The sequence below is a fragment of the Solanum lycopersicum genome, chromosome 2 (genome assembly GCF_036512215.1).
Source record: "Solanum lycopersicum chromosome 2, SLM_r2.1".
In the NCBI taxonomy this organism is placed as follows: Eukaryota; Viridiplantae; Streptophyta; class Magnoliopsida; order Solanales; family Solanaceae; genus Solanum; species Solanum lycopersicum.
In genome coordinates this window covers 66,075,042-66,607,305 of record NC_090801.1, presented here as the reverse complement: position 1 = coordinate 66,607,305, position 532,264 = coordinate 66,075,042, and the positions used below count along the sequence as shown (strand labels likewise).

Here is a 532,264-nt window from a genome sequence, read left to right as displayed (position 1 = left end):
TAAGTGCTGGTAACACTTTTTTTTTAATCAAAATGTCTGAAATATACCCTTAAAAGTTGTTAACATGATAAAAAATGATTAATTTAATAATAATAATAATAAATAATATATAATAATAATAAAGAATAATAATAATAATAAAAAAATAAAAAAATATTAATAATGATATATAATAATAATAATATATAATAATAATAATAAATAAAATAAATAATAATAATAATAATAAATAATTAAATATAAATAATAATAATAATATAACAATATGAAAATAATAATAATAATAATTATTATTATTATATGATATATATATAATAATAATAATAGTAATAATAATAATAATAAATAATAATAATAATATATAAAGTATTATTATTAATAATAAATAATAATATATAATAATCATAGATAATAATAATAAAATAATATGGAAATAATATAATAACAATATAATAATAATATATAATAATAATAATAATAAAGAATAATAAAATAAATAATAATAATAATAACAATAATAATAATATATAATAATAATAATAAAGAATAATAAAATAAATAATAATAATAATAATAAGATAAAATAATAATTGAAAAAAATTAAAAATAAATAAACCATAAAAATAAAAATAAAAGAATTAAGGGTAAAAAGGTAATATATACGGTCAAGTTAAAATAAGTAATTTTTGACTTAAAATAAGTTATTTTTTTTTATATTTGTCAAACATTTTAATAAATCAAAAACTGACTTTTTAAAGTTAGTTTGACCAACTTTTAAGTTCATCCAAACAGGCTTTTAATCAAGTGTATTGAAAATTGAACTCTACCGAAAATCTTTTTAGAGCATTTTTGGCACTGCTGTTGGATGCCAAAAGTGCTTCTTTTTTTTCTCGATAAAAGCTTTTTTTATTTAAAAAAAAATAATGTTTGGTAAATTCTCAAAACTGCTTTTAAATGAAAGTATAAGCAATTTTCTGTTGTCGGGAAGAAACTAGAAATTTCTGCTTAGAAAATTATTTTTTTGAAAACTATAATATCCCTCTCAAATATAGATATATTTACGAATATGTCTCTTACTAATTAACATATATCATAAATCTGGTTAAGTTTCATACAAGAAATTTATTTTTATTTTTATTTTTTATATAATAATTTCTTATTTTATGTTTATATACTATTCTTAATTTTCGTTTTATATATTATTAAACGTCTTATTTTAAGTAAATGTAACAACAACATTTTTGTTGGATTAAAAATATGAAAGTTTTTATTTATTTTTGTGGTGAACTTTTTGTAAGTAGTGGTTTCATTTGTGGAATAGTTTTAAGTTTATTTTTCTTGATATTCTGAATTATACTTGAGTCATCTTGTCAATATTATATTAATATTTAATTAATTTATTTCCATGTGTAATATCAATTGAAAATTTTGAATATGCATATACTTCGTTAAAAAGGTTAAATCAATATATAAAATAGTTTCTACCTATAAAATAATTTTAGTATTAAAAGTACATTGATATTTATCTTTTTTCGTAATTTGACTTTCAAAAGCATTTATTAAAAAAAAATAGTCAAACAAAATTTATTTATTAAAAACACTTTTCAGACGAATTAGCTAAACAGAAATTATTATTTTTTCAAAAATATTTTTTTAATTAAAAATACTTCTAAAAAAATAAGCATTTTTAATAGGAATGCTCAAAAGGCTCTTAGTAACACAACAACCAACAAAGGTAACTAACCTGTATAGGATTTCATACATTTCACGCTTTTAAATTGTAAATTAAATAATTCATTTTAATATAAATATTTATTTATGTAATATTTAATATGCTTATATAACAATCTAATATATATAAACAAAACATTTCGCATGATGAATTTAGTGGTGGCATAACAAAGTATATCACCCCTTAAAAAAAAGGTTATATAGAGTTCTCACTTTTGGCCGGCCTACTATCTTCAACATTTTTTCAATTATTTTGTGATAAAAATTTTAATAAATTTTTCATTTTTTATATTAAAAAAACAACGTATTAGTATCATTGATGTTATTGTGCATCTTTTTCATAAAATATGATAACAAAATACAATTAAAATGAAGTTTTTTGAAATAAAATTAAAGTAGTTAATATGTACAAATCACATGAAAAATTAGATCAATATTAACTACTTATCTATTTTTCTCTTAATTTAGATTTATTATTAACCTTTACTATTTACATGAAAAATAACTTTGTCATTCTAATGTACAAAATTAAGTAATTTCTCCAATTAAATCATTGTTGAATGGTATTGAAATTAAGACATTGATTCATTAAACTAAAAATAGTAATTCATTCTCCATTCAATAATATTTATTCATTAAATTAAAAATAGTTATTTTATAATATTTGTTTGGTTTAAAAAATCAAGAAATAATTTACTGTTGTTATTAAATTATTTATTATCTAACACATTTCTCAAAGTATTAAATTTAATAAAGTCAATAGATAAAATAGTAATATTATCTTTTTGTTGTAAAGAAAGCTCAGAATATAAGAAGAAAAAGACAAGAAGTATAAGATAGAGGAGATAATTTTCTTATTCAAGTATGTATTACAAAAGGTGAATGATATCTCTATTTATAGAGTTGAGATATCACCCCAAAAGCCCCCATGATAAATGTCCAATTAGTAGGTACATAGTTATCCAAATGATTCTTATCACCTTGGGAACATGTATACATGAATACAATTAAGTCTTGAGTAAATCTAAAGGACAATCCACACAATTCAATGGATTTATAACACTCCCCCTTGGATGTCCATAGATTATGTGCCTCGTTAAAACCTTACTAGGAAAAATCCAGTGGGAAAAAGCCTAGTGAAGGAAAAAGAGTACACATATCTCATAATACGCTTTGAATGTTGCCTCATTAAAAACCTTACCAGGAAAACCCAACTTGGGACAAAACCATAGTTAAGGAAAAGAGTACAACGCGTATTTCGCTCCCCCTGATGAAAACTTTACTTGATATCTCGGAGACGGCGCATTCCAATCTTGTATCTCAACTTCTCAAATGTTGATGTTGGCAATGCCTTAGTGAATAAATCAGCAAGATTATCACTTGAACGAATTTGTTGAACTTCTATCTCACCATTTTGTTGAAGATCATGCGTGAAAAAGAACTTTGGTGAGATATGCTTTGTCCGGTCTCCTTTGATGTATCCTCCTTTCAATTGAGCTATACATGCAGCATTATCTTCGTACATTGTGGTTGGTATATTCTTTTTCAAAGAAAAACCACACATTTTCTGAATATGATGGGTCATTGATCTCAACCAGACACACTCTCGACTTGCTTCATGGATGGCTATTATTTCTGCATGATTTGAAGAAGTGGCTACCAATGTTTGCTTCATTGATCGCCAAGATATTGCCGTGTCTCCACATGTAAACAAATAGCCTGTTTGTGATCGAGCTTTATGTGGATCTGATAAATACCCTGCATCTGCGTAACCAATCAGTTCTGATTTGGATTCATTGGAATAGAATAAACCCATGTCCATGGTCCCTCGAACATATCTAAGTATGTGTTTAACACCATTCCAATGTCTTTTTGTTGGGGAGGAACTGAATCTTGCCAGTAGACTTACTGCAAAACAGATATCTGGTCAAGTATTGTTAGCAAGGTACATTAGTGCCCCGATCGCACTAAGATAAGGAGTTTCATCACCAAGAAGCTCTTCATCATTCTCTTGAGGTCGAAATGGATCTGTATTGATGCCAAGCGATCTTACCACCATTGGAGTACTCAATGGATGTGAGTTATCCATGTAAAAACGCTTTAGTATCTTTTCTGTGTACGTTGATTGATGAACAAGTATTCCATTTGACAAATTCTCAATCTGTAGACCAAGACAAAATTTTGTCTTGCCGAGATATTTCATTTCAAATTCTTTTTGCAGACACTCAACAGCTTCTAAAAGCTCTTTACGAGTGCCAATGATGTTCAAATCATCAACATACACAACTATTATTACAAATTCAGACCCCGACCGTTTAATGAAAATACAGGGACAAATCGGGTCATTTTTGTACCCTTTCTTTAACAAATATTCACTTAGACGATTGTACCACATCCTTCCTGATTGTTTCAATCCATACAGAGACTTCAAAAGCTTTATTGAACAAGTTTCTCTTGAATCTTTGTATGCTTCAGGCACTTTGAATGCTTCAGGAATTTTCATGAAAATATTATGGTCCAATGAGCCATATAGATAGGCCGTGACAACGTCCATTAGACGCATTTCAAGTTTTTCATGAACTGCCAGATTTATGAGATATCTAAAGGTGATTGCATCTACCACTGGAGAATATGTCTTCATATAATCAATGCCAGGTCTTTGAGAAAAACCTTGAGCAACGAGTCGGGCCTTATATCTCATGACTTCACCTTTCTCATTTCTTTTTCGTACAAAAATCCATTTGTACCCCACTGGCTTGATACCTTCAGGTGTTCGGATTATTGGTCCAAAAACTTCACGTTTTTCTAGTGAAGCCAATTCAGCTTGAATTGCATCCTTCCATTTTGGCCAATTATTTCTCTGTTTACATTCGCGAACAGATTTTGGCTCAAAATCTTCATCTTGTTGCATTACTTCAATAGCAAAATTATAGGCAAATATGTTGTCAATCACAACATTATTTCGGTTCCACAACTTTCTCGTCGAGACATAATTCATTGAAATTTCATTATTTTCAGAAGTTCGAACCTCCTCATCATCATGTGTTATGACTTGGGTCTCATCTTGAGAAATTTCTTTCAACCCATGATCATCTTGATCATTTATTCCTTTTCTCTTTCGAGGATTTTTATCCTTGGAACCAATTGGTCTACCACGCTTCAAATGTGGTCTAGACTCATTTGCCTTAACAATTTGTCCCGTCGGGATATCAACTCGAACTGGAGCATTAACAGCTGGAATATGCGATTTAGTAATCCTTGGAAGATTCGTAAATGCATCTGGTAGCTGATTTGCAATGTTCTGCAAATAAATTATTCTTTGAACTTCTTGCTCACATTGGTTTGTTCGAGGATCCAGATGAGATAGAGATGATGAATTCCAATCTATCTCTTTTCCCAATGACTTATGTTCTCCCCCTAATGTTGGGTATACTGATTCATCAAAATGACAATCAGCAAATCTTGCCTTAAATAAATCTCCAGTCATAGGCTCCAAATATTTTATGATTGAAGGAGATTCATACCCAACATATATTCCCAACCTTCTTTGCGGCCCCATCTTTGTGCGTTGTGGTGGAGCAATTGGGACATACACCGCACATCCAAAAACTCTAAGATGGGAAATGTTTGGCTCTTGACCAAAAGTCAATTGTAATGGGGAGAATTCATGATAATTGGTTGGCCTTATGCGCACAAGTGTTGCTGCATGCAAAATAGCATGCCCCCACATAGACACAGATAACTTTGTTCTCATTAGTAATGGTCTAGCTATCAATTGCAGACGTTTAATCAATGATTCTGCTAGACCGTTTTGAGTGTGAACATGCGCAACTGGATGTTCAACAATTATACCAGTAGACATACAATAATCATTAAATGCCTGAGATGTAAACTCACCAGCATTATCTAGACGGATTGTCTTTATTGTATAGTCTGGAAATTGTGCTTTCAATCTTATTATTTGAGCCAGCAATCTCGCAAAAGCCATGTTGCGAGTTGATAATAAACACACATGTGACCATCTTGTAGAAGCATCTATCAAGACCATATAATATTTAAAGGGTCCACATGCAGGTTGAATTGATTCACGTATATCACCCTGTATACGTTCCAGAAACGCAGGGGATTCAATTCCAACCTTAACTGTTGATGGTTTAATGATCAACTTTCCTTGAGAACAAGCAGCACAAGAGAATTCCTTTGATTGAAGGATATTTGGGCTCTTTAAGGTGTGTCCATGTGAATTCTCAATGATTTTGCGCATCATATTAAATCCAGGATGGCCCAACCGGTCATGCCAAATGATAAAATCATTAAAATTAGTAAACCTTTTGTTTATTACGGCATGTGATTCAACTGTACTTATACTTGTATAGTACAACCCAGAAGAAAATGCAGGTAATTTTTCATGCACAATTTTCTTCTAAACATTAATTGTAGTAATGTAAAGGTATTCAACCTTTCCTTCATTAGCCGTCTCAACATGATAGCCATTTTGGCGAATAACTTTGAAACTTAATAAGTTTCTTTGAGACTTACTACAATATAATGCATTATCAATGCTTAATATTGTCCCTCCAGGTAGTAATAAGGTCGCTCTTCCAGAGCCCTCAATTAATTTTGTACTACCTGATATTGTGTTGACATATGTCATTTTCATAACCAAATTAGAAAAGCATTTCTTTTCTTTTAATATTGTATGTGTTGTAGCACTATCAAGAAGACATACATTTCCATTACTCATCTTGAATCCAACTGTCAACTGGGGATTTCTATTAATTTTCATTAAAATAAAATACATCAAAAGAAGGACGAAACAAAACTAACAACGGAAATATAAATACTTCAACATGAATAACATAATAATTAAAAATACATAAGTAATATATTAACAGACTTCATTCCCCAGCTAAAAGATCAAACATCAGTTTCGATCTCCAAAGAAGTCATCAACTTCCATATGAGTAATGTCATCAAGGCCATCAAAAACATCATCCTTTAAAGCCAAATTTGCTTCAATATCCTTATCATATTTTTGAGATGTTCCCGGCTTATCATCATCTTTAAGAGTCATATGTGACTCAGCTCGAGCATTGGAAGAGGAAGCACCACTTTTATTTCCTTTCTTTTTAAAGAAATTTTGATAGAGCCTTACAAAATGTTCATGTGTGCGACATTCATTCTTCCAATGACCTTTCATGCCACAACGACGACAATTCCTTTTTGAGGGGTTATTTTGAGAACTCATGTTGTTCTCCCTTTTATTATGACCACCACCTTGACGATTAGTGTATCGTCTTTTATCTTTGCCACGTCCCCGTGCATTATTATAGCCCCGATGATCATCTCTTTTTACTTCAGATTGATCACGTGCTTCCACCACATTTGCCTCCGGTAATGGAGCAGCTCCAGTGGGACGAGCTTCATGATTTTTCATTAAAAGAGCATTATGTTGCTCAACCACCAAAAGACATGAAATTAGTTCAGAATATTTCTGAAAACCCTTTTCACGATATTGTTGCTGCAATATCATATTTGAGGCATGGAAAGTAGTAAGTGTCTTTTCCAACATGTCCTCATCTTTTATAGTCTCCCCACATAATTTTAACTGGGAGGTTATCCTGAATACAGCAGAGTTGTATTCAATTACGGTCTTAAAATCTTGAAACCGTAAATGCATCCACTCATAACGGGCTCTTGGCAACACTGTTGCCTTTAGGTGGTCATATCTCCCCTTTAAGTCAGTCCACAATTCAAGTGGATCTTTCACCGTCAGATATTCAATCTTCAGGCCCTCATCAAGATGATGACGAAGGAAAATCATAGTTTTTGCCTTATCTTGACTCGATGCTTCATTTCCCTGAGTAATAGCGGCATCAAGACCTTTAGCAGCCAAGTGAATCTCAGCATCGAGTACCCATGAAAGATAATTCTTTCCAGAAATATCTAATGCCACAAACTCAAGTTTGGATAAATTCGACATAATGAAATTATGAAAGAATATGTGAATCAAATAAAAATATTTATATAATACCTTTGCAAGTAGCAACTTCGTGCTGATAACGTGTTGTAAAGAAAGCTCAGAATATAAGAAGAAAAAGACAAGAAGTATAAGATAGAGGAGATAATTTTCTTATTCAAGTATGTATTACAAAAGATGAATGATATCTCTATTTATAGAGTTGAGATATCACCCCAAAAGCCCTCATGATAAATGTCCAATTAGTAGGTACATAGTTATCCAAATGATTCTTATCACCTTGGGAACATGTATACATGAATACAATTAAGTCTTGAGTAAATCTAAAGGACAATCCACACAATTCAATGGATTTATAACACTTTTTATTTATTATTTCTTAAATAGTGTCAAATTAATAGTGGACAATTATGATTTGACAATGTTAATATATCTTAGGAATTTTTTTAATTTATTTTTTACTTCAAAGATGTAATATATTAGAAAATAAATGGGTTTAATTATATTTTTAATTTTAAGATAAATCATTTTTTTTTATCATTGCACCATTAATAATTATATTTAATTTTTAATAGCTATTTAAACTCTGTTAATCCTCAATATTTTCCTAAGCATATTTTCCCTACAACTAATTTAATTGCTTCTATTTATTGATGCTTTCAGAGACGTGAGGTTATTCCTTAAGAATTAAAAAGTACATAATTATTCTTTATACCATTAATAACTTTGTAACTCCTCAATGTTTTATATATATTATCTTTATCATCCAAAAAAATCTTTCCTATTCTCTGTGATTTTTTTTTTTTTTTTGAGATTACCTCTAAGTATCTAACTGTATATAGATGTTAAAATTGTGGAGTAATATTTGGCGAAAAGTATATATTTATATGGCAGAATAATTTGTGAGGCCCTTGTACTTGGTTTTATTTGTTATGTGAACTTTTCTACTTACGATTTTATCAATTAAACCCTCGAACTCACTGAAACAAAATATTATTTACTTGTACTTCAAATATTTCTTTACTCTTACCAAATTCAACTATCTAAGTTATTTCTCAAGAAAATAACAAAAAATATGATATAATTAATGACATTAAAATATCCAAAATAATAATAATATAATAAAAAAATCGCATAAAACAAATATTGCAAATTAATAAGTCATAACTAAATTGATCATAATTTAAAGTACCGAATCATGCTAAAATAAGTTTAGTAAGTATTAGTTACATGACTAAATATTAAAAGAAAATGAAATTAGATCATGTATTTTAATTGTATAAATCAACATAAAACTAAAAAACAAATGTTCGATATTATTGTTGAATTGATATTCCTTTTGCATCAACATTTGTAGACTATAATTTTATTAGATCATAAGAATTCTAATTTTCAAACATGAAATAATTATATTAAAAGATAAAAATTATAAATAAGTATAAAAGATATTTAAAAATTAGAGTAAATGGAACAAATTAAAGAATGTTACAAAATGTTTGTGTTGATTGTTGTTACAACATTTTGACAAATTCCTGGAAATCGATTCTTCCATCTCCATTTTCATCAAAGGCCATGATCATCTTCTTGCAATTATCCAATTCTGCAACACCCTTTAATCCCAGAGCACACAGAACTCTCTGCAAATCCCTTTCATCAATAAATCCATCTTTGTTCTCGTCAAACACATCAAAAGCTTCTCTTACTTCTTGCTCTTTAGCTTCTAATTCCTCTCCGAAAAGTTCAAAAATGTCCAACCTCTCCTGAATCTTCACACCTTCAGGATTGGCAAAAATACCTAAATTAGCCATAACCATTTCCACCTCTTCCCTGTTTAAGCTTCCATCAACTAATTTCTCGCTCAGTTTTTTGGGAGTGTCGTGTTTTTCACACACTTGGGTTTCAGCAAAGGACAAAAAGGTAAAAAGTCTTCGTGCACAATCAAAGATTATATACAGAAAGAAGAATCCCACCGCCCCATGAATTAGCAAGGGAACTGGAATAGTAGTTACAGGGAATTTCTTGAATGGAAATCGATTCAAATAATTAGAAGCTGCCATATTAAAATTAAAGTTCTTGATTGAGATGGAGAAGAAGAGAAATATCTCTTTGTTGTTGTAAAAGGCGGGTGATACTGTTGCATGCAGAAAAAAACAGAGTTAAAGTATTTGTTTTGGTTTTGATGAAGAATCATGAAAGATTAAGGGAAATATATATAAACTTGAAAGTTGCTTAGTAGGTGCACGCAATTGAGGAGTTCGTGACCAAATTCATTGAAAATTTTTGGTCTTTGCACTCAATGGAAGTGTCACAGAAGTTTCTTCAATTCCTAATTTTTTGGGACCTCTTGTTGGAAATATGGTGGGGCAGGCTGGCCTGTTCTAGTTTTTGTTTATTTGTTTTGCTGGCAGTTTCTGATTGCTTCTGCCCCAAATATAGCCACCCAAAAAATTAAAAAGACCTTGACCGTTACAAGAAGGAAGTTTCCTTATACATTTTTATATTCCTCGTGTAAATTTGTTAGGAAAATTACACTAGTCATTCACTCTAATCGTTTACCACTTATTTGCTACAAGATCCAAAGTGGAAAGTAAAGTAAAAGTTAATGTTTTTTCGTAAATAAAAGTGAGTAAAACTTAATTGTTTTTATACAAGAGAGGAAAAATCATGTTTATTCTACTATTTTTCTTTTGGTAAAAGATTGACCGAAAGTTCTTAGCAGCCAGCATTAAGCACTAATGGGAACTCATTGCATTTTCAAAGCTTTCGCTTTCTTAATATACACTTCAAAGTGGAAACAATTCAATCTAACTTATACATGAAGTACTTCCAAACTTAGACCAATTGGTTTTAATTGTGAAATGCACGAAAATAAATATATTGTAAAAGTCATATATTACTTTCCAAAAACAAGAATTAAGATTAATAGTACCCTTCAAAATTTTCCTTATATTCTTTTTATGAACCTTTTGTCTTTATTAAATCTTTTCTTATGAGAGAATAGCCAAATTTGCCGCCATAAACTAAACACCATGACATTGAAATCCATGACTTCTCATATTATAATATTATCCTAAACAAGTCAAAAATGGAGTACTAATACCTGCCAAACAGTAAATCTATCATTTAACCTTTTATTAATAAATCAATCTCACTTAGTTTTCCTAAAAAATATTTTTCAACAAGATATTTTTTATTAAAATTTTCCTTTCATATCGAATCCATCTTAACAAGATGAAATTTGATATTAACTCTTTATATGTGATTTTTTTTTTCTTATAACAGTATGCACTAGTTACACACTCCGGCTTTGTAATTATACAATATCCCCAAATTTCATATGTAAACTACTTCATGATATGGGTTTTTTTAATTATAGTTTGCGAAGTTTTCCGTTTTACCTAGACATTCAGATTCGAAATTGTAGAGAAAGTTAGAAGAAGTCTATAAATCCCTATTGTATACTTTTATGACACCCATTAAAGTATCAAACTCTATACATACAATATTAGAGTTCATATTTGTATTGAAGACTGGAACAGCATAACATAGAACAAACTTGAATTGTTTGGTGGTTCAACTACTATGTTGAAAATTTTCAACATTAAATTTAAAATCTATTTTACCGTGTTGACATATTCATTGTATAATGTTCTGTTTTTCCATTGGCTCATTCAATTTCTGCAGTGTAAATTCTCTTAGGCGGCAAAAGATGTTGTTTTAATACAAAATTCCATCTTCCAAATTGAATTAAAATAAAGATAATACTTCATTCATTCACTTTTACTTGTCACGTTTGAACTTTGACACACACATTAAAAAAACAGTAAGTGATATAATTAATTATCACACAACCCTATTAATTGATGTTTATATGCCCAAAGTGGAACCTCCCTTTGTGAATTCAAATTAGTCAAATCCAAAACGGATAACGAAATACCATACGAAAGTTTTTACTATATTGCTTTTGCCATCAAACATAAGTTAGGACCTACTATACGAAGTATTCACTTTTAAGAGACTATTCACAAATCTTTTCATGGGAGAAATAATCCAAATAGCCAGTCACCCAAATTGTTTAAACTAAAAATAGACAGCAAAGGTATAATATATAATTAATATATTTGTGTAAGTTTGACTGTCTTGAGTACTCATAATTGGACTTGAAAATGGTTGGGCCGAGTGTATTGGAACTTGTCATTTGTGGATTTAGGTTGCCCAAGCCCAAGTAAATTATCCTTCACTAAATAAAGGAAAATGTTTTTGAATAGAGATATTTAACAATTGATAATTCTTAAGAGTTGCATTATGGTATTCTATTAGTTTGGAACCAATTATTTATTTATTTTTGTGTACAAAGCTGAAAATGAAGCATATTAAAAACAAAGGCCTATAACATATTTAAAGCCCAATTAGACAAAAAAAAAAACAGATTTTTAGAGTTAGGAAAATAAAAGGAAGAATGAGTTCAATGTTGAGGGGGTGTTTCTGGTGTGGGAAAATTAGGAACAAGAACACCACCATGAGAATTGAAGTTTGGCCCAGCATCGATATAGTCCAGCTCATAAGTTTCTCTTGCCTTTTCCTGTTATGTCAAAAGCCCAAAAAAAAATACAATGCTACTCTTTTAGAGGCCCAAACAATGAACAGAAACAAAAATATAAGCTCAACATATTTGGTTTCCCTAACATAATAATGTTAAAAAAATATTATTGTAACCATGTAAATTGCTATTTCTTTCTTCATTGATGCACATTTTTATTTCTTAGGATTAATATAGTAGTAGCTATTTATACTTTTTAGAAGGCAACAATATATTCTACTTAAAAACAAAAATCATTATTATTTCTTAGAAAAGCAACACCAAAAACAATTGGATACCCATGATCTAGTGATTTCTCATGGAAGCAGTTTTGGTTCAAGGTCAAAAACTCAACAAATCAGCCTTGAAATGTGGCTATCAAATATCAGGAATATGAATTCTAAACAATGTATGTTATATTTTACAAGTCACATAGGTTTAATAATATCGTTGCTATTAACCGGGTTCTGTTAGGAACTTTAGCAAAGTTAAAAGGATTAAAAATGCTCACTCATATGGGTTATATTTGAAGGATCAAAATGAACAGAATCTCATACATAAGTTATAATTTTAGCCAAAAAAAAAAAGGGAGAAAATTTATGTCCAAATTCAACATTAACTTCACCTCCAAATAGGCCTTGCAATGCAAAATTTATGAGTTTCGGAGACGCACTAAAAAAACCCCATAAAAACATATCTCTTTACCTAAATAATACATATCTAGATTGTTACTAGAAATATAACTTTATAAATTTAACATAATAAATGATTAATTAATTAGATACATAATACTAATTCACCAAATTAATAAAATTTCAGGAGCAAAGTGCAGATTTGAGTTGCTTAAACGTGAAGCATGAGTATTACAAAGATGAAAAATAAAAATAGTCAATTTTTTGAGGGACTAAAGATGCAAGTTTAAATTAGAAGAAAAAGAAACCGACCTGGTGTAAAACTCCACGGGTGTCTCCATGTGAAAAAGAACCCATCATTTTTCTGCCGGTTCCTACACCTAAACATACACAATTCATAAATCAATACAATTCATGAGTAATTAAAATGAAAAGAGTCCAATAATAAAGAAGAAAAAAAGCACTACAGTTACCATGAGAAACAGAGAAGAAAAGCATGACAAAAACAGCAACGATGAAGATGGAACGCCCCATTGATAGATAGAGTAAATAGATAAAATTTCTAATTTAGCTTGAAAATATGTTTCTAAAACTTTTGGGGTATTTAAAAGAGGGAAGAAGGGTTTTTTTAAAAAAAAAAATTGGTGGGCAGCTGGAGTAAATTAGAGAACCTAGAAAACTACGAAATCACTATATATTCACTTTGGAGACGTTCTCAGATCCGATATTGACGTGTATAAATCATAATTAATATTTTAGTACTACATTTTGTAAAAAGATATGGTATTTTTGATAATTATGTTTATGTTTTAATATAAATAAAAATTAAAGTAAGTGGAGTATAATTTGGCGATATTTATGTGGCAGAAATAAATAGAAATATTTTCATTGAATGAGCAACAGAAAAAGAAATTAATTATCAATTCATTTAATAGGAATTTGTGCAAAAACTTCAATTATTGGTTATTCAAGGGGTAATTACATTAAGCAAATATATACATATCATGTATAATTTATTTTACTTCATTAAATCACGTAATAATATATTTTACATTGATTTAATATAAACATTAAACTTTTTCCTTACTTAATTATCAATCACATTTTTTTTTAGCGATGAAGATTGAAGGGGGATTATTTCTTTCGGAATCACGTTTATTACTCCATTTACAAAGCCTTTAATTTCTAGATTTTGATAAGTGGATTTTACTAAATTTTATTTTTATTATATGGTGTGACATTAATTGACTTTAACTTATTTTAAGGGGTCACTATTAATAGCATATTTGTATTTTTGATGCATGCATATTAAAATAGTACTATGTTCCTTGAACATGCAACATAAAGTTTATGAGATATTGTATCTATTCGATCAAGATTGTCCAAATTTATTTTTATTTTTAAAAAGTCAACACTTCAAAAAGTCATCACAGATTTTGGTGGATCAAAACAAAAAAATATATAAAACGATGGGGCACAATATTGACTTGTCTAAGAATATATATATATATATATATAAGATTGTTTAATGTGATTAAATTTTTTAATTGCAAAGTCTAAACTCATGAAGACCCTAGTAATTGATTATCACATGCAATGAAACATTAAAAATCTTTAATTGTATTATAGAGGCCAGAGGGTGAAGAGGAGCTATTGTCAGATCACTTGTGTACGTGCACATGAATGTTCATATATCGCAGTGAGGCTGGCCGACGTTAACTACTTCCGTCGAATAATATTCCCTCTCTTTTAAAAAGGATGTCTTAGTTTGACTTGAAACGAAATTTAATAAAGAAAAAAGATTTTTTAGTCTTATAGTTTTAAATTAAAGTTAATCAATGTAACGAAATATTTTTTAATCTTGTGGTTTTAAACATGTCATGTGAAAAATTATAGTTAAAATATTGACAAAAAAAAAATGGGTCATTCTATTTTAAACAAACTAAAAAGAAACTAGGAACATTCTTTTTAAAACGAAGATAATACTTATTTAATTTAGAAAATCAAGAAATAATTTTTTTTATATATATTTATTTTATTTTTGCTATTAAATATACGTATCATCTAAGCAAGGGCGGACCGACACTATATGAAGGGGATACACGTGCACTCGCTAACTTTCAAAAAAAATCATATATATGTATATTTAATTTGAAAAATTGGTAGAAACACTACAACAAAAACAACTTTTGGCGGCATTAAATATTGACTTTAATAAAAAGCGCTAAAGTCTTTACCGACAGTAGTTAAGTGCCATTAGAACCAATGTCGCTAAAGGCTTTGAGGACATATACAAAGTGACAATTGTCGCTAAAAATACATATTTAGCGACAATTAAAAATTAAATGCCGCTAATGATCATTTTTGTTGCAATAAAATTAGGATAAAACTAACGGCGCACTCATAAAAAACATACAAAGTTCTCTTGTGCAATTGGTTGAAGCAAGATATTTCACTATCTAGATCAAGGTTTGAATTCTACTAAAGCTTGTTTTTATTTACTAGTTTCTGGGTATGCGCCATGCGCGTGTGGCCATATTAATAAAATTATTTTTGTGAATATTGTATATTAACAATATTTTTAAATTATATTATGTGTGATAAAATAGAAAATACAAATTACATGTTTTTAAAATTGATAAGTATCATATATGGTGTTTTTGTTTCTAAGATCCAAAATCCAAAAAACTATACAACTACAGTATTTAAATGAATAAGTGAAATGTTATGTGCTACGTTAATGAAATATATGTAAAATCAGTAACATATAGAAGTTTTTACCAAAATTAATGTTGTGCGTTGCACATGTTAAGCCCTAGCAAGAAAATTAAATAATAAGTATTATAAGTGTATTCTTCACTAAGAAATTTCTTTGACGAATGCAGCAATATCCATAGCTGAAATTCTTGGACAAATCCAACGACGTTCATAGCGTATTTTAATAGCCTTTAACTTTGACATTGATTGAGAAAAACTGCTCAGAAATGATACACTCTTCTTTACAGCCCATAAAACGGAGAGGGGACTTGAGGAAAATGAAAACTATTCTTGGCTTTATATAATACTTTCACTTTAAATGATTAATTAGACTCTTTAGCTTCTTTTCACGTATTTATCATTGAAAATAACATATATTAATATATTAACTATGAGATTCATTGTATTGAAATCTACAATTTTTAGAATTAAAGGTAACTGCTTTTATATTTTAGTTAATGTGCAACTTAAATCTCTGCCTATTTGCTCTCATTAACTAACATTTGTCTCTTCATTTTCTTTAATGTTTACATTATTTAATTTTCATAACTTTTCAAATATTCTCAATTCATTAATAGTAAAAAAAAGTTTACTGCTTAATATTTTTCAAAAATAAAAAAATCAAATATGAATATAACATTTTTATTTAATATAAGGATAAAATGATAATTCAATTTTTCACTTTGGAGCTTTCCACTTGTAATAATATATGATATTTGAGCTATGTTTATATTGGTGCACTTAATGTTTAAATTCTGAGTTCGCATCTGCATCTAAGACAGTTTTTAAAGCATTAAATTTAATAAAATCAAAAAAATAATATAAAAATATTATCCTTTTATTTATTGATATTTCTTAAAATGTGTGTTAAATGAATAATAAACTACTCAAATTAGAGATTTAGAAAATAATTTCTCCAATTCAAATGGATTATCTTGGTACAAAAAAGAAAATAGTATCACTCAAAGTAAACATGGCTTGAATATCGAAAGTTGGGAAGTAGTTCCCACATCACGTGTCACCATTTAGTGTTTCCTGCTAGTGGCTACTTAATTAAAAGCTTTTGCTTTTGAATTTTTATCTTTTGTTGTCTTGGATGGGGACATCTCCATGCTTTAACTTTACCTTCAACAAACAAATGCACTTTAACTAGGCTGTAAGGCAGCAACATGAGTAGCTTCTTCTTTTTATTTATTTACACCTCTAATTAAACTCTTCCTCTGGCTAGTATAGTTCAAGAATCACTTGGAAAGTAGTGCAAGCATTGAACTATTTTTAATGAAAGTTGACTTTTCATTTTCAATCCCAATAACTTTGCCATACTCCATCACCTTTCATAAACTTTAATGAAGCATATAACTTGCAACTATAGACAACTTGAACTTTCCAGGCAAACTCAGTCGGCTGAACAAAACAGAAACACTATAGTTTCGACTATACACCAAAACTAAATTTTTAGACTGATAACAAAATTAGTTGATTATGAGATTCTCTTAAATCAAACAAGATCCCATTTAATTTCTGTGAATGGTATTATAGTCAAGGAAAGTATAACTAGTCATAGACACTGCATTGTGCACTTCAAACAGCTCAATACAACAACATAGAGTGTATGCCAACCTTACTGCTATTTTGGAAGGTTGAGAGATTTTAGATATATCCTCAGCTCGAGGAAAAGCAGATTGCAAAAGAAATAACTGATAAAAACATTCAATCAGTGTCTGTCTTGATGTAATTTTGTTTGTTTTGTGCATACAGTAAATGAAATTGATCCAACTAATCCAATATTTCATTTTGTGTAAGGCTCACAAAAAGGGCACTCTCTATTAGGAGCTTTCCATTCCCAGGGCTCGATTCAAACCCTCCACGCTCTGACTAAGGTTGGAGGGACAGTACTGCACCTGTATGAGCAAATAATCTCTCAGTCACCATTGTAAAAGTAAGTAAAAATACTTGAGCAATGAGCATTAGGTTGGAAGAATTTATGCAATAAAACATTTCTAACCCTCCAGAAGAAATCTATTTTTTTTTATGACAAGCGCTACCATTTGAATGTACAAAGGGTAAAACCCCTGCTTTTATGCAATAGCTCGCAAACAACATAGGAGACGTAACCTCCGGAAGAAATCTTAATGACAAGGAAATTGACACTTGACTGGTTTACACAGTTCATCAATGTGTTAACCACCTTCAAGGAATCAAATAGCTGCGAAGATCAAGTGGTATGGAAAGGGAAATCATCCGGCAGCTTCATTGTAATTATGAATTAGCCTGATATTGGTCCCTGCAGGAAGCTGATATGGAATCCCAAAGCAACTGTTAAAGTAATGTCAAAAGTGCTTTGAATAGTTTGTTATCAAGGAAGCTTGTATAACTCAAGAGAATCTACAAACGATAGCTTTTCAACTAGTCAACAAATTATTTTTGTGCATAAAACAATAGTAATCTATTGCAGAAGCCACATGATAAGTTCCACACTAAACCACTCCATTCCCTGAAAATGAATGTTGTCAAGTTCTTCACAAAATACTAGAATATCTCAAACTTTGACCATTACTTTTCCCCTCTCAATGCAGTTCCATTTATAGTTGCATATACAACTACTAGGAGTTGGACAATAGCCTCCTTCAGTTTCTGGAAAGGAACAAGATAAGCATTTAAACTGAAAATAATTTTAAGTTCTCCAAAAAAGAGAGAAGAAAAGAAGGCCAACAGGAAGAAAGGGAAGTTTAGTTATGCATGGTGAAGCTCCATTCATAGTGGTGCATTATAATAGAACTTGAAGCAGACAAAAAGCTAAATAAGGAACTCATTCATTTCACCTCCAACTTATTTTACCACGCGATTTTCACACTGACTCTAGTATGTGTCTCGCTTTCTCAAATACAAATATACACATCAACGAAGAAACTTAATACCCAGAAAAATCACTAGAAAACAGAACTCACTAAACTCACTCACACAAAAAGGAGGGAACTAACAGCAAGATTGATCTATTCTAATTCTGTAAAAAACTTAACATTGAGTCTACATCTAGACTTTCTCTGGACTACACTATGAATAACTGGTCTAACGGAAATGCCAGTGGCAGACAATTGTGAAGCATATTCAGCTGAATAACTCCTGTCTTGCCACCACCATTTTGTAACATTTACAAAGCTTATCAACACACCTGCTTATGAGCTCTCATTGAAATTTAACGACCTGGACATTGCTGCTGGATTTACTTGTAATAAGGTAGAGTTTTCTGAAACACAACTCCTCTCATCATTCTTCGGCAGAAAGTCACTGAGAAGACCTCCACCAACTGAATTAACAACCTCATGTTTAATTCCTAATGTTGCCCAGATAGGACTCTTTGCAGCTTCTCCTGGATCATCAATTCGCAATGTTTTAGGAAACCATAGACGCTTCCCAGGATCACTTTCTTTTCGTTGCTCTTCCTCAGTGCCTGTCGATTTCAGCACATTCTCATCCCTTGAATGTTTCCTCGAAGTTGGAGAATTAGGATCAGGAGTTAGAGGCATTTGGTTGTGGGAAGCAGTGGGTGGGGACATCCAAGGGACATTCCAAGAGCCTGGTATTGTACAACCCCAATAAGTGGTTGCAGGGATGAAAGACATAGGAATGCCGGGAAGGGAGTAACCAGGTGGAGGTACTGCATTTCTACAGTGCACAGAACTCCATATGTATGGCCAAGGAGCTCCAGTAAAGCAAGGTAAATGAGTTGGAAAGCTGTTGTAGTTCTTCCTTGGAGTGTTAGGTAATCCATTATCACTATCCTTTGAACTTATAGCAGTAACCGAAGATCCATCGGAATGATCATCTCCATTATCTCCAGCTTGAATTCGAAGCTCTTTATATTTTTGAAACCCATTCCCAGAACAATTTTGCATACCTTTATCAGCAACGTTCAAAACTGAAACCATCGACTCAGATACGGGTTTGTCAGTATCAAATGACAGAATTGTTCCATTGAGCGTGAGGGGAGGATGCTGGGTTTCAGTAGGAAAATTTGTTCTTACATTTGATAGTGCTTCAGAGACGGATACGTGACTATAATGCAAAACCGAGTTCTTGTGTTTCCGACGACCAGCACCTACAGGCACATTCCTCATAGTCCCACCAGCAGTCCAATATCTCTGACAATTCTTGCAGAAGTGTCTAGGCTGGCTGGCGTTGTAATTGTTGAAGTAACAGAATTTTGTTTCCATGCTATTACAGCGAGGGCATGGAAGTGTCTTCTCTGGTTTTTTCAGGTTTCTCTCGTGTGAGTTGCTTGTTTCACCGTGTTCCTCTTTACTTTTTGACGTTTTGGCTGTAGAAGATTCATAATAATTTATAATATCACATCTCTGCTGAATTGGATTCTGATCCTGTGAATCCTCAGTAGTCAAATGTTCATTGTCATCAATACAATCATCATATAGACCCTGTATGTAGAGAGAAAAATCAAGTTAGATTCTTAAATTTATTCAAGTAACAGATAACATATGGGAGTTGCAGAGTCAAGCAGTGTTTAACAAGATTTCACTAGATCCTGATATCTACACTGACTGCTGAGCTTCCCTGTCACTGAAGCATGTGCCAAGTTCATAGACAGAATGTTGAGGTCAAAGATAAGAAGGAATACATAAAAGTCCTATACACCCTCCGATACAATTTGTTTGATTGGTTTTGACTTGACATGAAATTCAAGAAAGTAAAAACGACTTTAAATTTTGTGCTCTGAAGCTAAAGATATGTAGAATGTACCAAAATGTAATTTAATCTTATGGTCTTAAAATGAGTAAAGTTAGAATTAATGAGTTACCAACCAGAGCAAGAGACATTGTTCTTTAAACGGACTATAACGGGAAATTAGTACAAACAAATTGAACAAGGGAGCATCATTTAGAAGTTACTGAAGGAAGACAGAGGATTTGAATACCTGACAACTTAAGTATCTTTTGGAGTATACATCATATCATAGCGAGAACGCTGAATTGAGTAGTTAAGAAAGATTTGAACATTCATCTTACATAAAAAGCAATATCTTTTACATAAGATCATATTTTATATGAATTACAGAGATTAACAAAACACATCAATAGTTTGTACCCTTTAATTCTTTCACGTCTCACAATAATTGACAAGTTCAAAAGTAGATAAATTTGATGTATAAAATCTCAAGTAAGCGATAAACAAAGCAAAGCTGTTGCTTGAGCTATACAGCCATCGCTTGTCACATACAGGCTAAAGAAAACTAGTTAAAGCATAAGGAAAACTCTTCTTAAGTGCAAAGCATAATTTATCCCAAGCTGAAAAGAGGAGGAGAACTGTGGTAAGCCAATGTTCGTGTAGAAATAGTCAAGATATAATATAGAAAGAACCCCCTTGATACACAGGATTCATACTGCCAATCCTAGCTAGATTGAGATTGAGCCATAATTTGATGGAAGCACAAGTAATTACAACTCTATTAATTTCAAGAAACGGTAACTTCAGTAATTTACACTGACAAGGGAACCACAGCCGCTACTCTTTTTGATTGTGCACAGGATAAGCCTGTTGTTCAACTAGAGGAGTCCTGTGCAATGAGCTCGACCAATAAGGCGGTAAATTCAGTATATAGTTTTTTCACTACAAAATAGCTAACAATCTTAAGAGAATTGAACAACAAAAGAAAAACTTAAGTGTTCAGACAAAGAAAGGAACACCAATATAGAAAATTTCAGTAAGCATAACCTAATAGCCAAAAGAGGTAAAAAATTCTAACCAAAGAAGGAAAAAAAATAACCAATACGGATCTAACAAAAAAGAAGAATCCAAAACCCTAACAATATGGTCCAAAAGGAAAGTCAACAACCAGTCTCCAGATGACTTCAAAACCATAATAAAGTCATTACATACAAAGAAGAAGCATTTATTATTATCATACCTTGAGCTCTTGCTCGACTTCTCCAGCTAAGAAACTACTATCCTCCGGCGCCGGAGCCGGAAAATCGGGTAACTGAATAGTCCAACCAAAGAGCTTAATGGCAGGATCCTTTATAGCAATTGCTTCAGACATTGGCAAGTCCCAAAGATTAAAAGTATAGTATAATAGCAGAGAACAGAAAGAAAGAAAGAAAGAGGAACAGATAATATGAGATGAATTTTTGGGATTATTGACACTTTAATTCATTCAGCAGAGGCAGAGAGAAAGAGATCTGACACCCACTAACACTTTCTTTGTTATGGGTCTGGTTTTAGGCTTTGGTTGGTTTACCAAAACAGGTGTTTTATCATATTCTCCTCTAAAATATTTTTAAGATTTAAATTCAATATAAAGTATAATCCAACGAACTTTTTATAAATAAAGAGGTTATAAATTTTTTTCTCAAACGAAACGAAGTGTAATCAAAATAAAAAAGAGGTGTTATGCCAGGTGAGCAATCGTTAATTTAGAGCCATAAGTTGTATGTGGCTATAGATCTTGTCTTTCTCTTTCTTGATTCTCTAAATAAAATAATAGTAACACTTTTTAATCCGACTCAGCACGACCTTTTTCTTTTCCCTTCACAAGTAGCCGCCCACCCCTTTCAAAAAGATCCGCCTTTTCCCCTTTTTGGGACTTCTTCCGTTTCCACGTGTATTCTTTTCCATTACTCTATTCTATTCCTTCTTTTTAAGTTATTATTTATATTTTATAAAAAATAGGAACAAAAAAAATTAATCAGAATTTGTATTTAATAGAGATTTGAATTTTACCTATTAAATATATTTAAATTTGAATCATTTAAATTTACCTATTAAGTTTTTTTTTTTTTTTAGAAAATTTTTAATTGATCGGAAGATATCTGAATGAATCAAATCTACAAAAAAACTCTTAATAATATTCATACTCATTTGATAAGTTATCAAATAATAAAACATAACATATTTCATGCAATGTTAAGATTTTTATCCTTTCAATAAAAAAAATATTATTTTAAAATAAAAAAAAATTTATAAATTTCTGTCCATTTAAAATTATCATCATTGTTGAGAGAAATCAATTATCTTTTTCAAACTTTCTTCATTAATTATTTTATAATAAGGGGTACATATTTTTTTTTATCTTTAAATACTTGTTTATTTTAAATTGATACATATATTTTAAAAAATAATGATTGATACAGTGAATTGTCATTTTACTCCTATTATCATAAAATGGATAATTTAAAAACTTAAAAGAGTTTCAAGGAAGATCTTTATTTTTCAAAATTAACTAATTAAAGATATAAAAGGTAAAAAAAATTTATCCTTTCTTGATATGTGAAAATAGTCAAAGTAAAAACAAAAACTAGAATTAATAATTAGAAACTAAGAGAGTATATAATAAAGATTACAAATTAACAAGTAATATATTGGTCAAATATCCCTCATTATTGAATTTCTCTTAAAGATTATGTCAAACTATAATATGACAACTAAGAAAAAATGGATAAAGTAATTAAAATCTCACTATATTTTAACACTCTATTAATTATAATGTATTATTTCATAAGTAGTATTATGTTATTATATTATTCTAATAAATATAATATTTACTTAAATTTTATATATCGGATAGAATAAAAAATCTATTAGGTAAATGTAATTTATTTTATAGTTTTAGAAATGATTTAGTTCAAAAATATAATTTATTTCAATTTACTCATTTACGATTGTTTATAGCCATGGAGATATCATTAAATATTTGAAAATTTGTGGATGAGTATGAAAATTGATCCAAGTGGATATGATGGACGCTACAAAACGTGCTTTCACAGCCAACTTTAAATTTTTTTAAAAAACTTTAGTTCAATCATACTATCCCTTCTCCTGCGTGGGACCAAAGTCGAGAAAATCTAGAATATAAACAATAATTAATTTAATGTTGATGATAAGGTAGAGTTGACAAGGTTATTGCATTATTACATACAAACAATACCAAATTTTGTATAAAAATTCCTTAACCTCTTTTAATTATAAAAACTATTTCCAAGCTGATCTCTTTTGTAACATGAAGAATCATAATAGCACCCTTGCTTTTCCTATCCTTTTTTTTTTCGCATGATTACATCAAAATAGTATTCTATTATATACTCATAAGAAAATTAGCACACATATATAATAAAATAACGTATCTTGAGATTGTAGATCATATTGTACCTAATACTAATACATATGCAAATGTAATTCATATCAAAACATGTATATTAATCGGGATTCATTCCACGTACTTGCATTTAATCCATATATTTTATTTAATCCATATGATGTATAGATAACCCACACAATATAATGTTTCCTAATTAAATAATACTTCCTCTATTTCAAGTTAATTGAATTGTTAAGATATTTTTCATTTTTTAAATAAATTTAATTGTTCAATTTTCAAAATTATTTTTGGAATATTCTTCCAATTTTATTCTTCATTAGTTAGTATTGGAATTGGTTATTAATTAATATTAAATTATTTTAATTATAAATTTGACAATAATAAATAAAGACAAAAATAAAAAATTGTGCTAGATTTACGTTTTCATCTTCTTTTCTTAAATATTGTGAAACAACTCAGCAATTTAATTAATTTAAAATGACAGAGTATAACTAGAAGGGATGATTTGATTCTAGCAGTTGGACATACATAATCCATAATTTCTAATTAAGTGTAATTTTAACAATTACAGATTATATATAATGTGTATGTGATTCATTATTTCATAATCTTATTTATTAGATTTATTCAGAAAAAGAAGAAAAGTAAAAATAAGTTACTCTTCCGAAAGTTAGTATTCTTAAGTTATATGACCATGTGATTTTAGTGTAGAAAGTAGAAAGAGAGCATTACTCTTCCACTCTTAAGTCGTAACTACTTTGCATAACATTCGTGTACAAATCTCTTGAACCTTTTATTTTAGAGAATCCTAAAGTAGTTGTGACACTTAATTACTCTTTTTTCTATAATAATAAATAAATAATCAGAGCAGAGAAATTAGAATAGTTACACAGCTAATCCGATATTGAAGATTTTAAGAACTTGATCCAAAGTCGTTCATTTTTAGAAAATTCGCGCTGAGCCTTGTGATTGATAAGAGACATGTTTCATTAATGCCAAAGAAAATGACTCATTTAATTAAAAGTCTTACTCATGTATGTCTTGACTATGGATCGGACCAGAGAGTCTTAATGGATCTCGATGATTTGGAAAACATACCGATTGAACAAGTTTGTGAAAATTTGAGATGTAAAGAGGACGAAGGTCTTACTTATACTGATGTGGAAGAGAGGTTGTCCATTTATGGACACAACAAGCTGGAGGAGAAGACGGAGAGTAAATTCTTTAATTTTTTGAGATATTCACGTAATCCTCTCTCACGGACTATGGTAGCTGCTGCTATCATGGCAATGGCAATTGTGAGGAAGGCCTCCAGATTGGTACCTTTTTTTGGTATCCTTACATTTCCAATTGTAAATAACTTATCATACTAACTAGCGATATAGCATCTCGGGTCCAATATTTAGAAAAGTGGTGCAGAGTTCTTATACGTGGACAATGGTGTGAAGTAAACAGTTCTAACCTTGTCCCAGGGGATATGATCCGTATAAAAATGGGAGACATAGTTCCTGCAGATGTTCGTATCCTCAAGTACTGTACTACTGATGATCCAGTCGTGAAAATTGACCAGTCTGATCTGACAGGTGAATCCCTTCCTGTAACAAAATCACGTCGTGGAGATTGTGCTTACTCTGGTTCAAACTGTCAAAAAGGAGAAATTTTATCGCTACTGGAGTTCGTACCAGATATAGGAATGCGGCAGCTGCCCACCTTGTTAAAAAGTTCCAACCAAGTGCTGAGCAGGCCAACCTGGAAGTTTCGTCAGATACAGAACAATCAGTTCACTCTGTGATTGATACGTTTGCTGACAAGGTCTTGCACTCAATCACTGTAGCAATCCAGGAAGTTCCACACGGAGGAAAGGAGAAATCTGGGAGTCCATGGCAATTCATCGGTGTTCTGCCTTTTGTTGATCCGCCAAGGGAGGATTGTGCAAGCTCAATCAGGGAATTGTTGAACCACGGAGTGAACGTTAAAATGATTACAAGGGATCAACTGGTAATTGGAAAAGAAATTGGGCGTCGCGTGGGAATGGGAACAAATATGTATCCTTCATCTGCTCTGTTGGGACATAATTAGCGAATCAATTGCTGCTGATAATGATGTATCAATTGATGAAATCATAGAGAAGGCTGATGGATTTGTTAGCTGTGCCCTTTCTGAGTTAATATTCGTCATGAGGACTGGGAGTTTATTGCCTGGTTGTGATATTCTCCTATCTATTTGCGTGTTTTATCAACTTATTTCCACCATGCTTGTTGTGTTTGGAGATCAGAGCATTGGCTGGAGTTGTGTAGGAAAAATCTGGCTATACAACATAGTATTCTACGTTCCTCTTTATTGCATCAAGTTCTTCAATCAGCGCGACCAAAGGATTTTTGAAAACTACATTGTGATTGCTGGTAAATTAATTTATAGAATAAGCTGTTTTTTTTAGATTAACTTTGTTTGTTGCATTACTTTGTTTTCTGCCTGCAAGTATTTTTTTCTTTTCTTTTTGTCATAACCAGTTATAATGGTAAACATCCAAACTAGAATCTATTTTGGGATTTACATGGTTCATGTTATTGGGAAAATACCAATTATTATTTTGCAATATGTTTTTATGTTGAATTTAACTGTGTAATTTATTGCAAGGGTATTTGTTACTCATAGAAAGGAAGAACGGTCTCAATTTCTGAACTGCAGTAGGTTTCTTGTAAGATCAAATCATACTAAGAGTCTGTTTGGCTCAGCTTAAAAGCTGGTCAAACTGATTTAAAAGCTGGTTTTTGACTTATTTAACTGTTTGACAATACTTAAAATAGCTTATTTTAAGTTAAAAAAAACTTATTTTAAGCCAAAAGTTAAAAGCTGGGGTAGGGTGCCTTTTTTTTTTAGCTTATAAGCTGTTTTAAGTTGACCATATTTTTTATGTTTTTTCTCTTAATATTTTTATACAATATTCAAATTACCCATATAACCCTAACATCTCTTTCTTCTATTTTTCCCTTTTCACGTTTGGCATAACAATTTCAGCACTTTTATCCAAATGCATAACTGTTTATTTTAAAAATAAGTTTCAGCACTTTCAAAAGTACTTTTTAAAGCTGCTTTTATTAAGTCCATCCAAACAGGCCCAACGTAAGACATAAAAGTGACTACTTTATTGGGTCATTTCATAACTTTTTGCTTTCACTTCCAACATGTTGCTATTCATAAAGCGGAAAAATATCTAAGGATGGACTATTGAGCGCCACTTAAATCATTGCCAAATTTTGATGGTCTGACTTTAGTCTAATAGTCTAATACTAACTCGTACAACAACCCAATTTGCCATGGATTTTAGTTTGAAAATTTAACCTCCCATTTCGTCGTGCGTATAGACCAACTAGCCTCTAATTTCAACTTTGAATTCCTTGTTTGTCACGTCGAGACTGTGTTAGACTTTAGACAAGTAATACTCCTCTCACACGAGTCAAAGTATATGACAATGATGCCACCTCCTTGTGCTTTCACTATCAACAACATACTTTTCAATTGCTTACTATTACCCAAAATACCTTACTTTATTGTAAAGATATGCCAAACATTTTTTATTATTTTTTTACGCAGTAGCAAACTCAAAATTTTCATCTACGAAAAATATACACACTTTCAAAATTCAATATATATATATATAAAGAAAAAAAATTAAGCATGTAGAAACATATCAAGTTATGAATGTCTGGGAGTGAAATGAAAATTGTTTAAACTATAATTTTAGGAATTTTTTTATAGAAAAACAAATATTTAAAGGTATGAAAAGCTATAGCTATTTGTTTTAGAAAATTGTGATTAGCAGTCATCGTTTCCTTAGATCTTGCTATTTGTTTAATTTGTATAATTCACGTAAAATTGTGTAATTCACTTGATTGTATATATTTATCTTAGCTATTTGTATACGATTTATAAAAAGTTAACAATAAATTATCCAATTTGTATATTGGCAAGCGAAATATACAATGGGGGTTCAGAAAAATTTCTAAATATATAGATACATAATTTATATATACTTACTTATTTGTAATATTCACAAGTAAAATATACAAAAATATAAGTAAAAATATACAAATCGCACAAAATATACAAATCATGACCTCCTTAGCAGATAAAACTATAAATATAAAGCACAATTATCAAAACTATAACTATAAAACCTTATTATATCTAATCTATCATATTTGATATTTCTAAAATTTATAGTTTTAATATGAAATTACAATCTATCACCGTTTAGTTTGTAATTACTTAATTCCTTATAACATAAATCTGATACATAATATGTAGCTCGAATACATTCAAAATTAATTTGGATACATCATAAAATAAATCAAATACATATTACGTAGCTCGAATATATTAAAGAAATAATGAATTTTAGAGATTTTTAAAAATAGAATGGGATAATAGTAAAATATAAAAAATTGTGTATTTCAATAATTTTTAATGGTGGGATTGAGTCGGGTCATTTGATGAGTCATATGGCCCATGTAGGTAAGTTGTAGCCCATTAGAACCAGAAAAAGAATTCTAAAACTTAAATTTGGAGTGTATGAAGTCCACCATTTCATGTGAAAGAATTTAAATACACATCAAATCTCCTTGTCGTCTCTGCTTCCCTTTCTACACTCTTTGATGGCCGGCCTAAATTTCAATTTACACCAGATCTCCATTCTCTGCTATTAGTCTTCTTCCTTGTAGATTACTTCAATCTGATATTAATTCTTAATTGACTATCCATCAATATTCCAATCCCTTTTTCAATTTGGGAAAATTGGCCGATCTGATTTGAGTCTTTTATATTCTTAGATACAATCTTGAAATCTTTAACCCAAATGGTCTGTTTACACACCTCAATTCCTCCAATAGACCCAAAATTAGCCAGGGTGAAAACCAAGATTTCAACTGCCCACTTTTCGAAATTGAGGCAAATCAATCGGTCGGACAAGAAAAGAAACATGCCGCCAAGTGATTGTGAACAGTCTCACTCTGCTATCATTGATGTAGTGATTTTCATTGCCGTGGTTGGTGCTTCTGGGGTTTTGTTGTATCCTTACATAAATCTTGTGGTGCATATACTGATTGAATTTTTCGAAGAAGTTTCTGATGTGGTGAAAGAGGAATTTTTGCGCGCTCCGATGGTGTTTATCTGTCTAGGGCTTAGCATTTTTTTTGCTGTGATTGCTCTTTTGGCAGTGACTATTTGTACAACAGGGAGAGGATGTGGGAGACCAGGTTGTCGTCGGCTTAAGAAAGCTGCTGAATTTGATATACAGCTAGAGACAGAAGACAGTCTTAAGAAGTCAAATTTGACTCCTCCTAAAATTGGAGGAGTTAAAAAGGGGATATTCAAGTTACCTAGAGATTACCATCAAGAATTGGAAGGTGAGCTTAAGAGAATGGCTCCGCCTAATGGTAGAGCCATTCTTGTGTATCGAGGCAGATGTGGTTGCTCTATAGGTACAATGGAAATTCCTGGACCAAGGAAGACTGGAAAGTTTAAGAAATAATTATAGGAAGCATATTTTGGATGCTGTAATAATCAGATGATGCCTTTGGCTGGTAATCTTCTCTGAAAAGTACTAGACCCTTTTATAAGCTTTTATATATATATATATATATATATATATATATATATATTACAAAGAACAGGAACCCTTATTATAATGTAGCAGGGGAATCTGCCATTTTGGCTACCATAATAGTGTACCCCGTTCCTAAAAATTATTCAAGTACTATTTCGGCCACACAAGATGTCTTTTTTGCAATTTGATCTTGTTGATATTAATGTTTTACTGTTATGTGTGTTCTCCATGGTTAATTCTCGTTGACCACGTCTTATAGGATCAGTTTAGGCTTTAGTGTTCTCTTTCTGGAGTACTCTATATCTCTTCTTGCGAACATTTGTTAGTTGTTATTTTCTTTAGTTTTATGACTGCATTGTGCAAATTAGGTTCAAAGGAATAGTCACATGTTCAGCAATCAGACTTCACTGTGTAGTACTTTCTCGAGCTGTATAAAGAATTTTCATATTAGAGGATCATGTATTGAAGTTGCTTGAATTCCCTAGGTCCTTCCACTGCTACAGTTAGGAATGAAAACATTTTCCATGTTCATAATTGATGTTCTGAGCCAATGGACAATTGGAAACAGCCTCTCTGCTCCATAAAGATAGGGTTTGCGTATATCCTACCCTTCCCATACCCCATTTGTGGGATTGCACCGGGTATGTAGTTGCTATTGATGTTCTCGTAATGGGAAGTTTTGCTCAATTGTTTAGTCTTTTTTTCAGTTTTTTGTGTAACTGATGTCACGACCGGAATCTAGACCCCAGACGAGACCGGCGTCGTTGACCTCTCAGAGGTCGCAGACAAGCCTGCTTACGTCATTCTTACTTTACATAGATTAATTTTAGCGGAAAATTTGAAATTTTTGATTCTTTAATCATACTTGCTGAACATTCTTAACATTTCGTAATCGTTCATCATCAACCATCTAACATTTAAGAGATAAGCAACTGAAAGAAATAATTCATTAAGTATTAATTGTATATCGGCCAAAATAGCACCAATACAAAGTTTGAACCAAAACAGGAAAGAAACGCTAGTGGAACATGTTCCGCTAGCTCAACTCTAAAACTACGCTAGAATGTAAAACAGTAGCATCCTCGAAAGCATGAGGACCTACCAAACTCCGGATGAATACTGATGTCCGGATAGCTGCAACAACGAACCTGTAGCTCTAGCGTCCACCTGTGCCTGCACCTAAAAATAGATGTTCGTATGGAATTAGTACACACTTGTACTAAGTATGAGTATATGCAAGTACACACCAGGGACATGCATGAGGAAGAATAGCTCTTTCCTAACAACATGATTTTTGGAAGTCAAGTCAGTGGACTTGCCAAATTGAGATTGGGAAAGTTATGCCATGAGAGTGACATGCATCATTATAATTATCGTATAGCACACAAAACATAACATATTCATATAACACATAACATATAACACATACTTTCTTTCATATTATTCATTCGTATACCATGAGACCTTATTATCATAGACTTAACTTTAAGACTTTCCAAAATGAGGGCTCAACATATGGGACCTCAACTAGGGAGCCTTCTTTAGCAAACACAGAGTCTGCTTCACTCATTCATTCGTATTTCATTTCAATTCATTCATAGGCCAGTGCGAACACCAGCTATACCTAGGATGTAGTTTAAGACTTTCATCGGGTTTGCTGTGCAATGATCAGGAATGACCTAATGTCATTACCTGAATCTAGCTCACCTCTTGATTATCCTATCCTAACACCTTCGGTATCATTCATTTCTTTATATGATTCATTTGAGGCTGGCCTCATTCATTCATTGGGAACTTTAACTTTAACCGACATAGATCATGTGAGCATCATGAAATCCAGTGTCTTCCCCACACCGAAAAGAGGTGGAATCATCGGCCAAAGCGATTCAAATAACATGCTAGCGTATATGGGAATTTAACCCCGCCAGATCCCTATAGTGGCAATATAGGTTCAAAGACTAGGAGATGTGTGGAGACCCATACCCGGCAAGCCGGACAGTCTCATCTCATGAGAATTACGTGAACCTCCGCCCTTCCCGAAAGAAGGCATCACCACTCATAGCTAGCCTATCGGTGCTCGGTATAAAGTTCCATTACATGCAACTCATACATCATAGAAGTTTGCTTCTAGTATGAAGACATCATAGCTCAATAGATGATTTCTCATCTCATCATTAGTATTAAGTGTTTTAAACTCAATATTTTTATTAGAGTATTCATAGAGACTGGTCTCTTCATTATCTTACACTCTCATTGGTGAGTATGTATCGGTAACATTTACTTAAGCTCATTTAAGATTGCTCTCATCATACGCATTAACCTCACATCATGATTGTCACCACATTCTTCATTTCATTACGTATATCTTAGGTTCACTTATTCTTGAACGTATGTTAAACTTATATATCTATACATACAAGCCATGAGGCTTCATTTATAGTTCGTTAAGTGAATTCTTGTTTTTCTAAGATTATGTATTACAAGACTTATGTATCTTGTATATATGCCAAGATCTTTGATTTTTGATCTACGTAGATGACATTATTCTTGAATATTTCACTCACGTATGACTTATGTATCAATACGGAGGTTTGGACACGAGAACCCAAATTTTGAATTATTTGGATATCATTTATATTTTTCATTGATTTTTGTTCTAATATTCATAAATTTAGAACTCTAAGTTAAGTCTCAACATTTTCGTGAAATAATAAATTTTCTATTTTAATTAGAATTCTAAATTAAATTTCAATCATTTACATGAAAGAATAATTTTCTAATTTAATTAGAATTCCAATTTAAATCTCAATATTTACATAAAAGAATTAATATTCTATTTTTAATTAAAATTCTAAATTAAATCTCAATGTTTACATAAGAGAATTAATTTTCCAACTTTAATTAGAATTTTAATTTACTATTATTATTATTTTTAATTAAATTCGCTTGAATAGGGAGGTTGTGGGTTCGAACCCCCACAGCCCCCTTATTTTTCCTCTCATTTTCGCTGAAGAGGAGGCTGTGAGGTGGTGGGTTCGAACCCCCACAGCCCCTCTATTTTTTTTTTTAATTCTTTGACATCCAAAAATTTCCAGATTCTTTTTAAACCTATTTCTATGTTTTTGGAAATTTATTCCACTATTTTTTCTGCACTTTTTCATCAAGTTTCACATTAGTTCTTAGGGAGATTTCATGGTTCATTCACTTCACTATGCTTCATCAAAATGAACATCACATTGCACACCCATTTCACACATAAAATACATGATAAATAAACAACTTATATACCCAAAACAATGCCTAAAACACTGCCCTATACACACCCATACATCAACTTTTTCCGGTCATATTCTGATGATCATTATCGCGATTTCCCGCACATAAACACACTCATATTTAATTTAAACACATCATTCATGCAAAAATCTAGCAGCACAACATACCCATCCTACAAATTCATTAGGGAGCTAAGGACAAGGACATACGAAGGGGAACAACCTTAGTTTCAAGAGTTTAAGAAACGTCCGAAAGAAAGTACTCTTGGAGAAAGAATTCCATGAGAGAAACTCATACCTTAATCGATGTTCAAACTTTAATGTTGCTGCCCGGAAAACTCCTCCAAACCACTCCCAATTCACTTCAAAGTATACCTCTCTTAGCCTTGACGTTTTGATTACTTTTTCTTTTGCTTAAAAAATTTTTTTTGTGAGTTCTTCAAGCATGAAAATTATTGATATTTTGGCAGAAATAATGTGAGGAAGATGGAGAACGTGAGAGAGGGAGTTTAGAAGCGTGAGAGAGAGAGGACTAATTGGATTAGGAGACTAATTCAAGAATTAGTCAAATAACATTAAAATAAATAAATACAAATCTGTTTTATTTATTTATTTATTTATTCATTTAAAACGTGAAAGGACAATTATGCCCTTAAATACCTATTTATTCTTATTTACATAATTCTCTTTTTTTTTTGAATCGTTACAACTGATGTCCTAAACTGCTTAGCACGTTTTTGCATTCTGTAAATTGCTTAATCCTGAAGATGATATTTTCTGCCCAACTGGGGTAGACTCTGAGTCGTTTAGCTGATTGTCAATGTGCTTTTGTGCTACTTAAAATATGTCATTGAACATACATATCCTTGAGTTATAAGGATGGGCAGCGTTTGTCCTTGTGTGCCTTATATAATTCTTCGTTGGTTATATTACTACTACTGTCATAGTGCTAGTATGTTTTTCTTCTTATGTCACTTACTCTCTTGATGTTTTTGCCTGTGGGTTAAAGTCCCCCCCAAAACAAAAAGTACCTCTGATTGAGCCTTACAGCAAGCCTCTTTAACAATTTAGATGGCTTTTGTGAAGGACCGCTTTGTTATGTGTTAAAGGCCTAAGTTTATTGATACAAAGCAAAGTTTAATAACTTGAGTGTATCTTTTGAGATATCAACTTTATTTTATTACTTGAGTTTGTTAAATATATTACGTGGGCAGGCAAGAACATTTGTATGTAGTCAGTTGATTGTCTAGTAAAAATTCCGTGTAAACTTGAAAAAGACAAGTCTATTGAGAAAAATATCTTCTATTTTTTTTTTTTGGGTAAACGAGGAAAAAATCATTAATGTATCCACTCTCGTATTAACTAGATAGCATAAACAGTGAACCAACATAAACAGAATAAAAAACACAACCTAAGATGCTCTCAGTGTATATATCTGTTTGTTCATCCGACTCATTAATACTACCACCAACACTTGTAATACTCTCTATCAGGGTATGTCTTGTTCCGGCAGCCACAGGCATCTTGTACCTGCAAACAGGACAGGAACCGTGTATCTCCAACCACCGGTTAATGCAATTCGAATGATAATGATGTTTACATGGCATCTTTTTAGCTTTCTCCTCAACTTGAAACTCCAACAAGCAAATTGCACATTCACTTTCCTCTTCTATAATTTTAACAATTGGCAGTGCTTCTATTGAAGCCTGTGCCGCTGGTGCTGAAGCCCCGGCTTCATTCTGGATGTGTGAACTCATCAGAGGGAGATACTGAAACAACCTTGGTATGGCAAATTAAAGTACTTGGTATAGGATGGATGGGTATATATAAAGGGTATATTCTCGAACCTATATACTTTTAACAACAGTACTAATTATAAACCAATATTTAGTAAGGGCGTCTAATGGAGGGGTGTATATATAGTGTATATTCTCGAACCTAGTCCTAGTTGGATTGGGAATGATATACTTTTAACAGCACTAATTATATAGACTATACTTAGCCTCGCTTCGCGCGGTCATGAAAAGGATTAAAATAAAATTACATATTATGAATAATAAGTTTAATAAAAAGACTTTGTTAATCACATAATTTTATAGAAGAGAAGCTATGAAAAATATTTAGATTAAATATGAATTTATTAAGGAATCAATATATGTGAACTTCGAAAAGTTAAATATTAAAAATAAATTTTTTAGAGAAAAAGCGAAGGTAATAAGAATTGGGTAATATTAGAACTACTTAAATGTAAACTTGAGATCATTTTTTTCTTTTTTTATTTGAGATTTTCTTAGTATAATTTATATATATTTATGTAAACTTGAAATCTAATCACTCTTTTATGCTTATTTATAATTTTTTAAATTATATTCTTAGTATGACTTTTCAACAATGTATTACTCGAATTGCTATTAATTGTTAGTATTCATGACTATATAGTTAGCCAACAATATTATAAATCATTATCCACAATTGCTATTACTTGTCCTCGTCATGACCCAATCATCACATGTTTTTATTATTTTTATTGTACAATATTAGATTAATTTAATATTTGTATTAATAACTTTTTAATAATTAAATTTTAAATAAAGAAAAGTTTAATAATCTTAATTAGTTAAATTTCATAATTATTATTACTATCATTATACTTTAGGTTTAGATATCCAATTATTTTTGGGACAACTTATATTGAGAAAAAATGTAAAACTTAAAAATAAGATAAAAGAGAATAAAAGTGAGAATTAACTACCAAAAAAAGATTTAAGAAAATAACACATACAAAATTTTGATTTCTTTTAGTTTTGTTTGGCTTAAACACAAAATGTTAAAAAATTATATTTTACATTTAATATAATAAATTTCTAAGAATAAAAAGTCAGAGTAATGAAGATGATTAATAATATGGCTTTTAACTTTTGTCATTATTACACTAATAAAAAACATAAATTATAGAAAATGAAAAAGAGAAACAAACACCAATAAATCATAATTCGCGATTGCTCATGCTGCTCCGCCAGTCGAATTGCGCCATAGCTGCCGGTGGTGGCTGCGGCTGCTCACGGAAAGATCTTCTTCTCGTATTCATAGTATATTTGATGAATCAATTCCCGGACAACAAATTTATATTATGTATATATTCTTCAAGTTGGATTTAGAATAAAATAATTCAATTACCGAAATCCTAACTCCCTAACCCAACAGGTAATAGGAGAGACCAGAGAAACACTGTGTTGTGTTGTTCGTTTAGTTTGTTAATTAGTAATCTCAATTTTTATGTTATTGGTAAAAATTGGATTCATCTAATTGGTAACGTTTAATTTCCCCTTGCCCTTATATTTCTAATTTTAAAAATTTACTCCACCTAATTTAACTTAACACAAAATTTAAGAATATAAAAAAATTGAGATAATTCTATAAAATGACAAATTAATAAATATAGTAGCTATCATTTGATTTATTTGTATTCCATAGTAAACTGTTTGTCAGTCCCTCTCTCTCTCATATTCTCGCTCGTCTCTCTCGTTTTATACAATAGAATTGTATAAATTGAGTTTCTAATTGTAAAAAGCGAGAGAAAATTATATATATACATGCAAATACATATATCTCCATTTTATACACTTATAGTTATACAATAAAGTACTTTCCTGCCCAAGTCTCTTTTGTCTTTCTCTTTTTCTCGTTTTATACAAATTCAAATTGTATATAATTTCTCTCTTTCTCGTTTTATACAATTCGATTCAATTGTATATTCCCTGCCCAAGTCTCTTTTGTCTTTCTCCATTTCTCGTTTTATACAAATTCAAATTGTATATAATCATTCTATACACTTAGGGGTCGTTTGGTAGAGGGTATTAGGAAAATTAATACATGCATTAGGTGTGTGTATTAGTAATACATTGTTTGTTACATTTTTTTTGGTCATGTATAACTAATACAAGCATTAGTTATACACAATATTATGTATTAAGTTGTGTATTACTAATACCAAGAAATTTTAGGTATTAGTAATACATAGCATTTTTACACTTGCATTAGATTATGCAATTACAAAAATACCCTCAAAGCCCTTTAAAAAAACATTTTCCATAGTACTTGTTTCATCTTCTCTTTTATCTTCTCTGTACATTGTCAATGAAAATTCAAGAGTAATTTTTCTTCCTTTTGCTCAATCAAACATTGTTTGCTCATCTTCATAAGGTTAGTACTCTTATCTTTCATTAAAATCTGTATTTTTCAACATCTCTTTCTTCATTTTTATTTTCTCTCTCTTTGCTCATAGTTTTGAGCTTTAGTAGGGGCAATCCAAGCTTTAACATTCCAGAATAATCTGAATTATCATTTTTTTTTAATCTATATCAAATTTTTTTTATTGATTTTATCATTTTTGTTGTTGGATTTTGATTAATTTAATTTAATTTTTGTTGATAAAGGTCAGCTGATGTTGGTGAATTTGTGCTGTTTTTCTGCGATCTCGATTGGTGAAGTTGAGAAAATTTGGAACATTGGTGAATGGGTGGGGAATTTGTGTGAAGTTTTGTAGAGGTTTTTGGGTGTGTGAAAAATGAAAAATCTTTGAATTTTTAGTTTTTTTTTTTGTTGGATTGGAGTATTAATTTGAATGATTTCTGGTTGGAGTAGAGATGGAAGGAAGGGGATAGGTTTAGGGTTTGATGGTGGAGTAGAAATGATGGAGGAAACTGAGCTTGAAAAAGAAGAAGAATAGGAAGAAATAATGTTTTAGCAAAGAATTTTTTTTTTTTGATGTTTTAGCAAAGAACCTTGTTGGAAAGAAAGTATATAAAGAAATAAAGTGTAAAGGGTATTTTTGTAAACATACACTTTTTAAATATAAGTTATGCAAGATTTGTTTTTTCTAATACATCAAACCAAACAGTATATAAGAAATAATGCAGACATAATTAATGCAAGTATTACTAATGCAAGCACTAGTAATGCAAGTATTACTAATACACCCTATTTTGCATTATTCTTATACACTCTATCAAATGATCCCTTATAATTATATAATTCGTTTTATATACTTCGTTTTATACACTTTGTTTTATATAATTCTCTGCCAAAGTCTATTTCTTTTTCTCGTTTTATACACTTTGTTTTAAATTCTCTGCCTAACTCTCTTTCTTTTTCTCGTTTTATACACTTCATTTTATACAATTTGCTTCAATTGTATATATATGGCGAATTATACATATATACACGTTTGCTATGAAGTGCAATTATACAAACTTTCTTATAACAAATAAATATGAATTTTATGTTTGCTACATATGAAAGTTACTCAAAAAAATCCAATATATCATATGGTCATCAAATAAAGTTAGTTAAATATATCAAAATGTATAACATTGACACGTGAAAAAATTGAAATTAAATTGTTACAATAAAAAAGGACTTAAATATTTTGAAATTAGATTCTCTTAAATTCTGCAGTGACGGTGAGAATACAAAGGGAAATTTTTCAAAATGTCAATATTTTAGCATTTAAGAAGACTCATTAGCAACAACTTCAATATTTAGTAAAAATGTCATTTTAGTTTGTTATGTATGTTTTTATTATTTATTTTTTATTTAAAGAATATAATTATTTAATAACAAAAAGGAGAAAATTAAGGGGGGAATATTTCAAAAAAAGGCAAGCATCCTTAATTTTCTAATCAGTTATATTTTCAAATAAAATTTAAATTTTTTTTTCTCCAGAATTTTTACCTTTTTAAAATTATATTCATTCCAGAATATATTCTTATATTTATTATAGTTTTTTATTAGTTTGTATTCATTCCAATAGGTATGCCGAATTTATCTATATAGTCATTTAAGAAATATATTTGTATTTTTATATATTTTTTTTCCCTATATAGTTATTTTTTTCTTCAAAAATCTTATATGTATTCATTTCAATATGTATTTTATTTGTATTTCTATTTATTCTAGTTTTTATTTAGAATTTTGTATAATAATATATAAAATACAAAAAATTAGTATGATGAAAAAGTGAATGAAATATAAAATTGAAAAGAAATAATTGAATATTTGGTGTACTCATTCTTAAATAAAATACATAACTAGTTGAAATTCATTTAGAATAAATACAAATTAGAAAAAAATATCAAATTCAGTTGACATACCTTTATTAGTTTGTATTCATTCTAATATGTATGTCAAATAAAATGTAGCTATTTAAGAAATACATTTGTATTCGTATATATTTTTCACTGTGTATTTATTTTTCTTTTCAAAATCTTGTTTCCTTTTCTAAGTCGTATTCATTCCAATATGTCTATTATTTGTATTTGTATTCGAATACAAATAAACTAATAGAAAGTTGTTCTTCTTATAAATAAAATACATAACTAGTTGACATACATTTGGATGAATACAAATTAGGGACAAATACAAAATTCATAAACCATACAAAATGAAATTTTTAATAAATACAAATATTGATAGTATACATAAGTGATTTGAATACAAATTAAGAAAGCATACCAAATTCTAAAAAAGAACTATAAATACAAAACAAACTAATAGAAAATTGTTCGCGATCTTCGTCGTCTTTTTCAAGATCCTCACGAGCAGACAAAGATTTTACATTTGCGTTCTGAATTTGAGGAAGATTTTGCACACCAATGAGTCTTGTAAATGTTCTTACCCTCTTTCTTCCCTCATTTTAGCAGCGGATCATACATTATACACTATTTGTTAAGTAATAAATAAATTAAAGGATGAAAAATCACCAGAAATTGGTTGATTAAGATGAATACCTCTAGTAAGCCTCTTGGATTCAGTCATTAGAGATTAAATCATAACGGAAATTGAAAAATACAAACAACATTTTTTTAAGATTTAAACAAAAATAAAATTAGAAAAGAAATATGAAAATAGGATAAAGATTAGAGATACCTTAATCAAAGGGATTCTTGTTGATTCAATTTTGGATTAAAAAAACAACCAAAATATATGACAAAAAAATATTTGCAACTTGAATGTTGGAGGAAAATCAGAAAAGATAACCATAAGAGAGAAAAAAAATGAAATGGGAGAGAGAATTAACAATTTGAAAATATAAATATGAGAGAGAATAATTTTTTTTTTAAAAAAGGATAATAGAATTAATTGAAAAAGAGAGATAAAATAGGAAGGAAATTGGGACACATAAATTTTTAAAAATAATGACATTTTTGACATTATTTCTAATATTTATAAAGTATGGATATTTTTACTAAATATGTTATTTATTTTGACTAGTTTACTAATTTTTCCAAAAAAAATTTAAATTTTATTTGAAAATGTAACTGATGAGAAAATTAAGGATGCTTGCCTTTTTTTTGAAATATTCCCTCCTTGATTTTCTCCTTTTTGTTATTAAATAATTATATTCTTTAAATAAAAATAAATAATAAAAATATAAATAAGATATATAACAAACTAAAATGACATTTTTACTAAATATTGAAATTGTTGCTAATGAGTACTCTTAAATGATTAAAAAGTCCAATATGTTTTAATTTGATACCTACAAAATCAAACAAGGTGGTTGTGTCTATGACCTGTAAGTTACGACATGGTCTATAGTTGCAAATACATATGAAGAAGACATGACCCTTTATGTCTATGTATAAATAGTGTCATATAAAACCTAATTGATATTCAATAACACCGATTCTGAATTTTATAATCTTGATATCCTGATCAGCTTGCATACACCTCTTGAAATCTCATAACCTTTTTATTAGCCAACGTCCTTACTAGAAGTGTTTTAGCTCAATTGTTTCCACATTAAAACTTTCTTTTTGCAACACTAATGTTCTAAACTGCGCAGCAATTCAACTTTATACATCCAACTGCTTAATTAATCCTCTTCATTATATTCTACACTCATAGTATATATCGTGTTTTTCTTCCTATGTTGTTTTCTTATGTGGGTTTAATCTCCACTGATTTAGCCTTAAATTGAGATTTAAGGCAAAAGGAGCTATTAAACTTGGATAATAGAATTTGCAGTCAAATTTCTACAAAAACGTGACTAGGGAGTTGATTGTGTTGTGAATATTTCATGTAAACTTGAAAAAGAGAAGTCTATTTGAGAAGCAATAGTGTCAAAATTTTAAACACCAAAGATTACATGCACTAAAGCCGTAGTAAGACATTGTGTTCTTTTTAGGGAATTTTAGTATACATATGGATTTATTTTAGAAAATAAAATTTATTCTAATATAATTTTTTTTTTTATTTCTCAAATTAGGCTTCACATTGGACTAATTTTATTGGGATAATTTTATAAAATGATAAACTAGTAATATAAAATAAATATAGTAATTACCTTTTGATTTATTTGTGTTCCATAGCAAACTGTTTGTCAGTCCCTCTCTCCCTCATATTCTCGCTCGCCACTCTCCCCCTCTCTCTCTCTCGCTTATTCATGTCGCTCGCCTCTCTCGCTTTATACAATAGAATTGTATAAATTGTGTTTCTAATTGTATAAAGTGAAAGAAAATTGTATAAACGCATGCAAATGCATATATCTTCGTCCTATACACTTATAATTATACAAATACAAATATTTTCCTGTCCAAGTCTCTTTTGTCTTTCTCGTTTTATACAAATTCAAATTGTATATAATTTCTCTCTTTCTCATTTTATATAATTCGATTCAAGTGTATATTCCCTGCACAAGTCTCTTTTTGCCTTTCTCTCTTTCTCGTTTTATACAAATTCAAATTGTATAGAATTTCTCTCTTTCTCGTTTTATACAATTCAAATTGTATATAATTTCTCTCTTTCTCGTTTTATACAATTCGCTTCAATTGTATATGTATAGCGAATTATACATATATAAGTTTGTTATGGAGCGCAATCATGCAAATTTTGCTATAGCATATAATTTTATGTTTGGTATATGTAAAAGTTGTCCAATTTTATTTTCGTTTCTCTAAAAAGAATTTAACTCGTAATAATAAAAAAAATGAGTGATGAAGATTTCAAAAAACATGTTGAAAACCAAACTGAGGAAGAAAAATTTCTTATAAATTTGTTTTGTATTTATAGTTTTTTTTAGAATTTTGTATCATTTCTCAATTAATATTCAGATCAGTATGTATGCTATTAATATTTGTTTTTATTCAAAATCTCATATTGCATAGTATGAACCTTGTATTTTTTCCTAATAATTTAAATTGATCCCAAAGACATGTCAACTAGATATGTATTTTATTTAGGGAAAATGCACAAATACACCCTCAACTTATGCTCGAAATTACAAAGATACACTAATTTATACTAAGGTCCTATTACCCTCTAAACTTATTTCATAAGTAATTTTTTACCTCTTTTCGACCTACCTGACACTAGCTTAAAAAATGTCACGTTGCACATCTTGGACGTGCCTGAACCGCCCCTGCTGAATATAGGCAAGCTTAATCCTAGTCAAAATCCAAATAGGAATCAATCACAGGCATTTGATATCTACAAATTGGACTTGAACCATGTATCTCCAACTACTTGTTAATATAATCCAATAAACAAATTATACATTTACTTTTCTCAGAGGCGGAGCTAGATGGAGGTTTATGGGTTCAGACATATTCACTAGCTTTTTTGTAGATTCTATATTTATATTAAAAAATTAATTTTTTTAATGTATATTAACATGTGAACCCCAAAAAAACTCATTTAATTTAGAATCCCCCAAACTCCTAATCTTGGTTCCGCCTCTAACTCTCCTCTCAAAGAATTACAACAATTGGCGGTGCCTCCATTGTCTATGTTGTAGGTACAGACCTCATTTTTAACGTTTTTGAAATTTGACAATAATGAAGTTCTTATAATCATATTAATTTAATTCATTGCTCGAATTCAATACTTACTAAATTAAATAAGGTACGTAAATATGGTGATAAGCGATGACATGATTTATCGTTACAAATACTTGTGAAAAAAGACACGCCATTTATGTGTGTGTATATATATATATATTGTAATGAAGAACCTAATTTTGGTTGGATTTGAAATAAATATACATTATTAAAGTCATGCACACAAATGAGCAAAGGGGTAAGTAATCATTTGTGAAAGTTAGTTTTATGCTATCTTGTGTAATTTTTATACCATATGGTTAAATTTATAGATGAAAGATTGATGTATCATCTTTCTAGCTAAAGAACTTTGAGTTGATTTAGCTAAGAAATTAAAGAATTTTGAGAATTTATACGGTAAATTAATTAATTAGTAAGAAATTACAAAAGAAATTTTACTATTTAGTTGATAATTTGTATCATTTATACACAGAGCTTTTAAAGATTTTGTATTTGTCCTTCCCTGACATTTCACATATTATTTCAATTCGTGTTAATCATAATATTATATAATCACATGCAGTTTTAACTTTATGTTTTCATATGCTATTTTAACACTCTTTTCTTATTTTCTTGTCGCTATCTTTTGCAAAACATACCATATGAGAATATAAAATATTGAATCTATCTAGTTATTATTAATAGAGAAAAGATTGATGTACCATCTTTCTAGATAAAGAAGTTTGAGTCGATTTAGATAAGAAGGTAAAGAAATTTTGAGAATCTATAAGGTAAATTAATTAGTTAGCATGAAAGTACAAAAGAAATTTTACTACATAGTTGATAATTTATACCATTTTGAAAGTACAAAAGAAATTTTACTACATAATTGATAATTTATACCATTTATACACATAGTTTCTAAAGATTTGCATTTGTCCTTCCCAGTCATTTCACATGTAATTTCTATTCGTGATAATCATGAGATCATATAATCACATGCAGTTTTATCTTTGTGTTTTCATATGCTATTTTATCACTCTTTAAACAATCACCACATGAGAATATAAAATATTGGATCGATCTAGTTATTATTATTAGAAGAAAGATCGAGTACCATCTAGATAAAGAAAGTTTGAGTCGATTTAGCTAAAGCTGAAGAAATTTTGAGAATCTATACGGTAAATTAATTAATTAGCAAGAAAGCGCAAAAGAAATTCTACTATTTAATTGATAATTTGTACCATTTATACACAGAGTTTTAAAGATTTATATTTGTAATCTTGACATATGATATTTTATTTCTACTCGTGTTAATCATTATATAATCACTTGCAATTTTAAATTTATGTTTTCATATGCTGTTTTATCACTCCTTTTCTATTTTCTTGTCGCTATCCTTGACAAAACATTCACCATATGAGAATATAAAATATTGAATCTATCTAGTTATTATTATTAGAAGAAAGATTGTTGTACCATCTTTCTAGATAAAGAAGTTTGAGTTGATTTAGCTAAGAAGCTAATGAAATTTGAGAATCCATACGATAAATTAATTAATTAGTAGGAAAGCACAAAAAAATTCTACTACTTAGTTGATGATTTGTACCATTTATACACAAAATTTTTGAAAATTTGTATTTGTTCTTCTATGATATTTCACATATTATTTTTATTCGTATCAATCATGATATTATATAATCACATGTAATTTTAACTTTATATTTTCGTATGCTATTTTATCCCTCCTTTTTTATTTTCTAGTTGCTGTCCTTGGCAAAATATTCACTATATGAGAATAAAAATATTGAATCTATCTGATTATTATTATTATTTATTATTATTAACGATACCAGAGCAATTAATGGACAAACAAGGATATTTGATGTGTTAGAAATACTTTTATGGGGGGGGGGGGTTAAAAGGAGTATCGAATTATTAAAATAAACTTCAATTGAAAAATACTTTCAAAATAATTTAAATTTAAATTTATTATTTTCTATTAATAAGCTAATGAATTTATATTTATTATTTTACTATTAATAACATAATTTCATTATTAGTATTATGTATCTAGTTATATCTTTTCCCCAAGAGCCACAATAGTTCGGTTAAATTGAATGAATATTTTGTTGGTTTAAATATATAAATATAAATAATAAACCCAATGAAGCGAAGGATGACGGTGTCACTTGGGACAAAAAATATTACTAGTATCAGAATATTCCGGTAACGTTGCAGATAAATTGTGCCCCAATTCAAAAGAAGCAAAATCAATCGATAACTGGAAAGAAAGCTCTGTGTTGCTATCTTTGAATTAGGGTTCTATATTACGAACCCTAAAATTCCAGTTCGTTCCTAATTCTTGTAGCCATGGACTCTCCCGCTGCAAATCACTTGGATATATTCGATATCTACGGCCGATACTGTGGTATTTTAATCCAGATTCCATTCCTTGTAGTTTTAATTTCGTAATTTTTGTTTCTCCTTATGGATTATCATTAATTTAATACTACTAAATTCCAAACTAGTTGATTTGTCTATATGAATTGAACCGATTCATTCAAGAAATTATGCAAGGCTTCATACTTTTGTTTTTGATCTGGAAGTTACGGTTGTCCCTAGGTCTCCGTGTTTTTATGTGAAGGCGTTGATGTTCTTGTTTTGCATTGATTTAACTTTTTGTAATTTGTTTGAATTTTTTCATTATACATGAACAAGTCAGGTTTATGTAATTAATTGGTGTTTTTTCACTTATGTTGATCTGCTTAGTGATGTATTTGCTTTGCAGATATCATGTCAGGGGCATATGCTACCAGGAACCTAGTAGATGAATTGCAGAAAGCCAGATTTACAAGAGAGGCATTGAACCAGCTTATGAAATTAGTGGATTCAAGTTTGCATATAAGGCATGTATTTGGTAGGACATGGAACTAGCAGCATTTTTGATCTTTTATGTATGTCTGGATTCTAAGAGTCCAAAACTATATCTACAAGAGTTCAAGTTTCCTCTTTCCCCTTGAAACACCAACATGGAACACTTGCAAATGCTTGATCCATATCAAAGAAAAGTTGGGACTTCTGTATGCATAATACCTTTTTAAAATAAAAAATACTTACAGCTATTGCTCTTTCTGTCTTGCAAAGACAAAGGTCTAACGGTTGAACCGTTGAGAGAATAACAGCAACTCAAATTGATTTTCTTGGACGGTTTCTAACAGATTTGTGATTGATTTGAATGTCACTTCTGCTTTGGGTAGGAATATGTGTTGTTTATTACATTGGGAAGCCTGATACATTTGCCAGATGTACTACGTGATTCTCAAGACCAATGCTGAAATCCTTGTTCTGCCGTTACATTTTTATCGGTGCTTTCTGTCTAAATTCTTTTGTGATCGTGTGGCTTACTTGTGTTAGTCTTAGATCACCTTTCGTTACGTTGGGGGGCGGGGGGGGGGGGGGGGGAAGGAATAGATAGAGGTTGCCAATATTGACAAATTTGTTTTCAACCATGGCAGGGCGACTATCTTTGAAGAAGTGTACAAGCTTAAGTTGCGGTTGAATTTGGAGGTTTGTTGATTGGATGATGTTATGATGGCTGGATTTTATTTAGTGTGAAACTATCCACATCCATCTCTCTTAGAGTTGGCCTTTTAATACAATACAAAGTATTTCAATCATCAAAAAAGGAACTTACATTGTATTTCCTTTTGTAGGCAGACTTCTCTGAGTTCTCGCGTTTCTATGATTTTGTCTTCTTCGTTTTCAGAGAAAATGGACAAAAGAACATCAGTAAGTTGATTACCTTGTAGATGATTTTGCAGCAGTGTGCTCATTCTTTGTAAAGCATTCATAGTGCAGTTAGTTTGTTTTTTTTAACTTATGTTGAGTTTAAAATATTTCAGCTATAAGTAAAGCTGTTACTGGTTGGAAAATAGTTTTAGCTGGAAGGTTTCGGCTACTTGATCACTGGTGCGACTTTGTTGAGGTAAGTGTCAGTGACTCTTATTGATTGATTTGTTGTCATGTGTTCAAACTTCAAATTGCATTTTTCATCTGTTTGTATGTGTTAAGAATTATCGAATTTTAAGACTGAATAAATTCATCAATTACAGAGGATCCATGTGCTTGTAACTTTGCTTCGTTAAGGTTATTTGAGTAGACAATTAAGTCTACTTTATTAAGTTTGTCTTAAGGGTCAATAGAATACAAACAATAAGGTTTTGTCAGCTGATGAATAGACGTCGAATATCGTGGGATGTCATGTCATTAGCACCTATGTTAGTTATAGGCTTATGTAAGGAAGAAACAGGAGAAGACATGGCTGTTTATTGAGGAACGTCCTCGCACTTGTAGTTTCTTCTTTGACCCATGAAATTCTTGTTTGTGTAACACTTTAGGAGTTATTAGTACAGAATCCTATTTTTTTTCTTGTACTGCTTGTATGCATGAGATTTTCATAGCAGCAACGCAATAATTAAGCTTTAGTTCCAAACATGTGAGGTGCATCATGAAATTGACTAGTTTTTGGTTGGCTGGTTGCCTGCTGCAACTCCCCTCCATTTATCCAACTTTAGAACCGGCAATGTGAGCAATCTTTACCAGCTGGAGTTATACATGCGATTTTCCCATTATTAAAAAAATTTTGCAAAAGAAAAAAAAGTTTTTCCATCTGGTAGATTTTCTTCTTTTTGTTCTTTCTGATTGTGGTTGTTTTAGCTGTCTTGTGTTTTTGGTTTGGGCATTGAGACTTTCAGTTGTAGCTGGATTGTGGCAGCCAATGCATTATTTAGGCTTATATTTGTCAACTTAAATCCATGGTGGTACCTTACTTTACAAAGACTGATATTCTACTTTATGGTTGGGTGACTGCTGAATGTTGGTAACTTGCAATTTTCCTATAGTGATTATTGTTTACTGAAATCTCCAGAAAAAACAGCGATATAATATATCTGAGGATACTTGGCAGCAAGTTTTGGCCTTCAGTCGTGCTGTGCATGAAAATCTTGAAGGATATGATCGGGAAGGTATTAAATTTACGCTATTTAGCTTTCAATCATCACCATCCAGGACATGTCAATGTCACCCTAAAATCATACTTAATAGAGACGTATTGTAGTTTGGTTCCTGAATTTGGTATTTTATATTTCTTCTATTTAAGAAGTATCCTTTTTTTTCAATTCCAGCTAGTTGGTATCATCAATGCATCCTTTGCTTCTGTGATGTTCTATTTATGCTATTATCAGAGATTTTAACGAAAGTTATTTGCAAGACAATAGCTGCAAAATGTGGGTTCTTAGTTTGAAAGAAAGGTAGTTAAAAGTTACTCAATCTTGTGGTAATCTGATCATCAAAGTTTAATTTGAAAGTTTGATTTGTGTATTGAATTGGTAAGATCATGCAAAGCATAGTTAGTGATGCAAAAACATCACTTCATTGTTTAACTGAGTCTGAATTTTGTATGAAGAGTCTTATAGAATTTTATTATTTGATTGAAATGTGTCAAACTTTTTGAGAAGTCCTAAGATTGAAAGACTATCATATAAAAATACTGTAGGAAGGAGAAACATTTTTCAGGTCCCAGAAGTAGAAGGTTAATTTTGTTTTCCGCTGCCACAATTATTTTCTGTTTTGCCTTGTCGTTCTTTTATCTTGAGTAATTAGTCCTTTACGATATATAATATTGGAATGAATTTGCACTTCTTTGGTATTGTGGAAAGATGATTATGTTTAGAATAGCTGCTTCCATTTTTCATATTTTGTGTTTCGATCTTACTAATCCCACCGGCCCACTCCTTTAATCATTATGTTTTTTTGTGGTGATGTTCTCTGCAGGAGCTTGGCCTGTTTTGATTGATGATTTTGTTGAGCACATGTACAGGTGGCTACTAACCAATTTTTCTCGTGGAAATTAATTCCAATGTGTTTCTGCTTCTTTCATCTAGATTATATTGGTCATGTTAAGAAATATTTACTTGGAACGGTAATGGGTTTTCTTCCCTTTTCTCCACTTTTGCGGCACAAAGAGGTTAGAGACCATGTCTGGCATGTGTATCTTAGAGATGTAATTACCCTCTATTGCTTATGCTTAGAGAAGATAAGCTTGGTATGATATGATTCAGGAGATTGATCCTCATCATTCACTTGTATCATTTAAGATATTCATCTTATTGGATGAAATAAGTTCCGGGGACTAACTCGGGTGATTGATGTATAGAACTTTGTGGACTTGGTGTCTGTCTTGGACGGTCATGGTTGTGTAGTTCATGGCCTACACAATTTGTGGTTGGTTCCTTCCATGGAATTTTATTACATGGTCTATTTTTCTCTTACATGAAGGATGTGTCTAAATTTAGATTCCGATTCAGACTGCAGCATAAACTAAAAGGGAAATCTTGGCCTTGCTTTAGCTAGCATTCCGTAACGGTCTATGCACTTTTGAATGCCAAGCAATTTGCACTGCATTTTTTAAGACTAGATTTGACGAGGCAGATTTGTTATGCAGGGTTGGAGGAGTTGATACTATTTCTAACTCATTTTGTTGTAGCTGTGGTAATTCGGGAGCCCAGCCATTTGAGGATTCTTACCCTGGTAATTGCGGCTAAAGATACTGTCTTGGTTCACACTGAATTATCTATACTATTATTACTTATCTGTGTTCTTGGTGCAGGATTGATAAATTTTCCTGGTATGAAGAGGAAATCTTGTGGCAATTTACAAAGAGTAGAAGAATCATCTCATGGAGATCCAGGCATGGATGTGATTGTCAATTCGAAGAGGAGGCACGTTAATTTTGGCAACCAAAATGTTGACTGGACAGAAAACCAGTCACATGGTTACTCGGAAATGGTTAAAGCAAATAGCCCATTAAATCATTCTGCATCTCCCTGCGCTGTTGAAGGTTGTTTGTCCAAGGGTTTTGCGGGACTGTTGTCAGGCCCTTCATGTTTGCAGTTTGATAAAGAAAGGAGAACTTCCTATACATAAGAAGGTTTTTGATCTTGTTCATTACTGCAATATATCAGAAAGTGGCATTTTTTATTTCCTGAAGTAGAACTGGGGATATGTAGGTTTGACATGAGGAAGTATTTTTTATTTTTGAAAAAAATTAAATTCGAACTGTAATCTTTCTGATGCTTCTTTAAATCCTCTGACGTGTCCAGACGCATGACATTTGTGGAGCAAATCGAGAGGTAATAAAAAGAGTTGTATGATCTAGGAAATTAGTTTGATATATAAGTTATGTTATAGGACCTATCCCTTAACTGTTGCTTTCATGATGATTACTGCTAAATTTTCTTAAATTTGCAAGTGGAACAGTAAATTTATTAGTTGATAAAATATTCAATTACAAGGGAATTCGAATTGTTTCGGATGCTCATTAGCTGAGCCAAAGGCGCAAGTGAAAATCATGGATATGTACTAAATTATTACTATTAGGGTATTTAGGAATGATCATTGTGTAGGAAACCAAAATTAGCTAGGATTTGATACTCCTTTCGTCCTTATTTAGTTGTCGATTTTAGAAATGACGCACATATTAAGATAGCAATAATTAGCATAGTGAAGTTACAATTTTATCCTTGTTTTCAAAAGGAAAAAGGGTCAAAACTACCCTCAAAATATTTGAAATAGAGCACATATACCCTTCGTTTCATTTTTGGCTCAAAAATACCCTTATCATTAACATTGTCATTCACATAAGAGACCACAAATACCCTCCAACTTAACAGCCCCCGTTAACCTCATGACATGGCATCTAATGTCGAAAAAATAAGTCACCTGGCTCAACACGTAAGTGTCCTGCGTGGAATAAGGATCCACACGACTGTCGCCTAAGCTATACATGCCAATTAACCCTTTACCCAACCCACTAACTAGACCGACTCGTCGGAGAAAATTCACTTCATCGGCCGGAATTTCTATCGTCAGCGACACTAAAAGCTGCCGGAAGAAAAAAAATGCCTATTCTACCCTTGCACTCTCTCATTTTCAACGTTAAAACCACTGTTAAATCCTATTGTTTCATTTCTTTCTTCTTCTTCTTCAATCTCAACCTCTAGATTTAGAAAGCTTTCACAATTTTCAATTCGTTCATCATTCAATGATACTCCGGATTTTTTTTGTACCAAAACTCAAGCAAAACGAAGATGATTCTGATGATAAAACATTCTCATTTGTTTATGAATGGGGCGAGAGGTCGAAACCAGAGCTCCGACCCATGACGTAGTTATCGGAAGCCGGACCCTCCTATTGACTAGATGAATGGGGTAGAGCTGAGCTAGGGATCAACAACTCTTCAGGGATTGAAGATGAGTGGGGTGAGAAGTCGTTTCCGGAGCTTCGACCCGCGAAAATGACATCGGCTTCGGATCCTCCTATCGACGAAGACGAATGGATCGGAGCTAAGCTAACAAGCACCTAAGCTACCCATGCCCATTAACCCTTTACCCATATCAGCAGATTCCCGTGACTATGAATGTGAATGGGTCGGTCCATTTAGTAGTTGGGTAAGGGGTTAATGGGCATGGGTAACTTAGGTGGCAGTCATGTGGATCTTTATTCCACGCTTACGTGTTGAATCATGTGGCTTATTTTTTCCACATCAGATGCCACGACATGAGGTTAACGGAGCTGTTAAGTTGGAGGGTATTTGTGGTTTCTCTTATGTTAACAACAAGAATATTTTTGAGCCAAAAATAAAATGGAGGATATATTTGCTCTATTTCAAATAATTTGAGGATAATTTTGACTCTTTTCCGTTTTTAAAAAGAATGGATTAAAACTTAAAAAAATTTCAAGAAAATTAAATAAGGGTGGAATAGAAATTTTCTTTTTGTCCTTTTTTGATTTGTCTAAATAGACAAGTAAATAAGGACAATTAAAAAAAATGTTGAACAAGTAAATAGGGACGGCTGAAGTTGTTTATTCATGTCTAAATAGGATTTTTATAATAAGAAATTATATATAAATAGGTTTTCCTGTTTGATGTAAAGTATGTAGTATTATAGTAAGGGAAAAACGTTTGATATAATTTTCAAACTTTTTACTTCTATTTTTTTAAAAAAGAAAAAATCATGTAGTGATGTATAAGATCCTTCTCATACATAATTTTTTTTACTTCTTTGATTATCATAATTAAAGTTGTTTATTTATATTTTATTTTTTTCTTTCATTCGTGAAGAAATTTTTAAAACTGTTTTTCTGTGGCTAATTATAATTTAAAACTATTTTTTCGGCTTACTCTAGTTTATTTTTTTGTATTTGAAAAAAAACATCTATGATAAATTTTACAAGAAAATTAATGAAACATAAATAAATTTAACTAGCAAAATAATAAAATTTAAATTTGTCATAGAGATTAAAAAAAAGTCAAAAAATGTGCGAAAATGATTAAATGTACTCATATGAATTATATTTATTTTTTAAAAATAAATCACTTCCATTAGAAAAAAAATAAAATATTATGAGTCATTTAAGATAACACTAATATATATGAATCACAATGGCATTATCAGACTTTTTCCTTCTTATAAATACGGATACTGCTAGTGGATCTCATGAGAACTGTCAATATGAAACAATTGTCCGCTAAAAGCTTTACTTGAAGGAAAGCATCAGAAGTGATTGATTGTGGTTTAGATGAGTCGGTCAATTTTATTATTGAGAGAGAATACATCTAAACAAAAATTGAGGTGGCTGATTATTTGACAACTAAAACTTCCAAAAAATATAGAGTAGAAATTGCAACATGTAACTACATTTTGCTAACAAAATAGAGTATATACATGATTATATGATCAAGCGCGGCAATCATTCCTGACGTGGTAGTAGTATGATAGTTAACCAACTTGTTGCATCCTCTCGTGGCGATACCAGTAACATGTCTCTGAAATGCCATCATTGGAACTTGATAAAACCCCCAAATATCTACAAGTAATGAACCTCACCACTGATACTTAGCAGCAATGAGAACTTCTTCATAGTTCTGAGCAGCATTATCCCAACTTAAGTCTTGTGTCATACAACGCGTCTGAATCCCCTCCCAACTCTTTTTGTACTCACGATAAGTCAGCAAGCAATTTCCTAATGCGTGGATCAGCTGGTTAGCTTCAGCCCTACTGAAGGTCCACCCCAGTCCTGACTCATTAAAAGGATCAAAGGGCTGCACAGTATCTCTGAGTCCTCCTACTGCATGAACAACAGGAATAGTCCCATATGTCATTGCATAAAGCTGGTTCAGTCCACAAGGCTCAAATCTAGAAGGCATGAGCAGAATGTCTGCACCAGCAGTTATACGATGAGAAGTCTTCACAGAGAAACCAACCCATCCTCTAATTTTATCATTGTGTTGACACTCAAATTGCCTTAGCATCTGTTCAAGGTCAGGCCTCCCCGTACCCAACATGACCAGTTGTACATCCTGACCCATCATCCAAGGCACTGCCTCAGCAATCAGATCAACACCCTTTTGTGGGTCAAGCCTCCCAATGAAACCAATCAGTGGGACATCATCACGAACTGGTAAACCAAGTTCCTTCTGCAATGCAGCTTTACATTGAGGCTTGCCAGTCTGCAGTGTGTCCAAGGAGTAGTTCACGTAACCATCTGACTGTAAGTGAACGTCCAACTCAGGGTTCCACTCTTTTGTATCAATCCCATTCACAATACCCCGTAATTTCCAATCGTTCTCATTAATTATCTGATGCAATCCCCAACCACCTTCGGAAGTCTTGAGTTCCCATGAATATCCATGACTAACTGTAACTACACGATCTGCTGTCTTTAGACCAGCCGCAAAAATGTTGAAATGCTCACCTCCTACTGGGTCATACAATTTGAAAGGGTCCATATAGTGTGGTGGAAGATCTACATATGAAAAATCCTCCAAAGGACCACGACCCTGCATGAGATGGAACAAATTATAGAGCTGAAAATGATAGAAAGCTGGCTAAGATTGCTATAACCCTTATTCACGTTACAAAAAGATAAAATAAATGACAAAAATCAGAAAATACTAACAAAATACAGAACTTGGATAGAGATAACTCCAATTACTCTACTGTTTTATATTCCAAATTATTATTTTACACTCTTCACATTATACTTAAAAGTTATAATCTACCAGATATTTGAAAACAATTGCACAGGTCAAAGTAGGTCATGTTTAATTGGACGAACATAGTATTTCTAGTTCTCTGCTGCTTACATTACATGCATAAAATCTTGGCTCACTCCACAGCGCTCTTTGTAACTTTCATGAAGAAAATTCATTATAAAAAGAAAGTTGTATTCAGATACATATCAAATGAGGCAAGAAAAAATTTAATAAAAAGATGATAACTAGTAGTAGAAGCAAAATGCATCAGTGTGCTTAACCTTAGCACATGAGGAAAAGGTAGAGTTGTACATTGCTAATATAAGACTTCATGTACGACATATCTTTGGTAACTTCTTCGAGATTTTCTTTTGTTTTTTGTGGGGTTGATCTCATATTGTGGTAGATCATTACAAATCAAAGCATAATCCAGTATGAAGCTTAAAAAGCATATTCTTCAACCGGCTCACGCACAGAGATGAGAAAACAACTTTTCAAAGAATTTCACTTATCAGGCAATACTCCTAAACAAGTCTGAGTATGGTCTGTGCATGATAAAAAATGCTTTACCTGTAACTAGATTTATTGATAGCCTGATATGGTACTCTCAGTGGGTACCTAAGCTATTGAACTTAGTGACGCGGAAGTAATAATTATCCCACGAACACCTAGTAGATATATAATATCAAACTAGTCATCGTTATTAAATTATTTTGATAACCGAGAAATTTTCGAGGCCTCCACAGTTCAAAACTCAGTGGATGATGGGCCCCACCCATCGGTTTACCTATCAAGGTAATCATTTATTTTAAATCTTATGCTTAGAAGTCATAGAAATCATGATATACGACCAACCTTTGGAACTTAAAAAATGGCTATACTGCTAAATTATTGGAAATAAAAATGCACAGGTGGATTAGAAAACTGCTTTAGTTGCTGATGAAACTGACCTGATGAGCGATGTTATGAATCACCAGGACAGATCTTGTATAGTTCATAATTCCATTGTCACGATAATAAGCTTTCAGATATACTGGCAATAAAGCAGTATGCCAATCATTAGCAATGAACACTAAGTTTCCATCTCCATAGCAGACCCCACCACATGGAACATGCCAAGGAACCTGAAATTGTGAATCAGTAAAATGTATTTTGAAATCAATGCAATAGTAGTGGGCAAAATGTTACAACAGGGTGTGCAGGTATGAAGTAAACATGGATAATCATGCCCAAATAGAATGGCTAGGTTTATTTTACAGTGTTGGTTACAAAGATTGATTTAAGGTTTGCAGAGTCTTTTTTCTGGCCACTGTGGCGTATCGTAGACAGATAGTGTAGGGAGCAATTGGTCAATAATTAGTGCAAGGTTCCTGAAACATCAGAAATCATACCTCAATCGCTGCTTTGCAAAATAAAACCATGCGCTTTAAAATATCCTGCAACAGGAAGAGAAAAAAAGAAGTTAAAAACAGCCAGATAGGTACCGCCAAAACTATTTATGAGAAGGGGATAAACAATTCAAATAAAGCTTCAAGACTGATACATCAATGAATGATGTACAATGCAAAGAAGGTAGCTCAAAGTCAATACCAGAGCTCACCAAAGGGATCGTTATCACAGTCTTCTTGTTTGTACAGAAAATCATTTTAAACCTCTCTCTCTTAAACTCCCCACCCAGAAAGAGAAAGGAAAAGTGAAGACAAAATCATCTAAGACATCCCAATCCCATAAGGCCCAGATTTTGTGACAAGGGAAAACATTATGTCAGGCAATTATACAGAGGACTCATTAATAGATTTCAATGTAAATCAAGGAGTTTGAAATTCCAGGATCAAAATGAAACTAAAAATTCAGAAGAAAAGTGAGCGCCGGGATTTACCACACGGTTCCCTCCGTAAATGTTGTTCCCAATGTGTCTAAACATATGGCTGTCAATGAAAACAAAATCCACACCATCAATAAAAGCTTGGAAGTAAGTCACTTCTACATCCTGCACAGTTCAAAACTTAAATGCTTAGATATGGATAGTCTTGTGGCCATGAAATCACAAGCATAAGTTAAAAGCTGCATCTAATTGATGCAGTTAACCATACCTGACCATGAACTTTATAAATTTTTCTTACACCAGAATCTTGAGGTTCAGGATAGTTGTCATAACGAGGTGCCACAACCTAAGTTTCAGGGAAATGGGGGGAGAAAAGGAAACTTCAGCGTCAGATAACTTACATCCCATGTGTTTGGAATGAGAAGGCAAAATTCTTAAATACTAAGCAATGTATAAAGTTGTCTGTTTGATGTGTCAAAAAGAAATAAATATTGTCACAAAAAAATTATTATATGATATGATTTAGCAAGAGGTTCATATGGTGTCGATAATCTGGTTAGACAGCATATCTTTTGGAAAGCTTGTGAATCTATAAATAGTCCAGTGGTTAAAAAGACGACGGGTAGAGAATATAACACCTCGCGCAGAACAGACTTCATAGACAATTTCTCTCTGAGTTACATTCTACTTGATACATCATTTCTTATGAATCCAGAAATTCACAAGGTGAAGGATTAAACTACTTACCATAACTCTGTGGCCACGTCGAGCCAAAGCTTTCGGTAATGCTCCAGCAACATCTCCAAGCCCACCTAAAAAACTCTTCACAAGTAAAAGATATGCTTGCACTAATATGAAACGAGAGACATAAACACACTAAAATTCATGCAACATCGAAGTACGAAAAATGTGTACGAGTCATGATTATATATACGTGCACAGAGCTCAGTAGTTTTTAAATGAAGATAACAGAAAAGTCAACAGACAAAATCAAAGTTTGAGAAACCAACAAATCCACCACCCATCCTCAACCATTCAGAAGGCAACAATACTACATTAGTGAAGAAAGGCAGGATAAAATATAGATCTTTTTTCTTTTGACATTCACCTATTCGTTTCACTTTGGACGATTAGTGATGGTTTTTCATTTTTCTTAAATGCCTTTTATCACATTATTAAGAAAATGTCACATAATACTTTTGATAGGTATGATAATAATAGATCCTTTTTCTTTTGATGTTCACCCTTTCATTTCAATTGGACGATCAGTGATATTTTTTCATTTTTCTTAAATGCCTTTTATCACATTACTAAGGAAATGTCATATAATACTTTTGATAGGTATGATAATATGTTAATCCTTCTACTAATTAATTATCTTGTTTATCTAGAGACGAAGGAGTACTGAATGCTGGTCCTACTCTTTTGCAGTTCCTACGCATTTGTCCCTGGACAGAAGATACATATCCAGTGTAAAATATACCTGTTTTAGACCATGGAGCGCATTCTGAAGCCACCAAAATAATGTTCATAACATTTGTTCCGGCCAATGGAGGAGGTTTCTCATCTATATTCACAAGATCTTCAGTCTCTTCGTTTGCCTCAGCACTTGATCCTTCAAGATTTTCATTCCTCTTTTCCACAAGGGATTGTGCTGAGGATTCTTTACATAATGAAGGCATATAAGACTGGATCTTCTTTCCAGGAACATCGACTAAACTTTTACGCGAATTCACATTCAAAAGTGTCTCTTGACTGAACTTCGGAGTTTCTGGAGGGACATTCAATATTCTTTTGGAACTTACAGTAGAGGAAGTCTGGCTACTGGCTGTGATGGATGATCTTGAAAGTGGGGGTGCCCTTTCATCGGCCAGGTCCCTTTTGACTTCTCTTTTACTTTCAACAAAATCTTGGCTTATAGCAGGCGGTGTATTTTTATCGACATCAGTAATTGGAGTAGCAGCAGTACTAGGTACAGTAACATTATAATCTTTATCCACGTCAGGGATATCAACATCTGATAAGCTACCACTCCCACCATCATAAGTACCAGTAGCATCGGCAAGACTGCTTTTTATTGAAGAGACTACTTTTCTTCTTTCTGCAATCTAATATGCAAAGAATTCAAGGATGAAGACAATGTAAATAGTGTTTCTAAACCCACTATGATAAATTGCAAACTGAAACATATGCAATGCTCAGGAAGACAATTAAACCAACAAAAAAACATATGAACTACAGCAACAAATCATCCTACAGGCGAACTTCTCCTCTTCTAAATCAGAACATGGTTACAATCTTTATCCACAACATACTGAAACAAATTCTCAGAAAACAGTCCTATCATACTGATTTCTAAGTTATTTAAACATAGATTCATTTTCAAATTTGACATTCTTGAAAAAATCGATTGTTTCGTTTACAGAAATTAGAACATGTCTAATATCTTAAATCAGGATTTCTATTCATTATTAGCATATATAATGATAATTATATCCCTTGTATCCGCATTTAAGGAAAAACAGTCAAAAGGCCCTAAAACAAGTACATCTTTTACTTCTTTATCTTTCTGACCTGGAAAAAGAAATCTTTCTTTTCACTTTATGATTGAGTACCAAAAGGGTTACCTGTTGAAGTAGGTCCTGTTGCATGGCTAAAACCTTTTTGCTCTTTTCAATTGTAACCTGTAAGGCATCATCCGATTCATCAGCACTTGCAGCTTCCCCAGAATTTTCACCTGTTGCTTTAACGCGCTTGATCCTCCACATTTGCTCTCTACTGGAGCCATGAATTCGAGATAACTTTTTGGGCCTAAATGAGAAAAAGGGTAAGCTGGGGTGGAATTGATTTCCAGTATGAAGAACAATGGAATTTTCCATTACAGAAAGATGAAGTTCACAGGGATAACAGGAACCCAAGATTTCAAGAACCAGAGTGACCTAGTGGAAATAGAAGACGACCCAGTTGACAAGTATAGAAAACCCAATTGAATAGAGACTAGTACAGAGAATTAGGGGTATTCGATTGTGAAAAGAAAAACCAACAAGTAACGACAATGGAGGTCAATGTTGAAATCGTTTGATGCAAAATGGGTCCCCGAAGAAGGGATCCCTGTGAGGATTAGATTCACCGAGAATGGAAAGCTCAGCGTCTGAGTAGAAACCAGAAAGTTTAAGAGTTTTTGGACGATGGGATTTAAGCTAGGGCCCTCTTATTTATGGTATTGGGAATATCACGTGTAAATTATGGCTTTCTCACTTAACCTACCCACTCTCTATCTTAGGAATTCAAATTCATATTCTATTCGAAATTTAGTTTATCGCTATATAAAAAATGATATATTTTGTGTTATTTTAGATATTCAATCTCTTTCTCAATAATTAAATAATTTAAAGAAAAAAAAATTTAATGACTCTTAGATCATAGAAACTAATAAGAAAAAATAACTAAGAAGGACAAAACTTATATTAGTTTATTAATAAAATTATATTTTTTATTTATAATTACAATTTATGTGTAATGTCAAGAAGCAATTCTCGCTAACATATTGAATACAATTTATGTATTCAACTATGTAATCTACTAGTTAAAGTTATAATTTTATCAATTTTGTCATTTTGGAATTCTATTTATATACACAACTATTGTTCATTATACATTATTAGTATATATATTTGGTAATATTTGTGGTTTATTATTTATTACAAGTTGTTTTATTGGTGGTATTTATCCTGTTACTTTATTGTCATAATTTTCTTCTTTTTAACCTATTTCGGTGAAGTGGTGTTGTTTGGAAGGTTCATCAAGTTTTCCTTTATTCTATTGATGATTTAACTAATTTTTCTTTAAGTAATTGTGACAATCTAAAATAATAATTTTTCTATCGCATAAAAATAAAAGTAAGTTTTACCTTAGGATTTTAATTTTTGGTACTTATTATTATGAATAATTATGTAAAACGTATATAACAACCATTTTGGTTAAATTAATACTAACAAATTTTTTACATTGTCAGCAGAATTAAAATCTTATGTCTTTTTTTTTTTTAAAAAAAAGATGAGTAACTATTGAAAAAGAAAAAGGACTCCAAAAACATTCTACCTTACAATGAAAGTTGTTTTTGTAGTACGAGGACAAGTAGATAACATAAAAGTAGGCCTTTATATGGAGACTAAAGAAAAGATAACAAGCTTAAGCTAGTGTGGATGATAAAAAGAAGATCAAAAGAGAAAAGTTAAAAGGTACTCTACTACTATATACTCTAACATTTCAAAAAGAATATTCTAGTTTGATTTGGAACGAAATTTAAGAAAAGAAAATATATTTTTAATTTTGTGATTCTAAATTAAAGTTATATCACATATATCAAAATATTCATTAATTTTGTGATCTTAAATATGTTATGTGAAAAATTAAATTTAAAATATTATAAAACAGAAAAAAAATAAAAAAAAAATAGGGACATTCTTTTTAAACGGATAGAGTATTATTTTTATTAATTGTGAGGACAAATAAAATTTTGAGTATGATTCTTCTTTGCATTTACTATCCAATGATTATGCTCTACTACTGTTTTGTTTTGTTACTCCTTTTTCATCACTTTTTACTTTATCAATTTTTTAGTTGCCGGATAATGATTGGTATGGTATTAAGTTTATCATTTTATTTTTATTAATATTAAAATTTCAAACATTTTTACTTGCTTTATTTTTTAAAAATTATTAATTTAAAGTTATTTGTTAAAAAATAATAATTAAGAAAGAATTAAATTAAAAAATATTTGACAAGTATAGGGAGAGAAAAAATATGTTTTAATTTATATTTTTACACGTGTCCTCTAAAATTAATAACTATGATTTTGGGGTATTATTATTGGCATAAAAAAGTTGATATATGCCCCAAAGATATATATTACTAAGCTAAAACAATATCCAGCAATAATTAGTTAACGTAAATAGTTAAAATGCCATTAAAGTATATAAAGTTTGTTTATACATATATAATTTTTTTATATTCAAATAGTTATATATATAAATAAGTAGTAATTTAAAAAATTTGGTATAATTATATAAAATTACTTGAGGAATTCGTATATATACAAGTACTGTATTTTATATTTTAATTGTATATGTATATACAATTACTTTACAATTTGGTGCAAATTGAACAATTTGTATTTAATTTATTTACAATCGTATATAAACTTTATATACATTAAAAAGTTAAGTTTCTCATAAACAAGTTTGTATGAATTTTCAGTTGTAATAGTGTCGCGCCCCATTTTCGCAGAAAACGGGTTTTGTGCACGACCTAACAACTCTTTTGGGATTTTTGAGTTTGGAATCGCCACCTAACGAATTAAGGCGCGTTAGGGCACCTATCTAACCTAACTAAGTCTAACTAAGGTCAACGAGCCAAAGAATTAGGGTAAGGGTTCAAATTACCTCGAGGGGAAGGTGTTAGGCATCCCTCGAGGTCCACAAGTGTGGGTCCCGGCCGTATCTCATGCAATCTATGTGGGGGTTACAAGTAGCAATCAAGGTCACTTCATTATTATTCATTAATATGCTTGCTAAGTGATAACAAGTATAAAACAATTAAGGCTATTTTATTAATTTAAATATGCGAGGCTAGAAGACAGCAATAATAAACAACCAAGTTTATTATTTTTTATTTATTTATTTAACATACAAAATTGGCAAATATTAAGCAATTAATATGTGCAAAAATAAAGTTTGAAAATTGATAAGCTTTGAGTAGGAATTTTTATTTAAAAATGTTTGTTTCTTTGTAGGGATGATGCCACGATATTGTTGATCGCGCTCCTCCACCATAGAAACAATTTTGATTTGAGGTCGGTCTAAAAATAGTTTATGTTTTTGAAAAATGATTTAAAAGATTTAGTTCACACATAGGCACGTAAACATTTACACATAAATGCACATAATTCTTTTTGAAATTCATGGGTAGGTGGTACTTCCGAGGATGCGTCAGGTTTAAAAAATTGGAACTAGACCTCATAGTTCCTTTGACTTTCCCACTAACGATAGGTTAGGAGATAGTACTTATAATTTACTTTCAAAATAAACAATGTCAAAATCAATCCAAAGTTTAAATAATGACTTTTCAAGAAAATTATGTTACAAGGTTTTGATATGAAATATTTTTAAAGCCAAGTTAAATGCATGAAATGATTCTAAATTAGTATTATTAAAAAAAAACATATTGCATCATGAATGAGGAAGACAAATAAAATTAATATTGACCATTTTATGGGGAAGGACACAAATATGCACAAATAAATTTTATTTTTACGGATATGTTAAAAGTTATTTCAAGCCTATAGACATGAATTTCTAGGTGTTTAAAAGAAGGAGTAACACATATATGCATGATTTTGTAAATGATATGAACAATTTAATACTTAGGCATAGTTTCTACGTGATAAGACAAATGAGAATTTATAATATATTTTTAACATCTAACAACCTACTAGATTTATTAGGATTTGATTTTAACATTTAAAAAATTAATGGACTCTAGTTCTTATTTTTTAAGACTTGTTAACAAAAACGTCAAGCAAATTGAAAATTGATTAGATTATAACACCTACAAATATCAAATCTAGGTGGTTAAAGACAAACCTAGGCATGATTTCTAAAAAATTTATAATGAACAAGTAAGCATATAAATCCCCCTCCCCTAGACGATCCCCCAAATAATTATATATATATATGATCTTTTAGAATTACAATTGTTACAACATTCGAATAAATAAAATAGGCAAAAAATAAAAAAAAATATATATATATATATATATATATATACACACACACATTCAAATAAACAAATAAATCTTTCTTCAATTAATCTTCAACTTGAACTTCAAGTTTGAAACCTGTCAAAGTAATCAAATAACGGTTAAGCAAAACAAATTAATTCACCTTTTACTCGAAAGTAGCAAAATAGCGAAGAACACTTGAATATTTATCGGAATATTAATGTGTTGTTAAAGTAGCAAGAGAGCAGTGAGAGAAGAGAGAGTGATGAGAGAATTTTTTTTTGATTGAGAGTGAATGAGTGTCTCTGAGTTGATGAAGGGAGGGGTCTTATTTATATAGCAAAGAGGAGGAAACAAATAAGGAAGAAAGATATTTAAAGGAGTTAATTAAATATATCATTTTCCTTATTAAAAAGGAGATTCAAATCAGCCAAAATAAAAATATATCACTTCCAAATATAAGCAAGAATAAATTAGGAAGAGAAATATTATTATTATTTATCTTAAATAAGGAGAGACAAATCAGATTTTTTTAATTTAATATTTCATTACTAAAAAAATAAATGAGTAAGAGTAAAGTAAGGAAGACAATATTCTTTTACTTTAATAAATAAGAGCCAAAACATTTTAATTTTAAAACATTTGAAATTCATTAATAATTTTAAAATATTATAATATTTACGATAATTTTATAAAATAAAACATACTAAAATATATAATTTTCAAGCAAAGTCGACTAAAAATTCTAAAATTTAAAATACGTATTTAATCGAATAGGATTTCTAATAAAGTTGAAAGGTCGGTCAAAATTGGATGTCAACAAATAGAATTCTATTTTTAGAAAATATTTGATTTTGAATGTTTAGCTTAAATTATGGGAATTATGTAAATGTTTGTTACCATATTTAGGGCTATTATTACTATTAAATAAAAAAGTAAAATATAGTACAAATTTTTAAAAAACGTTTTATACAAAATAAAAAACTACATAACGAATTAAACACCATAAAATGTAATTATATAAACAATACCCATAATGTTATTTCATAAATTCAGTTTGTCATATATGAAATTTTTCCTTTTTTTAATAACAATTAGCTCTTTTATGTAAATATTTGTAAAGCCTATAACAATAATAAAAAGTCTATTTACTAATTTCAATAGCAGTTTTTTATTTAAGGTGCACATTAATTATTACTAAAATTTATTTTTGTCATTGATATGGCTATCCCAAAAGAAGAAGCTAATTGTAATAGATTTACATGACATGCGTGCACTCTTTGTAGAAGAAGAACAAGTATGCTTAACTATATACAATCTAATTTTCTAAATAAAAAGAAAATTTGATGTGATCTAATCAAGATGGAAACAGCGGTAGGATAGTTGGGCTCCTTAAAATGTGACCATTTTTGAACTCTATATTATCTAGCTTTTGTTGGCACCATTTGAAATGAGATGTAGAAATAATGGACATATGGAGAATCCTTGATACCAGCTTCATCTCTATCAATGTCAACACTAACTCTATTTTGTTCAACTCTTCTTGTTCACCCTTTTTTGCTCTTCTAAGCCAACATTTTCTCTTACCTTTCACATCCTTCATCCATAACTCTTTCTTCACCGTAACCAACAACAACAACAAAAAATCATCTTCAGTTACAAAATGTTTAAAAACCAATTACATCAGAAAATGACTTATGTTATTAAAAATATTATAGAAAGAGAGAGGCGTACCATTTGAAGTTTCCTAGTCAAGTCAGGCAGGAACAGTATGTCTCTGGGGTCTTCAACACGAGATTGACTCCACAAAAAATTCTTCTTTTTCTTGCAATCTCTTCTTACATAAAACCAAAAAGCATATATGCATTTCTCAATGGCCTTTAGCACTTCTATTGGCTTCATTATTTCTCCATCCACTCTTTCATTTGATTCTACGTATCCTACAAAATTTTAAATTTATGAATTCTGAATTTCAAAATCGACATATAACTTGTTCAGTTTTGAATAAAATGTATATATTACGTAAAAATATTATTGCATATGGTCTTAAATATCCTTAAAAGAATTCTTTTCTTTTATCTTTTTTCTAACACTAATAATATTTTTCATTAGTAACGTGTAGGACTAGTAATCTTAAGATGTTAGAATAAGAGAGCTCTTATAAAATACTTGACGATAATTAAGTAGTAATTTCTTGGGTATATAGGAAGGCAACGTACGAAATAAACAATTTAGGTAGTATTAGGTGGGGGAGTGTGATTAGTTTTAATTTCTCCCCTTTTAGCAGCAGAATAAACCAATGGCGACTGAGATCTTCTTAATACTAATTTTTGTAATTACCGAAATTGCATGTCCCCAAAATAAAATACTATTTAATTCGTATAAGCTCAAATTGTTTTTACATATAAGTAGTAATTATTTTTGTTAATGAAAGAAGTTCTTTATCAATGTGTTAATTAATACTCCTACAAGAAATGGAGATCTAGTCGTTACACGTAAGAACTAGATAAGCGACGTACTAATGAATATCAACTTGCCATGCAAGTCAAAATTAGAGGGTCTATATTAAATTTAAGAATAGCGACATCAAGAATTAGTAACTAGATTTTGGATTTAGTTACTTATATATACATCTAGTTGATTATTAAATACAAACTGAAAGGTTGGATCTTTCAGCTCAACCCCTAATTTATAAATATTGAAAGTATACAACAACACTTAATATATTTAGCAGGTAATTTATCATTTTTAAAGTTACTAATTTTTTTTACTTATGAATGAGAGCTTGAAATTGATATTTAGTTTAGGTGACTTGAAAATGTAACAATTATGTGTTACGTCATGAGCCGGGGGTTTAGAGAAACAATCTTTTTCAGACAATAGCAATTTTACTATATATGTTGTTGGAAATGTAACAATTCTTTTACGCGGTTAATCTATAGAAGTTGAACTTTTCAAAAAAAATGTTTAAGAGACAAAAGATTACCAGAAATCTCTGGAACTTGGAGGAGATTCTTTTGGGAAAATCTTGTATGAACATAATTCAAATGCCTTTTGCCTCCACAGCTATCATCTTCCACAAATCTTTCTAGCAATACTTGGAATTTCTGAAATCTTGCTGCTACATTACCATAAAAGACCCCATTTTTTGAAGTTGAACCACAAAGAGCCTTTACTTTTTTATACTGATGATGAAGTGCTTCCCATGATAAACATGATTGTGCCACATAAACCAACTCCAAATCACTCTCTAAGTTCCTCACAAGTCTTTTTCTATCCATTTTGTTCAATGAACTATATTGGACAGGCAAACCAACTGTAGGCTCCATTTCATACTCAAATGAATTTGGACTTGACAAGTGCTTCCTCAATACTGCATCTAATTAATATATAACCAACAATTAATAAAATTGTGAAGGATTACTTAAGCATACTATAATATCAAGAAAACTCATATTTATATGAAAAAAAAATTTGTATCTAGTCCCCAGATGTGGCCTACTGGTCTATAATTAACTCTGAAAAAGTCATGCATATGACAGACCAGGATTCAGTATCCCATAGCGGAAAAAAAAAGGCTAGGTCATTTCCTTCCAACTTCCCAATATATAGTGTTAATCTATATCTGTCAAATAGTCGAGTTGTGCAAAAGTTAGCCAAAACAACAGGTTATAGCATAAGAAAAAGTACTTGGGCAAAAGGAGAAACTCACTTAAGGCACATAGCCTTTCATGATTGAGAACATCAAACCAGCTCATTCTTTCAGCATACTTCTTGTATAACAAATCTACTTCTTCCTCTGCACAATTTGTATACTCATGAACCAGCTGTTGATCCATTTCCATATCATTTGTATAGCTATCAAGTGACGGAAAATTTTGGTTCATCGTGCCATAATCCAAAGGGGACGACAAATTAGAACTATTAGGAGATGGAAAATATTCGTCAAACCCGCGACCATCAATACCTGGTGAAAAACCGGAAACAGAACTCGATAGGGAAAACTCAAGTTCCATCTCTGTTTCAGATAAAACTGAACCAGGAGATAAAGGGACAGTATTATAGTTATCAAATAAATTCGTCTTATCATCGACAGAAGAAATGACTGAACAACAGTCGGTTACTACTTCACTAGGATATTCTTTTTCATGTTCTTCATCAAGTTCCATAAACTCACCTTGATTAGGTTCAACAAACGAACTAATCTTGTGATTATTATCGAACATTTGAGAGACTCTAGTTTGAAAATCATATACGTAGATTATGTCATCATACGATTTATTTTTCATGTTAAAATGATGGATGGTTTCGTATGATTCACTCGAACTTCGTCTCATGTTCAAGCTCGTATAAAGGATGATTTCATTTTGGTTTTCAGTATTTGGTATGGCATCATAGTACTCATAAGCTTCTTCAATAGGGTTATGATGATTTTTTCTATTTCGTAAGATGAAGGTACACTTCTTGAAGAGGAGAAGGCAGAATTTGCACAATTTTGTAAGATATGAAATTAAGAAACAAGAGGACTTATAAACAAAAAGGATGAAGGTTAATAGAAATTTTTGTAACACTTTGATCCAACGATAAAGTTGGCAGAGAGGAAGAAGAAAAGGGTGGATATAGAAACTCAAAAAATACCACTTCAAATATCCATGTGGGATCACGTATAGTTCAATCAAAAGCCAACAGGTAGATAACGGTGTCATTTCAGGGATCCAAAGACAAGCAGAAACTTTGAAGTTTTTTGTTAACGAAGGAGCAAGATTGGTTTGAGAGTACTGCCTCTGTGCTAATTTATATTACCCAGCTTCCTTTTTAGTCCGTCTAAAAAAAAATACCGTAACATTTTTTTATATTTAATAATAATTATCTATGACTTGTTTTAGATTATGGGTTTCAAAAGTTTAATTTTTCTTTTACTAAACTTTTTCTCAAATCACATAAATTGGGACGGATATATGATTTTCTACTTAATTATTTTCTTAATTTGGGGCTGGAAATGGGTGCAGGGAAGTTATCCAATTGAAGGAGCTTGCTTCCGTTGACTAGATATACGTACAATAGTTGTTAGTTGGTCATTATATTGATAGTTTTTAGTTGAGGGGTTTTCAACTTTCTCAGCAGGAGGACAAAACGTGGCTCATAACGCAGTTGGTGAGCATACTTAAACTGTGCATTATTACAAACCATAAGTTTATAGTATTTACAAATTAAGAAATTTTACTTGGTCAATATTATAATACAACCATGAGTCATGACGCTACTGTTTGAATCATGTCACGCCGAGAAGCAAATGCACATCTGAGATTTCCAAATCTTAGCCTGAATAATCTCTGTCTTATTGAAATTAAGGATTCATTGAACTTTTGCGATTGTTTTTGTTGAAATCATAAAAAAAGGCTGCATGCAGCATGTCCCTCCACTAAGAAGTGACTCGTTGATCTTATTAAGAAGCTCCACATACGAAAGGTGTTATTAATTGAATTATAAATCCTTTTGCTAGAATCTTGGTTATTGACAGGAAGGTTGAAAGAATCATAATGAAAACTGCTAGGAAAGTTCTCTATGATAAGATTAGGTACACTGAAAACTTTAATAAATGTCAACATAATAAGATAGAAATGAGAATTGACTTTTGAAGAGGCAATCAGTTAAGGTTGGGGCCGTTTCCGTCAGGCGCAAGGCGATTTACACGAGTCCGCTCCATTTTTTTTTATGGAGGTAAATCTAAGCATACGTCCCACTAGGCACTAACTTATATGAGAAAACATGTGGAGCCTAGACATGGAGGTTTGTCTGCTCTTACCTCAAAACTGAATAAGAAAGTTACAAGTCACATATATAATATCTTTTTCGACAAATATTCTAAAATAATTATTACTGTTCTGACTGTTGTTACCATGGCAGCGACATCAACTGAAAATTAATTGATATGAAGTGTGTTGGAACACGCAAACCACTGTCCATAGTCTTCAACAACAGTTATTACTATATTGTAGAACTTAAATTATTTAAATACGTTTACAAATACCGTTCTAATCCTGTCAGTTGTATCTGAACCAGTTACTAAGAGTGGGATCACCGGAACTACAGTAAAGCGTACTCTCACAACCACCAACTCAAATCCAAGTTTCGTATAAGTGCCTATAATCTTCAAGTAAAATTGAAATCGTGACACTCAGAAATACTCCCATTAGTGTTGTGCAACATCAAAATTTTGACTGTCCCCAATGTGTTTAAAAATATATTCTAATAGAAAGTAGCCATTAACTACAAACACAAACTTTCATTTATCATATCTGTAAGTATTCCGTAACTCATTAGATGAACTATACATATTACAATGACTTCCAACAAAATACAGAACTCACCATGTTAGCTTAAGGTGTTAATCAACCAGATTCTTGTCAGCACAGGGAAGATAAAAGAAAGTGATCAGAAATTCTGGAACAGCCTCAAGCAGCTTTTTGAGAAACTACAAAGCTTCCAGGATTGATAGTAATGCTCTTGGTGCAGTTATCTGTTTTGTAGATACCAACTAGCCGATCTGCTAGCTCAAACATATTGTTTCTAAGGCTGCATATCATTAAAACAAAAATTAGATAACTATAGCTTCTTAGTGCTTGTTTCTTTGAATCGGACATACGCCAATGCAGTACCTTATGATTATGAACTGTGCATCTTTAGTTCTGTCCTTCACATAATGCCCAACGATCGAGACATTCTTAAAATCTGTGACATACAAGGAAACCACAAAGAAAGCATGAAATATTGGGAGCTTGATCTTTGTTAGCCAAATGTAATAAGCAGAAAAAGAACATACCTAAAGCAGCATCAATCTCATCCATCACATAAAGTGGAGTGGGTTTATAGTGGTGGAGTGCAAAAACAAGAGCCAATGAGCTGAGGGTCTGAAATTAACATTGCTATTAGAGACCGGATTGCTTTGATATAATGTTTTCAGTAACATACAAACATATAGCCACTCTTGACACTCACCTTTTCACCACCTGATAAGTTAGCAATATTCTTCCAGCTCTTCTTTGGAGGTCTAACACTGAAAACAACACCTTCAGAAAACGGATCAAGAGAATCCACCAATTCCAGTTCTGCGTCGCCTCCAAGGGTGATCATCTGGGAGATTACCAAAAGAAGTAATACACTATTAATAAAGGGGTATATTTCATGCAGGTAATAACTTTACAATTTGCTTTTTTATTTTTTTAATAACAATTTGCTATTTTATTTAAAACGTTCTTTTACTTATAAATGGTTAACCGGTTGTATATCATGAACTAAAAGAGTCCCCAAAACCCAGAAGGATAACCATCAACATATTTGCTTTTTCATAACATGGAAAGAAATTTGAAGTGAAAATATCTTTTTTGGCACACAACATAATCCCAATTTTTAAACAAAGCAGTCCATGCACCAGAAATATGAGCAAAAAACCAAATCAGACATGACAAGAAATAAGAAGAAGATGCCCGACTACAGGATTAATAAAAGGAAAACAATCAGGATGATGTACAATATAAAGTGACATAATCACTTACCCAGAAGAAATTAAACTCGAGTACTAGATGGGAAAAACTTTAATATAAGAAAACAAGTCAAAAAGGAGCTGAATACCTGATACATGCAACTACAGGATTAAGAACAGGAAACAATCACACCCAAGGGTGTGGCCTAGTGGTCCATAAAGTGGTTGAGCCCTAAGATCTCAAGTTCAGAACTCAGTGGGAGACAAAAAAAAGAAAACAAAATATATACCCTACTATCTTTGCTAAAGCACACTTCACTCCTCTACACCTAAAATTATAAATGGCATAATCACTGATCCAGATGAAATTCAACTCTAGTATTATATGGGGAAAGCTTTCATATAAAAAACAAGTCAAAAAATGAGCTGAATACCTGATACATTTCTTTAAGTTTCAAAGATATGGTATTAAAGCCCTCCATGAACTCATCCAACCTACAGAGATGTTGTGAGCTGGCATATGGAAGAGAGAAATCTAGGTTGTAGGATGGACGAAACTTACCTTCTCTTTCTCCACTCATCATATTGTTTTTTAATATCATCACGCTCTAAAGTAACAGAATTAAGCTCTTGAACTCTTTCATTGTACACAGATACTTTTTTCCGATACCTAGTGACAGTAGAGACTATTAGCAATTAATATCAAGAAACATAGTCATGCTACAAGCTTCTCTATAAATGAGTACAAGAGCTTACTCAGAAATCGAGTCAAGATTTGGGTTCATCTCTTTGAGTTGAGACTCTAGAAGTGAAACTGTCTCAAGAGCTGTCTTAAGATCACAAGTTTGACCAAGAGTAACATCACTTAGAGTTGCCTGAAGCTTTTCCGGGTCCACCAAGTCTTTTTGAATTCTATACACAGATAAAGAAATGCAAGACAATTATTACAAACAAAAAGAAAGATAACAGATGAGGGGGTCTGTGTGTATCAGAAAGAGATTGGAAGCTGACAATGTGATGATGTGTTTTGCCTCAGAAAGAAATCTCCAGGACTTACTGCTCAATATGCTTCGACAAAGCAGTATGCAAATCATCGAGTTTTTTCTTGTATCCTTTCCCTTTGAGTTCCAAATCTTTATAAACCTTCTTCATATCTTGTAACTTGTATTCAGCATCTACCTGCAGCTCCACTTGCATTAGATTACATATATAAATGGAAGGAAGAAAAAATGTCAAATGAGTGCCATAGAACCTCTGATGACCGCATCTCATCCATAGTCTTCTTCAAATTTTCATATTCATTTTTAGCATCAATCAGAATACCTTTGTGCTGATCAATGAGCTAAAAAATCATTAACACAAAAACATTAGAAAAAAAAAAAGAAATTTGCCGAAACAATTGAAGCAACTTGCACAATCATATGATGCACATCTTAACATGAAATAATGGTACAAACCTCCTGTATCTTTTTATAGTCCTCTTGAACAGTAAAAGCTTTCTGTTCGACCTCTTTGAAGATGGAAAGTAACTTCTCCTTCTCAGCAAGAAGATTTTCCTTCTCTTTGTTTGATTCCTCAATCCCCTTTGTCAGTTTTTTAATCATTTTCTGTCCTGTTTCAATCTGAACCTTACGACGGTTGATCTCTGTGCTCTTTTTATCAATATCCTACGGTGGAGCAAAAAAAGTGTGTTAACAGTAAAGCACATAAACTTAGCATGCACAAGCGTCAGTTTTCCACTTACAGATTGTATTTTAGTAACCTTTGCCTTCTGATTTTTCAATTGCTCGCCACCTGCATTCTCTATTTTATTTTGAAGTTCTGAAGCCTGAAGACATAAAACACTGGATTTTGAAACAGCCTTTGGAGCTAGCTTCTCTTGAACTTAATAATAAAATGGTCTTAAGAAAAGGATAAACTGCTAGACATGTGATCACCTTCTCTTTCAGCTGTTTTGAACCCTGTGTAAGCCTGTCCATTTCTTTTTCTTCAGCCGAAATGATTTTCTTGAGTTCCTTCAATCTATTAACTTCATCCTTACTGGGTTCTGATGCACTTCTCAAGGAATCCAGTTGCTTTTTTAGATCATCGCATTGGGACTTCAGGCTATCAATCTGTACAGAAACCAAAAAAGCATTTAGCTCTCATGGTGCAAGACAAGCGTTAAAAGAGATTAAAAATAGTCATAGAAAAGAATTGCAAATAACATCAATAAAACATGAATGTCAGACCTCTTTTTTGCATTTGGCTAATTCCATCTCGCCAAGAGAAAGAGCCTTCTCTGAGGCCTGGTAACACTTCACAGCATCAGTAATTCTTTGGCGTACATTATCCAAGTTTCCGGCGATCTGTGAAAGTTCATTTTCAGCAGCAGATATAGCCTCTGGTGAAACGCTAGCAGCACGGATAGATGTGCCCATTTTACCACCACGAGGTTTACCCCCTCCACCACTCATTGTTCCAGATTTTTCAAAAAGAGCACCTTCAAGTGTTACAACACGGCGAAACTCTCTGTCCCCACCGTAGGCAATACGTGATGCCTGCATAATTAACAGTATCGCAAATTATTGATCTAGCAATTCTGCCTAATAATGAAAATACATATAATGCATGTTGTCTGAGTCTTGACGTACAATTATGGCGATCAGCAAACCTTACAAAAATAGTATTTGAAATCTCCATGTTATTGTATGTCCTAAAATAGATAACTGGAGAGCCCTAGCTAAAATCACATTTCAAGAGGTCCAAGTGTTAAATTTCTCAATCTTTTATTTGGGCGACAGAAAATAATCACTGCATTTGCTAATCAGTCAAAATGTTGACTAGAGATAATTTTACCAAGCAAGTCAAAAAATGGTATGACAAGCCAAATAGTCAAAACAGTTGTATTTCATCAGGGAAGAATTAAAAGAATTATGTAAACATCACCTGATCAATATCTTCTGCAACAACTGTATTTCCTAATGCAGCAAAAAATGCTAGTTTCATCCTCTCATCTCGAACTTTCACCAAATCAAAAAGGCGTGGGACTCCTTCTGGCGTTCTGACTTTCTCTCTGATTTTAGGCAAATAATGAGCTTGTTTTTCCTGCGAAAAATATGTATAAATCAAATATACATTTGAAATAACACCAATGATTTTACTTTTCAGGGACTCCTTACCAATGAGTATTTTGGAAGTGTAATTTTTAATGGTAATTACACATTTTCTAGTTCAAACCAAATACATTTGACCTCCAAAATCAATGTGAGATTTATCTACTATTTGAATGCAATACTTTATTGCACTTGCTTAATTTCATCTTTTTTGTAGCCAACTAGCATTGGGAAAATACTACCAACTACCAAGGTACTGTGATCCTCACAGAAGGTCTTTATGATCCAGCTTCTTATTTAACTTTCACTGCAGCAATCATGTTCTTTTTTCTTTTTTTCTTTTTTTCTTTAGATAAACTGCAGCAATGTTCTTTCACATGTCCAACAGAGAGTGAGATTCCAATCCAATTATAGACCACTTGGTTAGCTTCTCCAAAGGGCACGGTGTATAGTTTAAGAAACTACAAAAATTAAAGAAGACATACCAAAATCATGAAAGTTGCTACGCCGAGGGTTTTGCTTCGAAGAAGCTCCACGCATGCTTGTGCTGCTGCTGTAGTTTCTACAACAATATAATCAAGCCCAGAACATGCGGTTGATATGGCAACATCATACTTTGCTGTGGGAAAATAAAATATTCAGTAATTTATGCTCAAATTATGTGAGCTATAGTTCAGCTCTTAATTTCACTACCTCTGCCAACAAATGAAACAAAAATAAAGCAAAGGACGTGAACTAGTTTTAAATGTGACATAAATATTCTCACCATCAATCGCACCCAAGTCACCCATTCGACCATATATGCCATCTATCACATTTGCCTCCTTAGCATGCATTATTGCTTTTAGGACAGATCCCTGGCTCTTTTCAGATTCCATAACAGATGAAAGCTCAGTAAGCTTTTGTCTGGCCGCTTGTTCAAGAGGTATCAATCTTTCTTGTTCTTGAAGGCATTCCTACAACCAGTCAAGTACATCACAAGCCCAGAACAAATTCAACAGCTGGTTAAAATGACAAATGGTAGAGATACTCAAAACACATACCTTTTCAACAGCTCGAGCCTCAAGTGCTTTAACCTTGTTCTTCTCAAGCTCATTGGCGATGTTTTTTGAGCTTGCCGATTTTATCTCTACTCGTTTCTGTATTTCCACAATCTGCTCTTGTGCTTCAATATAGGCAGCACGACCAGCCTCATGCTGAAAGCATTAATGACTAAACCCATGAGTGAAATATTAAATAGCTAGCTTACGGACCAACTAAGCAATTTAAAAATGTGTATTATTCTGAAAAACTGCTAGTACAACTTCACATGAGGTAATGCGCTTGGCATTTTAAGCTTCCATGTTGGAATAAGACAAGTCATGACTAAAATGCTTCATGCAGCTTCAGTTAAAAAGTGCAGATCTCATAGGGTAAGTGAATCATATTATAAGGAAAAGAGCTGTCGGAGTAAGAGTAGAGAGGAGATCTCAAATGTTATAATCAGCAAATACCTTTTCACTCAAAAGTTTACTTTCAGTTGATGCCACTTCAAGCTTTCCCTTGTGCTCAATTAAGTGCTTTTCCCAAGGCTCTAATTCAGACCGAACAGCAGAAAGCTCACTGCGGAAAGCCTCGGTTTCAACTATTTGGAAACAATTGTACAAGAGTGAGAGAAATATATTTGATATGTTAGAGCTAGACCAATAAATAAGGCTGCTATGAGCAATAAACATCAATGGTTAGATGCAAAAGTGAACTTATGTAATAACTTAAATTGTTAGTCATCTAACTCTTACCCAAAAGCACCAATAAGAACAGCCATTAATTATCAAACCAATGGAATATTATCTAAAGAAGTTAATAGAAAAGAGACCTTTAAAATGAGAAACAAGCCTGGAGCTTAAAGTCAGAAAGGCTTCTGAGTGTGATGCCACTTCATATGTACTGATCGAGAGTTATGAGAAAATATCTTTATAACCGATACAGCAATATCAATTATTTTGAAAAAGGAATAGTAATTGATGTTGCTGATATACTTACTTCTGATCGTAAGTTCATAAAAAGTATTTATTCTGGTCAGTGCGTATGGCCTTATGCAGAGATAAGTGTGAGATCTAGAGATCCCTAACTGGACAGAATAATGTAGAAACAAGCATAAAAATATAGCCGACCCCAACTAATTGGAATTGAGGTGTAATTGAAAGAAACTAATTGTAATAATTGCATAATGGCAATAGGACAAATTCAGAGTATTTGACATGCAAACCACCAAACAAGCACTTAATTCAAGTACTTTACCTTTAGAATTCTCCTTTATTTCATCTAAAATTTTCTCCTCATCCACCAAAAGTTGTTGCAAGCCTGGAATATCTTTCTCCAATTTTGGAATAAGATTTGCAGACTCCTCACACTCATTAGTTGTGTCAGAAATTTTACGAGAATCCTATCAAAATGAAACAAAAACAGTAAGATTATGAGTTACTAAGATTCTCTTCTTGACAAATATGTATTTATTTGTAATCTAAGGTACAACTTTCAACATATCATACCTTATCAATTTTATCAGTCAGTTTCTTTATCTTCTGCTTCAAGTGATTCAAATCTTCTCGATACTTTACATCTTGCCTCTCAAATTCCTTGAACTCATCCTTGCAGCGCCTCAGATCGTTATCAAGCTCCTACAAGTTTTGAGCAAAACAAATCTGAATTATTTGACCATTGTAATAGTCAGATTTAAAACCATAATATCGTAATGCTTACGTCCTCCCAAGGAAACCACCTCTTTCTTAATAACAGGATAAATATGCAATGGTATACACACTTTGTACTCCATACCTCTTGTCTTTTCAGAAACTTCGAATGTTTTGACTCAAGGTCCTTCAATGACTTGCTATTTTCCTTAATTTTCTCCCTGAAAAGTTTTTTAAAAAATTCATTGAGTGTTGAATGAAAGCACTACTGTAACGAAGGGGGATTGTATTGAAATGAAGAAACGTAACTACAGGCACTGATAGAGGAGTTCATCTCTTTTCTTGCAACAAAACTAAGGGAAAACAAAGAAGGGAGGGAGGTTCCAGATTTATCCCAAGTAAACAAAAAAGAAAAAAAGCACTATGTTCTTGCATAGCCCTCAGAAAATATAGTAAGCCACCTTTCACTTTTAAGAATCTCTTCTTGTCTAGAAATGTTCGCCTGCATCTCTGTAAATCGAGTTGAATTATCTTCAAAAGCCAATTTTGTTGCTTTCTCTTGCCATTTGAGAAGTGATAATTCTTTAAGCATGTAGGCTTCTGCGTCATTCTTCACTCCCTATTATTGAAGGAATGGACAACATAAACACATTTCTAAGAGCACAACAAATCATAAATTATGTAATGGTCTAATCTTACCTCCAAGTTATCTCTTTCTTTCTCAGCTAACTTAACCATTTGAACAACACCAGACCTTCTTTCATTGAGGACTTCTAGCCTATGATAGCATCAAAAAATAGTGAATGCAGATTCTAGAGGTATCAAGTGCATCTTTTTAGGCACACAATCTTCTTACTGAGTACACATAACACACTCATGAGTAAATTAACATACAAAGCTATAAAAATAAGGATGCAAACCATACACAAGGGAGAAAGGAAAGAACATACTGGTAAGGAAAAGAGCAGCATAACTATTATGGTATCACAAGATTTAGTTTGAAACTAAAAACGTTTTTTCTGCCAAAAAGAAAATCATTTCACAGTGAGAACTAACTGCTTGAATGATTCATCAATCTTCTCAACATATTTGTCGGTTCCGATAATATCCTCTAAATACTCAAGAAAGCCTTCATCATGTGGTCCTTGTCCTCTAGGCTTCATCAGTGATATTTGTTCAACCTCACCCTGCAAAAAAACCACCTATTTAGTGTGGTTCGTTCAAGAAACTTCTACATCTCTATGAGAAGTTTGGATTTTTGAAAATTCCATGGACATCTCCACATGAATAGAATCCAAAATTTGCGAAATTAACAAAGATCACATGACAAAAACAATATAGACCTGAAGAATCAGAAATCGGTTGTTATCTAGATCAATCCCTTTCCCTTTCAACATCTTAGTGACCTCTGTAAAGTTACTTGTCCGGTCATTGATATAGTACTTAGAGGAATTATCTCGAAATGCCACACGTGTGATTACAAAATCACTTCCACGAACAGCCTCATATGTCTCATCATCCTATTTAAACAATAGAAACACTAAGAATATAACACAGATTCTAAATAGTTATCTCAGAAAGAGGAAAATCCACAATTACCAAATCTATAATTTCCTGAAAATGAACAGACACGCCAGCACTTTCCAAATTCTGATGGTTACTTGAATTGTGGATGAGCTCTGACACTTTGTTTAGACGCATCTGCAGAGTTAATCATTCAAGCTCAAATTTCAATAAGCATGCAGATGGAATGGTCCATTTTAAAAGGCTAGTTTTCCCCGAGCTCCAACTTAGCAGAGCTAACAGCAGTTTCCAGTCATACAGGTTAGTAAGTTTTACATCAAACGAAACTAAGCTAGTGATCAACTAATTTTGTAGCATAGTCAACTTTTACTTTATTCATCAAGAGAATAATATTTTAGAAGTTATGACAATGAATTATCCAATTTTATCATAATCAAGGTGCCAAAAAACATGAAATAAAAAAAAAACACATAGTCTTACCTGTTTGGCCCGCTTTCCGAAGACGAAGAGCATTGCGTCGATGACATTACTCTTTCCACTACCATTAGGACCAACAACTGCAGAAAAACTCTGTACAGTAGAGAATTTTATTACATAGAAGGAATTAACTTAATTTCTAAAATATTCAATTACCACCTAATTCCTGAAATATTCAATTACTGAAAAATGTGTAAAAGCAAACCCTAACCTTGTGGAATGGGCCAACGCGCTGTTCGCCGGCATAAGATTTGAAGTTTCTCATCACCATCTCTTTAATGAATAGCCTCGGAGGTCTAGATCCAGGATGAGATGACTCATTATTGGATTCGTGGGAGTTCGAGAATTCCTTATCTACGGCCATTTTTACTCCCGGAGAATAGCTTTAGGCTGTACTGAAAAGAAGAACCGAAAGACTTGCTACTGAAGGTCAACTCCAGCGAAGTGCTGGAGTAGAAAAGGAGTCCGGCGAAGTGCTGGGGTAGAAGAGGAGCGTGAGAGAAGATTTGAACTACTACTACTATTTTTTAAAATTAAAAAAAAGTGGTAGCGCGTAAGAATTTAAATTTTTAGCCAGAACAACTAGTAATAGATGGGCGGGAAACTCCGGTAAGATTTAGGCTCTCATAATGGGCTCTTCTAAGCCGAAGCCCAGACCAGTAAATTGAACCGTTGAACGTCGTAGACGGCCTTATGAGTATCGCGTCGGCCTAATTTCCTGAAGCCCAAATAATCCTTTCCTAGCCTAAATCTTTCTAGGAAAAATTATATATAATAGCAAACTAATAACCTAAAATAAATGAAATAGCTAGGTTTTGATTTAATTGTGCTCCATAGCAAACATTAGCTAAAATTTGTCAGCGTCTCTCTCCCAGAAATCTCGCTCGCCACTCTCCATTCTCGCTCGCCTCTCTTGCTTTATACACATAAGTGTATAATTATGTTTCTGTTTTGTATAAAGCGAGAGAAAATCGTATATACACATGCAAAAATATATAACTTCAAGTTATACACTTAATTATGCAATTTACATACATTTTAGTTTAAATATTGCAGAGAAAAAGACCAACGAATTATACAATTGCAGTGAAATACAATTTTCTCTAGTTTTATATAACAGAAGTGTATAAATTGTGTTTCTGTTTTTGTATAAAGGGAGAGAAAAATATATATCTTCTTGCTATATACTTATAATTATGCAATATACATACATTTTAATTTAATTCAACTGTATGCAAAGCAAATTTTATAAAAATATTGCAGCGAAATAGGCAGCGAATTATACAATCGCAGCGAAATAGGATAGCGAATTATACAATTTAGGCCAGCGAATTATACAATTTTGGCCAGCGAATTATACAATTGTATATGTATAGCGAATTGTACAATTTTATGTTTGCTATAGAACGCAATTATGCAAACTTTGTTATAACATACAAATATAAATTTTTTTGCTATATATGAAAATTATCATCTTTGTATGCATACTAGGGCTATAAGGTTTGAATCTCAATTTCATTTGAAATCAGTGTATGCTTACGAGATTAGCTTAAAATTATAATTTCAAAATCACCAGAAATCAAATTGTAATTTCAAAATTTATGAACTCTTAAACGTGACTGTTTAGTTTAAAGTTTGTATCATATGAAAATGATTATTTTGAAGACTAGCTAATTAGCAATATTATTGATTAGTGGGTCTTTGAATAATTCTGAGTATTTGAAATTTTGTAATAGCATGTAGTTGCAGACATCCATTTGTAAAGTGAAAACCAAGACGTCATTTATTAATGTGATGCCTTAAAATATTTTTATGCCTTGTTAATGAAGTATGATTTAGGTTTTGTTTGAATTTGCTTAAAAAAATAGTTTTTAAATTAAAAATAAAAAGTCAAATTGAAATAACTTTTAAGTCAAAAAAAAAAAGTATGGAGAGACTTAGGGTCCGTTCCGATGGACTTAATAAAAGCAGCTTTAAAAAAGTACTTTTGAAAGTGTTGAAACTTATTTTTAAAATAAGCAGTTATGCGTTTGGATAAAAGTGCTGAAGTTGCTATGTCAAACGTGAAAATGGAAAAATGGAAGAAAGAGATGTTAGGGTTATGTTGGTAATTTGGAGATTGTAAAAAATATTAAGGGCAAAAAGATAAAAATGTGGTCAACTTAAAACAGCTTATAAGCTAAAAAAAAACACCTTTACCCCAGCTTTTAACTTTTAGCTTAAAATAAGTTTTTTTTAACTTAAAATAAGTTATTTTGAGTATTGTCAAACAGCTAAATAAGTCAAAAATCAGCTTTTAAGTCAGTTTGACCAGCTTTTAAGCTGAGCCAAACAAGCTCTTACTTTTGATTTTGACTTATTTTAAGTTATTTTTACCTTGTCAAACACAACTTATTTTAAATTATTTTTTATATTATCCAAACACTTTCAAAAATAAAAAGATGATTTAAAAGTGTGTATATATATATATATATGACAAGTTAGAGTTTACATGTTCGTAAACGATTTTTGTAGTGTAACAGTATATAAGGCTATGTATAATTTAGATAATGTTATTTAAACTTTGCATTTATGACTACTTGAGTCATTGAAATGTTCTTTTTGTGAAAATATTTAACAAAAGTAATAGTTGGTATAATATGATTGAGACTCATGCTTTCGAATTTCTCGTATTCATGTGATCATTGTATTGATCTTGCAAGAATACTGGCTAAAGGACAAAGAGAACAGTTGTAACTTAATTGCTAAAAATGAATTGTATGAAGAGTTATAAATATATGTATGTCGAAGTGAAGCAAATTATGATTATCAAATATCATATTGTAAAATATTGAGGATTAAAATTTAATATACCGAACCATACCGAGCTAGTCTAGTGTATGATATAGCACTTTAGATATCGAATATCGAAGTTATGATATCAAAATATTTAAGTATCGTACCGTACGATATAATATCTCGAATCAATTAGATGCATAAAAATACAAAGAATAGGATACGTACACTATGTTTAGCTCATTGTTACCCATTGTATTGTATTGTATCGTTCTATACCTACAATGTTTGTTTTGATTGTTATTTAAATGTATTGTATTATATTATTAAATTTGGTTGTTACATAACAAAGAAAAACCCTATTTTTGTTACCCATTGTATTGTATTGTATCGTTTTATACCTACAATGTTTGTTTTGATTGTTATTTAAAATGTATTGTATTGTATTGTTAAATTTGATTGTTACATAACAATGCAAAAATTCTATTTTATGGAATAACCGATTTGGTGTGTTCCCATTGTTACTTAATTTATTTTTAAATTATATCTTTACATAATATTTCAAAATACTATTTTACGCTTTACCTTAATTATTTAAATTTAGTAAAACCTCCTACCCTATAATAAAATGTTATTAAATAACAACAAACAATACAGTCTAACCAAACATTATATCTACCATATAATACAATATAATACAACACAATAAAATATAACGACAATACATTAAAAAACAATGGATAACAATTGATCCAAACAAAGTGGTAGTGTTTTATTTATCAAGCACACCATTTGCTAATTGAGAGGTATTAAAGGTATCATTTTCATCCCTCAAATGTGGAGGCCATGAAAATCCACAACCATACAAAAATCAAATCATGCAGTGATGCAGAATGGTTTAAAATTGCATTATTTGCGGAATGGGACTAATTATCAAAAATACCTGAAGTTCTCACATATATGCCTGAAAGTTCAAACTTTAAAGACGCTTTTGTTAGCTTGATATTGTTTCGATTTTCCAATAAGTAAATAAACTTGACAAAAATTTACAAATATAGAGTATAATTTGAATAGTGACCTCAAAATTATATCTGTTTGCATTACCCCAATTAATTATACGGCTCCATGAACAAGCCTAGAATAATGTGTTCGAATTATTTTCAGGCCAATGTAAAATCATATTTGACCCACTGATCGAGAAAAAAAATTGCAACTCTAAAAATTTAGATAGATTTCACCACTGAAAAATATGAAATGATATTGTACATTTTTCCTTATTTCTTTCGTTTTGAATATGATTGATGAGTTAAATAACTTTTTCCTTATTTCTACTTGTTGCACATTTTTGTTAGTTTCATTCAAATGGACAGTCCTTGAATTTTGGCCTTTAGATTTATGATTTTTGTTAGTTTCATTCAAATGGACAGTCCTTGAATTCCAATGCGTTTAATTATACATATTGCACAGTAACTTTTATGGGGAAAATTTGGTACATAATTAAAGTATTTCACATTCACATAAGATTTTTTGGAAAAGAGTTGAGTCACACTCACTCCAAAGGCGGTGTTATGTAGGTAGAACAGACTAACAGACTATTATAAGTCATAATGATTGATTGTACTGCTCGAATTTATAGCTTATTAATTAATATGGAAAAAATAACTTTACATCGATTTTAAATTAAACTGCAAGCTGAATTAAAGAAAGTAGTGAAATTCAAAAGAAAAAAAAAAGCATGCGGCTGTGAGGCTTCACTAAATTCAAAGATTTGACACATACCTGATTAAAAATTAACACTTACCTAAAGCTTTGTTCCCTTCCATAATACCTAACTCTATCTAAGATATATATATCATACAATTGTGCTGGTCTTATCCAGCCACATGCAATATTAAGAACACGACATACTATATTGTTGTGCTCGTTTTAATAAGAGCACCAAACGTGAGGCTTTTTGCAATTATCTCCCCATTCTGTTAATTTTCCCAAGAACTTACATTTATCAGCCACATATAATTTGGGATATATGGAGAATGATGTTGAGAAATTTGTTGCCATGTTCTTCTTTAAATTAAAAGAACTTTTGCAGAAGAATCATTTGGGTTATACGACAATAACATATACACAAGGGATGCAGAAGACTAGTAAGCAATCGAACATAACATAACTTACAAGGATAAATTCCAAGACAAGATCAAATTTATGTAGAGACTTAAGCAAAATTTGATACTTATAGTGCCATTTGCTCTATCCATTGGCTGATTAAAAAATAGCTCAAACACATGACACGATACCATCATGGAAAATTCTACATAGTCAGTTAGGGGAATTCTTATCATCATATATTTACAAGAAAAACATTCGGATTCAATCAATGGTTGAGACAGAACTTTCACCATCGGCGTGCTCCCCTCCCAATCAGAGCTTCTTCAAACAAAATCATAAATCTTTAACTGATATCCACAAGTTTGGAATTACTTTAATTTTGTTTGGCACAAACAGATTTTTTGATAACACAAAATGCTTATGTCATACTTCACAAAAAATTTGAGAAACAGACCATCAAGTCTAATCAAAATAGAAACACATCTTTTCTCCCCTAAATTCATTACTAATTTTATTACATATAAATAAAAGGTTCATTATATTCTTGACCATCAACATGCAAATCATTACAAACGATTTCACACCTTATTCACACACACACAAATAGGGAAATTATAGAACACAAGCTTCCAAATAGGGAAATTAGAAATCCCTTCCCATAAAATTTCACACACACATAAAAATTAAACTTACTTCTTCATTTAGTAGTAGAAGAAGCGGAAGTACATTCAGAAGCAACATCAGTTTCCACTTCCCTTCTGTGGAAATTGCGGTGGCAGCCACAGGCTGCACAATTTAGGGTGCCGGAAGTAGTGCCCTCGGGCATGTACTCCCGGCACCCATCGATAACGTATCCACCGACACTAGCAGCATGATTTCTCTGGCACTCAACATATCTCACTCTCCTCATGGTAAAGGATGAATTTGTAGAATTTCTTGAGTAATCATTTCTCCTCAAAACTTTTTTCATCTCTTCTAATGATTCAGATAAATGAGAAAATTGAATATGGCATATGTGTTACTGGAAGCTAGAGAATAATAATAATAATAATAATAATAATACACCCTTTTGCTTATCTGGAAAACCCTAACCCTAGAAGGCATATTTATACAGCCTAATAAAACCTTTTTTCTTTGTATCTAAAAAGTTACTAATATGATACCAATATATTAGTAGCTAAGACTTTCCTTTTAAATCTTAATTACAGTGTTTTTACCGTTACCTTCTTTTATTAATGTCATAGTAATCTTTGTAATGAATAATTGATTGCGCCAACTTCTAATCAAACTAGCTAGCTTACTTTAAAAGGATTTGCCGTCACTAGTTTTTTTGGAAAAATATTAATAATTCATTACATTATAATTACCTATTGGTTAATGGTGATGGATTTTTATGGAACGGCAGCTATATATTTTTGCTACTATTTAAGACTAATTAAAGTTGTGTGGCCCTCACTGATGATAATTAAAGTTATAATCTATTTCTAATTATCCAAGACTACCAAGAGAGTTCTAGAGTCTATTAATCAAAATACGCAATTTGATTATTTTGTACTATAACGTACCAAAATTAAGTAGACAAACCTTTTGTCCTCCCCTCGAGTTTATTTACATGCAGATGTAAGAAGAAAGAAAAAATGTTTAGCGTAGTAATTACACAAATTAATATCATGGTCAATTGATATTCAATTTAAGTAACTTCTTTTTTTTTTTTTTTGGTTCATACCATTTAACTATTAGATATTCCAATTACTACGTATGCATATATTAAAAATGAACGAGTTCAATATTCTTCATTTGGTTATTTGGAATAAACTCTCTTTTTCAGCAACTTTTTCCAGTGTATAAATCATCACCATATTTATTACTATTCAAACCAGATGGCATATATCAAATTGTATGATTAGTTATTTAGACGCATTTATGATGAATAAACAAGACTACTGTACTGGCTCTATTCTCGTATGAAACAACGATAGAATTATTAAAAATACTATTGAACTTGACGCAAATTATTAGTTTCATTTCTAAATAATCCGTTTATACTTGACTAACTTAATTACACCTCTAATTTGCTACATGACATATAAGTGGTCTCAAATTAGGAGCTTAGAACGGATTATAATACATAAAAAGTCAAAAGACGTGTTGAAAACACTCATGTACTTGATAAATGATTATAATTTTTGTTCCGAACTATTGGCACTAGATTTTGAACAACCAGAAAATTAGGCCTCACGTGTAATAACATTTGATTCATCGAGACAATGTGTTTGGCAATGTTAGATAACGACCTCAACGAGCCTTAAAAGTTTTTCACCCTTTTATGTTTCACTTATAGGTCGGTTATAAATGGTCGTGCTTCCAAAGTTCCAATTTATAAAGGCCGGCCACAAATGTGTTATACGGCAGTAGTTTATTTAAGTGTTTTTCATTCATGGAATTCCATGCTTACGGTAAAGGACGATAAGAGTTAAATTCACCTGAATCGACATTATATATATTTTCACGAATTTTGGTCATGCACGTTTCGAACTTTACGCACTTGCATGTATATATTACCCATTAAGGTATCCTTCTACCCAACCCTTTTAATTTTATTCATTATATATATTATTTTTAATACCAAAAGTTTAGCAAAGAAAAATATAATACGTAAAATGTTTGCATGGGCACATTAATGCATTTTTATATATACATATAAGATATACAAATATGGAAGGTGCTCGAGTGAGTGTTTATGTCGATACAAAAAAATAGAAGGGGTGAGTGAAGGAAGGTAGTTAAATGTGATTATGATATGCATTAGAATAAAGTAATTGAAATAAAGTTAAAAAAGAAGGTAGTTAGTAAATGTTAAATGTTAATGGGATTTTGAGGTTGATAGGTCCTTAATTAAAGAGAAACATGATTGTACTTTAGTGAAGGTTAAATTGAATGATGACTCATAAGGCAGAATTTGTTTCTCACCTACCCGACCCATCTCCACACCAAAAATAAAATAAAAAGACTTGTGAATTTCATTAGCTTTTGGGACCAGTAAACAAAGAATCTTAGGCACCTAAATTTAGCTTTTCCTCTATTGACGTAACTAATTATCAAATCAATAAGACAACTAAGCACGGGTTTAATTATTGACACTGATAATGAAATTGTTTGCTTAAATTAGGAAATTTGGCGTTGATTGATGCAACTTGACACTAGTTAGATGCCGTCTCATACTTTTGTAATTGCAAAATATATCATATATATATATATATAACAATATTTATTTGCTTCAACTAACGGGAAGATCTACTTCATTTTTCCTTTCTTTATATAATTAATTTGTTGTTCTTCACACGATAAGTGTACCTTAGAAGTTTTTTAAGCATTATACTATAGTACTAGTAACAAAATAAATTCAATATACATGACTTAGTTTGATTTAAATTTTAAGAAACAAAGACTATAGTATTATTATCATTTTACAATTTTTAATATAAAGAGATAATAATGGATTCATGGAAAAAATTTATCATTATCTCTATGATTCACTTATTTTATTGATATGAATTATGATTAGGAGGACTTTTAATCTATAGACTTTAATATTTGAATTATGTCATGAAAGAATAATTAAAAGGCAAGGTCAACGCATCCAAACGCAAAGGTCAACTTCTTGAGTATTCTTTTGTATCTAATTATTTAATTTACGACATGGCTAGTTTTCTGTTTCTTTGTTTAATTTTACGTTAGTGAAAAAATATAGGGAGTATCATACAAGCAACTTGTTGGACAAATAAGATTTCATCTGGCCCCATAGTTGTAAGACTTGTAGTAGTGCTTCTTCTGTTTCTTTTTGAGTCAAATCAATTTATATATATTACTGTCATCACATAGTGAAAGTAGTCAAAGTTGATAAAATAGGAACCGACCAAATTAAAGTTTAACAAGTTCAATATAGATCATCAACATAAGTTATGATGATATAGTTACGATTAGAGTTGTTAATATGGGCTAGCCCATTTCATCCAGGCTAGCTCATACAGACTTTGATATTTTATAGGTCAGGTCGGGCTAGTCTATTTTAAGTGTGCGCCAGAAAACGGTCGATTCAATCCAAAAGTATGTGGGCTATAGGCTTGTTGGACCAGTCCACTTTTTTTAGAATTATATTATTTTTAGAATTATTAAATTAATTATAAATTACAATTTAAGAATATTATCACAGACAAAACAATATTACATGATGTTAAATGTTACTATTTTTTAATCAAATCTACAAATAAAATTATCTTTATAATATGCATTAAGTATATTTTCAAGTAAAAGTATAAATATCTAAACAAAAATACTAACCTAATTGTTTTGAGTCTGGACTCTCTTTAATTTTAAATTTTTATTATTACATTATATTTTTTAATTAATTTTTATTGATCCACGAGCTGGTCCTATCGATATTTATCAAGCCCCACAAATCAGCAGACTTATTCAGGTCGGGTTAAAATACCCTTTTTCTCAAATGGGCTTCTAAAATCATAGCCCAGACCTATTAAATTCTGGGCTAGGCTAGGCCGGTCCAACAGACCTAACCCATATTGACGGCTCTAGTTACGATCCTTCTAATTTAAAACTCTCACTAATTTGAACATCCAAAAAAAATCATTAAAAGTGTCACTTCTCAAAAATTAGCCCTGCAACTCATGATTTGAACTTATTAAGTATCAATATGGGTACCAAATATCAAGTATTGGGAATATGAAAATGTATTTAAAACTACGGAGAATGTCTTTGCAAACAAAATTTTAGGGCTTGAAGCCCATTCCTTTTGAGCTAACAATAGAAGAGTTGCAGAGCCCAAATTTTCAGTCTGCAAATATAACATGGGCTGAATAACCATCTGCAGTACTATTGGGCGTTCTTTTTATCAAGTGGACTAATTAATAGGTCCAGTGCGTTAATAGCCACTTGGAGCATCACTGTTTAAAAAATAATTATAAATCATAAAGTATTTGATATTTAGCCATCTCAGAGTATCAACTTTAAATTTACAGGACTGAATTGAAAATTCTTGTTCTAAAATTCGAAACTTCAAACATATCTGAAATTTGGAACTATCAAACCTAACTTCATATCCGAATATCTGAAGTAGCCACCAATTTAATACTCATAGAAAAAGACAAATTTATACTCCAAATATGAGAACTTGACTAACTACTAATTAGAAAAAGATTACTTCAAATAGAAGCATAATAGAGGCGTAGTTTTTTTCATAATCCATAGAGGAATGTCTAAAATCTTCCAAATAAGAATTAGAAACAATTGAGTACACATTTCACATTTAAGCAATGTTCATGAATAAAAGCAACTTGTGAATCAAACAAGTATAGGGACAATTTTGCACATTCCGCAAACAACAAGGGTAAGTTTAAATATTTTTTATTTACTTTGTTAGCAATACTAGCAAATGTGTGTCAATGCTAAACATAAAGCAAAAACAAAACCAACGTCTCAAATTGCAAAACCAATTTTGAGTCTTTTCCGTGAAATCTTTATATTGATTATTTAGTCGATTTGATTTTGATTTTTCAATTAAATATCCCTTCCTGCTTTAATGGTAAAGCCTACAAATTGAGTTGCTGGTCATGTTCAATTGCAATTAAATAAAACCACATGGAAGAGTTAAATGAGCTATAGGACTATCAAAAATGTCTTTGTCCAATGTAGCACATGACTGTGTTTCCTATTATATGATCTGTTATTGACTCTTGTCCATTTCTTGGCTGAGTAAGTGTATGGTCCTACCCCATGTGACTACGTAATCCTAAATTATCTAAATAATTTATTATCTGGACTCTCTTCATTTAGAAAAACAGAAAAGCAACAAACTATCGAGACATAGACTCCATATTTAGCAGGGGCCATACATGACATAACAGAGTTAAACCGATCATTTTGTTTATCAGTATATATGACTTTGATGCTCTTACGAAGCTATATATATTTGAGTGATTCGTCTCATTTTATGTGACTGTATTTGATGATTGAAGAAGTAATAAATAATATGCATAAATCTAGTTATCTATAAATTACCTTTATATAAATGACGGCAATAATCATAATTACGTACAAAGTTGACTTGGGCATGGCATTTCCACCAAATCAAATCCTACTTGTTGAAAATTGGAGAGGCACTTTGCATGTGAGCATTTAAGGCAAAAGAGATGCAAATTTCCAAAGCAAATTCTACCCACATACATAATACATTGCTAAAGTCTGATAGCAACGCCTGAGTGTATCATGTGAAATTAGTAAGCAAATTGAAACTTTTCTACAATTGTGAATAATATGTGCGGCTCCAGCATGTCACAGGGTGTATATCAAATCGGACTCTCATAATTCTCCCTTATAATAATATATATACTACCTTCATATTTTTAAATAGTACCCATAAATATCCTCCCTTAAAAATTGATACATTTTAGCTTTAGAGTCTGTTTGGCTCAGCTTAAAAGCTGGTCAAACTGACTTAAAAGCTGGTTTTTGACTTATTTAATTGTTTGACAATACTCAAAATAGCTTATTTTAAGTTAAAAAAACTTATTTTAAGCCAAAAGTTAAAAGCTGGGGTAGGGTGTTTTTTTTTTTTTTAGCTTATAAGCTGTTTTAAGTTGACCATATTTTTATGTTTTTTCCCTTAATATTTTTATACAATCTCCAAATTACCCATATAACCCTAACATCTCTTTCTTCTAGTTTTTCCTTTTCACGTTTGGCATAACAACTTCAGCACTTTTATCCAAACGCATAACTGCTTATTTTAAAAATAAGTTTCAGCACTTTCAAAAGTAATTTTTTAAAGTTGCTTTTATTAAGCCCATCCAAACGGGCCCTTAGCCTATAGAATGGAGTACTACTTTATCCATTCACTTTAACCGTCGACGGATCAGAATATATTTTATGTATCTTATATTAATTAATTTTAAGAATAAAAATGCTAAAGTGAATTTATTTTTGTATAGTATAGCAGACAAGATAGTGAGTGTATTGTATGTAGAAGATATGGTTGACTTTGATATTTTCTAGATATGCTCGTTGACTTTGATTTAGGTCAAAGAGACTGTTGTAGCCTTTGTATTGTAGGAAACATCTAATTCGTCCAAGCTACGTGCATCCTCCATTTCATGCAGATTATAATCGCATAGACAAAATCGAGATGAATTTAAATTTTGTCCATTACTATTTATTATCTCTCCATTTACACCATTGGAAAATTTTGCTATGTTATTTTATTTTTTAGAATATTATTATTTTAATTTTAATACCTTTTAACTAAAAATTAAAAAATAATTCAATTTATTTTAAAATAAAAAAGATATTTTGGTTAAATTTTCTGACCATTTAGCACTATTCTTTTGGAATTCTACATTTGATTATTAATATTTTATCTTGTTATTTAATATTAAAAATAATATGATGAAAAATTAATAAAATTTCCTTAATTTGCTAAAATATATCTTTTTTTTTATAAAGAAAATAAGATGTTTTATGACATAACTCCTTATATAAGTCAGATATACCTGCTTAAAATAGACAGTAACTTTGATATAATTAAATAAATTGCATTAATAATATAAAAATTCTCTGTAAGACTTAATTCCAGTACACGTCAGAGAATAAATAACTTTTATAATCAAGCAAAGCACAAAAATTCTTCTAGCTTAATTGAGTAATCAATTAAAGATTTTTTTTGCTTTGCTTAATTATGAAAGTTAAAATATACACTAATGTTAAAAAGCATTGTGTACTAGACAAAAAATAAGAATGAGGATGTCACATCCATCCCTAGCTAAAATGCTACTACTAGTAAACTAATTGGGAATTTGGGAGTAAGAAAAACAAAAAATAATGCAACAAAAGTAGAAAAGCAAAAAAATGAAATTCCTTCTAAATTAATAAATCGTCATTTTCATCAAACAGCCAACTCTCCAGCATTACTGACAACTGAATTTCATCATCCATTTCTCTTTTGCTTTCACCATGAAATTTACCAGCAGCTTCAGGTGTCGTGGCTTGTGAAAATTGATCTGAATTCGACGGTTCAAATGAAGATGAATATTCAGTCATGGCATTATTGTTAGTAGTATTACAAGAAAATTGAGTACTTGACGAAGCCTTTGATTGCTCTGAATTATTTGTGGATTCGCTTCTGGTCCATTGTTTGAGTAATTTGGCTATGTTTTCAGCACTTGATGCATAAGTAGTAGTAGACATTTTCGCTTCTTGTTTTATGAATGGGTAACATCCAATATCAGGAATTGGGCTTGATTCATCGAGTGACAGAGCATTTTGTAAAGCTTGTTTGGCTGTGTTAATATCAGCTTGAAGTGTCCTTTCCCATTGCCCTCTGGAGGTTGAATTAAATTTTGATAAACAATGTCCATCATTTGAGTATAAATCACTTGTTTCAAGCTTCCTCAGCTTCTTTTTTAAATGAGTATTCCAGTAATTTTTAATGTCGTTATCGGTTCTCTCAGGGAGATATGAAGCTATGGCAGCCCATCTGTTACAAAGAAGCAGAAAATCAGTAACAAGGGACTTGCTGTACTGTAAACAGTTACTCTTTAAAGAATTTCATAATGAAGAATAAATACATCAAAGTGACTATCCAGATCCATGTAATAGTAATTCAATCTCCCTAATGTCATGACATGTTTAAGATCGATCATAATAGAATAAAGGTACTTTAGTATAATGCCAAAAATTGGTATATCTATTTTAAAAATAAATTCTTTTTTTTTTTGTCAAATACAGTCATATGAAATGAAACGAAAAGGATCAAGATAGGTAATGAAGGGAATTAATGAGAAAATACATACTTGTTGCCTAAGAGAGCCTGAAGCTGGATAATCATCTTCTCCTCTTGATCACTGAAGCTACCCCTCTTGATTCCTGGTCTGAGGTAGTTAGTCCACCTTAGTCTGCAGCTTTTGCTACATCTCCGTAGCCCTGCACATTAAAACAAACACATTACACTTTGAAGTATATGACATAATAACTATTAATTGAGTGACTATACGATAAATCAAGAAGGAAAAGAAATGAACCTGTATGAGTGGGAACAGTCCTCCAATTCCCTGGACCATGTTCTTGAACAAAAGAGACTAGCATAATATCTTCTTCAGGAGTCCATGGTCCTTTCTTCACCCCCGTTTTATCACAACAAGGTGGTCTACCCATCTCTGTTTCTTGGTGCAACTCTCTTTGTAGTTATATTTTTGTATTGTGTTTTTTCTCTTCTTGGAAAAAGCAGAGACAAAGGTCTAAGGGGCTAAGGTAGTTTGATCTGGGATATATAGAAACAATTGAAGAATACGCTGACCCCTAAATTTAATACTCTCTCCGCCTTTCGAGAGTCAAACATCATTATTTTATTTTAAAATTATTATACATCACAAAAATAAATAATTAAAAAGACATAGTAAAAAGAAAATTTTGAAATTCAAAACATATTACATAAATTAGAATAGTGGATCTAGTGAAAGAGTCAAAAGGTGACAGCAAGAGCATTTACTCCTGCCATGGGAGCCTCAGCCTAAAGTCAGCTGCCCTGTTTCTCTCTCTGCCTCGTCGAAACCGCGTGGGCATTCAATGTTCACCCTATCATTATTTCTAGCCATTAACAATCCTAATTAAGGCTCTCTGTATACTTTTTACTGCTTCATCAAATAAAGCAAACTGCAGTAACACATATCAAAAGTTTCGATTCATTGTAGTTTGAATAAGTCTAACCTACTCTGTACCAAGATATATAGTTGTTTCCCAATTTTCTTCACTGTGTTCTTCTGTGCCACGAACATGGAAATAATAAACTTCCAGTGTCGATAGAGTGATGAAATGAGATTATGTATTATTATGTGTTTAGGTGACGCCAACATCCTCCTTATAGCGAGGTCCATTGGAATTGGGATGTTCACAACTGAGGTCATTGGTAAACAGTAAAAAAAATAGATCACATTTCGAGCTACAAATCCAGTCACTAATGTTTATAGTACGATAAACTGTCTATATCATACTACTTTCCACTACCCCAACTAACTCGGATGCTAATACCCTCTCACATCTATTTTTTTTATGACTGGGTAATGTTAAACTTGGTTAATTTTTTTTACTTTTTAGAATAAATTTTATAAAGTAGAATGTACTTACTGGTATAAGTATAGTACTAATACTTTAAAGGTAGTATTTAAATGAATCACGAATAGTGCTACAGAGAAAAGAGTGTACAACGGCACATGCATGTAATTAGTCACTTCATATCTAATGCATGAAAATAACATAATAGAGGAAAAAGGGACAATGACATTCATATGCGTATTAATCAGCCGGACGGGCCTGAATCGACGATCAAAGCAGACGGTGAGTGCCTTTTTAAATTTATTAATGGAAGGCTACCCACTATTAATAATACTAGCATTCATTCACAAGCAACTTTTTAAACCCAAAAAATATCAACCGGGTCTGGGCCGGGAGTCATTAAATTTGGGCTTGTGATTTGTGAATGAGGACCTTTCATTACCGTATAAGCCCGATTGGATGTCTTTCGAAACACTTTCTATTTCAAAATGAGTTGAGTTGTAGGTGTTGAAGAATAATTAAACCATTTCTTTTGTATTTATTTAATGAAAATTTTTAATCATAAAAATATAAGGGATAATTTTTTTTACGTTTGTTATGTTTATGAATAAAATGGGAAACTAAAGAACATACTGACCATCTTATAATCTCTAATTATATACGTTCGTTGTCAGTAGTTGTCTGTGTGCATATTTTGTAAACTAGATATTTGCCTAAAAAACTCCTAAAATATTTTCTTTGGGTAGGTGTTGGAGATAGTCCTTGTCATGGATTTAGAAACATAGCATGGTCAGGGTTATTGAGCTAAAATCTACATCGGATATACAAAATTTCTTATAGTGACAGCCGGAGCCGATAGGTCATCCATTACGTCAAACCACTGCCAACTTATTTGCATTAAATATGTTATGAAAAGAAATAGAGGTATGTCTTAAATGCTTGTTTAGTCATCTGACAAACATGCAACCTGCACTGTTTGCGATCTTCCAGCGGAATTTTAACTTAAAAAAATACTAAGTCTAAGGGCTGAGAGAGACCCGATTACTCCCTCCGTCCAATACTGTTTGTCATGTTACGCTTTTAAAAGTTAATTAGATCACATTAATTTAATATTCTAAACAAAAATATTAGATATTCTGAAAAGTACTATAAATTACAACTTTTTGCATATTAATATGATGAAAAAATATATCTTAAAATGTTAGTCAAAATTTTTATAGTTTGACTCTAAAAATAGAAACCATGACAAACAAAATCGAACGAAGGGAATACAAATTTTAAAATTATGGTTTCATAATAGTATAATACTATGTATGTTATTTAAAATTAATATATGCGTCTGTCAAATATTGAGGAAATCCAATTAAAGTAACTTTTGAATTTTTCTTTTAATACTTGAATGACATATTATTGGGAATTAACTCCTGCTTATTAATCCTTATTATTTTTCACGGAGATTTATTTGAGGGCTTTTTCTTTCTTCCACTTGGGCTGAATTCTTAGACCTTAATGGAACATTCTCAATTGGCCCCTTTACTGTCCCCAAAAGCATTGGTTCTACACTTCTATTTCATCTCAACGAGCCCTATTATATTTGGCCCAATGCAAAAATATCACATTTTGGAGTTGCTATTTTAATTGTACTCGAAGGTGAAACTTTTTTTATTTTTTTGATAATATATATATAAATATATGCTTTGGAACCACTTCGAGCTTGAAGTTTGGAAATTCACATATGAAGATTGGTAAATTTCAAATGTTATTGTTTGAAGTGTATATCTTGTTAAAGATGGACATCAAATATTTTTACCCAAGTTTGAAATGATTTCCCCAAATTAAAGTCAACTTCAAATAACTGTAAATGAAGTTATTAAATTGGTAAGGTTAAACTTGAGAGATTTTTTAATTGAAGTTGTGGCTTTAATAAGGCCTACTTAAGACATTCTTTTATTAAAGTTATGAACTTGGTCTAATTTCAAACATTTTGGCATGGAGTTTAGGTGAATTTTTTTTGCTTGCGGAGCTAAAATTAACTGACAATAAAATTAATATAGTCGATGAAATTTTACGAGTGAGATATTAAAAAATGATGTATGCTTATTTTTTTTTTTATCATAAAGAGACTCTTTAAAAAATCAAAACTTAATTAACCATATATATATATATTAAAATAGTATATATACCTACCATGGGATGGAATGAATATTTTGTTTTTTTATAGATTTTTCACACTAAACAAGATAAGACTACAAAGTGTTTTCAACAACGCGGCCACAAGAAAAGTTGGTGGTGTTAGTACTATGTATCATGTTGATATAGCATAGCACCTTCAATTTGAACCACACTTAGAGCATCATATATAGCCTTATCTTCTCATCTCTACATATGCAATCACGTCATAAATTAATATTTTGATTCGAACTTGTAGATATATGCTATATTGAGCAGTGATCTTTCGAAAATATTAATAGAATATAATTATATTAAATTTATTTCGTTGCAACAAATTAACCACAAGTAAAATATAAAGAAATAAAAATATTTCATCGATGTGTACATAATTATGTTCTCCCTTCATTCTTTCCTCATACAATTTATTTGTGATTCAAATACTGTTAGTGACATATTTCTTCAATTAGAATAATTTGAATTTGATCTTTAAAAATATTTTATGATTTACGGGATTTTTACGGTTCGAAATATCTTATTAAAGGAACATAATAACCTTTAGGCATAATTAGTTAGAGTTTAGAATTAAAGTGATCTCACAAAATTCAATGTCTATAATATTGTTATTGTTATAACTTGTACGTATACTTTGATACTCATTATGTAATATATAAATTTCGAAGTTACTAAGTATATATCGAATAAAGCTACTTGACGATTTTTTTCTATAATAGAGAAGTTCTCTGTCTTTGCCTAATTATCACAAGAAGTCAATAAGCAACTTTTATGATAAAAAGATTCATTCAACTTCTCTTTTGTTTCATTTTAGTGACTTTCTTGATACTTGGCCAAATTTGAATTTTTTTCTCTATTACCAACAATTAGTCCAGCGAGTTTCTTGATACTCATGGCGAGGGAAATTATAAGAGTACCCAAAAGAAATAATATATGCAAAAGTGAATAACTAAAATAATAATTATATAGAAGAAATTTAATAAATTAGAAGAAGAAGTAGAAAACTTTATTCTATAACTAAAAAACACTAAAAGAGGACATATATTATAAGTAAGCTGATGAAATTTAGAACAGAGTTCAAATTAAAGTTCATCATTTCTTCTTGCCAAATATGCTAAACTTCGGCTCCATTCCTTTTGGATTACATGAAAGTATTTATTCTTCAAGTATACATTGATGTAAAAGGTTTCGATACAAGTAACAACAGTGAGATTTAAAATTTTAACAGTCATAAAATAATGTTCGTATCCCCTGTTATAACATTCGCTTTCTCGATCTTTAAAACTTTATACTTTGAAAATATTGTGCTCTTTCTCATTGTATTCTTGAATGGCACGGTTGGTCAATTTCATCAATATTCCAACTTAGTATTACTAAAACTATGAAATATTATTCCAACATAAAAAATTATATGTTTTTTTGTTTTAAAAAATAATTTAATATTCATTAATGTAACTAAATAATAATTGGGTGATCTCATTTATGCTTCAAACGAATATTTTCATCTCTTTATTCTTTTCTAGATCACAAGTTAAAATTTTGTTAGATGGAAGGTTTTGCCTTTAAAGTTGAATAAGAAAGTACTCCCTCCGTTTCACTGATCTGACACGGAGTTTAAGAGTATAAATTTTTTTTTTGTATCTTATGGTTCTAAATTAAAATTAGATTAAATATACAAAATTATCCTTTTGATTTTGTGGGCTTAAACATATCACGTGGAAAGTTAAAAGTAAAATATTAAAAAAAAAAAAAAGAAAGAGATTACTTCTTTTTAAATAGATTAAAAAGGAAAGGATTTTGAAATGGAATGAATACTTATTAGAGATATGTGGTAGCGCAGACAAATTACACAAAAAGCTTTCAAGTAACTACTTATTATAATTCTACTATTAACTTGAGTAAAATCAAAATAAATCTCAGTATGAAAAAAAGCAAGTGAAAACATAATTGGTGGCCCCTGTTATATAGCAAAAGCCATGAATTTCGGCACAAAAGCAAACAAATTAGCGTGTGAAATTATTTACTTCTTGAATATATTATACAAGAGATTATTTACCTTATTTATAGGCAAAAAGTGCTGAAAAGAAATTAAAAAGGGCATGACCCTTCTAATTTTCCATTTTCTACCTAAGGGAAGAGACAAAACATATAAACACATTTAAGTTATCAAAGCTTTTGGTAAACACTCAAAATACACAAGTCGATATCAGCTAAAAATCATTTTTTACAGGTACTTTGTCAAAACAAGACCCTTAACTTCCTCTTTATTCCATATTAGTCCTTCTTCATTTTATTTACGATAAAAAATAATTAAATTTATTATTTATTTAAAAAAAAAGGTTAAGGAATTTTTTATTAACAATGATGTCATTACTTTTTTACTAATTACATCAACAATTTAGTATCAATTTTAACACTTGTATTCAAACACGTAATCGTCTATTTATAATATTAGTTTGGGCACTTACAAAAATATTTTTTCTATTTGTGAAAATCTTCCTAACCTCTTCATTGTCACAGTCTGAAGTGATGTGTTCATTCATAATTAGGTTGTGTGTATCCACTTATACATATCTAAGAATTAACGTTTTCATAAATATTTGAGGTTTAGTAACTAATCACGTGACCATAATTAATTAATAAGAAAAAGTTCAGCCTAGCTAGATCAGTGTCTAAGATTGAGATCTTGAAAAGGAAAGACATATCAAGTGGAAATCTCTTACATAATCATAATACTCATCTTAAGCCAAATGAATATGATGAGCCATATCAGATCTAATACTCTTAGTGATGTTAATCATTTTTCTCATGTGATAGACAAAATGTAGAATTATAAAAGATATAGAAAAGTAGTTATCTATCACACTCAAATCACTAGTAGCATAAATGTAAAAATAATTGTAATTAAGCTAAAAAGGGCTCTCATAAAGGCATCAAAAAGTTCTGAATGAATTGAAACTGATAATTGAAAATGAGAAAAGTAATCGAGATGTAAGTGGTCGCTAAGCAAAAACTAATAATAATGGAGATGTATAAACTGTGATGATTTGTTAATCCCGTTAGTCTGTTTTTACTTGTTTAGTTTAGATATTACATGATTAAAATGATAAATAAAATAATAAATTTGTTATTGCATATGGATTTGAACACAATAAATTTAATAATGTGGAAAATCTATTAGAAAAATATTTTATTTATTCCATATTAGTCGAATTTTACGAGGTAATGTACGCTTATTCAAAAAAACACTCAAAAACATAATTCAATTTATACTTTCAACTATTGTCTTATATGTGAAATAAAAAATATAACCTCCTAGAAAATATTAAACTTTATTAAAAAAAGGATAAATACGATTAAAACATTTGAGAATAATATTTATCTTGAACTTTAAACTATTCAATTATTTTAACCAATAAAAAAAATATCAAAATATTTAATTAATATAAAGTAGCGAAAATATGTTTTAATTTTTCAAACTTGAAAAATACTCGGTCGTCTCCATTTTATATGGTCAAAGTTGACTTGACATAATAACTATCTATTTAAATTATTAAGAAAGCAACCTCAATCCGGGCTTTCAAAAGGATATTGAAGGGCTTACCCATTTTCCTACCATTAGCCATTAAAAACACTTTTATTAGAGACATTTACTAAATAATCTTATTAATAATGGTTGGGACTCTAAATTTGACATGGTTACTCTATTTAGTTATTTACTCTAATTACTTGTTCACTTGAATTGAAATATTTATTAAAAAAATAATTATGTATATAATTAATTTATCAGTTTATTCCTATTAATTATAAAGTAGATGAAAAAATTTGATATTTTCAAAAACTTCTATTTTTTCAAAGTAATTAATTGAGGATAAATAACAAGATTTTTTTGACTTACCTTGATTTGTAAAAGTGGACAAGTAATTAGGGACCACAATTATAAAAGAAAATATTGAGTAATTAGGAACAGAGAAGTATTAAACGTAGCATGAGAAAAAATAATTAAAACTCTCTTAATTTTCTCTAATAGACAAATAAAAATAAAAATTATTTACGACAAATAAAATAAAATGAAGGTAGTTAAAATAAATACATATTTCTAATATAATGAAGAGAAAAAAAAATTGATCTCTAACATGCATATTTATTATTGTCATGCCCGCGTTGTAGCGATTTGTATCACTTATATATATATGTTGATAATTTCCACATATTTTGTTCCATAAGAATGTGGTTCCCAAGCACTTTGTTTTCTTGTCAAACTTATAGTCAAAAGCATCATAAAATTAAGCCGACATGCAGTTAATATGTCACATTTTATAAACTCACAAATAAGTTCAAAGAAATTTTCCAAAAAATAAAGTCATTAAAGAACTATAACTACAAAGATTTGGGGTGTGTTTGGTACGGAGGAAAATGTTTTCTTAAAAAATGTTTTCTCGGAAAGCAAGTAGATTTTGAACTTATTTTCTCACGTTTGATTGGTGAGTAGAAAATATTTTTTGGAAATGATTTTTAGTGTTTGATTTATGAATGAAAAATATTTTTGAGGAATATTTTTTATTTTTACTAGAATACAAAATAACTCATGAAATTGAAAATATTTTTTAAAAATATTTTTTTTTGGTGGTGATAAGGGGTGGGGGTGGGGGGCGAAGAGGGAGGAGGTAGGAATGAAAAAATAAAAATTTGAAGTTGATTGTATTTTTAAAAAATAAAATTAATTTTTTGGGGTTGGTAGGGATGGGTAGGGGGCTGACCGGGAGGGGGGGGGGGTAGGAGCTTAAAAATAAAAATTTGGAGTTGAAAATATTTTTAAAAAGTAAAATTAATTTTTTGGGGAGGGGGTGGTGTAGGGGGCGGGGGGTAGAGGGGGAGGGTGGTCAGAGATCGGTGAAAAAATAAAATTTTGAAATTGAAAATATTTTTTTAAAAAATTTATGTTTTTCCAAAAAAAAAATGTAATTTAAAATTGGAGGAGAGCTTTGGAAAATGTTTTCCTTAATTTTGGAACAAAAGTCATTTTCCTTAATTTTGAGGAAAATGAGTTGATTTGGAAAGCATTTTCCAAAACTTTTGTCTCAACCAAACATGGAAAAATTGAAAAATATTTTCCAGAAAATGTTTTCCTTCGTACCAAACACACTCTTATAGCTTTTCGCATTTCTTTCTTATGCTAAAATGTTAAATTTAACTAGTATTTCAAATTATTATTGTTTCTCCATTTGTATTAGAATTTGCAATTTATAGGTTATTTATATTCAATTTAATTTATAAAATTTATCGATTCAATTAAATTAAATTAAGAAATATGTAATATTTCACAGAATTTGAAATCATAAAAGCAATCTTTTTTTTACAAGGATATTATATCTAGTTTGAAAATATAAATGCACAAACAATAAATCAAAAGGGATTTAAAATAGAGATATATAGACAGAGTAGCAATTTAATTTATGAGCTTGGTCAATTTAGCTATGATGCATTGATAGATTGGTAAGTAGCTAAGTAGGTAACAAAATTTATTGGTATGGGATTTTATTTGTATTTATTTTGGTTATTACTTCTTAGTAAGGGATTGATTATTCATTTATTGGTAGGGGATAGATAACTCATTTATTTTGTGTAATTATTATTAAATTACGCGGATGCCAAAGCCACCTAAGAAAATTAAATTTCATCCGTAATTTAGTTTTCTATCGTTTTTCTTTTGAGGCCATGTAATTATGAATAGTACCGTTAGTTTTATCATTATAATCAACCGCGTAAGTAAAAGTAGAGAAATTTCCTTTATAGCACAATTACCCCAGCATACACGCTTATTGCTCAATTCCAAAATATGTCCATTCAATTTATTTTTGAATAATGCTTAATGGTCCAAAATTTTGATAAGAAATTTAAAAAATTTATAACAAATTGATTTTTTTAATTAAAAAATAAAATAATATAATGTGAATATGTTATTTTATCATTCTCACTAATTTTTTTTTTATTTCAAACTTTCAAATGAGACATTACAAAAATAATTTGACAAAGTCCGTTTAATGCACATACCTATTGCACGTGCAAAGACACTACGTACTTAGGAGGATGATCCTAAAATGGCTGAATTTTACACTATTTATTTAATGAAATAGTATGAGAATTGAACTTAAATAGAATAGTTTGAATTCTTTTGGCCAGAATTTGATCTTAGGTCCAAATACATATTCACACTATAACTAATTTTTTTAATAATTATATATATATATATATATCTTTTAAAGTTTATATTTTTTTTTAAATCTTGAAAATGATTCCAATGCATATATCACATTTTTTAAAATTTCAATACCTGGAAAATTAACTAATTTTCATATTTCTCTAACTTTCATACTTGTGTGGCTTTTAATTTCTTTTAGAAATGTTTGTAAAATGACCAAAGACCAATAATATGAAGAATTAAAAATCTATAAAGAATATAAAATTTAAAGGAAAAGGTAGTGCCGACTGCAACTTGGTAAAATAAATTTCCTTTTTAACCCAATTTACCCCTTATAGATATATGTATTTGTTTATTTACCCCCAAACCCCACGCCCACTCTCCAACATTTTCGTCTGCAAAGAATAAGCAGGAAGAAGAGGACTTGTCCAACTGATAAATTCCGATTCTGTCGACGATTTTTTTATATAACAAACTCAATTCTTCTCTCCACTTTTTTTTTTTTTTTTTGTAATTAAGAAACCAGAATTAGGCCAAGATGGTGACTGGTAGCTCTCATAAATCTGTGAAATTCTCCAGTTAGGTCACGTTTCAATTTCTCGACCCACACTAAAAAAATTCAACTTTTTTTTTCTTTTGTATTTGTTTACAGGTGCTCTGTCGATTTCTTGCTCTGCAAAATTCAAAATTGCTATGAGTTTTCCTTCAGATTTCCTCTCTTCGTTTCCTTCAAACTGAATTTTTCACCACTGGGTGTTAAAATCCATGGCAGATTCTTTCTCCCAACCCTCCTGGTTTCTTTGAAAATGGATTTCTATTATCGCTTATTCTTTCAGAATTTGTTCTTGTTACTCGCTATCCTATTCATCTCTGTTTATTTCTTTTTGGTTCCTCTGTTCAGTTTCATCCCTACATTGTTAGTCAGGTATCAAATTTCATTCTTTTCAGTAATTCTTATGTTGTTTGTGATTATACCATCCCTAATTTTTGTCTAATTTTCACTTTGTAGATTAAGAAGGGGTCACGCTACTTTAAACGACAGTTCGGAATTTTTTGAAGTTCTGCCTGAAGAAAATAACCAGAAACGATCCGACAATGTGAAGGTTGAGCAAGAATTAGAACCAAAGTTTGAAGATTTTGAGAAAGTGGATTGGGACAAGAATGCCGATAAGGAGAAAACTGAGTTTTGTTTCAAGTTCAAATTCCCAACCTATGAGGAATTGAGTAAAGACAAGACAGAAACGGGTGAAGTTATCGCGTCTGATTTTGTACAAGAAAAGAGTTTTAGCAGTTTAATTCAAGAACCTGAGATTGTGAACCTGAATGCTGAAGAGATTGGTTGTGATACGAAAGATGTGTTTGATTTGGACGAAGAAGACAGAAAAGAAGTACCACAGCATAAAACAGAAGGCATTCAGGAGGAAGAGGAGCATACCAGCGTGCCTGAACACCACGGTCATCGAAAGGAAATTGAAGGAATGGAATTCTTCAAGGGAGAATCAGATACTGTGTGCAAACAATTTTTGGCTGATTCAGATTTTCCTGATGAATTTTTGTTTCAATCAGAGAAAGATTCTTCGAGTACGGATTCGGACACTGTTTCAGTTGGTTTTGAGCATATGCGTTCGCTTATGAGCAGGTTAGTAAATTCCTACAGTGATGGCTTCTTGTCAGATGAAGATTTTGGTGGTGAATTTGAGCTTGATCCTTTACATGATATTGATTCAGACTTAAAAAATCTTGAACTGTCTGAAGAAAATCATGAATCTGAGGATTTTGAGGACAGTGATAGTGATATAATGGAGGAGTTGAGGGAATTCGAACAAGAAGACCAGAAAAATGACTCAGAATTTTTATCCCAGAATGATATTCATGAAGATTTGGGCATGGTTGAATTTGTTACAGAAGATGACAAGTTACTAAATGGTCCACAAGAGTCTGAAAATCCCAAGTCAATAAACACAGCTATTGTTGACACTTCTGGGGATGCAAACAAATTAGAGTCCCTGTGGGAACATCAAGAATTGATCGAACAATTAAAAATGGAAATCCGGAAAGTCAGAGCCACGGGTCTGCCTACTATTTTGGAAGAGTCCGAGTCTCCAACAATGGACGAATTACAACCGTGGAAGATTGATGAAATGGTTCATCGTGAAGATTCTATGAGCGAACTTCACAAATTCTATAAGAGTTACAGAGAGAAAATGCGAAAATTCGACATCTTGACGTATCAGAAGATGTATGCAATAGGTCAGTTGACAACTCTAAACTACGCAATTTCTTTTCAATAAACTGTCAATGTATAAAAGTTGAAGTCTTTTTCAATAGTAGGCGCTCCAAGATTAGTGTCCATGGTTATCATCATAATTAGAAATTAAGTTAAAAGAGAATAAAGTGGCTAACCTTTAATTATTCAGGACCCACAAGATCTTGTTAGCTTGGGCTCCTGAAACTCATAATAACATGAAATTCAATGCATTGGATCCATAATGTAAGTAACAGAATAGGCCCCAGTGAAAAGGTTAACAACCTTTTCTCTTATTTTATGTTGTCGTCCATATGAAAAAAAGAAAAGGTTAGATAATGATAACACTCATGCACATTTCACATTTGTTTCCATTTGAATAAGTCAAAATGTTGTTTTTTATGTTTATTCATATGAACAAGAGGAAGATTACACAACAAGATGTCCTTATTATATAGTACTACTGTACTTTGCTAGAAGTATGTTCTTGTTTCTTTCTTATGTAGCTATCTAAACAGAACACACATGACACAAGTAAAAGATTATAATAATGTGCATAAGATCATATCCGGAAAGTTGGAACTTTTTATACTTTCATAATGCATACCTAAAAGTTTATTGGCCAACAACAGACAATTTGCTTAAGATAATCTTGTAGGATTGACTGATTACGTAGCAGATCATAGTTCTCTTCCCAAAATGATCCACCTAGTTGTCTCGCAAAATACTTTCTAAATATTAGATGTTTTTTAATACTCAGCTGCTCTAATCTAAAATGTTTTATAGGTTACCTGCAGAAAGATCCGCTAAAAGATCCACTGCAATTATTGTTCAACCAGAAATCTTCAGGTCCAACACTAAAATCCCTTCTCTCACAAAATATTAGGCTATTCAAACATAAAAGTCATGATATTGACCCAATGGTAAGGTTTATCAAAGAAATGCAGAGTGATCTGGAAGTGGTATACGTAGGCCAGATGTGCCTTTCTTGGGAATTTTTGCACTGGCAATATATGAAGGCTTTAAATTTGTGGGATTCTGATCCACGTGGGATCCGTAGATATAATGAAGTTGCTGGAGAGTTTCAACAGTTTCAAGTGCTCATGCAAAGATTTATTGAAAATGAACCTTTTCAAGGACCAAGAGTTCAATATTTTATCAAGAGTCGATATGATCTTCGTAATCTTCTTCAAGTTCCTGTTATTAGAGGTTAGTACATTTTTTACTTTTGTTGCTGATTTTTGTTAGAGGTGAAATCTAGTGTATTTGAACTCAAAAGTGACGTACAGATGACAGAATGAAGGACAGAAACAAGGCAAGAACAAAAGAGAAAGCTGTTTTTTCAATTACAAGTGACATGCTAGTGGAGATACTGGAAGAATCTATACGAATATTTTGGCGCTTTGTCAAAGCTGATAAAGATTGTTATAGTGTGATGTCGAAAGGTCAAAAAGGGATTCATCCAGAGGTACAAGAACAGGAGGACGTGGAGCTTTTACTGGAGATCAAAAAAAATCTTGAAAAGGTTAGTTTCTTTTTGTAGCAGTTATATCTATTGAACTTAGTAACTATATTATCTAAAGTTCAAGTTGTTGGACAAACTCGCCTGCCTACGATTGATTGAGACTAATACAGTAGGAAACACATTTTTATTTACTCAATTATGTTATGCCTTAACATATCTGTTTTCGATATCTAGAATCTACAATGACATCATTGCCTGAATGTTTTTTACGAATGCAGAAGGAGAAGAAGCTGCAGGAAGTATTGAGAAGTGGAAATTGCATATTGAGGAAGTTCAGGAAGCACAGAGAAGAGGATTCAGATCATGTACTCTATTTTTTCTCTCAAGTAGATGTGAAATTAGTGGCTAGGGTCCTCAACATGCCAAGGCTAACCAAAGATCAACTAGTGTGGTGTCACAATAAATTAAGCAGGATTAGTTTTGTACATAGGAAAATACATGTAGAGCCCTCTTTTTTGCTCTTCCCTTGTTAATACTAGTCATTATTTTAGTATCAAATTAAGCCAACAAATTTCTGCTCATATTCTTGAAATTTTATATACTAGATTTTTTTCAATCTTCTACTAGTGGAAGCATAAAGATAGGTACCATAGATCTTTTGGCCTTGAAAGGAGGTAGCTTGTCTATTTATCTTTTCATTGTAGGAAGCTTCCCCAACTCCAAGGATTATCTTAAGGTAACTTCTGATGAACATGAAGTGACATGTTGGGAAAGTCTGTTTCTTGCACGAAGGAACGTGGATTGGACTAGCTGTATCATTTTCTGTAATTTAAAGGTGAAAAAAGAGAACTCTGAAAATTTCTTCTATGAAGGACTGAACTTGATTTCAGACAGTAAATCAACCAATTCGTAGAAAGAATTTCGTGGATTGTCAGTATGGAATCTTTACAATTTAAAAAATGGAATGGACGTTCTGTCAACTTGCTTGAGTATGCTGCTTAGATGATATCTCAAAATGAAATCATTGAACATTCTGTCACCAATAAAAGTCTTCCTATATATCACTGTTTAACATAATACGTAAGACTATTGGAACCCACACCACCCAAAAAGACTAGCTCATAAGTTTTGAGTTAGTAGCACAAATTAAATACCTTCCCTGTGAAATAAACATATGACATGTGCAAGAACTTACACCGGAGAATCTTACAATTAAGCACAAATACAAAAGATAGATCAGTTCAAATAAAGTAATCATCTCTCTGTTAGTCTGTTATACCAATGCCATCATCCCCGAGACCTTCGAATCTGTTCTCTTCTTTTCTTTTCGTTTATCCTTTTTGTTTTCCTGGCATGGCTGTATTTGCATTTATTTGATTTATTCCCAAATTCGCCCTTGGGGAAGGAAGGGTCAGAAGGAGGTGAGATCTCCACACACAGGGCTTGGATTCTGGTAAAGGCACACAAAAGAACATGTTATGCAGAACCTTCAAGGAAAAAAATATTACTTGAAGTTCATTAACATGCTACTTGAGCCTAACATTTACTCGTTACACATAATTTTTCTGAACCCTAACGAAAAAGAAACAAACACCCGTGGATAAAGGAGCCAGAGAAAGCAACAGAAGTCTAACCTTTCGTCAGTTGGTCGCACTCTCCATCTTTTCTTGCACTTGCTCATAAGCATTAAGCAGGTCTGCCCGTTTATTTGCTACTTCTACTAGAGTTTCAAGAGCTGCAAAATATAAAGCCACTAATTCCATCATATGAGGCACAGAAGATTGTAAAAATAGATACATAAAATCGATGCCCACTCGTCGTACTACGGCATAATTTTGGCATTTTTAGTCCTCAAAAGTTCAATTTCACCAGGGATCTTTTGTTACTTAAAGCCACTTTTATCTCCAGTATACCAATGTGAAAAAATATTTCTGATGGTTGCTGGAGGGATGAAAGTAATTTACCTGTCTCAAATGACGATTGGGCAGCTCGAAGCTTTGGACAGACCAGCACTCCAAACATGGATAATGACTTGAGTCGCTCTTTTCGAGCCTAGAAAACAAAATACAGTACCACTAAATTTAATGTACACAATATTTCTCAATTTAAATATAGTAAGATATAGTAAGAGGTAGTCAAGAAAAGATTATAGTAAGATAGGTGTTAATTAAAAAAAGAAAACAGTGAGATTGATATGAGTCCTGAACATTAAAGATTATGTAATTGTTAGATATTAAAGGTATTACCAAAGAATAATGAAATTATATATCCAAGGTGAACTCTGAAAATTCAAACTTTTGCAGATTTATTAACACTTCCTATTAGCCAAAAGGCTGAGAAAGGTAAATTTCAAATATTGCAGATCTGCACTCCACCTATCCTATTTTCGGCAAGTAGCTCGGAGATAAAAAAAATTAAGGGGGGGGGGGGGGAATTTGATGGACTTTTTCATTAAGGTTGGTGAAGGATGCTTTGAAACGATGATAGATAACATGCCATGTAGAAGAGAAATAGTCTGTTGAGACAATGTCAATTAAAGGTGTAAAGGAAGAAGAAGCCAAGACAGATTATTTCTCGCTTCAGTTTATCAATTCACGGAAAAAAATTGCCAGGAAAACGTGGATGAAGAGCAGGGATCGTATAATTGAGGAGATAAATCAGCTGAAAACAAGATTAAAGTTGTAAACCTTTTGGTTAACCTTGACCTATGTTCACTTCTAAATCACATCATAAATAAAAATTTGGTAGCAAAGCTAAAGTATAAGGGTGATTCAATGATTCTTAATGGAATAATCAAATGATAAATGAATTTACTGTGCATGAAGCATTTATATATGTTGTCACTGCCGCATAATCTATGTACTCAAAGGTTGTTTCGTAACTCTTCATGCATTCTCTCTCTCTCTCTCTGTAAGGGGAAGTACTGCATGGCTGGGGAGATAAATTGAATAATGCATGTACAGGTGCCAGAGGCGAGCATCGCTTTACAAGATCATACCACCTGGAAAACACTACTTAATAGGAAGTTGTTGTGAGAATATAAATTGGTGAGTCACTTACTTGATCCTCCACCGTGCGTGGTGATTCGATAGCTTCCGGTGCTTCTGACGCTTCTTCCTGAACTTCTTTGCAAGTAATAGAAAAAAAATTATTTATCAAAGAAGCTCAATTCAGATAAAGGATTTTATGATGCATCCTTTATTTACTTATTTGAATATATATCTTATACTATTTTTTGCTTTAAGTGTAGAAGAAGCATTCCTTAAGCTGGACTTACATGGAACTAACTAACATCAAGTGCTGAAGGAAAAAGGTTAGAGATGTTGTCATGCAGTAGCTGAAAATTCAGTCTATTATCATGTTTGAAGCAAGTAGGTGTTTTACTTTATATTAGCAGCCTAGTATCTTATTCTTCATAAAACTGCTTTTTAAGAAACAGCATAAATGTTAAAAGAGCCAGGAGCATGCATCTGTACCAGAATTTGACGAACCATCCTGATTCAGAACTTTTGGGCTATTGGATTTCTTCTGTAATAGCGTATCCTCCTCAGAACAGCTCTTTGGACTCTCAGATGATGCCCACTTACACAAGCTGAAATGCGATTCCTCCGATTTAGGCCCAGCTGCATAACAAAATCAGTATACATCACAGCCAGTGTTATAAAGAAAATCTAGGATAAAAAATATAATTAAATACAGGTCCATGAGCCCATTATATTCATATAATCAATTACATGGAGAACGGAAGAAACGCTGATTCGTACACATGTAAATGAGGAAAAAGATAAATCAGGCATGGTCTTATAAATGATCCCCTAGATAGAAAACTCCATCATTACAATTTGGGTAATGGAAAGCTACATAACCGCATTAGAACTCCCACGAGTTCTACAGATTAAGCATTTTCTAACAAGAAAAAGGAAATCCATGAATCATACGCAATATTGTGTGTCGTCAAACAAAAGGCACACTACCCTCCCCAAACCCACCGTAGGATTACACTGGGTATGTTGATGTAATCAACCGAAAGGCTGAAATGCTGTAAAGAGTATGTATGCATTTACCATCCTGATGGTTTAATTGCAATGTAGTGGCAGCAGAATGAGATTTGAGATCAAACAATGCACTACTGATACGTGAAGCGCCCATGGAATGCCTAGCACTCGCCAGCTCCAGCCATCCCTGCCATGTAAGCCAAATTCAAAGTCAATACTAAAATAACTTCTTGGATCGATAGACGTTAGTTGCACGAATTATAATGTCATCCACTCGCAATCAAACTCAAATTTTCATCCACTTAAATAAGCATTATATGTACATATGAATCATTACAAATCTGTTAAACTAAATTCTGGATCCACCTAAGGAGGAGATACAACTCAAAGTTTAAATCAAGGATAGTGAGGAATACAGCGGAATCAGTACCCATCTAATGTACTAATTAGATGTTTTTTATTGAAGAAAAAAAGAAGAGGGATAAAGAAAGAAGTTGAAACCTCGCGAAGTGATGATGACAGAGAATTCATAAGATGTAGATAGCTGTCCGTCGAATCCATCAATTCCAAAACAATCTTATCTTTTACGTTGTAGGAACTCTGCATTTCTCCATTCACCATGTTGAATCACAATTGCGTATTATTCTGGAAGAAGCAGAGAAATCCTTAATTTGCTCAAGATTTCTAATAGCATGCCCTGACCCGATCCTATTAAAAAACAACCCGTCATTTCTATATTAAATTGACCAACTTACCCTCTTTGACAGCGAAACGGCAAGCCAATTTTGATATTCGATAGCTCAAACTTAAAAGGGAAATAGTCTAATTACTTTTCATAATTATAGTTTGATAGCTATTTTTGTATAAGGAGGAGAGAAACAAGCTAGATTGGGCAGAGAGGCGAGAGAGGATAAAACGTGAGAGAAAAATGAATTGTATATGTATATCGGTTAGATTATATTATACATATATATTTGTATATATGACAAGTGAGATTGAGAGAGAGGAGCGAGATTAGGAGTGAGGCAAGTGAGAGGGGGCAGAGAGTGGGAAAGAGGTGAATTGTATATGTATATTGGAAGATAATAGTATATTATATATTATACAATTGTATATATGGCAAGCGAGAATGGGAAAGAGAGGAGAGAGGTGAGCGTGAGAGGGCATAGAGTGGGAGAAAGGTGAATTGTATATGTATATCGATTAGATAATTGTATATTATACATATGTATTTGCATATTATAGTGAATTATACATATACAAAATGTGGTTAATTATACAAAGTCGAAGTCAATCCACGTAATTAATGTATGATGTTAGTCGTGAGTGATAATTATAACAAATTATAGCTATTATGAGTAATTAAATAATATAAATTTGCTTAAACGCGTATTTTTCCAAACTTAAATTTATTAGAAAAATAATTCAGTCAACAAACGTGAATGATATGATCATGATGAAAAAAAATCATACTCCATTTGTCCCTAGTTATTTGTCCAATTTTTCTTTTTAAAATTATTCCTAATTATTTCTCCAAATTGACAAATTGAGAAAAAAAGACATTTTTGTCTAATATATTATACCCTCAACGAATTATTTTAAAAAATATTATTGAAAAACTTAAGTTTTTAATTCATCTATTGTATAATTAATAGGGTAAAATGATAAATCAAGTACGTCAATCCTTTTTTTCTTAATTGATGTGCCAATTTAAAAATTAACAAATAATATAATCATAAACATGCGTAATTCTATCTAACAAAAATCGTTCAATCAATTTCATCCGCTTGAAATTAGTGTAAACGTAGATAATTCAACCTGCAATAACATTAGGGTAATGTTGAAAGTTTACACATGTACGAAAAAATTACTTTCAGAAATTTCAACTTAAACTTTAGCGACGTTTGGGATATTATTTCTTTTGCGTGTTAATTTTCTATATTCAATTATATGATATTTTTATTTTAAAAAAATGGAAACTTAATCCGAAAATTTGGATAATGTTAAATAAATAATTGATTTTTAGTTAATCTGTAATTATACGTAAATGAAACTAATATTTTAGTCTTCTACTTAGGATCGCTTCATCTCCATTTTTTCCTAAGTTCCTATTTGGATAAGTGGCACATGGAGTTCCTATTTGGATAAGTGATACATGGCATATATTAAAATAAATAATTAAAATTTAATTTTTCAAAGTAAATTTTTAACCATAATTTAATTAATAAATATCTTATATATTAAGTATTAAAAATTATTATAATCCAACTTTAAAGTAAAATCACTTAAGCATAGAGTATCAAAGGAAGTCTAAGTACATGGTGAAAATTAACAATATAAATATCATACAAGTTCGAAAAGAGATAAACAAATATCTATATTCCTAACAAACAAGGGTCACATAAATAAAATAATATTTTTATATAATAAGATATAATCATTTATTATTTATTTTTATTGTTGCTCCTAGCCTCCTAATACATTTATGCATAAATATAAATAACTTGTGAAAATATTTAACTTTTCTAAGTATTTAGTAAAGTAAGTAAGGAGTAGTATTTTTTCAAGTTTAAAAAGAAAAATGAATCAAGTTGATCAATCTCATTTACCCAAACGAGAGGTGCTTTCGTAATATTCTCAAAATCGGATGGACACTTTTGGAATAAAGAGCGAGGCATCCTAAATTAGGGTTTGCAACAGTACATACCCCACTATATATATGCATCTCCTTGCCAAGGCTTTACTCTTTTCGTCCATTCTTGTCTCCACTACAGAGAAACGGCGAAACTTATCGTAGAAGATGGTTCAGAGACTTACATATCGAAAGCGGCACAGTTATGCCACCAAATCCAATCAACACAGGATTGTCAAAACTCCGGGTAAATTGCTCCATACTGTAACCTAATTACCCCCCTCTTTTCATTGATTTGGATTTGTCTCAACATTGTTCTTATTGTTTGTACTAAGACAGATCCTGAATTTAACTTAGTGTGCATAATGATCCTAATCATATAGAAGTACCTTGTAAAAGTGTTACGCCTATTACGTAGTTCGAGCTGAAGTTAATTTTGATGAGTACTGTATATGTACATCCGCCGCTGAAATTTCTTTGTTATAACTTTGTTATGTGATTACTGATGTACCGTTATGTTCATCTTTTGTTAATTAGGTGGAAAGCTAATTTACCAGACCACCAAGAAGAGAGCCAGCGGCCCTAAATGTCCAGTTACTGGAAAGAGAATCCAAGGGGTACTTTTCTTTTTTAATTTATTGTTTAATCTTTCTATGATTTAGTTCTTTTCCGTATGCGATCCCTGGCTTATGTGTTAGTCCTCTTTTATTTGTGACTCGATTTTAAAATGAAGGATTCCGACTTGAAAGATTATTATTCCCGTGTATTGTGATACTAAAACAAGTAAATTTACTTTTGTTTTAACTGGAATTGTTCTGAAGTAATTGAGTGGGCTGGCTAACAATCCTAAAGACTGTGCTATTAATTGTTTTCTCTTTCCCCTTTCAAACTTGGCTAACCGGTAGAGTGAAGCTGGACTAAAGTAAGTAGCACTTTATAGTTGTTTGAAGGTATTTATCCAGAACAAGCTAAGAATCAAACCTTGGTTCTGCTAAAGGGACATAGTGACCAATTACTGAGAATGCAAGAGCCTTATTTAGTGTATGTAGAGACAAACATTTCTTACCCCAGCCTCTTCACACCTTCAAGCCCGTCTTTAAAATAGAAGCAACAACTGGTACCAAAGAGAAGCGGCCATAAGGTAGAGAGTCATGACCTCGCATTCCGCAAACAAAAGGAATGGAGCTAATGGTTTACAGAAGTGGTCATCGTTTCATTTTCCAGATTAATAGTGAATGTGCTATTGCTGGCCTATGTACCTTTAATTCCAGTTTTAGTGTATGGATATAAATTATTTTTGATCCTAGCCTCTCTGTATCAGATTGTAATTTTAAAATCTTTTAAGTGTATTATTTACATATACAAGAAAAAATAGTATGAAGCCTCCTCGAGTATGTTAAATTTGAATTCTCATGTACTATGCTAGACAAAAATGTCTCAATATTTAAGCATGAAAATCTAGACATGGGGAAGTTATGGTTGATGGAGTCTGGACGTTTGGTGAGGGAAGTGAGGAAATTAGCAAGGGGGTCAAAAATACCCATTAGATATCTGTATCCATCCATGATTAGGTGAACTCATGTTTGTCGGCTTATAACAGTCCTATTTTTACTACAGTCGGAATTTTTTGAGATCACCAAACATTGACTTATTTTATTCCCTATTCTCTTTCTGTCCTAGAGTCCAAAAAGGACTCCAAGCAACAATCATACATTGATGTGTTTCTCTATCTTGTTTAGATTCCACATTTGAGACCTGCTGAATATAAGAGATCCAGATTGCCAAGAAACCGCAGGACTGTGAACCGTGCTTATGGAGGTGTGCTATCTGGAAGTGCTGTAAGGGAGAGGTATGTTTTTTTTGTCAGCAATATTGCATATTTGCTTTTGGTATATATAACTCAGAGTTTCTCGATGCAAGTATATTAATCTATCCATGATTTACCTATGTAGAATCATCCGGGCTTTCTTAGTTGAAGAACAAAAAATTGTGAAAAAAGTGTTGAAGATTCAGAAGGCAAAGGAAAAATTAGCTTCAAAGAGCTGAATGTAGAGACCCTGGAGTCCGTCACTTCTATTATGTTTTAAGATAACTTAGCTTTGATGACGATGAATATGTGTGAAAGAACTTGATGAAATGCAAGTACTAGATTTCATTCAGAATTTAAGCTCTAGTATGGTTTTGCAAACTCCTTTTTGGAACTAGTGCCAACTGACTGGATGAGGTTGTTTCCTCTTTCCGGTAAAATGATACTTTAATGCATGATTACTCCAGTTCACTTTACTGTTGTGATTAATACTCAAGCCAGAATATTATCTTTTTCGGATGACATACAAAGGAGTGGTATAGTCACTAAAATATTATTATTACCTTGAAATGCGAAGGATCTGACGATGCGGAAGATTTAATTTAGAAATGATTTTATGTTTCCCTTGAATCAGTTAGTTAAATTACAAAAGGTAAAACATAGGGTATCAAAAGAGAAATTAGTAAAATTTGAAGCTAACACAAAGAGCCATACATGCATAAAACCAATACCGCAGAGCCGCTGAAATTATGACTTTTGATGAGTTATATATTCTCAAGGAGCCTGTCCAGATTGATTCATTCAAAACTAATGCCATAGGACGTTCAATTAGCTGGTTCGAGTTATGTTTCTGGAGATGATACAACAGTAAGTTTTCCTTTTCTTTTTTTTCTACTATTAAAACGTTAAAAGGCTTTAACAATTACATTGTCATGTAACCAGACCCTTGCCAAATCAAGGAGAGAAATCTCGTAATGAAGAACAGTGTGACAAGTAGGCTATAACCTAAATCTAAAAATATACATGGGTTGATTGTCAAATGGTAAAGGATCATAAAACAAAACAAAATGCAATTTCATGTGAGTTAAAATGGAAAAATCGTTATTTTGAGTATATATAATGTGCTAGCTTATTTTTGAGCAAGTCAGGATGGCCGAGTGGTCTAAGGCGCCAGACTCAAGTTCTGGTCCTCGTGAGAGGGCGTGGGTTCAAATCCCACTTCTGACATTTTTTTTATTTGTTATTCTTTTCCCATTTTTTTATTCTAGTTTGAAGTTGATCTAACTTGCTTTTTTTATTCTAGTTTGAAGTTGATCTAACTTGCTATTCATCCAATTTCAGTTTCTATCATTTTAGGGTTACATAAGGGTCAAGTTTGCAGGTTTTAGAGAGTACACAAACAGTCATTATCTCAACTAGTTTTAGCCTGTTAGCCTTTAAACAGCATATAATCTGATACTAAAAGGTTTTGGGGAAAAAGAACGAGAAAAGTCCAACATCAGAAAGGGTAAACATGCAATAAAACATGGAGTACTTAATAAATACTAAGAAAAGAACATGAAAATTTCATCCAAACAAATAACGTTTAAATTCGAGCAAGCTAATAAAAAATAAAACTGTACAATAACTTCCAACAGAATATGGCTATTTTTTTAGTGCTATGGCTGGACTCTTTTTTTTTTTTGATTTTTTTTTTTGTTCATTGGCATCCGGTATCTGAAGTTGATTGAGTCGACTACTTCAGATACTGGATGCCTAAAAGGAAAAAAAAAACTAGCTGTACACAGAGCCAGGAGTTCTCTTTTTGGATGTAAAACTAGTTGTAGCATTTGTTTGTTGAGAAACTGGTGGATATCTCACTAGGACAGGGAGGAGAATCCCATGATAAGCTAGGTTTCCATTCCTCAGCCAAACTAAAAGGAAATCCAACTGATCTCATGTTTTCCCATTCAGTGTTGTCATTTATTGAAGTTCGATTACTCTTCAATCCCGCTTCGTCGTTTTCCATACTTATACTTGTTTGCATCTTCAATTGTTGATTTGAACCGTCAAAGTCTATGGACTCGGAGGTCTTGCTGATATCAGTGATTAAGGCAGGGGATGTGTTGAAAAACATTGAATTTGCGTCTAGTAAACACCTGTTGTTTTGTCCTGAGACCTCAGGAGACGAAAACATGAAGTTATAGGAAATGTCTGTGCTAGGACTTGAAAGATAAGATGGTCTTGAAGCCATAGCATTGAGGGACTTATATGAAGGAACATTTGAGGCTCCTTGTAGTAAGTCATTGTTATTGGATAGGTGGAGAGCTGTGCCTGTTTCAGTTATAGAAGAAACATTCTCCGAGACGAAATGAGCATTAGCACTTTGATTGAACAACTCTGGAGATGCTACTTCAGATAACGGATTTCCCCATGCGTAAGATAGAGCTCTATTTGCCATTGAGTTGGTTTTCTTGAATATTCTGCAGATGGCCCATGAATCCTGCAAGGACCAAAGAGAATATATCCATTTAAACTAAGATAATACAAAGTCTTCAATGGATAATAAGGGGGTTCATTATTCTACATAGTGAACCTACATTTGGTGGAAAATTCTTTTCCAAGAATTTCTTAGGTGGTCCTGATTCGTTGTTAGTCGTAGGAAGACGAAACTCGTGCATCATCCAATCCGTTTTTATGCCTCTGGCAGCCCTGCCTCTATAGAAGACGAGGGACTTCTTAAGACCAATGCATTTGGTGCTATCAGATGAATAAATTGGCCTGTCAGTTCCAGTGGCCTTCCAAAAACCAGCTCCTGTTACACGATTGGGACGGGCGCTATTCCTGTATTTACGGTCCCTTGGACAGTAAAAGTACCACTCTTTTTCCCCTGTAGATGCTAGCTCTGGACAAAAATTGGTATCATAAGGAAATATTAGACTATAGTTGAACCTCATCAAATTTCATGGCCAACGAAGAAACAATTTACTAGCTATATACTAAGAAACTAGAAATAAAAAATGAACCTAAAGAGTATAGACATGAGATGCGGGAGGAACTTTATATGTTTCTTACTTGGAAGGTCCCATGGATCATATTTATATATATCAACTTGCTTGATGAGCTCAATAGGAAGAGATCTCTGCTGAATCTTTCTCTTTAGGTAGAATCCAACCAGCTCTTCATCAGTCGGATGAAAACGAAAACCAGGCAGCATCACTTCATCAAGCTTTTCCACATCACTTTTGTCATCCATAATTTCACTAGGCAAAGTTTAGATTGTGATTGTAGTTTTAGAGCAAATGGACAGGCAATATTGTCCCTTAAAAATGATAGCAATAGACCAAATTTATGATCTCGAAAAGACTACAAAAGTTATTGTGTATGGAGATATGTTTTCACACCTCCCAATCCCATGATGTGCTCATTGTTGGCTATCCTTTATATTCTTCTGAGTTCTAAACAAAATGACAAGTCAATCTTCTAATGAAATTAGTGCATGCTAACATATAATATATAGGGAGTTTGAATAGTTTTTTGTTTAAGATGCATTGCCAATGTTTTGTGTACATCTTCTGATTAAAATATGACTTTTTAAGTCATTGGATCTAAAAATGGCAGTTTCTATTCTCTGATATAAAAAAGCTTCTATTCTGTCACCTAAGATCACGTGACCTTCCCCATTTAAATCTTCGATAGATAGCCATTCATTAAACAAAAATCTGAATATACTATTACTCGATCCGTTCATTTTTACTTGTTGTATATATATTTATTAGTTAATCATGGTTACGTTCTATTTTTATTAGTTATCGTATTTAAAATTGGAACCGATAAAAGTCTAAAAGTTGGATAAGGCAGTACTCGTCATGAAATGTTTATCTTTAGTGTTTGTCTTGTAACCTTTGTCTTTTCAATAAACCCATTTGGGAAAAAGGGTCTAATATACCCCTTAACTTTGTCATTTGTAGCTGATATACCCCTCGTTATAAAAGTGACTCATATATGCCCTTACCGTTATACAAACGGCTCACATATACCCCTGCCATTACAAAATGGCTCACATATACCCTTCATTTAACGGAAGTTAAAAAATTAGTTTTAAATTTATATTTATTACTTCTAATTTTAATAAAAAAATTATTTAGGGGTATATATGATTCTTCTGTCAAAGTTCAAGGTATATTTTAATTTTTTCATACATAAATTATTTTCTGACTTCTTTTATTATAATTATTTGAATTTCTTATTCTTATTTTGTTTTTTCTTTCATTCCTTAGTTTAAATAATAAAAATTTAAACTATTTTTTTTTTTGTGTATTGTAATTTCATTTCGTATTCGAAGAAAAAATTTTGTCATCTACAATAAGTTTTACAAGAATATTAGTGAAACATAAATAAATTTGATTATTAAAATAATAATTATAAATTAGTCGTTGAAACAAAAAAAAAGTCAAAAAAAATGTTTAACGAGGATTAAATTTACTCATCTGGGATTATATTTGTTAGAAAAAAATAATAAAAATTTAGATTAAAATTATTATATTTTTCATTTTCGTTAGAGGAAAAGGGTATATGTGAGCCATTTTTTTACAAGTAGGGCTATATATGAGCCACTTTCATAACAAGGGGTATATCAGCTCTAAATGACAAAGTTGAGGAGTATATTAGACACTTTTACCAACCCATTTATACTGTCGAATTCTAATTATTACAACTTGGTTACTAAACCATGTATAGAATTCCTCTGCAATGTGAGATAATGTTACAGAGGATTAAAATTTTGATTCTCCAATAGTCGGTTTTGCCATAAAGTATCGTAATTACTTTGAAGCTCTATAAAAGAGGTTAAAGATGATAAAAATATATTTCGTCTATTTTTACTTGTTCAAGTTTAACTTGGCGTATCTCGTAAAAAATAATTAATAATGAAATGATAAGTTTAATTTACTATATCATTCTTTAATTTGAATAAAATGACCGTTTCCCCCTCTCTATTCATTTTTACTTATCTGATATAAAAATTAACATATAATAATTTATCACATAGTTCCTAATTTATCCTTATTATTAATTGTAATAAGTAAAAAGGTTCTGAGGGAGAACTTAATAAAAAGGATAAAGTAGGTATAATATGAGATATTATGTCTTAAATTTTTTAATTGAACTAGTAAAAATGAAGGAAGAAAATATTATTTAAAAAAACGTAAAATTAATTTAAACGAGAAGACTGATGAATCTGGATATTTACGTCATAAGTGCGTTGATTTAGGTTGGAATTTGTTCAAGGGTTGAGTATATTTGAAGACTAGCTAGGTTAACCACATATGAATTTAATTACCAGTGTCTAATTAAGTGGTGCGCATGTGCAAACTATATACCAACGAGCAGCTCACCTACTATATAGTAATATCGTTGACTGCTTCTCTAATCTTTTCATCATTATTTCTATTATTGGAAAAAAAACATACATATACTAGCTTAGCTAGGAGTCATCCAACTACAAAAGAATTTCATAACTCAAAATTAAATTGAAAAATTGAATTACATCATATCGATCTTCATTACAAAAAAAATAAAAAATTATAGTTAGTATTGAAAATAAATTGAAGCTTTCCCATAGTTGCAATCATTTATCGATATGCATAAGCCTTATATAGACAATGTTTAGTGGAAACCTTGCATAAGATTGCTAATCCCATGTCTGCTGGCTGAAGAGCATATAATATAATTAAGATATAACCAATTCACATACTATAATAATTAATGGGGGAATCGAAGTTCTTCAATACCAACTCTTTTAACGTTTCTGGTTTTCGTTTAGTTAATTTCAATTTCCAATTTAAGGAGCAAGTCAAAGTTCATCTTGTAACATGAGCTAACCACACTTTTTTTCTGTGCCAATTATTATACACCATGTGTTAGAGGATTGAGTGGTAGTATAGTTGTAATTATTGCCCAGGAACGTAGGGGTACTGTTTTACTTTGTAACTAAACCAAAAGGTATATGGCCTTGCGAGTCCATTAATATTATATTTATCCGAAAAAATTCTATTTTTAAGATAGAGATAAAATCTGTATACACTTAATTACTTTGAGATACTAAAAGAGATTATACTGATGATGATCATGTATAAGTTAAGTAGGATGAGAAAAAGCATTACTTTTAACACCGAATATAATTTTAGAAAGTGATAATGTTGTTTGATTAAAAGATTTTATACATTACTCTAGATTGAGATGGCCCACAAAGACTAGTTGATTGGTTTTGTTATTATACATCGTTGGCAAATCAATTAACATCACCAGAAGTTAAAAAAATATATGGCAGGCATAAATATATTGATGGAATATTGGGGGGGGGAGAAATTATTTTATGCTTCTAAAGTTAGAGACAGTTTTCACGAATAAACTAATGCTCTCGTTGTGAGACATTACTTAAATATATATAGTAAGGTTAAGATTTAATTAGGGATATTTGGTTTAATATATTTTTTTAGATAGAATAATTTTACTTAATTTAGAAGTTTCATATTATAGATCAATCCTACTCTGCCAGCACTAACAGGATCATTTTTGTTGGAGAAAAATAGAACCAATATATGTGATTTTGACACCATGTGCTGAATCTTTAGAGCAAACAGATCGAATTTTTAATGGATTTAAAATAAAACTCTACCTCTAATTAAGGTCCTTAGGGTTACTTAGAGGCTAGCTAACGCCGGTAAAAAGAAAACATATTTTCTCGAAAACAAATTTCGAATATCATAAATTGGATGTTCATGACCCAAAAAAAAAAAATCAAAACATCAAATAATTAATTGTTCTCAAATCTGAAGTAATCAAAAGGGAATCTTTCTCAAGATTAACCCGACGTTCGTAGCGATCAAATTTTCAAAAATACGTTACTAACAAGTAATAACCCTCAAAGGTAAATTAAAAGAGAAAATTCTCAGAGATAGACTCAAAAAAAGAAAAGAATTATTATACTCACAAATATTTATGAATAAAATATATATTTTTCATTTTTATTTGTGATTGTAATTAAAATTCATTGCAAAACAGTATCATTCTATTCCTTGTGTAATATTCGTTGTCTTATGGTTACAATATGATCGAACATCAATCTTCAAGTAATTAACAAGACATTTTACTTAATTATATCAAATTTTGGTTTGGTTAATGACTGCTCTTTTGTTACATAATAGTATAAAATTACAGTTACTAGAGGACCCCATCCATTGTTTATTAAGTTTATGGTTTCATCCGTGAAAATAACAGGATATAACACACCAAATAATTGTAGAAAAAAAAACATACGTTGATGTTAACGTGAACAGCATCACCAAGATTATAACCTCTATTCACATTCATCCATCCAAAAGTTAGCCGCAACATTATCATGAGGCGCCACACAGATTATTTAACTTCCTTTTTGGCGTTTGCATGAAAATTCTTTGTATATAAATATTTCGTAAGTAATCTGATTGTATACAATCCAAGTTCATTAGCACTTAATAGATGAGTTTGTCCAATTTGAGCGGATTAAAATAGCTTGAGTTATTAAATGCGTGAATGACGGAGTAATTGGACAGATCATATTCTATGAATTAATAGGAAAGAGATAAGAAAAGAGGTAGGTAGACATATTTACTTTTATAATATTGTTAAATAGCAGTACATACATACACACAATTCATAGGAGTACCATATTTTGCACTCGTTAGGTTAATATTGCATTTGCAAAATCTTCTTTCCATGATTTCAAGGAACGCTGCGCGCAATAAGAAAAGAGAGCATATATAGTCAGAGACGAATCTATGATTTGTGTGGGTAATGGCTAATAGTGGTAGTAGTGTGAATGTAAATACCTTTTGCAGTTAATAGTAGGAGAGATTGGGATAGGAGTAGTAAGACCACAGCGTGAAGGGAGATTAGATGCAGCATCTGGTTTAACATTAGGATAACGAGCAGCAGCAGATTTCATACATTCACAAGCAACTTGCCTATCTTGTTGTGTTGGAGTTGTTTCTACCACTTTTTTCACACCATCACAACATGAAACTGATGGATCTCCACCTTGTGTCAAATAAGGCACACAAGGGGCTAGTGCTCCACCAACTTCACCACAATTAATCGATTCTCCTAGTTGCACTACCACAACTAGCAACATAAACAAACTCACTAAAATTCCTTTCATCTTTTTCTTCAAATTGTCTCTAGGTTGAGGAGATGGAATAGAGTATTTATACTAATTGCGGGGACGGAAGGTGTTTGATGCAAAATATAAATTTATACGTAAAAATTGCAATTAATAATAGATTTAAATTTTAGATCCGCATTTGTTGATTATAGATGGAACATGAATAGCGTGTTGGAGATATAGTAACGCTTGCGGAAATTGGGTCTTTTAATTCCTCTTTAGGGTGTCGTTTTGTTACTAAATTTAGCAAATTGGACTCAACTTTTTATTTCCTTCCCCATTTTGAAACTTTGGAGGAAGGATTTCAGGGAAAGAACCGAGCTCTTCGTGAAGAATTATTCACGTGAAGTCTACTACTTTGTTATTTAACATTATCAATAGGTGCTATTAATTAAATACATGAAACTTAATAGGCACCAGTCATGTTTCTTTTGAATATGATATTTACTTCAGCAAACAATTACACAGGTTCCACCTTATATATAAGTTAAATTAATTACCTGAACATTTAATCAAACACAAAAAGGAAACCCACCTCGAAAATAAATTTTTCAAACAACTAACATTATGCGTTATCCCAAATACACCAAATCATTTTTTTTTTCTAAACAGTAGTTCTATCACACGTATAGTTCTTTTCTCACGTCGTATTAAATTTATCAACCACATCTTTCATATAATTGTTCTCAAAAATTCATCTGCTGCACATGATTATTACAAAAATTGCTGCATAATATTTAACATGGCATCTACTATTAATATTAAACCCATTCCAGTTCAAGTTACCCAGTGTTCTCTCTGAGACTTGTAAGCTTATCTAGTTCAGATGTCGATAATTGCAAACAAGTAGAACGGAAAAAGTAAAATAAAATGGATGTGTTGTACCAACAAACAACTGTCATTAAAGCCCGCCTGGGCACCAAGTGACTTGATAAACATTCAAACTTACATTGTGACAAGTTAAGGCCCAACAAATCCCCAAAAAATCACAGGTTCAGTGCCTGTGGCATCTTCAAGCCAAATAACGATACAACTTCCTATCTGTTTTATCCCTCTCCAAGAATTCACGCTCAATCAAAGACTCAATTCGTTTCTTTATGACAACTGGGTTTGGCAGGAATCGAGACTGTAGCTGCTTTGTTACTTCAGCAACTATATTGTTGTGATCTAGCACCCTCCGAGATTTCATGATTCTGACAATTGCTGCCTCTATCTGTGGCTTTCGGTCCTCCTCCACTCTCTGCCTAGTCTCCTGTTTCTCAGGTTCTGACTCCTTTTGTGCAACAACAGTACCTATCTTCACCTTGTAGAACTTGCTCGAGAATTTATCGTTGAAGTAAAAGGCATCATCTTCAGCAATATCCTTGCTCATTGGTTCCTTCCTCAAAACATTCTTCCCCTTGACACAAGCGAGAGATTGTAAGCACCTCTTTAAGTCTGAAGCTGGTATTTCTGTAGCCTGTTCAATTTCTTTGTAACTCATTCGATCCGATTTGTTGAACAACATAAGGATGCACATCTGATAAGTGGAAACATTAAGCTCGTGCTTTTGTCCCTTCCCAAATGTAGCTTTCAGATCAGCAGTCCCCATATTTGTCTGCCATGACAACCTCCTACCCGTATGGGTCCCCAGATAGTATGTCTTGAACCTATCACAGACCCCTAAGATTTCCGAAGGAAGATTGCAAGTATTAACAGATTGTGTTGGCCAGGACCCAGTAGTAAGAACCTGGACAGTAAGTGAAGGACCCTCTGCAAGATCAGCACCCACAGCAGCATGAAAACCCTGCATTGTATCCTGTGAGGTCTTCATATCAGTAAACATGCCTTCCAGTTTTGAGGTGAACTGGTACCCGCATTCTGTTTTAAGCTTAACTATCAAACTTCTTTCTGCGTCATCAGATACCGTCTTCCCTGAGAGTAGCCTCTTTGCCAAGTGCTGCTTGTAGTACTTCTCAAACACATCTTTCTCCTGAAGGTAGCGGAAGAGCATCATCACTTTGTCTAATATGATCTCTACATCCTCCTCAGTAACCCCTTTCAGCCCTTTCCGAAGTTTGTCATCCACAAACAAAGAGATGAACTCTGGTGATCGTGGATTCAGATTAATGAAGAACTCAAATGAGGAATTGAGAGCATTCTGGAATGTTTTGTCATTGTTAAATGCTAAACTAATGATCTTATCATGCTTATCCTTCTCATCCAAAAGCCTCTGCACAAAGTCTACAGGATCCTTCAACTTTTCTGGATCAGTGACAAGCTGCTTCCCAATTTCTCTAATATGAGAAGTCATGACATCTCTAATCAGTGCAAGCCCAGTTGACACTCTTCGCAACAAGTTGTACATCCTTCCTAAATCTTCGTACTTGTCATTTACGATCATATTCACTAAGCCCGAGTTCTCCATATGAACCAGCCTGTGCATATGGCTTTCAATCATCTGTTTCTCCACGACATTAGTAAGTTTGGGTTCACTTTTTGTATCTAAATAGTGGGACACTCTTTCAATCTCTTCCATGAGACGTTTCTCAGCTTTCTTCAGATAATCCCCACAATCACAGCACTCAATGTATTGCTGAGACTCAAGTCGATAGAAATCAGCCGAGACATCAAGAAACGGTTTTTCAAAGTCTTCTTGGTATACTGAAGACCCTAAATCCATTAGCATTTGTATTACGTTCCTCATCAAACCCCTGTTTATCACTTCACCAGTCCTCTCACGCTGAACTAGTTCAAGAAGTGTGTCCTGAAGCCTTTTGTGTATTTTGCTAGAGTGGATGATGTTGTCTCTCCATAAATTCAAACCAAGCTCATGAACAGGTGTTTTGTGAGTACTAGGAATGAAAGTTCTATCCATATACATCAATATATCTCGAATCATTTGCAGTGCCTTGTTATGCTCTGCCCATATCCGATTCAGTTCTTCAAGAAACAACCCTCCCTGTGTAGATTCAATATGTTTTGCAATTTCCTTCAAATGTGCTGTCATAGTTGAGACAAGTCCTGAATAGAGCTTCTCCCCAAATTTGTGTAGTACCATGTTATATGCATTTCTGCTCATATTTCAGATAATAAGAACATCAAAGTAATAAGACGGATATTCAAGAAGAAAAAACTATCAAAATAAAGGTGGTAGATTGCCTCCTTAAAATACAAGAAATAGAACTTGTCACTAAGCTCAATTACAGAAGAAAAAGATTAAAGCAAGTAATTGTATAAACATCTAAACTCCCATTCCCCAATAAATGGTATGTGAAGTGATATATTGAAACTATCTGTTCATGTCAACTGGGAAGTTGTGTGGTTTATGCACGAAAACATTTGGCAAAAAAGCTAACAAGTCTTTTGACGACAAGTGCTATACCACCTATAATATACCTTAACCGAATAAACAGGAACAGTTTGGACTTAAAAGGGCAAGGAATAACTTAATACTTGCACGTAAATGACATAGACACAGATAGCAGTGTGTACTTAAAAGAGGAGCATACTTCCATATAAATTATCACGTTGCTATTCAGAAGTCTAATACGAAGAGAAAGACCTTTTACAAAGTTATCTAGTCCACTTATTAAAAGAAAAACCTCTAAAGCTCAATCTTCAACAATAAACGTCCTGTGCGGTATTTTTTGTGTGAATCTACAAGGACTGCATATGTATCCCCCTAACCGACATAATAGTATCTCTATATCATACTGCATTTCCTTCCCCTCAAATGAAAATATTCTCGCAAAATTAACTACAACGATTAAACTTACTTAGGTGGAATGAGGTAACTTTTTTCCTCCTGATAAAATAAGAACATCTACATTTGCCAAACCAGCCTGAGGTATCAGCTTTTTATGTTGCATCAATGTCAACCTAACCGTGACTCACATTTTAATAAATTATGGTCAAAATTGTAACCACAAATCCTCCTCTTGCAACCGTCAGCATGGAAAGGAGCCTGATCGGGTGGAACAAAGAGGTATTAAATAAAAAAGCACATCCAAAATAACAATTATTTAGGGTTCTCTAATATACCAACCTACAAATAGACTAAATGGACTACTACCAATTAACTTGTTATAATCCATATTCTAGTATTTATCCTAATAGTTCCAAGTCTCTAATACAGTCATCAGACCAAAATTAACCTCGCCCAGTAACAGGTACCAAGTTACTATGTCCCCGAAACTAAGACAGATGAAAATATATCTACTAGTGTTTTCACTTCTGCTGGGTTTCGGAACCTGAGAACTCATGATTCTCGACTTACTACATTGACCACTATACCGCATCCTTGGGTGCCTATGTGTTGAGTAATTTAACAGCTATTAATTCTCCCTCAAACATCAGAATACAAACAATTACTTCTGCGCTAATAAAACAAATTATAACAAGTAGCAACATCACCAAAGGAAAATCTTAAACAAAAAAAAACAAAGAAAGGAAGAAGCAAACCTGTAGAGCTCTTCAAAACTTAAACCACTAGCGTTATGATTGTAAATCTCATGAATCGCATGTTCAAGGATCTTCCAAGTTTTTTCAGCATACTTCGGATCCACAACAACCCGATGCTTAAATGCCTCTATCTGGAAATTTTTTTTCTTCGGTGCACTCATTTTTCTGAATTTCCGAAGTCACACGCTGCCTGAATATTCCAACTTCCACAATCTAAACTTACTAAACCCGTCAATAACCCGAAATCGACCGATCAGGTTTTTAATCACCGATCTAATAATTAGGGATTTAGGGTTTCTCTGCAAATGAAAAAAAAAATCAAAAAATTAGGGAAAGATACTTTAGCGATTAAGAAATTAGAAATGGAATTGAACTTTGAAATTATCAGAAGAAGAAGATTGATGAATTAACAAGAAGATGGCTAACCGGAGAGCCATTTTTGGTCGGTTGAAACTTTGAGCGTTTTCTTCTATGTTACACTGCTTTCTTCCTATCTGTCATTGTTATTTATATTTCAATCATTTCTTATTTCTATGTTGTTCATTTACCCCTCAGAGTCTCGTTTTTCCTGTTTTGGGTTTTTCAGTCTATATTTGGGACTTCAAAGCCCGGCAAAATGGCCCACCAAATTCCAAGTGCAAAAGCATCATCAAATTGAGAATTTCAAATTTTGTAGTCTAATTGGAGTTTTTTTTTTTACAGAAGTGTACTATAATTGGTGCATATTTATCATTGATAGTGATATAATTGCGCGGTTTTACTCAAACATGAAGATACGAAATCTGTTATTTTTACATAAATTAAAATCGTTCATTAAATATTGTCGAAAAGATTACACAGAGTGATATGTTATATGATTTCTTTCTTCTGTGTGAAATTTTCATACAAGAAATCAGACGCGATAAGTTTGTTTTCAATTCAGAGGAGTTATAGTTCATCTGAAATATTTTGCGCTAACGGGAGTGTCAATTGCAATGAAAAAGGCGATGAAGTTGATAAAAATACCCGGAAAAAATACAGAGGGTTAAAAATACCTGAGATATTTATACAGGGAATCAAGCGCAACAAATTTATTTCCTCTTTCAAAGGAGCTACAGTTTATTCGAAACAAATGGCGCTGACAGGAAAATATCGATAAAGAAGTTCAAGGAAGAACCTAGGTTGCAATGGAAGAAGCAATGAAGTGAACGAAAGTTGCCTGAAAGAATATAGAGAGTGATACGATATACAATTTTCTTATCATATATGAGATATATGCAGGGAATCAAACACAACGAAGAAGTTGTTTGAAAAAATATAAATGATGATACGATATACAATTTAATTCTCATATGTTAGATAAATAGGGAATTGAAACAAAAAATCAAGAGAGAATCTAGATTCCAATTGGAGAGTCTTTTAAGTGCATGAAAGTTGATCAATATATTACCTAGGGTGATTATAGTATACCTTTTCTTTCTCATATATGAGATATTGATACAAGAAATTAAATAGAATAAATTTATTTTTAATCTCGAAAAATTACAATTAATTTGAAATATTTGGTGTTAATAAGGAAATAATGACACAAAAAGTCAAGGAGGAACTTAAACTGCAACGAGAAAGACTATGAAGTGAATGAAAATTGATCAAAAGATTACAGAAGGTGATTATGATATACAAATTTCTTTTTCATATATGAGATATTGATATAGGGAACCAAACGCAATAATATTGTTTCTATTTCAAATGATGTAAACTTTATTTGAGATATTTGGAGTTAGTAGAAAAATATTGACACAAAATTTTAAGGAAGAACCTAAATTATAACGAGAGAGGCTATGAAGTGAATGAATGACGATCAAAAGATTACACATGGTAATTACATTATACAATTTCTTCATCATATATGAGATATCAATAACAAAGAATCAAATGTAATAAATTTATTTTAATCTCGAAAAATTTACGTAATATTCGTGATATTTTGGGCTAGTAGAGGAATATGAACAAGATATTTAAGAAAGAACATAAATTGAAATGAAAGAGAGGATACGGTGAATGAAAATTGAAAATTGCCTAAAAAATTAGAAAGGGTGATACGATATACAATTTCATTCCCATATCTGAGATTTTAATTAAAATTTACTAATTATGAATATAAAATATAAGGGGAATCAAGATTTGATCAAAATAAATAGATAAGAGGAAAATCTATAGAATATGGCAAACGCCAATATACATTTGAAATAAATAGCTATAGTTTATTTTTATTATTTTATATGAATATAACTAAACAATAAATAGCAAATTTAATTATATATCAACAATCAGTTTATATATATATATATATATATATATATATATATATATATAAATTGAGAAAGTTTTTATAACACTCATAAGTAATTATGTCCTCGTTAATACTTTTCTCTTTCATCAATATCCTTAAATTTCTTTCAATTCAAGACCCTTTTGTATGATTCTAGTAACGATTTTTGTGATTTGAATTCACTTACATATTTTCTAATTGATTTTTTCCCTTAGTTTATGAAATTTTTATTTGTATTCGTCTATTTTCATCTATTTTTATAGGGTTTTGATTGATGAATTTGTTTTTCACAAAAATTATATTGCTTTTATACTTTTCTTTCCATGAAGGAATTGCATATCTTATTGCGATGAGTGTCACCTCTACTATTGGATTGTTCTCCTTGTCCCGGTGCGCCGATGAGAGATTCCCTAGTGGCTCTATGAGATGGAGCTCGGGGATACCCCAAGTTTAGTGGAGCCTCTAGGTTACTGTTGTTAGCAAAGAGTGTCGAGAGAGAATTTTATTGTTTGTCAAATTTATATACATATATAACTGTATTATAATACTCACACAAGTTGAAAAAATGATCCGTGAATACAATTATATTTGGATACATAAGTAATATATCCAATTTGAGAGGTTGATTAGCCAATACAAGTATAGTTAGATACATTAATACTATATTTTTATAAATAAGCAAATACCTACGTCAGCACCAAACCTCAAGTATTATAGGAAAAACTGACCAATAAGAGACTGATGTTTTGTTGGTTTTTTCAATTTTTTATACAGTCGAATACTTACTCACTTTGATACCTACACATTCTATTGTTTTTCTATTTTTCTTATTAACAACAATGTATTCATATGTATATTGTAGTGGTGTATTCATTTTTGGTTTAACAATAGTATATCCATGCATTTTTCAAATTGTAGTATTCATATGCTAAAATTGTACTACTTTACTTTGTTTGATGTATTAATACATTAAATTCTTATACATAGTTATATACAATTGATATATTATTACTTTAAGTTTTATAAATAGAAACACCATTGAATTCACGTGCTAATTGTACAAGTAATACATTTTCCTTATTTAGTTATTGTAATTACAATTGTATTAATGTATAAATAGAAAAATAGAAAACATATAAAAAAAACAGCGAGAAAAAAATAACTCTTTATATTAAAAATTTCATGAACACGTTTATAATTTGTATTTAGTGAATATATTATATTTATGATTTATAAATACATTCATAAATACAACTTAATTTTGAATTACGTGAATGAAATGGGATATGCATTTCGTATGATCTAGAGACGTGATAAAAGATTGACAGTTATAATAATATATCATACCTTATTTAATACATTGTAAGATTACTATATAAATAATAATAATAATAATAATAATAATAAATTAATAACATGCGGTTAAAATTTGACACAATTTTGTTATTGAACTTCAATATCCTCCTAAATGTACATTTTTATAAGTTATTCTAAATAAAAGCTATAAGTATATGGATAGCAAGGAACAATGGAAGACAGATGGGTTATTTCCCATTGAAATGTTCTGGTCTTGTGGATCATAATCCAATTTTCCTGTCGTAGGCCCACACCAATTATTGGGCTGGTAGAATATCAGGTGGATAATGGACTTTTGCTATTTCCATTTTATAAGTCGGAGAATTTTCGGAAATAGTCAATACAATAAATTTAAGGGCAATTTTCACATATAACAAATAAAAAAAATTCATATTTGTATGTTATAGCAAAGTTTGCATAATTGTGCTCTATAGGAAACATAGAAACTGTATAATTCGCTATACATATACAGTTGAAGCAACCCCAAAATTATACGGAGCCTTTCCGAATGACCTAGAATATAGTCTACCTCACTCTTTCTTGGCTAGTCTAGTAGACTCTATTCGCCCGTGGAGGTGAGTGGAGGAAGCTGTAAAGCTTCTAAGTGTATAAAACGAAGTGTATAAAACAAGAAAGAGAAATATATTTGGACAGAGAACTGTATAGAAACGAAGTGTATAAAACGAATTGTATTATTATAAGTGTATAGAACGATTATATACAATTTGAATTTGTATAAAATGAGAAATAGAGAAAGACAAAAGAGACTTGACAAGGAATATACAATTGAATCGGATTGTATAAAACAAGAAAGAGAGAAATTAGATACAATTTGAAAATTGTATAAAACGAGAAAGAGAGAAAGGCGAAAGAAACTGGGCAAGGGAGTATTTTTATTGTATAATCATAAGTGCATAGGACGAAAATATATGTATTTGCATGTGTGTATACAATTTTCTCACGATTTATACAAACAGAAACACAATTTATACATTTCGCTTTTGTTTGTATAAGTGAGAAAGGCGAGGGTGGCGAGCGAGATCTGGAAGAGGGGAGAGAGGGGAACAAAAATATATGTATTTATACAATTTTCTCTGCTTTATACAATTAGAAACAATTTTTATACACTTGTGTTTGTATAAAAAGTGAAGAAGCGAGCGAGAGATTGGAGAAGAGTGGCGAGCGAGATATTTGGGAGAGAGGCGCCTGACAATTTTTTGCAAACGTTTGCTATGAAACACAATTAAATCAAACCCTAGCGACTTCACTTATTTTAGGTTATCACATTACTATTGTATACAATCTTCCCTAAATTTAATCATGCGTTATATTATACAAAAGTTATACAAATTGCGTTATACAAATTCTGAATCATACAAACTCGAAACCCCAGTCCAAATCAGGATTGAAGACTTCGGATCCACTAAATATGATATCTAAGCTAAATTTAAAATAAAAATAATAATAATGCTCTAGCTTAATTCGGACCCTAGTTTCACAGGTGGTTCCTTTGCCTTATAGAAACAGTATAAGACATTTCTATGCTCTTCGCGGTGCACTGTTAATCATATTCAGGTTTCTTTCCGTTTCTAAATATAGAGATATAATTATATTCTAATTTCTTCCCGTTTCGAAACATCATATATATATATATATATATATATATATATGATGTTTTTCAAAGTTAACGAGTGAACGTACACAATAATTAACTAAAAACTATAATTATAATAACTAATTATCTAATATATATTTGCGTAAACTTTTAATTTTCCCTATTGTTTAAATATTTATGAAGGGAACAATTTCCAATCCTCTGTTTTTATTCCCCTCAATCCTAAAAAGAAAGAAAAAGTAATGGATTGTGCTATAATTTTATAATTTTTTAGCTTGCATTTCATAATTTATTTTTAAAGTGACTTTCATCTTATCTCAATTCTAGTCTATTTTAAGATTTACTTTAATTTGATTTATCGCTTGAATTTTTAGAGCATGATGAATATAACACGGTAACCCAACATTCAAACTTCAGTAAATCACATAAATGGATTTTCAGCCTTAATTAATTTGTGCTGGTAAAGTGCCTAATATCCCATAATTGTTGGTATATTATGTGGCAATCTCATGACCGTTTATCCATAGCTTTGCCAAATTAATTTCCTACGATACCTTGAAAGAGACATAAAAACTGCGATCCGTATATAAAATATATACAAATATTTTGGTAAATGACTTCTGTAGCTGCAACATTGGTCGACGACGTAACTTTAATTTACTATTACTAGGTACAATAAATAAATATATTCATCAAAAGATAAGACTCTTTAGATGCATTATTGAATAGTCATCAACCAATAGAATCCTAAAGTCTACTTTTAAGGTGGCTGCTGCTTGTCATTTCAATGAACATTGAGAAAGAGGATGAAGAGTACTGAACAATTTTGAGTTTGATGGAAAATCATTTTATCTATCATATTCAATATTTTTTCTGTTTCACAAGCAATAGTCTAATTTGATTTGGCACGAAGTTTACAAAAATAAAAAAAGAAATTATTTTGTGATGTTAAATTAAAGCTATGTTAAATGTATAAAATTGACATTTAATTTTGTGATCTTAAATATGTCACGTGAAAAGTTATTACCAAAAAAAGAAATAGATAATTCTTTTTGAAACAGACTAAAAAAAAAATCATTTTATGAACTCGAAATCTGAAATAAATTATATGTAAACCTTATTTCTAAATCAAAACAGTCATGAAATAGAAAGAAAAATCATCACAAATATACTTATCATTGAACAATAACTATAACAAAACGTACTATGATCAAAGTACAAAAACAACATCAACCGGTAACAAATGACTTGATTTACCAGTATTAGGTTAATACGCAATTGCCTAAGAACAGAAGTTTTTTGAACTTTCCAATAATTCCACGTGTCTGGTAATCTAAATATGTCGATATATTATAGAGAGCGATTGTCAAAATTTAAAGCCTAATTTTGAAATATCTATCATATTCTAATTTTTTTATTTCATAGCTAAAAAAGATGCCACTTGTTTTCCAATTTCCTCTCACGTATAAATCCTTGTATGAACATTGACCCACCCATAATTGCAATTACCTTGCAATTTGGACACCACTAGTAGTTGAATTATTGTAAAAATATTTGTCTTCATCAGTTTCTTGATTGTTTGGCAACTCTGTTGGGACTGTGCAGATTCGATATAGACCTCCCATCCAATATTTGTAGCCCACTTAGGCTATATTCAAGGTCCTCACATGTTATTTTATATTCAAATGTAGGGATTAACTTCATGAATAGACGTTCCATTATTAATTAAAAAAAGATTAATCTATATGTGAAATCAAGATGCTATTTGTTTAATTCAATCAATATAACCTGTCAATTTAGTCAACTATATTCAAACTACTAGTTTGAACTTTGAAATATGAATAGATTAAATAATACTTTTGTTAGTTTATAAAATGAGCTTGAAATAAATTAATTTTACAAGTAATATATATTTAAGATTATAAAATTGAATAATATTTTAATATCTTTTTAATTAAAAAATCTTTTTATCAAATCACAATTAAAATGAGACGATGAGATAGCATATATGACTTGTCAACAAATGAAGTAGATGTGTAAATTAAAAAATGGCTATACACGTGTCAACAAGATGAAAAAAGGCTTAATTTTAGCTCCACCTAAAATGCGTAACTCAACAGGTAAGTCAGCTTCCCGATGCAGCACAAATTTTATGATTATCATTTGTAATTAAGAGAGGACACATGTATAACTAGTATAAATACTCCCAATATAACCATGACAAAACAAAGCGGCATAGTTTTGTTTTCTTTACCATCACTTGCTTGCCTCAAATATTCATCTATCCTTTTTCCTCGATATAAATTTGGATCCATAATGATATATCAACACTCACAAATGGAGACTAATCAAGAAAGAGAGATTGAGTATAGCCGTGCTAGCAAAATGAATGCATATATTCATAGCCAAATTATGAGAATTAGAGCAGAGGATTCACAGCTTGGGGAAGATATAGCTAAGAAGCTTAGGGAGAGAGTTGTTGATCAGGATGTTGCTTCTGTTTTTATGTTGTCCAGGCCTATGTTGCCTGCTTCACCACTTGGTGGAAAAACGCCAATCAAGTCTGCTAACTAGGTGAGTTCGACTATCCTTTCTTGTTTATTTTCCATTGACGGATTCAAAATTTGACAATTTTTTATAAACGCGGTGAATGCACAAGTACTCACTGGTCTTTGAATTTCTAATATAGCGTCCGGCAGGGGTTTTAATGGACTTTTTTCTCTTCTATTGAAATTCAATTGAATTACCACTTGTTGATGAATGATTAGTAGTAGTATAATTTATTACTGTAGAATCTTTCATCGCTTTGTAGAATACGAAAAATCTTGTAAATTAACCGGTTAATTAATTATTACTCTGCTTGATTGGAACAGGAAGATTAAAAACTACGCTTGGGGATAGGGCCATAGCACCGCCTAGAGGAAAAAGGGATGACGTAAATAGAGATGGAGATGAAGTTACTATCTTATCACTTCCGTTATGTATATTTTGATGTACAATACGTAGGAAGAAAATAGACGGAATCTCCAACTCCACTATGTATATTAAAATATTGAAATACCAAAAACGTAGTTGATAAGCAACGTTATGAGAATAGTGTAGTGACTACTTACCCGTCAATTTACAAAAAGTTAATGAACACGTACGTTAGTATGGTGAATATATCAACATCAATGTATTTGGAAAGAATTGATGACTTCCAATAAATTAGTTGACATAATTGGATATTTGATGAGACAACAGAGAGATTAAGAAGTTGAAAATAGCAAAGTAAGTTTTCAGAAGAAAGTTAAATCAAATACATGAACCTACTGAATATGAACCACTTCTAATTTTAGGTACCAATGAGACCATTGGCTACATAATCATCCAAGCAAAATACATGGAGAAATGAACCTAATACTCTTCATTTTCATCATCTTCACCGTCACCAGACTCACATCCAACTTCCTCATAGTCCTTTTCAAGCGCAGCCAAATCTTCTCTAGCCTCAGAGAACTCTCCTTCCTCCATACCTTCACCCACATACCAGTGAACAAAAGCCCTCTTCGCGTACATCAAATCAAACTTGTGGTCAATTCTTGAGAAGACCTCAGCAACACTAGTCGAGTTTGAAATCATACAAACAGCCCTCTGCACCTTGGCTAAGTCTCCACCAGGGACAACAGTTGGTGGCTGGTAATTGATACCACATTTGAACCCAGTAGGGCACCAGTCCACAAACTGAATGGTCCTCTTAGTCTTAATTGTGGCTACCGCAGCGTTCACATCCTTGGGCACAACATCACCTCTGTACATCAAGCAGCAGGCCATGTATTTCCCATGGCGTGGGTCACACTTGACCATCATAGACGATGGCTCAAATGCAGTATTAGTAATTTCAGCAACAGAAAGTTGCTCATGGTAGGCCTTCTCAGCAGAGATCACAGGCGCATATGAGGAAAGCATGAAATGAATCCTTGGGTATGGAACCAAGTTAGTTTGGAACTCATTTACATCCACATTCAAAGCACCATCGAAACGCAGAGAAGCTGTCAGCGATGAGATAACCTACAGAATCAACCAATTTTTTAGTCCATCTCATAAATATATCAAACAAATCATTTCAAAATAGGAAAACAGTGTGATGCTACAAATAAAATACCTGAGAAATAAGCCTGTTAAGATTGGTGTAAGTAGGTCTTTCAATGTCGAGAGATTTACGGCAGATGTCATAAATGGCTTCATTATCCAAAAGGATAGCAACATCAGTGTGCTCAAGAAGCGAGTGTGTTGAGAGCACAGAGTTGTAAGGCTCAACTACAGCAGTAGAGACCTGAGGTGAAGGGTAAATGGTGAATCCAAGCTTGGATTTCTTTCCGTAGTCAACAGAAAGCCTCTCAAGAAGCAGAGAACCGAGCCCTGAACCAGTACCCCCACCAACAGCATGGAACACCAAAAATCCTTGAAGCCCAGTGCAGTTGTCAGCTAACTTCCTTATTCTATCAAGACACAGATCCACAATTTCCTTCCCAACTGTCACCAAAATTAACAAATAAACAAAAACGAAATGAACAAATATAACTCCTATATGTAAAGATGAAAAAAGTTAGGGATCGAGTCTTACTTGTATAATGTCCTCTGGCAAAGTTGTTAGCAGCATCTTCTTTGCCGCTAATGAGCTGTTCAGGGTGGAACAACTGACGGTAAGTTCCGGTCCTCACCTCATCAATAACAGTAGGTTCCAGATCTACAAAAACAGCACGAGGTACATGCTTTCCAGCACCCGTTTCACTGAAAAAGGTGTTGAAAGCATCATCTCCTCCTCCAACAGTGACGTCTCCGGGCATTTGTCCATCAGGCTAGACAAATTATCAAACACAAGCCGGTCAATACAAAAATTAACTAAAAATTTTTTTCAAATAAGACTACATCGATTGAAGTAGAGTAATAAGGGGACCAACCTTGATACCGTGTTCGAGGCAGTAGAGCTCCCAGCAGGCGTTTCCGACCTGGATTCCGGCCTGGCCAATGTGGATGGAGATGCACTCTCTCATTTTCTTAGGTAAGAAAATTGCAGAAACCGAACTCGAAAATTTATGAAAATGGATGAAATTTATGACAAGAGTAAATTGAATAAGGAGCTAGGGTTTGCAAGAAATGGGTTGTTTATATAGGAGAGGGAAAAAGGAATTATAGCCGGTGGAATTTTGAAATTTGAAATGCTTTCTTTCCAGCTGTGTTTTGTGACCGTTGCCGCTCCTTTACGTGTTTTCTGGAAAATTTGAATTTTTGGTTTCGTTGGGCCTTACGATACTGGACCGAGCTCATCAAACTATAAGAAATGGGCCCATTAGTTTTCTCTATTGGGCCAAATCTTCTGGATTTCAGCCCAAACCAATAACCTTTTTTTCTCTCTCACACACATTAGTGATTAGACAATGTATTTCTCTTTACTTATTACTGTTGGTGAGCAAAAAGTGAAGAGACATAAGATTGTGCATTTAACATGCTTAAAATTATGGTACAATTGATGTGTCATTGTCTCATCATATTTTATCATTCTTATTTGTTCAAATTTTAATTGTTTCCAACTTATTAGAGAAGCTTAATCTAAATGAATAACAAAAAAAAAATAAAAAAAATTGGAACAAAGCTATGTCGTGATAAGGTATGTCAGAAATAGTTTAATTTTCTATCCCTCAAATAGGAATAAGGGGTTTTATTCTCCAAACACTCCACCAGTGAAATTTCACTGTGTGTGATGTTGTTGTTGAGCTGATGTGAGAAGATTAATTTGTCCTAAATAAAATATTAACACAATTTCTAGTAATTTAGTGACCATTCATTAACAAATAAGGCCTAAACTATTTTGACATGATTATTCCATGTTAACTTTTGAGATGTTATTGAGGGATTTCAATATCCAGTATGCCTCATGTTCATTATATGTGAATTAGGTTGGAAAGTTTACCAGAATTAATTAAATGTATCCATATAGACCTCATTAGAACAAAAGGTAGTTGTGGTCCAACACACAAAATGAACTTAGCTTCACTGTCTATGTTTGTGGTCCAAATGTCTTTATTTCTGTCTCTAATAATCCCATTGCAAACTCATACTTTTTATATATCATTGTCCTTCATTATTACTCTCACCTTCTTATTTTCATTGCTCTTATAATCATTTATATGATTACTATCAAAGTCCCTTTTAATTTTATTTGTTGTATAGTTTTATCTATTTTCCTAGCTTAATTATTAGCCTAGATTTCAGCAGGGAGTAAAGGGAATGAATTGAATGATCAACCGAATCATTATTAATGTAATTAACCTCATCAACCAAATCACTTCATAAGATTGCATGCAAAAATTAGGAAGTGACATATAACCTGTTTGGTAAAGTTTTTTAAAAAAAAAAATTAAAAAGGATTGTTTTTAATAAAATAAAATATATTGGTTTAGCGTGTTGAGGTTTTTTGGAAGATTTTTAGGAAAAAAATAAATACTTGGAATACATATATAGTAAGAGAAGATGCTGAATAAAATCGTTTTTTCCTTGAAGATCTTTTTTGGACTTTGACAAGATACAATTTGTTGTTCTAATATTGGCAAAAACTTCTTTTTAATTTGAAACACAAAAGAGATGCTATAGCACTTTTGGTTCCTCAAATATGAATGAATCCTAATTTTGATCCTTATGATGGATGATTGAAATTTATTTAATCAAAATCTGTGTTTTTGGTCCCTTGTGTTCAATTTAGACTATTTTTTTACAAATAAATTACTATCTCCAAACATGGAGTGACAATGTAAACTTAACATACACTCAATAATTAAATGGTACAACGTACCATTAATCTCTAGGAAATTTGTGATTATTCACAAGAAAGTAAATCAAAAGTGCATATTTCAAGTAATTAAAATTTGATTGTTCTTTATCAAATATTATAAAGAACTTAAATTAGAATATATTATTTAACTACTGACGAAGTAAAAATGTTACTTATTAATATCTATGAGCTATATACTCATTATTTCTCAAAATTTTCTTTATGATTATGATGTTCAGAAAACCTTTCATATACCTTGAACTTATTTTAAGAAATACTAGTTATCTTATACCTTTCGCCAGCGACGAATATCAGGTAATTCTAGTGTTAAAAAGGAATTTTGAAGAGATGAAGGATAAGTGGAAATCTTTGCATGGAGAAAGGAGGATAATATCCACAAAAATAGCACATGGGTAGTACTCTGGTGGGCATGCTAGCTAATTAGAAGAAGCTTAAACTAGTATAAATTATTTCACCAAAACGGATCTTATGTCTCCAAAAGTGAATACAACACAACAAAAGCCACTTCATTTGATTAATAAATCCTTTTACTCAAATACAAAATGGTTTTTTGTTCCTTATAATAATATATATATATATATCTTTATTTACTATCATTCTAATCTTGACCCTAATAGTCAATAATCACATCTTTTCTTGAGCACCCAACTACATTTAGGATTATAAATTAGCATACCATTTATCTCTTGTCATCTCTTAATTAATTTCATATTGTTAAATTTTATTATTGAACAAACTTTTAATTATAAAAAATTACTTGAACAACGGACACCGTTTGTTGACGCCCGCCCTACTTTTCTTTTCACACTAGCTAATATATAGTTAAATGTTTACTATGATGAAGAACAGATCATATTTCTCATGATCTGATAGTTTAACTCAGTTTATATTATAAAAACATTATAATATATTAACCCTTTTGTACTAAATTTATTGATTTCTTTAAGAATGAGAATCAAGGCAACTAAGAATGTGACACGGTTGTCAATAATATTGTGTGAAAATTAAATCACGAGAGATCAATATTCAAATTTCAGTAAAAATAGTGAACACTAGATTATTATAAGCGAATTTAATTAACATTTAATGTTTATGAATTTCTATGTGAATTCATAGATATTTTAGTTATGATTATCTAGTAAATTTTATATGATTATCTAGTAAATTTTATAACATAAATACACGTACACCGAATAAAAACTATTGTTAGGTAAACTCAACCTATTCTCATCTTCTCGTCTTGCAAGGTAATTTATTCTCAACTGTCTAATTAAACTTTATTAGATAAAATTATTCAATGTTTATACTAGTAAAAAATAACATAGTAAAATTAATTGACTAATAGATACGCACAAACTAGCTCAGTCACCACTATTCTAAAAAAATTGACCATTCAGGACTATAGAAAGATGGAACTTTTTGATAAGTAAGATAGAAAAGCAGCAGCCAGATCTTTAAAGCCAGGATTTGTGCGTTTGAAGTTTGTAAAGGTGATACAAATGACCTTTGTAATGGTGGACACCCTCAATCCTTCTACCAATTGGGTTATGGGGTAATGTTTTTTTTTTTTTTTTAAGAAATTGTAATCATTATTCAAGAATAACAGAGCAAAAGGTCACCTCTTTTTTCTTCTTTTTTTTAGTGGCCTGGCTGAGGTTGGTTTGAGACATCAATGAACTTTTGAAACGTGTGATGGATATAAATAATATTAAGTGTGTTTTCAAGATTATCTAATCTTTAATATCTGAAAATTGAACCTTTTGGGGTTGTTCATGTGGGGAATGGAATCAAAGATTTTCTTTTGAAGATCAACAGGCTCAAAATAATTGTTATATTTTAGAATTGTGTAGATAGTAATGTTTGATTCAATTTTTTCGATCATATTTATTTGTGATCTGTTATACTACTAAAGAAAATTTTAATGAAAGGTGCATTTCTATCCCTCTGGTGGAGGCTATATTCAACTAAAAAATCTATTGATTTTCCATTCATTCCAATTGTAATCCTTCGGTCTAGTTACTTTATTTATCAAACTCGATAACTTTTAGTTAAAATATATATATATATATATATATATATATTAAGAAATACTCTAATTAAATATCTAATTATAAATCTAGCTTTTATTAAAGTAGTAACTTAAGATTATTGTAGGATTTTGCTAAAATCTTTAAAACTAAGTCCATCTGTAATCAATTTCATATTAAATTTATCTAATCTAATTCCAAAAGTTCCTCTCATAGAGTCGTTTTATGAAGGCATCACTACTATGTTTGATCGTTCATTTTCTGATTAGCCTAGCAATTCCAAAAAGCACCATCAATCTGTTGCGTGTAATTTATTCGATGCTTGTAATTTTTTATGCTTTGTTCCTTGGAGACAACACTTTTAGGGTCAATCCATCAAATTATTAATTCAATATAAGTTTTATTTTGTTGGAAAAGGGATCTATCCACATAACCAATTGGGCTATTTCATTTGGGCTGGATCTTAGCAGGCTGCTGGAGTGCTTTTTTATCTCAACAGTAGCCCAGAAAGAGACATTTCTGGCACACCAAAACAGTGCCAAAGAAAGATATAATATATGATATCCTTATTTTTTATAAAATTACACATTATATCCTTTGAATCACCCGATTTTTAACTTTTATCGTTTAAACAATTGATCATTTATTTTTGTTCTTTTTTTAATTGAACTTATACCTAAAGAAGCATAAACGCCTGAAGAAGTATAATTTCACATTCTAAACTTATATTATGTCCGAACGTAGCTCGTGAGGTATTATAAAAACTTATGCGACTGTTTGTTAAGAAGGGCAAAAAATTAAGAGAAGGAAAAATAGGGGCAAAAATGGAAACAACCCTTATATTTTCAGCTACACTTGGATGTGACAAAACTTTAGTGGAATGTCTTTGTAAGCACATGCATTTGTTAATTCGTATGATTTGAATTGAGTGAATCAGGAAATAAATAGATAACCTTTGAAGTGATTTTGACATGAGAAATTAAGATAAATATGATCCAAATTTTGGTTTCGAATCTTAATAAAGAGTTCTGTTTTTATTTCTAATAGGTATATATGTAGCACAAATTCAAATTAGTATTCTAATCAGATATGAATAGTAAAAACAATTCGTATTAATATTTAATTTTTAATGAACTCCATAAGTTTAGACATTGAAAATTAAAGAACGAGTACAAAATCATTGATGTATGTAATATTTTTTGGGAGGATATTGTAGACATATTAATAATTTAACGAAATATATAAAATTAAAGAATACTCCCATAAATAGTATCAAGTCACATGTGTAACGAAACTGGTTTGTTTGATTGAAAATGGCCCCTCACCTATTCCAAGCATGGCAAAGTTGTATCATCGATTTTGTAGCATGTCTCTCTTGACTTTATTAGCAAGTTTTTTCTTTCTTCTCCGCATCAAACACTAATCGCTCGATAGCTGATTTAAAAGTAAGTTATGCATACATTAAAAATTATATTATATGAATCATATATATAATTAATAAAGTATTACTATTTGATTTGCAATTTAAAACAACCCATGTTATGATGAATTTATATAGTATTATTCTATGCTGAATAGAAGACAAAATAATTAATACAATTCAATCCATGAGTAAAAAAAAAGTATGCAAAATAATATTTAAATTTTCTCATGATTAATTTATACATTACTAATATCTGTATAACTTTGTTCAATTATCAAATGAATCCTCATTTGAATTCCTCATATACCTTCCAAATACATACGAATTTCAAAATATATATGCTGGATTATGAGAAGACCATTGTCTTTTTTTCTCTCTCTTAGAAATAAAAAGGTAAAATCAGAAGGTTATCGTTGATTTATAAAATCTTCATATAGGATCATATGTTATTATATGGTGTACTTGTACAGTATAATTTTAGGGAAAAAAATATTACTAAACTTTTGGATAAAGAGTCTTTTAATTGAGTTATTAAAATTCCTCTAGATTAATATTTGCGTGTGAATTCCACATCACAGGTATGTAAAACAACTACGACCAGCCATCAAGTCTCATATTTACACCTTAAAATACAATATTTGAGGTTCCAACTCTATACGATACTTCTTGTGATATAATACATTTCTACCGCATATTTTAAAGGAAACCTGTATGTTCATTCACAATTCGAAAATAAATCTGTCACAATTGCTCACTATATGATGAACATTGGAGTAACTAAATTTTAGTAAAGTAAATCATGTTTACTATCTGAACCACTATAAATTGGACAAAAAATATCACAATTCACAAGATTATATGGTAATTAATAATAATAAAAAATTTTGAGTTCATAAAATGAATTTTATACCATCCAATATAAATGAGTTTGTATTTACATTAAAATATAGAATATAGAATAGTCCTCATAATTAGTCATTAGAGCAATTCTGACTTACATTATTAGAATGAAAATTCTACTATTTATTTTATTAAAGAATAAAATTGTTTGACTTTTAATTAATACAAGTCATAATCATGCTCATTTTTATGAAATTTATCCAAAGAGACGTAATACTTTTTGCAACAACTTAATACTTTTCCTCTTTATTTTATTCATAAGATATTGAAACTCGCAAGGTATTTATTTAAAATATGGAAATTAACTTGAGAAAATTAATGGCTCAGTGTCACAGATTTGCCATAAGGAAAGCACAGAAGTCGAAGCTGCAGAGCAGAGGGAAAAAGATCACTAGATTCCGTTGAACTCAGTAAAAAATATGAAACCATGTTTAAACAAACAAATAAATTTACATCTATTTTATACTTTTCTTTTTTATTTGTTATGTTTTTCGAATGTAACTAATAATATTTATAATTATTTTGATTTTAAAATAAAAAATTTAAAATTTTAAAAAATATTATAAATTATAATTCTTATATAATAAAAAAATACATTTAAAAATGTCAATCAAATTTTATATTTTTTGACTCATAAAAAGGAAATAATGATAAGTTATAAAAATATCAGTCAAATTCATTTTATTTGACTCTTAAATTTTTTTTTCTATCTAACAAATGATTATTAACTTAACATAAGAATTAAGAAGTGGACTATTTATTACTTCCATGGTCCATTTTTAATTGACATAGTTTCTATTTTTAGAGTCGAGTTATAAAAATTTTAACTATCATTTTCAAGTGTACTTTTTAATCATAATGAAATGTAAAAAATTGCAATTTATAGGATTTTTCATATAGTTTTTGAATATCTAAATTTTTTATTTAAAATATCGAACTTATGTAATTTAATTTAACTTTAAATATAATCAAACTAACTTTTGAATAACATAACATGACAAATAAAAGTGGACGGAGAGAATTAAATATTATCTTTCACTTCAAATAGTAAATGCTAGGGATAATTTTATCATACCATATTTACTAAATATAAGTGATCTAAATAATAAAAAAATTAAATAGTATTTAATATTAATAGTAATAATAAAATAAAAAGAAAGAAATAACAGAAATTTTTTTTTTTACTAAGGAGACACCCCATACCCCCAAATAAAGTATCTCTCTGAATCTCTGCTGCTATATATAAGTATAGTTTAGTGAAGTGAACGATGTCTCACTCTCACTTGCACACACTTTTACGTTTATTTTTCTCTCATTCCTTTGACTACTGGTCTTATTATTTCCCCCACCTGTCTCTCTTCTCTTTCTCCATTTTCTCTTAAGCTCAATCAACAAAGTACTCTGTTTTCTTCAAACAGATCTCTCTGACCCATCATTCAATGGTGTTTCTTTTTTCTTCCAAGAAATGAACTTTCTTGACCCCAATTAATATTCTTGAACTGGATTGTCAACAAAATTTGTCTTCTCTTTTTATTTATTGAAGTTCAATGGCGGAGACTACTGAAGGGAAATCAATGCCAGAGGCTGAGAAAAAGAAAGAACAGAGTCTTCCTTTTTATCAGCTTTTCTCTTTTGCTGATAAATATGATTATCTTCTTATGACTTGTGGAAGTATTGGAGCTATTTTACATGGCTCTTCTATGCCTGTTTTCTTTCTCCTTTTTGGTGAAATGGTAAATGGTTTTGGAAAAAATCAAATGGATTTACACAAAATGACCCATGAAGTATCAAAGGTTAATTTTCTTCTTTTGAATTTATTTATAAATTTCTTTTACACGGATCTGATTATTTTTTCTTGGTTACAAAATTTGCAGTATGCTCTGTATTTCGTGTACCTTGGGTTGATAGTTTGTGCATCATCCTATGCAGGTGAGCTCAGTGATCTACTTACTTTTCCTTTTTAAAATACTTTTATGGGTATCCTGAAACAAACTTTACCTCGAGTATATACATTTTGTTTCGATGTAAATAGTAGTTTATATATCGATATTTAAAAAATGTTTGTATTTATGCTAGTTAGCCAGTTCACATTGGATCAATAGGATCAAGATTAGGTCTCATGGTTGCACGTGGTCCGTGGACCGTCTTCCTGTCTTTTAGCTCTATTTTATACACTATACACTTATAATAATTGTCAATTTCCTCATGTATTTTTATTATGCAATATTATCCCAATCACACGTCCCTATCATGGATCTGTCATATTAAAATTTGTTTTCTATTTCTTGTTTTTACAGAGATTGGTTGTTGGATGTATACTGGAGAAAGGCAAGTGAGTGCACTAAGAAAGAAATATTTAGAGGCAGTGTTGAAACAGGACGTTGGGTTTTTTGATACAGATGCAAGAACAGGGGATATTGTTTTCAGTGTTTCAACGGATACTCTACTGGTCCAAGATGCCATAAGTGAGAAGGTCCGCCCTCTCTTCATTTATTATTTCCAATTTAATGCCAATACTGTTGTAATCCATTTAAGTGAATATTCACAAGGCCAACGGTGAAATCTAGTAGCATTCATAACGGTAAGGATAAACTAGGAAATACGTTACACTTGCTTTTTTGAATGATGATGTGTCTTCACTCTTCATTCAGAGCGGGTCCCATACAGTGGCTGAATCAAGATAATATATATAGTGTAATTTTTCGATGAAGCGTTCTGCTAGTCTAGTTAAGCCCCCCCCCCCCCCCCCCCGGTCCCAGAATGGCACATGTTAGCAAAAGATTGCTCGCTATCACACGCCATTTCTTGGATTGTTTTGTTTGGAATGCTTGTGTTGTTTTCATCTTTGTCCTTATTTTTCGGTGATAACGCCAAATTAGTTCAACTGTATCCTTCTTTTTAAAATCTACTTTAATGATGTTTACTTGCACTAATAATTGATGAAACAACTTTTTTGACGTGAAAACTATAGGTGGGCAATTTCATTCACTACCTTTCGACTTTCTTGGCGGGTTTGGTGGTTGGTTTTGTGTCAGCGTGGCGGTTAGCTCTCCTAAGTGTGGCGGTTATTCCTGGAATTGCTTTTGCTGGGGGTCTTTATGCGTATACTCTCACCGGTCTCACGTCAAAAAGCAGAGAATCCTATGCAAATGCTGGAATTATTGCTGAGCAGGTAATTTCTTTTTGGTTACTTATATGAAGTACTTTAAAACAATATGAATTAGTCCACATGAAATGATCCTTCTACATGTGCAGTTATGATAAAGTTTCACCATTCCTTTATCGGTTTTTGAGTACTTTAGCCTCTAATTATCCTTCTTTAGCATGCTGTTCCAGTTATCAAAGTTAAATCTTTATAAAGTCACTTTATGAAAGTTATATGATCTAATTATGAAAGTCATCTTTATACTTCGACTAATCAAAAGGTTTTTGTAAACTTACAAGTCTGATTTATATATTTATGGTTTTTTTTACCTGGATTTTTTGCATAAAGAAGCCAACAATTGATTTGAAATGGTTTATCAAAATCTAAAAAATGACGTAGAAGTTGTTTTAGGAATAATATACAAGATAAACTGAGTAATTGTCGGATGTTACACAAAAAAGGCAATTCCTTATCTATCTGTATCTATATCAGTATCTTGAAAGTTTTTGATGTATAAAAATTCAGAGGGGAGAGCTTCTCTGTTGGGCCTTTGCTTTGATTATTTGTTCTATGACTTGCACAAAATGTAATGGCTTTTCTCTTCGGATTTCCAGTTCTTCTGGTTTATGATGTTTACATTGTCAATGCAGGCAATTGCACAAGTCAGAACAGTTTACTCATATGTGGGCGAGACCAAAGCCCTTAATTCATATTCCGATGCAATTCAGAACACATTGAAGCTCGGATACAAGGCTGGCATGGCTAAAGGTTTGGGTTTGGGATGTACCTATGGAATAGCATGCATGTCATGGGCACTTGTATTTTGGTATGCTGGGGTTTTCATTCGGAATGGACAGAGTGATGGTGGAAAAGCATTTACTGCTATTTTCTCAGCCATTGTTGGTGGCATGTAAGACCTTGAAGTACATTGTTTACGATCCTCCCTTTATCTTGTTAAATCTCTTCATGTAACCTGTTATTGGTGTTGAAACTTTGGTTTTGCAGGAGTTTAGGTCAGTCATTTTCCAATCTCGGGGCATTCAGCAAAGGAAAAGCAGCTGGATACAAGTTAATGGAAATTATTAAGCAGAAACCGACCATTGTACAAGATACTCTAGATGGGAAATGCCTGTCTGAGGTCAGCGGGAACATTGAATTCAAAAATGTGACCTTCAGCTATCCGTCAAGACCTGATGTGATTATCTTCAGAGATTTCTGCATTTTCTTCCCTGCTGGAAAGACAGTTGCCGTAGTTGGTGGCAGTGGCTCAGGAAAAAGCACAGTCGTCTCATTGATAGAAAGATTTTATGATCCTAATGATGGTAATTAACACTTCGGCGAACTTATATTTGAGTTTTATAATGTTCGTTACCAATTATCCCATTTAAAAATATGATTGATCATGCAGGTCAAGTTTTGCTCGACAATGTGGACATAAAGACGTTACAACTTAGATGGTTGCGCGATCAGATTGGCCTTGTTAATCAAGAGCCTGCATTATTTGCTACTACCATACTCGAGAACATTCTATACGGAAAGCCTGATGCAACCATGGCTGAAGTTGAGGCGGCTACCTGCGCTTCCAATGCACATAACTTTATTACCTTGCTTCCTAACGGATACAACACCCAGGTTATAGTTTGTTTTAGCCTTATCATTCAATTTTCTAGAGCATTAAACTTGATTGGGTCGACTAAGATGATTTGCACTTCCTGAGAAGTTAATACTGATTCTATATCCAGGTGGGAGAGCGTGGTGTACAACTCTCTGGTGGACAGAAGCAGAGGATTGCAATTGCAAGAGCTATGTTAAAGAACCCAAAGATCCTCCTGCTTGACGAGGCCACCAGTGCTCTTGATGCTGGTTCCGAGAGCATTGTCCAGGAAGCTCTAGACCGTCTCATGGTTGGGCGTACTACTGTGGTTGTAGCTCACCGTCTCTCCACAATCAGAAATGTTGATTCAATTGCAGTTATACAGCAAGGGCAGGTGGTTGAGACTGGAACACATGAAGAACTGATTTCCAAAGCTGGGGCTTATGCTTCTTTAATCAGATTCCAGGAAATGGTTGGGAACAGAGACTTTTCAAATCCATCTACTCGGCGTACACGTTCCACTCGATTAAGTCATTCATTATCAACAAAGTCTCTAAGCCTTCGCTCTGGAAGTTTAAGGAATTTGAGCTATTCATACAGCACCGGTGCAGATGGGCGTATAGAAATGATTTCTAATGCTGAAACAGATAGGAAAAATCCTGCTCCACAGAATTATTTCTGCCGGCTTCTCAAACTGAATGCTCCTGAGTGGCCTTATTCAATCATGGGAGCTGTAGGGTCTGTCCTCTCCGGTTTCATTGGTCCAACTTTTGCTATTGTGATGAGCAACATGATTGAGGTATTCTACTATACAAATCCCGCAACCATGGAAAGGAAGACAAAGGAATATGTCTTCATCTACATTGGAGCCGGTCTTTATGCCGTTGTAGCATATTTAATACAGCATTACTTCTTCAGTATTATGGGAGAAAACCTCACTACCAGGGTTCGGAGGATGATGTTGGCAGGTATTTTCCCTTGCCAAATCATTTAATGTTACTAAGATCTTGTAATTAGTTCTTATGTTGAGCTAATTGTTTGTTTTAACTTGTTCAGCAATTTTAAGGAATGAAGTTGGTTGGTTCGATGAGGAGGAGAACAATTCAAGTCTACTAGCAGCTCGTTTAGCTACAGATGCTGCAGATGTTAAATCTGCTATAGCGGAGAGGATCTCCGTTATACTGCAGAATATGACATCTCTTCTCACTTCATTCATAGTTGCATTTATAGTCGAATGGCGTGTCTCACTGCTCATCCTTGCCACATTTCCGCTTCTCGTCTTGGCCAATTTCGCCCAGGTAAAAATATTTGCAGAACCCATGAATAACACTCAATTAGAAGTAGTACTCCATGTCAGGTTTCATTCTTTATTTAACATTTTAAATATAAAGAATATACGAAAAAGGAACATAAATTAATTAAACATTGAGCTGTGTGAGCTTCTGAAATTTAATTGATGATAGATTGTTTGTAACACTCAATTAATAAATTTAAAAAATTTGAAATGGTTTACTTGGAATCTGGTGCCTTGTAAAAGCATAGGACAAGAGAGTAAGTAGAAAGTGGCACCATACTGGTGCCTTGCATGTGTTTCCTCCAATTCAGCTGCTTTAGTTCTTCGATACTCACGTCTGACCAAATTTTTTTTAAAAAAAATAATTCATATTCAAACATACCTATTTTATTAGCCATGACAGTAAAAACTGTAAAGATTCTATTACTTCCCATCACCCATCAATACCAATATTATTGAGCAGCACTTTGCCTTTTTCTTTTTTATTACTCTTCTGTTTTTTTAATTCCAACTTTTCGCATGACGTTTAAGATTACTAGAATAAAATAAATTTTGGTATTTTCTACTTTATCTTTAGTTTAAGACCATTAATTTCATTTTTTTCTTGAATTCCGTGACGAGTTAAAATTAACAAACAAATTGAAACAAAAAGGAGTATTTCTTAAGGTTGTCCACTTCTCAAATTACTAATCGTCTTTTTTTTCCTTTTTAAATGGTGATGTGCGGGACTAATCCACTAGATATCTACTATCTTCCACCAATATAAGTTCCGTATAGTTTTAACCATTGTTCTTTCCTCTTTACCAATATAGGTAGGGTAATATCTATGTATATTCAACCATCTCTAGACTCCACTTGTGGAATTACACAGGACATTTATGGCGTAAGATAAAAACACATCCAAAGACAGTGAAAAGGACAAGAGGGAATGGGGTTGAATAGGAGGTGCAGAGCGTTAGATTGTTTTTTTTGACTTTGTTAGTCTCTTTTTTAGCTCCTAGATATTCATGCCAGAGTCTCAGAATTAGCAGAGATTCTTTACCCGTGATCATCTTGTGTATATGACAAACTTGACTTAATTTTTTTCTATTCAATTTTTTTTAAAAATCTTTTTGCTGTATTATTTTGAGTGAGTTATTGATGGGAGAATTGTCAGAATTGCCAGTCATGTGCCTATCGGAGTGCTTGAGTATCACAGATCTAATACAGCTCAATAACTTAAATAGTGAGCAACATTAGAAGAGAACAACAATTATTTTTGTCCTTATACATGGTGCTTATTCCTTTTCTTTTTTTTAACTATTCCCTAATTAGTGATTTACATCTGGGAGCGGAGGTAGCATATAATATGTACGTTCCACATTATGTAGTAACTTCGGTCTAAATTCTGTATTTATATCTAAAAAATCATTATATATGTATGTATATATACAAAAATGAAATTTAGAACCAAATTACTAGCACTTGAGATCGTGTCCTAAAATCTAAAACTCATTAAATTAATTTGCATGCATGATACAGCAACTCTCACTGAAAGGATTTGCCGGAGACACGGCCAAGGCGCATGCAAAGACTAGCATGATTGCTGGAGAAGGAGTAAGCAATATTAGAACCGTAGCAGCCTTCAATGCCCAAGAGAAGATTATCTCTTTGTTCTCCCAAGAGCTTAGAGTTCCACAAATGCAGAGTCTTCGACGAAGCCAAATGTCAGGTCTCTTATTTGGTATATCACAGCTTGCTCTTTATGGTTCTGAAGCTCTGATTCTTTGGTACGGTGCACACCTTGTTAACAACGGGGTCTCGACTTTCTCTAAGGTAATTAAGGTCTTTGTAGTCCTTGTGATCACGGCTAATTCAGTTGCTGAAACGGTCAGCCTAGCACCCGAGATTATTAGGGGTGGTGAAGCTGTTGGTTCTGTATTTTCCATTCTTGATCGCTCTACCAGGGTCGATCCTGATGACCCTGAAGGCGATCCAGTTGAATCAATTAGAGGGGATATTGAACTCCGTCATGTTGATTTTGCATACCCTTCACGACCGGATGTCTCTGTGTTCAAGGACCTCAATCTAAGGATTCGCGCTGGCCAAAGCCAAGCTCTTGTTGGGGCAAGTGGATCGGGAAAGAGCTCTGTTATAGCCTTAATCGAAAGGTTCTATGATCCAACGGGTGGAAAAGTTATGATTGATGGGAAAGACATAAGGAGATTAAACTTGAAGTCTCTAAGGCTTAAGATTGGTTTGGTGCAACAAGAGCCAGCTCTTTTTGCAGCTAGCATTTTTGAAAATATCGCGTATGGTAAAGAGGGTGCAACAGAAGCCGAAGTCATTGAAGCAGCTCGGGCAGCAAATGTACACACATTCGTTAGTGGTTTGCCTGAAGGTTACAAAACCCCTGTTGGTGAGAGAGGTGTTCAACTCTCAGGAGGACAAAAACAAAGGATTGCAATTGCAAGGGCCGTTCTTAAAGATCCATCGATTCTACTACTTGATGAGGCTACAAGTGCACTGGATGCTGAATCCGAATGTGTGTTACAAGAAGCACTCGAAAGGTTGATGAGAGGTCGAACCACCGTTTTGGTGGCTCACCGATTATCAACAATTCGAAATGTGGATACTATTGGTGTTGTGCAAGACGGAAGAATCGTTGAACAAGGAAGCCATTCTGAGTTAATCAGCAGGCCAGAAGGTGCATATTCTAGACTATTGCAACTACAACACCACCGCATATGATGAAAATTACAAGAATCTCTTATTCCTTTTCTTTTTTTAACTTTTCAACTTTTAATTTTTATGGAAGCAATCAACATGGCCTAGTGTTTTTGGCCTCTGGGATGGTTTGTGGGGGGAGTAACAATGTTTGGGTCCTAGTGACTGTTGCTTTCATATGCTTTATTGATTATGATGATGTGATGATGCTGATAGTTGTAGATATGGGATTGTCACGATCAAATATTATATCATTGGGAAAGTTTACAACTCTATTCCCTATGGAGAAGAAGTATATGTTAAAATATGGAGCATTCAACTTTTCTGTATATGCTTTGGATTATTTCATTATACACCTTGGTTTCCCCCTTTTTTTTTTTAATCTTCTGAAAAAAGCGATAGACACACACCTTTTCCAGCTCAACTATAATTTTATTGCTTTCCACTTTTTCTCTAGCATGTGTTTGCTCTGGTGTTATTTGCACCTTTTGTTATAATATGATCAAGAAAAGCAATTGGGGCCTTTAGATATACACTGGATAATAATAATTCACAATAAACCTTGAAGCTCAATAGTGTTAGGAACATTGTTCTTAAGCATATTTTACCCAGGGAATAGAATTAAACAACATAATTTGGTAAGTAAAACCCACACTTAGACAGGTAAATATTGAGGACAAATCTACCACATTTGCTTTTCAAGCCATTTCTAGTATGTCAACCTAACCCCTTCTCTTTACTTACCAATTGAATGGACGAATTTTATTTATTTTTTGATTTATACTTTCTCCATTTCAATTTCAATTTGTAGTTTTGATTTGACCATAATTTTAAAAAGTCAAAAGGAAACTTCCGAATGTTGTAGAAGTGTTAAACTGAAAATATGTAACACATTCTAATTATAAAAAAAAAATTAGACATGACAGACTAAAAAGAAAAAGGAGAAACATTTCAATACTATTATAGCTAACATTGTTTTTAGGATACTAATAAGTAACATTCTTTCTAGGTATGAAGTTGAGACATATTAATTTGTTGTGAATTATTGTTTAAAAAGCACGAGTACATCAAATATTAATGAAGAAGTCTGTTTTTCTCACATTGTGACCCTACCATGTTTAGATCAACAGTGTCTGCAATAAGGACTCTGCCTACAGAGTGAGTGTGTCTAAAGTTGAAAAAAAAAAAAAGATCAGTGGGATACGGTCGGCATGAAAGTGATAATTGCATAACCTTGCAAGGACAACCCATATGCGTTAACTTAAAAAGATTTTTCAATCAGTGTTATGTATCCCTTTCAATTTGTGCAAAATGTTATATACATACATACTAGATATTTCAAAAGAAGAAAGCATACGACTTATGGGGTTTTGATGGATGGCAGTAAAGGCAGTGCAGTAATAAGAGTAGAGGTTTAAATTATTTGGACCCATACATTATTAAATACATCGAGTGAAGTAATTTGCACACACTTCAGCTTCTTGGAGAAGACCAACTCCTCTTTTATAACATCATTTTCCGCATGTTTCCTAACTTAACAGTGTCTATCCACCTCCATGATTTATATAATTTTATCCATAAAATCAAACGACTAGAAACTAATTTGATACTCACACACCAAAAGCTAACTCACAGAGAGGAGGATTGATCATGCCTTATAAGAAATACATCCATCTCATTAACCACACCGATGTGGTTTGACAAACAATACCAAGTTTTACCTAGTAGTAACATTTGTAAAAATTGAGAGGTTGCTCTAAAAGAAGAGTGGTGAATTGATGGATGAAGCATAAATAATGAAGTGAGTCAGGGTTATACAGAGTGGGGTACAAATTTTGAAAGAGTGTGTACATACTATTATTATGGGTCTTGGTAGGATATGGAGATTGGAGATAAAGAGTTAAATATAGTCTGCAATATTTGACTGCTGGTCTATAAAAAAAGGTTGCATCACTTTCTTCAGAATCAGAAAAAAAAGGGCCCAAAAACCCAATGGCTTCGACGTCCGTATTCTTTTGTTCTCTTCTTCTGCTTAATAATGTTAACGCACCTACCTAACATACACACTAGACACTACTACATAGCTTCATTATTATTATAGGTAAGTGAATAAATTTTGTTAAATCAATTTTTTTTATCATACAATTAATGAAATAATTTAGTAGCCAAGCTAATGTGTCAATACAACGTCTACAAATATATCTAATGAAATGATCACTGCTCTAGGGTTTATTATAGTCATACCTTTTTTCCCAACATGGAACTAACCTTTAGTTTTCTTTGAAAAGAATTATGTATATATATAGTCTATAGCTTGAGATATGGGATGTATTTCATTAGGCATGACAAGAACATTAACACAAATTAGTTCACTAGTTTAAATTTTGAGTCCGTCTTCATTTTGAGGTGATGAGACTGGATTCAAATCCCGTTGAGTGTTTTTTTTTTTTTCATATGTGCCTCAATGCGTAAGATCGATTCACCTAACACAGAACTTCAGAAGAAAATATTTGGGCTAGACTGGGTTTTGGCCAGGAGATCATGCCTATGGATCCTTAGATTTATAGCTCAATAAGATTTAAGTTCTAATCCACTTTTTTATTGGGCCAAAGGCCCATCTTCTTTCCTTCTATACTAAAACTAAACTTTCAAAAAATTTCACTTTAATGGGCTTTATAAGTTACTTCTGCATCCGGTTAATTATAGTTGTTATTGGGCCTTACCGAGTTACTTCATGAATCGGGCTTCCAATAGTTATGTATTTCGCCTACCAATTTAAAACAATACCAATATTGAAAAACTACGTAAAATAGCAAACAACTAGCCAATATTATGTACTATAGCTATAGTTTAAAAATATATATATTTCGCAGTTACAATTTTCTTAATTATTGTTATTCATCTGATTTGTATAAATTTAAAATTTGTATAATTCAATTTATGATTGTATGAATTCGAAAGTTTTTATATGCTTGACCTAGCAATTTGTATGCGATTTATGAAAAATTCACAATAAAATATTCAGTTTGTCTATTGGCAAGCGTATATACAAAGTGAGTTCTGAAAAAAATTCTTAAATGTATAAAAAGAAATTGTATATATAACTTACCCTATTTAAATATTCGCAAGCGAAATATACGAACAAACAGAAATATAAAAACCATAATCTCCATAGCAAATACAACTATAACTATGGATCGAAACTATAACTATAAACCATCCTTATGTCTGGAAAATATAGAAAATGATTAAGGGAAAATATCTAGTTACATAGACATTTATATATCATCAATTAATTCAATCTTTGCTTTTAAATAATTGCTTATTATTCGCATCTCACTATCAATTTTTTTCCGATTGTTTTAAGAAAAAAATTCTATTTCTTTTTTAATAACTTTTTTTTCAATTTCAACTTTTCACGTAATAAATTTAAAATCTCAAAATCAAATTACATTTTAATACATTCTTCTTATCTTTATTTTCAATCCAAAAGTATTCAAAGTTTCTTTTCTACTTTTTTAATATTCTATATCTAATCGGTGATAAGACAAGGTCGAGCCAAGTCATTGATTAAAGAATTGGTTTTGTTTTCGGTGTATTTATTTTGTTTCCACAATTATTATGACTGTATACTATGTATTAATTAACGTGCATATTTGTATTTACTATTTTAGTTAGGGACTGAAAAAAAGGGGGTAAAATTCATGGAATTTGTGGAGGGGACAAAAGAAGATGCTTTTGAAGTAGAAGTAGAACCAAAATAAGTAACAAGTCATGTGGAATCTTCGAAATACCTAACAGATAAAAGCGTGTTTTATTATTTACAACAAAGTACTGTTACTTTTTTATTTTTCTAACTTATTCGGAAAATTCATTGTTAGTCGTAGTATGTTTTTATTTAACAACTAATTTTTGAGATTGTCATTTTCAATTGGCTTAATTTTTAAAAAAATATTTTTTAATAAAAAACAATTGTCATTTATATAACCGCTTTATCTCATTTTTACTTTCAACAATATTTATTTAATCTTATAAAAATATTTTTTTTACTTCTGATCAACATAAAAAATAAGCAAAAAATCTACCCAAGATGAGTTGGGGTTAGGCACTACTTGATAGGGATATGGGGATGGTGAAAGGCACGGCAAATATTGAGTGCGATTTATAAATCTTATCTTTCAAAATTTACTTAATTTCCTTATATTTTAGGTGCTTAATTATTTTTTTACAAGAAATATTTCAATCAACCAAACACATCTTTACTATATGAACTTGAGCATATTCTTTCAAAAGAGATAGAGAGGTGAGAATAACCAAACCAAAAAACTAAACGGTTTAGAACTATTTATAAGAAAAAAGGGAAGAATTTTAGAATAAGGTAAAAAATATGCATGCTAAAATGGAGAAATTTGAAATAGCTAGTTAATGGTGTGGAGTGAGAAAAAAATAAGCACATAAAAATTCAGGAGGTTCTGACTAGCGAAGCAACTTACTTTTGTCTGGATCTCCAGTATCAATCAAATACATTCACATTTTTTAAAATTTGTTCTGACTTTTCATTTGTTATAATACCTATTGAACACCTGTAAGAAGCTCTAAAAGTATATTGAAACACATTTTAGTTAAGACAAATTTAAAATGAAATTTTGATACTAAGCTCAATTGGATCCGGCTCTTCTTCATTTCTCTTCTCTTCATTTTTCTCAAGTTTCTATTTGGATTAATGACTTAAAATAAATGGTTAAGATTTAATTTTTTAAAGTTTACCTCTAATCATAATTTTAGTTAATAAATACATTATTTATCAAGTATTAAAATTATTATGATCTCACAATCTTAGCAACATATTATCTTATCCATAAATATAGGGGAAAAAAAGTTTTCTTCCTCTCTTTTTATCGTAGGATCTTTTTTTTCCCATTTATATAATATTTTTATTGTAATCTTTTGTTAAAAGCATATTGATCCGTGATTAATAAATTATCTAGCGATAATCAAACCATTTTAACAAACTAATTTCAATTTCATAATAAGATTACAAATATGGTGATATCACTACATACAGTAGTTAATTATAGTTTTTATACTTCTATTTAGTTATTGAGATAAAAAGATTATTTAAAAGAAATTTTTAAAAAAATCTTACATAGAAAAGAAATTTAGGAAGAGAATTTTTTCCCTATATTTATGGACAAGATAATATGTTGCTAAAATAGTTATATTATATTAATTTTTAATACTTAATATATAATATATTTATTAATTAAATAATGATTAGAAATTTATTTTGAAAATTAAATCTTGACCATTTATTTTAACTTATATCATGTCACTAATTCATATAAGAATCTGAGAAAAATAGAGAGAAGAGAAATGAAGAAAAGCCGAATCACGCTGAATTGAGGTGATTAAACGAAAAAAATCCAATACAATTAAGGAGACATGATGAATAGCCAATTTTTTGAAATACTACACGCGCTCACTAAGAGGGGAACATACACTCTCCAATCTCCATGTTGGTAAATTAGAATGTGCCTAATCGGTAACTCTTGGAAGTGTCAAACACTACTACAAGGGTAAATGAAAACGTCCGAAACATTTAAGGGCCACGTTTATTTTATGTTATCCTCAACCACTTTTAATTATTTTTAATATATTTTTTATTATCATATTACTATATAAAAATAATTATATAATTTTTAAATATTTAAATTTTTTTTATTTAAAACATCAAATTAATAGAATTTAATTTAATTTTAAAAATAAATTAAATTAACCTTTAAAAATTACAACGTGACAAATAAAAATAGAGAGAACGAGTATTACTCAGTTATATTGGCCTGACATATCTTTTAAGAATAATAAAAGCATATTTTTTCTAATTTAATTTTATTAATAATATTTAAGAACTCTAAGTTTGATTACTAGTAGTATTATAGGGCAAAGGTAATAACAAAAGACATGTGACATGAAATACCCCCTCTCTCGTGCTTATGTTCCTAACAAGGTGGAAAATTCATTTAATTGGAGGGTCTTCACTTACATGGCCCATTTATATACTATATTATTTTTTTAATCATACACAAATTCTAATTCTCGCAAGACAATAAGGTCATCTTTTTATTTTCGGTATTCATGTTGAAGTTTTCTAATTAAATTTAGAACAAAGTTTCATATTAGAGGATAAAATATTTATTAATAAAAGTGAGTATCATATTTGGAAAGACTCAAACCTCTAATAATGAATCAATGAATATTAATCACTATATCACAATCTTTTGTTGATGGGTCACTCTTCATTCCTAAATAATTTCGTTTGAATACATCAGCCAACCTGACTAGTTTTTTCGCAATTTCTCTTACTAGCTAATGAAATTAGCAACATCACATCATATATAATATTGATTGTCCTACAATTAGGTCTATAATATAATTATTGAGGATCTCATTATTTATGTGAGCACAATTTTAATATTTGAGAAATTAGTCACCAAAAATTTTTCTATTTTAAAAGATCTTTAGTTTCTAGTTTTTTTATTTTATAATGACAAAATAGATCAAGGAGACACTTAACCATAATTAAATCACATTTTTTTTATGTTGAAACAATAAAAAACTTCATTTAGTAACCATTGTTGTATTTCGAAATCTAAATTCTAATTATTGCATGGAAATGATTTTTACTTATTATTTTTTTGTCCGTCATCAAAACAAATAGTCATAGTTATTGGATTCTAAATTTCAAATGAAGATTTTCTTGGAATTAAGAATTTATATAATACCTATATTTCAATTATAAAAACTAAAAATTAACTATTTGTGAGTTTTACCGCTTTGCTCAGTAATGAGCCCATGAGGTCACCATCAATAGTTATATATACAGTGCTACTATTGGTACATTCTTCATACAACATATTTACCGGTTATTGACACTTATCCGCTTATTTGTGGTGATTTTTAACTTATGTCTTTTAGATATAATAAAATAAAAAGTATGGTATATAAATACATATTTTTTTATCATAATATTTTTAAATTATGCTAGCTTGACGTCTATTTCTAAAGAATACATATTGGACTAGGCCTAAGTTCAATGTTTAAAGAATATAAATTAAAATCAGACTGTTTTAAGGACAATTTGTGCAATTTCAACCATACTTACTTTTTCCACTTCAAAAAAACAGTATTTGTTTTTAATTCCCTTGAAAACCTTACTAATGTAAAAGACCTTATATTTAAAAGGTAAAAATAATGAGTTTATTTAGCAGCCATCACATTTTGAAAAGAGTTTTGACTTCTTTATATTATTAACAGGCTGAGCGAAATTAATGCCGCAAAGGTTCATTTGAATTGCTTTCGCAATAAATAAAATATATTTATAAATAAATGTTGAATCACTTTATTTTTTCAATAATTTATTTTATAATATATTAAGAAAAAAAAATCTGATTCCGCTAATGGTTATCTAGAAATGGAGATAACATACGAAAACGTGTTTAAGTATACTAATATGAGCATGTATAATAAGCAAAATAATGATAAAATCCTCTACGTGATTATGTCCCTAATAAGGAGGAAACCCGTTAGTTTTAGAGTTAATTGTTTTGTTCAATTCGGTATTGACAGTGATACCCAAATTCTTAATCATGCCTAATGTTTGGACGGCCATGGGGTCATCCTTACATCCTAATCTTCCTACTTAATCTCTTTTTGTCAGATTCTTTGTATTAATCATGTTTAGATGCTTCACATATTGACACATTACAAAAAAAATTTGGTCCTTATGTTGACATTTACTGCTTGTTTAAAATTTCTTTATTACAACAACAAAGATAAAAGGGATGCTATAAAATTTTGATGAAATTCTCAATGTTAATTTAATATTACCCTTCTTCAACAAAACCTATAATAAAATCATGAGCAGCGACATTAGTAGTACTACAACTTGTTCTCAGTGATAGAGCTAGATCTTTAAAAACGATTTGATAAAATTTAATAATTTCGGTCAAATCCAAATTTTAAATTAAACAATTCACTTATACATCCATCTATATATAATTGATTCAGAACTTAATGAGATATCAGAACCCAAATAACTCTAAATATAATTATATATCCATCAAACGTACAAATCTTGGAAGTTCGGTGAATCACATGCGAGTCACATGATCCCTTCAAAACAGTTATGAAAGGAGTGTAGGAAGGTGCGGTGTGAGTGTGAAGTAGGTCGTCCACATATATAGTATGGTGTTTCGTACTTAATTAGTACTAAAATAATAAAACACAATCTTGAGGTGTTTAATTCATCAGATATTCATGTTTATAAAACAAAGGATATTTTAGTAATATTTTAATCTTAACTTGTCATATAATATTCTTCTTTTTAATTTTTTTGTACTTATATATTTGGGAAAAAGTTTGAGAGTCCTTGGATCATTAATTGAAAAACATGCTATGTCTGTTGTAAAGAAAGAAACACAATCACAGCCATGACATTCGTAATGATGTGGCACGCATGGCCCCTTCTCAATTGCATAATATAATTTCTTTTCGCCGAGCAGATTCAGAATTCTCATTAATACATTTAGAACATAAAGAAGTAAACGCAAAAAAAAATCATATCATCAATTATATTTTTAATCTTATATATATCGTGTAATTTCAAGTCGAAGGGGTACGATCACGTGACTCAGCTCCTTCTCTTTCCCCATTCTTGGCGGGGCAAATTTTAAACATTGGGTTGCTTTGACTGAAATTAGCACCAAATATGGATCACTGTATGAATGTCACGACTTTATAATTTCCTTAGTACAACAGTAGTCACCCAATTACTGCCATGACATCCGTGAGTTTTACTTTTTGGGTAAAAACTAAAGTCATTTTTATTTATCTTTTTCTTGGTGGTTAGATATATAATATATATGTGATTGTGTGGTGACCGTTGAGCAGGTTTATATAAACAGGAAATCAATGTCTCAATGTATAGTACTTTTAGCGGTTGAAGTCGAAAGTGACTTTTAACTGTTGATGTGTCTTTCGAATTTATGACATTTAAGTAAAACTAAAGTTATTATCCATCTTTATTGGTAGTTAGATATATGTGTTGACTGTTGAGTATATTAGTTATATACAATAGGAAATTTATGTCTTAATGTACGTAACAATATTTGTACTATTAGCGGTTGAACTCAAAAAGGGACTTTTATTGTGACACAAAAATGGATGAAAGTCGTAGAAGAGCGGGTTTATGAATTTAATTATTGATGCGTTTTTTTTTTACTTTAAAAGGCTTAAAGGAGACAAATCTATGTGACTCTAAAGATTAAACCAGAGCGAACAATACATTCATTGTTGATTCAAACTTTTTTCATTATATTTGAATTGAACTATATTATATCATAAGTTTTTAGTTACTAGTGAGCAATATATACTTGAACTAAATTCGTTTTGATTATGGCAACAAAAGATAAGTAATGATTAAATAAAATGATAGTCTATAGCTTGTAAGCTAAAATCCTAGATTTTTTTTTTTTATTAATATGAAGTTTAATAAGAGAGAGTTTGGTGGAAGAGTGGAGATGTGTGGAAATGATCACATGATATTGTATATTGAGACATGCACATGAAAGGCCCACCTTGTTAGTACAATAACAAACACATTTCTTTAAGCCCACTTGAGATCAAACCCCATTTGGAAACAAACAAACACAAAAATTTTAAACTTAGTTATGGCCTCCCCACCCCCCAAACATGACTAACTAGTAGTGAGTTACCATTACCTCTTAACAAAAATTAAAAAAAAAAAAGGTTTTACTGTGTGTTTCTTCAATGCAATTGTCTTCTTCAATCCAACATCACTTTCTATGTTTTCTCTCTCTTTCTTTAGTGGTCCTTCCCCTTCTTTAAAGCTAGTTCGTTATCTCTTCTCTTCTTACTCTCTCTTTTTCTAACTACCTTACCACAACTTCCTCTCCTTACCAAGTTTCATACACAAAAAGAAAAAAAAAATCTTCTTTCTTTTTCCTTATCCACATGTGTGTAACAAATTAAATAAAAGAAAACTACGATCGATTTAGCTACAACAGAGCCATATTTATAACGAAAGAACGAAAAGAGAGACATTTTTTTTTGTTGAATTTAAGGATGTCGAGCAGAAGGTCGAGGCAATCATCAACAGGATCCTCGAGAATTTCAGATGATCAGATAATTGAACTTGTTTCAAAATTGCAACAACTTCTACCGGAGATTCGCAATCGTCGCTCTAGCAAGGTTTTTAAATTACTACTCTTTTTTTTTTTTTAATGCATGTTCATAATATACATGCAGCAGCATTTGATTTTTTATTTTTTTAGTACATTGAATTAAGTTGAAATTAATAGTGTAACAGTTACAACTTAGAAAATTAATAGTGTAACAGTATAACTAGGCAAAGTGACGTTATATGTGTGGAGCTCTACGCATCTCTTGTCTGTGTTAGTCACATTAATTATAGTATTATTCATGAAGGAACATATTTCGCCTGTTATATTCAAGCATTTATTTTATGTCTCTTTTTAGACTCTAAGGTCCATTTCACATATATCCTAATTTGTCTTCCCATAAAAAAAAAAGATATTTTTTTCTACTAAGAAGCAAGGATGTAGCAAACACTTCTTACATATAAGTAGATTTTAATTTTATGCAGTTTAAAAACATAATATGAACCATGCAAAATTAACTTGAGGATAGGAAATAAGAAATGTCTCTCTTTATTACATTTTTAAATTTTCTTGGAAAAGATAATAAGTTTAATTTGGCGTACAAAAGGAGAATATTATGATTTGAATAATTTGTTATGACCATGCCTAGGACCATGCTTTGGGGTCCCAACTCCCAAAAAATACAGAGCCAAATTGAGATTTTGTAGGTCAATGACTTGAACACAGTCAAAGATTTGCAATGCATCATTGCACAAATTAAGGCATGTCTAGTACTAGTCTAAATAAATTATCACGTAACACAACATGTTGACTCTAGAATTTAGGAGTAAAAAGTGTTGGTGCTTTAATTTAGGAGATGATTAATCAATATAAAAAGGATTGTTAATCACAAAACATCTCGTGTTAGCAATTTAGGGAAGAGTGCATCCAAATAGTGTGATGTAAACAAGTCGATCCTAATAAAAAGTGATAGTGCTTTATTTAAGAAGTTGATAAATAAAAAAGATAGTTTGGCACACAAAACATATTGTGATAATAGAGTCTGAGGATGCGATGTAGCTAGATAGTCTACTCTTATATAAGTATTTATGCTTGTTTTCATTGCTCGAACATATATCCTATAAGTCATACAAAATTAAATCAATTTTATTGTTGCTCTCGGATTCCCTTTTGAGATGATTAATTAGTACTTAATTTTTTTTCTCATATATTTTGTTCACATGAATGCAGGCATCGGCATCGAAAGTACTTCAAGAAACATGCAACTACATAAGAAATTTGAATAGACAAGTGGATGATCTTAGTGATCGACTTTCTCAGTTACTCTCAACTATTGATGCTGATAGTCCAGAAGCAGCAATCATCAGGAGTTTATTAATGTAGTAACTATATATATACTCCTATGAATTAATTAAATTAATGTATTTTCATTTCTAAATATTTCAGCTATATTTATATATAAATCTTACTACCAAGATCTTGATTTTCTGGTTGTTGTTAAGCTCTAGTAGACTCAGCTGGTCACTATAGCCAGGCCAATCATGAGTTATAATTTAATTAGAACTCAACTATATATTAGTACCAATGTGATCCTCCCCTAGCTAAGGGCACACGTACGCTTGGAATTATATTTCCCTTACTTATATATAATTATAATTAATTAATAAGATCGACTTTAGTGCTTTAAAATACCTTCTCTATTAGTACTTAGATATTGTATTTAATCCACATTGAAGCAAGAAACTAATGACATGTGAGATTAAATAAGATATTACTACCTAATAAGGACAAACTAGGAGCACTTATTAACATGGTGATTAATTTAAACGAAATATAAAGTCATATAAAATCTAATTAGCAAATTAAAAGAGGAAAAAGAATAAGGCAATGATCATTTTTGGTTGGTGAATCGAATAAGTTGAGGGTCAATGTTGGCCTGAAAGTTATCAATCACCTGAAGCACCGCTCCGATGCAAGAAAATAATGCTCTCTCAGTTTTAATTTTGATTGTTTAATTTTGACTTGATAAGTTTAAAAAAATAGTGAAGAATTTTGAAATTTTTTTTATTTTAAATTGAAGATATGTAAAATATATTAAAATTTCTTTTAAATTCGTTGTCTTAAATATTAATGTGAAAATTTAAAATTAAAGAAATATTGACAAAGACATTTTAAATTTTTTTTGATGATTTTAGCTTGTGGTGTTTCGTAATTAAGGACGAGAAAAGTTTAGGAAAAAATAGCATAAATTAAAAATAAAAGTAAGATAAATAAACTAAAACTGGTCTCAACACTCCAGATTAGCACATATAGAAATGATAAGAAAAAATGAGTTAGTTTAGTGGTCAAAGTACCTTGCATTATTATATCAGAATTTGAACAAAAACATCATTTTAAGAGATGCGACATAAATAATTTACATACTATATGATACTAATATTTATTTTCACAACTCAAATATATAACTTATAAATAACGCAACGATAGAGTTACCATTGCTTCAAAGTTCTCTTTAATATAATAAAAAATGCAGACTAACAAAGAAAGTAAACAACGGACAAGTGAATTGCAGTCTATCAGGTGGCATCACCTTTGACAATGAATAGTAAAACCTGATTAAAATATTGCTAAATCATCTGTTGGTTATCAATTTAAAAAATAAAAAAAGACTTTCAAAATTTATAATCTTAAATATATTTGTATGAATATAAGATTTTTGAGCATCCAAAAACAAAATCTTAAAGCTATGGTGGAAGTAGTCCGGGACCATTTAAATTTCTTTGAAAAACTTTATACAACCTGCTGAGGGACAAATGTTTTAATATCCTCACGTATGTACGTGTCGATCTTTTATTTTTTATCTTAGAAAACTGAGATATAAATTACCATAATATATAAGTATATATGTTCTGAATATACATTCTACTTTAACACCTTTAAATATGGATAATGTTCAAAGCAAACATATGATTGAATGGGCAGTAATTCAAAATTTCAGAAAAAAATCACAATAGTAGAACGATGCAACTAAAAAAGAAAATTAAGAACGTTCAATGCAGTAGGCCAAAACAAGGGGAAAAATTCTCAATACCAAATTACTAATGGACAAGACAAAGTTAAATTTAGCGGGTTATGATTAATTTCTTCCTTCTTTATCTTGCTCAGTTATTTATTTTATAATTTTCCTCCTTTTTCTCAAACAACCTACTTTGAACCTCGTTTATAGAGATGCTGGCTCCGCCATTAATATGAGGTCGTATGATACTTCCTCGAAGGCGAAATTGATAGTGGTGAGGGATGGATTTTTGCAGCGGTGGTATTTACATGGTGGCTAACGGCTAGGGATGACAATAGGGTGAGCTGATGCGGGACAGATGGATTTAAAGCTATGCCATTTTAAAACTAATGTGGAGACTAGCGGGCTAAAATAGAAAAAATTATTATAAAGAGGGACATAACAAATTAAAAATTTAGCAAGTTATGCTCAATCTGTATCGCTCAATTGCCATCCCTAGGTAACGGATGGAATTAATAGTGGTCGTAGTTAAAGCAATTAGTAAGAGACGATGCAATTGGTTGTCGTGGATATGTGAAATGTTATTTTGTGAATTCTTTGTATAATTTATTTTCGCAGAGGTAAGTTAGACTTTGTGTAAATTAGAAGATCAATTATTTAAGTCCATCATGCCTAAATTACATAAATTTCATAGTTTTAATATGATATTACAATCTATCTCTAATAATTTCTAATTATATTAATCCTTTAAAGATTAAAAAAATAAATATAATAATTAAAATTCGGATGCATTAAATAATGTCTTGAATACATTAATATACAGTTCGAATATATTAAAAATTAGCTCGAATACATAATATGTAGCTCAAATAAATTAAATATTGGCTCAGATATATTAAAATTAACTCAAATAATGATCTAGAAATTAATGGCACGGTGAGAGGTGACGGCGATATACATGAAAAAAGGAAAACTCCGTCAAAATTAGACTATTTTGTATAGTTCAAAAACTAATTTACCTAGCTTTATCGTTTGAGAATGATGACTCGTTTTAAAAACGTTATAGTAAAAGGATGAAAGGAAGGGTGTCATAAGATAACATCAGCATGAAACATTGTAGGAGAATCAAGTATGTATGATTGGAATAGGAATAAGAGGTGTCAATAAATGGGTAAAGCATGAAGATAGCGATAATATAATAATAATATATTGAATCGACAATTTTGCAGTTTGCGTCCTTAACGAGAAGAGAAAAAGACATTTGCTCTGTGTCTATGTCTTAATCAAATATAAAATACATAACGATGAGCCTAGCCATACTAATATATTATATTATCATTGACGATGACTCTGATATTCCTCAATATCTAATGGGCACCACACCAAATCATACTCACCTTTTTATTTTCATATTTAGTACTATTGAAAACGAATTTATGGTGCAACATCAATATACATGTCTTTTCAATCATTTTTTTTTCCCTTCACAATAATTGTATTCAATGGTCTCTACTATTTAGAAATTTATTCTATTGGATCATGCTACTTTAAAAACATTTCACGTTAATTATGTTCTAAATCTTTCCTTTTTTTCTGGAAGAATACTGTTCTAATTTTGTCTTGGTTATAATACCTTATTCTTAATGTATGCAAAGAGTGTCTATAGACGAGCTTTAATTACTAATTAAATAATTCAACAACTTAAAAATATAAGGTTTCAGAACTTACGAAATTATAATTTTCCGACTCCACTCGAGCGATCGGAGCTTATGGTGTTTTTTTTTTTTTTGGTGTGATGTTTACAATTATGATCCATCGTCATATTGACGAATAATCCCAAATTGCATCAGTACCTGAGTAATGGGCCGAAGGCAGTGTCGATTCTGTAGAAGCCCGCTATTAATATTTGGGCCTAGTTCCAATTTGTATAAAGCCCAATAAATCAATTAAATTGCGAATGGGCTTAATAGACCTAGAACCAAATAGTTTCTCACTTTCAGCCCAATCTCCTTTTCGTTTTGGTTAATTGTCAAAAAAAAAGTGTCTATTATGAGTTCGATTGAAACTAGGGTTGTGCCTTCGATTTTTTAGTTCGATTTTATAATATTCGATTTGGATTTTTGATTTTTGGTTTTGAAGAAATGTAACCAATCCAAACCAAAATAAATTTGGTTTTTTTCGATTTGGGTAATCGGTTATTTCAATATATATATATATATATATATATATATATATATATATATATATATATATATATATATATATATAAATCCATGTAAAATGTAAGATATTTAAAAGTATATCAATTATAGATGTCCATACATAAGAAAAAAAACTAAATCATAATGAAAATAACTAAAAAGTGATTAACTCCAACTTAATTCTAAACACACACATATATATATAAAAAAATCTGCTTTTTTGGCTTTTCAGTTTTCATTTTTCTTAATCCGAAACCAAATAAAAAAAAAAACAAAGTAAATTATAAATTCAAAACCAAACCAAGAATCCAAAAAAACTAATCTAAATTAAAATTTGGTTTAATTTTTTTATTTTATTCACAGTCTGATTCTAAACTCATGAATGAATCAAAGGACTTAATGGACCTAGAACCAAATAGTTTCAGCCCAAGTCTCCTTATTTTTATTTTTTTTGTTAATGGTCAAAAATTTGTACTATAATATGTCAATTTATGAGTTGGATTGAAACAGTCTTATGCTAAATATAAGATAGTCAGCTGTTAAGTATGTGTATATTATTCAGCCCAATAGTAAAGAATAAACATATTCAAGACAATTATGTAATTATCCAAATATCATTTCAGTTCATTTTATTGCATATGATCTAGGGTGTGATATAGTTTTATAAGATGAACCAAATATAAACAGTTTTAATAAGCAATTTCATTATTTACATAATTATATTTAAAATTTTATTTCGATCTGACCCACTTAATCATATAAATGATTTTTTTTATTCAAATCAATTTTTGTTTTTCACCACCCGCACTTCCACTTAAATATTTGGATACGAATGCGGCTCCTCTCATGTCTCTTCTCCCGATTTTCCCCAAGTTCTTATTATCGCAATCTTTTGTAAAGGCTTGATAAGTGATTAATTAATTAACTAGAGATGATAAAATTATTTAAACAAACTAGTTTAAAATTTCATAAAAATTAGATTATTTAAGATCGTGATAAAAAAAATTATTTAAAACAAAACTAGTAATAGATCTTACCTACAAAAATTATTTAATACTTAATATTTTTTATTATTAATAATTCATATGGTTAGAGATTTACTTTAAAAATTTAAAATCTTAACCATTTATTTTAATTTATGCCATGTGTCCTAATCCGAATAGGAACTTTGGAAAAATGGTGAGCAGTTATATCCATTCTATTTGTTTTCCTTTTTTTCTACTAAATCAGTAGTAACTCCAAAAGATTTTTCTTTTCTTTTTTAAGTATTAATTACAGATATGTTAATATTTCTTTCGTTTCAAAAAGAATAACCTCATTTGACTTTGAACGGAGTTTAAGAAAAGAAAAAAGATTTTTTAATTTTGTGGTTCTAAATGAAAGTTATATCAAATGTACAAAAATGACCTTGTGATCTTAAATATATCACGTGGAAAATTAAAGTTAAAGTGTTACAAAAAAAAAGAGGTCATTTTTTTTTAAAAATAAAAAAATAGGATCATTCTTTTTAAACTTAAAAAATAGTAATTAATTTTGAATTCATTAATGATAATTAATATGTGGCATAAAATTAGGAGCTTCATAAGAAATGAAATATTTTTTTTTTTTTTTTTACTCAAACCAGTTAAATTAAAACTCACAATACCACCCCTTATAGATATATACGTGGGGTGATTTTTCCATATCTTAATATGACAATTTACGAGTTTGATTGAAATAGTCTTGTGCTAAATATAAAATTGTCAATATATATGTGGGGTGATTTTTCCATGTCTTAATATGACAATTTACGAGTTCGATTGAAATAGTCTTGTGCTAAATATAAAATTGTCAATATTTAAGTATGTGTATATTATTCAGCCCTATATTAAAAGAGATATAGCAAATTAAGTTTGGTTCACAAAAGAATAAACAAATTCAAGACAATTATGTATTCCCCCAAATATCATTATAGTTCGCTTTATTTCATATGATCTAGGGTGTGAATATAATTTTCTAAGATAGAACCAAATATAAACAATTTTGATAAGCAATTTCATTCTTGACATAATTACATTTGAATTTATTCCATGACTGAAAAAAAAAGGAAAAGCACTTTACAATACAATTTTGATTGAAAAATAAAAATATTTTTTATTATAGTATATTTATGAAGTTTCCTATTTTAATTTGAATCAGAAGAGAAATTTCAAGAAATGACACATGTTAATTCTATCAATAACTTAATCGAATATTGGCATGTAGATTAAATTTGGACAATTAATTCTCATCTCCTACTTACACGTCAATTTCTTAAGAGTATAAGCATCAAATTAAGGCTAAATAGGTGGTAAGTAATTTCTCTACAAATAGATGTGTGATCAGGTTGCAACTGTTATATGGTGCTATTAAAATCATTAATTAAACTCCATTTGACTTAATACTCATTTTATTAATTTAATTGCTCTATATATTAGTTCCAACTTTCCTACAATCTACCTTGTGGCACTTATAATATTTATGTTAACCTTCTCTAATTATCAATCAAACTGCCGGTGGAGTAGTCCAATAAAAAAAGAAAAGGTGCAATCCTAAATATTCTGCTAATTTGTGGGAAATTAATACTGAGAATTGCCCCTTTTTTTTTGTGTGTGATTTATTATCTGAAAATAATATTAAAAATTTATCAAAAATAATTTTTCTATGTTTTGAAAACTAAGATTATGTTGTAATGTTTGAAATTGATGGAACAAAGTGAACCGACAAATTTGCAAACAAAAAAAAGTTAAAAGTATAATCAAATATATATTTACTCGAGCAGTGCAATGTCATCTGGCTATAGGAGGTTGCTTGATTTAATTTTTTACCACTACTTTTACTTATTTACTAATTGAAAAAGTACTAGTAACTAATTATTAATAGTTAAAACTCTTTTTAATCCAATACTCATTGTTGCTTTCTAAAAGGCCAAAAAGGTTCTACAAACACCTAAAACTGGTAATGAGAAATCATTATGTTTGGACAATAATACCCTTTCCTTTATGCTTTAACATTTTTCCTTTTACAATATAAATGAAGATTGAAAGTCATAATCATTCCCACTAAACCAAACAGATTAAAATACGTTAAAAAATGAATTAGTCAGTGGTCTAAATTCTAAAATCTTTGTGGTGTACCACAAACATTTTAAAATTAGACGACGAATTCCTATAAATCAAAATGGCTATATTTATTTATTTATTTTAATGTCACATTAGATACTAGCTTACAACATAAACTTATTCAACAAAAGTTGTTTTAAGTATTATTAATTGTTTACGCCTCAAAGTGTTGAAAAATTAACACAAGAAAAGGGCAGTTGCCGTCACGGAGAATGATTAAATTGAACTACTATCGACTTTTGGCACATCAAATGAAATAAATAATAAATCAAAGTTGTCAACAACCCAGATTTGATGCTTTCCAATCTGTTTTTATTTTTATTTATATATATATAAAAAAAAAAAAACGGAATGGAGACCTATGATTCTATCTGTCTACATCTTTACTTGCTACTTAAATATTTTTTCTTTTTTATGAAAGGGCAAGCCTAATGATAGGGAAAGGGGAAAGAATTAAAAAAGTAGTGAAGGCTTTTCCGAAAATTTAATGGATTGAAGTTTTATATACTTTAAAAGTTTAAGTTACATATACTAATAGTTTGAAAATTTTTATACGCCCAAAATTAAACTTGATATCAAGTTAATGAAGATTTTATCAACTTTTGTATGTCATCTAAAATGTGTTTTACTTGTAATTACTTTGTAAGTCAATTTGGATCGAGTTGATTATAATGTTCAATATCATTAATGCAAAAAGCCCAAATTCGATTTCAATACTATTTTTAAACCCAAAAAAATATTTTTAGAAAGAAAAAAAAAGAATAAAATTTTAGCGTATTGTTTCTGTCATTTATAGCATAGTGACAGAATAAGTTATCTCATATATGGAATAAGTTATTCAAAGATAATCAATTAATCTTGAGATAACTTGTTTCCAGCCAAACGATCCTAACTACTTTGATGAGTTTTCGTTGGAGGTTCAGTCAATAAGTCCAATCAGTATATTATCAAAAAAGAAATTATTTGAGTTCGGAATAAACTTTAGATTTGGCAAAAGATCGAAGTGTCTCTGGAATGAGATATCACAACTTCTTCTAAGTCCTTGGAAGATGCAAATAATGGTGGGCCAAAGAATGATCAATTGAACATGCTTTGCTAGAAATTATATTGTTCATAGTAGTTAAGGATATTGCAGTTTATATAGACATTAAAGATCGAAATAATCTAACAACCAAAATTTCTATTTTTTCCATTGGGTGAAATGAAACCGTAACCAAAACAAGTAGCCATCTATGTGGAGTGCGGACACATTAATAAAAAATGGTAATAGCAGCACTAGTATGACAACAAAATATTTCCATTGTTCAAAACGCTTTTGATCAAACATTAGACACAAATTTTTAAATGGCGCTGTTGAATTAATAAAAAACAACCAAATCCAAAGCATTTAAATTTCGTCGGCCGACGGATGCATGTTTATTAAATCAGTGGCACCACTTCCTTTCAAATCCTTTTGAATATGTAGATAATTTTCTACCTAAAGATTGTATTATATATCATGAATAAATAAATATTCGTTGTAACGGTACTTTTTTTTTTTTTTGGTATAACTTTAAATTTCAAATTCGATTGGAGTCAAACTGGATTAAAAAAAAAATACAGAAACTAAGCAATTACAACTCCAGAGTAATGTAGTACAATATCTGGTACATTATGTATATATTACTTTATAAAGGGAAAAATTCAAAATTGTATAAGCTTCTCGTTTTACCTGGAAAATGTATTACAGAAGACTTTTAACACCACAACTCCAGAGCTTGGAATATGTTTATGGTTGGTTATAACTATATTAAACTCAATCAAAACTCTTCACTGTACAACAAACATCATCCAAAAGTAATTAAAATTAATGCAAACGAAATTAGGGGAAAAAAAAAGGAAGACACAAGAAAATTTTGTGATCAACCTTAATCACAACAAATTGGACAACGAATTAGCCCATTCTCATTGCAATCTGGACATCGTTGAAAACCATATTCATCTTCTTCAAGTTCTTCTTCATCTTCGTTATCTTCTTCATAATCTGCTCCGTAATAGATTTTACAGCTTCCTGAACATGTCTCACAAGGTACAAATCTAATATCTCCACAGGCCTCACAATTACAACCTCCAATGACACCACCATCCTCAATTCTTTCACAGTTTTCTACAAATTTCTCGAGTTTTCCATCCTCGTTCATTCGACGTATTTCATCAGCTCCACCAATGTATTTTCCCCCCATAAATATCCTAGGCAATCCTCCTCCACTGTATTCATTTCCCAGTAATTCTTTCAGCTCTTCCTTGAACCCTGAATGCATCGATACATCTCTTTCGTCGATTTTGACACCTAATCCCTTCAGAATCACTCGAACATGGCCACAATCCTCATATGTTTTCCTCACACCTCTCAGGCTAGTGAAATAAACAACAAGTTTATCTTTACTTACTTTGTACTCTGTTACTTTCTTCACATCTGTTATCTCCAATGGATCTTCCTCGTCGGCCACCGGCTTCTGATTTTCAGTAATCAACGGTTTAAGGTGAAATGGGTTTGCAGGTGGGAGATCTTCTAATGCTTTTCTGAATGTAGAAATCACTTCAGAATCAAACTCGGACACGATTGATGTGTCGTTTGAACTTGAGTTCGTTTCATCTTCAGCTACCTCCTCCCACAATGGCTTTGGGGAACCTTCGATATGATCTTTAACTCTGGGCGTAGGAAGATCATACTGAGATGAAACTGGATTTGGAGAAACATGGAATGAAAAACTGCGAACATGATGAGCAGGCTTAAGAGGACTAGAATCTTCAAGACCTTCCATTAATTCCCAAGTATTGATAGTTTCTGGCTCACCAGGTGGAGTTCTAACAGGGGTTTTCGGAACCACTTTGGGGATTTTCTCATTGATCATTTCTGACCATGTTTTTGCTTCAATCAAACCCATAGCAAACTCTTCTTTACAGCTCTTCACTTCATCGAAATCACAAAGATCAAAAGAAGATGTATCTCCGTCTTTGATTGATTGACTCTGGTTCATCGGATCAAGCTTCAGAGATCCTAAAGTAGATGAAGTCAGAGCCACCCTATGGTAGCCATCGTCGTGCATTGAATAGCTCCGGCGCACCGGTGAACAGGGGGCCCTGCATTTGTGACACACCTTCGGCTTCGAAGTTGCACAACCCATTATTATAAACCAGAGCAGACGGAAGAAAACGTTATACTTTATCCCCCAAAGTGTGGTATTATTTTTTTCGTGTGTGTGTGGATAGAAGAGAGATTAGAAGAACATTCTCAGATGATTAAGGTGGGTGGTGTAATTAAATTAGGTATAGATTCCAAGATTAAGCAACCAAATCGAGGGAAAAAAAAATCAAGAGAAGAGAATCACTGGAATCGAAGAGGCAAAAATAGAGAGGAGAGAATGGAACCTTCTGTCCTCTGAGAAAAAGAGGTCAGGCTGTTTGCCATCAATGGAGAGCCACACAGATCAAATCTTTCGATATTTTTCCAACTAAAATAGAAATCTGAACCGACAAAAAAAAAATCAATGGGTTAATCCAAAACCTTCAACTTTGATAATACGTCTGAGAGCTAAAATTTCGCATTGATCAAAGAACAGTTGATGCCAAAAACTAAAAAGGGGGAAAAGGTTAGTGAAGTCAAAAGAATAAGGCGGAGAACAGAAAGACCCTTTCAGTTACCATCACATTTCTTTCTCCTTTCCCCACTACCAAATTCCCTATTTATCTGTGTCGCAATCAAAAAGGGCCAGCAAAGAAAAATAGACAAAAACTAAAAACGACCCAGTCAGTGGGTACACGAATAGTGTAGAAACAATTAACCTTTCTGTTATGGAAACGGGAAACGGATTGCGTATCAACAAGGCTGTGGCTGTTCTTGGTGCGATGATCTAAAAATGGCTGCTAGACAATCCATAGATAACTGATGAACAAGTAGAAGCCAATGGCATTTGAATTTTGAGCCGTCCAAGAAAAAAATATATAACGTAAAACTTGCACATATCCCTCTTTATATTCCTATATTCCATTAATTCAAAAATAGTCGTCCTCACATATTTCTTTATAAATAGAAGGTAATATTATTATTGTGTCATTTTTAAAATAATAAACACAGTATACGAAAATAACTATAATTACCTATAAATATAAATTAGGAACTAAATTTAAAATTATTCACTTATCTCATTAAAATAAACAATTATTTTTAAATATCCTAAAATAATATTATGAACACTATTATTGAATATAAAATTTCTATTTGAAGTTATATTTTGATCTATGAATTTTTTAGTTTTTTTGAAATTTTAGTTTCATATTGATTTTCAGATTTTTGAATGATGAATGGTTATATATTTGAAAATCCGATATTTTTTCATTGTCTATTTGCCCCTGCCCATGTTATATGTGTTTTATTACACTAATTAGTCTAATTTTATAGGTTCAATAGATTAGTGCCTTAATGCCCTATCTATAGGTTCAAAATATTATGCCCTACCTTACCTATTTTCGCCCGTACTATTTATCTCATTTTCAAAATGTTTTAGAGAAAATATCTATTAAATTTGTTTGTTGGGTGGATTGGGCGGATAATTTTTGTTTAGTAGTTTGACCTATAAAATAAAGGTTTTTCAACCTACTGATCTGTTAGTCAATCAATAATATATCGTTTAATTCATAATGGATTAATAATTGTCGAACGATTACTGGATTGTACATTGTCTAGCTATGCCTTTTCTTTTCTTACCATACTATATAAGTACGATAATTCTTAAGGGGGTAATGATTTATCCTGTAAATAAAGTTGAATAATTCACCACTATATCGATAAGTTGTATATTATAAAATTTTAATTTATTTATTAAATCTAATATAAATAAACCAATAAATCAATTTTATGTTTGATTTATTGGTAAATGTTCGATTGTGAACACCTTTAATATCCATATTCAATAATATCTGAATGATCCTATTTAATCAAACGCTTAGAATAATATCTGGATGATCCTCAATGTAAGTTATAGAAAGTTATACATTCTATGAAACAAAATACAACTTAAAAGTCTCAAAATTGAAAATTCAAAAGTATCCTAATAAACTAATCTAAAATTGAACTAAAAAATTCAATCAAATCTGAGAATTGTGATTTTTTAATTTAAAAATCAGATATTAGATTCATATTTAATCTAAACCACGAAAAGTTCCTACGGCTAACCCCTATTGGTTGCCCTATATATAACTTTTGCTCATTGATTATTTTACTCCATTTATTATAAGCCGTGTAATTACTCTTCCGATTAAATCACTTATAACAGCGTATTCTCCTAAATGGAACTTGCGACAAACCTTAGTATTGGCTGGGTCATAAGCTGAGCTAGAAAATTTAAATCAATGAATTTAAAAAGAATTCCTCCTTCTTCTTTTTTGGCTTAGACAATACTATATAAATAAATACTTTATATGTTATTAAATAATTTTCTTAATAAAATATATCAGTCAAAATTACTGATTCTGTTTGAACTTGTAGATATCAGGTGGGTCCACTCCCAGGAACCACCTTATTTCTAGTCTTTCAATAAAAATCTTAAACTCAAATTGATATTTTTGTATGTATAGAAAACTTAAAAGACGAATTTACTTGTACTTTTTTTCTATATTCGAAAAAAGTTGTTTACTTTTGGCTTAAGTCATCTGCAGCCACTCAAAGTTGTCCGCATAATTCATTTAGACATCTCAACTAATACTTGTGCCAATTGAATACTTTATTTGTTCAAAAGTCATTCCTATTAGACACAAAATGCTGACATGGCAAAAAACGTGTAATTCACTTTTTTGAGCGCGTTAATTTAATAAAAATAATATTTTTCCTTTTTTTTCTTAATTTATCCCCTAAATTAATTTTTTAAAAAATAATTAACAAAAAAGAAGAAGGATAGTTGTCTTCTTCCCTCTTTCTATCATATTATTTTTTCTCCATTTTTATCTTTTTTTTACACAACACACCACACTCCCTCCACCTCTCTTTCTTTCACCCTCATTGTTCTTTCCTGCTTTCCTCTTTTTTCTTATATCGATTTTCGTCTCAAATATCTCGAAGAAGTTTCATTTACAATGATAAAAAAAAAAATATGAATAGATTTTTTTGAGCAAAAGTCTGTTAAATTATTTTCAATTCTAATAAATAATTTATAATGTATAAAAGATGAAGACAATGAGTGAAAATTTTAATGTTACCGAAATGAAAGAGAATGCATATTTATCTTGAATAGACAACAATGGTGTGTCATTGTCGCTCCATTGAAGAGAAGAAAGAGATGGAGCGACACCAACTCCATGGAAAATCAGAAATGGGTTTCTGAAGGAGGAGGAAGAAAGTGGGGAGGGTGGAGGCTTTAATTAAAAATAATTTTTTAATTTTTTTTTTAAAATACTTTATGAATTAATTATATAGAGGTTTTAAAAAAATTAAATGTAATGCCACGTGTCATCAATTATTGGTAAAATTAATATGAATTCGCGTTTGAAATACACGCATTTTTATTTTTCAATTGATTATCAGTTTGTGTCAAATAGGTATAAATTTTTTAAGGTTTAAGTGTTCAATAGATATTTAAGTGAAATATGAGGACAACTTTAAGTGGCTACGGATGACTTAGGCCACACTCTTCGAATAGAAATAATGCACTTTAAAATGGAATGAGCTAATCCGATTAGATGCACCGAATATGTATAGTAGTTTTCTTAAAAAAAGAAAAAAGTAAGAAAATATCAGAGAAATTATTTAACCTGACCATTGTTAATATTACATAATTTAGCAATGGAGATGGTATAGTAGGTATAGAACTTTGTTATACTTGGATAATGATTAAGTGAAACAGTACTGCTAATTAATGATTATTAATTAAGTAGCGTAGCCGCTTCATTGACAATTTTCAACAATTTGACATATAAGTTCAAGCAAATCAGCTAATAATAGATTTACATGCTTTATGGTATAATCAACATAATAGGCAAGGGATAGAGTTACTTACATATATATATATATATATATATATATATATATATTTAAGAAAAACGTCATGTAGATGTGTTGCTCGAAATAGTAATAAATAAGTTTATATTACGCATGTGAAATTTCGTCAATTTATCATATATAATTGTTTCAATCAAAATCAAAGTACTTCAAATTTGAAAACTATTACTAGTATATTATTATGTCCAATACAAACAAGGGTGGCATCCAATTTACTTACTACAAATAACTTATGGTGTGTTATGAACTTTCTAGTTCCTACAACTATATCTTCGTAGTACTGATTTGTGCATTCAAATGAAACCAAAAATCTTATGAAGCCAGGAAGCCAGGGCCACCCTTGTGGTCTTGCATAGTTAAGTAGTCACATCTTTCAAAGAAATTTTTTCATAATTCAATCATATTTTTCGTTCTACGAATATATTTTTTGTTTTGTATTAAGTTCACTCATTGAAGTATAATTGTTATTTTTCTTCTTTGTATTTAATTTCTTTTTTTTAGAAAAATCAATAAATAAATTTAATTCACTTTAAATACTATTCGCATAATATAGTTAAAAGATTTGGAATCTTCAGCTAGTCCCAAGACGCATGGTGCAAGAAGCTATCCTCCCCCTTTAATTACTTATTTACTTTTTTTTATAAAAATTATTTCTAGTTACTTGTTCATTTTAACAAATAAAAAAATAATTTTTTTTATATATTATACCCTCAATTAATTATTTAAAAAAATAACTTTTTTTGAAAAGCTTAAATGTTTAATTCACCAACTTCATAATTAGAGATAAAATGATAACAATTAACTAGGTACCGAAAAAGTATTTATTATTTGCCAATACTAAATACTTTCCAAATTTCAATTTATATGACTTTTATTGATTTCTTTAAAAAAAATATTTAATAATAATATAATTTTAAAATATATATTTATTCTTAACAAATAAATTATTTAAAATCAAGAATTCTAAATTATGTAATTTTAATTTTCATAGAGTACTTAGATGGGTGAGAGAGATCGAGACCGTGGGGTTTTTTCAGTACCAAATGTGGAGACAGGCCATTGATCCGATATTGAAATGCAATCATTTATCATCACCACTCACTGCACGCGCTCTTTTATTTCCTATGTTTCACTGCATCAAAAGTTAAAATTTTAGTTATCATTAAATATACATTTCTAATAGTAATATCGTTTTTTGTATGCGTATTTAAATTTTTTAGAGAATCAATATCGTTTTTTATATTTTTTTATTAATGTAATTTATTACTGAGTATAAAGAAAATGATCAAATGACATCCTAATCTATTATCGAATTTTCAACTTTCATACTTAAACTTCACAGGGTCCTATCACACACCCCCCCCCCCCGCTCCCTGAACTGTTTAAAATCAAAATTATTGTATTCCTAAAATGTTGCATGAGTTTATGTTGATGGGTGAAACTGACACGTTTGACATGTGAAAATTTCATTAAAAAAAAGTTTTTCTTCACTTTGTTTATTAGTTTTTACTCGTTTCTTCAATTTTTTCACCATCTATCCGAACCCAATAATATTTTCACCATTTTTTCCATTACTATAAACACCAAATGTCTATCAGTCACTACAATTTTGAAAAGGAGAAGGTCGACAATAATTTTGATTCCTATTTGTTATTTCGTTTACTACTTGATTGGTATTAAGATAGTTTCTACATACGCATATGTCAAAATTCTCAAATTGAAGTTAATGAATACATAACAACTGAGGAAAGTTGAATGTGGATTTCCTCGAAAATTCAAGATTCTTTGTTGGTTTGGATTAAAATTATAAATTTGAAACTCCGAAGAATTAAAATAATAATTTACCAACCTAATTAACTTTGTGAGTCAGCCATTTACAAAGGTGGAAGCGATTTCTATGAAGAAATGAATAAGGAAAAAGATAAAGATATATATATATATATATATATATATATTCTAAAAAAAATTTAATATGTTTTTTGGGCACTCACTCTCTCATAGAGAGTGAAATACACTCACTTCGCCATATTAGCATTTAGGAAAATGATAATTTTAAATTTTAACGGTTCAAAAATAAAAAAATTCTCGTAAAATTTAAATATATAATAAAAAATCCAAAATAATAAATTGAAAGAATATTTGATCATTTTCTCTTATAGTGTATAATGTAAGTGCTAATAACTTTTCTTCAATATCATATTTTTAAAATAAAAATAATTTAACTCTTTGACTAAATGGTATAATTGTAGAATATATAAGATTCCTGCATGAATGATAAAACTATTCCTGCATGAATGATAAAACTATCTCTTTTAAAAAAGGGTAAAATAATTTCCGTTAACTTTTGTTAAATAGTGTATTTACCTTTTATTATACTACCTTAGTCTTTTTTTTATTTTTCCACTTTTTTTTTTTATAGTTGTTTCTAATTATTTATCCATTTTGTCAAATAAAGAAAAAAATAATTTTTTTAAATCCATTATATCTTTAATTAAATGACTAATTACTTTAAAAAATATAAAAAAATTTATTCACTTCATAATTAATAAGAAAAAAATGATAAACTTATTACGTTATCAATTATTTTTTTATACTACGTGAATTATTCATAATTTCTTCAATGACAAATTTGTTATTCGTACTCCTTTAACGGAAAGCTCCAATTGATACAAATTTATCCTTACCTATTTAAAATGATTCTTTAATGAAACTCAATTCACAACCTATTAAATAAAAAACAAATATATCCGATTTTGTAGTCACCATCAAAAATATACTTATAGTGCACACAATTTCTTCAAATTAAATTACTTTTGAACACTTCATATGTACATTACTGAATTTTTTTTACCCATTTTTAGATGTTGTATTCCCACTTCTCTCAAAAAATTATTATTTTAAGAAAAATATTTATTTTATTAGATTATACAATTTATTATATTTGAAACTTAAGTTTTACTTAGAAAATACAATTATCTAATGTCCAATTTATTACATTTTGAAATGATTACATAACATAAGAATAAAAATAAAAATTAAAGAGAGAGAAGTATTTTTCCCTTAATTTACTTGCGTGTGAACAGGAATAAAAGGGAAAAAACATACAATATATTTTTATTATTATAACGAAAAATCTATTTGTAATCTTAATCTATTTTGGACTATTTTTGTGATGATTTTGAACCTCAGAAGATGTGATGGACCATCTAACAATAAGTATACAGCGACTGGCGACCTTCCTATTTCTATTAGTCACTGCAGAAAAAACCAACCCATAATATCTGGTTATTACTTTCCTATCTAAATTAAATGAAAAAAATACTTGTGCATTTTGCCACTCTAGCTAACTACGAAAATATCTTATACCTTATCCTTTTGCCTCACCAATTTTATTTTTTCGTGCTTTCGTATAATTTTATAAATCAAATCATTAAATATTTCTTTAATATAAAATATCAAACACATCCAGGAAAAAAGAAAAATACCTCCATAAGAAGGATATGAACCTTGCTACTTTATTACACATGCAGTTATGCACTCTTTTAAGGTCTAACATTTTATCGGAAAGGGCCTAAATTATTCTCAAAGTATTGAAAATGATATAAAATTATCCTTCATCCACCTATTGGCTCCAAAATTGTCCTTTTATCGTTGGCTTCAAAATATCCTTGTCATCCACCTTTGGATTCAAAATTGACCATTTTTTTAATTGTTTTAAAATTAAACTCTTTAAATATTTTTTAAAATACTTGACGTTCAACTATTATTATAGTTTAATTTATTAATATAATTTATAAACCAACCCACTACCTACTATTTACTAACTAAACCTCACACAATTTCATTTATGACTTATTTTTAATAAATAATTTATAATTATATAAATATTTATATAATTTATTTTAACTCAGTAGATATCAAATCAAATAAATTATAAATTGGAACAAATAAATAAGAGTATACATAAAAGTTGGTTTTTCTTCTTCTAAAATTCATGTCCATGATTTCTCATAATCATTTAACATGATGACATACGTAAATGCAGATGCCACAAGGGGCTTCAGTGGTAAGTTGTCTCTATTTACTCCCTCTCTCTTTTTATTCGAGAAATCTTTTTAATCTAAAAATTTAATCGAATAATAAAATAATATATTTTACATTATGTTATTTTATTTTTAAATATTTTTATTTTTTTAATTTTAATATATTTTAATTAAAAAATGAAATAAAGATCAATTTATATAAAAATAGAAAAAAATCATTATAATTAAAATTTTCCATCAATTCTTTTGATCATTTAACATTACCCTTTCTCACCATTACTCATCAGAAATCTTTGGCGTAGTTCATTTAGTACAACCTTTAATATATGGTGTACTAGCAGCTACTGCATATTTATTTTCATCCCCAAAATAATTTCATGCATTTAATACTATACTCTGTAGTGAAATTTGATTTACCAAACTCATATTTTTGGTAGCTACTTTCTTTTCCCCCAAAAAGCTTCTTTGGATTCATACTCAAAAGAATTAATTAAAGTTGTAGATATGACTCACTAAGGCCTCGTTCGAACATTATTTACATTAAATAGATTGTAAGTTGAAATATTTTATGTTTTACGTATCATACTATCATTATAGACTCAAATGAATTTTGGAAAAAATTCGAAACGTAGAACGAGGTACGCAGCTGTTGGATTTTTATTTTTAGCAAAATGAGTAAACTAGGTAGCCACTAGGCAAGGTATTTCCGGTAGATTATAATTGGATACGCATTAAGAGAAGAGGCCTAAAAAGAAGAATACATTCGCACTTTTTGAGGAGAGAGTTTATTAAGGTGCTTCACCAAATATGATACTACTCTCTTAAATTACATCATAATCTTATAAAATAACCCTTTAATTTGAATATACTTTTTCGGGTTTAAAATTACTGAAATTTATTTTTTTAATTATTATCTTTAATTAATTATTTATTTTGACAAATCAAGAAATGACAAAAAAAATTTAAACATAGAACTTCTTGAAAATTTTAAATTTTAATTCATACACTTTATAATTAATTAATAAACTCAGTATGTCAATAGCTGTTTTCTTAATAGCTGCGTCAATTCAAAAGTGAACAAATAATTAGGGACAGAGAGCGTAATAAATATAATGTTTTGGAAAATGTAATACAAATATTACTATAATTAATGAAATTTCGTAATATTAACAAGTATGATTAGATATTTTAAATAATAAACGGATAACTATTATTGGACCGAATAAATATTGTATATGTTTTAATTAAGAGGGAGAGGTGTTACATTGACAATTTGGCGTAGATTATGGAAAGAATGTCCCCTCTTTTTTCTGCGTAATCCTCTATTCCTTCAACTTTACGTTCATGACCTCCACTATTCCACTAACAAATTCCTCTTTTAAATTATTATTTCTTTTATTTATGCTATTATTATTTTTATAAAAGCAAGAATAAGAAAGTATTTATTATATTACGATATGATTTTAGTTAATAATACCCATTTAGGCTGAGGTTCTACTTTTTATGATGTCTTGACCACCTCATTTTCTGAAACTAGACGCCATCTAGCTAATATTTTATATTCTTTTCGGTTCATAATAAATAATTTTTTAGACGTTTAAATTTGATGTTTCAAAAAATTAAGTGTTAATTTTTCCTCCAAGTTTAGCTTTGCCTAACAATGATCTGAGAACATTTATTAAAAATAATAATTAACCTTTCGCTACTTGTTAACTAATTTTTATTACAAGAGATAAATGGTAATTTGATTAAATAATTCTCTTAATTAAATATGATATGTGATTGTTCTAAATTAATGTATCCAAAAGGGAGTATTATTGCAAGTTTAAGTGGGATTATACTTCGCTTTTTCGATTAAAAAAGAGCTAGAGGCACATGCTCCTAAAAGATATAGAGAAAAAGAACTTAAAAAAAAACTGATGTATTGCGAATCGATGAGGAATTGAGTTTAATACCTCTTGCTTTTAAAACATATTAAATACTCTTTACTTTAATCAAGTATGAAAATATATAATAATTACATAATTAGACATTTAGTAATTTAAAAGAAAGTGCTACAAAAAGTTAGTTAGACGGTTTTATTAAAAAGTTAATTGCTTAAACAAGTTATTTTTATTTTATATATAAGTAAATCATAGTAAGATATACAGATTTAATTAACCTCTGAATATGTCGCTAATATTTGAATGAAATTTTTCCTAGCCAGCTTTGCCGTCTACTGCGTTTTTTAGAGTATAGACTATAGAGCATAGTTTGCAATTCAGAAAAATGTATAGTATTATAGATTATAGAAAAAAAAATTGGCCAGAAAATATGATTAGAATGAGATTTTATCTATATTATTTCATCTTTTTAAATTAACTAAATAAAAAAAATATTAATTTATTTGAAAATAAAAAATATATATTATAAACTGATCATTTAAATCACCCTACAGTCTATTAGACGATAGAATCCGTCCAGGCCACAAACTGACGAATCCATCCCCGCTCCATGTGGAATATTTTGTTTGGAATTCTGAGATTACGACTTTTGAGAATAATTAACGGTTTTTTTTAATGACCACTATTTATTCTTACTTCCGCCAATTCGATTATGACTTTACTGCAGGTGTTTATGTAAGAAAATATTTTACATAGGATTATAATTTTTTTTTGACTATATTATGTTTAATTTGTAAATAAAATTATTAATCCGAAAGTAGTTGTATATTATTTTGACTAATATTATCAGGGCGACGCGTGAAATGGTGGGATAGATGAAAATAAAATGCGTAGAGCGAAGACTTAAAGAGGATAAGTTAATATATTTGTCATCGTGAAACTTATTTTTCATATTTTCACATTGTATTTTATCTTATTTTTAAAAAATTTATTTTTCTACAAAAATATAATTATTAGACAAGCTGAACCTGAAAAAAAAAGAAAAAAAAAATTCTCCATTGACTACAATAGTCAATTAACCACAAATGTTTGTGTAACGATTCATTGGGTTCAAATATTTGTTGGAGTTTTAAAATCAAGAAACAAATTTATGGGGTTCAAACATTTGTAAGTTCAACTTCAAGGAATGATTCATAGTATTCAAAAGCTCGCTAGAGTTTCAAAATAATTCATGAGTTCAGACTTTTATAAAAATCTGAAAATTCAACAAGAAATAATTCAGGCAGTTTAAACCTTTATATTTATATGTTCGAATTGAGCACAAGAGCCATTTCAAACAATAAAAAGAGCTTTGTTCAGAATGATTTTTTTATCGGAAAATTTTTACATATAGTCACTTAAAAATATTAATTACTTTCTATTAGGGGTGGGCATTCGGTATTTCGGTTCGGTTTCAGTTTTTTCGATTTTTGTAAATTGTGTACCGAATGCCGAACCGAAATATTTCGGTTCGGTTCAGTTTTTATTATTTCGATTCGATTTTTATTATTTCGGTTCGGTTTTGTTATTTCAATTTTTTTAATGGGCCTGCTTAGTTGGGCTTTTAAAAAATTACAAATTTTTTTGTTTGATTTTCAACTTAATGGGCTAAAAATAATTATATCAAAAAGTCTTTTACTTTTTACTTTTTTATTTTAAATTATAATATTTATTATTTAATATTAATAATTAATATAATATAAATATATATAATAATATAATATATTTCGGTAAACCGAAATATCGAATTACACAAAATCACATACCGAAAATCGAACCAAAATACCAAAAAATACAAAAACATATACCGAATACCGAATCGAAAACCGAAAAACTGAAACCGAAATACCAAAAAAATTCGGTTCGATACGGTGTTTCGGTTTTCCGATGTTTATGCCCAGCCCTACTATCTATAGCTATAATTTAATAATTACAATTGGTAACTACATGTTATATGGAGGAGAGAGGCGAGCCAAACTGGGAGAGAGAGGGAAAAAAATGGGAGAAAGGTGAAATGTATATGTATATTGTTTAGATAATTATATATTATACATATGTTTATATGGCAAGAGGTATTGGGAGAGGGAGGAGAGAGGCGAGTGAGACTAGGAGAGGAATGAGAGAGGTGAGCGAGAGAGGGCAGAGAGTGGGAGAGGAGTGAATTGTATATGTATATAATTGTATATTATACATATACATTTGTATATAGGGCAAGCGAGTCTGAGAGAGGGAGTACAGAGGCTTGCGAGATTGGGAGAGGGAGGAGATAGGCAATCGAGAGAGCACAGAGAGTGGGAAAGAGGTGAATCGTATATGTATATAGATAAAATAATTCTATATTATACATATGTATTTGTATATTCTGATGAATTATATATAAACAAACATGACTAATTATACAAATTCGAAGTCATCCCACGTAACTAATATACAATGTTAGTCGCGAGGGATAATTATAGCAAACTGTAATTATGATGAGTAATTAAATAGTATAAATTTGCTTTGTTATGTAATTTTTCCTTTTTTTTTTTTTTGATAAACAGTGAATTGGGCCTTGGTAAAAATTGAATGGGCTTAAGCCCAAAATGCATAGCACTCGATGCACTCAATTTTTCTTAATTTTCATCCTTTATATCTAAGATTGTGAATTTATTTATGAGTAGGTTATAATCTGAAAGCCCATCAGCTTTAAGATCCAGTACAGATCAAACGATGCCCTAATCTCATAAAATCAACCCATTAACTCATTTCATTTCTTTTTCGATCCATTAAAACATAAAGGGTGTGTTTTGTACGAAGGAAAATGTTATCATACCTACCCTAAGATAAAATGTTTTCACCTTCCGGTCAAGGTATAGAACTAACTGCATAGATTAAATAGCAATTTTCTAGTGAGATTCAAAGTCCAACAATTACAAATAAAAAAAAAATAAAAAATGATAGTTTGTGCAATAAACAATCACTCTAGTAAATGAACTTAAACATTTCTTAATAAGCATAAATCTGAACAATTTCATTTGAGATAATACCACCTTCACTACTTTCCTAACACAAGTCACCTTAATTGCCCAAAACTACTAATCTCATGCTTTCCACTACTATTTCATTATATATACATTTTATTTTTAAACAGGTATCGAATAATTATAGCCACAAAATTTAAGATTGACGATAAAAAAATCAAATATCCTTTTTTTTTGGTGGAGCATTGCCTTTCTTTCAGCACTAACAATTGACAGGAAACTAAAAAAAAGTGTGTTAGAAAGTGTCACCCCAGCTTTCCCTATGACTGATTTGGTGTGAGGTAAAGCATACTCTTTTCCCCCCACAAACTAATTCACATCAAAAAAGCTTCCACTGTGCTTCTTTTTCCCACTCACAGTACAAGTACAGCAATTGTTTCCTCATTTTACTTAAATTCTGACAATCCCTTAATTAATTTTCTTTTAAAAAAATCTACTTATATATATTGAAATGAAAAGAGTACAGATTGGATGACGTTTGGATTGAATTAAAGTTAAAAATTGATCAAATCTACTTTTAAATTAGTGTGTTTAACAAATATAAAAATAGCTTAAAATAAGTAAAAAATTACTTAAAATAAATTTAAAATGTTTAACAATGTTAAAATAATTTTAAATAACTTAAAATAAGTTAAAAACTAAAAGTAGATCTCCCATACTTTCTATTTTTTTTTATATAAAAATTATTTAAATTTGAGTTTTTATTTTAAATTTAATTTTTTTTAAGTCAATCCACACGGGTTCTTAGTAAAAGGTAGCCATTTTTTTAAAAATTCTTTTTTTTAGCTAAATGGTTATTCAACTTGAATGAATTTCTTAGCTAGTGTGATGTGATTTATAAACATTTCATGGAGAAAAAGAAAAATGGAATTCTCTAGCATGATTTACTTAATTTGTAGGATTTAGCATGAGCCTAATTTGATGACTTCATACGTTATTTATACGATTTGAATACAGTTTGAGAAGTTAACTCTAAACATCCCTTCATGTATCAAAGTTCTCACTTCCTTAAAGTGAAATAGCTGAAGTGGAATTTTCGATATAACTCCATATGAATTAATCGAACTTCAATGTTACCACGTCAAATATTGATAATTCAAGTTGAGAATAATACGTAAGATTTTTTATTTTTAACACATGCATCCATAATTCGAGTTGAAATTCAAATAACTGGCCCTAGGGATGGATCTCTGGTTCTTGTTATGTAATGATGCAAGAAATGCGACCAGCTGCAAGAGTTGTTTAAACATATATTTCCAACAGTAACATGTGGCCGCCTATCATCTTATTGTTAAATTTAAATTAAATCTATTGCGAAAAAAATTATTTATCGTTTCTGTTCTTCCTTATATATAACTTATTTACGAATTTTCTATCGAACAGTGCTACAGATGTAGATGCTAAACTAGTCGCCTTTTATTAAATAGAGAAATGTTAATCTATCACCAACACAGACGACATATTACAATAATTGAGTGCAGAATGATTCCTACAAGTTAAAATAGGTGTGTCCCAAATTTGATGCTTGATTTTGACTCCACCATGTCATTTTAATTAGAACTATATGCATCCCTCTACTAATAAACCATTAGCCCTACATTGTAGAGTCATCATTTTTTATCGTTTATATATAACTGTGTGATTTTTATTGTCGTGCCTTAAACATATTAGTGGTCTAATGTTAAAGTCAAATAGAATTCTCAAATTTTATTTTTGTTTTAATGAAATTTATTATAATCAATTCATTTATTTATTTTTGAGACATAATGTTTTAGATATGATAAACTTTTTTCGAATAATTCTTTCCTCTTGAATGAAAATTTTACATTTTCTACAAATAATACTCGATAATAAATACATAAAACTATTATTGTTAAAGAAAATCGTGTCCCTCAAATTTAAAGGCCTAATATACTTGTTTTTTTTTTCTACTCCCGTAGAGCCAACCCTGGTTCTTATTTTATGAATTTAACTTTTATTCATTATAGGGCATAGTTTCTTTTAAGAACTTCAAGTTGAAATTTTGCTTCCAAATTTTTATCAATGATGTACTACAACAATATGTAACTGATTAATTGGCTTATTAAGCCTAATTTAATAGCCTCACATTTAGTAACGTAAATAACCCGTTATAATATATTGATTGATATGGTGAAAACAACTTTTACACTATGACATATTTCCTTGAAAACTACATGTTAAATTAATGGTTGATGGCTAGCTCATTCAGTGAGCTCTATCAATAGAAAAAATTTAATATATAGTAACGAAATATATATCCCCTTCTCCAATCGTTGTTGTATTATTAAAAAAAGATTGTATCTCAAATATTATAAAATTTATCGGATTATAAGAATATTAGTGTGCATAGAAGGAAGATCTGATCTATATTGACAAATGACAAGAAAAAGAGATTTAAGGCTAGGTTATAATGGATTTCATGTGATGTAAAATAGGAAAAGTTTAAGAGCATTAATACAAGAGCACATCACATTGCAGGTAAGAAGAATATTTGGAAGAGTCTAATAAAATAAATAACACGTCACGTTATATGCTCTAATTTGTTAAGTATAAACTTAGCTGGCTTCCAGTCTTGCCATCTTCCCACCCCATGTTAATGTCCCCCTCCCTTCCCCCAATTCCATGTTCCCACTTCTCTTACTTAACACCCTTTTTTTTAAAAAAAATAAAACATCGCTAAACACTTTGTCTAGTAATATAAATTCACTTTTTTTTTTATATAAAAAAATATTTTTTAACACCCTCGATCCCTCCCGCCCACCCCCCTACATAGCTGACATGCATTACATAAATACAGTAGCAAACTATAGATTTTTTTAGCTAACATGATTTCTGGTAGTAGAGGGATCATGGATTTTCTTCCTTCTACACCTGATATTTCTCTTAATTTTCAAGATAATAATCATCACCTTCCTTCCACTTCTCCTAAACTATTTCCTTCTCCTTCTATTCCTCATCAAGATCACTTCAATCACGGTAAGTTTAATAATTTCTCTCTCTTTACAAGACGTGAATTCAGGTTTTAAATTGAACTCATATCATATATATTTTTGAATTGTGATTCTTCAAGTTTCACTCAGACATAGCTCGATTAACATTATCGTCAATCAATTCTGTTCCACTTAATCCTTCTTTCATGCTCACGTATCTTTCTAGTTGAGGAATTAGCGATTTTTTTGTTCATTTATCACATGAATTGAATTTTCATTTCTTCATATCACCATTGAATATTTGTTGAAATTAGCAACGTTTCACATATAAAATTACTGGATTCAGTTAAAGTTTGTTAAATTTAGTGATATTTGACAGTCACCTATTTAATTTATATGTGCAGGTGTACCATCCATGTTAATGAGGAGATCGATGTCGTTTTCTGGTGTGGAGAGGTGCGATAATCATCAGGATTTGCGTGTGGACGATAATGAACTGTCGGATGAGGATGGATCATCGCAATTATTAGGGGAGAAGAAGAGGAGGCTCAATATGGAGCAAGTGAAAGCACTGGAGAGAAGCTTTGAAGTGGCTAATAAGCTTGAGCCTGAGAGGAAAATACAGTTGGCTAGAGCTTTGGGATTGCAACCCAGGCAAATTGCTATATGGTTCCAGAACAGAAGAGCAAGGTGGAAGACAAAGCAATTGGAAAAAGATTATGAGATGTTGAAAAGACATTTTGATTCACTTAAAACTGATAATGACGCACTCAAGGCCCAAAACAAGGAACTTCATTCCGAGGTAGTAATTAATTTCATCTAAAATTCCAAAAGTACAATAAATTGAAGTCGTTTATTCATATTAATATAATGTGGTGCAACAGCTGCAGTTATTAAGTGTGAAGAAGAGAGAATCATCAGGCGGAGGCGGAATCATGTTTAATCTGAACAAAGAAAACGAAGGATGTTGGAGTAATAACGGAAGTGACGACAACAACAATAACAACAGCATAGACGTAAATCTGGGAACAAGGACATCCTCAGGTGACAGCCCATTTTACTCCAAGAATGTTTTTCCACCCGAACCCGGCCCAGTCCCTCTGGCCCAGTTTCTTCAGACCTCATCAACACCACCTGATCATCTCACCCATTGCCACAAGAATATTGATCCAACGGTCCAAAATGAAGGCTTCTGCAACATGTTTACTCCAGTTGATGATCACACCAATTTTTGGCCATGGCCAGAGCAGCAACACTTTAATTAATTACTATAATTATTAAATTATCCTTTTCTTCTTATTCATAATACTAGTTTAAATTCTTTTGGATGTATAGCAAATCATGTAAGAATCATTACCAATCACAAATGGATCTTATTTCTTCTTTCGCGGTTATACAAGTCTCTGGTGAGTATTTCACTTTTCGTTATCATCTTAAATTTTGATTTCCTTTTTTTTTTTTGGAATTTTAATACTTCTTCTATCTTAATTTATATGATTCATGGTTCTTTATTTTATAATCACACAAACAAATGTACGCATAATTTATTTTAAATAAATAATTAAATTATATCAAATTAAATAAAAGATAGAACAATAAAATATTAATTTCAGTTAAACTCGTCTTCAAGTAGGCATAGTAGTGTTTTTTGAAAGTTGGCCAGTTGGGATATATGAGTTTAATATAATTATAATAATATGTTGTGTGGATAATAAAAGAGAGGCATGTGGCCATGCAATATTAGGAGAGCCTGTGCTGTAGGGTCTCCACCTTTGGCATTGGATCATTTACTTATAAATAACTACTAGTAATCTAATATTTTATTATGAGAAAAAAAAATGAACAAGTGTGGTGATCGTGGGGTTGGGGGGAATCTTCCGGCCACCATTACTTTTTCAATTTAAACGTTTTATATGATACTACAATATAAAGATCCTTTTTTTTAGGAGTAAAAAGCAATTTGTATATTTTGTATGAAGATGATTTTTATGAATCTTTCTCTTGATACTGATAATTCAGGATGATACAATAATTTCTTTAATTTGTTGTAAAAATAATTATATATCGCAATCACAACTCATTACAACAAAAGTTATGAAAATAATTTTTTTAAAAAAACATTTCAAAATTGCTAAACCTTTAGCAATATTAAATGTTATTATCGCTAAATAAAATATAACTACAATTATAAATAATTAATAAAAAATCATCTAATTATTGCAACAATATCTATAAATTCACCTACTCATAAAATATGACCAGTTTTTCTTTTTTGCTTTTGTAAGTTAAAACGTGCAGAGAGTATTAGGTAATATGTAGATATCTGTCCATGCAAAATTCATAACGAATTATGATGACAAGACATGTTTTGATTTTTCAGGTAAAAAAGGTTTAGAGAGTAATTATAATTTAGAGAGAATTGAATAAAGACACGAAGAAGGAGAAAGGCGCACATGCAAAGTATGTCCCATTTCCATGCTCAACATATCCGTTTTACGTAAATCGACCCCAATATGTTCTACATTTTAGCCCACAATGTGACGCCTGCTGACTGTTAGGCTCCATTCACCGTTATTGATCCGTTTATTATCTTGATCTATTTTTTATATATAAAAAAATATTATCTTGATTCATTTTTTATATATAATTTTTTTTATCTTGATTCATTTTCTCTCTCTCTATATATAAAATAAATCCATTAATGCTATTAGTTCAGAAAGAAAAAATAGTTTAAAACAAAATTTTGTTTCTATGGGTCTTACAAAATTTTAAAGGTAAGTAAAATCTATCTAAAATGTGAAATTAATTTTATTAGATTCACAATGTATTTCAACTAGATTAGTATTAGTAAAGCTTTGAAGTGCTTGAAGAAAATGATTAGTAGATACACATATCTTTAATTTATATTTCCTTCAAAATCTCATAATTTTTTAAGTTAAGTAAATCTACCTAATTTGAGAAAATTGATTTTATATAATGCACACTATTTTTCATTGGCTTATAAAATAGTTTAATCTTTAACAAAATGCCAGGTTAATACAAATGAATGAATTAAATATAAATGACTTTAATTTAATTTACCTTTATTGATTTGGGAAAATAAATCGTTTCCTCTTGAAAAACGTTACATTAAGTGTTGTAGCCCGAAAGTGAAAAAGAGGATAGTTTAGAAGGAAAATTTAATGCTCGAATATTATAATTTTGTAAAAATTTAAATTAATCTATTTAAATTATAAAAGTTTATTCTATCTGATGCAAAGTACCTTTCAATTGAATTATATAACTAAAGTTTGGTTGGAAAAAAAAAGATGAGTAGATATAAATGATTTCAATTTAATTTTCCTTCATCTGATTGAGAAAAAAAGTATCACTCTCTCATATGTGCATGAATGTTTCTTGGGAAGAAAAAAATAGTTTAAAAGGAAAATATAATTTTTATGTCTTATAAAAATTTAAAAGTGAGCTAATTTGTTTGAATTGTGAAAATTGATTTTATTTAATGCACAAAGCATTAGATGAATAGGGGAAAATGGACCAATGAAAATTTGAATTAATTATTTTTGTTTTAATGTTTAAAATTTAATTTTATTAATATGATTTCCTTTTAGAGAAAATCATCTTAGATTGAATCTTTAGTATTCCTAATTTGAACTTAGAGTTTTAACTAGTGAGATAATTTCAAAAGTTTCGAATTGATCAATATTAGTCAAACAAGTACTAATTTCTTTTATTTTATATATTTTAATTTAAATGAAAAAATAAGACATTTGAATCAATGGACTTAAATGAAAATCTCCATAATATATTACACATATTGTTGTAATCTTGTAATTGTCATCTCCATAAAATGAATATCATGAATGATAAAATTAGAATATTGAAATTAAAAATAATAATTAAATACAACAACTTTTTTTGAGAAAATAAATTACAAAATTATAAAATCATAAATTGAATCTACTGAAAGAAAATAAATAAAAAATCGAGGGGAAAAATAAAGTTTTTAATGGGGATTGAAATAAAAGATAAACAATTTTTTATTTTTTTGGAATACACTTCTCAAAAAAAGAATTAAAAAATTATTTCATTTATAGTAAGTAATCTACACATAAGAGCAGTTTAATAAGAATTAGATTTTGATAATCGAATGCAATATTTTGATTTTCTATTTATTAGTTTAAATTGGCATTTAGAAGTTCATAACATTGTCTTTCACAACAACAAACCTTAAACTTTTTGAGAGACTTCAAATCGAACAAAAAATTATATATGAAGAAATCAAGTCATTTATCGAAGGGGATTTATAAATTTCTTAATTTTTTGTGCTTTTCAACAAGTATTCGATCATCCGGTAACACTCTTAACTTTCTTTTAATCTAGTTATCGATTGTTTTATTTTATATACTAAATCCTCTTTCAAAGTTGAAAATTCCTTTCGTATGTGATTTGAAAATGATTAAAATGTATCATCAATTATCTTGCTGCATAGTTATATTATATTTAATCATATACTAATTTAATATCCAAATCTTTTTATCATGTACCATCCCATTCATTAAACACCTAAATACATAAATCTTATTAAAAATGAGGGGAAAAAAAGATATATAATCAGTAGGAAAATCTCAATAATATAACCAATTAAATGTCTGTACTTTTATTTTATTGATGAGGATTTGATTTTTTAGCTTATAAATCCCCTTTCACTGCCTCAAATTTTATAGAGAAAATGGCACAAACACTAGCATTGAGTCTTCAAATAAGGGAATACACTTTTACTAGTTAGCACCAGCTATAAAAGACACTTGTAACATTCACATTTGTATATGTGCAGTGAATTCAAGGTGTTGCTTTGAAAATAAATGATTAAGATTTTTTAATTAATTAATTAAAGATACATAGTTAAATAAATAATTCCTTAGCAATTTTGAACTTTTAGATGATTCTTGTTTTTTCTTTCTAAATTTGCGAAATTTTGATCTTAATTTTTGTATTTTTTTTCGTCAAAACAAAGTTTTTGTATTTCAAGAATATTTATTGTTGCTGTCTTTAACAATTGATAAGTCAAATCTCTTAATTAATGACCAAAGAAGTATTAACATAAGTCAATATTTTTTAATTTACAATTTAATTATTTTATATTTTACCATATCATAGTTAGATTTAATTTAACTTTTTCTGGATTTACTCCAACAAACATTAGATATTTTTTATTCTCTCACTTATTATGTTTTTCTTTTTAAAAGAAATATTCAAATCTTTTCTGATAATACCTGAAAAAAGACAAAAATAATAAAAATATTTTTGAACGAAATACTTATATTTTACTAAAATTATGGAATCTGCCAAAACAATTTATAAAGCAAACTAATTTAGTGGAGTAAATCTCAACCATTCATTTAACTAGGACATGTGTTTTCTATTTTAATATTTGTTAGGTATAAATAATTTGTATTTTGAACTGGAGTTTGAGTTGTTATTGTGAATGTTGAACAGATGAAACTAAAGAGACGAGCGGAGGCCCTTCCGCTGAAACTGCTCGAACCACTCCTGATAGAGGCATGGTACAGGAAATAGCTTCTCATCCTCGAAGGTTTTCTTTCAATGAGCTACGTTTGGCGACTAGAAACTTCAGACGTGAAGATTTTCTTGGAATGGGCGGTTTTGGTCCAGTTTATAAGGGCTGGATCAATGAGAATCCTGTAAAACCTGGCACTGGACTAGCTGTTGCTGTGAAGATTTTGAACAGATATGGTGTTCAGGGTCATAGAGAGTGGCTGGTATGCTGCTACCTGCTTTCTACTAATTATCTTCATTTGCTCTTCCAAAGTTCAATTTTACAAGTTGTCTTATATATAACAGGCTGAAGTTCACTTTCTTCAAAATCTCCACCATCAAAATTTAGTGAAGCTAGTTGGCTATTGCATGGAAGGACATCAGAGGCTAATAGTCTACGAGTTTATGGCTCGTGGGAGTCTGGAGAATCATCTCTTCAGTAAGTTATGCTTCGACTGTCACATTTATGTCACTTGTTTTTATTTTTAATTCGTATATCCTCCTTCGTTGTTGTGCAGGGTCTGTGGTTCTTCCGTGGTGCACGAGGATAAGAATAGCATTAGGGGCAGCACAAGGCCTGGCTTATCTTCATGAAGAAACTCAAAAACCAGTTATCTATCGTGATTTTAAGGCATCCAACATCTTACTAGATGCGGTAATTGTTTTCTAGATTTCTGACACTATGAATTTTTTCTCTTCCTAGTACTAATTGTTATGTTATTGTCATTCCAGGACTACAACGCGAAGCTATCAGACTTTGGACTCGCCAGAGATGGGCCAGAGGGAGATCAGACACATGTGTCAACTCGTGTGATGGGAACCTTTGGCTATGCTGCTCCAGAATATTTGATGACTGGTAAGTCATAATAATATCAGCTTTTATACTCTTGTATCAAGTTAGTGTTCTTGTGCTGTTCCAAAATATGAAAAGTTTATAGGATTGCTATCATATATCATAAGAGATATAGTCTTTGCATAGTTGTACATTATATAACCTGATAATTATATACTCTTACAGGGCATCTGACAGTGAAAAGCGATGTCTATAGCTTTGGGGTGGTATTACTTGAAATACTGAGTGGCCGAAAAGCCATGGACAAGAATCAACGGATGGGTGAGCATTACTTAGTATCATGGACACAACCTTATCTTGGAAATAAGCATCATTTTTGGCGGATTATAGATCCTCGTCTTGGTGGCAATTTCTCAAAGAAAGGAGCACTAAAGTGCACTGAGATTGCTTCTCTCTGCCTTAGAAATAATCCAAAGCTCAGACCTCAGATGAGCGAAATAGTGGAAATGCTAATGCATCTGCCTTCGACCAGTGAGTTTAGAGATGCTGATGACAACTCAAGTAGCAATAATTTGGAGGCAAAGGATAAACATGTAGCTGGGAATCTCAATTCTCCAACTGGTCCAAATGCGTCACCGGCTAGCTATACCCTTAGTAACAAGCAGAAGGGGAAACGTCCAGTTCGTTCTTAAAAGAGAAACTTCATTAATCACATTACTATTACTAGTATGCTTTTACTACCTTATCTGAAAACTTAAGACTTGTTATATTTATGAAGATTAGACTTTTGTTTTGACATGCTTTTGGTCATTTATTTTTCGAATTAGATCATTTCTATTGCCTATGATGTTGAAAACTCCATCCAAACACTTGAAACAAAAAAAAACCATAGGTGTTTTATTCGTCACAGAGATGATACAGCCTTGATAAGGATATAAACTTAAGTAGATGATACTTTGAGGGATACAAGCCAGCATTCTAGTAGTTTTTTGATGGAGAAGGTATACATCACATTGTGGACGTAGGTGTTTCCTGGAGTCACAATTGACGATGGAAAATTTGGGTGATTCACAGCATCAGGGAACCCTTGAGTCTCCTGATTTCTTATCATAAACTATTGCCACGGGGTTCATTTTTTCAGTGCTATCTAGTACATAGTTCATGTCATATCCGTTTTGGAGTTTGTTAATCCTGCTCCCCACCTTACGGGGTTTAAGGAAGTCGTAGGACGTGTTCTTGACAGGGGAAATTACGCCTGTGGGAATGTGTTTTTTATCGTTTTGGGTGATGTGTGATGCAAACATTTGGATAACCTGGGCCAAGACGTTGCCACTGTTGTGACCACCAATGTTCCAGTCAGTAAGGGTGGTGATACAGTTTATAATTGGAGTTGCCTAGTTCACTGATTTTGCCTTAAATTGAACGCTAAGTTTGTATGGATCTTTTAATGCATAGGTAACAGAGACAAGAACATCACCAGGAAATCCTACATAAGAAAAATATGGAGTTTAGTCTATATATAGTATGAGCAATTGTCTTGTGGAATACCGAAATTTACCTTCTTCGCCATCAGGACTATGGTAAGTTAGAGTTATGTAAGGACAGGGTCCGTCTTGCACGTGCTTGCTCACTTTCCAGACAACTTTACTAAATCCTTCAGAACCACCTATATTTTGAAGTTTTAGTTACACCATACAAAAAGAAAAAGGAAACTTGGGAGAAAGTGGAAGAAAAAGCAAAGGAAATGTAATGCGAGTACCATGAATGGTGTTATTGCCTTCATTAGGGACAAGCTTGTAAACAGTTCCATCCAAAGTAAACTGAGCACCTCCAATCCGGTTTGCAACCCTTCCAAGTAGAGCTCCAAAATATTCCTTATCATTCTGCACTAAATTATGTTCATAAGTGAACACACGGAGTTGAATTTCCTTCATATGTACTTCACATCAATCCAATTGATAGGAGATTTAGTTGAGATGTTATAGGCCAGGAGCGGTGTTTGTTTGGAAAGAACTACTATTAGACAGCATCAAATGACGGTATTTGACATGTCACAGCACACATGGAACTGGTGCTATTGATTTATGAGACTCGGAACCAGAGTAACGTAATAAAATAAAAGGCAATCAAAGAAAGTTACGTTAAGAAAGGGCAAATTGGAGTAGGACACATTCAAATACAATGGACAAACTGAAGTGCACTAACCAGGTAATTATTCTCAATAGTGTCATCACCAAGAACAACATCACCTATGTTTCCTGGAAAGGATCAAGACAAGATGAGACCGATTTCTTCAAGGAGCAGCACAAAAACATATTTAAAATAGGAACATTTGGTTAATAATTTTGTATATGGTACCTTATTGGCCTGACTAATTCAGATTCACGACCCATTAAAGGGGTAAACACTCCCGAGTTTTATTTTCCATTTCTAGGGTTTGAACCTGAGAGTTCTAGTTAGGAGTGAGACATGTCAACCATTCCACCATGGCACACTCCCTCGTGGTAAAAGAAACGAGACTAGTTAAGGTAATTAACATACATACATGCTTATCAGGAAGAAGAACGGAGATGACCTTAACAGAGAAATCTCCTTTCTCGATCTCATAGATACCAATCTTGCTCCCTGTAACACTACCGGCAGCCAACAGATGAAAAATGAACAAACAGATCAATACATTATTTTTTGAAGACATAGTTAACTGTACTGATTTTGAGACTTTAAGAGTGTCTTAGTAACAAACTTCTTCAGTCTTGAATTATACACTCCTCTATTCCATCTGTCATCATTGTGGGATTAGATTATAATCTGAACAATAACAATAGATGAATGACAGCCCTTGAAATTGACATTAAAGTTAGCGGTCCCAAATTTATGAATACTTAAATGCTGAAGTAGTTAATTGTGTTGAAGTGCAAATACAAAAATGGCAACAACGCCGGCTTGATTGTTATTCTGGAAAATATTAATAACAACTTGGCGCATTATTTTACATAAAAGATATTTTGAACTAAATCACACGTAAATTACCAAAACCTTAGTGTAAAGTGTTCCTTTAGTAGAAAGTTTAGAAGCTCTGTACATTAGTTGGAGCTTTCTAAGAAGACCATTCGCGTTTCTCCGAAGGGAATGTCAGGTGTTTTATTTGTCACAGAGAACAAAATATATCCTTGATACACTTTTATCAATTTAAATAGAGGATACAAATTAAGAGGAATACAAAAAAGCACAAGTCGTCCTGCAAAGAAATAACTATAGGCATTCTAGTATTTCTTGATGGAGAACGTATACAACACGGAGTGGACATAGGACTTTCCAGGAGTAACAATTGTTGATGGGAAATTTGGGTGATTCACGGCATCCGGGAACCCTTGAGTCTCTAAACACAAGGCTGAATGAGGTTGATACACATATCCACCTTTGCCTTTCGTATTAATGACAAAGTTTGCAGTGTAGAATTGCACACCAGGTGCAGTTGCTTTTATATCCATCACTCGCCCTGATTTCTTATCATAAACTATTGCCACATGCTTCATTTTTTCAGTGCTGTCAAGTGCATAGTTGATATCATATCCATTTTGTATTTTGTCGATCCTGCTACCCACCTTACGGGGTTTCAGGAAGTCGTAGGGTGTGTTCTTGACAGGAGAAATGATGCCTGTGGGAATATGCTGTGTATTTAACGGTGTGATGTGTGATGCAAAGATTTGAACAACCTGGGACAAGACGTCACCACTGTTGTGACCACCAATGTTCCAGTAAGGGTGGTGAGACAGGTTAATTGGAGTAGCCTTGTTTAAAGCTTTTGCCTTAAATACCACACTTAGTTTGTAATGATCTTTCAATGCATAGGTAACAGAGACAACAACATCACCAGGAAAACCTACATAAGAAAACAATTAAGTTTATTCAATTGATCATATGTCCTTCAAAAATAAATTAATTATCTTTTTGTAAAATATGTCACATATATCGAGATTCACCTTCTTCCCCATCCGCACTGTGGTAGGTTAGAGTTATGTAAGGACTGGGACCATCTTGCACATACTTGCTTACTTTCCAGACAACCTTGCTAAATCCTTTAAGACCACCTATATTTTTGAAGTTTCAATAACATCAGAGAACAGACGAAAGAAATTTGGTTAATAAGTGGAAGAGAAAACAAAGGAAAAAGGAAATGTAGTGAGAGTACCATGTAGCATGTTTACGCCTTCATTGGCAACAAGCTTATAATGGGTTCCATTCAAAGTAAATTGAGCACCACCAATGCGGTTAGCAAACCTTCCTAGGGCGGCTCCAAAATAACTCGTATCATTCTGCAACAAATTACTTTCATAAGTGACTACAAATCGCTAAATTCTGCTATGTACTTCCACATTAATGCAAAAGATGGAGATATATCTGAGATATTATAGGCTAAGGACACGGTCTTTATTAGGAAAGAACTAAAATTAGACAGTGTTAAATGACTTCGGATTTTAACATGTCACAATTCAAGGCAGTGGTGATAAAAGGATTTGGTAACCTAAAACTAATTAAATCTCCATAAGAGGCTTTAAACTTGTTTAATAAGATTTAGACATCAATGAGACAATGGATTTACTTTATAAGATGCATATTACTCAACTGGGACAAAGAAAAATAGCTAATGTAGCAAAACCAAGAAGAAATGGAGAAGGGTAGAAGTCCGATTCTGGAAAGCTTAAACAGAATATGAAGTAGAGAACTTTTAGGAAAGAACAGATTGCAAATAGACGCATTCAATAACAATGAACAAATTAAAGTGAACTAACCTTGTATTCCTTGATGGTATCATATCCAAGAACAACATCACCTATTTTTCCTGAAAGAATCAAGACAAGATAAAATTGATTACTACAATGAGTATCAGAAAACAGAAATATGTTTTACAAAAGATGGAATTTTGGTGTTAACCATCCAGTATCCCATTAAAGAGGACAACGCTCCCTACCAAAAGTTTCCCTATTCCTATAGGGCTCAAACCCCAGACCTTTAATTAGGGATGGATGGATCAAATAGACTTACCATTCTTATCAGGAAGAAGAACGGAGATGATTGTGGCACCATAATTAGTGACCTTAACAGAGAAATCTCCTTTTTTGATCTCATAAATTCCTATCTAATGGCCTGTTACACTATCGGCAGCCAACAGGTGAAGAATGAAGAACAAACAGAAGAACAAACTAATCTTTGAAAACATAGTCAACTCCTGTATCTTAATGACAGCTTCTTCAGCCTTGAATATATATACTTCCCCAATTCATCTGGCATTATTATATATGGTATTAGATTATTACCTGCATGTGAACAAAAGAAAACTTGTCTGCCAAATTGATCTGCCTGGAAATCAGAAAGCTCCGTAGAAGATGGACAATAACTATCAAGTTAGCCGTCTCACATTAGTTTTAAGTATAGTTAATTGCACAAGTAGCTATTTGTGTTGACTTGGGAATACAAAATTGGCACCCATGTTGGCGTGTCCTTTTCTGGTAATAATCAAAACTTGTCCCGTTGTTTGGCAAAAAAGATATATTAAACTTGATGACTTGATCCGTCAACGTCTTGACTTCTTTTTAGTCACTGCCAAGCCGAATCAGGTTCTGCAAATAAATTTTGACTCTGTCCTGTATAAACTCGAAAATTAGTCAGTTATGCTTGTACCTTTATCAACCTAATTCAGTTTGAAAAGTAAGTAATAGCTTTGTGATTGCCCTATTTCATTTTTCATTGATATGGTTTCGATAGATTTATTAATTTAACTGTTAAATAATTATTAAAGAGTAGATTAGAAATTTCATAAACTTGATACAGAGTATCTTGAAAAACAAATACAAAACAAAACTATCTTTTATTGAGTCAAATGCCGGGTGTTTAATTACTCATAAAGAACATTACAACCTTGACAGAAATGTCAATTTATCAAAAGACACAATCGATGATGACACAAATAAAAATGAAAGCATTCTCATTATTTTTTGATGGAGAATGTATACAACACTGAATGGACGTATCTCTCTCCCGGATTCACAATTGAGGATGGAAAATTAGGGTGATTCACAGCGTCTGGAAATACTAGAGTTTCCAAAGCCAATGCTGCATGAGGCGGATACATAAATCCACCTTTCCCTTTTTTACTTTTATCCCAATTGGAAGTGTAGAATTGAACACCAGGTGCAGATGCTTTTACACTCATCACTCTTCCGGACTTCTTATCATAAACTCTCCCCACGGGTTTCATTTTTGCACTGCTGTCGAGTGCATAGTTGATGTCATATCCATTTTGGAGTTTTTTGATCCTGCTTCCTACTGTATGGGGTTTCAGGAAATCATAGGGTGTGTTCTTGACGGGGGCAATTTCCCCTGTCGGAATGAGTTCTTTATCAACTAGTGTGATGTGTGATCCAAAGATTTGAATAACATTGGACAAGATATTGCCACTGGTGTGTCCACCAATGTTCCAGTAAGGGTGGTGAGACAGGTTAATTGGAGTGGCCTTGTTCAGAGCTTTCGCCTTAAATACAACACTAAGTTTGTAAGGATCTTTCAATGCAAAGGTAACAGAGGCAAGAACAGCACCAGGAAATCCTACATAAAGCAATGGAGTTAAGTTATTCAAATATAAATTACTCCCTGCTATATTTTAAGTGATGCTACTTCCTCACTAGTTTGTCCAATAAAATGACACATTTCTATTTTTGGAGATAATTTTACTCCAAATTTCCTATTTTTTGCTTTAACGGCATGGTATTATAGCCATGATAGTCTCGACATGTTTAAATCCCATAAGTTCAAAATGCTTTTCTTTCTGGAATTGTGTTTAATCAAACTACGACAAGTAATCGAATCTAAGGAGTAATGTCTGATATGGAATACCAAGACTTACCTTCTTCGCCATCAGCACTAAAGTAGGTTAGAGTTATGTAAGGACTTGGACCATATCGCACGTACTTGCTCACCTTCCAGACAACTTTGCTAAACCCTTTTGTGCCACCTATATTATCGAAATTTTAATTACATCAGGAACAAAAAATCTTTTTGGGTAATGGAGATAAAAGTGGAAGAAAAAGCAAAGGTAAAAGGAAATGTAGTGAGAGTACCATGTAACATGTTTTTGCCTTCATTAGGAACAAGCTTATAATGGGTTCCATTCAAAGTAAATTGAGCACCACCAATCCGGTTAGCTACTCGTCCAACGGTGGCTCCAAAATAACTTGTATCATTCTGCACCAAGTTACTTTCATAGGTGAAAACAAACGGGGCTAAATCAATCCAAAAGATGGGAGTTCTTTTTAGCTGATATTATAGACTAGGGACGCGGTGTTTGTCGGGAAAGAACTACAATTAGCAGTGTCAAATGACTCTGGATTTTTACATAGCACAATTCAAGCAGGGACGGCTAAAGGACTTGGTGACTTGAAACTAAATCCCTGTTCAGATATCTATTGAGACAAAGTATCTACTTACCAAACTACATATCACTCAAATGAGACAAAGAGAAAGCTGATATATTGGACAAATTGCAGGAGAAGAAATGAATGTACGCAAAACAAAACATGTAATCCCACAATTTAGCCGCCCATCTGAATAACCTCTACTAAATCCCAAAAGTTAAAAAAAGGTTTCTATATATATAGCCTATTAATCTCCAGTGCCTGAAGTGAAAAGGGGAATCTTCGTAACTCTAACCGAATTTTCACCTAGTGTATGGGTCGATTCTCCGCATTGTAATCTCCCTCTACTATTGAAGGGGGAAATAGGAAAACACACATTCAAATACAACAAACAAAATAAAGTGAACTAACCAGATATTCATCGATGGTGTCATATCCAAGAACAACATCATCTATTTTTCCTGAAAGGAATCAAAGACAAGATAAAACTAATTTCTTCAAGGAATAGCAGAAAGCAGTACAAATATACACATTAAAACAGAGAGTACATACCATTCTTATCAGGAAGAAGAACAGAGATGATTCTGGCACCATAATCAGTGATCTTAACTGCGAAATCTCCTTTCTTTAACTCATATATTCCTATCTTAACACTAGCAGCAAACAATAGATGAAAAATGAACAAACAGATGAACAAATTAATCTTTGAAGACATACTCATCTTTGGATCTCTGTTTTTCTAGAGCGGCCAACTCTTCAACTTATGTACTTCGTCCATTCATTTGGCATTAATGTAAATGTAGGATTAGAATATTAGCAGCATGTGAACAAAGAGCCTCTTCCGTAGAAAATTCCACAATAATGAGCGTTAAGTACTGAAATTGATTGAGTTATTTTAGACAAATTATTCGTCCCCTTCCAAAATATTACTCCCTCAGTTCATAATTGATTATTAGGATAACTCATTCATCTTTTTAAGGAAAATTTAATATTAACTAATCAAAATAGAGTAATCATTAAGCGTAGAATTGAAAAAAATAACTAATTATTTTTTTAATTGTTTAAATCGACAATTCATTTTGAACATCTATTTTTAATATACCCGCCAAATAATTGTGGACGGATAATTCTATTTCCTTTTTTTATGGTGAATTTAAATAATTAATTTTCAATATTATGTTATATTAGATTAATTTAATATTTTATAATTATAAATTTTGAATATTAAGAAATTATATCAAAATATTATAAATTGTTTTTTTTATATCCATTAGATGAAAAAACATAACTTCAAAAGTTAGTCTAAATTGATATTTTGATTCCAAAAAAAGAAAATTATGACAATTATTTTAGAAGGAAGGAAATATTACTTTTTGTCCACTTTATATTTTAAAAAGTGTAAATTTAAGAAAACAATTAGTACATGATAATTTGCCCAAACTGACTCTTAATTTTAAGAAATAAAAATGTGGACCAACATTTCCCGTAGGAGGGGGAAACGTATATATCATACTGGTCATTTGTTCACAATTTATCAAAATAATAATACTTACATTGGGAATCCTACAATTATTTACATTTTATTCCAATCTAGTAAAAATAGAACAATTTTTGTAAAGATCGTATACATACTATTAAACATTTAATATCATTAGTGGGTGAAATTTGAAATCGTTGTTGTCAAAATGTGTCAAGTGACTTTTCTATCTGGTATACCAGATAGATTTCTCTTATAATAAAATACTATAGATATAGATAATTAATCACAGAAAGTAGTTGTTTGCGTGACTCTTAATACAAAAAATTGGTACCCACGTTGGCGTAATTATAAAACATTTTGCTTATTATTTAATTTTAAATTTTGGCACTTGAACCGCATTAGCAAACATCATGTGTATTTCATAATGTAGTCCTTTGATTGCGTTCAGTATTTTCCGGGTTGTATGATTGTCCAGGGTCAATTACTACGCGTCACTTTCATATATAGTATAATATCTATTAAATCATAAAAAGTCATATTTATGAAAATATATCCACACTGATAACTGAAAAGATAAACGTGATACTGATAAATACATTTGTTGGCGTCATCATATAAATTTAGCCCAAAGTGGATAATATCATTATTTAATTACCAATTTGCCCTTAGAAATCGAACTTATGTCTCCTTACTAATGTAGGAGTTTTAACCTTGATACAAAAATCAATTGAAGTAGACAATGTTATTAAGAGGATACGTGCCAAATCTATTTTTTGATGGAGAAAGTATACAACAGAGTGAGCATAAGTTTTTCCGGGATTCACAATTGTGGAAGGGAAATTTGGATGATTTACAGCGTCAGGGTACCCTTGAGTCTCCAAAGACAATGCTGAACGAGGCTGATACACAAATCCACCTTTCCCTTTTACATTGATGATCCAATTTGCAGTGTAGAAATGCACACAAGGCGCAGTCGCTTGGATATTCATTACTCGTCCTGATTTCTTGTCATAAACTATTGCCACTGGTTTCATTTTCTTATTGCTGTCGAGTACATAGTTTCTATCATATCCAATTTGGACTTCATCGATCCTGCTCCCTACCTTACGAGGTTTAAGGAAGTTGTAGGGCGTGTTCTTGACAGGGGAGATTTCCCCTGTAGGAATGAGCTGTTCATCAACTGGGGTGATGTGTGATGCATAGATTTGAACAACTTGAGACAAGACGTCACCACTGTTGTGACCACGGAGGTTCCAGTAAGGGTGGTGAGACAGGTTAATCGGAGTGGCCTTGTTCAGTGATTTTGCCTTAAATTCGACACTAAGTTTGTAAGGATCTTTCAATGCATAGGTAACAGAGACAAGAACATCACCAGGAAATCCTATAACAAAACAATTAATTGACATGATTCATCAAATTCATATATATATATATATATATAGCTTTCTTGAGAAGGACAGTAAGAATTATTTACCTTCTTCACCATCAGTACTGTGGTAGGTTAGAGTTATGTGAGGACATGGACCATCTTGCACGTATTCGCTTACCTTCCAAACAACAAAGCTAAATCCTTTAGGGCCACCTGTATTTTAATTACATCTGAGGAAGGAAATGAGTAGAAATGGAGTTAACAATGTTAGAGAAATATAGGTAAAAAGGAAATGTAATGAGAATTACCATGAATTGTGTTGTTGCCTTCATTAGGGACAAGCTTATAAAGGGTTCCATTCAAAGTAAATTGAGCACCACTAATCCTGTTAACAACCCTTCCAAGTAGGGCTCCAAAATAACGTGTTTCATTCTGCAAAAAATCACTTTCCTATTAGTTTATTCATAACGTGGGATGCTTTGTGCACCTATGAATGACATAAGCCATTAAATACAATGGATAGAGTGAACTAACAATGTATTCCTTGACAGTGTAATATCCAAGAACAACATCATCTATTTTTCCTGGAAAGGAGCAAGACAAAATTATGACTGATCTCTTCAAGAACTTGCAAAAAACAAATACAAATCAAGAAAATTGAAACAAAAACATACCATTCTTATCAGGAAGAAAAACAGAGATGATTCTGGCACCATAATTGGTGATCTTAACAGAGAAATCTCCGTTTTTGATCTCATAGACCCCTATCTCGCAGCCTGCTACACTACCAGCAGCCAACAGATGAAAAATGAACAAACAGATCAACACACTAATAATCTTTGAAGACATAATCAGCTCCTCTGGTTTTGAGACTGTGTTGTTGTTTTTTATAAGATAGTGCGACAAAAGAGGTTAAGAATATTTTACTGAAATTGTCTGTCAATAGTTTTATTGACTGAAAAATATAATCTGCATAACAAGAGTTCAAAAAAAAAAAAAAAATCTCAAAAAATTTCAAATAAAAAAACAAAACAAAATAGATTCGTCCTACTAAGTAGTAAAACTTATTATGCTAAAGAAATTAGTTCAGGAAAGCAAATTTTGAGTGTTTTTACTGACAACTTCTTCTGACTTTTATAATGCTTCTCCAATTCACGTGGCACTATTATATAATTTATTGGGATTAGATTATTATGTGCATGTGAGAAAGAAAAGAACTTGTCTGTCAAATAATGTGAGCAAAAATCGGATTTCTCCATTTAAAATTGACAATGGTGAGTGTGCAATATTAATTATGATTGACAGGGTCAAGTTAGCCATTATTAATTAACATGAACAAGTAGCCGTTTATGCTGACTTGTAAATTAAAAAAAAAAGGGTACCCACGATTGACATGATTCTTATTCTGGAATTAAAAACTTGGAGAAATGTTTGCCTTGAAAGATATATTATACTCAATCACACGATCCACCATTTCCTTGATTCGACTTTTTGAATTTACCTAAATTTAGCTTCCGATTTTGGTCCTTCAACTTCATTAAAAGGAGTTGATTTAACACAGTAGAGTTAAAATGGAAAACAAACATGGACTCGACCTCTCTAAGAAGATTCAGAGTCTATAGCTTCGTTGATAAATCACTCAAATCAAAGAGTTAGGAAGGAGGTCTTGAGTTGTGTTGAGTCCTATATCAGTGGGATGAGGAAATTTGAACTTTTTTTATTTGATTAGACAATCCTCTCCTCGTGAACTAGTTCTTGGGTTGAGTTAAGCCCAAATACATTTTCTATCGTGGTATCAGTGTCACAACCATGGTTTATCATATCAGAACACTCGACGAAATACAAAATTATCCACTCCAAAAACATTGAGTCCACATTTGAGCACTTACTGAACATGTCTGCAATCAATTCATACAGAACTCCATCAAGAAACAAGTATTATGAGTCTAGATGTCAGGTGTTTTATTTTTCATAAAGAACATATAACTTGACGAAAAATGTATCAATTTTATGCTTTAAATACTAAAGACACAAGGGATGGAGGAAAAAACTAATAAGAATTCAAGTATTTCATGATCGAGAATGTATACAACATTTTGTGAATGTAGGCCTTCCCTGGAGTCACAATTGTAGAAGGGAAATTTGGGTGATTCATAGCGTCAGGAAACCCTTGAGTCTCAAAACACAATGCTGCATGAGGCTGATATACATATCCACCTTTCCCCTTCTGATTAAGGGAGTTTGCAGTGTAGAATTGAACACCAGGTGCAGACGCTTGTACATCCATCACTCGTCCTGATTTTTCATCATAAACTATTGCCACCGGCTTCATTTTCTCAGTGCTGTCGAGTACATAGTTGATGTCATATCCACTTTGGAGCTCCTTGATCTGGCTCCCCACTTCACGGGGTTTAAGGAAATCATAGGGTGTGTTCTTGATAGGAGAAATTTTGCCTGTAGGAATGAGGCTCTGGTCTACTGGAGTGATGTGTGATGCAAAGATTTGAACAACATTTGACAAGATATCGCCACTGTTGTGTCCACCGAGGTTCCAATAACTGTGTTGAGCTAAGTTAACTGGAGTGGCCTTATTTAATGCTTCAGCCTTCATTACCACACTAAGCTTGTAAGGATCTTTCAATGCATAGGTAACAGAGACAAGAAGATCACCAGGAAATCCTACAAAAGAAAACAATGGATTTTACTCCGACTCATATTGTATCTTCAAAAGGAAATTAATCAACTAATTTACCTTCTTCACCATCAACACTGTGGTAGGTTAAAGTAATGTGAGGATAGGGACCATCTTGCTGGTATTTGCTAACATTCCAAACAACACGGCTAAATCCGTTAATGCCACCTATATTTATGAAGTTCTAAGAGGAAGCAAAGTTGGGTATATGGAGGTGAAAGTGGAAGAGAAAGCAAAGGTAAATGAAAACTGTAATGAGGATACCGTGTAGTGTGTTTGCGCCATCATTGGCAACAAGCTTATAAAGGGTACCATTTAAAGTAAATTGAGCACCACCAATCCGGTTTGCAACCCTTCCAAGTAGTGCTCCAAAAGAAGTTGTATCATTCTGCACAAAATTACTTTCATCTCTTTTGTGTATGAAATTTTCAACATTTCCAACGAATCATTCATAGAAGACGAGAACTTAAAATGGTACATTATTAAATTCAAAACTCTTTCTCATTTCTGTACTATTACTATGAATTGTTGAATGTGTTACGTCAAAAATTTCAGTTAGAATTAGTCCCAAATTTTCATTCAAGAAAAGAACCAAGAGGAGTTTTTACAATTACCTAAGATTTGAGAGGATTAGAATGCATAACTCCAAAGGGACAGAGGATTTTTTGCCAGTCTAAATTTCATTCCATCAGTCCATACGATGGAAGGTTTTAAGTCAGATAGTATAGGCTAGAGAGATGCAGTTTTTGTTAGGAAAGAGGTACCATTAGACAGTGTCAGGTAAAAACTGTTAATCCTGCAATTGTTTTGGTTCGTAATTGGCTTTGAATTGACATGGCACAATAGCTATCGATTCACAGAGAAGAACAACAGTGGAAATAACAGAAAGGAGAAAATGAAGTAAAAAGCTTTTAGAAAGGGGAAAATTCAGATAGATCATTGAAATAGAACAAAGTGAATTAACCTTGTATTCCTCTGTGGTGTCATATCCAAGAACAACATCACCTATTACTCCTGCAAAAGCATCAGCAAGAGACTATATGACTGATTTATTCAAGGAACAAAAGAAAACAGCTGACCTATACACTTCAAGAAAGATCAGAGTGGGACATGTTTTCCAAAAAAATAAGTTTTATTCAGAGAGCAGAATCAACCTATGGGTTTGATGGACCACATAAATATAAATTTGAAAAATCACTGAAATTTCAACAAATACTAAATTTTCAAATGTAGAATAAATTTAGTGCTAAGAACCATAAAAACAAAGATCATTGAATGTAAATACTGAATAATTGATAATGTGAAAGACAGACATACCATGCTTATCAGGGAGAAAAACAGAGATGATTCTGGCACCATAATTGGTGATCTTGACTGAGAAATCTCCTTTCTTGATCTCATAAACCCCAATTTTTTGCTCTGTAACACTGACGGCAGCCCACAGATGAAGAATGAATAAACAGATCAACAAATTAATCTTTGAAGGCATAGTCAACTCTAGTAATTTTGAAACTTTAGAATGTCTGTGACAAGCACGTTCAGCCTTGAGTTTGTGAACTCCGCCAATATCCTTACACTTGTTTATTAACTACAGTTTACATGTGCACAAATCAGAATTTGTCAGCAGCGCGGATATGGGATAACTCACGTGAAAAATAAACAATGACGAGTGTGTGGTCTAAAAGTTGAGAGATAATAACTACTCCATAACTTCGTTAAACTGGAATTTAGAATTCGAAATTTTCGTCTTGAATAATTGTCTATTTTTCCTCTGTCTTAATTACTTGTTCATTTGGACAAATCATGAAAAAGACAAAAAAAATTACCATTCATATCTCAATTTATTACTTTGAAAAAAAATCTTAAATTTTTAATTCATCCTCTTCTTAATTAATAAAAGATAAAATGATAAATTGACAATATCAATTATTGTTTCTAAAAATTGACAAGCTATTAGGGACGGAGAAAATAATACTTTTATGCTGCCATATATTAGTTAATCATTATATTAAAAATAGTTGTCTCATAATAGTACTAGTTATTCACCCATATCTTACTCTTTTCAATCAATTCTTTTTTAAAGTCTTTACATTTGTAAATAGAATTCCAAAAAAAATAAAAAAAAAAGGAAAATACGTAAAATTATCTTTTTATTTATGATTTTCCGAATACAGTATAAAATATAAAGTGATCAATTAAACGGAAAGAGTATATAATAATAATTGGTTCGTCACAGAAGTTGGCAGTTCCCATTAAATAAGGCCAAAATACACAAGTGGTCCCTTAAAATTAATGCCAATTTTCATTTTCATTTTGACACTTCAATCAGATTGACTTTTCATCCCAATATTTCCTTCTAAATAAGTAAACATTATACGAAACTGCTAACTATTTATATGGAGTAATGTGATTAGAGAACTCAATGAAAACAAAAAACCAGAAACAATAGAGGTACAAACTTTTATTTGTTCTGAGAAAACTGATGCTCAGACTCTTCAAAAGTGTCAAACGGATGTGTATCGGATACTGCAAAAGTACAGCATTTTGAAGAATCCGACACAGGTGAAATAACAATTTTGGAGAGTTAGCAACTTAGAAGAAAAAAACAAAATTCTCACTCCAAAAACAATGAGTCCACATGCAAACAGTCACCAAACATGTTTGAAAACAGTTCTTAGGGAACTCCAGCCTAGCACAACTGTATTGAATCAGAATGGCAGGTGTTTATTTGTCACAACTCACAGAGGACATGTAACCTTGATAGAACAAATAGCATTCTAATATTTCTTAATTGAGAACGTAAACAGCATTTTGTGAAAGTAGGGATGTTCCGGAGTCACAATTGTTGATGGGAAATTTGGGTGATTCACAGCATCAGGGAATCCTTGAGTCTCCAAACACACGGCTGAATAAGGCTGATAGACAAATCCACCTTTCCCTTTCTTTACAAGGGTGTTTGCAGTGTATAATTGGACAGCAGGTGCAGTCGTTTGTAAACTCATCACTCTTCCTGACTTATTATCGTGAACTGTTGCCGTGGGCTTCAGTTTTTCAGTGCTGTCTAGTGGATAGTTTATGTCATATCCATTTTGGAGTTTCTTGAACTGGCTCCCAATTTTACGGGGTTTAAGGAAATCATAGGGCGTGTTCTTGACAGGGGCGATTTTTCCTGTTGGAATGAAATGTTGATCTAATGGGGTGATGTGTGAAGCAAAGATTTGAATATCGTTGGACAAAACATCGCCACTGTTGTGTCCACCAAGGTTCCAATAAGTATGTTGAGCCAAGTTAACTGGAGTGGCCTTGTTTAGAGCTTTTGCTTTCATTACCACACTAAGCTTGTAAGGGTCTTCCAATGCATAGGTAACAGAGGCAAGAAGATCACCAGGAAATCCTACAAGAGAAAACAATGGATTTTATTCAATTCAGAATGTTCTTCGAAAGGACTCCACCCGTTTCAATTTGCTTGTCTAGTTTTGACTTGGTACAAAGTTTAAGAAAATAAAGAAGACTGTAATTGTCTTGCGGAATAACCATTAACTAAGCAGATCCATTCACCTTGTTCACCATCAGTACTGTGGTAGGTTAAAGTAATGTGAGGATGAGGACCATCTTTCTTGTACTTGCTCACCTTCCAAACAACATGGCTAAATCCTTTAGGGCCACCTACATTTTTCAAGTTTTTACATAAGAGGAAGGAAATTTGGGTATTATGGAAGTGAAATGGGAAGAGAAAGAAAATCTAGTGAGGATACCGTGTATTGTGTTCTTGCCATCATTGGCGATAAGCTTATAAAGGGTTCCATTTAGAGTAAATCGAGCACCAGCAATCCGGTTAACAACTCTTCCAACAATAGCTCCAAAGGAACTCGTATCGTTCTGCAACGAAAGTTTTTTCACATTTGTTTATTCCTATATCGATTTGTAGAGTAGCAAGGGACTGATTCCATATTCTCATCCATTGAATTCTCGGAAAGAATTTTGAAATTTGACATTCTTTATGCCCCTCTACTAACTTAGAATATGACATTATTGAGGCACATGTGAAACATGTTGATTTTTATGTCAATTTAATGCATTAGGTGGAGTATCCGAAAATCATAAATCCTTTTGGATGTCTTTGTCTAACCAAAATATGGTGTAGTGCTAAGTTAAACACATAAATAAGGCATGTTACTTAAAGGCTCAAATGATGAAAGAGGCATAATTATGTCCAATGATGGTCCACCCCCATTGTGAATGTTCATAGTGCCGGCCAGCTTGGCTAAGCATACTTTTTAGTGTAATATGCACTAAGATGACATAGGGACAGCAGAATCATAGTTCTCAAACTTCGTGTATACTAGGCACAAGTTTTTGTTTCAGAAAAGAAACAAGACAAGTTATTACAATTCACCATAATCTGATGTTCAAACGTTAGAGAATCATCTATCTCCACATTCTCCAGTCTAAATTTCTGCACATTAGTCCCCAAGAAAACATGGGAATTTAGGTTACATACTACAGGCAAAAACACGGTCTTTTTGGTAAAGAAGTACAATTGGACAGTGTATCAAAGAAAGAGTTGTTAATCCGACAAATGATATGCGTCAAACAAACAACTGTTGATGAATAATAAGAAGTTATTAGAAAAGAAGAAAGTGAAACTAACCACGTATTCCCCAATGGTGTCATATCCAAGAACAATATCACCTATTTTTCCTGGAAAGGAACAAGACAAGTATCAAATAGTGCAGTTAAGAAGAAAGAATCATGAAAATATAACTCATCAAACTAAAATCTTGAATCACATACCATTCTTATCAGGAAGAAGAACAGAGATGATTCTGGCACCATAATTAGTGACCTTAACAGAGAAATCTCCTTTCTTGATCTCATAAATTCCTATCTTGTGTCCTGTAGCAGCCCATAGATGAAGAATGAAGAAACAGATCAACAGATTAATCTTGAGAGACATAGTTAAGCAACTCTCAGAGTGTGTGTGTGTGAGAGAAAGAAGATATGGTATCTTCTAGATATACATGTGCACAAAAGAAGACTTTGTCAGCAAGATAATGATGTGTGTGTAGTCTTGGATCTACACAGAGGCAACGTTTATGTTTTGTTTGATTTTTAAGTAGCCGTTTGTGTTGACTTGTAAAACAATAAAAATAGCTCCAAGTTGCCATGAGTCTTAGCATAAAAAGTATTAAAATCAATCACATTTTCTAGAATTTTAAAGTATATACATTATATAATCATTAAAGGAAGAACCAGATTAAATTAAAATTAATGCTATCAGCAAGTCATAATCTTCAACTTTACATTATACAGAACAGTATCAGTGAGAAATCTTTATTTGGTGTATGGAAATAAATTTATACATTTAATTGGATAAAGTATATTTTGATGTACCACGTTTATCTTCTCTTTTTCTAAACTAAAAAATGAAAGCAACATCCAAAAAGAAATACTTTGACCAAAGATGAGATCACCACCAAGACTCCATAGCCATAGGGCAAAACCCACCCAAACCCCTAAATCAAATTGAACACAAGTGAATGCAGGAAATAACCTGAAGCCTAAAACGACTGTCTGATGATGACAAACACATGAAATTTTGAAGAAAATGTGGGAATTACCTGCTAATTTAGGAGATCCCAAAACCCTAATCTAGTTATTAGTGACGAGGTTATACTCCTAGCCCTGCATCTTAAATGTCTTTCCTTAAAATGATACTGGAATAGATACGTAGTACTCTCTTTTATTTATGGAAAAATTGTATATAATAGCAAATTAATAACCTAAATTAAATGGAATAGCTAGGATTTGATTTAATTGTGCTCCATAGCAAACATTAGCTAAAATTTGTCAGCGTCTCTCTCCCAAAAATCTCGCTCGCCTCTCTCGCTTTATACACAGATGTGTATAATTTTGTTTCTGTTTTGTATAAAACGAGAGAAAATTGTATATGCACTTGCAAAAATGTATATCTTCGTGTTATACACTTAATTATACAATTTACAAACATTTTACTTCAAATATTGCAGAGAAAAAGGCCAACGAATTATACAATTGTGAATTATACAATTGCAGTGAAATACAATTTTCTCTAGCTTTATACAAAAGTGTATATATTGTGTTTCTGTTTTTGTATAAAGAGAGAAAAACATATATCTTCTTGCTATACACTTATAATTATACAATATACATACATTTTAATTCGATTCAACTGTATGCAAAACAAATTATACAATTGCAGCGAAATAGGCCAGCGAATTATACAATTTAGGCCAGCGAATTATACAGTTGTATATGTATAACAAATTATACAGTTTTATGTTTGCTACGGAGCGCAATTATGCAAAGTTTGCTATAGCATACAAATATGAATTTTTCGTTTGCTATATGTGAAAGTTGCCCTTTATTTATCGCGACTGTATTTAAAGAAAAAACCTTCCAGCTTTCCGACATTATTTTGGTAGAATGTATTAAGAAAATATATATATATATATATATATATATATATATATATATATATATATATATATATATATATATATATATATATATATATATATATTATATTATTGAAATATGTATTATTAATATCATAAATTTCTAATTATTAGCAATGCGATGATTTTAACACATGTATTAGTTCATTTAAAGATTCAATTATCCCATAAAAAAAATTTACATTTTTTTCATCATAATTAAGTGGAGAGTATCTTTGTAAGTACTTATTCTAGGCAATGCATATTATTTTTAACGCATCAAATCAAATAATGTATAAAAATAGGAGAAAATTGTATACAATAACAAATTACTATTTCAAATTAAATCATACAATCACAGTTTGATTTAATTGTAACCCGTAGCAAACTGTTGCTATTTCACCTCTTTCTCTGGTGAATCTCGCTCGCCGCTCTCGTTCTCGTTAGGCAGTCTCTCCTCGCCATTCTCACTTTATACAAACACAAATGCATAAAATGTTTTATGTTTGTATAAAGCGAGAGCAAATTGTATATATACATTTCGTTCCCCTCTCCCAAATTTCGCTCACCACTCTCACTCGCCTCTCTCACTTTATACAAACATAAATGTATAAATTGTGTTTATGTTTATACAAAGCGAGAGAAAATTGTATATGCAAATATATATATTTTCGTCCTATAGACTTGAAATTATACGAAAACATATCTTTCCCTACCCAACCAACTTTTCTCTCTCTTTCTCGCTTTATACAAACGCAAATATATAATTGATTCGTATATGTATACAGAATATACATATTAATAAGGATAATTTCACATATAAGAAACATAAAATTCATATTTGTAAGCTATGACAAAGTTTGCATAATTGCACTCCATAGCAAACATATAAATGTATAATTCGCTATACATATATAATTGAAGCGAATTGCATAAAACGAAGTCTATAAAATGAGAAAGAGAAAGAGACTTGAGCAGAGAATTGTATAAAACGAAGTGAATAAAACGAATTGTATAATTATAAGTGTATAGAACGATTATATACAATTGAATTTGTATAAAATGAGAAAGAGAGAAAGGCAAAAGAGACTTGGGCAGGAAATATACAATTGAATCGAATTGTATAAAACGAGAAAGAGAGATATTATATACAATTTAAATTTGTTAAAACGAAAAAGAGAGATAGGCAAAAGAAACTGGGCAGGAGAGTATTTTTATTGTATAATTATAAGTGTATAGGATGAAAATATATGTATTTGCATATGTATATACAATTTTCTCTTGCTTTATACAAACAGAAACGCAATTTATACATTTTGTTTCTGTTTGTATAAGTGAAAGAGGCGCAAGTGGCGAGCGAGATTAGGGAGAGTGGCGAGCGAGATCTGAGAGAGGGGAACAAAATATATATATTTATACAATTTCCTCTCACTTTATACAAATAGAAACATATTTTATACACTTGTGTTTGTATAAAAATGAGAGGAAGCGAGCGAGAGATAGAGCGAAAGAGGAGAGTGGCAAGTGAGAGTTTGAGGGAGAGGGGTGACTGACAAACAGTTTGTTACGGACACAATTAAATCAAAGGGTGATTATAACAATTGATTTGATATATTAGTTTGCCATTATATACAATTTTTCCTATTAATAATCATATTCATACCGAAACATACATATTAATAGTTATTCATATATGTATAGTGAAATATACATATTAATAGTCATTAGTTATATGTATAGTGAAATATACATATTAATAGTCATTAGTTATATGCATAGCGAATTATACAAATCACAAATTTCATAGCAAACATAAAATTTGTTATGAAGCACAATTATACAAACTATAAGTATAACATACAAATATAATTTTTATATTTGCTATTTATGAAAATTGCTCAAAAAATAATCTACCTACAACTAATACAAGCATACCTAATATCTCATTTTAAACTTAGCCGTAATTATTTTTGAAAACTATAAATATACAAGAACATAAATATTTTAATATCATAATTCATAATGAGCGTAAAATAATAAAAAGAACTCCAGCTATTTTCTTTACAAAAAAATGTAAAAAAAGCCAGGACATAAATTTCAGACTGACGGGGTGATCAAAATTCAAAAAGATTATGTCCCACCTATCACATTGATCTTTGAATTTCAAGTATCTGTCCACGCCTTTCTTTTCTATTTTCTTCCCCAAAGTCAATACTTGTTTCTCCTAAATAGAGACAAAACTAATGAAGGGATATTCCAATCTTCTAGCCAGTACTTTCCATGGAAATAGACCTATTCAGATGTGTATGCCACAACTAGAACAATATTGAGAGACTAGAGCAACCAGCTACAGTCATTAGTACGAGTAACTCATACATTTGAAGGGGACGGCTTCCACCTTCTAGTCCATCCTTTTTAAGTCAACACCACACAATGATGTGAAATTGCAAATAGAAATGTGTATATTCTCTGCTACTCATAGGGGATACATACACTTTCACACATAAGAATAAAATCTCACTAAGACCATAAGAGCCGAATGTTCTTCACTCAAGATACAAGGCATATGGGAGAAAAAGCAAAGGAAGATAAAGAATATCAAGGAAATCCCGTTAAACCAAGTACAGAGTCTCAACTATACAATAACTGCAAACACCCCAACAACACTAATAGAAACATGATAAAGATGCTTACGGATATCAAACAACAGTTATTTGGAATTTGCAAATTTAACCTAATACAGAAAATATTGGTGTCAACAACACATGCGGTACTAAAGTTCCTTGAGTAAGCAGAATGTTGAACTCATCTCCTCCAACCAGGAAGCACCTTTTCTGAAGAGGGAATCAAAAGATAATCATTCAGTCAGTGAAGTGTTCCAAATTGACGCAAGTAAATGAGCTTATAACACATCAATTCTGAAATAATCTAAGAGAACCACTTACTAAAAGATAGAAGGCATAAGACTATCATAATCAAGAATAAAGAACAAAAGTCAGAACCATTTTATATGTGGAGTCTTCAACATTTGAAATAGCATGCATTTACTTTACTTTTGAGAATTCGGTTTTCTTATTGTCTTAACTTTATGAATGCTTAACTTTATGAATGGTCAGAAAGAAAGAATGATGCACCTCAACCAGACCCGAACATCAATAATTACCGTACATCATTTTTTTTTAAAAAAAAAAACAAGTTATTCGACAAGTCACTTAAGAAAACAAGTAAGCAAATACTTTTCTTGGGTTTGACCGCGATCAAATTTGAAAATCCCAACTATATTACTCATTCAGCTTAAATGAAAAAAAGGAAAGAAAAAACATTTCAAAGTAACACAAAATAAAAAAGGCCCAAACAGAGAACTCACTTGGCTATTGGAAACAATCACATAGCAAGAAAAATGTAGAGATACCAACTTGTAACTAAAAGGTCCCTAATCCTTTTTTCTTACCGTCTTTCGAGGAGGATATCGGTCTGGTCTTATTTCCACTTTTTCCATTTGCTTGCCCTGGCTTTTGAATCCGAGGTGACAAGGAGTTGAATTTTCCATTGGCAGAGGATGGTAGAGAATGACGCCGGACAAACCCATTTTCAGCTCCATCATCACTTACCTTGGGAGATCCTTGAGCTTTAAGCTTTGCCTTAGCAGATTGAGTGGCAGCCATATAACTAGGCACACTTGGTGTATTCTGTGAAATATTCTCAGAATTGTCCTGCTTAGTGGGGAGAGACTTCCTCCTCCTAATTCTTTCTTTGGTAGTCTGATCGTCCATCGAGCTAATTTCCTCATTAACAACAGGGCTGTTCGCAGTGTTGTTAACATCCTCCGGCTGCTGCTGCTCAGTGGTAGGATGATCGTGCAGTACATCCGTTGGCTCATCCACTGCTACAGGTAAAGGAGCTTCACTTTCAACCAATTTCTCGATTTCAGGAGCTGAATCACTTGTTTTCTCACAAGAATTAACCATCATTTGCTCAACAACATCTGGAGCTGAGGATTTTGATACTGTGGCCTGAGCCTGAGCCAGATTAGGAGTCTGTTGCGCTTTCTCAATTTCTGTTTCAGACCTCTCAGAAGATGTTGCCAAAGCTGCAGAAACCTTTCTTAAATTGCGCTTGACTTTTTCAAGTTCATTTTGAGGCTGATCCTGTACTGGCTCTATGTGATGATTCGAGAATTTCCTTGGGTTGCGTTTAGCCTTTTCTGGTTCAGAGGAACTTACGCCATGAGCATCTCCATTTGATGCTGTAAGAACCTTCTTGACACTTCGTTTTGGTCGTACTGCTTCTGTTTCAACACTCGGCTTGTTACCCTGCTTCTTCAGCGACTTTGCTCCAACTACTTTCTTTGGTTGTGGAAGTGGTTCCCAAAAGCGAGATAGTGACCATCTTTCAAGCCACTGCCAAGCTGAATTAGGTTCGCCCTCATCATACTGAAGGCTCAATGGCATGGCTGTTGGCACTGCCACAAGAAGCTAAAACAAGCAAGAGATTACCATCAAATACAGAATTGTGTCTACATCAGAAAACAAATAAGAAATACTTCATGGTCCCAAATAGTTGGCATTATTACTATGAGTCTCGACTGTTTTTAAAAGATCATTTCAAAAAGGTGGTCTAAATTGACCATATTTCTAGTACTTCGAGTGCAATTTTGAGAAATGCTAATTTTATTCCAAGAAATTACAAAATGTTAGAATTCATACTGATCATTAAATGAGTTAACTCCCGTACAGTCGTACTCTAACCCCCTCCCCCCCCCCACCACCACCACCACCAAAATTGTTTAGACTTTCTGACCCTTCACATCCACTTTAGCTAGTATATGGATCCTTTATGTCAACAGTGTATAGATATCCATTGGACCTCTGTGACACATATACTATGGGTCAGGCTTCGATATTCAAAGCAACATTCTCTCTCTTCATAATAAGTAACTTCAGATCAACTTCCAACTCTTCCTTTGCAAAGCCCCAGATCTAGGATGGTCACTCTATTAAGGCATCAAAGATGGATTTACAACTTGTTCAATTTTCTCAGAAAAATATCGTAGGCAAAAACCTTCTTTTGATCAGCAGAAAAAATGTTAGCAAAAGACACGCAAAATGCTGTAGATCACATAAGAAAGCAATAATGCAGACAAATCAGCAACACTTTTGCACTCTAGATACACAGAATGTTTAACCTGTATCAAAACCAGATTTTCTAACCTTTTAGGATGTGTTCCTCCAATTTTATTTAATCTTTACTCATTCCCTCCTTTTATTACATCGGGGACTATTTTCAAGCTTCCTCAACGTTATATAAGCAGAGGGATTACTTCCCATACCATCACTTGTACTTTCTTCTCTGTTTATTGGTACCTCCCAGACCCATCGTCTACCATAAAAGTATAAAAAACCCAAATGTAAAAGGATGAAGCGACATCATCATTTTCTAACCCCAATCTGTTAAATATATTATCGGCCACACATGGGTCTTCAACTCCATCCTTACCTAGGGCCAAAAGGAGATAAAGAAAAGAAACAACACCTTACAGGAAAAATCTGCGATGCAACGATATCTTGTCAGTTAAAAAAAGGACAGATTGTTCAGCAATACCTTGCGTGGAAATGCATAAACTGTCAGCTTAGCTTGCCTCTGCTCAGGATACTGGTTAAAGAAAGAATACATGGAACTCAGAGTCAATATTTGTACCAACATGAATAAACTTGAAATAGCTACTACAATCTGCCAAAGTTGAAACAAGGAGGAAAGAAAAGCAGTAGCAGATTCCTACTCATTCTATGTTACAACAAAGTCAAAAACAATGAAGAAATGATGAAAATAATTCCAAATTTAGTTTTTAGCACTTTGCACTCTATTTTGGATCGTCCAATTTTATGTGCAGTTCCTTTTGAGTTATTCTAATTTTATGTGCACCTCCTCTTTTGGTTTGTCCCAATGGTTTGACACAATACTACGAACATGAAAATCAGTTACTCCACTCTTAACTTTTATTGGTTTGAAATGGCTACCAATTTACATCTAAAATATGGACATTTTAAAATCAAATTAAATCTAAGTTACTTCTTCTATCACATAAAGTGTTTCAGGTAAGTCAAGTTCCCTACAAGACTATACAAGCAAGTCAGGGAAAAAGAGAATTTCGTAATGCAAGAGTTACCTTAAGTTCCTCAAAACTATACTTTCTGAGCAGATGATGCCCAGGATCTAAGAGTCTACTCCTTCTGCCACGAGCTAATGCCTGAATCCTGACAATTGCCTGCATGCAGCGTAAAGTAGCAACTGCCTGTCTCCTTACCAAGTGCCCACGAATAAGGGCTTGTAGCCTTATGATGCCTTTGAGAGCTCGAAAAGCCCGACGAGCCTGAGGAAAGTTATAAGTGGATAAGGACACGGTCCTTTCAGAGAAAAGAAAAATTGACAGGCAGATCCTGCTTTGAAATTAGAAGAGGAAAAGACATTGAAGCTTCTTCAATTGTAAGTCCAACTAGTATGTACTACATAAAGGCTTAAGCTATGGGCTTTCAAGAAAAAGTATCTTGGCATGGTAAAAGTGTCGATTGATTATTTGACTTAACAGAAAAGGTTTCTTATCTAATGCAGAACTAATATACACAAGCAGATAATTTGGAACCCAAGTGCCCCACAAGTAATGACAATGTAGAGGATCACAAATTCTACTGTCTCACTTGCACAGAAATAAATGTTCTAAACTCTTACAGATTTTATACATTACACGCTAAACATTCAAATATTCTACAATCTAAGTGAGAAGCTATTCATTAGATTGAATAGCTGAAATCTGAATTAAAATCATAATAATCGTACACGTCTTTTTAGAGATTAAAGTTGTAAATTCTGTAATTAAACAGTACCAAGTAACCCCTAAAGGCTGCCTGTGCTATGGTGGCAGCATGCTCTTGTCTTTTCAGCTCAGCATCATCTGAGGAGGTTGTCCCATTCACAGGTGGTTCTATATCGTGTGTTGCAGAGGATAATGAGGCGGTTTCACATGCAAAGTCAGTGCTTGTACCCTTTTCCAATCCAGCCTGGTCACCACCATTATCAAAATTCTGAACCGGTAGATCCAAACTTGGTGAATCAATAGAGAGATCCCCCACAGGCGCTTTTGCAGAAGATATTTTCTCACCAGAAGCATCCTTCATACAACATAGAAGTAACTTAACAATAATAACATGCATTATGTTGAAATCTCTAAAGATCTTGGTTTACCAAGTGGGTTCTCTACCCACTCTAATTCTACGAATTTTTTTCATGCCAATGTTCCTAAATGTTATCAGACAATAGAGGAAGTTCTTACTACTTGGGTAAATGAAGAGAGACAGCAAGGAAAAAAGAGGGTAAGGTATGGTCTCATTTACCAGTGACAATTAATTAAGAAGCCAATTGCTGAAAAAAAGGTTGAACCAAACGAGTAGTAGAATTTTCATAACAATGTGAGAAACTTATAATCATGGAGAACACAAACAGACATAGTTAGGAAACCACCATTAACTATTAAAGGAGGAACAAGAGAGAAATGTCTTTTAGAACCCAGACAATGTTGAATTATGACACAATTAGAAATGTTCTCTTACCTTTGATAAATGAGACTTGGATGATTTCTTCCCAAAAAGCACAGCCTTGATCCACTTGGCAGGAGATTTTTTCCCCATTGCAGACAGCAAGCTGCTGAATTAAAGAGGATTTCAACTGAATCCTGCATTATTCAATATAAATCAAGTTCTCCTTAAAAACAAGTAAACATGAGGTAACATGCACTAATGCAACTTCAAAACAATCTCTAAAGGATAACCAAATTCTTCCCAAATAGAATCAACAGACACACGCACCAGCTAATCAGCTAAAGCTGTAAATGGTGAAGATCTATAAACTAAATTTAGGGAGCTGCATATCCTAAGTAGGGAGACTAGAGCATTTCTCATACTGAAATGAATGTCTCAATACCACCAGTCACTCTGAGCCAGCATTACAACAACAGAGCCTACTACTACTACTACTACACCCCCAATCAAACTAACAAAAATGAAGAAACATAATGTACACTTGTAAACAGTGTCCTCCTCTTATCAGTACACTTAATAGCTAATCCGAAGAAGAAACACTACAATTTCCAGAAAAAACATATCAAATAGGCAAAACAGAGTCTGGTAACTCGGAATCAGAATGCTAAAACGAGTAGACATTAAATCAGGACAAGATCTGTAGTAAAAGCACAAAAAATACAAAATTAAAGGCAAAACAAAAGGTGTAGTAGGGTTTTCGGAGCAAATGTAGCACAGATCTGAGAAGTACCTGAAGAACAGAAACGAAAGCTCCTGTTTTAAGATCCGAAAATTGGCATAGATGAGCTGAAAGAAGAAATTCAAGAAGAAGAGAACTAACAATTAATTGTTCAGTAGAATCAGGTAGACTGATCTAAAAGCTAAGAGGAAATAAAAATTGAAGTTGCTAAGAATGGCCCATATGGCCATAGCCATCCATACCTCGAGGAAAAATGGACCCCTCCACCGCTTCTCTCTCTCTGGGATTTGTGTAGCAGTAGTAGTAGATGTGAACAGTAATGGGAGTCTGTACATATACGATAGAGTACAAATGTATACTGTAGTTGTTATGCTGTCACTTTTAGTAAAGTTGGTGATTTCCTGCTTAATCCACTTTTTCAACTTTTCATTAAGGCACGCTGCGTCGTTTGCGTTCTTCGTTTAGGAAACTACTCTTGCTGTCCATTTTATTTGTTTGATATATCAAAAAAAAATGGTAAATTTATAAAAAATATTTTATTATTTTATATTTATTTAGATAATTTATAATTAATAATAATAATATTATTATTTTATTTATTATTGATGTATTAACTGGAAATAAAATGAAATGAGTAATCAGTATCATTTAAAAAAATTCCTTTAAGGAAAGAAAACAAGTCCTTCATTAGTTAAGGTGTCACTTTTTCAAAATAGTAATAGCAATATGATAATTTTAATTTCAATACATTTTGTTCTTTTTTTGTCTCTGTGGTCTTCTCTACTCATTTGTTTTTGTTTTGTTCCTTTTTCAAAATGAAACAAAACAATTTTCTCAGATGACAAAACATTATAACATATCGATCATTTAAATTTCAGGTACTTTTTTGTTCATGCTGTCTATTTGGTATTTTCTAGTGTTAACCATGTGATTGTGAAAAGGAAAAAAATGGAAAACACTCTCATAATATAAAATAATATGGAACTTGGAAAAGTACCCAAAAAAAAAAAAAGCAGCAAAAGTAATGTTAATGTGATACTCTTTTATATAAGAACCTAACATTCAAATGAAAATCGATAAAAGTCATTATAGAGTACTTACGTAAAAAGAAAATCCCACAAAAGCAAAGAAGATATAATTACCAAATCAGTGATAATACGTGCTCAATTAACAAATTTTTAAGTACTAAAAAGGTAATAATTCGAATACTCTCTCAAGGTGGTCCCTTTGATTTCAAGAAGCAGTAGAGCATGGGACTTATTATAGTTGGTGCTAAATAAACATTACCATACGAAACTTTAATACAATATCTGACTTTTTTTCTCATTTTATCAGGGATTCTATTTGATAAGAAGTTTTATCTGTTTTGAAATTTCTGCAATTGGATATAAAAAATAATTATTGATCTCATAAATAAATATAAATATATAAAAGATGAGCTATGCCTAAATGGACAGATGAATATTATAAAAAAAGGGATATTTTAGTGTGTACGATGAGAGGGATATAGAGAAGAAGCCTCCAATTTTTTAATAAAATGTAGAGACAAGAGCATCCCAGTCCATTAATAATCAATTTGTAATGATTTAAAGCTGCGGTCCCCTTGGGTTCCTTCATTAGGTACACCAAACAAAAAATGAGTCCATCTCATTATTCCTCATCAACTTACCTATAGGGATGGAGGGCCCTTCAACACCCATGTGCTCATCATTAACAAACATAAACCTTAGGATCATCACTTCAAACTCTTTTTAACTTAATAAAACACATACGAGTAAATGATCCTTCCAGCTCAATTAATTAAAACAACAATATATGAAGTATCTATCAAATAACATAATAATATAGGAGAAAAGAATCACCTTAGGTCGAAAATTGTCTATGGATCACTGTGTTGCACGAACCCCCAGGAGTGACTCGTTAAGTTGTGGGTGACGTGTAGAGGAATGGAGCAGCGTGTTGAATTTACAATGCAAATGCCACCGACGGTTTGTTAATTTCCAAACTGACTGATCTTCTAACGGGAAAAAAGCATATTTCACGAGAATGTTACCCTTCACCGACTTTATTCTTTACGAGATAAAAGCTCTCTAGTAATATAGGATTTTCAGTCACATGAAGTTGACAGCCAAGCTAACAGACAGCAATTATTATTAACGTTCAACAAGGAGGAGCCATCATCCACTTGTCCTAATCTTGGAAAAAGAAACACACACAATAGCTAGCTAACATGAAGATTTTTTTAAACATGTAAAATAACGTCATCGAATAGGAGATAACAGAGGGCTTGAGACAATAAAATATACCTTTGGGATAGCATAGATTACTTCAGGCTAAAGGCAATACCTCAAACTCTGGAAAGCAGTGAGGCACGCCTGAAAAACTCTATAGGAAAGATCATGATTAGAAATCAAGTAAATATAGGAGCAACAGAAAAGGCAAACACTGGTATGTCTCTTCATGACATTGTAAAATCAGTACTGGTTCCTGAAAAACATTAATCATCCGACCAAGTTCCAATATTAAGTGATTCTCCACTTACTCTTTTTCAACACATCTCATCTACATTTCAGATTTTTGACTTCAACAGATCTCATTGCCTGATACTGAGAACTTATTTTATTGAGTTGAATCAATGATAATGCACAATTTCCATTGCTAAACAAAAATATCTGATATTTATCCATTTTCCAATTGAAGGTCTTATGATGACCAACAGAAAAGAGTTTCATACAATTAAAATACAAAGTCATGAATATATACACTGTATCAGAGTAACAAAACATTAAGATAAACACAATCAGAGTTACTAAACAGCACATGAAAGGACAATTTCATGCTACATTTATTATTAATGTAGCAACAGCATGGAGAACATTGCAGTTTGACCTGGCAATCCTACCAGGAAAATCTCCCGTAACAGATTCAGCCAGATGGATGTCAGTCCGCCGTCCAGCTCTGCTCAACAATCTCACGCACCTTCCTGTTGTACTCACGCTTGTTCTCACTGAACATGCGAGCTGCTTCTGAATTAGCAGGCGAGTTTGGGTTTGGATCACAAAGCAAAGACTGCATTTCAAGAAAGTCAAACATTAGGGGATGCTAATGTTAATGCGTTCTCGGTTCAGTCGAAATCCTCTTTAATTTGATACAAAATTTGATAACTTCAGTCTCACACCAGACAACAACAAAATTTGATAACCTCATTTAAGAAATGATAAGATTCAGATTCTGTAGAAAACACTACTGCCCAAAAAATTGTACTGGACTTCTATGGAAACACAATACAAAGACGGCGGGGTGACAGAGATGTTCTCAACTCCCAAGCGAGCGCCTAGATACATGATGTGAAATAGACAGAACGCTATCGAAGTTAAAGAAAGAACTGCTTGAACCAAATAAATTTACCAAAAAAGGAAAAAAATTTGCCTCTCCAGCAAGTATACATATTCAATGTTTTAAGAACAAGGACCTGACCTGTTAGCTTTAGAGCAACAAGTTGTATAGTTCTTTGTTTAGTTACTTTATTCATTTGTTAAAACTAGTTAATTTAACACTAGTGAAAAATGATATCAAGCACAGTGTGTGCATCTACGAAAATATTTTTCACTATCTCATTGGACCAAACAATGAAGTCTGCATTCCCAACTTATCCAAAATTATAGATTTCCTGTTCTCATCGGTGTACACTATCTATGTTCAACCAGAGAAAAGAAAAGCATAACTCAATAAGTGTCCACTAACAGCAACAGGACAATGAGCTACTTGGCCACCCAGATATCCATGTCTTACTAGTGGGGTAAACTATTAGCGCATTATATGGAGGACACAACCCTCCAAAGCTAGAAAGGCAGTAAAAAAAGAATGGGTTTATATGTAATAAAATTAAACAATACACCAAGAAATAAACTTTCCATGTTACATTTCTTAAAAGATCTGCAACGACATGAGGCACAACGATGCATCTAATAACAATCTCAACATACCTGGATTGAAGTGAGTATAGCAGCAACGTCATATATAGGACTCCACTGATTTTGCAGTATGTCTAAGCAAATACTCCCATCGGCATAAACTGACCAATAGATAGATAAACAGCGATACGAGAAATCAGCAAGACTAAAAATTACTCAAACTTATACTTTGTATGACAAAAGCCACAAAGTAGAATTTAGGTCTTTTTAATGAGTAAAGTTAAATCGAGGTTAAGATAGAAGACAAGAAGTATCCATTTCGAATGACGTGGGAGATCTTGAATTAACTTCTGAACAAAGGCCCAAATGAAAAATCAACAGGACATAATCAAATTGATACACACACATCATATCATTCTCTCAATAAGCAAATAATTAAACATAAAATAATGCAATGCTCAGACTGCATAGGTGCTGAGTTACAATTGCTAGGACTGCCAGGTGCAAATAAAAGATTATAAAATAGGTGCGGCAAAACAAGGATACTTGTGAAAAAGAGGGGTTACATCTACTTTCTTTTGGGTCCAGAGGCAAAGAGTATCATGAGTGTGGCACAAGTACATCTGCTAAAATCTCAGCTAAAAAGTTCCCATGTATTTCCACTGTTCTTTCTCAGAATTTATTTCATTTGTTACATGACATGTTTGCTATCTTATATTTAATATATCCACTATTTTATTTTATTTTATTTTGATAAGGTTCTCCACTATATTGATGCTCTAAAAATGTACGAGCTTAGAAGATACTGCTTATCCAAAAAAAAAGTATGTGATTAGATGGTATTAAAAAGAGAGAATATGTAGCCATAGGCTGAGAGTAAAATAAGTGCAATAGGCCATTGTTTTTTATATTTCGCATACTTTGGACTGCATTATGCATGTAAATGGCAAGATCAAATCTTGAGACCAATTTATTCAGCGCCAATAAAAGAGCAATATAGTACCTGGCCTAATCTAGAATAAGGTGGAAGATATACTAAGCTGTAAGTCTTAACACATACACAAAACTTTACATTAGCATGAATCACAGAGAATATTCAATAACACACAACCCAAGCATCTACCAGAATATGGCTAAGTCTCTCAAATTCAATAAGTCCCAAGAACAAATACTCAAACAAATAACTTCAAGAAACAGAGGATTCAGTATGCAATGGAAATTAAGAACATTCTTGTAACATTTCCATCACCAAAATATCATAATAATTGAAGAAAGTGTCAGGTCAAATAACTCATTAGAACTGAAACAATAAAATTACCAATTACAGATGCATGGCGTTGCGGATTACCAATCAGGGTAAATTCAGGGATAAGGATTTGGGACGACCTCTGTAAAGGTTGAGAGGATGTAAGAGTTGATATGTGTTTAAAGGGAGAACGGGAATAAACTGTTAAACTCCTCATCTGATATAATAACATAATATATGTCCATTGTTTGGTATTATTAAGATTTTCCCAGGAGGAGAATGCTCTGTGAAGAACAACGATAGCAGTACAATAGAAATTGATGGGGATTATATGTTTAAGAGATAAATGAAGAGGAAAGGCACTTTGTTAACATTCTTTACAAGGATATGTTTATATTATATAGGCATGAGAATTAGGTCTCAAATAGACTGGCTCTGCGGTGTAACTCTGGGCAAAATAATTCCACAAGTGTTAGCATGGTGACAGAATACACAGTACAGAGTTTAGACTCGCAAAAAAGGAAAATGCTCTGTGAAGAACAACGATAGCAGTTCAATAGAAATTGGTGGGGATTATATGTTTAAGAGATAAATGAAGAGGAAAGGCACTTTGTTACATTCTTTACAAGAACATGTTTATATTATATTAGGCATGAGAATTAGTTCTCAAATAGACTGGCTCTGCGGTGTAACTCTGGGCAAAATAATTCCACAAGTGTTGGCATGGTGACAGAATACACAGCACAGAGTTTAGACTAGCAAAAAAGGAGAATGCTCTGTGAAGAACAATGATAGCAGTTCAATAGAAATTGGTGGGGAGTATATGTTTAAGAGATAAATGAAGAGGAAAGGCACTTTGTTTACATTCTTTACAAGGACATGTTTATATTGTATAGGCATGAGAATTAGGTCTCAAATAGACTGGCTCTGCGGTGTAACTCTAGGCAAAACAATTCCACAAGTATTGGCATGGTGACAGACTACACAGTACAGAGCTTAGACTAGCAAAAAAGGATTAGAAATAATAGAAGATTGAGGAATTTCTTCACAGATATACATATGGCCTATTGGTGGTGAAGGGGCAGGATAGGATGATATAGAGGGAGAGAGTGCACTACAAGGAATTTCAAAATGGGATTGACAGTGATACAGAATATGTGGCCAGTGTAGGGTATTAAAAAATAACTAGGAAGCTAGCTTCCTTCTCAGTTCACACGGTGTGAGAAGCAATATTAACACTATAACTGATTTTATGAAGGTCTCTGAGTTCATATAACTCCTTGTCGATACTACTAGTCTTTGCACCACAAGATAAACTGAATAAGCAGCAAGCAACCTAAGCTTAAAGTTGAAAGTTCTGCCTGTTCTATGGACTAGAACTATGTGAAAGTGGGAGAGAAAGATAATGCAACGTTACTTAGGCTACTTACTATTCGGATGGAACATCCTGGATACAAATCGAACCGTTGGAGGCTTGTTGGGGTAATCCTCCGAAAATTGAAGTGTCAGCTTAAACGTACCTGCACAGAAATCACAATTCACTAGTTAAAATAGGGGGAAGGGCATGCTATAACTCTTAGGGTTCTTGCCCATACAAACAAGACATGCCTTCTTAGCCTCCATTTTAGTGAAAGAGGAAAATCATGGATGGAAAAGAGAGAGCAAATCTTAATTATAGTAAGGTGAGGGAGAATGGTCATGCAATACAAAACACAGATTCCTAGAAACCTTCTTCACTGGAAAAGCACTAAGCATATGCATTACTCAGGTGGCAGTGACTGTATCAACACAAGATATTCACTCACATTGACAAGTGTCTCAAAGTGCAATTTAAGCATTGAAAAGGAAAACAGAAATCACAAAGTAAAGTACAAGGTGTGTGACAATGCATTCATGATGGACTTTAAGAGTCAAAAATCTGGTTCTATTTTCCTCACCTCCATCCCAAGGTGTGTCATCAGGACTGCATTCCAAGAAAAAGAAACAACACAAGTGCATAAGTACAAGAGCAATCATCATAAAGTATCCGAATTCAATGATTTAATCAACCGGCATGCATACCCGAATATAACAGCATTCCAAAGCATTATATTGTTGTCATAAGGAGCACCACTGATACCAGCAGGCGGATCCTGCTGTAACCGCTTAAAATCCCTCATCAATCTTTTCCTAGCCGGCGTCGACATCCTCACCGCCTACATCCACAAATTACCATTCAAGAACAATAAATCGAGAAAACCCTAGATCCCCAAAATTTAGACGCAAGAATCATAAGTTATCGTTTAGGGAATCAGATGCTGTGAAATCGAACCAATAAAACCCTAGATTCCCAAATAAATTGAAAATAATTTCATAAATTAATACTCCAAGGATATAACCATTCATATATGAAGGATCAAAACGGATTACCTGGGTGTTAAAGCGGCAAGAATTTCAATGAATGTAATTGGTTCAGAGTTGAGTTTCTTGTCTTCCTGCGTATTGTTTTTATCTATGTAAAATAAAGAGACTGTGAGTTCGCGTGATATGTAAGCTGCCCACACACATCAGATGTCTCTGTCTAACACCCAATATATATACACCCTACTCCTTCGCCCTTCGGTTTCATTTTACTTTCCGCACCTACAAATATATATTTTAAAACCATATTTAAAAAAAAGGTTCAATTAAATTAAGAAAATTACGTGAATTGATATATTTTAATAAATAATTACTGATTTTAATGATACTTTTTATTTATTATCACTTATAGTAATACTATGTTAAATCTGAATATGTATTAAAAGTGAATTATATATGCAATCTATAATGAATTATAATTGTTATTTGCAATATATTATGTTTATTTTGTAAAAATTTGACACATTGTATCATAAATGTGTGACAAATGTATTATCTATCCATCATTAAAACTTGTATTATATGTGAATAATAGATTGTTCTTTGTAATATGTATTAAACTTGTATTATAAATAAATTAAAAGTGATCAAATAAAAAAAATGTTACTGCTATAAATGATTAATACCGTACATATTTATGTAAATTTCCCTTATATATGAATATAGGAATTGATTATTGAACATGAATTAGATGATTTTCTAAAAAAAATTGAATATCAAAGTCGTGAGCCTTTTTTCATACTCGATTTTTTTCTTCACTTTTCTAAATTGAAGGTTATCTTAGCATAAGAAATTTATTTTTCAACCGATTGAATCACAGTACAAGCAATTTGATTCTCATGTTTAGAGATATGTAGGCTGACTCAATATTAAAAATTCAACTTAGTGCAACATCTCCTCGTTCTATTCCCAAGTTTTTTGGTCTCTCCATAATATGATATAGAGATAATTTTTGAATTCTTTTAAAAATCATGTGTCAAATCAAGCATCTCAAAATACAAATGACTTGAATTTTCATATAACCTGATATGCAGAGAACCTAGTATCGGGATTTGTCCCTAACCTCTCAAAGTATGTACCAAAATCTTTTTTAAAAATTGAATTTGTCAATTTTCTTTATCCAGGATATTTTTCTTCGATCATACCCAGAGAAAGGAACAACTGTTGACACCCAAATTTGATTATCCATAATATAGATAAATCATCGAGCTTGTTTAATTTCAGATGACTTAAAATCATTAGTTTTATAAAATTTAAAATACTTTTTTTAATTATTTTTCTTATGTATTTTTGACATTTTAAAAATAAAATATATGTTTTTATATAATTATGTATATAAGTAGTACATGTTATGAATTTTCAAAAATTGTCTCAAAAAATTGTTTTTATATAAATATTTGACTAATTAGTTTAATTAATTAATATTTTATATTTTTTTGAATTAATAGGTATATAATTAAGTTATTTTATTTTATTAAAATTAAGAAACTTGTTTTATATTATTCATTTCGTTTAAGTTTTAACCAAATTTCGCTAGTTAAATTCATTAACTCAAATTACAAATACTAGTTTACGTGCCCGCGCGGCCTTAGTCATGCGTTGCAAATCCTACTTTAAATTTGCATTTGCATGTGTTGTTAACGTTTTGCTTCTGTCGTAGTATCTACATTACTAGTTTAATATGATGCTGACTGATGACTATCTTAAAGTTTCTTCACCTCATGGTTGTTCTCTGATAATCTCAAGTAGTTCATTCTTTGTTTTCTCAAGTCAACAGTTGTAATCTTGAAATTGTGTTATATCGTTGTAAAACTTATTTTTCATTTGCGTGGTTGTTACCCTTTTTACTCACAACTCATCTACTTTTTTCACTGTTGATGGATTATCTCAGCAAACTTCCTATTAGGCCAGTTGGAAGTATCTGTTGTTCATTATTTGAAAGTATGTATGGCTTTGTAGGTTCACTTGCATTTCAGAAAGTATTGTGTACCTTCCTCATATTACACACCTTTTTTAGGCTGAAAATTTGATATTACTGATGTTTACCATGTTCAAATGCCAGTTATCTAATCTTGTTTAGTTAAAAAGTGCCTATCTCAATAGACACAAAATAGTACACAATTAAATTGAGGTGTTCAAATTTGGTAGGATAGAAATACTTGAGCCTAAAATAAAATTGGAACCTAATTAACAATATGCACAAGTTTAATTTGGAGGCACAGAAACTTAATAAAGTAGGATATCAAAAACAGATGTATCTAAATTCATTGGTGAGGCACAAAAACTCTAATCTTATATTTCTTCGATCGCCAATGCTAGCTCCCATATTATATTATTCACTCCAGTTTGAACATGCATGAGAGTGTTAAAAGAAGTCTCACATGAACAATTGACATCATAGATATCCTTACATGAGCTTGATAATTCTTACCCTATTAGCCAATTTTTGGGATTGAATTCAATCTATAATCCATTTCTTTACAATGTCGATCGGAACACCCCTCAATCCACTTGAACAAACCCACTTCTTATCGTCATATTCGGATTCCAGGGCAAATGTTCCTAAAGTACAACCTGAGCTACTGTCAAATAGCAAATTGTACCATAAAAGGAGGTGTACTTAAACAAATCCTACAACATAACGCTATGTCAGAAATATGTAACTGTTGTTAAAAAATAACACTACTGCATCAAATTTTCGCCATGACCTTCGTTTGTTTCCTCCGGTCTGAATATGTACACTACCAAACCGCAAGAAGGGAAAACGAGGAAAAATTAGGGAGGAAAACAAGGGAAAGAAAGATAAGAAAAGTAAAAAAAAAGTTTTTTTTCTTTTTTGGTTCTGCTTCACTGCCAACTTTCGTTATCATCCACAGAAATGGGGATAATTCAATTCACTTAACCATTTTTGGTCCCTTGTACAATGCTCCAACCAGTGTTAAGTCATCAGGTTTCTCCCTCTCTTTCAGCCATGCATAGCCACCCTTCTGTTCCTCGGTCACTGAAATCGACAAAAAAGAGTTGGAATAAACTTGCTAGTCCATATTATAAGGCCCTTTCAAGTACACAATCAAAATAAAATTTACCATATTAATCAAAACACCCTGTCAATAAAAAAGGTAACAAAGATTCTTGTTGTCTGATCATGTGATACCAGAAATAGATTAAAAGTCAAGTTGCCATTTTTATAAACACTCTCTTAACTGTTCTGGGAACTGTCCGCCCACCAGGCAACAATTTGGAAAATCAAATCTCAATGTTATTACTTAAAGGCATCAACCATATTGAATCATCTTTATTTTATCCTTTGTTAGATTCGTCCTTCTTCACCAAGGACTTTGCCAATTTACACTAGCACTCAGTTAAATGTAAGGATGAAAAAGTACAAGAAGTATACCAGAGATACTTGAAAACGGGAAGTCACAGTAGTATTGACAGTGGCGACCTTCAGGATCACAATAGGGAGGGCCAAGCACATCTAGCACGGCGCAGGCTGTTTTTGCTTTGAAACAATGCATATTACCACCATCAGCTGGATATAAGATAGAGGTCTTGCAAGGAGCTCTAAACGCTGAATTTATCTTCACTTTTGCTAGACGAATTCCAGTAGTAGATTCCCCAAGTCCATCTGATAAGGAAATAATCACCAATAAGTTAGCCAGGCCCCTTTGATCCTATTTTTTCAAAATACATTAGAAAGCAATTGGATTTGGTTCATCAGGGAGATTTTCAAATACAATATCTTCCGAGACAAGTTTAAGACCACATGATTTAAAAAGAACTATAGATACCTTCAACAAAACAATCTCCAGCTAAAAAGACTTACTATCTAAAGGTTTAGCAACTGGAGTTGGATCAGCAGGGAGGTTGTCCACCCAGTCATATGACTTAATGTGCATTTCTCCAAAAAGAAGCTTACTAAAAACAGTCATTCCAGGATGATCATGAAGTGGAATGACAGCTGATGGGGGCAAGCAGAAGATACCAATCTGCCAAGTAGGCAAAAGATCTTTATAAGCTCAAAAACGAGACATTGAAGAGAAGAACATACAGCGACTGATTCATTATAGTGAAACAATGCACTTTAGCCACTTACCGAGAATTTATCACACTCATGGAGGTGCAGGTACGTTATTGTAGGAGGTCTGTCATATCTTGTTGACTTAAAGTATGGCATGTTCGGTCTCAAGCCAACGTCTGCTCCAGCCATGGTATCTGCCGATCATATGAGTTGGTAAGTAATTACATTGTGTCTAAATCAAAACAAAATGGACATTTGCGTTCACATCAAAACAAACTAGAAACTCATAAATAATCACGTCATCCCTCCTCAAAAAACCTTGAACAATCACAAGCAAGATAAACTATTGAAGAAAAAAAAATTCTTAGCAGTTATTTTCCAATAAAACATTTAGAAAATAGTAGTACACACCAAATTTAGGAAAAAAAAACAGTTGTTATTTATCCAAACAGTGTTCATAAAACCCTCAAATAGCAAAGCAAGGTAACCAGAATCTGTCGTGCTAAAATTGGATATCATCAATCAAAATTGTCTAACACCGTAATCACCATAACATTGATGATTGAACGTATACCCCAAATGCAGAAAGACATTCAACTCGGAGGTCCTATATGTCCGCTACAAAACTAATGAATCAAAATCACATGTGACAGTTCAATTTTTGGCACACATTACGCATTCCCCTCTGTTGGGAATTAATTAAGTAACTCAATTGGTTGACTATCTAAACGAGTTCGATTCCCGGCTCGTAATCCCCACCCCTTTTGTAATTCAAAGAAGACAAAAATTGGGTTAAACCGATTCCAAAAATGGTTATAATAACAATGCCGGATCATGTACCTTGTCAATCAAATATGGTACTTTGGTCCACATATGCACTTTAGAATAAAATAAAAAAGGGAGATTATGACGCCACAGCAATTCAACATTAAACCTAAATTACTCGAAAAGAAATGTATACCCAAAACTTCCTTGAGACGTTCAATCTTTTCTGCAGATGGTACAACACCAGGACCACAATTAGCAAAAGTTTCTTTGCAAGTTTCATAAAGTCTTTGAACCGGGGAAATCATCCTCTGCCTTCTCCGATTCTTCTTCGAATCGCTATACTCCCGTCCTCTTGGTTCACTCACATTTTTCTCAATCCTCATCCTTAGGATTAACAACTGCAAATTGAAATCACCTTTTTTTCTCTTTCAACTGGAAAAAACTACGATCTGGTGCTTAAATATCTAGACTATGTGCATATTTTAAGGGCAAATGTTTGATGAGGATGATGGAGTTGAGGGGGTTAGTTAAATTGTATGTTATTACTTACCGAGTATAAATGAAGAAACACAGCGGAAAAAACTAAAACCAGGGGCTATTCCCTGGATTTCCTATGGGCTCTGCCATTAGACTTTTTTTTTATTTATTCTTTCCCAAACCCGCTTTACTTACTTTTGAAATTGTCTTCCACCCCCTAATCTTTTTCTTAATTTAATCTTTTACCCATTTCTTTTCCTTTTTACCGCTAAACAACGTGTTTCTTTTGTATTTTTAATCAACAATTTTGAGAATCTTCTTTATTAAAAAGATGCTTAATTTTTATGGACAGTACATGATATCAATTAAATTAATCAGATAAATATCAAAGTGATTTTTCCACTTTGATAGAAATAAACAAGTCAAATAATGACGAACGAGATAAAAATATAAATCTTGATCTCTTTTTGATACGATGCATATTAATTAATTTAATATAGGTATACCCTACCCTATACAATTACAAAGAATCATGTTTGAAATAATATGCAATTTTGAATTTGTGACGGCTTGCAATTATGCAAAAAAAAAAAAGTACACTTCGTAGCGTATACAATTCATATAAAATGTTTAATTACGTACGAAGGTAGCATCGATCTTCTTTTGAAGAAGAATTATTAAAATAGTACTAGTGATCTGGACATTGAGGATATGAACCTAGTCATTCTACCTACTTTTTTTTTTAACTGTCACAAATTTTCTTTTTCATTTTGTCTATATACATTGAATGCTATGCCACAGCTTCTCCTGTTGTTCCTCAGTCTCTGATACCATATCTAACGTAAAATCATTATTATATTAAACTATGCATAGCTTTAAATAATTCTTATGATTTTCTACCATCAATTATAATTAAAATTAAATCAATAAACGTGTGAAACATTTTTCGAGTTTTTGTACTATAAAAAAGACAGACGAAAGGAATATTACGTACAATAATTGAAAGAACATATTCTCTTATGAGTATTATAACTAATAAGGTGCGTGAAGAAGTAAGGTAATTTGAAGTGGAATTTTGTTTGGTTTTAATTTTTCACCTCAACGTGGCTACCATGCAATATAAAAAAATCGTATTTATTATTTCATTACACGAACACTTGGTGAACCTCACAGCAGATATGCCTATGGAGTAATGACACAGCTTGCGTCTTAAAAACCATTCAAAAATTATTACTATATCTTTAGTTTATTTTATACGAGTCTTGTTTAATTTGATTTTATATATATATATATATTTAAAGGGATTATTAACGGTGGTAGAGCCGCTTGCAATTAGAGGGTTTTGAATCTCTTTCAGCGAAAATTATTTAAATATTATATAATAGATATTAAATTTTTTTTAATTACTTTATTTATTTATTTAATTTTTATTAAAAATTTTAACTCTATCGCAAATACTATATATGTGTTTTTCATTTTTAGGTGGACTATGAATGGAAAAGGAGAAATTGGCCATGCCTATCCTGTCTAGGCTTAGAAATAGGAATTTTTTTTTTATTGAGAACTGTGTAGACATATTGCAAAATACAATGTATACTGCTAACATTAAAAAGTGTTGTTTTTCTGCTATGATATATGTCGTCATCATCAAATCTTAACTGCTGCAACGTGTCGTCCATTCCATCCCTATTTCCTGTCCATTTTGATAAATCTCTTTGACGTGTCACGTCAGTTTTTTCTATGTGTATGTATATGCAGAAAAACATTTGACGAAATAACTTTTAGTGATGTTAAATATTGATATTAATAAAAAGTGTTAAAATTTTTATTGAGATTAGTTAAATGTTATTAGAATTAATTTTGCTAAAGATTTTAGGGATATATATAAAAAATTCATTTCGCTAAAGACTTTAGGGACATATATAAAGAATGATAATTGCCGCTAAAAATACATAGTTAACGATAATTAACAATTAAATGTCATCAATAGTCATTTTTGTTGTAATAACGTACGTATATAAAGGCTTCGATTTATATATTTCTATCTATTTATATATTTTAGTTGTAAATATGCAAATAGAATAAGTATAGTATTTATATATTTAAGAATTTTTCAAAAACTTCTGTATATTTCATTTACTAATAGATTAATAATCTATCATGAATTTTTTCATATATTTTGTATAGATAAACGGGATAAACATATATAAAATTCTAATTTATGTAATTAGAAACCAAAATATATAAAATATTTATGAAAATCAAACAAATAACAAGAATTAGAAAAAATGTAGAGAAGTTTCATTAATTTACGTAGTACAATTAAAATTATGAATTGATAAATTTTCTTTATTGTTATAAAATCAAGATCATAAGAATATAATCATAAAGAGATAAAGACTAAAGAAGTAAATAGAAGAGGAATTTTCATTTTATTCAAATGTATATAAGTTTCATATGTATATCTTTCAATAGTGAATGAACAATCCTATTTATAGGTTAAGAAATAACTCCTAAAGTCACCATATTAAGTATCATAATAAATACATATATTCTTATTCAAAGAGGTTCATTAAACCTAGTGAATATGAATAGTTGCTCATGTAACTATCCACTCGTTCAATTGATTTATAACAATTATGTCTTTTTAAATTTTTATTATTATGATCCATTTTTTGAATAAAAATTCTCCTTTTAGAAAAAATAATTTATTTCTAAATTTTTGGACAGGATTTCACCAGCAATGCAGATAAGGACGAAATGTAGTTTTAAAATTTCATATTATTGTTAGGCTCCTTTCATAAAAACTCATAAATTAGCTCAAAAACATTGAAAAGAAAAATCTGATCCGAAATAATTTGACGTTCGTAAAATCAAACATTTAAAGGGGCGCAAACATAATTTACTTGTTATCACGAAGACATGAGACGTAAGTCTAACTCAATGAAATTCAAAAATTAAGGAAGAAACAAAAAAGTAACCGATTTTAGAGTCAGGGAGCAGCTAGGTTGAATCATGATCTGATTATTCTTCAGTATCACTTTGTGATTTAGGAGCCCAGAACTTTGATTGGAGAATGCTTGAATCGGAAGAGAGAGAAGGAATCGTGGCGTTGTTAAAGTCCCGGAAACACAAGTCACTGAAGTGTCCGTCATTACAAGCTGTTAGTATACGACTTCCATTGACAGCCATTGCAGAACACCGATAGCCTTGACGAGAATCAGATAGAGAGCAGCAATTCAATGAAGTTAATTGTCTACCGTTCCCCGTCTCCCAAACATGTACCTGGAAATCCTTCAGCCCACCACTAACAATCTTGTAGGGATCCATGTGCAAGAGGCTTACATTGCCTCTATGTCCATCTAATTCAGCTACTGCTTCTCCCTTGTGTATGTCACACCCTCTTCTCACATCCCAAAGCATTGCTCTGACAACACCATTTGCATTAGCACACAAACAACCACGATAGTACAGAAGCCACTTGATGCATAACGACGCAACTACTTATCAAACAAAGTCAACCATATGAGTTCGAAAGAGAATACCTTTGAGCTAACCCTGTGCACATCAATGATTTCTCTGGCAACATTTGAAATGAATGTACTTCTTCTTGATGGTTCACTTTGAAAACTTGACGCATTGTTCTTATATCAATTGCAACAACAGAGGTACCAGCTGCAATATAGATCAGTGATTCATGACACTTCATTGCTTTAGGTGCACCAGGCACAGTGCTCTTTCCCACACAGCATGAAGAACGATTGGCAGATGAAGTAGCAGTGTCCCAAACTATCACCTGCATTGAGAAATTAAAGTAAAGGACCATTGATTCTAAGCCAAAAGAAATCGTGTAAACTAGATTATGTAAATGAGATCACAGAGATAATAGCTTTGGAGGATACTAATTCTTACTAGGAAGGCCTGGAGTTTTCTGTACATATTTACTTTAAAGTATGTGGTTTAAGGAGCAGAACTTACAATCACATGGTTAATTATCACGCTTCACGAAAAGCAAAGATGCATCATAAGAACAGATAATGCTGCTCAATGATTACGGAATTCAACTCACTTGGTTTTAGAAGGGGAAAATTGTGATAAACACACAAGTATCGCACTAGCAAGGTGTTACATATTTCATGCTTGTGGGGAAAGTCGAGTTCAGAGGCAATCTTGGATGGTTAGGAAACTATGTAAGATAACAGAATAAACGATCCCCTGAAGAGACGCCACATGACCTAGCTCAACCTCCTCATGTTTCTACTTTTCTAGAGAGAAAAAGTGAAGCAGTAGGAGCTTGCTTTCAAGTTCCTTTTGTCACCCCCTTTTCCTTCCTAACAAAAACAGCATTACAAGATTTTAACTACAAACACCAAGAGGACTAATAAACAAGAGAAGGAACTTCTTTATGGATTTTCACTTGGTTTCAAATATGAGTTCAAATTAAGAACAGATTCTGCTAATACTCGAATCAAAAGTTTTTATACTAAATAACAGCAGAATCAATGCAAATAAAAAAGATATAATAACTCAAAACAAGATTTGCAAATATACATCAACAGAATCAAACAAAATGTCATGGAAAATCTTAGAACCACTCAAATTTGCCACTTTGGGTGTCGCTTGCTCATAAGTCAAACTTAAATGTGCCAACACAAATTACTATACCTTGGAGTTCCTTGATATGCTCACTAGAAGAGATGTCTTGTGCCTGAAACCAGAGAGATTCCAACAATAAGACAGTTGAGAAGATTGACTAAAATTGATGATTAGAATTTAGCAAACCTCAACTCCTATACCTCCTCAATATTCTAAATCTAAAATTTAGCAAGGGAGCTTTTTAACTTCGATTGACAACAAATAAACCTGAAGCTAATGTAAGCTCCTTCTAGATTGCTATATTACCTTGGAGATACTAGTTTCTTGAAATCTGTACTCTAGAGATAAAGGATAGTTTGACTAAAACCAAAGACTGCTTCGGTTGCAATGATGCATGGAGAAAAGAAACAAATCTTCATTGTTCACCTAAAACTGGCAGCTAGATAAGCAAAGCTAGATGCCAAACTCCCAAGCAAGAAGGTTTTGCAGCACAACAGGATAATAATATTGATAATTGCAACATATATGCAAAAATAATTAAATCATACCCAGCAACTGACATCAGCACTGCAGGTTTATCATGCCCGTATAGAACAGCCTTTAAATCATCTTGGCTGCGCTTTCCACTACAATCAAGGGACCATAATCGAACAATTCCATCTGAACCACCGCTTGCAAGTATTTTACTCGGATGATCACCCAACAATTTGTCTGAAATTGCGGAAACTGAAACATTACAGATTCTGAAGCTTCTTTGACAACTCCCCTAGGAATGAAACCCACAGGCAATACTAAGAAAGTGATGGACAACATAGTTATTTAAGAGATTGGATACCCATACATGGAATCTAAAACGAACATAACCAGAAACTGATGCATGCTCATATCATATGCATTGAACCTGACATTCATCTAACTAAAAAAAAGCCATACTCCCTAGGTGGCAAGCTACAAAACATCAATAGTTCCACTGATGGAACCTGCATCATAAATTAAACATACTTCTGCACAATCCTTGTAGACTATAGGCCAGCTATGATGCATCAAAAGATTATTTTGTTTCTTGCTTTTGCAATTGGAAAATGATATTCAGCAAAGAACAAAATGGTAACACAATAAGTACGACAAATCCATGATATAGTGAAAACAAAACTTAAAATTAGAAACAAAAAGTTAAAAAGAAATTCAACTAAAGAATATGCAGATTAGAATATGACAGACAGGGTAAAATTGGATCAGGAGTTCCATAAGCTCATTAACACAAGTATTCAGATAAAAGTTTAGTGAACTACAACTCATCTTTATTTATTTAAACTACCTTCCACCATAGCCGAATTGAATGGTCCAAGCTTGAGGTTACAAAAAGATTATCACTTTTCTGCCCCTTGCTACTATACAAGCATGTCTCTTCAAATGGAATTGATCTGCAGTTAGTAGTATTATGGCTATTGATACACATTAAAAAGAATTGACAAACTAAGATGTAATGTATTTATAAGTGAAGTAAATGATCCTGAATTGGATAATCTAGAACTTCTGTTGACATATCCATCTGGTTTACCACATGTGCTTACTCCTAAATAAAAAGAAAATATATAGCAACTATAACCTCAGAGAAGTAATTTTGGCAGTGTGACCCCTGAGTGTGTCATATGAATCTTCTCCATGCCGAAAATCGTCAATGTTCATTACACAAAGTGAAGATCCCTGCAAACAAGTTATCAACCAAAATCATGTCATATAAATTGCATGGTTTAATATTTTATCACCTTAACTGCAGAAGGAACAGATTACAAAAGTCCACACTGCCATTGTCGGAAAATATATAAGATACTGTAGTCGAGTAAGAGATAATTGTAAAAGCAAATCCATAGCTTGTTGTCTGGTAGATCCAGATAAGCAAGCTGGCAAGCTAATACCAATATTCATCAGTATGACTGAGTACAATGAAAAATTTATTACTTCTACAGCGTCAAATTTTCAAGTTATTACAACAGCTTTCCGGATCATGTGGTATTTTCTGATTATCGGAAGCAAGAATACTCCCCACCGCAATAAGATAATGCAGATGGAATTCTGGAAATAGCATTCTTTAAAACAACTATGTGCCCCAATCACAAACAAGTTGGGGTTAGCTATACGAACCCTCACTGACTATGTCACTCCATTTAAGCTCATCTCAATCCAATATTATACAAAATAAAAAGTACTAGAAGGTAATCGGTGAAGCAGAGACACCTACAGTGGAGGGATGAAAGGAAAACAACAAAAAGATGAAACCTAATTAAGTGGACAGTCCAGATGATGGTGATGTTAGCAGCTTCTACATGGAATGTTGCACGAAAGTTGAAAATAGAAAAAGGCATATCTTGACCACAGAAAATTCCTCGGATACCTAAACTTTGTAAGGCAAGAATAATAACAGGGTAAAAAATGAGGCGAGACCAGTAAACGACTACAATCAACTAGGATAAACATGGAGAAGGGTTTGGGAGGGATTATCTACGAGTTACGAAATGAGCGATAGTGTCCCTCAGAAATTTACCGGTAATCAAAGAAGAAAAAAGGTATGGTACGTCACAAAAGATAAAAAGAAGAAAAGGCACAAGCATGTAATGGAAAGAGGAACACAACTTTTCTGTATCCTAAAGGCGTTAAGGGGCTTTGATATCATTGATTCAAAAGAAAATGAAATTCCTATGGTAGGGTTCTAGTGGCAAGAGTATGATACGAGGATTATATGCACTTCCATAGAGAAAGTATAATATTTAAGTAGAGAGGGTAGAGGAGTAGGCTCATTACCAGATTTCACAATGTGCACCACTGATCAAGAAAGAGATATCAGATCTTAAGGGATGCTGCAGAAAATCGGAAGTAGCAATTGAATCACAGTCCAGAGAAGTAATGCTGCTCAAGTATCAGTCTTTTAGCATGTTGCAAAAGTCGGAAGTGGCAATGAATTTCTTTCCATTCAAGGAAACAAAAGTCAGGGGGAGTGCAGCACAAACTAAATCAAGGGGCAGTTACCTTCTAAGTAGCCTGTCAAATTAAAAATCACTTCACATATCTAGATGCAAAACATACTGAGGAAGATTCATTATGGGCAGCTGGTATCTTCTCTTCTCATACTCATGGAAGCAATAAATCGGACAATAAAGATATAAACCTAGAAGATCTAAAGTAAAGTTAGTACAAATCATGATGGAACCAATGAGCCAGAAGAGAGGGAAAATTGGAAATGTCAAGTTCACAATCACAGCTTCTCGAAAGTCCTGCTATATCTCATTTTAAAACTGGTTGCCCAACATCGACTTTCAAGGGGCAAGAAAGAAAAGAAAGTTATACACAATGTTAAGTCCCCCCTTTGTGCTAAATAAATACTTTACACAACTGATAACCTGTGTGAGGTCATAGAAACATGTAATAACATCAAATCTCCTACAAAAAGGAAAAGATAATAAAGCTTGAGCGGCTAGACACCAACATTCCTTAGGGTACAAAATAATACTAAAACACATCCTTCATTCTTATACTCATACTTCTCATAAATTGCTGTAGTATTTAACAAGGACTGAAGAATCAATTAAAACAAGCACTTTGAGTTGTATGACAGGAATTCGAATAAATGGTAGATATACTACCTCAGAAAATATGATATTGTCTTTGTCAAGACACAGATTTTCATGAGGCTTTGCCCTGATAGGAAAGTTTACAACTTCAGGGTCAATGAACTTGAATTGCAGCACATCAGTACGCCTGGAAAGGTATAATTCCCTCTCAGTTGATGTGTGTGATAAGCCAGAAGGTACTAGTGGAGACCACTGCTGTCTGCAGAACATGAGATTAGTACTACTCTCCAAGAAACCCACAAGCAATTAAATACTGAAAACAAAGCAGAGAATATGTTGATAACAGACCAGCCAGTCACAGTTTCCAATCATAAATACTTTTGTAGCATCTTTGAGATTACTTCTCATAATTAGCTTAAAAGGAAAAAGTTACTTCTGAACATTCTTTAGCTTCCAATGCAACAAAAACTCCAATTTTATGTTAATTATTCAGAAACCAAGGATCCCAAAATCTAAGAAGATATCCTTTTTTATTCGTCCTCACTCCTCAGAAGATAAATTTTGCCAATATCTTAGAAGATATATGACTTAAGGATATCCTAAGCAGTTACAAGTTGCCTTTAATTTTTGATTGTGTACTGGAATATGCACTACTTCAGTTTTGATTTTGGAATTTATTCATTTACAAGCTCAAGCTCTTAGAAGTTCAGGCAAAATCACTTGCCTTCAAAAAATTCTAAGAAACGATCTCCACACATTTCCATCTTGCACAAAAAAAGTTAAAAAAGAACAGGAAAAAAAATTATAGTCACGCTGTAGTGTTGCCAAGGCCACTTAATGTCCATGTATTTTCTCTCATCGATAATGCCAAAGCTTCACAGTTGGAAGACGTTCAATAACCAATTTTTTGCCTACTTCCCTCCCCATAACAAGAAAGTGACAGCTTCATAAAGCACATTCATGTTTGCAGGATAACACTAATCATACTGATCTAAGAGAAAGAAGAATGCAGATATCAATCAAACACAAAAAGGAAAAGAGAATGATTGTGCAAAGTTATCAAGCAAAAGGAAGTGACTTTTTTCATGTACTCCGCATTTACACAGATAAAGTCCCCTCTGTTCAGCAAAATGTTGCAAATCAGAAAGTTTAGGAGGTGATTTTCCAGGAGCACAAGCAGCTGCAATTCCAGAAAAAAGTATGCATTCCCTGTTCTGCCTCTATACAGATAGACAATGGTTTTCCTTAACTATAACTGGCGATGTGAGTTTGCTAAGCATAACTACACCGGATAAATGAGAGGGTTGCAGGGTAGTTTCAAGATAGTCAAATTACATGTCCTCTTAATATATATGATTTATTAACCTCCACTAGTTTCATATTGAGGCTTCATTGATAGATAGATCGATTTTCCATAATCATCCTTTATTTGAGCTAATGTGTTCTATAATTTATTTTTCCTTTTAAGCGAACCCGCAACTGCTACCCTTTGGGTGCACACACGGTAAAACCCTACTCCTACGCAATACCTCACAAATCACACAAGAGGTGTAACCCCCTCCCCCCGGAGACGAGCTCGAACCAAAAGGCAAACCCCTTGCTTTTTATAATTATAAATAATTTCCATGTCGGAGGACTCAAGTTCAAAAACCTAGGTCCGTGAGCTATTGCATAGGAGCGGGTTTTACCTGTGAGGGCCAAAGGGTAGCGCTGCAGGTTTCCTTGTTATAAAAAACAAAAACAAAAAAAACATACCGGTTTATGCACATTTATTCAGAACCTCAAATCTGTACAAAGAGGTAATCCATTTTTCCAATTCGATGAACAATAGTGTGCTCATAGGGTCATTCTCATTAGGAAGCAGGATTGTATCTTTATCCAATCGTTATCCAATAATTAGCCGGGGTGTAAAGAAAGAGTTGGAAAAAAGTAATTACAACCTGAAAAGGGATTCCCAGACTGGGTCTGAATACGCGGCTTTTTGAAGATATTTACTGGACATGGCCATGTTCGATACGTCTTGAAGATTCAGGTAACTTGCACAGTGAACTAACGCGTCCATGTCGACGTCTGTTAGGCTGGTGGAGCTATTTCCAGTTGCCGGTGGCGATGAAGTCTCATCCATCTTTCGATTCTCGAAAATTTCCCTCTTCCCCTACTAAACTCTACAAGGAAGACATATACATGTTAACTTTTCTTTGAATTTTAACCTAAATAAAACCCCTCAGCTATGATCTATGCCAGGCCTTTTTATCTCACAGAGTATCATCAAAAAAATATATATATATATACCTCACAATAATTAATAATTTAAATTATTTATAATTATAAAAAGATTAATTCTCTCTCAAAATTTCATCATATCATTTAATTGAGACAAAATAAATAGTAATAATATTTACTAGACCCGTAAAAGCACAAACTTCAATATTTAGCATATTACAAAGTATTATGGGAAGAAAATAATAAAATATGTTGGCAACTTTACACAACTACAACAACAAAGGACCATATTATAGAATATAAAATGAAATTCTAAACATTAGATAAGAAAAATAAAAATACTGAAAAGCTTTTAGAAAAAATATGCATTCCTTTAAAATAATACGTAACTTTTTTTCTTTGAAAACAAGTAATGCTACAATATGTTTTTTTTTAACAAGTAATGCAAAACTAGCAAATATTTTAACATAGTATAGCATATTAATGTGAGTTTTTCTATTTCTATTAATAATTCAATTGATTTGTTAACTGAAATTTTATCATAATTTCATATTTATCTTGTTAGTAGAATTGAGTGATTCTTTGAAAGAATAGTACACTAGTTAGACGAGAGACGCGCGCGAGATTGGGAGATGAAGGAAAAAGGTGAGTGACAGGGGAATAAATAATGAGAGAGACGAATTGTATATGTAGATCTAACAAAGTGTACAAGTATATTTGTCAAATAATTGTATATATCTAACTATTATACATATGTATTTGTATATCTAGTGAGCGAGATTGAGAGAAGGATAAGAAAGGCGAGCGTGATCAGGATGGGAGGGAGAGAGGCGAGCGAGAGAGGGTAAATAGTGGAGAGAGACGTATTGTAGATAATTGTATATATGTAATCGGTATACACATGTGTATTTTTATATATGACGAGCGAAACTTAAAAAATGAAGGAGAAAGACGAGCAAGATTGAGAAATGGAGGAGAGAAGCAAGAGAGATTGCGAGAGGGAAGAGAGAGGTGAACTAGAGAGGAGCAGAGTGTGGATAGAAGCTAGTATATCTCTCATATAATTGTGTATATGTATGTATAATTAGTATTTGTATATGTAAAAAAGAGGAGAAAGACGGTATAATTACAAAATGCTAGCTGTAATTGATTAAAACTATAGCTATGTTAGTTAATTAATTAACATATGTTTGCTTATCCACGTAACTTTTATCTTAAATGAATACATGACCTCTCTAGTAATTTGATATGACAAGACAATAATACAAATTTACAAAACACTCATAAAATCAAAACAATAATAACCGACATGAAAAAACTATATATGTGCAAAACGAAGATAGATTAAGAGAATATGGTTCATACTTTAGGTTTTGATGTTTTGTATAACGTGAATATGTGAACTCAAAGTTAATGTAAAGTGTGAATTTAAACGTTAGTGAGCAAACAAGTAATGTACTGAAATTAATATTTAATATTTATGCATGGACAAAGCAGTAACTAATAAATTACTATCATCCTAATGGATTATCGATATATCAATAACCCAATATTAAAAATTAATATCGAATCGATACTAGATAATTTTTATTAACAAAACCATTAAAAATTTGCTAACACAATAATAATAAACCAATAACATTTTATTAATTTGATCAATTCAATTTTTGCACGCTTCTACTTTTACCCAACAACACACCTTTCCTATAGATAATATAAAAAATTTCAATATAATAATTTACTTGTCTATAAAAGTTGGGACACATTTTTTTTGAAAAAAAATAACCACGTATTTTTCTACAAACATTTTCCTTTTGTACCTATAGTTATTTTTGACTATTTTATAAAGGGATTATTTTTTTTCCGTTCCAAAATAAATTAAAAATAATAATCAAGTAATTGACTAGCTTCCGCAGCTGGTACCCTCAGTCCTCCACTTCCAATTCCGTCAACTGAACCAACATCATATTTTGCCCAAACCCCCAAACCCTATCCCCCCGGATTCCCAAACTCCGAAATGCCTCCGATCACCGGCGTCACCGGCGTTCTCCTCCTCCTCCTCCTTCAACTCTTCGTCACCGCCACCACCGCCGCCCCAATCCTGGGACTAGACTCCTTCCTCAACCAACAATCTCGGGTTGACCCGACAGCTACAAACGATTCATTCCTCTCTCTTCCTTCTTCTCTCAAGAAGCATCTCTCTCAACCCTCCATACATCACCCACCCATCCCTTCTTCTCTCCTCAACCTACAAGTTTCCGTCCCCATCACCGTCAAGCTTGTTGGTAGCAACTTCTCTTCTTCTGCCAAATCTCAGCTTTCTTCATTTCTCACATCGGCAATTTCTTCCGATCAGTTCCACGTCATCACCCCTTTCTCTTTTCAACCATCTCATCACCTCTCTATATCCCATTCACTTCATCTTGATGTGACTCTTTCTCCTTCTTCTCTCTCTTCACGTCTTTCTGAAACCCTCAAGACCCATCTCGCCACTGTACCTTCCTCTTTCAGATCCGTGCTTGCCTCTGTCCCTCACTCCATAGTTGATGAAATTGTCAAACAAGATTTTGAAAAAGAGAAACCCATTAGTGGGATTTACATATATATTCTCAATTTGGGCTCCCAGTCGAAACCCTACGCTTATAGCTATACGCCTGGCGATCCATCCCCTGCTTTCACCAAGTGTTTGGGCACTGTGTGGACCGGAAAAGAGAGATATTTGTGGATTGATTTGGGGGCCGGTCCGGTTGATTATGGCCCGGCGTTGTCCGGCGATGGTGTACTTCCTCGTGGCGAGTTTCATCCATTTGCTACATTGCACGGCCGACCCAAGTCCCAAAAGGCTCTGCTTTCCGATTTGGCCTCACTGGTTTGGAGTGCTTATCAGGTTCTTCTCGTGCCCTCTTTGCGTATCCCTATCCCGTTTGAGAATTCTTTGATTGTTGAGTTTATACACATATATGGTTCTTCGGATAATAAGGATAGCGTTGGGTTAGACTGGAAGCTGATAGAGAGGAATTTTATGGATGAAGTAAATGAGAATGGATTGTTGTTTGGAGATCAATCTTTGAGATTTAAGAAGTATGACGTGAATTTAGCAGAGTGCCCTATCTGTTCGTTTGCCATTTCAAGGGCAGCTACCTCATATACTTCTAGGTACCTGTTTGATAACTATACACTGATTGTCAGTGAATACCTGGACTCTAAGCGTTTACACCAGACATTGTCTGAGTCGGCTGCTGAGTTTAGGCGGATTGCTAAGGTTCCTGAGGAGGACTTTGGTGGAAGGATACTTCCAGTTTATGTTTTTGATTTGGATGTCAGTTCAATTCTGATGCTTGATCGTTATCATCAGTCTGTGGCCTTTAAGGATATGGTTATAGCAGTCAGGACAAAGAGTACACAGACTGTGAGTGATTATAGCTGTAATGGGCGTCATGTGTTTACCCAGACTCGTGAATTAGAGAGGCCCATTTTAGGTTCCATCTTACAGAGCATGTGGGGGGTCTCACCAACACATTTAGTCTGGAGCCCAAGACACAACAGTACTCTAGTAGACTATACGTGGAGTGTCGGGCAAACACCATTTGGCCCGTTTTCAGAGGTTTCTTCATTGTCATTTGTGCAGAAGGATGCTGCTAGGAGAAATGTATTGTTGACATCGCTGAACTTCAGTATTTCTAGTGCTCTTGAAGTTTTTGAATCCATTTCTGCACATGGTGGGGAGAGGAAGCTTCTTAAGCATAATCAGCTTACTGAGTTCATGCAAAGGTGGAACTTGTTCAAGTACAAGCTAGACAAAGCAGTTTCAGCACTCTCACACTTTGACTTTGAAATGGCTTTGTATTACCTGAGGGCATCAGATCATGACATATATGCCATTCATTCTCTTGTTTATCATGCTTCTCAAGAGCTGGAAGCATCACTAGTCTGTTTCAAGGACCCACCATTTCCCTGGGCGTCAGTTTCTATGTCTGCTGGAGTTTTTATTTTCCTTCTGTATGTTTGGGCAAAGAGAGACAAGTTCTTTTCCAACAAGCGAAAACAATTTTGATATTTCCTGAACCGTTGTTTTGTAAGATCTGAGTTGATACAACACCTGTATCTATGAGTAGCATGCTGGCTGAAAGCTCTGAAATTAGAATTCAATTGTTAAGAAATGGTACTGCAGTTTCAACTTTCAACTAGCACAGAACATCTTGATCAAGCCTTTTGGATCATATATGAGCATTTTGGTCTAACTTCCTTTGGATGTTCATTGAAGACTTTAATAGATTCAACTAACTTATCATCCAACTTCTTCCCATGTATAATTTATTTTCCGAGAAGTTTGTGAATTAGCTCCTAGCACAATGTGTTGGGAACACAAAAAATCTCTAAATTGAATAAAAGAAAGAAGAATTTTATGCTGGATGTCAGTGGATCAGTGCTTATTTTTTGGCAGAGAAGCAGAACATGTCTAAGTTTAACTTATTGCTCTATCAAAAACGTGTAATGATGATTATTGCTAGTGACAATTTGCAGAATCTTGGTATACTCTTTCTGTGATGACAGGAGAAATTAGTGAAAAACAGGAAGAATATGTGCTATATAAAATGTATTGGCAGTTGACAATTCTTTCTTGGTCCTGTTTCTTCCTGTTGATTTTCTTTTCCAGCTTTTGGAGCAAGGCAGTGAGCAAAATTATTCATCATTTGGAAAAAAACCAAAAATTTGAAATTACTGAACTCTATTACTACGAATACAAATACAAATGTCTAACCTTGGCATTTCGAAATATTTACACCATATGTTATAAATCTTAGTCAAAGATGTTATATGGGAGTACGTAGTATGATCGTTGGAAGCAAAAGACAACTACTTTTAGACACGGATTTTGAAACAACTTTTCTACTTAACAAAAGAGGGAGAGATATGAGTGTCTTTTTACGCAATATTTGCCTAACGCGGGTAAATGACTAATAAGACGTAGTTAAGTGGATATAAAATAGAGAGCTTCATTTAGTCATCGTTATTATGAAAATATAAATATACTCAACAGATTACTGAACAATAGCAGTAGCTAAATAAGATATTTTTTTGTGCAAATTTACTAGTGGCTTAGAATTCAATGGAGAGTAGGTTAATTTAGGATGATTTCTTTTTTTTTTAGATGGTTAATAGTAAAAATAGAACTTGTGAAACCAAGACTACATTTAGTGTAAATTGATAATTCATTCAAATTTTTAAATACTACGATTTGGACATAGTAATTTCCACAAGCAAAGATTATTCATATGAATGAACTAATTTTGAAAAAGAAGGTTCTCAAAAAAATTGGGATGACAAATTTACTACTACAGCAATAATATAAATGGAACAGATAAATCTAAAAAAAATTATTGTGCACATTACAAATAGTCGGTTCCGGGTCGGGTCGAAAAGTCCTAAACCGCGTAATGTGTTTCGCGCGGGAGGACGTTGATGCTTGCGGATCTCTATATATATATAAGTGAAGTATACACCCATTTTCCCTAGTCCTTCTCTCTTACAGCAGTGTGTTTTTACATACGAAGCAATGACGGACGGTCATCAGTTCAACAACATCTCTCTCGGCGGCCGTGGAGGCACCGTAAGTTGTTCTTACTCTCTTCTTGATTCTTGTTTTCTTTTTGTTCTCTTCGTTACTTGAGATTCCTACTTTCAAATGACCTTTTGTATGTGTTTTTCTTCGTGCAGCTTAAAACCCTAAATCTTGTTTATACTAAAATCGTTGTAACAGTTCTTTTTCAAACCCTAAATTTTCCAATTTGTTATAATCTCGTCGTTTTTGTTGTTTAGGTGGACTCTTGAAACCCTAGCCCTATTAATTGATGAATTTCTTGAACGTGATTGAACACTAGCAGTATGAATTGATGAATTTCTTGAACGTGACTGAACCCTAGCAGTATGAATTGATGAATTTCTTGAACGTGACTGAACCCTTGCAGTATGAATTGATGTGTTTCTTGAACGTGACTGAACCCTAGCAGTATGAATTGATGAATTTCTTGAACGTGATTGAACCTTAGCACTATGAATTGATGAATTTCTTGAACGTGATTGAACCTAGAACTATGAATTAATGAATTTCTTGAACGTGATTGAACCCTAGCAGTATGAATTGACAAATTTCTTGGACGTGGTTGAACCCTACCTTATGAATGGATGATTTTATTGTAATGTGATGTATTGTGCTCTGTTTGTTTAGTGCTTTTATTAGTTTTTAACTCTAATTAAGTGTCTTTATGGGATATTTCCATCTGATTTGGGCCTATATGAATAAAAGAAAAGGAAAAAACAGAAGAATTTGTAAGATACACACAAGGGAGAGTGAATGTTACCTTGGTAGAAAGATTTTGTATTCAAGGTATATGTTAATGATGATATTTTTTATAAAAATAATTTCTGAGAATGCAGAATACAGGGCAGCTCAAGGTTCAGTCTGGAGGTATATTATGGAAGAAACAAGGTGGTGGTAAGGCCGTGGAAGTTGACAAGGATGATATAGTGGGCCTTACTTGGATGAAAGTTCCTCGAAGTAATCAGCTGGGTGTGCGGATTAAGGATGGTCTTTACTACAAATTTACTGGTTTTCGTGACCAGGTGAGTCTCTATTTTGCTTTTAGCAAGTTTTAGTTTATCAGTTTCATGAACTATTTCGTTGCTGCTGTAGTGGAATTGAAACAGCTTAATCAATGGAGAGAGACACAGACAATTAGCCATAATAATTTGGAAATTTTGGTACTGGGTTACTTAGTACATGGTAATTAGAAACCAAAGAATAGTTCAATTAAAGCAAAACCAGGAATCTTACAGGTTGACTGGTGACTTGATTGAATTTAGGTGTGACCAACAAGGGTGTGGTGGAGTGTTAAGTACTCCATCATCTTTTACCAAAGGTCTCGGGCTCAAATGATTACGGAATTGCTTTTGTTAGGGAGTTCAATGTGAATTTCCCAGGTCAAATCCGGGTGTAAATGGGCCCCAATGCATGTACTGGATACTAGATAAAAAACCAAATAATAAAAATAAGTATTATGGGTGTTTTGGATCCCTAACACAGCTACTTTGGAACTGGCTACTGGAAGTGTTAGTGTCACAGTTCGGCTACTGTAGTTTCAGGCTGCGAGGAAAACTGGAACAAGGGGAGAGCAATGTTCTATGTTTATTGAGCCAAAGATTAAGTTCTGGGTTAATTGAAGCCAAAAGGCAAAGTTCTGAGTTTGTTGAAGCCAAAGGAAAGTTATTTTCTTCATATGTTACTGGTAGAAACTGACAATCTCTTAACTTCTTTGTACTAGTTTATGCCTCTGAATCTGTGCAATGTATGTAATAGCTGGAGAACCTGTTGGATAGGAACAAATTCATGCATTATTATCTTGTGTTGTCAGTTTTTGATGTCCCTTGCTTGTGTATTTACCTATTCGCAGGATGTTGCGAGTTTGACCACCTATTTCCAGAGTTCTTGTGGGATATCTCCAGAGGAAAAGCAGCTATCAATTAGTGGAAAAAATTGGGGAGAAGTCGATCTAAATGGTTGGATATGTGCTTTCTGCTTTAGTACACTGGCTCCCTTGATTTTCTTATGCTTGACATACGTGTTTTTTCTTATTTTTGTAAATGAGTTCTAATTGAAATAACCTTAATTTTTACAAATAATTGGTTTTTAATGTCTTCAACTTAAGTGGCTGAATGCAAGTGGTTTGAATATGAAAGTTCACACTGCACATAATGCGTTTAATAGTCTTGCAATGGATCATATATGGAGGCAAGATTTAAATACCGTTGGTAGCTTTTTTCTTTGTATTTCTTCTGTCTACATGGGGAACTGTTGATGACATCATTGGTTTTATACAATCTTCAAAGGGGTTATAATAGACATAAGAAAGTAAGTTGCAGTTTAGGAGGAGGAAATATTGAAAATAAAGGCAAAAAGGAGAAGAGACCCCCCCCCCCCAGGATCCCATCTTTCTACTTCTGTTGTTAGACTACTAGTAATCACCAACTTATCTATTCCATGAGTTATTTACCCTACTTTAAACAGGTTCTAGTTTGGCAATTCATATGTGAATTTTAAGTGTGGGCACGATAATGCAATTTATTTGTTCTCACCTTATACTTCTTTCTTTGTTTGATATTCTCTTGCTTTTTCTTCTTTTGGTATACACATGTGAACATGATCTTCTCTTGAAACATCTATTTTATTTGGAATGTGCACACATACATGTTTTGACTCTGCTCCACCTTCTGCAGCAAATATGCTCGCTTTTCTTGTTGGTAATAAACAAGCATTTGAGATATCACTGGCAGACGTTTCTCAAACACAGCTTCAAGGAAAAAATGATGTCATGTTGGAGTTCCATGTAGATGATACAACTGGGGCTAATGAGGTTACTTATTGTCCTCAATGATTGCTGATGAGTTTTTTTTTTCATTTGACATTGACGTGTTACTGATTTGCTGGCATTACAATCATTTTTACATGAATGACACTTCTTGACTAATTCTTGAAAGCCACTCTATTCTCAGTAAGCCACTTTCATTGATTTCAGAAAGACTCACTGATGGAAATCAGCTTTCATATCCCTAATTCAAACACTCAATTTGTTGGTGATGAAAACCGACCTCCTGCTCAAGTAAGCAAAAGGCGTATCAATTCAATTTCTTGAATTCATTAGTGGAGATATCATTAATCCCTTCTTTGACACGATAACTTCTCTTGGTAATAACTGAGTAATATGATTTGTACATATTAGGTTTTTCGTGATAAAATTATGTCAATGGCTGATGTTGGTGCCGGAGGTGAGGAAGCTGTTGTCACATTTGACGGTATTGCCATACTTACTCCAAGGTTGGTTAACTGTTTTTCATGTTCAGTATCATTGTTATCTGTTTTTTGCTTCAGAGTGATTGATATGTGTCCATATGCTGCAGGGGTCGTTATAATGTGGAGCTTCATCTCTCATTCTTGCGCTTGCAAGGGCAAGCCAATGACTTTAAAATTCAGTACAGCAGCGTAGTCCGTATTTTTTTGTTGCCGAAGGTTATTTCTATGTTCAATGTTTTAGTTATGCCTACCCCTTTTAATTCCTTCATGGAGCTTTCTGAAATTGTCTTCATTGAACTTTTAAGCATTGTATAATTGAAATGACTTCTCTGCTTTGCAGCATAACCAACCACACACTTTGGTAGTTATCACTCTTGATCCTCCAATTAGGAAGGGCCAAACTTTGTATCCGCACATTGTATTGCAGGTATTGATTGATGCACATATTAAATAATGACGTACATTCTGTTCTGGTATTAACCTGCTGCTTCTTTGTCTTACCAGTTTGAGACGGACAATGTGGTAGACCTTTCGCTGGCTTTAAGCGAAGACCTTCTAAATACAAAATACAAGGAGAGGCTGCTAATGGGTTACAAAGTAATATTTTTTTTGTGTTTATAGTCATTTGGATTTGCATCAACTGTGAAAATAGAAATGCAAGTTCATTGTTTGTCAAAAAAAGAAAAGAAATGCAAGTTCATTGTATTCACGTGTTTGGTGCTGTTAATTTTTAGCATTTAATAATAATTTTACTTATTAGCATTTAATAATAATTTTACTTGTGAACCAGGGTCTTATTCATGATATCTTTACTCAAATTTTACGCGGCTTGTCTGGTTCCAAAGTTACTAAACCAGGGAAGTTCCGTAGTAGTCAAGATGGGTATGCGGTGAAGTCCTCATTGAAGGCTGAAGATGGACTCCTCTATCCTCTTGAGAAAAGCTTCTTCTTTTTACCTAAACCTCCAACACTTATACTGCATGAAGAGGTAAATTCAAGTTTTTGTAAAGCTCAAAATCTTGTGAGATACATCTTCATTCTTGAAAAACTGACCTATTGTATGATGCAATTAGATTGATTATGTGGAATTTGAGAGGCACGCTGCGGGCACGGCCAACATGCATTACTTTGATCTTCTCATCAGACTGAAAACTGAACAAGAACATCTTTTCCGGAATATCCAGAGAAATGAGTACCACAATCTTTTTGATTTCATCAGGTTAGCTTTACTTTCAAGTCTTCTTCTCGCTCAATTTCGGTTTAACAAGTCTGCTTAGTCTTCCTGACACAATCATTGAGTAATGCAGTGGAAAGGGTTTGAAAATAATGAACCTTAATGAAGCTCGGGCTACAGAAGGTGTTCCTGTTTTGCCCGATGATGACGATGATGCTGTTGATCCACATCTTGAGCGTATTAAGAATGAAGCGGGCGGGGATGACAGTGATGAAGAGGTAAACATGCCTATTTGTCATTTCATCATCTTCAACTCCATGGATGTCTCTCTAAGTCATTGTCAGAGTATCTTGTTGGATTCTAGCATCTTTACTTGCCCTTTGTGTTGTTGGAAATTCTTGAAATGCTGTCTGACATTCATAACCTTTCCAGGACGAAGATTTTGTCATCGATAAGGATGATGGAGGGTCTCCTACTGATGATTCTGGAGGGGATGAGTCTGATGCCAGTGGTAGTGGTGGTGAGGAGGAGGTATAATTGCCCTTTCACGTTTATATATTTTCAAGTTCTTATTTACAAATTGGAAAAATATGAGCTGACATTCATGTATGCTGGATTCAGAAACCTGCAAAGAAGAAGCCTAAAAAGGAGGGTACTGTGTCAAAGCCATCTACAAGCAGGAAAAAGGCAGATGATGATGGATCGAAGAAGAAAAAACAGAAAAAGAAGAAGGATCCAAATGCTCCGAAGAGGGCAATTAGTGCTTTCATGTACTTCTCGCAGAGTGAAAGGGAGGTAGGTGCTCTGTTACATGATTTCTTTCTTAGAAAACCAATGACTTCTCCCGCGTTCTGTGGTCTGTATGCCAGGTTTTTTGTTCTGAGAATTATTGAAACATATAATGTTCATTTTGAAGGAAACAAGTCTTCATTCCCCATAAGATGAATAAAAATAGGCACCCAATGCAGTGTATCTAAGTCTTAGCTTTTCTTACACGAATGTATTTAGAGCCTGGGCTACTCAAAACAACTGATCCATGCATGATCGTATTAACTACTACAAAATTTAGTCCATCATCAAGTTGATAAATCCGTAGCAGACTTAAAAGTGCCAGGGTCCATAATCCCATTTTTTTTAATGGAGGAGAGGCCCATAATCCCATTTCCTTTAATGAAGGAGTCCATAATCCCATATTAGAATCCCTTTATTTATGATATAAATCCTGAAATAATTGAGTTCCTTGAACTGGTACCTTTCATGGGCATTTCATCCAATTAGAGGCATTCTGGGTGGTAGATTCATTTCCTCGAGGACAATGACATGTCTAGACAGCCTTCTGTTCTACTAGTGTAAAGGGCTTATTCCTAGTGCAGGGTTGCCTGAGAGACTTAGTGGCCTTACAGAGTAGAGTGCTCGGAGGTGGAAGAAAAAATAGGGACTAAATTGGTGATTAATGAGATGGGAGGCTCTTATGATGGTGTCAGTTAGGCCCAAGACGTATATGTTTAACAAAAGTTTATTATAATTTTTCTGGTTTGTTGGAAATTACACCCACCTGCTGTTACCGTATTAGCCTGCTTCTTTTGTGAGTTGGTGTGTTTTCTTGCTTTGAGGTACATTTCAAGACTCATCATGGTTGTAACATTCCATTCACTTCCCTTCCGTTTACTGTAGAATGTGAAGAAAAGTAATCCTGGAATTGCTTTCACTGAAGTAGGGAGGGTTCTTGGAGAGAGATGGAATAAGCTGTCAGGTTGGTTATTTTTGTGGCATTCTGGTATCTTATTTGCTTCATTATTTTATTATCAAGGGCGGTTGATTTGATGCTCATGTTTGCTGCTGTCTGTTTTGTGTTTTCATTTTCTTCAATTATATAATTGGCTCACTTGCTGTGTTAATGGTTTCTCAGCTGAGGAGAAAGAACCCTTTGAGGCCATGGCCAAGGCAGATAAGAAACGGTACAGTGAACAGATCAGTGATTACAAGAACCCTCAGCCAACTGTCGTGGATTCAGGGAATGAATCTGGGAGTAATTAAGTGCAAAATCGTTTAATCGAGTGTGGGAACTTAGAAGGTTGACGTGCCTAATCAGCAATTGTGGTTCATAGTTGGAGGTCTTGCTGCTAATGTTTTATGTGAAGCTCAAGTTTTGGGGGAAGTTGAGAATATAGGTTTCGTGAGGCACTTCTAATCAACATCTTAATGAAATATAATTGTTCGTGATATTCTGGAGTACTCTAGACATTCCTCTATGATGTGTTAGCATAATCTAGGAGCTACGTAAATTCTCCTTTAACTTGGTTTCCCGGATATGAAAAGGTAATTTTATAATTTGCTGAGCTTTTTATTAGAGATGTCTCTAGAATTTGAGGTTTATATGTTCCTGTTTCAGTTTTTTTCAATTGATAAAATAGCCAATGAAATTGCAGATCTGTGATTACCACATCCAATAATTTGTTGCAACACCTGGTAGCTGAATGTGAAAAATGTCGGACTTAGACGTCAATCTCTTCCCAAAATGATTAGAAGCGATTGTAATTTGCCTTTTTTTTAATCAATGTAAGCAATTTAACTTGCACCAAAATGCACCACTTGGTTATGGTCAGTGGAATAGCTATGCGATACGGTAACAACAGCGGATCCCTCTACAGCATCATCAAGCCCGTCATAACAACTCCACATTGGCACATGATCTGCCCGAAAATTCTATCAACCAAATGTAGAAATTCTGTTTTCATTGCCGTTGTTCAACGTGGTCTACCACGTCTCTGATCATTACAAACAATGTTGTGAATGCAGTGTCTTTGGGTGATCACGTTCTTCACGTAAGAAATTACCTGTCGAAATATAAACAGTTTACGATTGTGCTTGGTACTAGCTCGTTAAGAAGGCTCTTTTTCTAAAAAAAAATTAAATAAATAGTTGAAATTGGTATTAAGTTAATTGATAATTGGACCCTTCTCGATTAAAATGACAAAAATTTCCCTAAAACGGTTTATTTAGAGGGAGTATATAAATTGTAAAAATATCTTTGCATGGAAAAAAATAAATGACAAAAAAAGAGATGGAGAGGGACCTGGGGATAAAATTAGTTAACGTACTGTCCAGTTTGCTTAGCGAATGCAAGGGTAACATTGATAGGGTCGGGCTTATTCATCTGCTTCTGGACTCTCCGATAACTTGTCTTTGTGAAAATTGAGTAATGTGATTGTAACTTCTAGTTTCTTCGTGAAAAAATCATGCCAATTGACTGGTCAGGAAGCTGTTGGTTTGACGGAATTGCAATACTTACTCCAAGGCTGGCTAAGCGCTTTCCATGTTGTTATCTATTTTTTTGCTTCAGAGTGACTGGCAATGTGCCCGCCCATATGCTGTAGGATATTACAATGTTGAGCTTCATCTCTCATTCTTGCACTTGCATGGGCAAGCCAATGACTTTAAAATTCAGTACAACAGCCTAGTCCGTGTTTTTTGTTGCCCAAGGCTGTTCCCCGTTTAGCATCTTTATCAATGTTTTAGTCATGCCTACAATCGTCTTCATTGAACTTTTAAGCAATTGTATAATTCAAACCGACTTCTCTGCTTTTGCAGACTAATCAACCACACACTTCAGTAGTTGTCTGTCCCTCTTGATCCTCCGATCATGAAGCGCCAAACTTTGTATATGCGTACATTGTATTTGCAGGTATTGATTGATGCATATGGTATAATGACGTACATTCTATTTTTGGTATCACCTGCTCTTTTATATTACCAGTTTGAGACTTACAGTGTGGTAGACCTTTCGCTGGCTTTAAGCCAAGATCTTTTAAATACGAAATACAAGGAGTGGGGGCTAACGAGTTACTAGGTAATTAGATTTTTTAATTTTTTCTTGTGTTTATAGTCATTCGGATTTGCATCAACTGTGAAAAAAGCAGTGCAAGCTCATTGTGTTGACGTGTTTGGTGTTGTTTACTTCTCTAATTTAAATTATGAACCAGGTTCTTATCCATGACATATTTACTCAAATTTTAAGCGGCTTGTCTGGTTCCAAAGTCACTAGACCAGGGAAGTTCCGTAGCAGTCAATATGTGGTGGAGACCTCACTGCAGGCTGAAGATGGACTCCTCTATCCTTCTTATTTATACTGCATAAGGGGGTATATTCACGTTGCTGTAAAGCTCAAAATCTTGTGAGTATCATCTTCATTCTTGAAAAGACTGACCTTATTCATTATGCAATCAGATTGATTATGTGGAGTTTGAGAGGCATGCTGTAGGCACGGGCAACATGCATTACTTTGATCTTCTTGCCAGACTGAAAACTGAACAAGATTATTTTTTCCGGAACATCCAGAGAAATGAGTACTACAATCTTTTTTATTTCATCCGGTTAGCTTTACTTTCAAGTCTTCTTCTCTCTCAATTTGGGTTTAACAAGTCTGCTTAGCCTTTCTGACACAATCATTGAGTAATGCAGTGGAAAGGATCTGAAACTATGAACCTTATTGAAGCTCGGGCTACAGAAGGTGTTCTTGTTTTGCCCAATGACGAGATGATGCTGTTGATGCACATCTTGAGCGTATTAAGAATGAAGCACGTGGGGATGGCAGTGGTGAAGAGGTAAAATGCCTATTTGTAATTTCATCGTATTCAACTCCATGGTCGTCTTTCTCTAAGTTAGGATGAATCTGATGCCAGTGGTAGCGGTGGTGGACGTATAACTGCCCTTCATGTTTATATATTTTCAAGTTCTAGTTTACAAATTGAAAAAATATGAGCTGACAGTCATGTATGCTGGATTCAGAAACCTGCAAAGAAGAAACCAAAAAAGGAGGTTACTGTGTCAAAGCCATCACAAGCAGGAAAAAGGCCGACAATGATGCATTGAAGTAGAAAAAAACAGAAAAAGAAGAGGGATCCAAATCCTCCGAAGAAGGCAATTAGTGCTTTCATGTACTTCTTGCAGAGCGAAAGGGAGGTAGGTATTTTGCTACATGATTCCCTTCCTAGTAAACCAATGACTTCTGCTGCGTTCTGTGGTCAGAATATAATGTTCATTTTGAAGGAAACAAAGTCTTCTTTCCGTATCAGTAGCTTTCCTCATATGAATATATTTGGAGGCCGGGCTACCAAAACCACTAATCCATGCATCATCATGTTATTAACAATCCTGAAATCATTTTCTATGAAGCAAAATAATCCTGAAATCATTTTTTATGAAGTTGGGAGGATTCCTGGAGAGATGGAATAAGCGTTTTGTGGCATTCTGGTAGTTATTTTATTTGTTTCATTATTTTATATTTAAAGGCGGTTGGTACAATGCTAGTCATGTTTGTTACAGTCTGTTTTGTGCTTTTTTCTTTAATTATCTTATATCATAGGGCAGGTGATACATTTATAAGCTCACTTGCTGGATTAATGATTTTGCATCTGAGGAGAAAAAACCCTTTGAGGTCATGGCCAAAGGCAGATAAGAAGCGCTACAGCAAACAGATCAGTGATTACAGGAACCTTCAGCCGACTGCCATGGATTCAGGGAATGAATCTGAGAGTTCTTAAGTGCAAAATTATTCAGATTGAGTGTGGGAACTTAGAAGGTACGTGCCTAATCAGCAATTGCTGATCGCAGCTGAAAGTCCTTGCTGCTAACGTTTATGTGAAGCTCATGTTTTGGGGCAGATGAGAAAATAGATTTCTTGAGGTACTTTTAATCAACAGCATAACTAATATAATAATCGTTTGTGACATTCTGGAGTATCTCTAAATATCCATCAGCATAATCTAGGAACTACGTAAATTCTCCTTAACCTGTATTTTCTCTTTGCCAGAGGTGTATCTAGGATTTGTATTTCGGAAGAAAGGGAGAGGCTAACAACAATTGTTTAACTGTTATAAGCCTTATAACAATTAGTAAGCAATATACAATCTTTTTAGATTTTTGTACGTTGATAATTGCGAATCAACAAAGTTAAATTTTTATTTATTTTTATCATTTCTTTACAGAGGAAGATAGTATTGCTTTCAACTCGCTCTTACTAGAATTCCTCCTGCCTCTTAAAGCAGATGTTAGTTTTACGAAAAAACTAGTAATATAGAAGAAAATATAAGAGAACATTGACACAAAGTTGTATAGCTTGGTGTGAATTTGCATCTTTTCAATTTCGTCATTTAACAGTTCAAAATTACAGAGAATTTCGATACAATAAATGCATACAAAGTTAGTTTAAGGACTGATGAGAGAGTTTGGTTTGGTGATAACATTTATAGAACAATGATGGTCTAACAAGCTTCTCCTGGCTTGCAATTTAGTGCCCCTGAAAATCTTGTAATCCAAGTGACTTGATCCCCTGAGGCTGATACAACCCCATCAAAAAGCTGTATGTGTTTCTGGGTCCAATCTGGATCTCCAGATTCAACAAAGAATGCTCCATTCATGAATAGATCACCTTGTGATCTCCATGACCATTGTTTCCACACTGATTCTGGGGAATAGTCCCTCTTTGTTACCTCTTTCTTGAACATGTCAGGAGGAGCAATGAAACGATTACCTTGACTAATAATAGTGGGATGTTGGCTACCGCCAATAGCATACATATTCCAATGTGTGTAGTCATTGTTAACCACATGAATAAAACCCCATCTGCACCTTGGCATTCTCTGTATCAATCTCTTCCCAAAATGATTATAAGCCACGGTAATTTGCATCCTTTGATCAATTGAAGAACTGTCACTCGCACCAAAAAGCATCACCTCATTATGATCAGTGAAATGACTATTCGATATGGTAACAGCAGTGGATCCCTCAATAGCATCAACAAGCCCATCATAACAACTCCACATGGAGACATGATCCACCCATATATTCGATGAACCAAATATAGAAATACCATCTCCGTCACTCTGTGTCCGTTGTCCAACGTGGTCCATTGCATCTCTGATCATCCCACCACTGCCCACCACAATATCATGAATGCGGAGACCGTGGATGATCACGTTCTTCACGTACTGGAGCATGAAACCTGTCCAGACATAAACATAATATAAGATTTCAACTTTTTATTTTTTATTTTAAAATAAAATATTTGATTGCGAGCTCGATAAATACCTGCTCCATTAGCAATGTGAACATTAACTCCACGGCCGTCAATGGTCTTATCACTTTGCACTATGAGTTCCTGGTGTAGCCTAATGGTCATACTTTTAGCAAATATGATCCATAATGGCTCCTTTTGAATGACACCATATCGGAGGGTTCCCGGCTTAGGGTCGCTAGTGTCGTCGGAAGAATCCGTGACGACGTAGATTTCGCCGGCTTTTCCTCCGGTAGTCCCTTTTGCAAAGCCCATTGCACAATCAGCTAACCTTTTGCGATTGTCGGCCCAATCAGGTTGGCATCTCCAGCACCTATCAATTGGGTTGGTAACTGAGCAAGGCCCATCGTATTTTTTGCCGCCTCCTTTTAATTCCCTCCTTGTTCCATTTACTGCCAGCTTCGCTTCCTTTATTTCCTTTAAGGCCCTGTTTTGAAGTGTTTGTTTTAAATTAGAAAGGTCTCAAATAATTAAATCGTTACCCAGTTTTAGTGAAATTGAAGTTGTTCTTAAGAAAGTTGTTGCAAAAAACAGTAAATATTATCTTTTTATGTGTAAATGTCACCTAATTAAATAGTACTACTATTGATGTCAGTCACTATAATTGCGAGGCATCAAAAAGATTTTAAAAAGAGAAATTAGTGAATTTAACGTACTGTCCAGTTTCCTTAGCAAATGCAAGGGTGACATTGATGGGGTCGGGCTTGTAAGCCTTTATGGCCCATTCATCTGCTTCCTGGGCTCTCCTCCTCCACACCTCATCAAACTCACCAATGTGACCATTTATTACCAAAAATGTGGAAAATAGTAACAGAGACAAATATACCAGCTTTGTTCCTCCCATTTAAAGATTTATGATAATTTAACTAGTTAAAGTATTTTTTTTTTCTAAATAAAAACGAAAGAAGGTCTTAATTGGGTCAAACCCTTTGGCTGTTTAGAGGTGAGACCCTCTTTGTTGTAGCCTAAAAAAGCAGCAACGTAAAGAGATGTGTTTTTTTGTTGATGGAAAAATGTAGTTTAAATACTAATGGACAAATAGCGTAAAATGTGCATAGCCATTATCTTTCAAAGGTAAACAACTTGTACAAGTGCATGGTTGGTTAATTAAAAACTTATGGTCCAAAAATGCCCGAAGATTAGTTCTTCCTCTAAAGACATTAATTAGTTGGTTGATAGTCCTTATAAACGTATAATAAATCATGCATTAGACGTAAATGAAAAACTATATATACAAGGCCTTAAAGTTTAGACGAAGAAGATAAAAGAAGAAGTATACAAGTTATAAGAATTACTGTACTTACCGCGCGGCACTTGGGTAATAAGCAGCTTTTGGGAATTTTGATTCGTATTGAGATACTTCTTTATAAGTAAGGTTCAGATATTAAAGTATTCCGCAATTTTGAAACACACTTGAATTGAAAAAGAGATAAAGAGTTCCATAATTATTTCTTCGTGACTTCCCATGATTTAGGATAGAAAAAAAACGAAGATGGCGCAAATAGAGAATTTGTTGATTTGACTTTTGAGAAGGCCAACAAACTGTTAGATTTCTTATAGATACATAATTTGATTTCCAATAGGAGACATGAGGGTGTAAAATTGTAAGTAAATCTCACTTTCAAACACAAGGTTATGAAATCTAGAGGGAAAAAAAATTTGTGCAACTTTTACGTATAACAAAAAAAAAAATTTATATCTGTATGTTGTAACAAAGTTTACATAATTGCGTTCCATAGCAAATATATAACGGTATAATTTACTATACATATACAATTATATAAGTTGCTGGCCTAAATTGTATAATTCGCTGGCTTCGCTATACATATACAATTGTATGATTCGCTAGTCTATTTTGCTGCAATTGTATAATTCGGTGGCCTATTTCAACGCAATTGTATAATTCGCTGGCCTATTTCGCTGCAATATCTATATAAAATTTGCTTTGTATACAATTGAATCGAAGTAAAATGTTTGTATATTGTATAATTATAAATGCATAGGAAGAAGATATATGTTTTTCTCTCGCTTTATACAAAAACAGAAACACAATTTATACACTTCTGTTGTATAAGCGAGAGAAAATTGTATTTCACTGCAATTGTATAATTCGCTGGCCTTTTTCGCTGCAATATTTATATAAAATTTGCATTTGTATACAATTAAATCGAAGTAAAATATTTATAAATTGTATAATTAAATGTATAGCACAAAGATATATGTTTTTGCATGTGTATATACAATTTTCTCTCGCTTTATACAAAATAGGAACAAAATTTATACACTTTTGTTGTATAAAGCTAGTCTTGTACGATAAGATGTGCAAGTCTTGTTTTTACACTATATCAAACACTTAATAATCAATTGTATATTAAGAAGGCTTGATTAAATCCATTGATTAAGAAGGCTTCTTTAACAAGGGAAAACCATTTCAAAAAGGAGTATTTTTTCAGAAAAAGTGATCTGCATATTTTCCGGAGAGGAAAGAATGTGCTAAGCTTAAGCTTAGCTCTAAGAATAGTTTACTTATTAAAAGCAAAACATACAATATAAACAGTCAAACAGAACAAGTGAATTGCAATAAATATCCAGAAATCGTCATCAATAGTTCCAACGTTGAGCATAAATTTATTAGGTGTAAAACTCTACTGAAATTGACCCATAATCTTAATAATATAGCAGATTTAATTATAAGAACCTTAAACATTAAACCCGTAAAGCTTAAATCGTGGATCCACCCTGGAGATTTCAAATGCTAACCACATAGAGAATCAGGAAAAGTTCTATGAAGAACATTGTATCAATCAATTCATTACACCTCAAATTTGAATCTAGTTGAATTCACTTCACTCTTATTTTCAGATCATTTGATTTCGATATTTCTAAATAAATTGTCTTTTAATACAGAAAGGCAAATCTCCCCCACCCCCACAGATAAAAAGAAGAAAAAATTAAAAAGGAAGGAAAAGAGATTACGGTATTTTGTAGGTGTGTCTTGGCTAGATTCCCCATATTTCAAGTGGAGAAATTCTCAAAAATAATAATAATAATAATAATAAAGAGGCACCAGAACTTGGCCTGTGAAAATTGCATAGCTATAAAAGCAAAACCCTGTAATACTTATTCCAAAACTTTGACCATATATAGCAAAAATTCTTACTTCAGAGACGTTATTTACTCATCAAGTCAGTTACTTCTTTTGCAGTTTACTTCTTTATTCTCCTAGCTTACTTTTCCAGATAACCTGGCAGCTAAAGGCTATGCAACTGCATAAATGGAAATTTAGGCAGGATCAACTTAACAGATTTTCACCCCTGAATTCAAAGTTAAAGACAAATGTAAGGGCATTTTGGTGCAGTAAAGATCACTGCATATAAAGTGCAGTGAAATACCTCTTCTTCCTAAATGAAATCTTACAGGGAAATAAAGTGCATGTGGGACACAAAACAGGAGACAGATTAAAGCTTGTATAGCTTACTATTTCCGTCTATTGTGATATGCATAGGCTAACACCTAGGCCACATGAGAAATGAGCAAAAGACAAATAAGCAAAAGGGATTAACCTCATGATGAAAACTAGAACTAACTTTTTAACTAAACAAGATTAGATACCTGGCATTTGAGTATTGTAAACATCAGTAATATCAAATTTTCAGCCTAAAAAAGGTGTGTAATATGAGGGAAGACACACAGATAAAAAATCAGATACTTTCTGCAATATATGTGAACCTACAAAGCCATAGGTTAGTAAATACTTTCAAATTTGAAAATCAACAGATGCTGGGATAAAACTCAAAAAGATTAGTCAGAAAGCTTCAGCAGAAAGATCTAGTGGTACTTTCCCATCATATGCCAACAAAGCAAACCAAACAGCATAAAAGGGCCTGTTTACCAAGGTTTCGACATACAAAAATCTATAAGAAATACCATGATATCCCTACGTGATGTCTACCATGTTGTGGCAGCCACTATACCTTTATATGTTGTCATGATCTTAGCCTATATCTCTGTAAGGTGGGGGAAACTCTTTTCACCAGAGCAATGCTCTGGAATCAACAAGTTTGTAGCGAAATTTTCAATACCTTTATTGTCCTTCCAAGTGATATCAGGAAGCAACCTCTACAAAGTAAACCTGAAGCTTCTATTAGCAGATTTCGTTCAAAAATTTCTTGCTGTCTTTCTACTGGCAATTTTATCCAAACTGAAGCCCAAAGGAAACCTGACTTGGATCATAACAGGTCTTTCAGTTTCCACCCTTCCAAACACCTTAATTTTGGGGATCCCGCTAATTAAGGCCATTTTTGGAGATGCGGCAGCAGAACTACTAGCGCAGCTAATTGCACTACAGAGTTTAGTCTGGTACAACCTCCTCCTACTCCTATTCGAGCTCAATGCAACAAAAGAATCTTATGTGATGTCACCATCAGAAGTAGCAGGTACGTACTCAGATAACAGAATAATGGTTCCTAAACGTAGAATATCTATTTGGATGGCATCCATGTAACAGAACCTATTTAAAGCTCTCCAATTTGAACTGTTAAAAACCAAAAAGCAATATATTGTAGATGTGATAAGTGAGTGAAGAATCCTATTCTGGGCCCCACAAATTCCAAATTAGCCTGTATCATATGATCTTTAGATAAACTAATATGTGATATCGTGAAGCATGACAAAACTCTATTTTAAGAAATGTTCCATTTCCATTTTCAAAGCTAGTCAGAATTCAAAACTAGAGGAATGAACCACAACTTGCTTCATCTCTTAAAGCACATTGATCAATCCTAAAACTTATTATTGTAGTTTGGCAGCAAAAACTCAAGAACTAAGAGGTGAACAGTCTCCAATGAAATATAAGTTTGCTTTACCAAAATGAGTTGATTCATCTACTTGTGAGAGACAAATACTTCCAACTCATCTGAATGAAACAAACAGGAAGTTTGCTGAGATAACCCCTTCAACAATGAAAAAAGTAGACAGTAGCCATAATTGGTTCCTGAAGTTCCGAACTAACCAAATTACTATATGATGCAACCAACCAGCTTAATTTTTACTTCCCTTAAGCCCCCCTTCCCCCTACTCCACCCCACCTTGCCCCCCCCCCCCCAAAAAAAAAAAAAAAGAACAAAAGAAAAATAGAACAGCTCACTAGAAGTTAGCAATTTGTAAGTTATAAATGATGACCATTCCAACATGACGACTATTTATGCAGACATTACATCATTATGCCTGCTCTTTTGTCTTAATACATAAATTTCTACCATTCAAAGTAGAGCTTGAGGTCCCTGGAGAACCAGAACTAGAAGAGGACGGTGAGGAGGAAGCGACAGACAGACCCCCAAGGAAGAAAACAATTATGGTAATTCTTCTAACAGTTGGAAGGAAACTCATAATAAATCCTAATACACATGCAACTCTAGCCGGTATTATTTGGTCAAGCATACACTTCAGGTAAAGCTTTACTAAGCCTCTCTAGAAACCCTTACTAAGCCTCTCTAGAAACCCAAAACCTATCTTCTACAGAAACACCGAATTAAAAATCAATGGACTTATTTTTTTTACACAAAATGAAGTGCAGGTGGGGAGTCAATCTGCCAAAAATTGTTGAACAATCAATATCAATACTTTCAGATGGTGGACTAGGAATGGCAATGTTTAGCATAGGTACACAACAGAAAATAAGCACTCATCACACGAAGTACTAGCGAATTACCAAAAATGAAAAATGGCCAGCCACTCATATTGCATTAATTCAACAGGTGTTTTCATGGCATCCCAAGATAGTATTATAGCATGCGGAACCAAAAAGGCAATATTAGCAATGGCACTGAAGTTTGTTCTTGGACCTGTTCTCATGGCAATCTCATCTATTGTTGTTGGACTAAAGGGAAAATTGTTTAGATTGGCAATAGTACAGGTGAAACTAAATTGTTTTCTGTTGTCAATTCATGCCAGATTACTCAATGCTGTACTTTCTACTGCAGGCAGCCCTTCCCCAAGGAATCGTTCCTTTTGTGTTTGCCAAGGAGTATAACATACATCCAACCATCTTAAGTACAGGGTACCAGATACAATTATCATCTCAAAACTTTTAACTCCTCCACTAAGAAAATTTTAAGCAGATATGATTTTTCTGATGTGGTTTCATTCTGATTGCAGGGTAATCTTTGGCATGCTGATTGCAATACCAATTGCTTTGGCATACTATTTCCTGTTGGAAATATGAAACTCAGACATGGTCATCGCAGTTAGCAGTTATTCAAAAATACATCAGGGATACAGTTTGCTCTTCTCTAACAACATTCAACTGTAGAGAGTTACGATAAGGAAAAGGCAAAAATCTTATTGACTATAGTTCTTGTATAAAAGAATAAATGATAAATGTGTGTCAATTTATCTTACCAACTCATTTATTATATTAAAACAAGAGCTAGCAATTAGCATGCATGAATAAATCCAATTTCAGCGATGAATAGTCAGTCTCAGAGTTCAAGCATTTCAGAGAGAGAGAGAATGACAAGAACGGTATTGATGAGAGCATGTCATTATCTGTTCTCTACACAAAATTACAGAAAACCTAAGTAAAAATCAGATACTATATGAGTAAAAACGGGAACAACCATAGAAATGAAACTGGTTTTACTACAATCTAACAATTATAAGATTACAACTGTGGACTTAAGAAAACAAAGAAATGAAATACCAGAGATTAGTCAGATTACCATAAAAGAGTTCCTATAATATGAAAGAGAACAACTAGGAGGTGATCCAGATCAAGAAACTTTAAGATAGTCAGCAGTCAGCACATGTTTGAACGACAAAATCAAGTATAGCATCATATCAATAGATACTATGACTGAAGTAAATACTCAAACTTAAACAACAGATGAAATCACATTCTGCAAATTAAAGTAGGATAAACAGCAAAGGTCCACCAGAGCGGAGAAAGCACTTGATTGAGCTAAAATAGTTAAAACCTTATTCCGTAATTCCCCACATTAAACATCCAACTACAAAATAGTAAATTTGCAAGGTACAAAATGCGCAATTAAGGTATAAGCATGAGAGAAGCAAATCCGATTAACAGTAATTAACTCACTCTACATCAAACCCTTTCTCTTGAAGCTCAGAAATGACCTCATTCCTCATCCTCGTCCATAGCTTGAAGGCTTCTTGGTCAACTTTCTTATCCTGCAATGCTTTCTGATAATTGTATGAATCTTTATCAGATTCGATGATTCCCTTGGGACCAATTGTAGTTCCAATCATCCCACCTTTGGCAACGAATTCTTCCATGGCTTTCTCGTCACCTGGATATGGAAATTTCCGGCGTTCGTATAGATGTGCTAATTCTTTTTCTTCCTTTGGCCGTGGCTTTAAAGTCCACCAACCAAGCGGCGAGGTTTCATTCCACACCCACGCCACACCAAACAGAGTGTAAGTACAGAGCAAAGCTTTTCCCACTTGCTTCCAGAAGTGATAATCTTCTTTCCCTAATCCGACTCTCTTCAGATACTTCTGGGCATCGAATGATTTTGCCATTGAAGCACCTGCTTTGGTACGCATCCTCAGACTATTTAGACGAAAAGCCCGTTGCTAATCGCTACTGTCCAGTTAAAAAGGAGTGGGATCGACAAACAATCCCATGCCTTTACAAAATTGCTCACATATACCCTTCGTTTAACGAAAGTTAAAAAATTAATTTTAAATTTATATTTATTACTTCTAATTTTTTTTTAAAAAATATTATTTAGGGGTATATATAATTCTTCTATCAAAATTCAAGGTATATTTTAATTTTTTTCATACATAAACCAATTTTTGACTTCTTTTATTATAATTATTTAGTTTCTTATTCTTATTTTATTTTTTTCTTTCATTCCTTAGTTTAAAGAGAGAAAAAATTAAACTATTTTTTTGTGTGTGTATTGTAATTTAATTTCGTATTCGAAGAAAAAATTTGGTCATCTACAATAAGTTTTACAAGAATATTAGTGAAACATAAATAAATTTGATTATCAAAACAATAATTATAAATTAGTCATTGAAACAAAAAAAGTCAAAAAAAAATATGTTTGACGAGGATTAAATTTATTCATATGGAATTATATTTTTTAGAAAAAAATAAAAATTTAGATTAAAATTATTTTTTTTCATTTCCGTTAAAGGAAAAGGGTATATGTGAGTCATTTCTTTACAGGTAAGGGTATATATGAGTTACTTTCATAACCAGGGGTATATCAGCTCTAAATGACAAAGTTGAGGGGTATATCAAACCCTTTTCCCATAATTTAATAAACAACCTCTTGAATGAAAAATTGTGTTTTATTTAAATTTATGAAATTATTTTAGATCAAATAATTTTTAAATTTGTCCTATTTTATCTTGTGTATTACAAACACTATAATTACAACCAAAATATAAAAAAAAAATATACATATTTAGATTTAAAAAAAACATATACATACTGAAATATATATATATATATATATATATATATATATGTTGAAATTTAAATTCAAATAATCAAATTATTAGAAAAACAGTCTAAAACTTAATTTAATGTATCTTAAAAATAGTAAAATATTCAAATGGGTGTGTCTACGTATACATAAAGCATATGCTATATTGAACAAATCCTCTTGGTCTGGTGATGTGAATAGCTCCTAGGCTTCGGTGGAGCATCATTTTCACTCACATATCATGTCTTTGCTTTTTCGCAACCATATTTTCATAGAATTACTCCATATCTAGTATGAGAATAATCGAATCAAAAATCTAAGATGATTTTGAAATTTTGTTGCTAAGAAATTTAGCAAAATCAGCTGCAAACAGTCTACAATCCCTTAAAAATGTAGAAGATACATTATAAATTGTATTGAACGTATAACTCAAAACAAAATCGTATAAAATTTACAGAGTATCATTTTATTGTTGCATAATATCTTGTACAAATTTAACATCAAATGGGTGGTCTGATATAATAACCTTTCAGTTTTCTTGTCCTCGTAAGTAACCACTGATTACCAGTCAATTCGCTTTGATCCATCGTATTAATATTTTATTTATGATACATTGCAACTTAATATAATGTATAATGTATCATATTTTCATATCTGATACTCATTATGACACATTCAATAATATTATTTTGTATCAAGTACATGATATGTAGAGACTGATACTTGATTCATTAGATTAAAACACATTATATATCATAAAAATTGCGAGTGATACATAATTCGTCAAATCACAGTATATTTATAACTTGATATATTGAGAATAACTATGAACATTAGTTATATTTTTGTATCAAATACAAGAAATGTTGTGAGTGACACATACTACATTACATTTATATGTTGTAATGCGATAAACTTAGGGTTTTATGATTAACAAGCTTAGAGTTTTATGTATCAAACAATTAAATCGAATGATGATACATTGCAATATAATAAAATTACTTTTTCAATAATGTATGATACATTTAAATCAACTAGATGCAAGATTGAACATAAAAAATAGTGTAGAAATATATAAAAAATTATTACCTTTAGTAGATTGAGTCAAGAAATTATAGATGAAATTTTAGTACCCTTTTTCGATAATGTTCCAGGCATTTGAATCAATTAATAGATGCAATATTGAACATAAAAAAAGCGTAGAAATAAATTAAAAATCATTACCTTTGGTAGAGTAGGTTGAGAAACTGTAAATGAAATTTTTCTATTTTTTTTTAAGAAACATGACTCATATCAGGAAATAAGGATGAATTATTTGTTTGAAGAAGAAGGTGGCAGTTAAGAAGACAATACGAAAATATTTTGATTAAATGATTTGAATTTGATTGGCTAGAGAGAATCCTTTCACAGTTCAAATTGAGATGAGTGTGACTAATAAGATTATGAAGTGAAATTAGGGAGAGATTAAAGGTGTGAAAAAAGAAAAGAGAAACGTGGGTTAGGGCTGGACACATATATATTTGACTGACTTAAAAATTAGGAAAAAATAAGAGATTTTGAATATTTTAAAATGGTAGGGTATAACGGAAATTGTGGAAAATAAAAATACGCATATGGGTAATTTATCCAATTTTTATTTGCACATTAGTCTCCTAGAAAGTCCTATAAATAAAGGGCTCTCATTTGTAAATTCTGCAAGTCGTTATTTTATTTTTTAAAAATAGCTTAGTTAAGTAATATCTCACCAATTTATTACTTTTTATATCATTGATTAAGTTATTATAATAGTTAATAAATTTGTTATCTTTTTATTTAAATGACAATTAATTAGTGACGTAAAATGTTAAAAGATATAAAGAATGAATAAATATATCAATTGCAAATTGAATTACAAATGAATGTGTCTTTAATTTGTTTTAAATTTCATAAAAATTTAAATAAAAACTTAAATGTTATTCTATAACTTTGCCAAAATCGCAAGCGAAAATGGTACATCGCTTGATTCTACTCTCTATTCTTATATATCCTTATTATCATTATTATTATTATTGTCAAAAGTCGGTAATAACTCAAAACTCAAAAATAATTTTTTTTAGAGCATACCATTACAACTGGTACTCATTATCATGAACATTACGAAATATGAATGTAAACAATTTTTGGCTAGCTGACTGCACTGCTCCAACGCAAGTGCCTTCCAAATTCTCTTTTCATCATTTCAAGTGAAATCGACACTGAAGTTGATTTTAACAAAGGGGCAAAGTATGGATTGACCGTTGCTCTTAAGCCACAGACTAGTGGGTTTGGAGAGATATGAGGCGCTAGTCAAATTGTAATCATGCTTACTATGTGGCCATTTATGTTTCGACTATAAAAATAATTAGACGATTGTCAAAATCTATTTTTTTTACTAAATTGTTAGATTCACTTTCTTTCGTGAAACTTACTCGATGTTATTTTTTTTGCTATTGGGAATATATCATTTGATGTAAATGCTTACTTCTATTTTATTTTAAAATTAGAAAAAAATAGATGGCCTGCTGACTTAATCAATATATCTGAAGATTTTGTGAGGAAAATGAAAACTACTTAATGTAATGTTTTAATTGTTTGGCATGTATAGGGACTACTGAATTCAATGGAGTGATGGGTTGAGAAGTTATTATGAGAGTCTCAAATCTTCAAGATCCGAATTTTTATGAATGAATATTTTTTTATTTGTCTATCATATTATTTTTTTTCATTTCTCCTAATATAACGAAAATCACATATGTACATTATTAGTTTAGCCTTTCGCCTCAAATCCTTAAATTGTATTGAAATGACATTAAATTTGGTACATGAAAAAGGTCTTTTGGTCTCAAATCGTTTTGAAATGACTTGTGAGCAAATTTTGATATATGAAAAAATTGTTTTGAAATGAGATATGAAAAATGTACATGAAGAAAGGTCTTTTTGCCTCAAATAGTTTTGAAATGACTTATGAGCAAATTTTGATAAGAAAAAATCTTCTTCATAAAAAGGAAATGGAGATGCGGGGTATCGATCCCCGTACCTCTCGCATGCTAAGCGAGCGCTCTACCATCTGAGCTACATCCCCATTGTGGTTTACCTTGGCTAGTATCTTTACTTGTTGTGTTGTTTTCTTTTCAAACTGCAAGCCCACTCGGGGTATACAAAACTTAAAGGACTGCAATTTTCCTCAAAATATTCCGTATCTTGTATCGTTTTGCAACAATCGAAGCTCGACCAAATTCGAAATGTTAAAAAGATTACTATTCCAGGCTTCAACTCAGCGTCGTTCGCTGTTTGGTGCTTCCGCGTCACTCTCATGGTGTCGTCAATATTCTTCTTCTCCTGCATCAACTTCCCAATCTCTTAACGGTACTTCTGTCGAACACTTGGAGGACAGCGAAGTTAGTACCACTCCCCCTTCTGCAGCAATCTCCATTGACCGATCTGGCCTATATAATCCTCCCGGTACTTTCCCTTTCTACATGCGTAGTATTTTCAACTCTTTATCCTGCTGTTTTTTAATTTTTTTTTTGATGATTTGATAATTGCCTTGTAAACTGCAGAGCATTCCCATGAACCGTCATCGGATACCGAGCTTGTTAAGCATCTTAAGAGCATCATTAAGGTTCTTAATCGCCGCATTTCCCTACATGAACATTTCTTGTGTATGCATTTGCTTTCTGAGTTTTATTCTGCCAATTTGGATTTAAATTAGCGAGTACTTTAGCTGAAGATTTAGAATTTCTCTTTGTTTTGCTATACCTTAATCAATGATGTATCAATCCGGTTTTTTCCTAGTTTGGTATATATGAATCAATCAATAAGTAGCTCCTCATTTCCTCACTAGTCTGCATCAGCATATTGGCCATGTCCCTGATTGGTATAGGATAATTGCTGAAGAAACCATTGCTCAGTAGATAAAAAGTAAAAACTGTTAAATAATTGGCCAAATATACATTGGTGAACTGGGAAAGTCTGCAGATATCTGTATCTTTTGTTTTCCTCCTTACTCTTGAGATTCAATATCTTAAGCTGGTTATGTTTTCAGTTCAGAGGCGGGCCCATCTCAGTTGCCGAATATATGGAGGAAGTCTTGACTAACCCAAAGGCAGGATTCTATATTAATCGCGATGTGTTTGGCGCAGAAGGTGATTTTATTACCTCTCCTGAAGTAAGCCAGATGTTTGGAGAGGTAATCTAGATACAGTGGGGGTTTTCTGCTTGATTTTCTTCCTTCATCATCGGTGGAGTTCTTTAAAAAAAGAGTGATTAAATTTACCACCGGTGTTTTGTTTGATTTCCTGATTTTCTTTTTCTTAGATGGTTGGTGTTTGGGCCATGTGTCTTTGGGAGCAAATGGGGCAACCGAAAAAAATAAATCTTGTAGAGCTCGGACCAGGACGAGGAACTCTATTAGCGGATCTTCTACGAGTACAGTCCCATTGATATACATCCTCTCCAGCTCGCATATTCTTAAATTTTTTATGTAGATTCTTAAAGTACGGATCCTGTTCTGATATGCCTAAAATGCAATTGTTGATTTCTGAACCACAGGGTGCATCAAAATTTAGGAACTTCACTGACTCTTTGCACATACACATGGTTGAATGTAGTCCAACTCTAAAGAAACTCCAATATCAGAACTTGATGTGTATAAACAAGAATGATACAGATGGAGATGCAGAGGAACACATTATTAGCAGGTTGACTGGGACCAGTGTAGCATGGCATGCCACCCTGGAGCAGGTTCCAGCAGGAAGTAAGAAATTATTACCAGCTGTTTTTGTAGATTACATGTTCTTTACAGTGTAAATCAGTTCAAATGTTTCACTATCATACAGACATAGTATTTTTTTCTTCTATTTGGTCTTGAAGCTTCAATGGAAAATTGTATTATCATCTACGTATAGGTTCTCTTACATTTTGTTCTTTTTGACTTCTCAGTACCTATGATCATTATTGCCCATGAATTTTACGATGCGTTACCTGTTCATCAGTTTCAGGTTCGTTTGTATAACCTCTATTTTATCGGTTAATAAGATTTGCTAATCCATTTTTACCCAATAGCTTTAGTTGAACATTTTACTGCAAATTATCTACTTTCATCTTTTATTTAAACTACGAAACTACCAGAGAATATCCTGACGATGGAAATACAATGAAAATACTTGATCTTTGTAGTCTGATTTTGTGCCTAACGGAATTAACCTCGCACCCTCCACACACATGCTCACAGAAAAAAAAATGAAGAAAAAGGAAATTTAGATGAAAGATTGTGTCCATATAGTATTATTAGTATTATGAGCATCAGTTTGATAGGTGGTACTTTAGATTTTAGAATCTTGTTTTTGTGCCTGTGGAAGTTTAAATCAAGTATCTTTTCTACCTGGCTTGACATTTATTGTAGTATTGTCAGCATCAAATTGGTTTATTCTTATACATGCAGAGAGCATCTCGAGGCTGGTGTGAGAAAATGGTTGATGTTGCTGAAAATTCAATGTAAGGTCTCAAGCTAGTCTATCATATATCTCTTCCTACAGTAATTTCTTGTAATATTGCCCCTTTGTAACTTCCATTTGTACTTTGTCGGGTAGGTTTCAGTTTGTTTTATCTAAACAGCCAACTCCTGCAACTCTGTATCTCCTGAAGCGCTTCAAATGGGCTGAGAAAGAAGATATAGGCAAGCTTGAGCAAGTTGAGGTTTGCCCCAAAGCAATGGAGTTGACTCAAGAAATTGCTAAAAGAATTGGCTCAGATGGTGGTGGGGCTCTCATTATTGATTATGGTCTAAATGGAATAGTCTCAGACAGTCTTCAGGTCAGTTGCAATACTAAAAGTTCTTTTTCCTACTTCCTTTGTTTTGGGTAGCCAAATCCATTTGCTTCTGCCTTGCTTCATTTTCTTAGAAAGTCTGATCTCAATGCTCAATCTCTGATTGCACAAACGTGAAGTCAACACTCAATATTGTTTTTTGTTCTTTTAGATTAGTAGGCTATCAAATATCAAAAAGTTCAATGGTAACAAATGCGAGTATGTCAAATATCTAATGATTTCTTAAATAGTTATTTTCAATTTTGATGTTTTGGGCTTTCGGCTCAATGTCTCTGTCCACCTTTCTAAATTCAATGTTGCATTTCAGCTTAGGAGGCAAACAAATTTTTCTTTCTTAAGATTTTCTTCTTTCATCCAAATTCACTTTCCTTTTTGAGCTATCCCGCAATACACATAACAACTACATTTCAACCCCAAGCATGTTGGGACCAGCTACATAAATCCTCACTGTGTAAATCGCTCCATCTGAGCTATCCTGCTATGCATCAAGGAAAATTTTGATGTTATGTGGAACACAATTATCCTGGTGAATGTTATGAATTCTGAACTCTTATGTTAGTACACCCATGCAAAGTCTAATTATGACATACAACTAATTTTATTCTATTTTATTACTGATCATATTTGGCATGAAAATTGAGCAGTTAATTTGACTTGTATGTGATTTTGGTAATAGAGGAAGGACAACATTACATTGTTTCTTGAAAAGCTGGTTTGATGAAGTAAAAATGATTTCAAGTTCCTGAAAGTTTGTAAATATCATGAGGAAGTTTTGTAAATTGTAGCTGCTTTGTAAGTATGTTGGGATTTTTCCAACTCCCAATTAGAAAACATTCATAGTTTAAGATGGAAATAACTTTTCTAAGTGCTCAAAATTTCACTAATGTGTAATCACTCCATTCCAACTTATGTGTCACTGTTCTACTGGACAAGGAATTAAGAAAAAATTGAAGACTTTTGAAACTGTGATATGAAACAATTATTGGACATTTTTGTGGCAGTGCGGCTATAAATCATCTCATAAAGGGTAAAATGAGAATTCTAAAGTTACAGAATAAACCTGAAAGTTTCTTAAATTGACTAGACATGAGCACATTATTTGATTTTGTACGAAGGGAAGCATGTTTTCGTGCTGGTAGTACAAACCAAAATAGGAATAGCTTTATATGCAATAGCTAACTGAATAGGGGAGCTATATCTATTCACAGTTACCATTTTAAATCTTAGCTTTCATTTAGGTTAAGAAAGTGATAAAGACTCTTGATGTTTTCATTCCTGTCTATCAGTTTATGGTGATGGTTATTCTCCTATTTTTTTTTTAAACAGGCTATCCGAAAGCATGGCTTTGTTAATATACTGGATAATCCTGGAACTGCTGATCTTAGTGCTTATGTTGACTTTGCTGCAATCAGACATTCTGCAGAGGAAGCTTCAGGTACATTTTATTGGAATTTCCTTAGCCCCAATCTTAAGTTCAATTCGATATTCCATAGGTAACTTTTACCTTTCAATGTTGATTCAATTGTTCAAATGATCAACTTCACAGATGATGTGGCTGTGCATGGCCCAATGACTCAGTCTCAGTTTCTTGGGTCACTTGGCATAAATTTCAGGGTTGAGGCATTGATGGAGAACTGCACAGATGAACAAGCTGATTCCTTAAGAACGGGTTATTGGCGTTTGGTGGGTGAAGGCGAGGCCCCATTCTGGGAGGGTCCGGAGGGGCAGGCACCTATTGGGATGGGGACCAGATATTTGGCAATGACAATTGTGAACAAGAAGCAAGGATTACCTATACCATTTCAATGAAACATCTGCATATGGGCTTCCTGTTGTACTGGTATTCCCTCATGTTTGGGGGATTGTGGAATTGGCTTCATAACTTTTTCATCTGACATGAATGTGTGTAGCTGGATGAAAGGCTAGGAAGAGACAGGATGGTTTTGCCCCAGTCTTTTCCTTTTGTTCTGAAGGAGAGAATATCTAGTCTTCTCATACGTCTTCGTTTCTTCAGTTTCTCGTGTCTCAACTGTGGTGCAACAAGAGAATGTAGATCCTACATCAAGTTGTTAAGCTATATTGTTCCTGAAAAATCAGCGGAAGCTAAAAGACAGAACCACTGGTCTATTTATTTAAAGCTTCCACTTGAAGCGAAACTTGAGCAAACTGTAGCAGTGGGAATAAGTTCATAAGGGATCATATATGTGTGTTTTAACACTATAAATATAAACAATGTCTCTCTGTGGTTTAACTAGTATACAATCGGTTTTTCTCAGGCAAAGCTTCCTGAAATAATTATATGGGAATACTTCCTTCTTAGAATATTTTACTGTATATTGTTTTAATGCTTTGTAAAAGAAGAGTGGTTTACATCTGTAGGCTGTAGAGCATTTGCATTTTGGGAGAGAAGAAGAAGTATGTGCTGTCAAAAGGATTAAGCTCCATCAGACAACTTTGTAGCACTAAACCTTCCCCTTTGACAATGACCTGATATTTTATTAAGAAAAAAACTGCATTTTTTAAGTTTCTTGTACTTTTTTGAAGTAATAAAATCGAACCAAGACCAAAATGTGAATTGAACTGGTGTGATTCCGTTTTAGTACTTACGTCGTATAAGAAATGGTGCTGTAATTATTTGACAAATTAAATAATTGTTTCTTCGATTACAATTTTCTTCAAAATAAAAATCAAAATATATCTAATCATATAGATTAGTGATTTTAAATATTTATATTCTTTTAGAATCAAATAAATTATACTGGAGTATAAACAAATAATTGAATACATATTTTATTTTAATTATATACTGCCGCAAAATGACAACCAAGCTAAAACGACATACCAATTTGACATTAGGAATTCGCGTAATATAAAAGCAGCGCTATTACTACCTTCGTCTTAATAATTTCCTTCTCTATTTTGACTACTTTTGCGTAAGAAGTGAGGAGTCGAATGGGTTCCTTTGTTTCAACCTTACTCGGCGGAGGTGAAGCGCAGGCAGCAACGGAAGTGTCAGGATCGCCGTCAGAGCCGTCGCGTGTGATTGCTTTTCATTCATCCAATCGGTGGCAACTTCACTTCAACTCCTCCAAGCAATTGAATAAACTGGTATCACTCCGTTATCTATTCGCTTTTGCAAAAAATTAGGGTTTAAGTTTTTGAGAGATCTGACTTTGATCGGTGAATCTAATTGCCAGATAGTTGTGGATTTTGCGGCTGCATGGTGCGGGCCTTGCAAGTTCATGGAGCCGGCTATTAACGCCATGGCTTCCAAGTATACCGATGTTGACTTTGTCAAAATTGACGTCGATGAGCTCTCGGTCAGTGACGTGGAAATTTCAATTTGGAATTATTCATAATTCTTCATTGATCCGCGTATAGTGATACTGATTTCATTGTTTCTTTGGTTCTATAATAGGACGTAGCGAAAGAGTTCGGAGTTCAAGCTATGCCAACATTTTTGCTGCTGAAACAAGGCAAGGAAGTAGAGAGAGTTGTTGGGGTAAAAAAGATGAGCTCGAGAAAAAGATTCTCAAGCACAGGGAAGCCCCTAAATATGCTGCTTAGTTCTTCTGACATCCTCTTGATAATATTGGAGCTGAATTTCATATCTAATAAGTTTAAACTGCCTTATTCTGATGTGATTTGACTATGGTTCTGATGTCTTTCCCCCATTTTTTCCCTGCTTAAGTTTCTAATTGTGTTATTGTACTCTTTGAAACTTTGAATTCATGATTTGCCTGTTACTGCTTCAGAATATGAGAAAATGGGAGTTCAGAATGGTCTTGTTAACTCAATTAGGGCTTTCAGTTCATCAAATATGATGATGTTAGCCTTTATTTTGGGAAAAAAAAAAACGAACAAGCATTTGAGAAAATTGGGTGGATGATACAATGTTTACTTGCATAAAGAACAGTAAGAAAATCTAACTCTGAAATCTCATGCGATACTCAGTATTGAGAACTCCATCGTCAAGCAAAAGCCTTACTACCCCTTTTGGGTCCCTATTTTATGAGCCAAGTTTTTTAAATCACAGACAGTTCGTCATTATAGCATTAGAGGCTGAAGTATATATGCCATGTAAAAGTAGTTCTTTTTTTACCATTTATCTCACTAAATGTATGCTAGCTGTGTTGTAACCATTATTCGAACACGCCTTTCACACTCTTAGTCTGCACGGAGAAAGAGTAAAAACGCATATTTCCGACACAAAAAGGAAGAATAAAAGAAAGATATGGTTTAAGTCTAATTATATACCTTACTTTGATTGCATGATTATCTTTTGTAATCCCAACTTATCTTCCCTTTCCCTCTTGAAGTTGGAAAATCTTCTAACTTTCCTTTTCTTGTCAAAAAACACTTATCCACACAGATGTGCAGTCTACTTCTGCAAGTCCCGTGTGTACAAGGTCTTTTCAAAATTAGTAGTCACTTTCTGGATTTCAGCTAGAGACATTTTTTAAATGTTCAAAACAATCAAATTTAATACTACCAAAATATATCAAATTGGAAACATGCCATGACATTTCTATGAATGGGAATTTCTTGCTTCTAATCAGGTATTTCACGAATAGCAGTACCATGTCAATGTAGCCATAAATAAGCAAGAGGCAAAAGAGTTAAAATTAAACAGCAAACAAGAATTCATAGTAGAGCTCATTTACATTATAGGCCGACTCTATTATATATTTAGTTGTGAGCCCAGGCTGGCGCTAAACGTTACTGCAAAATTTTTTGAACGGTAATTGACAGTGTAGCTCCTCTTCCAGAATTCTTCAGCTGCTACTGATTTGAATGTAAAATACCTCCAGAGGAAACAATCTCCACAACTCAGTTTGATAGCAGAAACATCCAACAGGGGAAAATAATATTGTACTACTTCCCATTGTTGTTCACATGCTTGTGGAAGGGCCATATCTTTGCTAGGCGCTCTAGAACTGATGCACTTTTTGAGAAATATCCAGAGAACCCTTGAGGAGTTGACGGTGGTGGGAAATCTTCAGCTGGCATGGCAAATGGACGCACCAGTTTTTCCATGTTTGCCAACGTAAGATATGACCCGACTTCTTGAAGCCTTTCAGGACCCATTATTGGCAGTGTGTGCTCTTGATGCAATGAAGCAGCTATCTCATCATTTACCTGCAAATTAACCATGGTACGAAAATAAGCTGCAGTCTCTTTCATCTTCAGTGTCATAATTGAGAACTGTTCTTGCAGCTCCGCATAGACAATAAAAAAAAAAGAAAGAGGTGACATGATTAATACCTCTAGTGGTGATAGATCAGCACCACGACTAAAAGCTAGCTCTATGCGGAACCTTTTAGGGTCTTCCAGAGCCACCTGCATCAAATTTCAATATAATATGAATCCGACAGACATCTATCAGCAATTTCACATCAGACGAAAACATTATTATATCACATGTTGCTACAATGCTAATCAAGTGTAAATTCCAGACGGTCTTTGGCAAAGTTTGCAGTGCACTGAAAATATTTGAAAATAACACATCTCTTTTACTTGCCAAGAAAAAATGAGGAGATCACAATATAATTTCAGTTCTTCAAAACATTATGACATTCAAGATAGCCTCTTTGCTTGTAAAGCCATGATAGAAAGATGCAGAGTTACCCGCAGACACCCAAGAAAAGCAGCAAATAGCTTCCATATAATTAAGGTACACCAAAATACTTATTCACACGAGCAACTACTTATCCTGCCCTTTTCATTTTCTTTGTTCTTCAGAAGGAATTTTCAGATTTCATAGAAGATCTGAAGTTGCTTGACACTCAACTAGAGGATGGCCAGTATACTTGGTTCAAAGGAGACAATCAAGACATTGCCTCCAGAATTGATAGGATTCTGATATCAAAAGAATGGGATGAAAGCTTCAACAACATCAAACGGAAGCTTTACAAAGGCTTGGATCAGACCACACTCCTATTACGTTGCTTGGGGGAGTGTGGAACCAAAACAAAAATTATTTCAAGTTTGAAAACTGGTGGTTAGACACAGAAGGGTTCACAAACAGAATCAAAGAATGGTGGGACACTTTCAGCTTCTCTGGGAGACCGGATTTCATACTTGCTTCAAAACTTAAGGCATTAAAAGAAAAGCTTAAGGTTTGAAGCAGGAGTGATCAAGCGAACCTGGGAGCTAAAAGGAGGAACTTACCCAAAGAGCTAGCTGTTTTTGACGAAGCTAGTAAGGGTAGAGCACTAACAGAGGATGAGGTAACAAGGACAAACTCTAGATTACTAGAGTTTGAGGAATAGCTCAAATATGAAGAAATTTCATGGAGACAAAAATCAAGATCACTATGGTTAAAAGAGGGGGACAAGAACACCAAGTTCTTCCACAAAATGGCCAATGCACACAAGAGGTACAACAACATTGATGAAGTAGTAATCCAAGGAGAACTAACCCAAGATCCTGCAAAAATTGAAGGAGAGATAGTAGACTTCTACAAGAAGCTATATACTGAGACTACTGACTGGAGACCTGCCTATACTGATGCAAATTGCCCCGGGTTAACAGAGGAGGAAAAGGAGAATCTGCAGAGGAACTTTGAGGAGAGTGAAGTCCTAAAATGTCTGAAAATGTGTGCAATTGATAAAGCACCTAGGCCTGATGGATTCACCATGGGTTTTTTCTTAAAATGTTGGGAGGTGGAAAAGGAGGAAGCCATGAAAGCTTTCCAAAACTTCTGTGAGCAGGAAGAGAAGTTTGAATGCAACATTTATTACTCTCATTCCAAAGAAGAAGGGTGCTCAGGAATTGAGAGACCCATCAGCTTTATAGGCAGCATCTATAAGCTTTTTGCTAAAAATCTGACAGAGAGAATGAAAGGAGTAATGGCTAAACTTATGGATTCCCGACAAATGGCTTTTATCCAAGGAAGACATATCATGGATGCAGTGTTGATAGCTAATGAGGCAGTGGATTCCAGACAAAAGCAAAAGAAAACAGGAATACTTTGTAAGCTAGACATGGAGAAAGCCTATGACCATGTTAATTGGGAATATCTTTTGACCACAATGGAGAGATTGGGATTTGGGAGGAAGTGGATCCAATGGATCAGACATTGTATCACTACTGTGAGATTCTCAGTACTTATGAATGGATCCTCTGTTGGTTTCTTTAGTGTAGAGAGGGGATTAAGGCAAGGAGACCCTTTGTCTCCTTCCCTTTTCATACTTGTTATGGAAGGGCTGAACAATATGATCAAATCAGCTAAAGTGAGGGGATGACTTAGAGGTTTTGAAGTCAGCAGCCTGAAGTGATAATGTGGAAATTACCCATCTACAATATGCGGATGACACATTGATATTATGTGATGCTGATGAAGGCCAACTAAAGATGTTGAGGATGATCCTAGTGTTGTTTGAAGGGTTTTCTGGTCTACACATTAATTAGAGGAAAAACCACCTCTATCCAATTAATGAAGTACACAACATGGAAGCTTTAAATGCTGTTCTGGGAGGGGAAACTGAAGCACTGCCTACATCATATCTTGGGATGCCTTTGGGGGCCAAATCTCAGTCATGAAATCTGGAACAATGTGGTTGAGAAATGTGAAATGAAGTTAGCAAGATGGAGATCACAATATCTCTCCAGGGGTGGCAGGTTGATCTTGATTAATTCTGTTCTTGATTCACTACTAACCTATATGATGTAAGTATTTCCGATTCCCAAATCACTAGGTTGGATAAAATCAGAAGAAAATTTCTTTGGCAAGGAAACACTGAGAGGAAAGGCTAAAACTTGGTTAAATGGGATGTTGTGATAGTGGGGAGGTCTCGGAATAAGGATTTTGTTGTATCAAAGCAAAACCCTTGTGATGAAATGGTTATGGAAGTTCAACAATGGAGAGCAGGCCTACTGGAAGGAAGTCATTAGAGCAAAATATGTAGAGGAAGATAACTGGATGACCAAAGAAGTGACTACATCATATGGGGTTAGCGTATGGAGATCCATTAGATCTCTGTGGTCTGAGTTTAAGGCTAACACAAAGATCAAAGTGAGGAATGGAGAGAAAACAGAATTCTGGAAAGATGCTTGGAATGAGGCAGGTAGGCTAGAGGCCAAGATATATACTCTCTAGTATATCACCAACAGAAGACTAAAGTAGATCACTGGACTCCTCAAGGGTGGAACTTCATCTTTAGAAGACAATTAAATGATTGGGAGATTCAAAGGATAGCAGATTTTTTCAACACCATTGGGCAATTTAATGGACGGGAAGGAGGTCAGGACATTTTGTGGTGGAAAGGCAATCGAAAGGGCAGCTTTAAGGTGGGTTGTGCATACAACTGGTTGAACCACACCAATCAGCCTCAAAGTCACTGGCCATGGAGGACTCTGGAAGTCAACAATTCCACTCAAAGTGGCATGTTTTGTTTGGTTGTTAGCCAAGGAGGCTGTACTAACTCAAGACAACTTAAAGAAGGGGGATACCATTATGTTCTAGATGTTTCTTTTGTGGGGAAACTGCTGAGACATTAACCATCTCTTTCTACATTGCAAGATCACAAGTCAACTATGGAGTTTATTCCTGAGTCATAAGGTATGTCATGGACCATGCCTGCCAAGATCACAGAAGCAATTCAGAGTTGGGAGGAAATCCAAGAATAGAGACAGATGGAAAATTGTCCCAGCTAGCATATGGTGGCAATATGGAAGGAAAGGAACTCTAGAGCTTTCGATAGTGTTGAGAATAGTATGCAAAAAGTCAAACTAAATTGTCTTATGCTGCTATATTTTTGGTGTAATCAATTATACTCAAATGATACTATCTCCTTAATTAATGTACTAGACTCAATTTAGTAAAAGATAGTAGAATTTGAAGTAGTTGTAAATACTGATCAGTGTACTGACTTTGAGGAATAGACGAAATTAGCATTTTCAAAAAAAAAAAGATGTACGAACCTCAGTGTTCTCGAACATCCTCAATACAATATAACTCATGTAATCTAGCTCCTTGGTTCTGTACAAGCGATCCAAAGCATTATCGCACACAAGGCTGTCCTCTCCTTGAAGAGACTCATCCAGGTTGCAATAACGAAGAACATTCATCAAGGAATGGATATGTGATTCCTGTCAAGTCAAACAATCAATAAACTAGAATTGGAGATAGGAAGAGGAGGGGGATTAGGGGATAATACAAATAGAGAATGTAACAGTAAGCAAAATGTTAATAGCACTAAAGTGTCTAACAAGAATCTAATCATATCAAACAAGCAGGGTTAATATATGTTCAAACAGAGAAATACCACATTGCATACATATTATATTGTTACATATCACAGAATTAAGCCAGCTGAAGAAAACTGAGAACTACTATTAAGTGACGGATTATTCTCCTTCGCGCATCAACTGTTTATGAACTTCAAAGTCTGAATTAACCATCCATATTTGATATTATAGAAGTTGATTTAGAGTTTGGCTTTTTGTTTGTTAGTTTTTACAATAATCAAGTTATGTGAACCATCTCAACTAAAATGTCAAGCTAAAATAGGACATTTTCATTTATTTATTTATTTATTTATTCTGATCTTCAAGATGCTGCTCCTGTGCGAGCCAAAAAAGTTCCCTTGGGCCAAAACCACGTACATCAGCTAGAAAATATAGTAGAATAACAAGAAAATTGCAAATTTCCACTTACTGATGTAAAGTACAGGCGTGTTCGCACATGTCTTTCAGGTGTTCTGACATTTGCATACCTGAAAAAGGTAAATCACAAAATAATCAAATACAATACAATAAAGCACTTCACATTCTTATCGTAATCTACCGGCACATTTCTAGATAAACACAAAAGTAACACCTATGAAAACAAGTTCACCGAACATCTAAATTAAGTGAATAAAAGGGACCACATACTTTGGATCTAAGCGGTATTTAGGCTCTTTGTCATCATCATCATCTTGATCCATGGATCTCTCACTATTGAAGCTAGTTCTTCTAGACTCTTCATTACGAGTGTGAGGCTTGGTATGATGCTCTGTATCTTCCTTTGTTGTCTTATTCACTGCTAAATTGTCTTGACTACCTTTCAATTCGGCCACACTTAAAGCTTCTTCACGGGTATTCCTTAGATCAATCATAATTTTACCCAACAAGCGGCGAGCAACCTGAATGAACAACTCATAGATTATGCATTGATGTCTACATGAGCCTTCACCACCATACAAGAAGCCCAATAAATGCAAACTAATTGCACCACCCTTATTTTTTTACATTCTTGTAGGAAAAGTAAGTAACAAAATAGTGGCGGACCCAAGATAAGTTAGCTGAGGAGGATAAGAATTGTTGTTTAATTATTTCCAGATTTTTGAAAAGCTTAAAGACAATTTAGTTAGGAAACTGAGTGGACAGCAGGCACAGCCAAATTAGAATGTAAAGTGGCAATAACTAGTAGTCTCAAATCCTTGTTGCAGACCAGTGATAAGAGACGAGGAACTCTGATAGCTGGTGAACCATTGATTTAGTAGTTGTGGACATTGATATTTGACGGTATGTGGAGGGAAACTGACAAACTACTAAAAGATACCTAATACATCTACCAGGAACTTTCAAGCAAAACACAACTTAGCTAGACTTCTTCATTAACCTACACACTCCATTCAGATTAAGATATGAAATATAAGGGTGCCAATAGTGACCAGGGAGGTACAAAATGATATTAGGTTACTTCCCACTATCCAACAGTATGTAGATCGGTCTACTTCAGACAAAGGAAAACACTGAGAAATGGACCTGGATCTGAATGTAAGAAGTTTTACCTTTGATCCAATCTTTAATTTCTGCTTTGGATTTATCCCATATTCATTTGGAATAACACCATCTGCAAGTAGCTGAAACTCAAAAACAATCACAGGTTCTTTTAGAAGTCGGTCATAATAACTCTGTAGATAACATTGCAAAACCCTCATATATTCAAAAAAAAAAGAATTTCAGAAATACTGGATACAACAGACTCATAGCCTGCAGAGCTGGAAAAGTAGCAATGTCATATGGAAGTGTTCTACAGAGAAAATTAAGATAACATAATCTGATACCAAACTAAAACCTTGTTTTGGATTCTTTTTCCTTTCTTTCTTGGGGGTAGGGTGGGGGTGGGGGTTGTGGAGGAATCCGTTCTTTTTTCAAAAGAAACTACTCATATTTGTAGTTGATCGTCATTGTACCTGAGCAACCTTAAAAAGTTCATTCAAGCCTCCTAGATTCAGATGTGAATTGTGCAAGAGGTCGTACCTGTAAAAAAAAATCAAAAAGTTCAAAAGAACATAAAGACAATGACACAAGAGACAAAATAGAAGCTTGAACAAGCTCTTTTACTGTCATATTGCTATAGAAGCAGGTAAAAGTATTTTGCATTAACCAAATATGCTATGAATGTTATTGAGTTCACTTACTTGCACGAGTCATAAACATCTGGAATTTGCGTGATATCAAAACGGCTGTAATTAAATATCGAGTGTTAGGGGAAACACCAACAAGGAACCAATTAAATCCACAATGAGCAGATCAGTTGAGATAGGAAGGAGGACAATCCCAATAAACTAGTATCTGGGCAGCAAAGGTCAAAGAAGCAACAAGCATATGTTCAAGCTCAGAATAAGGTTAAGTTAACAAAATCTTACTCTTTCCGTTCGTTATATAAATCCCTCTCTAGTTTTCTCCATCTTGCATACATGAGTAGAAATCCCTCGCTACCACAAGGTAAACCCGCAGCAATACGATCAACATCAATATTTGTTTTACCAAGCGCTTTAGCTTGATCATAAGGTGGAATTACATCATATGGACTTGCCTCTGCAAGTTCTTCATCCTCATCCTTAGCAAGAAGCCTCACTTGCTCTGTCACCTTCTTAGTAAATTTCACCTGATTGCAAGAGACAGATTGACACAGAATGAAACTATAGAAAGATACAAAGCAACACAAAAGAAGGAAATGGTGCCAAAGAACCAAATTCAAATGCTTGCAGTATTAGTCCTCTAAAATCAGTGGTTCACAAAGGATTCCACTGAGAAGGGAAAAAAGTACAGTAAGGGGGTAAAAGATGAATATTCAACAAGAACAGAAGGAATTATACGATGAATCATGAATTTTAAACTGATTTTGACTGGAAGATTGATCAAATGGGAGATACACATTAAAACTTTACCAATTTGGCCAGAAGTTCAGATGCATTAGGAGGGAGTCCTGCTCCATCAACCATCCAAGGTTTCTCTGCTGATCCATTAATATGAAGTGTCTTTGTTTCGGAAGTAATTATATCATTCAACCTTGCCTAAAGAGAACAACAGGACAGGTATTTTAACAGCAGAAAGTAAAAGCATTTCTGTAAATAGAAAAATCCTGAATTTGTAAACAAGATTATACTTCTGATTCAATGCTAATTTCAGTATCCTTGTATCAGTCTAAAAATATATTAAACAACATAAAACAATATGTTGAACTGAATATTCACAAAAGTTCTACCCAATAGGCCTAACATGCCCTGCTCAAACTATTTTTCATCCCTAATGTTCTAAGGCTAAGGCAAGTGGGAGGAAACCAAAGCACTACCCTTGTACCACAACATCAGAGACACTGTTAGGACCTAGGTCAAGGTCATTACAGAAACATTTGCAACATGATTGTTATCTAAATATCCTTCCCCAGACGCAACAAGGTAGAGGATTCATATAGCGGATGGGAGCTGTAATTGCTTGTAGCCTTGTGTCCTGCCTCAGGCAGTAAATATGAAACATTAGGTCTTGAAAGATGATTAAATTGGCAACTTTCATCCACTTAATCCTTGATTTTTGAAAAAGAGACTTCCTTGAAAGATGATTAAGTTCTTTAGGCATATGAATTCAAGTTCCCTGAAAATTTTGGATTCAATCCTTAGATACCTTTGGCAAAGTTGAATCAGAAAAACTTGGAACCAATGAAACAAACTTCTAACAAGGTAATGATCACTGACACTTGCATCAATAGCATCAGATTTGAAATGGATACTTATCACTGCTTAGAATCAAACATATGGATGAAACAACCACAAAGTTGAATCAATACTAGCTAAAGATTTTCCAATGAGCTTGTAAATTTGAACGAAGTGTAAGGAAAAGAAAACCTTAGCATCTTCCATTTCGATACTGGCATTGTCAAGTCCGTCAAGCATTGAAGAATCTTTGCTAACCAGAGATACCTTCAAACAAAGAAGAAAGCACGTGGTTCAATCATCTGTGCTGTAAGAATCCAACTCTAGAAGTATGCCCTATAACACCATACAAACCAGGATAGGTGTCAATTGTCCTTCCAAGTCAAGTAGACCTTTAGCAAATGCAGCTGCAGACATCTGCCGCAATATCATGCATAATACAAACTCAACATTAGAGGACAATGCAATTGGCCAAGGAAATGAGTGAAAATTTAAGATTGTGATAAAACTAGAGTACTTGTATGAGAAAATTTAAAATATCAACCAGGAGAAATAATTAGAAAACAAACAGATAAAGCTTAATTCTTAAGACTACTAAGTATTACTTGAGCAAAAGCAAGGAACTAACCTGCACACGGCCCTCATCAGAGCTGTATATTTTCAGGTCATGGCGATATGTACTATGGAGGCGAAGGAGGCCTGTACCTTCACCTGTGTTACAAAGCAGATGGAAATTAAGCATCAGATTGACTGAGCATGCCACCAGCCCCCCAACACCCAGTTTGATCAAATAGGAAAAGAGGATATCCATCAAAGCATTAAGTCTTGTAGCTGCAACTTCTTGTACACCATTTAAGAGATGATCCAAATAAACTTTTTCAATACTTTTATATTGAAAGTGCTTCAGCTGGAAGTAGTTTATCTGAAACTTTCTTAAACCACATTTTGCAGAAGGAAGATGTAATTTTGGAGAAAACTTTGGGAAGTAAAATGAAAGATGACAAAGGGGCACCAACCAACCTGGATACATGTTATTACGGAAGTATCTTCCAAGCTCTTCAGCCTACAAAGCAATTCCATCAAAGCAAGAAAGGAAGGTTAAGATTATATTTAAAAACCTTCCTATCACAAGGAGAATATTCACTTCAACTGGTCAAGCTAGTTCACAATATTATAAATCAATATTTCATGCATAAAAGAACCTGCTTTCTGCCAGCGTGAGTGAGAACACCTCCATATTTCAGAACCATAAGAGCTTCAACAGGCCGTTCTTCTTCACCTTCACCATTCGACTTGGCAACTTTAGCCCACTTTAGTGGCTTTAGCTGAACTTTTCTATAAATTCCAGAAAAATGTCCTCCCTGCCATCCATATTTAACTTTTTAACAATCAATATAAACTGATGAAATTGAAAGCATGAATGTTTTTATGCATAATGTATGTCTTTTTGGAATCTAGTTATGGAATTTTTTGGAAAATACATGCCAGCCCAGGAAACAACAGAATTGGAGAAAGAAAAGCAGAACAACATACTGGCTGCCATTATACTTGCCGTAACATTCACTTTCACACCCTGGTTCCACTTTCCTAATATGTCAACCCAAAAATATTTTTGATGAACCAAAGATCAACCAGCTCCAGAGTCTTTGACTCTCACGATTTTCTCCTCTTACCCTAACAGGACACTTTTTTGCATAATCTACTACTCTTAACAACTGCATGCCACCACTAGTCACAATGTTCTACTGGTTTTACTCAGCCAATAACAGTGATCATTAAGTAAACCAGACCATAACATAGATGGTGTATGGATGTTTAGAACTAGGTTTACTACTTAGCTTGGCTAACGGAAGGAACATACTGCATTGTTATCATGTTATGGAAGCAAATATGTTCATGTTGCAGATGAAATGACTTAAAGATCTATACTTCATGATAATAGTCAAAAGTAAGAATTCTTCCTACAGGATCAGAACTGGTTCTAATGTCAAATTTCCTATACATTAGTAACACAAAGAAATCTATGCAAAGAATTTTCAAACAACAATTTCATCTATCCTCCTAACGCCAGCAGAAAATCCTAAATCATTTTTTGAAACACTGGAAAACTTCAGGCATTGTCTTATTGTATTGGGATGTTTTATTGTTTCTTCTTTCAACCAGACATTAATATCAGTTACACGCAAGAGGGATAACTTATTTCCCAGTATACAAAGATATTCTCCAGCTCCAATTCCTATTCTAGAACTCCTGAGATAGGCCCAAATCTGAATTACAGGACAAGGGAAAGGAACTTTAGTAATGAAAAATAATTCAAATACCTATAATCCAAAATCTAACCTTTCAAAAAATATCCTAGATGGTGAAATAGAAAACATGGGATTTCTATCTATCATTTATCAGTGTGATCAATGATGTTATTCTCCTAAAAGATTGAGAATAATATGCAAGATCACATTTAATTTTCTTTCACTTATGATTAATGCAGTTTGCTAAGGCCCCATTTTTTCTAAATTAAAGGGGAAAAAAAGATATGAAAAAAGTTCAAGCCCGCAGAGTAAATTTATATATCCCAAGACCATAATTACTCTAACGAGAAATGGATGCACAATCAACTGTAGACATATTTTTATAGCATTTTCTCCTACATCCAGACCCCACTGGAGGAATTACACTGGGTATGTTGTTGTTGTTGTTCTCCTACGTGTTTACCAACTTATACTATTGCATAGTGCCAAATGCACTAGTTCAACTGACCTCCTCAAGAACAGCTTTTACTTGACGAAGTTTCTCAGCATGCTCAATGTCTTCAGCTTCACTATCACTTTCCCGGCCAGGCCTACCACACAAAAAAAAAAGCAAGTAAGCCATGTTTGCTTCAACACAAATTCCATCAGGAAATGACATTCTTTTAGCTCAAGTACATTAAAACATTAACCAGACGACAAAGAAAACTAGAACTGAAACAGGACAAAATTGAATAAATTGGATCAGTTGTTATTGTGTATGCATCATGTACCACATATATTAAGTTCTCAAGCTTTTGCTTTTGTAATAATGCACCATCCAGTTGCCTTTTGTCAATGATAACTTCTTAATTCATCAAAAAAGAATCATATATAACATATCCGACGTAGTTTCATAACATTGACTTCAAAAAGTTATGACGCACTAACGATCAGTATACGGTTCAGTTTGAGCATAATCGACAACAACATACCCAGTGTAGCACCACAAGTTGTGTCTGGGGAGTGTGGTGTGTAGAGAGGTTATTTTTCCAGCAGATCCTCGGCTCAAGTTCAAACATAAAACAATACAAGACATGCATAAAAGAACACTATTTTTCCTTCATTTTTTTTTTCTTTGGGGGGGGGGGGGGGGGGCGGCGCTTGAAGAGATCAATGTGATTATGTATGCTCTATAAGAATCAGAGTCTCACTAACCTAGAACGTGGCACTAAGGCTCTGGTGGCATCCAAAAGATCTTGCAATTGCACAGCAGTTTTGAGCTTTGTCTGCGCAAGTTTGAAAGCAGAAGAACAATCTTAATCATCTAAGACATCAGAAAAAAGATGAAGAAAAACAGTTGTACCATGAAAGCAAAGAAGCACCTCTGATCTAGGTTTACCGCCATTGTATTTTAACATCAAATTTAAGAGTTTTTCCTCAGTAACCTTCAACTTCACCTTTTGTTTTGGAGTTCTATCACCACTGTTACAGTTGAGAAATGGTTAAGTAAAGGAGACAAATGGATCTCCCCAGCAAGGCTAAGGCATAAGGAGTATGTCTTACTGCCGAACAATTGTAACAACACATCGTAGTTCCTCTGCTTGTCCAAATGTGCCAATCAGCCCACTTCCTTGACGTGTTAACCCTTCAGAAGGCTGAACTGGTTCACTGACTTTCCATGGTAAAATTGGTGGGATTGTCGATGAAAGATGTGGAGCTTTTGCATCTAGAAACATCTTCCTCAATACACAAGCAGCATCATCATAGTACCTTTATTTGGCATCGTTGCAATAACTATCTTTTAAAACAAATCATATAATGCACAAACTTAAGATAGTACCAGTCATATAGCAGTTACTATTGTAATTATGCTAACCATAGAGATAAAGTGATGTCAGAAATATAGTATGATTCTACACTAACACCAAAAAAGTAGGAAAGATTACATTGGAGTATATGTCTCATTTAAATTGATATTTGAGGAAACTGAAGAAACTTACTTGTAAGAGTTCTTCACAAAGCTCCAGCCATTTACATCACAAACATATGAACGCCCCTCACTACGCAATAGATCGAAGCCACAAACCTGAAACGAGAAGGGTAATTTCATTGCTTAATTTTCTTAGGGCACACAGATTAAACAGCAATAACTTAGTCAACATTATCAAAGAACAGAAAAGAGGGAAAATTAGCTTGCATATATGCTCCAGATCCTTAGATCTTCATGCATCTCTAAACCCCAATACAAAAGATAATCATGTTTATTTGGCTGAGACAGGAAGAGAAAAGCCATAAATCCAGTTGTATATAGATTACAGTATAATATTTTGTGACTGGTTTGCTAGGACATCAGTGTCATATATCTTCTGCAGTTGGACTATATGCACAGAACACAAGAGATTAGAGGCAAAGAAAGGAAATGTTTAATTGACTGTCAGATAGTGGACAGTCAACCTACTCAAAACATGCAATGAAGTAGACTATGAGGACAAATCAGATAATGACATGATATGTCATAGAGAATGATGCTGCTTAACCTCTACCAGGAGGGGTTCCCGAGGATGAGGATGGAACTACCTATAATAGCTGCAACAGTCTCCATCATGCTTGTTGAAGGTAAAACAACAGCATACACCAATATATGCTGACATGAATTAGTAAATTTAGGTAACTTACGGCTTGCCTAAAGGCTATGCAAACTTCTCTAGCCATTTGCTTCTCGGCAGGGGTAAGGAGAACAGGATATCGAACCTGCAAAATGAAGCAACTATCAACATATTGCTGAATAAATTTCTCTAGCAACTTAAAGTGATTGCAACTGACAAATTTACATATTTTAATCTAAATGCAGAAAAGATAAATGCTGGAACTCAGGCATTTCCATATTAGAGGAACAGAAGCTCAATACTTTGATAAGTTCTTTTGTTTTCTTCCCCATTCCCAAACCAAACTTATCCCCTCCCCAGGGAAACAGTGGTTTTAACTAAAACCACTAGCCTAATAGCTGGATGTATTCTCTTTTTGAGTTTGCTTGTAAATTATCACCTCTGATAAGTGTGTCTCTCACACCGTGCAAGACAAAGATTAAATCTAAAAGGGCAGAGAAGATGATACTTTGTTTTTCTGTTCTTTTCTTTGTTATGTGGCAACAGGCATCCAAATTACAGAATAAAAACAAATAGGAAGACTTGTGTTGAAGAAACAACTTACTTCTTTCCCATCAGGATTTCTCATAACAACACCATCTACAACAGGAGATTTCCTTGCCTCTGCATGTGCATAATCTGGACCAACTGTATACACCTACATAAATACAAAAAGAAAGCTCAAATCATGAGATAGGCTACAAAATTTTAACGCAATGCAAAAACATGTGCATGGTTACTCCCATCTACGAGATGCTTGACATGTTTAGACTTACGAAACCAAGTCGGGAAGCTATGATCTGTTATGCAGGTTACTTGTTAGGATAAGTATATGAGATAAATCTAACGTATGCAACATTCCCCTTCTATTTTATTTTTTAGGCTGAGGGTTGGACGGCACACATTTACATGCCTTATAGCATACTATATTACAACAATGTAATTTCTCATACTATATTACAACAATAACTCATCTAGTAGATCCAATTTCACCGAAAATGAGGACGACCTCAAGCAGCATAGGTACTGTTCAAGTATACTTCCATGATAGACCAGAAACAAATTAATCTGCTTGACAACTAAGGAGAAATTATTCACGCTGCGATACTGAAGTATAAACTTAGGAACCTTAACATCTGTTCCTCCTGTGGGCATGAATTCCTCATATATGTAGGATCCTTCACGTCTTACTCTTCTAACCTCTGGATGGAACTCACTTGAGCGGTTACCAACCTGAAGGAAAAGAAAGAAGTGAAAATACATCAATTGTAATTGCATATTCAAACACACATATCAGTGTTGATGGATCGTATATGAATCCAACAGTAAACATAAAATATAATTACTGAGATAAGAGATGATATGTTTGAACATAGAAACCTAACATTTAATGATGAAAAATAAGATGCAGAATCACTTTGTAGGGTAGACAACACCTCTCATTAGGAGGCAAATTGATTCTGATTAGCAGTGTGGTGGAATAGTATAAACTTATATGATGTCACTGTTTCTAGTACCTTCCAAGTTAGTTAATGCATTGGAAGGTGCATTAAGGAGAATTATGAATTCAAGCAGAGGAAAGAGAAACAAACTATCTTTGTTAAATAGTGCAAATGGTGCACCAGGACACTTTTAACAGTGAGTGATCTCATCTAAAGGCTTAAGTTGTTATAGAGAACACTTTTATTATTTGATTATATTCTCAACACGCCGTCTCACGATCCTTTTTCATGGCCAAGCACGTGAAAATTCTTTTTTTTTATTTGGTGGCAGTGAAATTTGATCTCAGAACTTCTGTCTGATATCATGTTAAATTAGTTCTTGAGCCTAACTCATACCCCAAGAACTAGCTTTTGGAGTATGAGTTACGCCTAAGACCTAATTTAACATGGTATCATAGCAAAGTCCATTTTACCCAATGTTGGGGGACCCAAAAATCAAAAATTGTTCACGCACCAGATGCTAAGCACTGGGCGTAAGGTGGGGTGTTAAAAATGACAAAAGTCTCACATTGATGGTTAATGAGATGGGTGGACTACTTATAAGGCTTTGGTAATCCTCCTCCCTTTGAGCTAGCTTTTGGGGTGCCAGTTAGCCCTAGGACCTAATTAGTTTGGGAGCATATCAGAATGTTTTGGCCTCAACTTTTCACTAAATTAAAAAGTCAATAAAGTATGTGATGGCAGATGAATAACTTTTTGACAGAATCATGGTTATGTCATCCGCCAATTAAAGAGAAGTTACTTCACCACATACAAACGTCAGTTTAATCCAACATATAGCAAAAAATAGCTCTGAAGTAGGTTCCAACAAGGTTATGATTGGGAGACTAAAAGAATGTCAACCATTTTTAAAGGATCTATAAGATGTGAAGTCACTCTCTAACACCTGATTATTTGATTTGGATGATCCTGAAATGTAATATTTACATTGGATAAGCTGAATTTAAGGAAGTATTGACTTATCAAAGTGACTGTGAAAAATGATATACAGACATCAGTTTACTCCAACATATAGCAGAAAATAGACCGGAAGTACGGTTCCAACGAGGTTATGATTGGGCAATTAAAAGAATGTCAACCATTTTAAAAGGACCTAGAAGATGTGCAGCCACTCTTTTAACCCTCCTGATTCTTTGATTTTGATGATCCTAAGAAATGTAATATTTACATTTGAATCAAGCTCAAAGAATTTCAGGAAGTACAGACATATTAAAGTATCTGTGGAAAATGATTTGACAAACTAATGTCACTTTAAAGTGACATATTTAGTTGCAGGTTGGATATAAAGAACTTTTACAAGAAGCAGTTGAAAAATCATACTCAAAGGGAAGAAAGCAATTCCAATTTTCTTTTAAATAATATGTTACCTTACGGAACAATTCCTTCATTCCCCCACCAGCTGAACTAGGATAGTAAATCATTATTCTGTGGTCATCAGCTACATAAGAAGCAAACTAAGAGATTGATCTTTACCATCTGAGTGGTATTTTCACATATCAGAAGAGCAGCATATTCATAAGCAGGCAACATCAACAAGAATTCGATTGTTCAAAAAGGCTGCAGTGCTAATAGCGCTCATCATATGTAAGGTAAACAAAAGTTCTTTAAAATAACCAAACTGAACTTGGAAAACAGCATGTTAACAACAACCTAACAACTATGAAATCTTAACCAAGAGGCATCTTGTTTTCCTGACTTTTATGACACCACCAAAGTGGTTAGTTATCAAGGAACTAAGAGAATATGAGTCCTATCTTCTCATCTAATTGGCAGCCTGCCAAACCACATACATTTACTCCTAGAGAAAAAAATATGAAAAATTGATCATCCATGGAAAAGAGAGACTGACCATTGACAGGTTTTTCCACAAAAGGTTTCCAAAAGCGATTCCCATGAACTTCAACAAAGTCATCGTCTTCAACAAAATAATCCAAATGTTGGTTAGGTACTTCTCTGTGAACACAGGCATACCTTGGCACAGGGATTCCAAACATCTCAAGACGCTAAATTTCCCCAATCAAAACAGAAAGGAAGATATTAGTATAATTTATAGAAGGTTAATCTAAACAAATGCACCCCCCCCCCCCCCACACACACACAGAAACCAGGGTAGAGTTGCCGACCCAATGGACTATTTTTTATTATTACAGAAGGTCAGTTTAAACAAATGCATCCCCCACCCCCACCCCCACCACCAGGGTAGAGTTGCCGATCCAATGGACTATTTATAAGCAGCTTCTTCATTTCACATGTAGGCCAAGATGGAGAGCTCAACAACTTGAAGCAAGAAAGCTGGGAACATATGTCCAATTTGGTCAGATTCCTATATCAGTATGATATTGCAAGATTTCAATGAAAAAATAAATACTATTGCAAAACAGTTAGACAGATATGATTGTATAACATTTTCTTAAAAAGAATCAACATACTCATTGACTCTTATAAAAGACGATGCACTTCTTTAGGATCTTTGTAATTTGTAGTTCTGTACATATCTAGATGAGGAAGTTTCATTTGATGACCAAGCATTAAACTGAAAACAAACTAAACACAATCGTTGTGGCTAATTCCCCACACATTCAAGTCTATAACACTTCCAACTCTAATTATTGGAAGATCTTACCACCTAATAGTAAATATTCTGTTATGTTGGAAGTATAACTCTCAGCATTAAGAAAACAGAACGACCGACGCAAATGGAAACTACGGCATCAGACCTCAGCCATTACAAATACCACTGAAAGAACCCAGCAATTAAAACAAATAAATCAGAGTAAAGGCTGAATAACCAAAAGAGATATTTTAAAGAGCTGCAAGAATCTTCCTTATAAAAAATAAACAACTCATAAGTTTTTTCAACTTCACTTGAATAGAAAAAATAACCAAGAACTGATACATACCTCATATACTTTCCTCCGATCATGAAGAAGGTATTGTGGTTCCAATTCATTCACAAGGAAAGGCCTGAGAAAGAAGAGATAATATAGCATCATAAGTTGTGCATTGTGATGGCAAGGTTGATGTAATTGTGTTAGATATTTCTTTATTACATTTAAAGGGAAGAACAAAAGAATTTTGTCCAAAAAAAGTTTCTGTTAAGATGCCAAACTCCATCATTGCAAGAGATATTTATCCTTGGAGCTTCATAACTCTAACAGTATCAGATCTTCTTGGTCTTGGGAACTTGTCTAGACAAAAAAAATATGACCAGACAGTTCTTTCAATATTACAAATACCAAAATTTTACCTGAGGTGGAAAGATAGCCAAACAGATCAACGATAATTCCCAAAAAACCCGAGGACAGACTAGTGCATCATCTCGTTGGGAAAGACAGACGGACATAATGAGGAACAAAAAAGAACAACAAAGATAAAAGGAAAAGGCGTACGCCTTGTATTTTCATTTTTTAATGAGGTCTGTCCTGAATTATGTGCTATCCTTGGAGCTCCTAATGAATGCTTCAGATCTGTCCTGAATTATGTGCTATCATTTATAGATTGCCAGAAGAGTCGATCACAAACAACAGATTTTACACTGAAGTCTGAAGCATAGTATATGTGTAATCAAATTTGAGACCCCAACAGATTAAAAAGAGAAAGAGATTGACAATCAATTTATGACATCAAAAACCTTAAGCTTGTCGTTTATACACAGACAAGTCTTGTGATTTTATATGGCTATAGACAGAGGCTGAACTTCTAATAATCAGAGAAAAAAATCCCTAACACCTATATTGCAAGCATGCCAAAGAAAATCTATGATTGTCAAAATAGATATTAAGAGGACACAAAATGCCATAAAATTGAAAGCGAGCATGCCTAGGCATTAAAACAACATAGTGCAAAGGATGAATGGAACTTACTTTCTTAATGCAGCATATGCTTCTGCCTTCTTCAATGGATATCCACTGGAGTAGAAGGCAATCAAGCAGTCACATAACGGCCAGCTGTCACCACAACATAGTAGGCTAGTAAATTAACATGAAACAGAGTATATAGTATAGTTTATGACAGACACGATTTTTCATGGAAAAGATGCATAACAAATCATAGATACGAAGTAGAAATGGATGTACCACTCAATTGGATCCTCAAGAATAGCTTTGTCCCCAAAGTACACAACCTACAAGTAAAGATAATATACTCTTAATCACAAATAAGAAAATACACATTGCAAAATCAGTATAGAAGATGAATACCTCAAATTCCCCAAAACACTGCAATCTTTCAAGAATCTGTTCCATTGGCGCAGAAAATACCTAAATTTCATTAAACAAAGGGAAAACGAATCAGTGTGGGGTCCCTAATATCTACCTACTGGAAAGCTAATAACTAGTAGACTGGTAATGATGCATGCTGTGCAATTGCAACCACAACATAGAACAAAACCTCGGAGCCGCATTTCACCTTCTTTTCCATTACACAAACACCAATAGTTATCTTCTTCCCGACACTTTCCTCCTCCTTCTCCTTCTTCATCTTCATCTTCTTTTTCTTGTCTTTCTCTTTCTTCTTCTCTGACTGACAAAAAGCTCCAAGATTTGCACTTCTCTCAACCCCACTTACCATTTAAACAAACAAACACTAATTCAAGAAAATGGGAAAAAGGGTCCTTTTCTTTTACGAAAAAAAAAAGTCTGAAAGAAGTAAAAGATACCACAGATTCAAGAATCCTGTGTGGGATAAAGTATAGGAGATAATAAAATATAATAAGGTGAAGATCGAAAACTCCACCGTATTATACTTAAATCTTAGAGAATCTTGATAAGGCTTTACGCTACAAACACATGGAGTCACGAGTACAGGGGAAAAAGGCTGCTGCGAACCGTCATCAAGAAAGAAAAAATGAAATTACTATTGTACCTAATCCACTAGGAGGTCGCTAATGTAGGATAATCTCGAATTCCGGAGTACACAAATTTTTTTATAATAATTATATTCGAATTAATTTATTCATATCTAAATTTATTTACCTACTATCAGAAAGAAGGTTATATATAGGTAGATTTTATCATTATTTCATTAAGACGAAAAGATTGATTTCAAAAAATTCTCAACTTAAATATATTCATATAACTAAAATTATGCTTATGCTGAAATTTAAATTTTAAAATCATATAATTTTCAATTCACTTTATTAATTACTCAGTTCGATTCTGGAATATACATAACGAGAAAGTGAAAGACAAAAGGAAACTTGGAAAAGGGGACGTGGAAAGGTAATCTTTAAGGATTGGTGCTGCTTTATCCCTGCTGTCATTGTTTGTTATAAAGATCCTACTGTCTTTTTGTCTATCATCATGTTCCATTATTTTTTAATAATAAAAAAAAAAGTATAAGAGGTCCCCAACTCGAGGTTTATAATTTTGTCATTTTGCTTAGTATGTTTTTTTTTACGTGATTCAAAGCGTGATATGTTTTTAGAAAATAATTTATACGCATTTCAATTAATTTTACGAACATAAGTCATATGCAACTTTTTATGTACACAACTTTTATAACACATAGACAGCGACTCATAGAGGCAATGAAGGGGCATCAGCGCCCTCATGCCAAAGTTTAGACAAGTATATACTTATATATATTAGTACTATATGCTGTAATAAACGTTGCACTTTGCAGGTGAATTTTTTGAAAATGATACAACTTTTTGATAGGGTCCCTCCAAATATATATAAAGGATATCACCTTTAATATCATTGTAATTTGTATATTTATATGTTCATTTATTTATATGATGATTCTTTTTTAAATAAAATATATAAATGAATATCTTTGTAAAGATATTTTCTCTAAATATACATACAATTATTAAGTTACGATAATACTTTTCATATTTGGTACATTAGTGTTATTTATTGTGTTCATAATTGTACTATGTTTAAAATGTATCATCAAAATGTATTAAATTTAATCAGTTTTTATTTATTTATTTTATTAATAATTGATATTTATATTTTTTTAATTATAGTTAATTTATTTTAAAGAGTGTTACGATATGTGCTTGTTTTTGTTTTTCATTATTTAAATACATAGAACTGAAAATATAATATTTTGAGCAATTAAGTGTGATTAATAACCTACGTTGCGAATTTAAAATTTGATGAACAAATAAATAGTAACGGTGTACTTGTTTATTCTATTTTGTTGGTTCAAACTTCAAAATGTGATAAGTGGTCAAAGGAAAATAGGATTTATAAGATTATTTGGGACCACAAAGGTTAATCGTGTCCTTAGAACATTCCCATCTTATTCTGTTTTAGATTGTGCATTTTAATATTAATTTTATTCTTTTTGATAATTCTCTAAAGAAAAACTTATATAAATATATTATAATAAAAATATACTTAATATTTATAGTAATAATATTTTTTTACTTGACTAATTTTAATTCATTTATAATACAAATTTAATACATATTATAAATAATAATTTATTATTTATATATAATACAAGTTTTAATGATGGATAATATATTTATCAAACATTTTAATACACTTATAATACAATATGACAATTATTTTACCAAACAAACATAATATATTTAAAAAACAATTATAATTCAAATATATTGATACATAATTCACTTTTAATACATATTACAGACTTATTACAATATTGCTATAAATGGTAATAAACAAAAAGTATCACTAAAATTAGTGATTATTTTTTAAAATGTATTAATTTATGTAATTTTTCCTTTTTTAAATTTTAACTTTTCTCTAAAGCTGTCAAAATGGGCTTGGCTAGCAAGGTCGGCCTAATCCAAACCCTTGAAATAAGTGGGAGTGGATTTAATATTTTTGATCCATTTACGAACGAGGCTTTTTAGTCCACTCCATTTGGGCCGTTGGACTCTTAGGCCAAATCCGCAAGCCTCAGAGACCAGCTCTTGGGCTATTAATCTTTTAAAATATTTTTATATATATTTTTAATAGTGTTTTATTTATAAAGATTTTATGAATAAATATTCTGAAAAATAAAAAATCAAGTATTTTGCAATATCATTTTGCATGGTAAATTGTAGATGAAGATGAACTTCTTAAAGAAATAATATCATATGTTGATTCAAATGTGATCGATGGTGAAAGTAGAAGCGGACTATAAAACATTAGTTAACGAGTCATGTAATATTTAGAAATTTAGATTTGTTAAGTATTTAAGCTGTCTTGTGTTGCTGAAAATCTTTTAAACCAGCTAGTGTTTTGTGGGAGAAATGATGGAATAATCAACATTTATTAGTTAAATCTTACGTTGTCTATTATGTCACCAAAATGTGTGATTCATAAATGTATTTTTATAAGTATTTACCGAAGTGTGATTTATAAATGAATTCTTGTATGAATTGATGTCGTGTTCATGACGTCAACATTCGATACTCTTTCTAAGAAAGTAATATCATTCATTTTTTTGTCGAAGGGTCAACCCGTCCCAACCCATGGCCCGCTTAGGGCTGGGTTGGATCGCTATTTTATTGACCCTTTAATTAAAAGGGTCAGCATGTCCCAATCTATTTAACTCTCTAGCCCGTTAGAGTTGGGTCAACCCATTTTGACATCTCTACTTTTCTCGTGACATATTAATATCATAAAATAAATACTATTTTAATATATTTGACATACTTTAAATTCAACACCATAAAATTCAAAAAGAATCTTAATGTCAAGTCATATCAACCAAATAAATCAAAATTGCGGAAGTAAAGTATGTGGCCCTTAACCTTTTGGGGTGGCCCATGAGTTTGAGTTTGTCTCAAGTTCGAAACTTGTTGCCCAGCGAAAGTAAAGATTTGCCTTCTAGGCTGAGCTCGTCGCACCTGGCTTCCCTAGTGCGGGTTGCCTCCTCTTTGTGATTTGTGAATTATTACGTAAAAGCAAAGATTTTTCCGTGTGCGCATTTAAAAAATAGTTTTCTTTAAGAATTTTTTTTTTTAAAAAAGAAGCGCGTGACCATTTATCTTTCCTCAATTGCTACTGACTTGAAAGTGGATATAATATCTTTAGGTAAAAGTTCACATGTATTGAGTATACCTTAAATCAATAAGCATATAATTTATGTAAATGTAAATTGATATCATTTAATCTAGTTAATTTATTTATTAAACCACTTAATTACGAAAAATTGAAATATAATTTGATATGAGTATCTGACAATGGTAAATATTCACTATATCTTCGTATCCACGCAGAATTTTATTATATTTTAGAGAGAACAAGTAAAAATGTTACTATGATTTCACATTGGCCTGATTATAAAGAAATATTTTCATTTTTCTTAATTATATTATTGTTACACCAATAAAATGGAAATGATAGTAGTAGTTAGCTAGTTTATAGTCAAGCAAAATAATAATAATAACTGAAAGAAGAGAAGAGAAGAAATTCGGGTGAGCCGTGGCCCGTGAATTGGAGTCTGAGTTGACCATCAACATCAAATGTATAGAGTAAAGCCAAATTCCAGACTATAATTTTGTGGGCACCGACCGACCAATTAATGCAATCTACTCATACATACACAAACCAAAAGGAAAATATCATTGATGTTTTAATGAGCGAAAAAATTCGTACATAAATCAAAATATACGATTTAACGCTAATATTATAAATTTTTTTACTTGAAAACAAAATGAAAGTTCTGACCGATCAATCAATTTACTAAGATTTTTATGCTTATATTATATTGAATACTTATTTAGCAAATGAATTTGGTATTAATATTAAATGATGTCACTATTCATTGTTTTCAAACTATGAGAATATCCATAATGGATGCAGCCTTTGCTCAGGAAATTTGAGAAACATTAGAGGTTGTTGCTAGGATATATAACACATAACAAATTTAGCTTGATACTGCAAGTCAACAATAGGTCTCCAAATAAATGCCCCGTACAACAATATGATGTCCTATATGGCACTCAAGTAAACTTGTTCATGCTATATTAGGTTGTCGAAATGGGGATCTAGATATGTTAGATCAAGCACCTTATGAATGTCAGCTAGACATATATGGGAAACGTCTCCAGATATAAACTCATTAACCATCCCATCAATCTCAATTGCACTGTATCCAGGTGTCTTCCTGAGCCCTCGGTCACCAATTCTCCTCCTGATTCGACGTGCATCATCACATTGTCGAGCTGCTAAATATATATTTGATAGTTGAACATAAGCAGAATCTTCTTCAGCTTCATTGCCATCTTCTACCAACAAAATCTCTTTGACGGCAAGTTCTGCAAGATTCACGTTGTTGTGATTTCGGCAACCACTTAACAATGCTCCCCAAACAGAGGCCCGTGGTTTCATTGGCATCCTTCTAATAAGCTTAAGTGCGTCATCCAATCGGCCAGCTCTGCATAACAAGTCCACTACACAGCTGAAGTGCTCATGTTCCGGTGTAACGCCATATAAAGATTCCATCTCATCCAACAAACCTTGACCTTCTTTCTGAAGCCCTGAATGTGCACATGCTGCTAAAACTGCAAGAATGACAACACCATCAGGCTTAAGCCCATCAGCCACCTGCATCCTCTCCAAACAGCTTAATGCTAGCTCAGGACGACCATGGACAGCAAATCCTCTAATCATTGTCGCCCACGAATGCTTATTCCTCGTAGGCATGCTCTCAAATACCTCAGAAGCCAGGTTAATACTCCCACACTTAGCATACATATCAACAAGAGCAGAGCCGATAAAAACATCGTATTCCAACCACTCACTCTTTGTAACATGCTCATGAATCCATTTTCCTTGCTCAAGAGCACCCAACTGAGCACAGGCCCCAAGTGCTGTGGTCACACAGTACTCATCTGGACCAACTCCACGCCCCAACATATCTTGAAAAATACTCAATGCCTCCTTTGCTAGTCCGCTTTGAAGGTGTCCACTCATAAGAACATTACATTGAATAACATCAATATCAGTAATTTCATCAAACACCTTACGAGCATCATCCAATGCTTTGCAGTTCGTGTAAAACCGAATTAATGCAGTCTGTACATGTGCATTTGACGCAGAAAAGGAATTCTTGATTATCCAACTGTGTATTTGTTTACCCTCCACTTCCAAAGGACCGTTAGCGCAAGCGATGAGAAGGAAGGGAAATGTGAAGCTATCAGGAGCCGCAGCGTTACTGGTTTGTACCATGAGATTGAAGTAATTGAGGGAAACTTGGGGTTGTGGGCTGCTAGAGTAGGCTCGTATAAGGGCGTTGTAGAGGAACGCATTGGGAGTCTGAACCTGGGCAAAGATCCGTGAGGCGTAGGAAAGGTCGCCGGAATTTGAAAGGGCACAAAAATCGAGGAGCTTGCTGACGGCGTAAGTGTTGCGTTGAAGACCGAGGGTAATGTAAATGGCGTGGATAGCTTTGAGTTGACGCATATTGTTGCACTTTTCTGCCATAGACATACACCACTTCCATATTTGGAAGCTGTTGTTGGTTCTCACTACGACAAGGGCGTTGCTTAGACAGTTCATATGCGCGCATTGTCAAGGACGAAAGCGGCGGGAGGTCTAAAGAGCAGTTGATTCCCTGTGAAGAAAAGCTTAAAACTCGAATTGGCTACCAACTGGGTCGTGTGGCGCCAAAGAAAATAACTTGTTCTGGTGTGGCAAACTAATAGAACTAGAGTGCTACCCCTTCCCTTTTATGCATGGAAACCTCGTAGCTCGACTAGACGAAACATGCTTTATTGGAGTTACATTCATTTCTAGAGCTTGAATCTGAGAGTCCAAGACCATTGCACTCATTCATGAGTGTTTTGTTATACCTATCAAATTTGATTTGAGTAGTTCGTGATCTGTACAGATCAAAGTGCAGAAAACCAATGAATTGAAGCTAACATGAAGCAATAATACACCACCGCCACTTAAGCAAATAATGTTATTCAAACTAAAAAGTACTCTGGAAACCAACTTTAAAGTTCAAGTAAGGACAACAATCTCATTAATCTTTTTTACACCCTCTTTGTCCAATTTGAAGCAAATAAAGCGTAAACTTCAAAGACTTGACAGCGATTTGGTTCTACTGCTAGAACTTGTGGCATGTCTAGATTGAAGAACATCGGCCAACTACCTGATATATGAGAAAACTACGCAGCAAGCTGTGCTAGGTATGTCTTGTCAGTTCTTTAGCTGAATCCAAGTGCTTATCGAAGGAATCCAAGCCACAACTTCAGATTTCCCAAGCTGACATTACAGAAATTTGACCTCAAACAGATGCCATTGCAGTTGGAGCAAAACAGCATTAGAGCAAACTGCTAAATAATCATGTTGTACTACAGAAGTATTTAACCCTTTCACAACAAGATGAGGTTCCATATGTAGATATCATATACTGATCATGAAAACGTTCACAAGAATTTCCATTGCACAAACATTGTACGGCAATCTCTATAAAATTGGTGTAAATAGCCGGCAATTGATTTCAGAGTACTTTGAGATACAATAAGGAACTCAACATGTGACAATCTTTAACGTCCTTGGTTAATCTCAAGCTTTACTTGCTTCAGCATAAGCAGGATACTTCCATATACCCCAACCCACCAAAGCCATCACCTGACACAGTTTTCAGCAACTGAAGAAATAAGATAATCTCATCAAAAGCACCTCGGCGTCATGCCTATTACTCAATCGGGATATAAAATTTCACAATAAGCATCAGTAATATATATGAATTGAAAGTTGAAACCTGTGAAATCTGGATAAGTATCATGTACAGGTTGATGGCTTGATCAGTCTGGCACGTGATAATCAAAAGAGATTTGAGGCTATCCTTGTGCTAAATGTTGCTTTAAAAACACAGAAATGGAACAGAGCAATTATATTTTTCCCTCTCGTCCTCCCTTTATCAACTTTGGCCTAGGCTTCATAGGCTTGAGGAAAGATGCCTGAAATTTAACCATACTTCTTAAAACCTCTATCAAATTTGACTCTATACTGATTCCATTAGGCTCAAGGATCCGTAAGCAATGCGCTACTGCCTCCATAGTACTCATGCACCCACTAAACGGTTCCTTCCTGAGAATTAAATCAGAATTGAAGATTGTCCCACCGTCATTGCCAATATCATAGTCTAAGTGAACCTGAATAGCAAACTTGGACAGAAAAGATAAGCTTGCTCGCATCATCTCTCGGGCATGCTTCCAAGTTCCATCAAAAGCAATCAAGACATAATTAGTCATCTCTACAGTATTTTTAGAGGACTTCCAATGGTTGATTTCCTGAGATGGTGAAGTATCAGCACCTGGAAAAGCCACGATCACATGAAAATATTTCCATTAGTTCAACAACCAGATAAAAAAATCTGAGAGAAATAAAGGAAAGGAAGAATATTATTTCTCTTGGCACGTATCCTGCAGGTTTGAGAGGTGGGGGAACGAGACTGCCACTCCAAGGATTGGTGTATATTGAAAATGTGATCATTTACAAATATTTTCATTTGACGTGATGGAATAATTATGGCATGAGGATCCAGATAAATAGTCAACAGAAATTTTGTCCAAGGATGATTGAGTTCTAGCTCTAAATATACAGAGTTTGGCCTTGCAATATGCCAACCAATAAACAATTACTCATGTTTAAGCTTGACGACATGACCACATGACCACATTCAGTATCTTTTTCTTTTTTAAGAATTTATTTTGGTATTATTGTCAAAGGGGAAGGCACTAAAGTCTACTGAAGCTTTAAGAGAAAAGTGCAGTCCGAGGCATGAGCTTCAGTGAAGAAAAACGCAAGTGAAAAGAACAGTTAAGAACATATACATGTAATGGAAGAAAACTAACCGTAAATACAAAAAGACGATTATATACTTGAGTAGCAAAACAAAAAGATTATTTGAATCAAACTGAAACCTTAAGATCTATTGTTTCTTTTAATATATAATTAAGATATAAACAACTCCACAAAGCTCACACAAATATCATGGAGGACCATAGTTCCAAGATCCCAATATTCTCTACGTACACGGAGAGAACAAAAGCTTCAGTCCTCAGGATAATTTTATTTTAGTAACTATCAGTCTCATCTTCCAGGTACCATTAGCTTTGTACATAGAGAAGCAACACACGATAATACCGGATTAAAAGTAATGAATTTTCCATAAGCACAAACCTATGCATAATGGCTTTCCTTATACCTACAAAAGTAAATATATTTTCTTGTTTTCTTTACTGGTGAATCATCTTCCAATTGTGGGAGCATTTTTGTGTTTTTCTTTCTTTCAAATATTAATCTAGCCTGAAACCACGGCTACCAAAAAAAAATCAAACTTTTTGTCAACACATAGATGTCTGCCCACAAAAACATTCATGGAATTCAGTTAGATAAAAGTAATCTGCTGCGGTCAAGCTGTTGAGCGAATCACGAGACAGCACTTTTTTCAGATAAATTATCAAGAGACAACAACAAAAACTCAAAACTCAAGATACTTGTACAATATGAGTTTTTGTAGTCTTTAGCTGAAGTAGTAAATTGTTTTCATACTTGCCCTCAAACAATTATCAATTTAAGCACATATGGGAACTACACAAGATAATTATACAAACAGTTCATACCAGGAAAGAGAAAAATAGCTCTGCTGGTGAAATTAGGGTTTCGAAGAGCATCATCATGGAGAGAATCTAGAATGTCGCAATCACCGTAGCGTAATCTCCGGCCAACAATAACATCGCAATTGTCTAGGCACTTGGATAGAACAGGAACCGTAGCGAGCTTGTGGCGCTGCTCGTGAGGGTGGTGAAGAATTACGATTCGAGTAACAGTGGTTATCGGATCCGATGGGATTATGTTGCATAAACAAACTTTTACTGGCCTATCACAATTAGAGCAAATCTTCCGTCTATCTTGTTGGTGGCCATCGGCATAATCGCCGGCTAGAAAGCAGACGGCGGCACAGTTATCCAATTGGCGATCAGAGTCCATCTGTTCTCACTAACGGTCAGCCCGCTTAACAAATAGGGGTCGTAACGGGGCAAAGCCGAAGCGGGTTTCATTCTTTTTAAATTGTTTGAAATCTTATCTTTTAAGAAATCAAATAAAATTTTGAATTTTATTGTATTTTAAATTAAAGATATATAAAATATATTAAAATATTATTGAATTTGTAGTTTAAATATAATAACTTGAGATGGGTATGAAAAACTGAATCGATTGAAATTGAATAAAAAAATAGTGGTTATTGATTTATTACTATAAGGTTAATTTATTTTTTTTAAATGATTTTATAAATGGAAGTATACTATCCTATTTGAGTTTTTTTTCTTCAAAATAATAAAATGTTGCTCTCTTGATAGGCCAAAAGTACACGAGTAAAAATAAATAGAAAGATTAATTAAGTTTTAATTAAATTAATCTAATTACGTATTATTTTCTATAAAGAATTTAGGAACTTTTCTAAGTCCTAATCTCTTCATTTACACAATCCAGATCAAATAAGTTTTTAGTTTTTTCCTAACTAGGACTACTATTGGTAACCCTTAGCATTAGTTTGATCACCTCATATTTTTTTAATTTCTTCAAATTTGAATTTGAGTTATTGTTCGTGTTTGCACAATGGATGACGAGTTCTACAGAGTTGTAGAGAAATTTTCCTTCTCTGTTGAAGTCCTTAAACCATGAAAGAATTATTAAGTGTTACCATTATTGGGTTGATTCAGAGTCCAAAATTTTGAACATGATCACGGAGTTATTCTCCTCGGGCAGCTTAAAAAAGTATATTCATAATGGTGTTGGTGTTGATTTGGTGAGTATCAAGAATTGGGGAAGACAGATTCTGCAAGGTTTGTGTTTTCTCCATAGCCAGAGCCCTAAGATTATTCATCGAGACATCAAATGTGACAATGTGTTCGTTGCTAGTGATGGGAAGCAATTTGGGCTGGCTGTTTGTATTATGGATGGTGATTTTGTGAAAGAAAAAGAGCCTAAATGTACCCCTGAATTCATGGCTCCAGAGTGCTATAATGGAGAATACAATGAGTTGGTTGATGCATATTCATTCGGGATGTGTCTTCTTGAGATGGTTACCGGTGAATATCCATATATGGAATGCAGGAATCAGATGCATACATTTAAGAAAGTGTACACTGGTGTAAAGCCAGTGTCTCTTGGAAATGTGAAGGACTACAGAGTGAGAGATATTATTGAGAAGTGTATACTTCCCATGTCTGTTAGGCCGTCTGCAGAAGAGTTGCTGAAAGATCCATTCTTTCTATACAATGGTGGATCATCAACATTCGAGACTTGTGCTCCTGTTGACAATATTCTTACTAGTCATGCAATGAATATTAGGCATTTATATCTGGTGTGATGATCGCAATCACATGTATTTTACTTTAGGAATACGGTGTATACTAGATTGATATCCACACATTCTTCTCTTGGAAATTTTCTTACAGAAGCCAGGAGCCTTTTCTTTTAAGAATTTGTTGTTGTATGAGAATTTAGTTTCATATCTATTGAGAAAGTAAATGAAAGCAATTTTTCATTTTGGTTTTTCCTTTATTGTGAATGTTGTAATGAATGTTTTGTCGTTTATGAGTTTTTCCTAAAATTTCCCTTTCTTCAGCTTTAAACAAAAGAAGTTGAGTATATCAAGTTTTATGGGTACTGTCAATTAGCCATAAAACACTGGCTAATAGAGACAGAAGAAAACACTTGATTGCAAGGAGTCACGGTGGTTCATCAGTTAGAATGACATACTTAATAGGAAACCAAATATAAAGATTATGGTTCTGGTATGAATTTCATCGATTTGGTGTATACATCCAAAATCGCCCATGCTTCTAGTCTAAACTCATTAAAATTTCATTATCTTGAACAAAATCTGCAGTAATTACAGATGCAAAACTTAACCAATAGCATGTGGCATGCATCTAGAAGTGTTGCAACTTCTTTCACACGGAGATGGAGAATTCTACTTACTTTTGGCTGATGCAGGAACTACCACAACATTCATATCCGCGTTGTTTGGAGGCAATGCTAAACGGAGTGGATATAGATTCCCATTGAATTTATTTCGTGAACAGACAGTAATATCATCCATCCCTGTTATTTCCTCCAACTTTTGAGTCAGTTCCCCTACACTGTGCCCTTTGAATTGAAAAGATGGCCCTTCCACTGCATCATTTGCATATCCATTTTCATCAGCCACATGGTAATAGATCAACCGACCTTCAGACTTCACCGTGGAAGCATCAAATGCATCTCTTGACTGAAAAATTAAATAATGGAGAAATAAATAACAATCACATCTCATATTGCATTATGATTGAAGAACAAAGACTTAGCTGTTTTTCGAGTAAACTAACCTCACTCTCATGATATGTAGGGGATGTAAAATGAAAAGAAGAGCTGGAATTATCGTCCAATCGTGATTGAGGAATAATTTCTGATTCTGGCAATATTTCAACAATATCCACTTGCCATAAGATCCAATCGTGATGTCTATGAGGTATATCATGTGTAATTGAATTTCGCCAAGGGGGTAATCCACCATTTGCGCGTAAATAATTCCCATATCTGGTTTTAAGCTTCACTAAGAATCCATCCTTCATTGGTTCCCACTCAATTAAGGAATCTAACTTTTTAGGCAAACTCTGAACAACTTTACAACCCGTAACACCAAAAAGGAATTGATCATCTGTGGCTGTTAGATATTTTCCATAACAACTCTTCAACCTGATAACATTTTCGACTTCTTCAGGGAATTCAATTGTCCATTTTGCACCCTGGGAAGTTCCATTGCGATCTTGGTACACCGTTTCTTGATCAGGATCTGCTAATAAGAATTTGTCATGTCGGCTTTTTAGCCTAACCGATTTAGCTTTCTGGAAGAATTCCATCCCAGAATTCTGCAATGGTTTAAAAAAATTGCAATGATCAAACAACGCTTTATAAAACTAATTTTTATTTTTAAAAATCTAGAAATTCACATGTATAGTGATTCTTTGAGTATTTAGAAAGAATGTTCCATGTGGATGGACACGCGAAAAAAGATCTGGAAATTTATCAAGTAACTAACAATGGAAGCTAAAGGCGTTCATTAATGGTTATTAAAGTAATGTCACATGAGAGATGAAAATAGTAATCTCACGTTTTAATCTATTTATCTGATTTTGATTTGACACTAAATTTATTTTTTAAAAAGTAAATGGACTTTTGAATCTTATTTTATTAAATTAAACAAATAAAATGTATGTAAGTTATGTTATGAATAGAAAAATACTATTTTTTTAGAATAAACTAAAAATATAAGTAAGATAGATAAATTAATAAGTTGTATATTAACTTTTTTTATGTATATTTTTCTTTTATTTTTGTACATTGCCTTGGAAAAAGTTTGGCATATCAAAATGTTTCGAAAATATTTTCTGTAAGAAAATAAGTTTGAAAATGACATATTTAAGAAAAGTAGAAAAATAAATTGCATATAACCCAACTCCTTTGGAAAAAACTTAATTTATTGGGACAACTTCTTTAGTCGCTCGACAACTCCAGTTGTACAAGAACTTTATAACTTATCTAGATAATTTCAGTAATTGTTCAGACAACTACAAAAGATTTTATTAATTTAGTTTTTTTATTAATATTAAAAATGAAAAAGTAAAAAAAAAAAAGAAAAGGAACCGACCACTTATCCTATTTTTTTTAATTGAAAACTTGTAAGAAATTTAGCTCATTTAACTGTTCCTTAAACTACACTGAATAATCAGTATCATGTGATTGAGTAATTACTTGACTAGTATGTCAAACTGTATGATGACGTTCAATTGTACACCAAATTTACTCTCCAAGGAGGCCCTAACTTTTTTTTTATTTTAATCTTGCTGTCACTTTAGACGTTAACCTTTTTAATGATTTTGACTATTGAAGATTCGATATACATATTTTCAAATTACTACAATTGATCGACATGGCAAAATAAATATTCCAGCCTTGCATATTGACCCTACCAAATTAGGTTGTTGACTAGTACGTGGCCTAGTGGAAGAAAACAAGATATTTTCCATCGTTGCTTATGTAAAAAGGATTAAACATATTCACATTATTGACTCAATTTAGCCATGTCATTCATGATTCTACAGACGATTATATAAGTTAAACTTATCGAAAAATGTAGTACCTTTGTGTTCATAGACCTCTTGGATCGGTAGTTTACGACATTTGGGGATCCAGTAGGAGAAGTTGTGTAATGATCGAGCACGGAATTGAAACTTGACGCTGGCGATAAACTCGTCGATACTGATTCATTAGTATCTGAAATAGTAATGTCCACAACTTCTACTCCCCACATAACCCAATCTTGAGTAGCTGTCCTGTTAGGAACATCATGTGTTATAGAATTTCTCCATGGTGGTGTTGCTCCATTAGCCCTCAAATATTTCCCTTCATTTGTTCTAAGCTTCACATGAAATCCTTCTTTTATTGGTTCCCATTCAATTGACCCATCCATATTCTTTGTTGAAAGAGCTTGAACAACTTTTTTACCAGTCATTCCCAAAAGAAATGGTTGTTCAGTTGCTGTTAGGTACAGCCCATAGCAGCTTTTCAGTCTAATTAAATTGTTTTTTCCGGCAACTAATTCAACTGTCCATCGCGCCCTGTGCGATGATCCGTTTCTGCTCTGTCGAACAGTTTGTTCGTCTTCATCCGCCAGTAGGTACTTTCCGAGATGGCTCTGAAGTCTAACTGCTTCAGCTCTGTCGAAGAATTCCATGCCATTCTACATTCATAGATCAAAGGAAGCATCAGATTAACTAGCCAAAACAAAAGTATAAAAATCAAATCAATTTCCAAATTCGTACGATTGAGTTATGACACATTTGTTTAAAACTATAACTCATTTATTGATTTTTATCCGTTCAAATTTAATCCATTTGTGACCACTAATTGTCATACCTGTCTGGAACTTGAACATGAAGACCGATCTGATGAAATTGATGGACAGCTGGGAATTTCAGAAACAGAGCGACGAATGTTAGAATAATCGTTAAAATCATCCTCCGCAAAAGAAGAAAAGGTCGATAGAGTTGAAGGATAACTCTGTAAGGATTCAGAATCCAGTACAGATATATCAATCACATCCACATCCCATAATACCCAATCTTGTGTAGCAGTCCTATGAGGTAAATCATGAGTTACAGAATTTCTCCATGGAGGTGTTGCTCCATTAGCCCTCAAGAATTTTCCTCCTCTTGTCCTTAATTTCACTTGATATCCTTCCTTTATTGGCTCCCATTCAATTAAACCATCCGCCGTGCTACCTGGTAATGCTTGGAGTACTCTCTTACCCGTCATGCCAAGGAGGAAAGCGTCCTCAGATGCCGATAAATATTTGTCATTGCAACTCCGGAGACGAATGAGGTGAGGATTGCCTTGAACCATTTCCACCATCCAACCTGCCTTTTTTGATGACCCATTACGGCTTTGACGGACAGTTCTTTCGTCATCATCGGCGACAAGGTATTTGCCAAGATGACCTTTGAGCCGAACAACTTTAGCTCTGTTGAAGAACTCCATTATCTCTTAATTTTTGTAAAGCAATTATTTGTTTGGTACTCCCTGCTTCTTATGGTCAGTTATTTAAAGGACTCTGCTTTCCAATACTATTCTTTCGTTTTTTAATTTATTTGTCTTATTCTAATTTGTTACTGTTCTATCAAATTTATCTTAAATCTTATTATGTTGAACATATTTTGGCATATATAAAAATAAAATCAAAGAATTGCTAGAAACAAAATTTAAATGGGCTAAAAGAAATAAATTAAAATCGAGAAATTGTACTGTTCAAATCGATGACTTGGGAGGGTTGACTTCAAAAATTCAACTTTTTTTGGATGCTTTGGGCACGGCACATGTTTCCCTGGCTCTAAAATATATTTGAAATTTCAACTATAGGAAACAACAATTGGGCTAGTTGTTGCGGCGTACAAATGGAAAAAAAATATATATGTCGTTTAGCTAAAAAAAAATTAGAGGACCAAATTAACGTTGCAAATTATATTGTCACCTGATCAACAACTAGTCGTTGAATTTAAATAAAAGGAAAAAAAGAAAAACTTTCAAATTTTATCAACTCGGATGGAAAAATTTGGCATGGTAAATCAATATCAATCTTTTAATTGAAAGTCGTTGAATTTAAATAAAAGGAAAAAAAAAAAAACTTTCAAATTTTATCAACTCGGATAGAAAAATTTGGCATGGTAAATCAATATCAATCTTTTAATTGAAAATACAAGTATGAATTTAATTAGAGGTACAGATTACTTTAATTTCTTTCATTATTTCATTACTGTTCCTTAGATTTGATATGATATGGTAAAATCAATATCAATCTTTAATAAGCCTAGGTGGCTAGGTCAAGTTTTTTTTGTTCAAAATGGGTACTTGTTATATATACATATGTTTTATAAGGATCGCTGAGGAGTTTTAATATAGGTGTTACATTGGATCCTTAAGTTACATCTCATAGTATTAATGCCAAATTTTGTAATATATTTTGGAAAAAGGGTCAAAAATATCTCTCAACTTTATTTTATTGGTTGACTATAACTTTATCGTTAAAGTGAAGTTATTTTTTACCTCTATCATGATTAATTTCATCATATATTATTCCTCATTTGACAAAAATTTCCAAATCAACTTAAATTAACCCGAATCTTAAAAAATGACCCATTATCCATTTTGAAATCCATGCCCGCCCTATAACACTTAACCCAAGAGATGAACAAAGAACAAATTGGGGATTTCCATCAAATGAGGGGTATATTTATATATATGGTGAAATCAGTAATGATATGGGTAAAAAATAATTTCACTTTAATGGTAAGGGCATAGTCAACTAATAAAACAAAGCTGGTACTTTTTATCCTTTTTTCATCTATTTTTAGGCTTAAATCATCTACAATCACTTAAAGTTGTCCGCATATTTCATTTAGATACATCAACTAATATTATTACTTATTAAGCAGTTTTATCTATTCAAAATTTGTTCTTATTAAATATTCTTTCATAAACAGCAAAAATTATGAATAAATTTTATATTTGTTTATATAATAAAACATTGAATAAATTTTATTTGTTTATATAATCAGCAAAAATTATGAACTGTGTGAGATACACTCTCTGTGACATGACATGATCAATTAAAATAACACCAGTGGCCCCAAAAATTATTGAAAGATGATTTTTAAAATAAATTTTATTTGTTTATATAAAAACATTGAATAAAATTATAAAATATCAACCCAAACCCACATTTATTTTTTCAAAATAATTTTTTAAAATAAATATTATTATAATAAAACATTGAATAAATTTTATTTGTTTATATAATAAACATTGAATAATTATGATGACATAATAAAATAAACAATGACATCATAATTATTCCAACTAATTCAACATGTTATTTTTTTCTGTTGAGTGATGTCAAATTTGAAAGTTTAAAATAGTCTCCTCTCAACATATGTTTCTGTTCAGGTAAAATAAAAAGTAAAATGGTAAATTTTAAAAAATTAAATTTGTTAGGTAATTCCAAGTGGGTAAACTTTCGAAAATTAAATTAAATTACACCTTCTCTTTTACTTTTTATCACATTATTATTAGTGCTATTCTATCATAGGTCGTCAAAACTTGTTTTTAAGCGCAATGTGGAAAAAAAAATTTACACTATAAATCAGTTCGTAATTAGTAGCAAAAACTAGGAAATCTAACTACCATCACCATTTGGCAAATAGACATTAGCAGTATAACATGTACGATGTTTCACATTTGGATTTACGATTTACTATTTTCTATTTTCTTTTTTAACAATATTGATTGAGTCTGATTAAATTTGAATTTTAAGTCTTCGATATGGATAAAACACTCTCTAGATGACTTTGTGCTAAAGGAATTTAAATTTTATTGATAAGACACACTGGGACGCAAAATGATTCAGATGGCTACCTTTTTTATTCCTTTAAAATTTAGCTTAAAGCAAAATTACATGTTAGAAATATTAATATTTGAGTGATTGTGGAGTAGTAAAACAAAGTTGTATTTGATGAAACAAATGATATCATAATATTGACTTGGTCTTTGCTTAACAAATTCAAAATGTTTTTCTGTTGAGATAAAATAGTACCTGATGTCAAATTTGAAAGTTAAAACAGTCTCCTCTTAGATATTCCAACATGAGTTATTGTTAAGATAAAAAGATATATGAAAAATTTGAAAATAAAAAGTCTCTCCTCTCTCATCTATTCTAGAAAAAAAAATATAGTTAAAAAAAAGAAGAAAAAAAAGTGTAAATGAGTCGAGTATCTTGTGCTGCATGCAAGTACCAAAGAAGAAAATGTACTTCAGATTGTGTTTTAGCTCCTTATTTCCCAGCGAATCAGCCTAAAAAGTTTCAAAATGCACATCGTCTCTTTGGTGTACGTAACATAGTAAAAATATTGCAGGAATTGAAAGACGAAGATCAAAAATCAGACGCTATGAAATCTATAATTTTTGAATCTGATATGAGGGCCAAGTTTCCTGTTTATGGATGTGTGGAGTGTATTTCGTATCTTCGCCAACAATTACAGATTAGTTTGCAAGAACTTCAGGATGTACGGTCTCAACTTGAATTCTATAGACAACAACATCCTACCGCTACATATCCTAATTTCGACCGATAGTATTTAACTTGTTTCTTCTTCTCTTTTTTTTTTCTTCTTTAAAGTCTTGTTTCTTTTAGTTAATATTTATCATATCTTCTAATTGTTAAATTATTGACTATTAACATATCAATAAACATAGATTCATTCAATATTTTGTTTCTTTTTCTTAATTCCTATAGTATATATACTATATAGAGATAAACATTGCAGATTCTTACTGCACGATTGAATCTGGGTAAATTTAGATCAATAGAAAATGTTCTTAAACATTTTTTTTTTTTAATTGTGATGTCTAGTTATTGAGAAAGATGTATAATATTACATTCCAGTATATAAACACATTAGCATAAAGTTCTCTACTAAAAGGGTCAATGTATTTGTAGCATGATTAAGTTGTGTTACAAAGATTTAGTAATTTTTATATGTAACCAAACAAGTGAGTATGGTTTATGAAACTAATTTAGATAAAAAATTCTGAAAGATTTGGTGAAAAAATAACTACAAGAGACTGTACTATACATTTACATGGAATTAGAAAAATAACTGTCATGTAGCTTAAATTCTCAATTCATATTATAAACAAACGCAATCTATTATAACAAATATTACTTACTTTCAAGCATACAAGAGTTAAGATCACATAGCTCCTCTATAAGTCATCCGATTTATAATTCGAGATGCATCATTCATTCTGTTTGCTTTTTCATAAATGGCAGCAACAACAAGATGCAACTCTTTCTTGTTAACATTAGGATCAGAGTCTAGCACCTTATAGAGTGTCTCAACCATCTCGTAATTCCTTCTAGCACCATAAAGACTAAGCATTTGAAAGTGAACTTCATCAGAGAAAACACATCCCTCTTCATGCATCTCTTTATATACCATGTCTGCCTTTTCAAACTCCTGCAGCTTCCCATAAGCGTTAAGGACTAGAGCAATCACATTAGAATTAGGAAAATATCCTGCTCCACTCATCTTCTCGAATACCTCAATGAGATTGGTGTACTTCCTATTTCTGGAATATAACTCTATCATACACTCAAAAACTGCAATATCCTTCAATTCTCCAGCATCAAAAGCTTGTCTGAACACCCATGTAGCTTCCTCTATTCGTCCAGATCCAGCAAGAATTGTTATTGCAGTTTCTCTAGGAATATTGTCAGGGCGCTTCAACTCATGTAACAAACGTTTAGCATGTGCAACCAAACCAGCTCTTTCATATGCTACAATCATTGTCTGGTATAGAACTTGATCAATTTCAACTCCGGAACTCCTCAGCTTCTGGAATAACATAGCAGCTCGATCTAGTTTTCCCACTTTAGCCCATATAGATATTATGGTCGAGTAGGTAATAGCATTGGGCTCAATTCCTATGTTCTGCATTTCCTGAATAAGATTGTTGGCTTTCTCATGTTCCAGTGTCTTTCCATATATCTTAATCATGGTGTTGTAAGTGACAACATTTTGTTCAATATTTTTTCTTTGCATCAACCTAAACAAATGTATAGCTTCCCCGAAAAGCTCAGCTTCACCATAAACCCTCAGAAGAGTATTGTAGCTGACAACATTTGGTTCAATTCCCATTTTCCTCATACTCCAAAACAATCTATCTGCTTCCTTGGCCATATCGAGCTGTCCATAAACATCAATCATTATATTACAAGTTGTGAGATCAAGAGGGCACTTCACCTCATTCATCTCGGAGAAAACAGATAGAGCCTCTAAAAACTTTTGGTTCTCAACGTACATCGTCAAGAGAGTTGAGTAACTCACTGTATCCGGCAAAACACCCACTGACCTCATCTCTTTGACCAACAACTGAGCTTCGCGAAAAAGCTTTGCTTTTCCAAAAACATTAATCATAGTATTGTAAGCAACAAGATCAGGAGTAATCCCTGATGTTTTCAGTCTAGAAAAAATCGAAATCGCCTTAGTATAATCACACAGCTTTCTTGACAATTCTATCAAATTACAGTACAGAACAAGATCACCAGACACATGATCCTGTTCCATTTTCTGAAGCCAAGATAAAGCATCATCAAACAACCCCTCTTTTCCAAAATAGGTAATGAGAGTGGAGTAAGTATACCTATCAGGTGACAAAGCTCTTTGACGCATTTCATCAAACAGCCCATATGCAAGCTGCCACTGCTTCGCTCGTAGTACATTTCGCAATGCAACATTGTACGCAAACACAGAGGGAGTGTAAAGAGCTACTTCATTTATCCAATCAAGCAAAGCTAGCGATCGCTGCCAATCAGACTCACGTGAGAGTAGCGTGACCATGAACCGCATCGAAAGATTTCTACCTTTGTAAGGCGACATTAACGCAAACAGTTCGTGCTCATTAGCAGTCTGTCCAATTGAAGACAATAGATCGTCCATGTCGACGCTGTGGTCCAAGAACGAGGTTGACTGTGGATTCCGGCGGTAAGGCCGGTATTTGGAAGGCGAAAACGGCGGCGTTGTCTTTCTCCAGACATCTTTTGTGGCGGAGAGAGAAAGGAGGACGAAATGGGTTCGAAGTGGTTTACGTTTGGTGTAATGAAAGAGGATAGTGATTCGATATGGTTGAGAAAATGGAAGGCAGTAACCGGAGGAAGAAGAAGAAGGGGAGAACAAAAGAGAGGACATTGCACCGTTCAAAGGGGAACATGGGTCCAACTCCAACCATTAACCTCAAGATTCATACTACGTTTTATCCGCACTTAAATATCTAACTACCGAAAAGGGGCAAATCTGTTTGCGAATAATACGAAATAGATCACTTATATCCTTCATTACATTTTGAAATAAAAATATCTCTTTATTATCCATCATAAATATCTTCAAGAGTTAGCATTCAAATTTTTAGTGACATGGCATGCCACATGAGACTAATTACTTCCTCTAAGCGTTGTCAACTAAAATTCAATACGAAAAAACTTGATTATTAGTGGCAACAAAGTTGCCACAAAATCTCAAAGTATTGTCACTAAAGGTTATGAGTGACTTTTAGTGACAACTAATAGTAAAATCTATTTTTCAATTAAAAAATATGATAATTAATTTTCGATTGCAACCTAATTTTATAAAATAAATAACTTACAATATTAATATTAAAAACACCCAATATTATTATGAAAAATCATGAAAATTACTTCTCAATTCACATTTCCTATTATATAATGCATCATTGTACATTTTATACATTGATACATAACATAAAAATAAATCATACAGTGTCTTCAAAATCCTATTTAATCGTATTATTTTTGTTTTTTTAAAAAATAATGAAGAAAAAAACACAATAAAAATTGATTTTTTGAGCTTTTGTGGCGACCATTCTCGACGCTAAAGGTCTTAGTTCTTTTGTAATGACTTCTAGTTGGCAATGCTTAGGTGGAAGGATTAGTCCCACGTGGCTTGCCAAGTCAGTAAAAATATGGGGTGTTACCTCTTGAGATTATATGTGGTCTCTTAGGATAACAGTAGGGACATTTTTTATCCCAAAATGTAACGGAGGATATAAATAATCTATTTCACATAGTGCAGGGACAATTTTGACCCTTTTCTGTATCAACTATGACACAACTTATCCCTTCCATCAGAGTTTTCGAATTCGAATTGAAATAAGTACTCCCTTCTTTTTAAATTATTGAGATATATTTTTATTTTTTAAATTAATTTAATTGTTTAATTTTCAAATCTATTTTTAGAATGTTTTCTTGATTTTATCCTTCATTAGTTAGTATTGAAATTAGTTACTTTATAATATTTAGTTATTTTAATAATAAATTTGACACTAATTAATAAGAGTAAATGGAAAGTTATCCTAATTTATATGTTTATTTGGATTTACTTATTTTAGATATTATTAAGTAAAAATACCTTTTAAGCAAATTTGAAGTATTTGAGTAAAGTAAAATATATTTTAAAGTCAAAATAACAAAAATAAGTCAAAAGTCATAAGTTAGAAATCTTAATTTATGACTTTCAACTTATAACTTATAAGCCAAAGTCAATCCAAGTACGAGATCTTAATCTTCTTTTTTTAAAGAATGTGAAATATCTTAACAATTCAATTAATTTGAAACGAAAAAAATATCACTTTTTATATATCGCAAATAAAAATTTTGAACTCCCATTAAATTTAATCTATTTCAAAACGGCTATCAAATACAATAAAAAGAAGGATTTTATGACATATGCTCTTGGGAAAAAATAAAATCTGCTTACAAGTCTTTTGGAGACGAGCATGGTTACGAATTTGATGGTTTAAACCTAGAATATTGAAAGGTATTTATGATTTCTTTGATAAAATTTATATGATAATGTAATAAAACAATATATAAAAAAGTTAACATGACTTTGATTTAACGGTGTGGACACCATATGATATGTGAATTAAACGCATATCATTATATTTGATTCTTTTATATACAAAAATAGAATATTTAAATGAAAAATAATGTATAAGTTAATTTATTATTTATCAAAAACATGATATTTAAGTGAAAAAAAAATATAAATCAATTTATTATTTATCGAGTTTCAAATATATGATATTTGCCTCAATAGTTTAACTTGATATCTGCCTCCATGGTTTATTAATTAAAAGAAGGGGACAAAAAAGATTTGGTTTTCTAATGTATGGACAACGGACCAATCTAACGTGATAAAAAGAACATAATTAAGTTAGAAACAAAGTTAAATTAGAAAGTAAAATAATCATAATTTACAAGCTATTTGTGCCACTGCATTTTAAACGAGTGAGGAAGTTTCTTCGAGGAAATATTAAAGATTTTTCTAAAAATCTTTTATAATTGTAATATTGACTTAAATAGATAAGAAGAAATTAATGATTTTATTTTTATTTTTGTTGAAATCTCATTTATTTTCTCCCTCCTCCCACTTTACTGATCACACTAAGCTACACATTTTAGTGTGATTGTTTGAAAAAATAATAATAATAGTTGATACATTTACATTTAGTTCAAAAATTAAAAAAATATTAATTTCATTTAATTTATATTATTTGATTCAGAATATTATTATCACCTATAAACTCAAAAAAAATTATTCTATTTATCTTTTACACATTTATAAACCAGATAAAGTAATATAAATCAAAATATCTGAAAAATTCTTAGTCAAATAAAGTTTCTTTTGATTCTTCAAATATGCTATATCGTAATTTCTATCGTCAAATATATTTTAAATTAACAGTCATTTTATTATTTTAATCCTCGAAAAATCTCCTTTATTTTTCCTCTCGAGCCCCTGATTATTTGAGTTGATCTAATCATATACTTGTAACTTGATAAAGTGTCCTTATTGAGATATGTATTTAGTTATAACTTATAACCAATTATGTTATGATCGATTAATTATAATTCTTTGATTTAATTTAGTTATCTTACTTTTTCTTTATATATATAACATTATAAATTCTTTAGTTTCAACTTGAGATATTTTATATTTATTCTACATAATTTTAGTTTAGAATCATATTTTTCAAAAAAAATTATTGAAACGAAATAGCAATTTTTCCTTATCCGATTGTTGTAAGACGTATGTTGTAACATCAAATAACTACAAAATCCAACCATACCAATTGCGCACCATGGGCCGGCATTGGGGCCAAATATCTTTTAAAACAATAGCTAGAAACCTTCCTATAAATAATAATAATAATAATAATAATAATATGTTATAATAAATGATTGAAATTTATTTATTTTTTAATTAGAGATTTTAGATTTTATTTTTAGAATGAAAATATCATGTTAAGAGCATTGTCTTAGGGATAAGCTCAATAATACATAAATTTAATTATCTAAATCTAATCGGATCGAAATATAAATATAAAACATTTAATATTTATATATATATGTTTTTTAAAAAGCAAAAAGAAAAAAGACTTCCAGATTACTCAAGGAAGCTAAGACGTCACAAGTCATGAGATGATTCCTTTGTCACGGGTCCGTAGACACTTCAAACACGCAAAACAAATATAATATGTGATAAATTTAATTAATTATATGCATTGCAGTATGGAAAATATTTATGTATAGTTATTTTTTGGCCGGGCAAATTTAACCTTTATGTTATGACGTCATAATAAGTAATTTTTAAAGTTTTATTAGTAATATCTAAACAATAGATTTAAAATTGAAATTTCTAACTTATAACGAATTTCATTATTCATTAAGTTTAGCTTTTTTTTTAAATGTGTATTCAACTTCACCCTTATAAGCATTTATCTATAATTAATTTTTGAGAGGTACAAATTTAATATGTGAATTAATACTACATAAATTCAATAGTTTGATTCATATTCTACACGTTACTTAATAATACAAAAAACAGAGACTCTATACTTTGACTGATTAAATTTAAATATAAAATTCATCTTTATATTGCTTAGAATAAAAAAGTACCTAATTTATTTCTACCACTTTTCCTCCTAATATAAAAGTAAAATTTAATAAATTTCGTTATTGACTTTTCATATAATCACTTAATTAATGCTGGTAGTTATTAAATAATATTTTCTTTTTTTTTTTACAATGTTAACATAAAAATACTATTTTATATAATTGTCCAATAATATTTGTCTACTTTTTAAAATCAATATATAATTTTTAGTTTACTCTTACCATTAATTACACTATTATATTTTTAAAAATACTACAATAAGATTATGTTTTTATTTATACTTTTTTATTATATGGAATAATATTTTATTTTTTGAAATTAAAAACAATTAACTATTTATTAAAGAAGCATAGAGAAGATGTAACTCTTACTATTAGTGCTGCTGTACTCAAATCGAAGAAGGAAAAAAAGAAGATAACATTGCCGGCCTCCATTATTTTTGCAGCAGTTAAGTACAAGTTCCATTTTTCATTTTTCCACCTAACTACATTCCACCACTGTTAACACCCATAAATAAATATATACAAATATTAGTTGTATACAGTTTAAATGTTGAATTTTGTTGTTCTAATTACGCAATTATTGTAATTGTGTTTGATTTAGAAGAAAGAATGACATGTTCACAATTCCTCCGCCGCTACACCACATTAGTTGTTTAGAGATCAGTTTGAAAAACCCCATTTCAATCTTTTTTCTGGAGCTTTGTTGATGAAAAGAGATTGAAATGAAGAAGTTGAAAACCTATTATCTGCACCTTAGACACCCAACAACAATCGAGAGGAAGTGGATCTTTCCACTTGCTATAGGTTCCATTGTTTCCCTTTTTCTCTTGTTTTTAACAACCCTAACATCACCAGATGGAACTCCTCTTTTGCCCCTTTACCGTTACTATTCATCCTATTCCGCAGCTAATGTATTTGTTGAATCCAAGCTTAAACCTTTACCTGTCTACACTGTTCCTCCACCCCCTCGCTTTGCCTACCTCGTGTCAGGTTCTGCCGGCGATGGGAACATGCTCAAGAGAACCCTTCAAGCTCTTTATCACCCTAATAATCAGTATGTAGTGCATCTCGATGCTGAATCTTCACCGGAGGAGCGTCTCGATCTGCATAACTTTGTTACCAATCATCCAATTTTTATCCAATTCAAGAATGTTCGGATGATTACGAAAGCTAATCTGGTTACCTACCGGGGTCCTACTATGGTTGCTAATACCCTTCACGCCGCTGCTATTTTGCTCAAACAAGCTGGGGAATGGGATTGGTTCATTAATCTCAGCGCCTCTGATTACCCACTTGTTACTCAAGATGGTAAAACACATTAATTTTTACTGTATATCTAATGCACCTTTGATTAAATGGAGGATGTTGATTTATTCTTTTCTTTGTTTGATTAGATCTGCTTCATACATTTTCGTATTTGCCCCGGGATCTTAACTTCATTGATCATACAAGCAAAATTGGATGGAAAGAGTAAGTTATTCTATCTGCAACCACAAAAGATATGCTTTCGTCATTCTAATTTTGGTTCAGAATTAAGGGTTTAATTATGTGAGCTAAACTTGGCTCCTGATTCTGAAGGTTCCAAAGGGCAAAGCCAATTATCGTTGATCCGGGATTGTATGCGACTAAAAAGGCAGATGTTTTCTGGATTACACAGAGAAGAAGTGTGCCAACAGCTTTTAAGCTTTTTACTGGTGAGGTTTGGCATCATTTTATGCTCGGGCTCAAGGATTTGAACTTTTCCTTTTAACACATGTTATATGCTTTTTATGTGATGGTGTGTTAATCATTGTTCAGTCCATCCCTGCTAAAGTGTGTCCTGTCTTGCTTTCAATTCTTTAACCTATCACAAATCTGAATTGATCCAAAATGATTCTTTGGTCACATAAAAAGTTCAATAATGTGAAGAATAAATGCAGGAGAACATAAAGTACTTTCCCTGCCCTCGTGTATCTCGATTGCCTATCATATACCAGATGGGGACTTGACTTTGGTGCCATCCACCTTGTAACCTGAATTAAAACTTGCAGGAATGGTCATGACGAGCTGATACTTCCTTTGTAAGGGAATTTCGACTTTGACTTCTTTCTTTTCCAAATGGATTGTGTGGGCTTTACTGGAACTTGAAAAGTAGCTTGCACCATGCTTTAGTACAGCATAATTTGGTTATTTGAATTGGAAGAGGTCATGCATCACAAGTACAAACTAAATTTTTGTACTGTTTAAAGAGGATTATTTCTCATTTATATAACTAATAAAGCTCAAGATAGGGAAATTAGATGTAGGAGTCAGAAATCTTTGCATAGTGAAAATACTTTATAAGATTATGCATGTTCCTATGCCAATTGACAACACATCAACACAGGGTAATAATTGGGTTTTTAGTATATGGAAACAAAGGCTATCAGAGCAATTCACCTGGTGTGTTAAATTAGATGGTCCATTGTACTGAGCAGTCGTTGAAGTATTTGAGCTGTGTGATAGTTGACACTGATAAAATGAATCCATAACAGACCCATTGGAGGATTGGGGGTTCCAAATACTAATGAATTATGATATAGGCTTCATGAAGGAAGTGGTGTTTGATTTTTGTAGCAACTGCACTTATCATTGGGGTGGATGGTAAAGGTTCCCCAATCCGTGCGAATTCAGAATTTGTTCACTACCTTGTTGAAAACATTTACTTGTCTGAAGATTTTAAGGGTTCCCAAATATCATATATTCAGGATTCCTCGACTACATTGTTGAGTTTAGCTTGCCTGAGCTTCAGATATCCCCAGACACATCTAATGGAGACCTTTATCAACAATTACATTCATGTGGATGAAATGGAGGTGAAGTTGATATCATTCTGCCTACATTGTTCTCTTTGCTATTAGGAATCATGTTCTGTTCGTACATCTTGATGGACTGTTTCAATCAAGAAATTTTGTTCACTAAGACAAATGTTTTTGCCGAGAGAGACTGTCTGGGATCATATTTTCATGATTTTAAACTCATTATTGACAGCTATTTCTGTATTGAATACTAATCCATTTTAATGAAGCCGACAGGAGGAAAATAAATACATAGGGTGGGTATGGCTAATGAATTCACTTAAAGGGTATGGGTACATTGTCCATTTTCTCTCTTGCTGCAGTCGGTGAATATAATTTTGGTTACATGGTTTAAAGATCATGAGACTTTTAAATCTCGTTCTTTATTGTCAGTATAAAATAGAAGCAGCTCGCGTTTCAGTTTATCATTACTTTCTGAAAGCTCCTTTAGGGAAGGTTAAGGAAATATATCCTTTTTTGACTTCCTGAAGAAGCAGTATTCAAGGGCAACATTTTAACATGGAGAAATATTGCTTCATTTATTCCCATCTAGTTTAAATAGTTTTGTAAAAAAGAAAGTTTAAATAAATTGTGTATCAACTTTTATTACTAGTAATATAACTGTTGCTGATTGAAAATCCACATACTAGATATGAAACATTGTTCTTGGCTCTCCCTTTGCAGGTTCTGCTTGGATGGTCCTTTCTCGCTCTTTCATTGACTTCTGCATATGGGGATGGGACAACTTGCCCAGGACTGTTCTTATGTACTATGCAAATTTTATCTCCTCTCCAGAAGGCTATTTCCATACTGTCATCTGTAATGCTCAGGAGTTCCAAAATACCACAGTAAACAGTGATCTTCACTACATATCATGGGACAACCCTCCAAAGCAGCATCCGCATTACCTTACAGTTGAGGACATGCAAAAGATGGTCGACAGTAATGCTCCTTTTGCTAGAAAGTTCCATAGGGAGGATCCCGTGCTTGACAAAATTGACTCTGAACTCCTATTTCGAGGTAAAGACAGGCTTGTTCCTGGTGGGTGGTGCATTGGAAGTCGGAAGAATGGGACAGATCCTTGCTCTGTCGCAGGAAATATCACCGCCCTCAAACCCACTTCAGGGGCAAAGAGGTTGGAGAAGTTGATAGGATCTCTTTTGTCAAATGATAATTTCCGACCCAGACAGTGCATATAGCAAAAAACATGCCTTAGAAAGTTGTTTTTCTTAAATTTATAGTCTTCAGAGGAAAGCAAGGAACATCTGAATGTATCAAACCTGCATTAATGTTGTTTTCTGCAGAAAAGAAAAAATTATAGAGTATGCTACAGTTGCACAAGGGCATGTGTATCTGTTCTTTGTTTCCTCACTCTATGAATCAGGTTGCCCTGCATTAACAAAGGGTGTGATGCCCTCATTCTGAACTTGTCACTTATTAGAACGGAGCATTTTGACAACATGAGACCCTCTGAGGAGAGAAATGTATCAGGTTTCATTTCCGCTTTCACATGTGAAACTTCTGTGTAGAGTGATATTTTCCTTTTGGTTATAGGTTGTAGAACAAGATTAATTGGTGTCCCTTTTATGAGGTTTGCACATGATTTAATCTGGTAAAAATTTATCATCTATTCTATACTTAAAGCTGCAGTCATCTTCGTTGTTGTCATTTTATACTATTCCGGTTGTTGTGTCGTGTAGAGATTCTGTCATTGCCTGCATGCCACAAATGTCTTAGCTTCTTCATTAGGATCAACAAGTTGTGTCATCGTGGAGAACTGACTTACTTCTATGGAGCCAATGGGCGATCAAGAAGACCTATGGCCTAGTCTTGTTACCTTTATTGCAAAATTTGGGTGACTGTCCACCTAAGGTCCCAAATGGTCTAGCTTACTTCCTAATTTTGTGGCAATGGGGGCTGGCAAAAATATTGGCAAGACACCCAGTTAAGTGCAATATGACTAGTGGTATCGATGTGTTAAGTTTATTTGTTCACCGTCTTCTTTTCCTCCCTTCTACCTTTCATCTTGTGTAGTAGAATGAAAAAAAAAAATTAATTTGAAAAGTTGATGTGGTTATCCCCATAGAATCCATAAATGTTTATTTTATGTATTTTAGTTTGGAGATTTTCGATAAGTAAAGATTAGATATAGTTTTATTAACTCTTAAGGCAACCGTACGTCATTAATAAACGTAAACCAACTGGATGGTCGATGAAAGAAGTTGACAGAGTGTGGGAGCTAACAAAGAAGTCCAGCACATATATATTCACCAAATTATTTATTAAAATGTTGGGTGGAACAACAAGATTTTATATAGATCTATTAGGATTTGGAATATTGAGCTACCTATTTTAGGTGAGTTGTGTATATTAACAAACAAGCATGTTGACCAGATCTCTCCTATTTTTATAATATAATATAATGTGCAAAATCAACGTCTGATTGGCAGATTAACGAACAACCATAAAGAAATTAAGGACTTAACCAATAATGTTAAATGACTTTTCATTAGTCATACCAACCCTATGTACCAATCCGTACACTTTATTTTTATCTGTGCTGTCTTCTCTAAAATAGATTAGTGTTGATCAATACAGAAATTGCTGTAAATAATCAATTTAAATTCATGAAAAGATCACATCTCATGCATGCCATAAAGTAAAAATATTTAAAAAGACTATATATAATTAAAGAACAGAGAAGGTAGGCTCTTTTTAGTTATTAAAAAAAGAATATAAATTAGAATGCAAATTCGTGTCAATAACTATAAATGCACTTACATAATGAAGAGAAGCATAGATAATGAAGGCGGTAGAAAGAACTCATTGAATCCTGACCTAGATGATTGATGTTCTTTTTGTATAAAAGAAAGTTCGTATATTGAGTAGATGATTGGTGTATAATGCAATAGAAATTGTGAGCATCGTGTCGAAAGACAGAGGCACTTAATTGGTTCCATTTAGGCATTGTACCAATTAAAAGGAATGGCAAGTGCCATCTCTCCTGCGACAAGATTCCCTCAATCTCTCTCCTATTTGAATGATGATTTAGGATACAGAAAGCCTTTCATTTCCAAGGTTATTTATAGAACCAAATTTACATTATAAAAATAACTTAGCTTGTGTGAGAAAAACAATAACCAAGTCAATTCCACAAGGTTGAATGAGTAGTGATTGATGCATTGTGAGAATAGAGTCAAATAGTCTTTAGTCTATGCATGTGTCATGTGGACACATTTGAATACTTCTACCAATTTCACATTATTTTCTTACTTAAAGACCAAAAGACTTTGACTTCATCATCATTCCTCCTTTAGTCAAAATCTTAATTTCTTCATGTCTTTTCGTATTATGTACATTATATTATGACTTATACTGGGGGAAGTCCAACATCTATATAGTAGTTTAGAATATAAACTATTGACAAACCCAACATTATTTTTTCCAAATAGAAGTATCTTCAAAGCTAACATTCATCTTTACTTGTCCACTATGATATTTTGAAAAGTTAATTAATATTTATCCAATTTATAAAATTAATGAATATTTGTTCATTTTTTTAATATTTGTATGATTTATTTTTAACAAGGGTGATTACGTAAAATTACTATTAGTATTTACGACTTTTTAATACTTATGTTAAGTCAATAATAAACAACTATTGTTGGACAAAGAAAGTATCTAATATATAACATTATCAGCCGTGCTAAATTAGTTGTATTTTCCAAAAGTCAGTAAGCTAAATTTTGAAACTAAATTAAATCTGATCAAACATAATATTTAGAATTAATGGATTTAAATAATAGTACATAATAAAAATACTAATACAAGTTTTTTTTAATTTGTTGGGTCAATATGATGATAAACTATATTCTAAAATGATGGTCAAAGTCAATAAAACTTTACTGTCAAAAAAATATTATACAAACATTTAGTTTGAGACAGTATTCATAGAAAATAATAATTTAAGAGCACGGCCAATCTTTAAACGAAAAAGAAACCGAAAAAAGTAGGCAGGTTGTCTTTATTGGGTGGTTTTTAATTTTTGTTTTTACTTCTCATTTAATAAAAATTATTGGGCCAGACTATATTTCACTAATGATATACTTATATCTAGATGATATAAAATCAAGATTATAAGAAGAACACAAGAGAAGTAGATGTAGGAGAAGACTTTCTTCTTATTCAAATATATGTAAGTTTCATATGTATATATATATATATTACAATAGTGAATAAATAATTCTATTTATAAAGTGAAAAATCACTCCAAAGGTCACCATATGAAGTATCATAATAAATAGATACATTCTTATCCAAAAAGGTTCATGTAACCTACTGAATATGAATGATTGTTCATATACTAATTTTTGGACTATCCACTTATTCAATAGATTTATAACACTAGAGACTTTTTACTTCGACATAAATTGTGTGATATCTAATTTGTAAAATATAATTTTGCAGGTAAGGAAACTAAACTTATGCCAAGTAACGGTTGAATTATGAACTTCTTTCGGCATAATATTTTGAAATGCAAATTATACCTGATAAGTCATAATATGTATGTTACAAATTTTGTCTTTTGAATTGCTTTCTCGGCCAATACACACTCTTTTTGTCCTTAATTTATTGTTTACTTTTTTGGTTTTAGTTGTCCTTAGTTATTCGTTCATTTTACTAAATCAATAAATAATAATTTTATTTTAATTATTATACCCTCAATAAATTGTGGACAAGTAATTAGGAACAGATAAAGTACTTAACACTACTAAATGCCGAGTATATTTGTTCTTACTCTTTGTTCCATGTCCAGCTTGAGATCGAACGAAGGCCCATTAGAGACGACAAATTAGGCTTGTTCTTCTTGCTCTCCACCCAAGGCCCAATCGTAAGCCCAATGTTTCTCCCTTTTAAACACAGTAATTAAGTCCTTAATTTCTTTATGGTTATTCGTTAATTTATCAATCAGACGTTGATTTTGCACATTAGTTATGCATGCAGAGTTAATATTCTAAATCCTAATACGTCTATATTAAATCTTGTTGGTCCATCCAACTTTTTTTTAATACTCCCTCCGTTTCATATAAATTTAATTTTTTAGGTGTTTCACACTCTTTAAGAAGAGTAGATTAAGACATAAATTGAATATAGTTTTTCATTTTTACTGTTATTAATTATTGTCAAATAACTAAATATTAATGAAATCACCACCTCCAATATTAACTAATGAAGGGTAAAAATCGAAAAAACACTCTGAAAGTAGTTTTGAAAATTGAATAATTAAGTTAATTTGAAAAATAAAAAATGCTTCAAAGATTAAATTTAATATGAAATGGAGAGAATATAATTATTCGGTGACTATAATGTTAGCTCCCACTCTGTCAACTTCTTTCATCAACCAAATCAAGCAATTGATGATGTTCTTATTGTATACCGCCATAACAAACGTAGACAATTGATGTATCATGCAATAGAAACTGTGGACATCTTGTCGTACGAAAGAGCCACTTAATTGGTTCCATTTAAGCATTTTACCAATTAAAAGGAATATTAAGTGCCATCTCTCATGTGACAAGATAATCTCTTTCTATTTCGATAAATAATGAATTGTGATAGAATAAAAAAAACCCTTCATTTCCAAGCTAATTTATAGAACCAAATTAAGCACATTATACATTTAACCAAGTCAAAGCCACGAGTTTGAATGAGTAGTGACTGAATTATGTGCGAAGTGAGTCAAATATAGTCTATACTTGTGTCTTGTGGACACATATGAATGGTTGTACTATTTCACATTATTGGTTATATATTTTTTCATAAATATAAAAACTTTATAAATTATAAATTATTAAAATTATTTCAATTATTATAAAATTTATCAAAGAAACACAAGTTTATAAAGTACATAATACACTATCACAAAGATATTTTTAAAAAATACAAATATTTATTGATCAAACTTTAATTCAATAAAAAGAAATGTTAACATAAGTTGTGGTGTAATAGTCTTTAGTATAATTCACCCACATAGTATGAATAATCTTCTCACGTTGAATTTGCATTTCTTGTTCATTTGACTGAGAACACGAACCAACAATGTTATTTTGAGTCATTTGTTGGTCAAAATTAATAAATATATTTGATAAAAAATAGTAAATTTAGTAAATATAAATAATAATGTAGAAATTGATTTGAAATAACAATAAATTCTATATTAGTCATGAGAATAATCATGAGATTAAATTATTTAAAAAATAATGATATGAAGTATAAAATTTCTTCAGATATGAATTAAGTGATTAATAGATACAAATATGAAATTATTTTTACAAAATATAAACTTTTAGGGTTAATTTTTATATTTGAAAAATTTTAAATTATGAGATTTTTGAGGAATTCAAGATTTCATTCAAAAGCTGATTATATCTCAGGTATGTAGAGGCCTACTTAATTAAGATCAAAAGGCTTTGACTTCGATTGATCCTTTAATTTCATCTTAATTTCTTTATGTCTTTTCTTATTAAGTACATTGAATTGTGACTAATACTGAGGAAACCCAACATTAACGGTAGTTAGAAAAGAAACTATTGACTATTGCAATATTATATTTTGCGAAAATGATGGTCAAATTCAACAAAATTTTACGCTCAAAAAAAGTTGTAATGTTGCTCAAAGTTAATTTGATTAATATATAAAATTAAATTTTTAATTTAATATTTTAAAATAAAAATTTAGATATTTAAAAATTAAATCAAACATATTATAAATTGCATTTTCAATTATTAATATGATAAAAAAAATACATCATAAAAAGTTTGTCAAAAATCTTTTTATCGTTTTAATTTTTGCTTCCACATTTCATTTAATAGAAACTATTTGGAAAAATTACCTTTAAGTAATAATCTAATTTGCTTTAGAGAGTTCTTTTTCCGTTAAATATCTAATTCGTAAGACATAAGTTTATAAAACTCTATTTTACCCAACAAAGAATTTATAAAAATAACTTTATAGATTTCGAAAGTAAAGTTTTGTCTGAGTTATAAACCTCTTCTGGCATAATTTGTGCGTTGCAAATTTAGTCTTGTGAGTTTCTTTCAACCATTTTCTTATATTAAAATGCTCAAAAAAATAAAAGTTAAAAGACCACCGATTAAAGAGACAAGAATTAAGGACCACCCAATGTAAGCTACTGATCGCCTTTTTAATTATTATGTTCTTTTTATAAAGTTAAATTATAAAATTAATATTAGTATAACGTAACTTTTAATTATATTGATATGTATAAATTATAATTTATACAATTTTTTAATATAGTTTTTAGATATTTTTTCATTTAAAATATTTAATTAATATAATTTAATTAATTTTAACAATTAAATTGATTAACTTATAAAAAATGCAGTGACAAAAAAAGTGAACAGAAAAAATAATATTTAATACTACTTATTCCTACTTAATGCTGCAAATTCTTTTTAATAATATTTAACGCTACTTAATCTCACTTAGTGTTATTTAATGTCATTCGTCTTTAGGTTTGGTTTTATATTATTTGATAAAATTGGTATCGAAGAAGTGTAACCTCATTCAGATAAAAATAAATTTGATTTGATTTTTCTTTGTGACTTGATTTTTTTTTTATAATTTTGCTTATTCAGTTATATCAATAACTATAAACATAATTAAGGATATATTTGCAATTTGAAAAGAAATATATACATTTTTCTCAATTATTAATCCAAAATCAAACCAAAAAATTAATTTAATTTAATTTTTTGATTTAATCCAAATAATGTACAGCCCAACTTTACACTACTAATTTCAATTTTTTAAAAAAAGTTCTTGTCTTTACGAATTTCTACTTAATGATACTTAACACCTCTTCAGCCCAACCCTGTAAAATCCTCATTAACGTTACTTGATTGATTTTGCTCGTGAAACAAAATAAAGAGAGAACGTGAAATCATAAATCTCAGGCTCAAGCCTTTCTGCATACAAAATCACTTTTATTAGGGAGGATTTTAAATTTATTCAGACTTTAATAGGTTAAGGCAAACGAAAATTAGAAAAAAAAAACGCTACATACATATTTAAGATGATATACATCAAGTTATAAATATATTTTTGTAAAATGAACTACTTATAACAAATTATTATCGAGTTATAGTATATCAATTAAAAATATATTAGTTAAAAATAAATTATAAGTAATTATTTAAACAATAATAATAAATATGTTTAAATATTTATTTTTATTTTTTCAATTACCTTTTTTAAATCAAATTCTTTAAATTTTTACCGATTAATCATACGGTTACCTTTTAAATTTTATATTAAAATACTATAATTTGTATATCTTATCAGTTTGGACTTTGGAGGCGAAAATATGTGACAGATAAGTCAACATGTCAAATTATTATTTTTTAAATCTTTCATCTAGAAATAAAAGAAAGAAAAGAAAAGAGAGGGTTCTTTTCACACTTTCTTTTAACTGCTTCGTACTTATATATTCAAAAACAAAAACAAATATATATAAATTATGCATATAGGATGTTCGAAGAAGTTCACTTATGATTTTCTAGGAATAAATTCTCAATAGTCTTGCAAATTATTTTTATCGTTGATTTATCTAATTGTCTTCTTGGTCAATTTAACAATGCTACAAATTATGTACTCTTGTTTGTCGCAAGAATATAATTCGGCACTCGACCTGTTTTACTCAATAATTAATACATGTTATAGACTTTTGTTCAATTTATATTTGTTTCACAAAATATTTTGGACATTTTGCAAAATTCATCAATCTTTTAATGTTCTGGTTGAAGGCATAGGGGAAAATTATTCCAATATGAAATTTCGAATAAGATAATATAGGGTTCAGTCGGCCACGTACAATAAAGAAATTACTTCATAATGATGTTGTATTTGGTGACAATATACTAAATGAACCTTCATGCGTTAATTATACGAAAAACTATAGTATTATAAAGTCAATATAATTTCACAAGTTAACTTTAGAAAAAATGAGATGTACACAAATTTCTCTCGATTATATATGTATTATCAATTAGTGTTGGGATAAACTTATTTAAAGATGAAACTGCCCTAATAGGTGATTCATACTTTCTTTCCGTCCAAAGAGGCGGAGTCGGAATTTTCAGCAAGTGGTTCAAAATCTGTAGAAATAGACATAAAAAATAGTCGAAGGGGGTTCGATATCTACTATACATTATATAAAATTATTTTAACCATATATAATATAATTTTTTACCCAAGGAAATTTGACTTCATAGAAGATGGCTCCGCCCCTGTCTCTGTCTCATTTAAGCCTTAATCCTTGTTGACTTAAATAAATAAAAAATATTTAATAGGAGTTTTTTTTTAAAAAAAATAATTATTCATATGACTTTTGTATTGAAAAGCTAAGTTTAATCGCTATTATTTTATATATTTACTTTACGGTAATGGTGATATTGAAGAAAAGAATTATAGATATCTCTTAATTTATTAAAATAGCTAAATTCTTTTTAAAAACACTACCAACTAGTGGACATCATCTGGCTGGGTCTTGCCGGTATCAACAACAAGGAAGAAACAACCAGAAACAGCAACTAACTATGATTCTTGGCCCAGACAACGTCTTACGAAGTTCAAATAAGATGAAATAGAAAAAGTATAACAATCTTTTTGTGGTAAATCACAATTCAATTGTCCTCCCATTTAGTCATCGCATAAATTAACTCTGTATTATAATTTTAAACATAATTAATATGTAAAACCAACCAATGCCAAGGGCGCCTCAAGCAAAATTTTAACTAAAGGCCTAAGACCTAACAAACTTCATAAAATTTTTTAGATACAAAATTATAACTAAACAATTTTTTTACTGTAAGTTTTTATTCATTTGTTAATAAAACATCTTTTCACAAAGACACAAAAATCGTTAATATAATTTTATAAATAACAAGTTAACAAATGTAAATTACAAATCTATTTTTTTTTTCATAAACAATCAATTTTCTCCGGTAGATAAAAAATAGTAACACGTATTTTGTTGTAGATAAGTTTTAGAGACCTAAGTCGGCCCTGACCGACGCCCACTACAACTTACAAACTGAAAAAAGTTGGAAAAACTTTAGCTTATGAAGTTTCCAGTGTAGTGCGCGCTTTGGCTCACATTGGTAAATTGTAAATGAAAACATGAGGCATAGCTGGACTTTTGGACTATCTTTTGTGGTCTTTCTTTTAAGAGTTGGTATGTATCAATGCATAAAAATATGCATTATCTTTTTTTTAATAATATCTATGGTCCAATTTTAATAGATAAAAGTATCATTTAAATTTATATAAAGTTAAGCAAATAAACATATATTCTATATAACATAATATTCTTTTATTTGTTCAATTATATATAATTTAATATTTATTTATATAAATTTAAAATTAGAGAATATAATATATCATATGAGACCAAGTTAACGCCACCGATAGTTTTCGTGGAGTTGGATGATGCAGTTTGATGACGCCATTCGCAATACAAATATACCATCGCCATTTAGCACTTCATTGTGGCCGCGTTGAACCGGTCAATATTCTTGCGTTACACGCTGCAAACACTGTTTCAAAGTATAACTTTAGCCAATTTTTATTTAATATATACATAGTTGAACTTACAGACTTCTCAAATCATAAACAAAATTACTCATCTCCCATTTTTCATTTCTCATCCTCATTCATAATCTTCACCATGACAGCATCATTGACTGAATTATGGTCTAAGCTAGGTGGACTGATGTTAATATGGGGCATAGTTCAGCAATACTTTCCCCCTGCACTCAGCAAGCGCTTCGATTACTTATGGCGCAGAGTGGAGAATTATTTCTACCCTTACGTACAAATTACCATTGATGATTTCTCAAATGGTAAAAAAAACGAAATGTACGGTCATATCAACTCTTATTTGGGTACTAAGTCCATCAAAAAGGATGCTAAGTTACTCAAAGTTGAAAAGTCTAAGAACAGCAAGTCTTTTGCTGTTAGCTTGGATGAAGGAGAAGAAATTACTGATGAATTTCAAGGTGCTAAATTCAGTTGGCGCAATTACTCTGTAAAATTGTCCGATGATTTTTCAGGTCATCGGTCTACCCGGTCTAATTCCGTTCCAATGGAAAAGAAAAGTTACAGATTAACTTTCAATCAAGGAGACAGAGAAATTGTTACCGGAAAATACTTGAACCATATCATGGAAGAAGGCAAGGCAATTCAGTTCCTGAACAGGAAACAGAAGATTTACTCAAACAATTGTAGTGATGATTGGTATTGGTGTGGTAAAGGTATGTGGAGAGACATCAATTTTGAGCACCCTGCAACATTTGATACTCTGGCTATGGATCCTAAGAAGAAAGCGGAAATAATCAACGATCTCATTGCTTTTAGCAAGGGGAAGGATTATTATTCCAAAGTTGGAAAGGCGTGGAAGCGCGGTTATCTTCTTTATGGTCCACCAGGAACTGGAAAATCAACTATGATTGCAGCAATTGCGAATTACTTGAACTATGATATTTATGATCTTGAGCTAACCTCTGTTAAGGATAACTCAGGGCTTAAGAAATTGCTTATGGAAACAACGAGCAAGTCCATCATTGTCATTGAAGATATCGATTGTTCTATCGATCTCACTGGCAAGAGAAAGAAGAAAAAGAAAAAGGAAACAACCAGTGAAGATCAGGAAGAAGATTCTGACTCATCAACAGAAAAAGAAAAAGAAAGTATGGAAAACAAGGAAACAGGCAAACTCACACTTTCTGGGCTGTTGAATTTCATCGACGGAATATGGTCAGCTTGTGGTCAAGAAAGAATTATTATATTTACGACAAATCACAAGGACAAACTTGATCCAGCTCTAATACGACGAGGACGTATGGATATGCACATTGAGATGTCTTATTGCAGATATGAAGCATTCAAAGTGTTGGCTAACAATTACTTGAATTTGGAAACGCACACTTTGTTTCAACAGATTCAAGGTTTATTAGAGGAAGTAGACATGAGTCCTTGTGATGTGGCTGAGCACTTGATTCTCAAGAATGCTTCAGGAGGGCCTCAAACTTGCTTGGATAACTTAATTCAGGCTTTGCAAGAGGCCAAGAAAAAGGCAAATAAGGATTCAAAGGAATCCAAGGAAAAAACCAAGCAGAATTCCATGAAAATTAAGAAGTTCTCAAAATTTCTCAGAAGTTTTGGCAGTGTAAAAAAGTTGATCAAATGATAAATTTTAACTTCAATTGCCCCATCATTTTTTCTATTGTTGGTGGCCTGGGGGTTTGGGATTCTCCATGTATATATTGTAGCCTCCAGTAAGAATAAGATGATGTTGGATCTTTGAGGCTTTAGCAACTGCAGAAATGTCTTAGGCACTACTGTACTACTGATGTTGTTACATGGTTCTTTATAAATACTAATTAATTTTTAACATAATCATCCATTATTCTCTAAACTTCACCAGTTGGTTTATTTCAAAATACTTGCAATTCAACCTCAACAACTGCTTTGAAACCCTTAACTTGAAATCTGTAGCATCATACTCAATTCGATATTTTGTAAGAAATTCATGAACTTATTTATGTATATTTGTTTTAGTCAATCAAACAATCCTGGTGGCTGATACAGTTTCTCTCTTTTGTGACCAAGTATCAAATAGACGCGCTCAACCTGTACATTTTATACAATCTTTTGTTCAACTTTTCATTTTTTCCCTAAACTTACATAAAATATATTTGAGACTTGACAAATTTAGTAAAATTGGATTTTTCTTCTTCTTTCTTTTAATGTGCATTTGGTTAAAGGTATGGGAAATTAGATTCCGATATGAAATTCTTCACAAGATAATACAAGTGTTAAATAAACTTCCATATGTACTTGTTTCTTTTTAGTTTGCTTCACGCTGGTAGATATTGACATTGTAATTTTGACTAACTAATATTTGTATTTACAACTGAAAAAGCATATCATATCTTCGAAGTTTCACTCCTATAAATAAAATGAAAACACGTAGACATGTTAGTTTTACACGAGTGATTCGAAAGTGACGGATTTTAGTGATACATGTTTGTTTAATAGCTGTAATTTTCACACTTTGGACCGTCTTTTTTGACAATGTGGCACTCCCTAACGTCACAAATAATTTAGTATAACATTCTTTTTGTTTTAATTGTTAACCTAGCTAGTAAGGCCACGTAACCCAAAACCAACATGCCTCATCCCGTATGATTTTTGTCTTTCTAATTACAAGAAACATTTCTACTACTATAGTTTTAGACCAATATTAGTTAAAATCAACCAGCTTAATATAATGTAAAGATGTTTAGGAATTGTCAGCCCACAAAGCTTAAATTCGACAAACATTACCCTAATCCCTTCTTTTTCTATTTTGTAACATGACAAAGTAATAATAATGGATATGGCACTATTATTTTTAAATATTTTATTTATTTTTGTTAAAAGAAATGGATATGACGCTTTTCTTTTGTTAATTTCTCAATATCATGATTGATTAAACATTGTAAAAAAATAAAAAGTATATAGTGACAAATTTAATGTTTAAAAAATACTTTGCTTAAACTGTCTATGTAAAATATGTTTGTTTCTTCAATATCGTGATCAATTAACAGTTGATTTATGTCAAAATACTTGCAATCAACATCAACAATTATTTCAAAACACGTATAATTAAAAATGTAGGCATCATACTCAAGAATTTTTTAACTAATTATAATTTAAAATTATTATCATAAATATCAACAAAATAATATAACAAGGTGTTACTGATACTACTTATTAATCAGATTTTCAAATAAAATTATCTTTATAATAATTATTAAATTTGATTTTAAGTAAAAAGATGAATAGGTAAATAAAAATATTAGCATAATTGTTTTAGTGATTATAATAAAACAAAAAAGTTATCATAACATTCCATAGTGATACCCTAGAAATTTCAAGAAATTATTATTTTATGCCGTGCATATTTATAAATATAATTTATATATAAATGGTAATATTTCAAATTTTTGACAAATTTATTCACCGATTAATTTTATTCATATTTTTCAAACCTGATTTATTTAGAGCTAGAAAACTAAGAAAAAGTTAAAAAATTCTAGTCTAGCCTTGTCAAAATACGAATTAGGTCATATCAACCCTATCAAAATTATAATAATTGATAAATTATCATGATCTTACATATATAATAAATACGGGATTACAATTCTTTTTACTAAAAAAAAACGTATTTTAAAAAAATAAAACAATGTAATAATTATTTAAAGAAGAACATTTTTTACCCAAAGTCGATACATCTTATATCAAATTGTGACACATACCCTCTCTTTCCTCGAAACGGTAGAAAGATTCTTTCCACATTTTAACGGAAGGTTCTTTGACCTTATTTCTTTAATTACTCTCTGTCATTAATTATGTATTTACTTTATGTTGATATATTTATTAAAAATAAATAATTGATATAGTAAATTTATTATTTTGTTTTATTTATTATAAAATAAATAATTTAAAATATTAATATTTTTAAAAAATAACGATAAAAAATATGAATAATTAATCAGAAAGACATACGGAATATTTTTCATTTAAAACGTTGTCCAATAACTATGCTTTTAGAAGGTTCCAACTTCCAATACGTACTCATTGATTATTTTCAAGAGTCATCTTCTATCATTCGATCGGGGCACCTCAACCTTTTTATGGGCTTGTTGAGGTTGACGGTACTCAACAATTTCATTTTTAATATCTGTTTCAATAATATACTAGCTTTTAATAATTAAATTCATAATCTTAAATATAATAGATTGATATCAATAAAAAAATTATATTCAAACTAATTAAAAAAAAAATTCAAAAATTAGCTCACGGAATGTGTTTTAAAGAAAAACAAAGTAATAGTGTATAATTGCTACAATGAAGAATGTGTAGTTGTGGTAACTACTAAATTAGCCAAACAAGATTTCTTCCAGAATATACGTTCAACAAGACCATGTCACTCAGTAAATAATTACTTCCTCCGTCTCAATTCTAAAATAATCTGACATGATAAATAATTTTAAAAAAACTATTAAAACTTATTGTGTAACTATAAATTATTTAATTGGAATAAAAGAAAAATATATTAAAAGTTTTAGTTATTATCAAATATAAAAATGTATTTCTTTTATAGCTGAACTAAAAAGAAAAAATGCGTCAAATACATTAGGATAGAGAAAATACGTACAAACAGTTAATAAACATTTATTTTTATTAATAGTGTAACGAAAATGATAAAGCAGTATGCTATAAAATATTAATAGTGTAACGAAAATGTGTACATTAGTTAATTAGTGTACATAGCTTTTAACTCTTTCCATGAAATGCTTCGTGGCCAAGGAAGTACTCTGTTAGACCCGCAATCTACTTGATCTAACTACGTGCAGACATGCCAAGGATTTGGGCATTGGTCTTGGCATGGATGATGGCAAAACAGTGCAACACAAGTTCAAGGTGCTTGGGTGTTGGCAAGGCAGCTTGAACGTGCATGGTTTACGTGCGGGCTAAGGGCGTTGGCAAGACATCATGTTGACTTGATGAAGCAAGGCTGTGAAGACTTGGCAAGGTCAAAGACAAAGGCAGTTCACCCGAAATTGCTGAGATAAAACTAAGTGTGGAAGACAGCTAAAATATTCTAAGTGTTGGAAGCTGGCAGGATTATTCTAAGTGTTGGAATGAAGCCTGAAATATTCTAAGTGTTAGAATATTAGTATTTCGTGTAGATAAGAATGTAATTTGAATTAGATTCTATCTGTTGGAAATATAGCTGTTGGAAAGTTAGTTTTGAACCCTGGGCTGACATGTGTCGGACAGGTGTCATGTGTAACCGCCGCATGTAACCGCTTGTAACTGCCATTGTGCAGAATTTTGATTTAAGGTGGAAATTCGTCTAAGGCAAGGTACAGAGAGTTCTTTAGCCTTAGACTGATTTGTGAAGCCTTCCTTTGTATTAATTATCGATTAATAAAGGTTGGGACTTAGTCCTGTAAACGCTGCCTGTTTATTGTTTGACATTGCTGTTTAAGTATTTCTATACTTAGTCAATTCTGTGGGTGTAAGTAGGCTGAAGTATTACAGACGCTGTAAGACTGCCTAGAGTGGTGTGCGAGAAAAATAAATCGACCCTCTTTCATACTCCGTCTTATAACATATATTATTTTTGCACTAATTGATTGATCCATGAATATTGGAACGTGTAGAATGCCCAATTTTATAATGAAGATTGAAGCCCCACTTACATGAGAAATTTGTATTGAATGAAAAAGCAAAAGTGATGGGATTAGTTAATAGCTCGAGTTGGACAATCTTTTCAGTTTTTTGTCTTCCTTTTTCCCCAAAAAGTTGAGGAAATTAAGTCGGAAACGAACATATTGGTTTTATATTTTCATTGGTAATTTACTTGAGTCCCAAGGAATATCCATGTTTTTGGGAAATAATATTCAATTAAGATTACTTTCATAAATAAAGTTCGAGAATTACATAAAGTTCATCTTACCAAGCTTGTCTAGTGTGACTTACATCTTCTTTATGATTTGCCAGCTATTACACGATAGCAAATGCACAGAAAGTTCCATAAAAATACACAACTGTAGTGAAGTTCCCTTTAAGGGGACCGCGTTCAACCGGGCACCGGCCAACTTTTTTTGTACTAGTGCCGCACGAAGGGCCTTTGTTTCCCTGCTACATATAGTTGTATTAAGCCCCATATCACTAACTTCATAATACACTTCTTTTCTTCATTCAAAATATTGCACACAAACATGGTAGATACATTGACTGAATTATGCTCCAAACTTGCTGGACTGATGTTCATTTTGGGTACAATTCAGCAACTTGTCCCTCATTCTTTCTACAAGCGCATCAAAACATTGTGGCATCGAATAGAAAATTATTTCTACCCTTATGTCCAAATTACCATCGATGAATACTCCAACTATAAAAGAAATGAAGTTTACTCTCTTATAAAAGTTTATTTAGGTACTAAGTCCACTAACGATGCAAAGTATCTTAAAGCTGAAATGTTCAAGAAGAGCAAGTTTTTAGCTGTTAGCTTGGATGAAGGAGAAGAGGTAATTGATGAATTTCATGGTGTGAAGCTCAAATGGAACTCTTACACGGAAACATTCCCTGATAATTCTTCAGGGGGGCGTTCTCAACTTCCGATTGAAAAGAAATGTTATACGCTAACTTTCAATAAGAAAAATCAAGAGATGGTCACCGGACAATACTTGAAACATGTGATGGAAGAAGGGAAGGCCATTGAGTTCAAGAACAAGAAGCAGAAGATCTACTCTAACGAAGAAGGGGAGAGGTATTGGTATGGTAAAGGTAAGTACGTATATAGATCATGTGGTAAATGAGTACGTATGTGAAACAACTTGGATGAATTACTAAAAAGATTTGTTTTTTTTGTACCATTTATAGGTATGTGGAGGAACATAAATTTCGAGCACCCTGCAACATTTGATACACTGGCTATGGATCCTACGAAGAAGGAAGAAATAATCAATGATCTCGTTGCTTTCAGCAAGGGGAAGGACTACTATTCCAAGGTTGGAAAGGCGTGGAAGCGCGGTTATCTTCTTTATGGTCCACCAGGGACTGGAAAATCAACTATGATTGCAGCAATTGCGAATTACTTGAACTATGATATTTATGATCTCGAGCTCACCTCAGTTAAGGATAACTCAGAGCTTAAGAAATTGCTCATGGAAACAACAAGCAAGTCCATCATTGTCATTGAAGATATCGATTGTTCTATTGATCTCACGGGCAAGAGAAAGAAGAAAAATAAAAAGGAAACAACGAATGAGGAGGAGGAAGAAGATTCAGACTCGACCACAGAGAAAAAGAACGACAAGAATGAATCTAGCAAACTTACTCTTTCGGGGCTTTTGAATTTCATAGATGGAATATGGTCAGCTTGTGGTCAAGAGAGAATTATTATATTTACGACTAATCATGTGGACAAACTTGATCCAGCTCTGATACGTAGAGGACGGATGGATATGCACATTGAGATGTCGTATTGCAAATATGAAGCATTCAAAGTGTTGGCTAAGAATTACTTGGGAATCGAAACACATCCTCTGTTTCAAGAGATTCAAAGTTTATTAGAGGAAGTAGACGTGAGTCCTTGTGATGTGGCTGAGAACTTGATGCCCAAAAATGCTTCAGGAAACCCTGAGATTTGCTTGGAAAGCTTAGTCAAAGTTTTGATAAAGGCCAAGAGAAAGGCCAGCTTGAATTCCCACAAGAACAAAAAATCCTCCACAAAACTAATCATAACTTATGGCCGTTTCAAAAAGCTGTTTCAATGATGTTTTTACCTTTAATTCTTAACTCTTTTTTCACTTGTTGGGGGTCCGGAGGTAGACTTTTTCCTTGTATACAACAACAATAACACAACATACCTAGTTTGGGTTTCGGGGAGGGTGGAGTGTACCGAAACCTTATCCCTACTACCTTTGTAGGGTAGATAGTAGAGAGGTTGCTTCCAACAATCAGTTCTAGTTCTAGAAAAAATAAGATGCTGTTACGTTGTACTCTTTTCCTTTTGTATTTTCACACTTGTGTTTGTCTAACCAAACATACTCTTTAAATTATTGCTAAAGCTTTCTCTGTTGATCATTTTTGTCATGTAGAATCATCAGCTGTCACTGTAATGAACAGAAAAGTTTTATTTGGATCATGAACTAATCGTTCAGAAGGCGAAAATCGAGGATAAATAATTAAGGATCCAAAAATTTACTGTACTGAGTTTGCAAGTAAGAAAACAATCAAAATTATAAACAACAATGAATCATAATAAACAAAACTGAGTACACTCCTACATAACAATATAATAAAACTACTAGTACCTAAGATAAAATATGAAAACATCATCTGAAAAGCTTTTTAAAACGGCCATAAATTTTTTTTAACTTTTTATTCTTCTTTGGTTTTTCTTCCGAATCTTGTTTTTCCTTCTCCCTGGCCTCTTGTATTGCCTTCTCCTTGGAATCTTTCAAAGCCAGAATCAAGTTATTCAAGCAAATCTCAATCCCTCCCGAAGTATTCTTTAGTATCAAGGTCTCAGCGACATCACAAGGACTCAAGTTTACTTCCTCTAGTAAAGGTTGAATCTCTTGAAACAAAGGATGTGTATCAATGCCCAAGTAATTCTTAGCCAACACTTTGAATGCTTCGTATCTGCAATACGACATCTCAATGTGCATATCCATGCGTCCTCTACGTATCAAAGCTGGATCAAGTTTGTCCACATGATTAGTGGTAAATATAATAATTCTCTCTTCACCACAAGCTGACCAAATGCCATCAATGAAATTCAACAACCCTGATAGTGTGAGTTTTTTTTTGCCTTCATAGTCTGAGTCTGAGTCTGAATCAGAATCGGAATCTGAGTCGGAATCTGAGTCATCCTTCTTCTTATTCTTTTTTGCCTTCTTTCTCTTTCCAGTGAGATCAACGGAACAATCAATGTCTTCAATGACAATAATAGACTTGCTTGTTATTTCCATGAGCAACTTCTTAAGTTCTAAGTTATCCTTTACAGAAGTTAGCTCAAGATCATAAATATCATAGTTCAAGTAATTTGCAATTGCTGCAATCATAGTTGATTTTCCAGTTCCTGGTGGGCCATAAAGAAGATAACCGCGCTTCCACGCCTTTCCAACTTTGGAATAATAATCCTTCCCGTTGGTGAGAGCAATGAGATCGTCGATTATTTCCGCTTTCTTCTTAGGATCCATAGCCAGAGTATCAAAAGTTGCAGGGTGCTCAAAATTGATATGCTTCCACATTGAGTTGTAACACGCCCACCAAGAAGGCATTCTATCGTTACAATAAATCTTCTGCTTCTTATTCTTGAACTCAATTGCCCTGCCTTCTTCAATCACATGTTTCAAGTATTTTCCGATGACAATCTCTCGATGTTGCTTATTGAATGTAATTATGTAACTTTTCTTCTGACTAGGCTGGGTTTTTTTTTTTACTCCCCTGAGAATTATCATCGAACGTTTCAATGTGAGAGCGCCAGCAGAATGTAGCTCCTTCGAATTCATCAATGATTTCTTCTCCTTCGTCCAACATAACACAGAAAGACTTGCTGTTTTTGGGTTTTTCAACTTTGAGATACTTAGCACCAGTGTCGACGGACTTGCTAAACAAATAAGTGTCGACATGTCTGTAAACTTGGTTCATTTTTCCATTGGTGAGTTCGTCAATCGTAATCTGAACATGAGGATACAAGTAATTTTCGAGTCGATTCCAGAAGGATTCGATTCGTTTGCAGAGTATTTGAGGGAATAGTTACTGAATTGTGCCCCATATGAACATTAGTCCAGCAAGCTTCGATCCTACTTCAGTCAATGAAGCTCCCATTGTGTTTTCCCTACCTTAATTTTGTGACTTGGTATCCTTGAAGATGTGTGTATATATAGAGGTCATGCCCAAGTTCATGTAGAAAAAGGAAATTTATTAGTTTCCCAAGTCGTATTGTAATAGCATTTGAATTATATTCCTGAAAATTATAATTCTTTACATTATTAATATAGTTCAAACTATTATAATTGGTAAGTTTCTAGTTTTATCGTATTCTGTTTTTAAATTATAAAATCAAACAAATTGTCTTCTATTCCTACTATATATATAAAAAGAAGAGGAAAACCTTTTCAACAAGGAAAGAAACTGTCATCGATTCCTAAAATTACTACCTTTTGCGATTTGGAATCAATTTGTTTACAAAAATTCTAACGTAAATTAAAGAGGAAATACTAAGGGCCCGTTTGGCCATAAATTTTGCAAGTAAAATTTGGGAAAAAACTTGGCAAATTTTGTTTGTCCATACACTTTTTTATTATTTGGCAAATTTTCCAAATTTCCAAATACTAGAAAAAACTAGTATTTGGGCCAAATTTCATTATTTGGAAAGTTTTAGAAATTCAATTTTTACCCTTAACTTTTTATTTTACAAAAATAATATATTTATTGACACCAACCAATTCAATTAGCTCCTTTCTACATGCATTCTTTTGATTTCATACATTCCTTTATTACAGTTAGTCTTAATGAACTAGCTACTAAATAAAACATGAATTGCATTTATTTTATTTTGGTAGATAAATATTACGTTGTTGATGCTGGTCTACGGAATACAAGAGGATTTTTAGCTCCATTCATTGGAATGCGCTATCATTTGCAGGACTACCGAGGAAGTGAAAGAGAGCCTAAGAATGGAAAGGAGCTATTTAACTATAAGCATACTTCTCTCCGCAATGTAATTGAAAGAACTTTTGGTGCATGAAAAAGTAGATTCAGAATACTAAGACAAGGCATGAACAACTATGAATGTGACATGCAAGTGAAAATAGTAATTGTTTGCGCTGTATTGCATAATTTTTTACGTGAACACCAAAGTAGTGATGGAATATTCAATGAATATGAAAATGATGATATGGTTGTTGATGAAAGTGACGAACTACTGGCTCAGGGTAACAACATTGCTTCATCTTCTCGATCGTCTGATTCGAAAATGTAAGCTCATCGAGAAGAGATTGTTCATAAAATGTGGGAAGATTATATTAAAGAATAGGTTGAACTCTTTCAGATGAGAAAGCATATGTTTTTCAGTGATTGCAATATTTATTTCCTTTTGTTTTCTTCTCTTTTTTTCCCCGAATTTATATTAGTTGTATTTTCATTATCATGATTTGTACCAAGACCTTTTCACTACACGAATATTTACTGTAATGTCTTGTTGAATTTGTTGCGGAAGTCATAAATCTTGTTACGTGAGATTTCTATTGTGCTATGTAATACAAATGTATGGTTAGTTTGATAGTTTTAAAAACTTATGGGTATAAATCATATTTCTTAAAAAAATGAAATATGTTTCTCAAATTCTATGGCAAAGCACATGGTAAAATTTCACCCAAATTTTCATCCAAATAATATTTGTCAAATTTTTTTGAATATCTATGACCAAACGCTAGCTAAGTTTATTGAGTATTTATGATGTTTTTTGGAATAAAAATAATAAAAAAACTTCTCAAGATATTTTTTCTCTGTTTTTTGAAGTTGAATTTGTACTTGAATGAAAGTAGTTTTTATAATTGTTTCATAACAAAATTGAACATTACTTAATATTCTAAATTGATCGACACCAATGAACCTCAAGAAGGGTCGGATCAATCTAAGAACCAATTAAGCCCAGTTACATAAAATTTGGGCTTTCAATGATTAGGCTCAGATACCAGAAATTGGTTATCTGATCATGATACGACCCAGATAACTTTAAACTCTTTATTATGAATATAGGGTGAAGGATTATTTCGTGTACATATGACAATATTGCAGCTAAATAATTGATGAAGCAGATAAATGATGAGTAGCCCATTTATCTGGACAGAAAGTTATAATAAATTGATCGGATGAACAGCTGAGCACAGGCGAAGGCGTGTCGAAAGCATAACTAACGTATGAGGGACAAGCATTCTTGAACAAACTTGAGTACACACTCGGCTTGCATTTTTCAGGACTTCCATATTTGTTCCTACAACAAAACGAGTCGAGATTGAAAGCTAAGCAAGCACTTTTACACGCCACCACTTGTCCTCCATCATTTACGACCTATTAAAAAAATCATAATCAACTACTCGAATTAAAAAAAAAATATCTATATGAGATGGTTATGCACTTCAACATATTAACGTACCTGAAGCTCAGGTGGACATGTGTCTTTCAAGTTTTTGGTGCACCCTCTAATAAGACATTTTGTTGATGAAGGCTTATTTGTTACCGAAACAGGAAGGTTATATCCATCAACTAAGCTTACATCGTAGAAACTTGGCTGCTTTTTATCATATTGTATTGTCATTTCTACGAGTGTAGCTGGAGGAAGGCCTATAGTTCCTTCGCATTCGAGTTTTCCATCACAATCGCCTGTTTCACAGGCTGGTTTGTGATTGGTGGGAACGTTGAAATTACAGCCGGTTCGAGCCCAAATGCGTCCACTCCAGTCTCCTGGGGCTCCAATTCGGCGAACTCCGCCGGATGGAAGGTAGAAACCACCGTTAGATAAAACTGGATGGCCCGTGTTTGGGGCAGTTGCTGGCCAGATAGGGAAGGGGCATTTGTTACTAATATAAATACTGCATCCCTCCACCTCTCTTAGTTTACCTGCACAAAAATTGTTCCATGTTGAATATATGGTACCGCATAAACTCTGTGTAACAACGGGTTCGCAAAAAATGTTTTTTCCGAAAAATAAGTGAATTTCTAATTTATTTTATCATGTTTTGGTTAATAAACTGAAAAATATAATTTCCTTATCTAAATTTTTTGAAAGTTTGTGGGCATTTTTGAAAGTTTATTAGATTATCTTAAAAAAAAAAAAAGAGTAACGACAACAAAATCATAACATAAAAATGAGTAATGCATTAATCTATTTGATTTTGTTATAAATCCATTGAATAGTGGATTGTCCATTTGCTTTCTTCATGAGCTCATTCTATCATGTATCTATATTTTCAAGGTGACATGAACCTTTGTAGATAATTATGTACCTATTAATTGGAGATTTATCATGTAGGCCTTTGGGGTAATATTTCTACTCTATTAGAGATATCATTCACCTTTTGTTTAATACACTTGAATAAGAAAAAAGTCTTCTCGTACATCTACTTCTCTTATCTTTTTTCTTAATACTTATATTATTCTGACCTTAGATTTTATAACAGATTTAATTATTTTGAAATTGTTTTAAATATTCACGAGCAAAGAATCAAAAGTGTATATTTTAATTAGTTGAAGATTAAATGTGCTTAATTAGTTAGTGAGATGTGGCAAAGACTAAAATACCTGATGTAATGAAGTGGCATATAAAGAAGAGCTGGAGAGCAAAAGATATCCGTGAAAAATTCATCGTAATTTGCATTTTTTTTTTTTGACAAATACAAGGAGTTAAAGAAATATTTATAATAGCTTGGATATATATATGTTAATTAATTAATAGAAAGTGGTCCAAATCCTTCTTTGATTTTACTTCAAGTTTAACAGCTTGCCTTTCTTTATGAAGAAGAAATTAAATAACCTTGACGATATTAGATGTGTGCCTATCTCACTTAAAGTAGTACTATTATTTTTCTTCCAGTTAACATAAAATGAGGTGGCAGATGTAGAATTTAACTAATTAGGTGTAATGATGCACTCAATTGCTTTTAAGAAATAATAATACCTGTAAATAAAAGGAGAAAGAAATTATATTGAGTAGCTTTTAAACTACAAATAGAATGTCAAATAAGAAAAGATTATAGTACATGGTGAAAAGAATCCCAAAGGCAGGCCCATGGAAAATAATCTCTCTATCGAATCAGTAATATCTCTATCAAGCAGGCTAAGGATTAAGTCTAAATATACTTCATTCTCATTCGTCCGAAGATCACAATAAATATGTTATTGTTATTATCAAAACCACCACGAAGACCTTTTGATTTATTAAACAAAGTTGAGTAACTTTTTAAGTAAACTACTTGAAGTTGAGTGATTTTTTAAATGAACTAGTCAAAGTTGAATAATTTTACAAGAAATTAACTCTATATTTTCACTATAGATGTAAGCTTATACTATAAGTATTCGCAAAAAATCTTCACATATTTAGTTTCTAAGTATCAATATTATAAAGAAAACTCTTCCATTTTTTGTGTACCAAAATTATTTTGCAAGTAATAAAATGGACAAGTTTATCTATTTTCTGTTTAATTTTCAATTTTTTCTTTTCAATTGCGTAACAAAAAACTAAAGTATCTTGCAATTCATTTTGAATTGTAGAAGGATTTTATCCTTGCATACCTAATTAATACCACTGATCAATTTGCTTATCCCTTTATTAACAACTAACGGTGAGTAAAACAAACAGTTTTGTTGTGGCGCATCCACAAGTTGGGACTTTGTAACCTCTGTTATATAAATAAAAAATAAAGCTCTGCTCCTTTTAAACAAAAGAAAAATATTCCTGTATTTCTTTTTTGTAGCCTGCCATATTTTCTTGTATTATTTCTCTGTTTCATTTTTATTTATTACTACTATTTATAAGGCAAAAATTAATTGAAGAAATTGGATGAATGAATGTCAATTGGATTGATTCCGAAGACATTTACAAAAGTTAATTAATTAGATTTGTCTCATTTGTAAGTACAAATTATGATTTAAGTTATATACATTAATATTGGTAAAGATTCATTTATGGTACCATAAGAGAAATTTAACATCTTATAATATGTTAATTATAGTTACTAATTTCTTATCGGACTACAATTAATGTTTACCAAGTGCTTAATTAAGAGTTCTCTAATTACATAACAAGTGACGTGAATGCTTACATATATTTTACACCATTAACACATAAACCATACACTCATAAAATGACTTATAGATTTTTCAAAAAAAACTACCCCGTTTGTCCATTAAATATGGTTAGTTTTTTAATTATCTATATTCAAATAATTTTCTAAGTTCCATAAAGTGATACACATCAATTTTTGGTTGAAATTTTAGTTCTATTCACAAAAGCTTCAAATTATATACATATCCCCAAACACAACTTTAAATTCTGAAAACTATTTTTCAACAAAATTCAAAAACTTATATAAAAGAAGTTTATAGAAAGAGTGGTTTATATTATTAATGAAATCACGAGAGATGTGTGTGTATTACCTTACCTCCTATATTATTATTATTTTTGTATTCCGGAGCAGCGGGAAAAGATATAAAATCTCATTATATTACTTCAAAGTTCAAATAATTGAGCATTCAATTTTATACTATTATTTACCTCTTAAAGTCTTGTTTAACATGTGTCATGTGGAAATGAATTGACTCCCTTCTCATTTACTTCCTTACCAACCAAATGAAAATGTATCTTACTAGCTTTTTCTTAATTTCACCTCTTCTTTGTACCACTTTTTTACATATTAATTGGAGTGTATATATTGTCTATAGTAAGAAGTGAAAGACATGGACTTTCTATTTCTAGACATATGCATGAGAGAATATATATTTTGAGAAAATAGTTTAAAGAGATATTAGGAATTAGGAAATGAAGATGCTTTTTTTTTTAAAAAAAAAATTGTACAAAACTACGAATAATTTGAAATTCAAATTATATTATTAATTACTTTTGTAATTGGGTGGAGCTACATTTTTCCCTTCGGCGAAAAATTATATCATATTTATATGATTAAAATAAATTTTTTTTTTAGGTATATATATATATAGTAGATGTCGAATCTGTTTCGGCTATTTCATATGTCTACTTCTTCAATTTTTGAATCTCCTTCTCTTCTGACTCTACAACTGGACTGAGTTTTGTTCGTATATATACAATTTCATTCAGCGTTCGTACTGTTAACTAAAGCTACACTGCCACAAAATGACTCATGTAAATTGTACAGTAATATAATAATTAAAGTGGGGCTGATATTTGATGCTTCAACTAATTTCTAACTTTTAACTTGTTTAATTAATTGTACTAGTAAGCTAGTTAGTAGTATAGTTATTAAGGTTATAGTTATTATTATTAAATAAATATCTGCCTGTTAGGAGCAGCAAAGCCTAGTGGATCCATCTCCTTATAGCATCAGCGCCGTTTGACTCCCAATTAAACCAATCATTAATTCAATGCGCGTCTTCACTCTTTGCTTCATACATAACATCTCTTTTATCAGTGCATTCAAAATTGATAGCTAAACTTTCCTATCTCAATTTATCTTATCTGACACCATTTGAATTTTGAAAGTTAAGACGAAAAAAATTTAACGATAGCTTTTTTATATGTCTTTGAAAATACTGTACGTTTTAATTATTATAACTTTAAAATTTAGATACTATTTTCAAAAATTAATTGTCGATATTCAAACGGCACCACATTAGTTGGAGCAAGGGAGTAGCTTTTATTGTTGATCCTAACCATTTTATCATTCTTTTGCTTGGGTGTTTTTACCGTTTTCTATTTCGTATATTAACGTAATAGTAAGAAATAATAGAGTTAAGAGACTGATTTCACAAGTTGAATATCGTAAACAAATGAGTGATATTTTGAGCATAGTTAGGAACATGTGAATTTAAAAATTGTATCAAATGAATAGGTAAATATTTATATTCACTTAGTAGCCTCACCAATGGAATTAGAATGGAAATTAAGACTATTGAATCTGAACAAGGGACTTTTTTTCTTGGTCCATACTGAAAACTTGTTATCCGTATGTCGATAAATTTCAAGAAATATTTAAATTTTAAAGGACTCAAATTATCTTTGACAATATAAATCAAAACCTAAACTGTTATGCAAATAATCAGGTGTCATGTGAAAACAAACAAAATTCATATTCGAAATATCATAAGTAAGTAGACAAATGAGAAGTATAATAAAAGATATCATAATATTTATAATTTTCCACCATTTAAGAAAATACAAAAATTGCTTCTTGAAACATTTTTTACCCTTCTGATACATCCATAGCCTCTCGGATACTGTATCATCTGCAATGTATTTGACAACAAAAGAATATATATGAGAGTACTGAAATCTAAAATTTTATAATTAAAAAACCTTCTGTAATATGATATAATTGACTATGAGATTTCGGTAATTTTTATTTTTTTTTATTAAAAAAATAAAAAGGACCCAATAGAAATTGAAGAAGGCCTGATTGGCCCACATTGGTCTTAATGTGCAACAAAGGGTGACAGACTTATTAAAAATTGTGAGTTGGATATATTTATAGTAAAAAGATGTGCTAGGCTTTTGTAATCCCTGTTACTCCCAACACAAAACACATAAATCACTCTAATATTAAATAGAGTGGGTGTATATATATAACTATAACTTATAACTGGTGTTCTATATATTTTGTCTCTAAGCTGTTTGATTTCTAGGATATTGTAAAATACATTCAATTTGAGTACCTTTTTTGAGTTCTCTTATTTCTCTTTTGACTACCTCGGCGTCAACAAAAACCCCATTTGACCATCTTTCAATTTCTTTAAACCCCAAATCTCAGCTCTTTCAGGCATTGTATCAAACACCTTTCATTCATGATGAATAGAGAAGCCAATAATAGTATAGACACTGATGCCACTTCTCTTAAGGTCAGTTTTCAAGAACTTAGTGTTAGCAATACTAACAGTACTAGCATTGAACTTTGTAGCACTAGTTTTACCTTGTCTGAGAATAATAGTGTAGGAAGTAAGTTGAGTGATGGTGGTTTTGCGGGAAAAGGGATGGATTCTTTGAATGTTGAAATTGACAAGAATGTGGAATTTGTTGAGAGTGAGAATACTAGTTTTAGTTCAGTTAGTTATTGTAACAGTGCTGACCCGAATGAGGTTAGTTATAGGGGGATTTGTCCATCGAAACCTCACAAGGGTAACGATATTCGGTGGGATGCAATACAATGTGTGAAGGGGAAAGATGGGGAGTTGGGCTTGGCACATTTTAGGCTTTTGAAAAAATTGGGATTTGGCGATATTGGGAGCGTTTATTTGGCGGAGTTAAGAGGGATGGGATGCTTGTTTGCAATGAAGGTTATGGATAAAGGGATGTTAGCTGGGAGGAAGAAGGTGGTGAGAGCTCAAACTGAGAGGGAAATTTTGGGTTTGTTGGACCATCCATTCCTACCAACCCTTTATTCACATTTTGAAACGGACAAGTTTTCGTGCTTGTTGATGGAGTTCTGCAGTGGCGGAGATCTTCATTTGCTCAGGCAGCGCCAGCCCGGGAAGCATTTTACAGAACAAGCAGCAAGGTCTGTCTTTTATACTATGTTCTGTTTTTCAACTGGTGTGGTTTGGCAATTTTACTGCATATGTATGAAAGTTTTCAATTTATATGTTTCACTAGTTAAGAGATGAATAGTCTCTTTCATCTCTAACTCATTAGCTATCAAAAGATATAATTGCTTCTTTGTTTGAAGTAGAGCCACTGGTGTCTTTGATTAAGTGTATTATGTTGCTAGAGGCTGTTTGATAAATGTAAACCCCTGCTGCTAGTCACCTCATCACCCATCTGGCTAGCTGGTTTTTCTCGAATTTCCTGTGTAGCGTGTGTGAGGAATATTTATGGTGATTACTCATTGTATCTCAATCCCCAGTTTCAAATCCTTTAAGAACATAGTATTAACACCCCCACTATTCACTTTGCTTTCATGAATCCATGATTCCAATTTGAAATTTAGAAAATTGTAATTTACTCGAACTATTTAAGCATGATCTATTCTAACTTGGCGCTAGGCCTTTTTTGTCTTTATTTTTTGATAAATAATTTGAATCTTAATGCCGAGCAATAGTGTATATTATTTGATAAATAATTTGAATCTTAATTCAATATCTCCTGTGTAAAATTTGAAGATTATTAAAGAGTTTGTTTCCTTTTTTGGGTGGCAGGTTTTATGCTTCAGAGGTGTTGCTTGCCCTCGAGTATTTACACATGATGGGAGTTATATACAGAGATCTAAAGCCTGAAAATGTGTTGGTGAGGGAAGATGGCCATATAATGTTGTCGGATTTTGATCTATCATTGAGATGTTGTGTCAATCCTACCCTTGTTAGATCAAGTGATGAACCTTCTTGTGCTATCTCTGCATATTGTATCCAGCCATCTTGCATTGATCCAGCATGCAAATTACCTGTTTGTGTGGAGCCTTCTTGCTTTCAACCTTCATGTTTTAAGCCTCGCCTGTTCAACAATAAAACAACGAAAACAAGGGGTGATCGTGCAACCATGATTTCTTCTGATTCACTGCCCGTGCTGGTTGCAGAGCCAACTACAGCTCGGTCCATGTCCTTTGTTGGAACCCATGAATATTTAGCCCCTGAAATAATAAGAGGAGATGGTCATGGTAGTGCTGTTGATTGGTGGACATTTGGGATATTTCTGTACGAGTTACTACATGGGAAGACACCATTTAAAGGCAATGGAAATAGAGAGACATTGTTTAACGTTGTTGGTCAACCTCTTAAATTTCCCGAGGGATCCACAGTTAGTTTTGCTGCAAAGGATTTGGTGCGAGGTCTACTTGTGAAGGATCCTCAAAAAAGATTAGGATTTAAACGAGGTGCCACGGAGATAAAACAACATCCTTTCTTTGAAAACGTTAACTGGGCTCTCATCCGAAGCACTCATCCTCCAGAGATCCCTAAACCAGTTGATCTTACATTTTTTAAACAATCGTCTAAAGCTGCTTCTGATTCTGATAGGTCATCATCTGGTCCTTATTTAGATTTTGAATTTTTCTAAATAAATTTTTGGAGGGTGAATTTGTAGGTGACACTTTGATTTTGCTAAAGAAATATTTATTTTAACTTTACAATTATCTTTTACTAAATGTTTATTATAGTACTAGAGAATCCAGAGTATACACGTAGTAGTTCTCTCACCAACTTTCTTCTTTTAACTGTTTTTTTTTTTATAGAAACTTACAAAAAGATGAAGGCATTGGAATCTCCTGAAAATGGGGTTTCCTTTTCATGTCAATACTTTCAGAAAAAGTGAAAGGAATATAAAAGTAGCAGAATAAATACCTTTTCTTTTGTTCTGTTAATTAGATACTTCGTTTGAGGTGTTTTAACCACTTTCCAGGACACCCTTTTACAGAGCACAAGACAAAGACAACACAAGAACTTTTCCTATAAAAACTTCCTTCTCCTCTTGTTTCTTAAGCAACTTAACACGTGGTGGTGCAGTAGATGGAGTTGTTCCTTTCTTTATCAAAAGTTTCTAATAGAGAGTCCGCCACAAATTTGAATTAGTCAAGCGCAGATGGAAACAAAATAACTTAACATTAGCGTTACATGTTTTGCAATGTGGAGTTAGTGTAGTTTTCAAGCTAATAATATATGTCAGTGCTAGCTACAAAGTTTTGTTTATTTTGGATATTTTTCTTTTGAAAAACTGATGGAAGAAAAATCTATTTGTTTTGGTTATTGGGTTAATAATATTGTTATAAGATGCATTTGGCTTTTTCCTCAGAAACAGTAAATTATCTTGAGTTGGATGCCGACATTCTGTTCAGGGTTGTGCAGTCTAGGTACCGGATTAAAGTGGAACCAATTTCTCTCTTCAATGTGCAGAAGAATCATCATACACACTCTTTTCTCCAAAAAGCATTTTCTTAGATATACATGGATGGAACAAGGGAATAACATGTTCTTGACCGTAAATTTTGAAGTTGAAATTTGAAAATTTGAAATATTAAAGTGACAAGTGAATGTCCAAAAATTTAAAAATATTTGAAGATTTGATTTTCAAAATATGCTCGACTTCACGGTCAAACAAATATTTAATGATATGTGTGTAAGTAGTATTTGATTTCAAAGAGACATTAATGCATGTTCCTTTTGAACCTTATTCCAAACTCACATGTCATCCATCATTCAAAAGCTAAATATAATACAATGAATCGTATCATAGATGAACTTAGCATTGCGTGCAACCTGTTACCTCTTGTCTTCTGTTGGATTATATCAGTTAAACATTTATTAAGATATGGCAACGCCCTAGCTGCTATCTGCCCGCTATCGCACATTCATTCTGAAAGTTAGTTTATGAGATGAATGGTAACAGATTACTAATAAAACTCACTACACCACACGTTTCATCTCATAATTATATATTCAAGAAAAAATAAGGGACATTTTTGAATTAAAACGAATGTTAGGTAATTAGAGTCCAATAAGTATAAGATTTAAGTATTTTTACGTCGAAAATTAACGTTAATAAGTACATGTTTTAATAAGATAGGGAAATATTTTTCATTTAAAAATGTATACTTATTAAGATGTTGCATAATGCATTTTGTTTCAAGGCCGGAAGCTGACAAATTCTGGCGAGTTCATCAAAGATGGTTATCGAATATGGAGTACAAATAGTCAATTCTTCAACTACTACTTTATTTATAGCATCTCATTAAGATGGAGGTTTCAACAATATTGTGCCTCTCCTTGGAGTATTTGCTACCAAAATAAAATGTTCATCTCATTTTCTTATAGAATAAAAAAGGTTGAAATGACTTTAGTTAATATATAGAATTAAATTAAATTCTTTTTAAAAAGAATTAAACATCTATTTTTAATATACTGAACAGAGAATGTGAGTAATTACTAATTGGAGACGTGCACTTTGATTAAAAAAAAAATTCAAGAGTCAATCATGTTAATTTTTTATCTGTATTTTAGAATTTATATTTTTTTATTATATTAATATTGAAAAAATTTAATTGTATTTTTCACACGTTAATCTAATTCAATTTTGAGAAGCTAAATATAAGTTTGCGTATGAAAAATTGACATTAACCATCTCGGAAATTTCAAAGTGAAAACGATTTAGGAACTCACGCTAAATGTTTGTCCTCATATGGAACGCAAGCTTGTTTTTACCGTAACAAACTTGTATATATATCTAAGCTGCAAGAAAGTCAATCCAACTTAACACTCTCTAATTAATTAGTTACCAAAACTTTAACACAAACTCAAAGCCAATGGCTAAAAAAGATTCAAAAAAGTTTCCAACAATTCAACAATGTGAATCAAAGGGACGTGAAGATCAAACAGTAGTAGCAGACATGGATGGAACATTACTAGTTGGACGTAGCTCTTTTCCTTATTTTGCACTTGTTGCTTTTGAAGTGGGTGGTATTTCTAGGCTTATATTTTTAATCTTAGCATCTCCGTTGGCTGGCTTTTTATACTATTTCATCTCTGAATCCGCGGGGATTAGAGTCCTAGTCTTTGCAACATTTTTTGGTATGAAAGTATCTGATATAGAATCCGTGGCACGAGCTGTTCTACCAAAGTTTTATTCGAGTGATTTGCATCCTGAGACATGGCGTGTTTTTTCATCATGTGGGAAAAGGTGTGTTCTTACCGCAAATCCTAGGGTTATGGTTGAACCATTTTTGAAGGAATATTTAAGTGTTGATATTGTTATTGGGACAGAAATATGTACATATAAAGGAAGAGCTACTGGATTTGTTAATGAATGTGGAGTTCTTGTTGGTAATAACAAGGCTAAGGCACTTCTAAAGGCTTTTGGTTCTAAATTTGCACCTCATATTGGACTTGGTGATCGCAAAACTGATTTTCCCTTCATGAATTTATGCAAGGTTTGTAAATTTTCTCTGATATTCTTTTCGTTTTAGTCTGTGATACGTTTTTATATTATTATTTTTTTAAAAAAGAAAAAACTTATTAGATCCTTTATGGCATGCTCTTGTTTTCATAGAATTGGCATGCATATGTAATGCAATAGTTTTTCAATTTCAAATTTGTGTCCATTCATTCATAAGTCATTCAGTGTGAAATAGTAAGTTTTTCAATGCATTAGTGTGTGGTGTAAAACATTTTAAACACAAAAAGTCACAACAAGGTACGTAGTAGTTATTAGGTAAACTTTTATGAGTACTATTCTTTCCAGTCAAACATATATTATGCAAAAGGATGATATTGATAAATTATTTTTAATTAATTAGTATCAGTTATTAATTTACATCTTAAAAGTTCATTTATTTTGGATTGAAGGGAGTATTATTTTGATGAAAGTAGTACTCCCTCCTTTTGTTCTTTTTTACTTGTCAATCATGCATTTTCCTTTAATTTCAAGACAACATTGATTATTAGTTCTACTTTTAAAAAAATGATTTCGAATATTCCAATAAGTTTGAGAAATGATTACTTAATGATAAGTAAGAATGAATTCTCTCGTAATTGAGATAAAGCTGATAGATAAAAGAAAACAAGTTTATTTTCACTATATAAGATTAGGTAAAAGGAAACAAAAAAGAGTAAATTGTTTATTTATATCAAATTACACTAATACCAATACTAATTGTGATAGACTAAAAAGTAATATAAATCTTCTCTTATTACTTTTTGCAGGAAAGTTACATAGTACCACGTGAGCCCGATGTGAAACCCATGGGCCAAGATAAGTTACCAAAGCCCATTGTTTTTCATGACGGCAGACTTGTTCAAAAACCAAGCCCTTTAATGGCACTCATGATTATTCTTTGGATCCCTGTTGGTTTCCTCTTAGCATGCTTACGCATAGCTGCGGGTGCGCTCTTACCGATGCCTTTAGTCTATTACGCCTTTTGGACCCTTGGGGTTCGAGTCATAATCAAAGGGAACCCACCTCTTCCAGCCCGAAAATCCACGGGCCGAACCGGTGTCCTATTTATTTGCTCTCATCGAACCCTTCTTGACCCAATTTTCCTCTCAACGGCCCTTGGTAGGCCCATCCCTGCGGTCACTTATTCATTGTCACGACTCTCTGAGATTATTTCACCTATTAAAACCGTCCGTCTTAGTCGTGATCGTATAACGGACGCTAACATGATAAAAAAACTCTTACAAGAAGGTGATTTGGTTATATGTCCGGAAGGAACAACATGTAGAGAACCATTTTTACTGAGATTTTCGGCGTTATTCGCGGAATTGACCAACGAGCTTGTCCCCGTGGCGATGTGTAATAAAATGAGCATGTTCCATGGCACGACGGCTAGGGGTTGGAAAGGAATGGACCCTTTTTATTTCTTCATGAATCCTAGCCCATCCTATGAGGTGAATTTTTTGAACAAATGGCCACATGAATTGACTTGTAAAGCTGGAAAATCAAGCCATGATGTGGCAAATTATATACAGAGGACGATCGCCGCAACATTATCGTATGAGTGCACCAATTTTACAAGGAAGGATAAGTACATGGCTTTGGCTGGAAATGATGGAACAGTGACTACAAAATCTGAATTTGCAAGCAAGAAAGTAACGACGGGCTGCTAATAACAGAGAAAAAAGTTCATGATTTGTCTTCAAGAGTTCTAATTTAGTGTTTTCCCAAATTTTATAGGCATATGTAGTTAGTACTTTTAAAAGAAAATCGAAATAAACTAGTAGTATAGGTGTTGGCTTAATATAAGGATGGATAAAATATTTCGAGATGTACAAAATTACTTCATAAAAATATGTAAAAATTTAAATAGATGTTAAAAAATTATTTTATACGTTTCATCACATTACAAGAAATGATAGGTAATATCATCTTTTAGTCTTTAGAATCATGAATTTATCGTAATGTTGATAAATTGGAAAAATCACCAAAACATAATTTTCGGAATCAAATTTCACCGATCAGTCAATTACAATTTTTTTCCCTAGGGTAATTAATTCACAGTGTTAGGTCCAATAAATCCACTATATCATCCACGCCGGTAGTGTATTTATTGCTTCAAAAAAATGAAAAAAAGAATTACTTTTTCTCCCTTACAATACTTGTTTACTTTATAAAGTTAATAAATAATTTTTTATTTAATTTTATCATAATTATAATAAATTCTCTATTATATATTTTAAAATATTATATTTAAAAAATAATATTGTTTTATTTATAAGTTTTTTAAAAATATATAAAATCAATATAGAATAAATATTGTTGGCCAGAGTTAATACTAATTTAAGTAATATTTGACTGTTTGCAATTTGCAGTATAAAAAACACATATTTTTTTCCCAAAAAAAGATATGAAGTAGCATAAAGTATTTTCCCTTTTTATGTTCAATGTCATCTACCAAAAAAGTAATCTCCTTTTTTTCACATTGTACTCTGGCAATAAAAGAAACTTACCTTAATCTAATAACAGAAAATTAAAGTAATCCACGAAAGATCTCTCCAATGAAAACTAATTTACTTTTGAATTAGATTTGTCATATGATCATTAAGAGTTGCAAAATCACTTTTCTTATTGAAAAAATTTGAAATGACGACTTGGTGTAACACTCTGTGTTGTTCGATGGATTGTTGTCTTCTATTCTCCCTCTGTTTCATTGCCCTTTTTCCTCATCTATCTCATTCTTCACCTCAATTTTCCTTATGGAATGGCAATAAAGAAATGTACTCATTCTATCTCCACTTTCCCTCTTCATCTTTTACTGATTACAGCTTTGATGAATGCTTTTTTTTTTCCTTATAGAAAAACGTCGATTTTGAAATTGACGACTAATTCCTTGTCGACTCCAATTGATCCAACAAGGGTAACTCAAATTTCATGGCACCCAAGGTTTGTTTATATAAATTACATATGGCTGATTTCCTGAGAATGAAGATTTATGTTATGGAGCCCTGATAATGATTTTGAATTTATGCAGAGTTTTTATATATAGGAATTTTTTGACAAATGAAGAGTGTGATCATTTCATCTCTCTGGTTAGCCTTTTTCTTACTCTGCTCCCTCTCTTTCGTTCTGAAATGAGTGGGAGTTTTAGTTATGCAAATAAAGGTCATTTTGAGAGAAAATAATTTCTTATGAACTATTACTTAAGTCGAGGATCTTTCTGAAATATCCTATCTACGTTTTTACAAGTCCCACTAGACTTCACATGTGAGATTACATATATCATTGGAATTTGGATGTAAAGTTAGTGTCTTCTATATGTATATATATATTCGAGCCCTAATCATCTCGAAACTATTTCACTTCTGAAATTTTTTGCCTTTGAATCATATTGGCTTTGGTGAATCTGTACGAGAAGGCTAAAGATCATCTGGAGAAATCCATGGTAACTGACCTTGAAACAGGGAAGAGCATAGAGAGTGAATATCGGACAAGTAGTGGCACATTTCTCAACAAAGCTCAGGTTCATGAGCTATACATACCTCTTTTCTATGCTGCAATTTCATTTCAACTATTTTGTTAGTGTTGAAACTTTTGTTGATCTTTATTAAAGGATGAAGTTGTTGCTAATGTGGAAGCCAGAATAGCTGCCTGGACATTTCTCCCTGAAGGTACTTTAACACTACATCTGTGACATTGATAGGCTTCATCTCTATAAATTCTTATTTTTACGCGAACTTGTCAATCAGAGAATGGAGAACCAATGCAGATATTGCATTATGAACATGGGCAAAAATACGAGCCACATTTTGATTTTTTTACGGACAAAATTAATAAAGAGATAGGCGGTCATCGTATAGCTACTCTCCTTATGTATTTGTCAGATGTTGATAAGGGTGGAGAAACAGTTTTTCCTAGATCAGAGGTATTTCCAATTTTGTATGATTTTCCTGTTTTTTTCGCTTCAACTACTTGAGACTATTAATTCTCCTTTCTTCTAAAACTACAGGCTGCAGATTCTCAGCCAAAGGGTGATGATTGGTCTAATTGTGCTAAAGATGGCTTTGCAGGTACGGTGCATTTTAATGTAAAGTCTGTAGACTAGTCAGTGTCCATCAGCATATTCATTGAAATTGTAGTGAATTTCAGTATATTGAAAACACTAGATACAGTTGAACCTACTGAAATACAAAGTGTCACAAATTAAGTGAGACTAGACTTTATTCTGACATAAATTTGCAGTAAAACCAAGGAAAGGCGATGCGTTGTTGTTTTTCAATCTACATATTAATGCAACAACTGATCGTTTGAGCTTGCACGGAAGTTGCCCAGTGATTGAAGGTGAGAAGTGGTCTGCTACAAAGTGGATTCATGTAAGGTCCTATGACAGTATTCCATCAGCTGACAAGTGTATCGATGCGCATCCTGATTGCTCCAGTTGGGCTGCTACTGGTGAATGTGATGAAAATCCGTTATACATGGTTGGCACTGAACAACATGTAGGTCAATGCAGAAAGAGCTGTAATGTTTGTTCATGATAGAAAATTAGAAATCTATACATGCATTTTCTGCATCTTTTAGCACAACACATCCTAAATTAATGTGTATCAAGACATAGAACTAAAGCTAAATTCAGTTGTGCACTTGAATGAATCAGGGGCAGCTCAACGCCTTTTAAAAATGCTCCAAAGCAATAAATTTTATTGTGTATTTTTTTTAGTTTGTTTCGAAATCTTAAAAGAATGTTTCATTTTTTGGGTCAATTTTTAAATTTGAGTTTAAAACCACAAAATTAAAAAAACAATTTGGTATACTATAAAAAAAATTAAAAAACTAAGCTTCCAATTTATTTTGGTTTTAAGCTACTAATTAAAGCCGTAACTTGTTACGGGTCTCGCTCGCTAGTTAGAATTATCAACATTCTTAATACCTATCACTTTTGGTATAAAAAAACATAGTAATTGCAAATACACAAAAATAGATAAAAGATAAAATGGATAAGAATCAACTTAGGATAAAAGAATGTCCATGTGCCCCCAATCTAACTGTGCAAGATCTGCTAAATTATTTCATACTACAAAATATGGAAGGAAAAAACATGTGCAAGAATATGCCAAGTGCCAAGCACAGAGATAAAGCAGGGGAAAACAGGTGTAAAGATGGAATAGCCCACAAAAAATCGTTAAATTAGATTAAGAAGAACTAATGAAGTTATAAAACATAAACCCAGAAAAACAGATAGAAATATTCTATCAAACATCCCAACTTTTTCTGATAAATAAATTTATGACTACATTAGAGAGATCAGCATACTCATTCCGGCGACAAGGATCATCCGGACACATTTGGGACAATAGACCCGCGGGACGCGAGCCGCCACCACCAACAACAACAACAACGGTTCATGGAACATCAAATGTTGCAACCAATTCTGTCGGAATGGAAACAAATGAGAAAGCATCCCAAAGTAAGACACCGAGGTGTTCTTTTATTGCCATTTTTGGACGATGCGCTAAAACTCCCGTCTCTTAAAGATTCATAGCCATATATTCATGTTTCAATTGTTATCGCGTTAAATTGAATTTGAGACCAAGCATGAATCACGAATACACAATGATAAAATTATTTGTCAATTTCCTTTTTTCATTCAATGAAATGAATCGAATGGACAAAGTTGGATCCAGTAAGCAAAATCCTCATGAAGAGTTGAGAACATGTCTCCAAAATGCTACAACATGGGATCTGTAACACCAAATATTGAAGAAATATTCTTCTTCATTTACTGCGTTAGCATTACATTACAGGATAGAGACCCAAAAATGGCCAATGGCTATACATTTCAGATGGAAATTTAATTTAATAGAAGGGAAGAGAAAAATTCCCTATAGTATGCCATGGTTTAGAAGCCAAGTTGGTGATACTTGGCGTAATCGATCTCATTCATTCTAATACAACACAACATATTTTCTGGTAAATCCTCTGCCTTGTTTCCCTGCACCACATTTTACCAAGTAATATCAGATACAATTCTTCAAGAGGTAATCAAATCCAAACTTAGAAATGTTAATAGCTACCTGAATTGTCAGACCGAAGTCAAGGACACAGTTTTTCAATCTGTCTTTAAATGATTCCACTCCTTTTCTTGCGAGATAATTGAATCTATGAATGTCCAAATCAATCTCAAAATAGTTTTCTCCCTGCATAGCCAACATTAAAAAATTTCAGTATGAACACGAAGGAAATATGTTTGATCTTATGTGCCAAATACATGAATGTTTGTACACAAAAGGAGTGATTGTCCTTGCAAAAAGGTAAAAAGTATAAGCTGTCAATCTATATGCATCAAGAAAATGTAATTGGAAAGATTTGTTTGAATATTCTTTTGTCCAGACACCACAACCAGGGGCAGACCCACGTTGAGCAAAGGGGGTGTTAAGAGACATCACTTCATCGGAAATTTTGACTACTATATATTTTAATTACTTGACAATGGATCCCTCTTGGCGCTTTGGTTCGGTGCTTACTTTTGTTATTTGGTAAGTACTATTGAAACCATTATCTTTCCATAGAAGTTAGAAGGTGATGTAGTTTATATGCGATACAACATATCATCTTTTACTCATGCAGGGATAGAGGGAGAGTATTGGTTAGGATTCGGCCAAACCCAGTAACTTTGGTTCGAACTTTATATTAGTATTAAAAATCCATTGAATATTTCCAAATTATCAATTTAGAACCCAATAACTTAAAGACTGAAGAATTCAGAATAAGCTTCAAATTCTGGTTCCACCGCTGGTCTCACTGAAGGTGGATCAGAGTTCGCTATTTCCAGAGGCTAGATATAACCAAGTCATAAGAAAAAACTGTAATACAGAGTTTCTAAATTAACTTACCAAATAGAATTCATGTTGAGGACGTGAGAGCACAGGCTTTTCATTGTATGCATTCAAGAGTTTCTTCTCAGCCGCACTTAATTGAAGATCCTCTGTGTTTACAACTCGGCCCAAGAATTTCAATCTTTCCCTGAAGGGTGCATTTGTATCCCTGGGAAAGCCTTTGATCTTCTCTATTTCATCATGTATTAACCTCTGTCCCACAGATAGCAAGAAAAAGAATAACGAATCAGCAATTCATATAGAAATAGAAAATTATGTATGTACACAGTAAAATCAAATATACTCCTATCTCGTTACAGGAAGAGGTAATCTTGCTAAGTGCTACTTGTTAAGAAATCACAAAATGTGTAAAGAAAATTCACCATCATACCTGGAGATTTTCTTGAAATTGGACTGGCATTTCCGTGGAGTAATTTTCTGAAAGTTTGAAGTAGAGAACAAAATTCATCCCTTCTCCATCATATTCATTTTGGAAGATTGCAGGAGGGTACAATGGTATCTGAGATGTAAAAGCAGTCAATCATTGTTTGGGGAATGCAAATCATTAGTAGTATGAATTCTCCAAAAAATAAATAAATACTGCCAGCATCTTCTCTGGGGCAGGTTTTAAATGCCAAATCTGAGCAATAAAAAACAAATCTAATATCTGAGGAAGATGTAATTGTGCATCAAATATGAGACAATATACTTCAACAGTGTTTTGAAGTATACACTGATATAACAATGTGAAGAAAAATTAGTGGCATCCAAATACCTGAAGATTTACAACAAGAATGGATGGAACTTCACTGGATGAATCGATGGCTGGAAGTTCCACAAAACGTGCAATATGATCAATTTTCCGTGGTGATAAGAATAAATCAGCACCAAAAGGATAAAATGCAGCACAATTTAAAGCAAAGTCTTTCTTCTTATCCCTGTCAAAGAATTAAGAGGGATTGAACTTAATATTCAATTGAGCAAAACAAACTTGGAATATACTTGAAAAAGAAATGGCAGAGTCGGAGAAATGCCTATTATAGATTTATAGTCATATGCCACAAATCTTGTTTAGAAAAAAAAAAAATTATCTCACAGATGGAGACCCTCATCAGTAGTATTCTCTTACCTGAAGAAATTTTTACCACGGATCTTGAAAGTATTTGGCTCAACGGATGACCAGCAGTTAGCCATTTTCCGTCCCAACGGGCTACAAGGAATTTGAGAACCAGCTATTGGTCTTTGCAGAACAGTCTTTGGTGACACTGGAGTATGAAAAGCAGACAAGTCAGTAACATAAAACAATTAAAGTGAATCCAGTTGTAGCTTGTAGCACTATGTAGATACAATCAACACCTTCAATTGTTGTCTATGATTCAATGTACGCTTAGACAAGTTACAGCTTTTATGTGTGGGTCACAAATATGACTATCAACTCAAGATGAAGTATCAGCATAGTACATTCTTTCTATTCTACTTAATGCAAATTACCTAATATAATGGTTTATTCTCTTAATATACGATTCCATAAGTTCAAGGTTGATTACAACAACTACTGCTGCTGCTACAACTATGCCACAGTCCCTAACATTTTGGCCTCGGCTATACGAACCCTAACCATGTTGTTCTATTTACACTCATCTCAGTCCAACATTTTAATCTCAAAATCCTATAAACATTTCAAACGTGGTTTAGGCAAGGAAAGTAGTCAATTTCACACACTGGCTGCCATTAACAGTATATACAAGGTAAAAGAGCTTACATAATGCAGAACTTGAATTTGTTTCTCTCCATTTAAAAGATAACATCTGGGTTAGGGATGATTTTTTCCGGCTGCGTGGTGAGATCGGGTTTAGAGACTTTTTCTTTTCATCCGAAGAGGCAACACAAGCAAGACAAGGCAGACACGGATTTTGTCTTCCACAATTGTGGAAAATTCCTGTTTCAACCCTAGCACCACCATCCATGCTTCGGGGTGTTTTATCATTAAGACTTGGGTCATCCATCTCAGTTTGAGAATTGGACTTAAGTTGAGAATCTGCTGAAAAATATCTCTTTACAACACCCTCTTTAACAACACTTGATTCTTCACTTCCATTTGGCTGTTCATGTTTCTCGGAGAGGTCAGAAGCAGCATTGCCATTGTGATACACAAAATCAGAAAACCTTGGAGAAACCCCAGTTGAAAAAGATCCATTTTGAGAAAAAACTGCACATTTTGAAATATATATATATATAACATTGATTAGAGATCTTCCTGCCCAACCAATGCAATGACTACAAAGTTCTAACGAGGCAGATGACTTACCATCTTGTACACTATGAAAATCATCCTCACAGTCAGATTCAACCACCATCTCCGGGTCGAACCAAGACTCTGCATTTCCTGTTTAGGGCACAAAATCGAGTTATGCTCTATATAAATAGAAACAATTACATTAGGGTGTTGACTATTCGTCACAACAGATTGGAAACTCAACCAAATTGATTGTATTAAAATTTCATTTAAATTTTATAACTATTTGATTGTGCACCCAGTTATCATTGTAAACTAATTTGAGACCTCAAATCCTAAATTCATTTGAAAATGTCTTGAATTAAAACTGATGATTTGTAATAATACCTTGAAAAGCAGGATTAGAGTAAGAATGATCAGCTGAAGAAGATGGTTCAATCTTACTGAGATTTTGAGAAGCCGAATGAGTCTTCGATACATTTCTCTTTCTACTAACTCTGTGTCTCTTCCGACGAACAAGCCTCCGACCCCTAATTCCTACACACCCATTAGGTTTCGATGCACATGCTCCCATCTTTCACCTGTAAAAAAAAAAAAATGTCCCCGATAGCAGATTGTTGATTATTAATTTTTGGGGTTTTGGTATAAAATTCTGAAATGCAACAATTTGGCGAGAAGAGAAGTTTATATAAAAATGGGTTTAAAGTAAATAGTTGAGTTAGGACCTGAAAGTGGATGATTCGTCAACGACAAAATGCTTCCGACTCTGGATGATTAGTATTGGGTACGAACGTTCCAGCTCTTCCTATATAAATGCCATGTACCTACCAATATTCACCACTACGCGCTTTAATTTTTACCCCTTTATACTCTTTTTTTTTCAATTTTATCTCTTTTACACTTTATTTGAATTTATAAGAAACAAAGAGGGTAGGTAAAGCTTTCAGGAGAGGGTAAAAAAACAACTTTTTAAATTACTCATTTTGTTCCCTCCTCCTTCTTTACGGTACAAACTACAAAGAATATATATTTATTTTTATTTGTTCAGATTAGCAAACTAAACAAGTTAATATTTTATATTATTTCTCTTTTTATTATTAAGTATTATTTATTTGTAATAAATCAGACGACTTAATTATTATGAACTGTAATAATACTTGAAGTATTATTTTCTAAAAACGTGTTAGGTTAAATATGAAGAAATAAATTTATACCGAGAGAATAATAAACTTATCTTCCTTTATGTGTATTGAGAGAATATATGCTTAAGTAGTTCGGTTCGTGTCCATAAATGAACGATCATTTTAATTAATAAAAAGATAATCACGTTTAAAATGACGAGGAACGAATAGAATTATGTTGAAAATCAGATGAAGATATCTCATAGAAAATAAAAATGACTTGCAACTACATTTTTATTTTTTGGAAAGAACTTATTTTACCAACAACTTATTACTACTTTCTACAATTTTTTGTAGGATACTTTTAATTTTACATATAAATTATATATATATATATATAAATTCTGGAAAAACATATAAGTAGTCAAGAAGTTTCAATTTCTTTTTGAGCACCTTCTGCCTTAAAAAAAAGAAAGAAAGAAAAAAAGAGGAAACATTAACTAAAAGAATAATTTGGTGAGAGTGAAATTAACCTTATTTTATTCTTGGTTCTCATTAATTACTTTGTTGCTTTTCAATTTAATTATTTTGCTTTTGCTTTAGTCTGTTTTTTAAAACACTGCATCTTTCTGCATTTGATAACTTTTTTAATTGGATTGATTTATTATAAGTCACTCAATTAATACCTCACATGCAAATTTTTTTCTTTATCCTCACTTCAACTAGGAAACTGGTTTATGAGATAATAAGAATTACTATTAATATTTTTACACGATTTGTTTAATATGATAAGAATCAAATGATGCTTTTGATGCATTACAAGAATTTTTAGTTTAAAATTACAAAATGAATTTTATTTTCGTAGTGACTACTTAAACTATAATACTTAAATTATAATAAACGGAGTCAAGCCTCTTGCTTCACCACATAATCTTTTTCCACAACTACTAGATTATGGACTATTAAAATTACAAAATGGAAAGGAGTAATCCTCTCTTATTTTTGTTATAAAAAAAAAAGACAAGTATTTTTGAAGTAATTACGTTTAATACAAGTAATAAGCTCAACAGAATGGACAGAGGCTGTACAAAAATAGCACAAAAATGTTGAATTTGAACACATTTTTTGAAAATAAGTATCGTAAATTTATATTATAATACGACGGCTAAACAGTAATTTTTTTAAAAGAAAAGTTGATTTAGGTATATTGACGGGATATTCTTTTTTTTTAAAATATTAATCTGTTGGGACATGCATTGGCAATTGGCATAGCTACGTAGATAAACTAAAAAACACTGAATATTTTTCATTAAAAAATTATATTACATATAAATAATAAAATTATTTTTTTATTAATCTTAAATTTAATCCGTGAAATTTTTTATTTCATTCCGACATCGACATATAATATGTAGTTTTCTCAAATCACCGCAAGAATGTCAGCACCGGCCAGAAACACAAACATCCAAAGAGATCAAACTTTTATTTATTGGTTTGGATTTTAAAAAGTATTGTCGTTTTCTACTCAAATTTGAGAAATTTTAAAAATAAATCAGTAATTTATTGTACTACAACTTTTGTTAAAAAAGACAAAAAAAAAAAAAAAAAGTTGCGAGCAGAGAGAGAAAAAATGGAGGAGGAATGATTAAAATCAAACTTTAATCCAATAAAATAAAGATGTGAATAATTAAATTTATATTGTATTACAATTGTTGCTGGATTACAATCCATAGAGTTAGTTGAAGTATACCAGCTAACTCAAAAACCAATATTATATATTATTAATAAAAAAAATAAAAATAACAAATCGAACTATCGTATTTTATTATTTAAAAGGAAAACTATTTTACTTTATTCTTTACTAGTTGAAGCTAACGTACGTGAAGTGACAACATAAATAAAGGGCAAAAGGAGTCTCCCTTTAAATTAGAAGACAACTAATTTATTAATTACCTTTCCGTTTTTGTCACAATCACAAGAATCAGACATCACAAATGACTTCGTGCAATTTTACAACTAATTAAGAAATTTTTCACATGTTATTTCCTACATAGATTCTTTACTCTTTAGGGTCAATTTGGTTGATTCGAGATATAGTATTTTGATATAAATTATTTTATGTATATAAAATAAGTTAATTTATCATTAGAGTATAAATAATAGATAAAGTTTAAGAATCGTCGAATCTCTAAATAAATGCAAATTAATAATCTACCCATTACCGCTTTAGCTTTTGGAAAAGTTAATATAATATTAATAAAGCAAATTAAAAACAAGACACAATGAATTTGGCTAAAAGACTAAAGAATTTATTCATATTCCATGTTTATATTAACTCACTATATGTACAAAAAAATATTCTGCTTACTAAATGATCACAATTAAGTATTACTCCCTCAGTTCACCTTTTGTTTTTCACGTTACGTTTTTCGAAAGTTAATTTGATTAATTTTTAAAGTTAAATTAAATTATATTAAGTTAATATATTTTTTTTAAAAAAAATAGATATTCAAAAAACTATACATCATAAAAGTTCTTATAGTTTGACTCTATAAAAGAAAATCATGAAAATTAATTATAGACGAACAGAGTAAATAATTGTTCCTTTCGTTTTGAAAAAGAACGTCCCTATTTTCTTTTTTGTTTGTTTTAAAAGAATGTCCCATTTTTTTTAGCAATCTTTAACTTTAATTTTTCATGTGTCATGTTTTTAAAACCACAAAATTAAGGATGTTTTGGTACATTTAACATAACTTTAATTTTGAACCACGAAATTAAATTATTTTTTTTTAAACTCCGTTCTAAGTCAAATTAGATCATCCTTTTATAAACGGAGGTGGTATAAATTAGTTGGCGCGTGAAGGTGTGTATGTTTACGTTAGGAGTGGGAGTTGTTAGGTTTAAAATAGGTGACCTGCACGACCTTTGAAGAGTCGAAGAAATGGTCCGTGAAACTAACGCGTTCGTTTCTTTAATAAAAAGGAAGAGGGAACAACGTTGTAAGTCAGTCCCACGTGTTGTTATTTAATTTGTGGACCCACTTCTCGGTATTTTTGCTCAATATGGGCCAGCCCATTAAAGAGACCTTGGACCAGTTGGGCTCTTAGATGTAGTACCAACCTACGAGCTCTTCGACCAGTTTGAGGATCTTATTTCTAACTAACATGATTCGGTTGATATTTGAAAAAAAAAAAAGAGATATATTTTATATCAAGTATTAAAATAAATATTTAAAAATTAAAGTTGTGTGATTGAATATAGAAATACAAATGAAGTTTCAAGAGTGTAAACTAAAATAATCTATTTTTTAAAACTTTAAATTTTTATATTTCGAGTTTGAAGTTAAAATAACGAGACAATCTTATAAACAATTACTACTACTTATTTGAGAAATAAGATCTATGGGCAAACATATATACTGTTGAATTTTTTTTAAAGTGAAGTTTTTTTAAAAAAATGTATTTGAAATTTGAAGTTGTGTGTTTGAATATGAAAACATAATTGAAGTTTAAGGAGTAAAAAAAAGATTATGAATTTTATATTTCAAGTTTAAACTTAAAATAACAAGAGAATATTATAAACAAATACTACTACTTACTTATTTGATATAAAATAATAATAAGATCTTTAGGCAAACGGAGATAGTGCATATAGGATTTGATTTGATGCTATCATTTGATCCCTTCATCAAGTGCATCTAGTGAATAGTCATTATAAATATATTTTTTTATTCGATGTTTAATATTTATATTAAAGTCTGATTAAATTTAAAAATAATTAAACGTTATTTAATAAAGAAGATTCTTTAATTAGAAAATTCAAATCTACGATCATTGACTAACAACTATCATTTTACCATAATCTCTGATGGTATCATTATAAATAGTATGGTGATTGGTTAACGTGGAGGGAGTGAGTGTTGATGTCGTTATAAGAGATACAGTGGTAGTTGCTCAAATTTATAAATATCAAATTTGGTGATTTGGTCCAAAGTCAGCACAAGATGGAAGAAGAAATAAATGTATAATTTCCTTATTTTTTCTAAACTAAATAAAAGTAGTAATGACAACACCTGTCTAGCTGTCGGAAATGGCCTCACATATTTTCTGCATAATTTGGTTGTTTTTTTTTAAAAAAAAACGGTAATATGCAACATTTTATTCTCACACATGACACAAAAATATAAATTTATAATCTGCATATTTTTATTTTTATTTTATTTACCTTAAGAATAAATTAAAAGACTAGCCCAAAATAGTAACAGAAGTGCAAAATGACCCTAAACTATTTATTAGATGGTGATTTTACTCAAAAGTTGTCTTTTATTTGACTCTTGTCGTAAAATCAGTTACTTTGTCTAGCTGATGCGTTGGGACTATATATGCAATGGCAGAGGCACATAGGTTCAAGCCTGACAAATGAAGATGTTTTATCCGAAACGTTTGGAAATACACCTTAATAATTGGATTTAGTGTAATTGGTGTAGTAACACTGTCTGTCATGCTTAGTTGAACAAAGTAATTACTTGATCGGCAGGTAATTGGTATAATTGATAGGGGTAATTACACTCTTCAATTTACAAACAGAGATCGTAAAAGGACTCTTCAATTTACATAAAGAGATCGTAAAAGGGGTAATTATCAATTGATTACCTTTATTTTTTTAAATTCTATTATTGTTTTTTCGTTTTTTTTTTCACTTATATTATTTTAAGGTCTCTTTTTATTCTTAATATTCTAAAATTTTCTAGAAGTTTATTGTTTATTTATATTATAAAATATTTTATTTTATTCTCGTTCTCAACCTTACTTCACGGAATTTTATGTCATTTTTTTCATATTATTTATTTCTTTATGCCATGCTTATTTTTTCATTAGCATAATTTTATTACTATTTTAATTTTTAATAAAATAGATTTATTTTTAAGTAAGGTTATAGATTTATATTTTTTTTTAAATAAAACAAAATATAAAATAAATTATATTTATGTATGCTATGTTGAATTTTTTGTTTTAAATTTATAACTTATGATATATTTTCAGTTTCGTTTGTTTTAGTAATAATGAATTCGCATTGCAAGTCATTTTTAATTAGACTTGATAAATTATATTTTTGTCGAATATTTAATAATTTATGATATTATTATATAACATGCATTTCACGATGTTCATAGAAACTTCATACTTTTATTTTTTATGATCAATTCATTCGAAATATATTAATTTGAATAAATATAAAACAATAACTTTTTCATAATATTAGTTAAGAACATATTTCTTAAATATTTAATTTAATATTATTTATAAAGTTTCTTAGTTTATATAAATTCTAAATAATCAATTTTTATTTTTAAAATTTAATATAATTTTATGATTGTGATTGTGCATGCAAACACAACATGTGTAATTATATTATAGATACACTTTGACAATCAAACAAGTTTGTGTAATTACTAGATCGTGTAATTAGTAGATCAATATTTATTACCTTAATAATTACATCAATTTCAATTACATGTGACTTTCCAAACAGATCCTTGACAATGTTCATAATGTGAATAATATAAATGAGACCTCAACATTGAATTATTTGTTAAAAACAAAGGTAAATCTAACTCTAATATCACATTAACAAAAATTTAACGTCAAGATAAATTAAAGTACACTCATAAATTCATCCAATATATAATTCGTTGATGCAATAATATGTATGAGGTGTTAAAAAAATGATACAATGTGTGAGTGTCAAACTCTGACTTCTTGTTCAATCATTTGATCTGACATAAGAGTAGTACACAATTGGATATTACGAGTATATTGATTAATGTTTTTTCATCAATAATGCACTGGTGAATTTGATCCTTTTTTTAAAAAAAAAATGTATTGCTGTTTCTAATTTTTTTAAATGGTTAATTCATACTATATTACCACACAACAACTGTTTATGATGTCACAATTCCATGGGAAAAATTCTAGAAAAAAATAAGAACAAGACCCTCTTTTTCTTTCTTCTGATCATGACAAATTAAGTGCATACTAGGGCATGAAATGTTAATAACAAATAAAATGGTGTCTATTTTTGCGGATTAAAAGTTGATAAATTTAATTTGTATTTTACTTAAAAGTCTTGCCTCCTAATGTCAGTACTGCTATGTCCTACAACTTTAGTTAACACCAATAATTAAGGGTGTGGCTAATTCTAGCGTAATAAAGCAGTAAGTTGAGGTCCCCAATTGATTAAGTTGCATGGAAATGCGTGTTTGAAAATGAAAACACATATCAATTGTAATATTTTATTTTATTTTTTACAAAATTGGTGGTAAAGTTAATGGAAGAAAAATTACAATTTTTTTTTTTTATGATTGATCAGTTAACATTCTCTAAACAAACATGTCGAAATTTTAAAAAAAGAAAAAAAAAATCTCACTTTACTGTACTTGATGACCTACTTTCCTCCGCTTGACCGCGCGACGTTTAAATTAATCAAATTTATATGTGAAAAATGTGTCTTATATTTTATTTAATTTATGTTAACGTCTAGCTATGATAAGATTTCGGATGGCGTACCAATAAGAGTTGCAGTGCGGTGGCAAATCTTTTGTCATCCATAATCATAGGTCTTTTCAGTTTCCTTGTTTTTTTGTCTTATTTTTTAAAAAATATTTTTATTTTCTTAAGTTTTATGTCAAAGTAAAAATCAAATAAACAATATAGAAATAAGGAACTTTTTTGGTCCAATACTACTCTTTAAACTAACATCATATTTTATTAATTATTATATATAATAATTATTACATGACATTTTCTTATTGGATAAAGTTAAATTTCAACCCACTAAACTTTCTCTTACTCACCTGAGCCATATTGACACTCCTTGATCCAAACCCAATTAAAAGATCCATCAAAAATAAAAAAGATCTTTTAATTGGATTTGGGTAAAAGAATAAAAAATAACAAAAAAAATCTTTTAATTGGATTTGGGTAAAAGAATGTCAATGTGGGTTGGGTGGGCAGGAGATCCCAAAATTTGGTGTGTTGGAATTTAATTTTATCCAATAGAAAGACGTTACGTAATAAATAATAGATATAATAATTAAAAAATATTAGTTTAAAGGATAATATTGGACCAAAAAAATAACCGAGGGGTATTTTTATTGAGACTTAGAATTACAGAATGCATGAAGTGAAGTTAGTTATATTATTAGTTAGTTATTCAATCTGTTAGAGTTAGTTTCAAATTCTGTTAGGATCTAGAAGTGTGTAGTGTGTGTATATATATGGCTTAAGCATTGTATTCACGTGAGATAGTTTTGCTCAACATATGAAATCTGAGATTGCTTTCTCTCTTAGCATCGTTTTCATTCTTTCATTGTCCACCATTAATGGTGTTTCTCAAGCTTAAACATTAAGCTTTCACATGGTATCAGAGCCACGATGAATTGTGATCTGTTCTTGCCTTCGTGTTCTTATCTCGATCAAGTTTCAATTCACAGAATTCTTCTTCTTCAAATCGTGATCTGTTTCTATCTTCGTGTTCAATCCATTGGTTGTATTTTGTCTTGATCTAGCTTCTGATCTTCACAACTCTCATAATGGTTGAAGTAATTGAAACAAATGTTGATTCCTCTGTTCCTCCTCCTCCTTCTTTTGATGTGGGAGGTCAGCTGTATATTCATCCTTCTGATAGTGCAGGTGCAGTGTTGGTACCTGTTCCTTTCGATGGAATAGGTTTTAGCTCATGGAAGCGAGGTGTTCTTCGTTCCTTGTCAGTAAAGAATAAGTTGGGCTTCATCAATGGAGAGTGCTTGAAACCATCATCAACTTCTCCAAATTATCGCCAATGGGAAAGATGTGATGCCATGGTTACTTCATGGATCCTCAACTCTCTAAGCAAGGACATTGCTGATAGTGTTGAATACGTTTTCGATTCACTGGAATTGTGGAGTGAACTAAAGGATCGATATGATCAAACAAATGGTGCAAGATTATATCAGATCCAGAAGGAGATTAACGATCTAAGTCAGAGATCTCTAGATATCACTTCCTACTACACCAAGATGAAGAAACTTTGGGAGGAACTGAACAACTTGTGTGTAAAGAATCAGTGCAATTGTTTATGCACTTGTGGTGCCAAGGATACTGTATACAAAGCAGAACATGATAGACGATTAATTCAATTCCTCATGGGGCTTAATGAAGCATATACCATCATTCGCGGCAGCATACTCATGATGAAACCATTACCTTCCATGGGTCAAGCATTTGCTCTCCTAATTCAGGAGGAGAAGCAGCGAGAATTTAAGCCTAACAACCAATTTTTCGCAGATCCACCTTCAATGTGTGCTAGCTCTTCAATTGGACAGTCACGACAAAATGGCGGCAACTCAGGTGGACGAGGCTTCCAGACTAACTACACACAAAACACTGGGAGAAGAGGAACAAGACCTTTCTGTGAATATTGTAGGAGATTGGGACATATAAAAGATAAGTGTTACGAGTTACATGGTTACCCTGAGAAGCCATCTCCTAGTCCAGGATCTGGTACCTCCAACTCAAACTTTACTCCAAGTTACAGAAAGTATAAGGGAAGAGGAACTGCAGCAAATGTTCATGGAGAATGCTCGAGCGAAAGAGAAGATATTTCTTCTCAAAATGGATCTCTAAATAACCTGTCAACAGAACAATACACTCACTTGATCAACTTGCTACAAACCTTCCAAGGAGGAGGAGGAAATATGAAGGATCCTTTCACTACATCTGCATCAACATCATCTCACAATGGAGCTGCTGGAGCTGCTGCCAACTTTGCAGGTATAATTGCTTGTAATTCTTCAATTGATCATGGCAAACACTCATGTGGTTGTTTCAAAACAAAAACTAACTTGTGGATACTAGATTCTGGAGCAACACATCATATTACTTTTGATAAGAGTTACCTCTCCAAAATTATCACAATACTATATCCTATACTTGTAAACTTACCTAATGGATACAAAGTTAAGGTAACACAAGTAGGAGAAACAATATTGACTTCTGGGATCACACTCAACAATGTACTTTTCATACCTACCTTTCATTACAATCTTATCTCTATCAGTGCCTTGACAGATCACCTCAAATGTACTGCATTCTTTACTAATTCTTTATGTCTATTGCAGGCCCCTTCACTGAGGAGGCCTCTGGAAATTGGTAGAATACATGATGGTTTGTATCTACTATGTTCTCAATGTCTGCAAAAGAAAAATTCTTCTATTCCTTGTTTCTTTACAGAAAATAAAAACCTTTGTTCTCATTCCCATTCTTGCACTTCTGATGTAACAAAGTTGTTTGAAGATAATAGAAATAACATTTCCAATTCTTCTGTGTCTCATGCTAATTCTGTTGTTAATCCTTTTATGTCTCATGAAAATACTACAGACCTGTTATGGCATTATAGATTAGGACATGTTCCTTTCATAAAAATGAAGAAATTAACCTCTATACCTGTAAAATTTTCACCAAAGCAACCTTTCCTTTGTCCAATTTGTCCTATGGCTAGGCAGTCTAGGCTACCATTTTCCAATAGCACCACTACTTCACCAAATTGTTTTGATCTAATGCATATAGATCTCTGGGGACCATATCATATCAAAACACATGATAACTACAAATACTTTCTTACCTTAGTTGATGATCACAGTAGGGCAACCTGGACACATCTGTTAAGTTGCAAAAGTAATGCCCTTAGTGTAATCCAAGCTTTTGTACTCATGATTGAAACCCAATTTCACACTACAATCAAGATCATTAGATCAGACAATGGTCTGGAATTCTCCAACAATGAGGCAAGTTCATTCTTTCAGTCAAAAGGAATTATACATCAAAAGTCTTGCCCACACACACCACAACAAAATGGTGTTGTAGAAAGGAAGCATAAATACCTTCTTGAAACTGCTAGGGCCTTGTTATTTCAATCCAAACTACCAATCAAGTATTGGGGTGAGTGTATCCTAACAGCAACTTATATAGTAAACAGACTCCCTTCACCAATTCTTCACAATAAATCTTCTATTGAAGTGTTACATCAAGTAGTACCTTCTTATTCTCACTTAAGAAGCTTTGGTTGTTTATGCTATCCTACCACACCAAAGGTCCACAGAACCAAATTTGATCCAAAGACAAGTCCTCATGTCTTTGTAGGATATCCACCTAATACCAAAGGGTATAAAGTATTGAATTTAGCCACTAAGAAAATCCATATATCAAGGGATGTAGTGTTTCATGAGACAGTCTTTCCTTTTTCCTTGACAACTGATACTGCTTCATTTCCTTCATTTCCTTTCTATTATTCCAACATTCCTGATGATTCTCAACAAGAAACTGCTCCAACTATCATTCCTGATAGCTCTTCTACAACTCCTTCATGTCCTACTAATCATGATAACAACTCTATGTCTAGTTCTACATCTCCTGTGCATACTTCTACATCACCACCCACAAATACACAACCTGTTCTCAGAAAATCCTCTAGAGTTCATAAAACACCATCATCCTTGAAAGATTTTATTCACTATGCACCATCATCCAGTTCTCTTTGTGTCCCTTCTCAGCACACTAGTCATGTTGCTCCTAAGGATTTATTGCCTACTAGTCAGTCTTTTGTAATGAATATATCTTGTGATTGTGAGCCCTCATCTTATGAAGAAGCAACAATGAATCCTGGCTGGCAAACAACTATGACAAATGAGTTCTTAGCACTGCATGACAATCATACATGGGATCTGGTACCTCTACCCCCTGGCAAGAAACCTATTGGATGTAAATGGGTGTACAAGATAAAACATAGAGCAGATGGTAGTGTAGAGAGGCTAAAAGAAAGGCTGGTAGTGAAGGGCTATACACAACATGCAGGGGTTGATTATAATGAAACATTTTCCCCAGTCGTAAAGATGACAACAGTGAGAACTTTACTTGCCACTGCAGCTAAGAAACATTGGGATATTTTTCAATTAGATGTTAATAATGCATTTCTCCATGGAGACTTACATGAAGAAGTTTATATGGACATTCCCCAAGGTTTGGCTATTACTGAAGGTGTAGGAACTGGTCAATCTAGGCTTGTTTGCAAGTTGAATAAATCCTTGTATGGACTTAAACAAGCTAGCAGACAATGGTATGCAAAACTGACTGATGCTCTCAACTCTAGAGGTTATACTCACTCTATGAATGATTACTCTTTGTTCTACAAGAAATCAAGAACCTCCATTGTATTTGTGGCTATTTATGTGGATGATGTATTGCTCACTGGGACTGACTTAGTCGAAATTAATGACTTAAAGTCTTTTCTTCATTATACATTCAAAATTAAAGACCTAGGAAAGCGCTTGGAGGTTCTGTATACACATGATGGTATTTTTGTATCTCAACGAAAGTTTGCACTCGATCTACTTAAGGAGTATAATTGTGCTCAGCTTACTCCCCTATCTTCACCTCTTGATCCCCTGATCAAATTAAGAGCTGATGATGGTTCTTTACTCTCAGACCCTGCATATTATCAAAAACTTATTGGAAAGCTGAATTTTCTCACAAACACAAGACTTGACATTGCTTATGGTGTTCAACATCTTAGCCAGTTTATGCATGCACCTCGCGAACCACATTTGAAAGCAGCATTTCATCTGTTGAGGTATCTTAAACAAGATCCTACATTGGGAATCTTCATGTCTAACTCAGCTGATTACACTGTTCGTTCCTTTTGCGACTCTGATTGGGCTTCCTGTCCAGATTCTAGAAAATCTGTTACTGGATATCTAGTTTTACTTGGTGATTGTCCTGTGAGTTGGAAGTCTAAGAAGCAAGAAACCATCTCCTTATCTTCTGCTGAGGCTGAATACAGATCTCTTAGGAAGCTTGTTGGTGAATTAGTCTGGTTACAGAGGTTGTTCAATGAATTAACCATCCCTTCTACAGGTTCTTTTTCAGTGTTTTGTGATAGCCAGTCTGCATTACACATTGCTCGAAATTCAGTTTTCCATGAGCGTACTAAGCACATTGAGATTGATTGCCATTTCGTCAGGACTAAACTTCAAGAAGGGCTCATCACTCTCCACTATGTACATACTGATCAACAGTTGGCTGACATCCTAACCAAAGCTCTACCAGGAATCAAACACTCCAATGTTCTGTCCAAGTTGTCTGTGGCTGCTCCCTCACTTCCAACTTGAGGGGGGGTATTGAGACTTAGAATTACAGAATGCATGAAGTGAAGTTAGTTATATTATTAGTTAGTTATTCAATCTGTTAGAGTTAGTTTCAAATTCTGTTAGGATCTAGAAGTGTGTAGTGTGTGTATATATATGGCTTAAGCATTGTATTCACGTGAGATAGTTTTGCTCAACATATGAAATCTGAGATTGCTTTCTCTCTTAGCATCGTTTTCATTCTTTCATTGTCCACCATTAATGGTGTTTCTCAAGCTTAAACATTAAGCTTTCACAATTTTTAAACATTTCTGCATAGTATAGGGGTATATTATTTAAACATTTTCGCATATTTTAGAAGTATTTTTGGCCCTTTTTCGTTTAAGAGATTCAAAGGGCTCAACGCGAAAACCTATTTAAATTCTGAATTCGCCTTTATCACCCCGCCCCCCTCCCTCCTTTTTTGGCTTTTGGACATTAACAAACTTTAACTTTTCCCATATTAAATATTCAACCGAAGTCCAAGAGAAGTCTTTCATAAAAAGGGATTAGAGCAACATAAAATATGCCTATATATTCTTCTGTTATCATGTCTATAAAGTATAAACTGCTCCAAATTACTTAATGAAGTAATCTGCAGCTAGATAACAAATGGGTATTGCAGGTCAAATATCCAATTAGTACCAAAAAAAGGAAAAACATAAAGTTATATATGGGTGGTATGAAGGCTTTCTTGGGTGCTCTTGTTTTACTTAGTTTACTGTGGCTCATTTTGCATGGTATTTTAGTCAATCAGGAAACTAAAAAAATCACTGCTGCGACGATCGATCGTTTAGATTTTTGGAAGATAACACAAACAGAAAGGTATGATCTTCAAAAGGATCTCAATTATGTGAACAAAAGAATTCAAATCAATGGCACTCCAAACAGGTAAACACGATGTGATCTCCCTTATTCTCCAAGTCTTGTAATCTCATACATATACTATAGACAACAATTGCATGTAATAATCTTTTCAATGATCTGATAGCGTTAAAAAGTGTATAGTTACATTTAGATGACTTAAAATGGGACTGTGCGAGTGTATATAAGTCAAATTCTTGTATGTAATTATATACTTGTTATTCAGGAAAGCAGGGAAGGGAACTAGGGCTGCCACCAAAAATGTAAGTGCTGGAGCAATCAAACATGTACTAATAGAAGCTGAGAAGCAATATCTTCAAAGAAATCCAAATATCAATTATGTGAGCAAAAGAAGAGTGCCTACTGGACCAAATGCCATTCACAACAGGTATATTTATAACTACATATACCATACCATCTTTTTTATTTTCAAGAGAACAAACTTTATAGTTAATAAAGTTGATGTTACTTGGATTTCAGGAAAGTAGGAGAGTATAGAGTGCCACCCAGTCGAGCTTGAGTTTAGGAAGACACTTGAAAGTATCATATTTACAACAGACATTGCAGTGAAAACGAGTACGATTTTCTTAAATATTTTGAATTATTAACTAGTATATATACCCTTTATGTAGTTTTCAAATTTATATATTGTTTCATATTTCTGATGTACCGATGATGTTTGAGATCACATGAATGGAATTCTAAGCAATGAGAAAGTAGATTGGCAGCAAAACTTTTCATGACTGATGAAAGAAGGATGTGATTTGAATGTAAAAGCTATTCACTTTTTTTCTTCTTTATTATGTTAGGTAGTCTTATTTAATCTATGATTGCGACACTGTAAAAGATCTACAGAAATATTAATTACTTTAGGGGAATTTTGTTGAATGATTTATTATGTAGGAACTTTTGACGGTTCAAAGGAGAAAGCTTTTTGCTTTCTGGTTTGAATGAAATTAATTTTTCTTCAAGACAAAAGTAACTTTATAAAGCAAAGCTCCTGCACGAGACAAAAGTTTTACCTTTTTAGCCAGGTATGATGTCTACTAAACTGCAATTATTAAATTTTATCCTCAATGTTTAAATCTGAAAGATCAATCATAGAAGGTAACAAACTAGAGACTCTTAGAGCAAAAAGAAGGCTGAACCCAGTTGCTACACTAAATTAGGTGTTACTTGGGGCTGCACGACTCAGGCAGACTCTCATAGAGCGATTGCACATGCATGTGTTGAACTTGTTTAGATACCAAACGACCCCTAAAGAGTCCATAATCCACATTTCAAATCCACGAGGTCAATTTTAATAACCTAATTGGTTGTCCCTTTTCTGCTCTCTCCTACACTATGTGGAAAAACACAAATATTGATGGAATAAGTTTCTATGTATAAACTTCCTTGATAGCGTGGATGCCATTTGGTCAATAAATTTAATGGAAGCTAGAGCTGAAAGGTATTTTGTAACACGTGTGATTTGTGTTTGTGGAACCCAGGCCATCAGTCAAACAAAAGAAAGCTGCTCTACCTTGGAAATCACTATGGACGTGGGATGTCCAATGACCAACTCAATTCTATTCGAGATATCTTCTTATAGATGTTGCTTACCTAGATGTGGTGCATGTTAATCGTCCCTCGAAAAGCCGAAATGGAGGTGTCAAGACGAAAAAACCAGGAATTCTGAAAGTGACTGCAGTTTCCTCATAGCTTATTCCTCGGCAGATCGATGCTTTTACTGGCTAACACCATACGTCATATTCATATATGCTTTTACGTTAGACAGATTTTGAATAGTTAAACACTAAGAAATGACTAATATAAACATCAATAGAGAATACAAAACTCAACTTGAGACCTTGATGAAACTTGGCTTGTAAAATGGAAGAACAAGGAATGTTGATTCATTTCAACAAATACATGATAACAAAGTGACCATATAATGAAACATTCAAACAGACCGAAATGGATCATCTATAATGAATATATTACACATTCCAAACAAGGATGTTGAAAATTTTCAAGAGAGAAGCTATATGATATTTGCTAATAAACATATACACATACAACACATTTATTCGTCAAAGTTTGGCTTGATTTTTTTCTCAAATCAAACCAATCAGATGTCAGATCTTTCAGTCAGTTTGATCCGATATTTTGGCATACAGAACTAGTTGTGATCAACAAACAAATGAAAAAAGGCATACATGCAACACTAATAAGCAAACGTCCCCATTGGCTTCCAAACAAGAGCTAGACAATCAGTAAATAGTAATATAGACCAGTTTCCAATAAAAGAGACGTTCAGTTGAGAATCCTTTGAATACATAACATCTAATGCTATAGGCAACGGTAATCACAAACATGAACAATAATTATCAGCTTCCTATACTACAAATATCAAGCAAGCAAATACTTGAGAATGATTTGTGCATTTTGCAAATATAATACAGAAATATTTAAAGGGTGTACTTCTGAGCCAATCAAAACAGTGCCATGCCACTTACACCAATAGGAACTGAAAACTTACAACAGGATGCATCATGTTCATTTGGAGTGAACATTTAGTAATAATTTCGCAATTCCGGCTTCAAACAGGGCTTCTAATAGTACCTTCTTTGCCAAATAGTAACGGGAATTCGTCATACTGTTCAGAGAAACCCTGTTTTTCAGCCATGCTCTTAAGTGCTTCATAAACCTGATACATAGACCACCTATCATTGGGCCGAGAAACCACAGAATTACAAGCAACTTTTAGGAACTGCACAATCTCTTCATCATGCCCCTTCCCACGCATGTTCTGGTCAATTGCATCTTTAATGCGACCCGAAGCAGAGAGCTGATTCATCCAGTCTACCAAATTACCCTTGAATCCCTCTTCACCAGCAGTAACTTCAAGAGGTTTTTGTCCAGTAGCCAACTCCAAAAGCACTACCCCAAAACTATAAGCATCCCCTTTCAGTGAAGGCACCATTGTGCTAGAGTATTCTGGAGCTACATAGCCAAATTCACCCAACTCCCCATTCACATAACTAGACTCTTTTGCATCTGACGTCATCAATCTTGCCAGCCCAAAATCCATTACTCTAGCATCAAAGTCTTCATCGAGGAAAATAACATTAGAACATATGTTTTGGTGCAAGATAGGTGGGTGAACACCATGATGTAACCAAGCAAGGCCCCTAGCAGCACCCAAACCAATTCTAAAGCGAGTAGGCCAATCCAGTTCACTTGCATTCCCATTTAAGAATGAGTGCAAAGTACCATTTGACAGGTGTTTATAAACCAAAAGCTTCTCCTCTTCAACAACACAAAACCCCAACAGTGGCACCAGATTAGGATGTCTAAGTTGTCCTAGCCTATACATCTCATCACGAAAGTGTTTCTCGCTCAGTTTGCAAGTATTAAGCCGCTTAATGGCAAGTGCAGAACCATCACGTAACACAGCATTATAAGTAGTACCCATTCTAGTTGAGTTGATAACATTGTCCGTCCTGAAACCATTTGTGGCAATCAACAAATCAGCTAATTTAACCTTGACGAGCGGTTTCTGGAACAACATAACCTGAGTGAGCTTGTGAGCCCTCAGTTTATCAGCCCAACTATCAGAGTCGTCTCTCCCAACTCCATACCCTCTCTTCCTCTTTCCAGCTTTGGTAAAAAACCAATACCACGCACCAAAAGCCAACAACATAGAAGCAGCAGCACCAAAGACTCCTGCTGCAATAATAATAGCTAAGCTTTTCTTACTTAGACCTCCACATTTCCCCAAAGGTCCACCACAGAGACTATTTCCTTCAAAATTAAACTTAGACGAATCGAAAGCTGCGGGGATTCTACCGGAGAGTTGATTATTTGCCACAGAAAAACTATTAAGCCTACTTAAACTAGAAAATTCAGGAGGAATATTTCCAGTAAGCTTGTTATCACTGAGCGATAATTTATTCAAAAAAGTGCATTTAGCAAGATCGGCAGGGATAGGACCGGAGTAATCGTTACCGGACAAGTCTAGGGTTACCAAATAAGGTAGCCAAGTACAAATTTGAGAAGGAATTGGACCAGAAAAGCTATTACCAGAGAGATCAAGGGCTGTCAAGCTGGCACAATACTGTACAGGCTCCGTAACCTTCCCTCCGAGGTTCATAGCCGGAAGAGAGAGGCTGTTGATGCGATTTTCGTTGTCATTCCAGCAAGTAACACCCACAAATTTACAGATAGCTCCGATAGTAGTATTTTTAAAGTTCCATGAATTCAGATTCCCATCTGGATCTTCCAAAGACTTCTTGAATCCTTCTAAACACTTGAGATCATCTTCAGCTACAGCAGCATCAAGGAGCGGAAGAAGAAGTGGAATCAGAATCAACACTAGCGAAAGGAGAAATCTGAAACGAGCCATCGGTTGGCTGGGGTTTAGGGATTCAACAGCAGTTTTGGGTAATTGGCACAAGCTGTTTGATAATATGCGCAAGAGAAACAGATAGGAAATAAGGAAGATGAAGACTGGTGAGGCATTTGACTTGACAAATGAAAACCCAGTCTGTTATTTTACAAGTATTCAGTGGAGCCTTTAGAAGGTACTAACAAATTATTTTAATGCATAAATAAGAACAAATACAAAATGCCAATGACTTAAAACTATCTTTGAATATACAAAAAAAAAAAAAAGGTTCGCTTAATGAAGCAACTTTTGACAAATCTTTTGAAAGCATCCATGTTTGATATACTAAAGTTTAGTCTAATAAACCATGCTTATCTTATATAGTAAAAATTTATATTTTTTTTTTCATATTAATTTATTCGTGTTACTTTCTTTTAAGTAATTTTAATAACATATGCAAAGCACAAGTTGGAAAGCATTTTGATATACATATTTAAAGATAATAATTTTTAACAATTTTATTTACTTTTAAATTGTTTGTGTTAAATTTTTAAAAAAGTTAATATTTCTAAGTTAAATATTCCTTTTATAACATCTTATATGGCTGAGCCTTAAATACCCAATCGGCCACTTTATTCCACAAAGACAAAGGTGATACATGTGTAAACTTACGCGAAGTACCTGTTTAGTCATAGATTTTTTTAAGTAAAATTTGAAAATTTTTAGACAAATAGTATTTATTCATAGATTTGTCATTATTTAATAAATATTTTGGTAAATTCTTAAATACTAGTCTTTTTTAGTATTTGTGTCATACTCATTATTTAGGATCTTTTAAAAATTAAAATTTTATATTATTTTTTAGAAAAACACCCTCTATAGTATTCTCTCCATGTGTTTTGTCACGATGTATGAATGATTTGCACTCACTCCAAACTAACACGTTTGCTCCAGTATCATGGACACTATTTGTTTTTTGTTGCAACAAAGATCTAATTGACTTGTATACTCACTTATGATTAGTTTAATAGTTTTTAAAAGTTATGGATATAACTCATTTTTTAAAAAAATGTGAAATGAATTTTTCAAATACTATAGCCAAATACAGGGTAAAATTTCACCTAAATAATATTTATCAAAAAATATTTGAAAATCCATAACCAAACACTAGCTAAATTGTTATTTCTGATTTTAAATTTGATTTAAGAGTGTCTGAACTATATTTTCATATATATATATAACTTGGTCAAGCACCTTAATTAAACCTTTATTTAAATTAGTCTGATGAGATAGTTAGTTATTGAGAGTTAGCCAATTAATAGTCTAATCAATACACTAATACCTCTGAGTTATAATAGAAACTGACTTTCAGAAGCTGAAAAGGTAATTTTCTCCTAGAAAACATAGTTCAAATATAATTACAACTATTAAATATAAACATGATAATATTTGTAAAATTTTGTAAATATGTTTGATAAAATTTTGGAACTCAATTAAATATTTAAGAATTTGAAAAAATAACAAAAAGGTATTTAACTTGCGCACTACAAATTTCTCAAAAAAAAAATAAATCAAAAACAACTTCATTTTGACAAAACACAACTTATATGTTCAAAATATAATTTTCACTCTAAAAATAAATTAAAAAATTATAATTTCAGAATAGAACATGATGAATCGTTGATTAAAACACTGGCGATAAGTCAAGTTGATATGAAGCATTAGTAGGCGTTTGTCCATGTGAAACCATATTACAATAGCGTATCGTAAGATGGAATCAGCGTTTGGATATGTGATTTTATTCTGATTCCATCTCATGATTTCATATCACAAGATGTGATATCATATTCTTCAAAAATCATGATATGAAATCATATGGAAATACAATATCATGATTTGAGTTATTTTAATACAAAAATTGATCCACGAGTTTATATTTTGTTAAAACAACCCTACATTTATATCTACTAACCATTTATTTCACATGTAAATAAAATTTATAATCAAATCATTACTTTTTAAAATTTATTATTCTCATTAACATAAAATTTATTATTTTCACTAACATATAGTCACTTTAATTCACACTTCACGATTGTTGAGTAATAAAATCTTGAAAAACCCGTGAAAGATGTTTCATTTTTACTCAAATATATTGATAAAACAATTACTTAAGTAAAGAATAAATAACTTTGTAATAATTTATTATACGATTTTATATTTTATTTATTTATTTGATAATATTAAATAAAACAATTAGGACTATTTTTATAGTTTAAAACTTATAAAATTTTTATGTTTATGAAAAATATACAATATCAAAATTTCATTTCACATATCAAAACAAAACTTTTATTTATATCATAATATAATTTCATATTATAATACCATATTATAATATTGTATCGCATAATCAAACGGGCCTCAATGGTTATGGTTCATGATGGCCAATGGTGGTCTAATTCCATATGGCCATGCTGCTAAAATAGGTGAAAAAGGAGGGGCCATACTGTACTGAATCTTCATTCAGGTCCAAATTTATGTACTGTAATATTCCCCCACCTAATGTCTGCATTATCTTTTTAAAAAAAAATAAAATTCTGCTGTGACAGTTTGACCTACTTTCACAATTTAGATAGGATATGGAGATAGTTTATGGGAACAAAATTAATTAAATATTAAAAACATTTTTTGAAAAACATATTGCACGTTGTAGTTTGACTATTTTATTGGACTGCACCTAATTTTCAAATATATTTTATTTTCACCTAATTTACGTTATTAGATGTTTTATTGGTTCTTGTTCAAACAGAACGACTGATTTACATCTCATTAACAACAATTTGGTCGATCGACATGAGTTATAGTGCGGTGTTAAATTTATTTTATTTTTAAGAGTGTCATTCTTAAATGAATTATGCAGTTCGCGGTTTAAATTTAGCAGGGCTTCAATGTGAGCTTTGAATATCGAGAGGAAAACTAAAAAAAGAACTTTAGAATTTAGTAAGCGATTCCAAAATTTTCCGGTTCATATGGTATCAGTTCATATTTGGTGATCCGAAGCTCATGCATGTAGCACGAATTGCTTTAATTTTTTTTTTTTAAAAAAAAAACTACAAATTTTTAAGATTTCAAGACCATATTTTTCGAAGCGACACTATATACAACTCCTTTCTTTTATACTTCTGAATGTGTCATTGCTATAATATATACTTCTTCAATCACTTTAAGACAGATTTATTTTAACTATCAAATAAGTAAAATATGGCTAAGTTTTCAGAGACATAATGAGTATAGTATTTTTGGTTTTGTTTTGCTAGTACAAGTAACTTCATTTTAAGATATAGTGAATTATAATTCTATCGAAGCTATAGAAATTATAATACTATGTATATTACATTTAAAACGTTAAAAGCACCTTATTAAGTTACTATGTAATTTGTTTTTTCTTGATTTCTAGGTGATTATTCTCGACATTAGTATTAGCATTCTTACTTTGTTTATATTCAAGTAATTATTAGATCATATATTAAATGAAGTGTTCACTACGATAAACATGTCACGAGGCAACAAAGATGTTTTTTTAATCCATTTAAAATATCAAATACAAGTAAGATTTTATTCATAAACTCAACAGGAATGCGCTTAAAAATGGGGTTGCAATATGTGTATAAGCACACAAATATTTGTTATTATTCTTTAAAAAATAAAATAATTATAGCATGCAACCTTGAGTTTCATGGGAAAAAATATAATAATAATAATAATAATAATAATAATAATAATAGTGATAACAATAATAATAATAATATCTTTATATAAAAAATTAAAAAAGAAAATTTTTCCAATAAGCTGGTTTAAAGAAAAAATAAATGAAAAATAATGTTCGATAATGAAAAATTTTCATTGATTTTTTGATTGGAAAAATATTTTGTTTCTAGTAGTGAAATAAGCCGCATTTGGTAGAGAGAACATATTCAAATTTAACATTATTACGACGTATGATTTGCAATTTAAAAACATGCATACAAATGTATAAGTTAAGAGTAAGTGTCCAAACTAACAAGTGTAGAATTTCGCCTAAATTTTTTTTATCGAAAAATTATATTATATAAGGTAAATTTTTTTTTATGGACATATTTAATATATATTGAATCTCTTTGATTTATTTGTATGTTTACCTTTTTATATCTCGACCTCTTAATAAAAATTATAACTCTGCTAAAGATGATAAAGTGTTAAGTAATTCTCATTAAGAATTAAAACTTTCATGTTTGAATTTTATATATGGGATCACTTATGTTAGAAAAGCATTCACCTCCGATATAACATTCTCCAAAGTAAATTATAATTTAATCTAATCTCAATATGTGTACTAAATGTATTTGATATTTAATTATTAGCGATCAGAATTGTAACTTGATATAAGAACTCACTATATATTTTTAAATCTCTAATAGGAATAAAAAGAAAAAAGAAAAAAGATAGTAGTCTTTCTATTCTATTTTATATGATTTACTTTCATTTTTAGTTAGTTTAAAGGAATAATATATTTCTAATATCAGACAATAATTTTATTTAAAATGTTTATTTTTATCAATAATAAAATAATTTATAACTATATAAATATTTATTATTTGTTTTAGATTGTAAATTTTAAGTATGTCTTTCTATTTCTTTAAATTTGTGCTAAATCAAACTAATTAAATGGAGGATAAATGGGTTTGTACCAACTTTTTAAGGAGGAGGATTTGAGAGTTAGTAATTCAAAATTTGAAAATTTTCAAAAGCATTACGCGCTTAGATGGCCCCACTTTCTCATATTATGCGCGCTTTTGGACTTTGTACCATATACCAGCCCGTAACTGAAAAATAAAATAAAATAAAATAGTGAGAATTGCAAGCGTCGATTCGCTTCATACCAAATCACCCATATTTGCCTTTTCACTTCACTGCTAACCGCCATGGATGAGCTACACAAACATATTTAACATTTTTCATCACTACATCTCGATCCCCTTTGTTATTAATTTTTTAACTATTTGTAATTTGATCTGGTATCAATTTGGATTATTATAGAAAAATGGAGGTTGTGAAGAAAGCATATGCGGGAATAATTTTGAACATGGCAAAGGAGGCGGCAGCTCGTGTCATGGAATCGGAGAAAAAAGCTCTTAAGTTTCAGCAGGATCTGCATTCTACAAAAGAGGAAGCCCTTCGTATGCTGCTTCGTTTGAAATTAATGATTGATGCTAAGGTAGTATTCAACTTGTGATTTTTCATGTTAAGCTGCCTAGTTGTTTGATTAATCGAAATTTGTTTGCTTTGAAGACTTATTTATCGTGTATATTTTTAACGCAATTATTATGAAAAACATTACTAATAATGTCAGGAAACTAATGTGGAAAAGGAACTTAATTTTTTGAGATATTATATCTACAGAAATTGGAAAAGTGCATTTGATATTTTTGGTTTTAAGGTTTGATTTACTGGTGGGATCCAAGTTAAATGTGGTGTGCTTGACTTGAGCAAAGGCTTTTATTGATAAACATTACGATTGTTTTCTTCTGTTAGGTTAGCTCGATCTATAGGAGAGTAATAGTATATATTTTTCTTTCCATCAGTTATAAAATTGATAGGTTTACTCGATCGTATAGCACCCTTAAAAAGATATGACTTTTAGAAATTCTGTTGGAATGTAGTATTATACGGGACAGAACTCAGAACAGATTGAGTGCTGCATCCCAATGCTTATTCCGAAAGTATTAGAATTTTAAGTTGCGTGGCAACTAGGCTTGAATTTGAAAGAAAATCAGAGGAAGGTGAAGTAAATGTTATAAAGACTTCATTGTGTCCAATACAAGACTTTAAAACTTATCATTGTGTCCAAGATAAGACTTTAAAGCTTATTCTTGTTCATATATAATCCATTTTCTATAATTCTTGAAGTTAAACTGTTAAAAGTATCTATCACAAATTAAAAATATGAGGTGCTAATATTGTAGCTGGGCAATGCTTCTTCCCTTCAGAAATTGGAGACTAGATCAGCATGGCAAGAGGTTCCCTTTCGGATTAAGTGAACCCCATTTTGGTGAAATAATTATAGTACATACATTTCTGTCTATTGGTTTTGTATTCTGGGAGTGATTTTACATGAATGATATGATAGAGGATGTTGATTCCCATATCTCACAGTTTAAAGAAACTGATATGTGTAACCCTTAATGCAGACAGCTGAAGCTGAAAGTTTGTCTCAAAATCAGCAAAGAAGAATTGATGAATTAGAAGCTCAGCTTAATGAAGCTGAAGGGCTGATAATTGATCTTAGAGCAGAATTGCATGATGTGCACGAGCAGTTGAATGAAGCAAAAAATAAGCCTCTCCATCACCTGAGACCACATGCTAAAGAGGTTTTGAATTGTCGCAAAAGTATCATGGCCAAGTCAAATGTAAATAATTCAGAGTCGTTAAAATTCCCTACTGAATTGGGATCCAAGGTCTGCAAATCAGCAGACATGTCAGACACAGCATTGTGCAATTACTCAAAGGACAACCTTAATGAGCCAGAGATTTATAGAAATGGATGGTCTGCAACAGCGATGAGCTTAGCAGACGATAGATTGCATTCTGGAGATGATCCAAGTTTTCCTATTAAAGTTACACAGGTCACTGAACCTAGTGGACGAGATGGTGAAGCACGTATTCTACCATCATCTAAAGCTATAAAAGCAGAGAATTTAGTTGGCGAAGAACCACTTAAGGGCATTGCCACTATGCAGGGGCCATATACAATCCTAGGGAAAAGGAGAAGAAAAGCTCGAAATGGCAAAACCAAAAATAGCTCTTGCAAGGCTCGTTCTAATAAGCTCATGTTTTCTCAACGACCATTGCCAGCAATTTCCCGTTGTTCTGCAAGATACTTGCATACAGACACTTTGTATGACAGTCCTAATTGTCCTTCCATCAATACTGAGAAAAATAATGTAGCAGGAAGTTCTTTTGTGTCAGGTAAAGAAGGGCCACAAAACAAGGGCTTAACTGTTGCTGTTGCTCGTAGAAGCATTAGGAAAAGACGTGTCAAATACCTAGACGTTAATTTCCCTCCATCATTGTCACATAGCTCCCTTTCTAATCAGCCAATGAGACCTGGTCTGCAATGTTCATCATTTCCTAATAGCAAGTCCAATGCAGCTGAATGCACTGTCAAATCCACGAAATTAGGAGGTGAAGGTGGTATTGAAGAGGGTACTGGTTTTCAAGGGGCATCCTCAGGTTTCACTGTAGAAAACAAGAAACATAGAAAGTTTGCACGTACAGATAATGATGCACACAAGGAGGACGCAGAATTGGTAGATGTCTCAGTGATGGTAGAGGAGGGTGATGGTCAACCGCTGCTTAACTTTGGCGTGTTACCAGTTGAATCTATTTTTGGAGACACCAAAGCATCTGAAGGAAGTAATGAATCAAATCTTCAAGGTAACAATATGACGCCTCTCAAGTATATGTTCAGCAGGAAGCGTAAGAAAGATAACTTGTCGAACCCAAATGAGAACTCTTCTCCAGACTGCTTAGTGAAAAAAAAGTCTGTAGAGATTGAAAACATTGATCCAAGATTGCAGGATTCAGAAGCGTTGAAAGATTCGCCTTTAAGAAGTAAACATTTGGTCCAGGTTGCTCATCAGGTTAGTTATTGTATACAACTCAATAATTTATAGATTCTGCATTATTTGCTCTATCATGAATGGCGCTTAAAGTTTATACTGTGTTCTGATGTCACAACTAAGATAAGTTGAGATTTCAACATCCCAAATCCCAATAGCCGGTGTAAGTTAACAGAGGCATGTGATTTTGGAAGTAGTAGTGCTTTCTTGAATTTTACCATTTATTTCCAAATAATTTTGTAATCATATTTATATAATATAGAAAATAACAGCAGTTACATAGAACTGATGCGTACTTGAATTTCTCAAGGGAAGTTCTATGTTTAAAATGAAAGAACCAATTAGTTGAAATAGTCAGAGATCTTCTCAGCTGCTGACAATAGCATTGTTTGAACTGGTAGTTCAATTCTTACCCATATCTACACGATTGCTTTCATGTATTAAAGCATAATCATGTCTGAAATTCATGGCTATCTTGTTTTCCTCCAATCTTGCAGCTTATCTCTCTGTCTGGAAGAAGCTGGTGGCATTAGTTTTGCAGTCCCTATAGATGTTGAAGAACATAAATTTATAAGGCTTTTGAGGAATAATGTAATTACATATTTATTCAATTTTTGGGTACAGCAGCAATGGCTTAATATATACTCGAAGAGTTGTTCTTTCCTATATTATCCTGGCAATATGATAGTTCAGCTGTTTTCTGAAAGTGTCATTATCTATTCTTTTCTTCTTTAAAGTGTGTTAATACAGCTAATTGTCTCTAAAGTGACATAAATGGGCTTCAACTTACTAAAGGTGTATAAGCCAATTTGTCTTTAGTTGTAAGCTGTGTCCGTGACAAACTTCTTTTGGTACAAGCAAAGTGGTGAACCTAATGTTTGCTTGCTTGCTTCCCAGAAACATAATTTTACATAATCATGAGTAATTTTTCTCGACAGAATTTTCTTTATTTTGTTGTTTTATTTGTGGGAGATGTTATATTCATGATTTACACTAGAGAGGAGGGTCAATTTTATGACTCATTTTGATGGGTATTAATCTGTTTATTGCCTTGAGCCCTTGACCATAACCATTCACCACCAGTTAAAATTTGAACAAATCAGAGAACAATCCCCCATCCCAGTTTTTTAAAGAAAGATATACTCCCTATATTTTATATTTATTTTTACCTTAATATAACTTTTCAAATGAAAAATTCTATGAAATGTTTTTTCTGCTGATGTATATTACTCATTCAACTCTTCAGTAAATGGTAATTCACTTGCCAGTATCGAAATCTCTTCATTTTCGTTGCAAAACAGTGAGTTTAATGCAATAAGTTATTCAAAACATAGTTTGAGACTACTAGGAAACACCACAGGGGCATGTGTATTTTTTTTTTTCATTAACGTGGTTGCACACCTTGATTTATAGACAAGAAGCATTTGCCTAACAATTTACCAAGATTTGAACTTAATTAATCTTCATAATTTTCTTTTAAAAAATTTGGGATTTCTATCGATATTCGGTACTTTCATTAGAGTCTGACTAATCTGAATTCACTCTAAATATATATGGCTCCATTCAGGAATAGTGCTCCTAACAAGGACTTCTCTATACTCAATGCTTGGACCTGAAATCTTTAGTAAAGAGAAAAGTATTTTCATGATTTACATTCTTAGGTGTTGGATCATGTATGGTTATAGTAATCGCTTTTTGTTCAATCCAAATTCCAATGGCGGGACCATAGTGTGATGTTTTGTTGCTAAGAAAAATTGAAATGAAGAAAGTAAGATGGTTGACCTAAAGAAACAAAATATGTTTGGATAGTAATAGTAATGATGTGAACATATCGGAGAGCAGTTGGGTCCCAATTGTGTTAAATGGTAAACATCAAGCGTGCCTTTACACTCCTCATGTCCAGTGACACATTCCATTCATTTCTCTTTTTACCATTGGATTCCCTTCTTGTTCATTTTTTGAAAATTCATACACATTATCATTAATTAATTAATTAATACTTGTCATTTTACCTTTGATAGCTCTACTTATCAATTTAAAAACTCACTTATCAAATGTATTGAAATAGGAAAGATTTCACGAGAGAGTCGAAAAATAATTTTATAGCAGTTTTCCTTTTTGGTTTTCCTTCGACGTTCAATATCTACATTAATTGTTCCTCAAAAATATCCGAATTCACACCGTGCAAGACCATTATGGGCTGACATTCTCAATTGTCTTTTCTTACATTCGTAGTCCTCTGATTAAAAATGGACGAATCCCAATCATCTTCTATGTTGGTTCTCAGATGAAAAGCAAAAATCTCGAGAAAAGGCGAAATCGGTTAGATGAAAGTAAAATAAGAGTGGTTACTGCACGGAATAGGGTCAACGTAATAGAGGGGCAGGATTTGAAGTGGTGATTAGTACTATTAGAATGGATCAATACAATATTCGAAAGCATCAGCTTATAACTAGAATATTTGGACTAATTATGTCACATTTTGAGTGTTTAGACAGTATTCAGTAGCATATGACAGACCTCTTATGTTATCATTTTTGGTGAAAAACAAGATGTATTCTTTCTAGGCAACTTCCTACACATGTTGGATCTCAAATTTATACAAGAACGAGGAAATTCAATGTTTGAGTACGATTCCTATGAAATCGCTTTTGTTAAAAAGCATTTTATCTTAATATAGAATTTCCTTCAAACTTACTTGGATTCAAATATAGCTATTGAACATCGAATAAAAACTAAGCAAACAAAATAAAAATCTGCTTCAATTTCTTGTGTGCTTTTACTTGTTTAAACTGCAAAATTGTGATAAAGCCGGTTGCACGCCTGAGATTTTTAAAAAGCCAAACAGTAAGAAACAAAAGAGAGAGTGCAGATGAGAATGTTTCCTTGTCCCTCAAAAAACATCCTCTCTAGTCACATCACTTGATCATTAAACTATGACCCACAAATCCAGTGGCATTTCATGTAAATATACCCTAAAGTTCATGTATTACCAACCCTATATCTCCTCACTCTATAAAAATCCCCCTCTTGGGCTACTCACTAATTCAAAGTCCAAAATTCAAAAGGAAAATAGAAATGGTGATGGTAGTAAAAAAAGAAGATACATTACAAGCAGTATGGTTTGCAGCAGGAGTGGCTGCTTTAATGGCATGTTTAGAACGTGCAATTTTAGTTTCTTTTGTGGAACAATGGCGACTTATAGCATTTCTTGCTCTTAATCTCTTACTCTTAGCTATTCTTTTTACATCTACAACGAATACTCCCACAACTCCAATTGTTGAAACCACCAGCAACACTACTAATCAATCCAAGATTGAGGTGAGAAATTGTTATGACTATTTCATCATTAGACGTTTGGACATGAATTAGATGATATACATATTTGTTGAATTCTTGTCTGATTTTTTAAATATATCGTATTGTCTGAGTCAAACTTATGTGCAACTCGATTAATTCTATAGGATACCTTATTTGTAATCCATCAATATGAAAAAAAAATCACCAAGTATTTTTTCATAGTTCTCATGTCACTTCTCTAACCAAAAAGTGACTATTAGGTCACGTTCTTGAGTGCAAACACATGGAATTATTCTTATTATTTAATTTTATGTTAAAACAGGTAAAGGTGGGGAAAGAATGCAAGAAACCTATAGTGCCTTGTGTTGAAGATAGCATATTAGAAGAAGCAATTACAAAGGATGTGAAAGAGGAATATCCAAAAATAACAGACAAGAAGGAAAACAAAAAAGAACAATTATTAGATGATTCAGTAGAAGAGGCTCAACAAATTTCAATGGAGGAATTGAATGAAAGAGCAGAGGCATTTATAGCAATGTTCAGACAACATTTAATATCTGATGCAAAGGCTTATAGTTATAGCAAAAGCTGTAGAATTCGAACTTCAATTTCACTCAAAGGAGGTGACAAAAATTTTCCCAAGCGTAGACCCATTTACTAATTAAATTAGACCAACTATTCTAGTTGAGAGAGAAAAAAAAAGAAAATCAAGGTGGTTCTTTTCATTCAAAAGCATTTTTAATTTTGTAGTGCTAAAGATTTTCTGAATAGAAAGACCTATCTTGATCTTTAATTACTAGTTGCTTTTTCTTTTAAAACTATATTTTTAGTAGCTAGGTTGTTCACAAGAGGTGATACTGTCACAATCTAGAGGTAGTAAAAAAATTCATTATGAGTGTGATTTCATTATACATGTGCACTTTATGAGGTGAATTTTGAATCTAGTTTCAGTAATATCATGCTGAACATACATAAAACATAATTAGAAGTATAAAACGATAGGTTCAATTGAAACATAAAACCTAGCCTAAATTTGTCTCTATATATTTACTGTCACGCAAATTTGAAGCAATGTTTATCCTTTAAACATATTTCAGTTACAACCTTGAAAACAAAAGCTGACATCTTTGAAACTTTTGTATTCGAATGATCTATTATAGGACAAAAGTGTTAATTTTTTAACTAATGGAGTAAAAATTTAATAATTTAAGTTGGACAACTTTAAAATGACATGATTAGTAGTGTCTTTTTTACTTTACATGCTTCACCAAAGCACACCTTTTTGCTTCAAGTAAAGCATGAGGCTAATTAATTAAAGTATAAATCTTTGCACCTATCATAAGTCCCACATTGTGTGGCCTGCAGTAAAAACAGCACGCGCAATGCTACTTTCATGTTTATTCTCTAGCCTACTCAATTGATCCAAACATTTTTATTCTTCTCATGAATATGTTTACATAATTAGAGCTTGGGTACACATATTTTCATCTAAATGGATGAACACTTGTATTTATTTTTAAACAAAAATATCCAAACACATGGTGGAAAATAAAAGAACACGAACTCTAGAGCGTGATCCTTTTTCAGACCCTGATGCTTCGAGCACCCGACTACCCTGCCATTCTTTTTACTTTCATTTCATACCTAGCTTTAGTGGACGAGTTGCTGGGGTTGAAAGAAAAATATCTATTACATTTGAAGAGGGAGAATGAAAATGGAACCTTTGTAGTATAACTTTTTGGAAGGCCTATTGGGCCCAAATTATAGTCTTATCTATTTCTAGGAACAGTAATATTGGGCCTAAAGAGTAAACCTTCAGGTAAAACTTTCACACATATTTAAGAGGATAAATATCAAGTTGTAATCATACTCTTTAAAAATAAATTATTTATAGCATATTGTTTTAATCTTATAGCACAATGTATTAATTAAAAAAGATATTTAAAAATAAACTATTTATAGCATATTGTTATAATCTTATAGCACATCAATTGATAATATATTAATTAAAAAAAATATTTAAGAATAAACTATTTATATCATAAGATTGTAGGAGTGATTTTTGTGGTTTAATTCATTATACTTATATTTGTGGTTCAATCAAATGTCAAATGTTTATATTTAATAATACTTATATACATAGATAATTGTATTGTAATATTAATAAAATGGTGATTTGTGAATACAAATGTATTTGGATACATAAGTAATTTATCCAATTTGATTAGGCAATACAAGTATAGTTGGATACATCAATACTATATTTTTATAAATAAATACCTAAGTTAACGTCAAGCCTCAAGTATTATAGAAAACTTTACAAAAACTCTAGAGCGTGATCCTTTTTCAAACCCAGCTGCTTCGTGCACCCGACTGCCCTGCCATTCTTTTTTACTTTCATTTCTTACCTAGCTTTAGTGGATGAGTCGCTGGGGTTGAAAGAAAAATAGTTTGGAGAAGTGGGACAATGTAAATTGAATAGAGCAACTTACAAAAATGTTAATTGGAAGGCCTATTGGGCCCAAATTATAGTCTTATCTATTCTAGGAACAGTAATATTGGGCCTAAAGAGTAAACCTTCAATTATCAAAGTGTAGCTTAAGCACTATACCACCACAAAGTTGTGACACTTTTTGTCGTTAGTCTATGGACCAGAATGGTTTTTCATGTTTATAGTTTGAAAGCTAATAATAATAATAATAATAATAATAATAATGATGATGATAATACAGGTTAGCTTTTTCATGGAATTAAAAAGAAAAAAGAAAAATAAACTTGCGAAATTTCATAAACTTTTAAATTTGTCATAGCATTTGCAACCTAAATTTATAGTTATATGCTTCCAAATAAAAAAATGTATCATTCTTCCTCAGAAATTAGTATCATATAAATTGAAATATACGAAATAATACTAGTGATTGTTTTTTGAGTGGATATATAATGAATTAGTCGGTCCCAACTAGATTTCTGCCAGCCAAGCATATATCCTAAATTTTGACTTACCAGCATGAACATCTCATCTCTGTTTGCATTAAATCATCAACCAAAGCCCCTTTTTTTAAAAAAAATTTATTGTCTATCTTTCTTGTTCCTTAATCAATAAAATTTTATAAATTCCCTCGAGGGAATCAAGGGGGATGTGGGTTGACAAACATTTTTTAAAAGAGAGGTGGAAGCAACAAGTATTTTTTAATCTCAAATAGGAAAACTCACATTTCCTTACCACTTCCACACCTATTATTATTCATATAAGTAATCCATTTGCACTTTTTTTAATTTTATTTAATAAATTTCAACTTATGTTGCTTGTACGCTAGTAGCCTTTGAAAATGGGGACAAAGACAAGCACGTATAAACTTTAATATTATTTACTCTCCTATTAATATAGCAGGGCGGTTGATGGGTTAGACTACTAATGTCATTGCCTTAGATCCTCAAATACTAAAGGCTATTATCTTATTATATATAACATATAATTTATATAGGAATTATTATTAAGAGATGTTAAAGGTAATATTTTCTCTATTTGGCTGGGTTGTACAAATGAAGGGTAAATAACGTTAAATATAATTTTGACTCCATCGTATTAAGTATTGTAATGGTTGATGAAGTACCAGAGGTGTCCGCAAAAGCCGGTGTGAGTCCAATCAAAGCTATAATTAATTCTGGTAGAATGTCACAACCTAAGAAAGGTACAGATATTTATGTGTCGGAAGTCGACATCATCCTCTTTAAATAATAAATAATACATTTCATTTAGGCATAATACATAAATATACCTTTTAACTTGGTCTCGAATCACATTTATGCCCTTCAACTTTGGGTGTGCATAAGTAGACACTTAAACTTGTATAAAGTTGAACAAAAAAACAGATATGTCCTACATGTCATTTTTTGTTCTACATGGTGTCCTACGTGTATTTTGTCATGTAGGACTCATGTGTTTATTTATTTAAAATTGACTAGTTAAAATGTCTATTTCTGCATTATAAAAATTGAAGATCAAAGTTAAAATTTAAAATACAATATATGTATTATGTCTTTCAATTAAGCAATTTAGGCCCTCTAATTCTCAATGGACCACTTTATTGTTCACGTCCCTCAGCCTAAGGTCATCTTAATATTCCATACACCATGTAGTAGTACTTAAACAAGTACTAAAATCATTGTTACTGCACGGAACACTAACAAATGCCTTCAAATTTTCAACCACAGTTAGGTGGGCGGCTATTTAAGTTCGAAAAAAAAAACGAAGAACCATTCTACATTCCATTTCAAGAAGGATGAATCTGTCACCATTGAGGATGATAATTCTAAACGAATTTGGAAAAGAAATTGTTTGCCTCAATCTGTTTAGGATCTAATTACCGCCACACACTCTTTTCTTGGGCTGGGGATAATCTAAAATAGAGGATTGGTAACCAAGTAACATTTCATTAAAAGAGGTGTAAATGGTATAAGTAAAAAAAAAAACTAAATTTTAAATTGTCCAAGAATATGTATAATCAGGTAGCTTAAAATGTTGAAGTCTACATTTATTCACTTGAATGCTGGAGGCTGGAGCTATGTCTAACTCGAGGTAATGGGTACTGGGCTAGTCTGATATTACTTGCTTCGACAAAGTCTACTCATATTTCCCCAAATAATACCACACAATTGAGAAGTTTGCTTCTTCTTTTTTACCCTTTCCAGGTGCTCCCACATTTTTTTGCTTATTTCTTTAATTAAATGTGAGACTTTGTTCGTTGCCCTATTCTTCATCCATCCATGCTTGTGGTGGTGAAACTTTATGTTGTTCGGACTCTTAAAAATAATGACATGTGTGTGTGAGTGTGTTAGATCCTCCAAAGCAGTGAATTTTCGGAAAACCCGTTACAACTTCAACATTTTTGAAAAGTCCAAGCAACTATGTAGAACTTACGGTAAACTTGGTAGGAGATTAAGACGTGATGAATTTTGAGGCTTGGGTTATGTAAAGTCAGCAATGACACAATGATGTACGGTTGTAAAGATGGCTTAGGTGTCGTGCTTGAGAATGAGTGTAATTAACTAATGCACGACTTAAACAGTTTGATGAATTGATCTGGCCATGTGGTATGATAACTTGTAGTCACGGATAAAGAGTTAACACACAAGACTTATATGAACTGTGCTTGTAAACAACCCCACAATCACAAAACTGATGGAAACTTGTGCGGCCAATAATTTACTCTTGGTTGAACAACTCAGTGAAAATAAATTAAGACTATTAAGGAAGCTTCTCAAATGTGCAATTCAACAACCTTTGACTTTTCCTTCTCTTTCTATCTCTTTAAATCTTGGTATTATCGCATATATTATGGGTTTGTCTCATTCGTCCATTCCACAACATTTTCCATCAAGGCGACCAATACAATGATAGCTTTACCCAGAACCTAAAAGGCAGCCATGTGGATATTCTTCAGCCATCCAACTTGACAAGAAAAGATGTTGTCATCTCTTTGACGAAACTGGTCATTTTTGGAATGGACTTTATTTCAAATCATGGGTAACAAGGAAAGAAAATCAAGACGGAAAGTGTTTCGGTTGTGGTTTAGCAAGAGAAGAAGCAGAGCTGATGCAGCATCCCATTTAAGCGAAATTTCAGGTTTATTTCGTTTCTTGGTAATCTGGATTGCGTAGCCGTAGCACCTCCACTTTATTCGTTTAGTTTCATTTTTATGTATTCAAATTACCTTCTTATATTCTTTTTTTGATTGCTTTCAACAGATGACGACGGACAAGATGACGTGTACATGAATGGTCTTTCTGTTATGTCACTGGACAGAAGACCATGCATCCTAAACAATGAATTGAGGTGAGCACCTGTTGGAATGTCATGTTATGGACCTCTAAAGCTTAACAGGATAATACTTATTTTGACCATCTTTTTGCTGTAGAATCTTTGTGGGTACGTGGAATGTTGCCGGAAGATCTCCTGTGGGAAGTCTAGCTGTAGATTTGGATGAGTGGCTAAATCTGAAAGAAGCAGCAGATATTTATGTTCTTGGGTATGTATAAATTTCAAAGTATGACCTTCTTTTTTCATCAATGAGGACTTGGTCATTTAAGAAGAAACTTTTCCACTAGCAGCTTCCAGGAAATAGTCCCTCTAAAGCCTAAAACTGTAATTGGAGCAGAAGATCCAACAGAAGCTACTAACTGGAATGTGCTCGTCGGTAAAACTCTAAATAGCAAGTATGGTGGTGCCTGGTTAACACCCATGGTCAATCCAATCACCAATGATAATTATCGATATGATCAAGCCACTGAATCAGATAGTAGACTGAGGAATGACTACGAAATAGTTTCAGCAAGAGGTCAGTCTAGAACTGAATATAAGCTCTCAGATTGTGTTGGTAGTTACAAATTGATGGCTAGCAAGAAGATGGTTGGTGTCTTCATTAGTGTGTGGATGAGAAGGACATTGCTAAAGAAGTATTGTGTCTCCGAAGTAAAGGTCTCTTCAGTAGCTTGCGGCATTATGGGCTATTTGGGAAACAAAGGATCCGTCTCTGTGAGCATGTCCATAGGAGGAACTAGTTTTTGCTTTGTGGCAGCTCACTTAGCCTCAGGAGAAAAGAAAGGTGATGAAGGGAAGAGGAACCGTCAAGTCACCGAGATTTTTAGGAGAACGTCTTTCCCCCGGCTGACAGAAGACTGCCATAAAAATCATCCTCTCACCATCTTAGGACATGAGTAAGTCATATTTCTCATACCCAACTAGTTACGCATTTTTAACATATATTCAACATATTTTGTTTCAACATTAGAGATAAGTCGGATTTATAAAAACGCTGGTAAAGGAATTTCCTTTTGAATCAAAACTACAAGAAAAATAATGACAATTATAACAAAGAGTTGGACAGTAATTGGATTCATAGTAAAGATATCGAGCTGAGAAGCTAAGAAGATTTCTTATAACTATTAGAACTCCATGATGAGATTTTTCCACCTAAAGTGACAAGATGTATTTTCTTGTAGAACAGCCAGATATTTTGGTTTGGAGATCTCAACTACAGACTGTACTTGGAAGACAATTTAGCGAGGGAATTAATAAAAAGGAAAAATTGGAGTGCGCTGCAAGAGTTTGACCAGTTGGGGAAGGAACTAGAAGATGGTGGAGTGTTTCAGGGTTGGCAAGAGGGAGATATAGAATTCGCTCCCACATACAAATATTCTTCTTCCAATTGCAATCGATATTCTGGTGGACTTCCAAGCAGAGCAGGGGAGAAGCAAAGAACTCCAGCATGGTACAGTCATCACTTTACATTTTTATCTAGAACTCTCGTGATTTAAACACCAGTGAGTGACTCATCCCCCCACCTCCCATAAAAAGGCACACATCACTCCATCCATCAGAAAATTGAAAACATCGAGAGTCAGGTTTAGTCCTTTTCTCAAAACTGATGATTAAAATTAAAAAAGGAAACTGACCAAGTACTGGTCATTGCTAGCCATTATGTGGCTCATACTTGCTATCATGACACTTGGAATGTTAATGGCAGGTGTGATAGAATCCTATGGTATGGAAAGGGAGTGAAACAGCTTTCCTATTTCCGCAGTGAAAGCAAGTTCTCAGACCATCGGCCCGTGTCTGCTTTATTCTCTGTACTAGTTAAAGATCAAAAGTGTGCCCATTCAAGTTTGGTTCCGTTTCCTCCTTTCAGTCCCCTCCGAAATTCCTAGTAAAGATGTAAGTACCCAAATCAGTGTTCACTGTAGTTTCTTTAATCTCTAGCTCATTATGGATGATTTTGCAAATGTCAATTTACAAGAGCTAATTTTATGTGGCAGCTATAAGGCAAGAGTAATATAAAAGCTAGATCTCCACTCTTATCATTGATTGTGATGGATACAGAAGGATTAACAACATATGTGCACACAGGAAAATCATGAAGATGACTTCCTATTAAACTGAACAAACAATTCATCTCTTTACATCTCAATCAGTTCCAATCCATCAAAAAAGCATTCTGGTGGATTCACTTTAAAGCCCCACTTTTGGAGCCTCTCTTAACATCCAGTAAAGGGAGGTGGAACATGGGCGGTGACGAAAATTTTATTGGGATTTAGAGGCAAGTACCTTTAACTTTTTTCTTTAGCAATACCATAGACAGCTGAAAGAACAGGAACACAATTATCCTTGTGGTAAAAGTATGTCTCGTTTTACAGCTTCCATTACATTTGTTCTTTGGGATGTATAGGGGAGAGTGAGTAGAAAAACTAGGAGTGTCAATTATGCAAACTAGCCCTATTTGTAGTAAACCAAAGCTTAGTCACACATAAGCCAATGGAAGACATGAGGGCAGAAGTGTAAGCACCTCAGTGTCTTACTTTTGACCATCATCAGTTAAAATGTCAGGGACTACTTACAAGAAGCTAATTTTCATCGCCTGCTTGAAGAATTTGACGTAATGCAGCTGTATTGTCCTTGTGACATTTGGGACATACCGACCTCCTCTGTAGCTCATCTCCAAGGGAAGCACATTTGTTTTCCAATTCAGAAGTCTGCTTACTTCCAGTCAAGGACACAACGATTGTTGACAAATCTAAAGCAAGGGTGCCGATTTCATATGTATTTTTTTGAGGTGTGAAAGAGTTTCTCCGTAATACAGTAAACATATAATGAGACTATTGTCTAAATGTGGAATAGTTCATGAAATTTTTAGATCCCCTGTTGACTGATTTTTCTTCTACAAATGAGCTGAACATAATATATAATTAGCATTAAATAGGACAAAGACCAAACAACAGAAATTCAAGGATATCTGGCTAACTCCTGCATTTCCATATTTTCTTTTGTGATTCCCTCTATCAGTGATGCTTTACTTTCCAAAATATTCAACTCTTCTGCAACCTGAAAATCACCACACTGATCAATGTAATTTCTCCTAATACTAATAACCAGACAACATCAACAGAACAATGGTATATGAATAGACTGGTCTAACAAAAACACAATGACTTGCCTGCCGATGAATATTCTGTTCAACTTGGTATTCCTCTTCTTCCTTAGTGATCTGAGAAACTATCTGAGCTAGCTTATTCTGGAGGTCTCCTTTGAAAGCTTCAGCATCTTCTGCTTTGGCTTTAGCTGAACCTGCACGTGAAGGTGTAAAACAATTCTTATTCAGCTTGAAGAAGCTAAGAAAAGCAACAATCAAATTTTTGAACTCTTCAGAATTGAACATCACGTATAACAGAAGAAACTCCCCAACACATCAGAAAAAGAAGAGTGCATATCTATGTGCATTAACAGACCAGGCTTTGATGCTGACGTGCTGCAATCATCATTTCGGAATATAGATGCTATTGACTCATGGAATTTCCTGCATCCAGTTCAGCAGAAAACGGTTCAAACATTTAGCAGCAAGGCAGCTAAATTATTAGTGTAGTCACAAATTAAAATGAAATGAGTCTCAGAGTTAGAATGAAAATAGATAGGTTTATATCTGGCCACTAAATTTTCTATGGTCGACCTATAGTGTCACTTTGATTACTATATTGTAGATATCCAGTGCCCTCAGGGAAAGAACTTTTCTAATAAGACAAACCAAATAACAATTTTTCCTGCCAAGCTAAAGAAACAAGGCCAGTCGACCACAACAGAGAAGAATATTTACCGTCTTTGGAACTCCATGTCTAGACTTTGCCAGTTGAACAGTTAATGTGCACAAGTCTCAAAGGTATATGTACTAGTTCAGTGATAAGACGACTGAATCATACCCAGTTTATAGTATTTGTAGTTCAGTAGTTTCTAAGTAAGAACTGAACAATGAAATACGATATGGGCTAGAGGACTGGCAGCTCAATAAAAAAATCCTTGTTTCTGTGACCATGCGATAACCATACAATCGCAACAAATTATTTTTGAAAAGCAAACGAAAAACCACATAATCATTGTACTCACTGTAGATGCTAAATCATCAGGTCAAAATGTTTCTCTTTCGCATATAACTTGATGCTAGACAGATATGATCACTCTCCAAGCACAAATTCTTGTTGATAGTATTCATGACATCAAAGATTATAAGCATATAAAACAAAAATATTGGTCGATAATCTTTAATCTTCAAGTATTACAGACTGAATCAGCTTTAAGAGTAAAGCAAAGTTAGTTACTTAGGCCATGGTCTGTGTAAACGCAATCCAGAAGATTTTGCAGCAGCCAAGTAATGCTAAATTAGTATGTATTCTTGGTCCGGAGTCGCCTTTGTTAGGGAGAGCTTTACCCCCCAATGATGGGCTTCCCAGCGCAAATTCAAATTTAGTTGGACTCCAATGTGGGTACCGAACACCGGATGAGAAACCGAAAAAAAAGGTAGGTATTCTCGTACGGTATGTGTAAAATGCACATTAGAAGAAGAATGGTGACTAAGTTAGCTATTTTAACATCAGCACAGCACGGACATGGATTGACCTGAGACTGGTTTATATCTCTGTCTGTACTTAGCAGTTGTATGTTTTACAAAGCAACAGGATTGGAGCTATAAACATGATCTCTAACTTTTTCAAAAAGATATTGACGAACTCTACCTTATTAGTCCGACTTCATCCAGTGGATTTCAATAGTAAAAGGTGGCCTATTGAGGACACACAAACAAACTGTACCTTATCTGTGCATTGAGCTCAAACATTTTCTCTATGAAGTCATCTCTGCATAAGCAATGATAGACACAATGAGAAAAGGAAATGCAATCAGATTATTTCAGAACACTAAATGGAGAGAAAGACGTCTTTTGTGCATAATTAAGTGCTTGTAATTGCCCAAAAAGAGTCTAGAGGTTAACTGAAGGAAGCATCTCATTACCGAGTTTCTGCTTCTTTATTCTTTTGACGGTTCAAATATCATCAGTCGATCAGCGAATTCGTAGGAAGAAAAAGTGGCCTTGTTAGCAAACCAATACAATAATGTTCAAATTTACAAATATAAATAAGTACAAATAATACATATCTAACAATTAAGAAGTTAAAACTTCAACAATTATGACCAGAAAAACAGAGCATCAAATGAGCCGAACAAAATCTCAAGTAGATTTTTACCTTGAGAGACTCAACATTAGATCCATACGCTGACAATTCATCTTGAATCCAAAGGATCCCTTCCTATAACGTAATTGAAACGGATCTCTTAGATAAACGAGAACAAGTGCGTTTCTGGAGTTCAAATTTCAGTTAATTAGATATGTTTCATTAGCTCAAAGCATCAACCAACAAAAAAAAAAAGCGGATATAAATACAAATGAAATCAAAAACCTCTAGGGTTTGAATTGCAGACTCATTCCTGGCCAATTCTACTTCATAGACTTTGAGCTCTTGCTCAGCAGTCTCCTTCTGATTCTTCGCCTCTTCTACCTCCGCATATGCAAGTTGAAGCTCTGATTGCAGCTGTTGATTTCGCTTCTTGTGATTTACTATTCTTCGCTCTGGAAATTTCGAAAAATTAGCTTACAATATTAAATCCGTCGAATCATCAGAAGAAAAAACTAACCTCCTTGAGATTTTTCAGATGCGAATTCGCGGAGAAGAGTTAGAAATTGCTTCTGTGAATCGTTTCCCGCCATCTCTTCTTTTCTCTGAGAAGATATCTCAAAATTTCGAATTCCTGTTTTATAGTGGACCATTTACGCGTAGTCTGACTCAATTGGCCCATCACAAATTTACGCGAGCCCAAGATTTTCCAGCCCATCCGAGCCAAGCTGATTTACGAAAATGATCATTTTTTTATCGGAAAAATTATATATAATGACAAATTAATAAATTAAATTAAATATTATACCACACTTTGATTCAATTGTATCCTATAGCAAGCTGATTGTTAATCACCTCTCTCCCTCAAACTCTCACTCGTCACTCTCCCTCTCTCGCTCGCTCCCTTTTTACTTTTATACAAACACAAATGTATAAAATGTGTTTCTGTTTGTATAAAGCGAGAAAAAAATGTATATATACATATATTTTCGTTCCCCTCTGTCAGATCTCGCTCGTCACCCTAACCTATATTGCTTATACAAACAGAAACGAAATGTATAAATTGTGTGTCCGTTTGTATAAAGTGAGAGAAAATTATATATACACTTGCAAATATATATATCTTCATCCTATATACTTATAATTATACAATAGAAATATCCCCTGCCCAATTTTCTTTTGTATTTCTCTCTTTCTCGTTTTATACATACACATATTATACAATTGATTTGCATACAACTGCTTTCTTTTTTATATGTATATCGAATTATACAATTGCTTTCTTTTTATATGTACAACGAATTATACATATTTATATTCGCTAAGGAGCGTAATTTTATAAATTTTGCTATATGTGAAAGTTTCTCTTTTTAATACTTATAAAAGATGAGCATACATAATCCTTGAAACTGATAAAATATTAGACTATCTCTAATGTCTACTAATTTTTAGAGCATGATTTTTCATATAATTTGCTCAAAGAGACTTTCAAACATTGATCTAAAACGTTCATAAGTTACGAGTGAAAAATGTTAGAAGACCATCCAAAAAAACACATTCGGCAAAAATGTCTGTCCAATCTTAAGTTGCAACTAAAACTATAGTAATTTTAACTAGTGAAATTTAGAATGTAATTTGAACCCTCCGGTTCTCGCTTGGCTCGTGGGATAAAGACAAACAAACCCAACAAGTAATAATTGCACAAATCAGCAGGCGGTCACAATTAATTCCGTCTTTCTCGGGTCTGCCATACCCTCTGCGTATTTGCATCTCTCTCTTTCTTCTTTTTGTGCATTTGCACATCCATTCCATTGCATAATGGTTGCCAACTCCTTCCTAACATGGAAGTCTACTCTGTCTCCATAAGTGAAGTTTAACGTCCATAATTATTGCAACCACTAAAACTCTAATGTCCCAATAATACAATAGAACCAACAAGTCAAAATTTACCGTTAATTCATTTATAGGGTTTTCCGAATTCGAGCTCTGAGTATGAAAAAAAATAATCTATCAAGGCCAAAAATAGGCCTTGGATGTGTTAATTCGAATTAATCAGAGTTTAATATGGATATCGAATATCGAATGAAAAAATAAATAAAAAGAAAGACTAAGAACTACTCAAGAGTGAAGATGACCTACGGAAAAAACGCATTAGGATGATGAATTCAAACTCTAGAGTATATACTTGTTAAGGAAACAACATGGCTTTCTATTTCTATATATATCTATATGACTATATATATATATATATATATATATATATCCTTTTGCTTTTATAATGCGTGATCCTTGAAAACCAAATTTATAAGCAGCACAAAACCGATAGATGTGCGGTGTGCCTTTACAGTATTCTTCATGTGTCATTAGTCGATGTCATTTTCATTTTCTACTTTAATAACACACGTGTGAACAAAGGCAAATTCAAAATTTAATATTTATGAAATTTTATTGTGATTTCAAATAAATATTATAGCAATAATTGAAACGACAGATAAATATTTAAATAAAAACTATGAAATTCACGAAAATTTATAATTAGACTTCCAGATCCGATCGGCACGCTCTTACGCTGTAGAAGAAGAAGAAACTATTTATTTTGAGTTCAGTTTTAAATTTAATGACGTGATTTGTTCATTAGACCTACTTGATTTTTCTTTAATAAGGAGAAGATCACTTACTTTAAAATAGAATGAATTAGTTCTTTACATAATTAATCTTGAAGTAAATGTCAAATTTAGTTTTAGGGAATTGTTTTACTTTTGTGCGCATGAAATCATTGCAAAGTGAAAGAGTATCTTAAAGTCGACAAATTTTGTCTTTTTTTCTGGAGCTGAGTTCCACTCGATGTAGAGAATGATAAGATAATGACACACTACTACTGAGTGTCTCGTCTTCCCCACCACCCACTCTTTATCGATTGTTATTTTTGATTTTTGATTTCGTGTTTAATATCTGTATTGAAGTTTGACTATTTTAAATCTGTATTGTGTAAACTCTCATTCTATATTAGAGTCTTGACTATTTTAAATTTTTATTGTATAGAACTTTCTTCGAAAGAAAATGCCAACTATCAAGAGTTTTTTCGTATTCAATACACAAATCTGAACTTTATTTAAAAAATGTCACTGATCGATGTTCTTTTGTCCTTCTCAACTTATTAAAGTGCCCCAAGGCTTTTCATTTTTCAATGACGTGATTTCATGGTTTTGATCACTATCGCTTTTACTTTAATTACCTCACTCTTATTACCTCTTCATGACATATTCTATAGCCTCTACACCACTTCTTGTGCCTCCTCATGTTCCTGCAAATTTATTAGGTGTGATGTATTTTAATTATTAGAATTCGTTTAGACATATGATATAAAATGGTAAATTATGATTTGGATTTAAACACAAGCTTATTAATTTGCTTAAAAAGAAGAAAAAATATATAAGTATCCGTAGATTATGATCGAAATTCCTGAGACACACTTTAACTATTTAAGGTTTTATTATCCTCCTGAACTTATTTATTATATAATTTTGTACACCTTTTTGACTCACGTGATATTCAAATATTTTCCACGCACCTCAATTGCGTGGAGTCACGCAATGTGCTATGTAAGACAAAAGGTGCATAAAATTACAAAAAAAATAAATTCAAAGGGTAATACAATTTTCGTTTAGTTAAGATATGCCTCTGAAATTTTGATGTTAATCTAAAAGTACTTGTGCATTTTCCTAAAAAAAATCTCATATTCTATATTCAGAACATTTAACATATATAACTCGACATCTAAAACTTACTTTTAACTTAAAACTAAGCAGTCTAAATTGCTTAAGTGGTAAGCTATATCTGTGTGTGCCCATTGTTGAAGTTGTAAAGTATATGTTTTGTGAAAAGAAAAAAGAAACAAACCTGGCACATGATTGCAAAGATTTTGCATACGCTAAGATGTGTGCCCATGTCTATCTATTCATACCTTTTTCCTATTGCGAGAATAATGTAAATCAGCCCTACCGAGATTTCTTGTTCATGCAATTTTTTCGATCCGAACATTAAAAAGTAAAGGGAGATTTCTAAATTTTATGATCTTGAAAAAATTTAATATGCATATAAAGAAATATTCCTCTTTTTTAGACAAACCAAAAATATTTAAATTTAATCCGAACGAAAAGAATATTTTTTTTTGCCACTACTATGATGATTATTATTCATCTATACCCAACCCCACCACCATACACTGACTGAGATCAGATCATCAACAAGAAAAGGTACAGACATTACTTGGATGTAAAACAGCTATAGTGTCACTGGTTGCAAGATTATACTGTCTTTTCGAAGCGTGCAATTCATTTTAAATTATGTAAAAATATATTCATACTTTGCGTGAATAGATGGTTCATATCACTTGCAAGAATGAAATCAAATTTAATTTCGTTGATGATTTATTGAATTGTGTATTTTTATAAAATTATGTTGATTTGAAAGTTTTGTAATTGCAATCAATTTTTTTTTTTGATAAAATTCATAAATACCCATTATATTATGAACTAATTTAAAATGGAATAAATATTATAAACGAGAACATGTTATAGAGAGTGTGCACACTCTCTTGAAGATAAGTGATGACTGCATAAATTGGAAACATGTCATTTTTTAATTGATAACTTTATAATTAGTTAGTGCTAAATAAAATTTATCTATATTTAATTATTTTTATTTCTTTCTTTATAAAATATTTTTTTAAATTTCTTTTCGCTTTAAATATTTTTCAATTAATTTATTATCTTTTCAATTTTAATTATTATTAATAAATTGTGTGTATTTTAAAAAATAATTTAAAAGTATCCTTTACTTTTAATGTTTTAATATGTTTATGTTTGATTCAATTTTCTTTACTTCTTTTGATATCCAATAAAATTATCTTATTTTAAATACAAGACATTTAAAATAAAATTAAAACGAAAGACAAAGAAAATAAACTCAATAAAAAATAAAAGAGACAAAAAAATGAATGTAAATAAAAAAAATAGTTTTGATACAAGGTAAAAAAAATGTGTATTAACTTAATCTAAATACAAGATTAAAAAAATAAGAATATCTTTTAAATAATAAAAAAAATAAATTTTTTTAATAAATATTTTTTAATTAAAAAACATAAATATATATACTTGCACACATGATGAGCAAGTGTGTTCAAACACAACCAACTTGGATGGTTGAAAGTGCCACATCAGCACAAAAAATGCACAAAAATAGAATAAAATTAGTTAGGAAGGTAATAGGATCTTTATTAAGTTTAGGCGTGTCACTCAATTTTTTATCATAGACTAGGAGGTACTTATGCATTTTATATATATATATATATATATATATATATATATATATATATATATATATATATATAAAAGGAGCACCTTTAGAATATTTCGATATCTTATTAATAAAATTATATAAGAATTGGAATTTGGAAAAATTTTGATAGTTTTTATAAATTATAGCATACATTATACATTACCTAATGATGAGAGACGACTATGTGGTTTTTTATCGTGTTATTTTTAATACTTTGATTGTTTTTTTAAAAAAAAAATTCCTACCTAATATGAATATCAACAGTATAAATAGTGTAGTTCCCAATAATACTTAATATTTTCTTCGTCCGAAATTGTTTGTCATGTTATGCTTATCGAAAGTCAAATTGACTAATTTTCAAAGGTAAATTGGATTACATTAATTTGATATTTTAAACAAAAAAAGTAGATATTCTAAAACTATATCAAAAGTATTATAAATTGCAATTTTTTGCATATTAATATGATGAAAAAATACATTTTAATATATTAGTCAAAGTTTTTTAATTTAACTCCAAAAATAAAAATCATGACAAACAATATCGGGACGGAGGGAGTACAATAAATATATAGAGATATTGTTGATTAGTTGGACGATTCTCTATGTTCTAGCAATTGATTTGCCAGCAACAACATATCTATTATTCCCTCCGTCCATTTTTAGTTATTAAATTACACTTTTCGATAGTTAATTTGATTAATTTTAAAGTTAAAATAGATTATATTTATTTTTGATATTTTAAACAAAAGATTTAGATATTCAAAAACTATATGAAAATGGGAAATTTTCACATATAGCCACTTAAAAATAATTGATTACTCTCTATAGCTATAGTTTGATAATTACAGTTTATAGCTACATGTTATTTGGAGGAGGGAGGCGAGTGAGACTGGGAGAGAAAGGAGAGGGGCGAAAGAGAGGGGGAAAAGAGTGGGAGAAAGGTGAATTGTATATGTATATTAGTCAGATAATTGTATATTATTCATATGTAATTGTATATATGGCAAAAGAGATTGGGAGAGAGAGGAGAGAGGCGAGCGAGATCAAGAGAGGCCAGCGAGAGATGGCAGATAGTGGGAAAGAGGTGAATTGTAAATGTATATAAGTGAATATAACTGTATAGCGAGATTGGGAGAGGCAGGAGAGAGGCGAGCGAAAGAGGCAGAAAATAGGAGAGAGGTGAATTGTATATGTATATAGACTAAAAAATTGTATATTATACATATTTATTTGTATATCCTGGCGAATTATACATATACAAACATGACTAATTATACAAACTCGAAGTCAACCCACGTAATTAATTATATTGTTAGTCGCGAGTGGTAATTATAGCAAACTATAGCTATGATGAGTAATTAAATAGTATATGTTTGCTTATCGGCGTAATTTTCCCTATGAAAATTACTATAAATTATAATTTTTTGCATAACAATATGATGAATAAATACATCTTATAATATAAGTCAAACTGTAGATTGACTCTAGAAATATAGATCATGACAAATAATAAAGAACGGAGGGAGTAGTTTAATTCTAGGCTTAATTCTATGATGGTTATTAAAAGATTAATTAGTTGCGGAGGAGTTTACACTAAAGAGTAAAATAATTTTAAAAAAAGGGTTTACACTAAAAAGATCACCTTAGCACTTAATTACCCTTCTTTTAAGAGTCTTAGAAAGGAATATAAAAGAGTAAAATTTACTTAAACACATTTCTTGAAACGATTCAAACCAAAATCTTAAAATAAAACTTGAACATTATAATATAAACTCGTTTAGAAAGAAAAATAATAATAAAAAACTCGTTTAAAAGATTTTTTTTCACAACTAATTAATGAGGAACAAGTGTATCCTTTTGAATTAAGTCGCAATTGCCATATTATTCAAATCTAGGAATGTCCGGAGCTTCCCATTATCATTCCTTTCAATTCAATTTATTTAGAAGTTTATAATTGACTTCTAAGCAATGGTTAAGTTAAGAACTACTTATATGATCAGATCATTTAAAATAATAATGCATATCACATTTAACAAAAATAGGATTGACAAATTGAATACTACGTTTGTTTATCTATAAAAATAATGGATTAAAATTATTATCATCCCAAAATTTCTTTAATGATCAAATTGATCGATCGATGATATATAAATTAAATCTTTTATTTGTGTTTTTGCATGCTCCAATATTTGACGAAGTAGGTCAGGAGAGAAATAACGGCTATTATTGACGGATAAAGATCTGATTAAGTATAATTTGGCCAAGTAATGTTCAATGACCTTATGAATTCATATCATGTTTACTATATAATAAATTATGGTTAAGATTCATTTGAATTATATACTTATTAATTATAATAATAAAAATAACAAAGTTATCAACTTTTTTATTATTTAAAACTATCAAATAAAGTAATTATGTGTACCCAAACTAATATTTTCAAGGAAAAAAATTAAGATTGACAAAAATATGCAAATTTTTTGACTTTTTATCCGAAAACTTGTTCTGGAGTAGTTTCACGCATGCTACTATAATATAAAAAATTCAATACAAGTACAACGTTTGACAGGTAAAACGTTGAAAGTCCCACATATTTTTGTCAGTCTTATTTTTTTCTTGAAAATATTAGTTAGGGTGCATTTAATTGTTTTATTTGATAGTATTAAAAAAAATTAACGCTTTTGTTATTTTCATTTTTAAGATGAATATATAATTTTAATCAATCTTAACCATAAATTATTATACAGTATACATGTCATGAATCTATAAGACTATTAAACATTATTTGATCTAATTATACTTGAGCAGATCTTTATCTACCGTTAGTTTTTATTTTACTTTATTTATCTTATTTTATCATTATCTTTGAAAAATGTGAATAATGTACTTATAACTTTACGTCTGCAAATTTGTCCACGTCCACTACTTTCTGGCAGAACAGGAAACGTAAATTTAAAGAATTGTTAATAAAATAAAAATTAAACCAACAATATTTAATCACCTGTGAACTTTCTTTTATCATCACTATATATAAGACAATCGTCAATAGCTTAGGTGGTAATAAATGAGTAAATTGGGTTAAAATGGATTCAATAATAAATTAGTAGGTTAATAATCAGTTAAAGTGTAGTCTTTAAAGCGGATTATGATTTTAAGAGCTAGTATAGGAAACCAACTTTTTTTGCTCCAATACTTGACGAGGGCAAATTTATAGGCTAAATATATGGTATGTGAATTTATGGTTTCTTTGAAATGATATGTTAACGCTCATGCAATAAAAAGAAGGCATAAATACATATTACATCTTAAATTTAACTTCAAATTTTAATTTTGGTCAAATTTTAATTTTGGTCTTCAATTTTTATAATGCACAAATAGATATTTTAATTATCTAACTTTTAAATAAATAAACACATGAACCCTACATGACACAATACACGTAAGACATCATGTAGGATAAAAAATGATATGTATAATTACATGTAGGACATGTGTATCTATTTGTTCAATTTTATACAATTTTAAGTGTCTAATTATATACATCCAAAATTAAGAATATAAATGTAATTTGAAATCAAATTAAAAAATATATTTATATATTATACCTAAAAAAAATAATATATTGAGTGAATATTAAACTATTTATTCAGAGGACTAGATATCGTTTTTACTTTTTATTGTCTTATATCCTGTATAAATCGTCAAGAGTATGATGAAAACTACTGACAAATAGGCAACAAACTCCGCCCCTAATGTTGAATTGTTGATTTTGATTTGTTGCATATTCTGTCAAATCCTAAATTCTATATTTGGACAAAAAAAAAAAAATGGTAACCGTTTGCATACTTTGACGTTGCAATTGCATACTATGCTTAATATAGGGTACACCTTTCACATAAGCAAGTATTAAATTTATATTTGCATGCAATAATAAAGTTTATAGTTATGTTCTATAATAAATATATAATGGTATAATTTGCTATATATATAATTATATAATTTGTTAATTTAAATTGTATAATTTGCTAGTTTTGTTATATATATAATTGTATGATTTGCTGGCCTAAATTATAAAATTTACTAGCCTATTTCACTGCAATTGTATAATTCGCTGGTCTACTTTCACTGCAATTGTATAATGCATAATTATATAATTCGTTGGTCAATTTCGCTGCAATATGTGTATAAAATTTGCTTTGCATACAATTGAATCGAAGTAATATATTGTATAATTATAAGTGAATAGGAAGAAGATATATATTTTTCTCTCGCTTTATACAAACAGAAACACAATTTATATAATTCTATTGTATAAAACGAGAGAAAATTGTATGTCACTACAATTGTATAATTCGTTTGCCTTTTTCGCTGCAATATTTGTATAAAATTTACATTTGTATACAATTGAATCGAAGTAAAATATTTGTAAATTGTATAATTAAGTGTATAGCACGAAGATATATGTTTTTGCATGTGTATATACAATTTTCTCTCGCTTTATACAACACAAAAATATAATTTATACACTTCTGTTGTATAAAGCGAGAGAGGCGAGCAAAAGGAGAGTGACGAGCGAGAGTTTTGAGAGAGAGGCGACTGACAAACTTTGACAAACATTTATTGTGGGGCACAATTAAATCAAACAATAGCTACTCTATTTATTTTAGGTCATTAATTTAATATTATATATAATCATCCCTAATTTATACACATGTGTTCCGGGATATTTCTAAAATGTCAATATCATATATATTCATGTGACATTTTACAATTTACTTTTTTTTTTTTTAATGAAGTTTCAAGAACCTGGTTGTTCAAGACATTAGGAATAGCTAAAATAATGCACGAGCATCTAAAAATGCCTATTAGAAATCACTTTTTCTTTAATTTTAACTTATATGATCAAGGAATTAATTAATAGTAATTCAAGGTTATGTTGGTAATTAGAAGAAGGTAATTAAGTGGATCTTCAAGTCAACGACATATTGATGCAATTATATAAATGATTCCATATATTCAGATTTATAATGGTACTTTTGGAGCCTTTTTTTAAAAAAAAAAAATTGAGTAACTTTTAAATGTCTATTGAAAACATATTCTCACTTTTAATTAAAAAGTTTCAGGTTCATTAATTATGAAAATATATATCCTCCACTTTAATTTATGACGTTTTTTCTATCTCAACATCGTGGACGACACAATGTTATGGTAATAGAGTATCTTTTTTCTTCGAAAAAGATTTATTTTTCCTGTTTATCAAATTTATAACAAAAACGACGTTATTTAAATCAATTTTAATTCTTATTGGAGATGGAATCGTACAGGATTAAAAAGATAGAAGCAACTTACAATTAGACACTATTTTCTTTTCTTTTTTGAATTCTCTGTCGCAATTGAAAAAAAGGGAATAATCTATGAGATGTTCTTTTAATTGAAAAAACAACTGAAATTAGTTATAAAATTATTGTTTATTTGATCGTATCTCACATAAGTTTGTAATAATATAAGATTTACAAGATATATATCTTACTACTTATCATTTTAGTCACATAATGTTCATCACTAGCTTCTATTTATTTATTTATTATGTAGTGTTATTTTTATTTTTATTTTTTTTACTAGAATCTGTTAGTTTTATTTTTATTTTTTGTAGAGAGCACCATGACCACTGGAAGCATCATATATATCTTTACGAAATTATATTTATTTATTTGTCTGTTTTAGAATCCCTAAGTGGCAAGGTTATTTTTTAGTATATCTTTTTTCCTTTGGTTGAGGGTTTTACAGAGTTACTGGTTTCTTAGAAGAAGCGGAATATTAATACTTCCTCACTCTACTTTTTTTTATTAAAATGAAAAAATTATGATATTTTATTTTATACTAGTTAAAAATTACTCTCTCCGTCCGAAATTGTTTAGTATGTTACGCTTATCAAAAATCAATTATATTAATTTTTAAAGGTAAATTAGTTTATATTAATTTGATCTTTTAAAAAAAAATTAAATATTTTAAAACTATTTGAAAAGTATTATAAATTACAATTTTTTGCATATTAATATAATGAAAAAATATATCTAAAAATGTTGATCCAAAACTTTTTATAATTTAACATTAAAAAAAAATTATAACAAATAATATATATGCTGAAACAATACTGAATAAGTAAATATACAACAAGGAAGCATAAATTAATCTTTGCTTGCTTAATTAGGTAGTAAACTTTCTCATCGCCAATTGCACTAACTTCAATGATTGAAAATATGTGACTAAAGATTATAAATAATTGAGTCGAAAAGCAATATACATTCATTATTTGCAGAATCTTTTTCTTTATTTTCACTTTACTTGTCTTTTGCTATGACATCGATCAGTCTATTTGTGACTAGTACTTAATACAAAAATTAATGCATATCCTATGGAAACGCATGCACAATTAATCCTAAAGCTGGGTGAAGAAGATATTAAAATTGAAAGTACTAGAAACTTAACCTTTGTTTTCTTCAGATGCAAATTTAATGGGATATGTCTCGTAAATATACGACAAAATTACATATGGAGTATTTTTATTATACATAAGTGAGAAATAGTTATATTTACTAGTTAAATATAAAAATACATAATGTATTTATTACTTGTATTATATATATATATATATATATATATTGATTATTATTTTGTTAGATGACTATTTATGTTAACTTCAACTTTTACTATTTTTGAACTTTGATCGAAATTTTTGTGATAATATTAAATTTTGAAAAAGATTTTTTTTATCTCTGACACTGTTTAATAGTGTATTTTAAGATATACATATCTCTATAAATATTATGAAATTGCATCATTATAAATAGTAAATATCCACGTAAACACGTATAATAATAATATATTTTCCTAATTAATTTATTGATGTCATTTTTTCAAACTAACAAGAAATAATCTTTCAAGTTCGTTCTTCGAGTATGTTCGATATTCAATTGATGATTCACCTTATTTTGACTTCTTGCTCTTTAAGAGTCATTGCCAATCATCTGTCGCAAGTTAATTTATACGCACAAAACAAAATGGAAATTTAAAGAGGGAACGAAAGACGAATATCACGTATTTTTAAGGTAAAATTAATATTTATCCTTTATAAATTTATAATTATGGAAATTTCTTAAAATTAATTTAATAATATAAGCGCTGATATATTTATCCGATGCACGAGATACATCACTCGTTAAGTAAAATACATTATATTCATGATACACTAATTTGATACGCGATATACATTAATTTGATGTGCTGATACATTAATCTGATACGTGAAAATGAGGTATTTTAAGAATTTGTATAAGTAATGGGGATAATGGTAATAAGAGAACTTAAAGGTGAAATTTGTGTCATTTTTTTCTATTTAAAAAGTACATAAAAGTTGTTGTAGAATATACATCTATAAGAAATATTTTTAAAATTATGTCAAAGTAAATATTTTTATGTATAAAATAAATATTAAAAAAATATATATAATGTCTGGTTGATTTGGTCTCGAGTTATTTTTTTTAGTTAGAACCAAATCAACCAAATATAGTCGTACTTTTTTTTCTTATACCAAACTTAGTCAAAGAAAATTACTAATCGTGTTTTTTCCCGAATCGATTTGATTTACAATTTAATTTTATTTTCGATTTAATTTTGTACACTCCTACCTGTTACTTATTTGATACGTATGTGAGCTTTTTGGTAAACAAAAATAATATCAAATTTTTTAAAAAAAGACGAAAGATAATTCATAAAATTAATTAAGATGTAAAAATAAATTGAGCATTATGATTATTTTTTTAAAAAAAAAATAGAAGAACGACTATTCCTGAAAAAAAAATATATCAGGGGTGCTTGTACAGCTTTTTGTGACATTCATTTACGTTATTTTGACTCACCTAAATAATTTCAGCCGAAGTAGTGACATACTTTCAGCTAAAATGTGACATGGCAGACCTATCACATTTTATGCAAGACTCTTATAAAATTTCGGCCATATTTAAAGTATGTAATAATCAAAGCAAAGTAAGATTTTTGACTTGATAAAAATAAAATAATATATTTTATTTATTTAATAATAGTTATTCATTATAATAAATATAATCGTTCAATAATATTTATTAAATTTTAAAAAAATTAAAAGATAATTTATTTTATGTATTTATTTTACCTTTGCATTTAAATAGTTTATCTATTCAATAATAATTTTTTTTGACTTTACACACTTCTTCAAATACTATAAATTTAAGGATAATTTTATTCTATCACACTATAAATATATTAAATATAGAGTCTTGTAAAATACAATAGAAAATGACTATAATAATCGATAAGGGTAAATTGGAAACTAAGTGGAAAAAATGGACCAATATTGTTAGATATTTTACAATATAATATTGTGGACAATTATTGTTTGATGAAAGAATCTAGTTGTCTACCATATTATTTTGAGATGTCCAACAATATTCGACATTTCGAATGAATAAGTTTATACTTAGTTCATTTTCTTATTACATTTTTCAAGATATTGTAATTATTATGTTTAAAGTGTGATATGGTAAAATAACCATTCTATTTATAATTTGTTAAGGATTGGGCAATGATAGTGAACAAATACTATTGGACAAAGGGAGTATATGTCTGTTTCTGTCATTTTTATTATATGAAAATTAGCGATAATTAATTAATAATAATAGTTTAATTTTCTGCTAATATAATATCCTTAGCAATATTTAACTCTCTTTATAAGTGTCTCTAAACATATTGCACTGAATATGATGAGAATTAGCTATTGCTCATAAATATTTTATTACTCTTTTTAATATATATATTTATTTCCACTTAAAAAAATGACTTTTATTTTAGTGTTGGTAGACCATCCCTCACCTATATATAGAGATAGAATTACTTTGATTTATGCATTTTGTCCTTTTACATTATAGAATTACTTTGATTTATGCATTTTGTCCTTTTACATAGTAGTCAACTCATAAGTTAAAAAAAAGAAGCTATATCCAAATTTTTTGATTAAAAAAGTCAGCTTATATACGAACATTTTCCCCACCTAGAGTTGCTAGAACAAAAATTTAAGAACGCAAATAAAATTAGAAACAATTGATGGTAGACTTTTGCTAAGTTTCTAACAGCCAGACAAAAATATTTGTATTTTATATTTACGTGTGTCTTTGCTAAGTTTCTAACAGCCAGACAATATATGTGTATTATATATTTACGTGTGTGTTTTTCTGAGTTTTGAATATATATTCTCATCTTCGATATATATTGATATAAATTATTAAACGTGATTTTATACCAAGTCGTAATCACGAGGACTCATTAGTTATCGTAAACTTGGGTTTAAATATGTCAAAGGGATATTTTTAATAAATTTAATTAAGTCGAACACTAGTTATTATATTTATATTTAATTAAATAAAAGATGAACTGCTCCAGCTATATACTACAAGAGTGAAGGAGATCATTAGTGACGCTAAAAATAAAAAATCATTCGAGCTACGAGCGTCATTAATGACGATACTTGGAAAAAAATCGAAAAGTCAACCGCAATACACTCTCCAGCACATCTATTTTGCATTTTAACAAAAAATTAATATATTAGCAATCTAAATATATTTTAATTTTATTAGTATTTCTATTTTTCAATATTTCACTGGGCTGATTTACGTCATTACTTATTTTTGAAAAAAATTTATTCCAATATAACCCTTGATATTGACTAAATATTTGATTGATCTTTGGATGTCGTTTAAGAGATTCATAAATTTTAGAATACTAAAAAAAAGGTGATTGATAAATAATTATTCATAAATGAATCATGGAAGAAAATTTTCCATTAAATACGAACTTAATATAGCTGTTATTCACTGTCCATTTCATTTGTATATCTTTTAAAAGACAAAATAGGAGAATTTTGATTTCATTTGTATATCTTTTAAAAGTCAAAATAGGTGAATTTTGATTAATATTTTTAGATGTATTTTTTCATTATATACATATGAGAAAATCCACAATTAATTTTAGGCAAATTATATTTACAATTTTAGTCAAACTATATAAACTTTACAATTCAAGTCAAAATCATATGAATTTTGACCAACAATTTTCAAGAAAGATTATTACTACTTATAGTGTTTTTGGAATAACTTTCAAAACATTTAATTAGATAGATTAAATAAGTTATATTTAATGTAATTTTAAAAATGAGTAGAAATGAAAATGAAAAATAATAATTTAAAATAGTAGCACCAATCGTGCGAAGGCCTTTCATTCCGCATGACACAGAGGTCTCATCTCCTCTATAAATAAGTCACATATATGAGCTATGTTTTATTGAGTTATGAACTTTCTCAATATTTGTTTTGTGTTTAATCAGCATAGCAACAAAAGGATAGTTTGAAGAAAAAAATTTATCATGAGTACTTCAAAGAGTAAAACGATGATCCAAGAGAAACGGTATGGTTCTTTTCAGTCAGTTTTCATGCATGCCGATAGCGTCGATATCTTGTTGATGGTTTTAGGATTTTTGGGAGCGATTTGCGATGGAGTTTCTATGCCTGTGATGCTTATAGTCACCAGCAAACTCATGAACAATCTTGGTGGTAATGACTCTTCCGATACTTTCACGCATCATATCAATGAGGTATAACTTACAGGATTAATTAATTTTCATCTGTATTTTATATCAGTAAGCCGTGACGAAATAAATATGGAACTAATGGTAACAAGAAATTTTTGTTTTATTTATGTGATTTGTAGAATGCTTTAGCTCTGGTTTACCTGGCATGTGGACAATGGGTCGCGTGTTTTTTAGGTTTGTCTAATTTCTTTTTGCTACTTTTCAACGATTCATATGGTTTCTACTTGTGAGCCGGAGGCATATTTATTTTTACTTTATTGGGGTTAGGGAAAATAAGGTGAGAAAATGAAACTCATTCGTAAAAATTGATATATCAACTAATTTTATTTTATTTGTAACTGAATTCAATATTTTTGCTCAAATTTCTTCATTATCGTCAAATTGGTTTAGTTGAGTGGTTAGATAACGGTCTCTTTATTTATGATATTCTTTTTTAGAGGGATTTTGTTGGACAAGGACAGCAGAGAGGCAAGCGTCAAGGCTACGAATAAGATACTTAAAAGCAGTTCTAAGACAAGATGTGGGATACTTTGATCTACATGTTGCCAGTACCGCCGATGTCATTGCTAGTGTCTCTAGTGACAGTCTTGTCATTCAAGAATGCATAAGTGAAAAGGTTAGTTTAAATTTTTCGATATATATATATATATTACTAATCGTTCTAATTCTGTAATTAATTATCGACAATGTTGCTATTGATTTCGAATATACAGGTACCAGTTTTCTTGATGAACGTAGCAACATTTACTGGGTCATATGTGGTAGGATTTTTGATGATATGGAAGCTGGCACTAGTGGGATTCCCTTTTATTATTTTCCTAGTGATACCGGGTCTTATGTATGGAAGGGCTCTAATGGGAATAGCAAGAAAAATCAGGGATGAATATGGAAAAGCTGGAATAATTGTGGAACAAGCAATTTCATCAGTAAGAACAGTTTATTCATTTGTTGGAGAAAATAAAACTTTAGCAGAGTATTCTAATGCACTTCAAGGAACAGTAGATTTGGGATTAAAGCAAGGTTTAGCTAAAGGATTGGCTATTGGAAGTAATGGCATTGTTTTTGCAATTTGGTCCTTTATGTCTTATTATGGTAGCAGAATGGTCATGTACAATGGAGAACATGGTGGCACCGTTTTTGCCGTTGGCGCTGCAATCGCCATCGGTGGACTGTAAGTATCGACTCGTTGGATTTCATTTTATTTATCTTATTTAGATTGATTTTTTTCGAAATCAATTAAATAAATTGAAAAAGGAAGGATACAATATTCATTTTCATTCACAATTGGAAGGATTTTCCAGGGATTAACTCAATAGAATATATATTTTGTTATATTTGATAGTGTGTATTAGATAAAACTTGAATAAAACACTTTATCGATATTATGAAAGTTTTCTGAATTATTGTATTCCTGTGGTATGGTATAATTTTATTTGAATTAAACAATCTCTTCTTCAATAAATAAGTAGTTTTTTTTTCTTAAAATATTTCTCAATCTCCAACCATACATTGAGAATGTATTTTTCAATAAAATATTTAATAAAAACGAATTATATTTGAAAACGTATTTTTGAAAAAAAATTCGTCGACTAACACATTGAATTGAGGAAGTTATTTCAAACTTCAGAAAAATAGGACAAGTTGGATAAACCTCGGAAATGTGTGATAATTCATTTTTTTGGACTGTTCATTTATTTCCAAATAAGACAAATTCCTAAATTATTTATATGCTCCGTAGTTTATGGTCGTATTGTTTCATATGTTTTTATCAGATTTTTGAGTAATTTTTAAAACATGATTTATTTATTTTATTATATTTTTTTTTTTTGGCTGAACAGATCATTGGGTTCCGGTTTGTCCAATCTCAAGTATTTTTCTGAAGCAAGTGCAGCTGGTGAACGTGTAGTGCAAGTGATAAAAAGGGTACCGAAAATAGATTCGGATAATTTGGAGGGCCAAACATTGGATAACGTGATGGGTGAAGTGGAATTCAAACATATTGAATTCGCGTACCCATCAAGACCTGAAAGCATAATTTTAAACGATTTTAGCTTAAAAGTCCCAACGGGTAAAACCGTGGCATTAGTGGGAGGAAGTGGGTCAGGAAAATCTACTGTAGTAGCACTACTTCAGAGATTTTATGACCCACTTGGGGGTGAAATTCTTCTCGATGGGATCGCTATTGATAAGCTGCAACTCAAGTGGCTAAGGTCACAAATGGGTCTAGTGAGTCAAGAACCTGCACTTTTTGCAACTACAATTAAAGAAAATATACTTTTTGGGAAGGAGGATGCATCTATGGAACAAGTAATTGAGGCTGCCAAAGCTTCTAATGCTCATAACTTCATCTGTCAGTTGCCTCAGAGTTATGATACCCAGGTATCTGTGTGTTCCCTTTTATACTTTACCTTTATTTAGTTTGTCCTTATCCTTGCAAAAATCGGTGATGGAATAAATGACCGCTCAAATTCAAACCAGTTAGGTTAATGACTCATTCGTTGACTTAACTAGACGTATAGATTGAAAATGAAATATTATGTATTTGACACGCTAGCACGATTGAATAGTATTCTTGTCTAGCTAAAAATGTTATCACGCTGATTTCCACTTTGGCTATAAACAAGTCGCTGTTAATGAATAGCTTTGTTCCCATTATTCAGTTTAAATGATTAATTCTTTAGTGTTCAAAGAATTTTAAAGGGCACTTAACTAATGCTTTATTATTGATTATAAATGAAATGTCCCAGTTCAGAGAATTTTCTTAGCTATCATTGTCAAACAAGTGGATTCTGCTGTGGAGTATGTCATCAAGTGGTTTTGACCAAATTAAACTAATCCAATTTTTTTTTTTTTATAATGGTGCTGCAAACGTTTTGTCTCTCTTTAGTTAAAGGACTTTTTTTTCTCAATCAGTTGAAAATTATTGCTTAATATGCTACAATTAAGTAAATTCCATTATTTCTATTTGGGACATCTAAGACAGTAACATATCCAATATAGTCCCATAAAACAGGGTCTAGGAAGAGTGGAGTGGACACGACCTTATTCCTACCTTACCTGATTGCTTCCATTGAATCCTCGATTTAAGAAAATCAGTATTCAGGAGATCACAAAATTACTTACTAATTAGTTTTTAGTTTAATACTTTCGTTTCTATGATTCATGATACTATCAAAGGGTAGAATCTCTAAACTCAAATGAAGTGCAAAAAGAACTTTACTCAACTAAGTTTATACTACCATATCAAAACAAAAATTTATGAACTTTGAACTCATAAATAATTAAATCTTAGATCTAACTCTCTGCGTGCATGCGTACAGGTGGGAGAGAGAGGTGTTCAAATGTCTGGGGGACAGAAGCAGAGGATAGCTATAGCAAGAGCCATAATCAAGTCACCCAGAATACTCCTCCTCGACGAAGCAACCAGTGCACTCGACTCTGAATCTGAACGAGTGGTGCAGGAAGCTCTGGACAAGGCCGCTGTTGGCCGCACTACAATCATCATAGCCCATCGCCTTTCCACTATTCGCAATGCTGACCTTATTGCTGTGGTTCAAAGTGGCCAAGTCAAGGAAATTGGCTCACACGATGAGCTAATAGAAGATGAAGATGGACTATACACTTCCTTAGTCCGTCTCCAACAAACTGAAAATCCCAGTGATGAAATCTCAATTGCACCAACAAATAGAAACACAGTTTTTGCTCCATCAAATTTAAATTCTGGATTCACCTCTGACCATGAAGTACAAAATACAAGCAGCAGAAGGCTATCAATTGTGAGCAGGTCGAGTTCAGCTAACTCAGCTGCGCAAAGCTGTAGATTTGATCAAAATGCAACAATTTCCAATACTCCAGAACAAGTCTTTCCAGTACCTTCATTCAAAAGGCTGCTGGCAATGAATTTGCCAGAATGGAAGGAGGCAACTTTGGGATGCATAGGAGCAATATTGTTTGGTGGGGTTCAACCAGTGTATGCTTTTGCAATGGGGTCAATGATATCTGTCTATTTCTTACCAAGTCATGATGAGATTAAGGAGAAGACAAAGATATATGCTCTGTGTTTTCTGGGGTTGGCATTCTTTTCACTTTTTGTCAATGTACTTCAGCACTATAACTTTGCAGCCATGGGAGAGAAATTGACTAAAAGGATCCGGGAGAGGATGTTGTCCAAGATGCTTACTTTTGAAATTGGGTGGTACGACAAGGAAGAAAATTCCACCGGTGCTGTTTGCTCTAGACTAGCTAAGGATGCCAATGTGGTACGTCCACTAGTACTGTTAGAGTTTAACTTTCATACACAAACAACGTAAAGAATTTTTTATAGAATCAGGTAAGATCTAGTGATAACAGTTGCTGGTTATACAAATGTGCAGGTGAGATCATTGGTTGGGGACAGGATGGCATTACTCATTCAAACGGTTTCTGCAGTGACTATAGCTTGCACCATGGGCCTAGTTATCGCGTGGAGACTTGCATGGGTCATGATAGCGGTCCAGCCTCTCATCATAGTGTGCTACTATTTCAAGAGGGTGCTATTAAAAAACATGTCTAAAAAGTCCATCAAGGCCCAAGAAGAAAGCAGCAAGTTGGCTGCTGAAGCAGTTTCCAATCTCAGAACAGTAACAGCCTTCTCCTCCCAGTCCCGGATTCTCCAAATGCTCAAGAAAGCCCAAGAAGGCCCACTAAGAGAAAGTATACGTCAGTCGTGGTTTGCTGGAATTGGACTTGGCACTTCGAACAGTCTCATGACATGTACTTGGGCTCTTGATTTCTGGTATGGTGGCAAACTCATGGCAGAAGGCCTCATAGGAGCTCAAGCCCTCTTCCAGACATTCATGATTCTGGTTAGCACTGGGCGTGTCATTGCAGATGCTGGAACCATGACTAATGATCTCGCAAAGAGTGCAGATGCTGTTGGGTCGGTCTTTGCAGTGTTGGATCGATATTCTTTAATCGAGCCAGAGGACTCAGATGGTTACAAGCCCAAGAAAATAACAGGCAATGTCGAGCTGTGCGATGTGGATTTTGCATACCCTGCTAGGCCCAATGTGATCATTTTCAAGGGGTTCTCAATAAAAATCGAAGCAGGAAAGTCAACAGCATTGGTAGGACAAAGCGGATCAGGGAAGTCCACTATAATTGGTCTGATAGAAAGATTCTATGATCCCTTAAGAGGGGAAGTGAAAATAGATGGCCGGGACGTAAGATCATACCACTTGAGATCATTGAGGAAACACATTGCACTTGTAAGCCAAGAACCAACATTATTTGCAGGAACCATAAGGCAAAACATAGCCTATGGAGCATCAGAAGAAGTGGACGAATCAGAAATAATTGAGGCTGCAAAGGCAGCAAATGCACATGATTTCATCTCAGCATTAAAAGACGGATATGAAACTTGGTGTGGTGACAGGGGACTGCAGTTGTCAGGAGGACAAAAACAGCGAATTGCTATAGCACGTGCAATATTGAAAAATCCAGCGGTGCTATTATTGGACGAGGCAACAAGTGCATTGGACAGTCAGTCGGAGAAAGTAGTGCAAGATGCACTTGAGAGAGTGATGGTTGGGCGGACAAGTGTGGTGGTGGCACACAGGCTAAGTACTATACAGAATTGTGACACAATTGCTGTATTGGACAAAGGCAAAATTGTGGAGAAAGGGACTCACTCTTCTTTGTTAGCTAAAGGACCCAGTGGAGTTTACCACTCTCTTGTTAGCCTTCAAAGAGCACCGAACTCTAACAACACCTTCATCAGTTAATCTCATCATCAAATGACATGGGTTGATATTCCCCAATAATCTTGAAGCTAAACAGCCTCTTCTTTCTCCTTGTTTTCCTACTTTCTTTCCCAAACAACTCTTTGGGAGATTTGTTGGCTGCTTGGAAATCTCTGTCCCATTTTAATGTATAGATATTTTGGTATTGTTAGCAAATAGCAATACATTTAATTGAGCTTTGTGTTTCATCTTGTAAGAGAAGAGCTTCATAGATAAATTGTTCGATCAGTATTAAAGGTAAAATCTTATGACCTTAATACTAAAAGACCCCAGAAGGCCAGAAGAAACTAGAAGTCCAGCATAGTGAAACATATTAACAACCTAAACACTAATCAAGTAAGAACAATTGTCATCATTGAAACAAGTTACACTAAAAACAGGAAGGGAAAATGTAGAGAACGAAGCAGACAACAAAGTTCTAGGATCAAGGGGAATAGATTCTCACATAATGTTATTACCTGAATCTTGAGAGATTGAAAATCAGGATTTTCACGATTTCAGTGCCTCCCATGGATTGGATGTCAATACAAAACAACAGAAAACATCATCCATACAACCTCGAATAGGAGTACTCCCTCAAATAGGGATAGCTTCAGGTACTAATATTAGATTGGTAAAAGCTATCAGCCAGCCAGACATCAAAACCTAACTCAACAATACAAGTCTGCTAAAACTCTCAGCTTCAGACTGCGTACTCAGAAGTCAGAATTCTAACACCACTACGGCTTCAGACATGGATGAATCCGCAGTGGCACATTTTGCAAAAGTAATTCACAACTACCACCACCTTTTCACTTAAAACTATCTCCTAGAATCTTCTTCATGACCCTTCAGAGGGTTTTCACTTCATTCAACAAAGATATCAATTCAATTGTTAAAAACATCCACCTTTACAGAGGATTCGGACAATCACCAATAGAACGTAATATTTGATTGGTTAGTATCATTTAAGAATTAAGATATGCTAAAGGGTGATCTTCAATTTTCCAGATTTGGATCACTAAAAGGAAATTATCCTCAACCTGTTAGACAACCTCAGAATTACATACATTACCACAACTATAGTTTATAAAACAAAAGAGCATTATATTACCACAGAAAAAGAAAAATACAAGCCAAAAGAGAAACCATGAATTCAACTTACTACTTTCTGTTGACCTTTTTCAAAATCTTCTATCAGAAGGGGGTCAACATTTTCTTCTGGTTCCCAAGTAGCCTCCTCAATATCAGTCCATTTAACCAAGTACTCGCCTTTCCCGTTGTCACCCTCTCTCTTCTCCAAGATGCACTCTGCCTCTGCATATTCCAATCCAGCCTCAAAATCTCTCACCAAATCCTCAGATATCAGCCATGCTTTAACCCATTCATTATCCTCCCCATCCTTCCATTTCACTAAATACTCAACATTTTCACCTTTTCCTCTCTTCTCCAATATCTCCTCCACTTGTGCATACTCAAAAATTGCATCCTCCAATACCCTAATCACATTCTCTAATCCCAATCTCCTCGCGAATTGCATTGGGTTTCCTTTAGGTGTTTGATTCAAGACCATCCTCGCTAAGCTCAGCGGCGTCTGCCCTCTGTAATCTTGCACCTCGGGGTCTGCGCCGAGCTCAATTAACAGCTTAGCGACTCCAGGCTTCACATATCCTGCAGCCATATGCAGAGCCGTCAAACCGCCGCTCCTGTCGCGGTAATTGACGTCGGCGCCGGCTTCAGCGAGCAGCTTGACGCAAGGCTCCGACCCGAGTCCCGAAACAAAGAGCAAAGCCGTTCGTCCATCGTCATCAACAGCATCCACATCTCTGTCGTCCTCGGCTTCAATAAGTTCCCGAAGAGCCGATTCATCTGACTTTTTCGCAGCGTTCCACCAAGGGGTTTCATACTCAGCGACAACATCTTGTGCGATGAAATTAGAGGGAACCCAGGTAGGGGCATGTTCATCTTTCCACTCAATCAAATACTCCATTCCTTTCCCACCTTCAATTGCTCGACTCCCAATGATTTTGTTAACTTCTCCATACGTTTCGTCGGCATCGTAATCTTCAAATTCTTCTTGTGCTACTTCTTCGGCTGCTGATTGTTGTTGGTGTTGGTTCTGAAGCGTGGCAAATACAAGTGGTAAATTAAGTTTTTTAAGTGGGAGATAAGAGTGATGGGGCAGGGGAGAGAATGTAGGAAATTGAGAAGAGAATTTGAGTTTGAGTCGGGAGAGAGATGAATTGACAAAGAGAGCATCCATTGGAGAAGTGGGAAAGAGATTTGGTGGCGCTCTTTCTTTTGAATGGCCATGAACATCTCCATAATCCTATGAGATGGATGCCTTTAGGATAAGATATTATATCTATTCACTTCACTAAATCAATCAATTCGAGTTCTAGATATGAAGTATTATTATTTTAAGGGATAATGTCCAAGTACTCCCTTAATCTATGTTCGAAATTTCAGAGACACACTTATACTATACTAAGGTCCTATTACCCCTGAACTTATTTTATTAATAATTTTTTACCACTTTTTAGCTTACGTGGCACTATTTTGTGGGCCCAATGATGATTGACTTTTTTTTTGAACTAGTGCCACGTAGGCTAAAAAGGGGTAGAAAATTACATATACAATAAGTTCAAGAGGTAATAGGACCTTAGTAGTATAAGTGTGTCTCTGAGATTTCGGGCATAAGTTGAAAGGGTACTTGGGCATCTTCTCTTATTTTAAATAAATTTTGTGTATTAAATTTAGTTGTGCTTCAAACACAACTGAAAAAACAAAAGAAGAACTGCTGTAAGGCATGTTCAAATGATCAAAGATTGCAATTACAATTGTGATGGAGCGATAAATTATTTTTTAAAAAATATTTCTTGAATTCAAGCGTTCTGTTACTATATGAATTTAAAATTAATTTAATGATAAAAAACAAAATAAAAATAGTCAAAAAGTTCTTTACCATAAATGTTGTATTTTTTTTTTGTCAATATATATTTAATCTGCTAATGTACATAAATATTTTAATTCACTATGTTTCTATTTAATCAACTTATGTTTATGTTCATAATGTTAGTAATTTTTATGTTTTGGGTGAGAGAATCTTGGAAAAGAATGGCATCGGACATTTAAAATCATATAAACTTTTTTTTAAAAAAATTATTTATATCAAATTAATTTAATTTTTATTATTATATTAATAAATTAAAACACATATTAATTAATTAAAAATAACTAAAATGAACTATACATTTTCACCTCTTAAAGCTGATTTTGTAGATTTTGTGTTATACGTACTTGTATGAAATTCAACCAATTACATCACGTCAACGCAAAAGTGAAAGAAAAGGGCTATAGAAAAAAAATTAAATATTCATCTTAAATTTTCAACGATTCAATTACTTTGAACAATAAAAAATTCTCAAATATTCTGTTAATATGAAATAGAAAAAGTACCTAATAAAGAAAAATAATTAATAATTAATGTTGAGAAAATTATGAAATAACAAACTATTAATTCAAATTAAATACAATAGTAATAATTTCTTTAATTTGTAATCAGCAGCAAAACGTTTCACGTTTTTTGTCATCTCATTTATATATCGAAATATACAAATAGACTCATTCAATATACATATATGTTGTATAAAAATTAATTACAGGACTCATTTATATAACAAATATACAAATAGATCCATTCAATATACTATGTTTTGAATAAAAATTAATTACAGTACCCATTTGTAAATATACAAATATATACTCATCATGTATACACATGTGTTGTATATTTGTAGTAGTTTTACTTATATACAATTAATATGTTTTAGTTTGTATATCGAAATATACAAATAAAGATTTTAATGTATAAGTAAATCGAGATATACCGAAATAGTTGTAGCAAACATAAAGTTTGCTCAATGAAATTCAATTATACAAATTATAACTATATCATACAAATATGATTTTTATGTTTGCTAAAACTAAAATTTGCTCATATTTTACAAAATAGTATATATATATACTATTTTGTAAAATAGTATTGACTTTTTATGGTTTGATATTTTAAGAAAAACAATAAATGATTAATAAGGTATGGATTAGACTTTTTTGGTTTAAAAAAAGTGCAATCCATATCTTACTAATCATTATTTTTTTTTAAAAAAAAATTATCATTAATAAGATATGAATTACACTACTTTGACTATCTAATCATTTTTGGTGGAAAAGAAATAAGTGATATTTTCCAATAAAAATAGTAAAACTACAAAGGAATTGCATAGATATGGTGAAAAAAAAAGAAACACGTGATATTTTAAGAAAAACAATTACTCATAATAAATAATATATGGATTACACTACTTTGACTTTCTAATCATTTTTGGTGGAAAAGAAATAAGTGATATTTTCCAATAAAAATAGTAAAACTACAAATGAGTTGCATAGATATGATGAAAAAAAAGAAACACGTGATATTTTAAGAAAAACAATTACTCATAACAAACAATATATGGATTACACTACTTTGACTTTGTAATCATTTTTGGTGGAAAAGAAATAAGTGATATTTTCCAATAAAAATAGTAGAACTACAAATGAGTTGCATATACATGGTGAAAAAAAGAAATACAACATTATATTTTAAGAAAAGCAATTAATAATAAATAATAAATAGATTACACTATTTTGATTATCTAATCATTTTTGGCGAAAAAGAAATAAATGATATTCTCCAATAAAAATAGTAAAACTACAAATGAGTTGCATAGATATGGTGAAAAAAAGAAATACAACATTATATTTTAAGAAAAACAATTAATAATAAATAATAAATAATAAATGGATTACACTACTTTGATTATCTAATCATTTTTGGTGAAAAAGAAATAAATAATATTTTCCAATAAAATTAGTAAAACTACAAATGAGTTGCATAGATATGGTGAAAAAAAAAGAAATACAAGATATTTTAAGAATAAACAATTAATAACCAATAAGATATGAACTACACTACTTTGACTTTCTAATCATTTTTGGTGAAAAAGAAATAAGTGATATTGTGCAATAAAAATACTAAAACTATAAATGGTTGCATAGTTATGAAAAAAAAGTAAAAGAAATACATGATATTTTAAGAAATATAATAAATAATTAATAAAAAATGGATTCACTGCTTTTACTTTATAATTATTTTTAACTCAACAAATTGAATCCAGTCAATAAATAGTCATAACTTTAGTTAATGACTAAAAATATTAGAGAAAGACTAAATTATCCTTAAAGTTTGACCAACATCACACGTTACAAGAATTAGTACTATATATATGTGTAGTCTCGTTATTACATACACAACATTTTTTTCTCCAAGTAGAGAAGGTATAGAAAAAAATACTAGGGTTCAGTCATTTTTAAATTTTTTCCCCCTTTGTTTGAGTAATTTTTATGGTTGAATTGTTTTTTTTTTAAATTCTTAATAAAATTTGTATTTACTAGGACAACTTTTTGTTGATGTACTATTTTTGCAGCATGGCCCGATTGAGAGAAGATGTATCTGGTGGTAAAGAGAGGTTTAGGCGGCAAATCAATTATTCTCGTAGAGAGTCGTAAGCTTTATTCACTTTCTCAATTATTTTGATTTATTGAATTCTAGTTTAATAATTAGTTTTTTGATTTAGGTTAAAAATAAAAAATTTAAAAAAATTGGGCTGATTTTTCAGTATATAGATGATATCATTTTTGGTAGTAGTGACTATTAATGGTATAAAATTATGATGTATATGAATTTTTTGCTGTATGAAGTAGGCGTCGTTCATCACAAGTTGTTGAAAATGGTTTGGGCAGCCGCATTGCTGGTAGCGGGCTAACTTTTCTTAGACCTTGTAACTCAAATCTTAGAACAGAGGAGGCTTTGTCTTATTTGAAGGAAGTTAAAGACACGTTTCAAGGCAAAGTGAAGTATGAAATGTTCCTTGATATTATGAAACATTTTAAGGCTCAAAGGTATGTTACTACTATTTACCTTAGTGTCGTCATCTCATATTTGTTGTTTTATCAGTGAATTGTTTCATTTTCTTTACAGAATTGATACTGTTACTGTCATAGAAAGAGTGAAAGATTTGTTCAAAGGATACCCTAGGTTGATCATGGGATTCAACACTTTCTTGCCCGAGGGATATACGATAACTCCCAATCAAGAAGATAAGCCTAGAGTTGAATTTGGAGAAGCTGTCAACTTTGTGAACAAAATAAAGGTTACATTTCAAGTTTAAATAATAAAGGTCTGTTTTTTCTTCTTTAAAATACTTTAGTCCTAATTTATTTGGTCTATCATATTCTGCAGACACGATTCCAAAATGCTGATCAAGTCTACAGATACTTCCTAGACATCTTGAACGTGTATAGGAAAAAGCAGAAGGGAATCGATGAGGTGTACCGAGAGGTAATAATTTCTTTTTTAAATTGGTATACAATAGATGATGTTTATGTTTTAATTTTTTGTTACTTTTTGTCATATCTATGTTTAGGTTGCCATACTTTTCAATGGCCATCCAGATTTGTTAGATGAGTTTACTAGGTTCTTGCCAGATACCAACTACAAAGAGGATCTAAGCAAGCAACAGCATACTGGTAAAATGAATTCTTTTGGAGAGTTTGAAGATGCCCTGAAATGTGAGTTCATGGTTAGCTGAATATTTGTATTTGATGTGTTGCATTAGAATCTTCCATTATTAGTTATATGGTTTGTGATGACACTGATCTATTAGTAAATATGTATTAAATCATCATTCAATATATCTCACTTCGTTTTTTGATAAAGTTCTTGGTGTATGCATTTAATTTTAGCATAGAGTTGCTGAGTTTGGTTAGTATGCTTTTTAATATGATTTTGTTGATCTTGTCAGCTTCGTGTAGCAAAGGGTTCATTTTCTGTGAAAGGGTAAAGGAAAGACTACAAAGTCCAGCTGATTATCTAAAATTCTTAACATGTCTCCATATTTACAGCACAGAAACGATCGCAAGGAACAAATTACAAAGTTTGGTACGTCTATCATGCTATTAATCAAGTCTTTTTGTTCCAAAGTGACATTTATCGTTGTTTGTAGTATTTGCTATATGGGTTTGGTTGGGCTCTTTTATGAGTTTTGGCTAAGAAAAGGGAGAAACAGAGGTATTGAATCCTGTTTTATAGGATTTTGTGGTTCTAATGTCTTTTAAATGATATACAAGTCGATGTATTAGTTAAAGCATCATTAATTTGAAGCACGCTATCAATTTCAGGTTGCTGAAATACTTGGAAAATACCTTGATCTTATGGAGGGTTTCAATGAATTTCTGGATCTTTATGATCGAGTTGGTAAGTTAAAATTTCATGGTTGTAAAATTGTTGTGCCATTAAAATTGGTTACTTCTTGGCAATTGAAATACTTGCCGGTGTAATGAGCCTGAGAAAGTCTTGAATAATTTTTTATTAGAATTTTGTTACAAGTACTTTACATTACTATACAAGACAACAATTGAAATTTCAAAAAAACAATCTCCAACAAGATATATCAGAATTCGTCATGATTAATATTCTATTACTATGTTGCTAAACATTCAGTATGTTTGACTCCATTTTTGTTATGTTCTTGATGTATGCATCTGTTTTTAGCATAGAGTTGCTGAGTTTGGTTAGTAAGCTTTTTAATAGTATTTGTTTGATCTTAGCAGATACATATACAAAAGGGTTCACATTCTGTGAAGAGGTAAAGGATAGACTAGGAAGTCCAGTTGATTATCAGACATTCTTGAAATGTCTTCATGATTACAGCAGAGAAATAATTACAAGGGAGCAGTTACATTCTTTGGTACGTGTATCATGCATCTAAACTTATCTTTGTTGCTCCTATATGACAGTAATCTTTGCTTATAATTTCTGCTATCTATGGTTTGGTTGATGTTCATGCAAATTATAGGCTAGGCCTAATGTTTCTACAGGATTTTGTGGTACTAATATCTTTTAAATGATGTACAAGCCGATCTGTTTGTTGTTTAAGCATCATAGATTTAACCACTCGTTTCAGGTTGCTCAAGTACTTGGAAAACATCCTTGTCTTATGGAGCGTTTCAATGTATTTATATATTGTTATGAACGAGCTGGTAAGTCTTTAACGAATTCTATCACACACACAATACATATATATATATATGTGTGTGTGTGTGTGTGTGTGAGAGAGAGAGAGAGAGAGAGAGAGATTCTAATTTGAATAGCACTGCTTTGCAGTTGGATTTCTTGTAGGTGTAATGACTAAGTGGAATGATTCCAAGTTAGTAAAGGAAGAAGAGAAGAAGTGTAAAACTGAGGCTCCTTCAACTTATCAAGTAAAACAAGAAACTGAAGCTCCTTCAACTTATCAAGTAAAACATGAAACTGAGGATCCTTCAACTTATCAAATAAAACAAGAAAATGAGGCTCGTCCACAGGGAATTAAGTTTGAAGAAGCTGCCAGTTTTGTAGAGAAAGTAAAGGTTATTCTCTAAGACTTCTTTTCTTCTAATTTCATAAATAATCTAACAAGATATTATGTTTAACAGACAGATGGATGGATAAAATATGAGTGTTAACTTACTTGTTGGGGTCATCGCTTTGTGCAGGAACTTTTCCGACAGGACAACCATGTGTATGAATCATTTTTGAACATTTTGAAGATGTACTACAGGGAGCACGAGAACAAATATGATGTCTACCATAAGGTAATAAAACATCTTTCAATTTGGATACACAATTTATATTAGGTGATCTTCATGTTTTAATTTATGAATATTGATTATTATTTTTCATTTATGTGTAGATTGCTATACTTTTCAAGGATCATTCAGATTTACTTGATGAGTTCGCTAAATTCTTGCAGATTCTTCAGCTGATTTCATGCTAAGGGAACGTATTGATCAGTTAACCATCCTCTTTAGTTCCTTATAATAGTGTGATCTGTATTACTAATGCTTGTGAAGGAGTTAAACTTTGAAAGATTGATGGATTTCTTGGAAATTTTTATTCTGTTTCGAATGCTAGAGATTCAGTTTTATTGGCAATGTAAAATGTTGGTACTATATGAGGTTTATTTTTCCGAATAATATCATCATCTCTTCTAGCAAATTAAGAATTTTTTTTTGAATATGTGCTTCTATATCTGCAACCTATCGGATAAAACTTGTAGAAAACAAAGGAATACCCTTATTATATTTGGGGTGGTTTGGTATGAATTAAAATATTTTTCGAAAAATATTTTTCTCATATTTGGTTGGATTAAATAATTTTGGAAAATATTGTCTAAATCAACTCATTTTTCACAAATTTAAGAAAAATGTTTTCAACTTTAAAATTTCATTTTTCACTCATATCCCTGACCACCCCTACAAGCCCCCCCACCCCAGCACACTCCCCAAAAAATTTTAAGTTTGTTTTTAAAAAATATTTTAAAAACTTAAATTTTTTTATTTTTTTCACCCACACCCTCGATCCCCCTCCCCCCTCCCACCCCTATCCACCCCAAAAAATTTAAGTTTGTTTTTAAAAATTATTTTCTACTATAGTAAAAAAATAAAAGATATTTCTCAAAAATAATTTTCTTTCAAAAATAAAACACTAAATCTCTATCAGAAAATATTTTATATTCACCAACCAAACATGAGAAAATAAGTCAAAAATCTACTTGTTTTTCGGGAGACATTTTCTAGGAAAACATTTTTCTTCCTACCAAATATACCCTAAATTGTACTGTCACTTAATTTGTTGTTTGGTTGATATGTTCATGATAACTCATCCCGTAATTAATAATTAGTACCGGATAAGTTATTCCTCCCTTTGGGTGGTATAGTAATATCGGAATAACTTATCTCAAGATAAAATAAGTAAATGACAAAAATTAATTTCTTAAACAAAATTGCTACTATAGCAACACATTACCATTAAAATTTTTGATTTTTTTTATAAAAAGGCTGCCATAGCGATTTAAAAAAAAAATAGTTATACAAAATCGTTGTTATGGCAATGACTTTTTTTTTTGTTTCTTAAGCAGCCTTTTTGATTTATTTATTTTAATTAAAACATTGCTATAGTAGCGATTTTAAAGAAAAGAAGAAATTATTATTTTGGAGAAAACAGTTGCTAGGGCGGTGAATTTTTTTCGTTTAACAGAAAGACGTCAAAAAATCACTCCATCCGAAGTAATTTAGACCTTTTGGTTAAAACTTTTTTAATATACCATTTTTGCTTTTCAAAATAAAATACCTGTCCTTTTAATTTCGAATTCCCTTTTTTAACAGCATTATCAAACAAACTCTTAATTATATGTGAACTGTGAAGTATAATTTATTTTTCCTTTGTTTTATGTTTTGTGCATATGTTTATATTTTCACCAGTATGGTGACAAAATTAGGACATAATTTATCCAAGTTAGGAACAACTCTGTCATTTTTTTTAACTCAATCTATTTCGACACAAATCATTTCACCTCATAAAAATTGGATAAGAAATCTTGTCAAAATTATTTTCTGAAATATTTTATTTGTAAAAGGAATAAATAAAATAATTCAAATTTAATGAAATTGAGCAAATTGAATTGAGTTAATATCTTATATGGTCACTTAACTTTGAATTGTTACTTAGAAAGTCGCTCAATTTTAAGTTGTTAATTTAGAAAGTCACCCAATTATTTATATTTCACTTATAAAGTCACTCAATCAATTTAAATAATTTTTTCATTAAATTTTATCTTACACTATTTTTAAAGAAATAATAAGATATCTATTTTAATTATTTAATTATCGGCTCCAATTATTTAATTACAATTTTTCTAAAAAAAAAACGTAGAGTAATAAATGCAACCCTCCCCTCCCCCCCCCCCAAAAAAAATAAAATAAATTCGATTCTAGTAATTGTGAAACTAGAAATTAATTTTTAAAAGATTATCAATAAAGAAAAATTGGAATTAATAAGAAATCATTAAAAGAAAGGGGGTATTAACGATCTTCTACTATTTTTTTAATAAAAAGTTAGTAAAAAAAACAATAATTAAAATAAGCATCTTATTTATTTTTTAAAAATAATTTTTTATATAAAATTTAATGAAAAAAAATTTATTTAAATTAACTAAGTCACTTTCTAAGTGAAATATAAATAGTTGGACGAGTTTCTAAGTGAAACACCAATAGTAAAGTGACTTTTGAGTTAAAAAATAAAGTTGAGTGACTTTTGAAATAAACAACCCAAAATTAAGAGACTTTCTAAGTAAGCTATTCAAAGTTGACTTATATTTGTTGAATCAATGATCATTCTTTTTGTCTTCATTTGATTTTGTGTATTACATTATATATGCATGGGTCTACAATATTTATACAATATAGATAATATTACATAGATATTATATGCCAATGTATAAATATTGTATAACAATGTGTATAAATGTATATACGTCTCTTACATATAATTATACATCATATATACATGGATATAAATTATTTATATAATAATATAGATACATTGTATATATTAGCTGGAAAATATTAGTTTCTCGGTATGTTTGTGTTAAAAATTCTAAAATAGATTATCTCATATAATAATATGCATTTAAACTCGCGAATGGAGAAGTTCAAAAATTACAAAAAGGGTTGATGATTTTTTTATTCTTGAAATTGATTGCAGTTAAATCTAAACTAATTAAGATCAAGAGTGTTGATGATATGCAATAAATTTATAATGACATTTTATTGCAATATATAATTGTTTCTTTAAGTGAATAGGTCGTGACGTGCCTTTTATAGCTTTAGCATTTTGTGTCTATCACTCTACAAATTACTACTAATTTATCACAACAAGTTGTTAAATTTGTTAGTATAAACTATCGCGTATGCATGCTATTTTATTTTTATATAAACTCGTATAAACATATTATATCAAAATTAAACAAATAATTTATCAACCACATTGGGGAAATTTGATTGATAAAGGAGGCTGCAAAATAACAAATTAAAATTTGAGTTCATTCATGAACTTCAAAAATGTCTACGGTCACTAATTTTGTGTCCATCTCAAAACTCCACTTTTTTTGTGGAATCTTAAGAAGAAGAAAAAACAATAAAAATTACAAACGAGGTTACTTTTATTGTCCAATTACCATATTTTGATCTAATGAATAATTTTTAATTCAATAAATTAATGAGAAAATATGAGAAATAGTTAAGATAATAGATATAATAAGGCTTTATAGCTATAATTTTGATAATTCTGTTTTATAATAGTAATTTTGTTTGCTACGAAGAATGCAATTTGTATTTTATTTGTCTGTTTCAACATTTCACTAGTGAACACAAGTAAAGTATGTATATACAAAAGTGAATCAAGTTAACATAATAAGAGAAAGACTAATCTACCCGTGTTTGACTTATTGTCAACAACCCGGCAGAACTACGAATAAGGAATGGGGCTTATGATTTTTCAGCAATAAATATATACAGAGACAGAGTCAACTTAATAAGTATTATAATCTTCTTTTTTAAATTATTTCAAAAGTAACGCAACACAAACAAATGTGCTTGGATTATTAATAAACATATATTTGATTTATATAATGAAATTGTCGTAGTAAATTTATTACATATAGGTAAAATTTCCATCTCAGACTAATATTAATTTGAAAAATAATATAGATATTACTCAAAAAGCACAACTTACGGAATAAATTACTTACCTCTTACTTAGAGCATGTGTTGGCGTTGTTGTTAAAAATAATTTATTTTTATAATCACTTTTTAAACGGCTTTTTAGAAAAATGTTTTTGAAAAAAAATAATTTTGACTATTCATTTGAAATAATTTGCGTTCGACTGATTTTTTTAAAATTAAAATATGCTTATGAGAGTCAAATACGAAAAATGTTAGCTATTGATGTACTTTTAATATTAAAATTACTTATAGATAGTAACTATTAAATATCTATTATAAAAAAAGTTAATTAAACTTTACATTTTTAAAATTAAAATGTACATATTTAAATTTTCAATTAATATTAAACCTTTTTTGAGAGGGTTAAAATCTTTAATTGTTATTTTCTTATCTTTTTTCTAACCTTGCAGAAATATTACTCCTATTATTATCTTTTTTTTCTAATTCTTTATAATTCTGTAAAAGTATATGTAAAATATAAAATAGTAATATAGTAACATAAAATAAAATATAAATTTATCATCTAAAAATAAAAGATACTTTGAAATTTATCTTGTTTTTTCCTCTTAAAACAATATAGACATATTTGCATTTAAGATGAAATTTATGAACAAAACTAGTGGGATGTTGAAAAGAAGAAGAAGAATAAATAACAATGAAAAATCAAAAAATTGAAAGAAAGAAAGTGAATAAAATATTGAAGTCGATATAAATAAATATTTTATTGGGTAGATTTTTATTTGAAAGGAAAAAATTATTAGACATTGTAACTTTTAAAACCATCAAGTGATTTATGACTTTTATTAGTCAACTAACTTTAGATGACATTTTAGATGAAAAAATTAATTTATATCAACACCCTTGTCAGTCCCTCTAATTATGAAAAATAACCCCAAAAGTGTAGTCATGCCAAATTTGTGCCTATATAGTCGTGTCAAATATATTCATTGTTTTACTATATAACTCTTGAATATAATAAGGTGAAAAAGTATAGATAAATGATTATAATTAGTGACGCGGGTAAATTAGGAATTAAGTTTAAAATTATCCACTGATTTCATAAAGTGAATGAGTGTTGTTGGACATTCCAAAACAGCAAAATGAACAACTATTATTGAACGGAGAGTAGTAAGTTACTTATGAATATGAATATTAAAGTCAATTGCTCGTAAAATTACAAAATTTTGATTAATTTATGAGCCGAATCAATTTTTACGTGCCACATTGCATCATATTCCAATAATTAATAATTATTCGATCTAGATCTAGAGCAGGTTTTCAGTATAATGTAAGAATTAATTTTTTGTCGTTATGTAATTTGGACGTACTCGGTTACAATATTCATGAGTTTACTTACCAAACTAAACAAGGAAACATGATTTGCATAAATATATAATTATATTGAAATACATATTATTTCTTAAGTGATTAGGACGCGTGCATTTTATAACCGTCACAGGTTGTGGCGGTAACTATAACTACAATAATAAATCGTTAATTCAGTTATAACATTATCTTGCATGCTTTTTTTACTTTTACATAAACACATATAATTAGGTTAACGTTTAAACTGACATTAAGATTATTATCAATATAACTCAAAATGTTAAAACAGTATCAATCCAATTGGGGGTGAAAAATAAAACCCGATCCTAAAAAATGAAATATAATAAGTATAATTTCTTGAAAAAAAATTAATAGATAAATTATTATAATTATTGATAAGGGTAAATTAAGAAGTATACGTGCAATAGTTTGATATTGTAAGTACATTTGTGTAACTGAGGTCGCGTTACATAATATATATAACAACACCAACATTATTTTATCAAATCATTTTTTTTTTTGCCTCACCTCTTCGCCTTTTACCTCTTTGTTTCTCAAAACTTGTCTTATGTGTTGTGTGTTACAATTCTGAGTTGGAGAGGAGGGAAAGAGAACATTGGAAAGGGAAAAAAAGGCCACCAAGAATGAATTGACATAATTTTTTTATCTGATCTAAACCATTGGATTAACTCTTTGTTTTGTGTTGATAGATCTGTTAAGACTTCTCTTTTCTCATCCTCAGAAAATCAGAGAATAATCTCTAAAGTGAGTTGTTTTGAAAATGGAAGCAGATTTTTTTCTTTTTTTTTTGTTTGTTGATGTTAAAAAACTTCTTCTTGCTGTTTTTTTTAATAGGATGAAACGATTGAGAGATGATGTGTATGATAGCCCTTCATTTAAGCGGCCATTTGAATCCAATAAAGGAGAATCGTATGTTGTTTGGCTTGTGTCCATTTTGTATCTGATAATTTTTTTGTATGTACTTGTTTTTGATGGATTTTTTTTAATTTATTGAATTCTTGGTAACTCTGGCTAAATTAGTGATTTCTAGTTGTTATATCTTTGTGTGTATTGTCTAACTTTGTGATTAAAAAATGTTTAATGAATTAGAATAGGTTTATCATTTTTTTTCATTAGTCAAGAATTATCAAGAAGATATGAAAATAAAGATTGGATCTTTACCCATATTGTTTGGGTGAGTGTTTTTGCTTCTTTTTTTTTGTTTATCTGTTAGTTCATTTTTAGGGCAAACGCTATAAACACAATATAACCTTTATTTATTTGGTTGTATCAAATCAAGGGATTAGTCAACTTCTGAATGAACTATGAATTTGCTGAATTTTTGATAATTCTAGGTAAATCAGTAATTTTTAGTTTTTCATCATGTGGTGTGTTGTGTGATTATGCTATCAGAAAATATTTGGATGCCATTTTCTGCTTTATCTTGTGTTTTAGGGTAGGTTCTATCATTTTTCTTGCACTACTCGAAATTATCAAGCACAATTGAAGATAAAGATTATCCTTATCCATGTTGCATTTGGGTGGGTCTAGTTGCTTTTTGTTTATCTGTTAATTCATTTTTAGGGCAAATGCTTTAACTTAGCACCACAACCACTATTTATTTGCTTTATCGTATCAACGATTTTTTCAATTTTGAATGAACTATAAAAATCATTGATTTAATGTGGATGAGAGTATAATTTAACCTATTAGAGCATATTAAGAGGAGGTCTGTGACAATAAATTTGTCTGACAAATTTTTGATGTGGTTCTCGCTGTAATGTTTTTCTTCATTTCTTTTTTCCCGGATGAAGCTATAGTCCATCACAAGTTCCAGCAAGTGGTCAGAGTGGAGTTGGTGGTGGCAGCAGTGCTGGTGGAGCTAGTGATAGTAATTCAAATCTGAGAACTGGTGATGCATTGTCTTATTTGAAGGAAGTCAAGGACATGTTTCGAAGCCAAAGGGATAAGTATGACATGTTCCTTGATGTTATGAAAGACTTTAAAGCTCAAAGGATTGCTCCTTTAATTTTCCTAGTGCTATTTTCATTCCTATTCGATTTGGTGATTTTTGTGGGACTTATCTTTGTTTTTCTCTTCACAGAATTGATATTGTTGGTGTCATGGCTAGAGTAAAAGACTTGTTTAAAGGGCATCCTATGTTGATCCTTGGTTTTAACACCTTCTTGCCCAGGGGTTATGAAATAACCCTTCACTGATAGACCAGTGTTGGTTACCATCATGAAGTTGTGCCCACTCAGACCAAGGTGACCACTGTATTATGAAGATGAGACTCCTCCAAAGAAAGTTGAATTTGAAGAAGCTATTAGCTTTGTGAACAAAATAAAGGTTACATTTCTGTTACCTTCCAGTTTAAACAATAAAGGTCTGCCTTTTTCTTCTTTACAAAAAACTCTAGTCCTAACTTACTAGGTTATCATTTTCTGCAGACCCATTTCCAAAATGATGATCACGTTTACAAATCCTTCCTAGATATTTTGAACATGTATAGGAAGGAGCACAAGGGATTAAGATATGAATTACACTACTTGTACTTTCTAATCATTTTTGGTGAAAAAGTAATAAGTGATATTGTACAATAAATGTAACTATCCAGGAAAAAAAATTAATTAAATAAGAATAAACAGGTATTTAAGGGCATAATGGTCCTTTCGCGTATTAATTAAAATAAATCAGATTTGTATTAATTTATTTTAAATTCTATTCGACTAATTCTTGAATTAGTCTCCTAATCCTAATAGTTCTCTCTCACGCTTCATAACTCTCTCTCACGTTCTCCATCTTTCTCACGTTGTTCTGCCAAATATCAACAGATCTTCACGCTTGAAGAACTCACATGAAATTTTAAGAAAAACAAAGCAACAAAAAAAATATTAAGGCGAAGAGAAGTTGTTCGTTGAGTGGTGTGGACGTTGAGGTAACTTGGACTGATTTTTGGAGAGAGTTTTGGGTAGCAAATTCTTTGTTTGAACATCAATAAAGGTATGAGTTTCTTCTCTCTTGGCTCCTTTCCCAAGAGGCCCCTTACGATTCAAACTATTCATCTTGAAACTAAGGTTGTTCCCCGTTGCATGCCCCTATCACTAGCTCCCTATGATCTTAGGTTGGGTATTCTTGTTGGTAGAATTGAGGGATGCTTGTTTGTGGTGATGATCTCGTTTCGAGTATGTGTTCATGACCATGTGTTTATATTTTTTGTCTTTTGGGAATATGTATGTAAATACGTATGTATTTGTGCAAGATTGTGATCATGATTTTGAGTTTTTCTTTAGCATGCTAATAGCATAGAGGTTATTCGTGTTTTGTGTGCAATTAGAGGCTCTTAAAATCGTATATTCACATGGTTGAAGGGATATAAATTCTAGTTAAAACAAATGATCAAACCATCCCTCTAAACTTGTCTTAAGAACTTTAACGAATGTATAAGAAACAAATGCTAAATTAACCTGTAAAAATGATGTAAAAAAATGTGGAGTAATGTCCCAGAACCTATGAATAAGTTGTAGAGGAATTCTGGAAATTTTAAACAAAAAAAAATAAATAAAAATAGGTGAGGTCTGCAGGGATCGAACTCGAGGCCTCACCAAAGTAAGCCTTAATAAAAGAAATGTGCCTGATGGGGCTCGAACCTGGGACTGGGGGGCCGGCGAAATTCGCCAAGAAAAAAAAGGGGGGGGGGGGCTGGGGGGGAATCGAACCCTCGCCCCTGTATTGCGCGGAAAAAAAAAGAGAAGAAAAAGAAGTGGCGTCTGGGGGGATCGAACACGCGACCTGTGGGGAGGAGGAGGAGAAAATTAATTAAGAAGATAAGTGGGATTCGAACCCACGACCTCCAGCTACGCGCGAAGGAAGGGAAAATGGAGAAAAAGGAGACGCGAGGCGTGGGAATCAATCCCACGACCTCAAGGCTGAAGGATGGGCGAATTTAATTAAGAAAAGAAGTGAGGCTGTGGGGATTCGATCCCACAACCTCACTGTTGCACGCCCCATTTAATTAAATTAATGATAGAGGGGCTGTGGGGGTTCGAACCCACCTCCTCACAGCCTCCTCTTCAGCGAAAAAGAGAGGAAAATATGGGGGTTGTGGGGGTTCGAACCCACAACCTCCCTAATGAAGCGATTTTCATTTTATTTTTTTTTTAATAAAAAGATTTGAACTAGAATTCTAATTAAAATAGAAAATTAATTCTTTCATGTAAATATTGAGATTTAATTTAGAATTCTAATTAAAATAGAAAATTAATTCTTTCATGTAAATATGGAGATTTAATTTAGAATTCTAATTAAAATAGAAAATTAATTCTTTCATGTAAATATGGGGATTTAATTTAGAATTCTAATTAAAATAGAAAATTAATTCTTTTATGTAAATATTGAGATTTGATTTAGAATTCTAATTAAAATAGAAAATTAATTATTTTATGAAAATGTTGAGATTTAATTTAGAGTTCTAATGTTATGATATTAGAAAATAAAGTCAATGAAAAATATAAATGCTATCAAAATGATTCAAGAGTTGGGTTTGCGTGCCCAAACCTCCCTATTGATACATAAGTCATACGTGAGTAAAAATATTCAAGAATAATGCCATCTACTTAGATAAAAAATCAAGATCTTGGTATATATACAAGATACATAAGTCTTGTAATACATAATCTTAGGAAAATAAGAATTACTTAACGAACTATATATGAAGCCCCATTACTTGTATGTATAGACACATAAGTTTAACATACGTTCAAATATAAGTGAACCTAAGATATACGTAATGAAATGAAGTAATGAACATCCACGTAATAAGAGGTAAGTAACTATGAAAAATAAAGGTGCTAATAATGAAGAATGTGGTGACAATCATGATTTGAGGCTAATGTATATGATGAGAGCAATCTCAAATAAACCTAAGTAAATGTTACCAATACGTACTCACCAATGAGCGTGTAAGATAATGAAGAGACCAGTCTCGATGAACACTCTAATGAAAATATTGAGTTTAAAACAGTCAATACTAATGATGAGATGAGAATCATCTATTGAGCTATGATGTCCTCATACTAGAAGCCAACTTCCATGATGTATGAGTTGAATGTAATGGAACTTTATACCGAGCACCGATAGGCTAGCTATGAGCGGTGATGCCTTATTTCGGGAAGGGCGGAGGTTTACGTAACTCTCATGAGATGAGACTGTCAGGCTTGCCGGGTATGGGTCTCCATACATCTCCTAGTCTTTGAACCTATATTGCCACTATAGGGATCTGGCAGGGTTAAATTCCCATATACGCTAGCATGTTATTGAATCGCTTTGGCCGATGATTTCACCTCTTTTCGGTGTGGGGGAGACACTGGATTTCATGATGCTCACATGATCTATGTCGGTTAAAGTTAAAGTTCCCAATGAATGAATATAAATCATATAAATAAAGGAATGACACCGAAGGTGTTAGGATAGGATAATCAAGAGGTGAGCTAGATTCAGGTAATGACATTAGGTTATTCCTGATCATTGCACAGCAAACCCGATGAAAGTCTTAAATTACACCCTAGGTATAGCTGGTGTTCACACTGGCCTATGAATGAACTGAAACGAGGTACGTATGAATGAATGAAGAAAACTCTGTGTTTGCTAAAAAAGGCTCCCTAGTTGAGGTCCCATATGTTGAGCCCTCATTTTGGAAAGTCTTAAGGTTAAGTCTATGATAATAAGGTCTCGTGGTATATGAATGAATAATATGAAAGAAACTATGTGTTATATGTTATGTGTTATATGAAGATGTTATGTGTTGTGTGTCATACAATAATTATAATGATGCATGTCACTCTCATGGCATAAATTTTCAAATCTCAATTTAGCAAGTCCACTGACTTGACTTCCAAACATCATGTTGTTAGGAAAGATCTATTCTTCCTCATGCATGTCCCTGGTGTGTGCTTGCATATACCCATACTTAGTACAAGTGTGTACTAATTCCATACAAACATCTACTTTTAGGTGCAGGCACAGGTGGACGGTAGAGCTACAGGTTTGTTGTTGCAGCTATCCGGACGTCAGCATTCATCCGAAGTTCGGTAGGTCCTCATGCGTTCGAGGATGCTACTGTCTTACATTCTAGCGTAGTTTTAGAGTTGAGCTAGTGGAGCATGTTTCGCTGGGGCTTCTTTCCTGTTTTGGTTCAGACGTTGTATTGGTGTTATTTTGGCCGATATACAATTAATACTTAACGAATTATTCTTTCAGTTGCTTATCTCTTAATTGTTAGATGGTTGATGATGAACGATTACGAAATATAAAGAATGTTTGGCAAGTATGATTAAAGAATCAAAAATTTCAAATTTTTCGCAAAAATTAATCTATGTAAAGTAAGAATGATGTAAGTTGGCTTGTTTGCGACCTCTGAGAGGTCGACGACGCCGGTCTCGTCTGGGGTCTAGATTCCGATCGTGACAATAATAATATTAAAACTACAAATAAGTTGCATATTTACGGAAAAATAAGGAGAAGAAATACATGATATTTTAAGAAAAATAATTAATAATTCATAAAATATGGATTCACTGCTTTTACTTTAATCATTTTCAATTCAACAAATTGAATCCGGTCAATAAATAGTCATAACTTTAGTGAATGACTAAAAATATTAGAGAAAGACTAAACTGCCCTTAAAGTTTGACCAACATCATACGTTACAAGAATTAGTACTATATATATGTGTAGTCTCATTACTACATACACAACATTTTTTTCTCCAAGTAGAGAAGGTATAGAGAAAAATACTAGGGTTCAGCCGTTTCTAATTTTCCCCCCCTTTGTCTGAGTAATTTTTATGATTGAATTGATTTTTTTATTAATTCTTAGAAAAATTTATATTTACTAGCACAACTTCTTGTTGATGTTCAATTTTTGCAGCATGGCCCGATTGAGAGGAGAAGTATCTGGTGGTAAAGAGAGGTTTAGGCGGCGAATCAATTATTCTCGTAGAGAGTCGTAAGCTCTATTCACTTTCTCAATTATTTTGATTTATTGAATTCTCGTGAAGAAATTAGTGTGTTAATTTAGGTTAAAAATAAAAAAAAAATGGGCTGATTTTTCATTATATACATGATATCATTTTTGGTAGTAGTGACTACTTATGGTATATGAATTTTTTGTTGTGTGAAGTAGGCGTCGTTCATCACAAGTAGTTGAAAATGGTTTGGGCAGCCGCATTGCTGGTAGAGGGCTAACTTTTCTTAGCCCTTGTAACCCAAATCTTAGAACAGAGGATGCTTTGTCTTATTTGAAGGAAGTTAAGGACACGTTTCAAGGCAAAGTGAAGTATGAAATGTTCCTTGATATTATGAAACATTTTAAGGCTCAAAGGTATGTTACTACTATTTGCCTTAGTGTCATCATTCTCATATTTGTTGTTTTATCAGTGAATTATTCCATTTTTTTACAGAATTGATACTGTTACTGTCATAGAAAGAGTGAAAGATTTGTTCAAAGAGTACCCTAGGTTGATCATTGGATTCAACACTTTCTTGCCCGAGGGATATACGATAACTCCCAATCAAGAAGATAAGCCTCGAGTTGAATTTGGAGATGCTGTCAACTTTGTGAATAAAATAAAGGTTACACTTCCAGTTTAAATAATATAGGTCTATCTTTTCTTCTTTAAAATACTTTAGTCCTAATTTATTTGGTTTATCATATTCTGCAGACACGATTCCAAAATGATGATCAAGTCTACAGATACTTTCTAGACATCTTGAACGTGTATAAGAAAGAGCATAAGGGAATTGATGAGGTGTACCGAGAGGTAATAGTTTCTTTTTTAAATTGGTATACAATAGATGATGTTTATGTTTTAATTTTTTGTTACTTTTTGTCATATCGTATGTTTAGGTTGCCATACTTTTCAATGGCCATCCAGATTTGTTAGATGAGTTTACTAGGTTCTTGCCAGATACCAACTACAAAGAGGATCTAAGCAAGCAGCAGCATACTGGTAAAATGAATTCTTTTGGAGAGTTTGAAGATGCCCTGAAATGTGAGTTCATGGTTAGCTGAATATTTGTATTTGATGTGCTACATTAGAATCTTCCACTATTAGCTATATACTTTGTAATGACACTGATCTATTAGTAAATATGTATTAATTTATTATTTAGTTTATCTCACTTATTTTTTTGGTAAAGTTCTTGGTGTATGCATTTGATTTTAGCATAGAGTTGCTGAGTTTTGTTAGTATGCTTTTTAATTTGATTTTGTTGATCTTGTCAGCTTCGTGTAGCAAAGGGTTCATTTTCCGTGAAAGGGTAAAGGAAAGACTACAAAGTCCAGCTGATTATCTGAACTTCTTAACATGTCTCCGTCATTACGGCACAGAAACGATCACAAAGAACGAGTTACAAAGTTTGGTACGTCTATCATACTATTAATCCCCTTTTGTTCCAAAGTGACATTTATCATTGTTTGTAATATTTGCTATTTGGGGTTTGGTTGGGCTCTCTTATGAGTTTTGGCTAAGAAAAGGGAGAAACAGGGGTACTGAATCCTGTTTTACAGGATTTTGTGGTTCCAATGTCTTTTAAATGATATACAAGTCGATCTTGTTGTTAAAGCATCATTAATTTGAAGCAAGCTATCAATTTCAGGTTGCTGAAATACTTGGAAAATATCCTGATCTTATGGAGGGTTTTAATGAATTTCTGGATCTTTATGATCGAGTTGGTAAGTTAAAATTTTATGATTGTAAAACTTTTGTGCCACTAAGATTGGTTACTGCTTGACAATTGGAATACTTACCGATATATTGAGCTAGAGAAAGTCTTGAACAATTTTTCATTAGGATTTTGTTACAAGTACTTTACATTACTATACAAGACAACAATTGAAATTTCGTAAAAAAAAAAATCTCCAACAAGACATATCAGAATTCGTCATGATTAATATTTTATTAGTATGTTGCTAACATTCAGTCTGTTTGACTCCATTTTTGCTTAAGTTATTGATGTATGCATCTATTTTTAGCATAGAGTTGTTGAGTTTGGTTATTGTGCTTTTTAATAGTATTTGTTTGATCTTGGCAGATACATATACAAATGGGTTCACTTTCTGTGAAGAGGTAAAGGAAAGACTAGGAAGTCCAGCTGATTATCAGACATTCTTGAAATGTCTTCATGATTACAGTAGAGAATTAATTACAAGGGAGCAGTTACAATCTTTGGTACGTGTATCATGCATCTAATCTTATCTTTATTGCTCCTATGTGACAGTAATCTTTGCTTATAAATTCTACTATCTATGGTTTGGTTGATGTTCATGAAAATTATAGGCTAGACCTAATGTTTCTACAGGATTTTGTGGTACTAATATCTTTTAAATGATGTACAAGTCGATATGTTTGTTGTTTAAGCATCATAGATTTAACCACTCATTTCAGGTTGCTAGAGTACTTGGGAAACATCGTTCTCTTATGGAGCATTTCAATGTATTTATAGATTGTTATGAACGAGCTGGTAAGTCTTTAACGAATTCTGTCACACACATAATGCTTATATATATGTGAGATTGTAATTTGAATGGTTACTGCTTTGCAGTTGGATTTCTTGTAGGTGTAATGACTAAGTTGAATGATTCCAAGTTAGTAAAGAAAGAAGAGAAGAAGTGTAAAATTGAGGCTCCTTCAACTTATCAAGTAAAACAAGAAACTGAAGCTCCTTCAACTTATCAAGTAAAACAAGAAACTGAAGCTCCTTCAACTTATCAAGTAAAACAAGAAACTGAGGCTCCTTCGACTTATCAAGTAAAGCAAGAAACTGAGGCTCCTTCAACTTATCAAATAAAACAAGAAAATGAGGCTCGTCCACAGGGAATTAAGTTTGAAGAAGCTGTTAGTTTTGTGGAGAAAGTAAAGGTTATTCTCTAAGCTTTCTTTTCTTCTAAATTCATAAAGAATCTGACAAGATATTTTGTTAGACAGACAGATGGATGGATAAAATATGAGTGTTGACTTACTTGTTGGGGTCATCGCTTTGTGCAGGAACGTTTCCGACAGGACAACCATGCGTATGAATCATTTTTGAACATTTTGAGGATGTACAACAGGGAGCACGAGAACAAATATGATATCTACCATAAGGTGATAAAACATCTTTCAATTTGGATACACAATTTATATTAGGTGATCTTCATGTTTTAATTTATGAATATTGATTATTATTTTACATTCATGTGTAGATTGCTATACTTTTCAAGGATCATTCAGATTTACTTGATGAGTTCGCTAAATTCTTGCCAGATTCTTCAGCTGATTTCATGCTTAGGGAACGTATTGATCAGTTAATCATCCTCTTTAGTTCCTTATAATAGTGTGATCTGTATTACTAATGCTTGTGAAGGAGTTAAACTTGGAAAGATTGATGGGTTTCTTGGAAATTTTTGTTCTGTTTCGAATGCTAGAGATTCAGTTTTATTGGCAATGTAAAATGTTGGTGCTATATGGGGTTTATTTTTCCAAATAATATCATCATCCTTTCTAGCAAATTAAGAATTTTTTTTGAATATGTGCTTCTATATCTGCAACCTATCAGATAAAACTTGTTGAAAACACAGGCATATCCTTATTATATTCGGGGTTGTTTGGTATGAATTAAAATATTTTTCGAAAAATGTTTTCTCATATTTGGTTGGATTAAAGAATTTTGGAAAATATTTTCTAAATCAATTTATTTTTCTCAAATTTAAGAAAAATATTTTCAACTTTAAAATTTCATTTTTCACCCATATCCTCGACCACCCACCCACCCCTACCAGCCCCCAACCCCACCCCACTCCCCAAAAAGTTTTAAGTTTGTTTTTAAAAAATAATTTAAACTTAAAATTTTTTATTTTTTTTCACCCACACCCTCGATCCCCCTCCCCCCTCCCACCCCTATACACCCCAAAAAATTTAAGTTTGTTTTTAAAAATTATTTTCTACTATAGTAAAAAAATAAAAGATATTTCTCAAAAATATTTTTCTTTCAAAAATCAAACACTAAATCTCTATCAGAAAATATTTTATACTCACCAACCAAACATGAGAAAATAAGTCAAAAATCTACTTGTTTTTCGGGAGACATTTTCTAGGAAAACATTTTTCTTCCTACCAAATATACCCTAAATTGTACTGTCACTTAATTTGTTGTTTGGTTGATATGTTCATGATAACTCATCCCGTAATTAATAATTAGTACCGGATAAGTTATTCCTCCCTTTGGGTGGTATAGTAATATGGGAATAACTTATCTCAAGATAAAATAAGTAAATGACAAAAATTAATTTCTTAAACAAAATTGCTACTGTAGCAACACATTACCATTAAAATTTTTGATTTTTTTTATAAAAAGGCTGCCATAGCGATTTTAAAAAAAAAAATAGTTATACAAAATCGTTGTCATGGCAATGACTTTTTTTTTTGTTTCTTAAGCAGCCTTTTTGATTTATTTATTTTAATTAAAACATTGCTATAGCAGCGATTTTAAAGAAAAGAAGAAATTATTATTTTGGAGAAAACAGTTGCTAGGGCGGTGAATTTTTTTCGTTTAACAGAAAGACGTCAAAAAATCACTCCATCCGAAGTAATTTAGCCCTTTTGGTTAAAACTTTTTTAATATACCATTTTTGCTTTTCAAAATAAAATACCTGCCCTTTTAATTTCGAATTCCCTTTTTTAACAGCATTATCAAACAAACTCTTAATTATATGTGAATTGTGAAGTATAATTTATTTTTCCTTTGTTTTATGTTTTGTGCATATGTTTATATTTTCACCAGTATGGTGACAAAATTAGGACATAATTTATCCAAGTTAGGAACAACTCTGTCATTTTTTTTAACTCAATCTATTTCGACACAAATCATTTCACCTCATAAAAATTGGATAAGAAATCTTGTCAAAATTATTTTCTGAAATATTTTATTTGTAAAAGGAATAAATAAAATAATTCAAATTTAATGAAATTGAGCAAATTGAATTGAGTTAATATCTTATATGGTCACTTAACTTTGAATTGTTACTTAGAAAGTCGCTCAATTTTAAGTTGTTAACTTAGAAAGTCACCCAATTATTTATATTTCACTTATAAAGTCACTCAATCAATTTAAATAATTTTTTCATTAAATTTTATCTTACACTATTTTTAAAGAAATAATAAGATATCTATTTTAATTATTTAATTATTACAATTTTTCTAAAAAAAAACGTAGAGTAATAAATGCAACCCCCCCCCCCCAAAAAAAAATCGATTCTAGTAATTGTGAAACTAGAAATTAATTTTTAAAAGATTATCAATAAAGAAAAATTGGAATTAATAAGAAATCATTAAAAGAAAGGGGGTATTAACGATCTTCTACTATTTTTTTAATAAAAAGTTAGTAAAAAAAAACAATAATTAAAATAAGCATCTTATTTATTTTTTAAAAATAATTTTTTATATAAAATTTAATGAAAAAAAATTTATTTAAATTAACTAAGTCACTTTCTAAGTGAAATATAAATAGTTGGACGAGTTTCTAAGTGAAACACCAATAGTAAAGTGACTTTTGAGTTAAAAAATAAAGTTGAGTGACTTTTGAAATAAACAACCCAAAATTAAGTGACTTTCTAAGTAAGCTATTCAAAGTTGAGTGACTATCTGAGGATATATTAAGTTTAAAAAATTATTATTTTTTGATATGTCAAACTAAATTAGTAAAAAAATAATAAATTATTAGGAACGGAGGGAATATATATATTCTAATTCCTCTTCTCAAAAATTGAAGTATAATTTCAAAATATTCTTAGAACTTTGTCGTATACCACTTAAATTATATTTTCATTTGGAGATAGATTCATTGACCACAAATTTTTAACTTTACCCAAAATGCTAACAAAAAATCAATAGTTCTTGTTTGGAATATTAATATACGTATAGTTAAATATAGCATAAAATAATTTTAATTTAATCGAAAATAATATAATGTCCAAATTATAAAAGTTGGTAAAGGAGATTGGAACATAACAAATCAAGGAATTGGGCTCATCGTGAACTTAATTTTGAGCCCATAGAAGAGACGAAAAGGAAAAGGTAGAGAAAAATGAGTGTGGATGATTTTTTGTATTTCTAGACAATTGATTTAACTTCTTTTTCTAATGAAAGATATACTGAAACATTTCTTTTCAAATCTTCTTGTTATTTTTGCAGCATGAGGCGATTGGATGGTAATGTACGTGGTTCATCCCGTTGAAAATCGTAAGCTCTTTACTTTTCATTTATTTCTCTGATGTTTGTTTTTTCTATGTTCTTGACTTATATTTGTTGAATCAATGATCATTCTTTTTGTCTTCATTTGATTTTGTGTATTACATTATATATGCATGGGTCTACAATATTTATACAATATAGATAATATTACATAGATATTATATGCCAATGTATAAATATTGTATAACAATGTGTATAAATGTATATACGTCTCTTACATATAATTATACATCATATATACATGGATATAAATTATTTATATAATAATATAGATACATTGTATATATTAGCTGGAAAATATTAGTTTCTCGGTATGTTTGTGTTAAAAATTCTAAAATAGATTATCTCATATAATAATATGCATTTAAACTCGCGAATGGAGAAGTTCAAAAATTACAAAAAGGGTTGATGATTTTTTTATTCTTGAAATTGATTGCAGTTAAATCTAAACTAATTAAGATCAAGAGTGTTGATGATATGCAATAAATTTATAATGACATTTTATTGCAATATATAATTGTTTCTTTAAGTGAATAGGTCGTGACGTGCCTTTTATAGCTTTAGCATTTTGTGTCTATCACTCTACAAATTACTACTAATTTATCACAACAAGTTGTTAAATTTGTTAGTATAAACTATCGCGTATGCATGCTATTTTATTTTTATATAAACTCGTATAAACATATTATATCAAAATTAAACAAATAATTTATCAACCACATTGGGGAAATTTGATTGATAAAGGAGGCTGCAAAATAACAAATTAAAATTTGAGTTCATTCATGAACTTCAAAAATGTCTACGGTCACTAATTTTGTGTCCATCTCAAAACTCCACTTTTTTTGTGGAATCTTAAGAAGAAGAAAAAACAATAAAAATTACAAACGAGGTTACTTTTATTGTCCAATTACCATATTTTGATCTAATGAATAATTTTTAATTCAATAAATTAATGAGAAAATATGAGAAATAGTTAAGATAATAGATATAATAAGGCTTTATAGCTATAATTTTGATAATTCTGTTTTATAATAGTAATTTTGTTTGCTACGAAGAATGCAATTTGTATTTTATTTGTCTGTTTCAACATTTCACTAGTGAACACAAGTAAAGTATGTATATACAAAAGTGAATCAAGTTAACATAATAAGAGAAAGACTAATCTACCCGTGTTTGACTTATTGTCAACAACCCGGCAGAACTACGAATAAGGAATGGGGCTTATGATTTTTCAGCAATAAATATATACAGAGACAGAGTCAACTTAATAAGTATTATAATCTTCTTTTTTAAATTATTTCAAAAGTAACGCAACACAAACAAATGTGCTTGGATTATTAATAAACATATATTTGATTTATATAATGAAATTGTCGTAGTAAATTTATTACATATAGGTAAAATTTCCATCTCAGACTAATATTAATTTGAAAAATAATATAGATATTACTCAAAAGGCACAACTTACGGAATAAATTACTTACCTCTTACTTAGAGCATGTGTTGGCGTTGTTGTTAAAAATAATTTATTTTTATAATCACTTTTTAAACGGCTTTTTAGAAAAATGTTTTTGAAAAAAAATAATTTTGACTATTCATTTGAAATAATTTGCGTTCGACTGATTTTTTTAAAATTAAAATATGCTTATGAGAGTCAAATACGAAAAATGTTAGCTATTGATGTACTTTTAATATTAAAATTACTTATAGATAGTAACTATTAAATATCTATTATAAAAAAAGTTAATTAAACTTTACATTTTTAAAATTAAAATGTACATATTTAAATTTTCAATTAATATTAAACCTTTTTTGAGAGGGTTAAAATCTTTAATTGTTATTTTCTTATCTTTTTTCTAACCTTGCAGAAATATTACTCCTATTATTATCTTTTTTTTCTAATTCTTTATAATTCTGTAAAAGTATATGTAAAATATAAAATAGTAATATAGTAACATAAAATAAAATATAAATTTATCATCTAAAAATAAAAGATACTTTGAAATTTATCTTGTTTTTTCCTCTTAAAACAATATAGACATATTTGCATTTAAGATGAAATTTATGAACAAAACTAGTGGGATGTTGAAAAGAAGAAGAAGAATAAATAACAATGAAAAATAAAAAAATTGAAAGAAAGAAAGTGAATAAAATATTGAAGTCGATATAAATAAATATTTTATTGGGTAGATTTTTATTTGAAAGGAAAAAATTATTAGACATTGTAACTTTTAAAACCATCAAGTGATTTATGACTTTTATTAGTCAACTAACTTTAGATGACATTTTAGATGAAAAAATTAATTTATATCAACACCCTTGTCAGTCCCTCTAATTATGAAAAATAACCCCAAAAGTGTAGTCATGCCAAATTTGTGCCTATATAGTCGTGTCAAATATATTCATTGTTTTACTATATAACTCTTGAATATAATAAGGTGAAAAAGTATAGATAAATGATTATAATTAGTGACGCGGGTAAATTAGGAATTAAGTTTAAAATTATCCACTGATTTCATAAAGTGAATGAGTGTTGTTGGACATTCCAAAACAGCAAAATGAACAACTATTATTGAACGGAGAGTAGTAAGTTACTTATGAATATGAATATTAAAGTCAATTGCTCGTAAAATTACAAAATTTTGATTAATTTATGAGCCGAATCAATTTTTACGTGCCACATTGCATCATATTCCAATAATTAATAATTATTCGATCTAGATCTAGAGCAGGTTTTCAGTATAATGTAAGAATTAATTTTTTGTCGTTATGTAATTTGGACGTACTCGGTTACAATATTCATGAGTTTACTTACCAAACTAAACAAGGAAACATGATTTGCATAAATATATAATTATATTGAAATACATATTATTTCTTAAGTGATTAGGACGCGTGCATTTTATAACCGTCACAGGTTGTGGCGGTAACTATAACTACAATAATAAATCGTTAATTCAGTTATAACATTATCTTGCATGCTTTTTTTACTTTTACATAAACACATATAATTAGGTTAACGTTTAAACTGACATTAAGATTATTATCAATATAACTCAAAATGTTAAAACAGTATCAATCCAATTGGGGGTGAAAAATAAAACCCGATCCTAAAAAATGAAATATAATAAGTATAATTTCTTGAAAAAAAATTAATAGATAAATTATTATAATTATTGATAAGGGTAAATTAAGAAGTATACGTGCAATAGTCTGATATTGTAAGTACATTTGTGTAACTGAGGTCGCGTTACATAATATATATAACAACACCAACATTATTTTATCAAATCATTTTTTTTTTGCCTCACCTCTTCGCCTTTTACCTCTTTGTTTCTCAAAACTTGTCTTATGTGTTGTGTGTTACAATTCTGAGTTGGAGAGGAGGGAAAGAGAACATTGGAAAGGGAAAAAAAGGCCACCAAGAATGAATTGACATAATTTTTTTATCTGATCTAAACCATTGGATTAACTCTTTGTTTTGTGTTGATAGATCTGTTAAGACTTCTCTTTTCTCATCCTCAGAAAATCAGAGAATAATCTCTAAAGTGAGTTGTTTTGAAAATGGAAGCAGATTTTTTTCTTTTTTTTTTGTTTGTTGATGTTAAAAAACTTCTTCTTGCTGTTTTTTTTAATAGGATGAAACGATTGAGAGATGATGTGTATGATAGCCCTTCATTTAAGCGGCCATTTGAATCCAATAAAGGAGAATCGTATGTTGTTTGGCTTGTGTCCATTTTGTATCTGATAATTTTTTTGTATGTACTTGTTTTTGATGGATTTTTTTTAATTTATTGAATTCTTGGTAACTCTGGCTAAATTAGTGATTTCTAGTTGTTATATCTTTGTGTGTATTGTCTAACTTTGTGATTAAAAAATGTTTAATGAATTAGAATAGGTTTATCATTTTTTTTCATTAGTCAAGAATTATCAAGAAGATATGAAAATAAAGATTGGATCTTTACCCATATTGTTTGGGTGAGTGTTTTTGCTTCTTTTTTTTTGTTTATCTGTTAGTTCATTTTTAGGGCAAACGCTATAAACACAATATAACCTTTATTTATTTGGTTGTATCAAATCAAGGGATTAGTCAACTTCTGAATGAACTATGAATTTGCTGAATTTTTGATAATTCTAGGTAAATCAGTAATTTTTAGTTTTTCATCATGTGGTGTGTTGTGTGATTATGCTATCAGAAAATATTTGGATGCCATTTTCTGCTTTATCTTGTGTTTTAGGGTAGGTTCTATCATTTTTCTTGCACTACTCGAAATTATCAAGCACAATTGAAGATAAAGATTATCCTTATCCATGTTGCATTTGGGTGGGTCTAGTTGCTTTTTGTTTATCTGTTAATTCATTTTTAGGGCAAATGCTTTAACTTAGCACCACAACCACTATTTATTTGCTTTATCGTATCAACGATTTTTTCAATTTTGAATGAACTATAAAAATCATTGATTTAATGTGGATGAGAGTATAATTTAACCTATTAGAGCATATTAAGAGGAGGTCTGTGACAATAAATTTGTCTGACAAATTTTTGATGTGGTTCTCGCTGTAATGTTTTTCTTCATTTCTTTTTTCCCGGATGAAGCTATAGTCCATCACAAGTTCCAGCAAGTGGTCAGAGTGGAGTTGGTGGTGGCAGCAGTGCTGGTGGAGCTAGTGATAGTAATTCAAATCTGAGAACTGGTGATGCATTGTCTTATTTGAAGGAAGTCAAGGACATGTTTCGAAGCCAAAGGGATAAGTATGACATGTTCCTTGATGTTATGAAAGACTTTAAAGCTCAAAGGATTGCTCCTTTAATTTTCCTAGTGCTATTTTCATTCCTATTCGATTTGGTGATTTTTGTGGGACTTATCTTTGTTTTTCTCTTCACAGAATTGATATTGTTGGTGTCATGGCTAGAGTAAAAGACTTGTTTAAAGGGCATCCTATGTTGATCCTTGGTTTTAACACCTTCTTGCCCAGGGGTTATGAAATAACCCTTCACTGATAGACCAGTGTTGGTTACCATCATGAAGTTGTGCCCACTCAGACCAAGGTGACCACTGTATTATGAAGATGAGACTCCTCCAAAGAAAGTTGAATTTGAAGAAGCTATTAGCTTTGTGAACAAAATAAAGGTTACATTTCTGTTACCTTCCAGTTTAAACAATAAAGGTCTGCCTTTTTCTTCTTTACAAAAAACTCTAGTCCTAACTTACTAGGTTATCATTTTCTGCAGACCCATTTCCAAAATGATGATCACGTTTACAAATCCTTCCTAGATATTTTGAACATGTATAGGAAGGAGCACAAGGGATTAAGATATGAATTACACTACTTGTACTTTCTAATCATTTTTGGTGAAAAAGTAATAAGTGATATTGTACAATAAATGTAACTATCCAGGAAAAAAAATTAATTAAATAAGAATAAACAGGTATTTAAGGGCATAATGGTCCTTTCGCGTATTAATTAAAATAAATCAGATTTGTATTAATTTATTTTAAATTCTATTCGACTAATTCTTGAATTAGTCTCCTAATCCTAATAGTTCTCTCTCACGCTTCATAACTCTCTCTCACGTTCTCCATCTTTCTCACGTTGTTCTGCCAAATATCAACAGATCTTCACGCTTGAAGAACTCACATGAAATTTTAAGAAAAACAAAGCAACAAAAAAAATATTAAGGCGAAGAGAAGTTGTTCGTTGAGTGGTGTGGACGTTGAGGTAACTTGGACTGATTTTTGGAGAGAGTTTTGGGTAGCAAATTCTTTGTTTGAACATCAATAAAGGTATGAGTTTCTTCTCTCTTGGCTCCTTTCCCAAGAGGCCCCTTACGATTCAAACTATTCATCTTGAAACTAAGGTTGTTCCCCGTTGCATGCCCCTATCACTAGCTCCCTATGATCTTAGGTTGGGTATTCTTGTTGGTAGAATTGAGGGATGCTTGTTTGTGGTGATGATCTCGTTTCGAGTATGTGTTCATGACCATGTGTTTATATTTTTTGTCTTTTGGGAATATGTATGTAAATACGTATGTATTTGTGCAAGATTGTGATCATGATTTTGAGTTTTTCTTTAGCATGCTAATAGCATAGAGGTTATTCGTGTTTTGTGTGCAATTAGAGGCTCTTAAAATCGTATATTCACATGGTTGAAGGGATATAAATTCTAGTTAAAACAAATGATCAAACCATCCCTCTAAACTTGTCTTAAGAACTTTAACGAATGTATAAGAAACAAATGCTAAATTAACCTGTAAAAATGATGTAAAAAAATGTGGAGTAATGTCCCAGAACCTATGAATAAGTTGTAGAGGAATTCTGGAAATTTTAAACAAAAAAAAATAAATAAAAATAGGTGAGGTCTGCAGGGATCGAACTCGAGGCCTCACCAAAGTAAGCCTTAATAAAAGAAATGTGCCTGATGGGGCTCGAACCTGGGACTGGGGGGCCGGCGAAATTCGCCAAGAAAAAAAAGGGGGGGGGGGGGCTGGGGGGGAATCGAACCCTCGCCCCTGTATTGCGCGGAAAAAAAAAGAGAAGAAAAAGAAGTGGCGTCTGGGGGGATCGAACACGCGACCTGTGGGGAGGAGGAGGAGAAAATTAATTAAGAAGATAAGTGGGATTCGAACCCACGACCTCCAGCTACGCGCGAAGGAAGGGAAAATGGAGAAAAAGGAGACGCGAGGCGTGGGAATCAATCCCACGACCTCAAGGCTGAAGGATGGGCGAATTTAATTAAGAAAAGAAGTGAGGCTGTGGGGATTCGATCCCACAACCTCACTGTTGCACGCCCCATTTAATTAAATTAATGATAGAGGGGCTGTGGGGGTTCGAACCCACCTCCTCACAGCCTCCTCTTCAGCGAAAAAGAGAGGAAAATATGGGGGTTGTGGGGGTTCGAACCCACAACCTCCCTAATGAAGCGATTTTCATTTTATTTTTTTTTTAATAAAAAGATTTGAACTAGAATTCTAATTAAAATAGAAAATTAATTCTTTCATGTAAATATTGAGATTTAATTTAGAATTCTAATTAAAATAGAAAATTAATTCTTTCATGTAAATATGGAGATTTAATTTAGAATTCTAATTAAAATAGAAAATTAATTCTTTCATGTAAATATGGGGATTTAATTTAGAATTCTAATTAAAATAGAAAATTAATTCTTTTATGTAAATATTGAGATTTGATTTAGAATTCTAATTAAAATAGAAAATTAATTATTTTATGAAAATGTTGAGATTTAATTTAGAGTTCTAATGTTATGATATTAGAAAATAAAGTCAATGAAAAATATAAATGCTATCAAAATGATTCAAGAGTTGGGTTTGCGTGCCCAAACCTCCCTATTGATACATAAGTCATACGTGAGTAAAAATATTCAAGAATAATGCCATCTACTTAGATAAAAAATCAAGATCTTGGTATATATACAAGATACATAAGTCTTGTAATACATAATCTTAGGAAAATAAGAATTACTTAACGAACTATATATGAAGCCCCATTACTTGTATGTATAGACACATAAGTTTAACATACGTTCAAATATAAGTGAACCTAAGATATACGTAATGAAATGAAGTAATGAACATCCACGTAATAAGAGGTAAGTAACTATGAAAAATAAAGGTGCTAATAATGAAGAATGTGGTGACAATCATGATTTGAGGCTAATGTATATGATGAGAGCAATCTCAAATAAACCTAAGTAAATGTTACCAATACGTACTCACCAATGAGCGTGTAAGATAATGAAGAGACCAGTCTCGATGAACACTCTAATGAAAATATTGAGTTTAAAACAGTCAATACTAATGATGAGATGAGAATCATCTATTGAGCTATGATGTCCTCATACTAGAAGCCAACTTCCATGATGTATGAGTTGAATGTAATGGAACTTTATACCGAGCACCGATAGGCTAGCTATGAGCGGTGATGCCTTATTTCGGGAAGGGCGGAGGTTTACGTAACTCTCATGAGATGAGACTGTCAGGCTTGCCGGGTATGGGTCTCCATACATCTCCTAGTCTTTGAACCTATATTGCCACTATAGGGATCTGGCAGGGTTAAATTCCCATATACGCTAGCATGTTATTGAATCGCTTTGGCCGATGATTTCACCTCTTTTCGGTGTGGGGGAGACACTGGATTTCATGATGCTCACATGATCTATGTCGGTTAAAGTTAAAGTTCCCAATGAATGAATATAAATCATATAAATAAAGGAATGACACCGAAGGTGTTAGGATAGGATAATCAAGAGGTGAGCTAGATTCAGGTAATGACATTAGGTTATTCCTGATCATTGCACAGCAAACCCGATGAAAGTCTTAAATTACACCCTAGGTATAGCTGGTGTTCACACTGGCCTATGAATGAACTGAAACGAGGTACGTATGAATGAATGAAGAAAACTCTGTGTTTGCTAAAAAAGGCTCCCTAGTTGAGGTCCCATATGTTGAGCCCTCATTTTGGAAAGTCTTAAGGTTAAGTCTATGATAATAAGGTCTCGTGGTATATGAATGAATAATATGAAAGAAACTATGTGTTATATGTTATGTGTTATATGAAGATGTTATGTGTTGTGTGTCATACAATAATTATAATGATGCATGTCACTCTCATGGCATAAATTTTCAAATCTCAATTTAGCAAGTCCACTGACTTGACTTCCAAACATCATGTTGTTAGGAAAGATCTATTCTTCCTCATGCATGTCCCTGGTGTGTGCTTGCATATACCCATACTTAGTACAAGTGTGTACTAATTCCATACAAACATCTACTTTTAGGTGCAGGCACAGGTGGACGGTAGAGCTACAGGTTTGTTGTTGCAGCTATCCGGACGTCAGCATTCATCCGAAGTTCGGTAGGTCCTCATGCGTTCGAGGATGCTACTGTCTTACATTCTAGCGTAGTTTTAGAGTTGAGCTAGTGGAGCATGTTTCGCTGGGGCTTCTTTCCTGTTTTGGTTCAGACGTTGTATTGGTGTTATTTTGGCCGATATACAATTAATACTTAACGAATTATTCTTTCAGTTGCTTATCTCTTAATTGTTAGATGGTTGATGATGAACGATTACGAAATATAAAGAATGTTTGGCAAGTATGATTAAAGAATCAAAAATTTCAAATTTTTCGCAAAAATTAATCTATGTAAAGTAAGAATGATGTAAGTTGGCTTGTTTGCGACCTCTGAGAGGTCGACGACGCCGGTCTCGTCTGGGGTCTAGATTCCGATCGTGACAATAATAATATTAAAACTACAAATAAGTTGCATATTTACGGAAAAATAAGGAGAAGAAATACATGATATTTTAAGAAAAATAATTAATAATTCATAAAATATGGATTCACTGCTTTTACTTTAATCATTTTCAATTCAACAAATTGAATCCGGTCAATAAATAGTCATAACTTTAGTGAATGACTAAAAATATTAGAGAAAGACTAAACTGCCCTTAAAGTTTGACCAACATCATACGTTACAAGAATTAGTACTATATATATGTGTAGTCTCATTACTACATACACAACATTTTTTTCTCCAAGTAGAGAAGGTATAGAGAAAAATACTAGGGTTCAGCCGTTTCTAATTTTCCCCCCCTTTGTCTGAGTAATTTTTATGATTGAATTGATTTTTTTATTAATTCTTAGTAAAATTTATATTTACTAGCACAACTTCTTGTTGATGTTCAATTTTTGCAGCATGGCCCGATTGAGAGGAGAAGTATCTGGTGGTAAAGAGAGGTTTAGGCGGCGAATCAATTATTCTCGTAGAGAGTCGTAAGCTCTATTCACTTTCTCAATTATTTTGATTTATTGAATTCTCGTGAAGAAATTAGTGTGTTAATTTAGGTTAAAAATAAAAAAAAAATGGGCTGATTTTTCATTATATACATGATATCATTTTTGGTAGTAGTGACTACTTATGGTATATGAATTTTTTGTTGTGTGAAGTAGGCGTCGTTCATCACAAGTAGTTGAAAATGGTTTGGGCAGCCGCATTGCTGGTAGAGGGCTAACTTTTCTTAGCCCTTGTAACCCAAATCTTAGAACAGAGGATGCTTTGTCTTATTTGAAGGAAGTTAAGGACACGTTTCAAGGCAAAGTGAAGTATGAAATGTTCCTTGATATTATGAAACATTTTAAGGCTCAAAGGTATGTTACTACTATTTGCCTTAGTGTCATCATTCTCATATTTGTTGTTTTATCAGTGAATTATTCCATTTTTTTACAGAATTGATACTGTTACTGTCATAGAAAGAGTGAAAGATTTGTTCAAAGAGTACCCTAGGTTGATCATTGGATTCAACACTTTCTTGCCCGAGGGATATACGATAACTCCCAATCAAGAAGATAAGCCTCGAGTTGAATTTGGAGATGCTGTCAACTTTGTGAATAAAATAAAGGTTACACTTCCAGTTTAAATAATATAGGTCTGTCTTTTCTTCTTTAAAATACTTTAGTCCTAATTTATTTGGTTTATCATATTCTGCAGACACGATTCCAAAATGATGATCAAGTCTACAGATACTTTCTAGACATCTTGAACGTGTATAAGAAAGAGCATAAGGGAATTGATGAGGTGTACCGAGAGGTAATAGTTTCTTTTTTAAATTGGTATACAATAGATGATGTTTATGTTTTAATTTTTTGTTACTTTTTGTCATATCGTATGTTTAGGTTGCCATACTTTTCAATGGCCATCCAGATTTGTTAGATGAGTTTACTAGGTTCTTGCCAGATACCAACTACAAAGAGGATCTAAGCAAGCAGCAGCATACTGGTAAAATGAATTCTTTTGGAGAGTTTGAAGATGCCCTGAAATGTGAGTTCATGGTTAGCTGAATATTTGTATTTGATGTGCTACATTAGAATCTTCCACTATTAGCTATATACTTTGTAATGACACTGATCTATTAGTAAATATGTATTAATTTATTATTTAGTTTATCTCACTTATTTTTTTGGTAAAGTTCTTGGTGTATGCATTTGATTTTAGCATAGAGTTGCTGAGTTTTGTTAGTATGCTTTTTAATTTGATTTTGTTGATCTTGTCAGCTTCGTGTAGCAAAGGGTTCATTTTCCGTGAAAGGGTAAAGGAAAGACTACAAAGTCCAGCTGATTATCTGAACTTCTTAACATGTCTCCGTCATTACGGCACAGAAACGATCACAAAGAACGAGTTACAAAGTTTGGTACGTCTATCATACTATTAATCCCCTTTTGTTCCAAAGTGACATTTATCATTGTTTGTAATATTTGCTATTTGGGGTTTGGTTGGGCTCTCTTATGAGTTTTGGCTAAGAAAAGGGAGAAACAGGGGTACTGAATCCTGTTTTACAGGATTTTGTGGTTCCAATGTCTTTTAAATGATATACAAGTCGATCTTGTTGTTAAAGCATCATTAATTTGAAGCAAGCTATCAATTTCAGGTTGCTGAAATACTTGGAAAATATCCTGATCTTATGGAGGGTTTTAATGAATTTCTGGATCTTTATGATCGAGTTGGTAAGTTAAAATTTTATGATTGTAAAACTTTTGTGCCACTAAGATTGGTTACTGCTTGACAATTGGAATACTTACCGATATATTGAGCTAGAGAAAGTCTTGAACAATTTTTCATTAGGATTTTGTTACAAGTACTTTACATTACTATACAAGACAACAATTGAAATTTCGTAAAAAAAAAAATCTCCAACAAGACATATCAGAATTCGTCATGATTAATATTTTATTAGTATGTTGCTAACATTCAGTCTGTTTGACTCCATTTTTGCTTAAGTTATTGATGTATGCATCTATTTTTAGCATAGAGTTGTTGAGTTTGGTTATTGTGCTTTTTAATAGTATTTGTTTGATCTTGGCAGATACATATACAAATGGGTTCACTTTCTGTGAAGAGGTAAAGGAAAGACTAGGAAGTCCAGCTGATTATCAGACATTCTTGAAATGTCTTCATGATTACAGTAGAGAATTAATTACAAGGGAGCAGTTACAATCTTTGGTACGTGTATCATGCATCTAATCTTATCTTTATTGCTCCTATGTGACAGTAATCTTTGCTTATAAATTCTACTATCTATGGTTTGGTTGATGTTCATGAAAATTATAGGCTAGACCTAATGTTTCTACAGGATTTTGTGGTACTAATATCTTTTAAATGATGTACAAGTCGATATGTTTGTTGTTTAAGCATCATAGATTTAACCACTCATTTCAGGTTGCTAGAGTACTTGGGAAACATCGTTCTCTTATGGAGCATTTCAATGTATTTATAGATTGTTATGAACGAGCTGGTAAGTCTTTAACGAATTCTGTCACACACATAATGCTTATATATATGTGAGATTGTAATTTGAATGGTTACTGCTTTGCAGTTGGATTTCTTGTAGGTGTAATGACTAAGTTGAATGATTCCAAGTTAGTAAAGAAAGAAGAGAAGAAGTGTAAAATTGAGGCTCCTTCAACTTATCAAGTAAAACAAGAAACTGAAGCTCCTTCAACTTATCAAGTAAAACAAGAAACTGAAGCTCCTTCAACTTATCAAGTAAAACAAGAAACTGAGGCTCCTTCGACTTATCAAGTAAAGCAAGAAACTGAGGCTCCTTCAACTTATCAAATAAAACAAGAAAATGAGGCTCGTCCACAGGGAATTAAGTTTGAAGAAGCTGTTAGTTTTGTGGAGAAAGTAAAGGTTATTCTCTAAGCTTTCTTTTCTTCTAAATTCATAAAGAATCTGACAAGATATTTTGTTAGACAGACAGATGGATGGATAAAATATGAGTGTTGACTTACTTGTTGGGGTCATCGCTTTGTGCAGGAACGTTTCCGACAGGACAACCATGCGTATGAATCATTTTTGAACATTTTGAGGATGTACAACAGGGAGCACGAGAACAAATATGATATCTACCATAAGGTGATAAAACATCTTTCAATTTGGATACACAATTTATATTAGGTGATCTTCATGTTTTAATTTATGAATATTGATTATTATTTTACATTCATGTGTAGATTGCTATACTTTTCAAGGATCATTCAGATTTACTTGATGAGTTCGCTAAATTCTTGCCAGATTCTTCAGCTGATTTCATGCTTAGGGAACGTATTGATCAGTTAATCATCCTCTTTAGTTCCTTATAATAGTGTGATCTGTATTACTAATGCTTGTGAAGGAGTTAAACTTGGAAAGATTGATGGGTTTCTTGGAAATTTTTGTTCTGTTTCGAATGCTAGAGATTCAGTTTTATTGGCAATGTAAAATGTTGGTGCTATATGGGGTTTATTTTTCCAAATAATATCATCATCCTTTCTAGCAAATTAAGAATTTTTTTTGAATATGTGCTTCTATATCTGCAACCTATCAGATAAAACTTGTTGAAAACACAGGCATATCCTTATTATATTCGGGGTTGTTTGGTATGAATTAAAATATTTTTCGAAAAATGTTTTCTCATATTTGGTTGGATTAAAGAATTTTGGAAAATATTTTCTAAATCAATTTATTTTTCTCAAATTTAAGAAAAATATTTTCAACTTTAAAATTTCATTTTTCACCCATATCCTCGACCACCCACCCACCCCTACCAGCCCCCAACCCCACCCCACTCCCCAAAAAGTTTTAAGTTTGTTTTTAAAAAATAATTTAAACTTAAAATTTTTTATTTTTTTTCACCCACACCCTCGATCCCCCTCCCCCCTCCCACCCCTATACACCCCAAAAAATTTAAGTTTGTTTTTAAAAATTATTTTCTACTATAGTAAAAAAATAAAAGATATTTCTCAAAAATATTTTTCTTTCAAAAATCAAACACTAAATCTCTATCAGAAAATATTTTATACTCACCAACCAAACATGAGAAAATAAGTCAAAAATCTACTTGTTTTTCGGGAGACATTTTCTAGGAAAACATTTTTCTTCCTACCAAATATACCCTAAATTGTACTGTCACTTAATTTGTTGTTTGGTTGATATGTTCATGATAACTCATCCCGTAATTAATAATTAGTACCGGATAAGTTATTCCTCCCTTTGGGTGGTATAGTAATATGGGAATAACTTATCTCAAGATAAAATAAGTAAATGACAAAAATTAATTTCTTAAACAAAATTGCTACTGTAGCAACACATTACCATTAAAATTTTTGATTTTTTTTATAAAAAGGCTGCCATAGCGATTTTAAAAAAAAAAAATAGTTATACAAAATCGTTGTCATGGCAATGACTTTTTTTTTTGTTTCTTAAGCAGCCTTTTTGATTTATTTATTTTAATTAAAACATTGCTATAGCAGCGATTTTAAAGAAAAGAAGAAATTATTATTTTGGAGAAAACAGTTGCTAGGGCGGTGAATTTTTTTCGTTTAACAGAAAGACGTCAAAAAATCACTCCATCCGAAGTAATTTAGCCCTTTTGGTTAAAACTTTTTTAATATACCATTTTTGCTTTTCAAAATAAAATACCTGCCCTTTTAATTTCGAATTCCCTTTTTTAACAGCATTATCAAACAAACTCTTAATTATATGTGAATTGTGAAGTATAATTTATTTTTCCTTTGTTTTATGTTTTGTGCATATGTTTATATTTTCACCAGTATGGTGACAAAATTAGGACATAATTTATCCAAGTTAGGAACAACTCTGTCATTTTTTTTAACTCAATCTATTTCGACACAAATCATTTCACCTCATAAAAATTGGATAAGAAATCTTGTCAAAATTATTTTCTGAAATATTTTATTTGTAAAAGGAATAAATAAAATAATTCAAATTTAATGAAATTGAGCAAATTGAATTGAGTTAATATCTTATATGGTCACTTAACTTTGAATTGTTACTTAGAAAGTCGCTCAATTTTAAGTTGTTAACTTAGAAAGTCACCCAATTATTTATATTTCACTTATAAAGTCACTCAATCAATTTAAATAATTTTTTCATTAAATTTTATCTTACACTATTTTTAAAGAAATAATAAGATATCTATTTTAATTATTTAATTATTACAATTTTTCTAAAAAAAAACGTAGAGTAATAAATGCAACCCCCCCCCCCCCAAAAAAAAATCGATTCTAGTAATTGTGAAACTAGAAATTAATTTTTAAAAGATTATCAATAAAGAAAAATTGGAATTAATAAGAAATCATTAAAAGAAAGGGGGTATTAACGATCTTCTACTATTTTTTTAATAAAAAGTTAGTAAAAAAAAACAATAATTAAAATAAGCATCTTATTTATTTTTTAAAAATAATTTTTTATATAAAATTTAATGAAAAAAAATTTATTTAAATTAACTAAGTCACTTTCTAAGTGAAATATAAATAGTTGGACGAGTTTCTAAGTGAAACACCAATAGTAAAGTGACTTTTGAGTTAAAAAATAAAGTTGAGTGACTTTTGAAATAAACAACCCAAAATTAAGTGACTTTCTAAGTAAGCTATTCAAAGTTGAGTGACTATCTGAGGATATATTAAGTTTAAAAAATTATTATTTTTTGATATGTCAAACTAAATTAGTAAAAAAATAATAAATTATTAGGAACGGAGGGAATATATATATTCTAATTCCTCTTCTCAAAAATTGAAGTATAATTTCAAAATATTCTTAGAACTTTGTCGTATACCACTTAAATTATATTTTCATTTGGAGATAGATTCATTGACCACAAATTTTTAACTTTACCCAAAATGCTAACAAAAAATCAATAGTTCTTGTTTGGAATATTAATATACGTATAGTTAAATATAGCATAAAATAATTTTAATTTAATCGAAAATAATATAATGTCCAAATTATAAAAGTTGGTAAAGGAGATTGGAACATAACAAATCAAGGAATTGGGCTCATCGTGAACTTAATTTTGAGCCCATAGAAGAGACGAAAAGGAAAAGGTAGAGAAAAATGAGTGTGGATGATTTTTTGTATTTCTAGACAATTGATTTAACTTCTTTTTCTAATGAAAGATATACTGAAACATTTCTTTTCAAATCTTCTTGTTATTTTTGCAGCATGAGGCGATTGGATGGTAATGTACGTGGTTCATCCCGTTGAAAATCGTAAGCTCTTTACTTTTCATTTATTTCTCTGATGTTTGTTTTTTCTATGTTCTTGACTTATATTTGTTGAATCAATGATCATTCTTTTTGTCTTCATTTGATTTTGTGTATTACATTATATATGCATGGGTCTACAATATTTATACAATATAGATAATATTACATAGATATTATATGCCAATGTATAAATATTGTATAACAATGTGTATAAATGTATATACGTCTCTTACATATAATTATACATCATATATACATGGATATAAATTATTTATATAATAATATAGATACATTGTATATATTAGCTGGAAAATATTAGTTTCTCGGTATGTTTGTGTTAAAAATTCTAAAATAGATTATCTCATATAATAATATGCATTTAAACTCGCGAATGGAGAAGTTCAAAAATTACAAAAAGGGTTGATGATTTTTTTATTCTTGAAATTGATTGCAGTTAAATCTAAACTAATTAAGATCAAGAGTGTTGATGATATGCAATAAATTTATAATGACATTTTATTGCAATATATAATTGTTTCTTTAAGTGAATAGGTCGTGACGTGCCTTTTATAGCTTTAGCATTTTGTGTCTATCACTCTACAAATTACTACTAATTTATCACAACAAGTTGTTAAATTTGTTAGTATAAACTATCGCGTATGCATGCTATTTTATTTTTATATAAACTCGTATAAACATATTATATCAAAATTAAACAAATAATTTATCAACCACATTGGGGAAATTTGATTGATAAAGGAGGCTGCAAAATAACAAATTAAAATTTGAGTTCATTCATGAACTTCAAAAATGTCTATGGTCACTAATTTTGTGTCCATCTCAAAACTCCACTTTTTTTGTGGAATCTTAAGAAGAAGAAAAAACAATAAAAATTACAAACGAGGTTACTTTTATTGTCCAATTACCATATTTTGATCTAATGAATAATTTTTAATTCAATAAATTAATGAGAAAATATGAGAAATAGTTAAGATAATAGATATAATAAGGCTTTATAGCTATAATTTTGATAATTCTGTTTTATAATAGTAATTTTGTTTGCTACGAAGAATGCAATTTGTATTTTATTTGTCTGTTTCAACATTTCACTAGTGAACACAAGTAAAGTATGTATATACAAAAGTGAATCAAGTTAACATAATAAGAGAAAGACTAATCTACCCGTGTTTGACTTATTGTCAACAACCCGGCAGAACTACGAATAAGGAATGGGGCTTATGATTTTTCAGCAATAAATATATACAGAGACAGAGTCAACTTAATAAGTATTATAATCTTCTTTTTTAAATTATTTCAAAAGTAACGCAACACAAACAAATGTGCTTGGATTATTAATAAACATATATTTGATTTATATAATGAAATTGTCGTAGTAAATTTATTACATATAGGTAAAATTTCCATCTCAGACTAATATTAATTTGAAAAATAATATAGATATTACTCAAAAAGCACAACTTACGGAATAAATTACTTATCTCTTACTTAGAGCATGTGTTGGCGTTGTTGTTAAAAATAATTTATTTTTATAATCACTTTTTAAACGGCTTTTTAGAAAAATGTTTTTGAAAAAAAAATAATTTTGACTATTCATTTGAAATAATTTGCGTTCGACTGATTTTTTTAAAATTAAAATATGCTTATGAGAGTCAAATACGAAAAATGTTAGCTATTGATGTACTTTTAATATTAAAATTACTTATAGATAGTAACTATTAAATATCTATTATAAAAAAAGTTAATTAAACTTTACATTTTTAAAATTAAAATGTACATATTTAAATTTTCAATTAATATTATACCTTTTTTGAGAGGGTTAAAATCTTTAATTGTTATTTTCTTATCTTTTTTCTAACCTTGCAAAAATATTACTCCTATTATTATCGTTTTTTTTCTAATTCTTTATAATTCTGTAAAAGTATATGTAAAATATAAAATAGTAATATAGTATCATAAAATAAAATATAAATTTATCATCTAAAAATAAAAGATAAATTTATCCGATGAAATGTAATCAAACTTATGAGATACGTTAATAATTCATAAGAGATATATTGATAAATATGTGTATGTAAAAGGATATTGTAATATTGAGAAAAAACATATTTTTTTGTTTCTGCTTTTTGTTTTTTAATAAGAATAAAAATTATTCCCAACAAAAATATAAAATTGTTTCTCTTATATTTAAAAGCACTTTACGAATTTGTCAAACACATAATTTTTCACTAAAAGTGTTTTTCTCAAAAGTAAGTTTTCCAATAGAAAAGTCAAACAAACTCGTAATGTATCCGTGAAATCAATTTATACGTGTCACGTTGCATAAAATTCCAATAATTAATAATTATTTGGTTTATATTTGAATAAATTTTTCGGTTCAAAGTAAAAAAAATATCATCACATATTTTGATCGTACTCGGTTGCAATATGTACAAGTTTGGTTACCAAACTAATTAAGGAAACATAATTCGCACAAAAAAGAGTATAAATATATAATTATCTTGAAATAAATAATCTTCTTTAAGTAATTAAAATGAAAGCATTTTAAAACCGTCATAAATTATGACGATAAAAGTTACTATAACTACAATAATAAATCAGTAGTGCCGTTATAACATTGTTGTGCATACTTTATTTTTGGCTTTTAGGTAAATGCATATTATTAGATTAAACTCTAAATTTAGAAAATATTATAAATATGACTCAAATCTTAAAACCTATCAATGAAAAATTGGGCTCATACATAAACTTGAAAATGTACACACTTGTCTCGTTATTTGAGCCCATTTCAAGTATTTTTCCTTTTTTGCCCCTCAACCAACTGTTTTGGACGATATATATGTGCAATGGTCTGGTATTACTTATTAATTTATTAAATTAAGATAAATAATAATTAACTTTTTTCTCATTTTATCCCTACAAATAATACTCGTAAGAAAATATTTCGTAAAAAATTAATTTAACTAGAAAATAATGAACCTTCATTAAATATTTTGAATTTCATGAAAACTAGTAGTACTTACTCAATATGGAAATAATTACAATAAAATCTCTCTAAATTAATTTATAATATTGAAATTATAAAATACTATTATTTTGCATAAGTATTAATTAATCGATATTAAGTTAAAGAATATTTTGAAATTAATGCTTGCCTATGAGATGAAATTTATGAGCAAAAAATAGTGGGATGTTAAAAAAGAAAAAGAATAAATGATAATGGAAAATTAAAAGATTGGAATAAAGAGAGTGAATAGAGTTTTGAAATGAATATAAATAAATGTCTTTATTTGACAAAGATTTTGATTTAAAAGGAAAAACATATTGGATAGTGTAATTTCTTGAAACCATCAAGTGATTTATGATTTTTCTTAGTGAATTTACTTTAGACGACATTTTGGGTGAAAAAAAATGAATTTACAGCAATATGTTTGTCAGCCCCCACTAATTACGAAAATAATTTCAAAAGTAAAGTCATGTTAAATTTGGGCCTAAATAATCGTGTCAAATATATTTATTATTTTACTATATAACTATTTGAATATAATAAATACAATGACTTGAAAAAAGTAATACATAAATGATTATAATTAGTGATAGGGGTAATTAGGAACTAAGTTTAAAATTATCCATTGATTTCATAAAGTAGACAAGTATTGTTAGACATTCCAAAATAATATAGTGGACAACTATTATTGAATGGAAATAGTAGTAGATTACTTGTGAATATGAATATATGTATATCTCGTTATTTCAATTGCTCGTAAAATTACATATATTTTAATTGATGTATCAGCAAAATCAATTTTTACACGCCACGTAACATTTCAATAATTAATAATTGTTTGGTTAGATCTAGATCAGATTTTCCGTATGAAGTAAGTATTTTTTTTTTCGTCGTGTAATTTGAACGTATTCGGTTACAAAATTTGCGAGTTTAGTTACCAAACTAAACAAGGAACATGATTTGCATATAAACAAATGTAAATATATAATTATGTTGAAATACATATCATTTCTTAAAAGATTAGAGCGCGTACATTTTATAACATTCAGAAGTTATGGAAGTAAAAATTATTATAACTATAATAATAAATTGTTAATATCGTTATATCATTATCGTTCGGCTTTAAGATAAATGCATATTATTTGGTTAAACTCTATACTCAGAAGAACATTTATTATAAATATAATTCATAGATTTAAACCTATCAATCAAATTGGGGGTAATACATTGAAAAATAAGACCTGGGCATAACAAATGAAAACTTGGGCTCAAATGTGTACACTTGTGACTCACTATATTTGAGCCCATTTCAAGACTTTTTCCTTTTTTGCCCCTCAACTAAATGTTTAGGGCGATATATATGTGCAATGATCTGATATTACTTATTAATTTATATATTTGCAATGGTCTGATATTACTTATTAATTTATTAAATTAAGATAAAAAAAATTATTTTATCCATCATTGAATATTCTTAAGAAAATATTATTTGATAAATTAATATAAGTAGAAAATAATAGATCTTCATTAAATGTTTTTAATTTCATGAAAACTAGTAGTACTTATTCAATATGGATATAATTACAGTAAAATCTCTCTAAATTAATATTATGTCATTCAAATTTTAAAATAGTATCATTTTATAGAGATATTAATTAATCAATAAATTAATAAATATTAAATGAAAGAATACTTTGAAATTTATCTTTTTTTTCCTCTTAAAACAATATAGACATATTTGCATTTAAGATGAAATTTATGAACAAAACTAGTGGGATGTTGAAAAGAAGAAGAAGAATAAATAACAATGAATAATCAAAAAATTGAAAGAAAGAAAGTGAATAAAATATTGAAGTCGATATAAATAAATATTTTATTGGGTAGATTTTTTATTTGAAAGGAAAAAATTATTAGACATTGTAACTTTTAAAACCATCAAGTGATTTATGACTTTTATTAGTAAATTAACTTTAGATGACATTTTAGATGAAAAAATTAATTTATATCAACACCCTTGTCAGTCCCTCTAATTATGAAAAATAACCCCAAAAGTGTAGTCATGCCAAATTTGTGCCTATATAGTCGTGTCAAATATATTCATTGTTTTACTATATAACTCTTGAATATAATAAGGTGAAAAAGTATAGATAAATGATTATAATTAGTGACGCGGGTAAATTAGGAATTAAGTTTAAAATTATCCACTGATTTCATAAAGTGAATGAGTGTTGTTGGACATTCCAAAACAGCAAAATGAACAACTATTATTGAACGGAGAGTAGTAAGTTACTTATGAATATGAATATTAAAGTCAATTGCTCATAAAATTACAAAATTTTGATTAATTTATCAGCCGAATCAATTTTTACGTGCCACGTTGCATCATATTCCAATAATTAATAATTATTCGATCTAGATCTAGAGCAGGTTTTCAGTATAATGTAAGAATTAATTTTTTGTCGTTATGTAATTTGGACATACTCGGTTACAATATTCATGAGTTTACTTACCAAACTAAACAAGGAAACATGATTTGCATAAATATATAATTATATTGAAATACATATTATTTCTTAAGTGATTAGGACGCGTGCATTTTATAACCGTCACAGGTTGTGGCGGTAACTATAACTACAGTAATAAATCGTTAATTCAGTTATAACATTATCTTGCATGCTTTTTTTACTTTTACATAAACACATATAATTAGGTTAACGTTTAAACTGAGATTAAGATTATTATCAATATAACTCAAAATGTTAAAACAGTATCAATCCAATTGGGGGTGAAAAATAAAATCCGATCCTAAAAAATGAAATATAATAAGTATAATTTCTTGAAAAAAAATTAATAGATAAATTATTATAATTAGTGATAAGGGTAAATTAAGAAGTATACGTGCAATAGTCTGATATTGTAAGTACATTTGTGTAACTGAGGTCGCGTTACATAATATATATAACAACACCAACATTATTTTATCAAATCATTTTTTTTTGCCTCACCTCTTCGCCATTTACCTCTTTGTTTCTCAAAACTTGTCTTATGTGTTGTGTGTTACAATTCTGAGTTGGAGAGGAGGGAAAGAGAACATTGGAAAGGGAAAAAAAGGCCACCAAGAATGAATTGACATAATTTTTTTATCTGATCTAAACCATTGGATTAACTCTTTGTTTTGTGTTGATAGATCTGTTAAGACTTCTCTTTTCTCATCCTCAGAAAATCAGAGGATAATCTCTAAAGTGAGTTGTTTTGAAAATGGAAGCAGATTTTTTTCTTTTTTTTTTGTTTGTTGATGTTAAAAAACTTCTTCTTGCTGTTTTTTTTTTAATAGGATGAAACGATTGAGAGATGATGTGTATGATAGCCCTTCATTTAAGCGGCCATTTGAATCCAATAAAGGAGAAACGTATGTTGTTTGGCTTGTGTCCATTTTGTATCTGATAATTTTTTTGTATGTACTTGTTTGTGATGGACTTTTTTAATTTATTGAATTCTTGGTAACTCTAGGTAAATCAGTGATTTCTAGTTGTTATATCTTTGTGTGTATTGTCTAACTTTGTGATCAAAAAATGTTTAATGAATTAGAATAGGTTTATCATTTTTTTTTTCATCAGTCAAGAATTATCAAGCAGATATGAAAATAAAGATTGGATCTTTACCCATGTTGTTTGGGTGAGTGTTTTTGCTTCTTTTTTTTTTGTTTATCTGTTAGTTCATTTTTAGGGCAAACGCTATAAACACAATATAACCTTTATTTATTTGGTTGTATCAAATCAAGGGATTAGTCAAATTCTGAATGAACTATGAATTTGCTGAATTTTTGGTAATTCTAGGTAAATCAGTAATTTTTAGTTTTTCATCATGTGGTGTGTTGTGTGTGATTATGCTATCAGAAAATATTTGGATGCCATTTTCTGCTTTATCTTGTGTTTTAGGGTAGGTTCTATCATTTTTCTTGCACTACTCGAAATTATCAAGCACAATTGAAGATAAAGATTATCCTTATCCATGTTGCATTTGTTTGGGTGGGTCTAGTTGCTTTTTGTTTATCTGTTAATTCATTTTTAGGGCAAATGCTTTAACTTAGCACCACAACCATTATTTATTTGCTTTATCGTATCAACGATTTTTTCAATTTTGAATGAACTATAAAAATCATTGGTTTGAAGTGGATGAGAGTATAATTTAACCTATTAGAGCATATTAGGAGGAGGCCTGTGACAATAAATTTGTCTGACAAATTTTTGATGTGGTTCTCTATGTAATGTTTTTCTTCATTTCTTTTTCCCGGATGAAGCTACAGTCCATCACAAGTTCCAGGAAGTGGTAAGAGTGGAGTTGGTGGTGGCAGCAGTGCTGGTGGAGCTAGTGATAGTAATTCAAATCTGACAACTGGTGATGCATTGTCTTATTTGAAGGAAGTCAAGGACATGTTTCGATGCCAAAGGGATAAGTATGACATGTTCCTTGATGTTATGAAAGACTTTAAAGCTCAAAGGATTGCTCCTTTAATTTTCCTAGTGCTATTTTCATTCCTATTCGATTTGGTGATTTTTGTGGGACTTATCTCAGTTTTTCTCTTCGCAAAATTGATATTGTTGGTGTCATAGCTAGAGTAAAAGACTTGTTTAAAGGGCATCCTATGTTGATCCTTGGTTTTAACACCTTCTTGCCCAGGGGTTATGAAACAACCCTCAATGATGAAGATGAGACTCCTCCAAAGAAAGTTGAGTTTGAAGAAGCTATTAGCTTTGTGAACAAAATAAAGGTTACATTTCTGTTACCTTCCAGTTTAAACAATAAAGGTCTGCCTTTTTCTTCTTTACAAAAAACTCTAGTCCTACCTTACTAGGTTATCATTTTCTGCAGACCCATTTCCAAAATGATGATCACGTTTACAAATCCTTCCTAGATATTTTGAACATGTATAGGAAGGAGCACAAGGGATTAAGATATGAATTACACTACTTTGACTTTCTAATCATTATTGGTGAAAAAGTAATAAGTGATATTGTACAATAAATGTAACTATCAGGAAAAAAAATTAATTAAATAAGAATAAACAGGTATTTAAGGGTATAATGGTCCTTTCGCGTATTAATTAAAATAAATCAGATTTGTATTAATTTATTTTAAATTCTATTTGACTAATTCTTGAATTAGTCTCCTAATCCTAATAGATCTCTCTCTCACGCTTCTTAACTCTCTCTCTCACGTTCTCCATCTTTCTCACGTTGTTCTGCCAAATATCAACAGATCTTCACGCTTGAAGAACTCACATGAAATTTTAAGAAAAACAAAGCAACAAACAAAATATTAAGGCGAAGAGAAGTTGTTCGTTGAGTGGTGTGGACGTTGAGGTAACTTGGACTGATTTTTGGAGAGAGTTTTGGGTAGCAAATTCTTTGTTTGAACATCAATAAAGGTATGAGTTTCTTCTCTCTTGGCTCCTTTCCCAAGAGGCCCCTTACGATTCAAACTATTCATCTCGAAACTAAGGTTGTTCTCCGTTGCATGCCCCTATCACTAGCTCCCTATGATCTTAGGTTGGGTATTCTTGTTGGTAGAATTGAGGGATGCTTGTTTGTGGTGATGATCTCGTTTCGAGTATGTGTTCATAACTATGTGTTTATATTTTGTGTCTTTTGGGAATATGTATGTAAATACGTATGTATTTGTGCAAGATTGTGATCATGATTTTGAGTTTTTCTTTAGCATGCTAATAGCATAGGGGTTATTCGTGTTTTGTGTGCAATTAGAGGCTCTTAAAATCGTATATTCACATGGTTGAAGGGATATAAATTCTAGTTAAAACAAATGATCAAACCATCCCTCTAAACTTGTCTTAAGAACTTTAACGAATATATAAGAAACAAATGATAAATTAACCTGTAAAAATGATGTAAAAAATTGTGGAGTAATGTCCCAGAACCTATGAATAAGTTGTAGAGGAATTCTGGAAATTTTGAACAAAAAAATAAATAAATAAAAATAGGTGAGGTCTGCAGGGATCGAACCCGAGACCTCACCAAAGTAAGCCTTAATAAAAGAAATGTGCCAGATGGGGCTCGAACCTGGGGCTGGGGGGCCGGCGAAATTCGCCAAGAAAAAAAAAGGGGGGGCTGGGGGGGAATCGAACCCTCGCCCCTGTATTGCGCGGAAAAAAAAAGAGAAGAAAAAGAAGTGGGGTCTGGGGGGATAGAACACGCGACCTGGGGGGAGGAGGAGGAGAAAATTAATTAAGAAGATAAGTGGGATTCGAACCCACGACCTTCAGCTACGCGTGAAGGAAGGGAAAATGGAGAAAAAGGAGACGCGAGGCGTGGGAATCGATCCCACGACCTCAAGGCTGAAGGAGGGGCGAATTTAATTAAGAAAAGAAGTGAGGCTGTGGGGATTCGATCCCACAACCTCACTGTTGCACGCCCCATTTAATTAAATCAATGATAGAGGGGCTGTGGGGGTTCGAACCCACCTCCTCACAGCCTCCTCTTCAGCGAAAAAGAGAGGAAAATAAGGGGGTTGGTTGGGTTCGAACCCACAACCTCCCTAATGAAGCGATTTTAATTTTATTTTTTTTAAAAAAAAGATTTGAACTAGAATTCTAATTAAAATAGAAAATTAATTATTTCATGTAAATATTGAGATTTAATTTAGAATTCTAATTAAAATAGAAAATTAATTCTTTCATGTAAATATGGAGATTTAATTTAGAATTCTAATTAAAATAGAAAATTAATTCTTTCATGTAAATATGGGGATTTAATTTAGAATTCTAATTAAAATAGAAAATTAATTCTTTTATGTAAATATTGAGATTTGATTTAGAATTCTAATTAAAATAAAAAATTAATTATTTTATGAAAATGTTGAGATTTAATTTAGAGTTCTAATGTTATGATATTAGAAAATAAAGTCAATGAAAAATATAAATGCTATCAAAATGATTCAAGAGTTGGGTTTGCGTGCCCAAACCTCCCTATTGATACATAAGTCATACGTGAGTAAAAATATTCAAGAATAATGTCATCTACTTAGATAAAAAATCAAGATCCTGGTATATATACAAGATACATAAGTCTTGTAATACATAATCTTAGGAAAATAAGAATTACTTAACGAACTATAAATGAAGCCCCATGGCTTGTATGTATAGACACATAAGTTTAACATACGTTCAAATATAAGTGAACCTAAGATATACGTAATGAAATGAAGAAATGAACATCCACGTAATAAGAGGTGAGTAACTATGAAAAATAAAGGTGCTAATAATGAAGAATGTGGTGACAATCATGATTTGAGGCTAATGTATATGATGAGAGCAATCTCAAATAAGCCTAAGTAAATGTTACCAATACGTACTCACCAATGAGAGTGTAAGATAATGAAGAGACCAGTCTCGATGAACACTCTAATGAAAATATTGAGTTTAAAACACTTAATACTAATGATGAGATGAGAAATCATCTATTGAGCTATGATGTCCTCATACTAGAAGCCAACTTCCATAATGTATGAGTTGAATGTAATGGAACTTTATACCGAGCACCGATAGGCTAGCTATGAGCGGTGATGCCTTCTTTCGGGAAGGGCGGAGGTTTACGTAACTCTCATGAGATGAGACTGTCAGGCTTGCCGGGTATGGGTCTCCATACATCTCCTAGTCTTTGAACCTATATTGCCACTATAGGGACCTGGCAGGGTTAAATTCCCATATACGCTAGCATGTTATTGAATCGCTTTGGCCGGTGATTTCACCTCTTTTCGGTGTGGGGGAGACACTGGATTTCATGATGCTCACATGATCTATGTCGGTTAAAGTTAAAGTTCCCAATGAATGAATATAAATCATATAAATAAAGGAATGACACCGAAGGTGTTAGGATAGGATAATCAAGAGGTGAGCTAGATTCAGGTAATGACATTAGGTTATTCCTGATCATTGCACAGCAAACCCGATGAAAGTCTTAAACTACACCCTAGGTATAGCTGGTGTTCACACTGGCCTATGAATGAACTGAAACGAGGTACGTATGAATGAATGAAGAAAACTCTGTGTTTGCTAAAAAAGGCTCCCTAGTTGAGGTCCCATATGTTGAGCCCTCATTTTGGAAGTCTTAAGGTTAAGTCTATGATAATAAGGTCTCATGGTATATGAATGAATAATATGAAAGAAACTATGCGTTATATGTTATGTGCTATATGAAGATGTTATGTGTTGTGTGTCATACGATAATTATAATGATGCATGTCACTCTCATGGCATAACTTTCCAAATCTCAATTTAGCAAGTCCACTGACTTGACTTCCAAACATCATGTTGTTAGGAAAGATCTATTCTTCCTCATGCATGTCCCTGGTGTGTGCTTGCATATACCCATACTTAGTACAAGTGTGTACTAATTCCATACAAACATCTACTTTTAGGTGCAGACACAGGTGGACGGTAGAGCTACAGGTTTGTTGTTGCAACTATCCGGACGTCAGCATTCATCCGGAGTTCGGTAGGTCCTCATGCGTTCGAGGATGCTACTTTTTACATTCTAGCGTAGTTTTAGAGTTGAGCTAGTGGAGCATGTTTCGCTGGGGCTTCTTTCCTGTTTTGGTTCAGACGTTGTATTGGTGTTATTTTGGCCGATATACAATTAATACTTAACGAATTATTTCTTTCAGTTGCTTATCTCTTAATTGTTAGATGGTTGATGATGAACGATTACGAAATATAAAGAATGTTTGGCAAGTATGATTAAAGAATCAAAAATTTCAAATTTTTCGCTAAAATTAATCTATGTAAAGTAAGAATGACGTAAGTTGGCTTGTTTGCGACCTCTGAGAGGTCAACGACGCCGGTCTCGTCTAGAGTCTAGATTCTGATTGTGACAATAATAATACTAAAACTACAAATGAGTTGCATATTTACGGAAAAATAAGGAGAAGAAATACATGATATTTTAAGAAAAATAATTAATAATTCATAAAATATGGATTCACTGCTTTTACTTTAATCATTTTCAATTCAACAAATTGAATCCGGTCAATAAATAGTCATAACTTTAGTGAATGACTAAAAATATTAGAGAAAGACTAAACTGCCCTTAAAGTTTGACCAACATCATACGTTACAAGAATTAGTACTATATATATGTGTAGTCTCATTACTACATACACAACATTTTTTTCTCCAAGTAGAGAAGGTATAGAGAAAAATACTAGGGTTCAGCCGTTTCTAATTTTTTCCCCCTTTGTCTGAGTAATTTTTATGATTGAATTGATTTTTTTATTAATTCTTAATAAAATTTATATTTACTAGCACAACTTCTTGTTGATGTACAATTTTTGCAGCATGGCCCGATTGAGAGGAGAAGTATCTGGTGGTAAAGAGAGGTTTAGGCGGCGAATCAATTATTCTCGTAGAGAGCCGTAAGCTCTATTCACTTTCTCAATTATTTTGATTTATTGAATTCTCGTGAAGAAATTAGTGTGTTAATTTAGGTTAAAAATCAAAAAAAAATGGGCTGATTTTTCATTATATACATGATATCATTTTTGGTAGTAGTGACTACTTATGGTATATGAATTTTTTGTTGTGTGAAGTAGGCGTCGTTCATCACAAGTAGTTGAAAATGGTTTGGGCAGCCGCATTGCTGGTAGAGGGCTAACTTTTCTTAGCCCTTGTAACCCAAATCTTAGAACAGAGGATGCTTTGTCTTATTTGAAGGAAGTTAAGGACACGTTTCAAGGCAAAGTGAAGTATGAAATGTTCCTTGATATTATGAAACATTTTAAGGCTCAAAGGTATGTTACTACTATTTGCCTTAGTGTCATCATTCTCATATTTGTTGTTTTATCAGTGAATAATTCCATTTTTTTACAGAATTGATACTGTTACTGTCATAGAAAGAGTGAAAGATTTGTTCAAAGAGTACCCTAGGTTGATCATTGGATTCAACACTTTCTTGCCCGAGGGATATACGATAACTCCCAATCAAGAAGATAAGCCTCGAGTTGAATTTGGAGATGCTGTCAACTTTGTGAATAAAATAAGGGTTACACTTCCAGTTTAAATAATATAGGTCTGTTTTTTTCTTCTTTAAAATACTTTAGTCCTAATTTATTTAATTTATCATATTCTGCAGACACGATTCCAAAATGATGATCAAGTCTACAGATACTTTCTAGACATCTTGAACGTGTATAAGAAAGAGCATAAGGGAATCGATGAGGTGTACCGAGAGGTAATAGTTTCTTTTTAAAATTGGTATACAATAGATGATGTTTATGTTTTAATTTTTTGTTACTTTTTGTCATATCGTATGTTTAGGTTGCCATACTTTTCAATGGCCATCCAGATTTGTTAGATGAGTTTACTAGGTTCTTGCCAGATACCAACTACAAAGAGGATCTAAGCAAGCAGCAGCATACTGGTAAAATGAATTCTTTTGGAGAGTTTGAAGATGCCCTGAAATGTGAGTTCATGGTTAGCTGAATATTTGTATTTGATGTGCTGCATTAGAATCTTCCACTATTAGCTATATACTTTGTAATGACACTGATCTATTAGTAAATATATATTAATTTATTATTCAGTTTATCTCACTTATTTTTTTGGTAAAGTTCTTGGTGTATGCATTTGATTTTAGCAGAGTTGCTGAGTTTTGTTAGTATGCTTTTTAATTTGATTTTGTTGATCTTGTCAGCTTCGTGTAGCAAAGGGTTCATTTTCCGTGAAAGGGTAAAGGAAAGACTACAAAGTCCAGCTGATTATCTGAACTTCTTAACATGTCTCCGTCATTACGGCACAGAAACGATCACAAGGAACGAGTTACAAAGTTTGGTACGTCTATCATACTATTAATCCCCTTTTGTTCCAAAGTGACATTTATCATTGTTTGTAATATTTGCTATTTGGGGTTTGGTTGGGCTCTCTTATGAGTTTTGGCTAAGAAAAGGGAGGAACAGGGGTACTAAATCCTATTTTATAGGATTTTGTGGTTCTAATGTCTTTTAAATGATATACAAGTCGATCTTGTTGTTAAAGCATCATTAATTTGAAGCAAGCTATCAATTTCAGGTTGCTGAAATACTTGGAAAATATCCTGATCTTATGGAGGGTTTTAATGAATTTCTGGATCTTTATGATCGAGTTGGTAAGTTAAAATTTCATGATTATAAAACTTTTGTGCCATTAAGATTGGTTACTGCTTGACAATTGGAATACTTACCGATGTATTGAGCTAGAGAAAGTCTTGAACAATTTTTCATTAGGATTTTGTTACAAGTACTTTACATTACTATACAAGACAACAATTGAAATTTCGTAAAAAAAAATCTCCAACAAGACATATCAGAATTCGTCATGATTAATATTTTATTAGTATGTTGCTAAACATTCAGTCTGTTTGACTCCATTTTTGCTTAAGTTCTTGATGTATGCATCTGTTTTTAGCATAGAGTTGTTGAGTTTGGTTATTGTGCTTTTTAATAGTATTTGTTTGATCTTGGCAGATACATATACAAATGGGTTCACTTTCTGTGAAGAGGTAAAGGAAAGACTAGGAAGTCCAGCTGATTATCAGACATTCTTGAAATGTCTTCATGATTACAGCAGAATATTAATTACAAGGGAGCAGTTACAATCTTTGGTACGTGTATCATGCATCTAATCTTATCTTTATTGCTCCTATGTGACAGTAATCTTTGCTTATAAATTCTACTATCTATGGTTTGGTTGATGTTCATGCAAATTATAGGCTAGACCTAATGTTTCTACAGGATTTTGTGGTACTAATATCTTTTAAATGATGTACAAGTCGATATGTTTGTTGTTTAAGCATCATAGATTTAACCACTCATTTCAGGTTGCTAGAGTACTTGGGAAACATCGTTCTCTTATGGAGCATTTCAATGTATTTATAGATTGTTATGAACGAGCTGGTAAGTCTTTAACGAATTCTGTCACACACATAATGCTTATATATATGTGAGATTGTAATTTGAATGGTTATTGCTTTGCAGTTGGATTTCTTGTAGGTGTAATGACTAAGTGGAATGATTCCAAGTTAGTAAAGAAAGAAGAGAAGAAGTGTAAAATTGAGGCTCCTTCAACTTATCAAGTAAAACAAGAAACTGAAGCTCCTTCAACTTATCAAGTAAAACAAGAAACTGAAGTTCCTTCAACTTATCAAGTAAAACAAGAAACTGAGGCTCCTTCGACTTATCAAGTAAAGCAAGAAACTGAGGCTCCTTCAACTTATCAAATAAAACAAGAAAATGAGGCTCGTCCACAGGGAATTAAGTTTGAAGAAGCTGTTAGTTTTGTGGAGAAAGTAAAGGTTATTCTCTAAGCTTTCTTTTCTTCTAAATTCATAAAGAATCTGACAAGATATTTTGTTAGACAGACAGATAGATGGATAAAATATGAGTGTTGACTTACTTGTTGGGGTCATCGCTTTGTGCAGGAACGTTTTCGACAGGACAACCATGTGTATGAATCATTTTTGAACATTTTGAGGATGTACAACAGGGAGCACGAGAACAAATATGATATCTACCATAAGGTGATAAAACATCTTTCAATTTGGATACACAATTTATATTAGGTGATCTTCATGTTTTAATTTATGAATATTGATTATTATTTTACATTCATGTGTAGATTGCTATACTTTTCAAGGATCATTCAGATTTACTTGATGAGTTCGCTAAATTCTTGCCAGATTCTTCAGCTGATTTCATGCTTAAGGAACGTATTGATCAGTTAATCATCCTCTTTAGTTCCTTATAATAGTGTGATATGTATTACTAATGCTTGTGAAGGAGTTAAACTTGGAAAGATTGATGGGTTTCTTGGAAATTTTTGTTCTGTTTCGAATGCTAGAGATTCAGTTTTATTGGCAATGTAAAATGTTGGTGCTATATGGGGTTTATTTTTCCAAATAATATCATCATCCTTTCTAGCAAATTAAGAATTTTTTTTTGAATATGTGCTTCTATATCTGCAACCTATCGGATAAAACTTGTTGAAAACACAGGCATATCCTTATTATATTCGGGGTTGTTTGGTATGAATTAAAATATTTTTCGAAAAATGTTTTCTCAAATTTGGTTGGATTAAATAATTTTGGAAAAAATTTTCTAAATCAATTTATTTTTCTTAAATTTAAGAAAAATGTTTTCAACTTTAAAATTTCATTTTTCACCCATATCCTCGACCATCCACCCACCCCTACCAGCCCCCAACCCCACCCCACTCCCCAAAAAGTTTTAAGTTTGTTTTTAAAAAATAATTTAAACTTAAAATTTTTTATTTTTTTTCACCCACACCCTTGATCCCCCTCCCCCCTCCCACCCCTATCCACCCCAAAAAATTTAAGTTTGTTTTTAAAAATTATTTTCTACTATAGTAAAAAAATAAAAGATATTTCTCAAAAATATTTTTCTCTCAAAAATCAAACACTAAATCTCTATCAGAAAATATTTTATATTCACCAACCAAACATGAGAAAATAAGTCAAAAATCTACTTGTTTTTCGGGAGACATTTTCTAGGAAAACATTTTTCTTCCTACCAAATATACCCTAAATTGTACTGTCACTTAATTTGTTGTTTGGTTGATATGTTCATGATAACTCATCCCGTAATTAATAATTAGTACCGGATAAGTTATTCCTCCCTTTGGGTGGTATAGTAATATCGGAATAACTTATCTCAAGATAAAATAAGTAAATGACAAAAATTAATTTCTTAAACAAAATTGCTACTATAGCAACACATTACCATTAAAATTTTTGATTTTTTTATAAAAAGGCTGCCATAGCGATTTTAAAAAAAATAGTTATACAAAATCGTTGTCATGGCAATGACTTTTTTTTTGGTTTCTTAAGCAGCCTTTTTGATTTATTTATTTTAATTAAAACATTGCTATAGCAACGATTTTAAAGAAAAGAAGAAATTATTATTTTGGAGAAAACAGTTGCTAGGGCGGTGAATTTTTTTCGTTTAACAGAAAGACGTCAAAAAATCACTCCATCCGAAGTAATTTAGCCCTTTTGGTTAAAACTTTTTTAATATACCATTTTTGCTTTTCAAAATAAAATACCTGCCCTTTTAATTTCGAATTCCTTTTTTTAACAGCATTATCAAACAAACTCTTAATTATATGTGAACTGTCTTGTATAATTTATTTTTCCTTTGTTTTATGTTTTGTGCATATGTTTATATTTTCACCAGTATTGTGACAAAATTAGGACATAATTTATCCAAGTTAGGAACAACTCTGTCATTTTTTTTAACTCAATCTATTTCGACACAAATCATTTCACCTCATAAAAATTGGATATGAAATCTTGTCAAAATTATTTTCTGAAATATTTTATTTGTAAAAGGAATAAATAAAATAATTCAAATTTAATGAAATTGAGCAAATTGAATTGAGTTAATATCTTATATGGTCACTTAACTTTGAATTGTTACTTAGAAAGTCGCTCAATTTTAAGTTGTTAACTTAGAAAGTCACCCAATTATTTATATTTCACTTATAAAGTCACTCAATCAATTTAAATAATTTTTTCATTAAATTTTATCTTACACTATTTTTAAAGAAATAATAAGATATCTATTTTAATTATTTAATTATCCGCTCTGTTGTAAAGAAAGCTCAGAATATAAGATGAAAAAGACAAGAAGTATAAGATTGAGGAGATAATTTTCTTATTCAAGTATATCATACAATGGTGAATGATATCTCTATTTATAGTATTGAGATATCATAGTCAAAGGTCACCTTGAAATTTTACATAGTTATCATCAAGGTTCATATCACCTTGATATCTTATCACATTGGAAACACTAATCATGAATCCAATTAATTGTTGGATAATTCTAATGGATCATCCACATATACAATGGATTTACAACACTCCCCCTTGGATATACATAGATTATGTGCCTCATTAAAACCTTACTAGGAAAAACCCAGTGGGAAAAAGCCTAGTGAAGGAAAAAGAGTACACATATCTCATAATACGCTTTGAATGTTGCCTCGTTAAAAACCTTACCAGGAAAACCCAACTTGGGACAAAACCATAGTTAAGGAAAAGAGTACAACGCGTATTTCGCTCCCCCTGATGAAAAATTTACTTGATATCTCGGAGACGGCGCATTCCAATCTTGTATCTCAATTTCTCAAACGTTGATGTTGGCAATGCCTTAGTGAATAAATCAGCAAGATTATCACTTGAACGAATTTGTTGAACTTCTATCTCACCATTTTGTTGAAAATCATGCGTGAAAAAGAACTTTGGTGAGATATGCTTTGTCCGGTCTCCTTTGATGTATCCTCCTTTCAATTGAGCTATACATGCAGCATTATCTTCGTACATTGTGGTTGGTATATTCTTTTTCAAAGAAAAACCACACATTTTCTGAATATGATGGGTCATTGATCTCAACCAGACGCACTCTCGACTTGCTTCATGGATGGCTATTATTTCTGCATGATTTGAAGAAGTGGCTACCAATGTTTGCTTCATTGATCGCCAAGATATTGCCGTGTCTCCACATGTAAACAAATAGCTTGTTTGTGATCGAGCTTTATGCGGATCTGATAAATACCCTGCATCTGCGTAACCAATCAGTTCTGATTTGGATTCATTGGAATAGAATAAACCCATGTCCATGGTCCCTCTAAGATATCGAAGTATGTGTTTAACACCATTCCAATGTTTTTTTGTTGGGGAGGAACTGAATCTTGCCAGTAGACTTACTGCAAAACAGATATCTGGTCGAGTATTGTTAGCAAGGTACATTAGTGCCCCGATCGTACTAAGATAAGGAGTTTCATCACCAAGAAGCTCTTCATCATTCTCTTGAGGTCGAAATGGATCTGTATTGATGTCAAGAGATCTTACCACCATTGGAGTACTCAATGGATGTGAGTTATCCATGTAAAAACGCTTTAGTATCTTTTCTGTGTACGTTGATTGATGAACAAGTATTCCATTTGACAAATTCTCAATCTGTAGGCCAAGACAAAATTTTGTCTTGCCGAGATCTTTCATTTCAAATTCTTTTTTTAGACACTCAACAGCTTCTAAAAGCTCTTTATGAGTGCCAATGATGTTCAAATCATCAACATACACAGCTATTATTACAAATTCAGACCCCGACCGTTTAATGAAAATGCAGGGACAAATCGGGTCATTTTTGTACCCTTTCTTTAACAAATATTCACTCAGATGATTGTACCACATCCTTCCTGATTGTTTCAATCCATACAGAGATTTCTAAAGTTTTATTGAACAAGTTTCTCTTGAATCTTTGTATGCTTCAGGCACTTTGAATGCTTCAGGAATTTTCATGAAAATGTTGTGGTCCAATGAGCCATATAGATAGGTTGTGACAACGTCCATTAGACGCATTTCAAGTTTTTCATGAACAGCCAGATTTATGAGATATCTGAAGGTGATTGCATCTACCACTGGAGAATATGTCTCCATATAATCAATGCCAGGTCTTTGAGAAAAACCTTGAGCAACGAGTCGGGCCTTATATCTCATGACTTCACCTTTCTCATTTCTTTTTCGTACAAAAACCCATTTGTACCCCACTGGCTTGATACCTTCAGGTGTTCGGATTATCGGTCCAAAAACTTCACGTTTTTCTAGTGAAGCCAATTCAGCTTGAATTGCATCCTTCCATTTTGGTCAATCATTTCTCTGTTTACATTCGTGAACGGATTTTGGCTCAAAATCTTCATTTTGTTGCATTATTTCAATAGCAACATTATAGGCAAATATGTTGTCAATCACAATATTATTTCGGTTCCACAACTTTCTCGTCGAGACATAATTCATTGAAATTTCATTATTTTCAGAAGTTCGAACCTCCTCATCATCATGTGTTATGACTTGGGTCTTATCTTGAGAAATTTCTTTCAACCCATGATCATCTTGATCATTTATTCCTTTTCTCTTTCGAGGATTTTTATCCTTGGAACCAATTGGTCTACCACGCTTCAAATGTGGTCTAGACTCATTTGCCTTAACAATTTGTCCCGTCGGGATATCAACTCGAACTGGAGCATTAACAGCTGGAATATGCGATTTAGTAATCCTTGGAAGATTAGTAAATGCATCTGGTAGCTGATTTGCAATATTCTGCAAATAAATTATTCTTTGAACTTCTTGCTCACATTGGTTTGTTCGAGGATCCAGATGAGATAGAGATGATGAATTTCAATCTATCTCTTTTCCCAATGACTTATGTTCTCCCCCTAATGTTGGGTATACTGATTCATCAAAATGACAATTAGCAAATCTTGCCTTAAATAAATCTCCAGTCATAGGCTCCAAATATTTTATGATTGAAGGAGATTCATACCCAACATATATCCCCAACCTTCTTTGGGGTCCCATCTTTGTGTGTTGTGGTAGAGCAATTGGGACATACACCGCACATCCAAAAACTCTAAGATGGGAAATGTTTGGTTCTTGACCAAAAGTCAATTGTAATGGGGAGAATTCATGATAATTGGTCGGCCTTATGCGCACAAGTGTTGCTGCATGCCAAATAGCATGCCCCCACATAGACACAGATAACTTTGTTCTCATTAGTAATGGTCTAGCTATTAATTGCAGACGTTTAATCAATGATTCTACTAGACCGTTTTGAGTGTGAACATGAGCAACTGGATGTTCAACTGTTATACCAGTACACATACAATAATCATTAAATGCTTGAGATGTAAACTCACCAGCATTATCTAGACGGATTGTCTTTATTGTATAGTCTGGAAATTGTGCTTTCAATCTTATTATTTGAGCCAACAATCTCGCAAAAGCAATGTTGCGAGTTGATAATAAACACACATGTGACCATCTTGTAGAAGCATCTATCAAGACCATATAATATTTAAAGGGTCCACATGCAGGTTGAATTGGTCCACATATATCACCCTGTATACGTTCCAGAAACGCAGGGGATTCAATTCCAACCTTAACTGTTGATGGTTTAATGATCAACTTTCCTTGAGAACAAGCAGCACAAGAGAATTCCTTTGATTGAAGAATATTTGGGCTCTTTAAGGTGTGCCCACGTGAATTCTCAATGATTTTGCGCATCATATTAAATCCGGGATGGCCCAACCGGTCATGCCAAATGATAAAATCATTAAAATTAGTAAACTTTTTGTTTACTACGGCATGTGATTCAACTGTACTTATACTTGTATAGAACAACCCAGAAGAAAATGCAGGTAATTTTTCATGCACAATTTTCTTCTCTACATTAATTGTAGTAATGTAAAGGTATTCAACCTTTCCTTCATTAGCCGTCTCAACATGATAGCCATTTTGGCGAATAACTTTGAAACTTAATAAGTTTCTTTGAGACTTACTACAATATAATGCATTATCAATGCTTAATATTGTCCCTCCGAGTAGTAATAAGGTCGCTCTTCCAGAGCCCTCAATTAATTTTGTACTACCTGATATTGTGTTGACATATGCCATTTTCATAACCAAATTAGAAAAATATTTCTTTTCTTTTAATATTGTATGCGTTGTAGCACTATCAAGAAGGCATACATCTCCATTACTCATCTTGAATCCAACTGACAACTAGGGATTTCTATTAATTTTCATTAAAATAAAATACATCAAAAGAAGGAAAGAAACAAAATTAACAACGGAAATTTAAATACTTCAACATAAATAACATGATAATTAAAAATACATAAGTAAAATATTAACAAACTTCATTCCCCAGCTAAAAGATCAAAATCAGTTTCGATCTCCAAAGAAGTCATCAACTTCCATATGAGTAATGTCACCAAGGCCATCAAAAACATCATCCTTTAAAGCCAAATTTGCTTCAATATCCTTATCATATTTTTGAGATGTTCCCGGCTTATCATCATCTTTAAGAGTCATATGTGACTCAGCTCGAGCATTGGAAGAGGAAGCACCACTTTTATTTCCTTTCTTTTTAAAGGAATTTTGATAGAGCCTTACAAAATGTTCATGTGTGCGACATTCATTCTTCCAATGGCCTTTCATGCCACAACGACGACAATTACTTTTTGAGGGGTTATTTTGAGAACTCATGTTGTTCTCCCTTTTATTATGACCACCACCTTGACGATTAGTGTATCGTCTTTTATCTTTGCCACGTCCCCGTGCATTATTATAGCCCCGATGATCATCTCTTTTTACTTCAGATTGATCACGTGCTTCCACCACATTTGCCTCCGGTAATGGAGCAGCTCCAGTGGGACGAGCTTCATGATTTTTCATTAAAAGAGCATTATGTTGCTCAGCCACCAAAAGACATGAGATTAGTTCAGAATATTTCTGAAAACCCTTTTCACGATATTGCTGCTGCAATATCACATTCGAGGCATGAAAAGTAGTAAGTGTCTTTTCCAACATGTCCTCATCTTTTATAGTCTCCCCACATAATTTCAACTGGGAGGTTATCCTGAATACAACAGAGTTGTATTCAATTACGGTCTTAAAATCTTGAAACCGTAAATGCATCCACTCATAACGAGCTCTTGGCAACACTGTTGCCTTTAGGTGGTCATATCTCCCCTTTAAATCAGTCCACAATTCAAGTGGATCTTTCACCGTCAGATATTCAATCTTCAGGCCCTCATCAAGATGATGACGAAGGAAAATCATAGCCTTCGCCTTATCTTGACTCGATGCTTCATTTCCCTGAGTAATAGTGGCATCAAGACCTTTAGCAGCCAAGTGAATCTCAGCATCGAGTACCCATGAAAGATAATTCTTTCCAGAATTATCTAATGCCACAAACTCAAGTTTGGATAAATTCGACATAATGAAAATTATGAGAGAATATGTGAATTAAATAAAAATATTTATATAGTACCTTTGCAAGTAGCAATCTCGTGCTGATAACTTGTTGTAAAGAAAGCTCAGAATATAAGATGAAAAAGACAAGAAGTATAAGATAGAGGAGATAATTTTCTTATTCAAGTATATCATACAATGGTGAATGATATCTCTATTTATAGTATTGAGATATCATAGTCAAAGGTCACCTTGAAATTTTACATAGTTATCATCAAGGTTCATATCACCTTGATATCTTATCACATTGGAAACACTAATCATGAATCCAATTAATTGTTGGATAATTCTAATGGATCATCCACATATACAATGGATTTACAACACGCTCCAATTATTTAATTGCAATTTTTCTAAAAAAAACGTAGAGTGATAACTGCAACCCTCCCCTCCCCCCCTCCCGCCCCCCCCCCCCCAAAAAAAAAATCTCGATTCTAGTAATTGTGAAACTAGAAATAAATTTTTAAAAGATTATCAATAAAGAAAAGATGGAATTAATAAGAAGTAATTAAAAGAAAGGGGGTATTAACGATCTTCTACTATTTTTTTAATAAAAAGTTAGTAAAAAACAATAATTAAAATAAGCATCTTATTTATTTTTTAAAAATAATTTTTTATATAAAATTTAATGAAAAAAAAGTTATTTAAATTGACTAAGTCACTTTCTAAGTGAAATATAAATAGTTGGACGAGTTTCTAAGTGAAACACCAATAGTAAAGTGACTTTTGAGTTAAAAAATAAAGTTGAGTGACTTTTGAAATAAACAATCCAAAATTAAGTGACTTTCTAAGTAAGCTATTCAAAGTTGAGTGACTATCTGAGGTATTATCTCAAATTAAATTATGACCATCATTCTAGTCCTATCAAGTTAAAAGAATATCTTGTTGATGGTAACAATAATAATACATTTTGACCCAATTGTATTCCCCACAACCCATAACTTAACACATCTGCTCGCCAAGTAATGTTGAGTAAAGTTAGATTTTAGATCATTTTGTCACTTGAAGTGAATTGCATTGTTCAATTGGATTTGGCAAATATCATTTAAATAGATCTATGTGTCATTTAATTTTTATTCTGAAATTTAATATTTTCAAAAAATTATATATTTTCCAAAATTAAATAATTGAGGATATATTAAATTTAAAAAATTATTCTTTTTTGATTTGTCAAACTAAATTAGTAAAAAAAATAATAAATTATTAGGGATGGAGGGAATATATATATTCTAATTCCTCTTCTTAAAAATTGAAGTAAAATTTCAAAATATTCTTAGAACTTTGTCGTATACCACTTAAATATATTTTCATTTGGAGATAGATTCATTGACCACAAATCAAGGAATTGGGCTCATCATGAACTTAATTTTGAGCCCATAGAAGAGACGAAAAGGAAAAGGTAGAGAAAAATGAGTGTGGATGATTTTTTATATTTCTAGACAATTGATTTAACTTCTTTTTCTGATGATCGATATACTGAAACATTTCTTTTCAAATTTTCTTGTTATTTTTGCAGCATGAGGCGATTGGATGGTAATGTACGTGGTTCATTCCGTTGAGAATCGTAAGCTCTTTACTTTCTATTTATTTCTCTGGTATTTGTTTTTTCTATGTTCTTGACTTATATTTGTTGAATCAAAAAAAAATGTATATACGTCTCTTACATATAATTATAATCATATATACATGGATATAAATTATTTATATAATATAGACACATTATATATATTAGTTGGAAACTATTAGTTGCTCGGTATGTTCTGTTAAATTTATTAGTATAAATTATCGCATATGCATGCTATTTTACTTTTATGTAAACTCGTATAAATATATCAAATCAAAATAAAACAAACATTTTATCAACCACATTGGGGAAATTTGATTGATAAAGGAGGTTGCGAAATAAAAAATTAAAATTTGGGTTCATTCATGAACTTCAAAAATGTCTACACCTGTCACTAATTTTTTTGCCCATCTCGAAACTTCACTATTTTTGTGGAATCTTAAGAAGAAGAAAAAGCAATAAAAATTACAAACGAGGTTACTTTTATTGTCCAATTACTCTATTTTGATCTAGTGAATAATTTTTAATTCAATAAATTAATACAAAAATATGAGAAATAGCTAAGATAATAGATAAATAAGACTTTATAGCTATAATTTTGATAATTTTGCTTTACAATAGTAATTTTATTTGCTATGAAGAATGCAATTTGTATTTCATTTGTCTGTTTGAATATTTCAATAGTGAACACAAATAAAGTATGTTGTATAAAATTAAATCAAGTTAACATATAAGAGAAAAATTAAAATACCCGTGTTTGACCTAAATTGTCAACAACCCGGCAGAACTACGAAGAAGGAATGAGGCTTACGATTTATCAGCAATAAATATATATAGAGACAGAAACACCTTACTAGGTATTATAATCTTCTTTCTTAAATTATTTTTTTCAAAAGTAACGCAACACAAACAAATGTGCTTGGATTATTAATAAACATATATTTGATTTATGTAATGAAATTGTCATAGTAAATTTATTACATAAGTAAAATTTTCATCTCAAACTAATATCAATTTAAAAAATGATATAGATATTACTCAAAAAGCACCACTTACGCAATAAATTACTTATCTCTTACTTAGAGCATGTGTTGGCTCTGTTGTTAAAAATAATTTATTTTTATAGTCACTTTTTAAACGGCTTTTTAGAAAAGTGTTTTCGAAAAAAAATTAATTTTGACTATTCATTTGAAAAATGTTGTTCATAAGTAGTTTGCGTTCAACTGATCTTTCTAAAATTAAAATGTGCTTATGAGAGTCAAGTATGAAAAATGCTAGTTATTGATGTACTTTTAATATTAAAGTTATTTATAGATAGTAACTATTAAATATTTATTATATAAAAAATTAATTAAACTTTATATTTTTAAAATTAAAATGTACATATTTAAAATTTTGAATCAATATTTTACCCTTTTAATCTTTAATTGTTATTTTCTTATCTTTTTTCTAACCTTGCAAAAATATTACTCCTATTATTATCGTTTTTTTTCTAATTCTTTATAATTCTGTAAAATTATATGTAAAGTATAAAATAGTAATATATAAACGTAAAATAAAATATAAATTTATCATCTAAAATTAAAAAATAAATTTATCTGATGAAATGTTATAAAACTAATGAGATACGTTAATAATTCATAAAAGATATATTGATAAATATGTGTATATAAAAGGATATTTTAATCTTGAGAAAAACATATTTTTTTTGTTTCTGCTTTTTGTTCTTTAATAAGAATAAAAATTCCTCCCAACAAAAATATAAAATTGTTTCTCTTATATTTAAAAGCACGTTATGAATTTGTCAAACACATAATTTTTCACTAAAAGTGTTTTTCTCAAAAATAAGTTTTCCAATAGAAAAGTCAAACAAACTCTTAATGTATCCGTGAAATCAATTTATACACGCCACGTTGCATAAAATTCCAATAATTAATAATTATTTGGTTTGTATTTGGATAAATTTTTCAGTGCAAAATAAAAAAAATAAATTATCATCACGTATTTTGATCGTATTCGATTACGATATTTACAAGTTTGGTTACCAAACTAATTAAGTAAACATGATTTGCACAAAAATGAGTTAAATATATAATTATCTTGAAATATATAAAAAAAATTAATAATTAGAATGCGAGCATTTTAAAACCGTCACAAATTATAACGATAAAAGTTACTATAACTACAATAATAAATCATTAGTGCCGTTATAACATTATCGTGGCATACTTTTTTTTGGCTTTAAGATAAATGCATATTATTAGATTAAACTCTAAATTTAGAAGAATATTATAAGTATAAAAACAAATCTTAAAACCTATCAATCAAATTGGGGGTAATATATTGGAAATATGACCCGGGCAAAAACAAATGAAAAATTGGGCTCATTCATAAACTTGAAAATGTACACACTTGTCACTGTATTTGAGCCCATTTCAAGTCTTTTTCCTTTTTTGCCCCTCAACCAAATGTTTTGGAGGATATATATGTGCAATGGTCTGGTATTACTTATTAATTTATTAAATTAAGATAAAAAATAATTATTTTTTTTCTCATTTTATCCTTACAATTAATACTCTTAATAAAATATTATGTAAAAAAGTTAATTTAACTAGAAAATAATGAACCGTTGTTAAATATTTTGAATTTCATGAAAACTAGTAGTACTTACTCAATGTAAAAATAATTATAGTAAAATTTCTCTAAATTAATATTATATTTTTGAAATTATAAAATACTATTATTTTGCAGAGGTATTAATTAATCAATATTAAGTTAATGAATATTTTAAAATTTAATGAATATACATTGTTTTTTCCCCTTAAAAATGATATAGACATGCTTGCCTATGAGATGAAAAGATGAAATTTATGAGCAAAAAATATTGGGATGTTAAAAAGGAAAAAGATTGGAAGAAAGACAATGAATAGAGTATTGAAGTGAATATAAATAAATGTCTTTTTTTGACAAAGATTTTGATTTAAAAGAAAAAATATATTGAACGGTGTAATTTTTTGAAATCATCAAGTGATTTATGACTTTTCTTAGTGAATTTACTTTAGAAGATATTTTGGGTGAAAAAAATGAATTTACAACAATATCTTTGTCAGCACCCTCTAATTACGAAAATAATCTCAAAAGTAGAGTCATGTCAAATTTGTGCCTTAATAATCGTGCCAAATATATTTATTATTTTACTATATAACTCTTTGAATATAATAAATACAATGATTTGGAAAAAGTAATAGATAAATAATCATAATTAGTGATAAGTGTAATCTATATATATATATAAATCTGAATCAAGAATTGCTGATGTGGCATGCCTCTAAGGGCTGGATTTATTTATTTATTTATTGGAGATTTTTGGTGTAAAGTATTTTTCCATTTTAAAATATAAAATATTATTTAATATTTTTGTAAATATTAAAGCATAGTATTTAATCATTCTCACATTAAACCATACATAAAAACTTCAGTTATCAAATTCTTACCTTAAAAACATTTTTCTTAATTGTAAAATTTAAGAAAATTTATTCCTTACACTTAATTAGAGAATTTGAAAAGTTTTTAACATTAACTTTTGAATACTATATAAACCATACCATTAGATTGCTACATGTTGGACATGAGATTGTTTGTAAAAGATGAAAGTCAGACGAATATGATGGTGTCGAGATAGCCATGGATTTATGCGCTGCTGATCGAAGAAGACGACTGAATATGGAGTTTGAAAACCTCTGAAGCTTTTGTCATTCTTTTGCATTTGTTTATTTACTTTTCTTTTTTTAACCTAGCTAGTGCTATAATTTATTTTCCTTTTTGATTATTGAGAATCGATTCCACTTTTGGAATTGATAGATGTACTATTTTTTAATTTTTATTGATTAATAAACCTTGATAGTACATTTGTATTTTTTTTTAAAAAAAGAAAATGTTTCATGTAATATAATTAAAATTTAAGTTTAATTTGCAGTCATTTATTTTGTTACATATTTTAATTTTTTTATTTTCTCTAATCTATGAAATCTAAAAAAAATATCAAATTTCTCATCACTATAACAATTTATTAATTTTCATTTTTCTTTATTATTACTAAAATTTGTTATTTTTATTTAAATTCTTTTTTCTACCTTCTATTTTTATAATTTTCTAAAAAGAAATGTATTTAACTCTGATTCTTATTTCCATAATTTAACATTGTACCTTCTATTTCTATTATTTTTTTGTAAATATATATGTTTTATTTATGTCTCCTTTTATTACCATGAATATGTTCTGCCCATTTTTTTTCAATTAATTTCATTTAATTTGTTGTAAAATGTTGAAAAAATTAAAATATCTTATTTTTTTTATCATTAATAAAATACTCTTAGTTAATTTTTCTAAAAATTTTCTTTCATTTATTAAAAAATAAAATACTTCTTAAATTCTGATAAATCTCTATCACACTCATTTTTAAAGATTTTTTTTTGTAATTTTTCAGAAATTTATTTATAACTTAATCTTTTTTAATTTTTAAACTTCCATCTTTTTTTGAGTAGCAGGAGTTTAGTTTTTTTTTTTGTGAAAATAAATACATACACACACACACACATATATATATAAGGTAATAAGCGAAATATAAGGAAGAGAAATATTTAAGAAATATATTTTTATATGTAAGCAAAACTGTAGCTTTTGAATTTCTTATTTTTGGAAAAGTATAACTGATTATTAATTAATAATTGATTTTTTGTTTTTTGATTTTCTTTTTTTCCCCCTTCATTTACAACTCAATTCTTTAATTATCATACTCTCTCCGTCTAAAATTGTTTGTCATGATTTCTATTTTAAGAGTCAAACTATAAGAACTTTGACTAACATTTTAAGATGTATTTTTTCATCATATTAATATGCAAAAAAATGTAATTTATAGTACTTTTCATGTAGTTTTAGAATATCTAATTTTTCTGTTTAACATATCAATTTAATGTAATCTAATTTACCTTTGAAAATTAGTAAAATTTACTTTCGATAAGCGCAATATGACAAATAATTCCGGATAGAGAGAGTATTAAATAAAATGTTAAGAAACTAAAAAGCCATTTCTTTAATATAAGTTTTAATGATATTTATTTTCATTACATTAGCAACTTTTTATTTTTCTAATTTCTAAAGTAATTAATAATCATATTGATATTAGATATTTAGTCTATAAATAAAGATAGTCAAAATTTTATAGAAATCATCACTTTAATTTTTTTGTTGTTATGTTTTTGAGAGATATTGTTAGATTATGCAGAAATCATCGCATTGATTTATTTATTTTTTTGTTGTTTTTATATTCTTTATGTTTATTATTTGCATATTTTAGCTTGACTCAAAAAAATAAGATGCAAATTATTAAATTATGATCAACCTATGGAGTGGATATCAGCAAAACTCAAAAGATTAATTATGCATTAAATTTATATATTATTCTTTGCTATAAAAAATCAAGGTCTAACAATTATATTACAAACACATCTTTATTTATATAATACTTAATAAAATTACTCATAACTTATCATTTTTTATAATTGCACGAAGCGCGTATAAGTTCACTAGTTAGGAACTAAGTTTAGAATTATCCATTGATTCCATAAAGTGGACAAGTATTGTTGGACATTCCAAATGAATAAATACAATGACTTGAAAAAAGTAATAGATAAATGATTATAATTAGTGATAAGGGTAAATTAGGAACTAAGTTTAAAATTATCCATTGATTTCATAAAACGGACAAGTTATGTTGGACATTCCAAAATAATATAGTGGACAACTATTATTGAATGGAGATAGTAGTTAATTACTTATGAATATGAATATATGTATATCTCGTTATTTCAATCGCTCGTAAAATTATATATGTTTTAATTAATGTATCAGCAAAATCATTTTATACGTGCCACGTCACGTAACATTCCAATAATTAAAAATTGTTTGGTTACACCCAGATCAGATTTTCCGTATGAAGTAAGTATTGTTTGTTTGTCGTCATGTAATTTGGACGTATTCGATTACAAAATTTGCGAGTTTAGTTACCAAGCTAAACAAGGAACATGATTTGCATATAAACGAGTGTAAATATATAATTATGTTGAAATACATATTATTTCTTAAGTGATTAAAGCGTGTGCATTTTATTACATTCAGAAGTTATGAAGGTAAAAATTATTATAATTATAATAAAAAATTGTTAATGTCGTTATAACGTTATTGTTTGTCTTTTAGATAAGTGCATATTATTTGGTTAAACTCTAAACTCAGAAGAAGATTATATATACAACTCATATATATGTGCAATGGTCTGGCATTACTTATTAATTTATTAAATTAAGATAAAAAATAATTATTATTTTTTCATTTTATCCCAACAATTAATACTCTTAATAAAATATTATGTAAAAAAATAATTTAACTAGAAAATAAAGAACCTTCATTAAATATTTTGAATTTCATAAAAATTACTAGTATTTACTCAATGTAAAAATAATTACAGTAAAATATTTCTAAATTAATATTATATTATTGAAATTATAAAATACTATTATTTTGTAGAGGTATTAATTAATCAATATTAAGTTAGAAGAATATTTTGAAATTTAATGAATATACATTGTTTTTTCCCCTTAAAAACAATATAGACATATTTTCCTATGAGATGAAATTTATGTGCAAAAATAGTGGGATGTTGAAAAAGAAAAAAAAGGGAAAAATAAACAATAATGAAAAATCAAAAGATTGGAAGAAAGAGAGTGAATACAGTATTGAAGTGAATATAAATAAATACTTTCTTTGACAAAGTTTTTGATTTGAAAGGAAAAAATTACTGGACAATGTAATTTCTTGAAACCATCAAGTGATTTCTGGCTTTTCTTTTAGTGAAATTACTTTAGACGACATTTTAGGTGAAAAAATGAATTTACAGCAATACCTTTGTCAGTCCACTCTAATTACGAAAATAACCCAAAAATTAGAGTCATGTCAAATTTGTGCCTAAATAGTCGTGCCAAATATATTTATTATTTTACAATATAACTCTTTGAATATAATAAATACAATGACTTGAAAAAAGTAACAGATAAATAATTATAATTAGTGATAAGGGTAATTAGAAACTAATTTTAAAATTATCCACTGATTTCATAAAGTGGACAGGTATTATTGGACATTCCAAATGATTAAATACAATGGCTTGAAAAAAGTAATAGATAAATGATTATAATTAGTGATAAGGGTAAATTAGGAACTAAGTTTAAAATTATCCATTGATTTCATAAAGTAGACAAGTATTGTTGGACATTCCAAAATAATATAGTGGACGACTATTATTGAATTGGAGATAGGAGTAAATTACTTATGAATATGAATATATGTATAGCTCATTATTTCAATTGCTCGTAAAATTACATATGTTTTAATTAATGTATCAGCAAAATCAATTTTTACGCGCCACGTCACGTAACATTCCAATAATTAATAATTGTTTAGTTAGATCCAGATCAGATTTTCCATATGAAGTAAATATTGTTTTTTCGTCGTCGTGTAATTTAGACGTATTCGTTATAAAATTTGCGAGTTTAGTTACCAAACTAAATAAGGAACATGATTTGCATATAAACGAGTGTAAATATATAATTATGTTAAAATACATATTATTTTTTAAGTGATTAGAGCGCGTGCATTTTATAACATTCAGAAGTTATGAAGATAAAATTACTATAGCTATAATAATAAATTGTTAGTGTTGTCATAATGTTATCGTTTGGCATTTAGATAAATGCATATTATTTGGTTAAACTCTAAACTCGGAAGAAGATTATAAATATAACTCATATCTTATAACCTATCAATCAAATTGGGGGTAATACATTGAAAAATAAGACCTGGACATAACAAATGAAAACTTGGGCTCAGATGTGTACACTTGTCACTCACTATATTTGAGCCCATTTCAAGACTTTTTCCTTTTTTGCCCCTCAACTAAATGTTTAGGGCAATATATATGTGCAATGGTCTGATATTACTTATTAATTTATATATGTGCAATGGTCTGATATTACTTATTAATTTATTAAATTAAGATAATTTTTTTATTTTATCCATCAATTAATATTCTTAAGAAAATATTATTTAATAAATTAATTTAACTAGAAAATAATGGACCTTCGTTAAATGTTTTTGAATTTCATAAAAACTAGTAATACTTATTCAATATGGATCTAAATTAATATTATATTATTAAAATTTTAAAATACTATTATTTTTTAGATGTATTAATTAATCAATAAATTAATAAATATTAAGTTAAAGAATATTATGAAATTTATCTTGTTTTTTCCTCTTAAAACAATATAGACATATTTGCATTTAAGATGAAATTTATGAACAAAACTAGTGGGATGTTGAAAAAGAAGAAGAATGGAAGAATAAATAACAAAAATTAAAAAATTGAAAGAAAGAAAGTGAATAAAATATTGAAGTCGATATAAATAAACGTTTTTTGGATAGAGTTTTTTAGTTGAAAGGAAAAAATTATTAGACAGTGTAACTTTTAAAATCATCAAGTGGTTTATGACTTTTATTAGTAATTTAACTTTAAATGACATTTTGGATGAAAAAGTTAATTCATAGCAACACCCTTGTCAGTCCCTCTAATTATGAAAATAACCCCAAAAGTATAATCGTGCCAAATTTGTGCCTATATAGTCGTGTCAAATATATTCGTTATTTTACTATATAGCTCTTGAATATAATAAAGTCAAAAAGTATAAATAAATGGTTATAAGTAGTGATGCTGGTAAATTAGGAATTAAGTTTAAAATTATTCACTGATTTCATAAAGTGAATGAGTGTTATTGGACATTTCAAAACAGCATAATGAACACTATTATTGAACGGAGAGAATAGTAAGTTACTTATGAATATGAATGAATATTAAAGTCAATTACTCTAAAATTACAAATTTTTGATTAATATATCAGCCGAATCAATTTTTACGCGCCACGTTGCATCATATTCCAATAATTAATAATTATTCGGTATAGATCTAGATCAGATTTTCAGTACAATGTAAGAATTAAATTTTCGTCGTTATGTAATTTGGACGTACTCGGTTACAATATTCACGAGTTACTTACCAAACTAAACAAGGAAACATGATTTGCACGAATATATAATTATGTTGAAACACATATTATTTCTTAAGTGATTAGGGCGCGTGCATTTTATAACGGTCACAGGTTATGGCGGGAACTATAACTATAGTAATAAATCGTTAATTCAGTTATAACATTATCTTGCATGCTTTTTTTTATTTTTACATAAACGTATATAATTAGGTTGAAGTTTTAAACTGAGATGAAGATTATTATCAATATAAATTAAAATGTTAAAACCTATCAATCGAATTGGGGGTGAAAAATAAAACCCGATTCTAAAAAATGAAATATAATAAATATAATGTCTTGAAAAAAATTAATAGATAAATTATTATAATTAGTGATAAGGGTAAATTAGGAACTAAGTTTAAAATTATCCATTGATTTCAAGTATTGTTGAATATTTCAAAATAGTATAGTGAATACTATTATTGAATAGAGATAGTACTAAGTTACTTATGAATACAAATATATGTATATCTCGTCATTTTAATTGCTTGTAAAATTACATATGTTTTAGTTAATGTATCAACCGAATCAAATTTTACGCGCCACGTTGCATCATATTCCAAATGAAGAGTTATTTCGTTTAGATCCAGATCAGATTTTCCGTACAAAGTAGATACTATTTTTTTGTCGTTGTGTAATTTGGACATACTTAGTTATAAAAGTTTGCGAGCTTAGTTACCAAATAAATAAGGAAACATGATTTGCACCAAAAAGAGTGTAAATACGTTGAAATACATATTATTTTTTAAATAATTAGGGCGCGTGTATTTTATTACCGTCAAAGGTTATGGCGGTAAAAATTACTATAACTGTAGTAATAAGTCGTTATGTCGGTTATAACATTATCTTGCATGCTTTTTTCATTTTTACGTAAACGCATATAATTAAATTAAAATTTAAATTGAGATGAAGATTATAAATATAAATCAAAATCTTAAAACCTATCAATCAAATAAGACCCGAGTCTAAGAAATGAAAAGTTGGGCTGATTCACAAACTTTGAAAATGTGTGCGATATTTGAGCCCATTTGAAGACGTTTTCCTTTTTTGCCCCTGAACCAAATTTGGACGATATATATATATGTGCAATAGAAAGTACATATTTTGTGTAACTGAGGCTGCGTTACATAATATATATAACAACACCAACATTATTTTTATCAATTCATTTTTTTTTTGCCTCACCTCTTCGCCTTTTACCTCTTTGTTTCTCAAAACTTGTCTTCTGTGTTGTGTGTTGCAGTTCTGAGTCGGAGAGGAGGGAAAGAGAACAGAGGAAAGGGAAAAAAGGGCCACCAAGAATGAATTGACAGAATTTTTTTATCTGATCTAAACCATTGGATTAACTCTTTGTTTGTGTTGATAGATCTGTTAAGACTTCTCTTTTCTCATCCTCAGAAAATCTGAGGAAAATCTCTAAAGTGAGTTGTTTTGAAAATGGAAGCAGATTTTTTTCTTTTTTCTTTTGTTTGTTGATGTTAAAAAACTTCTTCTTGCTGTTCTGTCTTTTTTTTTTAACAGGATGAAACGATTGAGAGATGATGGGTATGATAGCCCTTCGTTTAAGCGGCCATTTGGCTCCAACAGAGGAGAATCGTAAGTTGTTTGGCTTGTGTCCATTTTGTATGTGATGATTTTTTTTGTATGTACTTGTTTTTGATGGATTTTTTTTTTTTTAAATTTGTTGAATTCTTGGTAACTCTAGGTAAATCAGTGATTTCTAGTTGTTATATCTTTGTGTGGTGTGTCTAACTTTGTGATCAAAAAATGTTTAATGAATTAGAATAGGTTTATCATTTTTTTTTATCAGTCAAGAATTATCAAGCAGATATGAAAATAAAGATTGGATCTTTACCCATGTTGTTTTGTTTGGGTGAGTCTTTTTGCTTCTTTTTTTTTGTCTGTTAGTTCATTTTTAGGGCAAAGGCTATAAACGCAACATAACCTTTATTTATTTGGTTGTATCAAAATCAAGGGATTAGTGAATTCTGATAATTCTAGGTAAATCAGTAATTTTTAGTTTTTCATCATGTGGTGTGTTGTGTGTGATTATGTTAGCAGAAAATATTTGGATGCCATTTTCTGCTTTATCTTGTGTTTTAGGGTAGGTTTTATCATTTTTCTTACACCACTAGAAATTATCAGGCACAATTGAAGATAAAGATTATCCTTATCCATGTTGCATTTGTTTGGGTGGGTCTAGTTGCTTTTTGTTTATCTGTTAATTCATTTTCAGGGCAAATGCTTTTACTTAGCACCACAACCACTATTTATTTGCTTATATCGTATCAACGGTTTTTTCAATTTTGAATGAACTATAAAAATCATTGGTTTGAAGTGGATGAGAGTGTAATTTAACCTATTGGAGCATATTGGGAGGTCTCTGACAATAAATTTGTCTGGCAAATTTTTGCTGTGGTTCTCTGTGTAATTTTTTCTTCTTGTCTTTTTTCCCGGATGAAGCTACAATCCATCACAAGTTCCAGGAAGTGGTCAGGGTGGAGTTGGTGGTGGCAGCAGTGCTGGTGGAGCTAGTGCTAGTAATTCAAAGCTGACAACTGGTGATGCATTGTCTTATTTGAAGGAAGTCAAGGACATGTTTCAAAGCCAAAGGGATAAGTATGACATGTTCCTTGATGTTATGAAAGACTTTAAAGCTCAAAGGTTTGCTCCTTTAATCTTCCTAGTGCTATTTTCATTCCTATTCAATTTGGTGATTTATGTGGGATTTTCTTCGCAGAATTGATACTGTTGGTGTCATAGCTAGAGTAAAAGACTTGTTTAAAGGGCATCCTAGGTTGATCCTTGGATTCAACACCTTCTTGCCCAAGGGTTATGAAATAACCCTCAATGATGAAGATGAGGCTCCTCCAAAGAAAGTTGAGTTTGAAGAAGCTATTAGCTTTGTGAACAAAATAAAGGTTACATTTCTGTTACCTTCCAGTTTAAACAATAAAGGTCTGCCTTTTTCTTCTTTACAAAAACTCTAGTCCTAACTTACTAGGTTATCATTTTCTGCAGACCCGTTTCCAAAATGATGATCACGTTTACAAATCCTTCCTAGATATTTTGAACATGTATAGGAAGGAGCACAAGGGAATCGATGAAGTGTACCGTGAGGTAATAATTTTTTAAATTGGGATACATTACATAGATATATAATAGATGATCTTTATTTTTTAATTTTTTGTTACTATAAATGCCATATCACATGTGTAGGTTGCCGTACTTTTTAGTGACCATCCAGATTTGCTAGATGAGTTCACTAGGTTCTTGCCAGATAATTCAGGAACTGCATCAGCAGCACAAACTTCAGTTGGCAGGCCTTCATTCCATCGCTATGATGAGAGGAGCTCAGCTATGCCCATTCTCAGGCAATCGCACATGGACAAGGTTTTCTTTTTTGCTTTTCTTTCCTGGTTGTTTTATTCATCTATTAGTGCTGGTTGCCCTACACCTATACTCACCTCTTTCAATCTGTTGAATCTGAAGCGCTTCCGTCGGGATAGGATTATTGGTCCTTACGCTGAAAGAGACCTTAGCATTGAGCGGCCTGATTTGGACGACGAAAAAACAATGATGAAGTTGCATAAAGAGCAAAAGAGACGTACTGAAAAAGAGAGCAGGGACAGAAGAACTCATGATCAGGATTATAAAGAACCTGATAATGAGAATAATGAAGATCTAAGCATACAGCGCCACACTGATAAAAAGAAATCTGCTCGGAAGGTTGAAGAATTTGGAGGACCTCATGAAGATAAAGATGCCCTGAAAAGTGAGTGCATGATTACCATTGTCTGAATGTTGTGTTTGTTTTGCTGCATTAAAACTTCCACCATTAAGGGCTATGGTTTGTGATAAAACTGATTTGAAGGCCATCTATTTGCTTTTTGTTAATTCATGGTGAATTACAAGGGCTTGTTCTTAACTACCCTAAAAGTTGCTAAATGGTCCCAATTTCTTTTCAGGCGGTTTTACTTTTCATTTTTTGTGGTCTTGATGTATGCACATGTTTTCAGCATAGACTGTTGCTGAGTTTGATTATTAACCTTTTGATATAATTTGCTTGATTTTGCCAGATATGTATAGCCAAGAGTTCAGCTTCTGCGAAAAGGTCAAGGAAAGACTACGAAGTCCTACTGATTATCAGGCTTTCTTAAAATGTCTTCACATTTATAGTACAGAAATAATTACAAGGACCGAGTTACAAAGTTTGGTACGTCTATCATGCAATTAGTTTAATCCTTTTTGCTCCTATGTGACAGTAATGTTTGTTTATAATCATTGCTATCTATGGTTAGCTTTGGTTCCGTTTGGTTTTCCGTACACAGTAATGGACTTATGGTTGCTCTGCTGATGCTGCAAAATGGTTCTGATATATATGCTAGGACTAGATCCATTATGCAAAACATATCCTCTCTTTTGACTGAAAAAAGGGAGAAAAAGATGTTCCCCTCTTTTTTGGGGTGGAAAATGAACTGAATCCCGGTTTTACTGGATTTTGTGATAGTTATATTTTTGAAATGATATACAAGTCAGTTTGGGATTTGAAAACATGCTCATCTCAGGTTGCTGATCTGCTTGGAAAACATCCTGATCTTTTGGAAGGTTTCGGTGAATTTCTAGAGCGTTGTGAGCAAGATGGTTAAGTCTTGAAATTTCACGATGGTAAATTTGTTGAGCCACGTATATGTGAGTACATTCTGATTGGGTTCCTGCTTTACAGATGGATTTCTTGAAGGTTTTATGAGGAAGAGTAGATGGAATGACGGGCATGCTTCCAAGTCAGCAAAGGACGATGGGAAAGAGAAAGAGCCTAAGCGTGAGACTGATGGAACTAAAGAAAAGGACAGATACAAGGAGAAATACTCGGGAAAATCCATCCAAGAACTTGACCTCTCAAACTGCAAACGCTGCACACCCAGTTATCGGCTTCTCCCTGATGATGTAGGACATTGGTCTATTGGTTTTCCTAATATGATCATAGATGGAAGAATCTCAATCTCTATGGATCATGTCTGACACAGATTTGTTAATATCTTTATTCTGCAGTATCCAATACCTACAGCAAGCCAAAAATCAGAGCTTGGAGCTCAGGTGTTAAATGACCATTGGGTTTCTGTGACTTCAGGGAGCGAGGACTACTCGTTTAAGCACATGCGCAGGAATCAGTATGAAGAAAGCCTGTTCCGTTGTGAAGATGACAGGTAAGTCCTTTCCTAAGTTAAGAACCCCCACTCACCCCCCACCCCCCACCCCCCCGGGTTCAATCTTAGAGGATGAGTCTTGTAAGCTTTCTTGACAAATAAGAAGCAGTAAATCATCTGAAGTAATTCTCTTGAAAATACTCTCTGTGATTTTGATCTTACATTTTGTCAGTGATGTTTGGAGTTTTTTAATAATTCAGGTTTGAGCTAGACATGTTATTGGAGTCGGTGAGTTCAACTGCTAAGCGCGTAGAAGAGTTATTGAATGCCATTAACGATAATTCAATTGGTGGGGCATTCCGTGTTGAGGACCACTTTACAGGTTTGTCAATGTTGACTTAGATGGTAGCAGGCTGCTTTTTCTCCTTTCAGTTTCAGTCGCTTACATTAAAAATACATAACTATTTAGCTTGTTGATAAACAAGGTTTTTTACATTTTGTAGTCTTAAATTTAAGATGCATTGAGCGAATCTATGGTGATCATGGTCTGGATACGGTGGATATTCTGCGTAAAAATCCATCTCATGCGCTGCCTGTTATACTGACCCGCTTGAAGCAGAAACAGGAGGAGTGGACCAAGTGTCGCACTGATTTTAACAAAGTTTGGTCAGAGATCTATGCTAAGAACCATTATAAGTCACTTGACCATCGAAGTTTCTACTTCAAGCAACAAGACTCAAAGAATCTTGGCTCAAAATGTAAGTCTAGAATTTGTTTTATATGTGATGATCTTTTTTTGGCCGTGGTCTGTTTCCTCTGTTCCTTTTCTCCATAATTTTGAGTAACTCTCAGGTCTTATGGAGCTGAAAGATGCTATTTCAGTTGATGATTGCATCACTTAATGTGTGTGCTTCTGACATTTAAAATCTTCCTCTTCCTGACGCTGCTTTACTTTTTGTTGTTACCAACATCATCAGATTTGATGAAATCTCATTCCTCCGAATCATGTTTCAAGCTTAGGTTATCATATTTTAACTCACTGCATACATGCTAGCCTTTCTATCTGCACTTTTTTCATGTATATAACTTCCTCCCCTTCTTTGCTGGAGCTAGGGGATTTCTCAGTTCTGCTTTTCTTTTCCAATATAGACACTTCTAGGTTATGTATCACACTTATGACACAGTTCTTTGGATTCTTGATTCTACTTTTGCACGTCTTAGGATGTCACTATGAGTTAAGCAGAAGCAAAGTACAGTATGCACACTTCATGAATGTTGGTATATCTATCTTCAATTGGCAGTTTCTGTGGTTCTTGTTTTTTAAGTTTCATGTTTTCGGTTAACAGCCTTGCTGGCGGAGATCAAAGAAATTAAGGAGAACAAGCAGAAAGAAGACGACATGATTCTTTCAATTTCCGCTGGAAGTAGATATTCTATAACACCAAATCTTGAATTTGATTATACCGACTCTGAGCTTCATGAAGACTTGTACAAACTTATCAAGTATTCATGTGAAGAGGTTTGCTCCTCCAAAGAGCAATTAGATAAAGTACTGGGATTATGGACCAACTTTGTTGAGCAAATCTTGGGTGTTCCTTGTCGTCCTCGTGACTCAGAGGCTACTGAGAATGATGTCTTATTGAAGCCGCATGGCCCAAAAGCTGATGGAGCTAGCATTGGTGAAAGTGATGGCAGTCCTAGTGCAGATGCTTCTACTAGGAATTGTAAACAATCAAAAGTTATCAGCAACAGAGATGCAAATGCTCCCCCCTTACGAGTAAATCCTTCTAGGACAAGCTTTGCAAGTGCAGATGCTCTCCCCAAAGAAGACGGTTTGCCAGTGACTGGTGAGCACCTAACTAGTTCTGATGCAGCTCCTGCTATGGGAGCAGATACTGTTCATGGAAGAGTGGAACTAACTTCAGGTATATATCTACCTACCAAGTCTAAACCTGTTCCAATATTTCAAAAACTGTTTGGTTTTTAGCCAAAACATAGAATAGCTGATGCTTTTTAAAATCCAGGGCGTGGTGCAAGACAGGGTAATGGTGCTTCTGACGATGGTCAAGTATCCAAGTCTAACATCGATAATGTGCCAGCATCGGAGGTATGAGACACTGAATTTTGTCAACTTTGGTTGGTGCTAATCTTCTTGACTACTTATCACTATGGTATGATTTTTCTTTGTGAGACAGAGTGATACTTCAAGATCGATTCCGTTGGGTAATGGAGGGTTTGCAGAAGGCTCTACAATGAATGGGTACAATGATGATTCAGCTGATCCCTGTAAAAATGAGAAAGAAGAGGGTGAGTTATCACCCAATGGTGATTTTGAAGAGGACAATTTTGTTGCCTTTCGAAGTGGTGCCTCGCACAATGAAAGTGTGCAATATCAAACCAGAGGTGCTGAAGAGATTGGTTCTCAGGATGCTGCTGGTGAAAATGATGCAGATGCTGATGATGAAGATAGTGAAAATGTTTCTGAGGCTGAAGAAGATGTTTCTGGTAGTGAGTCTGCTGCTGATGAGTGCTCTCGAGAAGAGCATGAGGAAGAGGATGACGGAGAGCATGATGAACTTGATGGTAAAGCTGAGAGTGAAGGTGAGGCTGAGGGGACGAATGAAGCACACTATGCTGGAGGTGATGGCAATGTGTTGCAAATGTCCGATCGGGTTTTGCTTACTTCAAAGCCACTTACAAAATATGCGGCTTCACCTGTATGTGAGGGAGTGGTGAAGTACCCGCGGGTATTCTATGGAAATGAGACATTCTATGTGCTTTTTAGGCTACAGCAGGTAAGGAGATTCACCTTCAAGTTTAATTTTCTAGTTTGCAGTGGTTAAATCTGAAGGCCCTCTTTTTTGTAGATTCTATATGAAAGGTTATTATCAGCAAAGATGAATTCAGCATTGTCCGAGTCAAAATGGAGAACTGGAAAAGATACTGGTTCTATTCCGTATGACAGGTAGGTTGCAGTTCTTCTTCGCTTGCAGTTATACTAGCCTTTCAATAAGTTTGTTTTTGAGGACAATGGATATGCTTGCAGATTCATGAGTGCGCTGCATAGTTTGCTAGATGGTTCTGCAGAAAATTCAAAATTCGAGGATGATTGCCGATCAATCATTGGAAATCAGTCATATGTGCTATTTACGTTGGACAAGTTGATATATAAGCTGGTCAAACAGGTGTCCTTATTCTCCTCTATCTGAATTTGACTTGGGGTGCTGCTACTTGGTATTCTTTGAGTGTAATTTGGTTTTTCTTGCTTCAGCTTCAAACAGTCTCGAGTGATGAGCTGGACTGTAAGCTGCTTCAGTTATATGAATATGAAAGATTAAGGAAACCTGAGAAATTTGTTGATTCAGCTTATTATGAAAATGCTCATGTCCTCCTCCAGGAGGACAGCATTTACCGGTTTGAATGTGTAAGTTTCTGAGTAGTTACGTCCCTTTTTCTTCTTGTTCTGTTGAATATGCTGAAGTTGAAGTGCAGTAAAAGAACTGTTCTTTTTGTGTTGTAGATGTCTTCGCCTACCCGTCTGTCCATCCAGTTGATGGATGATAGAAGTGACAAGTCTGAAGTAGTTGCAGTTGCTGTAGATCCCAATTTTGCAGGTTATCTGCACAATGATTATCTGTCAGTTAAACATGGGAAAAAGGAGTCTTCTGCAGTTCTGCTGAAGAGGTATTACGCAACTATGTAATATTCAGTTTAGAAATGCAGTGCATCACTCTCAAGTACTAAGTTGTAGGATTTATATAAATAAACTAAGTGGACAGAGATTCTTTTAGAGAGGATGTTGGGGATGCTCATCAGTCTACTTTGATTAAGTGCTAATTTGACTTGCCATCCATTGCTTTCCATGTCTGATCGTTTTGTTTCCATAATCCACAGAAATAAGCGGAAACGTGCTGACAATGATGAATCAACTGCTTTGTGCATGGCAATGGAACATGTTATTCTTGTAAATGGTCTGGAATGCAAGATGGCTTCAAATTCATCGAAGGTAAATGAGTTTTATTCCTGTTCACATCATTTTGTCATCCTGATTTCTTGTCCACTTCATTAGTACCCAGCTATACTTCTTTTGCTCTTTTTTTTTTTTAATAGTTCACTGAAGATTCCTCCTTTGACACGGTAAATCCTTGCAGATATCATATGTGCTTGACACAGAGGACTTCTTTTTCCGCCAGGGTGGTAAAAGAAGAAAAGTTTCAGCTGGCAGATTGTCATGTCTTTACCAGGCCAGAGTAGAACGGTTCCATCGTGTTCTGTTGTCATCTTTATGATGATACATGGCCTTGATGAACCAGGATGTTGAACAAGGTTTAGACCATCGCTTTAAAAGTAAATTCACATTGTGGGTTCTAGTATCACTTCAAAGAACATCTTTTTTAGCGGACTCCAACAGGTTTCTATACTCCAGTATTGCTTGGGTTATCGGTCCAAGTACTTGGGCAATTGGTCGAATGCTTTGATGCTACTTCACTCGTAAGATACAAGGATTTACGAGTGGGGTTTTATCAGTTGAAAGTGTATTATCTAGTGAGCACATGTCAATGGCATTTGGGCCATTCTTTTGTAAATATGGTTTTCCGCCATAAATTATATGTTGTAAGCTGTTTTTAGTTAGATCTGCTTGCTTGGGATCACAAAGGCGCCATATTTCGTTTCCTCCTTGGGAGTAAACTCTGTGCCAGTGTCCTGTGAGCTGATCAAGTTCTCTAACAGCTGGGCTTCCTGGATTATAGTGATAAATTAGTTGACTCTAGTACTAGGTGAAAAGGCTTTATACAGTGGGGTTTGTTTGCCCTGGCTTTGTACACAGCATACATTTGGATTCCTATACTTGCTGAAAAAATAGAAGGTTTATTCACAAAGGCCTTTTCATTCAAAATTGTTCCTCTGTTTATTGGTTCTTATTTTTTATTTTTTGAGCATGTTAAATCAAAGATCCTAGGTATGTTTTTCCTGTCTTATGCCTGGGTCGATATCGGATTCTAGAAGGGAAACATGGCTGTCTTAAATGTTTTGTACGGAACGAATCTAGGTCGATATAAAATTGAAATAAAAAGTTATTTTAAGACGAACCTGAGTCGACACGGATACTAGATGGGAAACATGAATAAGCTGCATCTCTTTCATTTTATGCGGAATGAACCTGAGGTCGATACGAATATCTGATATAAAAAGCTGTCACTGTTGTTTGATGCTTTTTCTTCACTCGATTAGCACCAGAAAAATCCAATAGAATGTGGCCGTGCCCACATGCTACATTCTGTTCGAAAGGGACAACAATGATAAAAATAAACGCTCTTCATTGTTATTTTTAACCTATTAAAATGACTCAAAGATATTCTTCTTTCACTTATTGGTATTTATATAATATAATATAGTTTTGCGGTTAATTTTAAGCTTGAAAATATCGGTAGAGATAATTTTGAGAGAGCATTTTTTAGCCCTTTTTAATACGTCAATGACATTTTCTTTAACATTTTTTATCCAATTGGAAAAACAATGACAAAATTCTTTTCTCCCAACAAATTTAAACCACGTAGCTCATAAACGATTTTTAAAAAATTTCACCTGCCCAGGTGCAATAAAAAAAAGTTAGAGAAGAATAAGTGAAACAAACACATTTTTGCTTTTTGGCTTTTCATATGACATTTAAAATTAATTCAATTTGAATTCACGCCTGAATATTAAAAAATCAATACTTTCCGTCAAAAACATAATTTTATTACAATGAAGTGAAGCAAAAAGAATAAAAGGGTGCACACAGGCATGAGACAGACTGAGCCATTGACGTGCAGAGAATATTTACAAATTTTAGACCTATATATAGTTGAGAAATAAGAATAATGTACTCTCCACAATATATAGGAAAATAGCAAAAACAAATAGTGGCCCCTCTGTCTAATTTTACATCACTATATTTGACCAGACAATTTTTCGAAAAAAAGGGAGGGAAAATAATTTCGAAAAATAATTAACAAAATAATAAGTCTACTATATTACTCTTTATTAAATAAAACCTCAAAATTATGAAAAACAACTATAAAAATAAATAATAAACTAAGGAGTAATTACCTAGGATTATCACTTATGTTTGTTTTAGGACTACAAGATTACCCAATTTTACCTATTTTCCTTAAACTATACTTGACACAAAAAATACATTATCTCTCTTCTATTAGGATTTCATGTCATCTTATTTATTTTTTATTATTATTAAAAAGAATATTGATTTAAACCTATTTAAATGTTAGGTTGCAATATGTTTTTTAAAAAAAAATTATTTTCTATTAATGTTTTTTGAAAATGTTTTATTTTTTAGATATATAAAAATAAATTTTAAAAATGAATGAAAAAAAAACCCATTTCTACAACTAACTATTAATGGACTGTTTTAACTACTTTTAAAAAATAAGTTTTTTAATGATAATTATTGTTTTTTACTATAAGCTTTTTAATTAATTTTTATAATAACACTTTTTGTTCTCCTATTTAGATAAATATTTCTACATTCCATTTTGTTGGAGTATTTCCTAAAATTACTGAAAGTGTGGTAAATATAAATAGACATTACAGTTTTTTTAATAAAATAATTCAATTTTCATTTTTTAACCTTAAAAATTGAAATTTGAAGCATTTAAAGATCTTTCATTTTTTTTCCGTAATAGCCATTACTATTTTTATTAAAAAAAAAGTCCGATTTCATTTTTTTCCTTTAAATTTAAATTAGAGGCATTTAAAAGTCATCCATTTTTTGCCGTTACAGTTTTTTTAAACAAAAGAACTTTTATTTTATATTTAAAATAATTAATTAATTCCTATTTTTTTAATTATATTTTTAGAGCACATTCAAAATATTTTTTGAAAAAATAAAATTCTTGAATATTTGTGGTGCTGACATGTGACACTTTTTACTTCTCCTATTATATAGATAGATTTTTTTTAAAAAAATAGACAAACTCACATATTATACCCAGTAAAAGAAATTACATTAAGAACTCCGATACTTCAAGAAAATATGTGGGTTCCTCCGATTCTTTAAAAGGATTAGAAAAATATTAATAATAAATTAAAAAATGTGACATGATACCCTAATAGGAGAGAAATAATATATTTTTTTGTCTCAAGTATATTTTTTAAAAAAATAGACAAAGTTAGATGATATTATAATCCTAAAACAAACATAAATAATATTTCTTTATAACTTTCCTGAATAACTATCTAAGAAAATTACTCTAAAACTAAGTGATAAATCTCTTGATTTTTGTAAAAGTGAGTAAAACAAAATCACCCCATCGTGCATTTGAACTAGTCAGAAAAAATACAAACGCCCGCATATTTTGACTGCATATGCCAGTAAAAGAATAAGTTCTCTTCAAATCACACATAAAATAAATTATTTTCTAATATCTCTTCAAATGTATTTTCTGTTTCTGTAGTTGGTACTATTTCTGTTCAAAAAAATTCATCGTATTGTCCTAAAATGAGCAGAAACTTTGAGGATACACATGATTGAAATTGTAAAATTAGCATTTGAAGTAATAAATTTTACTTGAAATGTAGCATATTACTTGGTCAAGCAAATTTTAGATGTCAGCGATTATTAAATTGTCATATTCGAATTTTAGACATACTCGATTTGAGTTTGAATTGTCAACTTCAAAAAATTTATAGACGCAATTGAAGTTTGATCTATGTGTCTTGTTCCTACTAATGTTTCTAAGTTTTTTTTTAAAAAAACAATCATTTGATTTGAATTTGCTTTTTAGACTCAAAATTCCTGAGAGACTTCTTCAAATTGCTACAGTGGTGATATTCAAAAAGCAAGTTGATTTTATTCGCACAAAAAATTATGCGAGAAAAAATTATTGCTAGTGAGATTACTGAAATTCATTAAAGGAATCTAAAATCTTTAGATTTTAACAACCTATTATGTCAATAATATTTAAAATATGTTACTTTATGTGTTCACTTTTACTTGCCATTTATTTTTAAGATAGATTTTTATTTTTACTTGTCACTTTTAATATATCAAAAAAAGACAATGATCATCTTACTATACTCTTGTAATTAATTGAAAATATTCACATTTATTTATAAAAATTCAAAAATATTTAAGGAATAAAATAATCTTCTTATTTATAATTTTTTAAATATATATCTAAAAAGCAAAATGATCCACTAATACAAAAACGATAGAAGTATATAGAAATAGAATACAAGGAATAATAAGAAAGAGCGAAAGGAGTAGAAGGAACAGAGAACTGAGCGAGGATACTAGGCAACTTCTTTTTAAAGTTTATTCATCACCATTGATTACTGGTTAAATAATTTTAAAAAAAAATTAAACATAACTTAAATAACAGGATGAAAATTATGTACCACACAGATGTATTATATTAAAAAGGATTTAACTTTTAAATATAAATAACCAACACTTTAAAGTCGTTTTCTCTAGCTTAATTTATCAATTAACACTATATTTAGAATGTTGTGTACGGATTAAGACGGGTTTAGTTTAAAATTGTCATAAATTTTACATAAAAAAATTATTTGCCAATGGGTACGGAGCACGTGGTCACATGTTTTTGCATTAATGCGTGGAACAATTCACTGAACCGGACCGAACCTAACACTTCACCTTAGGTTCCTCGAAACAACATCAAAGAACCAAACCTCTAGAAGAATGAATATAATTATGGTTTGAATTTTTGTCCTAAATTCATAATCTTTACTGCCTCGGAATCATATTAAGGGAATCATTAGTACTCTTTTAAATAGTTCAAAATAAATGAACTATCCAAAAATATTGAGATTTTTTAAAATAATTAGTTAGTTAAGGGGGTAAAATTTATCCGGTATACATGTATATCACGCTATGTGTTTAAATTTATAATAAATTTTACTTAACTTTAATTAATTAACTTATCTTTTACTTCATTAAATCACATAATAATAACAATTAAATTTACTAATTAAGGTATGTCAAACTCCAAAAAGTTACTTAGCTAGCGTTTGGCCGTAGATTTCCAAATATTCTTGGCAAATATTATTTGAGTAAAAATTTGGGTGAAATTTCACCATGTGTTTGGCCATAAAATTTGGGAAATATATTTCACCTTTTTAGAAAAATATGATTTATACACACAAGTTTTAAAAACTATCAAAACTAACTAAAAGTTTGTATTACAAGTCAATTGAATGTTAGTTACAACAATAACAAATAATGTCCATGACACTGAAGCAATGTGGTAATTTGGAGTGAGTGCAACAAGAATTATTCCATACATGGTGAAGTAGATAAAGTAAATGACTTTGTTACCTAAAGCCAATTTTAAATAATTTTCATCAACAATCATATCATTATTTAATATTCACTAAATATTTCATCACTATTTTAGTGTTCACGTAAAAAATGATGTAATACAACGCAAGCAAATACTAGAGAAGGTGTTTTTGTAAAAGATAAAAGATTGGGGTAAAGTTTTAATTTTTAAAATATCCCAAATAATGATATTTGACCCAAATACTAGAAAAAACTAGTATTTGGAAATTTGAGATATTTGCCAAAAATATTTGCCAAATAATGACAAATTGCATGAACAAATATTATTTGCCAAATTTTTCCCAAATATTATTTGGAAAATTTATGGCCAAACAGGCCCTTAATATGGAGCCAATGAGTATTAGTTTAAGAAATTTATATTCCAATCATACTCGAGAAAGAAAAACAATAGTCCTAGAAAAATTGAAAAATCCTCTCTTATAGATTTATGATTACTTAAAAAGAGCTATTTTCTTCGTTTTATTTTATATGACATTATTTTTTTTTGGTCAATTTAAAAAAGAATGTCACATTTCTTTATACAGTAAGTATTTAAAAGTATATTTTTTTATCCTTATTGATCCCACTTAATTCTAAAGATAGTACTCTAATACATTTATGAGAAAAAGAAGAGTAAATTTACTTTTTTAAAAGACAATTTAATAAATATTTTAAAATCTTCATTATTTCTTAAATTTTATGCTGCGTCAAATATTTCGACAAAATAAAATGAGAGGGGGAGTATATAAGAATCGTATTTGAGGGGATTAAGGAACTGTACACTTGTTTTATATTTACTTATGTCTGTGATGGTGTGCTAATAAAAGTTAGAATCTTTCTGCAACGTAAAAACATTAGAGTATAATTAATTAATTAATATTCTCCTAACGCGTTTGTGATTTCCTAAAAACTTTTCAAGTTCCAACAACGCGATACGACCAATAGGCAAATACTCGTCTAAATTCTGAAACTCTATATATATCTCAACCTCTCACAAAACTTCAAAACGCGTTTACTTTTAACAAACATTCTTTGCTTCTCTTTCTTCCCTTGTGATTCAAATTTCTTTTGCTATGGTTCTTTCTAAAAAACTCATCTTTTTTGTTCTGTTTTTGTCGATTTCTCTGTTTCTATTTCCAGCAAGTGCTATCAGAGGTTTTGTTGAGAAGCCCAGAAATATAAAAATTGATGGGTATTTGGATTATGTTGAATCTCCAGAGTATCGTAATAGCCGTGAATGTCCAGTTTTAGATACGAATATGTTAATTTGTGACCCAAATTTGATACATGTAGCTATGACTCTTGATGTCAAATATTTTAGAGGATCAGTAGCAGCAGTTCACTCTGTTCTCAAGCATTCATCTTGCCCAGAAAATGTTTATTTCCATTTTGTGGCTTCGAAGGATAAAGATTTTCAAGACCTGAGAAAGATGGTGAAGTCCATATTTCCATCTCTGAGTTTCAAAGTTTACAGCTTTAATGAATTTCGAGTGAAGAAACTGATATCATCTTCGATTCGTCAAGCTCTTGATAATCCATTGAACTATGCTAGGACTTATTTAGCTGAGATCATCCAGCCCTGTGTTGAAAGGGTAATTTATCTTGATTCTGATGTTGTTTTGGTTGATGACATCCAAAAGTTATGGTCAATTTCTTTAACTGGTTCGAAAATTATTGGAGCTCCAGAGTATTGTCAAGCAAATTTCAGAACATATTTCACCAACAATTTTTGGTCTGACCCGAAATTATCGAATGTGTTTCAAGGGAAAAAGCCTTGTTATTTCAATACAGGGGTGATGGTTATGGATTTAGGGAAATGGAGAAAAGGGGATTATACAGTTAAGATTGAGAAATGGATGAAGATACAGAAAGAAAAAAGGATTTATGAATTGGGATCATTGCCACCATTTATGTTGGTATTTGGAGGGGAAATTGAAAGAATTGATCATAGATGGAATCAACATGGGCTTGGTGGAGATAATTTGGTGAATAGTTGTAGAACATTGCATCCAGGTCCAGTCAGTTTGTTGCATTGGAGTGGTAAAGGGAAACCTTGGGTCAGGCTTGATCAAGGGAGTCCTTGTCCTGTTGATCTTTTATGGATGCCTTATGATCTGTATAGACTTAGCTCAATTGATTCTTTGGGCGATCAAGAGCGAAGAGCTATGATTTGATTGTTTAAGCACCAGTAAGTGTATAGAAGTTAAAACTCTTTAGCGATTCTTTTTCTACATTGTGAAGAAGTGAGAACTTAGATCCAGTATTAAGTACAGGGGACGATTTTGATGAGTCCCTTGTGAGTGATTTCTTTTGTGTATAAGAGCAAATTATTTGTGTAAAGCGATTATTCATTCATTATATTTGTGATAATCTGAGTATTCATTTGATAACTTTTTAATTTTGAAAATATTGTAAGATATAATTTCTCTTGTGAATATTGAAGTCTTAATTGGAGTACGATGAATAGTTAATGGTACACGTTCTAGAACAGAGTTTTGTATAAGATTCAGAAATCTTTTGCCCTTGACTATCTGCCTAATGCATCGATTCAAAAGGTTCAGTAACGAGACATTTGGAAATTAATAAATGGATTGCTGAAGTTTGTTGCCGCTATAATCTGCCTAATGGATGAAGATGTATCACCAATATTTGTATAATACACCATTTTATATTTGAAGTATTAGTTCGTGCGTAGTTTTTTCCTCCACAAGAATACATTTGTTCTAACTGATGCATCATTTAACATGTTTAGAAAAGATATTTCTGTCGAGAAATACTAATTCTAGATCGCTTGTATCTTGACACCAAATATAAAATGAAGCTTCGGACTACCTACCACATTATTAAGATAAACAATACCCCCACTACTTCAAAAACAATGCTAGAATTATAATTTCACCTAATCCCACCAGCCAATAAATAAACCTCTAATTAGTACCAGACTTTATCAATCAAAGAAGCATGCCCCTTCTTGTTTTTGCCAACAAAAGAGCCACTTTTCACCAACCATTTTGAATCCTGAGTGAAGTGTGGACACTTGTCTTTCAACCACCACTCTAAATTCAAGGAAATTCCATCATTCTAAATTCACAGACGTAAAATTGAAATGATCGATACATCCTTCACGTTTATAAACCCCCCCAACATCATCCCTACCATGCAGTGCACAATGAAAATCTTTCCTTTAATGTTTGATTTTGGTTAGAGTCCTATTGCAACCAACTGTACAAGGTTGATGGGGGATGAGCAATGAGGTTATACATAGTGGTTTTTATGTGACGAATGGTTATCGTACATTAGAATTCGCTAAAGGGAAATGCAAGCTAGGATCAACTATCAGCTGCAGATTGCACGCATCATTGAGTGTACTTGATCAATTTTACGCTATCAAGGAAAAGAGGATCTGAGAAATGGATTTATCATTTTCAACAGTACACCCTCCCATACAATGACTCGTGACTAGCAAGAACAAAATTTTACAGGATATGTGGATTATTTTTATATAAATAACAGGAAATAATTGAGCTAGAAAGAGAATAAGAGAAGGAAGTAAAAGAGAAGCAGAATGTACATCCCTCTTTGTACTTCGCAAACTCATAACAAGCCGACCACACAACTTAGATGCAATCTGTTCTCCAATCCTCTCAAATGATGGCCCAATAACATACACCTGCCAATTACAAAGATGCTTTATTGACCTACTCCGAAGAATCAGTTCAGATAATGCTAGAGAATATCTGAGAAGCTCAGACAGTTGGTGACTACAAGAGATAAAGTAATAAACAACAGAGATGTCACGTTACTAACCAGAAAAGTAGTTTTGCCAAGTAATCCCGAGAAGTGCCTATTGCATCGCATAATTCGGAATCACTACTCTGATAGTCTTTGGCACCACTAAAATTAGGATCTTCTTCTTTGTTAACATCGTCCTCTTTGAAAAATATTTGCAATATGTTTTGAGTAAGTTCCTTAATAATTTCCTCCACCTCAAAGGATGATGGTCTAGATAGTTCAGTCACCTGTTCCAGTAGCAGACACATCAGGATTCAATCTCATGGATTTCACACAGTATGACATACAAATAACTACAATACCATGTCAGATTCCAGTGACCGGAGGTATTCCAGCAAATCATTGTTACTTTCGTTGATATACTCCATTTGCAAATTTTCCTGTTGCTGGGAATGCAGTTCCTGAGAGAAACAGAGAAGGATCAGTATAACATTTAGCTGAAGCTTTTACTTCCAATGTCAAAACGGACATAGCAATGTGCCACTCTAAGAAATTATCAGTTTCAATGAGCAAGTCAAATTATCAGTTTCAATGAGCAAGTTTGTACCCTAAGGAATTCAGCTGTACAACTTTAAGCATGGCTGAACAATGACAAGGAAATATGGACAATGAAACCGGTACACTGTCTCAATCTTATGTAAGCAAATTCAAATGCTCAATTATTGAAGATACACAAGAGTATTGAGTTCAAGTAACATAATTAGCCAGAAGTCAAATATTTGATATAGGCAAAGATCTGATTTTTCATAAACAGAGCAGCAGTATAACTATTAATTACTTTATGCAGCGATAAAGTAGGAACTAAGCAAGTAACAACACACTCACCCCCAGCATATCTATAAAAACAAACGGAATAAGAGTGGGGAAGACGTAGTAATTCATAATTCCTCTGTGCACCAACTCTTATTTGACAATATCCATTTAACATTATCAAAATAATTTGCAACTGAAAACTATTCTATGATTAAGGTCATGCTTCAAGAATGAACTGCAGAGAGCAGGGCTTAGACGCTACTTATCCAGAAATTTGATTCACGCACAAGTGAAACTTTGATGTTTACTTTTTCTAAAATAATGTGCTGTCACAAATGTAACTGCTTAACCTTACTAGCTACTGCATCCACCAACTTTTTGCAATAGCAACTAATTCATAATTTTTAGTATAATAATTAAAAATCTCTACTTTGAGAGCATAACTTCAAAGAAAATTTACATGCTTGACTAACAAATGTGTAAAGTATCTAGAATTTCATACTGATTAAGTTTTGCACCAATTAAAGAATCCAAATAGCTTTTGGTTTAGACTACTCTTGGTAGTAGAATGAACATAATGGAACTTGTACAATGAAGAGTTCTACATGAAAACATTCATGAATGACGGAAGCATTTCGGTCAAACATACTTGATAACTTCAGTGGTTGACAACTCTTACACCTCTCAAATTTAACCCGTAATGGAGTAGCTAGTATTCCAAAAATCATCAGACGGACATTTATCAATGAGTTCTGAAAAAGGAGACGTTATAGACTAGCTGCAGTGGCACATTCAATTAACAAATCAAGGTAAAAAATACTTAGATTAATCCATAAACATCATGAGTTGAAATGCCACAAGTATTTCTTAATCGATATCAGAAACCTCCACACAGACTCTATACCAGATCACTGGAATATCCTGCAGTAACCAAATTCTCTGTAACTTAAAAATGACAAGCCAAGTTGGCAAATAATCAAACACAGACAGTAGCTTGAATAGATTAAAAGAGAGGAAGAATTTCACCTGCTTAATTGATGAGAGTTCTTCTTCTAATTGTTGAACATATTTCAGAGCTTCCGGAGATAAATTCCCAAGAGCTTGAATATCCATTTTCTCTGAAACCGCCGAAGACATATTTACACCAACTCCGCGTTCTCCCCCCTCTATCCCCTCGCTCTTTGAGCCAGAGTTCACATCCTCTTCCGTTGAGTTGAAGCCTTTCAAATTATCTGATGGGATATCAAAATTCCTCATCAAGGATATCCTGTACTCCGCATTCCACAACGTATACCTACCACCACAAATCAACACCAATCGAATACACCATAACTTATTCAGATTGATCCACAACTTTAACAAATTAACAATCACTATTTTCAACTTTGTGCATATATGAAAATGAAGAGATAAGGTACCCGGTAATGATAGAAGAAACAATGAGGCGATCGAGAGCGTGTTTGGAAAACCGAACAGTGATTGAGAATTGATCTGAAGGGAGCAAGCCTAACATAGTAGAAATGGTCTGCTTCATTGAGTCCTTAGCTGAATCAGAAACGCCTTTAGATATAACAGAAGTGTCCAACGGTTCAATTCGCTTGAGCATATTGGCAATAACAGAGAATTCACTGCCGAAACCGGATTTCCTGGTGGAAACAAAGTCGTCCGAAACACCGCCGCCGTCTACGCCGGAAATAAGGCAGTTAACGGACGTACGCCGCCTGGTGGAAGCGGAAAGAGAAGGAAGTAAGGGACGGATGAGGAGGTGGTGGGTAAAAGGAGAGGGTAGGTGAGGAGGATGTTGATGAGGCTTAAGTGATAGGTCTGCTAGACGAGATGCGAGTAAAACCCTAGCTGAGGCGGCAGCCATTAAAGACGGAGATTCTTCTTCTTCTTTTCTCCTTCGTCTAGTTTATTGTGTGGCTTGCGATGCCTCCGGCGAATTTCTCACGTCTCCCTTCGATTCTCTCTCCCCCTCATCTTTCATTTCATCCCACCCAATTCCTTTTCGTGTTTTTGTTGGCTTCTGATTTAACCGATTATTGCCCTCGATATTCAATTTATTTACGGATTCACCATTCTCGTATGCCTGGTTGTGAACTCCTTCCGTAAAACGCGAGAATCTTTGAAAATCTGGTCATCTTTTTTTTTAGTGACGTTTCCACATAAAAATCCTGAATTTTTTATTAAAAAGAAATAAATACTTTCATTAGTTTTATTTGATGGAATTTTGATAATTAATGTAAATTTTGAAATCTTTAAGTAGGATATGATGCTAAGTGCATAAAAATAGGTATTTTTGAAAATATATTTAAAAAGCAAGTAATACTAACAAAATAAAACAGAGAGAATATTGTATTTAATTTTTAATAAAAATTTAAGTTACGTTGTAACATAGATATTAATCAGAGTTATTTTTAATATTTTTTAAATATTTGAAATAAAAATAATAATAATCTTCAAATGGACAATAATAACCATAATAATATATCTGATGCAATTTCATAAAGTTAAATTGAGGAGAATAGAGTATAATGCGAACATTTCTATTACTTTACTGATACAAAAAGAATAGATCCAATAAGACTCTCCACTAAAAATATAATTAAAGCAATATAAAAAAAATTAGAATAAAAAAGGTCAAGAAATAAACAATATAGACAATTTGACGAGTCATTCAAAATTATCGTCATTACAGATAAAACAATAATCAAAATATTAAAAATATAAGAACTCAAAAAAAAAAAAGAAATTGCTGTCGAGTAAATTTTCATTTCGTCTTCTTGCTCATAGACACTAGTAAATCCTTATCAATCAAATGGTCCAACAAACATAGCTGTCTATCTTAAAGTAAAATTTATTTAAATATTATTCCATTTCAGGTTATTATAAGTACTTTTTTAAAAAATAGAAAAAACTTTTGAATACCAACATTGACTTACGTGGTTGTCACTTGTAAAATGTTCATATTGATATTAAGAATAAAAAGTGATTGATATTTTATTTTCAACTCTTATATTCTTTTATGATTTTTTGATAATGATAAAATAAGTGAACTCATCCTTTTTTCACCACAAATATTTATAGTACTAAGAAATAATTAGAATATATTTATGATTATCGTACATTTCTCTCCTTGTTTGCTGTTGCTATAGATAGAGCCGAACTCAAATTACTAACAATTTGAGTATATGATGATATCTAACTAAATTATTAAAAAGGAATGGCGTCTTAACTTGGAAAAAGTAGGTTTAGTTGTCAGATTATAATTAGGAGAAGCCAACATTAATAATGCAAAAGAATAAAGTGTTTTTAATTCATAAATTCCACATTAAAACTAAATGAAACATGTGC

At 31.8% G+C, this 532,264-nt stretch overlaps 70 protein-coding genes, 5 long non-coding RNA genes, 2 other non-coding genes and 2 pseudogenes across 99 annotated transcripts; 37 read left to right on the top strand and 42 right to left on the bottom strand.

The window, feature by feature from the left end:
• Nucleotides 1–6,655: 6,655 nt before the first annotated feature.
• On the bottom strand, nt 6,656–7,714 carry LOC138342195 (uncharacterized). Its single transcript, XM_069294415.1, has one exon. It carries the CDS (start codon nt 7,712–7,714, stop codon nt 6,656–6,658), a length of 1,059 nt encoding a protein of 352 aa, XP_069150516.1.
• Nucleotides 7,715–9,048: 1,334 nt separating this feature from the next.
• LOC101251639 (probable calcium-binding protein CML45) lies at nt 9,049–9,768 on the bottom strand. Its single transcript, XM_004232168.5, has one exon. It carries the CDS (start codon nt 9,766–9,768, stop codon nt 9,223–9,225), a length of 546 nt encoding a protein of 181 aa, XP_004232216.1. The 3' UTR covers nt 9,049–9,222.
• A 7,593-nt stretch (nt 9,769–17,361) lies between these two features.
• On the bottom strand, nt 17,362–22,181 carry LOC101252243 (cyclic dof factor 1-like). 4 transcript variants are annotated; one of them, XM_004232169.5, is made up of 3 exons: nt 21,600–22,154; nt 18,852–20,112; nt 17,362–17,580 (listed from the first exon to the last, which is right to left on the bottom strand). In XM_004232169.5, the coding sequence occupies exons 1-2, from the start codon at nt 21,729–21,731 to the stop codon at nt 18,856–18,858; spliced, it is 1,389 nt and encodes a 462-aa protein (XP_004232217.1). In that variant the 5' UTR covers nt 21,732–22,154; the 3' UTR covers nt 17,362–17,580; nt 18,852–18,855. The 4 variants fall into 4 exon arrangements, with proteins under 4 accessions (XP_004232217.1, XP_025885361.1, XP_069150671.1 ...); XM_026029576.2 differs by lacking the exon at nt 17,362–17,580 and adding an exon at nt 17,677–17,973; XM_069294570.1 differs by lacking the exon at nt 17,362–17,580 and adding an exon at nt 18,029–18,313.
• A 2,544-nt stretch (nt 22,182–24,725) lies between these two features.
• Nucleotides 24,726–27,285, bottom strand: LOC138342251 (uncharacterized). Its single transcript, XR_011215083.1, has 2 exons — nt 25,469–27,285; nt 24,726–25,381 (listed from the first exon to the last, which is right to left on the bottom strand). It is a non-coding gene; the product is annotated as an uncharacterized lncRNA (long non-coding RNA).
• A 1,479-nt stretch (nt 27,286–28,764) lies between these two features.
• Nucleotides 28,765–29,316, top strand: LOC101244340 (uncharacterized protein). The gene has a single exon (XM_010317951.3). The coding sequence runs from the start codon at nt 28,765–28,767 to the stop codon at nt 29,314–29,316; it is 552 nt and encodes a 183-aa protein (XP_010316253.2).
• Nucleotides 29,317–34,024: 4,708 nt separating this feature from the next.
• Nucleotides 34,025–34,423, bottom strand: LOC112940886 (E3 ubiquitin-protein ligase MPSR1-like). The gene has a single exon (XM_026029124.1). The coding sequence runs from the start codon at nt 34,421–34,423 to the stop codon at nt 34,025–34,027; it is 399 nt and encodes a 132-aa protein (XP_025884909.1).
• A 2,357-nt stretch (nt 34,424–36,780) lies between these two features.
• Nucleotides 36,781–37,504, top strand: LOC112940991 (uncharacterized). The gene is made up of 2 exons (XR_003245822.2): nt 36,781–36,869; nt 37,103–37,504. It is a non-coding gene; the product is annotated as an uncharacterized lncRNA (long non-coding RNA).
• Nucleotides 37,505–44,627: 7,123 nt separating this feature from the next.
• On the top strand, nt 44,628–49,707 carry LOC101252544 (defective in cullin neddylation protein AAR3). Its single transcript, XM_004232170.5, has 9 exons — nt 44,628–44,915; nt 45,276–45,393; nt 46,003–46,054; nt 46,201–46,276; nt 46,390–46,472; nt 47,415–47,511; nt 48,320–48,365; nt 48,990–49,075; nt 49,155–49,707. The coding sequence occupies exons 1-9, from the start codon at nt 44,858–44,860 to the stop codon at nt 49,469–49,471; spliced, it is 933 nt and encodes a 310-aa protein (XP_004232218.1). The 5' UTR covers nt 44,628–44,857; the 3' UTR covers nt 49,472–49,707.
• Nucleotides 49,708–52,115: 2,408 nt separating this feature from the next.
• Nucleotides 52,116–58,805, bottom strand: LOC101252941 (granule-bound starch synthase 2, chloroplastic/amyloplastic). Its single transcript, XM_004232171.5, has 8 exons — nt 58,035–58,805; nt 56,891–57,515; nt 56,155–56,219; nt 55,676–55,753; nt 55,462–55,572; nt 54,974–55,018; nt 54,533–54,706; nt 52,116–53,387 (listed from the first exon to the last, which is right to left on the bottom strand). The coding sequence occupies exons 1-8, from the start codon at nt 58,284–58,286 to the stop codon at nt 52,431–52,433; spliced, it is 2,307 nt and encodes a 768-aa protein (XP_004232219.1). The 5' UTR covers nt 58,287–58,805; the 3' UTR covers nt 52,116–52,430.
• Nucleotides 58,806–63,379: 4,574 nt separating this feature from the next.
• Nucleotides 63,380–67,156, bottom strand: LOC101244638 (uncharacterized). 3 transcript variants are annotated; one of them, XM_004233632.5, is made up of 4 exons: nt 65,901–67,156; nt 65,175–65,567; nt 63,923–64,128; nt 63,380–63,803 (listed from the first exon to the last, which is right to left on the bottom strand). In XM_004233632.5, exons 1-4 carry the CDS (start codon nt 66,892–66,894, stop codon nt 63,546–63,548), a joined length of 1,851 nt encoding a protein of 616 aa, XP_004233680.2. In that variant the 5' UTR covers nt 66,895–67,156; the 3' UTR covers nt 63,380–63,545. The 3 variants fall into 3 exon arrangements, with proteins under 3 accessions (XP_004233680.2, XP_069150669.1, XP_025885360.1); XM_069294568.1 differs by having other exon boundaries at nt 63,923–64,119; XM_026029575.2 differs by having other exon boundaries at nt 63,732–63,799.
• Nucleotides 67,157–68,454: 1,298 nt separating this feature from the next.
• On the bottom strand, nt 68,455–78,181 carry LOC101244926 (structural maintenance of chromosomes protein 4). Its single transcript, XM_004233633.5, has 28 exons — nt 77,651–78,181; nt 77,443–77,532; nt 77,038–77,139; nt 76,782–76,958; nt 76,495–76,625; nt 76,138–76,216; nt 75,900–76,057; nt 75,584–75,659; nt 75,298–75,426; nt 75,047–75,191; nt 74,260–74,390; nt 73,810–73,962; nt 73,533–73,722; nt 73,252–73,385; nt 72,600–72,758; nt 71,903–72,211; nt 71,609–71,785; nt 71,416–71,499; nt 71,129–71,338; nt 70,924–71,013; nt 70,729–70,850; nt 70,428–70,583; nt 70,234–70,341; nt 70,106–70,166; nt 69,188–69,322; nt 69,012–69,099; nt 68,848–68,920; nt 68,455–68,764 (listed from the first exon to the last, which is right to left on the bottom strand). The coding sequence occupies exons 1-28, from the start codon at nt 77,801–77,803 to the stop codon at nt 68,644–68,646; spliced, it is 3,741 nt and encodes a 1,246-aa protein (XP_004233681.1). The 5' UTR covers nt 77,804–78,181; the 3' UTR covers nt 68,455–68,643.
• Nucleotides 78,182–82,781: 4,600 nt separating this feature from the next.
• matriochka (mini zinc finger protein) lies at nt 82,782–83,354 on the bottom strand. The gene has a single exon (NM_001247260.1). The coding sequence runs from the start codon at nt 83,288–83,290 to the stop codon at nt 83,018–83,020; it is 273 nt and encodes a 90-aa protein (NP_001234189.1). The 5' UTR covers nt 83,291–83,354; the 3' UTR covers nt 82,782–83,017.
• A 6,549-nt stretch (nt 83,355–89,903) lies between these two features.
• Nucleotides 89,904–91,816, bottom strand: LOC101253245 (myb-related protein 306-like). Its single transcript, XM_004232172.5, has 3 exons — nt 91,410–91,816; nt 91,182–91,311; nt 89,904–90,865 (listed from the first exon to the last, which is right to left on the bottom strand). Exons 1-3 carry the CDS (start codon nt 91,540–91,542, stop codon nt 90,250–90,252), a joined length of 879 nt encoding a protein of 292 aa, XP_004232220.1. The 5' UTR covers nt 91,543–91,816; the 3' UTR covers nt 89,904–90,249.
• Nucleotides 91,817–100,979: 9,163 nt separating this feature from the next.
• Nucleotides 100,980–105,151, top strand: LOC101253548 (uncharacterized). Of its 2 annotated transcripts, XM_010317954.4 has the most exons (6): nt 101,160–101,750; nt 101,835–103,075; nt 103,857–103,919; nt 104,010–104,279; nt 104,360–104,595; nt 104,814–105,151. In XM_010317954.4, exons 1-6 carry the CDS (start codon nt 101,632–101,634, stop codon nt 105,066–105,068), a joined length of 2,184 nt encoding a protein of 727 aa, XP_010316256.1. In that variant the 5' UTR covers nt 101,160–101,631; the 3' UTR covers nt 105,069–105,151. The 2 variants fall into 2 exon arrangements, with proteins under 2 accessions (XP_004232221.1, XP_010316256.1); XM_004232173.5 differs by having other exon boundaries at nt 100,980–101,750; nt 103,857–104,279.
• A 415-nt stretch (nt 105,152–105,566) lies between these two features.
• On the bottom strand, nt 105,567–109,253 carry LOC101253850 (uncharacterized). Of its 2 annotated transcripts, none has more exons than XM_010317955.4 (7): nt 109,032–109,253; nt 108,600–108,717; nt 108,012–108,158; nt 107,596–107,657; nt 106,500–106,587; nt 106,170–106,270; nt 105,567–105,985 (listed from the first exon to the last, which is right to left on the bottom strand). In XM_010317955.4, the coding sequence occupies exons 1-6, from the start codon at nt 109,149–109,151 to the stop codon at nt 106,176–106,178; spliced, it is 630 nt and encodes a 209-aa protein (XP_010316257.1). In that variant the 5' UTR covers nt 109,152–109,253; the 3' UTR covers nt 105,567–105,985; nt 106,170–106,175. The 2 variants fall into 2 exon arrangements, with proteins under 2 accessions (XP_010316257.1, XP_004232222.1); XM_004232174.5 differs by having other exon boundaries at nt 107,596–107,660; nt 109,032–109,249.
• Nucleotides 109,254–111,141: 1,888 nt separating this feature from the next.
• On the top strand, nt 111,142–113,445 carry LOC101254152 (large ribosomal subunit protein eL34). The gene is made up of 4 exons (XM_004232175.5): nt 111,142–111,409; nt 111,700–111,779; nt 112,902–113,011; nt 113,115–113,445. Exons 1-4 carry the CDS (start codon nt 111,331–111,333, stop codon nt 113,206–113,208), a joined length of 363 nt encoding a protein of 120 aa, XP_004232223.1. The 5' UTR covers nt 111,142–111,330; the 3' UTR covers nt 113,209–113,445.
• Nucleotides 113,446–114,112: 667 nt separating this feature from the next.
• Nucleotides 114,113–114,196, top strand: TRNAL-CAA (transfer RNA leucine (anticodon CAA)). The gene has a single exon. It is a non-coding gene; the product is annotated as a tRNA-Leu (tRNA).
• Nucleotides 114,197–114,533: 337 nt separating this feature from the next.
• Nucleotides 114,534–116,516, bottom strand: LOC101245226 (putative NAC domain-containing protein 94). The gene is made up of 3 exons (XM_004233634.5): nt 116,024–116,516; nt 115,549–115,853; nt 114,534–115,451 (listed from the first exon to the last, which is right to left on the bottom strand). Exons 1-3 carry the CDS (start codon nt 116,202–116,204, stop codon nt 114,786–114,788), a joined length of 1,152 nt encoding a protein of 383 aa, XP_004233682.1. The 5' UTR covers nt 116,205–116,516; the 3' UTR covers nt 114,534–114,785.
• A 4,196-nt stretch (nt 116,517–120,712) lies between these two features.
• LOC101245521 (non-specific lipid-transfer protein A-like) lies at nt 120,713–121,148 on the bottom strand. The gene is made up of 2 exons (XM_004233635.4): nt 120,820–121,148; nt 120,713–120,722 (listed from the first exon to the last, which is right to left on the bottom strand). Exons 1-2 carry the CDS (start codon nt 121,146–121,148, stop codon nt 120,713–120,715), a joined length of 339 nt encoding a protein of 112 aa, XP_004233683.1.
• Nucleotides 121,149–122,028: 880 nt separating this feature from the next.
• On the bottom strand, nt 122,029–126,197 carry LOC101254652 (cullin-3A-like). Its single transcript, XM_004232177.5, has 3 exons — nt 126,021–126,197; nt 125,595–125,893; nt 122,029–124,204 (listed from the first exon to the last, which is right to left on the bottom strand). The coding sequence occupies exons 2-3, from the start codon at nt 125,753–125,755 to the stop codon at nt 122,164–122,166; spliced, it is 2,202 nt and encodes a 733-aa protein (XP_004232225.1). The 5' UTR covers nt 125,756–125,893; nt 126,021–126,197; the 3' UTR covers nt 122,029–122,163.
• Nucleotides 126,198–132,951: 6,754 nt separating this feature from the next.
• On the top strand, nt 132,952–133,959 carry LOC101254960 (uncharacterized). The gene is made up of 2 exons (XR_182457.5): nt 132,952–133,450; nt 133,750–133,959. It is a non-coding gene; the product is annotated as an uncharacterized lncRNA (long non-coding RNA).
• Nucleotides 133,960–134,124: 165 nt separating this feature from the next.
• On the bottom strand, nt 134,125–136,134 carry LOC101255154 (tubulin alpha chain-like). Of its 2 annotated transcripts, XM_069294566.1 has the most exons (5): nt 135,820–136,008; nt 135,483–135,717; nt 135,021–135,391; nt 134,477–134,926; nt 134,125–134,391 (listed from the first exon to the last, which is right to left on the bottom strand). In XM_069294566.1, exons 1-5 carry the CDS (start codon nt 135,910–135,912, stop codon nt 134,242–134,244), a joined length of 1,299 nt encoding a protein of 432 aa, XP_069150667.1. In that variant the 5' UTR covers nt 135,913–136,008; the 3' UTR covers nt 134,125–134,241. The 2 variants fall into 2 exon arrangements, with proteins under 2 accessions (XP_069150667.1, XP_004232226.1); XM_004232178.5 differs by having other exon boundaries at nt 134,125–134,926; nt 135,820–136,134.
• A 7,194-nt stretch (nt 136,135–143,328) lies between these two features.
• On the top strand, nt 143,329–150,962 carry MDR1 (ABC transporter B family member 4). The gene is made up of 10 exons (NM_001247280.1): nt 143,329–143,851; nt 143,933–143,987; nt 144,356–144,531; nt 145,030–145,230; nt 145,854–146,113; nt 146,209–146,525; nt 146,612–146,835; nt 146,946–147,765; nt 147,854–148,095; nt 149,613–150,962. The coding sequence occupies exons 1-10, from the start codon at nt 143,606–143,608 to the stop codon at nt 150,819–150,821; spliced, it is 3,750 nt and encodes a 1,249-aa protein (NP_001234209.1). The 5' UTR covers nt 143,329–143,605; the 3' UTR covers nt 150,822–150,962.
• Nucleotides 150,963–160,730: 9,768 nt separating this feature from the next.
• Nucleotides 160,731–162,429, top strand: Style2.1 (transcription factor style2.1). Its single transcript, NM_001247361.1, has 2 exons — nt 160,731–161,066; nt 162,227–162,429. Exons 1-2 carry the CDS (start codon nt 160,941–160,943, stop codon nt 162,377–162,379), a joined length of 279 nt encoding a protein of 92 aa, NP_001234290.1. The 5' UTR covers nt 160,731–160,940; the 3' UTR covers nt 162,380–162,429.
• Nucleotides 162,430–170,985: 8,556 nt separating this feature from the next.
• Nucleotides 170,986–173,400, bottom strand: LOC101255450 (uncharacterized protein At3g28850). The gene has a single exon (XM_004232179.5). The coding sequence runs from the start codon at nt 172,518–172,520 to the stop codon at nt 171,261–171,263; it is 1,260 nt and encodes a 419-aa protein (XP_004232227.1). The 5' UTR covers nt 172,521–173,400; the 3' UTR covers nt 170,986–171,260.
• Nucleotides 173,401–187,975: 14,575 nt separating this feature from the next.
• LOC101256052 (homeobox-leucine zipper protein ATHB-13) lies at nt 187,976–189,724 on the top strand. Its single transcript, XM_004232180.5, has 3 exons — nt 187,976–188,371; nt 188,730–189,127; nt 189,210–189,724. The coding sequence occupies exons 1-3, from the start codon at nt 188,221–188,223 to the stop codon at nt 189,588–189,590; spliced, it is 930 nt and encodes a 309-aa protein (XP_004232228.2). The 5' UTR covers nt 187,976–188,220; the 3' UTR covers nt 189,591–189,724.
• Nucleotides 189,725–193,793: 4,069 nt separating this feature from the next.
• On the top strand, nt 193,794–195,516 carry LOC101245818 (serine/threonine-protein kinase PBL34-like). The gene is made up of 5 exons (XM_019212450.3): nt 193,794–194,105; nt 194,188–194,320; nt 194,400–194,536; nt 194,614–194,737; nt 194,900–195,516. The coding sequence occupies exons 1-5, from the start codon at nt 193,887–193,889 to the stop codon at nt 195,364–195,366; spliced, it is 1,080 nt and encodes a 359-aa protein (XP_019067995.1). The 5' UTR covers nt 193,794–193,886; the 3' UTR covers nt 195,367–195,516.
• Nucleotides 195,517–195,572: 56 nt separating this feature from the next.
• LOC101246109 (uncharacterized) lies at nt 195,573–197,481 on the bottom strand (annotated as a pseudogene).
• A 308-nt stretch (nt 197,482–197,789) lies between these two features.
• Nucleotides 197,790–200,319, bottom strand: LOC101255751 (uncharacterized). 2 transcript variants are annotated; one of them, XM_069294564.1, is made up of 5 exons: nt 199,721–200,319; nt 199,468–199,517; nt 198,867–198,990; nt 198,658–198,765; nt 197,790–198,557 (listed from the first exon to the last, which is right to left on the bottom strand). In XM_069294564.1, the coding sequence occupies exons 3-5, from the start codon at nt 198,874–198,876 to the stop codon at nt 197,938–197,940; spliced, it is 738 nt and encodes a 245-aa protein (XP_069150665.1). In that variant the 5' UTR covers nt 198,877–198,990; nt 199,468–199,517; nt 199,721–200,319; the 3' UTR covers nt 197,790–197,937. The 2 variants fall into 2 exon arrangements, with proteins under 2 accessions (XP_069150665.1, XP_069150666.1); XM_069294565.1 differs by having other exon boundaries at nt 199,993–200,319.
• Nucleotides 200,320–200,524: 205 nt separating this feature from the next.
• On the bottom strand, nt 200,525–203,054 carry LOC101256341 (uncharacterized). 2 transcript variants are annotated; one of them, XM_026029573.2, is made up of 6 exons: nt 202,804–203,033; nt 202,639–202,695; nt 202,498–202,547; nt 201,793–201,916; nt 201,579–201,686; nt 200,525–201,280 (listed from the first exon to the last, which is right to left on the bottom strand). In XM_026029573.2, exons 1-6 carry the CDS (start codon nt 202,805–202,807, stop codon nt 200,664–200,666), a joined length of 960 nt encoding a protein of 319 aa, XP_025885358.1. In that variant the 5' UTR covers nt 202,808–203,033; the 3' UTR covers nt 200,525–200,663. The 2 variants fall into 2 exon arrangements, with proteins under 2 accessions (XP_025885358.1, XP_004232229.1); XM_004232181.5 differs by having other exon boundaries at nt 202,639–203,054.
• A 1,254-nt stretch (nt 203,055–204,308) lies between these two features.
• On the bottom strand, nt 204,309–205,931 carry LOC101256826 (uncharacterized; annotated as a pseudogene).
• A 957-nt stretch (nt 205,932–206,888) lies between these two features.
• Nucleotides 206,889–209,226, bottom strand: LOC101257126 (aldose 1-epimerase superfamily protein). The gene is made up of 5 exons (NM_001366866.1): nt 208,945–209,226; nt 208,592–208,641; nt 207,892–208,015; nt 207,688–207,795; nt 206,889–207,614 (listed from the first exon to the last, which is right to left on the bottom strand). The coding sequence occupies exons 1-5, from the start codon at nt 209,114–209,116 to the stop codon at nt 206,986–206,988; spliced, it is 1,083 nt and encodes a 360-aa protein (NP_001353795.1). The 5' UTR covers nt 209,117–209,226; the 3' UTR covers nt 206,889–206,985.
• An 865-nt stretch (nt 209,227–210,091) lies between these two features.
• Nucleotides 210,092–212,708, bottom strand: LOC109119603 (aldose 1-epimerase superfamily protein). The gene is made up of 5 exons (NM_001366865.1): nt 212,422–212,708; nt 212,279–212,328; nt 211,383–211,506; nt 211,186–211,293; nt 210,092–211,021 (listed from the first exon to the last, which is right to left on the bottom strand). Exons 1-5 carry the CDS (start codon nt 212,582–212,584, stop codon nt 210,405–210,407), a joined length of 1,062 nt encoding a protein of 353 aa, NP_001353794.1. The 5' UTR covers nt 212,585–212,708; the 3' UTR covers nt 210,092–210,404.
• A 3,843-nt stretch (nt 212,709–216,551) lies between these two features.
• On the bottom strand, nt 216,552–224,436 carry LOC101257720 (IQ domain-containing protein). 2 transcript variants are annotated; one of them, XM_010317957.4, is made up of 9 exons: nt 224,237–224,436; nt 222,617–222,852; nt 222,426–222,481; nt 221,708–221,829; nt 220,985–221,269; nt 220,270–220,473; nt 219,705–219,755; nt 217,555–218,578; nt 216,599–216,937 (listed from the first exon to the last, which is right to left on the bottom strand). In XM_010317957.4, exons 4-9 carry the CDS (start codon nt 221,783–221,785, stop codon nt 216,909–216,911), a joined length of 1,671 nt encoding a protein of 556 aa, XP_010316259.1. In that variant the 5' UTR covers nt 221,786–221,829; nt 222,426–222,481; nt 222,617–222,852; nt 224,237–224,436; the 3' UTR covers nt 216,599–216,908. The 2 variants fall into 2 exon arrangements, with proteins under 2 accessions (NP_001353790.1, XP_010316259.1); NM_001366861.1 differs by lacking the exons at nt 222,617–222,852; nt 224,237–224,436 and having other exon boundaries at nt 216,552–216,937; nt 222,426–222,567.
• Nucleotides 224,437–225,029: 593 nt separating this feature from the next.
• On the bottom strand, nt 225,030–230,082 carry UBC41 (E2 ubiquitin-conjugating enzyme UBC41). The gene is made up of 6 exons (NM_001366864.1): nt 229,944–230,082; nt 229,596–229,729; nt 229,472–229,497; nt 228,965–229,054; nt 226,361–226,449; nt 225,030–225,443 (listed from the first exon to the last, which is right to left on the bottom strand). The coding sequence occupies exons 2-6, from the start codon at nt 229,718–229,720 to the stop codon at nt 225,315–225,317; spliced, it is 459 nt and encodes a 152-aa protein (NP_001353793.1). The 5' UTR covers nt 229,721–229,729; nt 229,944–230,082; the 3' UTR covers nt 225,030–225,314.
• Nucleotides 230,083–232,369: 2,287 nt separating this feature from the next.
• LOC101258715 (plant cysteine oxidase 2) lies at nt 232,370–235,516 on the bottom strand. Its single transcript, XM_004232189.5, has 5 exons — nt 234,917–235,516; nt 234,031–234,149; nt 233,761–233,923; nt 233,332–233,562; nt 232,370–232,935 (listed from the first exon to the last, which is right to left on the bottom strand). The coding sequence occupies exons 1-5, from the start codon at nt 235,104–235,106 to the stop codon at nt 232,829–232,831; spliced, it is 810 nt and encodes a 269-aa protein (XP_004232237.1). The 5' UTR covers nt 235,107–235,516; the 3' UTR covers nt 232,370–232,828.
• A 2,528-nt stretch (nt 235,517–238,044) lies between these two features.
• Nucleotides 238,045–245,921, bottom strand: LOC101259012 (mitochondrial division protein 1). 2 transcript variants are annotated; one of them, XM_004232190.5, is made up of 8 exons: nt 245,306–245,921; nt 243,438–243,624; nt 241,406–241,503; nt 241,115–241,220; nt 240,345–240,562; nt 239,866–239,908; nt 238,746–238,996; nt 238,045–238,627 (listed from the first exon to the last, which is right to left on the bottom strand). In XM_004232190.5, the coding sequence occupies exons 1-8, from the start codon at nt 245,488–245,490 to the stop codon at nt 238,225–238,227; spliced, it is 1,491 nt and encodes a 496-aa protein (XP_004232238.1). In that variant the 5' UTR covers nt 245,491–245,921; the 3' UTR covers nt 238,045–238,224. The 2 variants fall into 2 exon arrangements, with proteins under 2 accessions (XP_004232238.1, XP_019067992.1); XM_019212447.3 differs by having other exon boundaries at nt 245,121–245,622.
• A 1,295-nt stretch (nt 245,922–247,216) lies between these two features.
• LOC101259498 (uncharacterized) lies at nt 247,217–250,204 on the top strand. Its single transcript, XM_010317958.4, has one exon. The coding sequence runs from the start codon at nt 247,606–247,608 to the stop codon at nt 249,640–249,642; it is 2,037 nt and encodes a 678-aa protein (XP_010316260.1). The 5' UTR covers nt 247,217–247,605; the 3' UTR covers nt 249,643–250,204.
• A 206-nt stretch (nt 250,205–250,410) lies between these two features.
• On the top strand, nt 250,411–258,422 carry LOC101259798 (FACT complex subunit SSRP1). Of its 3 annotated transcripts, none has more exons than XR_739764.4 (17): nt 250,411–251,199; nt 252,027–252,212; nt 253,040–253,145; nt 253,863–253,999; nt 254,162–254,245; nt 254,366–254,460; nt 254,544–254,652; nt 254,777–254,863; nt 254,941–255,033; nt 255,227–255,424; nt 255,510–255,655; nt 255,744–255,888; nt 256,043–256,141; nt 256,232–256,405; nt 257,285–257,363; nt 257,520–257,929; nt 258,040–258,422. XR_739764.4 is itself a non-coding variant. In XM_004232193.5 (16 exons), the coding sequence occupies exons 1-16, from the start codon at nt 251,146–251,148 to the stop codon at nt 257,645–257,647; spliced, it is 1,920 nt and encodes a 639-aa protein (XP_004232241.1). In that variant the 5' UTR covers nt 250,411–251,145; the 3' UTR covers nt 257,648–257,960. The 3 variants fall into 3 exon arrangements, 1 of the variants encoding a protein (XP_004232241.1); XR_011215081.1 differs by having other exon boundaries at nt 258,025–258,422; XM_004232193.5 differs by lacking the exon at nt 258,040–258,422 and having other exon boundaries at nt 257,520–257,960.
• Nucleotides 258,423–258,725: 303 nt separating this feature from the next.
• LOC138342249 (uncharacterized) lies at nt 258,726–261,577 on the top strand. Its single transcript, XR_011215082.1, has 5 exons — nt 258,726–259,460; nt 259,594–259,751; nt 259,838–259,983; nt 260,072–260,214; nt 260,399–261,577. It is a non-coding gene; the product is annotated as an uncharacterized lncRNA (long non-coding RNA).
• Nucleotides 261,578–261,728: 151 nt separating this feature from the next.
• LOC101260096 (probable pectate lyase P59) lies at nt 261,729–263,666 on the bottom strand. Its single transcript, XM_004232194.5, has 3 exons — nt 263,342–263,666; nt 262,700–263,112; nt 261,729–262,613 (listed from the first exon to the last, which is right to left on the bottom strand). The coding sequence occupies exons 1-3, from the start codon at nt 263,527–263,529 to the stop codon at nt 261,874–261,876; spliced, it is 1,341 nt and encodes a 446-aa protein (XP_004232242.1). The 5' UTR covers nt 263,530–263,666; the 3' UTR covers nt 261,729–261,873.
• Nucleotides 263,667–265,449: 1,783 nt separating this feature from the next.
• LOC101260389 (uncharacterized) lies at nt 265,450–271,108 on the bottom strand. Of its 3 annotated transcripts, none has more exons than XM_069294561.1 (2): nt 269,782–271,108; nt 265,450–265,951 (listed from the first exon to the last, which is right to left on the bottom strand). In XM_069294561.1, the coding sequence occupies exons 1-2, from the start codon at nt 270,246–270,248 to the stop codon at nt 265,900–265,902; spliced, it is 519 nt and encodes a 172-aa protein (XP_069150662.1). In that variant the 5' UTR covers nt 270,249–271,108; the 3' UTR covers nt 265,450–265,899. The 3 variants fall into 3 exon arrangements, with proteins under 3 accessions (XP_069150662.1, XP_069150663.1, XP_069150664.1); XM_069294562.1 differs by having other exon boundaries at nt 265,760–265,999; XM_069294563.1 differs by lacking the exon at nt 265,450–265,951 and adding an exon at nt 268,392–268,893.
• On the top strand, nt 266,465–269,087 carry PIN8 (auxin efflux carrier component 8). 2 transcript variants are annotated; one of them, NM_001247282.2, is made up of 6 exons: nt 266,465–267,121; nt 267,956–268,133; nt 268,261–268,346; nt 268,442–268,599; nt 268,667–268,743; nt 268,842–269,030. In NM_001247282.2, the coding sequence occupies exons 1-6, from the start codon at nt 266,614–266,616 to the stop codon at nt 268,906–268,908; spliced, it is 1,074 nt and encodes a 357-aa protein (NP_001234211.1). In that variant the 5' UTR covers nt 266,465–266,613; the 3' UTR covers nt 268,909–269,030. The 2 variants fall into 2 exon arrangements, with proteins under 2 accessions (NP_001234211.1, XP_010315851.1); XM_010317549.4 differs by having other exon boundaries at nt 266,470–267,121; nt 267,953–268,133; nt 268,842–269,087.
• Nucleotides 271,109–274,171: 3,063 nt separating the features above from the next.
• On the bottom strand, nt 274,172–274,244 carry TRNAA-AGC (transfer RNA alanine (anticodon AGC)). Its single transcript has one exon. It is a non-coding gene; the product is annotated as a tRNA-Ala (tRNA).
• Nucleotides 274,197–279,313, top strand: LOC101260683 (uncharacterized). Its single transcript, XM_004232196.3, has 10 exons — nt 274,197–274,624; nt 274,723–274,784; nt 275,208–275,351; nt 275,480–275,590; nt 275,714–275,918; nt 276,104–276,162; nt 276,606–276,658; nt 276,754–276,976; nt 278,318–278,426; nt 278,538–279,313. Exons 1-10 carry the CDS (start codon nt 274,405–274,407, stop codon nt 278,798–278,800), a joined length of 1,449 nt encoding a protein of 482 aa, XP_004232244.1. The 5' UTR covers nt 274,197–274,404; the 3' UTR covers nt 278,801–279,313.
• A 545-nt stretch (nt 279,314–279,858) lies between these two features.
• Nucleotides 279,859–280,771, top strand: LOC101260983 (thioredoxin H2). Its single transcript, XM_010317961.4, is given in 4 exon segments — nt 279,859–280,099; nt 280,189–280,311; nt 280,410–280,491; nt 280,494–280,771. Coding segments are annotated over 4 exon segments (426 nt in total). The 5' UTR covers nt 279,859–279,943; the 3' UTR covers nt 280,559–280,771.
• A 745-nt stretch (nt 280,772–281,516) lies between these two features.
• LOC101261282 (inositol hexakisphosphate and diphosphoinositol-pentakisphosphate kinase VIP2) lies at nt 281,517–301,450 on the bottom strand. 3 transcript variants are annotated; one of them, XM_010317964.4, is made up of 30 exons: nt 300,685–301,450; nt 300,495–300,554; nt 300,372–300,418; nt 300,159–300,242; nt 299,196–299,259; nt 298,145–298,298; nt 297,663–297,733; nt 295,922–296,026; nt 295,359–295,451; nt 294,825–294,899; nt 294,149–294,234; nt 293,712–293,918; nt 293,531–293,630; nt 293,364–293,434; nt 292,678–292,759; nt 291,123–291,281; nt 290,941–290,983; nt 290,549–290,631; nt 290,275–290,337; nt 290,113–290,187; nt 289,159–289,284; nt 288,634–288,875; nt 288,406–288,450; nt 288,178–288,244; nt 287,773–287,844; nt 286,871–287,121; nt 286,653–286,710; nt 285,917–286,084; nt 282,257–282,331; nt 281,517–282,130 (listed from the first exon to the last, which is right to left on the bottom strand). In XM_010317964.4, exons 1-30 carry the CDS (start codon nt 300,862–300,864, stop codon nt 281,867–281,869), a joined length of 3,270 nt encoding a protein of 1,089 aa, XP_010316266.1. In that variant the 5' UTR covers nt 300,865–301,450; the 3' UTR covers nt 281,517–281,866. The 3 variants fall into 3 exon arrangements, with proteins under 3 accessions (XP_010316266.1, XP_004232245.1, XP_069150660.1); XM_004232197.5 differs by having other exon boundaries at nt 300,703–301,252; XM_069294559.1 differs by having other exon boundaries at nt 297,663–297,749; nt 300,703–300,930.
• Nucleotides 301,451–305,118: 3,668 nt separating this feature from the next.
• Nucleotides 305,119–306,972, bottom strand: LOC112940028 (putative pentatricopeptide repeat-containing protein At3g28640). The gene has a single exon (XM_026029571.2). The coding sequence runs from the start codon at nt 306,765–306,767 to the stop codon at nt 305,229–305,231; it is 1,539 nt and encodes a 512-aa protein (XP_025885356.1). The 5' UTR covers nt 306,768–306,972; the 3' UTR covers nt 305,119–305,228.
• Nucleotides 306,973–307,105: 133 nt separating this feature from the next.
• Nucleotides 307,106–310,292, bottom strand: LOC101261564 (tRNA-uridine aminocarboxypropyltransferase A). The gene is made up of 2 exons (XM_026029572.2): nt 309,848–310,292; nt 307,106–308,535 (listed from the first exon to the last, which is right to left on the bottom strand). The coding sequence occupies exons 1-2, from the start codon at nt 310,212–310,214 to the stop codon at nt 308,111–308,113; spliced, it is 792 nt and encodes a 263-aa protein (XP_025885357.1). The 5' UTR covers nt 310,215–310,292; the 3' UTR covers nt 307,106–308,110.
• A 673-nt stretch (nt 310,293–310,965) lies between these two features.
• Nucleotides 310,966–311,598, top strand: LOC101246689 (serine/threonine-protein kinase WNK8-like). The gene has a single exon (XM_004233638.1). It carries the CDS (start codon nt 310,966–310,968, stop codon nt 311,596–311,598), a length of 633 nt encoding a protein of 210 aa, XP_004233686.1.
• Nucleotides 311,599–311,990: 392 nt separating this feature from the next.
• On the bottom strand, nt 311,991–315,961 carry LOC101261868 (uncharacterized). Its single transcript, XM_004232199.5, has 4 exons — nt 315,189–315,961; nt 314,413–315,012; nt 312,599–313,141; nt 311,991–312,501 (listed from the first exon to the last, which is right to left on the bottom strand). The coding sequence occupies exons 1-4, from the start codon at nt 315,807–315,809 to the stop codon at nt 312,205–312,207; spliced, it is 2,061 nt and encodes a 686-aa protein (XP_004232247.2). The 5' UTR covers nt 315,810–315,961; the 3' UTR covers nt 311,991–312,204.
• A 3,458-nt stretch (nt 315,962–319,419) lies between these two features.
• Nucleotides 319,420–321,663, bottom strand: LOC101262164 (pentatricopeptide repeat-containing protein). Its single transcript, XM_004232200.5, has one exon. It carries the CDS (start codon nt 321,569–321,571, stop codon nt 319,574–319,576), a length of 1,998 nt encoding a protein of 665 aa, XP_004232248.1. The 5' UTR covers nt 321,572–321,663; the 3' UTR covers nt 319,420–319,573.
• Nucleotides 321,664–325,475: 3,812 nt separating this feature from the next.
• Nucleotides 325,476–329,527, top strand: LOC101262471 (beta-glucuronosyltransferase GlcAT14B). Its single transcript, XM_004232201.5, has 4 exons — nt 325,476–326,667; nt 326,754–326,829; nt 326,938–327,053; nt 328,860–329,527. Exons 1-4 carry the CDS (start codon nt 326,082–326,084, stop codon nt 329,372–329,374), a joined length of 1,293 nt encoding a protein of 430 aa, XP_004232249.1. The 5' UTR covers nt 325,476–326,081; the 3' UTR covers nt 329,375–329,527.
• A 9,045-nt stretch (nt 329,528–338,572) lies between these two features.
• On the top strand, nt 338,573–340,652 carry LOC101247288 (AAA-ATPase At3g28600-like). The gene has a single exon (XM_004233640.5). The coding sequence runs from the start codon at nt 338,695–338,697 to the stop codon at nt 340,441–340,443; it is 1,749 nt and encodes a 582-aa protein (XP_004233688.2). The 5' UTR covers nt 338,573–338,694; the 3' UTR covers nt 340,444–340,652.
• A 4,128-nt stretch (nt 340,653–344,780) lies between these two features.
• On the top strand, nt 344,781–346,898 carry LOC101247583 (AAA-ATPase At3g28510-like). Its single transcript, XM_004233641.5, has 2 exons — nt 344,781–345,599; nt 345,696–346,898. Exons 1-2 carry the CDS (start codon nt 345,032–345,034, stop codon nt 346,589–346,591), a joined length of 1,464 nt encoding a protein of 487 aa, XP_004233689.1. The 5' UTR covers nt 344,781–345,031; the 3' UTR covers nt 346,592–346,898.
• A 196-nt stretch (nt 346,899–347,094) lies between these two features.
• LOC101247884 (AAA-ATPase At3g28510-like) lies at nt 347,095–348,702 on the bottom strand. The gene has a single exon (XM_019212097.3). The coding sequence runs from the start codon at nt 348,452–348,454 to the stop codon at nt 347,153–347,155; it is 1,302 nt and encodes a 433-aa protein (XP_019067642.2). The 5' UTR covers nt 348,455–348,702; the 3' UTR covers nt 347,095–347,152.
• Nucleotides 348,703–350,559: 1,857 nt separating this feature from the next.
• LOC101248168 (thaumatin-like protein) lies at nt 350,560–352,228 on the bottom strand. Its single transcript, XM_004233643.5, has 3 exons — nt 352,131–352,228; nt 350,986–351,449; nt 350,560–350,900 (listed from the first exon to the last, which is right to left on the bottom strand). Exons 1-3 carry the CDS (start codon nt 352,204–352,206, stop codon nt 350,628–350,630), a joined length of 813 nt encoding a protein of 270 aa, XP_004233691.2. The 5' UTR covers nt 352,207–352,228; the 3' UTR covers nt 350,560–350,627.
• Nucleotides 352,229–355,976: 3,748 nt separating this feature from the next.
• On the top strand, nt 355,977–358,636 carry LOC101248451 (protein kinase superfamily protein). The gene is made up of 2 exons (XM_004233644.5): nt 355,977–357,073; nt 357,711–358,636. Exons 1-2 carry the CDS (start codon nt 356,364–356,366, stop codon nt 358,561–358,563), a joined length of 1,563 nt encoding a protein of 520 aa, XP_004233692.2. The 5' UTR covers nt 355,977–356,363; the 3' UTR covers nt 358,564–358,636.
• A 2,112-nt stretch (nt 358,637–360,748) lies between these two features.
• LOC101248744 (glycerol-3-phosphate acyltransferase RAM2) lies at nt 360,749–363,320 on the top strand. Its single transcript, XM_004233645.5, has 2 exons — nt 360,749–361,426; nt 362,199–363,320. The coding sequence occupies exons 1-2, from the start codon at nt 360,803–360,805 to the stop codon at nt 363,099–363,101; spliced, it is 1,527 nt and encodes a 508-aa protein (XP_004233693.1). The 5' UTR covers nt 360,749–360,802; the 3' UTR covers nt 363,102–363,320.
• Nucleotides 363,321–363,955: 635 nt separating this feature from the next.
• On the top strand, nt 363,956–366,140 carry LOC101249044 (probable prolyl 4-hydroxylase 6). The gene is made up of 8 exons (XM_004233646.5): nt 363,956–364,208; nt 364,288–364,374; nt 364,463–364,520; nt 364,847–364,951; nt 365,042–365,099; nt 365,178–365,353; nt 365,438–365,498; nt 365,671–366,140. The coding sequence occupies exons 1-8, from the start codon at nt 364,075–364,077 to the stop codon at nt 365,964–365,966; spliced, it is 975 nt and encodes a 324-aa protein (XP_004233694.1). The 5' UTR covers nt 363,956–364,074; the 3' UTR covers nt 365,967–366,140.
• A 910-nt stretch (nt 366,141–367,050) lies between these two features.
• Nucleotides 367,051–371,399, bottom strand: LOC101262766 (uncharacterized). 2 transcript variants are annotated; one of them, XM_004232202.5, is made up of 10 exons: nt 371,265–371,399; nt 370,927–371,120; nt 370,612–370,689; nt 370,066–370,512; nt 369,433–369,568; nt 369,079–369,241; nt 368,695–368,823; nt 368,322–368,516; nt 367,503–367,625; nt 367,051–367,420 (listed from the first exon to the last, which is right to left on the bottom strand). In XM_004232202.5, exons 2-10 carry the CDS (start codon nt 371,111–371,113, stop codon nt 367,328–367,330), a joined length of 1,551 nt encoding a protein of 516 aa, XP_004232250.1. In that variant the 5' UTR covers nt 371,114–371,120; nt 371,265–371,399; the 3' UTR covers nt 367,051–367,327. The 2 variants fall into 2 exon arrangements, with proteins under 2 accessions (XP_004232250.1, XP_069150011.1); XM_069293910.1 differs by having other exon boundaries at nt 370,984–371,120.
• A 7,285-nt stretch (nt 371,400–378,684) lies between these two features.
• Nucleotides 378,685–380,906, top strand: LOC138342321 (uncharacterized). The gene is made up of 2 exons (XM_069294655.1): nt 378,685–380,470; nt 380,818–380,906. Exons 1-2 carry the CDS (start codon nt 379,252–379,254, stop codon nt 380,850–380,852), a joined length of 1,254 nt encoding a protein of 417 aa, XP_069150756.1. The 5' UTR covers nt 378,685–379,251; the 3' UTR covers nt 380,853–380,906.
• A 3,469-nt stretch (nt 380,907–384,375) lies between these two features.
• LOC104645714 (uncharacterized) lies at nt 384,376–385,629 on the top strand. Its single transcript, XM_010317965.4, has 3 exons — nt 384,376–384,768; nt 384,968–385,129; nt 385,222–385,629. Exons 1-3 carry the CDS (start codon nt 384,551–384,553, stop codon nt 385,259–385,261), a joined length of 420 nt encoding a protein of 139 aa, XP_010316267.1. The 5' UTR covers nt 384,376–384,550; the 3' UTR covers nt 385,262–385,629.
• Nucleotides 385,630–386,997: 1,368 nt separating this feature from the next.
• Nucleotides 386,998–390,675, bottom strand: LOC101263367 (inactive LRR receptor-like serine/threonine-protein kinase BIR2). Its single transcript, XM_004232204.5, has one exon. It carries the CDS (start codon nt 389,126–389,128, stop codon nt 387,323–387,325), a length of 1,806 nt encoding a protein of 601 aa, XP_004232252.1. The 5' UTR covers nt 389,129–390,675; the 3' UTR covers nt 386,998–387,322.
• A 3,266-nt stretch (nt 390,676–393,941) lies between these two features.
• LOC101263070 (uncharacterized) lies at nt 393,942–397,477 on the top strand. Its single transcript, XM_004232203.5, has 3 exons — nt 393,942–394,367; nt 395,341–396,792; nt 397,269–397,477. Exons 1-3 carry the CDS (start codon nt 394,194–394,196, stop codon nt 397,302–397,304), a joined length of 1,662 nt encoding a protein of 553 aa, XP_004232251.1. The 5' UTR covers nt 393,942–394,193; the 3' UTR covers nt 397,305–397,477.
• A 2,329-nt stretch (nt 397,478–399,806) lies between these two features.
• Nucleotides 399,807–400,864, top strand: LOC101249328 (uncharacterized). The gene is made up of 2 exons (XM_004233647.5): nt 399,807–400,092; nt 400,394–400,864. The coding sequence occupies exons 1-2, from the start codon at nt 399,850–399,852 to the stop codon at nt 400,730–400,732; spliced, it is 582 nt and encodes a 193-aa protein (XP_004233695.1). The 5' UTR covers nt 399,807–399,849; the 3' UTR covers nt 400,733–400,864.
• A 4,476-nt stretch (nt 400,865–405,340) lies between these two features.
• 5PT4 (inositol-1,4,5-triphosphate-5-phosphatase) lies at nt 405,341–408,777 on the top strand. 2 transcript variants are annotated; one of them, XR_011214414.1, is made up of 7 exons: nt 405,341–405,697; nt 405,820–405,907; nt 405,990–406,100; nt 406,183–406,788; nt 407,079–407,475; nt 407,598–407,785; nt 407,887–408,777. XR_011214414.1 is itself a non-coding variant. In NM_001247941.2 (7 exons), the coding sequence occupies exons 1-6, from the start codon at nt 405,595–405,597 to the stop codon at nt 407,776–407,778; spliced, it is 1,353 nt and encodes a 450-aa protein (NP_001234870.2). In that variant the 5' UTR covers nt 405,472–405,594; the 3' UTR covers nt 407,779–407,785; nt 407,887–408,742. The 2 variants fall into 2 exon arrangements, 1 of the variants encoding a protein (NP_001234870.2); NM_001247941.2 differs by having other exon boundaries at nt 405,472–405,697; nt 407,079–407,342; nt 407,887–408,742.
• Nucleotides 408,778–408,812: 35 nt separating this feature from the next.
• Nucleotides 408,813–411,754, bottom strand: LOC101249606 (uncharacterized). The gene is made up of 8 exons (XM_004233648.5): nt 411,584–411,754; nt 411,349–411,518; nt 411,136–411,198; nt 410,903–410,922; nt 410,704–410,748; nt 409,354–409,421; nt 409,062–409,192; nt 408,813–408,949 (listed from the first exon to the last, which is right to left on the bottom strand). Exons 1-8 carry the CDS (start codon nt 411,714–411,716, stop codon nt 408,851–408,853), a joined length of 729 nt encoding a protein of 242 aa, XP_004233696.3. The 5' UTR covers nt 411,717–411,754; the 3' UTR covers nt 408,813–408,850.
• A 14,892-nt stretch (nt 411,755–426,646) lies between these two features.
• Nucleotides 426,647–433,104, top strand: ABCB3 (ABC transporter B family member 3). Its single transcript, XM_004232205.5, has 7 exons — nt 426,647–427,084; nt 427,201–427,255; nt 427,519–427,697; nt 427,795–428,252; nt 428,920–429,460; nt 430,402–431,340; nt 431,455–433,104. Exons 1-7 carry the CDS (start codon nt 426,857–426,859, stop codon nt 432,841–432,843), a joined length of 3,789 nt encoding a protein of 1,262 aa, XP_004232253.1. The 5' UTR covers nt 426,647–426,856; the 3' UTR covers nt 432,844–433,104.
• A 782-nt stretch (nt 433,105–433,886) lies between these two features.
• On the bottom strand, nt 433,887–435,103 carry LOC101263960 (signal recognition particle 43 kDa protein, chloroplastic). Its single transcript, XM_010317966.4, has one exon. It carries the CDS (start codon nt 435,101–435,103, stop codon nt 433,997–433,999), a length of 1,107 nt encoding a protein of 368 aa, XP_010316268.1. The 3' UTR covers nt 433,887–433,996.
• A 3,266-nt stretch (nt 435,104–438,369) lies between these two features.
• On the top strand, nt 438,370–440,399 carry LOC138342194 (paired amphipathic helix protein Sin3-like 2). The gene is made up of 6 exons (XM_069294414.1): nt 438,370–438,446; nt 438,646–438,843; nt 438,923–439,094; nt 439,184–439,282; nt 439,368–439,512; nt 439,746–440,399. Exons 1-6 carry the CDS (start codon nt 438,370–438,372, stop codon nt 439,901–439,903), a joined length of 849 nt encoding a protein of 282 aa, XP_069150515.1. The 3' UTR covers nt 439,904–440,399.
• A 97-nt stretch (nt 440,400–440,496) lies between these two features.
• LOC138341871 (uncharacterized) lies at nt 440,497–441,956 on the top strand. The gene is made up of 3 exons (XR_011214947.1): nt 440,497–440,982; nt 441,107–441,351; nt 441,478–441,956. It is a non-coding gene; the product is annotated as an uncharacterized lncRNA (long non-coding RNA).
• An 11,804-nt stretch (nt 441,957–453,760) lies between these two features.
• Nucleotides 453,761–457,419, top strand: LOC138341869 (paired amphipathic helix protein Sin3-like 1). Of its 2 annotated transcripts, none has more exons than XM_069293908.1 (12): nt 453,761–453,876; nt 454,054–454,251; nt 454,331–454,502; nt 454,592–454,690; nt 454,777–454,921; nt 455,155–455,291; nt 455,529–455,604; nt 455,964–456,100; nt 456,317–456,392; nt 456,474–456,790; nt 456,917–457,015; nt 457,114–457,419. In XM_069293908.1, the coding sequence occupies exons 1-12, from the start codon at nt 453,782–453,784 to the stop codon at nt 457,240–457,242; spliced, it is 1,680 nt and encodes a 559-aa protein (XP_069150009.1). In that variant the 5' UTR covers nt 453,761–453,781; the 3' UTR covers nt 457,243–457,419. The 2 variants fall into 2 exon arrangements, with proteins under 2 accessions (XP_069150009.1, XP_069150008.1); XM_069293907.1 differs by having other exon boundaries at nt 454,051–454,251.
• Nucleotides 457,420–463,798: 6,379 nt separating this feature from the next.
• LOC101260220 (paired amphipathic helix protein Sin3-like 1) lies at nt 463,799–473,491 on the top strand. The gene is made up of 14 exons (XM_069294413.1): nt 463,799–463,872; nt 464,757–464,912; nt 469,871–469,948; nt 470,126–470,323; nt 470,403–470,574; nt 470,664–470,762; nt 470,849–470,993; nt 471,227–471,363; nt 471,601–471,676; nt 472,036–472,172; nt 472,389–472,464; nt 472,546–472,862; nt 472,989–473,087; nt 473,186–473,491. The coding sequence occupies exons 1-14, from the start codon at nt 463,799–463,801 to the stop codon at nt 473,312–473,314; spliced, it is 1,893 nt and encodes a 630-aa protein (XP_069150514.1). The 3' UTR covers nt 473,315–473,491.
• Nucleotides 473,492–482,578: 9,087 nt separating this feature from the next.
• LOC101249887 (paired amphipathic helix protein Sin3-like 1) lies at nt 482,579–492,210 on the top strand. Its single transcript, XM_069294412.1, has 16 exons — nt 482,579–482,652; nt 483,544–483,699; nt 483,819–484,014; nt 487,677–487,753; nt 488,592–488,669; nt 488,847–489,044; nt 489,124–489,295; nt 489,386–489,484; nt 489,571–489,715; nt 489,947–490,083; nt 490,321–490,396; nt 490,755–490,891; nt 491,108–491,183; nt 491,265–491,581; nt 491,708–491,806; nt 491,905–492,210. Exons 1-16 carry the CDS (start codon nt 482,579–482,581, stop codon nt 492,031–492,033), a joined length of 2,166 nt encoding a protein of 721 aa, XP_069150513.1. The 3' UTR covers nt 492,034–492,210.
• A 5,818-nt stretch (nt 492,211–498,028) lies between these two features.
• On the bottom strand, nt 498,029–499,087 carry LOC101256711 (uncharacterized). Its single transcript, XM_069294411.1, has one exon. It carries the CDS (start codon nt 499,085–499,087, stop codon nt 498,029–498,031), a length of 1,059 nt encoding a protein of 352 aa, XP_069150512.1.
• Nucleotides 499,088–510,982: 11,895 nt separating this feature from the next.
• LOC101264278 (paired amphipathic helix protein Sin3-like 2) lies at nt 510,983–519,922 on the top strand. The gene is made up of 22 exons (XM_004232207.5): nt 510,983–511,299; nt 511,400–511,474; nt 512,342–512,542; nt 512,619–512,799; nt 512,900–512,998; nt 513,098–513,271; nt 513,371–513,653; nt 513,958–514,094; nt 514,447–514,522; nt 514,605–514,825; nt 514,931–515,085; nt 515,286–515,407; nt 515,529–515,783; nt 516,372–516,950; nt 517,050–517,132; nt 517,221–517,820; nt 517,893–517,990; nt 518,072–518,210; nt 518,297–518,449; nt 518,546–518,709; nt 518,920–519,031; nt 519,177–519,922. The coding sequence occupies exons 2-22, from the start codon at nt 511,401–511,403 to the stop codon at nt 519,312–519,314; spliced, it is 4,044 nt and encodes a 1,347-aa protein (XP_004232255.1). The 5' UTR covers nt 510,983–511,299; nt 511,400; the 3' UTR covers nt 519,315–519,922.
• A 5,385-nt stretch (nt 519,923–525,307) lies between these two features.
• On the top strand, nt 525,308–526,755 carry LOC101265190 (probable galacturonosyltransferase-like 10). The gene has a single exon (XM_004232210.5). The coding sequence runs from the start codon at nt 525,439–525,441 to the stop codon at nt 526,537–526,539; it is 1,101 nt and encodes a 366-aa protein (XP_004232258.1). The 5' UTR covers nt 525,308–525,438; the 3' UTR covers nt 526,540–526,755.
• Nucleotides 526,756–527,959: 1,204 nt separating this feature from the next.
• LOC101055524 (Hop-interacting protein THI043) lies at nt 527,960–530,780 on the bottom strand. Its single transcript, NM_001279035.1, has 5 exons — nt 530,329–530,780; nt 529,937–530,204; nt 528,460–528,558; nt 528,173–528,384; nt 527,960–528,035 (listed from the first exon to the last, which is right to left on the bottom strand). Exons 1-5 carry the CDS (start codon nt 530,778–530,780, stop codon nt 527,960–527,962), a joined length of 1,107 nt encoding a protein of 368 aa, NP_001265964.1.
• Between the last annotated feature and the right edge of the window lie 1,484 nt (nt 530,781–532,264).

Excerpts from the sequence above, each read along its gene's own strand:
- LOC138342195 (XM_069294415.1), bottom strand. The coding sequence starts at position 7,714 with ATGTCGAATTTATCCAAACTTGAGTTTGTGGCATTAGATATTTCTGGA.
- LOC101251639 (XM_004232168.5), bottom strand. The coding sequence starts at position 9,768 with ATGGCAGCTTCTAATTATTTGAATCGATTTCCATTCAAGAAATTCCCT.
- LOC101252243 (XM_069294569.1), bottom strand. The coding sequence starts at position 21,731 with ATGTCTGAAGCAATTGCTATAAAGGATCCTGCCATTAAGCTCTTTGGT. Across the intron at positions 20,113-21,599 it reads AAGTCGAGCAAGAGCTCAAG|GGTCTATATGATGATTGTAT; the intron begins GTATGATAATAA and ends CTCTACATACAG.
- LOC101244340 (XM_010317951.3), top strand. The coding sequence starts at position 28,765 with ATGCCGCCAAGTGATTGTGAACAGTCTCACTCTGCTATCATTGATGTA.
- LOC112940886 (XM_026029124.1), bottom strand. The coding sequence starts at position 34,423 with ATGAGTTCACACATCCAGAATGAAGCCGGGGCTTCAGCACCAGCGGCA.
- LOC101252544 (XM_004232170.5), top strand. The coding sequence starts at position 44,858 with ATGGACTCTCCCGCTGCAAATCACTTGGATATATTCGATATCTACGGC. Across the intron at positions 45,394-46,002 it reads GATTCAAGTTTGCATATAAG|GGCGACTATCTTTGAAGAAG; the intron begins GCATGTATTTGG and ends CAACCATGGCAG. Across the intron at positions 46,277-46,389 it reads AAATGGACAAAAGAACATCA|CTATAAGTAAAGCTGTTACT; the intron begins GTAAGTTGATTA and ends AAAATATTTCAG.
- LOC101252941 (XM_004232171.5), bottom strand. The coding sequence starts at position 58,286 with ATGGAAAATTCCATTGTTCTTCATACTGGAAATCAATTCCACCCCAGC. Across the intron at positions 55,573-55,675 it reads TTTATAAAGTTCATGGTCAG|GATGTAGAAGTGACTTACTT; the intron begins GTATGGTTAACT and ends TGAACTGTGCAG. Across the intron at positions 53,388-54,532 it reads TTCATAACATCGCTCATCAG|GGTCGTGGTCCTTTGGAGGA; the intron begins GTCAGTTTCATC and ends CATCTCATGCAG.
- LOC101244638 (XM_004233632.5), bottom strand. The coding sequence starts at position 66,894 with ATGACACCGTTATCTACCTGTTGGCTTTTGATTGAACTATACGTGATC. Across the intron at positions 65,568-65,900 it reads TGAAAGGCTATGTGCCTTAA|ATGCAGTATTGAGGAAGCAC; the intron begins GTGAGTTTCTCC and ends TATATTAATTAG. Across the intron at positions 63,804-63,922 it reads TGACTAGGAAACTTCAAATG|AAAGAGTTATGGATGAAGGA; the intron begins GTACGCCTCTCT and ends GTTACGGTGAAG.
- LOC101244926 (XM_004233633.5), bottom strand. The coding sequence starts at position 77,803 with ATGGCCGTAGATAAGGAATTCTCGAACTCCCACGAATCCAATAATGAG. Across the intron at positions 73,723-73,809 it reads AGGCTCGAGCTGTTGAAAAG|GAATGCCTTCAAGAACAAGA; the intron begins GTATGTGTTTTG and ends GACTGGTTGTAG. Across the intron at positions 71,786-71,902 it reads TAGCCAAATGCAAAAAAGAG|ATTGATAGCCTGAAGTCCCA; the intron begins GTCTGACATTCA and ends GTTTCTGTACAG.
- matriochka (NM_001247260.1), bottom strand. The coding sequence starts at position 83,290 with ATGAAAAAAGTTTTGAGGAGAAATGATTACTCAAGAAATTCTACAAAT.
- LOC101253245 (XM_004232172.5), bottom strand. The coding sequence starts at position 91,542 with ATGGGTAGACCACCTTGTTGTGATAAAACGGGGGTGAAGAAAGGACCA. Across the intron at positions 91,312-91,409 it reads GACTGTTCCCACTCATACAG|GGCTACGGAGATGTAGCAAA; the intron begins GTTCATTTCTTT and ends TTTAATGTGCAG. Across the intron at positions 90,866-91,181 it reads CAGGCTCTCTTAGGCAACAA|ATGGGCTGCCATAGCTTCAT; the intron begins GTATGTATTTTC and ends TCTTTGTAACAG.
- LOC101253548 (XM_004232173.5), top strand. The coding sequence starts at position 101,632 with ATGGATTTCTATTATCGCTTATTCTTTCAGAATTTGTTCTTGTTACTC. Across the intron at positions 101,751-101,834 it reads ATCCCTACATTGTTAGTCAG|ATTAAGAAGGGGTCACGCTA; the intron begins GTATCAAATTTC and ends TTCACTTTGTAG. Across the intron at positions 103,076-103,856 it reads TCAGAAGATGTATGCAATAG|GTTACCTGCAGAAAGATCCG; the intron begins GTCAGTTGACAA and ends AATGTTTTATAG.
- LOC101253850 (XM_004232174.5), bottom strand. The coding sequence starts at position 109,151 with ATGGTGAATGGAGAAATGCAGAGTTCCTACAACGTAAAAGATAAGATT. Across the intron at positions 108,718-109,031 it reads TGTCATCATCACTTCGCGAG|GGATGGCTGGAGCTGGCGAG; the intron begins GTTTCAACTTCT and ends CTTACATGGCAG. Across the intron at positions 108,159-108,599 it reads GCAATTAAACCATCAGGATG|CTGGGCCTAAATCGGAGGAA; the intron begins GTAAATGCATAC and ends TTTGTTATGCAG.
- LOC101254152 (XM_004232175.5), top strand. The coding sequence starts at position 111,331 with ATGGTTCAGAGACTTACATATCGAAAGCGGCACAGTTATGCCACCAAA. Across the intron at positions 111,780-112,901 it reads CTGGAAAGAGAATCCAAGGG|ATTCCACATTTGAGACCTGC; the intron begins GTACTTTTCTTT and ends TATCTTGTTTAG. Across the intron at positions 113,012-113,114 it reads GGAAGTGCTGTAAGGGAGAG|AATCATCCGGGCTTTCTTAG; the intron begins GTATGTTTTTTT and ends TTACCTATGTAG.
- LOC101245226 (XM_004233634.5), bottom strand. The coding sequence starts at position 116,204 with ATGGATGACAAAAGTGATGTGGAAAAGCTTGATGAAGTGATGCTGCCT. Across the intron at positions 115,854-116,023 it reads TGATCCATGGGACCTTCCAA|AGCTAGCATCTACAGGGGAA; the intron begins GTAAGAAACATA and ends ATTTTTGTCCAG. Across the intron at positions 115,452-115,548 it reads AAAAGAATTTTCCACCAAAT|GATTCATGGGCCATCTGCAG; the intron begins GTAGGTTCACTA and ends TGGTCCTTGCAG.
- LOC101245521 (XM_004233635.4), bottom strand. The coding sequence starts at position 121,148 with ATGAAAGGAATTTTAGTGAGTTTGTTTATGTTGCTAGTTGTGGTAGTG.
- LOC101254652 (XM_004232177.5), bottom strand. The coding sequence starts at position 125,755 with ATGAGTGCACCGAAGAAAAAAAATTTCCAGATAGAGGCATTTAAGCAT. Across the intron at positions 124,205-125,594 it reads AGTTTTGAAGAGCTCTACAG|AAATGCATATAACATGGTAC; the intron begins GTTTGCTTCTTC and ends AAATATGAGCAG.
- LOC101255154 (XM_004232178.5), bottom strand. The coding sequence starts at position 135,912 with ATGAGAGAGTGCATCTCCATCCACATTGGCCAGGCCGGAATCCAGGTC. Across the intron at positions 135,392-135,482 it reads TGCCAGAGGACATTATACAA|TTGGGAAGGAAATTGTGGAT; the intron begins GTAAGACTCGAT and ends TTTTGGTGACAG. Across the intron at positions 134,927-135,020 it reads TTAACAGGCTTATTTCTCAG|GTTATCTCATCGCTGACAGC; the intron begins GTATTTTATTTG and ends TTGATTCTGTAG.
- MDR1 (NM_001247280.1), top strand. The coding sequence starts at position 143,606 with ATGGCGGAGACTACTGAAGGGAAATCAATGCCAGAGGCTGAGAAAAAG. Across the intron at positions 145,231-145,853 it reads CTGGAATTATTGCTGAGCAG|GCAATTGCACAAGTCAGAAC; the intron begins GTAATTTCTTTT and ends TTGTCAATGCAG. Across the intron at positions 146,836-146,945 it reads CTAACGGATACAACACCCAG|GTGGGAGAGCGTGGTGTACA; the intron begins GTTATAGTTTGT and ends TTCTATATCCAG.
- Style2.1 (NM_001247361.1), top strand. The coding sequence starts at position 160,941 with ATGTCGAGCAGAAGGTCGAGGCAATCATCAACAGGATCCTCGAGAATT. Across the intron at positions 161,067-162,226 it reads GCAATCGTCGCTCTAGCAAG|GCATCGGCATCGAAAGTACT; the intron begins GTTTTTAAATTA and ends ACATGAATGCAG.
- LOC101255450 (XM_004232179.5), bottom strand. The coding sequence starts at position 172,520 with ATGGGTTGTGCAACTTCGAAGCCGAAGGTGTGTCACAAATGCAGGGCC.
- LOC101256052 (XM_004232180.5), top strand. The coding sequence starts at position 188,221 with ATGATTTCTGGTAGTAGAGGGATCATGGATTTTCTTCCTTCTACACCT. Across the intron at positions 188,372-188,729 it reads TCAAGATCACTTCAATCACG|GTGTACCATCCATGTTAATG; the intron begins GTAAGTTTAATA and ends TTATATGTGCAG. Across the intron at positions 189,128-189,209 it reads ACAAGGAACTTCATTCCGAG|CTGCAGTTATTAAGTGTGAA; the intron begins GTAGTAATTAAT and ends GTGGTGCAACAG.
- LOC101245818 (XM_019212450.3), top strand. The coding sequence starts at position 193,887 with ATGGTACAGGAAATAGCTTCTCATCCTCGAAGGTTTTCTTTCAATGAG. Across the intron at positions 194,321-194,399 it reads TCTGGAGAATCATCTCTTCA|GGTCTGTGGTTCTTCCGTGG; the intron begins GTAAGTTATGCT and ends GTTGTTGTGCAG. Across the intron at positions 194,537-194,613 it reads CCAACATCTTACTAGATGCG|GACTACAACGCGAAGCTATC; the intron begins GTAATTGTTTTC and ends TTGTCATTCCAG.
- LOC101255751 (XM_069294564.1), bottom strand. Across the intron at positions 198,558-198,657 it reads CAGTGCGGATGGGGAAGAAG|GTTTTCCTGGTGATGTTGTT; the intron begins GTGAATCTCGAT and ends TTTCTTATGTAG.
- LOC101256341 (XM_004232181.5), bottom strand. The coding sequence starts at position 202,807 with ATGAGTATGTCTTCAAAGATTAATTTGTTCATCTGTTTGTTCATTTTT. Across the intron at positions 202,548-202,638 it reads TCTTCTTCCTGATAAGAATG|GAAAAATAGATGATGTTGTT; the intron begins GTATGTACTCTC and ends GATTCCTTTCAG. Across the intron at positions 201,917-202,497 it reads ACACCATCGATGAATATCTG|AATGATACAAGTTATTTTGG; the intron begins GTTAGTTCACTT and ends AACTTGGTGCAG.
- LOC101257126 (NM_001366866.1), bottom strand. The coding sequence starts at position 209,116 with ATGCCTTCAAAGATTAATTTGTTGATCTGTTTATTCATTCTTCATCTG. Across the intron at positions 208,642-208,944 it reads TTTTCTCCCTGATAAGCATG|GAGTAATAGGTGATGTTGTT; the intron begins GTATGTCTGTCT and ends ATGCTTTTGCAG. Across the intron at positions 207,615-207,687 it reads CAGTGTTGATGGTGAAGAAG|GATTTCCTGGTGATCTTCTT; the intron begins GTAAATTAGTTG and ends TTTCTTTTGTAG.
- LOC109119603 (NM_001366865.1), bottom strand. The coding sequence starts at position 212,584 with ATGTCTCTCAAGATTAATCTGTTGATCTGTTTCTTCATTCTTCATCTA. Across the intron at positions 212,329-212,421 it reads TCTTCTTCCTGATAAGAATG|GAAAAATAGGTGATATTGTT; the intron begins GTATGTGATTCA and ends GTTCCTTTCCAG. Across the intron at positions 211,022-211,185 it reads CAGTACTGATGGTGAACAAG|GATTTCCTGGTGATCTTCTT; the intron begins GTGAATGGATCT and ends TTTCTCTTGTAG.
- LOC101257720 (XM_010317957.4), bottom strand. The coding sequence starts at position 221,785 with ATGGGGAAAAAATCTCCTGCCAAGTGGATCAAGGCTGTGCTTTTTGGG. Across the intron at positions 219,756-220,269 it reads ATAGTTTTGAGGAACTTAAG|TATCCTGAGCAGAGGCAAGC; the intron begins GTAACTCTTGCA and ends TTCTTTAACCAG. Across the intron at positions 216,938-217,554 it reads GATATCCTCCTCGAAAGACG|AAAAGGTGCTTCCTGGTTGG; the intron begins GTAAGAAAAAAG and ends TTCCCTCTTCAG.
- UBC41 (NM_001366864.1), bottom strand. The coding sequence starts at position 229,720 with ATGTCGACGCCGGCTAGGAAAAGATTGATGAGGGATTTTAAGCGGTTA. Across the intron at positions 229,055-229,471 it reads TGACACACCTTGGGATGGAG|GTACGTTTAAGCTGACACTT; the intron begins GTGAGGAAAATA and ends ATTTCTGTGCAG. Across the intron at positions 226,450-228,964 it reads CAGGATGTTCCATCCGAATA|TTTATGCCGATGGGAGTATT; the intron begins GTAAGTAGCCTA and ends TCTATTGGTCAG.
- LOC101258715 (XM_004232189.5), bottom strand. The coding sequence starts at position 235,106 with ATGAGGATTGAGAAAAATGTGAGTGAACCAAGAGGACGGGAGTATAGC. Across the intron at positions 234,150-234,916 it reads ACGTCTCAAGGAAGTTTTGG|ATACCATGGCTGGAGCAGAC; the intron begins GTATACATTTCT and ends TATGATCGGCAG. Across the intron at positions 232,936-233,331 it reads CCCGTTTTCAAGTATCTCTG|TGACCGAGGAACAGAAGGGT; the intron begins GTATACTTCTTG and ends TGTCGATTTCAG.
- LOC101259012 (XM_004232190.5), bottom strand. The coding sequence starts at position 245,490 with ATGGATGAGACTTCATCGCCACCGGCAACTGGAAATAGCTCCACCAGC. Across the intron at positions 240,563-241,114 it reads CAATTCGGCTATGGTGGAAG|GGGAGTTGTCAAAGAAGCTT; the intron begins GTAGTTTAAATA and ends TTTCATTCCTAG. Across the intron at positions 238,997-239,865 it reads GCATATCAAGGAACTCCAAG|GTGATAGTTTGGGACACTGC; the intron begins GTATAGTAATTT and ends TTCTCAATGCAG.
- LOC101259498 (XM_010317958.4), top strand. The coding sequence starts at position 247,606 with ATGCCTCCGATCACCGGCGTCACCGGCGTTCTCCTCCTCCTCCTCCTT.
- LOC101259798 (XM_004232193.5), top strand. The coding sequence starts at position 251,146 with ATGACGGACGGTCATCAGTTCAACAACATCTCTCTCGGCGGCCGTGGA. Across the intron at positions 255,656-255,743 it reads AATCTTTTTGATTTCATCAG|TGGAAAGGGTTTGAAAATAA; the intron begins GTTAGCTTTACT and ends TGAGTAATGCAG. Across the intron at positions 255,889-256,042 it reads GGGATGACAGTGATGAAGAG|GACGAAGATTTTGTCATCGA; the intron begins GTAAACATGCCT and ends TAACCTTTCCAG.
- LOC101260096 (XM_004232194.5), bottom strand. The coding sequence starts at position 263,529 with ATGGGAGGAACAAAGCTGGTATATTTGTCTCTGTTACTATTTTCCACA. Across the intron at positions 263,113-263,341 it reads TTTGCTAAGGAAACTGGACA|GGCCTTAAAGGAAATAAAGG; the intron begins GTACGTTAAATT and ends ACTTCAAAACAG. Across the intron at positions 262,614-262,699 it reads TCACATTGCTAATGGAGCAG|GTTTCATGCTCCAGTACGTG; the intron begins GTATTTATCGAG and ends ATGTCTGGACAG.
- PIN8 (XM_010317549.4), top strand. The coding sequence starts at position 266,614 with ATGATATCCCTACGTGATGTCTACCATGTTGTGGCAGCCACTATACCT. Across the intron at positions 267,122-267,952 it reads GTCACCATCAGAAGTAGCAG|TAGAGCTTGAGGTCCCTGGA; the intron begins GTACGTACTCAG and ends TACCATTCAAAG. Across the intron at positions 268,134-268,260 it reads TGGTCAAGCATACACTTCAG|GTGGGGAGTCAATCTGCCAA; the intron begins GTAAAGCTTTAC and ends AATGAAGTGCAG.
- LOC101260389 (XM_069294561.1), bottom strand. The coding sequence starts at position 270,248 with ATGCGTACCAAAGCAGGTGCTTCAATGGCAAAATCATTCGATGCCCAG. Across the intron at positions 265,952-269,781 it reads GAGAAAGGGTTTGATGTAGA|TTGCATAGCCTTTAGCTGCC; the intron begins GTGAGTTAATTA and ends CCATTTATGCAG.
- LOC101260683 (XM_004232196.3), top strand. The coding sequence starts at position 274,405 with ATGTTAAAAAGATTACTATTCCAGGCTTCAACTCAGCGTCGTTCGCTG. Across the intron at positions 274,625-274,722 it reads TGGCCTATATAATCCTCCCG|AGCATTCCCATGAACCGTCA; the intron begins GTACTTTCCCTT and ends TGTAAACTGCAG. Across the intron at positions 275,591-275,713 it reads TATTAGCGGATCTTCTACGA|GGTGCATCAAAATTTAGGAA; the intron begins GTACAGTCCCAT and ends TCTGAACCACAG.
- LOC101261282 (XM_010317964.4), bottom strand. The coding sequence starts at position 300,864 with ATGGTAAGTGGGGTTGAGAGAAGTGCAAATCTTGGAGCTTTTTGTCAG. Across the intron at positions 300,243-300,371 it reads CTTGAGGATCCAATTGAGTG|CTGGCCGTTATGTGACTGCT; the intron begins GTACATCCATTT and ends TTGTGGTGACAG. Across the intron at positions 296,027-297,662 it reads TGAAGGAATTGTTCCGTAAG|GTTGGTAACCGCTCAAGTGA; the intron begins GTAACATATTAT and ends CTTTTCCTTCAG.
- LOC112940028 (XM_026029571.2), bottom strand. The coding sequence starts at position 306,767 with ATGAACTGTCTAAGCAACGCCCTTGTCGTAGTGAGAACCAACAACAGC.
- LOC101261564 (XM_026029572.2), bottom strand. The coding sequence starts at position 310,214 with ATGGACTCTGATCGCCAATTGGATAACTGTGCCGCCGTCTGCTTTCTA. Across the intron at positions 308,536-309,847 it reads AGCTATTTTTCTCTTTCCTG|GTGCTGATACTTCACCATCT; the intron begins GTATGAACTGTT and ends TGGCTTTTCCAG.
- LOC101246689 (XM_004233638.1), top strand. The coding sequence starts at position 310,966 with ATGATCACGGAGTTATTCTCCTCGGGCAGCTTAAAAAAGTATATTCAT.
- LOC101261868 (XM_004232199.5), bottom strand. The coding sequence starts at position 315,809 with ATGGAGTTCTTCAACAGAGCTAAAGTTGTTCGGCTCAAAGGTCATCTT. Across the intron at positions 315,013-315,188 it reads CATGTTCAAGTTCCAGACAG|AATGGCATGGAATTCTTCGA; the intron begins GTATGACAATTA and ends CTATGAATGTAG. Across the intron at positions 313,142-314,412 it reads AGAGGTCTATGAACACAAAG|AATTCTGGGATGGAATTCTT; the intron begins GTACTACATTTT and ends AAACCATTGCAG.
- LOC101262164 (XM_004232200.5), bottom strand. The coding sequence starts at position 321,571 with ATGTCCTCTCTTTTGTTCTCCCCTTCTTCTTCTTCCTCCGGTTACTGC.
- LOC101262471 (XM_004232201.5), top strand. The coding sequence starts at position 326,082 with ATGAAGAAGTTGAAAACCTATTATCTGCACCTTAGACACCCAACAACA. Across the intron at positions 326,668-326,753 it reads CCCACTTGTTACTCAAGATG|ATCTGCTTCATACATTTTCG; the intron begins GTAAAACACATT and ends TTGTTTGATTAG. Across the intron at positions 327,054-328,859 it reads AGCTTTTAAGCTTTTTACTG|GTTCTGCTTGGATGGTCCTT; the intron begins GTGAGGTTTGGC and ends CTCCCTTTGCAG.
- LOC101247288 (XM_004233640.5), top strand. The coding sequence starts at position 338,695 with ATGACGCCATTCGCAATACAAATATACCATCGCCATTTAGCACTTCAT.
- LOC101247583 (XM_004233641.5), top strand. The coding sequence starts at position 345,032 with ATGGTAGATACATTGACTGAATTATGCTCCAAACTTGCTGGACTGATG. Across the intron at positions 345,600-345,695 it reads GAGGTATTGGTATGGTAAAG|GTATGTGGAGGAACATAAAT; the intron begins GTAAGTACGTAT and ends TACCATTTATAG.
- LOC101247884 (XM_019212097.3), bottom strand. The coding sequence starts at position 348,454 with ATGTCGACACTTATTTGTTTAGCAAGTCCGTCGACACTGGTGCTAAGT.
- LOC101248168 (XM_004233643.5), bottom strand. The coding sequence starts at position 352,206 with ATGCAAATTACGATGAATTTTTCACGGATATCTTTTGCTCTCCAGCTC. Across the intron at positions 351,450-352,130 it reads ATGCCACTTCATTACATCAG|GTAAACTAAGAGAGGTGGAG; the intron begins GTATTTTAGTCT and ends ATTTTTGTGCAG. Across the intron at positions 350,901-350,985 it reads CATGTCCACCTGAGCTTCAG|GTCGTAAATGATGGAGGACA; the intron begins GTACGTTAATAT and ends TTTTTTTAATAG.
- LOC101248451 (XM_004233644.5), top strand. The coding sequence starts at position 356,364 with ATGATGAATAGAGAAGCCAATAATAGTATAGACACTGATGCCACTTCT. Across the intron at positions 357,074-357,710 it reads TTTACAGAACAAGCAGCAAG|GTTTTATGCTTCAGAGGTGT; the intron begins GTCTGTCTTTTA and ends TTTGGGTGGCAG.
- LOC101248744 (XM_004233645.5), top strand. The coding sequence starts at position 360,803 with ATGGCTAAAAAAGATTCAAAAAAGTTTCCAACAATTCAACAATGTGAA. Across the intron at positions 361,427-362,198 it reads CCTTCATGAATTTATGCAAG|GAAAGTTACATAGTACCACG; the intron begins GTTTGTAAATTT and ends TACTTTTTGCAG.
- LOC101249044 (XM_004233646.5), top strand. The coding sequence starts at position 364,075 with ATGACGACTTGGTGTAACACTCTGTGTTGTTCGATGGATTGTTGTCTT. Across the intron at positions 365,100-365,177 it reads CTGGACATTTCTCCCTGAAG|AGAATGGAGAACCAATGCAG; the intron begins GTACTTTAACAC and ends CTTGTCAATCAG. Across the intron at positions 365,354-365,437 it reads CAGTTTTTCCTAGATCAGAG|GCTGCAGATTCTCAGCCAAA; the intron begins GTATTTCCAATT and ends CTAAAACTACAG.
- LOC101262766 (XM_004232202.5), bottom strand. The coding sequence starts at position 371,113 with ATGGGAGCATGTGCATCGAAACCTAATGGGTGTGTAGGAATTAGGGGT. Across the intron at positions 370,690-370,926 it reads CTCTAATCCTGCTTTTCAAG|GAAATGCAGAGTCTTGGTTC; the intron begins GTATTATTACAA and ends TGCCCTAAACAG. Across the intron at positions 368,824-369,078 it reads TTCTTGTTGTAAATCTTCAG|ATACCATTGTACCCTCCTGC; the intron begins GTATTTGGATGC and ends TTTACATCTCAG.
- LOC138342321 (XM_069294655.1), top strand. The coding sequence starts at position 379,252 with ATGGTTGAAGTAATTGAAACAAATGTTGATTCCTCTGTTCCTCCTCCT. Across the intron at positions 380,471-380,817 it reads AGCTGCTGCCAACTTTGCAG|GCCCCTTCACTGAGGAGGCC; the intron begins GTATAATTGCTT and ends TGTCTATTGCAG.
- LOC104645714 (XM_010317965.4), top strand. The coding sequence starts at position 384,551 with ATGGGTGGTATGAAGGCTTTCTTGGGTGCTCTTGTTTTACTTAGTTTA. Across the intron at positions 384,769-384,967 it reads ATCAATGGCACTCCAAACAG|GAAAGCAGGGAAGGGAACTA; the intron begins GTAAACACGATG and ends CTTGTTATTCAG. Across the intron at positions 385,130-385,221 it reads CCAAATGCCATTCACAACAG|GAAAGTAGGAGAGTATAGAG; the intron begins GTATATTTATAA and ends CTTGGATTTCAG.
- LOC101263367 (XM_004232204.5), bottom strand. The coding sequence starts at position 389,128 with ATGGCTCGTTTCAGATTTCTCCTTTCGCTAGTGTTGATTCTGATTCCA.
- LOC101263070 (XM_004232203.5), top strand. The coding sequence starts at position 394,194 with ATGGAGGTTGTGAAGAAAGCATATGCGGGAATAATTTTGAACATGGCA. Across the intron at positions 394,368-395,340 it reads AATTAATGATTGATGCTAAG|ACAGCTGAAGCTGAAAGTTT; the intron begins GTAGTATTCAAC and ends CCCTTAATGCAG. Across the intron at positions 396,793-397,268 it reads TGGTCCAGGTTGCTCATCAG|CTTATCTCTCTGTCTGGAAG; the intron begins GTTAGTTATTGT and ends CCAATCTTGCAG.
- LOC101249328 (XM_004233647.5), top strand. The coding sequence starts at position 399,850 with ATGGTGATGGTAGTAAAAAAAGAAGATACATTACAAGCAGTATGGTTT. Across the intron at positions 400,093-400,393 it reads CTAATCAATCCAAGATTGAG|GTAAAGGTGGGGAAAGAATG; the intron begins GTGAGAAATTGT and ends ATGTTAAAACAG.
- 5PT4 (NM_001247941.2), top strand. The coding sequence starts at position 405,595 with ATGGGTAACAAGGAAAGAAAATCAAGACGGAAAGTGTTTCGGTTGTGG. Across the intron at positions 405,698-405,819 it reads CCATTTAAGCGAAATTTCAG|ATGACGACGGACAAGATGAC; the intron begins GTTTATTTCGTT and ends TGCTTTCAACAG. Across the intron at positions 405,908-405,989 it reads ATCCTAAACAATGAATTGAG|AATCTTTGTGGGTACGTGGA; the intron begins GTGAGCACCTGT and ends TTTTTGCTGTAG.
- LOC101249606 (XM_004233648.5), bottom strand. The coding sequence starts at position 411,716 with ATGGTCCACTATAAAACAGGAATTCGAAATTTTGAGATATCTTCTCAG. Across the intron at positions 410,923-411,135 it reads CTAATGTTGAGTCTCTCAAG|AATAAAGAAGCAGAAACTCG; the intron begins GTAAAAATCTAC and ends AACCGTCAAAAG. Across the intron at positions 410,749-410,902 it reads AATAAAGAAGCAGAAACTCG|AGATGACTTCATAGAGAAAA; the intron begins GTAATGAGATGC and ends TTGCTTATGCAG.
- ABCB3 (XM_004232205.5), top strand. The coding sequence starts at position 426,857 with ATGAGTACTTCAAAGAGTAAAACGATGATCCAAGAGAAACGGTATGGT. Across the intron at positions 427,256-427,518 it reads ATGGGTCGCGTGTTTTTTAG|AGGGATTTTGTTGGACAAGG; the intron begins GTTTGTCTAATT and ends ATTCTTTTTTAG. Across the intron at positions 428,253-428,919 it reads GCAATCGCCATCGGTGGACT|ATCATTGGGTTCCGGTTTGT; the intron begins GTAAGTATCGAC and ends TTGGCTGAACAG.
- LOC101263960 (XM_010317966.4), bottom strand. The coding sequence starts at position 435,103 with ATGGATGCTCTCTTTGTCAATTCATCTCTCTCCCGACTCAAACTCAAA.
- LOC138342194 (XM_069294414.1), top strand. The coding sequence starts at position 438,370 with ATGGCCCGATTGAGAGAAGATGTATCTGGTGGTAAAGAGAGGTTTAGG. Across the intron at positions 438,844-438,922 it reads AAACATTTTAAGGCTCAAAG|AATTGATACTGTTACTGTCA; the intron begins GTATGTTACTAC and ends TTTTCTTTACAG. Across the intron at positions 439,283-439,367 it reads TCGATGAGGTGTACCGAGAG|GTTGCCATACTTTTCAATGG; the intron begins GTAATAATTTCT and ends ATCTATGTTTAG.
- LOC138341869 (XM_069293907.1), top strand. The coding sequence starts at position 453,782 with ATGTTCAATTTTTGCAGCATGGCCCGATTGAGAGGAGAAGTATCTGGT. Across the intron at positions 454,922-455,154 it reads GTTTGAAGATGCCCTGAAAT|CTTCGTGTAGCAAAGGGTTC; the intron begins GTGAGTTCATGG and ends TGATCTTGTCAG. Across the intron at positions 457,016-457,113 it reads AATATGATATCTACCATAAG|ATTGCTATACTTTTCAAGGA; the intron begins GTGATAAAACAT and ends ATTCATGTGTAG.
- LOC101260220 (XM_069294413.1), top strand. The coding sequence starts at position 463,799 with ATGAAACGATTGAGAGATGATGTGTATGATAGCCCTTCATTTAAGCGG. Across the intron at positions 463,873-464,756 it reads GAATCCAATAAAGGAGAATC|CTATAGTCCATCACAAGTTC; the intron begins GTATGTTGTTTG and ends TCCCGGATGAAG. Across the intron at positions 472,863-472,988 it reads GTTTTGTGGAGAAAGTAAAG|GAACGTTTCCGACAGGACAA; the intron begins GTTATTCTCTAA and ends CGCTTTGTGCAG.
- LOC101249887 (XM_069294412.1), top strand. The coding sequence starts at position 482,579 with ATGAAACGATTGAGAGATGATGTGTATGATAGCCCTTCATTTAAGCGG. Across the intron at positions 489,045-489,123 it reads AAACATTTTAAGGCTCAAAG|AATTGATACTGTTACTGTCA; the intron begins GTATGTTACTAC and ends ATTTTTTTACAG. Across the intron at positions 491,807-491,904 it reads AATATGATATCTACCATAAG|ATTGCTATACTTTTCAAGGA; the intron begins GTGATAAAACAT and ends ATTCATGTGTAG.
- LOC101256711 (XM_069294411.1), bottom strand. The coding sequence starts at position 499,087 with ATGTCGAATTTATCCAAACTTGAGTTTGTGGCATTAGATAATTCTGGA.
- LOC101264278 (XM_004232207.5), top strand. The coding sequence starts at position 511,401 with ATGAAACGATTGAGAGATGATGGGTATGATAGCCCTTCGTTTAAGCGG. Across the intron at positions 516,951-517,049 it reads AAGAGTGGAACTAACTTCAG|GGCGTGGTGCAAGACAGGGT; the intron begins GTATATATCTAC and ends TTTAAAATCCAG. Across the intron at positions 518,450-518,545 it reads GCATTTACCGGTTTGAATGT|ATGTCTTCGCCTACCCGTCT; the intron begins GTAAGTTTCTGA and ends TTTGTGTTGTAG.
- LOC101265190 (XM_004232210.5), top strand. The coding sequence starts at position 525,439 with ATGGTTCTTTCTAAAAAACTCATCTTTTTTGTTCTGTTTTTGTCGATT.
- LOC101055524 (NM_001279035.1), bottom strand. The coding sequence starts at position 530,780 with ATGGCTGCCGCCTCAGCTAGGGTTTTACTCGCATCTCGTCTAGCAGAC. Across the intron at positions 528,559-529,936 it reads AACTCTCATCAATTAAGCAG|GAACTGCATTCCCAGCAACA; the intron begins GTGAAATTCTTC and ends TGTTTCTCTCAG. Across the intron at positions 528,385-528,459 it reads GGTCACTGGAATCTGACATG|GTGACTGAACTATCTAGACC; the intron begins GTATTGTAGTTA and ends CTACTGGAACAG.